Source organism: Melozone crissalis, unplaced genomic scaffold, assembly GCF_028551555.1.
Source record: "Melozone crissalis strain CALT ecotype California unplaced genomic scaffold, PUWL_Pcris_2 ptg000045l_1, whole genome shotgun sequence".
Classification (NCBI taxonomy): Eukaryota; Metazoa; Chordata; class Aves; order Passeriformes; family Passerellidae; genus Melozone; species Melozone crissalis.
The window spans coordinates 5,297,427-5,867,414 of NW_026535823.1; the positions used below are offsets into that span (position 1 = coordinate 5,297,427).

The 569,988-nt window shown below is 47.0% G+C and overlaps 16 protein-coding genes across 22 annotated transcripts in view; 6 read left to right on the top strand and 10 right to left on the bottom strand.

Moving 5' to 3' along the window:
- Positions 1–16,735: 16,735 nt before the first annotated feature.
- On the bottom strand, positions 16,736–17,590 carry IER5 (immediate early response 5). The gene has a single exon (XM_054286205.1). It carries the CDS (start codon positions 17,529–17,531, stop codon positions 16,821–16,823), a length of 711 nt encoding a protein of 236 aa, XP_054142180.1. The 5' UTR covers positions 17,532–17,590; the 3' UTR covers positions 16,736–16,820.
- Positions 17,591–31,431: 13,841 nt separating this feature from the next.
- STX6 (syntaxin 6) lies at positions 31,432–44,680 on the top strand. The gene is made up of 8 exons (XM_054285732.1): positions 31,432–31,506; positions 33,887–34,056; positions 34,554–34,648; positions 36,331–36,393; positions 38,388–38,510; positions 39,708–39,814; positions 41,296–41,390; positions 42,811–44,680. Exons 1-8 carry the CDS (start codon positions 31,472–31,474, stop codon positions 42,885–42,887), a joined length of 765 nt encoding a protein of 254 aa, XP_054141707.1. The 5' UTR covers positions 31,432–31,471; the 3' UTR covers positions 42,888–44,680.
- A 1,168-nt stretch (positions 44,681–45,848) lies between these two features.
- KIAA1614 (KIAA1614 ortholog) lies at positions 45,849–55,393 on the bottom strand. Its single transcript, XM_054286096.1, is given in 13 exon segments — positions 45,849–46,042; positions 46,253–46,437; positions 46,550–46,662; positions 47,096–47,300; positions 48,105–49,541; positions 50,113–50,262; positions 51,372–51,435; positions 51,932–52,537; positions 54,758–54,859; positions 54,862–54,946; positions 54,949–55,101; positions 55,103–55,243; positions 55,325–55,393. Coding segments are annotated over 13 exon segments (3,504 nt in total).
- A 2,507-nt stretch (positions 55,394–57,900) lies between these two features.
- On the bottom strand, positions 57,901–170,004 carry XPR1 (xenotropic and polytropic retrovirus receptor 1). The gene is made up of 15 exons (XM_054285695.1): positions 169,904–170,004; positions 162,980–163,031; positions 100,106–100,207; positions 93,407–93,630; positions 89,184–89,333; positions 88,279–88,362; positions 87,717–87,798; positions 84,652–84,839; positions 84,183–84,362; positions 79,906–80,071; positions 78,069–78,260; positions 64,900–65,066; positions 64,443–64,582; positions 63,070–63,291; positions 57,901–60,922 (listed from the first exon to the last, which is right to left on the bottom strand). Exons 1-15 carry the CDS (start codon positions 169,970–169,972, stop codon positions 60,862–60,864), a joined length of 2,079 nt encoding a protein of 692 aa, XP_054141670.1. The 5' UTR covers positions 169,973–170,004; the 3' UTR covers positions 57,901–60,861.
- A 17,825-nt stretch (positions 170,005–187,829) lies between these two features.
- On the top strand, positions 187,830–270,616 carry ACBD6 (acyl-CoA binding domain containing 6). Its single transcript, XM_054286179.1, has 8 exons — positions 187,830–188,027; positions 194,704–194,768; positions 195,260–195,356; positions 215,207–215,292; positions 224,846–224,951; positions 232,251–232,340; positions 266,241–266,271; positions 270,067–270,616. Exons 1-8 carry the CDS (start codon positions 187,830–187,832, stop codon positions 270,222–270,224), a joined length of 831 nt encoding a protein of 276 aa, XP_054142154.1. The 3' UTR covers positions 270,225–270,616.
- A 3,642-nt stretch (positions 270,617–274,258) lies between these two features.
- Positions 274,259–284,188, bottom strand: LHX4 (LIM homeobox 4). Its single transcript, XM_054286180.1, has 6 exons — positions 284,098–284,188; positions 278,722–278,893; positions 275,735–275,937; positions 275,414–275,568; positions 274,732–274,903; positions 274,259–274,641 (listed from the first exon to the last, which is right to left on the bottom strand). The coding sequence occupies exons 1-6, from the start codon at positions 284,171–284,173 to the stop codon at positions 274,259–274,261; spliced, it is 1,161 nt and encodes a 386-aa protein (XP_054142155.1). The 5' UTR covers positions 284,174–284,188.
- Positions 284,189–289,178: 4,990 nt separating this feature from the next.
- Positions 289,179–299,507, bottom strand: QSOX1 (quiescin sulfhydryl oxidase 1). Its single transcript, XM_054285708.1, has 12 exons — positions 299,240–299,507; positions 296,984–297,084; positions 295,667–295,715; positions 295,386–295,488; positions 294,529–294,619; positions 294,154–294,299; positions 293,599–293,736; positions 293,338–293,467; positions 291,464–291,586; positions 291,210–291,354; positions 290,794–290,973; positions 289,179–290,445 (listed from the first exon to the last, which is right to left on the bottom strand). Exons 1-12 carry the CDS (start codon positions 299,505–299,507, stop codon positions 289,721–289,723), a joined length of 2,199 nt encoding a protein of 732 aa, XP_054141683.1. The 3' UTR covers positions 289,179–289,720.
- Positions 299,508–308,173: 8,666 nt separating this feature from the next.
- On the bottom strand, positions 308,174–376,354 carry CEP350 (centrosomal protein 350). 3 transcript variants are annotated; one of them, XM_054285679.1, is made up of 39 exons: positions 376,268–376,354; positions 365,866–365,951; positions 364,209–364,252; positions 363,183–363,297; positions 362,434–362,566; positions 360,854–361,440; positions 360,245–360,355; positions 357,712–357,825; positions 354,324–354,467; positions 352,896–353,548; positions 352,426–352,547; positions 350,151–351,202; positions 349,379–349,532; positions 348,041–348,195; positions 346,968–347,157; positions 345,389–345,609; positions 345,106–345,269; positions 344,330–344,440; positions 343,957–344,088; positions 342,411–342,535; positions 341,911–342,030; positions 341,299–341,465; positions 340,622–340,818; positions 339,917–340,101; positions 338,897–338,984; positions 338,403–338,549; positions 337,437–337,594; positions 333,799–333,921; positions 330,086–330,285; positions 327,794–328,005; positions 326,446–326,590; positions 323,673–323,833; positions 322,958–323,097; positions 322,048–322,130; positions 319,389–321,424; positions 318,694–319,095; positions 318,459–318,605; positions 317,241–317,363; positions 308,174–310,793 (listed from the first exon to the last, which is right to left on the bottom strand). In XM_054285679.1, the coding sequence occupies exons 2-39, from the start codon at positions 365,936–365,938 to the stop codon at positions 310,629–310,631; spliced, it is 9,399 nt and encodes a 3,132-aa protein (XP_054141654.1). In that variant the 5' UTR covers positions 365,939–365,951; positions 376,268–376,354; the 3' UTR covers positions 308,174–310,628. The 3 variants fall into 3 exon arrangements, with proteins under 3 accessions (XP_054141654.1, XP_054141653.1, XP_054141655.1); XM_054285678.1 differs by having other exon boundaries at positions 352,896–353,551; XM_054285680.1 differs by lacking the exon at positions 333,799–333,921 and having other exon boundaries at positions 352,896–353,551.
- Positions 376,355–381,324: 4,970 nt separating this feature from the next.
- LOC128943226 (torsin-1A-interacting protein 1-like) lies at positions 381,325–391,659 on the bottom strand. The gene is made up of 6 exons (XM_054286097.1): positions 391,269–391,659; positions 390,979–391,047; positions 388,034–388,135; positions 387,144–387,203; positions 384,637–384,696; positions 381,325–383,487 (listed from the first exon to the last, which is right to left on the bottom strand). The coding sequence occupies exons 1-6, from the start codon at positions 391,657–391,659 to the stop codon at positions 382,694–382,696; spliced, it is 1,476 nt and encodes a 491-aa protein (XP_054142072.1). The 3' UTR covers positions 381,325–382,693.
- Positions 391,660–394,659: 3,000 nt separating this feature from the next.
- Positions 394,660–401,419, top strand: LOC128943063 (torsin-1A-interacting protein 2-like). 2 transcript variants are annotated; one of them, XM_054285835.1, is made up of 6 exons: positions 394,660–394,702; positions 395,434–395,634; positions 397,219–397,518; positions 397,649–397,963; positions 398,317–398,481; positions 399,186–401,419. In XM_054285835.1, the coding sequence occupies exons 2-6, from the start codon at positions 395,601–395,603 to the stop codon at positions 399,944–399,946; spliced, it is 1,575 nt and encodes a 524-aa protein (XP_054141810.1). In that variant the 5' UTR covers positions 394,660–394,702; positions 395,434–395,600; the 3' UTR covers positions 399,947–401,419. The 2 variants fall into 2 exon arrangements, with proteins under 2 accessions (XP_054141810.1, XP_054141811.1); XM_054285836.1 differs by having other exon boundaries at positions 398,317–398,415.
- A 5,505-nt stretch (positions 401,420–406,924) lies between these two features.
- Positions 406,925–426,846, top strand: LOC128943189 (ADAMTS-like protein 2). The gene is made up of 19 exons (XM_054286032.1): positions 406,925–407,005; positions 407,207–407,224; positions 413,103–413,245; positions 415,331–415,406; positions 415,915–416,017; positions 416,659–416,804; positions 417,013–417,136; positions 418,388–418,468; positions 418,780–418,955; positions 419,201–419,630; positions 420,298–420,706; positions 421,400–421,506; positions 421,684–421,810; positions 422,135–422,348; positions 422,915–423,070; positions 423,445–423,615; positions 425,208–425,384; positions 426,134–426,278; positions 426,391–426,846. The coding sequence occupies exons 1-19, from the start codon at positions 406,925–406,927 to the stop codon at positions 426,507–426,509; spliced, it is 3,003 nt and encodes a 1,000-aa protein (XP_054142007.1). The 3' UTR covers positions 426,510–426,846.
- Positions 426,847–429,617: 2,771 nt separating this feature from the next.
- FAM163A (family with sequence similarity 163 member A) lies at positions 429,618–430,952 on the bottom strand. Its single transcript, XM_054286261.1, has 2 exons — positions 430,860–430,952; positions 429,618–430,025 (listed from the first exon to the last, which is right to left on the bottom strand). Exons 1-2 carry the CDS (start codon positions 430,950–430,952, stop codon positions 429,618–429,620), a joined length of 501 nt encoding a protein of 166 aa, XP_054142236.1.
- A 23,640-nt stretch (positions 430,953–454,592) lies between these two features.
- Positions 454,593–467,259, bottom strand: TDRD5 (tudor domain containing 5). The gene is made up of 10 exons (XM_054286099.1): positions 467,087–467,259; positions 466,666–466,907; positions 465,282–465,731; positions 464,331–464,458; positions 461,236–461,441; positions 460,382–460,588; positions 459,837–459,903; positions 458,682–458,882; positions 457,664–457,823; positions 454,593–454,650 (listed from the first exon to the last, which is right to left on the bottom strand). The coding sequence occupies exons 1-9, from the start codon at positions 467,257–467,259 to the stop codon at positions 457,668–457,670; spliced, it is 1,830 nt and encodes a 609-aa protein (XP_054142074.1). The 3' UTR covers positions 454,593–454,650; positions 457,664–457,667.
- A 2,646-nt stretch (positions 467,260–469,905) lies between these two features.
- NPHS2 (NPHS2 stomatin family member, podocin) lies at positions 469,906–475,574 on the top strand. Its single transcript, XM_054286107.1, has 8 exons — positions 469,906–470,182; positions 471,732–471,835; positions 472,688–472,760; positions 473,069–473,151; positions 473,424–473,627; positions 473,968–474,023; positions 474,834–474,912; positions 475,296–475,574. Exons 1-8 carry the CDS (start codon positions 469,906–469,908, stop codon positions 475,572–475,574), a joined length of 1,155 nt encoding a protein of 384 aa, XP_054142082.1.
- An 18,742-nt stretch (positions 475,575–494,316) lies between these two features.
- Positions 494,317–517,942, bottom strand: SOAT1 (sterol O-acyltransferase 1). 3 transcript variants are annotated; one of them, XM_054286158.1, is made up of 16 exons: positions 517,904–517,942; positions 515,353–515,486; positions 508,030–508,088; positions 504,854–505,002; positions 504,694–504,753; positions 504,268–504,375; positions 502,296–502,578; positions 501,114–501,192; positions 500,408–500,489; positions 499,701–499,746; positions 498,496–498,625; positions 498,004–498,101; positions 497,430–497,528; positions 496,800–496,935; positions 495,776–495,921; positions 494,317–494,999 (listed from the first exon to the last, which is right to left on the bottom strand). In XM_054286158.1, the coding sequence occupies exons 2-16, from the start codon at positions 515,474–515,476 to the stop codon at positions 494,943–494,945; spliced, it is 1,656 nt and encodes a 551-aa protein (XP_054142133.1). In that variant the 5' UTR covers positions 515,477–515,486; positions 517,904–517,942; the 3' UTR covers positions 494,317–494,942. The 3 variants fall into 3 exon arrangements, with proteins under 3 accessions (XP_054142133.1, XP_054142134.1, XP_054142135.1); XM_054286159.1 differs by having other exon boundaries at positions 515,353–515,482; positions 517,904–517,915; XM_054286160.1 differs by lacking the exons at positions 504,268–504,375; positions 517,904–517,942 and having other exon boundaries at positions 515,353–515,682.
- Positions 517,943–534,026: 16,084 nt separating this feature from the next.
- The window catches only part of ABL2 (ABL proto-oncogene 2, non-receptor tyrosine kinase), a 42,057-nt gene continuing 6,095 nt past the window's right edge, over positions 534,027–569,988 (top strand). Inside the window, exons 1-8 of one of the 2 annotated variants that reach the window (XM_054285718.1) lie at positions 534,027–534,207; positions 563,538–563,708; positions 564,425–564,720; positions 565,918–566,190; positions 566,914–566,998; positions 568,576–568,753; positions 569,319–569,503; positions 569,766–569,918. In XM_054285718.1, coding sequence (XP_054141693.1) covers positions 534,027–534,207; positions 563,538–563,708; positions 564,425–564,720; positions 565,918–566,190; positions 566,914–566,998; positions 568,576–568,753; positions 569,319–569,503; positions 569,766–569,918 — 1,522 coding nt within the window. Of the gene's footprint in view, positions 534,208–559,995; positions 560,102–563,537; positions 563,709–564,424; positions 564,721–565,917; positions 566,191–566,913; positions 566,999–568,575; positions 568,754–569,318; positions 569,504–569,765; positions 569,919–569,988 lie in introns of those variants that run through there. The other variant, XM_054285719.1, reaches the window with a different exon arrangement.

Consider the following 569,988-nt stretch of genomic DNA (forward strand, 5'->3'; position numbering starts at 1 on the left):
ACATCCAGCCCTGCTTCCCCTCTGCATTCCAGCAGAAAACCAGCTTCACCAGCCACTAAAACCTTTACCAGAAAACACCCAAAAAAACCCAAAACAAACAAACAAACAAAAAATCAAAAAAATCTGCAAAATGAACCCAAAAAAATCTGCAAAAATCACCTGCTGCCAAGCAGCCACAGCAAAACTGGGGAGTGCTTTGCTCCTCACACCCTCGAGCACAAAGATGCACCCACTCCCCAGCAGGATGCTGACACAGGCATATTTTATGAAAAATCCTTTTTCTAGGATTTTTTCTCCTGAGAAGCCTCAGAGGAAAAGTAAAACAACGATTATCTGCTGCTGTGGGATGCAACAGGCGCATCTTTGATTGGTCCATGTTAGTTGTTTTCAATTAATGGCCAATCAAAGTCCAGCTGTCTCAGATGCTCTGGTCAGCCACAAGATTTTATTATCATTCCATTCCTATTCTATTCCTTGTGATGGAATCCTTTCTTCTATTCTTTTAGTATAGTTTTAATACATAATTTTCATTTAATATATTATATATCATAAAATAATAAATCAGCCTTCTGAAACATGTCAAGAGTCAAGATTCTCGTCTCTTCCCTCATCCTGGGACCCCTGTGAACACCACCACAGGATGCAGCAGTAATTCTGTGCCCCTCACCCCCAGCAGGGTGGAAATCAGCCCCCAGATTGGAACAAGCCCCTGCTGGCAGCAGCAGAGAAGGTGGGCTGGGAAAACCAAGAGGCTGCTGCCAGGGGAGCAGAAACACTAAATATTTACACAGCCTGCCATCAGCCCTCAGGCAAGGGGGTGGCAACTCTACAATTTGAGAATTTAAAAGTGCAGCCAGCATAACAATTTTTGCATCACTAAAAGTGCAGGAAAATTACTTAAATGTACCCAACAGGGGGAGTTAAAGTCAGACAGGACAAAGGGAACCAAAGTGCTTAAGCAGTGCAAAGAAAAATCCCAGCTCCTGGGGGTTGAGTGGTCAGGAGGTACCAGTGCCTGCAAAAAAAAAGGATTGCACACCCACCAGCAGAACAGAGCCAGGACTGGGGTGGGAAATCAGCACCAGCAGCACCAAAGGGGTTCCAAGGAGGAAATGTCCCCTTCCCTGGGTGCTACAGGAGAGCAACAGGGGAGAGAGACATGTCTTGGTTTGGAAACCAGGTGTCTGCTGTGGAAGGCATTTCCCTTGAAATAGAAAATGTAAATCCCTTCCCTCTGAATTATTATAATTTTGAAATTAAAAAGCTCTCAGGCAAAGATAGGGGAGCAGGAATAACAGTTCTTTATCAGGGGAAATAAAAATACAAATGCAAGAGTACAAAAAAGGAAAACAACCCACTGTCAGAGTCAGACCATGCCCTGCCCCCCTGTGTGTCAGGGAGGTGTCCCAGCCCCATCCCATGGGGGCTCAGCCCTCCTGCAGTGCCAGCTGTGGCTCTGCTGCAGCAGGGATCCTGCACAAGGGGGGAGTTTTCCTCTGCAGCTCCAGGGCTGCTGCAGATGCGGCTGGCCTCCCTCTGGCAGTGCAGGGCAGCAGAAAGCTGCTCCTCTGGCAATGCAGGGGGCAAAGGCTGCTGGGGTGTCCCAAAGCTCAGATTGGATCCAGGCAGGAATGCTTGGCTCCTCCCCTGGGCGGAGCATCTCCCCATGGGATGATGGGATTTGATCAGCCATGCAGGGACACTCAGTGGCTATGGACAGAAGATAATTGATAGTTAATGGACCATGGACAGAAGATAATTGATAATTAATGGCTCATGGACAGAAGAGATCTCCTGGAGGGAGGATTGGCTGTGGGAGAGATAAAGAAAACTGCCCAAAGAACAGCAGAGAACTACCCCACCTCTGACAGATGGCAATAAAGCACACACCCCACCCACATCTTGCAACCCAGGACAAAATGCTGCTCCAGTCTGATCCACACCTCCTACCTTGATGCACCAGGCAGGGCCAAAGGGGAGCCTCAGAGGAGCAGAACAGCCCAACCTCCTCCAAAGAGCCAAAGTAGGAACTAGAGCCCTGGGCTGAGCTTAAATCCAGCCTTTGGTTCAGGGTGTGGGTGGGATGCCCAGGTGAGAGCAGTTGGGACCCAGCTCTGCAGGTGAAGAGAGGTGAGAGCAATGTCCCATCCCCCAGGTGCCACTGTGGCACTCCCAGGTGAGCCAAGACACAGTGCAGCAAATAAAGTGTCACCTTGGGAGAGTGATGGGGGACAGGACAAGGACCCTGCCAGGAGCAGCACAAAGCCACCCACCATCCTGTCCATGCCTACCCTGTTAGTGAGCCTTGCACCTCCAGGAGGAATCCTGGGCCCCTCAGTTTGCGAAGGACCTTGAGATTCCTGAGCACATCCAGAGGGGGCAACGAGGCTGGGAACACAAACCCTGAGAGGAACCCCTGAGGGAGCTGGGGGTGCTCAGCCTGGAGAAAAGGAGACTCAGGGATGCCCTCATCACTCTCACAGCTCCTGAAAGGTGCCTGTGCTCAGCTGGGGCTGGGCTCTTTCTCCAGGCAGCACTGACAGAACCACAGCACACAGCCTCAAGCTGCACCAAGGGAAATACAGGCTGGATGTTAGGATAAAGTTTTTCACAGAAAGAGTGATAAAGTTCTGGAATGGCTGCCCAGGGAGGTGGTGGAGTCCCCATCCCTGGGTGTGTTTAACAAAGCCTGGATGTGGCACTGGGTGCCAGGGTTTAGCTGAGGTGTTGGGGCTGGGTTGGACTCAATGATCTTGAAGGTCTCTCCCAACCTAGTTAATTTATTTTTTTTAAATATTGCCTTCTGTAGGAAGGCAAAGAAGCCATTGCAAAGCAGGGTCTTTCCTATCCCAGTGTCCTCCCCTCTCCCACTCAGCACATCTGCCCCAGCAGGCTGGTGATTCCTGGTATTTGTGCTGTACCTTGGCTTGGCTTCATCTCTGAGCCTCTTTCATGTCAGGCCACCCCACAAGATGCTGACACCCTGCACTGCTGGCCCCAGGGAATTATCCCTGCCAAGGCTCTGGGGCAGATCCAGGCAGCACCAGCTCTGGAACAACCCCACACTGTGCCACCCTGGCATCCCAAGTGCCACAGGCTGAGGGAGTCCTCTGCTGTCCTTACAGGTGCACAAAGAAAGCCAAAGTCACAACCTGTCACAGACATCTTTTATGAAAAATCCTTTCCTTAGGATTTTTCCTCCTGAGAAGCTGAAAGGCCTCAGGAACAAAATGTAAACATTGATTATCTGCTGCTGTGGAATGCAACAGGTGCATCTGTGATTGGTCTCATGTGGTTGTTTCTAATTAATGGCCAATCACAGTGAGCTGGCTCAGACAGAGAGCTGACCCACAAACCTTTGTTATCATTCTTTACTATTCTATTCTTAGCTAGCCTTCTGATGAAACCTTTTCTTCTATTCTTTTAGTATAGTTTTAATGTAATATATATCATAAAATAATAAATCAGGCCTTCTGAAACATGGAGTCAGATCCTCGTCTCTTCCCTCATACAAGAACCCGCGTGAACACCGTCACAACAACCATTTCCCCCACCTTTTTTTTTTTTCTTTTTTTTTTCATTTTTCTTTGAGGGTTCCAGGTGCCCAGCATCCCCTGACACAGCCAAGAGAGCAGGTTCAGCAGCTCCCTGGAAAAACCTGGGAATCCCCACGGGATGGAATGCAGTGACACAGCGCTGACGGGCACTTCAGGGGTGGGGTGGCACCTCTGTCTGTCCCACCTCCTCTGAGGCTGGGGCCACAGGGGACAGAGTGACAGAGAGCAGGCTGCATCTATCCCCCGGGAACAGGCAGCACATTGCAGCAGCCAGATTGTCCCTGGCAAGCTACTCCAGCTTCCACGAGAGGGCTTTGCTGCACAAGGAAAGGAGATGAGAGGAGCTCCTGCTTCCAGCTAGGTCCTGCTTTTTCCCCACCAGCAGGACACAGTCACCAAGGATTACACCCAAAGGTGACATTTGTGTGGTAGTGACAGCATTGACACTTTTTTTGTCACTCTCTTTCCATGGTGAACTGCATCCCAGGGTGGCCACAGCTGAGCCAAACTTTCCCAGGGGACTCTGGCACTAAAGCTGTCCCCAAAGTAGGGACACAGCCCTCACCTGCACAAGAGGCTGGTCAGTGAGTTTGGAGAGGTGTCACTATAGGACACGACATAACATGATGTGTACACACTGCTGTTCTCAATGCAAAAAAGGGAAGTTTAATTTTTGACTCCAACATTTATAGATTTCCAAAAGTGACAGTGGATTGGAGGATGAAAGTGTCACCTCCCCAACGACACTGGGCAAACCAACCGTCTATTAAATTTCTCTTCTTCTACAGAAGAATGCAAAACAATGAGTTATTTACAGAAAGTGTGTGAGAAAGTTCATTATAAGAATGTAAACATCAGAAGGCTTAGAAGAACTTAAAAAACCAGGGTGACAAAGCCTCTCTTTCCATGGTGAGCCGCACACCAGGGTGGCCACAGCTGAGCCAGCTTTCCCAGGGGACTAAACCTGTCCCCAAAGCAGGGACACCCTGCACAAGAGGCTGGCCATGCATTTGGAGAGTCTGTCCCCACAGTCCCTCCCAGCAGAGCTTTGGAGCACATATGCTGATGGATGGGCAGTGCCCTTGTTCCCACGGAGATAAGCACCATTGGCTGCCACCGTGGGAACTGGCAGGGCAGAGGAGGAGGAGGAGGAGCAGGAGAGAGGAGGATGATGAGTCTCCTGCCCCCGGCAGGACCGAAAGAATTCCCACTGATTTCCGTACACAGTCACCGGTGTGGAGCAGGAGCCGTGAGTCACGGTGCAGGGACGTGTGGGGACAAGCCAGAGGCCACCAGGGAAATGACAGCATTGCACCTGGCCTGGCCAGCCCTGGGCGTGTCCTGCCACACACCAACCCTGATCTGAGCAGATGCACCTGGGGCTGGGCAGCGCTGCCTTGGATGAAGAACTCCCAGATCCCCGAACTCAAACAAATCCCCAGAACGGTGAGGCCTGGGCTAGGACAGCCTCTTAATCCCATAGGGGCTGAGTTCCACGAGGGCAAAGCCTGGCTGGTCCCTTGGCAGGCTCTCTCCAGGCTGGCTGGAGGGCTGGGAGCACACAGCATCTCCCTCCCAAGGTCACTCCAGCTTCTCCACTCGTGATCTAACGCGAAGCGACGCGCGGCCGGGCGGGAGCCGCAGGGATGCTCCAGCTGCTCCTGCCAAACAACTGCTCCCCCCAGGGCTGTGCTGGGAAAAGAGCAGAGTGAGGCACCCAGCCAAGCTCCCCCTGCCCCAGAGCTTCTCCACACCCCGAGGAGACACGGCCTGAGTTGGATTTTAGGAGGAGACACGGGCAGCTCCGCACCGGGAGCTCTGCGGTTCCAGAGACCACACAGAACTGGGATTGCCGGGATCCACTGGGAGCTGAGAGGGAAGGAGCTGTGGGAAGGGACAATGAGGCACTGGGGTGACCTGGGAAGGGACTGACCTTGCCAGCATGGCAGGGTTGGATCAGAGCCCGGCTCTGTGCTCGGCTTGCCAGGCAGCACAGCCACCATCCCTTCCCCTGGGACACGACACGACGTGGCTCCTTCCTCCTGCCACTTGGCACCCTCATTGTTTTAGCAGCCTTCCCTCCTGCCTGGGTGTGAGCCCTCCTTGTAGGAGTGATGGGGGTAGCATGGTCAGGATGGATGGAGAGCAGAGATCTCTGCAGCCAGGGCATGGAATTTGTGGGTTATTGCAAAGGGCCTGGGGGCAGGGCCCTGCTGGGAGCTGCCAGCCACAGCTCAGAGCAGGCCCAAGAGAAGTAAAGAGAGTGGGAAGGACAGAGAACGCAAGAGTGTGGTAAAGAGGATGATAAAAGATAGTGAAGTTCCCCTTATAATACCATAAATCTTCTTCTGTGCTGAATATTCTAATTCTCACTCACCAATCTAATACAAGATACAAATCCTATAGCATTTACACACAGCCTGTAAGAATCATTACATTACCATACTGTGTTACATTTTAAACCCTAAAAACTCCTCTTTGGGCCCCTTCTGCCAAGCTGTAGGGTCTGCTCTGACCCTTGGAGCTCTCTGCAAGCAGAGGGTGTTGTTCCATCAAAAGGGGATTACCTTCAGCTGGCCACACCATTGTTTTCCAGTTGTTCAGTAACTGAGGTATCTCAAAGCTTGCTTTCATTTCAATCTCACTTACAGTTTCCATATTCTCAAAATCTTTTGCCAGGCAATCACATTTATAAGGCTTTCCTGTTTCATCTTCCCCACCACCCCCTGAGAGGCGTCTCCTGGTGCTGTCCCAGCCCCGTGGCACTGCTGTGACCCAGCCCTGTGGCTGCTCCCTCCCCAGCTGGCCCCTGACCAGGGACATCACGTCACACCCTCCCGAGCTGCAGCAAACGCTCCTCTGCCGGTTCCAGGAAGGGAATTTCAGTGAGCCCGCTGCAGGGAGCGCTGCCAGGACCAAAGGGAGACAAGGTCGAGCACGAGGCATGTGTCACCCTGGCCACCACCCTGCACGTTGGCCCTTGAACACAAAACAATTCCTCCTGGGAAAGCACAACAAGGACGAGGCTGGGAGAAATTCAAACTGCAAACGTCACAGCAGTGCTGTGCTCTAAGGACAGAGCCACGCTGCAAGAAGGGGTGGGAGAACAACACCACCAATATCCAGGGGGGTTTAATCACAGAATCAAGAATCACAGAATCCCAGAATCACAGAATAATGAGGTTGGAAGAGACCTCCAAGATCACCGAGTCCAACCCATACCCTAACCCCTCAACTAGACTGTAGCACCAAGTGCCATGTCCAGTCTTTTTTTAAACACACCCAGAGATGGTGATTCTACCACCTCCCTGGGAAGAGCATTCCAGTACTTTATTATTCTTTGGGTGAAGAATTTTTTCCTAATATCCAACCTATACCTTCCCTGCCATAGCTTGAGCCTGTGTCCTCTGGTTCTGTCAGCGCTGCCTGGTGGAAGAGACCGACCCCACCTGACTACAAGCTCCCTTCAGGAATTTGTAGAGAGCAATCAGGTCACCTCCTCTCCAGGTTTATAGCCAGCTCCCTCCATCCAGGGTTCACATCCTGTTGACATTTGCTTTGCCAAGCCACAGGGCAGGGACACAGCAGTGAAGGAAGGTGCTGGGTGCTGCCATGGCCCTTGTGGCACGGGGTAAATCCCTGCTTGAAAACACCACACAGGGTTCTGCAGCTCTCCCTGGCCACACCACAGAGGAGAGAATTACAGAATAGTTTGGGATGGAAGGGACTTTAAAAGCTCCAATCCTCCTGCCATGTGCATGACACTTTGCTCTATCTCAGGTTTATCTAAGCCCCATCCAACCTGGCCTTGGGCACCTCCAGGGATGGGGCATCCATTTATCTGGGAAACCTGTTCCAAAGGACAGGAAGACAAGTCCCGGTTCCCTGCCCTGTCCGTCCTTCCGTCCCTCCTGCCTGCCTTCCCACGGGAGCTGTGCCTTCCTCCGGATGTGGCTCCTCCCAGCCTCCCCACCATGTCCAGGCTCTGGGGTCAAACACTCCCAGCAGAACACACACGGCTGCAAACCAGCAGTGGCCAGCTCTGCCCTCCCCTTCTCCTCAGGGTTTTCCATCCACTCAGCCCTGCAATGGGACCAAGCTTGGGCTCCAGGGGTTTCACCCCACAGAGGTGAGGGTGTCCCATCGCCCCTCACAGGTTGCCCATTCCCACAGTAAATGCTGTAAAACTGCCCTGGGCCGGTTTTGGGAAAAAAAACCTGGCTGTTTTTTTGCAAATTCAAAAAAGAATAAGAGAGTGAGGTTCCCATTACGATACCATAAATCTTCTTCTGTGCTGAATATTCTGATTCTCGCTAACCAATCTAAAACAAGATACAAATCCTATAGCATTTACATACAGCCTATAAGAATCACTACATTACCATACTGTATTACCTTTTAAACCATAAAAACTCCTCTTTGGGCCCCTTCTGCCAAGCCCGTAGGGTCTGCTCTGCCCACCACATCAATTCCTCCTGCCTTAAAAAACATCAGTGCCATTGCCATGGAGATAGAGCACTGCACTGCTCCCACAGCCTCCTCTGAGCAGGCAGGGCAGGGACACTCGGTGCCATCAGCACCGTGCCTTGGGGACAAACCTGTCCAGTCCTGGCTGCTGGTTTGGCATTTCCACCAGCACACACTGCTTGGGAGCAGCTGGTATGGAGAACCACGGGTGCTGGCAAAGCCCTGCTCCATGCCCAGGATAGCAGGAATAAATCTGAAAACTGAGTGGGACACACTGAAACAGCCACTGCCTCCCTTTGTTCCCTAATGATGCTCCAGCCAGGCTCCAGCTGGGATTGTGGGATAGTGCTGGGGGAAATCTGCTGCTGCTGTGCCACACTGCCAGCATCCTCTGTGCCACACTGCCAGCATCCTCTGTGCTGTGCCACACTGCCAGCATCCCCTGCTGCTGCTGCTGCTGTGCCACACTGCCAGCATCCTCTGTGCTGCTGTGCCACAGTGCCAGCATCCCCTGCTGCTGTGCCACAGTGCCAGCATCCTCTGTGCCACACTGCCAGCATCCTGTGCTCTTCCAGGAGGGCAGCAGACACCCACAGGACTCACACAGACCAAGCACTGCGGCTCCCACCCCTGCATCCCACTCCAGCCGTGCTCCCTGCATCCTGCCCTCTCTCCCCTTTCCTGCCTCTCCCATCCCACCCTCCAGATTTCCGAGGCAGCCGCGTCCTTCCTGCCCTTCCCAGCAGGGCCTGCGTGTCCCATCCGCCCTGGGACAGCCTCTGCTGCTCCATCCCCTCCCTGCTCCCCATTCCCCGCCGGAGCCGGACCCGCTGCCAGGGTGGAGCTGGGGCTTGCCAAAGCAAACAGCACACGAGGAGGAGGAGGAGGAGGAGGAGGAGGCAAAGGGCAGAGTCCACCAGCGGACCCTGCTCTGTGCTGGGTGTGAAAAACGCCAATCACTTTTTAAAAAAATTTTAAAAGTTTAATAGTAATAAAATGGTTATGAAAATAGTAATATAATTAGAGTAATAATAATTTGGACAATTTGGATTAGGACAATATGAGACAATAAAAACAAAGAGTTACGGACATCCAGGTACCTTTTTCTAGGCAAAATAACCCCAAAAAAGGACCCACGTTAACAGAGGATTAACCCTTAAAAGCAACAGCCTGTTGCATATTCATACACCTCATACATGATGCAGAAATTCCATTCAAACACAGGATTCTGTCTGGGCAGTGTCAGCTTCTTCTTAATCTTAAACAGCATCTTCAGGGCTGATCAAGGCTGATCGAAAAGAAGTTCATTTCTCCTGATAATGGAGCAATAAATTCTCCTTCTGTGAAAGATTTAGGTGTCCTGTACAAAATTCAAAAAGTTTACACCTTGGCTCAGCAGAGCCTGGGATGCTGAGCAGCACCTCGGGCAGGTGAGCACCTGTGGGAAATGACTTTTTATTATCTATTTTCCTTTAAATTATTTATTTATCTTTAATTATCTTTTTACCTTTAAATTATCTATTTACCTTTTTAAAAAATTACCTTAATAAAATTTTACAAAATTCAAAAAAATTAAACCTTGGCTCAGCAGAGCCCAGGATGCTGAGCAGCACCTCAGGGGACTGAGCACCTGTGGGAAATGAATTTGCATTATTTATTTACCTTTAAATTATCTATTTATATATTTTTTAAATTATCTTAATAAAACTTTACAAAATTAAAAAAATTTACACCTTGGCTCAGCAGATCCCCGGATGCTGAGTGGTACCCCAGGGGGCTGAGCATCTGTGGGAAATGAATTTGTATTATCTATTTACCTTTACATTATTTATTTACCTTTAAATGATCTATTTTCCTTTAAATTATCTATTTCTATTTTTTTTAAAAATTGCCTAAATAAAACTTTGCAAAATTCAAAAAAAATTTCCACCTTGGCTCAGCAGAGCCCGGGATGCTGATCAGCACCTCAGGGGGCTGAGCACCTATGGGAAATGAATTTGTATTATCTATTTACCTTTAAATTATTTATTTACTTTTAAATGATCTTTTTAACTTTAAATTATCGATTTACCTTTTTAAAAAATTAATAAAACTTTACAAAATTAAAAAAATTTAATCCCAGAGACTGGGATGCTGATCAGCACCTCGGCAGCCTGAGCACCTGTGGGAAACAAATTTGTTATTATCTATTTACCTTTAAATTATCTATTTATATTTTTTTAGAAAATTACCTTAATTAAATCTTTAAAAATTAAAAAAATTTACAAAATTCATGATTAAATGATTCTTAATCCAACAAGCACCCTTTGTGCCATCCCTGTGTGGGTCTGGGGTGGGGGCTGAGCTCCACGAGGTGCAGGAAGCCAAGGGAAAGCTGATCCCTTGCTGGAGTTGGGGAAATTCTCCTGGAAGCAATTTAAAGCCAGGTCTTTTCCTCCCGCCCTGCTCGCTGCCAGGAAAAGCAGCAGGAAGATATTTCCCTGGGAATTGTTTTTGTTCCTTCCTCTGTGTCTGTGCGCATGCAGCTCTCCTCCCTGCGCCTTGGACATGCCTCAACCTGTCCCGAGGCTCGGATTAATCCCAGGGACGACAGCTGAGGTCAGAGCTGTCAGCAGAGGAGGAGGAGGAGGAGACCTTCCCCCTAGGAAACTGCATTCGTTCCTGTGAAAAATGCCTGTTTTATGATTGGCTTTTCGCAAATATTCAAATGAATATTATATGTGTTGCGTTAGAAAGTTATGCTGTATTAATTCTTTCAAGTAGTGTGTTAAATACAGTTTTAGGTTATAGCAAAATGTTAAAGTAGAAACTGTGCTATGTAAGATTTTTTTTTTAAAAGAAAGGACTCGCACCGAGATAGCAGCCACAGGACACCGAAATCTTTCAGAGAAAGAGAACTTATTGCTCCATTATCAGGAGAAATTAACTTCTTCCTGCCTTGCTCAGCCCTGCAGACGCCATCAGAAGCTGACACTGCCCAGACAGAATCCTGTGTTTGAATGGAATTTATGCATCATGTATGAAGTGTATGAATATGCAACAGGTTACTGTTTTTAAGGGTTAATCCTCTGTTAACGTGGGTCCTTTTTCGGGCTTATTTTGCCCATAAAAAGATACCCAGACTGTCCATAACTCTTTGTTATATTTTCTCATATTGTCCTAATCCAAAATGTCCAAAATTTTAATTACTCTAATTACATTACTATTTTTATAAAAATTTTATTACTATTAAACTTTTACAATTTTAAAAAACAAGTGATTGGCATCCTTCACAATTCCCAAGCAGAGCAGCAAGGATGAAAAAAGCCATCCCTGGGCAGGAGGTGACCCTGCCACAGAGCAGCACACCAGAGCATCCTGCAGGATGGGGACACCTCACTGCTGCAGAGCCTGAAGCCTGGCTGAAGTGTAAGGCTGGCCTGAGCCGAGTAGCTGCAGGCAGCAAACACATCTGCAGCCAGGCAGGGCACAGCATGTCACTTTTGGGGCACGCAGGTGCCCAAAAGCGGGTCAGTGACAATGGATATCTGCTTTTCTGCCATCTGGGAAAGGTCTGGCTGCTTCCTTGGCTGGGGCTGCAGGAGAGGGGAAAAGGATGAGGAGTCCACACCTGGCTTCCCTGGAGAAGAGAGTGCAGAGCCAGCCCAAACCCCTGCAGGCAGCTCTCTGCCCAAGAGGGAAGGGAGGAGGGAGGGAAAGTGGGGAAATTGGGATAGAGGGAGAGGGCATCCACCTCAAAGCCGGTCCTTTGGTGTGCAAAGTGCTCAAGGCGGAGGTGCAGCCCCCAGGGATGCTCCAGTCCCTCTGGGCAGGGATGCTCCAATCTCTCTGGCCAGGGATGCTCCAGCACCGCCTCAGAGCAACTGGGAGAAACTGGGAGAGCTCAGCTCCACAAATGATGCTCCTCAGCCCTGCCCAGGCAGTTTCCCTCCCTCTCCTCCCCTTTTTCCCTTGGCCTCGCGTGAGTGCTTGGGAAATAAGCGATGACTCTTTGCCTGCAGCTCCAAGCCTTCCCTCCCCCTCTCCCCGGGCTCCATCACCAATAAATCACCCCGCTGGGAGAGAGGGCCAGAGGAAACCAGAGGCACAAAACCAGAGGCACAAAACCTCGAACAGAGCCCTTTTTTTATTATTTTTTTTCCCCTGCTCTCCCAAGCAGCTCTGCATTTCATTAGGCGGCCTGGCCAGCCCTGCCCAGCTGGGGAGAAAGAGGGAGGGGAGGGGGCCCCTCAGGGTTTGCATGTCGGGAGCAGAAATCACAACCAGAAGGCCGAGAGGAGGGAGCTGTTTGTGTTTGTCGCTCATCCCGGCCCTGACCCTGCCTCCAGGAACCCGTGCTGGCCTGGAATAACTCTCCTCTGCTGGGTTTCCTCCTTGCCAAGGCAGCTCTGGGCACCTTCCAGCCATCCCCTCACCGTGCCAAGCCCTCTCTCTGAGGCTCCAGCCTCTCAAAGGATCCTCCTCGGAAGCAGCCCTGGAGTTTTCCATGAGCTTTGCCCTGCCAGCAAAGCCCCACCGCCTTCCCCCTCCCTCTGGGCCGGACCACCCTGCCCAGGAAAACACGGAGCCTCTCCTGCTCCCCTGCCAGAGCCCCCCGACCCGCTGAGGGCTTATACCGAGGGTGGGTCCCCCCTCCCACCCTAAATATACATTGGCAGAGCATCACTGGCAAGCACAGTACATTGGAGACAGATGCAAGCCCCGCAGCAGCAGGGAGATGCAGGCATTGCCTCTCCTCAGCCTTTGGAGCTATCAGCCAAGCACAGCGCCACGGTACATCCCCACCCCTCCTTCCCCCCCAAAATACCCTGTCCTGGCGCTCAGCCTTTGGCAAAGCTTCCTGACAGAGCTGCTCTGGTGTCCTCGGGATGCTCAGGCAGGGAGAGACCTCAGGAGGTGCAGCTTCCAGAGATGCTCTGGTACCCCCAGACAGGGAGAGACCCCAGGAGATGCAGCCCCTGGGGATGATCCAGTCCCTCTGGGAAGGGAGAGACCCCAGGAGGTGCAGCCCCCGGGGATGCTCTGGTACCCCCAGGCAGGGAAATTCCTCAGGAGCTGCAGCCCCCAGGGATGCTCCAGGGCAGGGAGAGATCCCAAGAGGTGCAGTCCCTGAGGATGTTCCAGTACCCCCAGGCAGGGAGACACCTCAGGAGGTGCAGCCCCCAGAGATGCTCCGGTACCCTGGGGCTCCCCACAGCTCCCCAAGCAGGGAGAGGCCCCAGCAGGCCCAGCCCCGCCGCTGCCCTGCCTCCCATCCCGCTCCCAGCAGCCTGCCGGATTCCTGAGCGCTGACACAGGATGCTCCAGCAGTGAGTGTGCAGAGCCTTCCTCCTCTTCCCATGGCCCAGGAGAGGAGGGACGGCCGGGTTGCATCAGGCCGGGAAGGAGCGAGAGCAGCTGGAGTGAAACGCGGAGCTCCTGCTGCCCATCGGCTCCCAGCCCCGAGGGTCTCCCCCAGCCCCTGCTGGCACCTGGCCCAGCCAGACACCTTTAAAGCCGGGATGATTCACCCCTCCGACACTCCCTTCTCGGTGAGAGCCGGTTTGAAGCCGATCCCTCTCCCTAGAAGGTGTCCCTGAGGAGAGCCCAGCCCCGGATTGCTCCTGGATGATTACAGCAGGAGAAAAGTGAAAGGCTGCTGCTGCCTGCCCCGCTTCCCGAGCATCACCCAGCTGCCACATCCCTCTGCCAGCATCCATCCCACCCTCCGGCGGTGCTGCAGGATTTTCCCAGCGCTTCTCCTCTCCCACGGGAGCTGACCGAGCTGGGGGAAGGGCAGCAGCCGGGGCCAGCGCTTCCAGCAGCTCGTTACTATTCTAGGAAGGGCAGGATCCTGCCATCTTCCCATTAAGTCATCTCCTCCTCGACCCGGTGAGGCAGTTTCCATAGGAGTCAACCTCTGTCCTAAGTGATGGAAGTTTTTTATTTTTATCTGGCTTATTTATGCACTTCTCTTCCCTCCTTCATCGTTGGCCTGGGCAGTGAGTTTGGGTCATCAGCCTCAGCTGGAGCTCATTCCCTGTCCTGGCTCAGCTGTCCCCTGTCAGCCTCATCTCTGTGGGCACAAGGAAAAGTCCAGGGGTAGAAGCAGCACAACAACTGAGATGAATTTAAAAAAACAGAACCAGCTTAGGTAAAAGTGATTATAGGAATTAAAATAAAATAGAGCAGAAAAAACTGATTCCAAAAGTAACACAGTGCCATTATTAGGGGTCTTTTCAATTCGAGGCTGGTTTGGTCCAGACCCCTCAGCAGAGCTCACCAGCAGCCATCACATCTCTTGTATTTTTTATTTTTTCTGTCCCCCTCAGCCCCAGCAGCCAGAGGCAAACCCCACATGTAAAAGCCAGCCAGGGGATCAAGCGAGGCGTGTGTCAGCACAGCAGATGGAGCTGGGCCGGGTCCTTTGGGGACACAGCTCCGTGGCCCTGAGCTGGGAAGGGAGAGCTCGCTCACCTCAGGCAGCTCCACGGGAGCTGCGTGGGCACCTGTGGGCACCTGTGGGCAGTCCCTGCCCTGCTGGCAGAGGCCAGCAGCAATTAAGGGGTTGCACAACTCTCCTCTGGAAGACAGGGTAGATGTGAGCTCGGCTGGGTGCTCTGCGCCAGGGGGAGGTTGGGTCTTGTCTGTGCAGGGACAGCAGGGCCACACAAACCAGCAGGACCAGGTGATCTTCCAGGGGTTGGATGCCCAGAAAACTTGGAAATGCCAAGATCAGGAGTGTCCATATCCCATTGTTGGGATTTGGAATCTGGGCAAAATCATTCATTTCCATGGAGATGCTGCTGGTGGACAAGGAGCAAGACTGAAACCTTGGGAAGGAAACTGCTGGAGCAGGAGGCTGCTCCCATCCTGAACCCAGCTTCTGACACTCAGAGCAGGAGAGCTCGGGGGGATAGCACTGTGTAGCCATCCTCCTTCTCCTCTCACTGGAGAGATGCTCCTCACCTCCCTTCAGACAGGAGTGAGAGTGTGGGGTTCTCCTGGAGAGCACCTGAGGGAGGGAAGCAGGGACAGCACCCTCCCACCACCTCCCAAAAGGTGAGTGAGTGAAAAGAAATGTCTCATCACACCCCATTTCCTTGTGTCATCTACCAGGCTGAAATTGTGTCACCATGAGGTGCAATTACCTAGAAAATTAAGATGGTAGGACTTTTGCTTTTACCCAAGAATAAGGAGCTATTAAATTGTACACCAAGTAGCAGAGCTGCCTCAAAGCCTCCCCAGACCAGGCAGCTTCTCCTCATCTCTCCCATCCCCCTGCTTGGGGATGACCCAACCCAACACCTCCAGTTTCTCACGGCTCCAAGGTGTTAAAAACCCCACCTTGGACACTTCTCATGCTCCCAAGGTTCAGCCAGATACCCCAGGCTGCATTTCACAGCACACAAACATCTTCCACTTGCCAGAGACGCAATCCCCAGTTGAAAAGTTCATTAATTAGGAGCAGAGAAGCCTCTAGTGAATCTTCCAGCAAGAAGCAAGTAAAAAAAAAAATTCCCCCACAATTCAGTCTAATTACAACGCCTTGGGGCGCTGCACTCACTGTGAAGCCGAGGCCAAACTTTTCTCCCCACCCCTAACAGCAGGAACTTTAACCCAGTTATAGCTTTACTGATAATGAAAGAGAAGGAAAAAAAAAAAACCAACCCTCCTGGTATTTATCGTTTGAACTATTCTACAAGTAACATCAAAGAAGAGGCACAGGAACACTCCTTGCAGAGCAGTGGCCGCGTTCTGCTGGGTGAAATCCCCTCTCACAGCCCCAATCCGGATCTGTGAGCAGGCACTGCTGGAGGCCGGCGCCCGGCCCAGCTGTGCCACGGGCTGGTCAGGCTGCACCCAGCTGCTCCTCCGGGATTTAGCAACCGCTTCCCACCCACAGACAGTGACTCTGCACATTAGGTACTTTCAGAGCAAGACCTCAAATGCCACGGCAGCTCCGGCCCGGGGAAGAGGCTGTAGCCAGAAGAGCAGTGGGAGCACCTGGAAGATCCCGGGAAGGACTCCAGGCCCCCTGACAGAAGTTCCCTTTCTTCCCCAGCTCCCAGAAGAGCCGGACTCCAACCCACCCCGAGCCTCTGCCGAGGCTGGGCGGATCCAGCCACAGACATGCAGAACCACACCCCGGCTGCTGCCTGCCCTCCTCCCCCTCGAGCCACTGGGGCACAAACAGGAACTAGGCTCGTACACTTGAAAATATTTAATACGTGTTGTACACGTAGAAATTACATTTTATACAAAACATGATACATCACTGAAGGAGAACACTGTACAAAATTCCCTACGGGAGCCCCAAGCCTTTATACAACAAAGACCGGGAGTTACCAAAGCCTAACAAACAGGCTCAAGGACTTTCCGTCAGAGCGTCTGTAAACTTCGTTCCTCTCAATAAAACACTTTTAAAAAGCACCATGTAATAGTTCTGACCTAAACCTTTCCAAAATAGACACTTTATTTAATAAACTTAATACTTTCCAAGCTTAAAATATCACCCGCCGGGGGCGCCCCCGGGGTCGGCGGCGGCCGAGGAGCCTCCCCCGGGCGCCGGAGAGGGCGGCGGCTCTGCCGGGAAAGGGAATTCCGGGAGGGCAGCGCCGGGGGCGCTCCCAGGGCGGGTGCCGGCAGCCGGAACCCGCCGGGGAACGGGGAAACGCCGCCGCCGCCCCGCGGTCCCTCTGGTGCGGCGGCTGAGGGTGCCGGGTCTGGCCGGCGCCGGAGCCCCGCGGCGCTCGGTGGGTGTCATGTCCGGGCCCCCCGGCCCGCGGCGGGGAGCCAGTCTCTGCGGCCGGGCCATCAGAAGGCCACGATGGCCGTGCTCCAGGGGTTGAGGGTCCGCAGCACCGGCTCGTCGCAGCAGATCTGTCCCGGCTCGGCCGCCGCCTCGGCGGGCGCCGTGCCCGCCGCCGCCTCGCCGCCGTCCAGAGGCGGTCGCCGCCGGCCCTTGGGCTCCTTGCTGAGCAGTCCCGAGAAGCTGGAGCCGAAGATGCTGATGAGGCTGGCCACGTTGCCCGTCTCCATATCCTCCTGCTCGCCCGGCGGCGAGGGCGGCGGTGGCGGCGGCTCCTCTTCCTCGCGGCGGGGCTTCTTCACCGGGGAGCCCGTCTGGCCGCGCTCGCCGGCGCTCCGCTTGCGGGGGCAGTGCGGCGGCGGGGGGGCGCCGGCGCAGCCCCCGCGGTTCTCGCCGCAGCAACAGCGCCGCGGCCGGGGGCCCTGGCAGTCCCTGCCCGCCTCGTCCTGCGGGGGCGGCGGCGGTGGCGGCGGCTCCTCGGCCGCCCAGGCGGCGGTGTGGGGCGGCGGCGGCTCCTCCTCGGGGTGGCCGGCGGCGGCGGGGGGCGGCTCGGGCGGGCAGCCCGGCTCGCTCAGGTAGACCTGGCGGGCGCTGCGCAGCACCAGCGACACCAGGAGGTTCTTGTGCAGCTTCAGGCCGCCGCGCTGGCCCCGCGCGCTGTAGATCTTGCCCAGCGAGATGCTGACGATGCGGTGCGCCTCCAGCTTGAACTCCATGGGGAAAGCAGGTGGGCGAAGGGAGGGAGTAAAGAATTTTAAAAAGAAAAACAAAAAAAACCAAAAAATTAAAACGCCCGGTCGAGCGGGGATCCGCGGCTCACCCCAGCTCCGCACGCCGCCCCTTCGCGCCGCAGACTGAGCGAGCCCACGCGCCCGCCCGCTTTTTATACCGCCCCCGGCTCGGCCAATCAGGGCGCGCCGCCGGCCGCTCCAACCGCCGGCTGGCCCCCGCGCGCGCGCGCCGGCCAATGGCGGCGCAGGGCCGCGCGTTCGAAAGCTCGCCCCGCGGAGAGCGCTCTTAAAGCGGCAACGGCAGCGCGCCGCGCGGGGTGGGGCCCACCGCGGCACCCCCGGCTCGCTGCACCCCAAGGACGAACCGGGGGAAATTCTGGCCTCGGAAAGCGATGGAAACGGTCCTCGGGGAGAAAAACAACAAGCAGCAAACCGAACAAAACACATCAAACCCAGCGCAGCCTCCGTTTGGTCAGGCTGGGAATGTTTCCCGCAGTTTCAGCCCCTTGTCTGGGATCTTATGGTGCTGGAGAAGGAGCTGGTGGTGGTGATGGCTGGAGGGCGAAGTGAGGATTTCAGGGAAAATCTGCCCTGATGTGGAGCAGAAAGCCGTGCTTGCCCAGCTGCCAGGTGGAATTCTGCTCACAGCATGCCCAGGGCAGAGAGAAGATCCACAACAGGGATGGGAAGGGCTACGGGGAGGACAAACTGGACATCTCCAAGCGTGATGGACACCACGGCAAACCAAAGCACCTTGGCTGGGAACTGGAACGTCACTGGGCTGTAGCTGTGAAAGCTGATGGCAGGATCAGCAGGGTGGCTGGGGGACACAGGGGATGACACTGTCACCCCCAGACACAGCTCCAGGAAAGCCTCTGAGATGATTTCAGAGCTTGGAGTACAAACCCTCCTCCTTCCACCAAGGACTAGCCACCATCTGCAAGCAGAAAAGAAGTGAAAGGGCCTGGAATTAAGGAAGTTCACCGTGCTGTCCCAGAGTATCAGTTTCCACTGCCAGCTGACACATCACAACTCGCTTCCATCCCTTTTTTTTCCCAGGGGATGAACCCACAGGCTCCCCCAAAGGAAAGCCACAGGCTGTCACGATGTTTTGTTGGCAGGACCTCTGTCAACCAAAGGTCACCCTGGCCTGGCTTTCAGGAAGGACAAAATGGTGGCTGGTCACAGAGGTAACTAAAAAAAAGTGAAGATGAGGCATAGTTGACATAGCAAGAGGCTTCTACAACGGAAGAAGAAAAAGGAAAAAAAGCAACAAACCCATGCTCAGGACAAGTGTATGTTTTCCTCCTGGTCAAACACAGATGGAAAACCACAAATGGACACAACAGCATGTCAGCCTGGGTGTTGACATCTCAAAATGCCCAGCCATGCTCCATCTGAATGACCAGACCGGGGCACGCTCAGGCACAGGGCCAGAAGAGCCAGGCCCAGACACAAAGTGCCGGGGGCAGAAGGTGCCAGCTGAGCCCAGGGCACGGAGAGCCTGTCCTGGTCACAGGGAGAGCCTGTCCTGGTCACAGGCAGCAGGGCTGTCCCCTCCACGCCCGGCGTGGGAGGACACAGGGACGCGGGCTCCGGTGGGAACCGCGGCTCTCCCGACCGGCCAAACCTGCTCCCGCACCTGGGGCCAGCAACACCCTGTCCTGAGCCCTGGGGTCAGCCCAACCAGCCGGGGCAGGTCTGGGCGGGCATGCCTGGCGCTGCAGGCACGGCTCTGCACCCACATCTGCCCAGCAGCAGCGTCCCCTTGGTGGCACAGGGCTGGCTGTGCCCCTGCAGGAGCCATCAGCGGCGCTGGGACGGCTGAGTGCCACATCTGGGCACTTGCATCTTCAGCAGAGGGTCAGACAGTCAGATTTATGCACCTCAGCCGGGCATATCCCAGCTCAGGGACAAAAAGCAGCAGTGCAAAGTCACCCCAGGAGCTGGGGAAAGCCAGGGCAGGAGGAAGAGGAGGAGGCAGAGCGTGGGAGCTCTGTGGGGTGAAGATGCCTGGATCCAATCTGACCTGTTCTGCTGCTCACAGCTCACCCCGATGGCATGAGGCACCTCTGCTCCCCAGTGCCTGCCTTTTGGCTGCTCTCCTGCCTGGGAACAGGCGGCCAGGAGCCTCTCCCAGCTCTGGGATCAGCAGGATGGGGATGGGGATGGGGACTGAGTGAGCCTTCCTCCTTCTCCGTGCTCACACACAGCACCAGCAAGGAGGAGCAGAGGTGCAGAACCTCAGGCTGGTACCCTGCAGCACGAGTTTCACCCACCAGCACCGTTCCTGCTGTCAGGCACATCCATTAGCACAACATTCCTGGGCACCAAAGCCCTGCCTCAACACCTGCCTGCTGTCAGGCACATCCATCACTGTGAAAAATGTGTATTTTGTGATTGGCTTTTTGCAAATATTAAAATGAATGTTATATGTGTTGTGTTAGAAAGTGATGCTGTATTAATTTGCTTAGGTAGTGTGTTAAATATAGTTTTAGGTTGTAAAAATTGTTAAAATAGAAACTGTGCTATGTAGGATACTTTATTTAAAGAAAGGACTCGCAGCGAGACAGCAGCCACAGGACACCTGAATCTTTCAGAGAAAGAGAATTTATTGCTCTCTTATCAGAAGAAATGAACTTCTTCCCACCTCAAAGGCACTGTCAGGATTCAGAGGAAGAAGCAGACAGAATCCTGTGCTTGAATGGAATTTATGCATCATGTATGAGGTGTATGAATATGCAACAGGCTGTTGCTTTTAAGGGTTAATCCTCTGTTAACGTGGGTCCTTTTTCGGGCTTATTTTGCCTAGAAAAAGGTACCTGGACTGTCCGTAACTCTTTGTTTTTATTGCCTCATATTGTCCTAATCCAAATTGTCCAAATTATTATTACTCTAATTATATTACTATTTTTATAACCATTTTATTACTATTAAACTTTTAAAATTTTAAAAAACAAGTGCTTGGCGTTTTTCACAATCAGCATGGCATTCCTGGGGCACCAAAGCCCTGCCCTGACACCTGCCTGCTCTGTGTGCCCTTTGCAGACATGGGGTGATGGTTTTCCCTTTTCCACAACAACATTCCATCTCAGAATCACTGCCCAGGACACTCACCAAAGCAAAGGTGCATGCACACTACATTAATATCATTATCTAAAGTGGGTTGTGTTGTGATGGTGTTCACAGGGGTTCTTGGATGAGGGAAGAGACGAGGATCTGACTCCATGGTTCAGAAGGCTTGATTTATTATTTTATTATATGTATTACATTAAAACTATACTAAAAGAATAGAAGAAAAGGTTTCATCAGAAGGCTAGCTAAGAATAGAATGATAACAAAGGTTTGTGGCTCGACTCTGTCTGAGCCAGCTCACTGTGATTGGCCATTAATTACAAACACCCAACATGAGACCAATCACAGATGCACCTGTTGCATCCCACAGCAGCAGATAACCAATGTTTACATTTTGTTCCTGAGGCCTTTCAGCTTCTCAGGAGGAAAAATCCTAAGGAAAGGATTTTCCATAAAAGATGTCTGCGCCACTGTTTCACTGACACACTTCACTCTCACCCCTGGGAATGACCCAAAGACTAAACTGGCTTTATGCTGTGTGTGTCCAAGCGATGTTTTTCATTCGTTTTCCAGCAGGCTCTACCTTGGATGGCAATGATCCCCGGGGGGATGCAGGCAGCGGGGGCTCCAGGATCAGCAGCACAGCCGGTTGAAGGCAGGCAGTATTTTATTTTGGTGCCGCTCCCTCCCAGGCTGATGTCATGCTTTAGTAACTTTGAGGCACAGTCACATGGCGGCAGCTCCTGAGGTCAGCGCCGGGGGTGGCTTTGTCTGCCTGCCCTGTGCCTGCCCCGAGGTGGCTCTGCACGGCACCTCCAGCCCTCCATCGCCACATCTGGGCGCAGCTGGGTGCGCCCCTGCCCTCCCACCCTGGGGATATCGCCGCAGCCCCGCGGGTCAGGGGGGGACACGGCGCACGGAGGGAGGGGAAGGGTGTGACCGCCGCTCCAATCGCCTCATGTGATCCGTGCAGCGCGCTCCGAAGGGCTCTGACGAACAATTAACAATCCTCGGGCTCAGCTGCCGCTTCCCGAAATAGCTCTGGCAGCAGCAGCAGGAGGAGGAGGAGGAAGGGGAGGAAGGCGGCCGGGCTGGCAGACAAAGGTGCGGCCGGCACGGTGGCCAGGGGGCAGCCCCGGTGGGGCCACCTGGGAAGGAAAGCAATGCGACATAAGGATGGAGGAAGCAGCTTGTGGTGCCGCTAATCATCGCACAGGGCTGCGCACACGCCACCGCCTTTTCTTTTCTATTTTTCTTTTTTCTTTTTTTTCTTTTTTTTTTTTCTTTTTTTTTTTTTTTTTTTTTTGGTGTTTTTTGGAGGCGTTTCAGTTCCGAGCGGGGAGGCCGGCGCCGGGATGCTCCTCGCTGGGGGGATCCGTGCGGGCGCGTCCCGGGGATGCTCGGGGAGCCCCGGATCCGGCAGCACCGCGGCTCTGCCGCCCCCCGAGCCTGCCTGAGCCCCGTTCCTGTCCTGGCCCGGCCATCTGGCTCCCAGCACGGAATGAGGATGTGGTTAGCGAGATCCTGTTCCCTTCTGAGCCCCCCGCCTGCTCCTCGCTGTCACCAAATGTGCGGGCCAGGCCCCCAGATGCAGTCAAGAGGTGGAAAACCTTCCAGCAGAGTCTTCTCTTCTCTTCTCTTCTCTTCTCTTCTCTTCTCTTCTCTTCTCTTCTCTTCTCTTCTCTTCTCTTCTCTTCTCTTCTCTTCTCTTCTCTTCTCTTCCCTCTTCTCTTCTCTCTTCTCTTCTCTTCTCTTCCCTCTTCTTTGCCCTGCCCTGCCCTGCCCTGCCCTCTTCCTTTGACCACCTCGTCCTTCTCGTGGTTTGTGGGGAGCCCACAGAGATCATCTATGGACACAAGGATTATGAGCACATTTTTAGGGTTTTGAGGCTGCCTGGGGAATGTTCCTTCTAATTTCACCCATAACAAGGACCCTGGCAGTCCAGCACCTCGCTGCTTCTGCAGCTGAACCATCTCCTTTTGGATCCTTGTAAAATCTCAGCATTCCTGGCATCCCACAGCAGGCAATCCCAGGGGTTCACCCTGCAGAAAGCCATCCTGCCTTTCCCCAGCTTCATTCCCCCATTTCCCCTCCTAGCTGGAGGATTTTTCAAGAGGTGGAAAACCCTCCAGCTAGGATGGATGGTGAAATTTGGGTCTCGTCCAAGCACATGGTGAAGGCATCCATCACTGACTGTCCCATGCATCCCTGCCTCTCTCTTTATTCTGTGAAAAATGCCAATCACCGGTTTTTAAAATTTTAAAAGTTTAATACCAATAAAATGATTATGAAAATAGTAATATAATTAGAGTAATAAAAATTTGGACAATTTGGATTAGGACAATATGAGACAATAGAAACAAAGAGTTACAGACAGTTCAGGTTCCTCTTTCTGGGCCCGCAAAAGGACCCACATTAACAGAGGATTAACCCTTAAAAGCAACAGCCTGTTGCATATTCATACACCTCATACATGATGCAGAAATTCCATTCAAGCACAGGATTCTGTCTGGGCAGTGTCAGCTTCTTCCTCTCAATCCTGACGGTGTCTTCAGGGCTGAGCGAGGCAGGGAAGAAGTTCATTTCTCCTGATAATGGAGCAATAAATTCTCTTTCTCTGAAAGATTTTGGTGTCCTGTGGCTGCTATCTCACTGTGAGTCCTTTCTTTAAAAAAATATCGTACATAGCATAGTTTCTATTTTAACCTTATAACCTAAAACTATATTTAACACACCACTTAAAAAATTAAGACAGCATAACTTTCTAACATAACACATATATTTATTTTAATATTTGCGAAAAGCCAGTCATAAAATACGCATCTTTCACATATTCAGGCCAGGATCCATGAGTTAGAGCCTTCCTGAGAGGAGGGTGGGAACAAATCCATCAAATCCCCTCACCACCAGCGGTGCTGAGGCAAAAGCCTTCACACCAACAGCTGCTGGAGCAAAAACAGAACTTCAGGACAGCCAAAGCCCCTGGGAGATCCAGGCACCTCCCCAGTGATTGCTGACGTAAACCAAACAGCACAGGGAGGAACATTTCCAAATGGGAATCTGTGCACAGCTTGAGTTCATTTCTGGATGGGAATAAACATCTAAATTGCAAGGCACCCATGTGGAGCTCAGGAGGAAGAGGAGGAAAGTTGTTTGAGGTTGGGGTTTTTTCCCCCAGAAAAAATCAATGATTCACGTGGATGCCACCCGGACCTGCCACAATCGGATATTGGTAACTAATCCCCCAGGGTTATTCCCAACTGCTCTGCTTTATCCTTGCTTGGAGATAAGGTCACAAGAGCTGGGAACCATCCCAAAACACAGCCCAGAGAGCCACACACTCATGGCTGATGAATGAGAGCCAAACGCAAGCGAAACAAACACAAACAAGTCAATACAGACGTAAACCCAACGGGGGGAAGCAGCTCCCTGGGCTCCTGAGAGCGCTGAGACACCCGCCCCAAAACCACAGCGAGGTTTGCAGTGAACTGCAGCACAGCCGCGCACTAGAAAGCAAAGGGGTTTTCCAGGGTTAAAACCCCCTTCCCATGGCAGGGTTAAAACCCCCTTCCCTGTCCCACACAGGCAGGACTCTCTCCCGCACTTATTTTTATTTTAATGTTCACCAGTGATTTGGGATTCCCCCTTCTCCCCCTGCACAAATGGTTTAAAATTTCCCTTCCCTCTGAGCCACTGGTTTGGGATTTCCCTGTGCTCCCCTGGAGAGCAGTGACCTGTCCCTCTGCCCATCAGATATCCTGCTGCTCCTCCAGCAGCTTCTCCAAACACAAACAGGGGGGAAAAACAAAAAATCCCACTCCCAGCTATCAGCTTCTTCAGGCAGCTGTTTCCCTTGGAAAAAATGTGACCCCCTCATCTTTCAGTGGGTTATGCTACTGGTTTGGGCTTCCTGGGGAAAAAATGCATTTATTTGTCTGGGGTTTCCTATCAGACAACCCTTCTATTGTAGTCCACCTTCCTGTGTGTTTTTTGTCAGAGCAATGGGTCCTGTGCCACTTTCCAAAGGCTGCCTTGTGTCCAGGGCATAAAGAGAACAGGCCAGCCCTGGGATGAAACACGGGAAAAACTCCATGTTTTCAACTGGAGTGATTTTCTCCCCAGCAAACTGATGTGGAGCAGGCAGCAGCCTCGGTGAGTGGGGCTGAACATCCCCAATTAATCACGGGAGCCACAGCCAGCAATCCTCAGGGTGCTGTGCCTGCCCCAAGGAGGCTCTGCCTAATTATCTTTCCCCCCTCTCCCTGCATCTCAATGTCACCTTCCTCGTAGCCACGGGGCAGATGACAGCCGCATTCCCAGAGTGCAGATGTGTGCCACGATGGGGAGGTGGCACAGGGGTGCTCCCGAGCCATGGAGCTGCCTGCTCTGCTTCCCACTCCCTTCTACATCCCCCAGGGTGACCAGGGACCTTGGGACCTGCCTGAAAATCACACCACAGAGCAGCAGCAAGGGCAGAGCAGATGCTCTGCAAGGGCAGAGCAGATCCTGTCTGTGTCAAATCCCTCCTCCCACCAAGGCAAAACGCAAAATGAAACATCTGTGCCTGGCAGCAGGGGTTGGCTGCCTCAGCTCCTGCTGATCTCTGCCCCTTCCCTCTTCCTTTAACCACCTCGTCCTTCTCGTGGTTTGTGAGGAGCCTGGAGCCCACAGAGATCATCCAAGGATTATGAGCACATTTTTAGGGTTTTGAGGCTGCCTGGGGAATGTTCCTTCTAATTTCACCCATAACAAGGACCCTGGCAGTCCAGCACCTCACTGCTTCTGCAATTGAACCATTTCTTTTTGGATCCTTGTAAGATCTCAGCATCCCTGGCATCCCACAGCAGGCAATCCCAGGGGTTCACCCTGCAGAAAGCCATCCTGCCTTTCCCCAACTTCATGTCCCCATTTCATTCACCACAACACTGAATATTTAACTCCACACCAGTGTTTTGTATCGTCATCCCTGCCTCAATCCTCTTAAAACCACCACTGACAATTTTCAACTATCACTAAAAACGAAAATGAGGAGGAAAACCACCAAAGCATCCGAAAACCTTTATGGTTTTTCCCTTTAGCTGTAAAACCTTTTCAGGGGTGGGGAGGGGAAACTCCCCTCTACTTTTACAAACCCAAATTCCAACCAGTCCAGCTTTTCCCCGAGAAGAAAAGGCAATTCTTCCACACCAAATCCACACTCTTTGCACCAAGCTAGGATGGGATCACACTCCCCTCACCGTGCATGCACACACATGCCACAGAGATTTTCCTGATAAAAGTTCCAGGGAGCCCGGCTCTTCCCTGCAGACAGCTGGGATTCTGATGAGTTGGCACTTTTCACGGTGCAGAAAATGTTTCATCAGATCTTTCCTGACCAGTTCTGCAGCTGTGTGCACCCAGCTCTCCTCTCCCAGCAGGAATTGCTTAGCTGAGCACGCTGAAGAGATCCCAAAAATCTCCTCGCTGCCTCCAAGCCCCAAATCAGAGCTTCCCTCGTGGAACAGCAAAAACCACCATGTTCTAAAAAATACAAACCACAGCGTGGTTGGAGTGGCTTTCAGGAAATAAATCTAAATTATTTACTACATCACGTAAATTAATTTCTAGCATCAAAGATCAGCCTGCCTCTTTTATCCCTTGAAAGTTTACAGCTTCTCTAAATTTGGTAAAAATCCTTATTTTATCCCTTGAAAGTTTACAACTTCCCTAAATTTGGTAAAAATCCTTATTTTCAGCCCTCAACAGCTCTGTGAAGCTTTGCACTTTTTTGCAAATGGACTCAACGACCTTAGGTATTTAACAACCTAAGTAATTCTGTAAAAAAAAAAACCAACATATTTTCAAATTGGTGAATAAAGTGTTCACAAAATTTATTGAAAGATTCTGAAAGTAAAATTCTAGGTAATTACTCCTAGCAATTCTAAGAGGCAACAGGACATTTTCCCTTTTCCATTCCCAGCGCAGCGAAGGTTTTGGGCACAGGTGGAAGTCACAGGAGGATCGTGAGGCTTTGGGGAAGCACAAGGTCTTTGTGGGACAGGGATAGACAAACTGGACCAGCAACTCCTTGGGACTCTGCTTGTTCCTGGAGGGAACCTCCCATGCTAAGCACACCTTTGGCAGGGACGCCCCAAACGCTCCCAGCGTGGGAAAGGCATCCCAAATTCAGCAAGGAAAGGCCGGCAAACACCAACCCCAAAGCTGCCACCTGTTGCACCACCCCTGGTGTGGGGCTGGCCAGAGCAGGAGGTGGAATTCTCAGCCCAAGAGCTGCAGAAACCGGTTCAACGTGTGCCACAGCCCCGGGTGAGCGTGAGGAAAGCTCTGCTGGGGTTGCAAAAGCGCCTCTGCTGTTCCCATGCTGAGCAGGCGCCTCTGCAAACGGGGCTTGGGGCCACTGCCACCCTTGGGAAGTGCAGGCCAGGATGTGCTCTTTGCTTGAAATATGGGGGAGTCACAGAATTCAGAATGATCAGGTTGGAAGAGACCTTCAAGATCATCGAGATCATCACTGAGATAGCAGCCACAGGACACCTGAATCTTTCAGAGAATGAGAAGGCACCCATGTGGAGCTCAGGAGGGAGAGGAGGAAAGTTGTCTGGGGTTGGGTTTTTTCCCCCAGAAAAAATCAGTGATTCACGTGGATGCCACCTGGACCTGCCACAATTGGATATTGGTAACTAATCCCCCAACTGTGAAAAATGTGTATTTTATGATTGGCGTTTTTCACAAATATTAAAGTGAATATTATATGTGTTATGTTAGAAAGTGATGCTGTATTAATTCTCTTAAGTAGAGTGTTAAATATAGTTTTAGGTTATAACATAAAGTTGAAATAGAAACTATGCTATGTAAAATACTTTTTTTAAGAGAGGACTCACACTGAGATAGCAGCCACAGGACACCGAAATCTTTCAGAGAAAGAGAATTTATTGCTCCATTATGGAGTTCTTCCCACCTTGCTCAGCCATGAAGACACTGTCAGGATACAGAGGAAGAAGCTGACACTGCCCAGACAGAATCCTGTGTTTGAATGGAATTTATGCATCATGTATAAGGTGTATGAATATGCAACAGGCTGTTGCTTTTAAGGGTTAATCCTCTGTTAACGTGGGTGCTTTTTCGGGCTTATTTTGCCCAGAAAAAGGTACCTGGACAGTCTGTAACTCTTTGTTTTTATTGTCTCATATTTTCCTAATCAAAATTGTCCATATTATTATTACTCTAATTACATTGTTATTTTTATAACCATTTTATTATCATTAAACTTCTAAAATTAAAAAAAAAAAACAAAAACAAAAACAAGTGACTGGTGTTTTTCACACAACCCAGCCCCAACCCCTCAGCTAAACCCTGGCACCCAGTGCCACATCCAGGCTTTGTTAAACACACCCAGGGATGGGGACTCCACCACCTCCCTGGACAGCCATTCCAGAACTTTATCACCCTTTCTGTAAAAAACTCTGGCCAAGCCTCTGCAAAACCAACCCAATTAAGGTGGGAGTAAGGCAGGGACTTGGCTCTGCTGTGTGTACATGGATGGGGACATCTCCCAGAGCTCTGCAGGCATCATCCCCCTCCTGCCAGCTGCTGCAAGCCCAGGAGCTGTGCTCAGCTCCTAAAGAGCCCAGATTTGAGAGAGGTGGGAATGGGGAATCCTCATCCAGGGATGGACAACATCCAAGGGCTGTTCTCAGCCCTCACAGGGCAGGAGGAAGGAAGCAGGGCCTGTGCTCAGCTCCTAAAGAGCCCAGAGATTTCAGAGAGGTGGGAATGAGAGATCCTCACTCATGGATGAACAACACCCAAACCACACAGGGCTGTTCTCACTGCTCACAGGGCAGGAGCAAGGAAGCCCAGATTTGAGAAAGATGGGAATGAGGGATCCTCAAACACCCAGGGATGGACAACATCCAAACCACACAGGGCTGTTCTCACCCCGCACAAGGCAGGAGCAAGGAATCAGGGCCTGTGCTCAGCTCCTAAAGAACCTAGAGATTTCAGAGAGGTGGGAATGAGGGATCCAGGGATCCTCACTCAGGTATGGACAACATCCAAAGGCTGTTCTCTCCACACAAAAGGCAGGAGGGAGGAAACAGAGCCTGTGCTCAGCTCCTAAAGAGCTCAGAGATTTCAGAAGTGGGAATGAGGGATCCTCAAATACGCAAAGATGGACAACATTCAGGGCTGTTCTAACCCCACACAAGACACAGGAGAAAGGAAGCAGAGCCTGTGCTCAGCTCCTAAAGAGCCCAGAGATTTCAGAGAGGTGGGAATGAGAGATCCTCACTCATGGATGAACAACACCCAAACCACATAGGGCTGTTCTCACTGCTCACAAGGCAGGAGGAAGAAAGCAGGGCCTGTGCCCAGCTCCTAAAGAACCCAGATTTGAGAGAGATGGGAATGAGGGATCCAGGGATCCTCATTCAGTATAGACAACATCCAAGGGCTGTTCTCACTGCTCACGAGGCAGGAAGAAGGAAGCAGAGCATGTGCTCAGCTCCTAAAGAACCCAGAGACTTCAGAGAGGTGGGAATGAGGATCCTCACTCAGGGATGGACAACACCCAAACCACACAGGGCTGCTCTCACCCCTGACAGGGCAGGAGGAAGGAAGTAGGGCCTGTGCTCAGCTCCTAAAGAGCCCAGATTTGAGAGAGGTGGGAATGAGGGATCCAGGGATCCTCACTCAGGGATGGACAACATCCAAGGGCTGTCCTCGCCCCTGACAAGCCATGAGGAAGGAAGCAGAGCCTGTGCTCAGCTCCTAAAGAACCCGGAGATTTCAGAGAGGTGGGAATGAGGATCCTCACTCAGGGATGGACAACATCCCAGTCACAGAGGGCTGTTCTCACTGCTCACAGGGCAGGAGGAAGGAAGCAGTGCTGTGCCTCTGCAGGGCAGGAAGGGCAGCAGGAGCCGAGCAGGCTGCCTGTGCCTCCCTCCTGCTTCCTCCCTCGCTGCCTGGGAACAGCCACTCATGCAGGACACAGCCCCACAGTGCCAAGGGTTTTGTGTTTGGCTCCATGGAACCAGGGGAAGGAGACTGGCTGGTTTATGTGAGGTTTTAAACACTGCAAATCCTGTGAGAGGGAAGGAGTTTTATCTTCTGGGTTTGGAATAAAGGACAAAATTTCTTCTCAACAGAAGAGTGTGACATGAACAACACTGCTGCTAACTGCAGGTGTGTGAGGAGATGGGGCTTGAATGCCTTAGCTCACTTCCTCTCTGCACTGAGCAGGCCGCTTTCAGCTCTCTAAAATAAAAAAATAATCCACAAAACCCAAGGAATGGGACACACACCACCTTCTGCATGGTGCTGCTGGTGGCACAGTGGTGCTAAGGACTGTGGACCACTGTGGGAAGGCAAGAAGCACAAAATTTCTCTTGGGTTTGGCATAAAGCACAAAATTTCTTCCCAAAATGAACAATACTGGTGCTAACTGCAGATGTGTGAGGAGATGGTGCTTGAACACGTTCCTCTCTGCACTGAGAGGCTGCTTTTAGTTCTATAAAATAAAAAAATAATATCTTTAATCCACAAAACCCAAGGGATGGGACACACACCACCTTCTGCACGGTGCTGCTGGTCAGACAGTGGTGCTAAGGACCATGGTGGGAAGGCACAGCCTGGGAAGATGTCACCACCTCTGTCCTTACAGGGCTGCTGAGAGCAGAGTGTTGGGATCAGGGATCCTGCATTCCTATTCTCCCTGAGGAGAGCACATTGGGAGTGCTGTGGGCAGCTCTGGGCTCTAAGGAAAGGGTGCTAAGGAGATGGAGGCAGATTCTGCTCCAGGACATGGGAGGGAAAGGATGGGAAACAATGTACAGCAAGTTCCAGCTGAACAGAAGGAAGAAATTTTTCTCTCTAGGATGGAATAGAGTGCCCAGAGAGATTGTGGAGTGTCCCCCACTGGAGATGTGCCAGCCCCATGTGGGCACAGCCCTGTGCCACATGCTCTGGGGTGAGAGGGGAGGTGGCACCGCCGTGCTCCCTCCTGACCTGAGTGTGTAAAACGTCAATCACTTGTTTTTAAAATTTTAAAAGTTTAATAGTAATAAAATGGTTATGAAAATAGTAATACAATTAGAGTAATAATAATTTGGACAATTTGGATTAGGACAATATGAGACAATAGAAACAAAGAGTTAAAGACAGGCTGGGTACCTCTATTTGGGCTCGAAAAAGGACCCATGTTAACAGAGGATTAACCCTTAAAAGCAACAGCCTGTTGCATATTCATACATCTCATACATGGAGCATAAATGCCATTCAAACACAGGATTCTGTCTGGTCAGTGTCAGCTTCTTCCTCTTAATTCTAATGGTGTCTTCATGACTGAGCGAGGCAGGAAGAAGTTCATTTCTGATATTGGAGCAGTAAATTCTCTTTCTCTGAAAGATTCAGGTGTCCTGTGGCTGCTATCTCGGTGCTAGTCCTTTCTTTAGGGAAAAAAGTATCCTGCATAGCATAGTTTCTATTTTAACATTATCTTATAACCTAAAACTATATTTAACATAGTACTTAAGAGAATTAATACAGCATAACTTTCTACCGCAATACATATAATATTAATTTGAACTAATGCGAAAAGCCAATGATAAAATGCGCATTTTTCACATGAGGGACACCGGGGCTCTGCGGGAAGAGCGGCCGGGACAAGGCCACAGCCCCTCAGCGCCCCCAACCCACACAGCGCCACCACCGCCATGATGGTGACGTCACCCGGCCCCGCCCCTCCCGGCGCGCGGCGGGGGCGTGGCCCGCCGAGGGCGTTTGGGGGCGTGTCTCGATGGAGGGGGCGTGGCCTGGCGGCGGCCGTGGCGTGCGGCGGCGGCAGCGCCATGTCGATGGAGGACCCCTTCTTCGTGGTGAAGGGGTGAGCGCCGCGCTCCGAGCGCTCCGGGCCGCGGGGAGAGGGACGCACAACGGGCCGGGGAGTCATCCGGGCGCGTAGGGGATGGGCAGGGCCGCCGCGCAGCTCGGGAGGCCCGCGGAGCGGGGGGCGAGCGGCGGGCGGGGGTCTGTGTGTGAGGGGGAGAAAATGGCGGCCGGGCCCCCCAGTGCTGCTGAGGGGCTGAGCGCGGGTTGTGCGGGTGCCCGGCCCGGCCAGCGGGGATGCGGGGAGCAGGGCAGGGGCCGGGCCGCGGCCGGGCCTCCCCGGGCTCTGTGAGGGCCCCCCGGCCTTGGGGACAGCGGGCAAAGCGGGGACTGGAAGGAGGGGGGACAATGGGGAAAGGTGGAGAGGAGCAGGGAGCAGCTGTGGGACAAACAATGGCCCTGAGAGGAAGCCTGCGGAGAACGCAGGGAAATACGAGCTAGAGGTGGCCAAAGGAAAATTGTCATTAATGGGGTGGAAGGAGCTCTGTTGGAGAGGGTCCAGTGGAGGCCACAAATATGGTTTGGGGTCTGGAGCATCTCTGGTGGGGGGAGACTGGAGGAGCTGGGCCTGCTTAGTCCGGAGAAGACAGAGGAGATGTCATCAGTCCATATAAATTATCTCTAAGGGTGTCAGGAGGATGGTGCCAGACCCTTTGCAGCAACAGGCCATAAACTAAAACACAAGGAGTTCCACCTCAAGGTGAGGAAGAACTTTACAGTGAGGGTGGCAGAGCACTGGAAAAGGCTTCCTAGGGAGGTCATGGAGTTTGCTGGGGACATTCCAAACCTGTCCTGAGGTATCCCTGTGTCCCCTGCTCCAGGTGGCAGTGCCTTGACAGGGGGTTTTGGGCTGGCTGATCCACAGAGATCCCTTCCAACCCCAGTGATTCTGTGATTCTGTGAAAGCAGCTCCATCACTAAACACTGCCCTGGGGCCACCTTCAGCTTGTGCTGGGGACTGTTCTTCTGCCCTATGTCACAGCAAAACAGCCCTGAGGAGCAGCCCAGGGGCTCCTGTGGGGTGTTTAGGAGAGCCATGCAAGAACAAAAGTGTGGGAAGGGAAACTGATGCAGCCAGGGAAAGTGAATCCCTTTAGCAGGCTGAACTAAGAGGAAAGTGTAGGAGTTGCCATGGGTGGGGAGCAAACGTCTGTCCTGTCAAACTTTCCAGAGATGTTCCTGCAGCGTGTGGGGAAGGGCAGGGAGGGGAAAGGGACGTGCTGCCGCTCCCTCCCACAGTTAATTATTACCTGGCAGGTCGGAGGGGCTGCTGGTGCTGGAGCCACCAAACTGCTCCTTGTTTGCTTTCCTGGTGTCTGTAGCTCCTCCCATCAGAGGACACCCAGCTCTGCTTCACATTCTTGCTGCTGGGGACTTCCACAAGCGTGGAAAAACAACAACAACAAAAAAAAACCACAAACAACCAAATAAAACCAAAACTTGTGCTGGCAAGTAGAGGAGGGAATGAAGTTTTCCAGATGCTCAGTGCAGGCTGCTGGCTGTAGGGCACTCAGAGTGGCAGAGCAGTGGGAGGGACACACACCAGAGTGCTGAGAAACTGCAGCTTAGACAGCACCTGGAGAGCTTCAGGCCCTGGTGGAACTTTGAGAGCTGCAGTCCTGGCAGGACAGAACAGTTCATCTGCTCTGGGCCTCTCCTGCTTTCCTTCACTGGGGTGAAACATCTGTGCAAGCTCATGGTGGCACCACCACAATCTGATCTCCTGTCCCTTCCCATTCCCTGGGGGAGCAGCTCACAGCTCAGAACCAGAGTTTGTAAATGCAGCTGACCACCCTGAGAGTCTGTGACCCAAGTGTACAAACCTGCTTGCCCCAAAGCGAGCTGTCAGCACTGCCTTCCCCTGCTGTGAATGCACTCCTCTCCAAAAGAGCTTAGAGCAGCAGAAAAAAAAATGTTTCCTAAGCCACCATAGCAGGCCTGTGTGTTTTTTTTAAATGCTGAATTAAAATGAACAGTTCTGCACTCAACAGTCTGCCTGGCTGTGGTGTGGGGACAGTTCCTGTAGCTCTGTGTGGATCTGTAAGATACCTTGGGGTATCTTACATGGGTAGTGAAGGGCCTTGAGAGGAAAATTTTTGAGAGAGGAATGCAAAGCGTGGATTGCCAAAGAGCTGCCTCGTTCAGACCCTCTGCCCTGGTGACACTCAGCAGCTTCCCCTGGAGAAATAGGTCCCTTCATGAATAACCTCATGCTGCAGTGAGATCAGGGCAAATCCTTATTTTACAAAATCAACACCAAGTTGTTGGAAGGTGTTTGGGATGGAGCTGTGGCGTCCCTGCTCAGCTGGGCACGGGGCTGTCACTGCTGCAGGGCAGCTGGGGATAATTTGGGCTTCTCTTCACTCTCCTGGCTGCAGGGAGGTGCAGAAAGCTGTGAACACTGCCCAGGGGCTCTTCCAGAGGTGGACAGAGCTCCTGCAGGATCCCTCCATCGCCACAAGAGAGGAAATCGACTGGACCACCAATGAGCTCAGGAACAACCTGCGCAGCATCGAGTGGGACCTGGAAGACCTGGATGAAACCATTAATATCCTTTTTGTGGCCCTTTGGGGGTAGCTGGCAGTTCTCAGGTTGTGCTAAATAGCCAAGTCCCAGTGCTTGTCAGTCTTTGCAAAAATCAGGACTGTTTGGGATTGAATTTTGTGTTCACATCGGCTTTTCTCAAATTGCAAATGAGACGTTAAGTCAAGGATTTTTCCTTTTGCCTTTTTGCAAAGTATATTCTAAGGGGCTTTGTTGTAGAAAGCCTATTGTGCTGTGTGAATCTGGACTTCTGCAGGGTCAGTTCATTCTCTAGGCTGCCTTCCAGAAATACTCCTTTTCCCTTGTGTTCCTCAGAACCAAAAAAACGCGTGGAAAAGAGAAACCTTGTGTGTGTGCTTGAGCTGCACGGCGCATTCCTGCCGTGTCTCCTGTTCCATCTTTGCTACTCACATGTTGAGAGCAGGCAAACCACAGTGGCCCCTTGGCACCCTTTGTGTGTCCCCAGTCCCATTTCTGGGGGCTCCTTGACTCGGTGCCCAGGCATTGTGGAGGCAAACCCACGGAAATTCAACCTCGATGCCACGGAGCTGGGCATCCGCAAAGCCTTCATCTCCAGCACGCGCCAGGTGGTCAGGGTAAGGAGCCTGCCTTGGCCTCAGGGCCTGGGGGGAATTGGGGCTAAAAAAGGAAATCTGGGGTGGGATGGGGAGCAGAGAATGAAGCTGCACCCTGCTGAGTCTGAGGCTTCCTCCTCTTCCCCGTGCGTTCCCTCCTGGTGCTGCCCAGAAGGGTTTGGGGGTGCAGGCGCCCCATGGAATTCCCTCCCTTTGTGCTGCTGAGCCTTGAGGGCTTCACAGTGCTCTGGGAGCCTGTGGTAACAGGAGAAACAGTGAAGACCCAGCTGCAGTGTGCAAACTCTGCAACTTCAGAGTTGAGGGAAATCTCAACAGTCCTGACCATTTGTAGCCCTGGTTTTCAGCAACAGAGACACCACTTTGAACGCTGGCAGGTGTTTAAAGCCTGCTGTTATTGACATGGTGACTTCAACTTCCTACTGCTGCAAAATAGTCCAAACAACCACTGGATTTATTTTTAACTTGAGGAAGACTTGTTTTTTTTAGTTTAGGCTTATGCTTGAGAAGCAAAAAGGGGATTTTAACAACTTGGTGGTAACAAATAGAGAAGAAACATCTTTCCAAAGCCTGGTAACAAGCTGCTTGTTGGGAAATTTTCTGTCTATTAATAGCTACACTGAGTTTCTGCTGTCCCTCATGACTCTGATGTTCCTGCTCCACAGAAGGCACTGGTATGGCTGGCAGCAAGCCTGTTACCTACCTGCAGTGCTGTGGTCTGGATGCAGTTCCTGAGGTTTGCTGCCTGGGAGCTGATGCCACAACCACACTGGCCCCAGGTAGCAGGCATGTGTTTGCTGCCTTGCTCTCCACTCCCTAATGGGCAGGATCAGGCAAGCCTGCTCTCTGGTCCTCTTCTCCTGGCTGAAAAATGCTGGCTAATGGCTTTTGGAGCAGTGTGTCCCACTGGGAAATGAAATTTGTGAGTGGCCCTGTGCAGCTGGCTTCCAGTTTCCATGGGGGGAATTTGTGATGTGCTGCAGCCAGCGAGAATGAACCAAGTGGGGTGTGGTGGTGCTCTCTGGTGATGTGTTGCACATCTCTGACCAGTAACACACATCTGAGTCCTCTACTGGTGGATCAGCCTCTGCCAGGTGATGTTGGCTCCTTGCTAATTTATGCAAACCAGGTTATGTTACATTGTGCTGGGGAGCCTTCTGTGGTTAGGGACCTTCTGCAGGAGCTCCAGCAGAAATTAATTGGTGGGAGAGAACACTGACACAGAGAGGATGGCCACAGGACAGCAAATCTACCTCCTGCTATGGAATGGAAAACCAGATGCAGCTGGGAATAAAGCACAGGAGGTTACAGGCTTCAAGGCCTTGACAAATACTTCCTCACATTCTGTCAACAGGAACATTCATTTATTCACAAATCAACGTGGAGAAAAATGAGTAGTACATGAGGGATATTTTCAAAATAGTGCTGTTGATTCCAGTATTAATATAATAATGAAACTGTCTACAGTATGTTTACAGACTTTTCAAAAGTGTGGGTTTTCAAAGAAAATCTCCCTTCCCTCTTTCCCCCATGTAGAAGCCTTGCTGGGTATAAACAGCCCTGTAGCACCCTGAATTTGCCTGTCACCTCAAACCCAATGCTCAACAGCCCTGTAGCACCCTGAATTTGCCTGTCACCTCAAACCCAATGCTCACATGCTCCTTTTTTTTTTGTTGAATGAACAGGACATGAAGGATCAGATGTCAAACTCTTCCATGCAAGCACTGGCTGAAAGGAAAAACAGGCAGGTGAGAATGAGAATTGGGCAATTTATTTCTGCTACAGTGTCTGTCCTGTCTGGAGTGTCTCTCTTTACAGCCCCTGGGTGTGGGCAGGGGCTCCCAGGCTGGGTGTGAGCTGTGTCCATTTGGCTGCCCTGGGAGTTCTGGTTCTCACAGGCTGCCAGGCTCTCCTAGGCCTCTCTCAGAGCTGTAAGGCAGCACTCACCATCTGGCTCTGTCTTCAGAGCTGCTTGTTTACAACTGTCAGCATTGCACCATCCCATGGAAAGGGAAATCTCCCTCCTCCTCCCTGGGGGGAAGCAGCTCAGAATCCATGTCAATGAATGTAATCCTGCACTCCGCTGGATTTAGGAGCCAAGATGGTGCAATATCCTTTCAGGCAGCTGCTTCTGGTAATAGCCCTGTAAGAAGATGGAAGGGGCTCCAGGAGTCTGGTGTTGTCTGTAATCTAAGGAATAGAAATAGATGCAGCTTGTGCTGCTTGCTGGCTGCTGGAGAGGCTGTAAGGAGATACTGGAGCTGACTCCAGACCCACTCCAGTAAAAGCTGGTGTGTGCTTCGTACAGTTAATTGTCTGTACTGCCTCAGCCTTACCACACGTGGCAAACACAACAAACTGAGAAGCACAGAACTCATTCCTGAGCTTGTCACAGGTTAATTAATGTGCTTGGCAAACACTCCCAGCAGCAAAGTCCCTGACACCCTTGCTTAAACAAGTCTGTAGCTTTCCCTGGGATTTGCTGCTTTCCTTTGCATGAGGTTCCTGGTAGCTGCAGGAGACCATATGGCCCAGCTGATGCAGTGACATCTGGTCAGGAAGGCTGACTTCCCTTTGCTGCCTTCCTCTCCCTTCCGAGCCCCTCACCTTCACTCCAGACTGCAAGGCTTGTGCTGGGCTTTGTGTCTGAGCAATGACCTGACCCTCACAGCCCAGGCTGGCAAACAGGCCTTTTCTGTTGAAGCTGCAGGCAAAGCTAGTGCACTAAATAAAATATTAAATCAAAAGGAGCTGCTCTTGCCACAGACTGGAGGGACCAGGAGCTTGCTCAGCGTCTTGGGGGCAGAAAAAGCCAGATGTCCTGCTGGCTTCCTGCATGGTCAGTCTGTCAGCTTTCCTCACCCCTCCTTGAACCTTGTCAGTCAGATGAACCATAGACACTGTCTGGTTTTCAGCCTGACAGACAGCATTGTCTTGCTGTTCTTCACAAATACTCGGTCATTTCCAGGAGCTGCAGGATGGTCTCATTACAAGTCAGCCTGGAGGGCAGAGTCCCTCACCCTTCCCTGGTGCTGCAGGGTGCAGTTCCTCACATGCAGCTCGTGTTCATTCTCCAGCATCTGAAGCTTGGGTTGTTTCCATTTCAGGGACCAGACATATTTCCCTGAACCCTTTTCAGGGACCAGACATACTTGGCTGGAAAGCCACATCTCTGCAGGCTTTGCAGAGTTTCTCTCTCACAGGTAGCAAGAGTAACTTTGTATGCTGGCAGCTGCAGAGCCTGCTGGGGTGATGGGCAGCCTGGATCATAGAACATAAGCATACAGCACTGCTCTGGTTATAGATTGCATTACTTTACTGTCAGCTCAACTGGTTAAGTCCTTTATCCAGACCCTCTTAAGCCCCTGTCATTAGCAGCAGAGTGCTCAGATGGAGCTGCACATGTGTTAACACAACATACCCAGACACTTCCCAGCTCACGTGTCCTAGCACACAGTGCTGCCTCCTGAGCAGGCCTCCTGCACACACAGGCCACACTCCAGCTCTCCTGCTGCTGGAGAGGCATCTCTGCAATGCCAGGCTGCGGAGGCTCCCAGGCTGACATTTTGGCTCTGTGTTGGTTTAGTTCCTGACAGCACTGGCTGAGCAGCAGCAGAGCAGGAGGAAGGGGATGCTGTGTGTGTGTACAGGAGAGTTGCCTTGTCTGCCTCCCCAGCTCACCCTGTGGACAGGCTGTGAGCAGACACAGGGGCGTTGCTAAGAGCTCTCTGCATCTGTTCAGGCACTCCTGGGAGACAGTGGCAGTCAGAGTTGGAGCTCTGGACCTGACAAATACAGCCGTCTGGACCGGGAGCTGCAGTTAGCCAATTCACACTTCATCGAGGAGCAGCAAGCTCAACAACAGGTAAGGCAGCTGGCACCACACACTAAATAGCTTTGCTTGCCAAGGGGGTGCCAGGGGGCTGCTCTGGCTGCAGGAGCCTGACAGTTCTCCTCTTAGCTTGTGGCATGTGTGTGTGCCCGCATTTCCTGTGCAGGACAGCTCTGGGTGATCTGGGCACAAGGTTTTTAACTCTGGAGCCGTGGGGCTTCTGCTGGGTTTAGGAGGCAGTTGGCACAGTCTGGAAGATTGAGCACACTAGGATTTAATAGTGCAAAGATTGCTGAAATCCTTGGAAGAGTAGAAACACTGCAAAAAGAAAAGAGCCCGTTTGTCTTATGCAACTTCCCCTGGTTAGAAAATGTTTGGTGGTGTTTGTGTGCATCCCCCATCAGATCAGGCTGGGAGCAGGAGCACGTGCCTGCTTCCTTTTCCTGCCTTTGTCCCCGTGAGATTGGTGACAAGGGCTGTGTGAGGCCTTGGGAGAGCCCCTGGTGAGGCACTTCCCAGCTGGCAGGGGAGTGTGCCTGGAGAACTGCAGGGCCTTGACACAGGCAGTGGCTCGGAGGTGGCAAACTCTGCTAAAGCTCCTGAGCCCTGCTGCCACCTTGGCCTGCAGACACGTTTTACCTACTGACTGCAGGGGGATAAACAGCCTCAGAAATAGGTAACTAGGGTAAGGCTAATCCTTGGTGTGACTGTGCCCTGAAAATGACTTAAAACAGCAGCAGACTTATTCCTTTGGCACATTCAGAGCCAGGCTGGTTATTTTTAGCTGTAGAAGCTGCAACAGCTTTCTGCTTGCATTAACCCCGTGTTAGCCGTGGCACATGCCAGGTGGCATTTCCCAGGCACAGCATCAGTGTGCCTCCCTGGCCTGCTCACCTTGCCAAGGTTTTGATGACCAGCCCTTGGAGCTTTCCAAAGTCACTTGAGCTGTGCATGCAGCATGGATGAGCTGAGGCTGGATTTGCAGGGATGTCTGGAGGCTGCAGCCTGCTGTGCCATGGGGATGCCATGCCATGGAGACTTTCCCCTGGTTGTCTCCTCTCCAGCATTTCTTAGGAATGCAGTCCTCATTCCTGGTGGCTTAGGTCTGAGCCCAGGCCTCACAGCTGATGTTGGCTGAGCAGCCAGTGCCTGTCCACTGGATGGGCTGGCTCCAAGGCAGCTGCAGGCAGCAGATCTGTAATTGCCCATTTCTCTCCTCTCTGGCCCCAGCTGATTGTGGAGCAGCAGGATGAGCAGTTGGAGCTGGTCTCTGGCAGCATCGGTGTGCTGAAGAACATGTCCCAGCGCATTGGCGGGGAGCTGGAGGAGCAGGCGGTGTAAGTGTGAGACATGGTGGCAAAAACCTGGCACAGGGCTGGCTGCAGCATGGCTGGATGTCCTCACACACCTGCCTCTGCCTCTGGTACAGCCTGGAATCCACTGGTGCCTCAGGCAGCCTGTGGAAAGCATTTTGTACTGCAATCCCCAAGGATCCAACTGCAACCTCCTTCCTTTAGAGGGCTGCACCTAGGGCAGGCTGAACTGCCACCTTTCCTTTCCTCCTCTCCTTTTCACATGCTCCCCCTCAGGCAGCCAGCAGATAAGGGAGGGGCTGTGCAATGCAGATGCTGTCCACTTCTCCACTCTGCAGGGTTTTGTGCTCCTGCGGCCAGGAGCTCTCAGCTGTGCCCTGAAATACACAGCACAGAGCTGCTCTTCATCACTGAAGTTAAAAATAACCCTCACCCACGCAAACGGTTAAAGGGCAGCTCACCAAGTCATTTTGCATCCATCCATTTACATATAAATTAGATTTCTTTCCCAGTTCTTGTCCTTTGCAAACAAGTTCCCAGTTGTGCAGGCTAAGAGCTATGCTTCCAGAAAGGCATGAAGGGTTCATGGCTAAAACCCCTCCTTGTTTGGCTGGTAGGAGTCTGGAGGGCCATGTCCCTTGTGAAGTGATTTCATCTTGGATGGAGAGGAGGAACTTTGAACCTCCCTCCTGTGTGAAGCTGTGCAGCATGAGAATCCTCTGCTCTCACAGAGGAGATTGGTGTGGTGTGTCTCTTTCTAGATCATCACACAAGCCATCAATGCTTGCAAGATTAGCTCATAACTACCACAGAGAGTTTTTCCCCACTGAATGAAGGTTTAACAAGTGCCCTGGCACTCCAAATGAAGGAGTCTGTCCTTTTAAATGCATTAAGCTTTAAAGTCCCACTGGCTGGAGACAATTGGATTGGTACCTTGACTCTGGATGTGCACTGGCATTGACAAAGCACGGATTCAGGAAGGCTTTCAGATTCATTACAGTCACTGTGTGGAGGAAGTAAAAGGGTAACTTCCATGCAGAGCTTGAAAAGCACCTTAAAAGCAACTGCAGATCTCATTCCCACTTGAGACATGACTGAAACAAGATTTTAGTTTAAACTGCAAGCCCTGAAGAAGAAAAGGGATTTAAAGTCCAAGCCGACACGTAGATGCTAATCACGGATTATAAATGAGACTTTCCTTTTGTAAGGAGGAAGGCCCTCCCCCACTCCTCACCTTGCAGATGTGTAGAGTTCAGCCACAAACACCCAGGGGAGGCTCAGTCTGGCAGGAATCCCGAGTTGCCTCCCACCAAAGCAGAGCTGCTGCTTCAGCAGCTTTTTCCCCTCCCTCGGGTGCTCCCAGGAGAGGAGGCCACATTCATTTTGTCAGCCAGGGTGTGCTGCTCTGCTCACATCAGTGTTTAGATCCATGTGTGAGCGTGGTGCAGAATGCCCAGGGATATGCCACGTGCTGAGCAGTGCCCTGCCTCTCTCTGTGTCCCCAGGATGCTGGATGACTTCTCCCACGAGCTGGACAGCACTCAGTCACGCCTCGATAACGTCATGAAGAAACTGGCCAAAGTGTCCCACATGACCAGTGGTAGGTCCTGGGGAGTGGGATGCAGTCCTGGAAAGGGAGAAACAAGCCTTGGATCTTCAGGCTGGGACACTGTGCTCCCACCCAGCCAGCCAAGGGGAGGGAGCAGCTCTCAGTTCTTGAAAGAAGGGGAAGGGTTCCAAGCCCGGCAGCTGCTCCTGCCCAGACACTGCTCTGCTGCCTGTCCCCTCCCTTTGTTTTATTTACAGATGCCTTTCTATTTATGCTGCTGCTGCTGGGAAAATCCCCCTCTAGCTGCTGGGAGGGGAAGCTCTGCAGCCTCCTGCTCTGCTGCACTTTCCCTGGCTGCCTGTGCAACAAAAGCTGTCAAGGTGCCATTAAACACCAAATGCCTGCAGCAATCCCCTTCCCAAATCCCCACCTGCTGCTGGTGCCTGCAGGCTGCTGTGGGTCACATCTCTCTCAGCTGGTAGAGGAAAGAGCAGAATTCTGTGCAGAACCCACAGAGAAGTCCTTATAAGGCTGTGCCTGGAGCCAGAGCAAACAGGAAGCCCGGCCTGGCTGCCGGGAAGTCCCGGCTGTGGCTGCCTCTGAGCCTGGCACCATGCCCAGGCAGCACCTCCTGCAGCACCCCTCTCCCCTGGCTGCCCAGGACCTTGGGAAAGCAGCAGCCTGGCAGGAGGAAAGGCATTCCTGCTCTGCAGGATTAGGCTGTCCGAGGGATTTATGAGCTAGGGGGAATACAGCCCCAGAGAGACCACTTGGAGTGCTGACGGTGCACTTTGGGTCAGCAGTAGCTCAGCAGCAGCACAAACACGGGTGAACCCTGTGTCTCTGCCCTCTCCTCTGGGAAATCCCATGGATCTCTGCAGTGTTTCTGAGTGTTGGGAAAGAGCTGCAATTTCTGCTGGAATCGCCTATTCCAGGGCGAGCAGGAGGGCTCTTTCTGGGGTAGCTGCTGTGCCTAGGAGCTGAGGGGGTGCCAGCAGCCCTGTCCCCACTGCTGCACCATCATCAGCAGCTCTCAGAGGGGATGAGCCAATGAGGTGTAAAGATGTCCAGGGAAACCTGATTCCTGGCCCTGTCCTAAGGGAAGGTGCCACAATCTCTTCCTGGCAGAGCTCCTCAGGGCAGCTTTCACCGGATCCCTTCTCATTCCTCTGGCAAACAGATTGCTCCATGAATGAACAGCAAACACAGCAGCTCTCTGCTTGTTCCTCCCAATTGCTTTTGAGCCAGCTTTTCAAAGCTGTTTGAACTTGGTTGGGAAGAAGGCTCAGAATTCCCACAGCTGTTCCCAAACCCCAGTGTATCCTGGAGGAGAAAGGCTGTGGTGCAGTAAGGCATTCTCCCACAGGAACTCTTGTTTTGGCTTTTTGTACCTTAAGCTTGACTTTGGTTCCTAGCAGAACCAAATTTTCCCTCTTAAAGCAGGAAGACTGATGCTTCCTTTTCTTTCCAGATCGACGGCAGTGGTGTGCAATTGTTGTCCTCTTCGTCATCTTGCTAGTGGTGCTCATCCTGTTTTTTGTGCTGTGATGACAAAAACTGAACTTCCTGGGACGCCCCCTGCCCGCCCCCTGGCCCCGGCAGCGCAGGGAAATGAAACTCTGCCCATTTCCGTCCGCCCACAGAGATCCCCGGCAGGAACACCCGCAGCAGCTCTCGGCATCCTCCTGCAAGGACTGCGGCGTCTCCCTGGCCCCGGGGAGGGGGTGGAGCGCTGGGGCTGCCTCCGCCCCCGCTGCGGTGCCCCCCGGGCCTGGGCTCCGGCGCTGCATCCCTGGAGCCGCAGGGGGAGCTGCCCCACCCGCTGCAGGTAGGAGCCGCTGGACACAGAGCAGCGAGCCCTGGGGAGGATGGGACGGGGAGCAGTGACTGAGTTCACTGAGCATTACAAACGGCGCTGCCAGTGCCAGCCTCAAGCATCGCTGGGAAGGGTGAACCCCCCGAAGCCACAGCAAGGGAGGGGAGCCCTGGCCCTGCTCCCCGCGCCCCTCCCTGCCTCCTGTGGGCGGGCTCTAGCACCAATTCACTGCCGAGAGCGCGGTGAGTCCTGGCAGAGCTCTCCTGCCCCCTCCCTGGGCAGAGGGCAGAGCTGTGGGGTCTCATGTCCTGCATGGGCACCCCAGAGCCTCAGACCTGGGGGGCTGCACACCGAGTGCTGGCAATCAGCTGTGAGCCACACAGGGAGAGTCTTGAAGCTTTTAAACTTGCCTCCCTCATTATACAGGCTCTCTAAAGCTCATTGACTGATGCTTTCTTTGCCCTTGTATAACTGAGTCACTGCTTCTGTTTAACAGCTGCTTCCCTTTGGCAAGTGATTTGCCAAGTCTAAAATAACTTATTTTTTTTAAGAAAAGAAAAAAAAAACTTTAAAGATTTTTTTGATGACCATTAGAGCCATGTTCTCTCTGACACACATGATCAGAGCAACAGTGCTCAGTGATGTATTTTAAGTGTACATGAACTTGTAAATAGGATGTCTTAATTTTTCCCAACTGCTATTTTTTGGACACCTCCGTTGTAAGCAACCAAAAGGCAGGAGATTCAAAGCTAGATCATGTTTCCATATTCCTCCCCAGTCCTTTTGTTACCTCCCAGTTGTTTGTCACTCCAGTTGTCTCATCAGGGTTGGATTCCCTCCAGGGAATGTGGAGTAGCCAGGTGGGCAGTACCAGAAATGTGAAGGAAGCTCACCTGGGCAGTGTCAGTGTAGAGGAACAGGCAGAGGGACCGTGCTGCAAGCACCAATTGTGGGATGGGGGAAAGCAAAAACGGTTTCTTACTCCAGTCTGCTCCCATATTTTAAGTTGCAAACATGAAAAGACTCAGCACAGCCTGGCTTATGGCTCCCAGATGGGGCTGGGGGAGGAAGTTAATTGGCGCTGACGCAAAGACTTCTGCTGAAATTGCAAATCATCCCCAAAATCATCCACCCCCCGCCTTAGAATCTTGCCACCGGACGGCTTTACCTCCGGAACTGAACACTCCTCCCCCTCGGAGCTCTGCGGGCCCCCCGTCCCTCCGCAGGCGCTGCATGCACCGCCGGCAGCTCGGTGCCTTCCGCAGCCGGGCGGGGCCGCACGGAGCCTCCCGCCCGCTCGTCAGTAACGCACACGCGGTGCCTCGCTCGGCGCCCGCCCGCACTCACGGCTCCAGCGGCTCCTTGTCCTGCTGAGCATCCCTGCAGGGCACAGGCCGTGTCTGCTTTCCCCGCTGGTTGTAGCAGTGTCCGTGGCTCCTTGTCCTGCAGCATCCCTGCAGGGCACAGGCCGTGTCTGCTTTCCCCGCTGGTTGTAGCAGTGTCCGTGGCACCCACTCGGTGGGGACGGAGCTCTCCAGGAGCACGGGTGTGGGCAGGGAGCAGGGCTCGCTGCTGGCTGCTGTTTGCACACCTCTGGTCCCCGTGTTCCTCCCAGCGTGTTTGTGCATCCTTGGGGAATGACTCCCATGGAGGAGCGCTCCTTTGGTAGTCCAGGGGGTGGCCCAGCTGCTGGCATCACCACAAGCCACCCGAGTGTCTGTGGTCCCTTTCCCTGTGTACATTTGCTTTTCTGTCGCTGGTGGTGCCCTTCCCTTGAACACTAAATAAAGGTGCAGCAGCGTCGATCTCCGCTCTTCCTTACCTGACTCTTGTTCCTGGGACAACCTCGGGGTCTGCTGGCACCAGGGAGTGGGAAAAGCTCTCCCCCCAGCATTTGCCAGGCATCACCATCCTGGTTTTTGAGGCATAAGCAGCATCTGCAGTTTCTGGGGTCACCTCAGCCTTGTGGGCAGCTGTGCCCACGTGTGGGGCACCACCGTGCAGAGGGCAGCCATTGCTGCTGGAGACCCTCCAAGAACGTGTTTTGCCTTCCATGGCTGGAAAAAAGAAGCCCTCAAAATCCCCACGGAGCCCTGCAGGTGCCTGAGCCCCCCCACCTGCCTGCCCAGGGCCCCCCAGCACCACAGCACGGTCAGGAGGTGGCTGGTGGAGCAGCAGGGCCATGGAAAAAACCAAGTAGCGAAGATCCCAGGGCCCCAAGCACCACCCCAGCCCCTCCATGCCACAAGCCAAGGGCACTGTTTTGTCATTGCAGAGATGTATTTTCAGGTTTCAGTTTGTAATAATTTAAAAGAACCTCACCAGCCCTCCAGCACAAGGTGGCAGTGCCGGCAGGAAGCCCTCTGTCTCCTGGGGTCACAGAGATGCGGTGTCCCCATGCTGGTCACCCCAGTGCCTGCAGGACAGACCCACCCAGCTCTGCTGGGGCCAGGCTGTCCCCTGTCCCCCACACCTGGGCAGCTCCTGGAGACTCTGGGATGTCCTTGCTCCCACACTCTCTCCCAGGGGGACAAGGAAAGCCACTGCAGTGGAGCGGGGCTGGTCCTGGCACTGCGAGGCAGCTTGGTCCGTGCCATTCTGCAGTATGTAGGGACATCAGCGGGACATCGTCCTCCTCCCATCACTGGGACACGCTCCTCCTCTGGCCAGCCTCCGCAGGGGCGGCGGCGGGGCTAGCGCGGCGCGGGGCGGTGCCGCAGCACTCGCAGGGACAGGCTGTCAGCGCTCAGCAGCAGCTGCCGCAGCCCGGCCAGCCCCAGCCCCGAGACGGCCGCGCCGTTCACCTGCAGGATCTCGTCCCCCACGGCCAGGAGCCCCGCGTAGAGCTTGGCCGTGCCAGCATCCGCCATCTCCTGCACGTAGACACCTGCGGGGGGAACGGGGATGGGTGAGAGCCCAGGGGCAGCACAGAAACAAACCTGTGATAAACAGCCTTTGGTGAGGGCTCGTGTTCCAAGGCAAGCGCTCCGCAGCAATGGAGCAACCCCCTGCGCCGGTGCCCGAGCTCACCCCTGGGTGGGATGGGAGCCACCATGGAGGGATCAGTGTCCCAAAGCTTTGGGATGTCCCACAGTACCTGTGTCGGGCCGGCCGTGCCCGGAGGTGACGGAGAAGCCGAAGGCGCCGTGGGGCGGTCGCTGCAGCTCCAGCTGGCTGGTGCCATCGGGGAACACCTGCACCACGCGCCCCACGGCGCGCAGCTGCCCCGGCGCCCCGATGTCCTCCACGCTCAGCGAGCGCTGCGGCCCCGAGCCCCCCTTCCTGCGGGGACAGGGGACAAGGGAAGTGCTGCAGCCCCTGGTGGCACTGAGCCACCACAGCATGCCAGAACAGCGTCCTGGGCACCGCAGGGATGTGCCAGCCCCCGTCCTACCTGTCAGCCGAGGTCTGGGGCAGGAGGTAGGCACTGGCACGAGGTGTCTTCCCCAGCTGGGGATGCAGGCTCTGGATAGAGGCAGCTTTTTGGGGCTGGCAGAAGGGTGACACCTGGGGAGAAACACCTGGCTGAGATGGGGACAAACATTGTGCAGTACCGCAGTTCTTCACCACACTGTGAAGGGACAGACATCACGTGCCGAGGGAATGGAGGAGGAGGAGTGGAGGAATTAGGACATCCCACCCCCCTGGAGCACTCCCCAGCTCACTGCTGAGGAGGGACGAGCGTATCTGCTCTTCCACTACCACCCCTCTCTCCCTCCTTCCCCCTGCCACTTCCCAATTGGCTCTGGGCTTTTCAAACACAGCAGGTCTGGAGTGGCTCATCCCCCCACACCCCCTCCAGGACCACCTGAGCCACAAATCCACACTCAGGAACTCTTCATCCCAGCCCAGCATCCTTTCCTTTGTGCCACCCCAGTCTCCCCATGGCACCCCCGCATGTCCACGCTCAAGCTTGACATGAGGAAGGCTCCACGCTCACCAACTGCAGGGACTGCAGGGACGGTGACTTCTTGACGCCGGGGCTGCCCTGCGGGGACATGCCGGGGGCCGGCAGCTGCTCCATGCTGTAGCAGCGGAAGCGGCCCAGGCGCTGCTTGGTGCTCTGGCTCAGGCTGCACAGGAGCTTCTTCAGCCCCGAGGCCGAAGCGCCGCTGCCCTTGCGGCTCACTGGCCGGCCCGGCTCCCTGCGGGGACAAGGAGAGGCGTGGCGGTCACACACCGAGCGTCTGCAGGACCTGCAGCCGCCTCCGGGCTGGGGCTGCATCCTGCACCCGCCCTGGCAGCCCCGAGAGCTGCAGCACGCTGAGACTGGGGTGCACGGTGAGATTGGGGCGCACAGGGGCAGCCTCCTCCCCGCAGCAGTGCCCCAGCACACACAAGTCTGTCACTACCCAAAGTGACCCGAGGGGCTCCCTCCCCATTTTCTCCATTATTTCAGGGGTTTTACACACCTCAGAAGTCCCCTGCTCTGCCCCAAGGGATCACATCCTGCCAACGGGCTCAGAGGACCCAGCACCACCTTGGAACTCTCCTGCCAGGCTGAGACATGCAGTGCCAGGCACAGGGCTGGCAGGATCGCACAGGAAAGCCCCAAGGCAGCTGATTTTCCTCACCCAACACCAGGAAAACACCTCTGTCACATCTGCTCCAACATCCCCGGCAGAACCAGATGTGGGGAAACACAGCTCCCCCAAACACAGGGGCACACTGTAACCCCCACACCGTGGTTTCTGCGAGGTTTTTGGAGCCAAGGAGCTCAACCCAGCAGTGCCCAGCAGGGATGCTCAGGGCTGCCCGGTGTGGGAAGCCATGGCTGCCCGGTTTGGGATGCTCAGAGCTGCCCTGTTGGGATGCCAGGGCTGCCCGGTTTGGGATGCCATGGCTGCCAGGTGTGGGAGCCAGGGCTGCCCGGTCTGGGAGCCATGGCTGCCCTGTCTGGATGCCAGGGCTGCCCGGTGTGGGAGCCATGGCTGCCCATGCTCACTCACCCGTGTGCGGCGCTGCCGGCCGGGTGCCGCTGTGGCTGCGCTCCCGACATCCCGGCACCTTCCCCGTCAGGATCAGCAGCCTCGGGGGGCACGGCGGTGACAGGGCTGCCAGCGGGGTGTGACAGCGTCCCTGCAGCCACAGAGAGACAGTCACACGCCAGTTTCACTGGGGACACCCCCAGCACCCCGTGCGTGCATCTCTCACCTCTGCCCGGCCCCGGGGCGTCCTGCCCGTGGGTGTTGTTGCAGTTGTTGGTGGACAAGGCACGGAGGGGGCTCCCCGGGAGCCAGCGGGGGCTGCAGGGACTGCGGCGCTCGGCCGGGCCCGCCGTGCCCCCGGGCTGCGGGGGGGCTGCGCTGCCGGCATCGGGCTCCGGGCCCCGGCCTGCTTGGCTGGGCACCTGGCGGCTGCTGCCGGAGAACAGCGCTTTCCTGCAAGGCACCTGGGCGCAGGCCTTCTTGGTGGGAGGGGGAGCAGGGACGTGGGTGCCTGGGATGGGGGTGCTGCTCCTCAGCTGCGGGGAAGGCTCCAGGGGCTCACTGGGCTGCTGCGGGGGGCGAGCTGTGTTCATTGCTCCCTTGCTGCTGCCCCCCAGATGTCGATGGGCTTCCCCATCTTCCCGGCCGCTGGTTCTTCCCGGTGGCGGGGGGCAAACAGTGCCCGGACCCGAGTCCCCGCCCTCGGGGCCGCCGCTGGCCGCACACGTCCCCCTCCTGGCCCTGGGCTCGGGCTGCGGGGCAGCGCGGGGAGTTCTGTGCCCGCGGGTGCGGGGGTCCCGGTGCCCCCGCAGGTGGGGGCTGCGCGGTCCGGCCTCCTCGCTGTCCGTCCGGCAGCCGTCGGAGGTGTCGGTGCTCTCCAGGGCCGAGTCCACCTCGTCGATGTAGGTGACATCCCCGATGTAGGTCTCCTTGATCTTCTCGGTGTGGATGCGCTGCCGGGAGGGCAGGATCCACAGCGGGGACCCTCCAGGGCCCAGAGGCCGGATTTTCGGCTCTGTCTGGCCAGCGCCCGGCCCTCTGCCATCCCCGGGGACGCTTCTTTGTGCCGCAGGGCTGCTTTTGGCCGGCTCGGGGGCAGCTTGCGCGTCCGTGCCCCGGCCGGCGGCAGCGCCGAGGAAGGAGCCGCAGGCGCTGCACTTGCCCCCGGCCACGAGGTCTCCCCCGCGGGCTTTGGGCTGGCCGGCGCCGTCCCCCGGCTGCCTGCTGCCTGCCGGCTCCGGCGAGGCGAGGGCCGAGCCCAGCGCCCGCCGCTGCCGCAGCTGCAGCCGCTCCAGGTACCGCACCTCGGCGTCCCGCGCCGACTCGTCCTCGAAGCGGACTCGGGACGGGGACGGTCCCCGCGGCCGCCGCGGCCGCCCGCAGCTCGACTCCCCGCTGGATGAGTCGCTCAGGCTCCCGCCGTCCCGCGGGGCCACGCTCGGCCGCCCGCCGGGTTCCCTGCCATGGGGACAGACAGACGGACGCCCTGCAGGCGAGCTGCTCGGCAACCCTGGGAAAGCAGGGCGGGAGGGGGAAAACCCGGTGCGAAAGGAGGAAAGTGCAAAACCCAGCGCAAGGAGGAAAGCCCGCCCGGTGCTCCCCGGGCTGTGCACAGCCCTGCTTCCCTCCCGCCTGAAGCTGAAATCCGGAGGGGCTGCGGCTGCTGGCAGGGCTCGACCTCCATCGGCCCTTCCCTGCCCGAGGTGTGTGGTTAATCATTCCGGGAACACCACATCGCACATGACCTGGCGAGACGCCGCTGTGGTCCAGCCTCCGGCAGCGAGGAGTTCTCCCTCCTACCAGTTTTCCCTCTCGCCCGGGAAAACATTCCCCATCAGCTGGGAAACGCCATCCTCCCACCACTGATACCCCCCACAAGGAACTCCCAAACACCGGGCACATCCCGGGTACGAGGCAGCGGGTCAGACCCCGGCTTCACACACATGCCTGCACACAAGTGCCGGCTCCAAACCCCGCGTGGATGTGCCCCAAATGCGGCTGTGGGCCGGGAGCACCGTGGGGCACTGACCTGGGCTGCGGGACGGCGCCGGGCAGCAGCAGGATGTCGTGGCTGGCGCGCAGCGGGTTCGTGCGGGCCTTCATGCGGGCGCGCTGCAGCAGCTGCTTGGCCTGCTCGTGCCGCGGGCTCAGCTCCAGCTCCTGCCCGGCCACCGAGGCCCTGCAGCCCCGCAGCAGGCAGCGGGATTAGGAAAAAATAACAGGGATTAGACGTGCTTTAACAGTGACGGCGAGGCCGCCCTGCCCGGGGAAAGCGGGGCTTGGCCGCCGTTCATGGCCGGGCGGGCGGCCGCGCCGGGGATGGCCGGGCGGGCACCCCACACCCCCGGTGCCAGGTGAGACCTTGGGGCAGGCTCAGCACCCACCCAGCTCGGGCACAGGCTCGGCCGAGGCAGTGCTTTGTGCCTCGGGCATCCCAGAGGTGGACAGGGAAATGGGGGCAGGCAGCACTTCCCATCCCTGCCTGTAGCCAGGGAGGTTTAGGGCGACCCCCTGACCCGATTGTCTTGCTGCCTTCCCTTCCCTTGCAGGGGTCTTTCCCCGCACCCCTATGAGTGCTGGGTGAGGGGCCTGACAGCTCTCCCTGCTGCACCACTGCCTTCCTGGCTGGCCATGGCCCTAATCCTCCTGATTAAAATAATCAGCTCAGGCAGCCTCCCCGGGAAGCCCGGCCTTAACCTCTTCAGTGCAGCACGGTGGGCACACGCTGCCCCCCCAGCAGCGCCACGGGAGGCCCAGAACTCCCCCAGGCTTTGGCTGCCCTGCCCACGGCAGGTGCTGCATCCCTGGCTCTGCCTTGCACCCCCACCACTGATCCAGCTGCCAGAGCAGAGCACAGGCAGCGACCACAACACTGGGGGGGCTTTCCCCACTCACTGATCTGCCCTTTGCAGCCCCCAGCCTGTCACCTGCCTATGCCACCTCCTTATTTTTAGTCCGTACCTGTAAGGTTTTCCATTAGCCCAACAAGATTACACACTCCTGCTGCCTCGATCCTCTTAAGCACCTGGAGCAAATTTCTGTCCCATCCTCTTGCCCAGCTCCCTTCCTGCCCTGGCGTCCTGGCAGGGATGTCCTGAGCTCAGACACCAGGGGACACTCAGCTCTGTCCCTTGTCCCACCAAAGCATCGCTGGGGCCCAACACTCCCTCACCAGCTGCCCCACAGCCCTTGCCTGGAGCTGCTTCAAAGGGTGCATTTAAATACACAAGACTGGGGAGTGGGAAAGAAGGAAATGCCCATTTTTGTCCCAGGCTGGGACTGACCTACCTGCAGCCCTCAGCGTCCTGCAGCGAAACCCCCGAGTCCCAGTCCCCATCGCTCGCTGGCATCTCTGAAATGCAGGAAGGACAAGGCATCAGCCTGGTTGGATGGCAGCCCCCATCCTCTTGACAGCACCCCCATATATCCCATCCCACCACCCTGCACAGGGCTCTTCCAGATATTTGGCTCTAGGAGATCCCAAAGGAGGGGAATGTGGGGCAACAGCACCTGGCTGTAGGTGTGGGACTGTGGGGATGGGGGCATGGGGCCATCAAAGGAGAACTTTATTCTCTTTTCTGGTGGCAGCTTGCAAAGGGACAGTGATGCCTACAAAACCTGGTGTGTCCCCAAAATTTTCTTGCTCTTGCTTTCAGCAGTGAAATTCCTCACCAGGACACCAGAGGAGACTGGCAGGTATCACCCAGAGCACCTCCTACGTGCCGTGCAGGGGATGGGGCAGCCCTGGGGTGTGGGGCAGCAGGGAGCTGCACCTGCAGAGCGGGAGGCTGGAGGACTCCCGCCATCCCAAAGGTTTTCCCTCCCTGCCACCTTCCCAAACCACGCACCGGGAGCGGCGAGGCCCAGCACCTCGTGCAGCAGCCGCCGGTTCCTCTCCACGCGCTCAGCCAGCGAGAGCCTCTCCCAGCTCTGGGCCGCGGGTACGGGGGCTCGGCCCCGCTCCCTCAGCGGGCTCCGGGCCGCTTCATCCCGGGCGGCTCTCTCATGGAGGGAGGCGCAGTGCCAGGACCTGCTGCTGCCCTTGTCCGGGGGCAGCTCGGCGCCGCCGGGCACGTCTCCCCTGGCTGCCGGCACCCTCCAGAGCCCCGGGGTGCCGCCGCGGGCCGCGGGGCCGCTGCCAGGCTCGGGCTCGGCCCCGTCCAGCAGCCCGTCCGTCAGGTACGTGCGGAGCTGAACCCGCGGCTCCACCTCCGCCTTCCCCCGCCGGGGCCGCGGCTTCTTGGGCGAGGGGCGCTCGGGGGCAGCCGCGGGGGTCCCGGGCCGCCCGCCCCGCTTCTCCTTGAGCGCCTTCACCTTGGCCTCCAGCACGGCGTGCGGGCCGCGGGGCTCGGGGCGCTCCGGCGGGGCCGGGCCGCGGCCGCCCTGGGCGTGCTGCTGCTTGGGGGGCCGCGGCAGGCGCCGCGCCTCAGCGGGAGGGCTCCCCTCCATGGCTCCTGCGGGGATGAAACGCAGGGAATGAGCCCTGACCGCCCACAAAGGGCATCACACCACCTGCCCCGCCGGGTAAATGCAAGCAATGCCACCGGCGTGTGCCTGGAGGGGAAGGGGACAGCGAGGTGACAGAGCACCAGGCCACCCGTCCATACAGAGCACCGACACCCTGCCAGCATCACTGGGGAGCAGGGGGAATGGGGCAGCAATGAGGGATCGGTGGTTCCCCAAAACGGGTGGCCAGGGCTGGGCAGCAGCGCCAGTGCCCACCCACACTGCTCCAGGTGCCCAGGGGGACCCGGCAACAAAGCCCGGAGGGAACTGACACTTCCTGAGCTAAACCAGGGCCCCAACTCTCCGCGGAACACAAATCCCTCCCGGCGACAGCTCGTCGAGGTGCCAGCAGCCAGAGCCAGCCCCTGCTCCGCCCCGGCCCCCGGGGCCACACGTGGCACTGGTCCTGTGCCTGCCCCGCCGGCCCGGTGGCACCGAGCAGCCGCTGCCCTCCTGCACCCCGGGAGCATCCCGTCCCATCCCGTCCCCGTGATGGCCCCGGAGGAGCTTCCCCCGTGGCCGCGGTGCAGGAGCATCCCCGTGGCACCCCCGGGCCCCATGGCCGCGCCACAGCCCCTCACAGCCCCAGGCTGAGAGGGACGGGGCACGGGCGGGATGCGAGGGCTGTCCTTACCCCCGGAGCAGCATCGGGAGAGGGCTGGGAAAGAAGGAGAAAGAAAGCGGAAGAAGGGAAGGAAGCAGGGGAGGGAAAAAAAGAAATTAAAAAAAAAAAAACGGCCAAACCAGCAAATCCCAGCCCCTCCAGCCGAGCCCGAGCTCAGCCGCTTGGCTGGGCTGTGGGGCCGTGCTGGCCCTGCCTCCCGCCCCGGCCTCCTCCTCCTCCTCCTCCTCTCCGCGCACCCGGCCAAAGCCGGCCCGGTCCCCGCAGGGCCACCGCGGCCACGGCCACGCTGGGGACAGGGGCTGACCCCGTCCGCCACCCAGGGAACGCCACAGGAGGGAACCCAGCGGTCCGGGATGGAGGGATCCTGCCCCGGCCCTCCCTCAGGAATGTCCTTTGTGTGGGCTGCGGAGCGAAGCCGGGCCCTGCCGGGGGGGCTGTCCCGCATGTCCCCGCTGCTCCGCCGGCTCTCGGCACCTCCCTGCGAGCATCACACGTTTGCAGCTGTGCTAAATTCCCCTGCTTCCCGCAGGCCAAATCCTGCTTGGACCCACGGCGAGCCAGGGCCGTGGAGGAGAGCAGTGGAAGCCGAGCTGGGTACATCCCTACACATCCCTACCTGCAAACACGGCATGCCACACGTGCCTGCCCACCGCACACCGACACCCCCATCCTGCTCCCCATTCTGAGGCCCTGAACACCAACACCCCCATCCTGAGGCCCTGCACACCCACACCCTCAATCCTGAGGGCCTGCACACCAACACCCCCATCCTGCACCCCTTCTGAGGCCCTGCACACCAACACCCCCATCCTGCACCCATCCTGAGCCCTGCACACCCACACCTCCATCCTGCGGTCCTGCACACCAACACCCCCATCCTGAAGCCCTGCACACCAACACCCCCATCCTGCCCCCATCCTGAGGCCCTGCACACCAAAATCCCCATTCTGAGGCCCGGCACACCAACACCCCCATCCTGCCCCCTTTCCCCAGGCCCTGCACACCCACACCTCCATCCTGCCCCCTCCCCATGTCCCCCCACACAGGACAGGGGTCCCGGGTGGGCAGTGCTCACCTGGAAGTGCCAGGGCTGCTGTTCCTGAGGGCACCGGGGCTCTGAGGGGGCCCAGGGCGTCCCAGCCCCGCTGCGGCTGCCGCTTTAAGCTGTGGCTTTTGATATTCGTGATTGGTTTCATAATCCCGATGAAAAGGAAATCACCAGGATTATGAAATTGTTTTAATCCTCCTGGCTCTGGCCGCACCGGCCCCTGCCAGCACGAGCAGCAAGAAATCACTTTTATCTTCTTAAAATGTCCCCGGCCACCCCGGTGGCCATGGGGCCCTCATCACAGCCAAACCTGAGCCCAAGGGCTTCCTTCCTTCCCCACGGGGCTGACACAGGGGGACTCCATGGGGGACAGAATGAGCATCTTCACTAGGAAGGGCCAGCTGAGAGCTCTGTGTGGAAAAGCCCAGGGCAGAGGAACCACCCTCACCCTGCATTGTGTCCAACCTCCCCTGTGACACCAGGACTCATCCTTACCTGCAGGCCATTCCAGAAAGGGATCCTGGCTCCTCCGCCTGGGCTCTGGAGGTGACACACGCTTGGGAGATGTCCCCATGGAGCTGGGGTGAGGTGCCAAAGGGCAGCAGGAGGGCTCCTGCCACCAGCCAGGCTCCTGCCACCAGCCAGGAATGCCAGCAGGGAGCTGTGGCTGGGATTAAACCTCCCAGGGAAGTGGCTGCTGTGAGCAGCAACAGGCTTAGAGTGATTTCAAGGCTCTGGGCTCTCTTCTGGAGGCAGATTGATTGCAAGAGGCAACGGAGAGATTCAAAGAGCAGAATAAAAGCACAGACCCCAAACAACCCAGGGCTGGGCTGCTCAGCACTGGTCACACACTGTGCTGGCAGGACATCCCCTTGCACTGGGGATCAGCTGGAGAGAGGCAACCAAAGGCTCCCAAAAGGACCACGAGCCTGTGGCCAGCACAGCCCAGTCTGGGCTGGAGGTTCCCTCCAGCACCAGCCCCTGGCATGCAGAGTGTGAGCTGGGCTGTGCTGGGGGAAAGCTGGGCTGCTTCCTGTGAGCCCCTCCAACCCCTCCTCAGACAGCTCCCTCCTCCAAGCACCTCCATCCACCTCCTCCCAGGACATGGATGTCCTCCACCTCCAGCGACATCCCACAGCTCCCAAGAGAGCAGAAGCAGCAGGAGCCAATGTTCCGTGGGTGGATGCAGCACAGGGGTGGCACTTGGGAAGACACACACACAGACCAGGGACAAAAGAGCCATCAGATCATTGGAAAACAAAGAGCTTGTAATAATGAAAAAAGGACAGATTTCGTAACCAATCACTTTTTCCTTTGAAAAAACACAATCACAGTAACTTTGCTGTATACAACCACCTAGAAACTATGAAACAGTATCACATTGTGCAGTATTTTTTTTTTTAAACCTACTTATCAAGAAGGGAATTCCACACTTCAAAAATTATATCCATTTGGGGAGGAAGGAGGAGGAGGAGACAGCTAATAGCGCAGTCACAGATACATCATGAGTCCAAGCAAGCGGCAATTCTTTGTCCTCACCTTTTCCACTGAGCCAAAACAGAAGAGTGGAGAAGGGGATAGCAAAAGAGAAAGGAGCGGGGAAGAAAGAAAGCACCCACAGAGGACTAATCACACTCCATAATTACTTTTGACATCTACAGGGCTTCATAGAAAGATCATTTAGACCAACACAGCGGGGAGGGGGAGAGGAAGGCGGCAGTGGGGCCCGGGGGGAACTTTGGCATTTCCACTCCGGGCCCCTCCCGAGCGTCCATCCTTGGCCACGAGGACCTATGGGACGGAGAGGTCACGGCAAGTTCCACCAGGATGCCCAATTCCTCCTCTGGAGTGAAGAGTTTGCAATTTGGTTTACAGAGTTTGAGGGACTGTCAGGCCGCAGGGCACCGTGCCAGGCAGGGGCGGTGCCCGGGCCAGGGCAGCCTTGGCTCCCACCGGGACCAGGGCTGGGGTGTCAGCATCGGGGAGCTTCCCGTGCTGGCTCCCTTCCCTCTCCTTCCCCAGGCTGTTGCAGCAGGGATTGGAGCCCCCAGGGATGGTGACACACCAGTTTAGCCCACGGTGGCAGCAGGGGATGCTCGCCCCAAGGTGCAGAATTTGGGATGGGGGTCATGAAAAGGAGGCAAGGTCTGATGAGGTGACAGCCACTGAGCCCAGCCGTGGCTGCTGCAGAGGTATCCCAGGGATTTACCACCCTTCCCCCAGGAGCCCCAGCCCCTCTTTTCCAAGGAGACAAAACAATCCGGTTGCCTTCTGGAATAAAAACGTAAATTAAAGAAAAATAATAATGTTTAAGGCAGAAGATCACCTTCCCCCTGCGAGTGCAAGGCAGAAGGGCGGAGGAGAGGACGGAGGACACGGAGCTGGGATGCAGCATGTAAGCAAAGTGTCTTTTATGTCCCAGCTTGCCAAGCCACGTCCCAGCCCCAGGACACTTCCCAGCACATGTCCTGACGCTGGGGACACAGCCCCTGGAGCCCAGTGAGCAGAGCAGGGCAGGGCACATCCCTGCAGGACAAGGCCAAACCCCCTGAGCTGTTCAAAACACAGCAAAGGCTTCACGCTGTCCCCACTGCTCGCTGGAAGTGAAATCCCCAGGGACTGTCATCTCCTGCAGCAGAAGTGCTTTCCCTCCCTGTCTGCCACACTGGCCTGGCAGCTGAGCACCAGCACAGAGGCAGAAGGAGCAGCACAAGGGTTTTTAGGGGAGTAGGAACATCTGGATCCAACTCGGCTGAGATTTCCACCAGAGATCTCTCCCATTCCAAGATGTTCATGCTGAAGGCTGCTGCCAGACCCCTTTCATTGGAATCAAACAGCAAAGACACTGAGAGAATGAGGAGGGCCAGGAGCAGGGTTGGAAAGGTGTAGGATGAACACCAGCTGACTTTGGGAATGCACCTGGATGAGAGAGGTAGGAGCTTACTGGATACACAAAGGCTGCAGCCAGGAGAGCTGCAGATGCATTTCTTTTAAAACGTGGTGGGACAGCATCAGTTCTCATTGGAGAGCCCCCACTCCTGCTTGCTGAGTCCAAAGATCCCAATCCTGCCCTGCTGTCCTGCCAGGAACACACCCATGGCACATGGCATTGCCCTGCCCAAGCACAGGGACCTGGTGTTTCCCAAAGCCACACAGGGAACCACAGCCAGCAAATAAACTCTGGATGCTGCAACACCTCACCCCCTGCAACCCCAAATCCCCAGAGGAGCAGCAGGATGGAAAGTTGGAGGGAATCAGCATGGAGAAGCAAGTTCAAAGGGAATCTCCAAAAGCCATAAATGCCACAGGGTGGCATCTCCTCTCCTTAGACTGCACCATCCATGGGTTTCACCAGACCAAAGCAGCTCCACAGCATCCTCAGAGCTGTACAATCCAACCTCCACTGAATCACGAGGCACAGCCCAGCACCTGAAATCCACAGCTTAAAGACTTCCTCAGCTTCCAGCTCCCACCCAGCTGCATCCCAACAACTAAAGCAGCAGACAAACCCCTCACCCCCAGCTCATTTTAACACTGCTCTGTCCTTCTGGACTGCCACCCTGCTGCTCTCCCTACAGGAGTGTTCTCAGGCACCCCTGAGCAGAGCCCAGCTCAGGAAATGCAGCCACCCTGGGAATGTCCCCATCCCCTGGCTCCTGCTGCTCCCAAGGAGGGACAGGGCTATTTTCTCTCACCATCTGCTGTGCTTCATTAGGTCTCCCTTTATTGGCCAGATGTTCCTGTAGACGTGGAGCCATCCCAGCTTTAATGCTCGCTCTCAGGAGGAATCTGCACGCCTGATTTCTCAGAAATCTCTGGGAGGGAGGGAACAGGCAGATGCAGGGCTGGGAGCTAGGAGCCTTTAAAAGCCACACTTCTGGGAATTCAGGCTGCTCTCCCCCGAGACAGCATCTTCACTGCCAAAAGGGACCATGTTTTATTTTAGGAGATCATGTTTGCTCCTCATAGCATGCCACCTCCCTTTTTTGTTTTTGGTTTTTTTTCTCCTTACTTCTCCTGCCAGCAAAGACAGAAAAAGGGAAGAGAAAGAGCAGAGCAAGGAGCAGGGCAGATGGACAGACTGAATTCTTGCTTCCCATCAGGATTTGGGTAAACTACAGAATAAGAATTTAATCACTTGCAACCCGACCCACCCCGTCACGTTGGGAAGCAGAGGGTGGGACGGTGCAGCTGCAGGATGGACAGATGGACACAGGCCACCCAGCCCTGCCCTGCCCTCCCCAGCCCAGCTGAGGAAGGCAGGGTGCTCCCAGGGGACTGGCACCACTTCCAAATCACAGAACCATGGAATGGTTTGGGTTGGAAGGGACCTTAAGGACCATAGAGTTCCAACCCCCTGCCACAGGCAGGGACACCCTCCACTACACCAAACTGCTCACAATGTCTCTGCATTTTTAATTTCCTTCTGAAAGGAAGATAATTACCAGTAAAGCTCAGATTCTTTGTATAAAAAACACAACACTTTGCTTAAGTAACACCCACTGGTGTTACTTGATTTGAATAAATCCAAATAATTTTGGATTTTCTCCCTCCCAGTGCAGCTGCCCTCCCCTCAGCTCCCCAGGCAGGGATGGCTCCATTCCCCACTGCTGCAAATACCCACACATGGTTTGGACATGGCACCAGTGCTAATTAGGAACTGAAATATTTTAAGGGGCTGAAATATTTTAAGGGACTTTATTCCAGACTCCACTTCCGTGGGAATGCTCTGTTTAAAGTATGAGCTGACCTGAGGGAGGTAAAGGCAGGAATCCAGCACAGCCCCAGCTCATCCAGCTCTACTCCCACCAGAGCAGCCCCACACGGAGGGAGATGAGAGGAGCAGCACCACAACAGGGTTTTAATCTATTTAAAGGGTTTTAATCTATTCCCAACTAAATGAAGAGAAGCAAGTTTCCTTCTTCAGCTCCTCTGGGCAAGAGGCACAGCAGGCAAACTGAGCAAATGCAACATTCTGGTGCTGATTAAGGGAAACAATGACCAAACAGCAATTGAGGAGAGATTCCTGCCATTCCACTGCCCAAACTGGCACCAGCCAGGTGAGGATCCTCCTTCAGGAGTGTCACCCTTCCCTGGCAGACCCAGGGAGAACAAGGGAAGGGAAGGACCACAGCACTCTGAGGGCTCCATGGCTCCCTCCCAGGAGGAGGGGAGACCAACGAGACCATCGAGTTCACATCTCTCTTCCAACATTATTTGCTCAGCTGTCCATTACCCAAATCTGCTCAAGTATCCCACTTCCCAAACTGGGAGAATGAGATGAGCCAAGGGGCAGATGACCAGGACAGTGCCCAACAGAGGCTTTTTGCTAAACCAGGAGCCCCAGAAGAGCTGTTTCCATCTCACCTTCCCCATCAGGACACCACAGTTCTTTCCATGCTCCCTGAAACACACCACCACTCCTAAGCCCCAGCCTGATGAACCCCCTCTGTCCCATGAGAACTGTCACCTCCTTGCCTTGTCCCACCTTGCTGGGCTGCTGGAGAACTCCTGAAAAGCTCTCTGCTCGGACTGAGACGCCCTCATGACACACCTAAGGCTTGGAAAAGTATTTTTGGATCTGGAGAATGAAGTTCCAAAGCCTTTGCTCGCTCAGTGGTTTGTGCTGTTGGTGGGAACCAACTCTCCTTTCCTTAGGATCATCTGCACTACTTTCACACATGGAGAAGTTGGCTTTGAACTGGCATGACAGACATGCCCAGAAGCAGCAGCAGCAACTAAAAAAATATCACAAAGAGAAACTTTGGTTTAAAATAAAATTGAAAAGAAATAAAAGAGAGAGAAGGTACACACAGGTGCAAGTTGTCTCACTGAAGGGGTATTTGCAGGGGGCATCACCCCACAACCCTGGAGATGGAAATCTACATTCCCCACTTTGTTTTACCATTACAACCGTCATTGCACAGGACTCAAAATCACTCTCATATGGTTGTTAAGTTTCATAAATAATGTGAAAACTATATGCAACAGATACATCATATTTCCAAAAAATTATAAGAAAAGTTACATCAAATTAAAAAGTAGCTTCATGAATGAAGATACTGCTCTAAGTGCACTTTCCCTGCAAGTGCAGCCAGTGCCTCAGCGCTGGATATGAAGGAAAAAAAACCCAAACAACTGAAAAATAAAATCAACAACAAAAATATCAGATTTAAAAAGTCCGGTTTCAACCAGTCAAAACCGGGCCAAGCAGAAACTGAGTGTGCTCTTGGCACTGTCCCATGAGGGAGTCCCTATGATGCTTCGTTATCCAGATAAGGTTTGTATGTCCTTGTTGAGACTGTAAACAATCCTTCTTTCCTGAACTGTCCTCTTTATTGGCAAAACAAAGTAAAATATTTTATTTTTGTTTGTTTGTTTGTTTGTTTAAAATAGAACATTAAAATTAACCCAGAAGAAAAGAAACAAAACACAGTGAGCTTGCTGGAGTCCATAGGATCTGGTCTGGAAGAGCTCAGAAAACGTGTTCAGTGTTTTCTCCTGTTTTCAGCTGGATCTGTACCAGAGCTCGGGTTACTTGGGGAAGAGGGGAACAGAACGAGAAAACAAAGGATGTGGAATAAGAGAACGTGGCCATCTCATGTGTTCACTTCATTTGCTAGGTCCTCTATCAATACCTTTGTGTCAGAAGCCTTCGACCTGGAAAAGAAAAAAACACAAAACACTCACTGGGGAGAAGGAATTCCTGGAATGACGTGCAGACAGCAAACCCACAGTCCACTTGGGGGAATAAAAAAAGGGAAAATATGTCTTTCTTATGCAGAGGGGGAACAAACAATCTACTGTTTCACACCCTCCCACTCTCCCTGGGAATTGCAGAGCCTTGTAAAGATCCCCAGCTGTCCCTCAGCATCCCCCTCCTGTGGCACTGCCCACTCTGCCCATGGCCAGTGTCACCTGCCAGGCTGTGACATGTGGGGCACCTGCTCAGCCCTCCCCACAGAACCCCACCAAACCCTTGCAGGATCCACAGGAGCATTCCTGCTCCATCTCCTGCTGGGCTGCAGGAAGGAGCAGGAAGTCCTTTAGGGATATGCCTGGCACATCTCCATCACTGCATGTCTGAGGGATAAATGGGCATGGCTGGAGGGAACTCTAGCAGCCTTTGGCTCACATTCCCTTTGCATAACATTTTTCAGTCTCTAGCAGCCACCTCGAGGCTGTTGGTATTGGTGCCATCCGGCAGGGACAAGAGCCAAGCCCAGCCCTGGGGCCAGAGCACACCCTCCTCCTCCTCCTCCTCCTTCTCCCACCCCTCCCAGGCAGTGCTGCAGGGATTGCACAACACTCCTGACCTGCTGTGCCTCAGCCTCGGCTTGCTCCCTGGCCAAAGGGTAGGGCGGCACAACTGTGCTGCCAGGGCACGAGGGACACGGGACACTGGAACTGCAGGGAAAACACACAGTGGGCAGGTTCAGGGGCTGGGGTGCAGGGTGGGGCAACATTTGGGGTGCAAGGATGATGGCTGGGAAGAAAAAAAATGTAAGGGTTTGCATTTGAGAGAGGAAGGAGTCTGAGATCTTACATATGAACCTTAACCAAAGAATAACTGGAATCATACAGAGACGTGGAATGGTTTGGGCTGGAAAGGACCTTAAAGATCATCTGGTTCCAACCCCCCTGCCAGAGGCAGGGATGTGAGTGACATCCATATTGCTCAGGGCCAAATCCAGCCTGGCCTTGAACACTTCCAGGGATCCAGGGGCATCCACAGCTTCTCTGGGCACCCTGTGCCAGGGCCTCACCACCCTCACAGAGAAGAATTTCTTCTTAATATCTAATCTAACTCTGCCCTCTGTCAGTTTAAAACCATTGGCCCTTCTGTCACCATGAGGTATAAAGAGCCCCTCTCCCTCTTTCTCAGAAATGTCTGCTTGAGGAGAACCTCTCCTCCAGTTTGCATTTATAACCTCTGGCAGCCTATTTCTGCAGGAGGGGACCCTTGTAAAAAGGGTGAGTAAAACGGGAACTCCCTTTCCTGATTTCAGGAGTTTCCCTTTCCTTTCCACTTGGGGTTCTGGTAAACCCCAAATGCCTAAAGGATGGATTAATTCTCTGGCAGAGGGAGGAATGCTCATTCACTTAGTTGGACCTGCCCTACCTTTGATGACTTTGAAAATCTTTGCGTGACTTTGAAAATCTTTGCACGACTTGGAACCCTTTGTGCCATTCTCAGTGCAGGACTCCCAGCCCATAAACAACCAGCAGGCACCAGCAGCAGCTGCAGGGCAGGCTTCTGTAGCAGTTCTATTACTTTCTTTTAAGCTTTTTCTTTCCTTTTTATCAGTTAATCTAAATATAAATTTAGATATCCATTTAAAGAGCAGTGTAGAATATCCAGAATTATGATAAAATATATAATTTTCTAGCAAGTAAAGGTCATAAAGCTAGATGACTCAAGTAAGGTTGATTTAACTGAGTCTAATAAATCTCTATTCAATAAAAGGTGTAGAAATCTAAGAGGAAAAAAAAATAATTGAATGAGAAATGTGTACTACAATATTATCATATCTTACATAAAAATGTAGCAGTAGGAACAACACCAGTTATGGGAAAAATTACCTTACTGGCATGCATAAAGTTGTCTCTAAATAATGCAAAAACATGATTCTGACAGCTTCTGAATCCTAAGGGAAGAGTTTGAGGTAATGGAAAAGGTTTTGCCTTTAACAGGACGGAAGCACAACTGCAATCTCCACTGAGCACTGTGCACACTCAGAGCGCAGGGGGGACAGAACAGATGTGCAAACAGCAGAGGTTGTTATTTGGAGCACGGCTGAACGTACTGTGTGCCGAGGCGCGGCCGGCGCAGGGACACGCTCAGGCTGCGCTTCCACTGCTTGCTCTTGCGGCGGTTGCGCACGCCGTCCTCCTGGTCCATCATCTGGTCCAGGAGCGTCAGGTCGTCGGCGTTGAGTGGCGCCACCGAGATGTCCCTCACGGCACGGAACTCCCCGCAGTTGTTCAGGTGCTCGTTCTCCAGGCGGAAGAAGTTCCACACAAACCGCCTGCGGGGATGGATGGATGGATGGATGGATGGATGGATGGATGGAGAGGAAAAAATGAGAATTACCAACTGAGTTCCACTTTTGCAGGTGTTTCCCGCGTTTGGCAAAGCACTGGAGAAAAATCCAGTGGCTAACAGCAACATCTTTCCTCTGGAGAACAGAACCTGTCAGGCTTATTCCCTATCCTAATTTGGACAGCATGCATTGTTCAAGCATTACAAGGCGAATGCTGTTATAGGAGCTTCTTCCAGCCAGGTCTCATAAGCCTTTGGTGGTCTATAACACACCCAAGATAGCTCAGCTACCCTTGGAGGCATAAAAATCAGCAGGATGGCTTCTGTTGCAGTGTTGGAAACAAAAAGGTTTAATAAAAGGTAAAATAACAAACAGAGAAAAACCAAGCCAGGTGCCAGAGGTTCTTGCTCCTGGTAAAACACCCCACAAAAGCAATTAGTTTCTTTGTTCACTTCTTTTTCTAGTAAATTGCTCAAGTGGGACTTTTTGGCTCCTGTCCAATTGGCCATCCTTAAGTTTGAGGTGAAGTCCCCCAGGCCTCTGAGGTGTCTTTTTCATGTAATCAAGGAGAGAAACTTCTGGGCTTCTTTCCTTTTTGAGAGGACAAAGGATAGTCTTGTCACTCTCTCAACAGGGGGCACATTCCTACAAAAGGCCACCTCCAGCACCTACATGAGAGAGGGTCAGCATCAAGTTCTTCCCAGGAAGCTGTGGGGGTGGATTTCCAGCTACAGGAAAGGTGTTTAAAACTCCTGGAAGCTTGCAGCATCCAAATCAATGACACAGAATACAAAGAGGTTTGAAAATTGGAAACTTGAGACTCAAGAGAAGTTTTAGTTGGAAATTTCAAGAAATTTGGTAAAAACTAACCCCTCAAGATTATGTCATGGCTCAGAAGGAACTGCAAACACAATGTGAAGGATTCAGCTCCACACTGTGGCAGAGCCCCCTACCCTTTTCTTCACTCAGCACCCTGTTTGGATTAAATATTCCTGCTAATCCTGGTCTCCTTGAAACAAAACCCAGTATATTCCACAACCAAGGATCCAGGTGCTTCCCTCCCAATGCTGATGTTACAGAACAAAAAAGTGAAAATAAAACCAAGAGAAATGAGCTGCTCAGCCCAGCAGCCTTACCGGAACACCTCAAGTGGGGCAAACACAGTAGAAATGATGTCTGCAGCGTAGGGAAAGATTTGCATGGAAGTGAGGGAGATCTGGATGGTCCACGCAAAACGCAGGATGACATCTTCTACAATGGCACAATAGTAGTACGCCTGAGGAGCAACAAGAACACAACAGCTCAGCAAACACCTTCTGCATCCAAAAGACCTCATCAGGCCTTTGGGAAGCTACAGAATCTGCTGCTCACACTCAGACAAAATAAGGGCAATGATCTCTCAGAAACAAATTTAATTTGTTGATCATTTCAACGAGAAATGACCTCTTGGAAACAAATCAGCTCTACTGCTGGAAAATCCCAGGCTGTAGCATTGAAATGCTCCAGTGGGTAACTGCAACATGCTCTAAACTCAGCAAGTTTGGTTAAAGTGTTACAAGGCTGTCCTAAGGTAAGAGCAGGCTGCATACGCACTTTCTGTGGGTAGACAATTCCTTCTCGGAGAAAGGTATTTTCACCAGCATTTTTGTCAAAGAGACCCCAGTCCATCTTCAGGTCCCAAATGAGGGTATAGCAAGAGCTGATGAAACAGAAGATAATCCACAGGTAGAAGAACACTTGGGTGTCACTGTGGTTTTTAGCTGGAAAAGAGAAGAACAACACACTTGTGTAGAACTGAGAGCACATTCCTTCTTAAAACAGCTACAAACTGCCTCATTTGAACAGTGGAAATCACCTCTTCTAGCCAAGTTCTGGCAAAATACATCAAATACAATTCTGAGCCAAACCAACACCCTTAGCAGTACCTGCTTTTTATTGTTATTCAAATTCCACTTTCATCTCATTCACCTTTCAGCACCTGGGATTGAAATTTACATTAATATTTGGAACAGGCTCCCAGGGAAGTGGTCACAGTCCCAAGCCTGCCTGAGTTCAGGAAGCATTTGGGGAACACCCCGAGGCACATGGTGGGATTCCTGGGGATGGTCCTATGCAGGGCCAGCAGCTGGGCTCGAGGATCCAACTCAGGATATTCCATGGTTTTTATTTTCCTGGATTCATGGCAGAGCTGCCGTTCTGGCTCTGAACAGCAGGTGGAAGCTGAGGGCCACATTTCACAAAGGACACGGGCTCTTACAAAGGACACAGCACTGACGCAGAGCCCAGCGAGGAGGGTTTGGTAAGAAAATATTTGAGTTTGTATTAACATCAACAACAGTGAATCAGTTGGTAATTCCCCCATTTTCTCTCCACTAGAAGCCTGAAGAGCATGAGCAGTACAGGAATTACCCCCAGCCATTTCAGAGCTTGTGGTGGCGAGGGAAAAGGCTGCAGTACATTAAAATGTACAAATCCTAAAGCAGGCTCTGCATGGAGTTTTAAATACCCATACAGAGCTCCTCTTTGGAAACAGGAGACTGTGGGCCCACCATCTGCTCAGCTGGGGATAATTTCTTCAACCTTGTTTCTCACTCCCCCCTGGAAAGGTTACGTTGCTCTCAATTTGGCTACAATTCCCTACATCAGCTGCCTGGGGAAAACCAAACAGAGCTGGTATTTCTGTTTGCTTTTGGAAAGCTGGCTCCAAAAATTCATGCAAATAAACCCCATTATGATGCTTCAGAAGGCTGAGACATTTTGCACCTGGCTGCTTGCAGGAATCTCTCCTTTCTGTGCAGCCTCAGCAGTTGCTCATTCACCGATTCCCTCTAACAAAGCAAACAACATTTCCAGTACAAAAAAGAGATGTTTTCAGCCCAAGCCCAACATCACACTAAACAACAGCACCTTTTTCTATTTATGTGGCTTTAAAACAACAGAATCCCCGCAGCTGATCAGCCAGGGAGCAACAGGACGATTTTCCCTCTGTATTTCCAGCAATTACGATTAGATGTAAAGCGGCGATCCGATAAAATTAATGGAGGTGAAAATGAGAGTACATTCCTCCCATTACGCCTTTCAGGCTTCCTGGACATGATGTGCAGGATATAGGTCAAACCCACACGCTCCTTCCCCTCTCAAAACACCCCCCTAAGGCAAACCTCTGAACCTTCCCCTCTCAAAACACCCCCCTAAGGCAAACCTCTGAACACCACTCATGCAGCAAAGCCCGTTGTTTTGCACAGGAAAAGGGCACGGCATGGCTGCAGCTCCCAGCTCTGAGCAGCTTTGGGGCAAGGCTGGAAACCTCTCAGCACTCCCCACATGCTCAGCTTGGCCAAGACACGGGTCCAGCATCACATTCCTGTCCCTGCAGAGCGCTGACGTCACCCAGGAGCAGCGCTCACGGATGCCCAGGTACCTCACACGCTGCTGCTGTTGCTGCTGCCTGGAAACAGCCTCTCCCAGACTATTTTTAACGTGCAGCTGCCCACAGAAAGGGACACAGGTGAGGATTTTGGAGCTTAGCAATGAGGGCTGCACTGCCAGGTTCCATTCCTTCCCCCCCCCCCCCCCCCATAGCTCCTCCAAAGCCTCCACAACATTATTTCAGGAAGAAAAGGCAGATGCTGACATTCGGTGACTCATGAGACACTAAGCCTGTTCTTTCCAGCCTTATTTTTAGCTCATTAGATCTCTATGTTTAGTTCCCATTACCAGACCCTAAAGGATCATTCAGAGGCAGTTCATGGGTTGAATGTGCTTTCAAAGCACCTAAAATGCTCCAAAACACCCTGTGATGCTGCAGTGCTTCCTCTCACCTTAGGCTTGGAAGTTACATCATGCTGCTTTGCGTTGGGCTCTTTTCTGGTTTGTTTTTTTTTTCCTCTTAATGACAGAATTCAAATAAACTGAGCCTTATTCCACTCCATGGAGCAGCCATGGAGAAGGCAGTGCAGCCAGGACCATCCTGAGGAGCAGGCAGAAGAGCAGGGAAGCACTGCTGGGCAGCTCTTTTGGAGCTCTGTGGTCATGGAGGGGCCACTCTGCCCCCTGATTCTCATCCCCAAGCACACAAGGGGTGAGGAAAACTCTATCCTAAGCTGGCAGTTACAGAGGAAGGTGATTTCAAAGGTTCTCGCTGCTTAAACCTAAATCCCAGAATGGCTCGGGCTGGGACAGTGGGTCACCTGGTCCAACCTGTCTGCTCAAGCAGGGTCATCCCAGAGCATGTGGCACAGACTCTTGTGAGCAATTACAGAGAGGAGAACTGGGAAGGAAAAGGCCCAAGTGAGAAATCTAATCTCATCAATCTCAAAAGTATGTTCTTGCTTTCAGTTAAGTTATCCTGGGCTCAGTTCTCCTCTCCCTGCCTCTGTCTTTGCAGCAGCCTTTTCAGTGGCACCTGGGGTCACACTGCTTGGCCCCTTGCTCCTGCTCACCAACCAGTTCTGCAATGCATTCAGTTCCTGAAAAAAAAATTCATTAAAAACCCAAATCACTCCCTGGTAAAATGCCCTAATCAGAACTAGCCCATTGTCTTCAATCTTGGCCTCTAAGTCCTTCCTTTAATCACTTATCCTCCTTTTCCTCCTGCCTGCAGTTCTGTTTGATACCTTCCTTCCCTCTGTCCTCATTGGTATTCAGCTGGTGTGCAGAAATATGTTACTGCTCCAGGCAAGCAATTATAGCTGGGTCTCTGCTGGCTGGTCCTAGCAGCCCTCTCCACTGCTGCTCAGGGGGAGAGAAAATCAAGGCATTCATATTCTGCCCAGAGGCTCCATCAGCTCCTGGCCTGCCGCTTTTCCAGGAGCAATACAGAGCTCTGCATATTTATGATGATGTCAGGGTCTATTTAAGCAGGAACTGTTTCATCCTGTGTGTTTTTTCTTTGTTTAATGAGGTGCTAGAAAACACCAAAAACCATGAGAGAGAGAGGCTCTGGATGAGAGAAGCACTCTGGCAGATCTCAGCCTCTCCAGGAAGGAAAAAAGAGGAAGTTTTCGGTACCCCATGGTACCAGTGACATCCCCCAAAGGAGGCATGAAGGACCTTCCTGCTCCATGCTCCACCACAGAACAACCTCCTGAGCTGCTGTTACTCAAAGCAGCACCTGCAGGACCAAACAGCAGCAGCACAAACCCTCTGAAGTTGCAGGTGCAGCTCAGAGCCTGAGGATGGGCTGATTTCAGTGCTCACACTGCCATGCCTGCAGCCTGGAGGTGTGCACTTATGTCAGAGGCTATGTGAGCCCACAGTGCTCCTCCACTTGCCACAAAGCCAGTGGGAAGCAGCGTGCCACAAGAGCTGTTTGCAGCCTTCACCACAGAATTTCCATTAGCATCCTCAGTTTACCCTGTAACATGCAATTCCAGCAGATCCTCTGCACAAATACACCTCAAATTGCTCCAGAAGGTCAGCTAGATAAATAATGGATGGCTTCCACCTTTGAACTGAAGCTGTGAATGGCCACAGTCCCAGAAAACAGCCCAAGGCACTTGCAGCAGCAGAATTTATTGCCTGCAAAAAGTGCTGATAGGCAATATCCTGCATCCCCAGCCCAGCCCCAGGGGCCACAGAATCTCACTGGCATTCTGAGGGAGCACTGCTCTGCAGAAATCACAGCCCCTTGGAAGCACAGGCAAGAGAAAAGGCTGCTTTCCATCAAAGAGAGAGAGCCAGTGCTCTCCTGAATGCTGTTAATATTGACTTTACCTCCAAAGAATTCAGCTGTTTACCCTGCTGAATTATTCTGGGGAATGTAAACACTATACAGTATTCACCACAGCAAAAATCAATGCCATGTATTATTGAAGGGCTGGATAAGAGCACAATGGCCCTTGATAAGCATTCCTGGCTTGTCATCCACCGTGGCTTGTGCTGATGGGGAGGGCTCTGATAACAGCTGGAGGTTATCAGGGAACACAGCCAGGTAAGCCCTGCTACACAGAACACCAACAACACAGCCACAGCAACTCTGCCAACTAAACAGCCCCCAGTCCAGGCCTGCCAAAGCCAGCCTCAATCACAGATTTAGGCAGGAGCAAAGCACAAATGTATTTAGTGTGCAAGGCAGCTCTGAGCAGGCCTAGGGATGCTGTGTGCCCATTAACTCCACCCCAGCACACCACAGAGCAGGGTGACAGCCAGAAGTGACTTATCTACATAAGAACTGCCATCAGAGTGACATCCCCAAGCATTTGTCTAACATCTCAGTGCTCAAAGCACAGCAACACCTCTCCCCTCAGTAATTAGATCTCTTAATGAGTGGGTAGAGCTGCCTTTCTGCCCAGCCAGCACGTCCTGCTGTTTAGCACTGATCAATGGCAGAAGCAGGACATGACAGGGGACTTGATGCAGCTAAAAGGCAAAAATAACCCACAGGAGCACAGGCTGTGGAGAGCTGTGGGCTCTGCCAAACACTGACTCTTCCCAAAGAACCTCCCCTTGGATTGTGCAAACCTCTGCAGTCGCCTCCGGGCACAATTTAAGCAAAGCAGCAGCGAAGAACTGTCAAGAGGCAACATCTCATATCTTCTTTTAGCCAAGAGTCTACATTTGCAGAGCAGGGAAATCCCAAAAATCATGTTTGGATTAAAAACCCTCCGCAGGTCTGCGTTGGTTTGTGTCTAATCTGAAGACATGGCAGCAAACTCCTGGCTTGTACCTCAGCAAGTGACAAGTGTGATTTAGCTGCAAACAGGAGGAAGCACATCAGCCATGGCTGAGACTGGAGCTGGTTCTTTTCTGGTGCCTCCTCTCAAAAGAGCACTTTTGAGAAGTGCTGTTAGAGAAAGTTTAATGTCTACCTTGAGAAGGATGGGGTTTCCAATCAGAGCATTTGCCAGAAGTCTCGCTAATAAGCACATCTGATCAGAAATGAATAGCATGGGGATGGGGGCACAATGTCATCTGCTACATCTATAGTCCTTTGACATCCAACAGCAGATCCTTTCAAAATTTACTTCTTTTAAAAGCAAAAGAGAAAAATTGTTAGATGACTGCATCTCCTACATTTCTGCATTACCACAGACTCCAGACCTGTGTGTATCTGACAGGAAGATTGCTTGTAATGCAGCCACTTGCTCTCCTTAAAACGTTCCATTAAAAAAAGGGTCAGGCTTCCCACCTTAAGTGCCTGTGAAATTAAGAATCAGTAGGTCACCCTTTTAACTTACACCTCATTCATTAGCATTCTCATTTCCCCAGCCACCTTTAACACAAAGGCATATTAAGTACCATTTGTGTTATTCTAAAAGAAAACAAAAGCTACTCAGAGAGCTATAAAAATTTTAGTAACCAGTTGTAAAAAGAAAAAAAAAAGTATTTAAATTATTAAAAAGAAAGTTTCAAATAATTTAAGAAATCCAACAAAGATAACTAAAACTGAGTGTATTCAACATATTTTTAAGACTTTTAAATGAAAGCAAAAAGTTAAAGTAAAAAAATAAAGACTAAGAAAATAAAATTTTAGTACACACGGGCCAACATACTCATATTAAATAAAACCTTAATACCCATAACAAATAATTATGTTATAGCAAGAGGGCAACTAACTAATCTAAAAAAGCTATTTCTACAAACCATCAAAATATAAACTTAGAAAACAAGTGAAGATTCATAAGTTTTTGTATATACCCAACTCTCCAAAGGCACTGTTGGCTAAGAATTCATTAAAACAACTAAAAGTAAAGATCACATTTAAAAATAAATGAATTATTTTAAAAGTAAAAGACCAACAATATGTAAAACATACTAAACTCAATATTTAACAATTAGTAAAATCAAAATTAAAAACAAAATGTGGCTGCTCATGCTGCAGCATTCCAGGGATGCTCCTGGCTCCACCCCAAGCACCATCCCTGGGATACCGGGCTGGGTGTCAGCAATCAGCTGAGCTAACAGGAAAGCAGGAGAAACCAGGGTACCACAGAGCCCTGAGGAGGTCAGAGGGCAGGATGAGAAATGTTTGCCCATGGCAATGCCTCCCAATTCCTCACTAATGACACTGCTGCCTCTCTGATGGAAAGGATCAGAAAGACTGCCTAATGAACACAACTCATTACTGGAGGCCTCCTGGGCACGGGGATGACAGGGTTGCAGACAAAAACTCATCCTAGCTCGCAGCAATGTGACAGACTGTGCATGTTTTGGCTCCAAATAATCATCCTGGTGGAGCTGCCAGTGTGCTGTGCTAAGGGAAGGCATGTGAAAACGGCAAGCATTAAGAAAGAAGCCAGTTAATCCCATTACAAAGTTTGTTTTACTTCAAGAGGTCAATCCAAGCACTCTATAAGGCTCTAGTGACACCTAAATCAAATGCTGACAGCTCTTTCAGCGCTGAGGAAGAGGGGAGAGATGGGAGGTCTTGTACCAACACACAAGTGAGGGAACAAGGCCTCATAAATGCTGCTTGCTTGATTCTTTTGTGATATTTTTTTTTAAAGTTTTGTGCTTACAAATATTCTACATGTTCACTTATTTTGCCGTGCTCCACCCCTCAAAACTGAACTTATCTATTTCAGCTGGGGGACTATGCACTATTTCAGTCCCAGTGCTCACATCCCCTCACTGTCCCCTGCTGTAAGCATGCAGGATCACAGTGCTTTATTGTCCCACCCACCTGCAGCTTCTAACACAGCACTGACAGGGGCTAAGTGACACAACCAACCTCCCAGAGAGCTCAGGTGCAGCCAGGTACCTCCTGCAGCCCCCAGGGCCACAGCTGGATGTCACCCCAGCCTGCTGTGCATCACCAGCAGATGATGGTGACCAGAAACCTCTGCAGTCGCTTCTGGGCACAATTTAAGCAAAGAAACAGCAAAGAACTGTCAAGAGGAAACATCTCATGTCTTCTTTTAGCCAAGAGTTTACATTTGTAGAGAAGTCAGAGCCCTGCTCAGGGCCCTGCAGGGGACAGAGTGTGGCAGAAGCAGCGACCTGTCCCAGCATGAAGTGGTGTCACCACTGGGAACGGCCAAAGCCATCCTGATTAATGAGGAGTGGGCAGCAGGGAGACACCTGGGAATCTTCCACTGCATTTTCCAAAATCTGCACATTTCCCATTCATCTTCCTCTGGTCAGACTTGCTGCTTGAAGCTCTCTATTAATAAGGGATGGTCCAACACCTTCCATTAATCACAGGATGGATTTTGCCTTGACACTCCACATCTCTATTCTATTGCTCTTTTCTCTTAGGGCTGCCTTTAAAAATCATAAATTAGACATTTCTGCAGAGAAATCTCTTTCTGAAGTGATGGGGAGAGCAGAGATAGAAGTGCTGCCCTTCAGAGACAGCCCTATTTAGTTAACTTCAGCATTTTTAATTACTGCCAATTTCCTGGGCTGTTTAATGAGAAAGTGCATGGCAGTTCCATTATCTTAGACCCACCTAGGGCTCTCCAGGGCACCCCAAGCCAAAGGCAACTGGTGCTCAGCAGGCTCATTTGGAGTACCTGGAAAAACTGTGGGAACAGGATGGAAGAAGAGATGCTTACTCAAATTTCCAGGCCATGTGGATTAACTTTGGAATAATTCAGAGGTTAATAAATAACAGGATTCTACTTAGACCACAAGGATATTTCATTGAATAAGGTGTGTGAATCAAACTGACGATGTCCATAAAACATCCTGCCTTTCAGTTAAAGGATAAAATCCCACACAGCCAATAGCAAGGTAAACAAAAAATGGTCACACTGAACCAGTAAATCCCACAAAAAAAGAAAATTATGAAAGAGAGGCACTTAAGCAGCTCAGTTCTTCAAGCACAGAAGCCAAACCTATATTTTGATATTTCCAATGACACCATGTGAGCAAGCTGCATCAAGGTGAGAAAACTGTGAGCAGCAAAACCACAATATCTCATTTTAAAAGGAATAAAGTTGGAACAAAAATCATGACTGAAGCTTCAGAAGTGACCAGCACTCCATGAGTAGCACAACACAACTGTTTCTTAGAAGAGCTGAACACCTAAATATAACAAGCCTTATCCTACACAGCCTGAGTCAGGTCTGAGTGAGGAGTGAAACCAAAGCTGGCTACTCCAGATATGCAGTGTGCCTTCTTTAATGCAAGCACAATTTTTACAAGAAGGGATGCCCATGGATGTCCCTCTCTGGGATCTCCTCGGTGTAAGGAGGACATGGACCTGCTGGAGTGAGTCCACTGCACGCCATGAAGATGCTCAGAGGGATGAAGCACCTCTGCTATGGGGACATGCTGAGAGAGCTGGGAGTGTTCAGCCTGGAGAGGTGACCAGATGGCTCTGGTGTAACCTTAGAGCCCCTTCCAGTGCCTAAAGGGGCTCAAAGGGAGCTGGAGAGGGACTTTGGACAAGGGTCTGGAGTGACAGGACAAAGGGGAACAGCTACAAGCTGACAGAGAGCAGGGTTAGACAAGATATGATGAAGAAATTCTTCCCTGTGAGGGTAGTGAGGCCCTGGAACAGGCTGTCCACAGAAGCTGTGGAACACATCCCTGGAAGTGTTCAAAGGTCAGGCTGGACAGGGCTTGGAGCAACCTGGGATAGTGTAAAGTATGGGTTGGAACTCCCTGATCCTTAAAGTCCCTTCCAAGCCAAACCACTCTATGATTCTACAAATGCTGTGATAATGTAGACTGAAGTGGGAGCCTCTTTAGTGGTGCACTTGTCAAGAAGAGCTCATCTGCTTTTGGCAGAGTGAAAACACAGCAGAAAGCAGTTGCGTGTCAAAACAACGCCGTGCTCGGGCTGAATATTCCGCCGCAGGCTTGGGCCTAATCATCTGCTTCCCCAGCAGCACGTAGGTTTCCCCAGGGATTAAATAAGGCAATGCAATACTCTGTTGGCTGGCTCTGGGGAAAGCTACTCAGCACTGGCAGGGAACTTAATGCCAGCACTGAGCTCCTTAGTGCAAAGCAAGGGTGGGAAAGAAGGGGACAGAGCAGCTCCCCGGCTGCCAGGTAGCTTCGAGTTACAGCCGTGCCTCATTTGTCTGAGCAAACACACCCTGCAGCACTTTATTTACAGAACACGGCCTTTGCTTCCCATTCCTTTGGGAGAGATAAAAATACTGAGAATTCCTCCTCTGGGAACGCAGCAACAGTTGTCCTCGTGTTGTTGTTGTTGTCCCTGAAATGTGGCTGTGCTTGCGAGCCGCGCTGGAGTCTGCGCTCGTCTATGCCACCACTGCTTGCTCCAGAATTATGTTCTGGGGTAGCTCCTCTCCCACTTGCTTCACTAATCCTAGTGATTCCTGAATATCAAGATGACAGCTTGGAGTTACCCCTGTAAAGCTGGTCTGGTCCCAGACCAACAGCATTGCAAGTTTCGGAGCAAAATCCTAACAGAATTCACTTTGCTCTCTCAGCGGTCTGACATCCAAACTGCAATTAGCAGAGAAAATTGCACCCTGCATCTGAATCCAAGGGAAGGAAAGTAAAGAAATGGCTTCTCCCAGGGAAGAAAGAATCAGAATTCTGCACTGCCTGAGCAATATGAATTATTAAACAGGGATATTTTGGGGAAACAGACACTTGTCAAGAGCCCACAGTACCTGGTGCTACAGGGGGGATCCTTCACTAGAGGAGGTTTGGAGTAGGGAATACCACCCAGGACTAGAACAGAAACATCACTTAATAAAGTGGCTTTTGTACATTTGTTTAGTTTGAGTTGTTTTCCAGCAGCAAGCCCAGGAAAACACAGAGTGCTGTCAGTGCACTGTGTATGAATTAGCTGCTCTCCACACCAGCAAACCCTCCCAACCACACACCCATCTTCACAGGGCTGGCAGGCACTGACTAAAACCCACAGAGCAGCTACAAGCTATCCAGAGTTCAAATGAAGGGAGGAAGATGAGACTTCTCAGAGGGCTGTGACGTCCCCAGGCCTCCCAAGTGGAGAACAGGCACTGGTGTCCATTACCTGACCTCCCAAGGAAAGGGCAGGGATTGCCCTCTCCTCCTGGCAGCCAAAAGCTGTCATTCCAGAGGCGTAAGTCATAGGCTTGCAAGCACAGGCATGGAAGACTGTTAAAATAAAACTCTGATACCACAGAAATTACTAGGTTTCTTACTGAAATTTACAGCAGGTCTGAGGAGCAAGGATCTTCACCAATTTGACACCTGTTTTGGGCAGCACTTTCTTCAGAACACACAGCTCCCCCCAGCAGATGTTTAGGAGGGTGTTTGCTATCCTTGGGCAGACACAGAGGTGGTGTGGGTGAGCAGCACATCTATTTTCAACAGCAGCATGATAACAACTTGATGATAAACCATCTGATTCCAAGTTCCAAACAAACTGGTGACCTATGTAAAGCACTTTGATAAAATTGGCTTCTTAACAGGTCCAGCACATTAGAAGGTGGGCTTATGGCAGGATGGGAACAGCCTCCAGGCCTGAGGGGACATGTGCGGGGCTTTAGGCAGCCCTCTGAAAAGCCAGCACAGTGACATTTACAAATCTCTGCTAACGTGTAATTTCCAAAGGCCACGAAGCTTCCAATTTTTGTTTTGTACGACACCAATAATGATGTGCCACTGACAAAACTGGACAGACAAAAGCTGGGAGTCAGGAACGTCTCACAGCAACTGGAACAAGGCTCATAAACACCTCATTACAGCCCACTCCCTGCCAGGCTGGGAAAGGGGACACCAGTTATGTGTGGCAGCAACCAGAACCAGGGTAGCAACACTGGCACGGGTGAAAAGCTTCAAGGGCGGTGGAAAAAGGTCAAACTCTTCAACAGGACATTTTGAAAGAGGCTGGCTCTCCTCTTGGTTCCAACCTGTCCTGGGCTGTAGGATAACTGTGTATTTTATTGCCATCTGTCAGAGCTGGGGCAGTTCTCTGCCGTTCATTGGGAAGTTTTCTTTATCACTACCATAACCAATCCTCCCTTCAGGAAATATCTTCTGTCCATGGCCCATTAATTATCAATTATCTTCTGTCCATGGGCCAGTGAGTGTCCCAGCATGGCTGATCAAATCCCAGCATCCCATGGGGAGATGCTCCGCCCAGGGGAGGAGCCAAGCATTCCTGCCTGGATCCAATCTGAGCTTTGGGACACCCCAGCAGCCTTTGCCCCCTGCATTCCCAGAGGAGCAGCTTTCTGCTGCCCTGCATTGCCAGAGGGAGCCCAGGCCCATCTGCAGCAGCCCTGGAGCTGCAGAGGAAAACTCCCCCCTTGTGCAGGATCCCTGCTGCAGCAGAGCCACAGCTGGCACTGCAGGAGGGCTGAGCCCCCATGGGATGGGGCTGGGACACCTCCCTGACACACAGGGGGCCAGGGCATGGTCTGACTCTGACAGTGACTTATTTTTGTTTGTTTTGTACTATTGCATTTGTATTTTAATTTTCTTGGTAAAGAACTGTTCTTCCTGCTCCCATATCTTTGCCTGAGAGCCCCTTAATTTCAAAATTACAATAATTCAGAGGGAGGGGGTTTGCATTTTCCATTTCAGGGGAGGCTCCTGCCTTCCTTAGCAGACACCTGGCTTTCCAAACCAAGACACAACCCCATCCCAACTGAAGGCTCTGGCAGTGTGTCCCCCCTGAGGGAGGCAGAAGCATTAGTCAGCCTCCCCAGAGCAGCTCTGGCTACAGAAGATGTAAGCAGTGATTCTGCAGCCAGGGAATCTGCCTGTGCCTCATCCCAGGCTCTGGCAGTGGTGACTAACTGGACTGCAGGGCTGCAGAATGTCACTGAGCAAACAAGTTAAAACAGGAACAAGCTTCAGGGACATGGCAGCAGGGAGGAGATGCTATGGGGATGCTCCCAGAGGATGCTCCCACACCAGCTCTGGATACAGAGCCCAACTCCCAGCCTTCAGCCAGCTTGGGCCACTGCCCCTCCCTGCCATCAAAATACACTGACAAACATCATCACTGTGACTCTGGGCCCAGCTGTGACAAAGCAGACATTTCTTGGCCACAGGAAGGTTTCTAACAACCCTGCCACCCCTCCAAAAAACCCAGCATGTTAACTAGAATCATGCCTTCAACACTTCTGCCTGCCTCACCGCAGGAATATTTCAGGCTAAGTAATTGCTCATGACTGTGTGTGGTTGCTAATTTCTGGGTATATAGAAGGGAGATATTCTCAAATGAAAGAATACAGCTTTTAGGGCTTCAGAACAATGAAAGGCAGGGCAGGGCGACTGCCTGAAGTGCAGAAACTAAAAGCTTTTTCCTTCAGAACAAGAGTAGAATCGAGTAATTGTCGTTTCCAGGGAGATGAGGAACTTCAGGGATCAGAGCTCAATCTGCAGTTAAATGGATTGGAAACAACTCCTTACCAGCTGCTGAAAAAACATGGATAGAATCACACAGGAAAATCAGAGAGAGCATTTTTTCCTGGCACTGTGCACATGCCTTCACATTTAGGAACGATGGACGGATTATTTAGATGGTCCAGGTTAAATATTCATGAATGTTAAGAGAGAAGTATTTGCTGTGCTATCCCTCTTCTCATCTATCTCCCTCCCATTCACCTCCCTTTGCAGCAGAACCTGACAGGTATTTCAGCTTTAAAAGGCAAACCTAAAAGTTCCCTCCCCCACTCCCTAAGTGCAATTCTAAGCAGACCAGGGATGTGAAAAACACCTCAAATAAGATCTTAAAACACTCTTTACAAGTTGGGCAGGCCCCTGCCTTTCCCCAGAGATGTTTCACAGGTGCCAAAACACAAGAAGCTCGCGTTTCAATGAGATGCCAGACTGAGCCTCTCTTGTGTAAAAAATGCAAACCTCAGGAGCTACACAGGATTCTCCAAAGCCACCAATACCTTTGTGAGTGCTGTAGAGGGCTGCAAATGTCACCACGAAGAAGGTGGTGGAATATTTTCCAGCATTAACCAGATGAAAGGCCCGTTTGTTATCGCGGTAACGGCGCAGGCACTGGATGAATCGCAACCAAGCAGGGATGCACTGGACAACTGCTCTCACTCCGTAGGAGTAGCTGTTACAAATCTGATTATCTGCAAGAAAAACAGGAGTTGGAGCTGTTAAGGCAAAGAATTAGTAAGTCTAAGAACTGTTTTTGTCTTCCTGTCTGCAGTGTCACTTTATGGCAGCAATTCCCCATCAGCAGCTGGTACAAACTGCAAGAAGCCCGAAGTAGCTCAATATTCCATCTTGGAGGTGTACAGGTGACATCAATAACACATCCAGACAGATCACCATCTAACTCCCTCATCCTGCCAGTATAACCAACATGCTAGATTAGAAATTATCTATTTTTAAACGTGCTCAGAGCTGTTGGCAGGACTGTGAATAATCAAATTAAGGATGGAATTACAAAAGGCCTTTGACACTGGATTTTTGTGCATAAATGGGAAACTCTGCAGGACAGCTCTAAAAGGCTACTTTGCCAAAGCTGTCCTTGACCTGTTTTCCTTGTGCATTCTAATAGGAAAAAACACATTTCAGTATGGGACTGAGTTTGGCGTTTTTCACTTTGTTTTTTAAAAAGCAAAGCCAAGGCATAGTCTGGTTTCAAAAGCTGAGATGAGAAGCAACCACACCACAATGCCATTGTGTCCCCTCCTCCATGTTTGAAAGCCTTCTTTTCATTAAGGCAATGACCAGGAAACCCTCAAACCCTCAGCTTTTCCTGGAACTCCCCAAGAACTCCATATTCTTCTGCTGTCTCAGCACATCCAAACCAAACACCCTGCTGCCTAACATTCATTTGTTTCTTATTCACACTGAGGGAGACACATTATTAGCTGATATTTATCCCAAAACACCGTGCTATCATTCCACTGCTCAGATTGGAAGAGGACAAATTGTTATGCACACAGTTGCTTTATGTATTTTAATTTTATTTTTAATAAGTAAATATTTAGCCGCTCGCAACGCTGTCTCTTAAAATGAAGGGGAAGATCAGACAGATTGGGAGAACAAAGTGAACACTGATGCTTATTGAAGCATACAGCAAATTCTCTCAGCAAGTGTCAAAACCATCAGACAATATGATTTGCCAGCAGTCACTGCCTGAAATGGAAAGTCAGCAGTGAGGAGACAGGTACTGTTTTGCCACTGGGAAGGCCAAAGTCAAAATTCACATTGCAGCTCTGTGTTCCTTCTGGCTAGAAAATAAGGGAAGACAGAGCATGGACAGCCCTGGCAGAGCAGCTTAAACTCAAATCAAGCAAGAGATGGCACCAAGGAGCTTCTCCATCCTCTCCTGCTTCAGAATGGAGCCTGTAAGAACCAGGCTACAGCACAGAAAGCTGTGCTCAACCAGCTCAGGATTCTCATGATGAGCAACAGGAAGAGGCTAAAGGCAAATACATGGTTAAATTACTATGAAATAAAACAACAATGCCAGGAAAATGGATTTCTCTTTCCAATCAGGAGTGCTGTGTCTAAATTCTTTGATGGATACAGACATTGGGCCAAATGACTGGATTAGGAAATGAACACTGATGTCAAATTCCATTTCTCTGGATGGAAGTAACAAAGGGAAGGATCTCTCTAATGCCACATTTATAACAAATGCCAATTATTTTGGTTTTCTGTACTATTAATAACCCTTTCCAAAACAGACAATTAGGAAATTGCCTGGCTCAGTGTTTCTCAGGTCATTTTGACCCCACTCCCAGGGCTCATCAGCATTACCTGTATCTGCCAGAAGTCCAGCATTGTCCTCCCACTGAACCTCAAAGCTGTAGAAGCAGATCATGTATTCCAAATCCATAAGTATCACCACCAGGCTGTTGAGCTGGTCAGCCAGCCAGAAATCTGCGAAGCCTACCTTGTGGAAGGGAGCAGTGAATACTCGAAACTGTCAGGAAAAAACAAAGCAGGAATAATTCATGGCTGTGTCAAAAGCATCCAAATGCAGTGGCAGGACATCACAGAACTGAACAAATATGGAAATAACAGAAATGCTTGAAGATTTATTGCTGACCTTTTGCTCCTGTTGACAAAAAAAGGATAACTGTCTCCCTGCTTTCAGTACAAAGAACATTCCTGCTTTCCTCCTCCTGTATGCATCTATTCCTGTGCACCCCCAGCCTTTTGTTTTTTACTGGCAGAGCAGCCCAGTCTCCTCTCACCAAGCTCTTTCCCAGAAACTCCCAGTCTCCATTTAAGAGCTCTGCACAGCTCCATTTCTCTCACTGCCCCTCACTTTGATCAGCACTTTCTTTCAGGCACTTACATCGTGTCCATTGACATCTTCCACGTTTACCTTCCCCCTCACACTTAATGTCAGTTGGATTCAGACCCTCAGCACAGCCATTAGGCTGGTCATGCCTTGGTTTACTTAACTCATGAGTTGTCCTTTGGTGTTAGAAGTTGTGACAGTGAGGATTGTTACAGGGTCTGCCAAAGCCTCCAGCAGGGAAAGGGTGAAAGAAAAGGCAGAGGAAATCCTATTGCCTGTCAGTTGGACTCCCCCTCAATCCCAGTCCACTTTCCCTCTAAGCCTGAAGAGCAGTTTTGTTCCTTCCAAAGCAGACAGTTTTCTGCTCCATTACCTTTGATTACCCCTCTCCCTACCCAGTTAGTTGTAGTTACTAATGGCCAATTTCTCACAGAGAAGGCACCAGCACCATCCGGTCATTCTGGGATTTATGAACCTTTAAATTAATGAAAGCACAGGCTAACACTGATCTTTTATACTGCTCTCCTTATTAACCTGAAGGGTGCACAGCTGCACAAAGTCAGGAAAGGACTGACACATCCCCATCAGCCTGTAATGCAGATTTAAGGCTCTGCTCCTAAAATTTCAAAGCCAAATAGGAGATTAAGAGTTAGTGGCATAAAGCAGATATGGATCTTGACCCAGAAAGCTCTGTGCTCATGTTGGATGGCACCTATTCCCAGGGGTCAAACAGGGCCAGATTTAGGGAGGCTTGTCTTCAAAGGTGCCCAGCTGCTGAACAGAGGTCAAAAACTACACCAGGCTTCCCTTATAAAAACTCTTTCCTCCCTTTTCCCAACACTCCCTGATACTATCTGTTTCATCACAGGCCATTGTTTTGTCCATGAACAAAGACTAGCTAAGTAAATGAAATGTGAAAATAGCTTTACAGACAGATTCCCCTGGAGGAAAAAAAAAAAAATCCAAGAAATAATACTCTTGTTATTTAATTTAGGGGGAAATTCTTCAGCACTCCAGGTGACAGCATAAAACTTTTAAGAGAAAAGAAGTTTTCCACCTACAGGTTACAGCTGAGGAGGAGTCAACAGATAGATCCATGACATATCTGGCACTGGCACCTGAGTCAACCCTCCTGCAGAGCCTGAGCTGCCACCTGAAGCCTCCCAAAGCCATGTGCCAGGCACTGTGGCTTCTGCTGCTGCCCAGGCACAGCTGGAGCTGCAGCCCCAATTCCAGTGGAGCTACCACAGCCAGCTCCTGCCTTCCCAGCTGAGAAGTGTCTGCAACATCCCCCAGATAAGGATAAAGTCATAAAACGCCAGAGCTGCAGCTCAGTTTCAATAACCAGTAGCAATTCTCTATCAACACTTCCACAGCCTGAGCACAGACTTCCTGGTGCTGATCCCTGCACTTTTAATTGGTGCTGAGATGCCAGATATCTGAGCTGAGCTTTTCACCTCTCACAGACAGGCTCTCCCTGCACTGCTGTGGCCATGGAGCTCCTGCAGAGAGCGTGGGCACAGGGACATTCCCTGGGCTCAGATCCAATTCCTGCCCTGAGCTGCTCTCCCCAGCCCACACCAGGGCACTCAGGGCCTTCTCACTGGCAGCAAAGGCACAAAGAATGCTCACCTAAGCACTCAGGCAAGAATGAAGAGCCCAGCAAGGGAATTAGACTTTACTACAGGCTAAATAACTTCTTTCACTCAAATTCTGATGTTTCACCATCCCTCAGGGATAAGCAAGAGATCCCAGCCTCCACCAGCAGTTGATGTTGGTCACAGGGGGAGGCAGGAAGACTCCTAGATCCATGAGGAAATGCTACAACACACTCAAGCATGCCCCTGATTTGGTTGCAGAAAAATTGGAAGTGCCAGTAATGCTCTGCTACACCTGATACGTCAGATTTTGTTTTGGCTGGAAATGAAACATATGAAGCATGTGAAGAAAAATGCTCACCAAACATAATTTTGTGTGAGCAGAACAGTTCTAAGACTTGCACTGTTTAAACCTCCTTTCACCCAGAGAGCTGCTGGCAGCTGCATGGAGCAATAACATACACCCAGCTGGTCAAGTACACACAATAAAAGCTGCTGTTTATGTGGTCTGACCTCTTCTTTCCCCTTCCTCATAATGCACACAAGTGCCATGTCATCTCCCACCATTAAGGTGATCTTGCATTTTGATGAAGCTTTTTTCCCTTGGAGACCTTGGGGTGCTGCACACTCAAGGTACTCAATGAACCTTATGGATCCCTTCCAACTCAAGATATTCCATGGTTCAGGTTTGGTGGAGAGAGATTGTTTGCAAGGGCATTTGGTGACAGGATAGGGGGGAATGGCTTAAAACTGATAGACTGTAGGTTTAGATTAGATACAAGAAATTCTTCCCTGTGAGGGTGGGGAGGCCCTGGCACAGGTTGCCCTGTGAGGAGAATCTGTGGCTATCCCATCCCTGGAAGTGTCCACAGCCAGGTTGGATGTGGCTCAGAGCAACCTGAGATCATGGAAAATGTCCCTGCCTGTGGCAGAGGGGTTGGAACTCAATGATCTTTAAGGTCTCTTCCAACTCAGGCTATTCTATGATCTTACACCTCTATCTCAGACTGCAGCACAGTCTGGAGATCACTGGGACAGGGCAGGAGCTGCAAACATCCTAACAGCTCTGTGGAGACTGAGAATCTCACCCTGGCAAGATATTAAGGTAAATTAGCAGAGATATTGCTCATGTGGTTAAAGCACATCCAGTGCTTCCCCTCACACCAGGGGACAGCAGGCAGACTAATGAGGCTTGGGACTGAAGGTACCTCTGTGAGGGATGGCTGAGTGCTGGAAGGCACAAAGGAAGAAGCTGCAAGAGCAGCAAGCCAGCAAATCAAATAACAGAGGTGAGCTCAGAGAGGTTAATTCACTGTGTGTATACCTGCACACACGTCCTCAAAGCACGATGCTGTGTCTCATCTTTGCTGTGTTCCAGATAAAGTTAATTGTTTTAATTGGCATTGAAATGATTCTATAAAGAAAACCAGCCAGCCAAACCCTCTTCTGCCCAAAGCTCTCAGAGCAGTGCTAGCAAGAAGAAGGTGTCAGGGGAACCAGCTTGATTAAAGCCAATTTAAAAGGGTGCACAGGGTGGGGAAGAGCATGTGAAACAGCCATTTGGGAAGAAATTCATGAGTCACCCAGCAAGGCTGAAAACTGTTCTTGCAGAGCTCCCACCTATAACTGGAACACTGAAGGAGCAAACATATTGACATTGAATTTACCAGACTTATCTTACAGGAAAATAAAGAGCTCGGTCTCAAACAAAGAGTTTGTTTAAGAGCACAAACAGAAAAAAACCCCACCCCTGGGCACAATTTTATAGACAGTAACTTTTCCAAAGGTTCTCTCTTCATCAGTGAACCCTCCCAACGTTGGCACTACCCCAGCTTGGGCTAAGGAGCATCCATGCAGCCTTGCCTTAGAGCACTGGACCTCTAATCCATCTGTTTCACTAGGTTATGGAATAAACAAGAAAGACATCCAAGGGTTTCCATACATGAAAAGTTTGTAAACAGCTCTCTATAGGAAGGTTAACAAGTCAACTGGTACAGGAAGCAGAATATGCTTCTGCAAAACCATCCTCAAAAATGATCAAGTCTGCTCTATAAATCACAGTGGCATAAGCACCCCCCAGCATCCCTCTTATCCTGAGGGTTAGTGACACTTGTTTACACTTCACAGCTACTGCTCAGCCACAGCATTTAAACAAACAATTACTTCTTTCAACCAGCTTTGACACTTACCAATAGTTTGAGCAGCCAAAAACGGGACTTGTAATATAAGGTTTTGGTAGGGTTGATGAGGAAAAGCAACATGAAGCCATACAAGATGAGTGGGTTCACCTGCATGGGGATGTAGGTGAATTGACGATATATACATGCCAGCAGGCTCAGGCACCACAAAACACCCAGGAAACCAGCAATCTGCAGGGAAAAAACAAACAAATAGATACCTAATGAAAGCACAGCCCCAAACCCAGCAATCTGCAGGAAAAAAAAACCCCAAACAAACACCTAATGAAAACACAGCCCTGAAACCTGCAATGTGTTCTCATTAGAAGAAAAGGGAGAGCAGTGCTCAATCCTGTAATCTAATCAGACTTCAGCAACTTCCTCTTCTAATTGTATTAGGAGTCCTTGCCAGGAAATGGTGCAGGATTTATCCTGCTGATCCTCAGCATGGCTCAGCCACTCTAAAATCCCTCCTGTTCACCTCAAAGAGATGTTGATGGGACAAGTTGCTGCGGGGGTTGAGCTCGAAGATGAGGACGTGGTTGACTCCAGCCTGTCTCCAGCCATAGGTGTTGATACCCAGGAGAAAGAGGAATTCTATCAGGAGAAAGCCACCTCGATAGATTCTCACCAGTGGCCACACATTTGGTCCATCTATAAAAGCCACACCTGGCAAAGACAAAGAAGAAAAAGGATTTTAGGGATAACAGAGGTCGTGTCACAAAGCAAGGCTTTATCCTGGATCTCAGATGTTGGGCTGTATCCTGAGAAAACAGGGTACATGTGTACACAACTGCATGCTCCAGCAAGTGGAGGAATTTTGCCTAGCCTGTCAGAGGATTTAGGAGCATTCTGGGGAAAATTCCCTTTCCAGCTGCTGTAATCGAGTCATTAGCAGCGTCCCTGCCTCACACTGCAGGCACAAGGGACAGCACCAGCATAAATCTGACTAGAGACACTTAAATATTCTGCTTTAATAGAGAAGAAATCCCAACAGACAGATACACAAACACTTCAGCTCCCCACAAAACCAAGAGGAACCATTTACAGCATTTAAAACAATGCTAAACCCTCCTAATCACCGGTCTCACTACAATGGTAATGCAATACATATTCATGGCCAGCATTACAACACCCAGCCCCACCCAAAGAGAAATCCCAGCACAAGGCAGCAGTGCTGGAAAGCCTGTTGCTTCCTTTGTTCGGTTTTCAGGGGTTTGGAAACAAATGTGCTTCGTTTCAAACCATGAACAGCCTTATACAGCAGCAGCTTTCTCCAGCTTAAACCTCTTTGCAAAGGACTGGTCACTAGGCACAGGTTTGATGAGAAAAGCATAAATAAAATAAAGTTATTCAATCCTTAGTTTTAGTTTCATTGAGAGTTTCTCACCCATGTGCTTTCTGAGAGGAGTAAAAGAAAGAACCTGCACTTTACAGAACTGAGGCTGAGAATTTATTCCCACAGATCTGCCTGAATTATAGTCCCAAGTTTTTCAAACTGTTTTCTCAGAGAAAGCAAATCCATAGGGAATTTCATGCATCTACACTTTATACTACATAACTTACAGAGAAAAAGCTGTGCATATAAAATTATTCCAGAACTGCTGCTTTAAATTTAAAACTTTAAACTCTTGGATTCAGGCAAAACAGAGTCAACTTTTGGACAGAAATTATGCACCCCCCAAAAAAAACTGAAAGAAATTACATGTCTTAAATGTGAAATTAAGTCTTAAATGTGGAATTGCAAAGAAAGATTTTCAAATTTTTACCTGAAAACCAAAGGAATTTACAAAATGGGTGAGGTTGAAAAGAAACACAATGGGTCACCTGGTCAAAACTCCAAACAGGGCAGAGTAGCCTCAAAAATATTGACTAAGAAATGAAAATATCCCTGGAGATAAATCTAATGGCAGCCTAATTCTCAAACAAGAGCAGGACCACTGTAAGGGCTTGAGATTTTGCATGAAACCTTTCAGGTTTCTGGTTAATAAAATGAATGCACATTTCTGTGAAATTACATCCTCACTTACACACCAGCTTGGCACTTAGAGAAGCCCATACAGAAACAGTGAAGCCCCAGAATTTGTCCTCTTTAGGGTGCCACCCTCCTGGGATCCACTTGGAGCTTTGCAGCCTTTAACAGACCCCAAGGGGTGATGAACTCATCTCAGTAAAATGCTGCTGCAGTTTTCAAATCAGGCACTGCAGCACTGGCTTACTGGCAGAAGCCATGTTCTGATGCTGTTTCACAAATTCTCCACACAGAACACTAAAATCCTATCTTAGCTGATCAAATCACACAAACAATTTGGCAAAAGCAGCTGAGAGGTTAGCAAACTATGGGCCAATTAAAAACACCCACTCTGCACTTGGAATCCAGGTTTTTGCCCAATATCTACAGTAATGCTCAGCTATCAGATCATGCCTGCTGATACAACACACCTATTACCCACACTGGGTTAGTAACACCTGCTCTGGAGATATAATCATTTTTATATAATCATTTTTATGAATTCCTTCTCACAGCTGCCTCACTTTTTCATTCTTAGCACCGAGAGGGAGAACAAACACAACTGGCTTCAATCATTTTGCATCTCACAAGGAGATCAAATGTATAAGTAACAGAAATTATGAATAAAGAACAGTTTCTACACATTAAACAGTGCCTTCATGCAGATGGGTCAACTTCATTCCTCTACCATGGGAAGACCAAAAAGGAAACACTGCAAACAGCTCCTCAAACAGAGGCATTTTATCCCAAGAGATGGCTGGATCCAATTACAGAAACATCCGATTAAAAATTCTTTTAAGTCATAAAAACACAGACATGGGCTTTCCCTAATGCAAGAGCTGGTAAGTTGATTTGTTAAGCCTTTTCCTTTGTACTGCTTAAGCAAGTTACAACACTCCAGAAATCACACACACAATTAGTAAAGCTGCTTGTGATTAAGCTCTGTGTCTGGATCTGCAGTACTACTCTAATCAGGGGCCAAACTCAGAAGGCATAAAGCAGAATAAAGCCAGGGCCTGAGAGATGCACCCATTAAGTGTAGCTTTTAAACAATCTTGCCAACTACTGCCAATAAGAAAAAGTCAATTAATTCCATTAGCAGACTCCAGGCATTGAAATTCTAGGAATTTCCACATGAGTGCCTGATTTCCATCCTGAGTGGCATCTGGTCACATGGCTCTGTGTCTGGTGCTCTTTTCTTTAGGGAGTCAACACCATGCAAAGCTCAAGACCTACAAGCACCTGTCTCAAAGTTGGCACAGGCTGTGTGCTCCCAGAATGACAACAAAAAACTGCTCTTACACATAGATGTTGCACCCTCAGAATATCCCTCCAAAAATAAGGAGGAAAACAGAAGAAAAGGATTTTTGTGTTCAACACTGACACATACAACATGAGAAAAAGCACAACCTACTGCTGAGCAGGTCACACCAATGTGATATGGCTCTGATTTAACCCAGCACATCCAGGTCCAGATGCTCCCTAAGTGAGGAGAATCAGAATCCACCCAAACCCAGGCATGGCAGGACACCTACCTGAAAGTATGACAGTGACGTTCAGTGCAATGAACAACCCACAGAACAATCCAACCCTGAATGTAGTCCAGGCTGGCACAGGCTGTGAACAAAGCCACAGCAGAATTAAGGTGAGGTAAACAAGTTATCAGCACAGTCAGATTAGTTTGCAGAGCCAACTTAAAATCACAAACACAAGCTCCTGACCCCAGATTGCACTCTTGCTTTTGAAATGAGTTTTTTTTTAAACTGTAAATGCTGTGTAATATTCTTGCCATGTTGAAACAGAGCTTGGGAGTCTCAATGGCCCTTGAAAAATATTCCAGACCACACAAACACTAAGCATATGCTTTTATTAGTACAAATTTCCTTTTAGCATTTATCTCCTCCCTTCATTACCTTGTCTGCATGCATCAGGAGCAGTAACCTATTTCCAAACCTTCCGGAACTAAAGCAGATTATCTGGCCCTGCCCCATGCACGCTCACATCAATTATTTCCACTGTTTCCTTCAGATGTTGAATCTGATTTGGCACTTTGACAAGTTGGAGGAGCAGCTTTGCTCCACAACCCCCCTGTCTCACCTGAGCTGCTCCTAAGGGTGGAACACGCAGACGTTTCATTGCCTTCTGTCTGTCTCCATCTTCCAACTCGTTGGTCACCAGTTCCTGAGGAGACAAAGACACACACCACTGAAGGTCACCTGGATGATGAGCACATGGTCAAACCAAACCTAAAGGTTGGTTTCCATGTTAGAGGTGAGCCCTGGCCCAGTATTCTTTTAATACAAAGATGTGAAAAGCTCAGCATGGTGAACCAAGTTCCTCCATGGCAGAAATTAAAGCTGCACTAAGCTTTGCCAAGGGAGAAGTTCTCAGCTGAAGAGAACATACCCATACTGATGTAAGCAGTGCCAGAAGTCAGTGGTATCACCCTGATTTTTTGAGATTTTCTAAGCCTTTTGATATTTACATTCTTCTAACGAACTTTCTCACACACTTTATGTAAATAACTTATTGTTTTGCAGTCTTTTATGGAGGAGGAGAAATTTGATGGACTGTTGGTTTGTCCAGTCATTGGGGAGGTGGCACTTTCACCCTCCAATCCACTGTCACTTTTGGAAATCTATAAATGTTGGAGTCAGAAATTAAAAAGTCTCTTTTACCCTGAAAGATCAGCATGTCTGTGTTGTGTTATTTCACTTTCTATAGTGACACAGTGGCATTTCAAAATCAATTATTACCCATCTTGGTGGTAAACACAAGCTATAGAGAGGGCAAAACACTATGGGAATTACAGTGTCATAGAACAGTTTGGGTTGGAAGGGACCTAAAGATCTTGTTCCAACCCTCTGCGGTGGGTGCTTTCCACTAGAACAGGTTTGCTCAGAGCTCCATCCAACCCGTGCTTGAACACTTCCAGAAACCAGCAGTGCCCAAACCCCCATCTTTGGGGGGATTTATGGCAGTTCCCAGGCCAGCCTCTTCACCTCTGTTTCGGAGATAAGCTGGTTGATCTTCTTGCAGATGTAGAAGGGAGCCACCTCCACCTCGGCCACCCTCCACTCCGCCCCCCGTGTCGTCTCCAGGTTCTTGTCATGCTTCTTCAGGATCTTGCGGAAGCCGGTGAAGTTCAGGTTCTGCAGGCAAGGGAAAGAACATGCTGGCTCTCAAACCCCTGCCATCTCTTACACCCCAGCCATCTCTTAAACCCCAGCCCATCTCCCAAGAAAGAGAAATGGTTCTCTCCCCAGTGCTAGCGACAAAGGAATCGTTAATAAGAATCAAAATGAGAATCAATCGTTAATAGGAATCAAAATGATTGCATTCCTTGTCAGGAAGTTTCTCAGTTCTTATTTTATTATAAGGAATATATAATACAATATATATAATAAAAAGGGAGCTACCTAAAGCTTTTTATTTCCTAAAAAGCCAGATCACCTCCACCTTCCTCCTTTATGCAAGAAGTGACCTGATGCTACCCTGAAGACAAATAACCCTTAAGGGGTTTTCTCTCCTGAAAAAACTGAGCTACTGATTTCTTTTAACTTGACACTGGTTTCAAATCAAGTCCTCCAGGTAAATTCATTATAGAAGGGAAATCTTTGTATGAAAGTTGTCAGTGCTGCAGATTAAATCCAGACAAGTGCATCCCCACAGCAGCATGTTTTTTCACAGAGTATGTTGCACAATGACTGCAAAACCAGCTTAGGCTTGCAGATGTGGGAGATGTAATTCTCCAGTCTGTAGAGACAAGCACACAATGCTTAAAACAAGAAGCAACTGTTGATTTCCAAGTTACAGATGATCCCTGATTCAACACCCATGCACAGTACCTAGGACAGGCAGAGCTCATCACACAGCAGCAATTTCTGTGGCACGATGTGTTTGCAATCCTGCATTTCATTGTGCAGGAAGTGCTGCCTAAAAAACTCAATATTGCATTCAAACAACAGCAGAAGCACAGAGAGACTGTGGCAAGACTCAGTTCTGAAAAAAGCTTAGAGAGCAGCTTGGAAAGAAAACCAGAGAAAACAGCAAAATCTAATGCCCTGGGGAGAGGCACCAACTACTCAGTGAAATTATTTCCAATGTAATTATGCTTAGAGTGATTTAATGCCAGACCCTCCCATCTAGGTGGGAAATGAGGCTGTGGAGACAGGAGCAGGAAGCCAAAGCAATAATGACCTGCCTCATTGCAGACAAGAGACTTTAATTACTTTCTATTGGAAAAGCCAGCATTCCACCCCAAGGAGAGCAGAAATTTCACATGAAAAACTGCAACAAAAGGATGATTTTGGTCAGGGACCTTTCTGTGGCCTGAAGTAACATCCCTTCATCTGCCATGGGTACAATCCCAAGCCTAAATCTGGTTGGAATATGTTTACAGCAGACACCCTAAAATCTCTCCAGGGGCCTTTCATCCTCTGGCTGCAAAAATTCTGCAACCTCAAAGTGCATGATAAAAGCATTGCTGGTCACAGTGATGCTTCTGACAAGGAACACACAGTGATGGGACTGTGGAACAGAACAAACATCATTTCTGCAGTCTGATATTTTGCTGTTCCTGCTGCTTTTATTTGGCAAGGGGCCTTCTCCAAGCCTGACCTCCATTTCTGCTGCATTTTGTGGAGAAAAAAGCCAAAAAACAACCCCAAACAAACAAACAAAAACAAAATAAAATCAACCAAAAACTCTCCACAAATAACAAACAGTGCAACTTAGGCAATGATATAATGCAACATCAAGTAGAATCAAGCAGAAGACTCAAATATCTTTGCTCATATATATTAGGAAATGCACCAGCAAGGTAATTTAATAAAACTGGTTCAGTCTTTATTATTCACTCAATAAATGCACTATATTATATACAGAATAAGTAACTAAATCTTATATGCTTAATTTGTCAGCATTTGTTTGTCCTAAAACACAGCATTTCAAATAGATAGATTTTTTTTAATGTACATACACACTCTAGAAGAATACATTGTTGGTAAGTATAAATTAATTTTATCAGAGGTTTAATCATTTAAACATGCAAGAGCTGCCCTGGAGACTGCTTGTAGCTGCATTTGACAGTTGGTTTGTGCACCTCAGGAATGAATGCATTTGTTCACCCCTAAGAGACTGAGGAATTTGCTTCAGGTGGATTTTCCTTCCTCTGAAACTCAAATCAAGGCATCAGCATTTCATCAAAGCCAGTCTGATCTTTATAATGCTGCTGTTGATTTCATTTTTTATCTCCTACATGAAGGGCTCAGGTACATTATCCTCCCACCAGGTTATTGTTTTTTCTTCTCTCCAAAACTGCAAGAGCTTGAATATTCCTCATTGCTTTACTCTAAGCTCAAGAGTGATTAACAACAGTAGTACTCTGGGATTTAGTTTTGTGTCTGTTTTTGTGTTTGTATTCCCTGTCCACAACTTCAATACCAATTTGAGGGAATTTTTCTTATTCTCTCTCTGGAGTTGTGTTGTAGAAAGCAGCTCTGCTGCCTCTGCAAAGTGTGAAAAACCAGATGGAGTTTAGATCAATATTTAGTAGACTTACAGTGGGTCTGGGCTCATGGAAGCAAAAGGCAAAAATATCAGTGTGCAACCTGCCTTTTTACACTGAGGAACAGAAAGAAAAGATTTCCCAAGGGAATGATCAATGTTAGCCCCTATTTAAATTCTTCATCAAGCCTCAGAATTGATTTTTTGTAATTAAAAGTATAGCTGTCTTCTGTTAAAAGAGAAAATAAATGTAAGGGAAGAAATCACAGCAGGTGATGCTGCTTCACTCCATTCCTAAGAAGATACAGATACTCCACCTTTCCCAGGAATTTGAACTAGGAACTACCACCAATAGTTACAACACTTTATTAAGAAACTCAGAGTTTCCAGACACATGCTCAAAGATAACATCACTGTAGGAGAGGTACAAATACTAAAAATCTTGGAAGTTTAAGTTCTGTCCATACAGCAGAGTGGTATTCAATTTATTCTGTGAACTTTGTTTAGTAAAATTCTGCAGTAAAGATCTGTCTAAGATCTAAATACAGATGCAGTCATTTTAAGCTCCAACATTCTTATTTAACAAGCTAGAGCCCCTCACAGTAAAACACTTAAAAGCATTTCAGAGCATTTAACTCGAGAAGAGGTAGCCCAGCCAAAAATATATTAACAGTTTCAGATTTTTATTTCAAGATTTTTGGAACGAGATCAGCATCTGCAACCAAGCCAAAAATCCAAGTACAACTAAAGATTGGTTTGTTTTCATACCTCAAGGCAAATGAGCCTGTATCCTGCAGAAATCAAAATATATATCTTTTTAAATATATGTTTTAGCAAGAAATTCTGATACAGCAAGGTCACAGCCACTACCATGGTAACGCCAAGAGAAAACAGAACATTGGGATTTCAAGTTTCAGGACAAATATAAGATAAAAGAGCTTCTTCCCCAACCTGCCCTGCCTAGAACAACACACTACAGAAGGAAGAGATCCTGCCTGGACAAAGGTGCTGGGGTCAGCCAGCCCAGAAAAGGAAGAAGGAAAAGTCCTTCAGCAGGTCAGCTTAGCACTTCTAGCTCAGTTAAAAGCAACCAGGTGTGCACTGCTACCTCCCTTTTCTTTAGAAGTGTTTAGCCCCCCCCCCCCCAAAAGGAAGAAATAAATGAAAAATGGAGTGGGGCAAGTCAAGGTGATGCCTTGCGCAGGCTGAGCTAGAACAGAGGCTGGACAGAGCTAAAGAATAAAGCAGGCATTTATTAGGAGGCCTCAATGGGGCAGCACAAGAGCCCAGCCAGGGCTACACCCAAGATGAACCAAAATGGTCACAAAATGGACAACAGGTCATGGGGTCTCACACTTTTACAAGTTCTGGTCCAATTAACAATTAACTCCATTGCAGTTAGTTAATTGTCCAATGATAGCTTTAGGTTATGAAGTCCCATCCTGCTTGTTTTTCTCTCTTCTGCCCACGTTGTTTATGCTCTAGGGCCTGAGATTTGGATCATTTGTTCTTGGTCCCCAGCTGGAGCAGGAATTGTTTTGTCTCCCTGCTCTGTGCACAGAGCTCACCATCTCCTCATAGGAAGCCCAGACCCACACACTAAAGCAGCACAGAATGTGAAAACCACAAAAGCTCAAACCTGAGGCACCAAAGCACACACAAAGCACGGAGCCGTTTACGCGCAGGGCCCTGCGGACGCGCCGCCCTTGGCGGGTACCTGATAGTTCTGCAGCAGGATGAGGCTGAGGTAGAGCTCGCTGAAGGCCAATTTCAGGTCTCGGATGTTCCTGTGCTGGACCCGCTCCTCGTGGGACAGGTGGAAGACGGGTTTGCGGCGCCGCGGCAGCGTGGAGGCCCCGCTGGCCTCCTTCTGCGCCTCCAGGGTGGATTGCAGCTCGGTGCGGAGCGTGGTGAACCTGCGCTGCGCTTCCGCAAGCTTCTCTGTGGGCAGCCAGAGGGAAACGTCACCTGGGATGGCCCAGCCAGCCCCAAAAACACCCCAAAAATCAAAACCACCCCAAAAATCCAGTGACAGGGCTGTGGGTGAAACGCTCTGTGCTGCGCGGCCTTCCCCCATCGCGCGGTATCTCAAGCACTCTGCGTATTTCTCTTTTCACTGGATGGAATCACAGACTGGTTGGGTTAAAGATCATCCATCTCATTCTAACACCCTGCCATTGGCAGGGACACCTCCCATGTGTGCCTTGTCTAACCTCCAGGGATGGGGCAGCCACAGCTTCTCTGGCCAAACCTGTGCCAGGGTCTCAGCACCCTCAGAGGGAAGAATTTCTTCTTAATATCTAATTCAAACCTGCTCTCTGTCCCTGCTCTGTGTATTTCTCTTGTCACAGCATGGAATCCCAGACTACCTTGAGTTAAAGATCATCTCATTCCAAAGCCCTGCCATTGGCAGGGACACCTCCCATGTGTTCCTTGTCTAAACTGGCCTTGAACACCTCCAGGGATTGGACAGTCACAGCTTCTCTGGGCAAACCTGTGCCAGGGTCTCACCACCTTCACAGGGAAGGATTTCTTCTTAATATTTAATTCAAACTTGCCCTCTGTCATTGTTAAGCCATTCTTCCCTGTCCTGGCACTCCAAGCCCTTGTCACAAGTCCCTTTCCAGCTCTTTTGGACCCTTCAGGCAGAGGAAGGGGCTGTAAGGGACCTCTGGAACCTTCTCTTCTCCAGCTGAACATCCCCAGCTCTCCCAGCCTGTCTGAACAGAGGTGCCCCAGTCCTCTGGACCCACTCTAATGGGTGTTTGTCCTTCTTGGGGCCATGTCCTTCCTTGCTGTGAGCCCCAGACCTGGATGCAGAACTCCAGACCACTCCATGTGGTCTCGCAGGGACAGAGAAAAAGAGGGAGCTTTCCTCATTAACCCTACGTAAAACATACAAGTTCTCAAGAAAAAAAAAAATTAATAGGGTCAAAATGAAAGGGCTGTCCCTTCAGCACAGACTAAAGCAGCATTAGCCAGGAACTGAGACCTCTCAGCTTCCATCCCAGCTTTGATTTCTAGAGGATCTCAGTCCAGCACCACACAAATACCTGTTAGGGATGGAAGAGGTACCTGGGGACTGCAAACCAGCACAAGGACAGTGGGGCAGGCTTCCCCACACTGGTTGGACCCTAAATCAATTCTGCTTCATTTAGGGTCTCATCCAAATACCAAAGCACTGACCACACATCTACTCTGAGCACAACAGAAAAGCTGCTCCTCTTTCCCACATAAATCAAGTGCACCAGGAGCATCAGAGAGAAATCCTGTTAGACAATATTATGAAACATGACAGTGAGTAAGCAAAGCGTTTTTCAGATCTGTGCACCCACTACTGACTTGGTGTTTACTATCTTTTCATGTGACAGTAGGGAAATCAAAGAAGACAAACCCCACACTTCAAATGTGACACTGAATTTTGTTGCTCAGAGAGCAGCACGGCCCCTTTGCCAAGCTCCCAGCGACAGACAAACACAGCTCTGCTTTGATCAGGAGTTACAACACTGCTGCCTGCTCTACATGATCCACTGCAATAATTTATCCCTCTTTTCCTCACTTTAGAAGCATTGCCTTGTTATTTACTGATTAAAGAGGCCAACAGCCTGCACTTAAATGTCATTTTTATGTGTTTTCAGAACGAGTCTCTCTCTCTCTTCCTCACACCTCAAGTATGAAGAAGGTGTTCCTTTCAACATGCTGCTTTATGTACTCTCAGTAAACAGTATTTTTGGCTAAATAACAACCTTTTAAAGCTAAAACCAGCATGGTTAAGACCATTATAATTCTCTTTGTTCTGTACAACTGGTTCCTTCCAGGCTTTTTTTTCCCCTGCTGAGCTTCAGTCACAGCTTTGGCATCTCTGTAGATAAGCAGGGTCACAGAGCAGGGGTGTTGGTGTTGGCCAGGAGGATGCTGACCAGGTTCACAGTGCTGGAGCCACCTCCACCCAGCAGGACACCCAGCACTGCACCAGAAACCACAGAGCCACAAGGTCCCTCTACCACACAGAGCTCTGCCCCAACAGCCTCCTGGATGTCAGCATAATTCTCTTCATTAGTATCTTACATAACTCAATGACAATTCTCAATTGCTCCCCACTCTGATTTACTCTGATTTATTCTTTCTTTTCCTTTGTCTAACTCAATTCTGCTTAATTTTAAGAGCAGAACTACTCTGTAAGTAATTTTACATTTGTGCACAAGGTATTTGCCAGAAGGAGAATGTCTTTCCTAACAGAAAATGGGAATCAACATAGGAAATCAAGTACAGAGGAGCCTGAACCTCTAAACTTCTTGCTTATGAACTTTATTAAAGGAAGAAGATTTAAAAAGCAGGAAAGGGCAACTCCTCTCTGCCAGCTTCCACAGAAACAGAGGCAATGAGAATTGCCACAGTGAGAACTGTCTGCCCACAGCCTACAACCACATAATATTTACCACAACAAGATCAGACTGCCGAAACAATAATCCCTCCCCACTTTGGGAACTCCCTCGGGAAGAAGGAACAGATATCTGTTCAAATCAAAAGCCTTCATATCAATAAAGCTCAGAAGTTCACTCTCTATATTGAAAACATTTATTAAACCATCTGTGATACACTGAAATTTCCTTTAAATCAAATCAGTAGATATGGAAGAGTTTAAATTAATATTTTCAATTGAAAGCACTGTTCCATTGTCCCTATGTCCAGAAAAATCCCAACATCCATCAGCCTAATAACACAATATTTAAAGAAAATACGATGCCTTGAAATATTTATATTTCATATTTATGACTGCAGCTATCCATAAAAAATGCCCCTCCTGAGAAGCAGCCATCCTGTCATCACCTTCTCTCTCCTGCACTGACTCTAGTTATCCCATCCACAAATCATTTCTTCTTATTAAAGTATGATTTTTTTTATCATTGAGACTCAATGCAGAAGCAAAATAAAACAAAACAAAACAAAGTGTGCTGCTGTTCTGAAAAGGTCCTAGGGAATTGTCCAGGGAAAGAGCAAAGCAGAATAGAAATTATTTTCCCACTAATTTAGCACTGTCTGTCACTAATTTAACATTCTGAAAAGTGACTTTAAAAAAAGTCACACAAGAGAGCTAAAAAAAAAGCTCAGAAACTGGAACCACTCTTGTGTTGCAGCATTTTGCATGACCTGATGCCCACAGAGCCCTCAGCTCAAGTGTAATTTCATGGCCAAGACTAACAAGAAATCCAAACCCAATAGTGGCAGACTTCAACAAAAGTGCTTGCCATAAATCAGCAGCTTGGCCCAAAAAATGCTGCTAAAATCCTGACTGAAAGAGCCTAAAGTGTTATCACCTCAACTACGCAGCTCCAAGCTGGTTTTTGACTTCGTTTTCCGAGTTTAAATCAAAGTTCACACATGAGGATGATGGAAAAAAAACTGTAGCACCAAGGAACCAGGAAAATTTCCCCCCAGATTCCAATTTACATGGATCAAAGGCTGTTCCACCAGACAGGAGGGGATCAACAGCCTGAACCTCCTGCCAGCTACACATTTTAGTTTCAGCATTCCTCCCCTTCCCTGCTTGTGCATTTTATGTTCAATATTTTCCTTCCCAATTTAAAGCCAGGGTTTCCTACAAATAACAATTCCTGAATTAACCACAGAAATGTTGCTGGCTACTGTTTAGCCAAGTCTTGATGATGGAGATTTAAAATATAACAAACCTGTCATCTAGAAAATCCCAAACACAAACCAAAACTGGCCACAGATAAAAGTTTAGCACTTGAATAGTGTTTTGGTTTAGGGTACATTTGTGAGAGAACTTTTGAAGGCATTTATCAAAAGTAGATTCAATCAGGTTTTTTCTTAATTGGTTGAGGAAAAATACTTCTTTGGAGAAAAGTGGAAAAAACCTGTTTATTTCATAAGTAAAGTATCTACTAGTCTAAAAAAATAATATTAAACAATGAAACCTCTTGTTCTAAAAGAGATTATGAACTTAGAAAGTCTTTTTTTTGTGGGTTGTAGCTTGGCTTATTTAGTCTTTTGTCAGTCTCTGCTGTAAATGTAGCTCAGGTCAGCTTTGTAACTTTTGTAAATTGTTGTGTAGTGTTTTATATGGTTGTTTTCTACTTTTGTTTTATTTCTATTAGTAAAATAATTCTAATAAATTAAAACTATTAGTAAAAAGAGTGTAGACATTTACTAGGCATTCCTCTGCTGGAACCATCTGAAAATTTTACTCTAATTTTTCTGTCTTTCAGCTGGGGATGGATCTTCTTGAGCACAGTCCAAAAAATTGCAAATTTTTTATCCAATCTGATTTGGTAAATGGCAGTTTTCCTTTCCACTGAGCTGGGATGATGGGCTGGGGAATTAAGGGAATGTTTGGGGGGAGCACACAGGGAAGGGCAAGGAAAGGCTTCTGCAGCAGTGTTCCATGGGGGAATTGGGGTTCAGGACCAGGCCACCCCAAGAGGATGAGGTTATTTGTGCTGCGGGTGATGCCCACTGAGGAGCCTTCAGCCTAGGGAAAGATGATGAGGAAATGAAGCAGGGATCAACAGAAAATTTGATTTTCTTGAAAAATGAACAATATTTACTGTAGTAAAGACAGGAGTGTAATAAGCTGTGTAACAAGCCTATAATAAATAGGATGTGCCAGGTCATAATCCAAGCCAACACATGCCTGGAGTTACAATAGGGTCCAACATGACAAATTTCTGACAGGATCAAGGGTAGGAAGCATTGATGGAACATTTCTTGCTGCAGCTCAATGCTAATAACCCTAATAACAGGGTTTCCATTCTATGAAAGTCACGTTGCTCTTCTGCAAATAAAAGCCTTATTTTAATTTTATCACAGGAGATTGTCAAATTACATATATTTTCTCCTGAAACTTTTTGAAATGACAGCTAGCTGGGGGAAAAAAAACCAACCCTAGCCTATGTTATTAATGCCATTTTAAACAATGCTGGAATGGGTGTGTGCATGTGGGTGCACGTGTGGCAGCAGGTCCTCATTAGGGGAAATTATAATCTGTATTGTGCATCTAAATTGACAGAACTTCCTGCACAGAGTCTAGCTCCCAGTGCACAGGATCTGATATGGCTCAGAAAGGAAATTTCTGAGCATAAAACCCTCAGGTCTGGGATAGAAGCACAAGATCTCCCAGGGAAACAACACAGAGCAGTGCTCTGAGTTAGGTACATATGAACTGCAGGCAGAAAAATGCCTATAAAGTGTAAAACCCAGCTGACCTAATAAAAAATATCAATTTTACCGAAAAAAGCTGCCTCTTGTCCTGACACCCACTGTGCTGCAGGGAGCTGGGAGAGCAGGAACAGCCAGCCCCAAGGAGATTTACTTCCCTAGATGGAAGCTGAGCAGAGGGAAGCTGCAGTGCTCAGCCACTGCATCCATCACGCTTTCAGCTCTCCTCAAGTTCACAACCCAGATCCTGGCTGGCAGTAAAAGAGCCAGCAACAAAGTCAGCACCCAATGGTTATGAAAATATTTTTGCACAATTCAGCTGTGCCTTTGTTATCAGATTCAAATCAGAACTAAAAAAGGCTACCATATTGTGGTGCAAATCCTGTTTATAGCACCAAGTTAATAAATCAACACATTAAGAGGAAGCCAATGCACTGCTGTATCTACATTTAAATGCTTTTCTAGCTGAAACCCCATTTTAAACCTTACCAAAAGAGGCTGAAAATCATCTGAAGTGTAATGGCAGGAGGAACCAGAGCACACCAAGCCTTTTGTAGCAATTTCACAGGGTGAATTTCCAATTAACCCATTCTAAAGTTGTTTTCAAAACACAGGATGGGAAGGCAAATTTTGCAGAGGAAACAACAAAAACCACCTTGGTATATGACACCTAGAAATCCCCAGTCTTACTATCACATCATTTTTACTCAAAATACACAGCCCATGGCAATAGCTACTGGATTTTGTAGGATTTTTTTTCAGAAAGCTGCAGGGGTTTCAGTGAGAGCTCAGTGTTTAAAAACTTGTTGGACCCATCAAGATGATTATACACAGGCAAGCCCACAAGAGCTGTTCCTGCAGAAGCTCAGGAAACACCAGCTAGGAGGCTCAGCACACCTAAAATGTCACCAGGAGATTGTTAAGAAAATAAAAATTGAAAGACTGTGCCCTTTAGTTTGAAGAGCATCTCCATAAAGTTCAGCAGGATACCTTGAAAGTTCAAAGAAATGAAATCACTTGCCATTCATTCTCCCTCCAGGCAGGATTAGCCAGGTTAATAGCAGGGTTGAGCTCCAGATCTGTGATTAAACCAGAGCAGTTTTCCACACAAACTCACCCTCTAATTACCTGATGGTAGACCTGCCTCACCATTGTGGTTATCCTGAAAGTTTGGAACCTTCAGGCCCTTTTTCTGTTGTTGAATTTTCCACAAATACACACAAAATAAGCACCTTACCTGAATAGAAAATGTTGATTTTGGCAAGTTCTTTCTCACAGGTTTGGAAGAATTTCTCTTCAAACGTGGCAAAACATCTTTTCACCGTGTCCTCATCTGTGTCTACAAAACAAAATAGAAAAACAAAGAAGTTGGAACAGAAGGACATAGGGACAATTTTACAAGTGGAAATAGTTCTTCAGAGCAAATCCACCACCTTTGCCATGCAGAGGAAGAAGAACAACCAAGTCCAAAGGGCTGGAGGGAACGCATATTGGCTTGTCAAAGGAATTGCACCAAGACAGAGAGGGACACGCTCATAACAGCACCCTGGCCAAAGTTCCCATCACCTTTTTGATCCTCCAAGTGCTGTTTCAGACCTCACAACTCCATTTTTGTTTAAAGACTGAAGCTGACCCTAAGTATTCACTCCAGCTTGGCAAACATTTGTGTTCAGAAGGAAAAAAACCAAGTTTTTAACTGAAGCCTTCACCTGATCTTCCAGGAGGACTCACTGGCTTCAGCCACCATTCCCATCTTCTCATCAGGCTAATCCTTCAAATACAAACAGCATCACAGCAAACTAAAATCCATACAGAAATCCACACTGAAAACTGTGTGGAAGCTTCCCTCCTGGAAAATAAAAGCTCTTTTCATAAGCAAAGTTGGAAAGAAAAGGCCTAAATTATGATGATTGTCATCAGCTCTCCTTCACCCCACTGCTCTGGAACAGCTTTAGTTCTTCTGCAAGAGCTACATACAATTCCATAATTAAAGTCAAAACTTGAAATTAAAGCAGCTATTCAGTCACCTTGTTGTAATAAAAAAATATAGTGCAGAATCTCAAAGACAGAATGCATTTTCTAGTAATTAAGAAATTAGTTTAATGAGTAAAAAAAAAAATCAAGACAGGCTATAATTATCAATTTCAGTACTGTCAAAAACCAAATGTTCCTAATGCTGAAGCAGAGCAGACTCTTCATACCCTCCCATAGTTACAGCCCCTGAATCTTCATGCACTCTCACAGATTGCAAGGGTTAGTGTTAACACAAACAGGAAAATTAAGATTTTATTATGGTCTCAACAATGTTGAGAAGCAGACCATAGCACCACAGAATTGCTTCAGGTTGGATTAAGATGAGTGAATGCAATCATTGCCAAGCCCACCACTAAACCATGTCTCCAGGTGACACATCCATGTTTTTGGAACACTTCCAGGGATGCTGATTCTAGCAGATTCAGACAGATGTTGAAATAAATGTTATTAAATTGAGAAGACAAATGACTACAGTGAAGTTTCATTCACTATACATATTGGACTGTCATAACCAAGAAATCTCTTTATTTTAGCATCAATTTCTAGGTAAAACCAACCTCAAGAGAATATTTAAATACAAAATTTCAACATTTAGATTTTTCTGGTTTGGCTCTGATATTAAGCACACAAATGTCAGTACCATTTTTAAGGGAGAGAGCAAAGAACACAACACAAAACTGCAGTGCAGGGGCAGCTTTGGAAGAAATCCGTCTTCTTCTGGAGTCTGATGATGCTTTAAAGAGTAAACAGAGAGAAAAGAACCAGTTCTGCCTGGTGTTTACAACTCCACCACCCAAGGGCTGGTAGAGAAGAATTCTCTACCAAGGGCCCCAAAGCCTGTTCCAAACTCCAAGCTTTGGCTCCCAGGGTTATTTTCTTATCCAGTCATTATCCTTGCAGCTCTGTGGCTACTCCTGAGGATGAGGACTCCCTCCCTGGAGCAAACAAACCCTGGGATGACCCAGACAGGGCTGCAGGAGAACCACTGGAGGGTCACTCCAGCCCTGCTCCAGGGCTCTGGACCAAGGATGAGCAATCCCATTCCACAGAGAGCTCCCACATGGATCCCTCCTCATAGGCAGCAAAATAAAAAAATAACTTTTCTTCCTAACAGCAGAACCACAGCAGTTACAACATCCCAGCCTGGGGCCCTCCCTGTAAAGCTGATCTGAACTTGCCTCCGAGACTTCCAAATCTGTGACCTGAGAGCACAGCACAAGCAGGGGAGGGGGTGAAGCAGCAGAAATTACATTTATACAATACTAAAAATGCAGATATTTTATTCACTAGTGCCTGAAACTTTGCAAGTAATAGTAATCAGGAGGTACCAAAGCACAGCTGACTCTTAAGGATGGATCTGAAAGGCAAATTCTCCAGCACAAAGAGTTTACCCAGGTCTAGCAGAAAATTTATCTAGAGGTGCTTTCTGACATGGGGGAACCAGCATTTCCTACACTTAAAAATAACTCATAAAGAAATAAATGCACACAGGCTCACTGCTTTCCTCTTCCAAACCTCTTCTACCACAGCTTGCTTTTATGTTTCAGTACATTCACAAAATAATAGTAAGACCAAGCAAGTTTTTAAACTTCTGTCACTACCAAAGGATTAAAAAACCAAACAAACAAAAAACCCCAAAAAACAAAACCAAAATCTCTTTAAGCATGTAATATACTTTTTGTCCATAAAGTCAAGCACAAATATTTCTGTGCAAACAAAACAGCACCTTCTAAGTGGCCAAAAAGTTCAGTAAAGCAACATAGAGGTAAACTAACATAATCAATGCCAAATAACACTACTAGTATCTTGTTTTGTAAATTATTGACCAGTTCAAGGAATTACAAATAAGTGTGTTGAACAGTTTGACCATAATCTAAAGTTTAGAACAGGAAAATGGGCTTTGAACACAAACCAGCTCCTACTGGAAGCCCTTCCAAAACCCTTGAGATTAGGAATTCAGGTCTCTATCTCAACCTCAAAACACTGCTGACTCAGAGAAAAGCAAGTTCTACATAAACTATTCAAAATCCCTCTCCAAATGCCAAATGCTGCCTTATAAAAGATATTTTGCAGGCCAGGGTAGATGCCAGACTTTAAAATAAATAAATAAATTTTAAAAATCAGGAATCTCTGTGAAGAAAAGGCTTCCCTTTGGTGCTGGTCCCACTGCAGTTCAGTCATTGAGCTGCAATAATAGACAAGTGCCGCCAAGGCTACTGCCTTTATTTATTTATTTATTCATTTATTTATTCCCCCCCAAGGCTAGGACAGGACAAGGCTGTTTTGCCATGAGAAAATCACAGTGCCAGACCCCTGGCCTTGGCTTCAGGAGCTCCATGACAACAGGGGCTGTTTCTAAAAGGCATCCAGCTCCAGCTGCCAAGGAGGGCTGGCCTAACCTTCCTTTTGTTCTTTTTCTATAGCCTTCATACTCCATTCACCCTCAGCTCCAAGCACACTGTCTGATCAATACTGCACCTTCCAGACCTCATCCTCCCATGGATTCCCTGGCCTGAATTAAATAAAAACCCACAGGAAGCCTGCAAATCTCTTGCTTTTACTTGCAAAGCCCAAAGCAGCAGCAATCTAGATCTGCTCCCACTAATTTTGAGATTTGCAGACAGCTCAGATGTTGGCACACCTAAAACAGAACCCGAAGCTGAAAAAATAAAATCAAAATTACATCCCTTAGTTGTCCCAAGCACTCATTTCTCAGTGTTCCTCCCAACTTTTCATTTAATTTCTCATTTTCTGCAGCTGTAGTCTATAAACAAATGATCAGCATCACTCACTCCCTTGCAAGAACACACCAGCAAAAGTTTTCTTTGTTACAGCAGTGCCCTTTAAAATAATCATTTTTAATAAGCCCTTTACTCTTTATCATGCTGAATTTTAAAGAGCATTTAATTAAAAAAGATTAATTAGCTTTGTTGTGAGATCAGCACAGGTGTAGTTCTCTGAATCACCTTCTGTTTGCCACAAAACAGCTCTATCTGAGTAATATTATTTCAACACTAGCTACAGAGGAGGCAATTTGATTTATGAGGAGGCATCTGAAATCTACTCAGTGAAATAAAAATAAAAATCAAGCTCAAAATTAGCATTAAACACATCAAATAATACTGAACAGGTGATCACAAGTTTAACATCAGCACCACTTTGAATACACTAATTTTTATTTAATTTTTCCATATGCTGTACCCAGCACTCAACTAGGACTACAACAACAGATCTGTGTTATGAAAAATTAACATTTTTTGTTAATTACAATTAGTAAACAATTAGTAAAAAATTAGAAAACTATTAAGTTTTCTTGTTTCTATAAAGACAGTAACTGCTTATACTTCTAGGCCCAGTGGCACACTAGGGAAAAAAGAAGAAACAGCCACTTTTATTGCTACTTAAGACACTAAAAAGTGGGTCACTGCAATGAAAACATAGATTGTCTCCAAAATCCCATCAGCTTTGTCTGTCTATTCAACCATCACAATTCTCTCATACCCTTGATAGATCTGCAGCACCAAAATTCTCATTTCCCCAACCTTTTTACACAGCACAGTGAAATTCTGCAGGTAAAAATAATCAGACTGTAAAGTCCCTTAATGCGAGGACAAAGATTATTATCTTTACATTGCTGGTGTTTATTGGGGTGTTTTTCCAAAGGAAAAGTTTTTCCACAAGGCAAATCCCTTTCTCACTTGGGTCAGCTGCAAATTGGATTATTTACTGAAACTTTCATGAACTTTTATGTCCTATCTTGGGACAAATAAAAGTTTGCTTGTGCAGACTTTTACATGCTTTAAGTACAGCTATAGAAATTTCTTCCTAGGACTTATTCTTGCTGTAGGAAAAAGAAGGAAGCCAAATAAATAATGGAACAAAAAAAAAAAATCTGCTTGCAAATAAAGGAATATCTGTGTTCAGGTTATTTCACCCTACACATGTAATGGTGTGCATCTCTTCTGGAATTTATTCCATCCACCAAAAGTGGACCTCAAATTAATGTCAAATCATCAGGGAAGAAGCTTTTTGAGCTAGTTGATATGAAAAATAATGTCAAGAAAATTCAAAGCAGGCTATACCTGCTTTGGTGAGCCAGCACAGCTCTCCACTGAACAAATCCTTTAGCCCAAATTAGATCTGGTTATTAAATTATTGCCTTAACTGCTGCCAGTCAACAACACAAGTTCTCTCAGGTTTTGCTTCACCATTTTGTTGTTTTTTACCAATTAACCCAGAGTGAACAAAACCTATTCCAAAATACCTTTAGAAATTACAATTTTCAGATTGATAAAAATCCTCCTGCCTTAGTTTTTAGACTCTATCACTGAAATCTTACAAGGAAAACCAGCCAGATTCTTACAGCTGGTTTGTTTAGCTGGGAAAAAAGCAACCTCCACAACATGCCTACGAGCTAGACATCCAACCCAGTGTCTACTATAAATTATTTATAGTAGTGACTCTGTAAACACAGATTCCAAAGCAATGACAGCATCCTGGTACGAACTACAGGTGCAGAAAAACCAGGCCACAAAGTAGCCACGTGTGAGGAGACAATTCCAAGGTTCTGCAGTTTCCAGGTGCTCTTCTTTACACAAGAATCCACCTCTCATAACTCCTGCAAGCAAGGAAGGCAGTGCCAATCTGTGCCAGCTATTCCAGGAGAGTCACTAATGCTTCACTTCTGCACCATTCAGAGAGAGAATTATAAAACTGAGCCTATGTGGTAGAGCTCAGATTTGAAGGGCAGCTAGGCAGAAACTTGTGATAGAAATAAAAAAAATAAAAATTAAAGAAATCAGCACAAATGCCCAGCAGTATTTCAAAAGCTACCATAAAAATAGCAAAAATAAAGGATGACAGACCTGGATGCCAGGTGACACCATACAGGGACATCAATACTCACTTTCCCTGGCTAACAACCACCCTGAAATTTCTCTCTTTTCACCAAAGAAAGTGAAGATTCACGTGTGTTTTTGCAGAAGACTCCCAATAAACTAGCCCAGAAACACTGCCACACGCCCCAGGGTGAAGGAAAGACAGTCAACAGGAACTCAGAGTCAAATTTCACCCTGACCTTTACCTCAGGACAAAGAATGGAGAGCAGCAGGCTTGAGTTACTCAGCTGGAACACACAGGAACCTGCCCAGGCCACGTCTGCTGGTGGTGCCAAGCAGGCAGAGATGCAAACAGAGATCCCAGAGCTCTGTGGGATTACCAGGATCACACCGGGACATTCCCAGCTTGCATAACACACCTGCACCTTCCCCCAGCTGCTCACCTGCTGCCTCCAGCTCTGCTTTTCATTACAGCAAGACAGGAGAGCAGCAATTGTGGTTGCACAAAAACCCCAGAGCACAGCTTGCACACCAGAGGTGGAGGAAAACAGAGATGTTCCAGCCTCTTATGGATGAGATCTGAACCCTGAACCACTGGCTGATGCTACATGAGACAACAGCTCAGCACTGCCATCCATTCCTGCTGGTTCTTGAGAATTTTACCCTTTCTGTGCTGACAGGCTCTGATCCCCAAGAGAACACTGCATTGATCTGAGGCCGTGGAGAAGGCTTCCAAAATTGAGTGATAAAACTGAGATTATGGGTACAACACAAGTGTGCAATATCACATGGTGGAAAACTTAGTTTAAAGTTTTAGAATATGCAGCAAGATGCAAGTTTTAGGGCAGAAACTCATCCTTCTTCTTTACCTTCCTCTTCACCTCTTCATGAGTTCAAGTAGCATTGTATAATTAAATTAAAAAGTCCACATTACAAGCCACGAGTAGTTAGTTATTAAGTTAAAAATACTTTAAGTATAATTTCTCAATTAGACAGTTTATCCTTAAAAAAACCTTGTACAAAAAGAAATACGTCTCAATTTTTCGCTTATTAGAATGAAATACTAATTACTAATATAAAATTCACGACTTGTGAGACTGTAATATAGATAATTAATATTAAGAATTAATAAACATCTAAGTCCAAACAAAAAACACCATCTCACACATTTAATCTCAACCTTAACAAAGAAAAAAAACCACAAAAACTCAACATTTAGTGGTGCCCTGTATGAGGAGGGCACCTATGAGAGTTGGGACCTCCCTGAAGAAACAGAGTTATATATGCAGCTAGAAGCTAGAAAAATCCCCAGAGAAGAAAGAAAACAAGAAAAAAAGGAAAAAATCCATTACATTCCCTCTTAATCAGCCTTTAATCTGAGCAATGTTGCACCCAAGGTGATATTTTTTCCTTTTTCATGAGTGACAGGGCCACCAAATGAAAAACTTAGCAGTTAATGCTTTTAAGATCCACTGAATGCACCTCAAGTAAAGAAGTACAGCTGTGTTTTATGAAGCTACAAACCTGTCTGGAAAACACATGGATGGCAGGACACTTCCCTAAATTGCCCAGTTTGTTCCTTAAACCGAGAAGATAAATATAAAAGAAAAGCACGCAGCAGCATGGAAAACCAAGACCAAAATTGTTGATATCAAATCAGGTGCTCAGAGTTCAAATCTAAATTTTTCTATACAGTCACTTTCTCCAGCCTGGACAAACTCAGCAAACCCTCTGCTGATTATCAGGACAAATCTCCCAACCTTTCAGCCAAGCAACAATTAAATTTTACATTTATTAAATATAAATGTAGGCTCCAGGAAAGGCAAGGCAAAATCACCCTAAATTGTGGAATTCTGGAGCAGCCCCCAAAGCAGTGATGGAACACTGGGGACTTGCATGGGGAGAAGACCTCGGGGACTGGAAATGCAGCAGAGCAAGAGGAAATCAAAGTAAAATCAAACAATGCTGAATACAGCAGACATCCATCGCCCTAAAATCCACAAATATTCTTTCTCTGCCCCATCTCCTGAATGAAGGTGGAAGGTGGCATGGAAAGAGATAAAAAAGGAAACTTTCTAATCTTTAATGTGTGTTCTTATTTACCAAGAAAGATTAGTTTGATATTGTATTTTAATCAAGCCAAAAATGTTTCTGTCAGGAAATAAAGCTTCATAATAAAATGACTGTTTATGCTCCTTTTATTGAGCCTCCAGCTTTCATAGTTTTACTTGCAGAATTTTACTGAGCAGCAACAATTTCCTTCTCATTAAAACTGCTCAAAAAACTGTCAGAGCATCTGACATAACCAAAAGAAGAAAATAATTGAAACAAAACTGAGATTACAGTCAGTTAAAGGAACAGTGATACAGTGCATTATTTATGGATATATGCATTGAGTTTTTCCTAGGAAAACCACATGGAGGAGGAGTTATGGGGAATTTTAGCAGCAGTTATGGGTGTCCCTTGTGCCTTCTCTTCCCCACACACACCATGCCCTTTTCCTTGCTCTGGTGCTGCTGCTTATCCACAGTGAACCAGCTCAGGAAGTTAATCTGGTATTTAAAGAACAAGCCAGCATTAAAACTGAGAGGCATTAAAAACCAAACTGATCAATAAAGTCCTTTGCTGTGGTTTAGCCCTCTGCAAGAACTGCTTGCATGCAGGGAGGAGGTGCTGAGGGTGAGATTCCTGCTCTGGCAGCAGAGTTGGACTGATTGAAATGGAATATCACATCACCTGCTTGGACTCCTGAGAGGGGAGATGACTCAAGGCACCACCCCACACACAGCTCAGCTGACAAGGAGATGTTGGAGAAGCCAAAACTCACTGGAGCTGGACTCACATGCCCATACCCTTGACACAAGCACAGGAAATGTCTGGATTATTGAATTAAAACAGATTGAACTTGGGTTTGGGTTGGAAAGGACCTTAAAGGCCATCTCATTCCAGCCCCTTTGCCATGGGGAGGGATATTTTCCATCAGACGCAGAGGGGGGACCTAAGAGCCAGAACCACCTCAAGGCTTACAGGAACATTTTGGTCAGTGCTCAGCAACTTATCTGTGCAAAGACACCACAGAAATCGCCCTTCCACATTTAGCCATCAGTCCATCTACCAAAGTATCCCCCTTTGGTGGGTACCAGAGCTGTAAAAAGCACTTCACCACCTTCCCTGGCTCTGCACAGCTCAAGGAAAAGCTTCACAGTTCAGGGTGTTCCCACTGCTGATGGCTAAAGTGTGAGATTATAAAGATGGAGTGAATATTTCCTCCTTTAAAACACTGGAAACTTTCAGGGAAATGGTGTGGTTGAGAGTATTTTAACTTTTGTAAAACATAAGGAGTAGCAGGGTGTGTTCCCTGATCCTCAGGCTGCCAGGGCAGGATGGGATGTGCAAGGGGAAAGGCAGCTCCAGAAAAGCACACCGGTGTCCCTGGAGAGACCCTGCTCAGCTCCCAGTGTCTGAGGGGAGGCAGGGAAGGGAATTACAGCTAATTGAAAACATTTTGCATAATTGGAGCTGATAAGAGACATACACCCATCACTGCAGGAAACTGTTTGCATCCTTATAACAATTACAGCACATATAAAATTCAGATGCTAAGCAAACAATTAGAAACATTAGCATTGCTGAGAAAAAAAAAAAACTAACAGGTGAATAAATGGACCATCACCATTAAAAAAGCAACAACAATGCTACTTTTAGAGCTCTTTTCAGACACAGGAGAACGTGTTCATTGGAGATATTGAGGGCAGGAGTAGGAGGGAAATGACAAAAGGAAGATTAACAGAACTGTCTTGGGAAAGACTTCAATTAATATTAAGAACAAGCAAAAAGACAAAACAAATGATGCAGAAACAACAACAGGCTCCCTGTATGGAGTACAGTGAGCACATGGCACAAAGACAAACCTACTTCAAACGTGCTCTCAATGGTTTCATTTCCCCCCAGGGAGCCAACACTACTCAAATTCATTTCTCCTTTTTTATTTTACTAGCTAGTAAAGGCAAACAGTTGGCAAGAAGATAATAAGCAAGCAATTATCAGATGAAGAAACATGTATTTTTGAGGTATCTCAGAGCAATGACACAGGGCTTGAGAGTGGCTCTGTGCAAGATTTTACCAGAGGGCCTTACAGTCAGATCATGTTCAGGAACAGAACAGATTGTTAGTTCTCATAAATGTTTACAACAGCATCCTCCTAAACATTTTGCACAATTTAAACCAATATTTTTCTTTTTAAATTATATAATTCTAGCTAAAACACCAGCAAATTAACATTAAGGTAGCTGCTTCTCCACTCAAGGCAGCAATTCTTCTGCTTTAATTCTTACATTATTACAGCAACAGATGTTGGAGGAGCCTCTCCACAACACTACAAAGCCTACCCAAGGTTATATTCCCCCTTGCTCATGCAGTGCACAGCCACCCAGCTGAGCCCTACCCTGCTGTACTCATTAAACCACATGGACTGAAGCCTGCCTGGAGACACTGTGGTAAATTCAAGATAAGCAGAAGCTCTCCAGTGCAGGTCCCCACAAGTTTGGAGTTGTTTTCTCCCTATGCTCAGGTAGCATCCCTTGCCTTCTCCTCTGCTCAACCCTGCACTTAAAGGGTTTGTTTAAATCCAATTCAAGCAAAAGCAGCATTCCTCAGATGCCACTTTGCTATGATTTAAGTACATGGAAGGAATAAGCTCCAGTTGAAACGTCCTTCCTTCAAGGGGAGAAGAAATAGTTTTTCCAAGGGATTGATTTGAAATGCCCACTTCAACTCCTCAACACAGCTACTGTGTTCCAGGGGTAATTTTAGTTTAAGATTAAAATGCAGCAGAGATCAGGACTGCACTTGTTTGTTCGTCTGTTTTCCAAGTTAATCTCTTTCATTTTGCACAGCACAAGTCCCTAGCCAGAAACCACATGGGCTGGGTATCTCCTCTTGGAGCATCCCCGCCAGACTGGAACTGGAATGAATCCTTCTGAAAAGGATTTTTATACCCCAAATGAGAAGAAAGATTGAGAGGCATGTGATTTTTCTCCCCCCAGGCTCAATGCACAGCACTGCTGGCAGTTGCTAAATAAAAAGGCAAAAGGAACCATTCAGTAATTTCTATTACTTCCCAAACAAAACCTGGTGGGAAGCGAATACACAAACTGCAGAAGTAACTGCCAACAGAAAGGTTTTGCATCCAAACACAAACTCAAAGTATGCTGAGGGTAAAAACCTCAATGGCCCAACTTCCTAAGTCAGTTCTTATTTACATTTCAAAGGACGTGTTACAGAGCCACCACATTTAATTCTATTTTATCCCTATTCCTGACAGTGGCAAAAAGCCTAAATTGAAGTCCCAATTGCAGCATCAGCTGTGCAAAAGGACAGAACAACAGGACTTCCAATAAACTCGAACTAAAAAAATCTGTAAAAACATGGGATATCTTTCCAAAGAAACCTGTGTGCTGTACACAGCAACTTTGCCAGGCAGCACTTAACGAGACACTGCCACTTTGAAGCTCTGGTTGACTTTAAATCTTCTTTGTAAAAACTGTAAAATTAAAGATTGATCCTTATTTGAAGTATGGGTAATACAACTAGAATGGGAGGGACAAGCATCCCAAAGTGCAGCTGCAGGAAGCAGGAGGAGCTCAGAGTTTTGTCCACCAAAGCTTGGAGAAGTTCTGTCCACCAAAGCTTTGGCCACGCTCTGGGAAACCTGGAGCCAGCCATGCACGTTCCAGCCAAGCTCCCCAAAGCAGCAAGCCCCAAAATGGATATCCTCAGTGCCCATAGCATGCTTTGAGCTCTGTGGCTGTGTCCTCACAGAAGAATTTTATCACAACAGATGACCGCAGCATCCAGAAGCACTGCTCATGTAGCCGGCATGCTGCTAATCAACAGCCAGAGCAGATGGAATGCAAATCTCCCAGGGAGGGGGGACCAGGAGGCTGTCACCAGCCTGCTCCCACCCTGCAAATGAGCTATTATCAGTTAGGAGCTAAATTCAGATGGGATTTTGGTGAAAGGCAACACTTCAAGGTGTTTACAGGGGAAATCCATCTGCACCGGCTAAAAAAATCCACCAAGGTTGTTCTGGGTGGTTTGTTCGTGCACCAGCACAAGTGGTTGTTGTCCTGGTTTCAAGTCCTGCCAGGATTTTAATTTGAGCTTTAGGCAAATTAATCCATCAAGAACAGTGAGGATGGCCTTAAAGGTAACATTATTTTCCTCACACCAGAATAAATTATTTTTATTTTTGGTAAGTATCTCAGAGGCAGGAATCAGCTCCTTTTCCACAGGGGAGGGGAAAAAGCTTCAAGTAAAAGGCACACAGAGATGAAGTTTTGTTACATCCATACTGGTCTGCACCAGCAAGGCACAAAGAACCAACCACAATATTTTGGGGGTTAAGCATGTAAGGTCTGGGGGTTGGTCCTTCAGCAAATTCAACACAAGAAGAACTGAAGCTGCCCCAGTTCATTCACTCAATTGATTCACTAAATGTTCTGAAACATGAATAAATATGTAAGCGACTACTCTGCTCTAATTAGTGACATTCAGTGACTCTAACCAGAGAGCCCAGACCTCCAGCCCTTGCATTTAGCTCTCAGTGCCTCTCCCCTGGGAACTGAATAGCAATCAGGTATGTAATGCAGGGATGGTTGCTTTAAACCCTTCACATTTAGGGTGGAAAATCAGGGGGTGGGGAACAGGGATGGAAAAATAGAATTAAATCCTCAAATCCAGGCAAGAGGTCTAAACACATTTAAAGAACTGCTTTGAGGGGGAAAAGAATTAGAGAAGAAGAAAAAGCAATAAAGGAAAAATGAAACCGAGTGCAATTGCAGAAAACATGAAGCAGATGATGCATTTCCTATGTGATAGCTTAAACAAGTCCCAAGGCACACCTCCTCAGTCCATCAAACAGCACATTTACATAAAATCATTAATTCATTACAGCCATGAAAGAACACAGGGATGGGTTAGGAGGGACAGGATGGAATGAATGAAGTGGAAATATAAGCCAGAGACACAAACAAAATATCCACAGAGCCTCCTGAAGGACAAAGATCACAACTAAGCTCAAAGAAACGTCTCAAACTGAAAAACCTGCATGTTTACCAACACTAAACCACCCTGGTTCCAATATACAGACAAATGTATATTTATTTATATTCCTGATAGTAATGCTAATGCCTGCCCTCTGAGGCTCTCTGGAGGGAAGCTGCTGATGCTGCCAACAAGAGTTTCTTGCTTCTGGTTTGGTCTCCACTACCCTGGGTTGGAAACAGACTCTGTTCCTGCTAAATAAGGTCCAGCCACCTCTTTTAACCCACTGGAGTCAACTCAGCTTCTCATGAAGCTTCTTGCCCTTCCTCTGCAATAATGGTAATTTTTAACCTAAAAGTAGTCCAAAAGATTAAAGCCCCCCCACCCAGCAAACTTACACAGAACATATGAATTAATTTTCAGGTTTCCTGGCTGTTTTATCACTTGATTCACACACACAGAGCCCAAAGCTGCAATTCTGGAGCTATCAATCTGCCTCCAGAGACAGTGTTAGCACGGCAGTCCCCCCACACAACACAAGTGGTCTTACAGACGGCAGCACTATTTTTAAAGCAGAACATGGATGTATTTGCCTCTCCTTTGCCAAACAAGTACATGAAATGTGCCACATGGCAGGTAGCATGCAGATGACAAAACAGTCAGAATTTAGCAGAAATACAAGATGGGGTTGCCAGAAGGATTCCAACAATTCTTTGTCAAAAAAAAAAAAGTCCCAAACCATACTGATAGGTGCTCCACCAAAAGCTTTGTCACATCTCTGCTCTCCAGGGGTGAGAACTTCCACTATCTTTGTCATCTCAAATCCAGCTGGATGAAGGAAAACTCATTTAACACCAAAGGAGATTCCTGGGACTAGGATGCAAACTTAACCCAGTATCTGCTGCAGTGTGTGCATTAAACTCTGAGACACAGAAATCATCCTGAATTTAGGGACCATTCCAAGAGGAACTGCTGGCACAAAGGAAATAGCCCGCACCAGAGGCCAAGACAGAGTGTTTTCTGTAAGGGACAGACTTGGGCAGAATGAACACACAGTTCATTCTGGGGAAAGAGTTTTCAGCTTTGGAGCTCACCTGATCTTGCAGGCTGTCACACACACACAGGTAACAAGTCTGGAAAAAACCTCTCTGGGATGAAATAAATTCTTTATACAGACAGGGAGTCTAAATAACATTACAAATTTGTAACCAGGACTGATCTGAGTATTTGTTATAATGACCCTGACATCTGAAAGGTCCATTTAGTGTTAAAACACCCACCCTACAAGGTTTGTGTAGCACAAGGGGACACATCAACAGAAGGTACCAAAGGCAGCAAGGAAAACTGAATAAAGGTACAAAATAAAATGCAAACACATTTGAAAGAAATGTAATCATTTCTTTGGAAAAAAGCAGGTTTCCCTTCCTCAGGGGTGTGTGGATACCTGGAGCAGCCCCAGAACACTCAGCTATCAGTTACAGGGGGTTGTTTGGAGGGACAAGGGGACACCCACAAGGCACAGAACACCATGGCACACAGGCAGCCTCCAAACAAAAGTCACTGAACATTAAATCAGTCTTGCTTCTTAGAACAAGCTTGAAAAGACCAAGCTGAGCATGGTTGCTGCTGAGCTAATGGGTATCATTTGTGCTTATTGTAAAAGAGCAAATTTAGGGAATTTATAGGAAGTGACATTTCATGCAAAAGCATTTTTGCAGCTAACAGCAAAGAATTTTATTATTTTGGGTTTGCTTCTGCTGTTTGCAATTAAAGACCCACCAGCACATGGACCTAGCATCCCTTACTAGCATGTTTAATACTACTTAAAAAAATGACCTGTGAATTGTTCTTTGGATACCCACAAACCATTTATCTCCCCTCATTGGCAGCTTCATTAGCACTGAAAGATGAAAAATAAACTCTTTCCCTGCAAATGTAGTATAAATACATGCCACCTCTACAACTAGCAGCAAAGGCTCAACAGCAACAGCCTATGTTTAAAATATTCACAACAAAGTTTCGAGTGGGCAAATCTGACAAGACTTAAACTGTGTTCCATGGAGGTGATGGTGTGCTCAGACACATTCAGGAACGCTGCCAGTACTTAAAATAAGGTTTGCAACATTGTGCAAAAGAGATTTTATAATTTTAAATAATTGCTTCTTATTTTGAGTGGTAAAATGTTTGCCAAAGCAAGTGTTTTTGTGAACCATAGCCTAGTGCCCTAGATTCCTCTGTGAAAAATTGTAATTATTTTATTATAGTAAAATAGTTACATCATTTTCAGAGCCTGAAATGGTAACGCTGTCAAAAGCCATATGCTGATAGATATTCCAGTGCCATTAGCAATGAAACCTGATTTCCTTTAACAAAGTCTCTATGAACCAACTTGTGCCTGGCTGCAGTGCTCATTAATGAGCTGGGCTGAGCTGCCTCCAACGCTGCTGGAACACAAAAAGCTCTGAGCAGCTCTGGGGGGAGTGTTTGCATGGGTTTGTGCTGCTGCCCACAAAGCCATGGGTAACCACAGAGCTCACACAGCTCCCAGCCCTTATTTCAGCAGAGGTCAGGACAGCAGCCAGAGGAGCAGAGCAGGCACTGCAGTGATGCAGGAGCTGGAATAAGGAGCTCACTGCTGGCTTCACCTGACAGGCAGCTGCCAGATGCAGCAGCAGATGGATTCAGATGCACTTGGATCTCTCTGCTAGATGGGAAGCCCTCGCTGCTGCCATCCACGGACACAAAATCTGTGTGAGAACTAAAGCACAGATAAACCATAAATGAGAACCAAGAAATGTGTTCTGAGCATTACAGCCTTACAATGCTGTGTCCTAGTCTGAGAGGAACACCAAACAAAAGACACACAAACACATCCCCAAATATTTATTGTGACAATAAATATTGTCACAATATTATTGACAATAAATAAATAAAACTGCTGTGCAGAGGGATGAGGCAAACCCCATCCACTTCTGTGCTAAGTGGAGGATTGAGAGACCTTGGGACACCTTTCCCCAGCAGTGGGAAGGAGAAGTTGTGGAGGTGGATCTTTTATTTAGAGGAGTTAAAACTAAGCTTCCCAGAGAAATGAGCTTTTAAATAACCAGAAAGAGCCTCACTTTCCAACAGCCAGAAAAAAGGTTCTTGCAAACTCTCCTGTTATTTTTTTTTCTTCCTTTGCATATGCAGCTCATTAATGGGTTCTCCATCTGCACTCACAACTGCTGTTAACATTTGCACAGCCCAAGACAAAGATGTTCTGGGCAAGCCACAGCCTCTTCTGACAACTGTCACAAATGAAACGCCAAATCAGTCTGGTGACATCTTTGACCCATGACAACACTGCAGCTTCTGGGAAGGAAATTCCTGGAAGAAATCGATACAGTGCTATAAAACCCTGTCAGTTCTGCTATTGCTCAACAGAAGGACTGCATCAGCAAGACAAAGGCGACAGAAAATGCAGTCCCAGGATAGGGGGAAGGATGGAAAAGGCTGGGCTGTTATGGCTGCATGTGCAGTGGTGGCTTCATGAATACAACCCCAGTGGCACTAGCAGGGAATGTATGGCAAGGGGAGACTGCAAGGCAAGTTCTGCTCCTGGATCTCCTGAATTCCTACTGCTGGGAAAGTGGAAAAGCCTTCCTTTGGAAAAGAAACACCATGCCGTAATCTATAAACAAATAAACATGTCAAGAGCCACTTTCCTCTCTTATTTTAGCTGCTCGCTGCCCAGCTCCCACACATCCTGCCACTGCTGATGAATAATTCCCTTTAAAAAACCAGGGCACACAGACAGGGATCATGAATGCAGAACACTTTCTAACAAAGAACACTCTGCCATCCACGTGGCATGGGGGTACTTTACTATCATCTCCATCACAAGCACACACTCGGTGCTGCAGCACGTCCCCGTGGGCTGCACGGAGCTCACGCGAAGACGCTCGGCACGCACGGCAGCCACGCAAGGAGCAGCACGCAGCCCAAAGGCCCTGGCAGAGCACTTTCCCCTCTTCCCCCTTTTCATCTTAATCCACACTGGCACATCCTGACTTCTGTTAGTTTGGGGAGACTGCTCATAGTTTTTATGAGACGTTGTTAGGAGGGCTACGGGCAGCCTCCCCTCGCTACCAGCGGCACGAGCGCGCAATCCTCCAATGCTCGCTATTGTCTCTGCTCCCACTTGTTTAAAATTCCTATGGGACACTGACATATCTCAACAGGGCTTTAATAATAGCCTAATAATTGCTCCAGACAATAACTTACATTGTATTGAGTGCTTGCCTGTCGGGGGGTGGGTAGAAGGGTTGCCTTGGTAACAAGGAAAAAATCATATGGCAAATAGAGACATGAAAGGACACAAGCTGATCCGTTTGCTCCCTGCTCAAAAATCCGTGGGAAACGGTGACATTGGCACAAAAGTAAGGCTCTCCTGGTCAGAATGTGTAAATAGCACTAAACCCCAACTCATCTGGAGGTTTAATTAAGGCTTAGGTAAAGAAGATGTTATGAATTATGCAATACAGGCCAGAGGTAGCAGACACTACAATTTCAGTGTGCTGTCAAAGCCAATTCTCAGTTGCAGGAAGATGGAATTTTGTCATCTAAACAGTTTAATTTAAAGTGCTGGAGACAAGGTAATGAGGTCAGTAAACTCAAATGCTCTGAGCTTATGTTTTGTCTTTGCTCTGCTTTGATAGTTCTCTCTGGCAGCTTTCTTTTAAAGACATCAATATTGTAATACACAGCAAGTCATGAGTCAGTTTTTAAAACAGGGCAAGAATTGCCTGAAAATAAACATGCCCAGACTACACGTTCCCAAATTTGTCCTAAAGAGCAGGGAAAAACACCTCCTGCAAGCACAACCCACCTGGCTCACCATCCTTTCCATCCTCCTCTGCAGAAACAGTAGCTGCACACCAGCAAAAAGCACTCAAAGAGGCCTTTTTGGTTATTAGTGGCATAATGGCTTACAGGTTCATGTTCCACATTGGGAACTGACAGCAGCAGTAGCCAGAGCAGCCAGAAGCTCACCCTATCCAAGAGGAGTTAATGGATGTATTAAGAGCAACCTGCCCAGCAAATGGCAGAGGCACAGTTGCAGCGAAGCCGCCGTGGGAAAGGCTCCCCCATGACTTTTTCATTAGTTATCTCAAATTAAATTAATTTTCCAAAGCACAAGAACAATGATAACTAATAAAATCCCAGTCCCGTGATGCCATTTTATGCCCATCTGTTTCTGAGGAGCTAGAGATGGCTGGACATGCTCCCATGCACCATCAATATCTACTGGGGGAAGCTGGGAATTCACATGGCTCTTTCTCATGGAATCATAGACTTTTTTTTTAGGCTGGAAAAGCCCTGCAAAATCATTGAGCCCAGTTATTAACTCAGCAGTGCCAAGGCCACTACTGAACTTTGTCCCCAAGTGCCACATGTATGTAGCTTTTAAATCCCTCCAGGGTTGGTGATTCTTCACTTCTCTGGGCAGTCTCTTCCAATACTTGACAACCCTTCCAGCTGGTTTTTTCCTAATATCCAATTGAGGTAGTTTCCTCTCATCCTGTCACTTAGTAGCTGGGAGAAGAGGCCTTCCCTCATCTGTCTACAACCTTCAGGTGGTTGTAGAGAGCCAAAAGATCTCTCCCCAGCCTCATTTCCTCAAGGCTGTGCCCCTCCAGCTGTTTCTCATCAGTGTTGTGCTCCATTCCCTTCTCTGGACACACTCCAGCCCCTCAAAGTCCTTCTTGTCACAAGGCTCCCAACCTGGTGATCACTGGTGAGAGTCAGGGCTGACAAAAGAAATTCAGGGACATGGTTCCTGTGCCAGTGATGATGGCCAAGATGCGCCATCCCTGTGGATGAGGAGGCTCTGGACACTGAGCAGCAGGGGATGGAGAGCAGGCAGGAGCAGGGAACGCTGTCCTGTGCCAGGTGTCACCCCTGGGGAAAGGCCACCCCAGCCCAGCACTAATGAGGCAGCTCAGGGAGGGACACAATGGCCAAGGAAGCTCGCTGTGCTCGTGGGAGGCTCTCAGAAAGGCAAAGGACAAAGAGCTCCTCTTCAAAGGAAAAGGGCACAAGCTGATAAGATGGATTCCTTCCAGCACGGCGTTTTCTCCCCAGCAGCCAAGTAAAGGGGCTGGGCTTCCTTACTATTGCCTTTGGAAACGGGATCAGAATACAGATATTTAAAAGCATGTTCTGGCACAGGCCCAGTTTCCTTGCCAGCAAGATTTTTAACCTTTAACACCACTCAAAATCCTACTAATTGCAGAATTGTTCTTTCTTCAAAGAGTTGTTCCAACAAAGCTTTGCAAAACCAACGACAGCAGATGAGGCCAGTACTGCTTGTTTATTCTGCAAAACATTTCGTGGCAGAAATTTAAACCTAAGGGGATGAGAAAAGAAGCAACATTCTGTACTAACTCCAGAGACCCCTTCTCACTTTGAATTTCAGATTTCAAGCTGCCTGCAGAAAGCTGGAAGAGAATCTGTTCGCTTCCACCACGAGCTGGAAACAAAGCAACAACAGGAGGAAAAATGGGGATTGGAAAAGGGCTGGAAAGGTGAAAATGCCTTCTGACATCTTGATCATGTTTTGCTGCATATCACAGGATACCAGAACACCTTGAAAATGGAAGTGACATCCTCCTCTGCTATAAGGAGCATTTATCCCATGCGTTCTCAAAGCTGGGAAGAAAGCAGACTGATGATAGTGCAATTTACTTCAGCCATCCAAACTGACAAACCAAACCTACAGCTCTGACTAAAAAGCCTGGTTTATCTCCAGCAAGCACATGCAGAATTTTTCCTGCCAGAAAACATAAGGAAAACTCTACACCAGTCTTGTTATCCATGTTCCTAGATAAGTACTTAAGCCAGTTGCCTCTATCTTTGACACTTGTACTCCTAAATTACAGATGCAAGAGCAAGGGTCCCAGAGGAAACAGGCAGTTAAATGGTTTTCTTTCAAAATAAGCCAAATAATCTTCTCAATACCCTTCAAAATCCTTTTGGTATCCCAAACAAGAAAACTTACAAGGAGTAAAAGATCACTTTGAATAAATCCCTAAAGACAGACAGATATACATACACTGACATAAAACATTTTTTTTTAAATTAAAAAGTCTGAAAACCCTTTAGACTAATCTCAAAGGGAGAAAAGAGAAGAGATGAGAGGCAACAGAGCTGTGAAACAGCACTGTGGATACTGAGCATACACTGACATCACAGTGAGGGGAGAAAAGGTTAAAAACAAAGCAACACAGTCTTTTAATAGGTTCAAGGCTAAGTTGACATTACTAAGCACATTAAACAGTAAAAAACCAAGACATTAGACTACAGGAGTGTAAGGGCAGGATTAACCAATTATGATGCTTTTGCAACAAGAACAAAGCATGCTGCAAGGCAGTCTGAAGCAAAACCAGGACCCCCTAGGAAGCAACAGCAGTTTCTTGAATATTAAGCAATGGAGAAAAATGGACACAGGAACAGAAAAAGCTTGTTTAGGAAGGAATTTATGCTAGAGCAAGTCTTTTCCATGGCAGCACTAAAAATGGAAAAAAATATGAAGAACCAGCATCCAATTGATTCAGTTATGAAATTTAATGAGATTTGCCCTGGGGGGTTGTTTTTGTTTTCTTAAAACAGTATTATTTAAGGTGAGCTGCTCAAAGAAATTAAGATCTAGCTTAAAAATTAGAAAGAAAAAAAAAAAAAAACCAACAAGTGCTCTCAGCTCTTAAACATACCATGAGCAAATATCAGAATTCCCACACCTTGTTTGCAAACAAACTTGTGTTATAAAAAGTCTAGGCAAATATAATTAACTACAGAACTGGCAGGGAGCTCTGGGTTAGTTCTGAGAGTACAACCATTACAAGAACCTGTTAAAACCAACTTTTTGACCTTTCTGCCTCTGTGCCCTAGGTCTTTGCCCCAGTCCAAGTCATTCCAGTCCAGCATCTGCCTGGGTTATTTCAGTCCAACTATTTGCAAGGCTGAGCTCTGAATGGGAGAAGTTTTGCCCTGTTACTTACTTACTAACTAACTAACTAACTAACTAATTAATTAAATAAATAAATAAATAAATAAATAAATAAATAAATACATAAGCAAGCATGCTGCATGTGCCAGAAGAAAATAGAGAAGATATTTTGGGTGTTCAATACCTTTCCTTACTGTGTTTCTCCTTCTGAAAGACACATTATTATACATTCAAAACCATACAAGTCTAAAAGAAAAAGTGTCTTAAAAGTCTTTAAAAATCTGCCTGAACATACAAAGAACACCAGAGCTTTATTTCTAACTGTACAGACTGAATTCAGTGGCAATACTCAATTATTTTGGATACAAACAACCTGTCTGGGAGGTCACTGAGTTCCTGTTGAGTTGGACTCATTCAGAAATGAAACAAGCCAAGGTAACTAATGTCTGCAAGGGAAAGCTGGTTAGATTTGTAATGTGGAACAAGGGAAGTCCCAGCAGTCTTTTACAAATTGGTGCTTTTCCAGTGAATGCTTCCTTTCATCTCAAAAAGCAAGGAAGCAGCTGAAAGGCCCAAAGACCTCTAGATCATCTCTAACAAAAACATCCAATATATCCAAGCTGAGATAACCTAAGAAGACCAAGTTTTATTCAGCATTGGGATGATCAATGACCAAGCCTTACTGCAGCTTTGTAATCAGGGGGTACAGAGAGGATGGAGACTCTCCCTGGAGGTGCACAGCACAAGGAGATGAGGCAATGGACAGTGCAACTTAGGAAGCCCAGCCAGGGAAGATGTTTTCACCAGGATGATGGTGGAGAACTGAGTGAAACTCCGGAGAGGTGGCGGCATCTCCATCCTTGGAGATAACCAAGGCTCTTTTAGATCAGGCCCTCACCTACTTCATCCAGCTTGGCTTGCTTTGAGCATGATCTTGGATCAAAGATCTCCAGAAAGAAGAAAAGGTGTCATTGGAGAGGTCTCAAAGACATTTAAGCAAAAAGGAAAACCATATACTTCTCTTTTTCCCCAATCTCCCCTCCGTGGTAGATTCTCTACATCCTGCAGAACCTGCAGGAGGAAAAGCAGGAAACCACCTTCCAAATGCCCTGCTGCTTATCCAGAAAAGGATCTGGAGTACTGCTGTAGTCATAAACAATATCTTGTTCTTTTCAAAGTTAAATTGCCTTTCCTTGACTTCAAAAGTGCTTTAGGGGAATACTGCAGGGGATGAAAAATCCGTTCAGAAATTGTAGCTCAGAAATCCAAGCTGAAGGTTTAAAATGATAATCAGAATGATGAAGATGTTTATCTACATCATAAAGAAAAAAGCCAGTGTTAGCCAGAGCTGAGAGCAGAGAACTTGCCCCTGAATTCCCACAGCCCAGGGATGTCCAGGGCAGAAAAGCTTTGCCATGACACTGAAATGTGTTGAGATGAGTGTGCATGGAACTGGACACTTCCCCAGCCTCCTTGCAAGGCTGTGCAGAGTCACTATCTAATTGCTTTAATTTGCTGAAACAAACTCCCCCTGTGTATTTTCAAATAATTACCTAGAGAAATTATCATGAAACACATTATTATCCTCAGGCCAGCATTTATAGTACCTCTTAAGACAGTATGTGTGGCACTCCTGGCTAAGTCCATCTCTCAAACCCAGAATTAGAGCCCTGTCTGTGCCCAGGGCTGCAGCACACAATTCAGAGTGAATGCTTGGATAAATGTGAACCCACTGCAGAAGGGAGAGCTCTGATCCAGCTCAGCACATCACACCCATCTCCATCTCAAACCTCCTTCTCCAAGTTATTTTTTCATTAGAAAATGAGTGCGACTAGGAATAATCTGATTTATGAATTGAAGTGCTGGATGAAGTCCCATGGACAGAGGAGAGTATGAGGAGTATCTTATGAGGGGTATCTTACTCTCCCTTTAGCTTGGGGCTCCCAAAGGTGAGTGGTGTCTCCAAAAAAACCTTCAAATCCCATCTACAACTGAGAGCAGCAGGTGACTGCACATTTTGGGAGCAGGCAGAGCCACCTGCCTGGCAGGGTTCCACAGCTGTGCCTTGGAGCTGGGTGTCAGCACTGTTCCAGCACTGTGGGTGGCACAAGCAACAGCCCTGGAGCTGCTGCCAACTCCACACTGCCACTGAGGGCCATGAAAACTCCTTTTTTCCAAGCTACAGAGTCACTGCAGAAAGCCAGGAAAAGCAGGAAATCTAGTCTCTGACCTCGCTTTTACTTTTGGAAAAAGCAACTCTGAGTAGCAACAGGTTTGATTAAAAACCTATAAATCAACTTCACATTTACTGGTCCCAAGTCTGATTAGTCTTCTGCAAGTTCCTTGACATTTCCCATTCCCAAAGCAATCCACATGTTGGGCATTCCAATGGATTTTTTACCCCCTCATGATGAATTGCTATTCTGGGGGCATTTCCACAGAATAGCAGAGAGCAACAAGGCACCAATCCTGAGGGCTGGAGGCTTTTGGGGGCAGAAGGAAGAGCACCCAAATCATCCAGTGCCTACAAAATCACAACCAAAGAGCAGATTGACAATTAAATATAAAACACAAGACAGGCACTTTCATCTCCTGGCCACCATGTGATCTTCATATATACCCCACCACAGGAAAAAAATACTCCACATTTCTGGAGTTAATTTTTACATCTTCAACCTATGAGGTCCTTACTCTTTAGGGAAAACAACTGCAGAAAAAAATAACTGCAGGGAAAAAAATTGTAGGAAAAAAAATGGCAGAAAAAAAATTGCAAGAAAAAATGGCAGAAAAAAAATTGCAAGAAAAAAATGGCAGAAAAAAATGGCAGAAAAAAAAATTGCAGGGAAAAAAAAAGCACCTACACAGAAAGGTGAGGTAGAAGGAAAGAAGCAGAGTTGAGTTGAGGGCCTCCTTCATGGTAAAGACATCTCCACAAATCACTGAAGGAGGAAAAAAAACCATGAGCAGGCAAGTAGAAATGCAAGAACTGCATTTCTTGTGAATTCCTAAAGCAAGAACTATTTATCCCTCGTGGTTAACAAGGCACAACAATGCTACAAAAACGAAATATAAACCCCCCAACATTTTAATGTGTGAGAAGAGCAGCAGTAAAGGTCTGGAGTGCAAGCAGAGGAAACTCTGCCAAAGAATTGATGTGCCAAACGAAGGATGCACCATCAATAGCCTCTAAAAACCACAAAGGAAGATGGGAAGGAGAGGCCTCAGCCAAAGCAGCACATTTTAAAGCTGTCATCTTATTATCACTATGTCATGAGCTGGAACAATATATGTGTTTGAGGCATACTGGAAACTATGGGTTTAATTAAATATATTTATGGAGGATGCTTCTGAGGTTTCCAGAGTACTTTTTATAGTCCTAATGCTGTTGACAAGACAGGAAGTGATATTCATATCACAAAAACACCAAATTCAGTGTGTGAGTTGGAACCACGGGATGACCCTGGTTAGGAGTCAAAATAGGAGAAAGAATCAGAATTCATCTGGAGGGAAGAGGAAGGGCAAAAAGAGAGAAAAAAAAATCCCCACTTAGACACAAGAAGCAAGAGAAGGGCTGGAGTCCTCCAAGGGATGGGAAGGTCCCCACTAGCTCCTCACCTGCCATTGGTTTGGCCTTTGACTCAAACCTGCAGTAATTTCACTAAATATTGCTGCTCTTTGATTTACAGAATCACAGAGTGGTTTGGGTGGGGAGGACCTTAAAGCTCATCTCTTTCCACCCCCTACCATGGGCAGGACACCTTCCACTGCCCCAGGTTGCTCCAAGCCCATCCAGCCTGGCCTTGGACACTTCCAGGGATGGGGCAGCCACAGCTCCTCTGGGCACCCTGTTAATCCCCAAGAATTCTCCCTAATACTGAGAAGAGAGTAAAAGACTGGGAGAGCCTTGAAAATTTAAGTTATACAAGCCACCTCCCTAAACCATCAGCTAAGTGATAAGAGACAAGTTCACCAGTTAAAATCCCCCTCTCACTTCAAAAAGATGCAACCCAGAAAAAGAGCATCAAATGGCTGGGTACAGAGGTTGTTCCAGAATTAATTCTGTACTGAGAGTGAGCAGAAACACCTCACTTGCTTATAGAAGTATAGAATGTAAAAGTATAGAATGTAAAACTGGGTCTGGTTATCAAGGTAGAAATTATTAAACCCTCAATGTCCACAAATTCACATTACAAACAAATATAATAATTGAGCAAACTAACAGAGCAACCTAATGGTGTGAACTGGGAAATATACCAAGATAGTCTAGTGTTTTTCTAAAACAAACAAAAATAGTTTAAGAAGGGTATTGGTACAAGATGTTCCCACATCCTTAAATAAACAGCACGTGGGGACTTCTACCAGCCCCAGAAATGGATTAGAGCTTTAATAACTAATAATCTTTAAGGAAAAATTCAGATTAGCCTAAAAGAGGATGGGCTTACTTGTGATAGTAAGGAGAGGAAACTGAATACATAACAACATTGCTGTTTAAGTGTTTACAATTACATCCTAAAGACTAAAATACTAAAGCTTTGCTTTCTTCAATCCTATTTTCCAAGGCAAGCATCCAGTTCCCAGGGTGAGCTGTGTTTATTTTGATCAGAACTGCCACATGGAGTCAATACTACAAAACCACCACCTCGGCTGAGATTCTCAATTGGCAAGCCACAACTTTGTGATGAGTTTCCACTTCTTCAGAACCAAAGCTAATGCTGAACTTGGGCCAAAAAAAAGAGAGGAAATCAGTCATAAAAGGACACTGAATGCTGCTTCGCTAGGAAAAAGACAAATATTTTCCAAGAAGAGGCAAGCTACATGCTTGTTAGGGCACACATAACAGTCACAGCTTTAAGGTTCAGACAGTAGCTCCCCATCACCTCTTAACCAAATATTTACACATTTTTCTTTTTTTATTGGATTTGTTTCAAAGTAAGGAAGTTACAAGTAAGAAACAGCTCCAACAACCCAGACCCTCTAAAACCCTCAATGTCCACAAACTCACATTGGATCTTGGGTTATTTCTAGGTATACAAAGTCTTTACTTGTGCCATTCATCTTTTAGATGAATTAAATGTCACTTGCTCTGCATCTTTCGTGTAAGAACACACAATTCAGGGGGAAAAACACAAGCAGAATTTTAACATCTGCTGGAAATATCACCAGTTTAATACTGACTTGGAAATTTAAAGCTAAACAAACATCTTGAGGGCACCATGTTACCTAAATACCAGTCTACAGAGAACTCTAAAAGGGAAGAAGAGCAAATGCATCAAAGCAAGACAGCACAAATCATTGGCAGTAGCAAAGAGCTATCTGAGAGCGAGGAAAAAACCATATACATTAACATTTCAAAATGTCCCCTGGGCTTAGCTAATTGCTATGATCAATTCTAGTTTGCTCACAAAAGCCTGGACAGCTAGCCAGAGGGGGCAAGGAGGGAGCTGGGAATGGGAGATGCAACTTTAATGAGCTTTTAAGCAGCAGGACAGCATGGCAATCCCCATGGACACACAGGTGCACGGGGAGCATCCTGACTGAGCACAGCTTCCCCCTGACAAACAGCTGCCAGGGGACGTGAGCACGCATCCATCCATCCCCCTGTGCCAGCCCTGCTGAATTAGAAACACCTCATTTCTATCAGTCTGCACCAGAGCAGGCTCTCCCCAAAGGCAGCTCCATCCCCTGATTGCTGCCAGCCTCTGAACAAGGGGCTGATCACACAAGGCAGCAGCAGCCAGCATGGAAACAATCAGCAGGCTCTTCAGGACAGAGTTGAATATTTAAAGCCAGGCATCCTATCTCACCTGCATTATGCCCAACACATTAAGAGAGAGCTTTTGTATCATCAGAAATCTGCAATCAGAGCAGACAAAGACTGTGGCAGCCCTTGGGTGTTCAGCACCTCATCAGGAGGAACAACTGGATAGGGAGATCTGCTTTGGGGATGGGATGGAGCTGGAGAGCCTGTGGGGATAACAGTGCTCCAACAAGTGATGGGCAATGTCTCATCATCCTCATCATCATCATTCTCTATCATAATATACAATATTATATATAATAGGTAGTATATTTTAATATTATAGCATATATCTTTCTATATATAATATAGAAAATATATATTTATTACTTGATAAATGTATATATATTTATTTGTATAAAAATGAATTATATTTTTATATATTATATATTTTTATATATTTATAGATAAATATATTATATTTATTTTATAAATTATATATGTGTATATTTGATTATATATTTATATATTTATTTATAAATATATATTTATTTATATAAAAACCTATTGCATTTATTTTATATATTATATATATTTACATTTTTACATATTTATTTATATATAAATCTACCCTATTTTAAAAATTATGTATTTGTATATTTGTGTATATATTACTTGATAAATGTATATATATTTATTTGTATAAAAATGTATTATATTTATTTTAAATATATTATATATTTTATATTTTTATATATTTATTTATATATAAACCCATTATATTTATTTTATAAATTGTATATTTGCATATTTGTTTATATATTTATATATTTACTTTTATATATTTATTTATATAAAAAATCTATTACATTTATTTTATATATTTTATATTTTTATATATTAATATATAAATATATTATATTTATTTTATAAATTATATATTTATATATTTGTTTATATATCTTTACGTATCTATTTACATATATTTATATATTACAACATATTATTTTATATTTATATATTTATATAATTGGTATATATTTATTTTATATATTTATATATTACAATATATTATTTTATATTTGTATATGTATATATACACACACACAAGTATAAAATAATATATTGTAATAATATAATAATTCACCTTTATCCAGAAAGAAAGAACTTCCCAACAGCACTTATGAAACAATTCCTAAAATACTGGGATTAATTTGAGGAAATGGCTCACAATGACTTCCAAATTTCCTGTGTCCACAGACAGGAAAGCTTTCAATGTCAAGTGACAGAGTTTTTACAGTGTTTAACACACCTTTTTGAAGATGTCATTTCTTGTTTCTGATTGCAGAAGACACACCAAATGCAAGCCACAGAGCAGCCCAGAGTAAAGCTCACCATGCCTGCAGATAAATCCCATATAGCACTTGGCTGCTTTGCCAAAAGCCAGAGTAAAATTAATGTACCATTCCCAGGCACAGGCACTGACATCTGCCCCACCATATCCCTCTTTCATTTAAAGCAAGCACAGGGGTGTAACAGTCCCACCCTTTTCATGAATAACTTCCAGGAGCTCCAACAGACATCTGCCTACACAATTATTTTTCCTGTTTTATACAAACAGATGCACTTAAACCCCTTTTAGAGATGAGAAAGGAAGCCTGTACATAAATTAAAATGTGCAAAAAGGGACACCTTCAGAGGTCTGCATCGCCAGGACACTCCAGTGACAAGCAGATTTTACAGATCCTACATGCTCTCAACAGGAGCACTAATGAAGCAACCAAAACATCAGAATAAATGCTCAAAGATTGCTACAAGTCATCTCACAACAATTAATAAAGACTTCGTGCAACCTTTATGCTTTGACTTGAGAAAGATGTGATGACAAAAAAACTGTAAATGAAGCTTCCTCTAAATAACCTCTCCACAAATAGCTATTTATGGTCAAGGGCCTTCCAGAGCTTAAATATATTTGTGTCCAATAGAATTTGCTGAATCCCTTTTTGATCTCACAGGCTCCTCCTAACATCCTCTACACCTGCAGCAGAATTAGTTACTCCTTGTGCTCTCCATCTGGCAGCTGCTCCCTCCCTTTGATGTCCCCCAGCTCTTGTTTCAGCAGAAAGAGCAAACCTCTCATGTTTTTAATCACACAGACCTCTCTCAGTTCTCTTATTCAAGGCTGAATAGTGCTAATGAACACAATCTCACCAAAGCCATTCTTCACCCATCCTTTCTGTCCCCCTTTGCACCTCTCCCAGCTTTGTCCAAACCTCTTGAAGTGGGATGTGCAGGTGGGAGAAGAAGAGCAACACCAGAACTACACAAAACTGGTCTGCTAAAAAAATACCACCTTCTTCCAGCACATTTTCACTTTTCCAGCCCCTCAACCAGCTGTGTGTCGCTCAGGTACAAAGTAAAGGATTGTGCATCAAGGCCAGCTCCTGTTCAAGAGTTCAGGTGCATTTACACACACATTCATTTACCATGCTGCATTTACACACTTCACTGCAACCCTGCATGCCCAAGGAGAAACACAAAGACATTCAACACAAAATTGTTGAATGTGCATGTGACACAAATTCAATGCAATTCTCCCTGACGAGGGAAGAATTGATGAATCTGACTCCATGTTCTTAGAAAGCTTCACTTCTATTCTATTCTATTCTATATTCTATTCTATTCTTACATTATGTTATAGAATGCTATACTAAAATTATACTAAAGAATAGAGAAAGGTTACAGACAGAAGGCTTAACAAGAATGATCATGAAAACTCATGACTTTCTCTTCCAGAGTCCTGACATAGCTGGCTGTGATTGATCATTAAGTTAAAACAATTCACATGAAACCAATGAAACAATTCACATTTTGGATAAACAATCTCCAACCACATTCCAAAGCAGCAAAACACAGGAGAATCAATCAGATAATTATTGTTTTCCTTTTTCTCTGAGGCTTCTCAGCTTCCCAGGAGAAGAAACCCTGGCAAAGGGATTTTTCTAGAAAATATGACAGTGACACAAAATGCTGACAGACAAAGAAAAAAATTAGACCAACTGTAAATAAAACCAGGAAGGACTTATTTGGTAGCCATTCTTGTCATGTTATGAGTCTCTAGGGGGTCTCAATCAATCACTTGAGTGTGCTGTCCTCGATAAAACATCAGCCAAAACTGTGAAAATAATATGCAAAAGAGTTGCTATAGTTTCTTGATCTTAATTTCCACAGTTGGGTAACTATTATAGCAACATTTTGTTCCTTCACGGGGATGCGAGAGACAACTTGCATAAAATTCAGCTCAGGAAGATTAATAATCAAAGTGATAAATCAACACTGAGCAAGAAGACAGAATGCTGAACCCACTTTGGGTCCTCCTGTTCAGTCAATCAAAAGAAAATGAAGCACAGAGATTTTGTTAATTATTCACAGACTCCCCATACACACACCTTTAACATTCAGCACAAAGCACCAAGGCATCAATACAGAGCACTTAGGCATGACAAAGCTGTAGCATCCTCCCAAATCTACCATTAAACTTCCAAGTGGAATTCTTGTCTTTTCTGAAACAGTTTAGTCTGGCATATAAAATGAACAACATTCAGAAGTATCAAAGAAAATATCTATTCAAGTAACTGGCACAGCACAGCATTAAGTGACTCCACTGAACACATCTCCACGTCTCAAGTGCAAAAAGCCTGGATCCTTCCATGAAGTGCTGCTGGTGCATTCAGAAAGCAAGGAGAATTCAAGGACAGAGGCAGGCTCAGGGTGGGAGGCAATGCAGAAGTCTACAGTCAGCTACTGTAAAGCTCAAGGAATAGGGAAAAAATTATATATATATAAACACACAATAATATCAAAGACCAAAAAAATGCTGCAACAACTGCTACATTGAATGCATGGTTAGCATAAGGAAAGTATATTCCTTTTCAGGTGTTTACTAGCTATACAGTCAGGTAAATCTCCCAGCCCCTAATAATCTTTGCCTTTTCCTAAAATCTGCTCCTCTGTTACTTCTGTGACTGCTGTTCCAATTCCTCAGTTTCCAGGGAGATGAGAGCAGATCTATAACAAAAGACACATCAAAAAGAAAAATCAACTCCAATTTCAGCCCACACAAACGTCATCCTCACCATCCACCTGTGCCTGGAATCCAGCTGCCATGAAAAGATTCCCTAGCTCCTCTTTCTTAAGGATTGATAACAAGAAGAGTGCAGTGAATTGTTTTCACATTTTGCTTGCAAGAACAAAACTGAATGGAGAAAGCCAAGACACTAAGTCGATTCTTTGCTGCAAAACAGGAAATCCAAACACTTAGCACACTTAACGGTAAAGAGATTTTTGCTCCTATGTCAATTCTTACAAGACTGCTGTCCTTGCAGATCATTTTCCTGCAAGTATTCATGTGGAAATACTCCCTGAAAGGCATTTGTGGCTGAAAAGGACAAGACTACTCACACCTCTACCTAACTCCTTTAATAAAATTATGCCAGTATCATGACCAGTTCTTGGAATTATGAGAATGACAGAACAAAAGTATTGGTGATTGGGGAGATGGGGAAGACTTTGAGATGATCAAAGAATCCAATTTTACTGTGGGCTACATATGCTCATATACCATTTAGGAAGGCTTGTAATGTTTTACTGCAATGATTGGGTTAATTATCACATAAACAAACTTATACATTTTAAACATCTCTTACTTGCAGAAGTCTTGATATAATTTTTTTTCCGGTGAGCCCGTCTCACCGATTGAATCTTCTGGCAATCTTGATTTAATCCTCAAAGTTCTCTTTGCTCTTGCCAAGGCATTTTGTCTATCAAATCTCTTATGCTAGCCAGGTCCAAAATCCATCATCTGTCTTGTGTGTCCCAATACCAAAGAATCCTAGAATGGTTTGGGTTGGAAGGGACCCTAAAGACCATTGGGTTCTAACCTCCTGCCATGGGCAGGGACCCCTCAGACAGGTCCTCAGCACCCTCAAAGGGAAGAATTTGCTCCCAATATCCCATGTAACCCTGGCATGTGTCAGTTTGAATCCATTCCCCCTTGTCCTGGCATTCCAGGCCCTTTTCCAAAGTCCCTCTCCAGCTCTCCTGGAGCCCCTTTGGGCACTGGAAGGGGCTCTGAGCCCTCCCTGGAGCCCCTTCCTCTCCAGCTGAACAGCCCCAGCTCTCCCAGGCTGTCCCCAGAGCAGAGGAGCTCCTGTGCCCCCAGATGTCCTTCCCCTGTCAATGGCACAGGGCTCACATGCCAGTCTGTAACACCACAGACTTCTTTATTTATTTATTTATTCCCCTCATTCCCTCTCTTGGGAAATATCAGCTGTGAAATTTTACAACATCTGAAGTCAGAGTGGAAGTCTCTTCACTTTACAGCATTAACTGCTTTTGATTGCTGGAGCAGTTAGATGCAGTAACTCTCTTCTACAACCAGTAATAAAATAAAAAGGAATCTCTGTGGCCCTGAGCAGTCATCAAACCTGATCTGGCTCCTTACCTCCCAGCTGGGAGAAAGATTCAAAATAAGGCATTCAGCATTCCCAGCTTCCAAACAGAGAAACATTAAAACCACGAAGTGACAGGAAAGCAACAACAATATTAGATCCATTTTGTTTCTTTTAAACACCTCCTTCTCCAGCTATTCTGAACCTTTCAGCCAGCACACCCACAAAACATGGAGGAATGCAACATCATCATCATCATCATTATTATTATTATATCATCACCATTATTATTATTAGTAGCAGTAGTAGTAGTAGTAGTAGTATTAACTAAGGGTCTCAAATTCTCATGCCAGGTATCTTACAGTTTTACTGAAAGAAAGGGACTGTTTTCTGACAAATCCAAGTTATCCTGTTATTTGGGTTTATCCTTGGCTAACCTTCTGCCCTCTGACAGTCTCAGAGTGTTTTGTCCTTTACCAAGGACATGGATCACATCCATCCATACCGACATGAAAACCCTTTCTTCCAAAGAATGCAATGGGTTAAATATTTAAACATATGTAAACCCACTGCTAAGGTCAACTAACAAAGCCTGCATTTTCTAGGAACACAGCCAAACAGAAGGATATGTTCTTTCACTGTTTCCCAATAGTTCTTAGAAAGGGGTTTCATTGTTTCTGAAGGTGACTTCCACAAAATCTCTTCCATTCTGATTGAGCTTTGTTTTTTTGACAAATATTTGGAAAACACAATCACCTTGAAATAGTAATTAATGGTGATGCTTGCTAGCATTGGGCAGAGTGGTTTCTGAAGGTATTTCCTCTGTTTCTTTTCCCAGTGAAAGTCAGTCACTCTGTTGGGAATTCCCCACTCCCAGCCCCTTCCGGTGTTCTGGAGCCAAAAGGATGTGATCCAGAAATAAGCTTTGTTTGCTCTTTTTTTGGGGGAGGCATCATGTAAGTATTGATTTCACATCTGCTTCTACATGAGCTTTGGGTAACAGCTGTATCAACAGTAATGGGACATGCTGGCCATGGACATATTTACAATTATATGTAACACATTTTTCTGAGAACTTCACTTTCCCAGGTCGAGAGGAGAGCTGACAGTTTTAATTAAAGATTCCTTGTGTCAAGTTCAGGCTGCCTGAAAAGAAGTTGTTCCAAAGGCCATCAACCACCAGTAGGATGTTTCAGGAACTCTCCACAACAAACACAGAAACGTTTCCCAGAGCATTCTCCCCTCCATCCAGAAAACCTGTCCAAGGAGAGCGAAGATTCATCTGTGCAGGAGTTGCAGCCACACGTGTAGGATGCCTCCCACAAATGCTGAACTCACCACTTGTTTTACTGCCCACGTGCACGGATGAAACACAGGAGATCTGATGCATCATGAACAAGCAAAGCCTGAAGTTGTGGACATAAGTGTGGATACTCATTTCTGGCTTGAATTACATCAGCCAGAGCAGAGGCAGGAGAAGCTGGAAGCTCTTATCTAAATTAAGTTCTAAAGCAAGTGGGAAAACACACACTTGTTCTCAGGATTAATCAGACAGTATCTGTGTTAGATCCCATCTCCAACATCACTCCATCCTGGGTTTCTGAGGACATTTTTAAATGATGGAAGTCCATCATGATACTCCCAAAGGTGATTTCAAAGGAAAAAAGACTAGGAAATTTTGAGGATCCTCTTCTGTGCCCTGTGGAAGCCCTCAGGAGCTTGGCACTGTGAGCTACATCTGAGCCCCTCCACCTCACACTTTATTAAAATACATTTTTCAAGAAATGCCTGGTGAAGGTCTGCCTCCAAAGGTCAGTCTAACATTGTTCCCAGATATCCCTTTAACTCTTCCTCCCCAGTTGTGAGAGTGAAAAGTCTTTTTATGTCAAGACATTGGTATCTCAGCCTTGACAAAAATCACTTTAAGATCCTCCAAGTCACCTCCTCACTGGCCACCCATCAAACCTGGAAATAAACACCAAGTTTTGGAACACTGCACACTCTGAAGGGTCTCCCCTACACCACCAATGGCTCCATGCAGCCCACAGACACTGAGATGATGTCAGGAACAGCTCTGCTGGCCTCAGGAAATTCCCCATGAATAACACCCAGTGACTCAAGGCTGAGCAGCACTTGCTTCAACAGTCATGGGGAAATGGAACAAGAAGTGAGACATGGCTTTTCCATCCCTGCCCCTCATCTGGCCACAAAGGACACCTGAAGGACAGAAAATCTGCTGCCAGGGCCTCATTACAGACAAATCCCTCATTCCATCTCCATCCCTCCAGTCTCACAGATATAATAAACTCAAACTTAGGGAGTTCCTTTTAGCAACTATATTCTCTTGTTGCTAAAGTAAAGATCTAAAAGCTTTTAGGGAAATCTTTTTCCACAGCCACAAAGAGTCAAGATGTGTTTCAAGGACACAGCTATTCCTAGCTCACCATGGAGGACAAACATTACAAAAATTGTTAAAAACTGCTGTCTTCTCAAGGAGCTGTACCCATGATCACTGTGATGATGTACAACAGAAACAACTGCATTCCCACTACAGCCACAGCCCATCCCACTCCAGCAGTTATCAGAGAATCCAAGAATGGTTTGGGAATGGAAGGGACCTTAAAGATCATCTTGTTCCATGGGCAGGACACCTCCCACTATCCCAGGCTGCTCCAAGCCCTGTCCAACCTGGCCTTGGACACTTCCAGGGATGGGGCAGCCACAGCTTCTCTGGGCACCCTGTGCCAGGGCCTGCCCACCCTCACAGTGCAGAATTTCTTCCTAAGACCCAATGACTAAATATCTTTCTTTCAAAACCTCCTGCCTCTCTTTTCTTCTAGCACAGTACCAAAGACTGGCTCAGGTATTCCTGAATCCCAAGATCACAGGATAGGCACCAACAAGCTAGAACAATAAGACACACCATTATCAGGACATCTCAAATATCAATTTCCAACTGCATTAAAAACACAAGCATTGTTAACTTGTGATCCATTTCTGTGCTGAATGCTGTAATTTACCTTCATTTTGGTTATGGAGGTGAGCCAGGCAGCCACAACAGCATTAGAGAATTACACAACTAGCCAAAGCCAGTCTCACTAATAGCTGTGTCAAAGCTGAGGGCTACAAGACAAACAGCCTGCCTGGAGCTCTTCACATTTAGTGGCTCATAAAAGGCAAGCTTATACCTGCTACACACTCCTGTTATTGTGTGGGGAACTTGGGAATATTATCCCTCCAGTTACTACATGAAAGAGTAACTCAGGGTAATGGTATTCTGGAGAAGCAGTGCCAGCACTTCTGGAGAGCAAAGGCACAAGGATGATACAAAACACCCCAAAACAAGGCTGCAAACGGCATTCACTACTGAATCTACCATGAAAGTACAAATAGAGCAACTAACTCGTTGTACTGTGAGCAAAGAAACCTTAAACAACAGAAATTAAGGCAGCAGCTCCCATTCTCTTCCAATGTATGTTTTACATTTCCACAAATGTTTTTACCCATGCCCACAGTGCTTGCACAACACCTGATGATTAAGGATGCCCTAAAGAAATTCCTGCGTCATAAACACCAAGGGCTCAAGACACAAAGATAAAAACAGAGCAGGCAAACTCAAAGTACAGCACTGCTGGGTTAAAGCAAACACATCTGGGTGATGGTGGTTCATAACCAAATCTCACCAACAGCTTTCACACTTGCTGTATGCAGGTTTTTGTGGCTGAAAAACACATTGTGCTGCCAAGTCTCAAGGCAACACCTTGGTTCCTGGCTCCAGCATTAACACAGGTGCAGTTTCCATTTAGCTTCACAGCTGATAGGGACAACAACTCCCATCCATGGGAGAGCACAAAGCTCCTTGAGATGAGCTTTGTAACATATAAAGCACAGTGATATTTTATTTCTGACAAAATTTACTATAATTAAAGTAAATAGGAGTCAAATATAGAGAACTTTTACTCTGTTCCATCAATTAAGAGAAGCCAAATTACTAGGTGGGAGGCTTAGGTGGACAAACTGGGCAGTTACATTTTGAAGCTGGCACCAGAGACAAGACGACAACATTACAGGGCCAGAGATGCTCAGAAGTTAAAGACCACATCAGTGCAGGGGAACAACTTTGCAATAAATACACCAGCAGTGATCTCTGCTCTCTATTCACTCACTCAGTCTGGAATTCTACCAGCTGCTTCTCAGAAGGATGCACACAGATTTCCTAAAGTAGCTCAGCTCATTGTCAGCAAAAGGGAAATTACCTTCGTTCCACTTTATTTCACAACTATTTAAGAAAACTCCTCTAACATTTATAAGGAGAATATCAAGGCAAGACAGTTACCAACAAAGAGTTCTTGATTGGAATATTGCATTTATTATTATTCATGGTAACCTGGTTCCTAGAGGATCTTAAGAAAATTACAGATGTGTGTGTGTGGCTCTTGGTATGAGTCTAGAAGGGCACCAACTTCTAAAAGGCAACAATTACAAAATACCACATAGAGTTTTGCAGCACCAGCCAGATGTCCTCAGGCAGTAAGAACAAAAACTTCACTAAGTCAGGAGAGGCTGCTCCACATCACCAACTTTGTGACAGTATCAGTTCAGAAACCCCAGCAAAATTAGAAGAAAAAAGCTTTAAGTTTTCTTAATATGCTGCACTGTCACACTAATAATTCTACATTGTGCTGTACTATACAAAAAAAAAAACACAATTTAATTAAAAAATTCTGAGTTTTCATCACGAATGCCCATGATATGAACCTCACTTTGTTGCTTTAGTGCATGTTGCATTCACTGACCTTTCACTGTATGGGTCAGGGCCATCACCTTGAAAATGCACATCTGAGAAAGTGGGAATGTTTTCTCACCATCATCTGAAGCAGATTCACAACTTGCATCAGCTACAGGTCTGGCTTGGGGAGTTATTGCATAAAGGAGTCATAGCAGGATTCACAGGGCTTGAAAAGGGGCAAATGTCTACAAAATGTTTGTAGAATAACCTGCTTAAGCAAAATCTCTACAAGTTATTTGCTCTTTACTCTTCTCCTGAGTGAATTGTTGTTAAATTCTGACTGCTACCACTATTTTATACCTAGATGTGGTTTTTAAAGCAAACCACAACCTGGTACCCAAATCCTATTTCATCCTCCAAGTCACATCAGTTTCCTGGAGAACACTCTGCTGCCTCAGGTTCCTCTGTTTGGTGTTTTTAAAAGCACGTGTTGCCAGAATAAGTGGGGTCAGGCTCCAGTGACCCATCAGGAAAGCACATGAAAGCAGGAGACAAATCTGGGTGAGGCTCACTCATCTGTGTCAGCTCTTTAAAGAAAGAATTCCCCTTGCAAAACACAGCTACTTTTATTCTGTGAGAGCGTTTGCCAGGTGGGGACAAGAAAAATAAAGAATTAAGAAAACCCTGAAGAAGAAATAAATGGGGGAAATGGAAAACTTCAGATGACCCTAATAGGCCTCCCACAAAATGTCTTGATTCTCAATTTCAGAGACCTCCTCTTAACTCCTACAGGAAAATCAACTTTGCAGAATAAACCATGCTCCACTTCATTAAGCTTAAAGTTGTTTATTATGTTGCTCGTGCTAGACCTGATAAAGAAATGCTTGCAAAAATATGTGACAGAATCATCTGCTATGTAAAAAACTTAAATGGGATCTTCCTGAAAAAATCCTCATTGGGCAGATTTTTCCAAATGAGGTCTCTTTTTGACTAATGAGCAGTTGTCACTAAGTTACAACACAGCAGTGACATCTCCTTAGGGAAATGTAGGAATCTACAGGTGGTGGCCATGTAGCAGTGCTTAACCCTTCAGCAAGTCTCAATTTCAACAGCCCATTTCCTCGCTAATGAAGCTGCTGCAGCTATCTGTGCTGCTGGAAATCAATCAGAGCAGCAATTAGCAAGGCAGGTGCAGGGAGCAGGAAGGCAGACACATCTGGAGATAAGGCACTGTGTGGATACTGAACAGATCAGGTGTTTAAATGAGAAGGGTTTAGTGTGGGGATACAGGCAGAGAGCAGAGCTGGGAGCACTGCTCAGCTCATGGCAGAAGTGGATGTGGCAGCTTTAGGAAGCTGCAAGCCCTGGAAGCAGAGAGCAGAACCCTGAGGAACATAACGGGGTACCTGGGTGTACCTGGGTGTGCGTGGAATGCAGAAACTCTGCAAGACTGAACCTGCCTGTGCAAGTCTGTGCAAAACTTCAGTTAAGAAATATTACTTAGTTTGATGCCTCAGGTTTGAGCTTTTATACATTTCAGATTCTGTGCTGCTTTAGTGTGTGGGTCTGGGCTTCCTATGAGGGGATGGTGAGCTCTGTGCATAGAGCAGGGAAACCTGGGGACCAAGGACAAATGATCCAAATCTCAGGCCCAAAAGCACAAAAAACGTGGGCTGAAGAGAGAAAAACAAGCAGGATGGGACTTCATGGGCTAAAGATGCAATCGGACAATTAACTCCAATATGCAAATGGACCAGAACTTATAAAAGTGAGAGACCTCGTGACCTGTTGTCCATTTTTTGTGACCATTTTGGTTCATCTTGGGTGTAGCCCTGGCTGGGCTCTTGTGCTGCCCAAGGTGGATCCATTGAGGCCTTTAATAAATCCCTACTTTATTCTTTAGCTCTGTCCAGCCTCTGTTCTAGCTCAGCCTTCACAAGGCATCAAATGACATAAATGTTATGGTTGTGCTATTTCCAGCTATAGCTGAAAAGGTGTATAAACTCAGCTGTGTGTATCAATAAATGTGTATCAATAAACAGCTTCATACATGTAAATCATGGAGACCCCATCTCTTTGTCAATCTCCATCAGTTTAGGCCCAGAATGTGTGACCATTCCAGCCCAGTTTCTGCACATCTGCCTTCCAGTGGTACCTCTCTCACCCCTTGCCCCAAAGTTTTATCAGCACTTTCCTCAGGTAAGACAATGAAGTAGGTAGACAGGAGAGAATGAAACTCCCTGGAAGCCTGTTCAGACATGTTTCTGCCTTAAAGGCACTTGTAAAGAAAAAACTTGGGTGTGAGCTTGTACTGGTGTCAGACACCAAAATCACCACTTGAGAAAAATGTGGCGGGGGGGGGGGGGGGGGGGGGGGGGGAATCTCAGTTCCAGACCTCAAGAACAAAACAGGCAAATTTTTTCCCAAAACAGGGAATTTTTTTAAAATTTAAGAGTTACGTAGTAATCCATCAACATTCAGAAGCTGGAGAATAATGGGTATGTGGGTCAGATTCAAACATACACATTCCACATTCCACTGTGTGACAGCTGCACATGAAGGCCACCCAAACCCTACTGAGACAGAAACAGCTGAGTCTCAAGTCCATCAACAATTCAGCATCACCAGCCTGGGCAGTTACAGGGTTTTGTTAATGAAACACCCAGAGTGACTCCAGCTCAGGAAAGGCAGCAGAAGGCACCACATCCACAGGCACAGCAAGTGGAAATAATCATTCACGACAAGCCAGCAGAGCTGAAAGCCACGAGCCAGGAAGGTTTCCATGATGGATGGAGGCTATCAGATAGCAGGGGTGGTGACCAAGCCAGGACACTAAAATAACACACCAAGGCTCCAAAACAGATCTCAGCTCCTTACCTCAGCACCTGAGAAGGTGAAGTGCTGAACCTCCAGCGAAACAATCCAAAGATTTTTATGATATCTGAACAAAGGAGTGCCAAGGGAGAAATTCTTTTCTATTTCCTTTCAGATACATGGGGTCTTAGTGCTATTAAATAATCTCACAAATGGCAACAGAGGTGAAACTTAGGGTAGATCTTCATACCACAGCACAGGTTTTCCCCTCTTCCCTTTCTTTCACTCCAGTTAATATCAGCATTTCCTACCTAGAACAGGAATTTTCTCTCCAAGCAGGATAGCTAAGGCAAAGACACTTTAAAAGTATTTGCACAATTATTTCTTTATTCTCTAGAAGTTACTGAAGAATGTGCTTTGCTGATCACCAGAGAAGACACTTCAAGCACCAGAATTATTCAGACACTGTAGGCTACAAAAGACCAATTTTCAAATCATCCTTTCTGACAGAAATATATTTCAAGCTATCTTGCATTACCCACCCAATCCAAATGATCAACCAAGTGGAGAGGTTTTGTTTAAAAAGACTTATGAGGTTTCACTGGCTTGTGCAGTATTGTGTGGATACTAAAAACCCATCACTTCAAATGCTGTAACAGAGGGGATATGTTCTCATTATTTCAGCAGCTCTTAAGTCTCAGATGAGCACAGAGATTAACTGGAGATCATGTCAGCAGCTTTCCTTAACTTGACTGCAGATAGATAAAACAGCTGATTGCTCATTGCTATGGACCTGAAATAAATCACCAGCTATAAATGCAAAATAAATACTGGCTCGATTCCTTCTATTTTTCAATGAATAGCAATCTGTTTTTCTCTCACCATTCTAATTTAAGCTATTTCAGTTTCTCATGTCTCAAAAAAACCCATCAAACAATACATGTTAAAGTTAGAAGGAGCATCCCATTTAATTATGATGTTGTGGCAGTGTGAGCTTCAAAACAGAAAGAGGAGTGACCTCAGGAGATGTTAATCTAAAATAAGATGAAAATTGTTGTGAGAATACATTCCAGCTTCTGAAGATGTCTAATTTCTATGTAGGAATCAAATTTAGATTTTAAAGTTCCTTGTGTTTGAAATTGCACTAAATAATAAGGCCCAAACTCTCATGTGATGACAAGCCTGTGGGTCTGTCTGCACCAGGCCTATTACCAAATATTCCTCTTTGAGCAAGGTTTTTGGTTATTTTAAACTCATCTTTCAGTGAAAGATGACCCAATTGCTAGTAGAAAATTAACAGTTTTACTGTTTTATCACAGAGAATTCTCACATGATCCAAACTTTCAGAAAGTTAAAGATCCCTGGGCTCTGTTGCCAATACAAATCATGTTTTTGAAGCATGAACAAAGTCCCTTTGGTTGTAATTGTGCAGAGTACAGAAAAATCCCACATTTTTCTGGGCTGGGAAAAGTCTATGCATTCCTCAAATAACATTTTTATGGGAGCCAAACAATTTTTTTTAATGCCACACAAAACCTTTCAGGCTGCCATCCACTCCACTTTCCTGACTTGCATGACAAGCAAGGAGTTCAATTTGTCTGCAAATGTAGAGCAGAAGCACCTTGGAGGGTCTTTGCCAATAAACTGCCCACAACTCTCACAGAAACCTCAATGGTCTCATCTCAATCTGAAAGAATCTTAAAAGACCTGATATCCTCTTCTCAATGGTAACATGAGCTCCAAAAAACTCAATTTGGCTGCAAGAGTGGTTGTAAAACAAAAATTTCACTATTTACTGGCCCACCTCACCCATATGAAGCTGGTGGAACCCTGGAGAGATCAGCTTCCCTTCCACCAGCCCCAGTTTATCACCAGCTTGCCTTAAAGCCATGGGAAACCAGTGATTTGAGGAAAGGAAACCATGGAATTAATGATATTTATATTATTAAATATATATCATGAACATGCAGTTCCTTCCTACAACTGTGTAACGTGTAAATAGGAGTAATCTCTTCTGTGTGCACACATTCTAGGGGTGGAGAAATATCAGCACAGGGTGAAACTGAGACAGAATAACCCACAGTTGCAGAGATCCAAAGAACAGCACCCCCAGACTTGCTCACAGGTTGTGCCACAAAACCACAGCCCCACTCTTCAGCTAGATTCAAGTGGCACAGGAATGCCAGCATTTGTGACAGCAAAAAACTCAATTCCTCACCATTCACTCTCTTAAAATGCACAGTTTTAAGCAGTTTTATACTAGTAACAAAGATTAACAGCAGAAATGCAAAAGTAACCAATAATTGAGATAACAGAACTTGTAACCCTCAAACCCATCCCCTCCACATCCCAAAACACCAGGTCTGCACGTGAATCCTCAAGCCTGGATTGCAGAGATAAGAAACTTGGGCAAATGGATGAACATCACAAAATGAACTTGTTTGAAGACAGTAAAGCAAAAAAACCACAGGACTGAGGGAAGCATTTTGCTTTCTTTGAATGCTGCTATCTGAAGGCTGCTGGAACAGATAAGGGATGGCTTGCATTGGACAAATTATATTTAATATCCATTGAAGCTGGAGCTCTGTAAGGAAGTTTCAAAAAGTTTCCTGGAAGTTGAGAGAACAAAAGCATCCCAGGAACATCAGAGGGTTTCAAACAGAGGATTATAAAGCAGCATCAGGCTTGCTGCCATGGCAAGGGCAGACCTGTGTCCTTGTGCATGTCCAAGCATTTACAGTCCTGACAGCACCAGCAGCACTTCCAGGAGGGATTTATTGGGTCTTGAAGTAAATCAGAGTTTGCCATCACCTTAAAGAGAATTCAGCACTACTGCACACCCTAAGTAGCATCTCCTATAAAGTAAAGTCTTCCTGCTGTAAAGGATTTTAAAAAGTTAATTTACAAATCTTTTTGTCTAAGCCTGACATGTTATAACAGTGAGGGTTTGTGTTTGGTGGGGTTTGTTTGTCTGTTGTTTGTCTTGGTTTGTTTTTTTTTAGCTGAATCTTGAGTTCAGGTGTATTTTTTATAAGAGAAGGTCAATGTCTTGCTCTCAATTGACTCAAATGAAAACACACTGAGACTGAGAGTAAATGTTGCCAGAAGTCTTTCTCCCCTGATTAGTTTCCACAATCAACTGAACAGCATCAAGAATACCCTGCAGACTCAACCCTGAAACATCAATTTATAAGATGTAAACAACCACTTTTGATACAATTAGGAACATGAAGATAATCACATACTCCTCTAACCAAAATGCAGGGGATCTTATCCATCATTTTGGAGATCAGCATTGTCTTACATCAATATTTTGGTCACTGCAATCATCTTAACCTTCAGTATTATTCTCCATTAAGTGCAAGCACTGTCTATCCTTTTAAGCCCATTGTATTTGTACTTTTAAGTAGGTTTTCATGTTACTCCTGTAAAAGAGTGGTGGAAAACAGCTTCTGCAAAGTTTGTCTGTAGCTGTCATTGACATTTTGCCTAGGTTTTGAAAGACTGCCTTCAGTTAGCAAGTCCATTTGGGCACTTATTTCCAGTGTATCACTCCAATCACAGTCACATGAAACCTGTGGTTCATCTGAAACATTGACTGTGCTCATTTTCCCCTCATCTTTATTTTCCAAGCCCAGTAAACTGTATGCAAAATAGTTTAAATAAATAGGTTTTAAATGAGTTCTCATATGGATCAACCTGACACGAGGCCAAGGTTATACCAGATGATGATGCACTGATTTTCCCCTTTCCATATCATGTCTTCCTCCCTCCTACTTAATAACTTTAATAGCATTAATGACACACTCTACTTAAGCCAGTCAACAACAGGAGAGCCAGCATTATTACAAGTTTTACCAATAATTCAATATTTTCATAGGTGAGGGAGCCTTTCTTACCCCATTGCCATCCACATCTCAGCACTGAGCTGCTCACAGAGCAAGAGTTTAACAATTAGCACAGGGTCATGGCATGTTAATGGATTTTACTGCAGGCTACCCATACTGGTCTTTAGAATGATTAATGGCTGAAAACTCCATTAATTAATCATCTTAACAAGCCTGATTGTTCCTCTAAAGGAAATGCAAGCAAACCAGTTCTTGCCTAGAGCTGGAGAATGTGTGCTGTCCTCCACATACCTCTCTGTGTGGTTCAAGTATCCCGTGGTTACTGAGCCACCACAACCCATGGCTGGCTCCAGAATCCTATTTTCCCCCATTTTTCCTAGGAACACTCTGCCTTTGTGAGAAATGTCACTGGGGACTTCCCATCCCAGCAGGGAAAGAGGAAAGAAAGCAGCAGAAGGAAAGCCACGAGTGGTGGTGGTGGCTCAGTGTTTGGTTCTCAGCTCTGATTTCCTACTAATTCCAGGGGACTGGTTCTGTTTCTCCCCATGGAGCATTCCAGGCTCCAAATGATCACTTCCAGACACAGTAATTACTTCTAGGTAAATTACTTCTAGGTACACAGAAAATTACTTCTAGGTACAATTTTAGGTTTATTTTCAGTTTACAGCTGTTTCAACAAGATAACTTCTCCCTCCTCATTCTGGCACAAAAGGCAACCTTCCAACAAGCACTTTCAAGAGATGTACCTGGTACTACAATTCATTTCTAACAGACACTAAAACTCCATTTGGGCAAATCTAAACAAACTCTGTGGTGCCAGTGTGCCTTTCTGTCAGCACTCAGTGACAAAGCACAGGTGAAGCCAATACCAGCCAAGTCCAAGGGAATTTACTCTTTACAATTTACAACTTCTCTCAAGAAGCTGGTTTTTCTCTGCTCCTGACATTATGGCTTTTGTTAGATGAACTGCTTCTCTTCTACCTTGAAAAACTTAAATATTTGTTATTCTTGTTTCCAGCTACAGATGTCCTGAATGCAAAGACTCAGGTTGACTGCTCTTTAAAAAACACTTTAACAAATTACCACCTCCTTTTATCATGACTCAAATTACCTCTGTTGGTAAAATTAACTCATTTTAGCTCACCTTTCTGACATTAAATGCTGGAAGAGGCCTACACAGCAGCCTTATCTACAGGTCCACCTCAGATAAGCCACCTGCAACAGAGATGTCAGAAGCTGCCTGCAGTTTGAATTTCAAATGCCACCCATATCAGCCTACATCAATCACAGGAAAATATAGATCTGTTTGCTTGACTGGGAAAAGATTTTTGCCTTTGTAGGTGTAAAAGAAAGTATCTTAAAAACTGTCTCAATTGATTTTAACAACAGAACACCAACAAACCAAATCCTTCATCAACATTTGGGAGAAAATCCTGTGCCAAGTGTTTTAGTCCTACAAAAAGTATCTGACAAATAAAAGTATCCATGTACACTGCCCATCTGTCATCATCTGACCTATCACTATATTTTGTTCCTTTTAGTCTTTCCATAAAGATCTGTCCAGATGGATTTAAGGAGAAGTTTTCATTTCTCAGTCATTCTCTTCTCCCAGGTAACACATGACAGGACAGAGGAAAAAGGCTCAGCCAGAGGAGGTTTACATTGGATATTACAAAAAACTTCTTCACTGAAAGTCTGGCCAGGCTTTGGACCAGGCTGCCCAAGGAAGTGCTGGAATCACCATCACTGGAAATGTTCAAAAAAACATGTGGATGTGGCCCCTGGGGACATGGTTTAGTGGTGAACACGATTCACAGTGGACTCAGGGATCCCAGAGGTCTTTTCCAACCTTAATGATCCTGTGTTTCTGCAATTTAGGCCAGGTGTCAGCTATTTGTCATTAGATCTGCTTGCCCTGAAGCACACAGGCATGCCTTAGAAGTCACATAATTAGAACAGTTAATGAATGATTTTAACATTGCAAGTCCTTAAGGGTCCTGGAAACTCCAGCAGGTTTCATGAATTTCCAACTAGGTGTGAGGAAGTAATGCAAAAAAAAAAAAAAAAAAAAGATTACTAAATTCCTTCCACAGGATAAATTTACTCATTATAAGAAACCACACTTCCAAGTTATTCAAATGAAGTACCAGCATCACCAGGGAACGTTCCAACACACTTCCATACACAAACAGCAAGAACAGAGAGAAGTCACAGATTTATTTTTTTTTTAAACCCTCAGGCTTCCACTGTGATAAAGTTCTTAATGCCACACTGCTGATTAAAGCTAAACACTGATTCCAAATCAAACAAATATCACTTTTCCCCCAACAGGAAATGCTTGAAAGATGTAAAGTGGAACGTTAAACAGGTTAAATATAAAAAATTAAAATGCTAATGCACAGCACAAGGTCTGAAATTCCATCAGATCCATGGCAGAGCAGGAGATGCAAAACCTGCAGGTCTCACACCTCTGGTGAGGGGCATAAGGCAGCAGAGAACAAATTCCCTCCTGCTCTCTCCAATCAGAACATCAGATCCTTGCTCTCTGCCAGGACCAACTGCTAAGGGAAATTGAAATGAAGTTCATTTAAGTAAATTTTGACACCAGAACCAGCCACAGCAGTGGGTCAGGGGAGGAGGTGCAACCTGGCTGTTATGGAAGAGCTCCTGCTCACAGCCAGAACAGGAGTGACTGGCATAAGATGCCCACAAAACTAAATTACTCCAATCACTACACTGAAAGGATCATTTGGAGGGAAAAGACACAAAGGGGAAAGCTCAGGAGAGTGCAGATTGTAGAAAACAGAAAACACCCAGTGGCTTAACTGAACAAATGCCACAGAAGGTGATTTTGAAGCAAAAATAATTTGGGAACAAGCTCCAAGTTGCTCGGGACCCACCACCAAATCTCTTTGTGCTTCTCCATTGTGACAAACATCACAAGGCATTTTCTGCAGCCTTGCTCTACACTGCTCATGGCTTTTAGGAGAATGTCCCTGTGCTCTTTCAGTGGCCTCCATTTACAGGCAATAAGGATGTTGATGTCTAACAAGGCTCACATCAAAGCCTGCCTTGATACTCATACCCACACTCTCAACAACACTTCCATAAAATTCCACAAAAAATGTTACAAGCAACAGCCCATACACCAAACCAGCTAATATAACTTCAGAGGCAAGGCAGGACAGACCTGAGCCCCAGAAATGAGAGTTTTCCATGAGAAATAAGCAAGCTACATTTAAGGTAGTCTGGCAGGCCTGTTTTAACAATAACAAGGAAAAAATGTCCTGTATCAACAGTGTAGTGGGGAAAAGGCTCCGAGCTTACATTATCTTACTCTACTCTGTAAGAAAGTGAGTCACAGCTCCAACAATTTTACAAGATTTAGCCAACACAAGGAGTGAAAACAGCTCAGGACCATCAGCAGTGTTGGTTTTGCCCCTTGCCCAGTGCCATGCCTTCTGCAGGAATTCACTCCTTGCCCAGAAAGCAAACCACACTTTTTTGCTTCCTCCTCTTCCTCCTCCGCTCCCCAAGAGCAGCACATAACCCAGGTTCAAATGCTCACACTGAAATTTTACAGAATACACAAGTGTCTTCAGCTACCAGCTACTAAATTAGGTACCCAAAATACAGAAAATAAATACTGTAATCAATAAAAGTGAGACACAGCCAGACTCAAAATGAGCTTGTCAAAGAATCAGACACCGAGTCCTATTCCAGACGTAAGATTCTTCACTATACAGTAAGAAGAAAGCTGTAATAAAAATAAAATGACAAGGAAAAGCTATTACACAAAAAACCTGCCTTTAAAAATGATCCTGTACCACAAATGCTACTTGTGCTTTCTGAATGTAACCAATTTGACAGGAGCAGTAAGTGGAAACAGATTGTAGTAGACACACTGACGTATTTCTACTCTTCATTTAACAGGGAACTCTGACTTTTTACTGGTTCCTAACCTGAAATAAAACAACAATGAAAGAGAGGAGTCAAGAACCTCACTGTGCACCAAAAAGAGTCCACAGCTGATAGCAGCTGGTTTAGTTCTTTCATTGTCTCTTTCTAGACAGGGACAGTGGCATTTCCACAGATACAATTCCAAAAACACTGGATCTAAGTTTGTGCTGTTCATTTATTTATTTTATTATTTAATTGGCCACTGAAATTTGCACAAACTTCAATTCAACCTACAAAAACTAGGTTTTTGAAAATAATTTTAAATGCTTAAATGCAGAACGTGAAGAAATTTATTTGTTCTAAAAGCTGTTTCTTTTTACATTCAGATGATTATATGGGTTCATATCAAGTACTTACTATTCATAGAGGTGCACTTCGGACAAATAAAAAGCAGTATTAAAGAGAAAACAAAAGGACTGCCTTTGAACAGAATAAATGCAATTTAGGTGAGACTATCTGGTGAATTATAAAAGCAGAAACGTGGTGGGGGGAAAGACAACCTGACTTGTCATCTAGAGCCCAAAAGGCAAATGTAATCCATGACATATTGCTAGTTTCCTGTTCTTCTCCATGTCTGAGATAAATGTGCTGCTTTATAAGACAGATATGAGAGTATCCATGCAGGTTTTAATTCAGGCTGTTAATAGATGTGTGTGAACCAAAAACTCTCTTTGTAAGAAAAATGTTTGGAAAACCCACATCCCCAAAGGATGCTATGCTTACAGCTTGGTGAAGATAAACTTTGCCCTGCCCATGGAACTGTGTGCAGTGCAGCTTTCCACCAGGAGTAACCCAGATGTTTGGGCTTTGAAGAGCAAATATTCCACTAGAAAGAACAGCACCTCTGTTAAAACCAAACCAAACCACCAAATAATTCCCATTATCCTGTTGACAACAAAGCCTGTCAGTTCAGGTAGGTCTGCTTCAGAGCTGCTATTTGTTTATCCCCTCCTCACCAGTGGAATTCCACAGGAGCAGCCTAATCCTGCTGCTTTGATCAGCTGCAGAGCTGCTTGTTTGGAACAGACGGATGCAGTCACTCATCCCGTGCAGCTCCCAGCCTGCAAGTGAGCACCAGGCAGCTCAGAAAAGAGCTGCCTTCCTTAATTACAGACCAGGAATATTTGTAAATAAATAAATCTACAGAATGCTTATTAAATGGGCCATTTCTTGGTAGGATCTGAGCAGATAGTTTTTCTCCCACGCACTGAAGGGAAGCCCAGGAGATGAATTTAAGGGGTGGATTCTGCCTCCTCTTTTCCTCTCCTCAGAAACAGCTCCAGGATTTGCAACCCAACTGGGACCTTTCCTCCCCACCAACAAAAAGTTCCCCCAAGCGTGGTGAGTAAGAGCAGCAGTGGATAAAGCAGAGAGAGCTGGCTCTCAGATGCCACACTCCCTTCTCTGTTTAGATTTCAAATCGCTATTTGAGCCTTTGTTTTCTATTCAAATAACCTCTTGTCACCCTCCAACGGGGGAAACTGAAGGTCTAGATAAATCAACTTTCCAAGGAAGCTCATGGCAATGTTATGCAGAGCAGAAGGAATTAAGGCTGCACAACCCCAGTGCGAGGCAGCTGCGCTCGCTTCCAACACAGCAGAACTGGAGTCAAACTAAAAATCCAGAAATATGACTCAGTATTAAAAAATATCAGTAATGCCAGTCTTGAAAGATTAAAAACTGAATGATGACCCAACACAAATCTGTATCCAGCCCCTCAAAAAGGGAAGTTGTCGATTCTGACCATACACAGCACTCAAGCGACTGAGCATTGCACATGAAGCACTTCCTTATTTTTGCTGATTTCTGTAAATAAACTTCAAATTGAAAAATGAAGAATGACAAAACACCAGTTCCCAAGCAGCCCAAGATGTATTGCCTTAGCCTAGCCTATGGACTGGAAAATGTAAAGATAAGAATGGGAAGAGAAGCCACAGTGGCAGTTTTCTCCATTCTGTTACAGCTAACTATTTTCACCTGACAAAAAATAATTAAAATAATATCAACTCTTTGAGTTATAGTTACAAGGAACTCCTAAAAGACAAAAACCTGCACTGACCTCAGATATTATTCTGAGAGGTTTGGTTTTACTTCCTCTTTTTAAATATCTCCCAACAGCAGAATCACATGAGGACTGCAAGGTCTGATAGACATTTCAAAATAACTTAAGGAAGTTGTGAATTTAGCACTACATCCAAACTTGGTCCCCCTCTTTTTTTTTTAAATTTAGATTATTTCAAGTGGATCTCCTGCAAGAGATATAAAGTGGTGATACAGCAACATTACAGAAACTGAGCACTTCATTCTCTAGACTGTGCTCTCACAAGAAGAGCATTTTCAAACTCCAACATGATCTTGGCTGAAGTAACAGCAAAATATTCAGAGCAAAGAGTGCAAGTAAAAAGTTTCACAGAAATCTCATCTGCAGTGCATGGAATAAACCCCCCTGCAATATTCTCATTTTGCACTTCCAACACAGTTCAGTATAGGTCTTAACAAAAATAAAGTCCTTTGGGTACCAGAAAGTTTAGGCAAACTTGAAGCTAAAAATTGGAAGGTACTATTCACTATTTAAAAAAATAATAATGTAAAAGCCCACGGTAAGAACCATTATCTTGAAGTTCTTGTGCCCCTTCCCCTTGCTGCAGCAGAGAATCACTCATTTATCTGCTACTGCACATGGTGCTTGTCCAGCAAAGGTAACAGAAAAATTGAGAGTTTGGCCAAGAGCCATAATGGCAACTCCCCTAAGCATTGGCATAGCTGGGAGTTATGCTGGGGAAATTCAGAAGGCAGGAAAAGAATAATGACAGAAGCCTTTTAACCACTCCAAAGACAGAAAGAGTGCATGTAAGTGAAAATCTCAAATAGAGGTTGAGCTAATTATGCAGAGAACAGCACACAATTACAGCTGTAATTCCCCTTCCTCACTTGATAAAGCTTCCAAACATCTCAGAAAATAATTATCACACATGAGAACAGCCACCATGAGCCACGTGCTGCTGCTGAATGCAAAACAAGAGAGGAAAATTAAACCAAACCAAAACAAAACGAGAATTGTGGCCAAGGTGGTACGAGGGTGACAGAGCAGAAACACTTCATCCCAAACTCACCCCACTGTGACCCATATACCTCAGTAACCATGAAATCACTCCCAAAACAGATGGAGACGGAAAAACCCTCTGGCACGCCCTTCTGACCACACAAAAAGGCCCCAATAAAATTGCCTCACATGCAGGAGACAGCAGAGTTGCCACAATTAAGGTTTGCAGTTAATTATCTCTGTAGGTTGGGTAAAGAGACCATAAACTTGCCTTGAAGGCCCCGTGTTGCTACTGAAATACCAAAGTGAAGGATTTGGCAACTGAGCCCTCATGTATTATATTACCAGCAGCAGGGGGAAGCTTCTCAGCTGGTGGAGAGTTCCTGCATCAGCAATTCCTGACTGGCAGCTGGGCTGTGCCAGCCTCCTCTCCATGTCCCCAGGGAGGTGAATTCTCTGCCTGGTGACTAATTCATTGCTTGGATTTGTGCTCAGGCAAGCCCAAGCCCACATCAGGCTCCTTCCACTGCTGGATTCCTCCTGAGCTGGAGGAACATCTGCTCCATCTCAGGTGCTACCACTTCTACCCTGTGAGAGCAACACCTGGAACTGAACCTGGAGGAGCTGCCTGAAAGCAGAAGAAACTGAAAGTGAAACTGGTACAGAACAATTCTAGCTGAGCTGCATTTGGATCTCTAACACAGGAGGGGAAGATTTGAAAGCTCTTTTGTCAGGACTTTTGGAGCCTTTAAGGCTTTAGTTAAAAGTCCTATTTAACATCACTGATCTTCCCCTCCAAGAGGACATGGGTGCAGACAACACCAGAGGCAAAATGATCCACCAGACTTGGATGATCTACCTCATAAATTGAGCCTTGCACCATGGTGGAAACATATCAAGATTTATAGCTGTGCCTTGCCTGCTCCAGTGCACACAAAAGATGACTGACAAACCTGTGAAAAATGCCAATCACTTGTTTTTAAAATTTTAAAAGTTTAATAGTAATAAAATGGTTATAAAATAGTAATACAATTAGAGTAATAATAATTTGGACAGTTTGGATTAGGACAATATGAGACAATAGAAATAAAGAGTTACAGACAGCCCGGGCATCTTTTCTGGGCAAAATAAGCCTGAAAAAGGACCCACGTTAGCAGAGGATTAACCCTTAAAAGCAACAGCCTGTTGCATATTCATACACCTCATACATGATGCATAAATTCCATTCAAACACAGGATTCTGTCTGGTCATCATCATCTTCTTCTGAATCCTGACAGTGCCTTCAAGGTGGGAAAAAGTTCATTTCTCCTGATAATGGAGTAATAAATTCTCTTTCTCTAAAAGATTCAAGTGTCCTGTGGCTGCTATCTTGCTGCAAGTCCTTTCTTTAAAAAAAATATCCTACATAGCATGGTTTCTATTTTAACATTTTTTTATAACCCAAAACTATATTTAACACAGTACTTAAGAGAATTAATACAGCATAACTTTCTAACACAACACATATAATATTCATTTGAATGATTGCAAAAAGCCAATCATAAAATACGCATTTTTCACAAAACCCATCAAAGGCGTGTTCTTGGTGCCAAAAGAAGGGGGAGGTGCTGCAATCCAAAATGCAGGGAACCCTCAGAACTTTGGGCCTGTGAGCCAAACCTTAGAATAAAACACAGGATTAAGGATTTGAGACACAGGATTTGATATGAGACCTTGAATCCAGCAAAGGCAGAGAGCAGTGCCCTCAGCCCATGTAAATGTGAGGCAGGCAGCAGGATGGAGCCCTGAGCAGCCCCTGCCATGCTGGCTGCACACACATGATCCCTCCACTCATCACCCTCCTCGCTCCTTCCCTTCCCAAGGCCTCACCACAAAAAGGACATCTGCTGAAGGAAACAGCAATAAAGCTGTGTCAGGCTCCCTGCAGCTGATATATTGCTAAAACTCACACATGCATGGGGGATTTTTGCAGGATCTGAAGTGCTGACCAGAACCACCAGACACTTTTCAGCAGGGTCAGGACAGCAGATGGGGCTGATCAGGTGTGGCCAGCCCTTCAAGCTCAGAATCCTGTCTCTATCCTCTCTGCTTCCAACTGCTCAAAATTTCATGTACAATCTACATTTTACTGCCTTATCCTTTGGAACATGAAGCTTTAATAAACTGATCTTATTGATGTCATAATAATTAAATCCATACCATAAATGACTGTCAAAATCATCACCTCCAGCATCCAAGATGCAATGTCTATGTACACAAATACCACCTGTGAGCATGATTCAATCTAGCTTGATCACAGACAAGTACAAGGTATTTTGATTTCTCCTTTCCTTCATCCTCCCTGGGAAGCTTTCTTGTCTCTGGATGAGAGTGAACTGCAGTCTCCCAAAGGCTTCAGAAGCACATGAAACTTCCCAAAGTTCTTTTCCTGCACTTTTATTCACCAAGGTGCAGGCAGAACCAAGGTTTCTGATGCAGAAGTGTGTTCTCCTGTGGCTGGGCAGGGGAGAAAGTCACTTTTGCCTTGGACTGCTGCAGAGCTCAAGGACCATGAAATAACATGGAATGCCACATCAGGCTCTCAGGTTATTTCTCTCATCACTTCCTGATTGCTACTTCTGATCAACGAAGACAAAGCCACACCAAAACAGTGAAGTAAAAGCCAAATCCCATTAAGCTCTTTATAAAATTCACTTTATAGGTCCATCAGCCAATTCTGCTCATTATTACCCCATTTTACTGCCTCTCTTGTGACTCACTCCTGCAGCTGAGCCCACAAAGGAGCTGGGTTCACCCTCAGCAACCACACCAATGCCCTGGCACACAGCATTCAACCCAAAAAATTCACAACAAACTCATACCACAAATGAGTTTGTGTGAATCAATCAGCTGGAAGAGGAGAGAATGGAAATTAAAAATGGGTGTTTAGAGCAGCAGTGCCCATTTTCCCCCTCTGGCTGACCCATGGCAGGGCTGACAGGCTGGCACTGAACCCTGTGACTCCCAGAGGGTGCAGGGATGGGATCCCAGCAAGGAGCTTCCAGAACAGCAGCCTTGGCCACATGTCAGAACAAGTCTGCAACCGTGGCACAAGGCAGATCCCAAGTTATCAGCTCACCCACACTGATCTCTGCAGCTCCTCTCCACTTTGCCCCACAAAGACATTAGGAGCATTTATAAAAGCATGCAAAAGCAATTACAGTAAAAATAAAACCAAGGTTATAAACACAGTCTGGATGTCAAATTTGCCTCTTTTTCTATTTAGAGCTGGCATTTCAGCGTGCAGCAAATTCTCACTCCCCCTCTAAAACGTGTGCTTGGGGCTATATAGCACATGCAAAATAAATTGCATTTATATTGGTATTTATATTCCCCTCCTCTTGGCCACACTGCCTTGCCTTTCTTGTTTAGTCAAATAGCCTGCCAGCTTCTCATCAAGAAGTAGAAATTGGTTTTCCATCTCCTAGGAGATAAACAAGGTTTCCCCCTTGCAGAGGGGAAGCCAAGCTGCTGAGTGCACAATTTGAGAACAGTCAGTGCCCAGAAAGGCTTTGCACCATCCCAGGGATGTCTGTGCCCTCTGTGATCCCAGTCACCACCCTGGACAGAGAAAAACCACTTTAAAAAGTAAATTTATGTCTTCTCAGGCAGTTTTCTTTGTGATTTTTAGTTAAACATAGACAACTGTGACTCATGGTGCTGCTGCCTTACAACTAAGGAATTTTATGTACTCTTCTCAAACCAGAGGTTAGTAAAATATGCTTTATACCTCTCCATGGTTTTCCCTTCTCAGTTCCTAAAAGAACTGGACTACAGAATCAGGCTTTCACACTTAGACTGTGCTAATTTAGGGAGAAAAGGTCACCACACTCACAAAGGCAGCATAAAACAATCTAAAATATCTTAATTACATGTCCATGTAATAAACAGAAAAATATAGACATTTTTGAAGCAATTTTTTTTCAACAGGGGCTTTGTAAAACCAAGATGCTCTAGTTCTGCAGTTTTAAGCTGTAACTAAAGATTATGTATTTACAAAAAGCACATTTTAAAATTAATTCTTTATCTGCTTGATGTCAAGCTATAAGGCTACAGATACAATGTTAAAAAAACAACACAGGTGAAAACTGCAACTAGCTTTCATTTTCACTTCAGAAATGAGAAGTCACCAGGACTGGGTTGACTTTTCCACGCTGTTGCAAGTTGTAAAATTACCTAATCAAAGAGCCAGACCTTCTCTTGTTGGGAGACCAATTGTGCAATATTCCCTGCGTGCTGTGGCCTTCCTGCAGATGAAGAGAGCACAAAGGACCACTCCAGGAAGAGGGACAGCCTTTGGTCCTGCACCACATCCCACAGAGATGTCACCACTCCATGGCCATTTTTCTGGAGCATCTCACGAGCAGCTATGATGTAGAAGAATGAGCTCTCCTTCCAGGGACACTCTGCTCATTCCCTTGGCCACAGAATGAATTTTTAAAGAGAGAGAAACCAATCAACCTTAATTCATGTTGCATTATTCACTGAGTAGCTACAGCCTCATCCAAAAATCCTAATTGTCTAATAATTCAAGTCACCTATATCAAACACAGTGCCAAAGGAATGTCTAGAAAGCCAGAGGCTGCCTCACACACACACTAAATCTTGCTGTTAAGATGTCTAGAGAAGCCTTTTTTTTGAAACAAAGCAATAAATACTGGGCTCTTGCATAAACATGTGCAGTGCTCTCATGTGTACAGCCACTGTGCTGCCTGGTATCTCACTGCTCTCTCAGGAGTGCTGCCTGCCAATCTTCCAGCAGTGCAAATCCACTTTCCAACCCTTGAGCTCTGACCATTAGCATGAAACCTGGCACATTCCAGCTAAATTACAAGCACTGTTAATTCCTCTAAGGCATCTTACTTAGTGTATGTGGGAAAGCAAATGCAGGAAGGAAAAAGAAAAAATAATTTTAAAAAGGGAAAAGGCCCAGCTGAGCATTTCTGATGTTGCTCTTATCCTACATCATTAAGGAACCATCTCCATCCCTTCTGCAGCAGAAGGTTTCAGACCTGGCAGGGAAAGCTGGCTCTAGGTCAGCCCTGGGCTGCCAGGCCCAGCTCCCACCCTGACCTCCTGCACCTCCCCAGCTCCTGGATTATCCTGGGTTTAACACCTCTGAGCAATCAGTACCAAAGGATGCTGAAATAAAGGGAAAAAGGGCAGAGGACAAAGTTACAGAGCAAAATGGTGAAGGGTCTTAGAGGGGAAACCATCTGAGGAGAGGGTGAGGGTTTGTTCAGCCTACAGAAAAGGAGGCTTAGCACAATTCTTCATCTTCCTCATGAGGGACAGGCACTGATCTCTGCCCTCTGGTGCCCACTGACAGGGAGGGAATGGCCTGAAGCTGTGTCAGGGCAGGGTTAGGTTGGGTATCACCTCATGCAGAGGGTGTCTGGGCACTGAACAGGCTCCCAGGGAACTGGTCACAGCACCAAGCCTGACAGAGCTCTCAGGCACATGGTGTGACTCTGGGGATGGTCCTGGGCAGGGATAGCAAGAGCTGGGAGTTCATACCCCTTCCAACTCAGAACCTGTGGAAACCCAGGGCACCACAGGGAATATTGCTGTGTCTGCTCTGGGGTGCCCTGACCCCCAGGGCAGCACTGACTTTGACCCTCAGTCATGGAGAAAGTTTCCTAGACTTCAAGATAGACTGGAATCCACAAAAGTATGCAATAGATTATAGAGAGCAGTGTAGGTGTATCACTGGGTGAGAAATTTAGGGTCTGGGATTTTTAGTATGTTGTGGATGGAAACAAGATGGAGGGCACAGGGTGTGGTCCTGGGTTTCTTCTTCACGGGTTTGGGAGGCATTTTGTAATTGGGCAGGAAAATCTGTATTGTGGGATCTTTGGGATCAGTTATTGGGTTAAAAGGGAAAATTATCCAGGTGTCAGTTCTTAATTGGATTGTTTGGTCTTCAAAGACCTTGTAATAAGAGATTGTTGGCCATTTTGTGCCTTCTAATGAAAAGCTGCAGAACTGACAGCAGTGAGACTGTTTCACTGATAAGAAATAATAAATACCTGAGTCCCAACATGAACTGCTGTCTCAGGTGCCTTCAATCCAGACCCAGAGAAATCAACAACTGGTACCACCACAAGAACTTTCTATGATTCAATAAACTGCCTCTTCCTAAGCCTTGAGCTCTTAGGTACACCTAGGACTCGAGTTTTTCACTCAGCATGAACGTGTCAGAGCAATCTGAGCTGCTGCTCAGAGCACAGCAAAAGGCTGAAGCCTTGCTCAGCATCAGCACAAGTTTCCAGGCTTGTCCACACAGATGGAGCAGAGAATCAGCCAGGAGCTTTCCATGGGGCAAATGGAAAGGGTGAGGAAGTCCAGCATTTCCACTGATTGCAATCACAAGAAATTGTCATCAACCTGCTAAAGCACCTACCCCCATGAGCTTCTTGGTTCCCTGTGTAGTCCCCCAGCCCCCCAAGAGCCCCAGGGAGGTTCCACTGCCTCCAGGAGACTTTCTGGTTTATAAGGAGACAGGACAGGACCCTGGGCACACCAGCAGGTCCTGAATGTGCTCTCAGACCACAACTTGAGGACCTGCGGTCTGGGGACAGTAATGACATCCAACCTTGTATTGGCTGGTTGTCTCCACAAACAACTTTCAATCACCCAATTAGCCTGGGGACAGACTTTCTAGCAGAGCCTGTTGTGTGAGGATGGGGGCAATGGTTTTAATCTGAAAAAGGGTCAGTTTAGATTACATGTAAGGAAGATGGTTTTTTCATCGTGAGGGGGGGCAGGCCCTGGCACAGGGTGACCAGAGAAGCTGTGGCTGCCCCATCCCTGGCAGTGTCCGAGGCCAGGTTGTACACAGCTTGGAGCAATCTGGGACAGTGGAAGGTGTCCTTCCCATGTCAGGAGGGCTGGACTAGATGACCTTTATGGGTCCCTTCCAACCCAAACCACTCTCTGATTCCATTCTGTGACTCCAGCTCTGTGCCTCACCTGGCCTTTACTCCCCACCCACGTTACACTCCTGACTGGCTGAGCACAACTGAGGCTCCTGGTGCTCATCACCCCAGAGAAAGTCACTGTACCAGCAGCGTGGGCTGCTCTGGAGGCACAGAGAGTGGCAGGGCTGGGTGCAAAGCAGTCTCTGTGCTGACTTGCTGTGAGCACTGAGCCGCTCCTGACAGCAAAATGACTTCGACATGAACACACGGTACTCAACATTTGCACACAGGCATCTGTGCTCCAAATATTTTAGTGAGCATCCAGCTGTTCTCTCTGGACCCTACTCCAACCATATGCACTGTTTACCTTTCAAATTTTATTGCTCCAGAGGAAGAGAAACCAGGCATCATCTCCTTCTCTAAATGCTGGTGTGCTGCCAAGCTCTCCTCCTGTCCACCTTTTGCACACTCTGGGAGCTAACTTTTGCCACAAGCCCAATAACCTATTTTTACAGCTAATACCTGGCATCAAATCTCCAACTGAGAAGAGGATTGTTATGGGATTATATTTTTTTTTGTTAGTTTACATACTAATTATAAATACAGAGGCTGAATTACAGCCTAGACAGAATCAAGGAGCTGCATCTGGGGTGTAGGACACCAACCCCTGTGTCCTCATGGGTGTGTGACAACCTGCTGAAATAAAGACAAAGCATGAATCTCTTTGTGACTGCTTCTGATGTGCAGCACTTCTGCTGAAGACTCTTTTAAAGCCTTAAGCATTTCCCATGTAAACAAAGCCTCAAGCCTCTACAAAGTAAGCTTGTGCAATTGGAAATAAATGTTTATTTGGAAATAAAAAGAAGGCATCTGCATATATACAGACAAATCATAAGCCTTTGATCAACCCTACAAAGCATGTCTGCATGTAACAAAAACTGTCAGGCTCATAACTTCCTCTGGAAAGAAAAAGAATGTGATGTCCTACACCCTACTTATTCACCAAGATTATTTATGCCCCTAAAGAACACTCTTTTGTCTATTCAGTAACAGAAATAAATCCAAGCTAAAGATCTGTAGCTGTCAGTCAACAGAGCAAGTGCTTTACAAATGAAAGCAGAAGCAAGGGTGGGGATAACATGAGACATGCTGCCAGTGCTGGCACTCTCAGAATGTCCCGAACTTGCACCTCTTGCTTTCCTAATCCATCAGGAGCAAAGAGGAGACCACAAATGTTACAGCACCAGCAGAGGATATCTGTCACCACTAAAGCTTTTCCCCTACCAATTCCTGTTGCTTTAGCACCACCTCTTACTTTTGGATTTGAATTCTACCCTAGGGCACGTGTACTCCCCACTCCTACCCTGATACACCATTCCATCCCCACAGAATCAGTGTGATCCTTCTTTGAAAGGTGCCACTGGAATTCAGGATTGGGGTTAAATAGTTCCCATAATGGGAGGACACAACAGGACGCTCCTGTACCATCTGATATTACACCAACGATATTTGTTTACACAAGTATTAAAGAGAGGATAAATTTAAATATCTGAAAGGCAAATATTCGAGGAAATAATATTCAGAGTGGCCCTTGTCCATTGGAGCAGAAAATGGGGATGAATAATTTACAGCTGCACTTTGGTGGCCACGGCAGCACCGTGAGGAGCTCGGGGAGATGCCGACACAGCTGCTCACCAAGTGGAATAATCAGCAGCACTCCCAGCAACAATGGTCCACTAACCTGCTTTACTTAGGTGACAAATGGAACAGGAAGCAGTGGGAGGACAAGGAATCAACAAAAAAAACCACCCCAGCATGCTCCCAGTGAGGTCAGAATTTCATGTTTTTGCCGTACCGCAATTCTGCCTCAGAGGAAAGCAGAGCTGTGCTTGGGTTTAGCCTCTAAATAATCACAGATTCTTGCTAAAGGTGCCTTAGGGTCACAAAAGGATGCCTGGTTTGGCACACTTGCATTCAGGCCTTCCTGCTGTGCTACAAGGAGCTGGGAATGATATCCTGGGAGCAGCATCCACTCATCTCCCTTGTTCTGGTAACAGTGAGCAGAAGGCAACAAACAGCTAAGGAAGCAAACACGCTCCAAAGAACTCTCCAGAAAGCCAAGCAAGGCTCATGGTACAGCTGGGAATCCAGCAGCATTTGATACCTCTCCCAGTGATGTGCAGGGTTTGAATTAACAGACTGAGCACTAATTTAGTACAGATGTTGCTCAGGTGGAGGGATGGTGCAGGTTTCATCAGGGGATTGCCTTGTGAAAAGATGAGGAGCATCTGGAGGAATAACACTGGCATAAAGAAACTGTCATTACAAAGGAGACAGATGGATGAAAAAAAATGTATCTTTGAACAGATTAAAGAAATCTATGTGTACAGCCAGGAACTGCCAGAAAAGACATGCTACAGTCTGGAGTAACTCTCATGAAACACAGGGAGCCACACCACCTTGGAATTGTGTGTGGGGACAGCTACAAACAATCTCCTCCTACCATAAAGCCTTGACAGGTTTTGCTTATCCACCTCTAGAAGGGTTTTTGTTAAAATCACAGTCCATTTATTACCCAAAAATAGGAAAAAGCAGGTAGACATAGGTGTGATTCAATCTAGCACAGGGAGAAGGGTCACCATAATAAATAATCACAGAATAACCTGCAGAACTTAGAGCCAAGACCCTCTTCCCAGCAGCACTTTGTCCACTAAAGCAGCACAAGCAACTATCCCTTGCAAAACTTTAGGAGTCATTCTGAAGTTAGCTTTGTTTACCCATCCACACAGAGAAAATGCCTAAATACAAACCCACAGAAAGCTGTTCATGATGGATGGCTCCCCTATTACCTGCCTTGCCCATTATTTACAACATGCCTTGCATGAGTAGCACTTTTTTTGGTTATTTTAAAGAATTTCCGAAGTGCTTTCAGCATTCTACTAAGGGAACAGGAAGCATTTCTGCCTATACACAAATTTCACTGACTGACATAGTAAGCAGCCTGCAGCAGAAATCTAAGAAATTCATTCACAAATGCCAGATCACACATCCAGCCAAGCAGAATAAGAACCAGGAACAGCCTCAGCTTTGCTGTACAAAACTCCCTTGTCTTCACAATCCAGTATATTATCCAAAGATTAGCTTACAATTCATGCAAGGTAAATCAAAGCCAGCTCTGGAGCTCTGCAGCGTGTCTGTGATCAACAAGATCAATTAGCAAATGGATTTTAGTTAGACCAGTCTAAAATGAGATTACATCAGGCTCATACTGGGAGGCTGGGTTTCAGTAGCACAGCCCTGTAGTGTCTGTGCTGAGCTCAAAACAACACACAAGTATCCATTGCAAAATCCATATTCAACTGGAAACATGCAGGCCAACAGCCAGCCCCTGACAATAGCTGCTCCATTCCCTCCCAAAATACAAGAACTTGCTCCAAATCCTGTGACAGGGACCAGAGCAGTGTTCTGAGCATGGTTTGTGTGCAGTCAAGTACTAAACCTGGCCTAAAGTTTCTATGAACAAAGGCAGAAGGGCTTAAAAAAGAGGGGGATGCAAGCAACAGGGATGGAAAAATGGTGTTGATTTATTTCCAGCATGAAAGGCGAAGGAATTAGTGGAACTGCTCTGCACTTAAGGGCAGGTCAGACAGACAGATTTAAATAGGAGTGGCTCAAAACTGTTTGGGTTATATTCTCTATAGTACAGAGGAAAACACCCAACCCCTCCAAAAATGAACAGAACACTGTTCTACTGATGGAAACTCTCTTAAGTCATTGCTTTCCTTTTGTTGAGGTTTTTACAGCATCAGAGGAGGCAGAAGCACAGGTCAAAACTCTAACAGTATTTAAGAGAGCATAAATATATCATTTTATTCTTCCCCTCCTCTTGCTTTGCCAAACAAACATCACAGCACATTACAGAACACCACTGTAGCACAAGCACTGAAAACAGAGAAATCAAAATGCTGAATTATAACACTTTACAATTCAAGACCACCTTGAAATCCCAGATAACCCTGGCCAAGCCCAGGAAGTCACATTCCAACATCAGTCTACAAAGTTCCATCAGCACAGACACCATGTGCTCACACTGTCAATAATAAACCAATGGACAGACGAGAGGAAGAAAAAAAGTCTTATAATTGTTCCAGTCCCCCATAAAAATATTGCTGGATTTTCAATAACATTAGTAACTTGTCTTTAAAAGTTATTACAGTCAGTTAGGCCTACACAGAAAACTTCAGTTCCTCATAGTCTTATGCTCTTGAGGAGAGAGGTTTGTGGGTAGATTTTATGAAATTTTGCTACATTAAAAAAATAAAGCAAGACTTTCCTCTTTGCCACTGTATGTTGAGTTTTCCAAAGATAACCCACAGATTTTGGATTCTAGGACCATAACCTTTAGAAACATCATTCTAGGACCTGTATTTAGAGAAAAGTGGGATTCTTTTAACAAAACCAGCACGATGAGTTGAGTGAGCTACTAAGTGTCAGGTTAAATTTAAAATTTACACCTGCCTGAGCATTGCTTCCACAAAGTCTTCAGCTTGGAATGCACCTCTGAAGAGTTTAAGGGCAGACTGCCCCATCCTACACACACTCTCTTCAGCTATTAATTATTGCAGCTCTGGCTTTAAAATTCTAATAAAAAACCAAGTGGAGTTGAGTTGAATTTTTAAAAAAAATCACATTATATTAACTACATCATACCTCATTTCCCAGTTCTAATCAACAAAAGGAAAGTAATTAATGGCCTAACATTTAGGAGTGACCAGCATTGCTGATGTTAGACAACTGACTACACCAGGAGCAGCACTTGTTCTCCTGCTCTACAAATATACAAGAAAAATATACAAGAAATAAACAAGAAACCCAGAGAGCCATGTTCAGAAATTAGTAAAATTAACTCTGCAATAAAAGTGAAAATAATAAAGTTAAGGAGGTTATAATAATAAATAATAAAGGTAAGGAGGTTATAAAGCAGCCAGAAATCGACATGATGGGCAAGAAAGTAAGGAGTGAAGCAACACAGAGGCTTGAGTACTTTAAAGATGACAAAAGGAAGATACAGAAAGTAAAAAGCTCTATTAAGAAATTTTGCAGAGATCATCACTTAATTAAACAAACAATTTAAAATTCAGTGAGCTTAAAACCAAACACCTTACTAGAATAATCTAGAGCAGTCAGAAGGCAATAAACACATGCAAAGAAGAAGATATACTCATGTGCACATGGGAGAGGCAGCAGAGCGTTCAGGGAGGACACAGAACAAAAGGATGAGACTCCTGCAGCTCAAATCACCAGTACCAAACCAGGAGCCAGTGTCTCTCCAGCACAGCTATCTCCCAGAGTGGCAGGCTCTCACAGCAAAACAAAGCTCTATTCTCAGGCAATGAAGAAAACACTTCCACCACTGAATGACCTTATAAGCAAGAGGAATCCAGCTGTTGCTGTCTCAAACTATACAAAGACATTTATTGTCCCAACAAAAGAGGACAAAGAGTTCTAACAATCAAATATAGCATGCAGGCTGTGGAAGGCCAGGCATTTGCCCATCAGGATATTAAGTTTACCAATTTAGGAGGACTAAGGACAGAAAAGTAGCAGGACTACGTGTCCAGCACGCAGTGCCAAGAAAAACACAACTGTGGGTTACAATTTGCTTACCTTCTATAGAAGGGGCCTGGTCCACAGCTGCATATAGCATCTCTTTCAAAGCCTGCAAGGGAGGGGCAGAGAACAAGGAACACAGTTAGTATGAAAAGAGGAAAAAAAAATTACACTGTTTTGATATGCCTGTTTGAAAACAAAAGCAATTAAAGCCCTTTTATCCTGCAGACTGGCACAGAAAGCTGTGGTACGTGATGTCAAGGCTATCACACACATTTCTGTTCACAAGTGAAACAGGTTCATGTTTACTGACTGCTTTATCTCCAGCCTGTTATCTTAATCATCTATAAAATTTATTCCAACTGTACATTTCAACATCTTCCTTCAGAAAAATGCTTCCCAGTTGGTAGGATGTAAAGGCTTTACATTAAAAAAAATGAGGAAATAACAACAAAACCTGAAGTGTTGCGTGACACAGAGGAGTTTGTCAAGGCAAATGGAGGAGAAGCAGCCTCAGGGATTTCTCATCACTGTTACAGAGGATCACAAAAATACACATACATGCTGAAAGCTGAAGGCAACATGATGAAGGAGATTACGGAAGCAAGGGTGATGGCCTGCTCTAGAGGTGGGAACTGAAGGGCAACATTAGCACCAGCCAGAATTAATTAAGCAATCAGGTTTCAGGTGCTGGAGGCACCACGAGCTGCCTTGCAGTTGTTGAGGTGCTGGTATTACCCCAGGCACAGGTTAAAGGTTTGCTCACTCACATCCACATGAACTGAATTCTGATCAAGGACTGAAGGAGTGAGGGGAGTTCAGGGGAGGGTCACAGTGAGGATCAGAGGGTGAGAGCCCCTCTGCCATGGAGACAGGCTGGGAGAGCTGGGGGTGTTCAGCTGGAGAAGGCTCCAGGCAGACTTTAGAGCCCCTTCCAGTGCCTAAAGGGGCTTCAAGAGAACTGGGGAAGGACTTGGGACAATGGCCAGGAATGACAGGACAAGAGGGAATGGATTCAAACTCACAGAGAGCAGGTTGGAGTAAAATAATAGGGAAAAAATCTTTACTGTGTGGTAGGTGAGGGCCTGGCACAGGTTGTCCAAAGAAGCTGTGGCTGCCCCATCCCTGGAAGTATCCAAGGCCAGGTTGGACAGACTTGGAGCAGCCTGGGATAGTATAAAGTGTCCCTGCCCATGGCAGGGAATGGGAATGAGATGATCTTAAATGTCCCTCCCAGCCCAAAACATTCTAGGTCTTTATGAATAACCTGAGCCATCATTTTGGAACTGAAAGCCACAGGGAAGGACCCATTCCTGCTGCACAGTGATTTGCTTATACACACCTCACATCTTAATGCCCATACTGAACGTGAGTACCCTCCTCCACCACCACAAAAACCTGACCTTGTTCCCTCATTCTTGAGCCCACAGAAATCTAACACAAAAAAAGGAATTCAGGTCTTCTTAGTTCCTATCTATTCTGCCTGATTCTCAATGTATCCCATACTTCCATAATCCTGAAAGACAGCAGAAACAGAGGTGTGTGTCACAGTGGCCCAGGAGAAAACCTCCCAGGTTAAGTAACAAATCCCCCAAAAACCCCTGGAGGTAAAAACCATCAGCTCAGCAGCTGGGAGCGGAGTGCTGTTGTAACACACTGGGTAAACACAAGGTCTAAAGGACAAGTGTGTTTATCACAAGATACCCAAGGTGGCTGCCTGCACCAGCAGCTCTGGCATCTCTCAGAGGTCTGGCTCCTGAGTCAGAGGTCTCAGCAAAGGTCACTTGCATAATTGTTTTCCCAACTGAGCCACTGCTGGGTGATCCTCATGCCAGCAGCACAGCTCTGCTCCTGGTGCTTTTCTAAAATTCCTCAGGAGCACTGGCCACTTCAGTCCTCTCCCCCCATGACTCACTGCTCAGCAGCACATGATCTCTGCACACCAAGCAGTCAAAAAGTCTTCCTCCTTCTCCATCCCAGTCGTCATCCTCACCTACCTGTAACTTTTTCCATGAACCACAACCAACATGTGACACGGGATAAACAAACCAGAAGAGACAGCACATTGAAAGTCACTGTGGCAACAACTCATCTCTTAACCCACCCAGGGGTAAGCCCAGTGTAATTCCTATCTCTGGTTTTATCAGTCATTTTTCAAAAACAACAAATGCAAAAGGACAACATTGACAGTCCTGCACTAAACAATCCTGAAGGCTGAAGGTGTCAGTCGTCCCACAGACCCCTCCCCATGCACACTGACATAGTACAATCTGGCAGCTGCAGGGCAGCAGATTTTGTTACTGCTTTCCTGACCTATATAAGTAAACCAATAACCTCAAAGTGAAAGACTCAGTGCTCCTTCACACCTAAACTATTTAGCCCTCTAGATTACAGAATTTTAGAACTGATTGTTTACTAAAGTGATCCATCACTGTCAATGTGAAACACTTAAGAATTACTCTTTCTGCCCTCAAACTAATCAAAATGGGTTATTTCCCTGTTTTAGACTGTGCCAGTGCTACACCTTGCACCATCAGTCAACTTGTGGAAATACATATGAGAGAACAAAAAAAAAAAGGCAAAAAGAAAACGAAAATGCAACTCTCAGACCTTAGCAGTGAACAAAATTAAGGACAAAAACCTTAAAACACTCAAAAAAAAAAACCAAACCATTCTTTTAAAGGAGTCTTTCAAACCACTTAAGCTCCTCTAAGCTCCTCTGCTAACAGCCCGAAGGACAAATAGTGAAATAGCACAACAGATTTGTGTCAGGAGGTGGCAAGCCTGGGTGTGAACTGCCTATCATGGAGCTGGGTTTGACAGCAGAATTGGCCACCTCCCAAAAGCTGAAAGCCTGTTTCTGCAGGAGACACTGAAGGCAAGCAGGCAACCTCAGCTCTCCTCTGCCCCCACCCACTTCCTGCTGCAGGTGGTGTCTGCGAGAAACGATGCCTAAAACTCAGCAACCTGTTCCTCTCCTGCAACAGCAGAAGGACTTAAAACCTGGGGGTTTTAAGGACTTTAAAACCTTTAAAAAAGGGAAGGGAGGTCACCTGCTCACACCTTTACCCACCTCTCCCATGAACTTTGCACCTGTAATAACTGTTCTGCTCCTCCTCCCTCCCCAGTTGTGGAGATGTCAAAGGTATGATGTACTTTTTCTATAAAAATACCATCAGGCTCCTGCAGAGAAACAAATTCAGGCCAGATTAAGTGCAACCAAACAGCCATCTGGCAACTGTGCAAGCGACTTGTACAGTTCCATCAGCTGGATGTGCAGATCCACATTTACATTTAGAAGCCTGAGCAATGCTCTCCTGCTGAAAGCAATCCAGAGAGGGACATGAAAACAAAGGAATCCAGGAGGGTTTGTGGATAAACAGAGGACTCACAACCCCAATATTTCCCTGCATCAAAAATGAGCATTATACGCAGCAGAGCACACTCTCAACCAAAAAAGAAAAAAAGCATCAGCTGAAATTCATGCAAGTTACCTGAATTTGTTCAGTACTGTATGGAAATGAGAATTCCACAATTCTGACACAAAAAGTTGGGATTGTGTTTGTTTTCCATTTTTCCAGTTTTCTTATTTTTCCAAAGGAACTGAAGGGTAAATGAGTGGCCCAAAACTTTTAATGCAAAATGAACACTGAATAGTGCATATCACAGCTGTAGTTTAACAGCTAGGAAAATGTTTTTTACATTTTAGATTTCTTCTTTACAGAAGAAAATGCACTGCCAGAGCCCCTCAAACAAGGTGAGCAAATCCTCTCACTGCTGCTGCCAGGGTGAGGCACATCCACATCATTTCATGCAATCTTTAGAATGGAAATTTGGAATGGAAAGCCAAATCAGGTCCACCATGGTTTAAAGCTCCACGTTACTGTTGGCTCAGTCATGGTAAATGTCTTTGGGAAAAGCTGAATGAAACAGAAGAGCATTCACTGCCATTTTCCTTCTTTTCTGTAAGCTCCTTCTCAAGAAACTCAAATCTACAGTAATGGTCACTGCAGAGCTTTTGCTGAAAGAAAATATAAATCTAAGTCACACCTATCAAAATATATCTTAGTTTTGCCTGTTTAAAGAAAATGAATGGTTTTTTTCTCTCCCTAAAGCTCTCACCCTACCAGCCCTAAGTCCAGGCAACTTCCATACTTCTACAAGCACACTTAGAATACCTAAACTGATTATTTTGGAGGGAAAGAGCATGTGGATGGTAAGAAGTTTTGAGGACTATAAATTGTTCAAGACCACCTGAAAGTGAAACTACATTTTTAGGTATTGAAAACACACCAATCCCATTCCCCTTTCTGAGGTTATCACCAACAGATTACACGTGGTCTGACAAGGCAAAGCTTGCTCCAAATCCCTTCAAAGGATCTCACAGGTTACCTGGGTCCTGCCACACTCCAGCAATCTCCTGCTCTCCAGTGAAAATAACTACAAATAGCAGAGGAGGAAATTAAGATGAGGGGATGTAAGCTTTATGATCCACAACGACTTGGAGAAAGCAATTTCTGCATCATCTTTCATGCCTCTCATGGGGAACAGCTTCAAATTGAAAGAGAGCAGGGGTAGATCAGATATTGGGCAAAAAATCTTCCCTGAGGGTGGGGAGGCCCCGGCAAAGGTTGCCCAGAGGAGCTGTGGCTGCCCCATCCCTGGGAGTGTCCAAGGCCAGGCTGGATGGGGCTTGGAGCCACCTGGGATTAGTGGAAGGTGTCCCTGCCCATGGTAGGGGATGGGACAAGATGATCTTTAACCCTTCCAACCCAAACCATTCCAGAATTCTGTGATCTTGAACCTGACATCCTAAAAACAGGAAAAGTCTTTCCAGAGTTAAAAACCTACCCAAAAAACCTCTCACTCTGAGAGGGTGTTTCCTGCATTAATTAAAAAGGCATAAACTGTGAGGTGAAGGAACAATATAACACTATTAAAACATACAAATAATGCTTTAAAAGTTACTGTGACACCTTCTATAGGCAGCACTGCACACAAGTAACACAGGCAAAGTTTAACCTCACACCTACTGATCAACAATGGGAATTTTTTTCTGGACAAAGGAGGGCTGGGTGCTTTTTGCCTCAGGTATAATCAACAAGTAAATGGAGGCAGTGCTGGGCTTTTATGCACTGCACCCACACGACCACCAGTCACTGAATAATAAATGCCAGGCTATTCCATCACTGTAATATGCATGAGCAGGAGGCTGACTCACATCCAGCCAGCTGCAACAAGGCAAACAAAGAGTTTGAAAGTTGTTACTGAAAGGGAAGGTGAGGTTTGTGTTCTCCCTCACTCCACATTAAGCTGTCTGTCCAAGGGGGAGATTACTGGTGATTAGAAAGAGTAACAACTTGAGGGGAAGTTGTTTTGACTGGAATATACATTTTAAACCGGGCTGGAGGAAGGGAGAATGACATAATGATAGTGCCCTAGTTAAAACAGCTGAAAATTAACCTCCCATAATGAAAACAGTGGCCGAGGAGCAGCAGAGCTCTTCACACATTAATCAGGGTGTCGTAGTTCACTGGGTCTCCTTCCCCTCTCTCCACAGCTGTTTGCTCAGCATGCAGCCAGATCTTTCACCCTTTTATTTCCCACCTCCAAAGCTGCTCTTAGGAAGATATCCAAGTTTTCTTTTTTCAGGAGCAGAACACAACTCTCACAGGGATAACCCATTAGAGACACGATGCAGAACTAAGCTGGCCCTTTATTTTATCAAGACAATGGTTTTCCTCCTCCTCAAAGACTGATGGCATTATTTGGCCATCTAGCTCTCCACATCATTCAAGGAGATCACAATATTGTTGTAAAGCCAAACCCAAGTGCAGTTTTTATTCAAACATCAGTTCCTCTGCAGGCAGGTGAAGGGAAACAAAGGAAGAGTGAAAAGGGCAGATATAAACTTCTCAAGCTCGACATTATAACAAAGCAAGCTAAGATAAATGTGGTTTTCCTTGCAAATGCAGACAGATTAATATGGATAGCATAAATAAATTGCTGTTATAGTCCTAGGGAGAAAATACAGGTCCCTCAAACAATAACAAATGTTGCGTGGTTTTAACTGAGTCAATCAGTCAAGAAGTTTTGCTGATCACGGCTGTCCTATAATCAGCTTTCCGTTGTCTAGATTTAATTATTACTTGTGGAAAAGACATCGCTGGCACCTGCCACTTTTACTGCTGACACTGACATAGGAAATGGTTCTACTACAAATTACCACCCCCCAGCTCTGTCCAGTTCCAAGCAAGCCCGGAATCGGTGTGATAAATCTGAAACGAAGCAATCAGCGTGACCTTTAGCAGGCTGGCGCGATAAAGCCCAAAAAAAGCCGTGTTCTGCAGATAATTCACGATTAGTGCCGCAGAACTTGCTGCAAACAGTGCTCATAAACGCCCCGACTGGAGTGCGAAGCCGCGAGCTGCAGAGCCTTACTTAAAAATTGTCATAAAACCGGAGCTGATGGGGGTTTGGAGCCCTGGTTTGGGGTGCTCAGGGAGGTTGACGGGGGTTTGGAGCCTGTTTTGGGGGGCTCGGGGGAGCTGATGAGGGTTTGGAGCCCTGTTCCGGGGGTTCTGAGCCCTGGTTTGGGGGTCTCGGGAATCCCAGCGCGGTGCAGGTGGCCCCGGCAGGGCAGGGAAGGCACCGGGAGCTGCCCAGCACAGCGGGATCGCCCTTGTGAGGCCGGGAGCTCTCAAAGTCACCGCTCCTCCGGGAACCGGCGCTGGTGCTGAGCCCCCGCCGGGGCTGGCGGTACCGAGCGTGTGCCGCGACCTCTGTCCGCCGGCAAGAGGTTACGGGCGGTAATTAATGCACTAATTAGCGAGCCGGACAGCCAGGGCTGCCCCTCAGCCGCAGCCTCCCCGCCGCGGCGGACGCGCACCCGCTGCCTCTCCATCAGCAGCACCGCCCCGCGGCACGGCGGGCACCGTGAGGCGCGGGGGCCGGTGCCCGCAGCGCTGCCCGGGGCCGTACCTCATACTGGATGTACTGCTTCCGCCACTCGGGGGTGATGTGCGCCGCGAGGTGCTCGGCGAACTTCATCCTGCCGCCGCTGCCGCCGCCGCCTCCGGCGGGCCGGGGCCGCGCTCGCTCCGCGCCCGCAGAGCCGCCTCGGCGGCGCCTGGCTGCGAACGGGCGTCGGTAGTGGGGGGCGGGGGGGGTCCGCCGCCACCGCACATGGGCCCCCGCCCGCCCGCCCCGCCACTCCTCAGCCCGCCTCGGGCCTCCTCAGCGCCGCCCCGCCGCTGCCGCCGCCTCCTCGGCCGCCGCCGCCGCCATGTTCGCCACCGCCTCCCGCCGTCACCGCCCGCAGCCAACCGGCACCGGCACCGCGCGGCCCCGGCACCGCCGCCCGCCCACCGCCGCGGGGCGGGGCCTGCGCCCGGCACCGCCCCGGGACCGCCCGCCCGCCCTCGGCACCGCCGCACCGCCGGCCCGGGGCGGGGGCAGCGCCCGGCACCGCCCCGGGACCGCCCCGCGGGGAGGCGCCGTTCCCGCGCCCGCCGCCGGGGGGCGCCGCGGCTCGCGCGGGTCTGGGGTCGGGTCTGGGGCGCGGGAGCGGCACCCGCGACCCCCGGGATGGGCGGGAGAGCCCCGGGAATGCGGGACTGGATGGGGATGGGGATGGGGAAGGGGAACGGGGATGGGAATGGGAACATGGGGACGGGGACGAGAATGGGAACAAGGGGATGGGAACGGGAATGGGAATGGGAACAGGAACGGGAATGGGAACATGGGAATGGAGGTGGGAATGGGGCTGAGATGGGAAAGGGAATGGGAACGTGGGGATGGGAATGGGAACAGGAATGGGCATGGGAACAGGAACGAGAATGGGAACGGGAATGGGAGTGGGAATGGGCATGAGAAGGGAATGGGAATGGGAACAGGAAAATAATGGGAATGGGAACGGGAATGGAGGTGGGAATGGGGGTGAGATGGGAATGGGAATGGGAACGGGAATGGGAATGGGGACGGGGACAGGAATGGGAATGGGTTGGGAATGGGGATGGGGATGAGATGGGAATGGGAATGGGGATAAGATGGGATGGGAATGGGGATGGGAATGGGAATGGGAATGGCAGTGAGACAGGAATGGGATGGAGATGGGAATGGGATGGGATTTGATGGGATGGGAATGGGATTGGGAAAGGAGTAGGATGGGATGAGATTGGTACATCATAAAGCGATGTGATGGAAAGGGAATGAGGCGGAGATGAGGTGAAATGGGAAGGGGAGAAGTGTAGCAGGGAGAGTGGTGCGCATGGGGGGAAAGTGGCAGGATGGGGAGGGATCAAGGAGACGAAATACGGAGAACAGGGGTGAAAATTGGGGAAAGAGTAGGAGAAAGTGCCAGAAAGAGTAAGAGTAGGGATTGAGGGAGGAGGGAAGCTGGGCTGACAGGCCACAAAAGACCAGGAGAAAAGGGGAAAAAAGATAAGAGGGGGAAAGAAAGGGGCAGGAGGGGAACAGGAAAATTTTCCAAAAGCCGCATGATCTCCACCTCCTTTGCCCTTGTGCTGCCCATCAATGCCGGGCTGGGACAGGGGCAGCAGGGACTCCAGGGCAGCTCTTGGAGCAAACCCACCTGCACAGGGCCGTGTCTGCCCCATACAGACACCCCTGGAGCTGGAGATTTGGAACCCACTGGATCATGGCCCGAGGGACCAAACTGGAGCCGCTCCCAACGGGGCTGCAACCCTTGGTTATCCCAAGGATTCTCAGTGACCCTCACCCTGCCCCTCCTCAGTGGATCAATTTTGGTTTCCTTGAAGCCTCCCAACCTTTGGTGTGACAGTTTTTTAGCTTTTTCCCCATGACCACAAGGTCCCTCCCTGGCAGCCGGAGCATCCCTCCATCCCTCCCCTGCCGCCGGCCGAGCTCGTTCGCTGCGGAGATTTACGGGGCTCCTGTCGCAGGATCCCCGGGAATCCGTGATTTGCGAGGGCTGAGATTCGCCTGCCGCTCGCCGATAGCATCTCTTAATTACGTTTGCAGCCAAGCCTTTAACGAGCAGAGAGCTTTGGTGCCCTTGCTGCGACGCCTCACAGCAAGCCTGCCCTGCGCTGGCCCCGGCGCCGTGCCGCAGCTTGACTTTACATCTCGCGGGTCACCGGCTTTTCAGTGCCTCACCTTGGCATTGTTATCGGCTTTTCAGTGCCTCACCTTGGCATTGTTATCGCCGTGCCCGATAACATCGCCCCGTGGCTGAGCTGCTCCAGCCCAGAGGAGCTGCGGTGCTCCAGCCCCGAGCCTTTGGATGCTGGCGGGCTCCCGGAGATAACTTGCAGCAGGGGGGCAGAAAAGGGGATTAAGAGATAAATATTCTCTTTGTTATTTGCGGGAGGCATTGCCCGGAATACGTGCTGGGGTGTATAATAAGTTAATGTCTTGTGATACGACAGCTGGCAAATTTTGTAATGGAAAATAGCCAGTGATCTCCCCCCCCGCCCTCCACCCACTTCTCTTTATTTATTTTATATCAATAAATGCTATTTTTTTTTGTCATTAAACGAAGACAGATGGTAAGAGGGGAGGCAGAGAAGAGGCTGGGTTCTTTGCTCACCATTGCCCCGTAGAAACAGCTCCATTCAAATATCTGATTGGCAAATCCCTGCCTCCCGTTATCAGACACCCCTTGGGACCACACTGAGCATCCTCGTGTTTCACTGCTCTGCTGGGACCTGGCGCTTTCCAACTCCTCTAAAGGTTTCAAAACTCTCAGCTCAGCATATCCAGGCTTGGGGGAGGAGTGCAGGAAGGGAGAGAGGGCAAGAAGAAGCCTTAAATTAAAGAGAAAAGGCCTCCACTATTCATTCCCTCTACTGCCTTCTGCCTACAGCTGGGTGGAGGGCAGGCAGGGGGAATCCAGGCAGCACTGAGAAGGGATGCTGGTCCCAAAAAATTCTATTATTGGGTCTGGATCTCTGTCCCCACAGCTCAAATTTGGATCCCAGTCTCTGTACCTTAGGTCTGTATCTACTCCCCATACTGCCCTTGCACAAGGCTGCCATGTTTTCCTCATCTCTTTCTCTCCTTTTTTTTCCAGGAAAGAGTTTGCATTGTGATTTCCCCCGTGCTGTTGTAGTTAGGGAAAAAAAATCATAGAAGCAGTGTTATTTGCATTTTGAAAGCAAGCAAGGAGAAGCCAGAGTGGGCTTTCCGCCAGTGCAGTCTGGCACTTGCTTTGTTGGGAGCATATAGAATAATTTATAAATAGCATGGTGGGATTTTTTTTTAAATATATAATTATACTTTTAAAGCTTCTGCATCACTGGGGAAAAGGAGTCTTCAGAAAAGGCTTTAGAAAAGAGAGTCTTGCCGAGGGAAAATTTGCTTTACTGGCATTGATAAAATCACAAAGAGGAGGGTTTTCCATCACAGGAGACAATGCAGGAAACTCATGGACCTCCTCCCACCTTCTCCTCAGGCAAAAGAATTTTAAGAAAGCCTGGATATTCAGGGGATCAGTTTGGCATGGGAGGAAATGCTTTAGGAGCACGACCTTCCCTGGCCCCATGAGCAGAGCAGGATTTGCTGAGCCTGGACTGTGGGATCAGGGGGACTGGTGTGATTTACAAAATTCCCTTGTTGTTTAGTATCAGTGGGATCTGAGAAGATAAAGTCAACTCTCCACTAAAAACAGGAGAAATTATGCCAAATCCCAGGGGTTTGGGAGCAGCAGCACATCCCAGCCTTGGTGGGGAGGCATCAGGAGGGGCAAAGGCTGCTGTTTGCATCCTTCACTACCCTGTCCTGCCCTACCCATGTGCTGATTCCCACTCCAGAGGGACGACCCAGAGGCTTCACTGCCACTGCCTGGCAAGGAAGACAGGGAACAAATAAACACAGAATTAAAAGCAGGTTGGGAGCAAGCTTGATGTGGAACAACAAGGGAATTGAGTAAATCACACCGAGAGAGGCTGCCCTGACTTCCAGGATCAATAGAGCAGCAGCCCTGGGCTGGACACCCCCAGCCCCGAGCCCTCCCACCATCAGCTCCATCGACGGCGGTCTTGAGGAACGGGGTCGATCTATCCGATTTCCCAGTGCAAAAATGCACAAATCCCCCGGCAGCCTGAGCTGCAGCCATTGATTTTTCTCACATTTCCTCTCCCTGCTGGCAGAGCATGAGGGTGTGATGATGAGCACCAGGAGATGGGGGGGTCCCAGACCCCGGGGAAGAGGCAGTGCACAAGGTCAGACTGGGAGCAGCCCAATCCATTGGGACAGGTCAGGGTGTTCATACAGACAGGTGAGCTGCCTGCAGGGAGTTCTTTAAAGCCAGGAGGAACATAATAATGCAGTGAATTGATCTGATTCCAGTAGCAGGGATGATGGTACCCATCCATCCTCTTCCACACACTGCCCTGGCAGCTCCTGCTGATTTTCCAAGGTGGGTAAGGATGATGCTTTCATCCCTGTTTCAGGATGAGACCTGCCAGGAGGGGCTGTGCCTTCCCCCACCTTGGATGCAGCAGGGTCAGTTTGCCCACTGGCTGAATTTGATCCATTAAGCCTTCTGTAGCTCTGTATTCACCTTTTCTGTCTTTCTCTGCTGCTTTCTCTTCTCTTCTCTTCTCTTCTCTTCTCTTCTCTTCTCTTCTCTTCTCTTTTCTCTTCTCTTCTCTTCTCTTCTCTTTTCTCTTTCCTCTCCTCTCCTCTCCTCTCCTCTCCTCTCCTCTCCTCTCCTCTCCTCTCCTCTCCTCTCCTTTGTTTTTCACTTCTACTGTGTTTCTAAATTCATGTCATTCTCTGCCAGGGTGGGAAAAGCATAATATAAAAACCACTATATATGGCTTTTTACCATAAATCTGATGCTGTGAAAAATAACAACTCTTTGTGTTCAGATAGTGACCCCTTTGCAGGCATATGTGCAAATGAAACATTTCCCACCCTGTTATAACTTACTGCTCTAGCTTGAGTCCATCACAGAGGGGGGATATGGACTCGAAATTCCCAACAGAGATGGGGCAGCTCAGGCAGATGTGGGTCTGAGGGCAGTAGCCATGCCCTGCTGAGCTTGTATATCATCCACCCTGCTCTCCTCAAGGCAGGATTTGTCCCATGCGTGGCTCTTCCAGCATCCACACACCTGATGTTAAAATCCCAACAACATCACCCTGACTGGGAGCCCATCAGTGGGTTTGGCTGCTGCTGAAGCACTCAGGGATGCAGATACAGGGGCTGTTGGGAAGGGTGAAAGTTTGACAGGAAAGTCTCACAGATATGGATGCTTAGCAGAAAGATTTTCAAATGTAGAGTTTGATGAAGGAATAGAGATGGAAGCAAGTTTTGATATAGGAGAAAAGAATTGCTGAACCAGTCTTACTAGATAACTAAGAAGGCAAAGAGTGTGTTAGTTAGAAGGAGTTTTTATGACTTAGAGCAAAGATAAATTCACTTCAAACAAGAAGATGTTTCTATCAAGCAGAAAGATAGCACAGGCAAACAAGTCACCAAAGTTGCAAGTACAAAAAAAGTCTCAGACTTTTCCACTGCAAGAAAACTGAAAAACAACTTCTAGCTTAAACTGTAACGTACTAACTTTTAGTGATTGGAGAACAGTAACATGAATATGGTAATTATAGCAGTTACGATAGGCTATAGATAATAGTAAAAGTATAGATTGGTTCTACTGTATGAAGATGCTCAGCAAAGAAAAGTATATAATGCATTGTAACCAAAAGAAAAGTCTATAATGCAATGTAACCTAAACTAAGGGTCTGCAGGCCTGCCTGCAGCTGGAGCTGACAGCTGTGGGCACAGCTCTGTCACCCACCACCCTGGCCTGCTGTAACATCTTAAATAGAATGAACTACATTTTAAAGAGCCACCTGGAGTCCTGCATCTCCCATTTAAGCTCTTAAGGGGGAAAGCAGCAGTTCCCTTTCCCAGGAGTGTGCCCTGTGCTGGGAGCAGAGCTGCCCCTGCCCTGGGTCACCTTTCCTGGGCTCACTCACACAGGCGGCAGCTCCTGGAGGCTCACACGTGTCCCCTCCTCTCTGCTGAGGTCACAGCAGCATCCTGCCTGGAATCCAGGCCAGGGAATGTGGAATCACCGCTCCTCCCCGTGCATCAGTGCCCCTGCCTGGGGTTTCCAGCAGGGCAGCGTGCCCCGGGAGCCGTGCCAGGGCTCATCCCTCTGTGCTGCCTCAATCCCGGAGCAGATGGGGGGCTTCACACCCTTCCCTGGTGCATAAGTGATTGCTCCTGGATGCTTTCCAAGCCGCATATATGTGCGTGCCTGCTTTAATTTATGCACGCTTGCTTTGTGGGAGAAGACAGCAGCTGACCAGCGGTTAAGAAAACTGAACGCGCTGAAAAGGTCTAAAATTAGAGAAGGAATAAGAGCTGCTTCCTGCAAACCCCAGGGCTGCCTGGGCTGCTTCCAGGGGAGCCTGGGAAGTGCTTCCAACCTCCCTGATGCAGCCCTGGGACTGCTGCACTACTGAAGCTGAAAGGAGCCCGTCCCTGCTGCACCTCACCATGTCCGTAGATTGCCCCACCGTGCTCTGGGACAGCACAGACATGTTACTCTGATTTTTTAAGATTTTCTAAGCCTCCTGATGTTTACATTCTTGTAGCAAACTTTTTTTTTACACACTTTCTGTAAATAACTCATTGTTTTGCATTCTTTTATAGAAGTAAAGAAATTTGGTTTGTCCAGTGTCATTGGAGAGGTGGCATTTTCACCCTCCAATCCACTAGAAAACTTATAGAAAAATATAAATGTTGGAGTCAGAAAATAAACTTCCCTTTTCTTCACCTTGAGAGCAGCAGTGTGTGAGCAGTGTAGTTTCACTGTGTTGTCCTACGGTGACACAGACCCTTCTCGCTTTGGGAAGTTTTCCAGGGGACAGGGGCTGGTGAAGTGCCAGGTGGCCTTGGGACCGTTCCTGTCCTGTTTACACCAACCTCACCTGCCTTGTTAAACACGGCCCTGCCTCTCCATCCTGACTGCTGGCCCTTTCCCAGGGAGAGTGAGGGGCGTGAAGGAAACCCACCAAACAGCAGGAAAGGAGGTGACCTGGTGTAGGATTGACGGGGGTAGCACGGTCAGGATGGATGGAGACCAGAGATCTCTGCAGCCAGGTCGTGGAACTTGTGGTTTATTGCAAAGGGCCTGGGTGCAGGGCCCTGCTGGGAGCTGCCAAACACAGCTCAGAGCAGGCCCGAGAGAAGAGAGGGGGAGAGAGGATGAGAGGGTAAGAGGGCAAAAGCATAAGAGAGTAAAAGGCAAGAGCTAAGAGACAAGAGGTAAGAGAGCGAAGTTCCCGTTACAATACCATAAATCATCTTCTGTGTTGAATATTCCAATTCTCACTAACCAATCTAGTACAAGACACAAATCCTATAGCATTTACACACAGCCTGTAAGAATCATTACATTACCATACTGTGTTACATTTTAAAACCTAAAAACTCCTCTTTGGGCCCCTTCTGCCAAGCTGGCAGGGTCTGCTCTGACCCTTGGGTCTGTCTGCAAGCAGAGGGTGTTGTTTCATCAAAAGGGAATTACCTTCAGCCAGCCACACCATTGTTTTCCAGTTGTTCAGTAACTGAGGTATCTCAAAGCTTGCTTTCATTTCAATCTCACTTATAGTTTCTATATTCTCCAAATCTTTTGCCAGGCAATCATATTTATAAGGCTTTCCTGTTTCATCTTCCCCAACAACCTGGGACAAGAAACAGCATCCATGGAGCTGCTGCTGCGTCACACAGCCAATGCCACTGTCACACCAGAGTCACAGCAGGCTGGAAACAGGAAATATTGGCACTTGGTGCATTGATGCTGCAGGCACTAAGCTGCCAAAAACACAATTAAGAAGCTGAGGGAACCTCTCTTTCCTGTGCTACCCCTGTGACACAGAGAAGGACATGCCATGTATGAGAGCCCATGCCCATGTGTGACACCATGAGCTGGTACATGCTGGAGGATTGTCACTGCAATTCTCTGCACTAAACTTGTGTCCCTTATCCAGCCTGTCAGTAATGGCAACAAAAAGCTGAGTGCCAGAGAACTTGAGGTGTGTGGTAACAGCTGTGGCAGAGACCTCTAAAGCTGGCTGGACTACCTAGGAGATTTTGGAAATAGCTTTGTGGGTTTTTTAACAACCTCTGGACTTTATCAAAGTGCATGAAAGGCCACAGGCTTCCTGTTTGCAAGGGCTGTGGTCAGAGGTTATAGCCAGGTGGGAGTAAATATCTTCTCCCCTGTGACAGGACTGGAGGAAACAGCCTCAGGTTGCTCCAGAGGAGGTTTAGATTGGATATTGGGAAACAATTCTTCACTGAAATGAAGAAAGAAACAGGCAAACCAGGGCAGTGGTAGAATCACGGTCCCTAGAATTGTTCCAAAAAAGTGTGGATGTGATGCTTAGGAACATGTTTAATGGTGAACAAGGCAGTCCTGGGTTAGTGGTTGGACCCAGTGGTCTTAGAGGTTTTTCCATCCTGAATGATCCTGTGGTTTTAGGGAAAGCACAGCTGCTCCTGCCAAACCTGGCCTGACCTGCCCAGCTCGAGCCCTGAGCCTGTGAGCATCCTTGGGGTCTCAGCTCCTGCTGGTGTCCCCAGTGGGCTTCAGGTGCTCCAGACATTGTGCCCCAGCCTGCTGGGACATCTCCTGGGACAGCATTAGGCTGGCTGTTCCTCCCTGGAGTGTCACAGACATCTTTTATGGAAAATCCTTTCCTTAGGATTTTTCCTCCTGAGAAGCTGGGAGGCCTCAGGAACAAAATGTAAACATTGATTATCTGCTGCTGTGGAATGCAACAGGTGCATCTGTGATTGTTGTCATGTGGTTGTTTCTAATTAATTGCCAATCACAGTGAATTGGCTTGGACACAGAGCCCGAGCCACAAACCTTTGTTATCATTCTTTGCTATTCTATGCATAGCTAGCCTTCTGATGAAACCTTTTCTTCTATTCTTTTAGTATAGTTTTAATGTAATATATATCATAAAATAATAAATCAAGCCTTCAGAAACATGGAGTCAGATCCTCATCTCTTCCCTCATCCTAAAACCCCTGTGAACACGGTCACAGTGGAGGGTCTCATTTGGCCTGGAGAAGGAATCCCAAGTCTCAGGGTCATTCCCTCATGCACCAGGGCTGAGTGTGAACCATACACAGGAACAATCCACCTCCAGGTCCTGCAGCCTCAGAACAGTTGTCAGATCAGCAAGAATCATTTGAAGCAAGTGAGGATGTGTCCCAGACATCCTTGTGCCACCAGGGCACAGAGTGAGGGCAGCACATCATCTGGGCTCCCATCCCAGCTCTGGATGAGTCCTTGCTGGGAGCTCTGTGCTCTGCTGGGATCTCTGATCTCTGATGGCTTTGTCCCCACCATGGGAATAGCCCTGGAACCAACCACACCCATTTGGAACCCCCTGGCATTTCTCAGGGCCTCCAGGCAATGCCAGCAGATTTGGCAAGGGTCACCCTCACAGCCTGAGAGCCCCATGCCCTGCAGATCCTCTCTGCCTCCAGACATCATCACCATTTTTACAAGCATGGCAGGAATTAGCCTAAAACCCTTTCCTGGCTAACAGGGACCACTGAATGGTGACATGGAGGGGACACTGGGTGTCCCCTTCCTCTGAGCCACCAGGGCATGCTGACCTGCAGCCCGAGCCGTGCTGTGGGAAATAGTAAAGGTAAGAAGATTTTGAGGAAGTTGAGAAAAGTAGACTTTAGAAATAGAAAGAATAGAAAACTCAGAACTAGTGTATCGTGTATTGTTAGTAGAAAGCAGACAAGCAAGCATTGTGTGAAGCAGGTGTATGTGTGCCTTTAGTAACTGGCTGAAACAATTGTCTGGAAGCTTTAGCAATGTGCACTAGAAAGTTTTTAAAGTGCTCTGTAACAAAGAAATCTTTAGCTGCTGCTGGTTGTACTTTGCCATATTTCTATTGTCTCAGCCATGTAATGAGGCTGATGCTGCAAATAAAAGTTAAAGAACATACCCCAGCAGTCCTGTCCATGAAAACTCCCCAACACACTATGCCTGCTCTATTTTACAGCCAAAACGAGCCATAAATCCCCCTGCACAGAGCTGGAAGGTGCAATTGCTTTTCTGTGGTGCAGGTTTTATCTTGTGCGACTCGTGGCATCACGGGAGGGAAATCTGTAAGTAAAATTCAGGCTGGAGCCATTTATAACAGCAGCACTGTGATTGTTCCTCCTGACAGCTGCAATTACAGGCACTCCCTTCCATCTCTGCACGCTGGGGGAGAGCAGAGCCAGCACCAGGAGCAGCTTTTCCAGAGCTGTATCCCTGCCAGCATGGACCTTGTCACACACAGGCAGGGATCGCTCAGGAAGGGCTCCAGGGAAAAATGTAGAATGGGGGTAACCCCCAGCAAGGAGGGATGCAGGGTGCAAGGAGAGATCATCAGGTGGTGGTCACTTCCATGGAGAAGACAGGGGATTTGTGGCATTCACATTCCCTGGATATGATCCCTTCGCCCAGGGTTTTTCTCCTGGGAAGCTGAGAGGCCTCAGAGAAAAAGAAAACAATTTTTATTTCATTTGCTTCTCCTGTGTTGTGCTCATGTGGAGTGTTTTTAAAGATTGTTTTACCCAAGGTAATTGCTTAATTAAACTCCAGTGTGAGCTGTTTTAACTCATTGGCCAATCAGGGCCAAGCTGTGTCAGGACTTTGGAAAGAGTCATGAGTTTTCATTATTATCTTTTTAGTGTTCAGTAAGTATCTTTTCTCTATTCTTTAGTATAATATAGTATAGTATTCTTTAACATAATATAGTATAATAAAGAACTAAATTAACCTTCAAACAAGATAAAGTCAAGTACATCATTCTCTCCCCATGTTGGGGATGCCTGCATATAGGGATTATCCAGGGGTCTGCAGGGATGAGCAGCAGGTCCAAGCCCTCAGTGGGGAGAAACCTTCCTGGTGGCCCCAGATAGGCCCAAGGTGGGGTGCAGGTGAGGACACGATTCTTTCTGATCTCCTGCCTGGGGGTGTGTGGTGTGCTCCAGGCAGGTCAGCACTGCAGCCACAATGGGCAGAGAGCTGCCCGGGAATTGGGAGCTGGGCACCAGAGGGATGCAGAGAACCCTGCCTGGGGAGATGGAGAGGGAAATGAGGGACATCCATGGTCTTGCAGTGACAAATTACTCATCAATGTGAGCCAAGGGGGAGCTGGCAAGAAGCAGGGAATGTGGAAGTGGCAGCCTCAGCTGGGCTTTCCTGCTGAACACCTCAGCTCTGTCTTCTCCACACAATTTCTGGGCAACTGAAACCTCCAAATTGAGCTAAATTTCATCATTATCCTGCTGAAAAACCCCACACATAAGAAGTGACTTTTTCTTTTGCTCTTTTCAGTGAATAACACCATGGGGTTTGTTCCACAGCTAAGGGCTTTGCTGTGGTTGCTGTGTGGTGATCCCACCACATCCCTGAGCAGCCTATTCCACCATTTGGCAACCCTTTTCCTGAAGAAAGTTTTCCTAATATCTAACCTGAACATCTCCTAGTGCAGCTTGAGGCCATTTCCTCTCGTCCTGTCTCTTGCAACCTGGGAGTAGAGATTAATCTCTGCCTAGCCACAGCCTCCTCTTAGGGAGTTATAGAGAGCAGTAAGGTCTCCTCTGACCCTCCAGGTCAATCAGCCAGATTTTCCTGCTGGAAAAGGGGAAAAAAAAATACAAGATAGCATAGAAAAAGCAGGAGGCTGAATAAAATGAAACAAAAAGAAACTTTTTTGTGTTTGCTTCACACCAAACAAAACACTCTAGCTCAACCAAACCAAAATTCCTCCTTTTCATTTCCATTTAGAAAACAGAATACACACGACATTTCACCTAGCTGCACCAAACCAAAAGGACTCAGTGCTGAGATATCTCTCTCCACAGAAATATTCATTATTTGCACAGCTCCAGCTGCAACCTTTGAACCTCTGGCCAGTTCCTGTGTTGCAACCACACTGGTGCTGATGTCAGCCCAGCAGGGCTTGGGGCATGCTTGGGGACCAGTGCTCAGCACCTGCCAGAGGAGTTTTTCCATCAGAGGTTTAATGATATGCCAGGAGAAGGCAGATTTATGCACCTCTGAGGGGGGTTATGCATTGCTCCTGATTTGTATTCAGCACGGCGCAGGAATTTATGGAAGGAGGGGATCGATGTTTTATTGATATCTAAAAAAACCTATATGATGGATGTGATAATTGCACATTTTTTCTCCCAGACTCCCTTTATTACACACAAACAAATGGCCCTGCTGCTTTAACAAATGCAGGGAAAATGTGCAAGCCAGAATCCTTGGAGGTGATGCATGAGAGGGGAGCCTGGCTAATGCCAGGGCAGAGACCTCAGTTCTTTGTTTAACCTCTTCCCTAGCCAGCATTGAATTTTGCTTTCCTGTGACTCCATTTCCATTTCATGGAAATCAGGGCCATGCTGTGGGGTCCTGGCTGCTACAGCAGGTGCTGGTTCCCAGAAATACTGATTAAGTTGTGCATTTGCTGTGTCTTGAGAGGGGACACACAGGGGAAGAAGGAGCAGGGTTTTTATCTCTGATAAAGCAGTGAGAGTGCAGAGGAGAGGGGCAGCGCTCAGTGGTTGTCCTCCCTCCTCCCTCTCCCCCTGCAGGGGTGAAGGTGAGCCAGGAGCTGTGATTTGTGTAGCAACAGATGTAAAAAATCAATATTCCTACAGGAAATCCCAGGCACACGGTGCCCTGTGAGCCTGAGCCCCACGGCAGCGCTCCAGCCAGGGAAGGAGGGTGACTCTGCTCAAAGCAGGGCTCTGCTTTCTGCACAAGGCGTGTGGGATTTGGGGAGCCACCCAAACAGGGAAAGGGCCTTCTAGGTGCAGGACAAAGGGCAGATACACGAGGTGGTCACAGCACGGAATAGAAGGTGGGGAAAAGCACGGAGCCCCAAGCATCGCACCCGAGCGCTGCCTGCCCCAAACTGGCACAGCTTGGTTTTTCACAGTGAGGAATTTGTCATCTTGGGGGCCAGGGAAAAAGTTCTCAGCCATTAACCTCGTGTTCTGCCAAGAAATGGCTTTGGCAGGCAGCTGCCACCCACGCGGCTCCGGGCTCCATGCACAGGCAGGGCGTGGGGTTGCTGGCTTTGACAGGGCTTGGTGGTGCCCTGCAGGGATGTTTGCAAAGGCTCAGGCAGGAGTGAGCCCCTCCTGGTCCCTCCCATGCCCTGGCAGGAGGATGGTGGGAGGCACAATGGGGAGGAGGGTTCTCCCCATGGGACATTGGTGCCAAATCACCCAAAAAGTGGTGAGGGAAAAAGAAAAGGAGAGAGGCAGGATGAGAACATGTGCAATGGGTAGCCTGGAGGAGCCCAGGGGACAGGAGGGGACATTTATTAACCACAGGAGCAGCTCTGCCAGGTTGACATGATGTCTCAGGTTTGAGCTTTTATGTTTTTCACATTTTGTGCTGCTTTAGTGTGTGGGTCTGGGCTTCCTATGAGGGGATGGTGAGCTCTGTGCACAGAGCAGGGAGACAAAACAATTCCTGCTCCAGCTGGGGACCAAGGACAAATGATCCAAATCTCAGGCCAAAAAGAATAAATAAAGTGGACTGAAGAGAGACAAACAAGAAGGATGGGACTGCATGGGCTGGAGCTGTAGCTGCACAATTAACTCCAATATGCAAATGGAGCAGAACTTATAAAAGTGAGACACCTCGTGACCAGTGGTTCATTTTTTGTGACCATTTTGGTTCATCTTGGGTGCAGCCCTGGCTGGGCTCTTGTGCTGCCCAAGGTGGATCCATTGAGGCCTTTTAATAAATCTCTATTATTATTCTTTAGCTCTGTCCAGCCTCTGTTCCAGCTCAGCCTTGACAAGGTATCAGACATGTGCTGGGGGCTCTGCCACTGGCTCCCTGTGCCACTCACCCTGGGGAGCCACACACATCCCCAGCCTGCTCCTCCTCCAAATTCAGGTGTCTCCCACAGTGAAAGGCATCTCTACAAACCAACCAGCTCCTAATTGCCTCATTCTCCTTTTGTTGTGGGAAAAGAAAAAAAAGTAGTCATAGCTCAGCTCGCAGGGATCCTTTCAGATGCTGCTTTCAGGCTTGGTGTGTGTGGTGGCCTCTGCCCTCTGCACAGGGACAATGGCAGGTCCCCAGGCTGACCAGCAGGATGGATATGATAATTATGCAGGGATATTTTTTCCCTGCTTGGCACTGCTGGTCACAGCCTGTTATTGTGTCTTTGCTATCCCAGTGTTGGACCTGGGGCAGACACACACACAGAGCCCCTGCAAGAATTTTTTTGCTGCTTGGTGTTTGTAATGCTTCTGGTTGTGTGTGCTCTGCAGGCAGGGCTGAGGGAGTGGCTGAATTTGAGCTGCCCCATATTGGGGTGACTGGGGGCTCTCCCAGCCCTCACCACCTCATGTTTGCATCCATCAGAAGGGCTGGGCTCCATCCTGCTGTGTCCCAGGCTGCTGGGAGCCAGCAGTGACATCCACATCATCCAGCAGAGCAGGAGTAGCACTCTGAGCCCAGCATCCCCAAAATCAGCATTTCCACACCAGGCTCTCCACGGGCACCTTGCACCAAACCGGCTCCCACGCCTGCCGGAGAGAGGAGGTGGGAGGAAACATCAGACTCTCTTAAAAAAAAATAAAAAACCAAATAAAAAGGCAATGAAAAAGTGAAAGAGAGCTGGTAGGAGCTGTCAGTGCTCTAGAGGAGGAACCCGGCGGGGCAGGGAGGCCTCTCTCACCATGGAGATGCTGCGCAGAGGATGTGGAGGCTGTGCGCTCCGCTTTAGCTCCTGAGAGCGCTTTTCACTCTTCCCCAGCTGCTCCAGGCGGGTTCCGAGCTGCCAGCCCGGCCCGGCTGCCCCGCAGCCACCTCGGGATGCCCCGGAGCCACCTCGGATGCCCCGGAGCACCGGCGGGGCCGGGCTGGAACCGCTGGATGGAGCCGAACGGGGAGCGGTGGGACCACGAAAAATAAAAATAAAATTTAAAAAAAATTTCAAAATTAAAAATAAATTTAAATTTATAACATAATATAATAATAGTCAATAATAATTTTATTGTTTATTATATTTTAACTTTTAAAATATTTTATATCTTATAATAATTTCATAATAATAAAAATTAATTATTTTTAGGATAAATGAATAGTTTTATTATATATATTTATACTATATATATTATATTTATATTCCATATAATATATCTAATATAATATATCTATTATTCTATATTATATACTAAATATATAATTATGATATTATATATGATACATATATAATCTATAATATGTAATCTATAGTCTGTAATATATAATATATAATCTATAATATATTATATATATTATATTTAATCTATAATCTATAATCTATAATCTATTATATATTATATATTATACATTATATATTGTAATATATTATATAAAGTAATATATATATAATATACAATATATAATACATACTAGATATATTAGACATGTGTGTATATATATCAAATTAATATATGTAACATAACATGACATAACATAATATAATATTTATTTTATGTATATAGTGAGGTTGTTAAGACAGCAAGAGCATAAGACCCAGGCTATTCCTGCCGCTCATGGAATGTCTTTTTTTCCTGCAGCTCCTGCATTTTCCTCTGTTAAATGGATGGAAAAGTGGGTGCAGGCATTGCTCACAGGCTGCTGAATGGAAAAGGTTGGCTTTTTTTCCTCTGAGCCTCTTCACAGCCTCACTGGGTGCCAGAGGCTTTTCTTAGAAGTGGAAGAAGCCCCAGCACAGCCAAGGCAGCAAGCTGGAGCATCGCAGTGACAGGCCCGGAGGGAATGGCACGGAGCTGTGTCAGAGGAGGGTTCGGATGGATTTTAGAGAAAGGTTTTTCACCCTGAGGGTAGCTGGGCACTGAACAGGCTCCCCAGGGCAGTGGCCACAGCATCAAGGCTGACAGAGCTCAAGGAACATCTGAACAACACTCTCAGGCACGCTGTGTGACCCCCGGGGCTGTGCAGGGCCAGGAGGGGCACTCCACCATCCTTGTGTGCCCCTTCAATTCAGGATTTTCTCTATCCTCTGTGTGAGTCGGATCTGGCTGGAGACACCACATGGAGCTACCACGGCATGTGCGGGAGCACCTTCACCCTCACCCCCACCCAGCGCCTCGGGGTGACACAGGGACCCCAAAACCGAGACCCCCGCAGCACGGAGCGGGCCAGGGGCACTCGGGGCTCTCGGGGCACTCGGGGCGACACAGGCACCCCAAACCCGACACCCCCTGCCCGCAGCCCCGCAGCACGGAGCGGGCCAAGGGGCACTCGGGGCACTCGGGGCACTCGGGGCTCCATTCGCCGCGGCCGGGGGTGGAGGAAGGAGGGCGACAGGACTCGACAGCTGTGCCCGGCAGAGCGAAACTTTCCGCCCGAAGCAGATCCCGGGATAAACATAAATATATATAAAATATAAAATAATATAAAATATAAAATATAAAATATAAAATATAAAATATAAACAGCCTTTGGGATAGCTCTTGGCAAGGACCCCCGGGCAGAGCAGGGCAGCGTCACCCCTGGGAACCCGGCGCCGCATCCCGGGGGGATTCGGGCCTCGCATCCCGGGGGAACCCGGCTCACAACGGACATCGCGCACCGGCTTCATCCGGGCTGATCCCGGACATCGTGTCCCGGAGGATCCCGGCCGGTACCGGGCGCTGTGTTCGGGGATAATCTCGGCCGGTACCGGGCGCTGTGTCCCGGGGTATCCCGGCTCATACCGGGCGCTGTGTCCCGGGGTATCCCGACTCATACCAGGCGCTGTGTCCCGGGATATCCCGGTTCATACCGGGCACTGTGTCCCGGGTGGATCCCGGCTCATACCAGGCGCTGTGTCCCGGGATATCCCGGCTCATACCGGGCACTGTGTCCCGGGTGGATCCCGGCCGGTACCGGGCCCAGTGTCCCGCGCACTCGCCCCGCGCTCCCCGGGACCATCCCGGAGCGGCCCGCGAGCGCCCTCCAGTGGTCCCGGCAGGAAGAGGAGGAGGAGGAGGAAGATGCTGGCGAGGAGGAGCCGCCGCCGGCAGCCCCGGGACGCGGGTGGCAGCGGGGCGCAAAGGGGGTTTTGGGGGGCGGAAAGGATTTCCCTGAAAAGCTGTTCATCCTGGAAGTGTCCAAGGCCAGGCTGGATGGAGCTCGGGGCGCCCTGGGGCAGCGGGAGGTGTTCCCGGCCATGGCGGGGAGTGGGGCTGGATGGGCTTTGAGAGCCTCCCCCTTAACCTGGGGGAGGTCACACCCTGAATCCTGTGTCCAGTTCTGGGCCCCTCAGCTCAGAAAGGACATTGAGAGGCTGGAGCAAGTCCAGAGAAGGGAACAGAGCTGGGGAAGAGGCTGGAGCAGAATTCTGGTGAGAAGCGACTGAGCAAGCTGAGGATGCTCAGGGGACATCTCAACCCCGTGACAGGAGGGTGGAATGAGCTCAGTGTCAGCCTCTTCCCCCTGGTAACAAGCGGCAGGATGAGCGAAACGGCCTCAAGTTGCAGCAGGGGAGGTTTAGATTTGATAATAGGAAAGTTTTTATGTGGAAAGAGTGGTGAGTCTTTGGGACAGGCTGCCCAGGGCAAGCACCATCCCTGTAAGCCCTCAAAGAACGGTTGGATGTAGCACCTGGCGACACGATTGAGTGGTGAACATGTTGGCGCTGCTGGGGGAACGTTGGGACTCGACGATCTCGGAGGTTTTACCCCGCCTAAACCATTCTGTCACTCCCCGTCATGTCGCCGCTCGCCGACACGCGGATCCGCGGCCGCCCGGAACCTTCGTGCTCGGCGCACGTTTCCCGCGGGCGGCGCGGGCGCGCGTACCGAGGCGCGGCGGGGGAGCGCGTTGCGGGGCGGACCGGGGCGGGCGCGGGCCGCCATGGCGTCGCCCCCGCTGTCGGCGGCGGGCGGGAGCGGCGGCGAGCTCAGCTCGGGCTCCGAGGCGGCGGCCACGGGCGCGGCGCTGCCGGACCGGGACCTGCCCGCGCTCTTCGAGCAGGCGGCCGAACGGCTCCCCTCGCTGCTGCCCGCCGCCAGCAAGGAGCAGCTGCTCTATCTGTACGCCCGCTACAAGCAGGTGAGGCGGGACCGGCTGAGCGGGCCGGGCCGGGCGGCGATAGCGGAGCGGTGCCGCGAGGGGCCGGGCCGGGGCTCTCCGGGGCCGTGGGCACAGGGGCTGCGGCCCAAAATGTGGCAGCGGTGCCGAGGAGGAAAGTTGCGTGCCGGGGTGATGGAGGAGCGGGGGTGTTTCCCTGCGGGACAGCGGCGGCCGGGGTGGATGGAGCCCGGTGGGACAGAGCCCCCGGAATTTGGGAAATTCGGAGTCAGAGTGGTTGGGGAGTGCCCCAGCGGGACAGGAGCTGGCGGTGGTGGTGGTGGACAGCACCGAGAAGGCCGAGGGCTGTATCAGCCATGGTGTGAGCGGTGGTAAATAACACAGGGATGAGAAATTTTCAGTTCCAGCGGGACCAGAGCAGTGAGAGACTCCCTGTGTTGAGCATGAGTGAGGCTCCATCTCAAATTCTGGATTCGGTTTTGGACTCCTCCGTTCAGGTGGTGGAGCATGTCCAGGGAAGGGAACAGAGCTGGGGAAGGGGCTGGAGCACCACTCTGGTGAGGAGCAGCTGGGAAGGGGCTCAGTCTGTGGTAAAGGAGGCCCAGGGGGAACTTTGTTGCTTTCTACAACCCCTGAGAGGAGGTTGTGGCCAGGTGGAGGTTCTGCTCCTGAGCAACATGTGACAGGACAAAAGGAGATGGCCTTGAGCTGGACCAGGTGCAGTTCAGGAAAATTTCCTCACTGGAAGGGTGGTTGGGTATTGGAAGGGGCTGCCCAGGGGACGTGATGGAGGATGGAGTTGCTGCTCTTGGAGGAGTCCAAGAAATCACTGGATGTGGCCCTTGGCACCGTGGTCTGGTTGTCAGGCTGGTGGTCAGCCTAAGGTTGGACTCTGTGATCTCTTTTCCAAATATTCTGTGAATCCATCACCCTGGTGCTTATTCCTCACCTCTCGCCTTCATTTAGTGCAGGTGGCTTTGATGCTACATCCTTTGAACAGCAAGAACCAGACTCAAGTTCTGCCAGCAGAGGTCCAGGTTGGATATTAGGAAAAACTTCTTGCCTGAAAGAATGGGCAAAGAAAGGCCTGCCCAGGGAAATGGTGGAGTGACGATCCCTGGAAATGTTCAAAATCCAAGCAGAAGCAGCACTTTGCCGTGTGGTTTAGTGGGAATGGTGGTGTTTGGCCAAAGGTTGGACTGAATGATTGTGGAGGTCTTTTCCCCAGTTAATGATCCTGTGGTTTGGCTTTGGCAGAGGCCAGGGTGGTTGAAATTGGTGAGCTGCTTGGTTCTGGGGGTAACCTTGCACACAACCCCCATTTCCCTTCAGGCTGTGTGAGCTGAGCAAGCCATGGGGTGCATCCTGTTGGAATACACAATGTAGCTTCTTCCTGCTCCTGTGGCACAAATTACATAAAACCAACCAAACAAAGCACCAGTTGCAAAGGAGTGCAACAATCACTTAACTCTGAGAAACAGAAAACTCTAAGCGTTGTTACACCCAGAATATGAAAGAACAAAACTATAAATACATGCTGGATGGACCTCTGAGCAGCCTGTTGTGGTGGAAGGTGTCCCTGTCCATGCCAGGGGGTTGGAACTGGGTGATCCTCCAACCCAAACCACTCTGTGATTCTGTGGCTCAGGTGTGTGGCAAGAGGTGCAGCCTCAGCCTGAGAACTGAATCCCACTCATGGGGATGCACAGACAGAACTGGGTGTGCACATCTTCCATGTATGTTCCTCCCACATGGATTACCTGTGCCCTACTACTGCCATGTGCAAGTGCTCTCAATTTTTTAGTGCAATATTTAATTATCCCCTAAGCTGGCAGCTCCCAGGCTGTGGTTTGTGAACCAGTAATTATGTTAAAAGCAGCCTGGTCACGTGAGGTTTTGTTTTCAGGCTGTGCTTAGTGCTTAAACGGGACTGCAGGTTTCTCTTTCCCTTCTGAGAAAAAGGAGGGTTGGAAAAAAAAATACAAGGAGAATTTTGCCATGCCCAGGAGGGGAGGAAAAAGGGGTCTTTTCTATAATTTTTTGTCTGTATTCTCAGGATGCTTGTTGCAAATAAAATCTTTAATTTTTGCTCTGTTTCAAATGCTTTGTGACTGTTCTGGGTGGAAATGGGAAGGGATTGCTTGCTTGTCAGCTCACGATTGTCCCCAGACTACAGAGAGTTTCCTGGTGTTAGCTCTGTAAGACCAATAAGGAATTTAATATTAAAAATTGCAAAATCGGAAGCTGTTTCACAAGAGTTTTGATACAAGTCAGGAAAAGCTGACAATTAACACTTGGTCAGCACAGAGTTCCAGTTGCTTTCCACTGAGAAGAACAGGGCACTCCTGTGTCCTCCTCCTGTGCCCCTGGCCAGCCAGGATGTGCCAGGAGGTTCCTTTGTGCTCCTTGCTTTCAGGCTGTGCTTGGCCCCTGCATTTCTGTGCCTCCCCAGTTGAGAAAGGTGCCCTCCCTGTTACAGAGTGCTGGCACTGGAGATGGGAGAGGTTTGCTAGCACAGCCACTGCAGGGTGATGCCCTGCTAACTTTAAGTTTTGCAGCATTTTGTGCTTTAAATCAAAATGAGGGAGTTTAATGCAAGTTTTCTGTGTTTAATTACAGCAGCCATATCGGGATGCATAACGAGCTGCTAATATATTACCCCCGTGGATGGTGGAATTGCTGGCACACAAAAGGTGCTGACTCAGATCTTTCCACTGTCCTTGATTTGGCATCCTTGTCTTTTCCCAGTTTAGTGTTTTGTGTCACTGAAGGCTTTGATTTAAGATACAGCATCGTCATAAAAGAGGTGACAGTAACAGCTGAGCTCTCTGTTAAAATACTGTATGTAATTTATTTCAAACTGTTTGGGTATATAGGCGTTTTCCTGCAATTTTATTACCTTTTATTGGAGGCCATTTCAGGACTTTATTACTTTTCTCTCTGATTTTGTTTATGTGTCAGAGACCTGAAAATAAGGGAATTGCTTAGTTGTCATCTCCAGTAAGGTTTTTAGAAGATGTTGCTGAGTTTATGACTCTGCCCCACAACAAGAGGAAGAGACTAGTCCATAAGGATCTGGACTGGGACTGATTTTGCTCCCCTCCCACTACTTTCTGTGTGGCTTTGGGCAAATCACTGCTCTGGGCCTTGTGTCTGTAGTGGTGAAGTGAAGGGAGCGCTTGCCCATCATGGGGAGGATGTAAAAATCTGAGATTCAGAAGGTGCAGCAATAGATATCAGTGTAGCAGTGCTGATTTAGACTGGGGAGGGGATCCACAACTCACTGGAAGTTACTGGGCTGGGAAAACTGCCCTGCCAGGAGGAGGATGTGTCCATGGAAATGTTGATTTCCAGGTTGGAAATCCACTGCTGATGGCAAAATGGGGCCTGTACAGTCTCCCAGTGTGGGCTCAAGGATATAACGCCAATTTTGCATGATGTCTTTCAAGTATTGTGGGATGTTGTAGGGGGACACAGTGTGGATAAATGAAGGTAATGTAGAATGTCATCTTATCCCCCAACGAGTTGCAGCTGGAACCAATTACTAAAGATTAGAAGCAGGCCTGATCTTAACAGGCCACACCTGTAGCCAATAAGAACAGTGGCATAAGAGAATGGATTGGTGGGATCTGGAGTCAGATGGCTGCTGCAAGGACTAGGAACAGTCAGTGCTGAGAGGAGCTGCCTGTGAGAAACATTGAGGAGGTACAAAACTCTGGTGATGTGGAATCCTTGCACTAAAATGATAATAGAACTCTTGATATATAAGACAACATATTATGATAATAGAACTGTTGTAATATATAAGACAACAGGATGTGATGCTACAAGCCTGCCCTGAGCACAGGAATTTCTGCCTGCAGTTCCCTGTTTCATGGAACCATGCTGTGGCACTGACTTGGTTGCTACCAGTGTCACTCTCTGTCTCTCTGGGACATGCTGGCCCTCGGTCCTTGTGACCCCTCTGTCTGTGGTTGGTGTTTGCTTGTCCTTCCTTACACCCCATTTGCAGTCAGGGCTTTCCCATGGGTTGGGACAGAGCTGTGGACAGGAACAGGCAGGAATTGCTGTGTTGAAAAAGCAATTTAGCTTATTTGGTTTGTGTACAGTCCTGCTGTCCATGGAGGTTCTGTTCCTGCTATTGCTCTGTAGAGAGGCTGCAGATACAATTCGCCTTACAAGATTTACAATCAGGTAGGAATATTTGGCTGGAACAACCTGCTGTATAAATATATTGGCAGAAAAATTAGCAAAGAGCCATTTAACCACCACCAGGGAGGGAGGACCAGTTGTGGAGTAAGGTGTGAGGAGAATGTCAAGGTTTCTCACAGTGTGGAGCAGCAGCTGAAGGTGTATGGGGATGGTGAGCAGCATTAACACATCTCTGAGCATCTCTCCCTCTTCTGAATGTCATTGACCTTCAGCTCTCAGGTCTCATCCAAGGTTTCCAAATTTATTTTGGCCACAGATGGAGCTGGCTGCAGACACTGCCTGTTTGGGGCTGCCTGGGTCACGTTTGTGCCACTCAGGAGAATTGTGCCTGCAGGCAGCTCTGCATGCAGAAGCAATGCCAGGAAGTTTTTAATGCATTCTGCCTGTCATGTTCTTTTAATGCAGCTGATGAACTGTAAGTGAGGAGAGCTGAGCATCAAGTGACCAGTCAGCACCCTGGAGACCTTCAATAATTATTTTCTGGACACAGAATGAGAGAGTCTTAATTTAAAATACTAATACAGGCTCTTGGCTTTGTGCTGGCCATGGAGTAAAACAGCTTTTGAGGTCCTCTAGGGAAGTAGCAGGAGGACAGAGTCCTGCACAAAATTTTGCTTTTTTTGTCAGTATTGGCATGTTTAACTCCCCTTCCTCAGCTATCAGGCTCAGATCCTCTTTTATGTTAAATTCCCCATTGGTTTCTCCTGCATTGTGAGTCTTGCAGCAAAAAGAGAGTAGCCAAAATCTTGTGTTTTATTCTTTCCAACAAAACCCCTGCAAGCCTTTTTAATGTACCTTAAAATAGCAAGCAGGGCACAAGTGCACTTTTTTTCCCCTCTTGATGGATGGGATTTAGCTACTGTTCCTTGATTTGTATTACTATCAATGTTAGTAACAGTCTTCCCCAATGCTAGAACAGCCTTTGAGTGCCAAATCTCCAGAGAGGAAACTGCTGTTGTGTTTTGATGATGGCAGTGGAAAATTAATATTAAAACAGATTTATTTTTTTTTATCTATCTTGGCCAATTTCTGCAGGTTGGCTGTTGAACTAAAGAATTGCCAAGCAGGCATTTTCCATACAGATAATGAATTTACATTTTATTCCCTAGTTTGTTTTGCTTTTTGAAACAAGTGGTCCAATCCACCTCAGAGCATAGAAAAAAACATTTAGACAACATGAAATGTGACTGATTTATAGAACTTAACTGTTGCTAGCCTATTCTCCTATTTCTCCCTGAAATGCAAGATGTTGTTTTAAAGGCCAGCTAAGATGTCCTAATTTGGATGAATTGCTCACTGGGAGACAGTCAGATGTACAGAAAATTAATTTCAGTTACAGTCACTCATATCCTCTAACACTTTAAATGAAAACATAGTGTAACTAATAAATATCTCTCAGCACAGGCATGCACTCTTTAAAGCCTGATTAATGCTTCCATCCTCAGCATAAAATCCCCACCCTGTTAAGGTGAAGAATTGTTCCTTGATTTAAGCACTTCACCTGCCTGAACACTTGAGCATATTTCATAGAACATTTGCTGGATGCAGTTTGGTTTTGCTTGGCTAACAAAAGGTTTCTCCAGCAGCCTTTGCCCACCTCCAGGGTGTACCTGTGTGCCCTCCCTGGGGTCCCCATCTGTGCTGTGCCCTGTCTTAGGGGGACTTGCTGTGGGAGCTGCTTCCCAGGAGCTCTGTTCTGGTTCTGCTCTGATTTCTACCTTTTCACCCATGTGTTAAAAAAATTTTACACATGGAAAACTGCCTGAGTCCCACTGGCACCAAGTTCATTTTACACTGGCCATGACACTTTTTCCATATATTTGTCCCTGGGTTCTGGCTCATTCCCTTTTTTCTTTGTGTTTTTTCATTTCACCTCCACACAAACGCATTTTAATTTCTGCCTTGCTTCCGACAGATTGGCTCATCTCTGGCACTCAGGCCTTGACTTGTCTCTCATGCAGTGCTTCCTGCAGCCAGGTGCCTGGGAGCAAATTCAGGAGCTGCCTGGCATTCCTTTGCTCCAAGTTTGTCCCCTTGCCTTCCAGAGGACCTTGAAAATAATTAAGCAAAATCTGTTTACTCCAGCTTTGTGCGGAAGCGGGTGAATTTCAGCAGTAATGAATAATCATCTCTGTGGAAACCCTAATCAACAGAATTTTTTCTTTATCCTGGTGGAGGATGAGGCATTTGGCTGGGTAATAAACATAACATTAGTGAGAAATCACTCACTGGTTATCCCTGTGGGTAATGCATGCAAAAGAAATGAGCTGCACGACAAAATTGCTTCCCATGCATCATGCAAAGAAAACCCAGGGATGCAGAGGTGCTAAAGCAGGGGTGAGAGGGGGGTGATGAAGTTTTTTCCCAAAAAAATTTCTTTATATGGCCTTATGACATGGTTGCCCTGAAACCATCAGAACACTGAATTTTCCTTGTGCAAGTCACCTTTATTTTGTTCTGACAGAAGGAAATTTCTTTTCTTTAGGTGAAACTTGGAGCCTGTAACACCCCCAAGCCAGGCTTCTTTGACTTTGAGGGAAAGCAGAAATGGTAAGAGGAAATCCTTGTCATTCCTAGCAATTCTGGCTCTACTTTTTGTTCCATCTTGTCTCATCTGTAGACAGATTATGGACCTAGGGGAGTTGGCCCTGAAATGGCTTTAAAATTCTTTGTTTAACAGGGAAATGTTTGTTGCTATGCCTGATGCAGATGTGAAATACCACAATCCTTTATTTACAGTCTTCATCCAGAGCTGGCATGCAATACAACAAAAATGTGAGAACAGCTGCAGCTCTGTGAACACAAACTGTGTTCCAGCCTGGATCAGGATCCCCTGAAAGATCCTTTCACAACAGAGCTGCACTGACAGTGGCCATTCATGGCCTCAGAGCAAAGTTGACCATTTCAAGCTGAATGAAAGATGGCTTTGCATGCCCTGAAAGGATTTTGATCAATCTGTTTGCTGTGTTCCACTGATGTCACTATAAAAGCACCTTGTGCTGTCTCTGAGGGGCTCACTGATGTTTTGCTGTTGCTCCTAGGGAGGCTTGGAAAGCCCTGGGAGATACCAGCCCTCACCAAGCTATGCAGGAGTACATTGCTGCCGTGAAAAAGCTCGACCCCAGCTGGAATCCACAGGTAGGAAACGTGGAATTATCACTCACAAAACCAACCGGCATTTGTCTTTGTGAAGCTGCCAATGGTTCAGCTTCTCACAGGCTTTAATTGCTGCATGGCAAACTTCATTTTGAGCAGATTAAAGTCTAAATTCGTTTCTAAAACTCTCCTTTTGTTGTGACTGAAGCGTGAAGAACCATCTCTCTCATTCATAATGATCTTCATTACAGCCAGCTCATGCACAGGCTTGGTTTGGCTGTAGTGATCTAATTTATTTTGCTGTTATTGGTTCATGCTGTATTTAGCATGTAAAGATACTTTTTATCCTTTTCTCATCCTTCTCTTTTCAACTATTCTTTAAATGTTGATCAATAGAAAGCAATCTCCATGAAAGTGACATGAACTGAATGATCAATTCTAAAAATGTTTCCTTTTTGTTTCCATGCAGCAAATTACCAAATCTGATTATGATTAGGTACTCCAACATAACAAGTCTGTATCTGTGTGTTATAGGGAGACTGTACTGTCATTTTAATTAATTTGTCTTTCATCTACCAGGTTTATTACTTGATTGAATCCTTAAGGATATCTCCTGTTTATAGACTGACTTTTATACAATTTTTAAAGAGGATTGCTCTTTAGAAAAAGTATAGCCTTTGGAAATAGAGTGGAGATATTTCACTAATAGTAAAATTCTGAAGGCATGGTAATTTCTTCTCATGGTAGGAAATTTGTTCTTCTATACTCCTGTGCTTTGGAAGCAAAATCTTATGTGGGTACAATCCTGTGAACCAAGAATTTGGTTTTGAGCTCTCTTCTGATGCTGTTCTTGAGATTTAAGATTTTTTTTTTTCCTTCACCAGTTGATGTTCCATGCCATTCATAGTGTTTTTGGAGCAAAGAAAGGCTGTCATTTAGAAAAAATCCTTTTTAATGCCCTTGGAGAAAATAGTTTTATGTGCTGCGCAGTTAGCCAAAGTTGGCTCTTGCTGGGTAAATTCTTGTCCAGGCTAAAATTCTCATAGAGAAATAAAGTAATTTGTAAAAATCTATGTATAATCCTGAACGAAGTGTCAAGTGAAGCACATTCATATTAATTTAAAAATGGAAAAAAAATCAAACAAAATACTCAGTGCTTTCCCGAACAAATTGTTCAGGCTGATGACAGGTTTAGCTTTTTGGATATTTCCTTCACTTCCTTGCCTTAGAGAAATATTGTTAGAGCTGTGAGCTTCAGGTTACAAAACTGTCAGCCAGGAAAGAGGAGCAATATGTTTTTACAAAACAAATATTTTAAAGAAACCATACAGCAAACACAGAAAGGTTGGCAGCACTGTTCCTCCCCTCTTCCCCTAAAGTACAAAGGTTGCCTTAGCAGAAAATATAATTTAAAAGTCAGCATTGAAGTAAAGTTGGCTTTGCTTTCTTCACAAGAATCCACCTGTCCTTCTTATCACATCATCCTTTTAATTCCACTTTTATAGGGCCAAAATGCTCTCAGGAGTCCTCTCTGATGCATCTGGTGCTGCTCTGCCATTTTTCCTTCTCCCCACCAAATCCACGTTGTGGAGCCACGAGAGGGAGCTCTGTTCTTTAAAATGATGGAGATGTATGTGTCAGGGGATGGAGATAAAATAGCTACTTTAGTCTTCAAATTTCAAATTGGATTTATAGAAAAGAACTGTGGGTACATTACAAGGTGCTTCATCACTGTCACTGTGTCTCCTTTGCATGCTTATCTGCTGGGTTCCTTCAGATTTTTCTTATGTACCACAGATTCTGAATGAAATACTCCAAATGCTTGGTTTAAAAGCAATGTAAAGTGCACATTACAAATGTGAAAACTTTGGCTTTCATATCATTATGAATCAAATAGTAATTACAGTACAAAAGTGTTCAATTTCTTGTTGTGCATCCTTGTGAATTTTGCTATTTAAAAGCTTTTTTAATGTTCCAAACTTACTTTTTATTCAACCTTTCATCTCCCCCATTAATGTTGTTCTTTTGTGTTATTTTAAATCCTCCTCAGTCTCCTGTTTCATATATTTGCAAAAGGGCTTTATTATCTTGATCCTCCAGTAAGATTTTAAGCTTAAAACCACTTATTTTTTTCATAGGTTCATTTTTTCCTCAGCAGATTTGCTGCTGTTCTGCATCCTTCAGGCTGTCAGTGTTTCTGTTAACAAATAGAATGGAACTAAATTTCTTGTGCAGTTCAAATAGATCCACTTCTTCATTCCTTTTTCTTGTTTCTCCATTGATTCATTCTTTCATATTGAAGTTTCTTCAATTAGTACACTTCCAGCATCAGATTTACCTGCTTTAAATTAGTATCTTTGTTTTGGATGGAAAAAAAACCCAAAACTTGAAGTAAAAGGGGTCTGATTCTGGAGGATTGCCCTGAATTTGTGTCCAGAAGCAATGAGAATTCTAACAGCAGCACAAACCTCATCTGCTGCTTCCTATTCCTGCACTGACTTTGGAGTACCCACATTTCATTAGGAGACAGCTGAACATGCAGAGGCAGCAGCATAGCTGTTCTCTGCTCTCTGAAGTTTGTGTGCCATTTTTTTACTGTATCTGCTTAGCTACTTCCAATGTGCTTAAGTTTCTTTTTCACCCTTGCTGCCTGCAGGTTGTCTCATAGTTCTGCCTAGTCTTCTCTTTCAGAGCTTTGTCTAAAACCTGGGAAAAAATGATTATATTGTACTTATTTTCAGCAATTTTATTTCCTGGAAAATCTTTAAAATTGACTAGTAACCCCGAGAATGTTTGAGGTGAGGCCCATTGTCTTTACATCCATGAAGCCACGGGAATCTCATGGCTGTGTTGGTCTAGAACAATCACAATTGCTTTTCAGGATGTTCTGCAATTCAGCCCTTCTGAAAGGCTGAATAAGACCTTCAGCCAGGTCTTACTCTGTGTTGTGGGTTGTTTTGCTCCTTTTCCCAAGAACAGCTGTTAGTAGGAGGTCAGGAATATTCTTTTCCATGCTGTCTCCATTCTCCTCTTGGTGCAGTCTTCCTTCGTCATCTTCTACCTTTGAGCACATGTTTTGTTTCTCGTGAGTCATTCCTTTCAGTCTGAAGTTCCAGGCAGTGGAAAGGTAATTGCTTGGACCAGCTCAGCTCTATTTGCATATTTCAGAGACATCACCTGTCCTTCAAGTCTATTCACTCTTCCTCCAGAACAGAGAATAATTTATGGAGCCATTCTTTTGCATTCTCCAGCCTGAAACAGAAACATTTCATGCCGTCAACACCTCCCACTGCTTCGGGTCCTTTACAAAGGAAGATGTGTCCTGGCTGCTTCTCTTCTCCTATGTTCACCTGTCCTCCTCCTGCTTTACTGGCAGCAAATGACAATTGCTTTTGGTGGCTTTGGCTGGTGTGAGATGTGAGGGGGTGGTGACACTCACCTGCCCTCCCTGCCAGCCACTGTGTGCGTGTCCCTCTGGCTCTGCGTTCCCACTGTGATAGATGAGTAATGCCATGATTGACTCTCACAGTGAATGGACAAATATCATGTCTATAGGTTAAGAAAAGTTTTATAGATTTATAGCTCTGTTGTACCCCCTTGTGTGGTTATCAAGGGACAGCTGGGGTTGGGACATCTGGGAGGACTAGCTTGTCACTATGGAACATCTGACCTCCAATGAGGATTTAAGGAACAGATCTCCACCACTGGACAGCAAAGAAGGGGTTGGTGGACAGAACTTTGGGAAGGGTTAAAAAGGGAAAACCTCCATTGTGAGGGGGCTGAGCACATGACAGGGAAAATCTTTTGCTCCCAGCGCCGTAACCTTTTTTCTTTATTCAATCTTCTGTTGTATTTTTGATAAGGTTTAACAAACCTTCCTAAACTATGAAAAGTGAGTAGCTATTTCTCACACCACTGCCATGGTGCTGTTCTGCAGCCTCAGCAGTGGGCTCAGGGATTTGGGGAGTGTCACCTTCATGCAGTCACTTTGTTCTCATGTACATGGCTGCATAATCGGGCACTTCAGCACTTGCAGATTTGAGTCCTAGTGGCTGTTTGCAGTCCCCCCCCACATTCCCAAATTCTCATCTCTCTTGTGGATATCACAAATTTCCTTTGGGCTTCAAGTTTTTCAAGCCCAAAGAAGCAGAAGCAGGCCAGCACTTCCTTTCTTAGCAGCACTGAGCAGCCCCTTCCACCGACACCCTGTTGCCGTGGGTGGAGATGTGACACCACACTGCAGGGGTGGCCAGGAGCTGTTATTGATCCATCCTTGTAACGAGATGGTTATATGGCACAGCTCAAACAATAAAAATAAATAATAAAAAAAGCATCCAGATTTGCTCAGCACATTTTGCCTTCCATTTGCTGATTGCAGTTTTGGCATCGCTCGGTTCGGAATATTTCCTTTTCCTATTTCGTATATTACATATTTACCAGTTCAAATCTGAACAGCTTGTCACTACTAACTTCAGTGGCATCCTTTCCCAAACACTCACATGCCTCTCTTCCTATTTGCTTTGAGTGCTGAAACTCACAAGAGGACTTAAAGATTTTCTATTTATATATCAAAGTTTGAAAAGTTGGCATTTTAACTTATTTGACTCAGCTTCACCAATAATGCAGTGAGTAAAATTTCTGCTGTGTAATGAGGAAAGTTGAAGATCAGGAATCTGAAGAGCAGAGAGTTCTCTCTAGAGGAGAGATAGCTTCACCTCAAAGGAAACAGGCATTCACCAAACACCTTTTTAGGCTCTTAAAGGTGTGAAGTCCCACTTCTGATGTTTACAGGGGAGAAAGTTGCCTGTGCTTTTTTAAAGTATTATTCTGTGCCTTGTTTGAGCAAGGGAGGATTTAATTCTCTGTAGTCTGGCCCAAATGGGAGTAAAATCTCTCCTTTGCTGGGTTGGTGTGGGAGCACCAGATCATGCCAGGAGAGAACCCTTGCGGGACAAAAAGGCTCATGGAACAGAAAACAAACTTCAGAGTGAATAAAATAGGAAATGCACAATTGCTGCAGGCTCAGAGCAGTCCAGCAAGCTGGAAATCCTTTGGGAATAAAACAAATGGATTTGTCCATTGGATGTTTTTGCAGGAGGTACTGCAGGGGGCAATATTTGATAAGGTGGTGATAAGGTACCCTGTGCCCAGGGCTGGGCTCCATCCCTTCTCGTGAAATAACCTTTCTCTGTCACATTTATATGCAATAAGCAAGTTGAAACTAAAATGTGGGAAAGAGAATTTGCAGTTCAGGGATACAGTGAAAAGCAGGAGAAACAATTCCCTGATTTGTAGAAGAGCTGAGTTCTGTGTGTGCTTTTGGCAGGTTGCACCAGGTGTTAACTGAATTATTTTAATAATTGATTTAAATTGATGAGCCTCTTGTATTTAAGTAAGCCCTCCAAGGCAGCTTGGATTCTCTGTAGTGTAAGATCTCCAAGAGAATTGAAAAATTTCTATAATGACTCAAATACAAACTCTGTTTCCAATTACATAAAAAAAAAAAAAATTGGTAAAATTCAAAACTTGAATTTTTCTTAAATTTGGATTCATTGCTCAAGTCTGCTCTGTTGATATCTGAAACAAGAAGCTTTGATCTTTTGCAGTTTGCAAGTTTATGTCTGGTCAAGTTCTAAGAATTACATTAGTGACTGGTAAATGCAGTTTCAGACTGAAATCTTTGGATTTCTTGGTTAGTTCTGCAGGCCAGGGGAATTTCTTCTGGAAATTAGGAAATGCATTAGAAAAACTGTTGTCTGTAAACAAAGTGAGTGCACCCATCATGTTTTCCTGTTTTGTCTATCAGTCAAACAGATGTCTCCCTTGATAATCTGGCCCAGCAGCCCCTGTTTGTGCTTGGGAAAGAGCAGCAGAGTGCTGTGGGCAGGATTACCAGGGGGATGGGAAGGGACCTGTTTGGGTCTCTCCCTGCCTGTCACCAGCAGCAGTGAGCCCAGACACCTGCTTTGTTTGGGGAAATATCTCAATTTATGGCTTGCTGTGCTGCCAGGTCAAAAACTTTGAAAAATAGCGACTTTATTTCTTTTGTAGTATAAAAGCAATTTAATTGCAGTGTGTAAAGTGGGCACTAATCAAATTATGGCTGTGCTCCCTAAAGCTTGCTGTCCTGTACTAATGCAGCACGCTGGGAAGGGGAGCTGTGCAACAGTGCTGCAGGGGCTTTGCTCTGCACATTTCTTTGTATGGATCCTGCTGTGGCACTTGATCCTTAGGGAATTTCATAGCTGACTTTTTGTTTGGAACATTTACCCAAATGTTGTTAATAGCAACAACAATAATTTCTAACAAAATATGGAAAACAAAGATCACTGTTTGCTCCACATTTTTTTTTTGAAAGCTCTTATTTCAGTGGTGACCACATTGGAAGAAACATATCACTGAAACAATTTGTAAACTCTAATCAAGCTCTTCCCCTCTGAAAACAAAACAAAGCCAAACCATCAAGCCTGTATTTTTTTTTATTATTATTATTCTCTTAGCAGAAAACAAAGTGCTAGAAATTAAGATTAAAACCAGAAAATTGATCTAACCCAGGCTTCAGGGTGAGACTACAGTGTCCTCTGATTTTAGACAATCTGCTGAGTTGTTTTTTTGTGAGCTACGCTGAGGTATGTAATAGTTTTTGGGGATTTTATATCCTGAGAAGGTTTAGATGTTAACACACAGAAGGATTCTTCTGCCATGCTGTCTTTTGCCAGCTGTGTGAGGGACAGTCTCTAGCATGCAGGTGGGGTTGGTGGAGATAGCAGTTATTTACTGTGCATGGCTCACAAAACCTTGCAGTCTGTGTACACTTCACTCCTACTTGTGAAACTAGAGGTGAGGTGACCCACCTTATTCTATCCAAGTTGGGAAAAAGGCAGTTTATTATCTGCGAAATTAGATTTTAAGTGCTTTGCTTTTGGAGCGTGCTTTCAGAACCAATTTTTCTTATTAGCAAGGGGATGCTTTGTAGTTCCTGTTGTGTCAGAAACTAAAATCCCACACTACAAACATGAACTAAATTCCCCCATTCTTCCACAATAAAGCCGGGTAGTGTTGTTTTGCTGCATCTCCCGATAAGGAGTGTGTGCTGATGCTTTAAGTCCCTGGCACAGATCCTACCCACAAAAGCTGTCCTTAGGTAATTTGCTGCTTTTCTGTCCCTGTCTTTGCAAGTAACTCACCAGCCAGGCATTGAGGTGCTGTGCTGTGGGGCTGGGATTTTGTTTGTGGACAAGCTTGATCAATGACAGTGTTTTTTTATCTCCTGCAACCTTTTATTGTAGAGCACAAAACAAAATGCCAGACCCACACTGTTGTTTGGAATTGTGGCAAGCTCTGGCAAGCTGTGCAGAAGGGAAGAAGTTAAAATGAACAAGCATCTCATAGTAGAAATATAAACAGCTGGAATATGTGTCAGCCTCCTACCCCCTGGGAGTGTGTTGGATTGTTCCCTTTGATTTTACATCTCTGCAGAAATTTATGGTCTCAGCTCCTTTTATTTATGACATTCTGATCCTCGACCAAGCGATTGATTGAAATACAACAGTGCCAAGCTGCAAGTCTGTATTTCAGACAGGCTGAAGTTTAGGAAGCAAACCAGCAATGCAGTCATGGATTGAAGGCTGCACTGAAATCCTGTACAGGGCTTGCCCACATTTCTATGCCCCTAAGCTTCTTCAAAGGAGAAAATTGTCATGGCAAGGGTTGTGCCTCTTTTCTCTCCCTCCTTTTAAGCTGCCTGTTCTTGCTGAAAATATACTGTATTTTAATATGCCATCTTACCAGCCCTCCAAGGGCTAACTTTGGCTTGTAGAGATGCTAGTCCTCATTTTTGCAGCTCAGATCCAGCAGTGTTGATGCACTCTGGTGTTAGTGTGCTGTGAGTAGCATAACATATTCCCTTGCAGCTACTTGGATGTAGCAGTAGTGGGTTTTGAGAATTCCAACCAAGAAATTGGGGAGGGCTCACCATTAGTGATTTTGGTTAAATAATAATATGAAAATATTTTTCTTTTGAATATATCACTGAATTAATTTTCACTATCTTGCACTGATTACAGAAATATTACAGAATATACTGTTTGAGATGTATTGAGAAAAAAAGAGTAATTAAAGGTGTAGCTGTGTCTTGCTGAGTGTGCTGCTGCAGCAGAGTGTGGCATTCTAACATCATGATTCCTGGCTTGCAGGTGGATGTAGACACTGCATGCTAGCCAGACACACCAGAGGCAACTGAAAAAAAAGAGCAAGTAAATATATAAAAAAATATTTTATATATAAATATTTTTATATATTCATACATATTTTATATATAAATTTATGTAATTATAAATTTATTTTTATATATAATTATAAATCTGTATATATATATATAATCTCAAGCTACTGGCATACAGTGATGACAAGATGTAACAGAGTGAGACAAAACACTTTGCTGTGTAACTTTGTGTGCAGCAGGGAATTTGTTGTTTTTTATTATCCCTGTAATCATTGTCCAGAAGTAACAGGTTCTGCTGTCTGCCTGCAGTCCCACAGCACCTGAATCACTTCTTCTGTGATCCCATGGCTGTAGGATTGGAAGCACAGGATGCAGCTGAGCTCTGGGATCTCTAAAACTTCACTTGAGCAATTGCTCTTCTAGCTGAGAAAGCATCTCAGTGTCACCAGATCAGGTGTCAGTTGCTGCAGATCCTCTGCTGAAGGCTGTTGCTTCTGTGGCTGAAAATTTGACAGAAAATGGTTAAATACTGATATTTCCAGTGATCTTGGCTTAAACTGAGGTGGCAAGGTTGAATTTGTTAAAATTTCAGACCAGAATCTGAAACAACTGAAATTCAACCAGAGGTGCCCTCTGTCATTTTTGCCTTGAGGTGGCAGTTTCTGGCAAGGCAAGGAAGGTGTGTGAATGCCAAGTGCAATTTTCATTTGTTGCAGATTTTAGCAGCAATGCTGCTGCTCCTCAGCCACAAAAACATGAATGACAAAAGCATTGAAAAGCTCATTTTTGTGAAATAGCTGTGTGAGGCTGGAAACAGGAAAGAGCAGTGACATGAGAAGTGACTCCACCAGCCATCCAAACTTCCCTGTGAGGTTCATTTCTGTACTGAAAACTCTAAAACAAATTGGTACAAGATGCTTTTGGTAGTGCTGACATGACCAAACTGGGGGCTGGGAAAGCTGCAGGGCGGGCTTGGGGCAGGGGAGAGGTGTTGAACCAAGCAGGAAGGTGCCATGGGCAGTTCAGGAGCTTGGGGCAGAGAGCAGAGCCTCTGGGGGAACAGGAGGTTTGGAGGGGGAGGAAAAATAAATAGGAAATTGCAAGGTGAGGTGAGGAGGACCAGGAGGGCAAGATCTGTTTTTTTCTACCCAGTTTTAGTTGGGGTTGGAACAAGGTGACCTTTGAGGTGCTTTCCTGTGATCGTGTTCACAGGGGTCCCAGGACGAGGGAAGAGACAAGGATCTGACTCCATGTTTCAGAAGGCCTGATTGATTATTTTATGATATATATTACATTAAAACTATACTAAAAGAATAGAAGAAAAGGATTTCATCAGAAGGCTAGCTAAGAATAGAAAAAGAAAGAATGATAACAAAGGTTTGTGGCTCAGCTCTGTCTGAGCCAGCTGACTGTGATTGGCCATTAATTACAAACAACCACATGAGACCAATCACAGATGCACCTGTTGCATTCCACAGCAGCAGATAATCAATGTTTACATTTTGCTCCTGAGGCCTCCCGGCTTCTCAGGAGGAAGAATCCTAAGGAAAGGATTTTCCATAAAAGATGTCTGTGACACTCTCGTATCTGAACCATTATGTGGTTCTGTGATGATTCCTGCTGCCCAGGTGGCTTCCTGAGCAGGAGAGAGCCTTCCTGGATCTCAGTGTTTCCCTGGAGTGCCCAGAAACATGCAAAGTGCTTTTTTTGGGATAGCCAAGTGAGGTGGTGAGTGAGAGTGGGAGGAGCAGGGACTGACTGCTCTGCTTGTGGCACTTGGTGGACATTCCAGAGGGGGGCTTGGACTTGCTCTGCTGCTCTCTTGCTTGCTCTGCTCCTGAAATTTCTGCCAGCAGCCCACCAGGCTGGGCAGGCAGCTTGACTGCTTTAAATTGGGAAGGAGTCAACCTCTAATTACAAAAAATTTGATTTTTCCAAGTTATTGAAGCTGTTGCAAGACTCTCAGCTTGCTGTGTCAGAGGCTCTTAAAAATTTCAGGAACTTGAGTAGAAATTGCAAAGTTTATCTTACTGTGGAATATGTAATATATTGATGTTTAGGTGTGGAGCTGTAGACATTTACTTGAAAGTATTCAAACACAGGAAGGGTCTGTATACCCTGCTGCTTCACATGGCAGGCAAAGGCTGGTTTAAGATACAGAGTGTGTTAATTAAAAATAACATATGCTTTTGGGTAGGAGAAACCAGCTGTAATTGCTTTGTGTACATCATAAGCTATAGCATAAGTAAGCTGTTTCTTTAGTGAAAATACTGCTTTTTGAATTAGGAAAAGGTTAAGTGGCTATGTTTAGCTTGCTCTTTACAGGAAATATCAAGGAAGTATTGAGTGTAATTACTGGAGATTAAGATTTTGTTTGGATGTTAACTAACAGGTTGGTTAATGTCATGTAAACACTATTTGTCTCTTAGATTGGAAAAAGTTTTCCTTTACAAGGGCACCTATTGTCTCCTACTTGGATATCTGGACACTGTTGTACCAAATTACTCACTCCTATTTTAAGGAAAGGTGGCATTCCTCAAAGGTCTCTGGAGCATCCTGTAGGTGCTTTTTGCTGAACTAACCCACACAAAGCAGGGAAAGGCTCAGGCTCAGTGCTCAGCACTAAGGGCTGCTGCTTCCAGATCCTGCATCCCTCTGGCTGAGCCTGCCAAGGATTGCACTGTACATTTGGAAACCTCCTTGTTCCTGCTTGGGACCACTGAAGAACTCTTCATTCTGCCATTCCTGTGCCTGCAGACCTCATAAATCCACCCTCTGCCTTCACAGCTGAGGTGTGCTGTGGGAAATAGATGTCCATGGCACTGCTGGGCAGCCTCAGAGCTGCTCCTTTCACCACTGGGGATGTTAGCTCTGCAGTGATGCCTGGCCCAGTGTCACTCCAGAAAGCACAGGATGGCTGCTGATGTCCTTTATTTATCAAAATTTAGGCTTACATTCAGTTTTCAGGCTTCAGAGCACCTGCTTCATCCCAAGCCATAGAGTTGTTCAGCTCGGCTCAGAATATATTTCCTGCTCCTACAAATGTCTGTGTAAATCTCTGTAAATATCTTGTATTACATTGACAAAAACCCCCAGAAATTACAGTACAGGCTGTGTTTGTGTCTGTAGCTTGGTCCCCTCTGGATTTTCATGCAGGTGATGGGTCAGAAGGGATTGATTGCTCCAGGACTGACCTGGTTTCCTTCATGCTGGAAGGGTCCAACCAGCACCACTCACTTCACCGTTTGGGCTGCAGGCACTGGGAATATGCAAGTTTTGGCAGAGTCCGTGAAAAGAATGTGAAGAAAGGAGCTTGCTGGTGCTCTTGTGCTTGCCACCTCCATGTCTGCATTTCCTTTTAAAAAAAGTGCTCCACAAACCAAAAACTGTGGCAAGCCACCGCTTCAGGGCTTTTTTTTTGAGCATAGTATTTCCTTCCACGCATATGCTAAAATGTGTACAGTGAGTCATGAAATCACAGCTCCTAGCAAGCATTAGACTTGCTCAAAATTATATTACACATTTTACATTTATTTCCCTTCCCCTGACTGTCTTTACTACTAATTTCCAACTGTGATTATGGTGCAGTTATTAATTAAGTCGTTAGAGTTAAATGAGTAATCTGCAAAGCTTTGCTTTAGATCACAGCACTATTTAACTATGACATTACTTATAGTATGTTGGTTTTTATTTTTTGACTGTAATCTGGAAAATATTTTCCCTGTCTTAAATAGTGTTTTTTAAAGGGAAATTCTGTGAGGAGACTTAAAAGAACCGGAAAACTTTACGTAGACATTATTGGAATATTAACTAAACTGTCCCTTTAATATTAAAAAAAAAAAAAATTAAAATAAAAAAAAAACACCTCAACCCCACCGTGCTGGCATTTTTCACGGGCAGTTTGCTCAGATTGTTCAGATCCTCAGTGGGCTCTTGAAAAGGCTCCAGGTGCTGAGTCATGTGCACGCTGGGGCCGAGCTGCTGCTGGGAGCCAAGGAGGATTGTTGAGAGAGGAGTATTAAAATATTCTGTTTATGGCAGTCATTAATAGGGCTGGTGTGGAGGGTACGGCAGCCTTTTGTGAAAGGTGGCTCTGCAGAGGCTGTCCTCAGCCAGGAGGGATTTGTACCTTATTTGGGTGTTGTGGGAATCCATAAAACCAGAGGGTTTGGGAAAGCTGCAAAAGGCAGGCCTCAGAGACAGCAGGGCTGGGATTGGAGCTAAGCATGAGATTATCAGCAGAAGAAATATATAGGAAGTAGAAAAGTAAGGACAAATAGAGCAATGGTCTGTGTATTAAGACTTGATAGAATAACTCCCTAAGCTGCAGAAAAGTATATCTAGGGAGATATTAGGAAGTTATAAGCTTAATAATGGAGCTCGTGTTTTAAGGCTTACAAGCAGGTATTGTATTCAAAATAAGCAAGCATTGTTTAACCAAAGGTACCTGTGCTTATAGTGATTGGATAGAACTACTGTCAATGTGCTTTTGCTTTGTGTGATTGGTCAAAAAACTTATAAAGTGAGTTGTAACATTGAGTTCTTAACGTGCTGCCTGGGATGTGAGCTGGTGGCATCTTCCCATTGTCATAACCACGGAATGAGACTGATGCTGGAAAATCAAACAGCTCAAGGCACGTTCCCAGCAGTCCTGTCCCGTTTGTGATTAGTGTATAGACCCCGGCCACCGATAGGTGTTACTGCCTTACAGGGCTCAGCAAAGAGAGTGAGAAATGCTGAGCTCGTATCTTAGTCAGGAAGGAAGGATTTGATGAATTTAAACCACGTCAAACAATGCCTAATTTTATAAGCGGTTAAAGCTGTATTTCCTGTGGCAGCATCACCTCCAAAGGGTTAACATTTCCAAAGGGTTAACATTTCCCTTCGCTCCCGCCGCAGGTAGCGTGAAGTTCAGCCGAGCTGTGGAGGCAGGAGGATACAGGTGGAAAATGCCTTTGGAAGGGAGCATTGTTTGTCCTCATTTCACGGCTCATTAGCCGCATTGTGCCGGGGTCAGGAGCTCCCGCGGCGTGCGGGGACAAGGGACATCTCCGACCCATCCCGGGGCTCTCATCTTCGGACCACCTGCGCTTGGGGGGCAGAGCACCCTCCTCCCTTTGCTTCTCCTGGCACTGGCCTCAACTAGCAAAGGAAGAGACGGCAGCAATTATGGCACACGCAATTAACGAGCTTCTAATCTCCAGCCTTGTGTGTAATTGCTGCTGTCAAATACAATTAGTCTCTGCCCAAGTTCCCTTCCCAGGGGGATGGCCGGGCCGTGGCACACACGGAGAGGAGGGGGGGGGCTGTCTGAAACTTTAGGAGAGTTTGCGTTTTCTTGTTGTCTCCCCAATAATCCTCGCTCTTCAAATAGAGAAATGTTAATCCAGAGCATTAGGGGAACGTGGTGGCCAGCAGAGCAGGTCTGCTCTTGGGTCTGAAGTGTCTCCTGTAAATTTTCTCACCTGAGACTATAGCAGCTTAATTACAATTCAATCAGCACATGTCAGGGATTTACTGGTACCTTCCTGTGAGCCTGACAGGGCTCCAGCACATCACCTGTCCTGCTATAACAACAGGCTGGAGTTCCTGCACCTCCCAGGTACAGTTGGGGAGCTGGGACATGGGCCAGGGTTTCTCCTTCCCTTGCCAAGCAGATCTCTCTGAGCATCCGGTGTCGGGATCTCTCGCTGCTCAGAGTGACCCTGAGAAAAGTTAGAAAGTCTCTTTTCCCAGCCCAGTGCTTGAAGAAGGGGTCAGGGCTCTTCATTTCTCGGTTTCAAGGTTGTTTATTGTGTCCCATCTATAAAAAATTTTCTCCTGCCCTGTCGAGGTCAGCTCAGCAAGGCAGTCCAGGCACTCTGCCTGCCCTTGGGGCAGTGTTATGTCTTTATACTAAAAACTACCTGTACAATATTTACAATTACTTCCCAATACCTATCACCTATGTTAGACAGTGAGCTTCTACTCCAAACCAATCTAAAAGTGCCAACATCACAGCAGAAGATGGAGGCCAAGAAGAAGGAGAAAGACTGGACACACTCAGATCCCTCCATCTTGCCTCTTGAACTTCCATACCAAAAACCCTAAAATCTACTTTTCCACCCCATGATAACTTCACTAATATTCTACTTAAACTGTTGTGGCCTGCTGATCTTCATACAAGGTTGGTAACTTGCTCCATGGGTCATGATCAAAACCACAGGCATCTTGGGCTCTGTGCCAGGGTCTGTGAAACCCCTGGCAGGGGTCTTGGCTGCTCAGGACAGCCAGAGGGATGTCCTGGGTCCTGACAATCCAGCAACTGCAGCTCCTCCAGGCTTGGTGGCTCAGGACCCTTGGTTGCATTTCAGAGCCCTGCAGCACTTTGAAAGGCCCTGACAGATCTTGGTGGCTGCTGAAGGCTCTCACATTGCTGCCAAGAGAGTGTTTCACCAGTCTGCTGCTGTGTGTGCACCTTGAGACAGGTACAGAGCAGGGTGATGTGTCCCTGTGCCCAGGGCTGGGTTCTGTGCTGCCCATGCAGGAAGGGCAGGGAATGTGCCAGGCTGACACCTGCACTGGAGGAGCAGGAGAGCTGGAGAAAGGTGAATTGTGCAGCACAAACGCAGATTGGAATCTGCACCATGCATTTGCTGCTGCAGAAATGCTTGAGAAGCTTTGAGTAGAGTCATTTTTTAGGAGTATTCCTTGTCTGCATCCCACAAAGCTGGATACAGCTGCTGCTCTGGCTCCAGCTGCATCAGGCTCAGAGGAAGAGGAAAATAATACAATAAGTTGTGAAACTTCTTCCAAGCAGTGTGGTGGCTCAGGTGTGAGATCCTGATGCATCACTCTTGTTTAAGTTGTCTCACTTTTCTGTTTCCAAGGTGCTGAAAAACCTCAGTACTGGCCATTTTAAGGCATTGGCCAGGATAACTTTGAAGATAAGTATTTTGATGAGATGAACCTTTTTTTTGCTGATGGTTTTCTCTTCTTATTAAATATGTTTTTATGAGAAGCTATTTAAAGATTTTGGGTGTGGAGAAAAACCAGAGGGAGATGTGAGGGAATTGGGGGGTGATAGATGTGCAGTGCAGCAGAGCCACGTGCCTTGCCAAATAACTATTGCTGTGTTTGCTGGGTGTCTGAGCATGCAGAACCAGCCAGTCAGAGTTCCCATGTTGCTCTGGATAAAATTGGGGTCCCTACATTTAACCCATGCCTGGGACCTAGCTCTTCTGTTAACAGGAAATTATAGTCTTTCATTTTTTTAAAGGCTTTACTGAAACTCGTGCGTTTCCTGCTGTTTTGTAGTGTTTCTGTAGGACTTCTCTGTACCTTCCTTCTGTCAGAATTAGGAGTCCCTTGCCCTGCATGTGAATAGCTGTGTTCCATCCCAGCTAATCACTTAGAGTGAGTCCATTTGCATATCTATAGCTACTTCTGCCTCTCGAACTTGAAGTGGGTCATTGGGAGGACCCATGAATTTGCCATCTTGTTAAATCTGTTGTAGCTTGTTTTGTGTAGATAGGAACAAAGCTTGGGTGTGGAAATGAAAAACAATCCACCCCTGTCCTGTCTTCAGGGATAGGGCAAGAGAGTGATCCACCAAACCAACCCCCATCAGGAAACTCCTGCTCCTCCTCTTAAATTATAATTTTCATCCCACTCCCCAAAAATGCCAAAGGAAAAACTGATCTTATTGCCATCATGGGGGAGTTTTGTGACAAAACCCTCACAAAGAAAATGTTTGTCTCTAATTGTTTTGCATTTCCATAACGCTTAGTATGATAAAATCATCTTCTCTTTCTCCTTTATTTTTCAATCATGATTAGGCTTTAATGTTGTTAAAGCTTATAAGTGAGTTTGAGCCACTGTCTTGTTGAAGAGAAGATGGAGCTGAAATTTTCAGTGAGGCATTGGACAGGGTTTTTAATGTGTCTGTCATTATATGTTAACCTCTGAACTGGGACACGACGTCTGTTTTATGGCTGACAACAATTTAAAAGTATACATCTTGACATGGTGGATAAAGGAAGAAGGGGGGGTGGGGAAGAAAAAAAGAATTAATGATGTTAGCAAATATTAGTCCCTGTATTTCCATTCTGTTCTGAAAGTGGTTGTCAGGCTTTGAGGCTGCCTGGAGCAGCATTGTCAGTGACAGCCAGCCAGGATGCCATTGTCCCTTGGATCAGCTGGGCTGTTACTGACAGACCCAGGGCACTGAGGCAGGGATGAGGCTGCTCCACTGTCTGTTCCTGGAGGAGGGTGCCTTTTCTCCTGGCATTCCTGGTGACATTTGAGAAGGACAGTTCTGGGCTTGGTGGAGTTCCCTGTGCCAGTCCCTGAGCCCATCAGGAGTCAGGGGGGTAGAAGATGTCTCCTCAGGAGTTCTGTTTGCTGCATGCCCAGCCCGGGTTTGCCTGTGATTGATGCTGGTTTTGGCCAGCCAGACCCACCCACCAAACTTAACTATCACAGGAGCAGTGACTTTGACATCAGCCTTAATTGTACACCAGCCACAAAGAATCAGTGGGCAAGGGCAAAACATGAGAAATTTCACTGTTTAAGGCATGTCTTACACTTCTCTATTTCTCTATCATCTTTTCCCCTGTTTCTTGTATGCCGCTGCCTGTGCTTGGCACACAAGCGCAATCCTCCAAGGTGTCTTCATGTTCTGTCACAAATTCCTCTTTATTCCTACAGTTTTTAACTGGCATTTTAAGAGCAATGTCCTGTCCTTACTCAGTCCATAGCAATTTTGCCTTTCCTACAGCACCTCTCCTGCACAGTCCAAAAGTGGCTGCTCCTGCTGTCATCTCCCTTGGGTTCAGGTTCCAAATTATGGAAGCCCTGGATCATGCTATTCCTGAACTATTATTAGTTCCATATGCATCCACAGTGCTTCTGGAGAGCGCTGCCAGCAGCAGAAGAAATGGAGCTGGCTTAATTGAGAGCCACATAGTTAATTATTAGTGCCTTTTTAACAGAGGAGACAGGAAATTTGCAGTGTCAGTTCTTAATTTCATTGTGGTTTGCAGGGTAATGTGACTTTAAATTCATGAGTCATTACCTGCATATAAGCAGCCCTAAAAGCTCTCTTTTGCTGTAAAAATTTCAAAAGATTTAAGAAGGAAAAGGGCATTACTGATCCCTTCAGCCAGGATGAACAACAAATAAAAACACCAGTGCTGTCAGTAGCTGTGACGTGATTTGGAGGGAGCTGCTGCTTCTTGCTCCACTTTTTGTGTCCCTGAGTTTGGAACATCATGCTCAGATATTGTGTGGAAGTTCTGGCAGGCTGGGCAACACGGATTTTGGAAGTGGGCAATGAGCTCGTGGACAGGCAGGTTGTCAAAGGCAGCTGGAAAGAAACCAGTTTGAGTTTGTGTCTGCATTGAGAGAAACCAGTTTGAATTTGTGTCTTCACTGAGAGAAACCAGTTTGTGTCTGTGCTGCAGCAGAGTTAACTTTTTTGGGAAGCCTGGACACATTCCCCTTTGAAAGCCCCGTGAGGATGAAAGGTGGAGCCTTGTCTCTGTCTTCATGGCTAAATACTGAGAAAACAGAATTTTTTCCTGGACCTTCTTCATAAACTTGTTCTGCATATCAAGGATTGTGATGGAATAAGCTTGTTTCAACATTCATAAAATGAATATTGAATTACCTATTTCTGCGTGAAAGAGATGAGATAAAACTACTTGGACAAAGTAACTTGTATATAGATTAAAAACTAGAGAAGTTTTTGCCTGAGTGTTTTTGGGAGAGCCTTTATCACTAAGTTTCCTGATGACCTTATGTGTACTCAATCAACGTGATTAATCTTTGGTAGAAATGCATTCGTTGTGCAAAGAAGGTGAACTTAATCCTAGAAATCTTTTTTTTTTTTTAACAATTTCTGCCTCTAGAAAGATTAAATGTATTTTTTTAAATGTTTTTTCTGACTTGGAAAAAAAAGCAGCAACCAAGAACTAGAGTAGCCAGAGATAAATAGATTAAAATTTTTTTGCAGTTTCTGACACTGATTGAATGCCCATCATCCCTCAGTATCAAACAGTATAGACTAATAGCAAGTATAGTTTCATTGTATAGGAATAACTCTTCTGTGCACTTTCAGGTGATCTGAAATTAATTTTATTTTATTAGTGGAATCCAAGTAATTGATGGACAGTAAGTTTCCCTGCTAAATAATTTTTTAAGAGGGGCACTGCACTGTTAAGACTCTGAAGCCCTTTGCCTTGAGGAAGGAGAACTTCATGTCACTTTCTACTCTAAATTAGAGAGAGCCTACTTGCCATGGAATAGTTTTCAAAGCCAATTTCCTTTCCAGGTATTCTTATAAAGAAGTTTGTAATATCTGCAAACCTAATGTTATGGTTTTGGGCTGGTACAGAACTGAAAGGTGGAACTGGTTGACTCAAGCTGGGCAGAATGTAAAAGTGAATGTATTATAGGGAGCTAGTACATTGATTTAAAACAAAAGCAACCTGAGGAGCAGGAAGAAAGGCAAAAGTATATATTTTTTTTTTTTAATCAACATCTTTCTAAGTAGAATTCTGATGGTACATCAATGCTTTTGGGTGTAATGAGGGGATGAGATGGGATGGAGCACCTCTCCTATGAGGAAAGGCTGAGAGAACTGGGATTGTTCCGCCTGGACAAGAAAAAGCTTTGGGGTTTGTGGCCTTCCAGTACCTGAAGGGAATCTACAAGAAAGATGCAGAAAGACTATTTACAATGGCTGCAGTGACAGGGCAAGGGGGAATGACTTCAAATTGAAAGAGAGTAGGTTTAGATTAGACATCAGAAAAAAATTCTCCCCTGTGAGGGTGGGGAAACCCTGGCACAGGGTGCCCAGGGAAGCTGTGGCTGCCCCTGGATCCCTGGCAGTGTTCCAGGCCAGGCTGGACAGGGCTTGGAGCAACCTGGTCCAGCAGAAGGTGTCCCTGCTCATGACAGGAGAGTGAAAGTAGATGATTTTTAAGGTGGCTTCCAACCCAAATCATTCCAGGTTTCTGTGATTCTGTGTATTGCAGCTACACAGAAGCTGCAAGAGGCTGGGACTTTGCTCCTGATCTTTTTCACCCTAGGTGTGACACTCTGCCATCACAGAAAGCCTCAGACCTGTCCACTGGCAGCAGCAAGTTGCAATGAATGGGCTGATTTTTGCAAGGAATTGCTGCTGGAAATTCCAAACCAGTTTTGTCTTCTTATCTGAAAACCAAAATACTTAATGCCATGGAAGAGTTGGGGTTTGTGGTTCCCTGCACCCCCTAATTGGGTCAGGCTTTCAGACAGCAGGCACTTCCCCCTGCTGAAAGTCTGGCATCAATGTGAAGCCAGGCAATTGAAGATCCCAGGCTGCAGGATGGTTTTGTGAAAAGGTAGGCCTGGGGCTCCATATCGATCAATCATTATTCTAATTGTTCATTTCTATTATGGTGGGAATCATTCAGAATCCTAGAGTTCCTGGGAGTAAATCATTTGGAAATGCTGCCCATTATAAAATTTAATTTTAAATCTATATTAAATAGATTTATAAAGGCAAGCTTTGCAATCTAGTAACAGAATATTATGCTGCCTCACAGAGGCTCAGCTTTTGGGTCCTGAGGGGCCAGGGCTGGGAATGAGAGTTGGGAATATGATGGGAGCCAGAATGCTGGACCAATCTTTCTTTTTCTTTCAGACACCAGAGAAGAGGGGAAAGGAAAGCAAAACTGTATTTGGAGGCCCAGTCATCAGCTCATTATATCAAGAAGAAGAAATAATCAGGTGATTATCTGTGCTGGAATTTGCATAAAAACTGTGTTTTTCTAATGTCATTTTTTTAAGCTTTTTTTTTTTTTTAATATTGCACAAGTGTGGTGGCAACTACAACAGGATAATAAATGACAGGAAAGAACTTTTCAGGTCCATAATCATTTAAATCAATATCTGCCTGTATCATTGCCAGGTAGTAACCTTTCCTTAGCACAAGATGTGGGGGAAGGGCAAGGCTTCCCATTTTTCAGTTATATGGCTTTTAAAAAAAGGCAATATTGGATATTTTTAATAGAAAGCTATTCAGGCACTACCTTTTCCAAATAGTTATTTCTTTACCAATACATTCATTAGGGACTGTTCAGTGAAGGTTTTAGTGTTGGACAATGTTTGCCTTCAGGGACAGTTTGTGCCTTATATCAAATTACTTTTTTTCTAGGCTCTGCAGCTTGAAAAGCCAGTTCTGCATTTACTGAACTAGTGGCTGCTACTTTAAACTGTCAAGGTGCAAGTAATAAGTGATATTAGCTACTGAATAAGGACACCTGGATGGTTTTTGTTTAGTTTATTTTTTTGCTGTTCCAGACTACTAATCATGGGTATAATATTAAAATCCAATACCTAAATGATTTTGTGGAGGAAATTTTAGAATACTGTATCATAGTTTTAGTTAAAATGAGCAGTCAGAGAAGACTAAATTTTTGCCAGTGTTTCCCATCATGTAGTGACCCATTTACATGTGTATGATCCCATTTTTTAATGAATGTCTTGCATCTTTTTGCATCCAGGAAATGTGAGCACTGATTTCTCAACATGCAGTCTCCAGCTGAGAACTTACCTAACGAGTTAAAACTCTAGCACAGCATTTCTTTGACTTGTTGTCACAAACCAAGGAACAGAAATGTTGATCAGGTGGCTCCAAACCCTTTGCAAAGAGCTCAGGTAGGAATGGAGGCAGGCAGGGTGGCAGATGTGTGCTTGGCAGCAATGCAGGCATTTCCCTGGGGATTGCAATCCACTTTGGAGTGGAGTGGAAGGGAGGACTTGGCCAGGAACAGCTTCCTGCCCTTGCATGGAGAGCCAGCACATCTTTCACTTGCTCTGGCCCTTGAGCAGAGGTGGGCAGGTGTGACCTTTGTTTAACACACTGAGGAATGGCACTTCTGCTGACCACCAGCTCCTTTTCTGTCCCTGATCCATCAGTGCAGGTCTCAGCCAATATCCTTGTTCTCACAGTTTGACTTTGTGCTTTAAATCCTGTTCAAGCTCTCCTCTTTAGAGTAGATCAAATCCCTACAGAGCTGTGAGAGTCTTGGTTATCCCAAGTGCTGCCTATGCCCTTTCTTGGGTTTGAAATACAGAATAATGTACAGAAAAACAGAGTTTGCTGTGGTTGACTTGACCAGTCTAAATCTTTTCATGTGTTTGGTTTTATTTCCAAAAGTACAGCTGTAAATACATTTTTCCAAACATAGCATGGGGAACATAGGGGCTGTTTGTTTAGCACAGCACAGCTGTCCTTACAAATGAGGCTGTAGGCAGCTGCAGTCTCCCACACAGCTGGAATAGGGTGATTCTGCTGAAATTTGTTGAATGAAGTGTCCTGACTGTGCTGGCAGAGTGCAAACATCAGCTCAGTTTGACTGCCAGGCATCAGTGTCTTCCTTGCAAGACAGGAATGAGCAAGTGTCACCATCATCTATCCCCAGAGCTGGACAGCTTCACATTTCCTGGTTCTTTTGTCTACTGTTCATTCTCTTCCTGAAACAGGGAATAAACATGCAAGTATAGACACATCTCTAGTGTGATAATTCCACTCATAAAAGCGTTGCCTAAAACAGCAAAATTGCCCTGGTACCAAACCTGCAAGCAGATAAAGCAAAGAGGGAGTGGCTCTAAACATTAGGTTTGGTGTCCAGGTTTGTCTAGAGCAGGTTTTGGTTCCATTGCTGTAGAGAAGGGTGACTTTTGTGAGGCTGTGAGTGATTACTTAGAAAAACATAAGCTTAGCATTCAGTAATACTACATAAAACAGAATGTTATCATAAAAAAATAAGGCATTTTCTGTAGAGGAAGAACATGAAAAATTTTAAGGGGAAAGAAAACTGATCAGCTTGAGCCAAGATAAGCTTTAACACATTGATAGCTCTGGGTAAGTCCTGTGCTGTCAGTTCAGTGTGTATGTGTGTGCTCCCTCAAAACCTGATATCTGAGAAAAGAAACTTTGGTGCAGACTCTTTTGTTGACTCAGTTATCCTTGGTGAGTCCAACAAGCTTGCAAAAATTTGAATAGAAATCAAACCACTGTAGTTTGTTTCCTGGTGCTGTTGATAAGTATTTTCTTGTTACAGGATCACTAAAGAAGCCCAGAATAACTAAGAAAAACCCTTTATTTTGTGTACTAAAAGCTAAAACTCGAGTCCTCATCAGCCCTGAGTCCTGACAGACTGCTGGAAGCAATTTTTTAGCAGGTATTACTCTGCCAAACACAGCCCACCATGTGCCCTTTAGGATTCTGCTGATCCAAAGGCAGGAAAGGGCTGCTGATTTATCTGGACCTCAGCTTGCACCAGGAGAGAGACAAGAATGCAGGTGCAGACTTTTGACGGGTCACCTAAGCAGGTTCAGTTGTTTTTTTCTTTACCAGAACCTTCTGAACAGTTTATCAAAGCCCTCCAAGCTGTTGCTGTTAGTTTGAAGGAGAGAATAGAATAGAATAGAATAGAAATAGAATGTTTGAAATAGAATAAACCCCTCATTTGCCATCAGCAGTAGTTAGCAACAAAGCAGCAGTGCCATTGATTTCAAACTGAGTGTCTAAAATGATTCCTAAATAATTCTTACATTCCTTTTGTGGAATGAAATGCTTGGGGTTCAGGATGCAGATCTAAATGATGGGCAAAGTGAAGTTACCATACCCTGCCCTAAAGTGGATCAGCAGTAGGAGGAACTCTGGTGGTGCCAGGGCCACTTTTTTCCTTTATCACTAATTATCTCAAATGTTTCTAATTGAGAACAAGATAGAAAAATGGTCAGTCTGGCTCACAGTGCATTGCACTGATTCCAAATAAATTCAAGAGCATCCACAGAAACAGGTTATACCGATCTAATTAAATCAATTTAGAAGGAGATTCGGGTAAATCAGTGCAATTTGTGTGTTCATAGATCAGCCCTCAAATCAGGAGAAGGTCTCTTGAGCTAATGAGGCGTAGCAGTTATTTACTTTGGGGTACTGGGCACTGGTCATCAATTAGGAGTCATTAATAAACCCTGGCAATAAAGAGCTCAAGTACCCCCAGTGAGTAATGGGGAGCAGTTGCAGGATGTATTAGCATAGTGCTCTGCCTTTGGGTTTCTCTGCAAATCACTTATCTCCCCTCAGGCATTGCATAAAACTCCTGCATGCTGCTGACTGATGATGGGACTTGGAGGTTCCCTTGGAAGGAAAAATTTAGACATTATCAGTGATTTCAGGCTGGGTATGGTGGTGGTTTGGGTTTTTTTTACTGCTACATAAAGCTTTATGTCCCTTTTCTGGTCTTATTACCAGAACAAAGCAGTAGTAGTGGAGTTCTTTCATGATCAAAGCACTATAATTGGAGTTTCACAAACCTGGGAAATGACCAGTGATCTGAGGCTGACTGATGTGTTACCGGTATAAATCTCATCCAAGACACAATCTGAGAGCTGTGCCAAAAATACCACAGCCTTGGAAATCCAGCTTTATTTTTCAGGGTTTTTTTTTAAGCCGGGGCAAGGAGTAGGCAGTTTATAAGTATTTTCAGGAAACAAATACATTGATTTGGCAGGTGGAGAATGAGAAATAACATTGCCAAATGTCCGTGGAGGAGCCCTCCTGCACTCTGCCACGAGCTGCTCCCCCAGGGCCTTGGCATGCCAGGATGGGAATGACACCTGCCAGTCAGCACCGAGACCTCCCTGAGCTGTGTTTTACTCCTTCCATCCCGAGGGATGCTGAAAAACCCCTTTTCTGGTCCAAACTACCACCCTTCCCCAGACATTTGGGAGCAACCCCAGTCATGAGTGGGGCAAACATTTAGGGTGTGGGTGTGGAGCAGGCACCCCTGGTGTGCAGGAGCTGCCTGCTGCCGTGCAATCCATCAGAATTGTATTAATCCCACTAACGCAGCCGCCATCTGGTCCCGCTGCCGGGCCGGCTCGTGCGAGCCCCCGTGATGGATGGCCCTGGGAATTGATTAGTTGTTGTGTGAGACAAATGAACTGTTTTGGCAGAAAATACCAGAGGTCGCTGCATGTGGTCAGGCACAAAGGCTGCTGAATTTTAAAGAGCTGCTTCCAGCATCCATTGCAAGGATGCTGCTTCAGAGCAGCGATGGTTTTTGGGATGAGCCCAGTGGTCCAGAGCACGGTTGGGGTTTTGTTATCTCCCTCCAGCCCTACTTTTGGGAACACCAGCACTGGTGTTGAGTGTGAAGCTGCAGAGATGTGGCATCTGTGTTGGGAATCACAGGCTGGTGTGGTGCATGCCACAGATGTGTTACTCACATAGCTGCTGGGCTGTGCAATCCCTGTGGAAGGGCTTTCCTCATTCTGTGGAGCCCACGGTGTGCTCAAGCAAAACACCTGTGGGTCCTGGCAGCTGGAGTTTTTCAGGTCAATGTTGCTTACAAAGGGGTGTTCTCATGGTGATGTTCAGCGGACCAATCTTTCGACTTTAAGATGATTGCCAAGTTTATTGCTACACCTCTTTTTACTGCCCCCAGAGCAGTGACCTTTGGGGCTTTGCTTTGTTGTGCAAAGGGCTCAGGCCTGACTTCCCTTTGGAGAGCACATCCTTCTGTGGTGGCTCCCACTCTGGGTTTTCCCAGCTGCCTCCTGTGCCGTGTGGTGGCTGGGGAATTGGATGACACATGTCCCAGTGGCTCTCCCAGGGATGGCACACGAGTGTGCTGGCAAGTGGGCAACACTTCCCTCGGGACAGCCTGCCGGCTCAAAATAAACTTGAGTTATGGATTTATTCAACTTGTAAAACCTCAGCTGGCATAAATAATTGAGAAAGCAAAGGTTTGTGTGTGGAGCATACCTCAGGGACCTGCTCCTGCCTCCCTCCCTCCCACCACCCTTTCTTATGAAAATGATCCCAGTTGCACTGATAGATAATAACAACACCAAGCAATTAAAAGCTATGGGTGGCTGGAGAGAGGAGAAAAGGTTCAGTTAATGAGCTTTTCCTCTTCCTGTGCCCAGGAGAGCCTCCGAAGTGACGAGGCGATTAAAGCGAAGAGATAATTATAGATTATGTGAAAATGGCTCCCTTGGGGGGCCCGGGGCCCTGCCATAAACGGCGAGTGTTGTGAGCTCCTCTCGCTCCCCACACACGTCCTGTTCTGCTCCACTGCCGTGCCAAGCACACGGGCCAAGCCACCTGTTAGAGGCACCCAGGGCCACTCCACTGCAAATCCACTGGGATGTGCCTTGGAGCAGCCCCAGGAAAACGGGAGAGGATGCCCAGAGTAGAGCCTGGTCCCAGTCCTCTGCCCTGAGCCTTGTGCTGGAGGTAACGCACAGAGGGGAGGAAGGGGACAGGGCAAACCTGGAGGGTGTTCTCTGCACAAGGGTAAAATAATGGGAATTTCAAATCTCTTCTTTGCCCTTTTTGGTGACAGCCTTGGTGCTGTTCAGAAAGCAAGGAGTTTTACAGCGCTCCAGATAAGAAGGAAATAATCAACTGGCAGCAGATCTTTTCCATGAGTTGTTTTAAACCTGTTGGTTCAACATGTGTATTTTGGACAGCCTATGGAGAAAGCTTGCAAAGACTTCTAAGCCTGGGGAGAGATGACTTGGTTTAAGTTGTTCCAAATCCTTTTATTCAAGGATGGAAAAAGCTGCTCATGTGTTATTTGCAGGCAACAGGTATGCTTCAACTCGTCTTTAAATCAGAATTGCTGGCTCTTACTGGGAAGGGGGGAGAGCACAAGGAAATAGCCTTGGGGGCCATCAGCAAGGGAGAAGAGAAACCCTCTGGTTGTCCTCAGGAAATAGATATAAAAACTCTACCTGCCTCTATTGACAGTCAGGTGCTTGCTGACTTGAAGACTCCTTTTTATCTCAGCAATTTGACATGGAAAGAAAATTGTGTCCAAATCTTCCTTTTAGCTACAGGTTTTGCATTATTGTTGTGCATGTCTCCATTAGGTCAAGTTTCATGGTGTTTCTCATCTGAAGTTGTCCTGTATTTTTTTATGTAAATTGAGATTTTTCTGAAGGTACTGATGGAAATGCTATGGGTTCTCTCCCCCATAACATGATCTAAGCATGCCTTTGCACTGTCACTCCTGTATTTCTCACATGTTTCTGTCTGGGTTTTGCCTGTTTCTACCACTTTCTGGGCCTTGCTGCTGACTCTTACCAGTTTTATGAAGAGTGAATTCCTGCTAGGAACAGGTCTGATAAAATCATCACATCCTTTTTCTTTTCCTGTACCCACTACAATGGAGGTATTACTATATACACATTCACACACAAAATAAAGGAAGGGAAAAAACAGAGTTGCCAAGTTTTCAAGCTCTGTTTCTTATTTGTACTGTGTGGTTTCAGCAAATAACAGTAACTCATCATTATTCCATTCACACCATTCAAGAAGAATGGCTTCCATAGTACTGGTCCCTCCAAAAACCTGGGTTTAACTCCTCTGAGCTCTTTCCTCAGTTTCCCTTCCTGGTTTTAGCTGGATCAGGTTGTTTTAAATGTCTGGAGTGCAGCTTCATATGATTACATATGACTACTTTATATGTAGTTAAAATGTTCTCATTGTGAATGGAAAGGGCTTGTTTCTTTGTTAATATTTATAGAAAAGTTGGATATAATATATGCATATATATATGCATATATATATTATATAATATATAATTTTTAAGGAGGGCATCAGGATCAAAGGACTGGTTTAAAGATTGAGAAATAAATGCAGAGCAGAAGAACGAAATTTCCCGAAACCTTATCTTCAGGTGGGGAAATTGGTATTCTGGATTAATTCCATTGTGGACACTTCTGAAAGAAAAGTGGTTTTTTGGAATGGGTATATATAGAGCATTTGCAGAGTTGGTTATTCCAGAAAACTAAATCATATCCAAATAGCTGTGTCAGGTCATTTTCCCCTTACAGACAGTAATATCCTCGGGAAAAGACATTAAAAGTCCTGTCTGGAGGCTGTGGTGGGAAAATGGGCTGGTTGTGGTAGGTCAGGGTTGCTGTGCCCTCTCTGCTGGCACAGACCCCATGGATGCTCCCTGTGGAGCACAGTCAGGTGCTTTGTGGCTGCCACATCCCTGCTGGTACCTCTGGTGCTGCCCTGTGAGCTCTGTCAGGGCTCTGCAGCATGTGGAATGACCAGGTGGCATCACTGCCAGGGAGGGAAGGGCACAGCTCAAGGGTGTGACATGGAAAATCACCCAGGAGTAACTGGGGATGGTTTTGAGCCTCTCTAGTGAGAGGGGATTGGGGTTTGCTTTGGTGTTCTGAAGAAAGAGTCATCTGTAATAAATGAGGGAGGTGTGGCTGTGCAGTGGGGAACCAAGTTCCTGTACAGGGCTGTTTGAAAGGCAGCTTCTCCCCAAAGGCTGCTGTGGGCAGCCAGGGCTGTGTTGGAGGGGTTGGACTAACAAGGCAGGACTGGAGGGACTTCCCAGCATATCACAGCAGCCCTTGTTAGCAGGGGCAGGCATGGCTTGTGACCTCCATCATGACTCTGTCAAGCTCCATCTCGAGCAGTGTAAGCTTTTGCCTTTTCTAATCCCACTGTGGGATTCTTTTTTCCTGGAATTCAAGATAATTGCATTTAAAGAATTCAGTGATCTGTTTCCCAGGAGTTTATGTGTAACGGGCAAGACCTCCAAGGAATGAGTTCATGACAAACTGGTTTGGAAATTGGGAGCCTCCTGTAATGTCCTTAGGCCTAAACACAGAGTGTGGAATCCTGTGTGGCTCCCAGCTCTTCACTAGAAAGGTGCAGCTCAGGTGTCTCTGCAGGGACTGCCTGTGTACAAAGGGTAGGGGTGATGTGCTGGAGAACAGTGCTGCTGAGGCAGCAAGGTGAGAGGGAGGGAGGGCAGAGGAAGTGAATTCTTTGGAGAAAGCAGTGATCTGCCACTGGAGCAAGTATCAGTGCTTTTTCCCATCTTTTTCTGGCACCCTGGCAGGACATAGATGCTTGAGGTGTGAAGAATCAGACTGTAACTCAGCAAGCAAGATGCATAGCAATAAAAGACAAAGTCAAAACTGGATCATGGTGCTCTGCTCTGCATGGACATGGCCTTGCTGGCATTTCATTTTTGGAAGACTACAGGTGGAAGAGTGTCACTTTTTGTTTGTAACCCATTGCTCAGAAATGCCAGTGTTATCTAGATTTTACTTTTCCTTCCCAGAATTCTTCAGCCTGCGAGTTCCTGAGCAATGCAGATGAACAGAAATGCTGTTGCCTTTTAGCACCAGGGGATCAGTTCTCAAATTTCCCTGTTGAATTTCTCCTGCCCACAGCAGACTGAGCTCCTTACTGGGTCTGACCAGCTCCAGCAAGCTCCCTTTTCTCTGAGTAACTGAGACTGTCAGCCTGAGTTCTGCTGAGCATCCAGAAGGTCTTTAGTTAAGGTGATTGAAAACTGGGGATGTCATGTGAGGCTACAACTCTGTGTTTAACTCTTGTGAAGCTGCCAAGTCCCATAGCAATGCTGATGGGCTCATTTGAACCATGGTTTTCATCTGGAAACTAGAAAGAGAGAGGATTATGTGGTCTTTTTGGCTTACTTCTGGAAAACCAATGGCCTCTTGTCTTTATTCCCTGCTAGCAGCACAGTGGTATCACTGAACTTATGCCTAAAGATATTATTCTTGTAAGAATCTGTGAAAGGTCTTAACTTCATTAGAGGTGTTTGGCAGGTAAGGATGGAAGTTCTACTGTGTCTGAAGGCAGAACATTGCTTTTAGCTGTAGGAGGAGCTGTAGGTGTGACTCAAGCACCTGTGACACCATCATTTGATCTTTCTGCCTGCATGCAGTTCCAAGCGAGCCTTGATGGTTTTGTATCCAGGATCCAAGATGTGTTTAGCCAGGGACAGATTGTTCTGCAGGTCTCCTGTTTGTCCTGCTGTTCTCTCCAAGCCATGTTGGTGGCCTCTGTCCAGGGTGGATGACATTGGATGGGGCTTTGTTGTGACCCAGAGTGGCTCTTACAAGAAGAGCAGCTTTAGCCTTTTCTGTCTGTGGGATTGCAGTGATTTATACCAGAACATGGAATTTTCTGGCTAACTTCATACATGCCTTGTGCCATTTCACAGGAATAAACAGATATTTGTCTGGACATAATACTGTTAAAAAACAACCTTTGTTTTTCTAGGAAGCAGGATCTTCTGTTTCTTAACTTGGGGGAGGTGGGGAAAAGCACATTATTCTGCATGTGCAACGCTAGATGCCTGTTTGGATCCAGTGACAGCACTGAAATGTCTGTAACAAAGTTAGAGCATATAGTGTGCATATGGCCTTTGTGTTGTGCAGTAACATGGTGCTTCTTTTGCTTTTGTTTCTTGAATAGGGAAGAGGACAAGAACATTTTTGATTACTGCAGAGAAAACAACATTGACTATGTAACCAAAGCCATTCAATCAAAAAAAGTGGATGTGAATGTCACAGATGAGGAGGTATGGAGAAAAGATAAGGACCATCAATCTTTTATCTGTTTTGTGTATTAATTCACTGCTACTCCTTTTTAAAATTCAATGGATGGAATTGTTGTAACAAGGTGCTGCAGCAGTTGGACAAACACTTGGTTGTTGAGACAGGGTAATCTGTTTGGAAACAGCTTTCCACTGGATTTCTGGTGGTGTGGATGTCTAACTGTGGGGCTGTAGCATGTCAGATCACAAACTTAGTTTCTCTATTATTTTCAGCAATACCGGCAGCCACTTGCAGAGTGAGATCTTCTGAATACCTCCCTTTCCCCACTTTGTACACTAAATGTGGTCAAACAGAAGTAGGAAGTGAGGGAAACAGCTTTTTTGGCCCATGAAGTCTGTTCAGGTTGAAGGAGGATTTCTGACATGCCACAAGCTTTTCATCATTTCAGACAGAGGGGAAATGAGTTGTGGCATTCACATTCTCTGAGCAGAGAGACATAATTCTCTCTCTCAGAGCTTTTTCCTAGAAAAACACCGAAAGAAGAAGAGAAAAACAATTCTTATCTCTGCTTGCTACTCCTGTTATCTTGCACATGTGAAATGTGTTAAAAAAATTGTCTATCTAAAATAATTTGTCAGTTAAATTCTGCTAAACGTTGTTTTCTTTCCTTAACCAATTAAAAAAAGCTGTGTCCTGACTGTTGGGAGACAGTCATGAGTTTTCTTTAATATTCTTTAGTATTCTGTGTAGTATGGATATAATATAGTATATATATAACATAATATAGTATATAATGTAATATAATGTTATATAATATAGTATATAATTAATATCATATAATATATAATCTATATATTATATTACATATAATATTTATATACTATAATAATATAAAGTATATTATAGAATAGAATATAATATATTTTAATTAATATAGCAATTGTTCAGCATTCTGAATCCATAGAGTTAAATACCAATCATTTCCTTCATCAAGAAAATCCTAATTTTACTATAATGAATGACAGAGGCTTTCCAGCTTCCCAAAACCAGTGACATTGTCTTTCTCTGCTCATCAAGCTCAAACCACCATTCCCCCACAGGGAGATAATACAGGCATTGCCAGAAACCCCAAGAAAAAAGTCTAAAACTGTGAATTGGCTTAATCCTTTTTTTGGTAAGAACAAACAAACTGGGGGCAGTTTCCTGTTGATCCTTCAGGAGTTGTGGCCATACCAGGTTTGTCACCTTGGTTTCCCTGCTTGCACACTGCCACCTAGCCCTGTCCCTGGTCCAGGCTGAGCCCAGCTCCTTCCAGCACGTTGTGTTTTGGTGAACAGATGAAGTGCTTAGACATTCATAGACTGAGACGCCACAAATTCAGTTGGGTTCTCCTGTAGCTCTAAGCAGATTTCTGCCCTCTGAGCCATGACAGCCCCGGCTGGGGCTCTGAATGCTGATGGCAGGGCCTTTTATTATTAATCAGGAATTCATGTGAATTAATTTTCAGTGGAGAGGAGGGAGGGTGTTCACAATCAGGATTGGAATTTCACATCATAAATTCAATGAACTGAAGCTGTCATGTGCCACACGGTCGCTGCAGCAGCGCTGTTCCTGAGCTCCATCCTCCTCCTGCTGATCACAGGTTGCAGGAGGAGATGTCCAGGGCAGTCCCACAGAAAATGCAGCTGGAGTCTGTTCATTAATGAAAGCTCATTTTTAGGATCACATGTTTGCAATAAGTGCATGTTAGCATTGCTTTGTTCCCACTGGCAAAATGCTCTTTTGTAATTAGCAGCATTCAGAAGCTTGTATTTTCCTTTCTGTTCAAATATGCTTGTTTTCAACCAAAGAAATACTGTTTAAAAAAAAAATCAAAATATTTTGTGGAAGCTGAAGTATCCAACTATGTAAAAAACTACAAGCTGACATCCTCTTTGGGAGTTATCCATGAGTCCCTGATGTAAAAGAAGTCCTATTTCTAACTGATGGATATTAGCAGGTGGCTGTTGCAGAGTATGGGATTGATTCAGCACAGGCAGGAGCCAAAAACATCTGCTTACCTGTGAAGGACTTGTGAGAGGATTCCCACTGGGACAAAATTCCCCCATAGATTAAATTCTCACAGCTTCAACAATTTTGGTTTACCCCAACCAATGCTCAAAACCCCAAAAAAATAGCATACCACACCAATACAAATACCAATAGCATACCAATACTATGCATACCAATACTAAGGAAGAATCTGAAAGGAATAGTTGTTTCATTATATGTTGTGGAACTGAAAGCATTGCCAGTGTTGTTTGTTATGCAAACATGTTCTTCTCAGTCTGGGAAGAAACTTCTTTTCTAATATCATGCAAGTTGACTGAAGTTTTAGAACCCATTTTAGACTAGAGATAGCCCAGACTGAGCCTTTTTTGAAGTGTAAGCAGGCACAATCTTGTCATTTTTATTAACTATTTTAGTGTTACTATGTAAATGCATCCTGCCAAATCCAAAAGCTGCCTCACCTGGCTTCTGGACATAATTCACACTATCAATCCCTTGATTTAAATACCTGTAAATTGAAAATATCAACAGGGTACATTCAAAGAGTTGGATTCTTATGAAACAAAATCTACTGAAGCATCAAATAGGCTCGTGCTGAGCTGCAAAGACACTCAGCTCAGCCTTTCCTTGGACAATAAAGACTTGGCTGGGCTTGTAGGGTGTTTAGATTTTATTTTTATGTGACATGGTAGTATTCCATCTAATTGTATCCCTCCCATTTTGTGCAAACCTGGAAGAAGTCAGTGAAAGGAGAAAGAATAAAAATGTAAAGTGTGGATGAGCCAACTTAGTCAAAGCAAAAGGATTTCAGAAAAGGCAGCAGAAGTTCTTGGGGTTTAGATAGATGCACTAGAAAACTTCCAAAGCATAAGTGGCCTTCTCCCCAGAAGAAGTAAAGCTGCTCATGTGCAGCATTCAGGCCAGCATACTGCTAACAGTTTAGACATGATAAACTTCAATTTAGAATTAAACAAAGAACCTAATGACAGTAATCATGTACAAGCTTCCATTTACTGCATCTAAATTGCCCAGAGTTCAACAGAATCGCTTGCATTCACTTATAAGAAGTAGCACAGACTAAAACAACCTGTTTTCCTTTTGTATGTCAGCAGGACTAATGGAATAAGAAATGGACTGTGGCTGTGAAGTCACCCCAGGCACATCCTGGGAGTGTGCCTCACTTGCTGCCTTTTTGAAAATAGTATTTCTCCACCTTCTAACAAACCAGAAGTTGCTCAAAGGCAGAGATGAGTTGCTTTTGTAATTTGTGCCAAGGGCTGTGGAGGTTGTACCTAGATAATTTTTTTTTAATTGTTGGATAAATCCCAGTAAACAAACATGTTACCTGTGTGCAATGTCCAAGCCCTTGCCAAAACCTTAATGAAAGGCATCTGACAGGATGATCACTTGGTCCCTGATCCTTGTGCTTTTGAGACAGCAAATGCTAAACTGGTGCCAGCTTGCCAAGGAAAAGACAGGAGGCAAAATGTATTTGAGGAAGGGTCACATCCTTCTGGATTTATAGGCTTTCTCCCATTAGAAAAGCTTCACCAAACATTTGAGAGCTCTGAAAGTGATTGACTTTCAAGTCAAGTTTACCTGTGTAATTGCAACAACAACCCTTCCATTCACTGTTCCTGCTGTCACAGGGGGATGCAGCCATTCTGTAGATTTCTGTCTCTTCTTAATTACTGCTCACAGAACACTTGCCACAAGTTAGAGTGGCTCATTGCTACCCAGCCATTATAGCTGCAAGCATCGTGCCTGGAAGTGCAGTTTGATACTGTAGCACATCCATTCGGTTTGGCTTTGTTCTCCCCTTTCCCTGCTCAGGCTAATTGATGTGAAAATCATTCCCATCCATTTGTCTGCCCACTCAGTGTATGGGAGACAAATCCCTGTCCTGTGCTTTGTTTGTGAACACCCTGTGACTTGGAGCTGAGCAAAATTGATGTGCTGTTGGCTTGAGAAACTGCTGCAGGAGCTGGCCAAGCTGGCAGCGGTTAGCCAAGCAAAGCACAGAAGATTTAAAAGGCAGGGTTAGTGCACTGGGGCTATTTTTATGCCTTTTTTTTTTTTTTTTAATACTTCAAAGGTGGGGGGAAAATGCATCTACTCTCAAGTTCTGCATCAACTGTTGTGTTTGAATTGCAGGGAGGGAGTACCTTGTTTGACTGCATCTAGCCAAACCTCAGTGCTGCAGTGCTTTCCTACGTGAAATTATTCATGTTGCTTTGAGTCTCTCACTGCTTAATGAAATAGTCATGTGGGAATTGTTTTGGGAAAGCTCAATCTGTGGCCCTTAAGATTTCTGCCACATTATTTAAACACACAAACACAGGCTGTATGCTGATATCAAGCAGCAGCTGGGCAGACTAAAGAGTTTTTCAATATGCAGAGGTGAAATTCCTGCTAAACAAAGATTGGCACTGTATTTTCAATTTAAACTTGGCTTATCACTAAGGTTTATTTTAAGAAAGACATCGGAAAAAAGTGGATTTTGTAGCTGTATAGCTGCCTAAGTATGTTAGCTGGAGCTGTTGACTGTTATTCTGATGTTCTACAAATAATTGTGAATATTATCTAGTTTCTAAATAAACGTGAATACTATCTAATAGAGCCATTAAGGTTGAAAAAGACCTCTATGATCATCAATCCAACCATTTTAAATACTAAATTTGTAGTAATGCTTTTTGTTATGCAATAAGTGGGTTGAGATTCTTCTGGATGTATTTTTCCTTCTACATCTCCTGGTGGGCTCTTGCACAGGTCTCCAAAGCCCCTTGCACCCTGTGTCCAGGGCATAGCATGCTGCAGACATTTCTTGGGTGGAACGTGTCAGCTGTTTAATAGCGCACAATTACAATGCAGAGCCATTTAAGGCACTAATTAGAAAATATTGTATCCATTTAGAGTTGTGGGGAAAATATATAGGTAAGCAGAGTGTAATTACCCAAAGTGGAATTGGCCCAAGACTTGAAATCCATACTCCTGCAAATAGCACAAGGAGATTTTTAATGACTATGGATGATCAGGCTTCAGGGTTTTGTCTTGTTCAAAAAGCACCAAGTGTAGCAGAACCAGAATTTCAGTGTCATGGGCAGGACCAGTTGCACAGTGCTCTGGTAGCCCTGAGCTGTCACTACTAACTTGGTTTTCCTTTACTGGTCTCATCCAATTTCAGTACCAATAAAAAAAGATTCTCCTCGTCCAGAGACAAATGCAAACCAACATATTTTAGCCCCTAATCTGTAGCATGGACTTTGATATAAAGGATAAAAGTGCCTTTATTTTATCATGTAATTGTACAATGGATACATTTGAATAATTGCAATAATATTCCTCTACACATATATCAAGACACTGAAATGATCTGTTGAAGTATTTCTTGCTATTGTACATATTTCAGATGTGCCTCTTCCTTTTGAGATAAACATCTGTGGCTTGAAGAAAGTTGATATATTTCCAATGCAATCCTAAGTCTTAAGTAATTACCAGTCTAGAGATGAGTTAAGGATGCTAAATGTGAATTAAAGATCTCTCCATATTTACCAGTTGTTTTAAGTTGTACTCTTTCCCCCTTGTAGACTTTGATAGGGGTGTTGAGTGCAAGAAAACAAATCATTAAATGCCTGTGGATGTCATCAGTGCTTCCACAGAAAATCACTATCAGAAAATTCATTCTAATGCAAGGTTAATCAGTGTAACATTAAAATTACGTGTTACAAAAATTAATTAGTGGCTGGGTCAAAAAGTGTGAATTTCCTGACTTAAAATCATGCTCTACCTCTGCTGCCCTGCCCAGGAATATCCAGCAGAAGCAGTGTGAGCTTTGGTCACAGGTGTCCTCTGCCCCTCCTGCTTTCTGGCACCATGGCCAGGAAATTTGGCTCAGAGTTCCCATTAGCAGATAAATGAGTTGCTCACCTTGTTCCCCACTGCTTTGTCAAGAGATTTATAGCCAGGCATGGGCTAATTTAACTGATTTCTTTTGTGAGGGTCTGTGAGTGTTTTCTTTGGCATATTGAAAAACACAGGTCAGTCTGATGGTGTCACAGCTTGAGGGAGGTGATTCCTGGTGATCTGCAGGGTGATTTCCAAGAAATCCCCTACAAGTGTGCTGTCCTAAACCAGGAGAGACTGATAGAACATTAAGGCTAATTTGCAAAGTGTACATAGGAGGTTTTCTTTGTTTGCCATCTCAAACTACTTTGGGTTCACAGAATTCACAGAATCACTGGGTTGGAAGAGACCTCAAAGATCATGGTGTCCAACCCAGCCCCAACCCCTCAGCTAACCCCTGGCACCCAGTGCCACATCCAGGCTTTGTTAAACACACCCAGGGATGGGGACTCCACCACCTCCCTGGGCAGCCATTCCAGAACTTTATCACCCTTTCTGTGAAAAACTTTATCCTAATATCCAGCCTGTATTTCCCTTGGTGCAGCTTGAGGCTGTGTGCTGTGGTTCTGTCAGAGCTGCCTGGAGAAAGAGACCAACCTGAGCACAGGCACCTTTCAGGGAGTTGAAGAGAGTGATAAGATCACCTCTGAATCTCCTTTTCTCCAGGCTAAACAACCCCAGCTTACCTTTCTCTGAGATCCTAAGCTATTCCCCATGCCCTTGGGCATGCAGGAAGGCTTGAACTTCATTACATCCATCCCATGGTGGCAGACACCTGTAGGAAGGGCATGGGAAGCAAACTCTGAAGTTTTGGGAGGTGCTGGAGGTATGGATGCCGCAGCCTGCCCAAAAGAGAACAGTCAGGGGTGCCTGCCCAGACACCCAGTTTTAATCTTCTCTTCCAGCAGAGGCAGAACCCATGAATTGAGTGCTTCAGACCTGCCAGAGGAATGAGCTTTTGGGGACTTGGCATCCAGGTGACTTAGGCAGCACTGAATATCCTACCCTTGCTGTGTAAGTCACTGCTCCCAGAGAAGTCAGAGGTGCCAAAATCCTAAATCTGTACAGGAAAACAAATAATGTGCTGGCTCCTGTGTTTCATACTTTGCTGCTTTACCCCTCTAAATTTCTAGCTGGCTTGTGGGCATGGTGCAAAATTAATGAAAAATTGAACTATGTGTCACTTTTGACATTTCTAGCATTATTGTGGAAGTCCAAATCACCAGTAAGTGGCATACTAGTATTATTTTGTATTTTTTATTAAGTCTGTTAATTTTAGAATTAGTGCTTATTACTTAATAGCAAGACTGATTTTCCATGGGGTTTTTTTTTTTTGCTTGGCTTTGTTAATTGTGTCCTGGCTGTTTCAGGGCCGGGCTCTGCTCCACTGGGCGTGTGACAGAGGACACAAGGAGCTGGTTTCAGTTCTGTTACAGAATGCTGCTGATGTGAACATCCAGGTAAGAGGGAGCACAGGTATATGGGATTGATGTGTTACACAGCCTCCTGACCAAATGCTTCCATGAATTCTAAGTTCTTCCCAAACTCCACAGCAAGTTCTCTCAGGGTATTTATCACAGAAGAGCTGCTCCATTCTGGTGAGACCCCACCTGCAGTGCTGTATCCAGCTCTGGGGCCCCAGCACAGGAAGGACATGGACCTGTTGGAGCAAGTCCAGAGGAGATCACAAAGTTGATTAGAGGGGTGGAGCACCTCTCCTGTGAGGCTGAGGGAATTGGGGTTGTTCAGAGAAGGCTTCAGGGTGACCTAATTTCAGCCTTCCAGTACCTACAAGAAAGGCAGAGACTGTTCACAAGATCATGTAGTGACAGGGCAGGGTAGAACAACTGAAACTGAAAGAGAGTAGGTTTAGATTAGATATTAGGAAAAAATATTCTTTCCTGTGAGGGTGGAGAGGCCCTGGCACAGGGTGCCCAGAGAAGCTGTGGCTGCCCCTGGATCCCTGGAAGTGTCTGACACCAGTTTAGACAGAGCTTGGAGGAGCCTGATCTAGTGGAAGGTGTTGCTGTCCATAGCAGGGGTTTGGAACTAGATAATGTCCTTTTCAACCCAAACCATTCTATGATTCTCTTATAAGAACATTAAAAAAAAGTAATTTGGGAAAAATAACAGAATTTTGAGCCACTGAGGTTTGCAGCCCACATGTCTGAGCTTAGCTAGCACCAGTTTTAGGATGTCTGAACAGACCAGGTTTTGACCTAAACTGGTTCAGCAGCCACTTTGCAAATGGTTTCTTCCAGCCAACCAGTCTGCCAGTGCTCCTGAGTCAACACTCCCAGTTCTGTCAGCTTGTTGTAATTAAGGGCTGGCCTTTAATGTAAATGTGATTGTATTAAGAAATAATTGTCCAACATACTCCTGTCAGATTATGATTGACTGCTCTTTACCATCATGGCACTTTTTAGCTCTGCTCTCCTTCCCAGTTTGGACATAGATACACCTTTGCTGATGAATCTTTGCACTCTTACTGGTGAGATCTGAACAGCCTTCAATAAATGCTTGGGTAGTTTGTCAGAGGTGGATGTGAAGCAGAGCTGCAGTCTGAGGGCTTGTGGGCAGAGCTGTTGTGTTCACAAGCTACAGATAGCTGTGTTGGTATTTACACACACTTCAAATTGTTGTAAAAAAGTCTGACTTGCCCTTTCCTGGGCAGAATTTCTGGTGGGATGGGTGTGAGGAAGCACAGCTCTCTTGTGGCTGGTGAGATCTGTATGTTTGTCCTTAGATCTCCAGGGTTTCACCTGTAATGGATTTGATAGGAGTTTTTCCTGACACATAAGAGGGGTGGAGTGAATCCAGTGCAAATGGGGGGCTTTGCACATCCTGTCCATCTCCTGTCAGCTGTGTTGGATCCAGACAGGAGCACCTTTGTGTTGAAATTGGGAAGGAGTGGAACCAGGCTCCTGCCCATTCCCTTCTCCCTGGCAGCCTGGGAGATGGTTCTGGGTTCTCTCTGAAACATCTCTTCTCTTTGACACTTGTCTCATTCCATTGAAGGTAAAGTTTGACTCTTAGAAGAAAAAGCAAAAGAGAGAATCATCATATTTTTTCTCCCCCAAGTATTAATTTTCTGTTAAATTCTTCTCTTTTCTTTTTGATGCATTGCACATTTTCTAACCAGATTATTTTTGGCCAGTAACAAAAGGTTAATAATAGTCATAAAAAGAAAAATCAATCTTTGATATGTTTTTCCCCACCAAGGTAATAAAGGAGAATTTTTTATAAAGGTCTCTATTTGCACGTAGGTGTGTTCCCAGAGAAAGCAGACACATTTTTATTCTCAGCCACATATAAATTGCTGTAACATTTCAAGACTTTGTGACTTAATGTTTATTTTTTTTCTTTTTTTTTTTTAATTTTGACCTTTACCCTGGAAGAATTCACATCCAAACCAAAAGCAGGAGAAATTTTTAAGAGCAAGCAGAAGAAAAAGGGAGAGGGAGAAACTCTAGTTTCCTAATAGGCCATAAATACCAGAACCTGCTATAACACATTACCAAAGGCACCATCAGTTCATGTGTAGGCTGTACAGAGCAGTGTGAGGGGATATCTGGTGGATGGGTGATGCTGTTTTTCCAGATGTGCTCCCAGCAGAGGTTTCCTTCACACCTCTGTCCAAGCAGCCTCCACAATCCCACCTGCCTCTCCAGGTCTTCAGGAATTCTTCTGTCTAGTTCAGATTGCAGCAGCACCTGCATTCAGGCAGCATGAGAGATAAAGAATAAATGAGGGATTATGAGGGTTATGAGCAGGTAGTGAAGGAGAGGAATGCTACAGACCAATTTTTTTTTAATTGCCTGTGTTTTAATACGCTTCTAAAAAGTTAGTCAAACAGCATGACAGATTTATGCTCTCTTCCATTACCTTTTTAATAAATGTTCTTCCATCTTGGCTCTTTTGCAGTGTGCTAAAGGATTTTAGCTGCCCTAAGCAGGCAGTGACAGTGCTGCTCTGCTGGGTGACCTGGAGCAAGTCTTACCTGCTCACTGTGCCTTAATACATTTTTGCTGCCTTATTTTAGTTACCGTTATACTGCCTGTTGTCAAAGTACTGCAATGTCTGGATCAAAAGGGTCTGCAAGTGTCAGCTTATTGCTCTTTGCTGATAAACAGCTTTAGAAGCAGGAAGAGAAGTCTCCTGGCTCTGCTCCTTCTTGCAGCATGCTCAAACCCACTTTAATTCTGGGAATAACCGCGTGCCCCTGGACTGCAGTGATCCAGGGTCTGTGCTTTTTGTTTCAGCACTGGTGCTGCACCTTCCAAGGGTGGTCACTGAAAAGCTGCAGCCACTGAATTCTCTGCTCGCTCATAATTAGCTCTAATAGCACATTTGAAAAAAGGTGCTAAAGCAATTGCCATGGGCAAGGGAATACAAAAAGGCAGCAGGCTGCTCTGCTTTGTTGAGAAGGGGCATTTGTGTAATTGAATTACCTAAATCTCCAGTGCCAGGGGCCATGTCAAAGTGGGCGGTGGGATGGTGTTTGGAGCTCTGCTGGAAATACCCAGAGCTTGGGGCTCAGAACAGCCTCCTTCACTGGAGCTGTTTGCCTACACCAGCAACAAAACAGTTGGGAACATCATGTTCAGGTAAAAGATTCTGAGCATAACACAGTGGTAACATAAGAGTTATGAAGGGGCTCAGCAACACAATTATAATATCCATTTCTAACTTTAAAACATATGACACAAATTTTCCATGTAGAGTATAAACAACAAAGGAAAACCTCTTTCCTCTATGGGGAGAGCACCTTGTGGATGTGAGGTGCTGCTCAAGCAGCTTTAGAGGAGCTCCTTTAGTGTATTTGGGGGACATAACCCATAGACTTTCCTCCTGGACTTCCTGTGGCTGCATTTTGTTTCATTTGTGGGTACTCTGTACTCCAAAATAATAATTCATGTGTTTGTGGCATGCCCTTGGGGGAGTGTATGGGGAACTGTCTGGGAGTGGTGCTCAGCAGCTCAGCTTAATCTGGTAAAGCTTTTCAAGCCTATCTGGCCATGGGAGCAAGTCTTAAAATAAATATTGTGAGTTGTGAAGGGAACTGTGTCACTGGACACACAGGATAATTAAGGGCTGTGTTCATATCTATGAGGTAGAGCAGCTGAGTTTCAACCATTTCTAAATATTTTATGATTTTTAAACTGCATCATTGTGCAATTATCAATGTTACAGTAAAAACATTCTGTGCTGAAATTTTTCTGTAATTCTGATGAAAAGGATGAAAAATCTGTAAATGATCTTCACTTTTTATTTCCTGACTTTTCACTTTCCTGGTAAAGTACAGATCAGTGCACTAAGACTTTAAACCACTGGTGAGCAAGTTCTCAGTAGTCACTCATGGACCCTTCAGGTATTTGAGAAGGAAACTTGAGAGCAAAGCTGAAAATCATCAGGTTAAGAAAGCTGTTGCTAGTATATGTGGGGTTTATTTTATTCATTTATGTAAAGTAGTGATTTCAGTGAAAAGCCTCTGGTGTCTGTCTCTGCTGTCTGCAGAGAGCATTGTTTGATCTTTGGTACCAGTGTTGGATTTGTATCTTCTACCAATTCATGCAGTCATATTTATGCACTGAGGTGGTGCTTGTCAGCATATTTTGAGTTACATTGGGGGTTTTTCTCTTTTTTTTTTTTTTTTTTTTTAAAGTCACTTAGAGTAACATGGTTGCCTCCCCAGGCTGTCTTTTCTCCCAGTTCCCAACTTCCCTCCTCTATTTGCATCCTAACACTCATAATCAGAGTGTTCCTGGAGACATGGAACATGGAGCAACCATCCCTTGTAATACCTTCACTGACTGGGGATTAAAAAAAGGAAAAAACCTTTTCTAATGAAGACAATACAAACATAATAAATGGCAGGGAGGGTTCATCTCCCTCATGACTCAATCCTTTTCAAACAACATTATTATTGACTGACCTATTGGTTGCCAAAAAGGAAAATCAATTGTACTAGAAGTAGTTGCTGGGCCACAGATCACAGTACTAACCCAGCAGAGACAGGTTGATTTTTATCAACTATCTAAAGACTAATTTCCACCATTAGCTAAAAATTAAGTAAAAATTATGGATATGTCGAAGATTGCTAAGATTGGTGGTCTGCTGGTTTTGTGTGTTTGTGTGGATTTTCTCTTTTTCTGCCTGACTTCTAAAGGCTTCTGTCTGTACAGGGTAAAAAGAAGCAAGGAATAGCCAGGCCTGCTTGCCTGCCTGCTTTTTTTTTCTTTTCATCCTTCTTCATTTGGGTTTCACAGCAAGGGTCTTGTGTTGGTAGATATTTAAAATTAAGCTGGTCTCAGCAAATATGCATCCCTTCCCTGCCTCCTGCACCAAACATTATTCATGCCCTCATGATCCTGTGCCTGTAGGGAGATGGAGAAATTGATGTGGATGTTTTGGCTGTTGTGACCAAGGACCACAGGCTCCATCTACACATCTTTCCCCCTCCCCAGTGAGATGAGGGATACAAAAACATTTTTGGGTAGGGTGCCAGCTGCCAAAGTCCTCTGCTGTTCTGACCATTCTCTAAACCTGGCTGAGATTAAATAGGAACATGACAGCCTCGTGCCCTTGCAGTTAATGTCCCCAGGATCAATTTCTCCCTAAATATACTAAAAGCCTGGCTCATAAAGCCAGGAGGGGTCCTGTCCTGGACCTGATGCTGCAGCAGAGGCTTTGGCATAGGCATGCTCACAGCATGCAGAGGATGTCACAGGTACTGCTGTGGGAGGGAGCTACAGTAGGGACACTAAACAGAGATGAAAAGCAAAGCAGTGAGAGCAGATTTATTACCCACAGTAGTGTCCTCCTTCCCTTAACCACCCCCATCCCTGTCTCAGCATTTCTGTGGTCAGGTTTGTTAAGCAGATCTCTGAAGACTCTGCAGCCATGCACCCCTTCAGCTCTGACACTGCTGCCAGTGGGTGTGGAAGCCATTAGCCAAAAGAAAGGAGAGATCTGCTCAGTGACAGAGGGTAGCATTCTACATTAAAGCATTGACATGGTGCCAGTCACACAGTTATTACAGGTGGCACAGCTCCATGTCTCTCCTGAGAGTCTCTCTGTGGAATGTAGATTGGCAGCAGGTTGAATGTTAAATGGTCACCACTCAGCAGATGCTGTTTTTACCTACTGGGAGAAAAGTCCCTTTCAGCAGAAACATTTGCAAAATATTTGCACTCTGAATATATGCTGGGAAAGGCAGAGATTTATCCCTGGTTTGCTCCTTAGCTTCTGAAGCCACCTCAGGCCTCATCAACACTAACCATCAGTTGTACACATGATGAGATGTTTCCTTCTGCTTGTCCAGACTGGGCCTTTTTTAGCATTGTTTCTTCCTATCTTCCAGCTTGACATATCCAGTCTTTGTTTCTTCTGCTGCCTGTAGACAGATGAATCATTGCTTCATGGCTGGTGCAGCAGAGCAGTTGGCACCCTTGCAGGCAGCCCAAGTGCAGCACTGCCTGCAAAGCAGCTCAGCAGCCAGGAACTGCTGCAGGCTCCTGTGTCCTGCAAAAGCAGTGTTTGAAAAGTGAAATCCAAGAGCTGGCCCTGAAAAAACTCACAGTGGTCTCTGCTGCTTTGCCCTGAAAGTCTCCTTTTGGGGTAATCAAAAGGCAGGACTGAGGACAGTGGCACATTTAGTGGGCCCTGTACTGAGGGCTGTGCTGTGCAGAGGGAGCCATTTCCATGGCCAGTGCTGGGCCAGGAATGCAGAAAGGCACACAGTTTTAGCTCAGGGAGCCTTGTGCTTGATTCCATGCCTGACAGCACAGCTCATTAGTGGTACACCCCCTGTCAAGGCTCACAGTAGACAGAAGCCAGCAGCAGCAGTGAGCTCTGAGGTCAGGGCAGGTGGCACCCTGGAGGAGAAACAGGTATCTTGTTGTCTTCATGTGTCCCTGCAGAGGCAGGAAAGAGCCTTACCTTGAATGCCTCCCTTGGAGGACATGGGATGGCCCCATGGCCCTTGGTCCCAGGGTCATCTTTGAAATCAGCATGTGTTAAAACACCTGTAATTCCTGAGGTCATTGTTGGAAATGCTTTAGCCCCTCATTAAGGTGTTTGGGGAACTGCACAAACAGGATGCCACTGGCAGCCAAGCTGGTTCTTCAGGTGAAGCATCACCCTAAGGAATGGTCTCTAATCACCCTAGGAGTGGTCTCTAATCACCCCAGGAATGGTCTCTAATCACCCCAGGAATGATCTCCAGCCTTGCTTCATTTCCTATGGCTTTGCTGTCACTCCTCCCTGCCAGAGGAAACACCAAGCCATCAGCTACCCTTTGCTCAGGAGAGATGGTTCCTAGAACATCTTCTTTTACCATCAGCCTTTTGGAAAAGCTTTCCCTGTTTTGAAGAAGTTCTGCCACTCACCTTCTCCCTGAGGACTTCTCAGTTTGAAAAAAGTCTCAAGGCTTTACTTCCAAATGGAATTTTATATTCATCTGTTGTTGGCAGTTGTTTCTTCTGGTTTGCTCTAAAAATCAAAACCAGCAAACCCATATAGAAAAAAGAAAAAACCTACAACAAAAAAACCCCAATTCTATGTAAATCATTGGGGCATCTCAAATTTGCAGTCTTCAGCACAAATTACTTTTAAGTTTTGCTAAATGAAATTGTCCTAATGCTTTAGATATTGGGGCAGTGACTCTTCAGGCTTATTTTGGTTAGATTTTAAGTAAGATTTTTCATTTTTATAGCTCCATGGATTATAGGTGGCAGAACATCACTGAAAATGGCAAAGCTAATTTAGTAGGTTCCTGTTTCTCAACTTGTACATGTTACTTTTGCATCCATGTCAGTGTTTGCATCCAGTGTCAGTGGAGGAGACTTTCTAGCTCAGAGTTGTCTCTGGTGGCAGGGAAGAGTCAATGCTTAGGAGACAGAGTAGGGTAAGCATACAGTGATAATTTCATATATTTTCCCAGAATCCAGGGCTTGGAGGCTTCCTGAACCACTGTTACTATTTTTGCACTTTTGGATTTTTCTTTGATAAATTTCTTTCATCCCTCTTTGAATTCCCAAACTTTATGCTAGTGGGAGTCCTGTAGTTTAACTGTGCATTTGCTTTGCACTTGCCATGATCATTTCATGTGAGAGCCTATTTTTCTTGTGTAATGAGAAACAGTAATTGTTCCCTCAGTTACCGTCTCTGTCCTGTTTTTGACTTTCTTGGCCTCCTTGATTCCCCTTGGTCACTTCTTTATCAGACTGAGGAGTTTTATGTGTTTAATCCTACCCCATTTGGAAGCTGCTCAGTAACTTTGCCACTTGTCATTCTTTGGGTCATTTCTAGTTCTTCTTTATTCCTCTCAGATAAAGGGAACAGCACTTCTCCCAGTGCCCAGGCTGTAAGTACAATATGAGATATAATGAAGCAATATAGTCATGTTTTCTTATTTCTTTTTTTTTCCCCCAATGCCTCCTTGTTGTTTGTTTTTTAACTACTGTTGAATACTGAGCTGGTGTTATAGAGCTGTCTGTAATAACTCATGATCTGTCTCCACAGTGGTTGTATTAGCTACTTCAAAGCCCATTGCTCTGGATTTAGGCTGAAGATTGTTTTTCCACATGTGCATTACTTGGTGTTTTTTAGAGTTGAATTTCATCTGCAAGCTTTTCACCCTGTGACCTTTAGATCCTTTTGTAGCATTTTACATGCAGCTTTTGTTTAAAGGACTTGAATAATTCACTGCCAGCCTGCTTCCCCTGTTCCCTTCTGTGGGCTGAACAACCCAGGCCCTTGCACAGATCCCTCAGAGGCTCCAGCTCTCACCAACAATTGTGCAAGCTGGTTGTTTACTCCTGTTCAGTCTCTAATTTTGTAATCACTTCTCAAGCAAAGACCTTCCCTCTTGCTCTCTGATAGCATCATTTAATAGTCTTTGGTGAGAGGGTGTGTCCAGAGGCTTTTGGAAATCCATGTGAACAGGCATCCCCACTCGTGTGGGACAGCAGAAATCTTGGGACAGCAAAGGCTGCTGCCATCCTTTCTCTGCCTGTCACAGAAAATCTACTCAGTTGCTCCCCTTTGTAACAAAACAAGTAAATCCTATCTTGGAGTAATCTTCCAGTTTATCTAACACACCAATGGATTGTCCCACCTTAGACATTCCACGTTGCAATGAGTTTTCCTTCTTTTAACATTGCTCAACTTGGCTGGAATAGAAGTTTGTTACAAAGCAAAGGCCTGAACTTCCACAAAGGTGTGTTGAGGCTGTGTGTGGTGCTCATTCTCAGGCTAGGAGGTGCCTGTCTGCAGGCTGGGTACCAGCATTGGAAAAACTGTTGAACTTCCATCATCTAAATCCGTTTCTGCTGTTCCAGCCAATTAAACATTAAAATGAGCGTGACAAATAAGTGTTTGTTTATGGGTCAGTAACTCTGGAGTGTGGCTGTGACATGGCTGCCCCAGACAATCCATTTCAGGGCAGGCCTGGGCAGCCTGACATCCTTGGGTGTGTAATTGCTTTTATAGGGAAAGGGAAGCAATAAGGATAATGCAGCTATCAGGCCCCGACTCACTAGTTCAGAAACTTCCCCTTGCCAATCAAATTCCTTTGGTATTCAACCAGTTTTAGGCTTGTTCCAAAGGCATTATTGTGCTGTCAGAGAATATCCTGATGGATATATGCATTCTCTCCAGTGCTGGATGTTACTTTCTTGGTTTTGTCCACCAGCCAGCCCTCAGTGCACACTTTATGGCAACAGACAGGCCTGTCTTGTTCCTCTCCCTTGCTTCCCCCTCCTCTATTATATATATAATTTTTTTCAGCACTATTAGATTATTAAATGCTTAATGACTATTCCATTCCTGCTAACTATACTTTTGATGAGCTGCAGTAATAAAACTTTGTAACAGTAAAGCGTGTGTCTGGTTCCTTTATAGGAAGGGCACATTTGGGGAGCTGAAGTAATGGGGGATAAAACTCAATTAATGAATAGAAATAAAAAGAAGTAAATGAAGTAATCAAACTCTGAGAAATTAGTATTGGCAGGTCTTGAATGATGCTCTTGGATGAACAATCTTTCAAAATCCTTCCTTGTATGCCGCTGCTGTCTCTTTATTTATTATTAAAATAACATGATCCATGAGGCGCTCGGGGTGACTCCCAGCCTAGCTAATTCTAATTAATCCAGTCAGGGAGAGCAGCAGGGTAAGTGGAGCAGTCTATCGGATTGAAATTCATAACTTAATTGAGGTCAAAGTCCTGGGTTGGGAGAACAAAAGTCTTTCACTGGGACCAGGCAGATCAATAGCAATAAATATCTGGCTTGGATGCAAGTAGCTTATAGTGACGGATTATCTGACACTGGCCAGAGGTCTTGGTCTTGTTCAGGGCAAAGTCCTATGGCATGTTCAGTGGAGGGTGACTTTTGCCCGTGTTCCCTCCAAAACCCCAAACAACTCTTGAAGGACTCGTGGGACCCTCAGGAGAAGGATGTCCATGCAGAAGTCCACATGGGTCAAGCTGAAATTTGATTTCTCAAGGTACAGGTGTCTCATCAGTAGCACAAGGGCAAGTGTCACATTAGTGCTGATGGAGGCTGGAAGAAGTTGCTCAGGCTTACAGGAACTTGGAGCTAAATCACAGTTTGTCCAGAAAAAGACCTTTAGGATCAGGGGAAGCTGAACCGTGGATGGATGGGCTTTATGCCAAGTCTGTATTTATAGCACCTTTACATAGGAGGACAGAGGAAGGTTGGAAGAGGGAAGTGTAAATAATCATTAAGTTGGGTTTGTAGTGTGAGAGAAAACAGCAGAGGCAGATGTGATGTTGCCTGTTCTTCCGAAAAGAAGAACAGATGCTGTTGTCACTGTCATATTTTCTGGAAAAATCTCTTTGCCCAGGATTCTTCTCCTGGGAAGCTGAGAAGCCTCAGAGAAAAATGAAAGCAATAATTATCTGATGTGCTTCTCCTGTGCCCTGCTGCTTTGGAATGTGTTTGGACATTGTTTACCAGCTGGTGGTTGTTTCATTGGTTTCATGTGAATTATTTTGACTTATTGGCCAATTATGGCCAAGCTGTGTCGAGGTTGGAAAGAGTCACGAGTTTTCTTTGGTATCTTTCTAGCCTTTTGTCTGTATAATTTCTGTATTCTTTAGTATAGTTTAGTATAGTTTTAGTATAGCATTCTTTAATATAATATAGATCATAAAATAACAAATTAGCCTTCTAAGAACATGGAGTCAGATTCATCGCTTCCTCACCTTCATTGGGGGCGCCCTGAATACAAGATGCTGTGACCTCCAAAATGTTCTGTTCCAAGGGGTTTGGATGTGCTAAGGATGGCTGCTTTCCCAAGCCCTTGCCCTCTCCTAAACCAGAGAGGAAGCCTGAGGTCCTGCCTGGGATCTGTGGCCTTGCACTGTGCACACAGCTTTCCCTTGCAGTGGGCACTGAAATACTCATCAATACCAGCAACTGCAGAAGCTTCTCTGAACTTTGAAAGAAGCAGGTCCTTCGGCTGGAGTTCAGAATTAAAATGCAATCTTCACCTAGGCCGTTATTAATGCAACATTTATGCAGATTGGAGTGTTCTGCTCGTATCCTCTTTGCAGAGGACAAATCCTGCTGTGGTCAGCACTTGATGCATCCCAGATGGATGTTGTTCTGCCAGTGCACTTCAACACAGCTTGGAAGAGAGATGGAAACCGCAGCTTGGACCCAGCCAGGGACTTGGTTTGACACACCTGCTCCTCCCATTAACACTGCATGAGGCTAAAGCATCTCTTCTCATCCAGAAATGTTCAGAAGATCTCTTTGGCTCCACAGGTCAGGTTTCCAGGTGTAGGGCAAAAGCCTTGGCTGGTCAGGTGTCAGGTTTTAATGTGATGAGCAACTGTTGCTTTTCCTGGGTGTGTAAATGTGTAGGGAACACACAATATGGGTGAAAGAAGGTAATGCAAAATGTAATCTTATCCCCCAGTGAGTTGCAGCTGGACCCTATTACTAAAGATGAGGAGCAGGCCTGATGATAACAGGCAACACCTGTAGCAAATAAGAACTAGTGGTATAAAAGAGTGGACTGATGGGAGCTAGAGTCAGATGGCTGCTGCAAGGACTAAGAACAGTCAGTGCTTAGAGGAGCTGCCTGTGAGAAACGTCAAGGAGGTATGAAACTCTGGTGCTACAGAATCCTTGCACCATAATGATAATAGAACTGTTGTAATATGTAAGACAACATAAATGAGACTTCTGTACCCTCACACCCTTTTGAAACTGTCTCTGGGAAACACCTCTTGTTTTCCACTGCAGGACAGCAGGACATTTGCTTTGTGTGGACAGAATGCAGTGAACAAGGCAGCTGTTTAGTACATTAAAATATATATATATATATAAATATATACAATGCACACATACACTTGCTTTTTCTATATACTGCTGTTATTATCTACTACTTACTATTCTGCTATATATTGCTTTCCTCATTCATGTCCCATCCATGGCACAACCTCCTCCTTCCAAGCTGGTGGTTTAACTTGTTAGGACCCTAATTACTGAGAATTTTAGACAAAAATCAAAAAATTCACTCTCCAGATTCTTGGATTATTTGTGTGTTCCTGCTTCATTCCTGCCCAGCCTATACGAGAGCAAAAGGTTCCTGAAGCTGTTAAACACTGCAAGCAAAACTGCACTGGCAACTGTCATCAAGGGGAGAAGGGGTTGAGTGATTTATTTTGCTCTATATAAAAACTAACAGAAAAATCCAAGTACTGAACAATTCATGACTTAACAGCAAAATCTCGTGAGCAATGCATCTTGAATATACAGAACTTTGAAATTGCACTTTAGTTTGAGTCATGGCTCTTCTAAGGTTTAGAAGGAAAATAATTTAGAATATGAACATTAACATTTTTCCCCTTTTAGAGCCACACCTGTGATGCAGGTGAGAGAATTTGGGGGTTTTTTTGTTGTTGTTTGAGAGAAATGACAAGATCTGTCCATTCAGAGCTGGGTTTCCACAGTTCTATATGTTATTAAAAAACATAGCAGTAGATGCCCAGATCTATGGGATATCTGTGGATTCAGTGAAGAAATTCTGTTTATGGCTCTTTTCAGAGTCAAGTTTAGGTTTCTAATTCTCCAGTTTTGCTACAGAATCCCAGCATGACCTTGAACAAGTCACTTGATTTCTCTCTGTTGTGGTTTCCCATTTGGGAAATGGTGGGGCAAATAATCGTTTTTTATCTCATGGATATAACAAGATTATAAAAATATGGTACTTTTAAGAACCTTAGAAAACTGATGAAATGAAATTAAACAGATCCTGCAGTCCGGATAAAATGAGATGAAACAAGCATGAAACTATTAGTGAAAGAAATGTTTCTTTATCTTCTGCAAATAAAAATGCAAAGTGATTAAGTGGGTCTTTTCTAGCTATTAGCAATAGCAGCTCTAGCCAGCTGACTTCTGCCACCCTTGTAAATTAATTTGTGGGGTACAGCCCTGAATTTAGTATCCTCACAATAAATACCCTTAAAAATTTTGTCACCTTCTGTGATGCACAACATTACTGCCATGATACTACTGCAATTAACTTGCCCTGCAGATAAAAAGTGGCTGCTTTAAATGAGATACTCTAACACAATGCTTTGCAAATTTATTTTAATTGATTTTTTCCCCCCTCCCTGTGATATTTCCTGCCTTTACTGTATATCAGCAGTATTTTTGTGAGGCAGGGGAAAGGAATGGGAATGAAGTTAAAGGTTTTTCTTGTCCGGGACTGGGTTGGAGGTCTGGTGGAGCAAACCCCCCATGTCCCTGCTGCTGGCAGCAAGGCTGAGCATGGTTAGGGATGCGCTTTGTGTGGGTGTGAGGCGCTGGAAGAGGAGGAAAGCCCCAGCTCAGGGCATTTTCCTCCCCTGGCTTGGTTGACTGGATGAAAAAGTCTCTCAGCACAGCTCTCAAATCCAGGTAGGGATTAATGAGCAAAACAGGATGGGAGGAGTTTGGGCTGGTTGACTTTATCTAACACAGAAGGAAGACAAGCAGAGTGTTACAGAAAGCAATAGGCTGGAACACGCTACAAAGATACTTTGAGATGTGTGTTGGGACTCTGCCAGAGGCCAGGTTACCTGTGTTCAGGAAATCTCAATTTAATCTTCTTTTCTTTTAGTTTTGTTTGTTTGTTTTTTTAAACTCAAGTTTTAATCACTTTGGATTGTGCAGGTGAAATCTGAATCAGAAGCCAGATCTGCCAAAGCTGCCTGGTTCCCTTGTCTGTGATGCCCTATTCCTGCTGCTATTGTGGGGATGTTTTGAGGCAGTGCTCACAGATTACGTGGTAATTTGGCTTCTGAAGTGGTATGAAATTGAGCATTACACTTTGAATTCCAGTGGTCAGACTCAGAAGAGATTTGTAAAGTTACAGCTCAGCAACTGCAAATGATCCATTTTTCACAGCTTAATGACCAAGGGCTTGTTTTTGGAGTGATGGGAAGTGATCACACACACCCTTACCTCCAGCACTAATTGTAGAGTAAAAGAGGTTAAATTAAACCTTGGGGGCACTTTTGATCCCGATCTTTAACAGCAGCAGGAAAACTCAGAGCTGTGGTGACTTTAAATCATTCATTTTACCTCTCAGAAGGAAAAGTTAAGCATGGATGTGGTCAGTTTGCTCTGGAAAGAAACAACTTGCTAAGCCCAGTCAGCTGGGGTAAACCACAATGTAAAGGTTATAAATGTGTATTGAGACAAAAATGGAAAATTATATAAACTAATAATTTAGACATGGATTTTAAATCATCCCTTTTTTGCCTGTCAGTTCAAGTGTTCCTCTTGTTCCCATTTAAATTTTAAGGCATTAAGCAAGAGCAAAGACCGTCCCTATCCCAAAGAGATCATCTTGGCATCAGATACAGTGCCACAGGTAGTGCAAATGGGAAGGCTGAGTGAATGGAAGTAAGAGAACAAAACAGAGATCAGCAGAAAAATGGAATTCTTGGCTCATGGCTTGCCCAGGCAATGCCAGACAGCAGTGACACAGAGGGTCATGGCAGAAGGAGTCTTAAAGGAGGATTTAAAGGATGGGAAGGTGTCATTACTGAGGACTTCTGGCAAAGGATAAACACGTGAATTCTGTGCTTAAATCAATGGGACTTTTACTGGCATGTGTCCTAGGGCTGAGTGTGTCCCTTGCTGGGATCAGTTAAAAAAAAAAAAAACCCTGCAAATGCTGCATTTTACCAAGTCCATTGGGAGAAAGAATCAGTGATGGAGAAGAAATGGGAGACTTTTCATAGAGAAAAAGAGAAAATTGCTTCATTTGCATAGGAATGTATCACAGCTGTACCCCTTGCAGAAAATATTTCCTTCTGGGATAGGGTGGTTTAAAAACACAGTCACCCAGCTGCAAAATTGGTTCTGACTCAAGCAGACAATGGCCCTCATTTCTGGATGGATGATGCTTTCAATCTTGTGCCCAGCTACTGAAAACACCTGGTAGAGTTCTGGTCTCCAGGACATCATCTTCCAGTTAAACATAGGAGTTTGGCTGTTTCTAAACAAAGAATTTCTGAGCACCATTCCCAAACTGGGGGAATTGTCCATCTAGATTTGCCAACCACAACCCATCTTGTTTGATGTGGCTGCTTGATGGCTTCAATGGTGGCATCTCCTGCATGATCAGAGAGCATAAAAACATCTTTGCTGTCATCATTTGGTCTTTGAGACACTTGGTTTGTAGGTGGTGCTGCATTCCAATGGCTCAGGTATGTGTCCTGGGAATCTGGAGTTGTAGCAAGTCACGGTGATCAAAAAAATCAGAAATACAATTTTGGGGGTGCCTGGTGGGCTTTTAGCAAAAATCCAGACAGATCTGTGGTTCTTTGATCATTGTTGGCTTTCAGGAGCTGCTGCTGTGGAGAAGCAACAAGGCATCAAAAAGGAGGGTTTCACCCTGTTTTGTTGGCTTAAGAAATTCTCTTGGAAATGTGAGTTCTAGTTATTGTTACTACCACTAATTTATATCCTACTCTAACTCTAATCTAATCTAATATCTAAATTTTGGTGTCCTGGCCAGCTGTGGTATTTCCTGTTCCAGCAAGAGCCTTTTTGCTTCATCTCTTTTCAAGACACTCAACCAGTTTTCACCTCCATTTCTCTCCCATGTTCTTCATAGCTACAGGTCTATAAAATGTTAGGTGTTATCTCTTCAATACCATTTAGGAAAAAAAGAGGAATGCAGGAAATATCTGATCTTTAGCGCTGAGGGTTCTTTTCTGCTGAAAAAAAAAAATAAAATTCCTAAGCATTAGATTCAGGAGGTTTCAAAGAGACATCAGTTAAACCTGCCTGCTCAGTTAGAGCCAACAAGTGGATCTTTCAGATGTCTGAGTGTTCCCTGGGGGTTCACATTATTAATATCTGCCTTATGACAAGGTGGCTGTGCTGATGCCAGGCTTTTTTTCCCAGCCAGCATGATTAATTTTTCCTTCCTTTCTTAATATCTCCGAGCCAGATGCTTCTAAATGTCCTCACAGGGTGGATTGCTGTTCTTAGCTACTCCTCCTTCCCCCCTACCCCTTTCCAACTAATTCATATAATGGCTCTGGAGGTGCATTTTGTAGCATCACAAAAAGCAAAACTTTGAAAGCCTCCTGAGGTGATGGACTTGACACGTGCAGCTCTGGCCTCCCGACGTTCCTGGTGGGCTTGAAAGCTTTGTGCCAGGTAGTCTGTCAAGAACATTTCCCAATTCAGAGGGTGCTTATTTGCCTAGCACTTTACAAATTATATCCATGCAGAAGTGCTGAAGTGCAAGTATTCCTGGTGGGGAGGTTGACAGCAGGGTGTTGCACTGACGTTTTGGAGACAGGGAATTTTGGCCGAGGCAGAGGAGGAGGAATGTTTGCATTATTTATGGAAAGTGCAGTGGATCTTCAAGCACTGATTTATTTTAAGGGCTTCAAAACATTGTGGTGCTCAAAAAGGTCTTTATTCTGCAGATGGAAATGAATTCTCCGTCACAGGTCTGGTTCCACAGTGCAGCTGCATGGGTCTGAGTGGTACAGCTGAGAGGGAAGAGCTTAGCAAGCCGTACAGCTTGTTCCTAAGGTGTTCCTGCTTAGCAAACTGACATCCATCAGTTTTCTCCATATAATAGATTTGTAGGTCTTCTGTATTTATCCTCAGTGGTTTTCAGTCATTAGTGCATTCACCTGTGTGTCAGGGGATTTTTCCTGGAGGAAGCAAAACCCATGAAGAGAATAGTTAGTGGTTAATAAATGAAGATTTAGTTGTTTCTTTTTTGTAAGTGTTAATACAGTCTGTGCTAGGTAGATCAGTGGATTAAATGATGGAAGTCTTAATTTAAGAAATCTAGAAAATAGCATCTCTTAATTTCTTATATGACAAGCTAAAATGTCAAATCTATTATGTTCCACTGTTTGGGAGTGTTTTTGCAATTTAACAGTGAGAAACGGTATAATATAAAGCAATTAATTTGCCAGTGCAAATAGAGCTGTAATTAGGGGAATTACATTTTAGTCTGAAGTTCAGATTTTTTGTGAGAAAATGAGGATACTAAGAACATCCTGAGAGTAAGGATGCTCTTAAGAGCATGTCTGTTCCACAACAGACAGCTGGCCATTTAGCCATGTGGAAGGCAGCCTCAGACAGCCCTTTGGCCCACAGCAGTGTGGGAATTAAGTTAAAATTAACCTGAGTTTGGAAAACAACTAGCACCACTTTATTTGTCCATTTAATTGAATTATATGACGCTGTGTAAGTATGCTGACCCACAGACGTAAATTGCTCCACCCCACCCATTTCCCTCCTTAATTCTCTCATGCTAATGGAGCTGATGGGATGTTGACTGCAGAGAGAGAGAGAGAGGGAAAGAGGCTGGAAATAAAAGAGGCTGGAAATAAAAAGGGACTGTTCCAGCCTGGTGCAAACCTTCCCCTTCAGTAAAATGCTCTGTGTCACAGCTGCACTCACTGCACTGTGATCTTTGTTGCCATTAAGCTGATTATATCCACAGAAGGATTCATCCAACTAATCCCACAATGCTGCAACCAGTTGCTTTACATTTAAACACAATCTTTATTTTTTTTTTTTCTAAGAAATAAAAAGTCAGTCAGGCTTCACCAGATTCTCAAAATGGTTCAGGCTCTTACAGGGACACACTTTTTTTTCCTGTTTAGTTTAATAGAGGAAAATAGGACAAATTAATGGGCCCCATGCATTAGTGGATATGCTTAGTTTGGGAGCCTGAGGTGTAATTTGGGGTGAAGGTGCAGTGTGTGACTGTGCCTTTGGCACTGCATCATTTTGTGTTTGCCTGGGTGGCCATACTTCTGAATCCAACAGTGACTCTAATGAGGGAGATCCTGACAGGTTAAGATTGACTTAATTGATTTAATAATCAATTTATATCTAGTTCTTGCTTATTTTTCTAAGGAAAGGTTGATTTCATTGGTTAGTAGTCATTAAAATGTGTTCATTTGCAGCCAAATATAACCTTTATAGTAAATTTAATTCTTCATTTGCTAATCAGGTACACAATGTCTGCCCGTGTTTGCTTAATTATGTAGTTTAACCCAGTCTATTAACATTCTTAATTTTTACATTTGAATTGGGATAGAAAACAGCAAATAAGACATTTCTTCTCAGTTTAGACTATTAGGTTTTATGTTTTGTCTTGTGCCCAAGTACATCTGATTAGAATTAGGATTTAATTTTAAAAAAACCTTTACAAGGAAATTTTAAAATGCTTCTTAAAATAAATTTAAATCACATCCTAAGTATGGTGTGTTTGGTTTTGAAAGGAAAAACTAAATAGAATTTTCTTTCTATTTATGAATTACATGCTACTTAAAGGAGACTATGTCTGGCATGTATAGGTAATCAACTTTCCTCAGGTTTTATTAACAAAAATCATGGATTTCAGGAGGAAAAGCAAGGAGCAACAAGGAGAAAGGCCTTGATTCTGTCATTAAGCATTCAGAGTTGGATAAAGTTATATCCACTTTTTTCATGCTGTCTGTTGTCTGCCCTGGGAGTTTGGGCTGGACTTTGGCTGAGCAGCTTCCCGTGTTCCAGGCCAGCTGGGAGTGGACAGAACATCCCGTGCCTTCAGCAGCATAAATCACAGAGCATTTGCCTTGAGCCTTACCATGATTTTCCTGCAGGATTCTCCTAATTCCTTGTCTTCTAAAAGCCATTCCTTCAGATTTAGTCTGTATTTATCACTCAGATGCTTTAATGTTTTACAGTTCTCCCATACTGCAGGAAAGGCTGTTGTATACAAAAGCATGTAGTCATTCTTTCCAACTCCTCAGCATTTTAAAGCCATCTCCTGCTGTCTCATACTTAATTTTTTATCCATTAGGAGTCCAAAGCTAGTCTAATACCTCAAAAGGATGCTTAGGGTGACTTACCTGGTCAGTAATTTGAGTTGCTTTAGAAAGCAGTTGTCAGATGTGTGCTGCTTGAAAACACACATCCTTTTTCACTGAATGTATGGATTTTATGGAATTGTATTCTGTTGGGTCATCACTTGGGGTGTCCTAACTTTGAATCTATTAGGGAAGTATTTTTTATTCTAGAGAGCCAAAAAAGCATTGGATTTCACCCTTCCTAGGCACTGATTTTCACCAATGTTCTTTGCTGTCATGGAAGATTCTAAAAAAAGGATTGTTTCATGATTCCAAGTACAAACTTTAAGGGCCCATCAAAAACTGGTGAAATAAATCATATTAATTCTTTTGGGATTTTTGTCTTTAACACTGAATTGTTTCATTGACCAAGAGTGGTGAAGCTGCCTGCAAGCAGAGGAGGAAGAAGCCTGAAGATAACTGTGCAAAAGCAGGTGCCAGCCCAGCCATGATGTCTGGGAGTGTCTGAGTTCTCAGCTTTTGGTTTTCAACTTCAATATTTCCTTCCTATATCACAAAGTGAGAGTGTCCTTCAATGTAGACTTAGGTGAAGTCAAATCTTAGAAGAGGGAAAACTTAGTGTGGGAAAGGACAGTGAGTCCTGACAGTCACAGCACAGTGCTGGCAGCTCAGCATCCCAAAACTAATCCTGCCTGTGGGTGCTTTTCCTCGTTTGACCTTGAGCAAGTCAGACAGTGAGGGTTTTTTGTGTGTCTCAGTCTCTGTAACCAACATGGGAATACTATGTGTGTATATCCCTGGGTCTTGCCTAGATTAATAAATCAATATTTGTAAAGTAAGGCTTGATAAATGCTAACTGTATTACCACGTGTACTTGAACCTTGTGCAGAACTTTGGGAGTGTGCCTGCATTTCTGCTCTGTGAGTGGATGGGGCCCAGGCCAGGGTGGTCAGCAGCCACAGAGACAGGTTTGGGTCATTTTCCTCCTCCCATGGGACTGCCTGTAGCACATAGCTGCAAGGAGGTCTTGAATACAACTTTTCCACTTAACATGCTCCCCCATCACCCACTGTCAGCAATGAGATTAAATTCTGTGCGACTGCAGAGGACGTTGCATGATTAAAATCCTCTTTTAGAAATTAATATGTACCATCTCTCCCCAGTACTGTGCCTCCTCTCAGAGAAGGGTATTGTCTCCTGAGCACTCAAGGTGTGAAAAGCCACCCAGGGAAGCTGTCTATCTTTGAATTTTATGCTGTTGCACAGTTGCTCCAATGGGAGCTACAACTGCATAAAAATCACAGGGACTTGGGGACTTCTCCCTCCACAGGGTCAGGAGATGTGGGGGAAGTTTTGCAGAACAATTAATAGAATAGCAAAAGGAGGGTGGGAACTAGAAGTCCTGGTTACAGGACTTAAAGTTCTGTAGAAAATGTTTCCTGAGGGAGGGTAGTCAAAGCCAATAATCACCCATTTTCCTCAGGAAACCTTGGGTGTCCTGGGAAGAAAATAAAACAGAACTTTGTTTCCAGGTATTGTCCAGCTTTTCCCAGCCTTACTGCCTGTATCAGCCCAGAGAAATACAGTGATCAGGGCATTTCTAGATCCAAGTTTAGTATTCATTAGCCATCAGGTATTGATGCAGCCCACAGAAGGGCTTTACTTGCATAAACTCACGGTAGATGGAATGAGATGTTCAGGGCTGCTGCATTCAGTACAACCTGAAGCTCTTGAGCCATCATTTCCAGTCTGCTTCAGGTCCTGGCAGGCTTTGTGGCATGGCCAGGATGTGCTTAGGGTGAGTTCTCCTGGACTGACTGATGCTGGCTTTCTGATGGAGCTTTTCTAGAATCAGCTGAAATTGCCCTCCAGGAGTTTGAGGCACAGGGACAAGTGCCCCAGCTGGAAGGAATGTGACATTTTACAGGCAGGGAAACCGAGGCACAGGGTTTGTCCCATTCTCTACATCAGTGCTCCTTTTTCCCATGCTGGGCATTCTCTATCTCCCCAGGGAGGAAAGGCTGGAGACTCTGAACACAGATACTTTTACCACAGGGACTGGATTATGTGGCAGGCTGGATTTGTGCTTGCTGCTTCATGTTCTGAGTGTGTGTTTCTGCTAAAGCCTTTCCCTGGCTGCTGGCTGGATTCTGGTTTCCAAGAGCTCAGCCCTGTTTTTCCTTCTGGAGGAATTTATAAGAACCCTAACTCAGAGCAGCCCTGTGGTTTCCAAAATTTAATCTGGTTTTCCAAAGCTTTTAGCAGAAGGGTTGATTTGGGTCAAAATGAATGCAAACACTTGTGTAGACCATTTAATGTTTAGGTTATGGACCTGTTAAGGCAGCAGGATAATCCCTTTAGATTACCCGTGTAATTCCTAGTGAATATTTATTTTAAAGTGACTTCAGTGCCCTTAGTCATTAGCAAAGCTTGGTAATGCCTCTCACAGCTGCCAGGCTCAATGCAACAGCATTTATCAATGGGATGACTTCTCCTTTTGTTCCCTCCTTTTTGGTTTGTTTGTTTTTGAACATTTCACCAACTCTTACCGGCTCAATCCCATGGCTCACCTCTAATCACAGGGAACCCTCCGAGCTGCCTTCGCAGCGCTGATTTCCTCTGGAGCAGGGCTGAGGAGGGAGTTTAATGCAGCCGAGGGTGCGGGTGCCGGGCTGGCTGCGTGGGAGAGGACGGGACGGGCGGGTTCAAGGACGCGCTCCCGCTTTAGTGTGCGCAGACATGCTCCCGCCGCCTCCCTGATTGGCAAGGTTAGCTCCCGGAGCCTGCAGCTTTTCCAACTGATTTGATTAGACCCACTACTTTATCCCATTCCCTCCCCCACTGCTTGGCCCACCACCTCCTGATCCTTTTAACACAGCCCCTGCTCCAATAACCAGCCAGTCTGGGGGTTTTTTCTTTCTTTTTTCCCCTACCCTCCTTTTTACGATTTTCGTGCTGGATTTTGACATTTTGTAAAATAGATTATGAAGCCCTGCAGAGAAGATCAGTAGGCAGTGGCTTGGTCTCAGGGCTGGGTTTGAGAGGCTGGGATGTGCCTCCTCTTGCTTGATTTCTTGGGCTCTGCACCTTTCCCAGCTCTCAGTGCACCTGTGTGAATTCCAGAACAAGAGACTGGAGGCTCACATACCCCAGCTTGGGTGCTCATTGCCTTCCAATTCCTCTTTTCCCTGCAAAACCAGGCTTGGGGAGAATTACACACTCAAAATGATTTGGCATCCCAGGTCCTCTTTCACTGTGGTATGACCTGTTCACTGTCTGCAAAAAGAAACATGGACAGCATGGATAGAAAACTCCCATATCCCAGAGGAGCAAAATAATGATGTATTTCAGTAGCAAATGTTCCTAGCAGGGGTTACTTTGGGGGGTCAGATCACGCATAGCTCCCAGGCTGGCTGAAAAGTGGGATGAGAAATTGTTTTGGCATTAATGCCCTCAGCCCTTGGGACAGCAAGGTTGGAGTGGGCACCAGCCCAGCCTTCAAAGGTGTCATGGTCCTGTTGCCATCTTTAGCCAGTGTGCTTTAGTGTGTTGTGCACTGCCAGTTTACAATCCTGGGCTCTGCTTGTGATATTGCCCTGTTTATCTTAAATATGCCAGGGGAATGTGGAGCCTTATGCACAAAAGCACCTTTTGACAATTCTCTCTGGCTCTCCTATAAATAAGTGAATGAAGCCTAAAAATGACAGGCTTTTCCAAAACCTGAGAGTCCCAACTCACAGAGCAAAATCACTGGAGAGTGAGCAGTTCTGCTGAATTTTTGGTAGTCCCAGACTGGTCTAGGGAAAGCTGCATCTCATCTTGTTTTCCCTTGCCTGTTCGTTCAGCAGAGCTGATCTGAAGTGGTGTGGGCTGTTTGAGCAGCTCAGTGCTGACAGGGACCAAATCCAGTGACCAGGACCGACCCTATGGAGTCACCCTGGTGAAACAGCACAGAATGCAGACAATCCCCTGCACACAAGGTATTAAATCTTGACATACTGCATTACTTAAGAGGTCTCAGGGAAAATTAAAACCCTTTTGACTGGGTTTTGCAATGCAGGGAAAATTTTAGTGACATTTAAAAGGTTTCTCTTGTGTTCCTCTAATGGGATAAATAAAAAAAGGCTTGTTTTAGGCCAGCAAATGGGGGGACAATCCAATTTCCCTGATTCCATCAAGACACTCTTAAAGCATTAGCTTGTGCAGTTTTAAAAAAACCCACAACAGACTGACCCCTCTGCCTGATGGCTTTGAAAAGTGTCCTGATGTGGAGGTATTTATCCTACACCACATGCTTCATCGAGGCACTCCAGCAGTGCTTGGAAATATACTCTTGTTTTATTAAACTGTTTAGGAGGACAGCATGCACAGCAGGAAACACAAACACCAGTTTATTATTTACTGCAGCCTTCCACACTGGGGCTGTGCTCAGACTAATGCTTGATGATGTGCTCTTTACATTTGGTGGAAGGGAAAAAGGGTGGCATTAACCAGGAAGGCTGAAACCTAAGCCTGCCCTTAACTTTATGTTTTTTAAGTGTGATTTGGGCTCAACACAAATAAAGATTCCCCTGTGGAATGTTTGTTTCCATCAGTCAGAAAGATTAATGTATCAACACTTACTCCTGAGGGGGCTCTGGGGATTGATAATGGGAGATATGGAGCCTTTCACCTCTGGGTCACTGGTTCAGCACTGCCCCATGTCACTGCCACCACCAGCACCTGCCATCTGCTCCAGTGGGCTGGGCCCAGTTCTAGGCCCAGCTGGGCTCCCTGGGCTGCTTTAGTAGGAAATGGGATGGAGCTGCTCAGCCCAGCCCCAGATGTGAGAGCAGCCCCTGAGCACAGAGCCAGCCCCACCGGGGAACTTGACCTTCTGCCACGCTTGTACAAGCCATGAATGGAGAACCTGTTATCCCTGCCCTGTGCAGAATAACTCATTGGAAGAGCAGGACACCCCTGAACATAAATCTGCCTGTTATAAAGTTGGCTGAGGTTTTCCCTGGTTGCCTCCAGCTCCTGCTGAATTTCATTAGGAACATCTCTATTATACAGCACAAGGAGAGAGCAAGTGTTGCCTCTAGACTTTGAAAGAGCCCTTTAAAGTGAAGATCAATTTTGCATCTCACTAAATACCTAATGACAGACCAAACTGCAAGTACTTAGTTCAGCTGTATTTTAATAGCACCGTGCTCCATCGAGAAATCCCAGTTACTGATAGAGTTTGATGTCCTGAGGCAGTTTTCTCCAGACATTTTTCCTTTTTTTTTCTTTAGTAGTAGCACTTCATTAATAGCTGTTTGGAAACCTGACTGTCTGGGAATAAGCAGTACCAATAAACCTTTTCCCTCACTATTTATTCCTCCTTTCTTCCGTCAGGAAACAGCCGCAGTGATCACAGACTGAGTTTTCATGTAGTTGTACTTGGTGGTGCATGAGCAAATGAAAGAGCAGCTTCATGCCTTATAAAATAACTAATGGTAAATCAGCTACTAATACAATTCACAGAGGCTGCTAAAAGGCTGCTGGAGGTCACAAAAACAGCAACCTTGTGAGGTGATGAGATGGGAGCTTCTTAAGTCAACGCATGCAGTTGGCTTCTCCCTGGCAGTGCTCCACTGTGGGGCAGGATCCAGGCTCTGATGCCTTCCCCCTCTGGCAGATGCTGTGAGTGTGTGAATGTCCTCTCTAATTCCAGATTAGCCACAAAGAGGAGTCATCATCCTTAAGGAGCAGGCATGCTTGGAAAGGAAAGGCTGTCTGGAGGCTGCAGGGCATAGCACTATCCTCAGGTGCTTTGAGATGTCTGAGCAAGGTTCCTGGCACTAAAGGAGGAGAGGAAAAAAATGTGCTTTTCATGCTGAGGGCTGTGTGCCACTGGAACTGAGCTTCCCTGCTAGCCCAGGACTTCTCAAGCTTGGCTTAATAAAATCCAGATCTCATCTAATGAGTTCAGAGGATGCTTCAGAATGTCTCAACGTGGAAAGTGCTGATTTTGCACACCAAGCCAAGAAAGGTTTATGGCACTAAAAGAGTCTCCAAAGTCTTTATCCTCCCTGACTTGAAGGAGAAAAAGCTCCCTGGGCTGATAGCAGCACCTCTGCTCCTCCTGCAGCACATTGTGACTTGGCTTTTATTGCAACTGTGCCTGTCCTCATGTCACAAGCTTTCTGCCATGGCATTCCTGGACAATTCACCTGGGCCTGCCTTTGCCCGAACAAGGGAATCAAACCCATGGGCACTGCTTTAACCCACACAGGGGTGGTTTTTCTGCTTTCTTCTGGATTTTTTTCTCTCTCATGGTCACTCAGCTGTTGGCTTTAAATGACAGTTTCTACAAAGAATACATCTGGAAAGGCAGAGTGGCAGCTCTGAGCCATTATAGTTGACAATTAAAAGTGCGACATCTCCTCCACCATGCAGGGCTTTAGGTTCAAGCCTGCAGAGGAAAAGGAGTTACTTCCAAAGCCCTGAATCCCTTTAAATAAATATCAGCCAGCATTTGCCTTGCAGTCAGCACGGGCTGAGGTGAACCAAGCAGTGGCAGCAATGCTCTCCCTAATCAAGCACCCTTCTCTCTCTTTAACCGGGTGGAACAAGTGGCATGTTGACTTACTGGTTGGTGCTGGATCCAGCCCTGCTCCTGCAGCCCCTGGGGCACCCATCTGTGGGGCAGCAGCACTGATGGGCCACCTCTGCCTCCTAATCTCCCTGCTCCCATCCACACGTGCTGTCCTGATACCCGACAGCCGGTCCCGTGCGGGCATCGTGCCAGCAGTGACTTTACAGGCTTTGTGGCAGAGATTATTTAAAGGAGATTAACCCTTCTAAACCCCTTAGATTTTAATTATTTCTGTATGTATTTATAAAACCTGCAGTCTGCTAGTTCCAGGCCACAACTGCCCCAGTCCCCATCCTTAACCTGGATTTGTGAATGTACAATACACCCCTATTGCAGGACAGGAGCTGGGCTGGACAGGGCTCATCAATTTATTTATCTATTTATTTATTTATTGCCATCCTGGAACAATTCACATCTGGGGTGAAAATTAAACATTATGGTTTCAAATTGTAAAAAGAGCTAACAATTTGAACCACTTTAAAATACTAATAGGGCATTAATTGAATTGTTTGAGTCAATGAGGTGTCTCTGGCTAATTATTTTGGTTAGGGCAGCTCTGTCATTAATGCCTCCCCACTGCCCATGTTGTGAGCACTCTGTGACACACTGTCTCTCTGAAGACAGGACTATCTGTAAGCTTGATGTGCTGGAAGCCAGGAGAGGGAAGGACTGTTTCTTTCATTCAATCTCCTAGCAAGTTTATTATATGCATAATAATGTTATAAGACACTGTGGTCTAGAAAACTGTCACGACTAGAAGCTACTGGTTATGGAAGGGGGGGGGGGGGGAAAAGGGTGTGCACTTCCATCCTTTCATGCTTTCTCTTCTATTAGCTGGGCTAATTAGTTTGGTAAAGTTAAGGAGTGATGGAGGGAGTGTTTCCACTCTGCACGTGAGCTGTAAAACCTAAATAACACTGGAAATACCTTATTTCTGCTTCATAGCCCAGCCTGGCTTATCTTGGATGTTACACACCTTGCAGTCTTTTCTCTAGGAAAGCTGTGCCAGGGCCTCCCCACCCTCACAGTAACACCCTCACATACCTGCCTGTTTTGTAAATGCAAGCATAAAAGGTGAGTGTTGGAAGCAAAAAAACCCCACAGCATTATGGACCCCAGTGATCTGAGAAAAAAAATAGGGTCACTTTGAATGAATTCCTTAAAATCAGATGATATTTATTTATTCTTGTCTCCTCAACAAGGAAATAAATGCAGACAGTGCCAAGGACTCAGTAAATAAATTTTGCTCTTGGAGAATCTCTTTAATATGCACACAGTCCTGCTTCTGTGGTAGTGAACATTTGACCAGTAGCAATTAATTTCTTATCACAGTCTTTCTATGAGGTAAGAAAACATTAGTGTCTCCATTAGGAGGTGGAGAACAGGAGCTCTCCAAGAGCAAATGATGTGCCCAGCTTGATTCCCCTGCCCCACAGCTTGGCAGGAGCTGTTGGAGGGAGAGGGCATTGCAGGGATGCCTCTCCTGCAGCACGGCTGGATGTTCCTTCCCAGGCAGATCCATCCTGCTGATCAAATGATAGACTCAGAAAACGTTCAATATCTGTGTGTTTCAGGAGGAATATCACTGAGCTGATGAATTTTCAGCAGCTTACTGTGAAGCATGCAGCATTCCCTGTGTTGGCAGGTGGAAAAGAGAGGAGAAAAAATAATAAAGGTCCGTGGTATGAATCTCTTGTGTGTGGAAAGAGTGAAAAAGAAGGTTTCTTACTGAAAATACCATGGCATGTCAATGATTAGGCAGAGTGTCCCAAAGGTTAATAAATATTTTCTCATTTAAATAGGTAAGATCTCCAGCTGAAAATGCTGGACCCTGCATCCAGCCCTGGGGAAGGGGGGAGCAGGGAAGCAAAGGGTTAAATTTCGGGGCTGTAGAAGCAGATTGTGTTTTCCTTCTATGATGTGGGCTGACAAGACATCAGTATTCTATTCATCTGTTGGGAATTAGGCTGTTAATCCAATCAATGACTCTTGAGCTAGCTGCAGCCTGCCTCCCCACTGGGGAACAATCGGATCAGACGGGAGATTGTTTAAGAGCACAGAGCGCTCCCGGTGTCAGGTGGAATTTCCAAGCGTTCCCTAGTGAATTGGGGATGGGAAAGCTGTCTCAGCCCATTTATCCTGCCCCTTAAATAAGCAGGTATCTGCCTCAGCCATGCTAAAGTGATAAAGCAGTACAGGAGCACTAACTTTTATGCAGGGAGGGTGCAGGGAAGTACCCTGAGAAGAGGATATTAGCATCCTGCCCTTTGGAATATCATCCTGTCCATAGCTTGGGATGGCATCTGCATGGTTTGCCAGGGGCTGGCTCAGCCACAGCACTGTGACACTTGTTTCAGGTTTAGGCATTGACTTCTCCAAACACATTTTTGATCCCTGCAGCTTCCTGGCGGTTTTTCTATTGCACCAACACACTTGTTTGATGAGCAGCAAGATGCCTGGTGCTGAAAGTAACAGGCAGTAGCAAATATTATTTGGATAAGCTATAAATACGTCCAAATACACAGCTGGGCACAGAGTGCTGGCTGCAAAATGGGTTGAAAATGCTCAACAGCAAAACATCCCTGAGAGTTTCAGTGTTGCTGCATGAGCTGCTGCATGGGTTCAGAAATCAGTTTGTTCTGCAATTAATGACAGCCATGTCTGCAGTGGGGTATTGAGAGCCTGTATCTGTGCCAGCAGCACTACATGCTGATCATAGTAGATGTGATAAATCCCACTGAAATTGCACTTGGAAATTTAGGTACAGCACCAGTTAGAAACTAGGGCGATGAGGGATTAGCATAACCCTGGCACACTGAACTCCTCAGGCTGGGGGCCTTTGGGAGCATTAGCAGCTGCAGGCTTCAGGAGGGAGCCAGTGGTGGTTCCTGGGCATCCTCTTCTCTCTGAGCTTTCTTAGATCTGCTTTTAACAACAGCTTTACAAGCAAAGGCTTCTCCAAATTAGTACTCCTAAATGAAGCACGAGTATGAGCTCCAGCAGTGAATACGAGCAGGGAGGTCCCCAGACAGAAAAATCCCCAGCTCAGAGGCTTGGCTTTAAAGGGCCTCAACATCCCTCTTCCCTTGATCATAATTTTGAATCAAACAAAAGCTAATGCAATTTTCTTTGCCTTTCAGTAGCAGATTGTGCTGTAAGGGTTCATGCCATTAGAAATGTAATAATTGCTTCTCTATGCAGATCTAATTTATCTGTGAGGCACTTAGAAGATAGGCCAAATGATGGCCCGGCAGTAGGCTCTGGAGAAGGGCCCAAGAGGTGATGATAAAAAACCAGTCTAGCACCTTCCATCCTGAGGGATATCTGCCTGGCACAGAGCAGGAAATGGTCAGAGTGGGAGGAATGAGCAGAGGAGAGGGCTGAGAGCTCCTGGAGAGGGACAGCTCAGTGAGAAAGGGATCCCTCCCAAACCTGTGTGCACACGCGGGGGAGGTGGGAGAGTTAATTGAGGAACCAAACTTAAGAGGATGCCCTGCACTTGTCAGCCTGGGTTATTTGCAATCCTAAAAAACAGCTGGTCATGACCAGTGCAGGCTTTTTGGTTTTGCTTCTAGCAAATCCAAACTCTGTATCCTTTGTCCCATTGTGTTGGTCCTTGGGGAGTGCCTGAGCTGCCTTGGAGTTGGGACCAAGGATGCACATGGGGATGTCTCCTGCTGAATCATCTGGTGGAGTTCAGAGTGGTTATATTTCCCTGGTTTTAGTATCAGTGGGGATTAGCATGTAAATTCTGGTGTGTTGAGCCTTACCCTCAGTCTTCTTGGAGAGAAAATTTCAGAGAGAGAATAAGATGATGATGAGGTTAAAGTAAATTGTTGGGAAGTTGAAGTCTCAAGTAGAAACAAATGAGAAATAAAACCCTTTTTAAAAGTGGAGGGAAGTATTTTCTTGCTATTTTTCATCTCCCTGGCTTGAGTGAGTGTGTGAGGCTGCAGAGATTTATATTATAGCTCCTAAGCATCAGTGCTTGTTCAGAGTCTGTATTATTCTGGCCCTTTTTATTCACTCACCTTCTAAAGATGTAGTGTAAATATTTATCTTCCCTCTGGCCCATCGTGCTGCCCAGGACCCGGTGCTGTTAAACACTCTTATCACCTCATCGTTCTTATCTCCTGCGATCCCTGCCAGCATTCCGAGTCTGTCAATGGGAACGAGCCCTGCACCTTAAAAGGTGCCACAAATGAGCAGAAAAGAGATATGGGGGAAAAAATACCTTAAAATAAAGGGCACACGTGCTACCCCTCGAAAGGGCAGGGTTAGTGTAGAGGTTTCCTGCTGTGCCTGGGGAGGTGACTGCAGGTGTTGGGGTGAGGTCTCCGTGTGGAGGTGTGGGGTCCCCTACAGACCCTTGTGCTGGTGTGGAGGGTCCAGCCCCACTTCATCACCAGTGTGGGGTCAGGCTGGACCAAAGCTCACCCGGGTAACCAGCATGGATTTGTTTTTCCTCTTTCTCCACTGGTGCTGAACAAAACAGGTGAGATGGTGGAAGAGGTGGTGTCTCCCTCCAAGCCACCCTGCCACTGCACGCAGCCTGGAGGGCGAATGAAGCAGCTCTGAGCTCTCAGTGTTTATACAGCACTGCTTTTAAAACTGTCCCATGAAACCACAGGCAGACACTGGCCAGTCAAAGTCTGCTTGAAATGGCAAATTGTGTCTTACAGAGTGCACAGCATCTCAGCAGGTTTAGCCAAGCCATTTCCTTGTCTCTGCCCTTCAGTCCAGACCTTGTGTTAGGTTAAGCAGGGAACAGAAATTCCCAAGGAATGAACGTGGGATGGCAGCACCAGTGTAATCCCATCAGCTGTAAGACAGAATTCATGTGCAGCAGCCACAGTGCCACTTAGCAGATAAGACAGTTGGTCCATCTGCGCTCGGTCCATCTTCTCCCATTTCTCTTGCTTAAATTTCTCAGGAGCAGAACAAAATCCTGTTATCCAATAAGTTATCCACTGGTAGTTGGATTTTCATTGAGTGACATCTGTCACAGACCATGCATGTAAGAAAGCCAGTGATTTTGTAGCATCTTTGTTTTGATGGGTTTGGTAGACGTGGGCATTTGGATTTTCATCTCCCAGAAAGGTTGTGCAGCTCAGCTGTCACCCTGACGTGGCCAGATGTGCCAGGAGGCTGTAGAAGCCACCAGGGATGGCACATTAGGAGGCAAGAGGAAATTTTGGAATCAGATCTGCTGTTGGTCAGTCTGGGACTGAGCACTCCTACATTTGAATGTGTCATGGTCTTTTCTTCCTGGTCACTTTCTGTCTGCCTGTGTGGGTTCTGCCATTTCCAAGAGCTCCTCCTTTTTACAGATGAAGAATTGCTAAAAGGGCTCTGGGGCAAGGGCCTAGCAGTGCCTTGCAAGCCTTTACAGAAGGTGTATTGCTGCTTTGAGCCTGGCTGTTCCCCTCTTTTGTGTTGAAGTTCACCAAATCAGAGCAGGTTTCCTCCTTTTTAACCTGTTACAGTGACATTTTCCCAGCTGATACAGAGGCATGAAAGGGCACTTCTCAGAGGCATCCTGGTTCAGTGTTGGCCCAGAGTTGCCTGTCTCCTGTTCCCCACTTACCTTTACTCAGCACCTTCTCTTTGGTCCATCTGCTGAGAGGATCCATCTGATCCCTGCTGGCATCTCCTGGCTGCAGAGGATGCGCTCCAGATCCCCTGTTCCTGGCTGATGCCAATGGGGTGAGGACAGAGGCTTGTACCTGCCCATTCCCTGTTTGGGAACATCCATCCTAACACAGACACAAGGGAGAAGGACCTTAAGATGCTCAAGAGGCCTCTGCTTTCTGTTGCACATCAGGAAATACCCCTTGCATCCAGGCCAGCTACAATTCATCTTCACTCATCTTCTGCACGTGGTGTTTGATTGCAAAACAGACACGTCCAGTGCCTGGCAGGCAATGTTTGTTTCACGTAATATTTGTTTCACATAATTCCCACAAAGGGAGCTGTAATCCTGACTTTCACAGCCCATCTTTGATTAGTCTCCAGGTGTGACCACTTTGCTCTGAAGGCTCAGCATGGCCATACCTGGAGCAGCTGGGTACATCAGGCTGCAATTAGCCACGGTGCTCCAAAAAGCCAAATCAAAGAGGGATTGAGATCAGCAGCTTCCCGAGGGCTTTCAAGGCCTTTAGTGAGTGACCACACTAGAGCTTTTTCCATTTACCTGGATTAAAATTTGTCACAGAGGAAATAGAAGCAAACAGCACGGCATCTGAGAAGTGTAACAAATAGCATTTGGCCACTGGGCTGGCTCAGAGCAGGGGGAAAATCCGCAGCGTAAATAAAGTGCAAACCATGTTTGCATAACATTGGATTAATAGTTCTTTATAAAAACCACACTGGGATTAAAGGGATGCATTTCCTATGCTGAGACCTGTGCCTTCTCCTTAGCCCAGCAGATGCCAGGAAGTACATCTGAGAGAAATAAAAAACCTTGCTATCCCCAGCCAGCTGCTGAACCAGCAGTGCTTTCTGCAGGCCTTTGGAAGAGGAACAAATGTCTCTAGGATTCCTGGAGCAGCCCTGGGTGTTTTAATAGGGAGTTCTGCAGCAAAGCACTCCCATGGGAAGGGGTTTCTGCTGCATGGCTCCAGTCCCATTCACCTGTGGGTTTTGTTGGCTGCAGTCTTGGAGGTGGTGATGCAGAGGGGAGCTGGATTCCCATCCTCCAGCCCACACATTTGACATCCTGCCTTTCCAATAACTCATTCAGACTGCTCCCACCTCTCCTTCCCCAGCCCTGCTGAGTATTCTGCTGAAGCCAGTGCTGGCCCTGTCACTCCTCCAAGCAGCCATGTGCTTAAGGAGAGCTCAGGGGCACTGGCTCACACTGGTTACCTTAGTGTGGAGTAATCCATGGGTGCTGGCTGCGATTCCCTCAGTTCTTTGGTTTGTGGTACCATCTAATGACACCATTTGCATTGTGCTCCCCACAGTTTGAAATAGGCTCCTGGAATGAGGCATCTTCAAACACTGCTCTGAGTGACATGAATGGGACCTAGTGGCACATGGAAGGAAAAATCACACCCTCCCATTTCATATCTTTTCCAAGCCCCTTTGCTTGGAGAAGATATGAAATGGGTATTTAGGCAGCAAATGCCTGTTACATCTGGCTTTTTATCCCTGTTGCTGCCATGATTGTCATGTTAGTGCCATGTCTCAGAGCAAAGCATGGCACCTCCCACCCCAAAACACAGGTCATTCCTAATTCCTCAACCCAACAGGCTTAATATCAAGCAGAATAATACAGTGGGAAACCAGAAAACTTCCAGCTATGAGTGGAATTTCTACCTCTTTTCTTGTTCTTTTCTCTTTCGCTTGCTCCAGAATCTACAGCAAACTGTAGAATTTGCACCTTAATCCCAAAGATGATGGTAATTAAAAACTTTAATCTCCATAGACAGATGCAAATAAATTAAGGAGGCCAAGAACTGAATTAGAGGCTAATCCTGGTTGGGGTAGTGAAAGCAAAGGGGCCATAATTCTTTCCTTCTGTTATTTCACCTGTTCTGGTGGCAGGGTGAGGCTGTGGCAGGGTGAGGTGCCTGGGTTTGCAGTGCTGGATGTGAAACATCAACTGTGGTAGAGCCCTGGGGAGGGGACACAGGAGTCTGGGAAGGGAACACACTGCCCAAAGCATTGCAGCTGAGGCAGTGGCTTAAGTGTTAGCTGGACCAGGGAGCTGTGTGCCAGCACCTACAAATCACACACTTTGCTTTGCCCTTGCACTGCAGGTGTTTCACAAGGATCAGTTTGACAGCTTGCTGTCATGCCTGAGCACTCTGCTCTTTTCTGACTTGATAGAACTTAACCTGGGTATCGGGATGGACCTAAATTCTGAAAGCAGGGACTAAGATTTATTCAGGTGGAAGGAACTGAGGTTTTTCCCCTGTGTGCTCCCATGTGCTGAAGAGCTCAGTGCACTGAGCTGTGAGAGCATCCCAGTGCTTTACCTCTCTCTCAGGTAGTTGGCCAAATCTGGGTTTGCACTGAAACATCTTGCACTAAAGCACCAGGAGTAGTGAGAATCCCAGAGTGAGGCCATAGGACTGAAATCCTTCATTTTTATGGGCTGGAAGTGATAACAGTATGAACTGAATTATACTCACGTCATGACGTGATCCACGCACTCTTATGGGTGGATAGATATTGATTATCCATCAATAGGGAGTGATGGTGGATGATGATTCAAATCCCAGCTGTCAGGTAGCTGGGTGTCCTGGCTGTTTGTCTGGTCAATTAAAACATTGCTGGGATTCAGCCTATTTATTTAAAACTGGGATGTGTTTGTATTACCACAATGTTACCTACACCTCTAAAATCGAGTCTCTTTCTCTTTTTCAGGATGGGGAAGGCCAGACTGCACTCCATTATGGTAAGCTGCCTCTGAGCTTGGCTCTTCCTTCTTAGCAGTGTGGATTTGTAGCTGGAGTAAATGCTCTATACACAGAAAACAAATTCCAGGAGAAAAATGAGCAAAGAAGCTGAATTTGATTAACCAGTGGCTACCCCCACTAGCAAATCCCAGGATGGTAGGGGTAGGAGAAAATTGCTGCCCTCCCTTCATTCTCCTCTGCAAATGTCACCTTAAAGCCTTCCTTTTCCCTCAATTAATGATGCAGATTTTCCCTGTACATCTCTGTGTCTTCAGGATGTTGGTGTGCCACCTGCAGAGCCAGGAGTGGCTCTGGATAGGGGATGCCAAATTCCTCAGCCATCAGGGAGGGTCTGTGCTAGCTTTAACAGGTTACAGAGGGCAGGGGAAGGGGACAAACAAGGTGGCCTCCACCTTCATGTGTCCTGGTGACAAACCTGTTTGATCACAGCTGAGAGAGCAGCAGCTTCTCTACTACCAAAATCAGCAGAGGCAAGTCACAGTTGGTGTCCCTCCTACAATTACAGGCTAATTAGATCCGTGATTTAATTGAAAGATTGTTCTATCTCCAAATGAGAAAAGCAGAGACTGAAGTGATGTGTGCGGTGCTGATGTGCGGGGAATAGGAAAAAAGTATCAATTTAATCTCGATCCTAATCTCTTTCCCAAAATTAAGACATAGCCAGTTATTGTCTTGTACTCTCTCTTGATGCCTGTCACGGTAATTAAGAGCATACTTGTCATTCTGAAGTGTTTGTGTCTTTCTCTCTCTTCTTGATCTCTCCACAAGGACATTAGCAGAATAGCAAAATTGCTTTGCAGACATCAGTCCAAGGCACAGCATTTGGATCTGGAGCTGAGCTCCCAGATTCCAGGGCCCCTGAACCAAGACTGTAGTTACAATAATGTGTGATTTCTCCCTGTGGGATCTTTCCTGTAGGATACTCCATTTTTCAAATTCCTGTCGCTGTGACTGGAATGGTGAATCTGTTGCTTAGCACAGCATTGTCCACAGATGGACAGCACTTAAAATGCCACATTGCCTCTTTCTCTACCTAAGCCATTCCACAGTTTGGGCATTCTCTCTCCTGAGAAGATGCTTTTCCAACTCCTGAGAGATTCACAGTAGATTGTGCAAAAGCATAGCACATGTGTAAGTTATCCAAAAGCACTTGTTTCTGGCAAGCCCAGTATGTGAAAGGAAAAGGTGGAGGCACCACCTGAGTTTAAATTCCATGCAGATGAATCCCTCTGGCTGGGGACTGAGGCAGATTATTCAACACAAGCAAACATAAGTGATATAATGAACATTATTTCAGAAATGGTTTCTCTGATCTACCCTTCCAGCTCAGGTGTTTCAATAACTACAGTTGCCCAGGATTTTCTTCCCAAATGTTTGTGAAGTGTTGAAATTTTTTCTTCCCCTTGAGTATTACATGATATATTATGTACATCATCTTTGAGAAGCCTCTCTGGGTTGTTGACACACAGGCCTGGTGTTCCCATGGGTCCCCTGGACATCCTCATTCCCTTTCTTGCTGATCTGGCCATAAATCACCCCAAGCTTGGAAACAGCTTCTTAAATGGGTGACTGGATGGATTCAAGTGGCTGTTGGCCTGAAACTGGAACTCACTGTCACCTCCCAGTCCCATTTTGGTCAGCACTTCACAACTGCGTCATTAATTGTGGTGGGGAAGCAGGAGAGCTCCTATGGACGGACACCAGCTCTGAGCAGAGCGCTGCCTTCACAAGGCACTGCTGGAGGCTGTTCACCAAGTCCAGGGAAGGGTTAAATCCCATCAGCAAGGCAGCCCCTGCTTTTAGGGTGTCTGCATCCCTTTTTATGAGCCGGCAGCAGCGTGGCCTGACAGCTGTCCTTGTGGTGACAGCTCTCCTGATTGCAGCCGGTGTCAAAGCGCATCCTGCTGGGGGTGATAAATCCCGGCTCCTTCCGATGGCCGCTGACCCCGCCTTTAATCGGGGGTTAAGCGGAGGCCACCGGGGGAGCCACGGCTGCAGCCCGAGCCCATGGCTGTGTGCTCGGTGTTGGGCAGCCCCTTCTGCCCGGCTCCTCTGCATCCATCCATCCATCCATCCATCCATCCATCCATCCATCCATCCCCAGACACACTGAAATCATCGCTGCCGCCTCTCCCAGAGGAAATCAAGGCTTCTCCAGCAGCGGTGGCCACGTGGCTGCGGAGTGGGCAGGCTCCGTATCCTCCTGGGCACCCCGGCTTCCCTGCAAAGCACCATCTGTTCGGCTCTGGCTGCGCCGGGCAGGGCAGTGGGAGGGGACGCTGGAGGGGAAATAAATAATAAAAAAAAAAAAAAAATTCATCATCCGAACCCTGAGGATTAATGGAGTCGGGAGGCGAACTGCGCCGAATGGAAATTCATCTTCACCCGTGCCACTGTCAGGGCTGCCGCTCTGGCCCTTGACAAATCGAGGGTCCCAGGGTGTGATAAATCCAGCAGCTGTGCTCATCCCCAGGGATGTCCCCAGCCTGCTCAAGGACATGGCAGCAGACGAGGAAGCCACCTTTCCCTGTGGGGACCAGCTCCCCGTGCCCAGAAGCTGCCACCAGACCTTCCTTGGCACCTCTGGAAGTCTGTTTGCTGCAGAGGGATGTGCCCCCCTTCAGCTCAGCCTCACCCACACCCCCACCTGCTTCCTCACCGTTTCCCCTTTTTTATCCTTTCAATATAAACTCCAATCACACATTGAATTTATTTTAATGAGACATTACTGCTTGTCCTCTTGGATCAGTAGAAGACTGCAGAGTAATGCAAAAGACACTCTAATTACTAAAGGAGTCAGTCGGTTGCTCTATAAAAACACCCAAAATATGATTAAAACCAATTGCTACCAATGCAAGAGGAAGGTGCCAGCTTCATGGCCTTGTAAGGCAGGTTTTGGCTTTACCAGGGTCTGAGTTGCACAGGCTGAAAGGAAAATCCACGGTCTGGGACTTCTGCTGATGTCAGCCAAGTCCAGCTCTCCAGTGTTAAGAGTTCTCCTGATTTTCCTGGTTCTTTTTCTTTTAGCATCCTTAGGTAAGACATCCTAGGACAGAGAAGAGCTCAGGTTGAACTTGACTCTATCTTAGAGAAAATGAGGGATGAAAAAAGTTACCAGTAGAGGTGTGGGGAATAAAATGTGTGCTTGAATTAACAGCTGTCCCAGGCCGTGGGCACAGTCACCTGGAGCTGGTGCTCCAGGAAGTGCTGGGCTCAGCTATGAACCATCTGAATTTTGTGCAGAGAAAAGGGATGGACAAAAGCCAGGAGTGAGGCAGTGCCTGGGATGTGCTGCCTGCTCCCCGGGAGGTGCAGGAGGCAGGTGAGGGTACAGATCCATTCTAGATGGTGAATGCTTTGTAAATTCTGGGTGCAGAAGCAGGCAGGGAATGCTTTCCCAGGTGGCACTTTGGGGTCCCTGCAGTGCTGCAGCAGCACTCTGGGCCCTTCCCAGGCTCAGTGTCCAGTCCTGGGTGGGAGTGAGCCTTAGCCAAGCTGTCCCAGGTGATGCCCTGCAGACCCCTCAGCTCTCAGCACCTCTGACTGGACTGCAGGCTCTGGGTGCTGCTTGCACCACTCAGGACTGCTGCTTTTGCATTGCTCTCTCTCTGTCCTTTCTCCTTTTTTTGCACTGTTGGATCCACAGCGATACTTTGTGTTCTGAGCTCAGCCCTGCCATGTGCTCTGCTGAGCCGGCGTTTCCTGCCTCCAGCTACAGCCAGCGCTCCAGGAGCGCCCAATCCCCGCACTAACCCTTCCCTTTCCCTCCCCAGCTGCCACCTGCGAGTTCCTGGACATCGTGGAGCTGCTGCTGCAGGCGGGGGCCGACCCGGGGCTGCGGGACCAGGAGGGCTGCCTGCCCGAGGAGGTGACGGACTCCAAAGCCATCACCCGGGCTCTGCAGCAGCAGCACGGCCCCGGCCAGCCCTGAGCCCCGAGGCACAGCGATGCTCTGCAAGAAACGCCCCTTGTCCCCTCCCTGCTGCCCTCCCCAGACACCTCGGGGGCTCCTGTTAAAGCACAGGGTCTGGCTGGGCTCTGCAAGCGCGTGCCCTGAGCAGGGTGGCATCAGAGCTTGGCAGGCTCTGACCTTCAGCAGTATTTGAGGGGGGAGGGAGAGGGGAGGGGGCCTGGAGGAGGCCCCAAGTGTTATTTTAATGTATCAAACACGAGTACTGTATGGGCTGTCTCACCAGAGCAGCTGGGCTGACCTGTCGGCTCCTCCCTGGGGATGCAGGGCCAGGTGAGATGCATTCTCCCGTTCAAGCTGAATTTTGGGTTGTTTGTTTTGGTTTTTTTTTCCCTGGGTCCAAATAAATCATATAAATAAAAGCACAGTGTTGGGATCAAGCCTCAATGTGTTTGTTTGGTTTTGGGGTTTTTTGTTTGCAGAGGGTGACTTGGAAGCCGTAAAAATGGGAGGCAGCTCAGTGCAGCCATAACACTTGGGAAGTTCTGCTGGAGCTCCTGTCCTGGGGAGGGAGAGCTGCAAAGACAGCAGGGTCATACAGGTGTCTGTCTGTCCCTCTGGTTCTCACACAACACATGTTGCTAATCAGCCTCTCCAAGCTGATAGCACTTTTATCCCTTTGATGAATCAAATGGCTTTAAACACCACCTCAGCAGCTCCTGTTGTGTGTCCATCCCTGGAACGGCTCCCCCAGGGCTGAGATCTGGTAAGAGCTGAGCACAGATAAACCTGCACCCACCCTGTCACCCCTCTGGGACACTTCATGATCTTCTCAGCTGGTCAAGTACTCTGAAAAGAGGAAGAATGTGGCTTGTGACCATGGCTGAGTGGGTGTGGGATGATCATGGGGTTTGGTGCTGCCTCATCAGCATCCCAGCTGGGCCCACGGAGCCACCAGGGGTGGGTTTGTGCTGTGGGAGGAGGCTGCTGCTCTGGGTGGGTGTGTGACTGAGGAGCCCATGGCTTCCCTGTGGGATATTGCCATGAGTTTGCTTTTCCCAGACAACATTCACAGCCCAGGGGGACCAGAGGAAATCTCCATGGCTGTGACAGAGAGCTGCTTGCCCATGGGGTTCTGCAGCACATCCAGCCTCAGGAACATAACTGGGAACATTTCCCTTGGCTAAGGAGTGGCTGGGCACACGTGGCTTTGGCCCCTCACAGTGTCTGTGGCTCCTGCCAACGTTTGCTGACAATGACAAAATCGCTGTGCTGGCTCCACCACACCCCACACAGCACAGGCTCCATGCTGGGCACAAAATGGCTTGGGCAGGTTATTTCCCAATAACTTCATATTAAGCAAGACCCCTCCATGGCTCCTGCTCCCCTTGGGCAGCTGCAGGCTGGCTCATCACAGCCTGGTGCTTTTCCACCCAGATGCAGATGAAGCAAGGATGCCAACCCCAATTCTGGGTCACGCTGACTTTGGTGGCACCAAGGCTGGGGACAAGCAAGGCCACCTCTCTGCAGGGCAGTAATGCACAGCCACTGCCTGGCTTGATGGACATGCTGGGCAATAAAAAATCTCTGTTAAAGCCGGGATGAAAAGCAGCAGCCACGGTGCTGGTGCTTTCAGAGAGGCACATTTGGGGCCGAGCGCTCAGCCCTGGAGATGTTTATAGCACTTTAGGTCTGTTTGTGAGGTTGGAGCCTTTCCAAAAAAAAAAGAAAGCAGGGGTGGGGGTGGGGGGCAGGAGAGAAAGACATATATTATTGTTTATAATCTGCTTTATTCAGCCAAACCTTTCCCCCAGCAGCCTTGCGGATTGCTGTTAAATCCCTCGGTGCCTTTAACTACCCATACAGAAAGTGGTTAATGTGCATTCGCCCTAAGCTTGGCATCTACTCCAGGAAATCACTTTAATTGAGAAGCATTAAATGTTAAAATGATTAAAATACAGAAAGCCAACACGCAGGTGCCCATGGAGGGGCTTGGAGCCCTCTGCCCCTCCTGCCTGGCACGGCCCTTCCCCTCACCTGTGCCCGCTGAATGCTGTGGTGGCACAGCCAGGCACTGTCACTGCTGCCAGGGGACAGGGGAGCTGTGCCACCTTGGCTGCCATGTGAGATTCCCACCCAGCAAGAACCAGGACACGATGACCAGTGCCACTTGTTCCATCCCCCGGGGATGTCAGTGCCACCACCCAGACACGAGCTGGCAATGCTGACCCCAAAGAGCCAACAGCGACAGAGCAGGCGATGCCAGTGGTGAGCACTGCCCTCCCACTGGGGAAGAAAATCCCAAAGACAGAAAATCCCAAAGACAGCAGCTGCTAAAAAGCATCCCGAGTTTATTTGCCATCGCTTTCCCTCACGGCGAGGGGTGACTGTACACATCTCATGCCAACACACTGAGGCAGGGTACAAAAGCAACGCCCTGGGCCCGAGTCCGGGGGCAATTTGGGGGGATCACTTCTCCCCCAAGACATGGAAATAAATAAGGTTTTATTCTTTAAAATTTTTTATTATTATTCTTTTCGTTGGGTTTTATTTTTTTTTTCCTTTTTTTTCCCCCAGGAAAGAAGGCTCTTACTTTCTGGAACTGTACAAAATTTACACAGCGAGGGGAGGAGGCGTTTGGCCTTGTTGAAGGGGGAAGGGAGCAGCAGGCACAGCTCTGCCCCGTCCCCCTCCCCACCAGGGCCGGAGCTTGGCACGAAGCAGCACCCAAGGCTGGGGAGGGGGAGGCACGTGGATGCAGCTGGGGCAGCTCCTGCAGCACCAAGGCACCCAGCTGGGGGGGCAGGGAAGGACAAGGACAGACCAGTGATGTGCTTTCTCGTGTGGCTTTTCTTTTTTTTTTTTTCGTTTTTTTTTTTTTTAGTATTTTTTCCCTCTGCTTCTGCAGCCTCCACAGCTCTGGAAGGAGCCTGGACTAACTGGATCCACCCCCAGCCCTCCCTGAAGGGCAGCCTGGGATCATCAGCATCACCCCAGAGACAGGGAGGGCGCAGGGACCCCATGGCCAGGGCATCCCTGTGGGGCTGGGGCAGAGCTGGGCAGAGAGTGTGGGGCTGGATCTTATCCGTGGGGCTGAATGTCTGAGGGTAGGGGCTGTGGCTGTGCTGGGGGACATGGGCATGTGAGCAAGGGCTGGTGCAGAGTGAGCCTGGCCAGGAGCAGACCCCGTGGGGCTGGTGGGATGTGCCAGAGCCGCCGGGATCCTCCCTGGCTGCCTGCACTCCCCCTTCAGTGCCCACGGCACCAGAGGAGGAGGGTGACCCACACCAGGAGCATCTCACAGCCCAATTGCCTCCCCTTCCCACCACCACGCAGGGCTTCTGCAGCTGACGAAATTCCCGTTCCCCCATATATGGGAGGAATTTTTTTGCAATGCCCTCAGAGCAAAGGTTGCCCAGCTCTCTCACCCACCCCTGCAGTGGCTGCTGTGCCGGTGCCACCCCAGGCAATCCCGGCTGGCCCTGCCTTGGCACAGCCTGGCCAGCGGGCATCCCGGGATGGAGGCGATTTGTTTTTATTCCTTCCCCTCGCGTGACCACGGTACAAAGCAGCGACGCTCCTGCGTGCCCGGGGACAAATCACGGCCGCTGGGCCAGGAGCAGGCAGGACGGCCCCTGGGCAGCGGGGCTACGGCCCCGGCAAAATAAACCCTTCTACAATACAGACTTCTCTGTCCGCGGAGGCTCCGGGCAGCGCCGAGCTGCGTTCCAACACCATATGGAAAAATAACTCTGGAGAACAGCAGCGGTGCTCGGCAGGGCTGCGGGGCTCCGCGGGGCCGGGATGGGCTCTGCCACCCCCGAGTGTTCCTCTCTCCCTCCCGCCGGCCCCGCCGCGGCCGGGTCCTCTCTTGTGCTTACACCCAAAGGCATCCGTGCATCCCCCGCCCCGGCCGCGCTGTCCCCCCTCCCTGCAGCCCTGCAGGGCCGATTCCCACGGGATGTCCCGGGCAGGAAGCTCAGCCGCCGGCGGTGCCCTCGGTGCTGCTTGCGGGCCGGGGGAGCGCGGGGGGCCGGGGCGGGGGCGAGCAGCGCTTAGAAGGGAGGGTGATCCATGTCGTCCAGCCAGGAGGCCGGGCTGGTGGGAAAGTCTGGGTACCCCACGCTGCTGCCCGTGGAGATGTCGGAGGTGGGGCCCCCCCCGGCCATGGCCCGCAGCGTGTGACTCACCCCCAGCCCGCCGTCCAGGGCGTAGTCCAGCCCGTTGAGCAAGGGCCCGTGCGCCGGCAGCGACGAGATGGACGACGGCGACTGCGGGAGGCCGTAGGGGCTCCCGTCCCGCAAGTCCTGGTACGTCTGTCCCGTGCCCTCCATGGAGAAGCCGCCGTTCAGCAACTGTCCGCCCGCCACGTCCCCCACGGAGCCGTAAACCCTGCCGCTGCTGTTGCTGTGGCCGAGCTCGGAGAGGATCTGCTCGTCTGCCGGGGACAGGAGGGAGAGCGGAGGCGGGCGGTGAGCGCCGGGGCCGGGCCCGCGTCCCCCCGGGCCCGCTCGGGCGCCGCGCTCACCGCGGAAGCTCAGCTCGCTGTCGCTGACGCCGCAGTCCTCGGCCGAGCTCTCCTTGTCCAGCTTCGCTCCCCCGCGGCTCCGCTTCACGTTCTTGTAGAACTGCCCCCAGCGATGCCGCCCCGCGTCCTTCTTGAGCCGCTTCTCCTTGGCCCGCCGGTTCTGGAACCACACCTGCGGCGGGCAATGGGCACACCGGTGGCACCGCGGCACCCGCGCCACCCTGGCGGTCCTGCATGGCAGCGCCCCTGCGATCCAGCGCCTCTGCGACCCAGCACCCGTGAAACCCAGTGCTCCATCATCCTGGCACCCCTACATCCATGCCAGCACCCCTATATCCATGCCAGCATCCCTAAATCCATGCCAGCACCCCTACATCCATCCCAGCACCCCTACATCCATGCCAGCACCCCTAAATCCCTGCATCCCAGCATCCTGGCGTACCAACATCCTGGTATGCCAGCTCCCACATCCCCACGCAACCCAGCATCTCTGAACCCTGCAAACCTGCATGCCAACCCCCCAGCTCCCACATCCCCATGCAATCCAGCATCCTAAACCCCTGCAGCCCATCTTCCAGGCGCCCCAATGCCCCTGTGACGCCCCTGCACCCCCTAAACCCAGCCCCCAGAGGCTGCATCGCCCCTCTCTCGGGGCAGGGTGAGAGGGGCACCGCGGCCTCACCTGCACGACCCTCATGTCCAGCCCCGTCTCGGAGGAGAGCTGCTCCCGCACATGGCGGGCGGGCTTGGGGGAGTTTTTGTAGGCGTTCTTCAGCGTCTCCAGCTGCTTGGCCGTGATCGTGGTCCGGGGCCGCTTCGCGCCCGCCTCGGAGTCATCTGCAAGCCAAGGAGCCGGTACCAGCCCCGAGCAGCAGCAGATCCCGGGGAAAACCTCCCCAAAAGCGGCTGCCCCGAGCCCGCAGCGCCCCTTGCCGCGGGTCACCCGGCGGGCACGGAGCCCCCGAGCGCGCCGTGCCCCTGGCAGCCCTTTCGGGGTGCCTACCGTTCTGCTTGGCCGTCTCGTAGTCCTCCTTGCAGACCAGCCGGCCGTCCTCCATCAGGTAGAACTCGTCGCCCGTGGCCAGCTGGCGGCTGCAGATGATGCAGGCGAAGCAGTGCAGGTGGTACACGAAGTCCTGCGCCTTGCGCACCACCTGGGTCGGGGGGATGCCCTGCTGGCACGCCGTGCATTTGGTCCCGAAACGCCTGCGGGGGGAACAGGGAGACCCTGAGCCCCCCGGCCAGGTGGGGTTTGGGGATGGGCAGCGGAGACAGGGCAGAGTTGAAATCAGCGATGAACCTTATTATGCGTGACACTTCACACGGCGGGGGTTTATCTTCCTCAGAGCGAGAGAGCGGCCTAATGGAGCCCAGCAAGGTTTGATTTTAATGATTCTTTTAACTAATGCTTATAGGCTGCCTGATTTTTTTTCCCCTGCAAGGACAGTACATATTTCATCCACATTAATACCAAATAAATTAATTACGCCGCCCCGCTGGCATGATGAATCCCAGATTAATGCGGAATGATGGGGCTCTTACACCATAACGATGGCCTGGCAGGGGCGTGGGGTGGGGCAGAGCTGCCAGCACGGCTGCAGGGAGTGTGCAAGGTGCGGGTGAGAGTGGGAAATGAAGCGTGGAAGGAGCACGGTGCAAGGAGGGTGTGAGCAGCGTGAAAGAAATGTGCGAGGATGGCACAGGACACGCAGGGAGTGGGGAAGGCTCATGCAGTGAATGTGAGTGTGCACGAATGGTGCAGGAAGTGTGCAAGAGGGGAATTCAGTGAATGAAGGGTGACTCGTGCCTTGAGGAGGAAGTAAAAAGTCAGCGGATGTTCCACGGGTGCTTTCGGTAACAAGCGTTGTGGGACTGAGCTGGGGCAGATCCCCACCTCCCACTGGCTCCACAGGGCTCTCTGAGGTCTCCCCAAGCAGCCCTGAGCACCCCAGAGCAGCACAGAGCATCCAGGTGACAAAGCTGTCAGAGTAAATCTGCCTGTCTGCTTTGAAGGAGCGGGAACAGGAGCGCCCCGAGCGCCCCAATCCCTTTGGCCCAGCCCGAGGCTGCGGGGACAGGCAGTGACATTTGGGAGTGCAGCCACTCCAGGCACCTCTGGCTGTCCCCCGAGGCCTGAGCAGCCCCAAAAATCACCCTCGAGCCCCATGGCTGCTCATCCCCGCTGGAAATCCAGGGCACAGCCACCACAGCTGGGACTCTGAGGCTGTCCCTGAGCCACGCAGGTGTCACCAGGGATGGGTGACAGGTATGGGCATGGGTGGTGCCAGCAGGATTTTGGGGTGCTGGAAGCAGAAGGTGAGAAGGGAAAACCTGGTTTGTCTCATTTTCTGGGCTTGTATCCTAAAGGGAGAATCCCTGGACATCTGCTGGGGACACCTCAGCTCTCCCGGAGTCAGAGGGGAGGGAAGGTGGGAGAGGAAGGGGGAGAGAGGGAGAGGGGTGGAGATGGACAAGAGAGAGGGAGGGAGGGATGAGGGAAGGATGGAATGGAGGATAAAGGGAGGGGGAGTGGGAATGGAGGGGAGGAGGGTGGGAATGGAGGGAAGCAGGAAATCAGAAGTGAGTGAGGAAAAGGATGGACAGAGGATGCTTTTCTGCTCCCAAGGCTGAGCTGGTGCCCATTCTGCAGCCCACATCCCCTGCCCATTCACCTGTAAAAGCCATTTTAACAACTGCCCCCACACCCCGGGGTGCTCCCACATCATCTGGGGACAGAGCCAAGGACCCAGAGCTGCAATCTGGGGAGAAGGAGAAAAAAAAGACAAAAAAAAAAAAAAAAAAAAACCAAAAAAAACCCGATCTGATCCTTTCCAAAGCAGCTCCTGCATTGCCAAGCACCTCCGAAGCTGGGCTGAAATCCTCCCGTGCCCTGCAGGTTCCCAGCCCGAGATCAATGCGCGGTTAAGGAAAGGTGAGGTGCGAGCGCCGCGCTGCTATTGATTGGCACCAAATAATCCAGGCAGGACCTCATCTGAGAAAGTCGCTGATCTTTCAACTCCAATTAACATTGATTACCCGCACCTTTTGGGCGACTATTGAAACGACTCGGAGATTAATAGGCTGGGAAATATCAGAAGTGAAGTGTTATTACCCGGGCTGGAGTGGCCGCTCTGACCGTCTCCGGGAAGGAGAAATCCGAGCTGCATCTTTGCTCCTGATGCCTGGGAGAGCCTGGGGATGGCAAGGCAGGCAAGTCCAGTCTAGGGACGGACCGGAATGGCTTTATGATGGTGCTATGAGGTGGCGGGGACAGCCCGTGTGGCTGGGCCGGAGCGGGAGGTGATGGCACAAGGGGTGGCTTTAGTGCCCGAGGGCCTGAAAGGCACCAGGATACAACCCCCAGCAAAAATCCTTCTCTATCCCTTGGGAAAAATCCCAAAATTCACCGGCAGCCAGGGACCGGAGCATCCTAAAGGCAAAGTCCGTTTTTAACGGGGAACGGGCTGTCCTGTGTACTAGAGCAGGGAAATGCCAGGGCTGGGGCATCGCACGGCTCAGAGGCAGCTGCCAAGGCAATCAAAGGAGGGTTTCACGCTAATGGGAGCAAAAAAATGATTAAAAAAAAAAAATAAGAGGTAAAAGGTGAAAGGGAGAGAATCAGCATCATCAGATCCCGAGGAGGCGAGGGAGGCACTCGGGAGGAAGGGAAGAGGCAGCGCTGTCGCTGTCGGAGCCTTGCGCGGGTTTCTCCTGCCCTCTAGCTCCGAGCGGGGCCATGGATCGCCCCCAGGATGTCACCCCCGAAGGGCTGAACACCGGCACGGGGCAGGGACAGGAGCAGCAGCGAGACCCGGGGCTTTGCCATGGGCACATCCCAACAACAGCATCCACCCGGCAGCGGCCGCAAAGCACCGACATCCCCTCATTGCCACAACACCACCAACAAGCCGCATGAAGATTTTTGGAGAAATTATGCTAAAATTTGGGCTCCGCGGGCAGGGAGGCGCTGCCTCGGGGGGTGCTACTCACTTGAAGAAATCCTCCTTGCAGTAGACGCTGCCGGCCCGGGAGAAGCAGCGCTCGGCCAGCTGCATGTGGCAGTCGGCGCACTTGAGGCAGGAGCTGTGCCAGTGGCGGTCCAGCACCTTGAGGATGAACTTGTCCAGGATGTGCTGGTTGCAGCCGGCGCACTGCGGGATCTCTGCCCGGAGGGGATGGAGAGAACAGCAGCGTCAGCCACCCCAAATCCCTGCCCGGCCGCAGCCCGGGGGGTTTTGGGGATGCCACCCCTCAAACCCCCGCACATCCCCTCTGGAAAGCTTTGGCAAAATCCGCCGGGACAGCCGATCCCGGCTGGATCGGACACACACACACACACGGGGTTTTTCCTTCCTCACCCCGCTTTTCAGGCCGTGTTTTCCTCTCTGCCTGCCTCTCCCCCCCTCTGGAATGGCACAACCACCAAGCAGGGACGGCGCTTATGGACCCCACTGACTCACACACAGAGAACCAGATGGATTTTGGGGGGGGGGAAATAAAAAAGAAAAAGGTTTTAAAAGAAAAAAAAAATATTAAAACAACCAACCAACCAACCAAAAAAACACCAAGCAGAAAAATTTTTAAAGAATAACATTTTTTTTAAAGGAAGAAAGATTTTAAAAAGGAAAAAATATATTAAAAAACTAAAAAAAAAAAAAAAAGAAAAAATATACAGAAAAATGAAAATTACAAAATGGGGAATTATTATTTAAAAAAGGAAAAAGGTATAGAATGAAAAAGGATTTTAAAAAAGGAAAAAAATATAAGAAATATATAAAAAGTGATGAAGATAGAAAAGGGAAAAGATTTTTTTAAAGGGACAAAAAAAAGAGATACAGAATAGGTAAAAAGTGAGGAAGATCAAAAAAGGAAAATATTTTTAAAGGAAAAGTATTTAAGAAGGAAAAAAAACCACAAGAAGGAAAAATGTTTTTAAAAAAGGAAAAGGAAGGAAAGGTTCAAAAAGGAAACAGGAAAAAGGAGAAAATTAAGCAGAAACAAAAAAAAAAAAGAAAAGCAAAAAGGAGAAACAAAAAAAAAACGTGAGGGAAGAGAGGAAAGGAATGGTACAAGGGAGGAAAAGAAAAAAAGGAAAAGGGGGGCAGGGAGAGAAAGGGGAATGGGAGAGAAAAAGAGGAAAAAGGGAAAGAAAGAGGAAGGAAAGGAAGAAAAAGAAGGGAAAAAGAAAAGAAGGGCGGGGGGAAGAGGAAGGAACGGGCAAAGGAGGAAATAAAGAGCGGGGGAAGGAGGAAAAGAGCACAGGAAAATCTCTCATTGTTCCAGCCTCGAAGAACATTATCACAAAACCCTTTGGGGTCCTGCCACGTTCCTCGTGTGAGAGCAGCCGATCCCACCCCTGCCCAGCTGGACAGGGACAATCCCTGAGCCCTCAGACCACGGCCGCTGCTTCTGCCCCATTGACCGCGCCATAAATTAAAAATAAATGTTTCTACCGCTTTAGAGGTCCCTCTTTCCCTTCTTGCCTTGGGAACCCCGGGGTGCTTCGCTGCCCTCCCTCCAGCACGGATTTCCAGGCTGGGTGTGCGGGACCCGCTTGGGAGCAGCGCGAACGCCGCTGGCACCGGCGCCAGGAAATCCTGAAATCCTTCTGGGTCGTTCCATAAACGCGTGTGCATCGCCGGGAGACACGTTTTGTGCCTAAATGATTATTTCTGTAAACGCGGGTGTGTTTGCATGCACCAGACCTACACTCTCAAAAGCCAACAAAGAGATTTTCCCTTCCTAAAAGCAGCGACGCAGCTCCGTTTCAACAAGCAAACAACCGCAGCCGCAAACAGGATATCTCCCTTCAAATCTCCAAAGAAAACTGATTTTTTTTAAGAGGAAACCGATTTTCCTTCCAATCTTGCTGTAGATGCACGGCACCCCCACGCACAGGTGCCTGTGTGTGCAATGATGCCTGTGTGCACACACGGGCTGATAATAATAAAATAATAATAATAATAATAATAATAATAATAATAATAATAATAATATAAACAATAACAAAAGGGGGAACTGCCAGGGGAACCAGGAGATGTCCCTCTAGTTGGCAGAGAGAAAATATCTCAAATTCAAGCCCTGCACCCTGCTTTGTGCTATGCCACAGAGGCAGCTGCCTTCCTGCCTCGCGTTTATCGCGCTCGTTTTGCCTGAATTATTTTACAGAACACGAATAAAGTTAATGGGTACAATCGGTACGTCGGGAACGAGGCGCTCCCAGGCTGGTTTTGCCCACCAGCATTCCCAGTTTGTGCGCACAGGGGGGGTTGGATGCTCCTCCTGGGGGGACACAACCGCGGGGTCCCCCCTCTCCATCGGGCACCATTGGGGCCACGCAGCGGCCTCGGTGCCAACCTCGCCCCAGGGCAGGGGGGAATTTGGGGGTCCCCTCTGCCCCCAAAGGGAGGGCACAGCACATGTGCATCCCGGGCGGGATTTGGCCGCATCCCACGAAAACCCGTGGGCAGATCCGCAATCCCCCCCCGCCTCCTCCCCGCGCTCCCTCCCACGCACGGACACCCGAGACACGGCCTGGCCCCCAACGCTGCCGTGATTTATCAGCGGCGGGTCCATCCCCCCATTCCCCCCTCCCCGACGGGAAAAATTAGAGAAATATCGATTGGAACGAAACAAACCGGGCCGGGGGCCGCAGTAATGCCCCAGAGCGCAAAGGGGAGCGGGGGGAGATGCACCGGGCACCGAGGGGCACGAACAGCCAGGTCCTGCTCCGGACTAACAAATCCCGGCTCTGGGGATGGGTTCTGCTCCGGACTAACAAATTCCGGTATTTGGGGATGAGTCCTGCTCCGCTCAGGGGCAGGGATGGAGCCCATGGGTGTCCGGGAATGCGGGGAAAAGCGGAGCCCAAAGGGGCCCGGGCCGCCGGTACCGGAGGCTGCACGGAGCCCAAGGGAAGCGCCAGTCCGGGATTCCTTCAAAACTCTTTCTGCGGAGAGGAAATCTCGTTCCTTCACATGTAAAAACGCTTCCAATTCATTTCTGTGCTGCGGGCAAACGACTTTCTGTGCGCGATCAATCACTGCCCCGCTCCAGCCCCTTGGCCCGAGCCTGCCGCCAGCCGGGCACTGTTCCCGCAGCCTTTGGCACAAGTTTGGGCTCCGGTGAGATTTGCAAAACAATATTCATAAATAATATTCGGAATTTTATTTTTAACGATCCCGTCTGCAAGGCGAAGCGAGGCCTCTCGAGGGGGGGGAGAGGCAGCTCGGCTCCCCAAAATCCTGCAGAAGGAGATGCTGTAGGACACGGCCGCTGCTAAAATAAACTGGTGGCTAAAGGGAGAGGAAAAACTGTGATTTAATAGCGATTAAAAATTGAAATGTCACGGATTTTCCTCTCACGCGCGGTGAAATACCGAGGTGCTGCTGGGGGCTGCTTGGGAAGGGGTTCCCTGCCCAGGGAGACTTCCCTGTGGCTCGGAGGGGGCCGTGCTCTGTGTCACTGAGGCAGGATCAGGCCCCAAATCTGTCACGACATGAAAGCAGGTGGCTGCGAGCTGGCAGCGGCCGCAGGGCTCAGCCTGGGGCAGCGGGAAAACCACAGGAGGACGATCTCCAGCAGCCCAGCCTCATCTATTTTCTTTCTGCCATATTTTTTTTTGCGCATAAATAAGTACAATATTTTTTATTATTATTATTATTGTTAATAATAATAGCATTTCTAGAGATACAAATAGCAATATTCGTAATAATAATAATAGTTATAAAATAAAAATATAATAATAATAATAATAATAATAATAATAATAATAATATTAATATCTCGTTGGATTCTTTCCTGCTAATTCTTGCTATCCATCAGTCATGGGAATGACAATGTCATGGGCAAGGGAGTTTGGTGGCCCCGGGGAAGGGCCAGATCAGGGAACCATTCTGGGGCAATGCAGCTCCACGGTGGTTTGGGCACCCCATTTTTTCTCTTAAATCAAGGGGTTTCGAGGCCACAGAAGTGACCCAGCGACCGGAACCGGCCTGGCTCGGGATACGGTGGTGGGACAGACCCTGCGTGTCCCAGTCCCTGTCCCTGCCCCGGCTCTGCGCCCCTGACCGCGATTTTCCTCCCTCTCTGCTGCGGTGGAATTGGCTGAACGGGCCCTCCTGTCCAACCCTCCCGCAGCTCGGACCGGACCGGACCAGACCGGGGGATAACGGCGGCAGCTCCCGCGGCGAGAGGCAGCACCGGAAAACGCACGGGAAACGAATTCCAGCCTCCCGGGGGGCCGGGGCCCGGAGCGGGGCCCGGAGCGGGGCCAGCACCCCCGAGCCCCCCGAGCCCCCGGCCGGGCTGTCCCGCCCCCCTCCACCGCCCCAGGCCCCTCCCCGCAACTTTCTCGGTGCCGCCGTGGGAGGGGGCCGAGCATCGCCCTGGTGGCCCCGGTGGGGTCCCCCCATTCCGGGAGCGCGGCGACGCCCCGCTCTCGGCAACGGGGAGAAATAACCATAATAATAATGATAATAAAAATCACAATAACAACAGCAGCAGCAATTCCCGCGCAGGAGCCCCCCCGGCCGCCCGCAGCCCAGGGCGCACCGGGGCACGGCCGAACCCCACGGGGATCCACGGAGGCATCCACAGTGCCCGCGGGATGCGGGGCTCGGCCCTGTGAGAACCACAGCGCTGACAGACACCCCCGTGGGTCACCCACAGCTCGGCTCCGGCATCCCCTCGGGGCGCACCGACCCCACGGGCTCCATCCGCCCTGCGCGCACCCCACGGACGCGCCACCTGTGGCTGCAGCACCCACAGGGACACGCAGGGGGTTTTTGGATGGACGCGGGTGCGGCGGCATCGCTCAGCCGGGCTCGGCATCCCGGTACCATCTCGGTACCATCCCGGTGCCATCCCGGTGCCGTCCCGGTGCCATCCCGGTGCCATCCCGGTACCATCCCGGTGCCGTCCCGGTGCCATCCCGGTACCGCGCACGCACGGCCCTGGGCCCCTTCCCACCGCCGCCTGTCGCGATAAACGATATCAGCGGGCTGTCGTGCGCTGCGCGGGGCGGGCGGGGGCCGCACATACACTCACACTCACACTCATACTCATATTCACACTCACACTCGAATTCACGCTCACACCGCACAGCCGGAGCCGCGCCGTGCCCCCCGTCGGGGCCGGGCCCGCACCGCCCGCTGCCCGCCCGCCCCGGGGCTCCACTCTCCCGCCCGCACCCTCCGCATTTTCGCGGCGGTGAACGGCGCTGCGCGCTGGGGAAAACGAAGGGAAAGTGCAGAACGGGAGCGAACGGGAGCGGAGGCACCTGTCTGCCCGCAGGGCGCTGCCCCCCGGCCCGGGGCCGCCTTTGCGGCAGGGAGCGAAGGAGGGAGAAGAGAAAAGCGTCCTTACGTTGCACCGGCACACCGAGGATCTCGGGAAGCCCCTTGACAGCCCCTTCGGCGGCGAGCGCAGAGCTTTGCATCATTTTATTGGCCCGGGGGGCGGCGGAGGGGAGAGAAGAGGGGCGGGAGAGCCGCGGGCCGGGCCGGCGGAGCCCGGCGGCGGGAGGTGCCGTGTCCCGGTGCCGTGTCCCGGTGCCGTGTCCCGGTGCCGGTGCCCGCCGGTGCCGCCCGCCTCCCATTCATTCCCCTGCGGGGAGCGCGCCTGACGTCACCGCCCGCAGGGGGGCGGGGGCAGGACGGGCCCCCCACAGCCAATCAGCGCCCGCTCCGCGCCGCCGGGGGCGGGGCCTGGAGTTGGGAGGCGGGGCTTATGCGTTGGGGCGGGGCCTGCGGGGAAGGGGCGGGGCCGGGCCGGCGGTGCCTTTGGGGACAGAGAGGGACAGAGAGGGACAGAGAGGGACGGGCCCAAGGCCGCGGGCGGGCTCCGCTCCCGGGGCTCCAGGACCCGCTCCCGCTCCATGGAAGGCGCTGGGGAGTCCCCGTTCCCGGCACAGTCCCAGCCCTGTCCCTCTGCCGCTGGGAATGGAGGCTCAGCCAAGGGGCCCTTCCCTGGCCCCGGCGGACAGCGGCGCATCCCGCGGCACCATGAGCTCCTGCCCAGCGGCTGCCACCCCGCCACGGCCAGCCCTGCTTCCACAGGGCGCTGTGACACATCCCTGGGGCCATGCTAATGGTGCCTCCCCAGGGACACCTCGGCATGGACAGAGCCGGCCCAGCCTGGCAGCCCGATGGCCGGGGTGGCACAAGCGTGCCAAAGGGCTCGGGGTGGCTGCGGCCACCGTGAGGATCCCCGTGGGGCTCTGCTGAGGGAGAGCCCTGAGACAACGCAGCCCCAGCACTGATGTGGCGGTACCTGAGGGCTGAGCAAGGAAAGTCACCGAAATGGGGCTGAAGTTACGGTGGGTGCCCCCAGCATCGCCCTTTCGTGCTCACCGTGCCACCAGCTCGGGGACAATGGTGCCAAATGTGCTGGGCCATGCCGCTCTGCTCACAGAACAAGGCGAGGCTCCCGAGGCGGCACAGGCAGCTTCTGGCAGGTGAGAGAGGATGCTCACCCAGCCCAGAGCACGGCTCAGGTGCGCCCATGCCAAGCCTTCCTTTCCACACTGTTAGCAAGAGGATTTTCCCACCTGAAAAAACCTGAAGCCCTGCCGCGTCAGGAAATGTGCGGATGGGACAAGACTGGGAAAAAAATGTTTAAAAATAAAAGTAATAAAACCTAAGAAATGTATTAAGCCTGATGGTTTCTTAGGAAAAAAAAATTGATTTTTTTTTCTATGAGCTGCTGGGGTTTGACCCCCTCAAAGCTCCATTTTTACCAACAAACCCCCTTCCCCCTCATATGGCAGCTCTGTGCACTCATACAGGAGAGAGCTCAACCCTGCAGTTCACCGAGCGCCAAATTCTGCTTCCCACCCCAGGGAGGAGGATCCCAGCCCCTCCCATCCCATCCCCTCCCGTCCCATCCCTAAATCACGCTGCGGCTCCTAAGTGCATTAGGCACCGCCAGCCCCCGGCCACCTGCGCTCCGCAGCCCCCTGGGGCAGGGCCACCGTGTCCCCAAGTCCCCAGCCCGGCTCCCGACACGCAGAAAGGCAGGTTCCTCAGACAGATTGACGGGAGAAGTTCAGCCGGACGCGCGGACAGACGGACAGACGGACAGTGCCCCACCGCCGCCCCGTCCTGCTGCTTTGCATTTCCAGCCTATTTCCCTAATTATCGCACCGCTGCCGGGAGTCACCGCGCTCTCCCAGCTCTCTTGGCACGCTCTGATTTATCTCTCAGCCGGGATAAGAGCTCCCTCCACCCCCTTCTCCTCGGGGAATTCAATTTTCATTCATTTTTCTGCTTTGCCAGATTGCTCCAGCCCCCTCTGCCCTGCTCTGGATCACTCCTGGCAGCGCTGAGCGGGCAAAGGGAGCCGCACAGCACCGAGCCCTCACCCTGGGGAAGCATCCTGCTGATGGGGGGCTGCCGCCCCCAAAAAACCACCCCAGCAGCATCTTCCCAGTGCTGGCTCACATATCTCCCAGCAGAGCCTTCATCCCTTCCTCTGCCGGCAGCACGGCTTTGTTGCCCTCCATCCTTCCTGCTGTCCATCTGTTCCTTATGTTGGTGGGGACCTTTTGGTCTCTTTAGGGATTTTTTAGGTCACTTTGGGCTTTTTGGTCTCTTTTGAGTTTGTTTTTTCCCATCTCACATGGTTGAGATGAGCATGAGGTGCTTGCCCAGCAAACCCTCTCTGTGCCACCCAAAATGCTGCAGGGTCCTGGTGGTGCCCAGAGAGGGGGGTTACATGTGGTGGGTGTGAAATGTTCCCCCTCCAGGCTTTCTCCTCCTCCCAAAACTAAGGCTCGATGGTGACCAGCCTGTAGAAGGGTGATTTTCATCAGGTTGCATTTCTGGGGCACTTCTGGGGGGCACAGATGCCCTGCTCCTTCCTTGGCATTGCCTGGAGCCCTGTGGCCCTGCAGCCAGGGGAAGAACCGAGCAGCGTGAGGCGATGATGCAAAACCCACAGAGGAGCAGGGATGCTGCTCCCACCCCTTCCCTGCTGAGATTCATGGTTAATAAAATGCAGGTAAATCCCAGAGCCTGTGACAAGGCACAGAGCCAGCCTCCCCTTGTGTGCCCCAGCCCTGGGCACAATGGAATTAGGGCTGGCTTGGACACTGTGGCACCGATGGGACATCTGTGCGTTGTCCCCTGGTGCAAAAAGGGGGTTTCTGGGCAGAATTGGGGAAATGTAAAGGAATATAAGGAAATATAAGGAAAACTGGAAACTCTAAGGTCCTGACTCATGCCTGGGGGTGTGAGTGCAGCTCTGTCTCAATCAGCAAACCCCAAACGGGTTTGGAGGTGCCAGGGCGCTGAGCTTTGTGCCACCCATGCAGCGAGTTTGCCAGTGTCAGCCCAGCTCCCAGAGTCCCCTCGTGCGACAAAACCAGCTCCTCCTGAACAAGGTGGGGACATCCCTGCAAGTCCAACGCCGCCACAGCCACCTCTTGGCATGACGCCATCTCCCGAGCCCCACCGCCCCCGTGTCTGAATTATCCCAATAATTCCCCCCTCGCATTTACATCCCTATAGCAGGACAAGCACACCGAGAGCCGGGTACTCACCAGCAGCCAGGGAAAGCCTCTCCCCTCGCAGGCAGGGGCGTTGCTAATTGTAATTGAAAATTAATCGGCGCTCAGCGAAGCCCCGGTGGTTTTATGGCTGCAGCGCGGGGATGCCGGCGGAGAAAGGCTCGTCCCCGTGCCGAGGAGGGAGAGGGAAGACGGGCAGGGCTGGAGGGAGCGAGCGCTGAAGGGGTGGGAAGGTGCCTGGCTGTGCGGGGGGCTGGCCACCGGCCTGGCGGAAAATTAAATTGCACTTGAGGGTAAATTGTATTAGGGAATAGCGGCCGCCCCTGAGGCCATTTGGGTAATTAGCCCCAGGGAGCCGAGGCAGAGCCGGGAAGGGGTGACCCCATCAGGGAGGGCACCTCGGGGGCTCGGGCTGGGTCCCCAGGACAGCCTGTGCCACCTGCGAGTGTGGCCACAGCAGCTGCCGGCGTGCAGGGTGAGGGGGGACCTGTCCCCAAGTCATCCCGAGAGGGGGACACAGACTGGGGACACAGAGTGGGGACGCTCCGAGCCTGCAGCAGCCCCGCTGTGCCCCGCACTGGGGCTCCCCGGTGTTGGAGGGGGACAGCCCGATGTCACAGCCGGGAGAGCCGGGCCCGGGAGGATCGGGACTGCACCAAACAGGATTACGGAAAGTCCATTTACCGGACTCTCTTTTCCCTGCGCGCACAGCAGCTTGAGGCTGCGAGCCTGCCGGGGATGCTAATCTGGGCATCCCGCTAACCCCTTCCGGCAGCGCCCACCTCCCCGGCCCTAATCCCCCCTCCCCGCACCTGCTGCACCCCCTGCCCGCCCCACAGCGGCATTTGGGGCTGAGGTGACCGCGGGCAGCCCCACACCGCAATCCCACAGAGGGGAGCAGCTGGCGGGGGGGGAGTTATTGATGCTGGGGGCGAACCCCCCAGGGAAATCAAGGAGAAGGAGGCAGCAGGGCTGCAGCGCTCAGACCCTGCCCATCCATCACCGGCGGTGGGCAGGGCCGGTCCCGGCTCGGGGGAGCCCCAGCCCCGCTGAGCACCGCCAAGGCCGAGCGGGACTGAGCTGGCAGGACGCGGGTGCCAGCCCCGCAACGCCTGGAGGCGGGACCAGCACAAACACTAAAGGAAAGACGGAAGGACACAATTTATTTGACTGGCAGGTGAGGGAGGAAGGGCTGGAGGAGCCAGAGATCGCAGCGGCAGAGCTGAGCGCCCTCCTCCCCACGCCGCCAGCCTCCCACCTGGGCAAAGTGAAGATATCAAGAAAAAGGCTCCAAATCGGATTGACACCCCCTCTCCCCCTTAATAAAGTTTATTATCGGCCGGGCTCTAATCCTTTTAAATCCCCCACGCGGGGGGATGGGCCAGGATTAGGGGAGGGCAGCGTAATCCCAATGAATTTGTTACAGGGGGATTTAGACAGCGCTGGGAGAGCAGATGGCCCCGGCCCCGGCTCTGGAAAACAACCATTTTCCTTAATGATTCCTAACAAGGATAAAAGGGCAGAGAGAATCGGGGACAGGCGCAGGGGGCCCACGCCCACGGAAGTCCCGGTCCCCAGGGATGCTGCCGTGTGTCTCCGTGCTCGGAGCACGGGCATGGCCAGCACGGAGCTGCAGCTCCACAACTCGTGCCAACTTTATTCCAGCAGCTTCCTCTGCCTCCCCCTGCCTGAGGAGAAACCAGGAGCCATCCCAGCCCTGGGGTGTACAGGGGGCAGCTGCCCCGAGGGGCATCATCCCCAAGCAAAAGGAAGGAGAAAGCATACAATGGTAATTAAAAATATTGAAAGGATTTTTAAACCAGGTGCTCTTCCCGGGGTAGGGAGGAGGCAGGAGCAGCAGGGACACCAGGAATGGGGTGGGGTAGTCCAGCACACCCACGTGGCAGGGACCAGCCGACACAGCAGGGCAGGGCAGGCATCGGCAAAAATAATTTATTCCACTAAGACAAGCAGAGAACGAACAACAGCGTGGGGAGGGGGCGAGCAAAGATGGGGAGGCCCCGGGCCACATCTCAAAGAGAGGGGACACAAAATGCATCTGAACCCATGACTGCTGCCCCCACCCAGCAGTGTCCCCTTTTTGGGGGGCTAAACCTGCACCCTCCAGGCCCCACTAGTGGTTGGACCCCGATGGGCTGCTCTCCAGCACAGGACTGGGCTCCCAGTGTGAAACCAGCCCAGTGCCAGGGAGCGCCTGAGGGCAGCTGGGTGCCAGAACACAAACCACCGTTCATGTCCCAGCTCCCACACGCCCAAAAACATGGCACAATGACTGGGAAGGGGATGCTCGGACACCTCCTTCCTCCCAAAAAGAGCTTTCCACCCCTTACCCCGGGTGAGGCCTTAGCAGGACAGCTCCTGATGGGGACGTGCCAGAGCCCTGCCCGCTGTGGCACAAATCGCTGTCCCAGGGCTGTCCTGCCTCAGCAGCTCACCCACCCTAGGAAGCCCCCAGCCCTCTCAGGCCATGGGGAAGCCAGGGCGGCCTTTCCGGGCGCGGGTGCGCAGGCGGAAGAAGGTGTACATGCCCAGCAGGCACATGGAGGAGAGGAAGTACAGGGCCACGCACAGGCTGATGTCCAGGCGGGAGAAGCCCAATCCCAGCACCCGCAGCCAGGGGCTCCTCCGCAGGCCCTCCGCAGCCTCCTCCTCCTCCTCGCGGTCCCGGAGCAGGACGCCGGGGGCGCGGCGGCGCTCCCTGCCCGCGGGCAGGGCCATGGTGTCCCGCTTGCTGATGCGGCGGCGCCGGGCCGCGGCCGCTCGCAGCGCCTGGCTCTTGAAGTGCTGCTCGCTGAAGGAATCCAGGTCCACGATGTCCTCGCTCCCGTCGCGCAGCCTGGGGTTCAGCCGCACGATGCTGGGGCGCCGCGGCTCGGGGGAGCCCGGGTGCCCCGGCGCTCTCGGCTCTCCCTCGGTCTCCTTTTCCTCCTCCTCTCCTCTGCCCCTCTCCTCCCGCGAGCCCTCCGTGCCCAGCCTGGCGCCGGTCCCCTCCCTGGCCGCGGGGATGGGGTCGGGCTCGGCGTAGTCCATGTAGATGTTGGTCGGGGAGAAGTGTGCCTTGAGGAAGGTGACCACGGCCGGCTCCTCCCAGGCATGGACACCCCGCTCCTCCTTGTGGCACTGGGGACACAGGTCCGGCGGAGGCCACTGCAGCTTGGGGAACTTGGGGTCCTCCGTGTCACCTCCTGCAGGGGCCGGGGGTTAGACGGGACATGTGATGCTCCCTCCCCCGGTATCAACACCCCGGAGGATCCAGCAGCTGGGGATGGGGACATTTGGAGGAGCCTCCTTGGGAGGAGAGGTCCTCCAAGGGCAAACAGCAGCTTTGGGAAGCTCCCTGTAAGGAGCACATAAGACCAACTCTATCTCTGGGGCCATGTGATGCTGCATGACCAGCTGCTGTCCCCTGGGATGGGGGACAATAACAACGGGATGTCCCCGCTGCTAGACCCCACAGCCATTTGCCAGACCCATCCAGGAGGAGGGAAGGGATGTTCCTCCAGCTCAGCTCCCCTGGTGGCAGCCCCCCTTACCCGCCAGGCGAGCGTTGACCTCGTTGTGGTGTGACCAGAGCCAGAGGATGGCCTCCTCCCTGCTGGCCACCTTGTCCATGGACTGGGCTGCCATGGCCTCAAAGTGCTCAGCGCACTCCTGGCAGCCGAAGAAGTGCCGGACGTAGCAGCGCATGGTGCTCAGCACCTCCAGGGGTAACTCTGGGGGAGCAGAGCACAGGGGTGAGCCTGAACCCCTCTGTGCCACCAGCACAGTCCCACAGCTAAGGTAGCAACCCCACAGCCCAATTCTCTGTCTTGTCCCCCCATGGAAACTGCCCCTGGATGAGATGAAGCATGTGAAACAAGCCTTTGTCCACAGGCAGCATCCCTGCCCGTGCCAGAGCTCAGCTGGACACTCCCTCCCTGAGCCCCTGATCCCCCAGGGACTGCAGTACCTTTGTCAGGGCCGTTCTGGGCAGCCTGCACAGTCAGCAGGTGGAAGATGGTCCAGAGCCCACAGGGGTAGCCACGGAAGTGGCGCTCACTGCCCTGGCAGCCCACCCAGGTCACGTTGGTGGGGAGCACCGAGGGGTGGGAGGCCTGGAGGACAGATGGACACGGTGTGATGGGGCTGGCAGGCAGTGCCAGCTGGGGGGAAAGGGGCAGGGGTGAGGAGAGCAGGGGCTGGGGGTTCCCATGGGCATCTTACATCTCTGTTATTCTTCATGGCCTCCTTCAGAACTGTGCGGGGCAGCTCGGGCTCTGTCCAGTTCCTCAGCCAGGCATCCAGAGTCTGCAGGTAGGTCTGCACGCAGGGGCGCCCTGGGAAGTACTGCAGAGGGGGGACAGGGCTGAGAAAACACAGATTTCATCCTGGGAGCAACAGGGCAGCACCAGCATCCTCTCTGCTGGACAGCAGCGTGGTCCTGGCAAGGTTTTGGTGCCTGTCTCTGAGGGGTTGGGGGCTGCAGCTTGTCCCCCCACCCCCATAGGGATGGCAAGGCCCCTGTGTGGATGTTCAGGCTCCAAGCCCCAAGTGAGGGAGGCAAAAAGCCACTCTGTCCATAAGTCTGGCAAAGCCGATTAGCAGCTGCACTGTAAAACCACTCCTGGGAGAGGAGCAGCCTGGCAGCCTGTGCCACCAACAGACAGACAGACTGACTGACCTGTGGGGAGGAGGGGACACCAGCACACAACAGAAGCGATGGAGAAGTGAAAAGAAGGAGTTTGCTGAGTCTGAGCTGTTCTTCCTCCCAGGCTCATGGGGAATCACATGAAAATACCCAAATTTGCAGGGGAGTTATCTGTGACCTGGCAGTTGTGCTGCAAACACAGTGCCCCCTGACTCCTTGCACACAAGGCTTTGCTGTGTGATTCCCTGCCTCAGGAACCATTTTTCCCCCATTAGGACTTTTCCCCCATTCCTCTCCTTTAATACCTCTTGGGAGTGCAAGGGTTAAGGCTGGGACCTGCTGGCTGAGCTCCCCCAGGCTGAGCCCAGGGCTGCAATCCTGGGGATGCTGCTCCGTCCTGTGGATGAGCAGGGCAATGGCAGTGCTGGCTCAGCGTCCCCAGGGAAGCACCAGCACCCTCCAGCCACTGCTGCAGCTCATCGAGGGGAAGCTTGGCAGGAAGAATTAAAAATGGATCAAATAAAACCATTGCTGCTCCCCACCACTCTTGTACCCATGGGCAGGGAGCTGGTGTCACGGGGATTTATTTCCCTATTTCTGTAGTTCACATTGAAGGGAGAAAGAGTGAGGGCAAGCAGAGGAGCCACATGAAGCTCTGAGGGCTTAAGGCACGTGTCTGGAGCTCTTTCCTGGGGGAGAGCAGGGAGTGTCTTGCACATCAGTGAGGGCCATGCAAGGTCCAAACTGAGCGTGAGACCCTGGGTGACAAAGGAGGGAGCAAAGAAGGAGGGCATGGCCCCAGTCTGCCAAGCAGCCTGGGCTGTGACAGGGATTGGGATGGAGACAGGGCTCCTGCAGGCTCAGTGGAGGAACCAGCCAAATGCAGCAGGACTCCTTCACAGCAGGAAATTAAACTGCCCTGCTTGTGCTGGCTCAAAGCTCTCAGTCACTTCAGCTGTGCCAGGCCCGACATAGAAGAAAAAAGGAGACCTTAAATTAGACTTGTCTGAAGCCTGACTCAGAGTGGGAGTTCCTTTCCTGGACTATTATCAAAGGAGCCTGCAGAGACTGGCTCCTGGAGCTGAGCATCCAGATCAGAGCAACAAACCCCTGTGACCATCTCTGACAGCCCAGCAGGTGACAGCCTCTCTTCTGAAAAGACCTCCTGCCTCAACACCTCCTACAGGTGATGGTCCCACTGCCAAAGCTGGCAACACCCACCTTGTTTGAAACACTCTTAGCTCCCTCTGGGACTCTGGGCTGAGTTTGGAGATCCACAAGGATGAGGAGTGTCAGGGGACACACTGAGCACCAGGACACAGGGCCCACACCAGACTGCCACGCTCCACTACCTGTGCGTGCTGGGGCACGGTGGCCTGCACTGTTTGCACTTCATAGACAGACAAATGGAGGCAGAGGCAGTTCCCCCCCAACACCCAGAGCTCCTCACCTTCACCAGCGTGGCCACGTAGCACTTGAAGGCAGCCAGCTGTGCTCCCGACAGCGAGGAGGGCCGGGCAGCCTCCACCCGCAGCGAGTAGTGCAGCGCCGACTCCAGGTCGGCCATGTACAGCTTGGAGCTGGGGAGGGCAGCACAACACGAGGCTCCATCAGCCACAGGGCTAATCCTCACAAACCCCAGGGCTTTTCCCAGTGCCAGCCCCTCGCCCGCCCGGCCCGGATTGCCCAGCAGGGGGAGGCAGGCTCTGACCGGTCGGCTCGCAGGGGATGTGACACGCGGTCGCTGTCGTTGAGGCTGCTGGCCGTGGCGTTCAGCTTGTAGGAGCCGCGGGTGATGCCCGTGAGCGTGCGCAGGTAGTAGGTGTAGAAGGAGCGCGCCTCGATGTGCCTGCCAGGAGGGAGAAGCACTAAGTCCCTCGTCCCTCCCTAACCTGACCCCAAGGAGATGAAGGCTTAGCCAAGTGGGTAGTTCAGGCCTGGGGAGGGAGCATGGGGTGCTCCATACTCTCCATCTGCCCCAGCAGTGGGCAGACTTACATCCTAGAGCAGAGCTGAGCCCCAGGCAGCCATATCATGCCACCTCCAGGCAGAGGTGGGAAGGGAATGGCTCAGTCACAAGGATTTTCCCGTGTTCCAGCTCCAGCCGGGGCTGGCAGTGCGGTTCAGTGCCCACCAGCAACCTCCCACCAGCCAGTCCCGTTCCTAATGCACCTTCCCACAAGTGCAAAGGAGCACAGAGAGATGGGGCACAAGGCTGGCCCCCCAGCAGCACCCCCAGAGCCACCCCGCCGTGCCCCACACTCACACAGGCAGGCGGGAGAAGGAGCCATTGCGGAGGAGCAGGTATCCAGAGGGGAAGGAGGTGACACCAAACTTCTGCACGAGCTCCTCCTCGCTGCTCAGCACCCTCCTCACCGCAATGTTCTCGTACTGCAGCATGTCCAGGGCCACCTGCAAGCCCCAGGGTTAGATGAGGGGGGCAGAGGGAATCCCCAGCCCCACCAGGGAGGCAGCAGAGCTGTCCAGTGCCCTGCGTAACATTTGGCACTGGTTAAGCTGTGTGCAAGCTGGGCAGGGAGGCTTCCTGGAGAGAGCTGCCCTGCCACAGGCACCCAGGAGTTATCAGGCAGCAGGCACACAGGCTCCAAGAGAAGTGGGGGATAAATGGAGCTGTACCCACCTCTCTGCCCACGAAGGAGTTGCTCTTCTCAAAGATGAGTGCCAGGTACTGGTCCTTGTTCCTCTGGAAGAAGGTGCGAACCTCCTCGGCACTGCAAGAGACAGGAGGACGGCAGCAGGTGCCCCAGCATCAGCAGGATGCTCTGCCCTCCCCCTCACAAGGAGCTCCAGCCTTGCTCACTGGGATTTGGCAGGGAATGCTGCTGCAGGATCAGCCCCACTGAGCAGGCAACTCCTCCTGCTGAAGTTTCCAGCCTAGTTTTCTGCTCTGGTTCACAGGCTTTGAGAAAACCCACTGGGCTTGGCCAAGGAGGTAGAAAACAAAGCACAGGCAGGGCAGGGCAGGAGGGAGCTGTAGGCTCACCCAGGGAAAAAAATCAGCAATGAACTTGAACCAGGGCTGGTTTGTTTTTTCTATGACACAGAGGAACCAGAGTACCTGAGGCAGGTGCCTGGCTCAACCACTGCTCTGGGAAATCCAAAGGCTCCTTCTCAGGACAATGCAGCAACTGCTTGCATCCAGCAAGGCCAACTCAGATACCAACAAAATTGTACAGAATCAAGAAAACCCTTTTTCAGGACAGGAAAGAGCTTCTAACACAGCCTCACGCAGCATGGTATGACACTGCCTTGTCCCAAAGAATCTGGGGCCCAGGAATTGCTTGCTCTAAGTCTGATAAGCAGGTTCATTAGGAGATGTAACAACATGGCCCATGGACACAGCTCAACACTGGCCAGGTCATCTCCCTGGGATCTGGGTGATGCAGTAGCTGCTCCTTGCTCATTCTGGGCTCAGGATTTCCCCAGAAACCTGCTCCCCATGGGACAGAGGCCACCCTGGCCCCCTGCTGCCCCTACCTTGCTGGCTCCAGCGGAGGACAGGCGGGTGGCCAGGCATCCTGGCTCTGCTCAAGGTTGGTGATGATGGCATGGCGCAGGTCCTCCACAGTGGCACTGGGATCTGCAGGGGGACAGGACACCAAGGGGTCAGCCCTGGGGAAGCCAATCCCAGGGGTTGAGCCCAGGGAAGCTGCCTGGAGCTGCCCCCCAGAGCTCCCTGATATTGCAGTGTATGGGAGGTGTGGGCAGCAGGGCCATTCACACCCAGGGTAGAAAACCCCATGGCTCTGAATACTCACTGGTAATCCTTATCCCATCCTCTGGCTTCTTGCTAAAAGCTCTGAAGAACTGAAAGGGAAAAAAAATCACAAGGGGAAACTGGAGTGAGTGTTTGGAGTGGGACAGGAGGCAGTGCAACCCAGCAGGATGAGGCTCCCAGCTCTGCCTCAGTTTCCCTACAGCATGCTATCTGACATCAGCCAGCACAGAGGGAGCTCCCAGCCATGTCCCCATCTTTTGGGGCATCCCCCAGACGGGAGGAATGGAGCCATGTCCAGCCAAGGGCTGAGCACTGGCAGGCAGTGGAGCAGGTGTCTCCAGGGATCCCAGGGAGGCAGCTGGAACTTTCCCAGTCCTGCAAACCAGTCTCCCTGCTCCAGAGCTCTGATAAGGTAGGAAAAAGAGAGTTTTTTCCACTCCTGGCCTCCCACAGTGGCTCCAGTAGCCAGGGCAGAGCCAGAGCAGCAACGCCAGGTTGCATCAGCCAGGTGTTTGCTTTGCAGGCTGGGCTGGGAGTTGGGACTGTTTGCAAAAGGTGCTTGGCAGGGACACAGGATGTGAAGCAAGTGACAGCTTGGCACGGCCACATCAGCACAATGTCCCTGCCCCAGGAGATGTTTCCATCAGTGTCCCAGGGCAGGGGGCACTCAGTGAGACCCCAGGGCAGGGCTGGGACCAAGCCAACCTGCCTGAAAAATCCCAGGTCTGACCCCACCTGGAGCTGAGCCTGTAAACTGGGACTGAAGGCATGTCTGATAACACCCTCATCCCTGCCCATTCCATCTCAAGGCAATCCTGGTTTAAATGCTGGTTGTGGCACCTGGAGTGGCTCTGGCTTCATTGCTTGTGTTGGAGAAGGCTCCATTTGCAGCGGGAAGCTCTGCAGAAGTTGTGTTGACACAGCTAAAGGGCTGGGCACAGGCCCAGGAGGAGGGGTGGCTCCTTGCCAGCCTGCACAGGAGGCTCCCAGGAGTTCCAACCTCCCACAGCATCCCTGTGCCCGCAACCTCTCTCTGCCCTCGAGCAGCCTTTCTTAAGTGTTTCCAACTCAGGATTCAGAGTCTCCCTCACCCTAGCAGAGATCCAGCCCCTGTATTTCACCACAAAACACCGTTTTGGCTTTCCCCCCTCCTTGTTGCTCCATCGCTCAGCAGTTGCGCCAGCTGCAGCCAGGACACAGCGCTGTTTTGGGGAAGGGTGAAACAGCTTCAGCCTGCAAAGCCCCAAGGGGAGCATTTTGGTGCAATACCCCTGTCAAGCTGATTAAGCAAGACAGGGACAGGCCAGAAGGCAAAGCACAGTGAAGCCCAGCCAGTACCCAGCACACACAGCCTCACCTTCATGGTGGGGAAGCCGGTTATCCCAAAATCGGAGCACACTTGCTGGTTGTCCTCGTCGGCGCAGTCGATGGCTGCCAGGATCACTGCAGGCCTCCATTCTGTGGGGACAGAGGATGAGATCAGCACAGCTCAGCATCCCCATGGCCCCAGAAACCACCCTCCTCCCCATGAGCACTAACAGAGACAGGAGAGATCTCCAGGGGCAGAGATCCTCCTGTCCAAGAACCACTGCTTGCCCCTCGCAAGGGGATCTCCACCAGCAGAGATCCTCCTGTCCCAAAAGCACTGCTTGCCCCTCACAGGACAGTGCCTGATGGTTTCCAAGCCCAAACACCAGGGCTGTGCTCTGTGCTGGTGTGTGGTGCCCTACTTTCCAGGCAGCAGGAACACAGGGAAAGCCGTGTGAGGCGGGAGCCGGCTTTGCACGCCCTGCTCTGCCAGTGCTGGAGCACAGGCAGCTCTACCCAACACTGCCTGCCCGGCTGGTTCTGCCTGTCCAGCCTCTGCCCCAGCTCCCGGGAAGAGGACACCAGGAGAAGGAGAGGGATGGCCAGCCACAGCTCGGGGAGAGCAAGGAACACAGGCTCCAGTTTGTCTCACCCCAGACCAAGGGCACAGCTGATAACCAAGAGGGAATAACACAAAACCAGCAGCCAGGCCAGGGCCCTGCAGCAGAGCCTGCCCAGGTTCTCTGCATCCACTCCCTATTTGTGACTCCCCAGTGAAGAACAGCAGGGCCCTGGGGTAAAACACATGAACAAAAAGGGGCATGGAGGTATTTTAAGCAGCAGCCTCTGAAAACCAGCAGGAAAATGGAGAATAAAGCTCTGAAATGGTTTATTTTTAGTGTAAAGGACACCTTGCCTGTCCTGAGAGTGGGACAGGGAGGGACACGGCGCTGGCACACAGATGGAGCCCATGCTGCCCTAGGCCAGGAGCATGCCGGAGGCAGGGAAACACTGTCCCGTGTCGCAGCTGACGGGACAGGTGAGCTGCTTCCCACTGCCCTGGCACTCGTGGCACAGGAGAGCCGGTGACGAGCCCTGCTGCAGGGAGCCAGGCACGTTCCCATACTCATCTGCACGTGGTGTCCACAGGCCACCCCAGCATCCTCCCCGTCCAGCCCACTCCTACGAACATCCACCCGTGGGAATGGCAGCGAGGCTGCTGAGCAGCGCGGGGGTGGCTTCCCCGCCCCGCCTCCATGGGCACACCATCCTCGCTCGGCCTCCGGAGCACGGAGCCCTGGGGGAGCCCTCTTTTGGAGAGGGGCCAGGAGAGCCGGCATTGCCCCGCGGGGCCCGGGCACGCACCCCATTCCTCACATCCTGCCCGCTGGGGAGCTCTGACGGCATGCCCAGGGAGGGACGGCATCCCCTCGGAGGGACGGGATGCCCGGCCGGCCGCCTGACTCATGCGGCAGCCAGCGCGCTGTATCAATTAGTGCAATAACAGGGAGAGCCCCGGGATGCCGGGGGAGGCAGGATGAGTCCCGGCAGGACGGGGGGCCCAGCAGCGGGGTGTGCGGGTCCCCAGGCGCGGCTGGCACCGGCCACGCCGGGCATCAAGGTCAAAGCCGGGAACAAACCAGCTGGGATCAGCGCCCAGCAACCTGCCGTCCCTATCTCTGCTGGCACCGGAAAGTCTGGGGGGCAGCGCGACCCCCCACAGCCCAATCCCGAGCTTTTCCCTGCCAAATGGGGTGCAGGGATGCTGCTAAGCCAGGCCTGGGTATGGAGCGGGGGAAACCTGGACACCGGGAGGGAGCAGGGCCTTCCCACCCGGCTGACGTTCCAGGGAGGCTGGAGCTGGGCCGCGGGGGGCTCTCGGGGGGCTGACAGAGGGTAGGGTAGAGCGGATTGAGGGACGGCGCTGGGAAGGACACGGGATGTAGGGATGCTCACGGGAACGAGGATGCAGAGCCCGGGATGCAGGGAGGATTTAAGGGCGCGGGCAGAGAGGAGGAGGACGACGGGCAAGGACGCAGGAGGGATTGCAGGATGCTCCCGGTCTTGGGGGAAGCGGGACCCCTGCGCAGGGACACAGGGAGGACGATTTAGGGGTGCTGAGATGAACAGAGCTGCAGGGGAATCTGACAGTGCAGGGGCAGAGACAGCGGGTGCTGACGGAAGAGGACAGAGACAGGGATAAGGGGTGGGGGTAACAAGGTCAAGGGCGCGGGGGGATCGCGGAGCCGATGGGGAGGGCAGGCGGGGATGAGGGGAAGGGGGGCCAGCGCGGCCGGGGACTCACCGCGGATGTCGTGGGCCAGGGCTCGCCATGTGGGCGCGAAGTGGATGCAGTGCCCGCACCAGGAGGCGAAGAACTCGACAGCCCAAGCGCTGCTGGAGCCCAGCAGCCGCCCCTCCGCCTCCGGCCCCAGCAGATCAAGGGGGTCAGAGGCCGAGTAGAGGCGGCCGGGCCGCACCGCGGGCACCCGGAGCAGCAGGAAAAGCAGCAGGAGCGGCGGGAGAGCCGCCGGCCCCCCGCGGCCCCCGGCCCGCGCCCGCCGCCGCCACATCGCCCGCCAGGCCGGCCGGCACCGCCCGGAGCCGCCTTTAGCGCCCGGAGCCGCCCGTAGCACCGCCCCCGGGGCGGGGCCGGCACCGGGGCCGCGGCCGGGGCGGGGCCGGCGCGGGGAAGCCCCACAGCGGCCGCGGGCACGAACGCGCGCCCACAGCCCCGGCACCGGCCTGCGTAGGCCCGCAGCCCCCTGGCAGCATGGGGAGGAGCACAGCACTGCCCCCCCCACCCTTTGCTGCGGTGTTAGCCTTCCGTGAGGGGACACACGGCATGAAATGATACAATTCTGATAAAGTGAGGACTGCCCAGGGACGTGGTGCAGTCATGGTTCCTGGAGGTGTTTAAGGAAAGAGTGGACGTGGCTCTGAGTGACACGGTCTGGTTGGCAGGGTGGTGTTGGGCCCAGCCAACGTAAATGAATCTGTGATGGTGCAATGGTGAAGGCAGCTGATTCAGCCCCAAAATGCATTTTGTCACCAACACGAGCACCCCGAGGGCAGCGCCCTGGTCAGACACCCTGACATCAGCCAGCGTCACTGGGCACCACCTGGGCACCCTGTGGAATGGGCACCCTGCAGACATCCCTGCCCTGTCCCCAAACCTACCAGCAATACTCAGCAAGGATATCCTGTGACACCCACAAAATCCAGCTCTACATCTCAAAAAAGCAGCCTTCTACCTCCAGTGGCCCCTTCAATGGAATGTCTTCAAACTGAGAGTTAGATTAGATATTAGGGAGAAAAAACCAAACTTTCCTGTGAGGGTGGTGAGGCCCTGGCACAGGTTGCCCAGAGGATGCCCCATTCCTGGAAGGGCCAGGCTGGATGGAACTTGGAGCAACCTGTGGCAGTGGAAGGGTCGGCAGGATGACAGAACTAGATGTTCTTTAAGATCCTTTCCAGCCCAGGCCATTCCAGGATTCCATGATTCCATCCTCCCGGCCGGGCCAGGCCGTGCCCTCGCTCACGCACACACACACACACGTCACCGGCTCCCAGCCCCAGACGGAAGGTGCCCGTTGCTCAGTGCCCCGGGGCAGAGCCAGGCACTGCCAGGGTGGACACAGCCCCAAAATCCAGCCCTCCGCTGCCTCCCCAGCCCCTGAGGCCAGGGAACCTCCGGGAATTGGGGTGCCCATGGCTGCTGAGGGCATGTTGCTGGCTCTGTCCCCAGGAAGGCCATTATCCATGCTGGGCCCCACCTAGGCATTTCAGGCAGACTTGCCATGCTAGAAAAACAAGCCTGCCAGAGCCCGGGCTCGCCGAGGCAGTGGAGGGCAGGGGCTCCACACGGGGCACAGCTCCAGGAAACCACAGGGCTCCCTGACACAGGCTGGCCTAGGGGATGGAGCATGGTAGACACAACGCAGGGGATTGCTCCCACCCATCTTCTGTGGGTCCAGGCTGATGGGAATGGGGCTGAAGATGTCTTGCTCCAGCCCTGCCAGCTGTAATTAAGTCCTTAAGGGATTATCTCGCCTCACTGTCTAACCAGGAGGCAGAAAGACACAGCCCAGCCTGTGCAGGGCTGCTCTCAAAGGTGGTACCTCACTACTGACAGAAAGAGACTTTGCCAGGACTTGTCCTCATCCAGCTGGTGATTAAAATGCAAAAATCCCCATGTTCAGGGAGATCACCACCGTTATCTTCCCCCTAGGTTAAAGCCTTATTTTAAAGGCTCATCAGCTTGATTAGGTTATCAAGGCAAAGGAGAGGTGCTCAGCGCCAGCATAATTGCCAGCATCCTCTCCATCCAGCTCACCCCTTCCTCCCAGGCAGCCCAAATTCCTTGAATCCTTTTTTTAGATGCAAAAGCAAGGTGAAGGGGCAAGAGCCCACAGCCCAGCCCGGGGCTCCGGCTCCTTTGGAGGTGAGCCATGCCATTGCTCATCCCCTGGGCCCTGGGGTGGGGATGCTCCTGCTTCCTGCTGCCCTGGGAACAGCTGGGCTGCTACCCACGACCCTGCTGCCCAGCTGGCACGTCCCATCCCCAAGGCTCCCCAGGTAATAGCCTCCTTCAGCAGCAGGGTGTGGAGTTTTCCAGGCACAGACTTGCCCAAAAATCCTTTTTTTCCTTTGAATGCTGCTGCAAAGCAAGAGATGAGGCTTTTCTTGCACCTCAGACTGGGAAGAGACATGTTTTCATTGCAGAACACCCTGACACAGGGCATGGCCTGTGAAGCCAAAGATGAAGCAGAGGCTTTGAAACGACTCTTTTTTAAAGTTGGATTTGAAAGCAACTAAGATGAAATAATAGCAGTCAAGAAGCAGTAGAAGTCTGGGGAGGTTTTAGAAATGCTCCCAGTGCCCTCTGCCTTTTTGTCCTCTCTGGCTGCCAATGGAACCTGCAGGTAGCCAAACCAGGGCACAGGTGCTGGGTGATGCTGGATGCTCACCTGCTGAGCCCCAGCCAGCCCTAAAAGGTCAGCTTTAGGCTCCCACTGCACATTTAGGAACCTGCTTGGTTTTCACAGCAAAGCCTTCAGTGCCTACCTGAGCATCCTTAACTTTGGGGAGAGTTGTGCTTCACTCCATAGCAAGGCCATGGGATGGCCACAGAGATTCCTGTGCTGCACCATCTCTGTGCAGCAGCTGAGCAGTGGCTTTAGTTCATTAAGCTCTGAAATCTCCTTTCCCAGACTAACACCCAGCAGGAATCTCCTTGAAGTCAGTGAGGCGTGGGCAACATCAACAGGCTGAGAACCTCAAAAGGCGGCCACAATCTCACCAAAATAATTTAAGCCCTGCAGAACTTGTTTCGTGCACCTAAAATGGATCATTTTCAGACACAAAGCTACTCAGACCACCTCTGTGCTGGGTTAGAGAGGAGACAAGGAAAGAGTGGTTGGATTTTATATGTTCAGCCCTTGATGTAAGACTGCATTTCAGAAAATGGAGAAAGGGTTTTATTGTCTATTTTTTAAAGTATGAATCTGTCTATAAAATGTTCTGAATGGCCAGGTGAGCAGACCCAGGTCCTCCTCATTCCCCTTTAGTTGTGAAGGTTCAGGGCCGCAGGTTGATCCTGAAATGGACTTTCTTCCTTGAAAATTAGAGAACACGTTCCTACCTAATTGTGTGATTCCAGGAACTGACTCCAAGGAAAACACGTAACCAATGCAAGACTCATGATACAATCACGGTAACCCCGTCACTGGCATTTCGGAGCCTGCTCTGAGAGCTTTGTATCCAACACCCTGCAAGCACCTTGCAAGCACCAGCTGCAGAGGAAGCTCAGCAGCTTTCCTTTCTCCAGACTTCACAGGATGATGAACTCAAGGAAGTCCTCTTTGATCTGCAGCACAGCACTGCTTAAATCGTGGTCCTTCTGTGAATAAAAGGAAAAAGCCTCACTTTCCTCATAGAGCGACGGAAATTTGTGTCAACTGCCACCTCCCTGACATTCCAATCCAGGTGGCACTTTTTCCTTGGTGGTGGCACAAGTCACACCTCAGCTGAGACATGGCTTCAGACAAGACCTTTGGCAGCACCTGTGCCACAAACCTGCCAGCTTTGCTGAGACACCCGGAGGGGATGTGAATCCCAACTGCTTCCCACACTCTGCGTTGGCTCTGACACCTGTGAAGACCAGGATGGCCCCTCAAAGCCCCACTGGCAGCTGGGAATCGCTGACTCCACGAGCCAGGCTTGGTCGGAAATCATTGATTTCTACCTTTCAAGCCCAAGCAGCCTGTAATAACAAGAGACACAAAAGCAAATCTGGGGTGCATTCTCAGGATGTGATGAATGTGTTCACGTAGTTTGCATCTGCAGACAGAACACAGCAGTACCAGTCTCCTGCTATTCACCCTCTGCTGATTCATCCCTGCTCCAAGGAACAGCAGCCACGCCGACCTTGCTCTTTTCAGAAGGACCCAGGGAGACCAGGAGGAACTGGCACTGCCATTGGTATGTCTGGGTAGGAAACGTTTTACCTGCAAATTTCACATCTGCTAACAGTCATAAATGATTACCATGACCTAGGCTGCACAGAGCACATGCTTTCCAGTCCAGCTCATGTTCCCAGCTTTAAGGAGCAGATTGGAGGAGGCCACACCGCCCAGATTTGCCACATCATTATTTGGCAGGTGGTTTAATTGCAGTGCATGAAACTGAGAATGCCACAGGGATGACAACGGAGCACTCCTCTCTTGCTCTGACAGTAGTCCTGCAACGTAAGCAAGGTCTCACCTTCCAAGGACTGCTGTGCCCAATCACAGTTCCCTGAGCAGTGCTGGCTCCATCAGTCCTTGGAGCAATGCAGCAGACACAGGCTCTGGACCAGGCTCCTTGCTGAGCTCCCCAAGCCAAGCCATGTGAGCAGTGGGATCCCCTGCAGCCTCCTTTATTTTGCTGGAATAAAATCAAATTGTAGCTGTGACACCCCCTCCAGAAGTGGTGTTACTTCCACCTCCAGCAAATTCTCAGACAAAATCTGAGTTAGAGTCAGTCTAGACTTCATGCAAGAGGAAGCCACTGGAAACCCACATCAAGGAGGGAACTCAGCCCAAGGGACACAGCAGGTCTTGTACAGGTGGAGCAAAGGGCTGGAAAACTGGGGCCAAGAGAAACATTCAGAGCAGGAACTAACCACCTGCTCCAGGCCATCAGCACTCTTGGCAGGCAAAGAAGGTATCTGTACTCCTCTATGCCCCTGAACCTGCCCAACCATCACCCTCCTGAACAGAGCTACTCCTCCTCCTTTTCCCCAAATTTCTGCAGGACTTTATTCATGAGGAGGCAGGAGGGTGCAGAGCTGGGGCTAGGGGTTTTGTTTGCTCCAGTTTCCAGGTCTCACAGAGTGCCTTTCCCTCCCCCACAGGACCGGCATCCCGGAGTGCCCTACACTTTCAAACTCCATTACATCTCATCTGCATTCCTGCCAGGCAATGGCCCGTGCTCCGGGCTGGGTGCCAGCAGCTGGGCAGCCCCCCACCTCTCCTTCCTGCACTCTGAAGAGCTGCTGGTGTTCAGCAGCTCCCCACCAACTCCTTTTCTTCTCAGGGCTGTGTTAATGAGAGCCTGGACATTGCAGAAGCCCTTGTGCTAGGCAGGGCACAGCACGTCTGGAGCAGAGTCAACATTTCAAGCGCTCCAGTGCTCTGCCAGGCATTTTGGCACGTGGGATGGCTGCAGCTGGCACCACATCCCCAGGGAGGCACCTGGGAGTGGGCTGCACCTGGAAAGGGAGGCACCAAACAGTCCTACTCAATCACAGTGCCATCAGGAAGGCGGCTGCTGGCCATTGCCCAACCCAGGAGTTTCACCAGGTGCACAGGTGAAGCAGCTGTCAAAGGTAACCGTGCTCCAAGGCTCCTGGGAAGAGTTGCACCAACACCACGGGTAGAAAGTCAGTGACAAAGTGAAGCAAGGTAGACTTGCAAATGAGGAAATGAGAGCCTTCATCATGCTGATTGCTGGGCATCCTGGGCAAGGACAGCAGGAGCAATGCAGCAGTTTGCTGCGTCACCCGCCGGAGCACCTTGGCAGCACTCCCACAGCTCGAGCCGCTCTTAAAGGAAGCCTCTTATTCAGCCAGAGATGCACACATCAGTTTGGTTTTTTTCAGCATGAAATGCACTCTGAGCCCCCTCCAGGGATGGATGCAAACAGAAAATTGTCCAAAAATACAGGACTCGTGGAGTAAAACTGCTGTGGGGTGAGGAAAGGCACGGCACGAATGCTCTCCTGCTGCTCACTAATGAGGACACAGAGGCTGCAGCACCACTCGGCCTCAGCCCTTTGGACATCCCAGGATCCAGCACCGCATTTGGCTGGTTCAACCACTGAGCTCAGAGGGCTGTGACGTCCTCCTGTCTCTCTGAGGGCTGTGATGGTGTCTGAGGGTTGTGACGGTGTCTGAGGGCTGTGATGTGCTGCTGTCTGTCTGAGGGCTATGACAGTGTTTGAGGGCTGTGACATCCTCTTGTCTGAGGGCTGTGACGTCCTCCTGTCTGAGGGCTGCTGTCTGTCTGAGGGCTGTGATGATGTCTGAGGGCTGTGACTGTGTTTGAGGGCTCTGATGTCCTCCTGTCTGAGAGCTATGATGGTGTCTGAGGGCTGTGACGTCCTCCTGTCTGTCTGAGGGCTGTGATGGTGTCTGAGAGCTGTGATGTTCTCCTGTCTTGAGGGCTGTGATGATGACTGAGGGCTGTGATGTCCTCCTGTCTGTCTGAGGGCTGTGATGGTGTCCCCAGCACATTCCACTGAGGACCAGCCCTGTGGCTCACTGGCACTGCGAGACTGTAGCAAAGCTGTTTCCATAATAGAAGCCTGAATGCAGCAAGTCCTCCTCCAGGATGAGGTACCTCTGCTAAAGAAAAGCAAAGAACAAATAACTGCAATGGTTTAGCTCTTACAGGTCTCCTCCATTTAATGCAAACAGCCCTCCCAGGCAGGTGAGGAGTTGATGGTCACAATGTCCTCCAAGCTGGAAAGATCAATGCTGGGTTTAGTACAGGGTCTGCAGTAAATGGAAACAAAACCTTTTCTGCAGGGCTGTACATTAATAAAAGGCACCAAAACACAGCAGAGGTGGCCACAGGCACTGAGGAGGCTCAATAAACACCTGTGCTCCCTGGCTCACACCTTCATGCTGCCACTCCATCACCACGTGCCCACACCTGTGGTTTGGCACTGCAAGTGCTTGGCTGTTCTCTTACAGAGCTCCAGGACTTTTCAGGTGTTAAAGTGATTTGTTTTTTTCTTGTCCTGGAAAGAAAACAGCAAAGATTTAGAGAAGTTCCACCAACACATAAAGTTTCTAGGGAGCAATATTTGCTCCTTGGTGAGGAAGGGATTGGTGCTGCTAGCAGCAGCTCTACAGAGATGTATCAATTTAGGAATACAAAAAAGACTGAGGTTCTGAAGGATTTAATTCCAAAACTGTTTTTAACATAAAAATATTTTAAACCATGAGTTTCTAAAACATATTTTAAATAAATATGTGCAAGGAGTAGTTTTTCTCCCACTGTGAACTCCTGCAACGATTGCTCAATGCTATTTTCTGGTGTTATCAACAGTCAGCTTTAACAATAAAGAAATTCTAAAAAGTTATGATTATAATTAGGGCAACTCTAATGGGATTTTGTAGACTGTGATTGGCATCCCAAGCACAGCATCAGACAGAAAGTGGAACGTACAAGGGACAAATCTCCAGGACAACGTCAGAATTAGCAACTGCTTGGGTAATTGGAAAGCTCAATTTTATAAAATCCAGGAAACAAGATTAATTTATAAATCAGTTTATTTACAGAATTTGTTCTCTTAAAGTACATTTCAGTTACCAAAGATATTTACACTGGTGTACACAGGGACCATCCTGGTTATTTTACAGTTCTTAATTACAAAAAAACCTCCCCATCCCCCTCCACATCCTTGGATCTGTCTACTGTGCAAAGCTGCTGTGGATGTGAACATGAGCTGAAACTGGCCCAAACCCCAAGTTACCAGGTTATTTACACATACACAGTAAATGGGTTTCTTTCAGCATCTCCACAACACAGTACATGGGGAGACTGAGCCTCCCAAAAGGCGGCTTTGCAAATGTGTATCAAAAGGCTCTGCAAAATCAAGGAATAAAACCCCCTAGTAAATGCAGGTTAATTACAGTATTCCTTTTTCATCTGTATATAATTTTGCATTTAACACTTAAATTACAAATAAGTTCAATAGTTTGCTTTTCTCCATTTTAGTTGGTTTGTAAACGCTTCAGATGCACTAAATACCTTGTAAGATTCAACTGTTTGTCTGCTGAAAAGTACTCTGTTTTCCTAATATTCTTAAGGTAGCAAAGAGATATGAAAGTTGGAACTGCACACAGTTCCTCGCAGAATAGTCACTTAAAAGGTCTCTGTCACTGTGCTACTTCTGCAGGTACACACTTATTCAAGTATTGCAGAAAGCTAAGGCCACTTTTTCAAGAAAGGAAAAGGAACAAGATGGGATTTTTCAATCCCTCATTCCACCTTGTGAGCAACAAGCCTTCTCTGAAATGCAGAAGCACTGATGCTCCAGGGCTCGGCTCACAGAGCATCCTGCTGTTACAGAGGTACCCACACTCCGTGTTCCCACAAGCCTGGGCTTTCCCACCTGGCTCTGAGACCCTTCCAAAGATGGAGCAGCATGTCCCCAGTGACGACTGCTGCCCCAAGCAGCTCAGGAGTCTCAGCAAAGTGTCCCAGCCTTGAATCTTCTTGTGTGGTTACACCGAGATAACCAGGACGCAGAAATATCATCTTGTTCTTACAAAGGGAAGGTTGGGGAGAAAAGCAGAGAATTCAGCCTGTTTGTGGGACCCCAGGCTTCCCCATATCTCCTCACTAGCAGCCTGACCCAGCCTGACCCTTGCTTCATTGCAGTAATCATCAGTCCACAAGTACTCAACCCACTTGAGGTTTTGAACATACACTCAAAGCAACTCAACACACGTGAGGTATTGAGAAGGGAATTCACGTACGTTCAAGTCATTCTGGGGTTGCTCCTAGCAAGGATTGCTACCAAAATAAATCAGTGATGTCTGCAAAGGAACAAAGCCATTACTTAGACACAGCTTGCTTCTGTCCAACACCTGTTAAAAACAGTTAGTGCTTCTGTGGAGGGTATTACAGCCAAAAGACAACAGGCACATGATCTCCAATGGGACCCATGCCCTGTCAGGCCTGACTGCACAACCTCCCCCCTCCTGCTGGACACACCAGAAACACCCCACGAGCCCCTCAGAAGAGCAAAAAGCCCTGGGGACGCAGGACAACCTTCTCAACACTGGTCACAGAATCTACAGAACAGAACCTGACCTGATGCTCCAGGTACAACTGACTCTGCAGGTTTGTGTCCTCTTTCCATAATTGCTACCTATAAAAATAGCAATCCTTGCTATTGAAAGAGATACACCCAGGAAAGGGAATCTGAGGTGGTGACCCAATCAGTGACACCATGCTGGTTAAATCTAGCAGCTTTAGTTTGCTTCTGTCTTAAGCATCCAAGGGTTTCCTGGTTCAGTATCATGACATTTTACATGAACAAATGAATCACTTGAGAAAAAAAGCTGAGCAATGCTCCACCAAGACTATTTGACTTCCAGCCAGCCAAAAGGCCCACTACTGAGGGACAGACATGCAAATTCCCACTGGAGGTGTCCCTACCCACCATTACCTCCTCCTTGTTCTTCCACTCACAGAACTCCCATGGATATGGCTCACCACTAACTCATAATGAGGTGCTGGCAACACTACATCTGAGAATCTGTATGGACCTCTGGCAGATCCAACATTTCCCAGTGCTGTCCCTGAAGAATTACCAGCTGTGTGTCATTGTGCAAAATGCAAATATTCCAATGATAGCTTTCAAAAAATCCCAAACAATAAACAACCCAACCAAAAAAAAAAAAAAAAAGGTGGAAAAGAGAAACCAAACTGGGGCATAGCAGAGGTATGCACAGCAGGAAGCCCAAGAACCAAGCAGATGAATGAAACAGTTGAGATGCCTGTTGTGGGCTGCAGCATCTTTGGGGCACCTCTGAGGGCTTCAAAGTGTCCGTCTGCACTCCAGGGCCTGGAGAATCTGACCTCCCTCTGGGCCTTGTCCCAGGTTAGCAAACAGGGACATCCACTATTAAGGCATCAACGTTTGACCCTAGATTGTCCGTGTTCCTCCAAGAAAAACACAACAACAGGAAGAACAGGTCAGGAACCAGCACTCAGCAGAATGACACTGCAGATGAATCCAGCCAAATCAACCAAAATCAACCACATAGTATGGGACAGAAGTTCTGGGAAAGGAAGGGAATACAAAGAGCTGGGAATTTTCACACAATTTTTCAGCTCAGCCCCCTCAACTCTCCATTGTCTCTGAACCAGGTGTTTTGGTTTTCAAGCTCCACTCCTAGACCTGTCCTCGCATCCCACCCTTGGTCACTGAGGTTTGGTTGCTCCTACCTTCACCCCCTGTATCTGCCTCATGAAGCTGGAGGTTTTGTGTGAAGAATATGGGGCTCTGGAAGTTTCCAAACCAGATCCTCTCTCAAGTTTGTCTGTCTCAAAACACAAGACAGTGCAGCCAACTGCACAGGACACTCTCCTGTAATCAACTTAATAAATTATCTGAAAATAAATAAAAAACCCACAAGCACAAAACATGCAGACAGTCAAGCACCAGACACTGCTTTCTTTGGTGAATACACTCTGTTCTCTAAGTTGTTCAAGTAACAGCTTCTCCAATTTCATTAGGTGACAGTAAGGGAGAAAGCTGAGGGATTGAAGGCCAAATTTTTGTGAGGAAATATTTTCCACTCCTGCATGTCTCGTGCCTGAGAAAATCCTGAGTATCCATTATCTGGGAGCAGCTGGTGCTCCAGGAAGAGAAGTGCTACACAGTAGGAGGAAAGTTGTCCACGGGCTCATCTTTCACACTTGACATCAGGCAGGCTTTATCTTGCTCTGCCTCAGAGCAAAGCAGCAAGAATTCTTTACTTGTAGGCAGGAAGAAACATCATCTAATTTCCCTGGACTGGGCTGGCACCATGCTTGGTACCACATCACAGAAGAAAGATGAAAACCAGCTTCACAGAGAAGTGAATTAAATAGGCTCTGAAGCAGAAGGAACTGATGCACATTGTTAGGACTGCAGGAGAAGATGTGTTAAGATTATAACACTGTTCAGTATGGTAAATCTCTGTTTATGACCAAAACCTGACCAAACTGTTGCTTCTCCAAATTACTCATTTCTAAAGACAAGTTGAGTACTGATGGCTGACCACCATTCCAGAAAAACAGCCAATACCCCAACTTAACCCAACCCTTTCAGGGAACAAGCCAAACATGTCAAAGCCCGGGGTCAGGGCCTTGGGCAGCTGCTGACAGTTATGTGACATAACTGCATTGGCACATGAACAGTCTTGAGCACTCCTCAAAGCAGCCTCAAGTGAGGGATCAGCTTGTTCCAAGCAATAAATCTGGTGCAAGGTCTTGGCAGCCAGTTCGGGTTCTTTTCATCCCATCTGAACTGCCTGGGAACCCCACGCGTGGAAGTCCAGCTGCAGCACGTGCAGGGAGGAGAGCAGGTCAGGAGTCAGGGAGGCCTGTGACTCCATGGTTGGCAGCTCTGAGCTCACTTCAGCACTGTCAGACAAGCAGCAGCCTCCTCTGTTTCTCGTTTATCTGGTTCAGTACATCAACAGTGTCTCTGATTAAGGCCTCGAAGATCCCATCTGCCAACTGCATCTTGACACACAGCTCATCCTCATCATAGTTCACCCACTGCGCCTCTTCCTCGTGCAGTTCCTGCACCTTGGAGGGGAGAAAGGCAATAGAAACATTAGAATTCTGTTGCTTTAAAATAATATTGCCTGCAAAGTTCCAGAAAGAATCCCAAGCAGAGTCTGTCTGTCAACAACATATCTGTCTTTGTGAGAGATTACAGGAAACGCTTGGAATAGCAAAATGAACACAGATCTGTTTGAACCAGGCTATTTCACTCTATGAATGTTTTCTACTTTTCACTCTAGCATCCATTTTAAAGGCTTTCATATTCCTGCACAAGTTTTTCACTTGAAAGGACTCAGCTAATGGGAAAGTCTTGGCCAACAGCAGAGGCTCCATTAATGAATTAATCCCTAATTATGTTTTTGCCAGAAGCTGATTCCTTGTAGCTTAAACTCTGTGAAGTAACGGAAAGGCCTTGAACGGGGCAAGGGGGAAAAGAAGAGATTTCACTGCAGTTCAGTTTATAAAGTAATAAGAAAACTTTAAGGAAACAACTAACTTCCAATGCTTCTGCATAGGAAGAATCCTTACATGTGTTATAAGACAGCATTACAACTCATTTGCGCAGACACTCCATGCTTCATTGCATTTGACAGCATTACTACAAATGGAATTTTGCACCAGTACATTCAAAGAGTACTTACTTCCTTCTATTACTAAATTGTTGACTAAAGAAAATCCCCTTTTACTCCTCACTGACAAATAGGTGGTTTAGTATCAGAATGAAATATATAATTTCAATCAGCAAATCAAGTCTTATTGAGAGTCTCTCCAAACTGAACATCTTCAATTAAACTTATTAAAAATTTGTCTTACTGACCATTTCAGTATTACAGACAAACTCAAACACACTCAAAAAAAAAAAAAAAAAAAAAAGGACTGAATGCAAACATCACTTGTATTTAAAACGACAACAAAAACTTGTTAAAAGATCTGTCTCTGCTCAGCTTCAGCAGAAACCTCCTCTGCCCATAAATCTTACACTCTGAACTCAAAATACATTTATAGTGTACAAGTGGGGCAGACACCTACATGTTGCCAAACTAAGGTTAAACACACTGAAAAACCCACTAACCCATGATCAGTATGTAACAGTGTTGTTTTCTGAGACAGAACATGAACTATAGCCCCAAGACACTCTCTTCCTTTTGCCTGAAGCTAAACCTCCCACAAACTGCTCTGTTTTGAAGCTGACAGCTGCTGTGGCACAATGCTGATTCAACAACCCCAGCAGAGTGTGAAGCCCAAGAAAAGCCTGCTATGGGAACCCCAGGGGACTGGCACTGCTGCAGGGTTTGCAGCCGTTCATGAGGTCCTGCTTAGACACAGGGCTCCAGGCTGACAGCTCCTTTCTCCCTCTCTTAAGAGGGCTTGGGGAGAGGGGCAGGGATCTCATCCTGCAAACAGCTCTGGAAGAGTCACACTGCCTGCTCACAAATCTGTGCTACCACAGCAAGTGTAGCACAGTGTGCCTCTTTCCCACACAGCTGCCAAGGAAGAGGCATTAATGGCTTCATTAGGCTTGTTACTAATAAGGAAGAAGCAACACTATTTGCAATCAAACTTGGAAGGAGTGCTGTTGGTGAAATATAATTTAAATGGTGGATAATTTGGTGTGGGTTTGTGTGGGGGTGAATGTCTGAAAGAGACTCCTGAACTCACAGAGAAAAGTGCTGCCTGTAACCTATGTATGTGCTGGTTGAAAATTCTGATAAACAGCAGCATGTCCCAAGTCCTGCTATCAATAAAGAGGCAAAAGACAGAAGCAGCAATTTGCAGACTGATCATGTGTTCTGTGTCTGCTTCATAGATTATTTAGATAAGGAAGAGACAGGGGTCATGAAAAGAAGAGGTGATACTGAAAAAGGATTCCCTAAAAGCAGAAGTGATTTGGGAAAAAACAACAGGGGGTTCAAAGGGAGGGGGTGAAAATGGCTGCTGCAGGAAAGATCCTGGAAATGGGGGAAGAGCCTGAAGATGAAGGAGGTGGGTGGAGACAAATGCCAGGGGATGCCCAGGGACCTTGACTGATGACATCCAAGGCTGGTAACCTGGAGCAGCTGCATGACAGTGACTGATGGGATTTTCTGCCCAGGCCTCCCAGGCCAGCAGCCACTCCACTGCTGAAAAGTGAAGTCAAGACTTAGTTAAGGTAACGCTGAGAGTGGGGAAAGCTGGTGAGAAAAATAATCAAGCAGGTTAAAAGCTCTGATCTCACTGGCCTTGAACAAACCCCAATGTCCAGATCCACACTAAGATGCTGTTTATTCTGTCTCCCTGACAACTGTGTGATGAGACAATTTCTTTACTGTGCTCAAGCAGTGAAAAGGGATACAGGGAATAAAGAAGTAAAAGTAAACGAGAGAGGAGAAGGTACTTGATCCAGGCAGAGAAAGGCTGGATGTTGTACAGCACCAGAAGGAAAAACAGTATCAATGACTAATTTTCTCTTGCCTGTATCATTCCCCCCCCTCTCAGAGGCAGAGTGCACCATTTCCTCTGGCATTAGCAGGACTTCCTCGAGCATACTTTTGGAAAACTGTGAGAATGTGCAATCTGCAGCTGCAGGCAAGTCCTGTTTATAGTGCATTCAGAACACGTGTGGCAACTGCTGTGCTGCTTTGCAGCCCTGGCTGCAACATCTGAGCCAAGGCAGCTGTGACTCCTTTGTCTGGGAAAGGTTTGATCCATTTGTTGTGTCGCCACAAACTGCTCCTAAGTAATTGAGACAGTTTCTTTAATAATTGACAACTATCATGACTTGCACGGAAATGGACTTTGCCTTTTCTTCAGTACTTTGCACTTTTTTATGGCAAAAGTAAAACTTCACATGTTTGATACCAGGAAGCAAGATCTCTATACAGAAAGAAACTGGTTTTGGGTGAAGTCAGGAAAACTACAGTTTTAATTAATTCCATCCACATGAAAACATAAAGAGCGATGAAATGCAGAAGGCTGTGGGGTATTTTTTTCTCTGTGTCCTTTTTTTTGTATTGTATGCACACTTTTTATTTAAAATAAAACATTTAAAGAAGGGAGCATGCACACAAAAGAAAAACTAGGAGATAACATGGTCACAGGATCCTGCTGGCAATGTCACAGCACCTAAAAAACCCCACATGAAGTAATAGAATCAGAAGGAAATTTAGAGAGTGACTTAGCATGTTTTGATTTCTCAAGATTCCTGTTCAAAAGCAAGAATGTCTCTAAAATAAACTACATTTAAGGAGTAAGTAGACTATTAGGGAGACTGAAAAGAATAAGCACCCAGATATAAAGCAACATCCTGGCTGAAGGCCAGCAGGAGGAAGGCAGGCAGGTGCATTCTCACAGCCCTTTGCTCTCAGAGTGCCTGGAAACCTTCAGACACAGCAGACAAACAGCCTTTCACTCTCTTCTTACTGTGCACTCCCCTTGGGTTTAGATCTGGGGTGCTGCAGCAGTGGCACCTCCAGCTTTCCAATTAAACCAGCTTGGTAGGAACAGTCCTGCTTTGTTGCAGAGCTTCTGCACAGAGAGAAACATTTTGGCTGTTAAATCAACAGGTCAGAAGATCAAGCACTTTGCAGCACTCTGCAGGCAGGCTCCTCAGGTGTGAAAACCAAACACATAGGTTTGGCAGTATCATGTGAGCTCTGCTTTCTCAAGCTCCACATAAAAGAGAAAAGGGCTGGCAGGGAAAGCAATGGTAGAGTTTGTTCTAGCCCCATGCAAACAGATCAGCACAGGCAGTTTTGGCTGAAGACCCAAGTGGAAAAAAGAGGAGTGGAAACAACCTATTGTCAGCACCTGAACTTAAATAAGGAGATATGAGGGCTCTTGCTGTAGTTTAAAAACAGGTTTTGAAAGATTCTGGCAGCCCTGATGTACCAAAATGTACATTTGACATTCCCCAAAAGCACAGACAACACACATGTGATAAAGGAACAACATGGAGGGACAAAAAGGGCAGAAAGCAAATACTTAGACATTCCTCTAACTTGATTTTAAACAAAGTAGCTTTTCATAAATGTGCACTCCTGTGCTTGTTTATTGAAAACCAAGATTTGCTGTAAATGTTAGTAACTGGAGCAAACATCCAGCATATCAGAGGGATCCCTGAAGAATCCCGATATAAATTCTTTTCTGAGGACAGAGATGCCTGATTGAAGACAAAAAGAATGCTGCAAAAAGGAGAAGAGGAAGATGTTCTTTTGTCACTGGCACTAAAACATGACTCACCACGTTGGTGTCAATGCTGGGAAAGCACAGACCAAAGTGAAAATGCAACTAAAAGTGCAGCCATTGGAGGAAGCTGCAAAGCTCAAGTCAGAGCAAGGAGGAAAAAGGATGAATCCATCCTGTTCTCCCTTTTGTTCCCAGGAGTGTGATGGCAAACCTAGAGGTCCCAGTGTCACAGAGATCACCAGTGCAGCTTCTCCTGCTGTGCCCCTTCCCACAGGGATGAACCTTCCACTGGGAATTAAGTTTAATATGAAAAACCCAGAACAGAGTATCCAGGCATAATCAGGGAGAGAATAAGTTCAGACAAACAGCCTGGCATTTGTTTCTGTGTCTGCTGAAGAAATAAAAGTCATGCCCAGCTCCTGGGTCGGTCAGACAGAACTGGACAATCAGGTGTGGTCAGTCTTCTCAGTATCACTAAAATACACAGTTGTCTCAACAGAAAACTGTGGAGGGATGTTGTCGTTTTAAGGTTAATTTGACTTAAAATGGAAACAAAGAAACTGGGAAGAAAAACTGTGCTCTAAGTTTAAATGCAAGTAACAGAAGCATAGGAATATTAATCTCTGTTTTAAAGAGATCATGTTTTATTTTAACAGTCATTGTCTTTACAAGCATCAAAAGAATGTGGGGAATCAATGAGCTCATGTGTGTATTCACATGACATCCCCTACACACTGCAATGGTGTATACTGGCTACACTTTCATAAAAACTGAACTAAGTATTTTGAATTGTGATTTTCCAAGATGACTCTTTTAGACAGCACCTAAACCTACAAAAACAATCTCACTTTCTCTTTCAGGAATTTTCTCTCTTGTACTACTTGAATACAATTTCAACAAAATGTGAAGAATCCTAAACCTGGCCTCTCAGTTTAGGGCTACCTCATGAGCTGCTGGGAATAGGCAGCAGGTCTTGCACCTCTATATCCTCTTCTGGCCTTGGATCTGTGTTACCACAGAACTCATGACCTTAAGCTGAGGTTGACTAGGAGATAGAGAAAGCTGTCCAATACTTCATATTTCACAGAGATTTTAATAAAATAGAGTTCAGTTTCTCTTGCCTTATCTCCTTAGGTTTTCAGTTAAAAGTTCCTCTGATAGTGGCTCACATCATAGTACAAATTTGTAAGAAATGCCCCTGGGACTGCCTTATTCCTAAAGCATGGCATGCTGCAACCTTCACAGAGTTATTCCCAGTGTTCAGCTGAAGTTTTATTACCATATTCTTGTGAGAACAAAATAAAATTAAACACGTTATTTATTAGGCCAAACTTGTCAAAGCTCCATTAATCTTTGATGCCTGGCTCTGCATGTAAATCACAGACTGGATTGTCTGAACTTCAAACATCACCTGAAGCACTCTGGATGCCTTCAACTAGAAGGAATCTTTCTTTCTAGCTATGGTGCAAAAACATTAGGAAGTTGGTACACATGCACAATAGCTGTAATAGTTCCCTTGGAGATCTAAGCAGAACTTTTTTGTGCATGCTTTAACAACCTCTATATCCCAGAATTAAGAGTATCAGGATGTATTGGGATCTATAAATATATATTCTATTTACATACAATTAAACCCCTGTGTTGGAAACCCTCCAGTGATGGGCAATTAAAGACCACACGACCCACAACTCCCAATTACTCATATGTGCTCGTTGTGTGGAATCAATTCCAGGTGTAATTAAGTGAAGCAGTGTTAATGACGACTCATATTCCCAAGCAGAACCTTCACTATCATTACAGCCAATAAAGATATTAACCAGGCAATACAAGACAACAAATAACTTTCAAAAACTGTACACAGCCAGACATGCTCCATCTCAGGCAGTTTTAACACTGAACTGTCTCTGCCCCAGTGGCAGTTGCATTCACTAGTTTATTACATTCTCTCTATTACTGTCTCAAATTAAATAATATTACTTCAAAATAAAAACATTTTATATTAAAGCAAGAGGAAAAACATATTCCCACCTCAAAGAAAAAGTTTATTCTCAGTCAAATATTTCATTGTTTCCTTCAGGAAATTCATGCTTTAAACTTTTTGGGAGTGAGTGAATTTATACTGCAGTCAGACGAGTAGGCAGAATTAACTCAAGTCACCTTCCCTCACTGGCACTGGACTTCTGACAGCTCATGTGCACTTTGTATTTTTTAAACAGCATGACTGAATACTGAAAATACATTCATGTGCCACACTTCAGTCTGGTGGACAGTACCTGACAAGATTGTTTGTGTTCATCCACTTACCAGTATGTGATCCACCCGGTCTCGTTTCTTCCGCCCAAATTTCATCATCTTCTGCCAGTCTGTTTTGTGGTTAGGCTCTTTCCTCAGGCTGAACAGCTTCAGTACTTCAGCTGCAATGAAGTTCTACAGAACAGTAAAGGTGAGATTTATCACACTTGAGCTAAGAAATTAAAGGTATGCACAAAGCAGCTCCATAAAAAAGTCACATTATAGAATTCACATCAGCTTGGCAGGACAATTATTAAACCCAGAAGTGGGGGGGAAAACGAGACACCCATTGCTGCTTCAATCTTGAGAACAGACACTTTCAACACTACACAAACACAGGATTCTGACAATTTATTTTATGGGAAAATATTAAAGAAAAAAGAGTGGGAATTTGGTGTCCTTGTCTTGTGTCCCTGCTGTTCCCAGGCACATGCTTTTGCAAGTCTTCTCAACTAACAGAGTGATTTAGATACTATTTCTTTCTTTTCTTTGCTTTCCTAGACAGTTAACACGCTGTATCTTCAGTAGGTTAATCAAAATTTACTCAACTGCCTCAATTTCAGAAGAAACAGTGCAGGTGGAAGTTTTTATGTGTGTCCTGATGAGCCATATGGAAGGTTCTTTGTGGAGGGCTTTAAGGGAGACAGGTTTTTTCCCCAATGTCCAGCCCTGCAAGTTTAACCTAGGTCCAGCCAGGTTCTCATTTGTCTCCCAGGCTCGGTGATTTTGTCCTTCCTTGAGCACTACCACCGATACATAGAGGCCTCCTCTGGCTTGCCAAATACAACAATGCCCTCACCAGTCAAAGTCTGGGTTCCTCTGAGCAACTCCTGCTGTCCTTAGAGAGGTTGGTATAGGTGTGTGTGTCTGAGTGAAAAATCTAGCTCATCCCATTTGGCCCAACCCTACCGTTGGATCCATTCCAATTTAGCCACACAGAAATCTGCTACAGCAGCAGGCTGTCAGGATACCAATTTTCTAAGATCAAGGTCGTTCTGCAGAGAGGACTGAGGTTTAAAAACAACCAGCAGCAGTCATAAGGACAGGGAGGCCAATCTGTTGAGTAAAAAACATTTTGACATTCTGACGAATTTTCTTTCAAGTCGGTAATTTTCTTTTCTCAACTCATCTCTTGCTGGATACATCTCTTATGATCTTCTAACACTCAGGTAAGTGCCAGTTTGGTGGTTTTCATCTTACTTTCCCTGCTCAACAAAGATTTCATCCTACCTTGATTTCATCCAGATCATTTGGATCTTTGACTCGGCGAAAATAAGCAGATGCGATCCTACATGGTTTCATCCAAATGGGCTGATTCAGATTAGGATCCTCAGCAAAGATTTCCCCAAAGATCTCTCTTGTTAAATCAAATACCACCTGAACAAAGGAAAAAGTAAAGGTTATGGCTTTTTTTTGTCCATGGTAAAATTTTGGAGGGCAAGACCAAAACACCTGAAGACCGTACCTTTCTATAAACCTGCTTGTTTATGGTGTCTGTGTCCTGCTCTTGGAGGGTACCACTAAGATCTGTTTTAAGGCTGCAGCTTTGAAGATCATGACCCAGCTCTTTCAGTTTCCAGAGCTCCTCAGCTGCTGCATGCACCATCCCTTCCACCTCCACTGCAGTGTGAGGGACCGCCAGGGCCTCCTCGCTCGGCTTGGTCGGCACTTTCTGCGGCTCTGCCTGGGGCAGCACTGCTGGTTCCTCAGCTTGCTTCTGCTGCAGCTTACCAGAACTCAGGCCATAGTCCTCATCAAACCAGTCCTGATCATCTCCCAGCACACTCAGGAACTCCCTGTTGAGCTCCAGCTCTGCCAGTCTCTTGGCAAGCTCCTCCTGGCCACTGGCACCAAACACGGGACTCTCCTGCGAATCAAGAGCCACAGAGTAAATGTCAAAGTGGTGTCACACCCTTGTGTCCCTCAGCTTGCATTTTTAAATGCTTTACTGATGTAGTTGGCAAGAAATGGCTACCAAAACAAGCCATGCACTGGGATACACAAAAACATATGAGACACCTACAGAACATACAGGCAATCTCCACATCATCCAGCAGAACCTGGGAGAACAACTGGTGCCACACCACATTCCTGATTCAATCATCCCCAGCCAAAGGCACAATCAACTCTTAACACCAGTGCAAGATGTCTGCTACTCACCGGTCTGGGGCACATGTCTGGAGAGGAAAGCTCTTCTCTGTCATCTTCCAAATCAGAACTTAGGAAGAAGTTATTCAGTCCATCTGGAATCTGCTTTTCCACCTGCTGGGGTGGAGTAGTGGCTTCCTCCTTCACATCACAGAGCTCCTGGTTGCTCAGCTGGATTTTCTCATTTTTGATCTTTTTTATTTGCTGTAACTGATGGACTGTGTCTTTCACAAAATCTCTTAGCAGACTGTCTGTCAGCAAACTGACCTTTTCCAGTTGGTCTTTTGACTTTTCTTCCTCTCTAAGAGGCAGGCTGAGCTGTGCTTCTAACTGGTTCTTTTCTTTTGTCAGCAAATCCAGCAGTGGGGTGGCAGGCTTCTCCACAACACCAGGAGAGAGATCATCTAACTTTTCAGCACATTCCTCTCCCAGTGTCTTCTGCCTCTCCAGTTTTTCAGAAAGGAAATCTGATACATCATCCACCTGAGCAGTGGAAATCTCATCCACAACACTAGGAGTGAGAGGAGTGTGGCCATTTTCCTCTCTTACAGCATCCTTCAGGTAATTCACCACTGACTGTTCTTGGGCAAATGAACCAGTAGCTAGAGAAATCTCTTTTATGCTGTTTGCTTTAGATGACAACTCCTCTTCAACCCTTTCCTCAGCTGAGGCTTCTGAAACAGCTGTGTCCACAGGAGCTTTATCCTGGGAATAGTTCTCTGTTGCATTTCTGCTCTGGCTTTCAGCTTCTTTGCCAGGTTTAGAACTTTCTCTATCTTTCTGCTCAGCTTTGTGTTGCTTCTCCACTCTATCATCAAAGAATGAATCTTCATCATCCTTATTTGTGTCTAAGTGGCTATCAATACTTTCTGTAATGTGAGAGATTTTCTGAGGAGGAGCAAAAATACCATGCTTTTCTCTGCAATCAAAATATTTAATATCATCATAAGTTCCATTGTTGTTCCCTTCAGGTTTATCCAATTCCACACCAGCCCAAAACCCTTTGGCAAATTTAGTGAGCCCTTTGAACCGCAGCGTTCCAGGCTGGACTTTACTCACAAGTACTCTGTCTCCAATGTTGAAATTGGACAAGCTATCTGCTTCTTCTGTGATTGAAGCTGAGGCCCACAGAGGTGAACAAGCAGGAGCCTGTTCTTGCTCCACATCTCTACGTTCAGCATTTTTCAGAAGCTCTGTTGGGGACTTCAGTTCCAGCAGCCTCTCTGAGTGTGTGCTGCCAGAGACAGACCTGTCACTGAGGCACTCGCTGATCTCGCCATCGCTGCCCAGGCTGGTGGATCTGCTCTGGCTGGCCTGGGTGTGCTGGGACTGCTCCCTCAGGGACTTCCCATCAGCAGAGAGCAGGGATCCCTCAAAGTCATCTCTGTAGCGGTCCCCAGGCAGTGTTTGTTCAGCTGAAGCTTGTTTTCTGGAAGAGGATCCTTCAAAGTCATCAGGGTATGATGGCTCTTTTTGACTCAAGAGCTGCTCAGAAAGCAGATCACCTTTTTCCTCTGCAGATTTGCTGAGTTTGTGAGAAGCCTCCTCTATGCTTGGGCCACTTACAGCATCTTTATTGGACTGTCTCTGTTCTAAGATTTCTTCTGTATCATGAAGACCTTCCACAGTTACATCTAACAGCTCCTTCTGAGAGAGTTTGTTTTCAGAGCAGTGATCCAGTGAACTCTCCCGTCCTTCATCTAACGTCAGCAAGACGTCAGAACTGTCCACAGGCTTAACATCAGAACCTCCATTCTCATATTCCTCTGACTTTATGTATTCCAGATCTTCTGTAATCTCAGATTCATGGCTAATGGTAGGACCAACACTGCATGCATTTACCACTTTGTTCACTGACTCAAGACTCCTGCTAATGTCTTTCATATCTTTGAGACGATCTGAGGAATCACCAGATCCTGCTCTGGAACTCTTTGGTAACACTGCAGCCAAGGAAGCTGTTTCAGAAGGTTCTCCTGCATGAATAGCTGTCACAGCCACCTTCTTGGTGTGCACAGACACAGATCTCTCAGTCCTTGATGACACAGCATCTTGAAGGAAAATAAAAAGTGAATTTCAGCAGATTGTATAACCCACATTGTTTTATTACAAACTGCAATCACAGGGAACTAAATGAATATCAAGTTTTATATGTTAAAAGAAGATACACACTGGTGCCTTGGAAACATATACTTCTGGCTGTTCTATGAACATGAGCAATTTCCATTCAGTTCCAGTTATAAAGCTTGCTTTCTACTTCTGTTCCTTTAACCAGCATCCCAAGGTAAGGACTCAGTTATTTGTTTGCAAGCCACAAATATAATGAAGATTAGAACAGGAGATAATGAGATAATCATCAAATGCAAAATAGTGAAAAGTGTCTGAACTCAAGGGGTAAGGGAACAAGAAACAAAGCAAAAAGGTTGTCACTTAATTATGGTTTCATATACACCTCAGAAAGAGTAAACTAAATACTGAATACACAATGTATTCTGCAAAAGCAGAATCCTGCTGCATAAAACTGCAAAAAATACAGCTCCATCACTATTGTTTTATGAAGTCTCCATCCTCTCTTAAAACCTCTTTGTGAATCAAGAAGGAAAAGGTTAAAGAATTTTAGAACAGTCAGTCTTCAAGATCTTAATCTGTAGTATGGATTCTTCCAGTTACTCACCTGCATGTTCTGAAACAGATTCCAAAGATGCTCTGGATCTCTCTGACTCAGTCAGTGATTTCCAGTTTTTAGCTGTCTCAGGCCTAAATTGGAAAAATCAAATTGCATGAATTACAGTTACACCAGAGGGTGATGTTCGGTTGGTTTTCTTAATAGATAAAAACAGAAATACAGGCATGTATAATTGTAACATCACATCAAAGTGGCATTATAATTATAACATAAGTAGTTTGCTTTGTCAACATACTATGACCTTAGAAAATGGGAATGGGGACAGAGGGGAGGCTGGAGAGTCCTGGAAACAATTTTTTTTTTTTAAAAAGACTAATCAAACTTTATCTCTTCCCAGAAAAAGAAAAAAAGGAGAGAAAAAAGTTGGATTGTTTCTATTATTTTTTTCATTTGAATGCACCAAAACTGCACCATCTGCTGGAGAAAATGAACACTTAAAATACAGTAGGAAGTGCAAAAGATCAGTTGAATTCTCTGCCCTTTAAAACCTAAGATCTAAACCAGATTTAAGTTGCAAAGATGAACAGTTTGCCTCACACACTGCAGTGGACATAATGAGTGGCCAAAATGGAAAAAAATAAAGCATTCAGGCAAATAATCCACACACAGTACCTGCCAGAATTCTTGCACAACAGAAAATTATTATTCTAAAAAAAATTGAAAATAGAGCCTGAAAGGCTGGGCAGGAGAACAGTGAGGTACATGAGATTACAGACATGGTAAATCTTATCTGTTTTGGGTCTGGTGATAGCAACAAATAGGTCGATTGGATACTGCCAATGTTCAGTGCTTTAAGGCACAGCAGCTAGCAGCTTTCCTTGCATCTATGGTTTTGGCTAAAACAGCAATCAGTTCCAAAATAATCTCAAAAAAAAATAAAAGGAGAAATCTCAGGTACCTATGGAGTGGTGGAGCCTTGATCTTAGGTTTTTCAGCAGCAGCTGAGGATGGAGTTTTGATCTGAGGTTTGGCTGTTGGTGACGCCTCCAGATCTTGGCTCAGCTCTGCTTCAGTCTTCTTGATAAACTCATCATAGGACTGCACATGGAAAACCATTCCAGCTGTTAATACACTAAACCACAACTACAATTCAAAACCAAAACCTAGTAAATGAATAAAGAATACACTCAGTTTCTCTATAAACCAATCTATTTAACTTTCCCAAAATCTACAGCTGCAATCCTAGAAATTTCAATATTTTACTTCCACAACCAAATTCCATGAGCACTAATCTTTAATCCCAGCTAGGACAGTAATGTGCATCAGCACACATAACCCCCAGAATGCTGCTAGCAATCCATTACAGATATACATTTTAAAAGGGAATGGCATTTTTGCCTCAAGGCTCTGGCTCATGATTGGAAATGGTTAAATAGCCAGGTTGGATGGGGCTTTGAGCAGCCTGGTCTAGTGGAAGGTGTCCCTGCTCATGGCAGGGGGACTGGAATGAAAGGATTTTCAAGGTCCTTTCCAACCCAAACTGTTCTGTGATTCTGTGTAATAGTCACATTTCTATCACAACAAGATGTCTTTCACAGCTGTTGATACAATATTTTGCCATCAAGATTTATCTAAGTCTAACAATCTGTTACTTAGCCCTTCTTTCTTCTGACCTCTAGTTGTTTGATCAAACTGGCTTCCTGGGCCTTCAGTCTCTCCTTTTGTCTCTTTTTCTGCTCCTTTTTCAGCTGGTAAACCACAGATTTCCTTTTCCGTAGCTCATCCTTCAGGGCCCTGATGCGTCCTTCGATGTCACTTTGATCAGAGGTGGTTTCTGAAAAAGTTGTTTTTAGTCTTTACAAACTTGCACCTCACAAAATTCTGAGCAAAGCAATAAACAGTCATTCAGTAATTACAAAACATAGTCAAAGAAAAATGTCAAAGAATGTAATGTCAACATATTATTTAACATCTTAAGGTGGGATTTCAGGTTCTAAACACTACTATGTGTGAAAGATATAAAAAGGTGTTGCATGTTGCTTAGTTTAAAACACATAGTTAGGCTGTGATACAATAACTTGTTCAGGTTTATTCACACCAACCACACATTTATGCTCTTCAACATTAGCTGCTTGTCATGTTGGGTATTGCAGAAATTCATTTTTATATTTAAAAATACAACTTGGAGCTGCACACCAAAAGTTTGAAAATACCAAATATCTGAAACACAGGCTTACAATTATAATACAGAGTTTGAAGTTGCAGAGTACACTTCATTGATGAGAATGTCACTTGGGACATTGTACTTCAAACCAAGTATAAGTTTCTGGGCCATTCAGATTTTCTAATCACCTAGACTAAATACATCCATGAATACAGAGCTGACTGGCCAACAGCTGGAAGGGAAGTCAACTTGAACAATGCAGAGATTGTCACTGTCCCCAGATACTCAGATCCAGTCTCTGCATGGTAACCCAGTTATTGAACCCAGTTCAATAACTCTGCTCTAACAGCTTTCCTTATTTCCTCTTAGTCTCTCAGACTCAGACTACCTCAGTCTCTCATTAGTTGTTTTTTAACACCCACCTGACCATGTCCACTTGTTTCTTGCTTTAAATGTATACCAACATAGTGCAAAACAAGATCCTTGTCCCAGATTGCTGCTACCACAATTAACTATCAAAAACTCTTCAAAGTGTTACCTGACATACCCTTACTGGAGCTCCTCCCTGAGCTCATGTGCCCCTTCCTCTTTTATAGCTGCAGCTCCCAAGAGGAGGATTTTGGCTGGTTTGTTTTTCTAATGCTCAGTACCACCTGTCCTGTTTTCTGGATGCTTATAAATGCTGATTACTTTACTTGGTAGTTTAGAAAGTCAGTTAGCAATATGCTTTGGTCATCTAGCAGGAACAGCTGACATTTCCCTAATACAACTCCTTTCTGAACATAAAATGAAGGATTCCATTCTTAATAATAGCCAGTAAATGCAATCAAACTACTGTATTCTTTTTGCATTAACAACAATTTAAAGAATTTGAAAAAACCCAAACAAAAAGAATGGAATCTCACTTGCTAATCAGGAGCATTTTGTGATGCCATTGTAATTAACAGCTCCTCCCTAACAGTAAGTGACCACTATGTAATTACAGCATTTCTTGATCAACTCATAAGGGAAAGATCTGCACATGCTTTCATCTTTGACAGCCTTGTCTACGCGTGCATCAGACTGACAGGGCAGTGACTTCATTGTTAGTCAGCAGGCCAGAACATTTGTCTCTTTACAATGGAATGATTTATTGTGAAACCAGCACCATCCTGATCAGCTTCCCACCTCTTACACCTTTCTTTAGAATTTGAAGTCAAAGACTGTCAATATTTTGTTTTATACAAGCTTATTTTTGTGATCACTGTTGACTGCTCTACATTTCATAATGGCTTCCTTATATGACTGCTGAGTCAGAGCTTTAAAATAACTTTTATCAAGGTGCTGAAAGCTTCACTGTGTTGGAAACTGCTCTCCAAAGAGAATCCCAACACAGATTACTCAGTGCAAATACGTAGGTGTTTCCCACAGTAAGTTACCAACCATCACAAACAACAGACAGTACACACAAGAGAACTTGCTAATTCTTTTTCCACTGAAGACTTACTATTAAAAATCCCAAGAAGGAAAATGCTATTTATTTGCTAATAATTATTTTGTGGTGCTCTATCAGTTGCACTGTGGAAAACATGATGTTCTAGAGACTAAAAGTGTGGAAAGAGTCAAAACTGTCTGTTATTTTTCTCCCAGGTGATCAGAGTGGATGATGGTGACCCACTGGAGGGAGCTCAGGATCCCCTGCACTCCACATGACTGAGACAGCAGGGAAAGGGCTGCTCCGAACCACTTCACTTCCAGTATTCCTCCCCTCAGCATTTACTGGCAGGCAGCTTGGGTACTGGATAAAGGGTATAATGAGTCCATGCAGGAGATTTTAGAGCTCTAAATGCCTCCTTAGGCCCTATTTTACTGCACACAGACCAAACCCTCCTCCACAAATAAACCCCTATGTCCTGAAGCATCCATTGATTCTGCACATGGCAGACCAAAAGTCTCTCCCATATTGCCATGTAACAGAGCTGTTCTGCTTCTGGAGCTGGGTGTAGAAGGAAGAATTTTTAAATCCTAGGACCACCTTAACTATTGACTCTTATCTTTTTCACATGTGTTTGCAGAACCTGTACTGCTTTCTACAAGAGGATATAAAGTATAAACCTTCTTACATTAAGATCTTCTTCAGCTGGAGAGATCAAATTACATAATGGGAAAATACACCCACCAACCCCAAGCTTTGGCAATTTCCAGGAATTTGTCTGCCTCTCCACACCTATGTCTGCATTTCAAGTTTGTTAAAAGCAAAACTTTGAAAAAGCAATATAAACCCAAGTGACTATTACACTTACCTGACTGTGTCATAGATAAAGATTCATCAGACCAGTTGTGAGATGTCTGGTGGGACTTCACAGGTAAATGTAGCTGTCCTCCAGTTCTGTGGCTGCCTTTGCTGGAGTCTTGCTTTGATACAGATATGCTGCTTTTGGGAGGAGACTGAGAGAAGAACAGGATAAATAAGTAATTGCAGTTTGAAAGTAAAAGATCACTGTCATCAGGAGCCACTTAAAAGGAAAGAACAGGACAAGTGGACATCTCAAACAGTGGTACCAATACAACAATCTTAAGAAAAATTTAATCCTTGCTAGGGAATAAAACAAAAATACCAAGAGCAGCAACAGCTGACTGCTTACTTGGAGCCCTGATTTCAATAAACCTGCTTAGACTACTCTGCTACCACCTAAGTGAACTGACATGGCTCTGACTCACATGTGTTCAATACATTTGTGTCATCTGCAGCAATAGAAACTCCCAGTAAATAAACTAATAAAATTAACCACTTCATGGAGAGGGTGCAAGACAACATTCTGAATCAGTGAAACAACAGAGCACTATTCTTTCTGAGGCCAGGCAAAAACTCAAGGAGCAAATTTCTTCTAAAATGCTGCTTAATGCTTCAACATTATCCTACAAACCTTTAACACACCTTGGACATAACCTCTGGCACACATTAGACATTTTATTATTATATCCTCAGCAATTTTTGCCAAGAAAGTATTTGTAATAAGTCTAGATAAGCAGTTCTTTTACCCCACAGACACTGAATTTTCTGTCTTATTGAACATAGGGCAAAGTTATCAGGATGAAACTCATTAAAATTATCATCCAACTAGAAATAACAATTGGAATAGAACAATAAGGCAGAATTAAGCAGCAAGCAGACACAATCTGAAACCCAAAGGACTGTGCATGAGGTTACAGGTCTGCTTCTTCATCCTACAGCTACACTTTGGGATACATTACTTGCAAATAAGGCAAAGTGGAAAAACAGAGCATAGCTTCCATGGCCTCAAAGAATTTATACAATGGCAACAAGCTAGCCCACAGCTAATTCACACTCTAAACTGGGTCAGTATTCCACCACTTAGCACTGCATACCTACGTGGCATACGCAAAATGTTTTGCAAGAGCATGCACACTTTTAAAAATATCTAAACTCTGTGTGGAAACAATATTTCCTCAAGACTTCAAAGCACATGTCTGATCACAATGATTACTCACAGTAATGTGAAATGGTATCATAAACACAGAAAACAGATTTAGTGAATAGTGTAATCTCTACTTTGACAACTGGGATGGCTGTACTTGCCACTTCTCTGATAGTGTGTAAGAGTACATAAAACAGAACAGCTCACTCACCAGTTTGCCAGGTGATGTAGAGGACTTGAAATCTTCAGAATAAACAATTTCTTCATTAATTGTACTCTGATCTGGGCTTTCTGACTGTCCATGGCCCATAGGCTCTGAAGGGACAGACTCAGCAGCCAGACTGCCAAGATCTTCTGGGATAGAGCTTTCACTATTCAGATGAGAGCAAGAAGGCACTGGAGACTCTTCCTCACTAGCTGTTTCTGAGATTCAATGAGAGAAAAAACAAAGCACATCAGAACCATCTTATGCAGAAGCTGAAGGCATATAAGGCTGAAGGCATAAAGGTTGAAGGAAAACTTTCTATTCTGTCTGCAGATAAAGTAGTAGCTACTAGCAGTACATGTCAAACAAGCAGCATTTCACTTACCTACAACTTGTGATGAAATATTTAGCAAGAACAAGCCTTGTTTACCAGAGAAGCATGATTTAAAGCATGATTTGTGTTCAAGAAACAACTGGATGTGGCACTTAGTGCCCTGGTCTAGTTGACAAGGTGGTATCAGTAAGAGGTTGGACATTATGATCTCATGAGGCCTTTTCCAATCCAAATGATTCTGTGCATCTGTGAGACCTGCCCAACAATCTTAGTGATTGCTGAATATCTAAAATAAAGAGGTTTTCAGGACATTCTAACATTTTCCAGACAACACACCCTGAAAAGATTATTAGGGAAACCTGTCCTTCCAGTTGACCATACAGAAGCAAGAGTCACTATTAGTCTGAAGTCACGGAGGAGCATATAATCTGCAGGCCAGATCTCGAATTTAGAATTGATTGCTTCCTTTACAGTAGTTGCAGAAAACATTTTAATGTTATGATTTCATCATGAGTCTCTCAAATGGCAACAAACAAAATAATAATTTGGGTTTTCAATATTCCTGTTTACTAAATTCTGCAGGAGTCATGGCATTACTGAGGCAGCCACGGAGAACTCTTCAGTGTTTGAGTAAAGGCTGGGGAGAAGGACTTTTCCTTCTGAAGCAGGGCTGTGCTCCAGTGTTTACTGGTAGATACAAACAGCTCTCACTTATTGATAAGAATTCAGCATTTGTGCTGAATTTTTGTTCATTGGAACATACTGACCCATACACATATACACATATCATTTTTAAAATGTCTTACAGTGCCTAAAATCCACATCAAATGTAATAGGGCATTACTCTGAATTCCCTTTGCACACTCAAAGGATGTGCTGCCTACTTTCAGTAAAGTGGGGAAAAAAAGGGAAATAGATATGTTTTCAGAACAATCCCTGAAATCACTTTCTCTCACTGCAATTCTGTTTCCTGTGCTTCAGCATGATCCACTTAGAACTGTAAAGTTGTATCTTCCAACATCTGGGAGTTTAATTTTTCCTCACAATAGCATCATTTATACCAGTTACATCCTAGCATCCTTTACCACAGCTACACATTTCAAATAGGTGGCATTAACAGTGGAGGGGAGAAAAAAATTCTTTTAATTTTTTGAAAACTCAGACAATGGTAAAGCAACCAGGAGCCATCCTCACCAACAGTACTAAAGCTAACAAGCAGAGATACTTTGCTCACCACTGGGGAAAATGGTTTTAACAGGGTAAGTTCAGAAGACTACCAGCAAAAGATCATGTGTGGGAAATTCAGGACTCCTGGACAACTAACGAATATGATTAAGTAGAAGCTGTTTATTGTTTACATTATGCACTTATTTATACATTCTAACTCTACTGCACAGGCTGATCACGTATTTCTGATTGGTGCCTTTGCTTGTTCATGTGTTTTGCACGCACTTCTCAAAATATGTGACTGGTTACAGTCCAGGTGCTTTACTGCCCCCTGTTATCGAGTTCTCGTGGTTTTGAAATTTGGTTTCTCAGCTTCTTCTTTCTTATTTTAGCACAGTTTATGTCTTAGTAACCTTGATGAATTCCAGAGGGCCTTGAGAAAATCCTGGTAAGAACAGTAACAAGTGAAATGGCTGGTGCACCTTGTAGTCCAAGTTGTTCAGACACATTGCTACAATCATGGCATACTGCAATATTTCTGCTTTGAAAGACAGAAATACAGTTTAAAAATTGCATATGGAAGTGACTGATGGGCTTATGCTGCACTGTTCACTTGGGAGGATACACAGCAAAGGAGAAATACACTTTTAACTATGGTGTGAAACAGGCAACAGAGTGCAGAAATTGAGATTCCAAGTGTCCAGATAACAACCAAAATATCAGAAAAGGAAACAACTGCAAACCTAAGCAATCCTTCACTCTTATCATATGTGTCACTTCCCCCCAGCCCCCATTACCTTTGGGCTCAGCCCTCTGATCCCCCAGCTCTTTCTTGGCCATCTTGGTTTTGAGCAGCTCCTTGTCCCAGGCAGCCAGAGCCTGCTTCTCCATCCTGCGGATTTCGGCCTCCTCAGCATCCAGGCGCCGCTTCCACTCCAGCAGCTCCTCCGCGTGCTGCCGGCGCTGCATCAGCTTCTGCTCCCTCTTGGTCAGGAACCTGCCAGGCAGAGCACAGGACAATGCTACACCAGCCAGCAAATCTGAGCTCCCAACACCAAGATACTCCACTGCCACCATTCCCACAACTGCAGTTGTTCAGTCCATTTTTTAGGATCATATCCACAATAACAGATCTCCCAGACTTCTGATGTGCTGCTGCAAAAACCCCACAAGTAGACAAGGGTCCTTTTCTCTGCAGGAAGTAATCTCTACATCATACTGTAAAGAGGCTGTTTATATTTTAAAAAATCTTCAAAATCATTAAAATCATATGCACTAAACTAAACAGAAAAAAGTTCCCAATTTCAGGACATGAAATGTACCTGTGGTATTAAACTGGAACCTTCTAGAAAGCTGTGACCATTTGAAAAATGAACTTTTCTTTTCTGCCAATCCCAGTGACAGAAAAATTGTAACCTCAGTTGCCCCATGGTTTTTTCCAAATATGTTATTATAAGAGAAGATGATTCTATATGAAGAGTCCTCCTGCAGCTTTAATCCTTCTTCCTTTAAGCATCACCTCTATGGACTGGTGCACTTGGAAGGTTAATTGTGAGCTGACAGCATCAAGAAAATAACCATGCCAGGCTGTTTCTTCCCAGCTACTAACATATCTAGCTGGTAGATTAAGAAAAAAATAAAAATTAAAGCTCATGCTGAAAATTCATAGATATTTTCTTTCTGACAAAGAGCTCTTAAGTGATCCATGAAACCTTAGAATTGACAAAACTCTCACAGGATTTGGTAGGTATGAATAGGTTTGTGTGCACACCTTTGTTTTCTTTGCCAGCTCCTGCCTCATTTCTGAGCACTGAAGTAACCATAGCACTTCACCTTACAGACAGTAAATTGGAAGCAAGTTCAGCATCAATTGCACACACTTCCTCTGGCATGCCAAGTCTAGAGAAAAGTGTCTATCAATCTATTAATCTCCTCCACTGAAAGTTTCAAGATGCTACAGAATCACTCTGTAGAAAGTCTATAGTTTGCCATTGGTATAGAAGTTGTGGTGCTATAGAAGGCAGACTTCAAAGACTTGTGATACTTTGTTTTTTGCAAATGTCCTTATAATTTTCAAGCCATCCCAAGCACTTAGCATCAAAGTTTTTAAGCTGCAAATCAGATAATAATCTCATTTGTGCTTTTTAATCTCTCATGTTTCATAAAACCCTTTTATTTACAGAGTCTGGAATGGCCAAGTGACTAATGTGCAGGTCTTGCCTGCTAAGGGACATTTCTCATTTGCTCACTCAGTGTTTGTTCTGTTCCCTGGAAAAGTGAGCTGGCAGTTGATCAGAAAGGTTGAGATTCAGATAAGTCCTTCTCTAAGACAGATTCAGACAAAGGGAGCAAGTTATGACATGAAGAGAAAAGTTTCAGAAGCCAGTCAGAGACACTCACAATCTTCTTTCTGATGATCAAAACAAGAGGAGGTGAAAAACAGAAGCACCTCAGAATCTCTGGAACATCTGCCACCTTCAAGCTGACAGATTCCATGGTTTTGTGCATAATTTTATCCTTTCTATAGACAAACATCAAACATCATCTACACTTATGCCAAACTGACAGGCTGGTGTCATTAACAGAGCAAACTACCAACAGCAGTTGCATTACAAACATGACAGGACAGTCATGATAATGTTGTGTCTTTCACCAGCACTATCAGATCTATCCACTCTTACTCTCACACACACATCAGTTCCAATTAGTCCAGCACATCATGAATGTGGAACTTGTTTTAGATGTCATTATTACAATGACCTCAATGCAAAAAGCAACTTTTTCTTCTTTCTTCACCTACTGTTTGATTTCATCAGGAACTTTTGCAGTTCACTGGGTCCTGAGAGAGGCACGTCAAGTTGAAATAAAATGCAGAGAAAGGCTGAAATGAATGGATTCAAAAGAGCAGGACTCCTTAAAAGCAGATGTCAAATGAATTAACCCAAAAGACCACAAACAGGAGGAGAATTAATGAAATTGCCATGAAAATAATTACCACAGAAGAACTACTTAATAAGAAAGATAAGTCAACAGAAGTGATGGGAGAGAAAGAAGATTCCAACAAAAAACCCACAAGAAGAGGAGGATCAAAGCAGCATGGCCAAAGATGCAGACCCTTTCATAACCCTGGGTTTTAAAGGCTAGAGCCACAAAATAGCAGATGCATTGCCTTAATATTTACTGCAGTCTAGAGGGTTCCAGTTGCAACACCAAGCGTACACATTTATCCTCAAAAGCAGAAAAAAAAATTGCAAAAGCACATCTGGCATCTATGCAGCTGGAAATGTGGGGGAGCAATGAGGAAGCAGCAGCACTCAGATTACAGCAGCATGACTTCAAAGTCTGTTTCTCTGATGCTAACATCACACATTTTAAACATGCATTTCAAATATTGGTGTTAACCTGCTGCTCTAAACTGTACTTGCACATTTTAAGGGATATTGACTATAAGCCCAAACTATGAGATTTCAGCAGCTATTCTGAAGGACCAACCAGACAGTGGGAGCAGAGTGAACTGTCTGTTTGCCACTCAGAACATAGCAGGAATAAGAGATTAGAATCCTGGAATGGTTTGGGTTGGAAGGGACATTAAAGATCATCTAGTTTCACTCTTCTACCATAGGCAGGGACTCCTTTTGCTAGACCAGGTTGCTCAAAGTTCCTGCTGACCTGAACACTCCCAGGGATGGGACAGGTTGTTGTGCCAGTGCTTCACCACCCTCACAGCAAAGAACTTCTTCCTTGTATTAAATCTAGATCTACCTTCTCTCAGCCTAAAAGCATTACCCCTTGCCCTATCACTACAGGCCCTGGTGAGTCTCTCTTCATTTTTCTTATAACCTCACTGTATATGCTGAAAAGGCACAGTAAGGTCTCCCTGGAGCCTTCTCTTCTCCAGACTGAACAGCCCAACTTTCTCAGCCTTTCTGCACAGGAAAGGTGTTCCTTCTCTTTCTTTTTTTTGTGGATTCCTCTGGACCTGCTCCTATAGGTTCATGTCCTTCTCACACTGGGGACGCCAGAGCTGCACACTGCACTGCAGGTGGGGTCTCATCAGATGGAGTACCACCTCCCTTCAGCTGCTGTTTTTCCATGCAGCCCAAAATAGAGTTGTTTTCCTGGGCTGCAAGTGCACACTGCAGAGTCAAACCCCATTTTTGGTCCATCACATCTCCAGGTCCTTCTCTGAAGAACTGCTCTCAATCCATTCCCTCCCCAGGCTGAACTGATAGTGGGGATTGTCCTGACCCAGCTGCAGGGCCTTGCACCTTGTGGACCTCCATGAGGGTCACACTGGCTCACTCCTCAAGCTTGTCCAGGTCCCTCTGGATGGCACTCCTTCCCTCCAGCAAATCCCTGCACTGCCCAGCCTGGTGCTGAGGGTGGAGTGATCCCCCTGCCTATGTCAGTGATAAAGATCTGCAAACTGTGAGGCAAATGTCTGGACTTTCTAGGACTGAACAGAGCATGCTCTATCAAAGAGTCTATCACTGGAGAAATATACAGTTACCTGACCAATTGGTTGTAGATATACAGCTGGAATTTGGGGTGGAGGTTGGGAAAACAGACACTGAGAGAGGCCCAGTGGTGAGACGTAAAGACAGAGAAGAAGTAGTGAACAGGAGAGCAGTGTCTACAAAATAAGGAGGAAGAGTTTAAAACTAAGATAGCAATTAAGGCAGAAAGAATGAGAAAAGGATAGCATCTGGCAAAGAACTTGAAAATTAATTGCATTTAACATTGTATAGTTAATACCCAGCATCTGCAGTACAAAAACTATACACTGTTATGCAGAAGGTTAGAGAACATACACTTGCAACACTTGGTTTTCTGTTAATTAAAGACAAGCTACTTCCACACTGCTGTATTTTTCTTTAAATTTTGGAGAGTTTTATTACTTTGATGCACAGGTACCAGTTAACTTATCTCAGTCTGACCTTTCTCATGCTATTCTCTCAAAAGAGTGTGTTATTGGTATTAAAGGGCATGCTGGTTTTGCAATATCAACAATTTCCTGGTCTGAAACTTTAAACACATTTTCTTCACCTGGCGAAACCTCAGTAAAATTATTTCTACAGTGAGGTAAGCACCAGTGAAAGAGCAAAGAAAAAAGAGATTAAATAGTTTACTTTTAAAACATAGACAGTTCCAGATACACTTGCCATTCACATTATAGCTGCTAATTGGGATTTTTTGCAACAAACTTGATCTCAGAATACTCATATATTTCATTTGAAGTATTAACTGCAGAAAGATAATATCTATTGTTTAAAAAAAACCTACATAATTGACAGCTCTGCTTAAAATGGTATTTCATAAAACTATTACCATTTTAAGCTAATTCCTAATGAATTATCAAATTTATAGAAAAATACCATGCTCCATTTAGCTCTATCAACTACAATGCAAGCTAAGAAGCACACTAAGGAAAAGCAAATGAAAATAAGCATTTAATTTGTTATTGCAAAAAATTATCATTAATGCTGCATATGCAAGGAAAGCCAGGGGAAAGTGGTTAATTCTCTTTGACAGAGCATGCTCCTGTTCACATGCAGGCTACACAGACTCATCAGGTAAAGTGAAAACAAAACTATCCATTCATTCCCCTTTTAGCACAAGACAAATATTAAAGCTGCCTCCTAAGTAAGGAAGCCAAAGGATTTCCACCTTGCTGTGGAGAACAGCAAATCCAGCATAGCAGGCTTTCCCAGTTCCTTCCTCAAGTTCCTTTTATTTATCATCCAGCTTCTTCCCTTGAGCCGCATTTCCCACCCTGATTCCCCTCAAATGGCAGCTTGCTACCATTAAACCCCAAGCCAAACATCTTAATGCAATTTTTATGTGCTTTACAAATCAAGACATTAAAAAAGATGCCAAGTCAGCAGTTTTTCAATCAATAAGCACTGCTATCACTACCAAAACACCTGCCAAAGGTGTGCAAAAACCGTACAAGAGGGAAATCAAGTTTTAGAGAATCCTTTATGCTTACACAAAATACTTCCTCCTTTGAACATATAAAACAATCCAAGTCTTAAAACCATAAAACCAAAAACACATGACCATATAGATCACACACAATTTCCACTTGTTCTGCCTAAAAGTTATTGTTCCATCTCAAATCTTGGCATCCAGCTTTTGAAAAGTATTCTCCAGGTGAGAAATATTTCCAATCACATAAAATAATAATCAAATAATGACTAAAATATCTTTAAAGGTAGAACATACTTGATATCTGCTGTTATGCCTTGTAATATCTAAGTCTTTATGCAATTATAACTGTGCCTTAGAAATGAATGTCTTCTGAAAAAATAAGATTTCAAGAACAGTATTGGCAAAGCTACTAGCTGATAAAAAAAAGGCAAAAGGAAGTCCTGAATATACAAGTACATTTGTCATCTCTTTAGTATTCATATTGTATCTCAAGATTCCTATGCTGCAGATTGTTTTTTATCACCACTTGAAATTTGTTGAACTTGTTTGTGGGGAAAAAATAGGATAAAGACCCTCTTTTAACAAAAAAAATAAGATCAGAAGAAAAACATTTCTTGCCTGAAACCCTAGAAGTCAGCATGGCCTGCAACACACATGCTTTTCAAGTCTCTATCTTAAGTCATTTACCAGTCTCAAAATATACTTTGAGAATTTGCCACTATGATGATGGGGTGGTTTTCATACAATTTGGAATGCCATGAGTTTAGTTTTAGAAATATGACACCTCAGAAACTTTTAATTATCATTGATTTTGGCTGTTCAGCTTATCAGATGCCACCAGAGGAGTCAGAATAAAACAGCAATCAACTCAGGCTAGACCCAAAGGCCATGAAACTACAACAGGTTTTGAGTTTTCCCTGCTCACACCAAAGCCTCCCTTAGTGCTGTTGGGTTTTATTTTCATCATACTCAAATACATGCATGGGTGGGAAATGTGCTTCTCAAATGATTGCAAGCAAACAGGCTGCTAAGTATGACAAGGACAGCTGGCCTTTACATGGCACTGCTTGCTTTGGGATGTTTTATCCAGCTGTGTTTGGAATCTCAGAGAAAACACATTCCAAAGAGCACCCACAGGGACTGAAGTGCAGTGACTGTCTTGGTTCTAAGCTCAAAACAATTGTTTAAGCAAAGACTGTTTCTTGTGACAACTGGCAGAAGCCAGACTTTCAATGAATCAGTCTCAAATAAAAACTTAGGACTTCAAACTAATGAGCACAGGCAGGTAAAGTGTTTGGGATGTTTCATGCACACAAAATAATTCCTACACCAAAAGGATGCAGAAACAATTATCTAAAACAACTTCATAGGTAAAATCAGGAGATTCATTTTAGGTTTTCAGACACAGGAACTGCACACAGATTTTGTTATTCCTCTGGAGCCTAACAAACATTTTCAACATTCTTCCAACCTGTAAACCAAATATATTCTCAGTCACATACATATCATCTCCACTAATAAAGAAAATATTTAAAGAGTTCATCCTAGCTGATTTTAATGCAATCAGAATTAAAATTCAGCAGCTGGATAATTAGATAGAAATCTCATACCTGACAACCTCAGTGTCTTTCTGTGAGCCAGATCTGAAACTCAGTTACTAGTTTTTGCATAAGATAATTGCTGTTATAAATTACAATTCAACTCAAAAATTTGCACTGTAATTCCAGAGTCTCACTCCCTATATTTTTTCACTCTTTAAGGTTAAAGGGAAGATACAAAATACAGGCACCATTTTGACCATTTGACTTCAGGTCTCTCATTTCAAGAGAAACTCTGACAGGATGTGCTGTGAAGCCACAATGTGTCCTTATTTCTTGTACCTACAAACATTGACATCTCTTAACCTGATGTGCTTTTACCAACTCTATCAAGTACAAAGAATATTAAACCAAATCTTCTTCAATAAAACTTTGACCACATGGTCTGCCATAATGTTGGAATCATGCAAGAACTGTAGCCTTTAAATTATTATGTTCAAAGATTAATATAGTTTTATTCATGCTTCCAATCAGCTGTTTTTCAGGCAATTCAGACCAAGGTGTGATATTAACACCACCAATATTTCTGGTGGCTGTTTTTAGTGCAGATTTGGGCCAAACCAACTTGTTCCATTAAAATAGCACTATTTTTTAAAAGAAAAAAAAAAGATATAGTTACTTTTCATCCATTCTGCTGCGCATTTTTTTAAGTTTCTGCATAATGCTGCTGGTCTCACTGCTGGAGATGGAGATTGGGGAAGGGCTGCGTGTTTCTGCATCAGTTGGAAGTGGGCTGGAACCATTGCTCTGCTTGATGTCATCCTCACTGGGAAGCTCCTGCAATTAAAGGGTTAAAACAAAAAACCCCATTAAAAGTCTATTCCAAAATCCTTTATAAATTGTGTTAATTTTTGTTAATTTAGCTTGTAATCTCTAGATTACATGAAATACTGCTTCTGTCCACTTGCAGATTTAACTTCATAACCTCATTTTTGACACACAGCTTCTAGCATATCCTTTCTCTCCATAATTTAAGTTTTCCCCTAACTCTATCCAGAACGACAACAACAAAAAAACAAAAAACCAAAACAAACCAAACCAAAAAAAAAAAAAAAAAAAAAAAACCACAAAAAAACCAAAAAAACACCAAAGCAAAAAAACCCACCAAAACAAAAAGCCCCCCAAAGCAACAAACCAGAATTCAGCTACTCAAACAGGAAATCAACCTTTTCTACAGTACTACTATGAAACTTGTGTCTTCTCAAAATTTTGTGAGGAGGCAAGTAGAGGCAAGAAACTTAACATAATTACATTAGCACACAGCAGGAAATTTTGGAGTTAGTGCTTATATACAAAAATCAAAGCCTCAGAGACCTAAACATCAAAAATCTCACATTCCCAAAGTCATTAGTTCAGCTTGAGAAAGAACAAACACATCTACTGTGCATTTAAAACATTTTATAACTTCTCCAAAGCCATTTCCTTAAATGATGTTCTAAAGAAATTAAGCATAAATTGCTGAGATAAAGGGGTGAGATCACTTCAGGCAGACAAAACTTCCAAGTGATAGGTCCAAACTAGTATCCCTCCATTCCTATAAACATGGTGAAGAGGGAAGACTCCAGTTTCTGTGCTCAACACTCACCAGCTTGTTTTCTCCTGCAGACTTCAGTTTCTCCTGCAGCTTCATCGTAGTCTGGCGGATTCGCTCGATTTCCGCCTGCTGTTTAAGGATGAGCTGCCTCTCCTTGCGAGCAGCCTTGTTTGCCTCCTGGAGACGTTTAATTTCTGCCTGTTAGGTGTAAAAATTCAGCATGAGAACACTGGCAGACCTCTCTCAAGAACACACTCAAAGCCGCCCCAGTGCCCTTGCAATGGGTTTCTCATGACTGCAGTTACATGAGGAAGGAACCAGGCTGAACTTCAGTAGCAAAGGAGATCAATTAATCAGAGTCTCAATTATGAGATTAAAGATAGAGAAGGACCCTTGAGAGCAACATGCTGAATATGGTTGAAATGCAAATTAAAACTAACAGGTAAGAAATACTGCTGGTTCTCCATTTCTATGTTTACAGTGTCTGAAACCTTTAAAGAGTACACATGGCTTTCAACAGGACTTTGCTAGAGGGCATCCCTTACCTTTTCCTGCTGTAATCTCAGCAGCAGCCCACGCTGCCTCTTTCGAATAGGAGGCATCTTATCATCCTCTCCCTTGTCTCTCAAATGCCTGCAAACAGATTGAAAGAAAGAAGTATAAATAAAGTAATAAGATTGCTTTATAACAATAAATAATTGCTTTATAATAATAAATAATAATAAAGCAATATTTTAAAAGTGCACAACAAGCCTTTTACTCTTTAAAAGTGAAAAAAAAAAGTTCACTTTTCCTGTTCTGCAGAAGAGTATATACCTTAATCCTTGGCATGCTCTATGGTGGAATATTTTGCATCGTTTGGTCAGACAGGCACAGTAAAAAGGCCAGTGCAGGTAATAGGAGATCACAAAAGCTCTGCAGAGGTAGCACACTCACCATTTGAGAAACACAGAAGGAAGGGTATTTGGCTCACTACCTAATACTCCTTTGTCAAATCCACAATAACAAGAAATTGTAAGAAAATGTCTGCTGAACAATGTTACTGTCATGCAGAGAAAATTACTGATTAAATCTGGCCACTGCTGTTTACTAGTATCAGTGGGTACTTCAAGTGGACTTCAGGACAAAGCATATCTTAGATTGGAAACAAAGCACTAAGTACAACATGTATCCAGATTCACAAAATGTGCCTGAGTCAACTAAAATGACTTCAGATACACATCAAGCAAAGAAAGGCCAAACTGTTTGACAGCTTTATATCTTCCTGAATTAAGATGTGTAGAGGAATATTTGGCAACTACCTCCTCCAACTGACAACAAACATCTGCTCTTCTACTGTTTCAGTGAAATTCTTAATCAAACCCCATTCAATGTAAATATCAAAGCCCATTTATAAACTGGGTCCTATTCTTCCCAAGTCCCAGTAACAACTGCACAGAATACTGATGTCAGAAGATTAGTTCAACCATTAATACTTAATAAGGAGCAGTAAGGTGGAAACAAAGCCTTGGAAAGTAGAAAGGAAATGGTCAGTCAGCAGTTTTGTATATTCAGAGCTGCCTTACTTTTTCTGGTGTTCCAGCCATGCCAGTTCAGCCTTGGTCTTCTCTTTGAGAGCCTTCTCCCGGAGCCGGAGCAGTGAGGACTGATGAGCTGCTCTCATTTCCTCCTCTTTCATGTACTGTCTTACCATCTCCATGGTAAACTTAGAGAAACTGTCTTGCCCCCCTGAGAATGGCATGCTTAGCTCCTAGAAGGAAAGATAAAGTTGGCACAAAACCACAGAAATGCCACAGCTTTTTTACAATTACAAAGTGCATGTCTGTGTGTGCATATACACAGATAAATAAAAATAGATGTAGGAAGGGAAGCTGGTTTTAATCTGAGCTTTGTGCAGACCAGCTATTTTTGCCCTATGTGACAGTTTTGGGAGGTCCCCACTCTGGCCAAAGAGATGAAGCATCCTCCTGTATTTCCTAGCTCTGTGTTAGCATAGTTGGAGGACTTAATCCACTTTTAAAGCCTACTTCAAAAAGTCACTCCTCCTAAGCCACAAGGTAGAGGCCTAGAATGGATTGTTTCATAAATCATCACACTTGTACAACAGTGACATACAGCATCATTCACACATCTCTGTTTTGAGATGCTCAGAGAACCACAGGGAGGAAAAGAACCCTCAACCCTGCAAACACAGCTAAGAACAGCTCACTTGAAGCTTATCAGCTTAACCATGTCAGCTCAGTTAATTTAATTTAACTTAAAACATCTACCTTGATAGATGACAGAGCTGTTTTGTCTGGGGACACTTCCTCATCAGAATCATCACGAGTGCCTCGCTTCTTCTCCAGATTATTTCTGCGATGACTCTCAGAGGGCAGCAAAGACCGAAAAGATTTTTCTTCAATCTCATCCTCTGTCATGGACTCATCAAATTTCAGGGAATACTCTGTTGCAACAGAAGCAGAATCTGAGGGAGAAATCAGGGAAGCTGTTTTCCACTCAGTTTTGCACCACAAATGCAATTTTAGTCTGTCTCATCTAACTGATGTTAGGGGAGTCAGAAAGACAGGGAGATAACTGATGTAGAAAAACGGGTGTTTAGGAAAGAGTGATTATGAGTTAGAAAACATCTATTATCCAGGTTTGAGAGACCTAACAGATTTGTGTGCACAAGTATAAACACATCTGGAATTGCTGAAACATTTGGTGCTGTGCCTGCGGGTTCAGCACAGGAACATGTGGCTAAGCCAACACAGCAGAATCTCAGAGGTTCCCATCTCACTGTGCCGTTCTGTTACCTCTTCAGAGACTACAATTCACCTGGGGCTCAGCTTTCTTCACACATTTTCCCTCATTTCTTTCAGAAATTCATTCTGAAACAGCACCACCCTCCCTCCCTCCTCCCTCACCACCTTCAGAGCCATCGCACACCAGCAGCAGAGCCAACCTTTTTCATCTGGCAGGGACAAAACACTGTCACTGGGCAAGGAATCATCTGCAGCAGTGTGAGCCTGCTCTTCAATACTGCTGGCTGTCTTCTCACGACGGGAAAGCTTCTTCTCATTCTCCTTAGAAGATGGAACTGAAGGGCTCTCCTGGCGGCTGCTGGTACTACTGTGTTATCCAGAGATCATGTTTTTAAAAATAATTTGCCCATTTCAAAATACTTATGTTACATTACTGCTGTACACACCATGATTAACATCACAACAATAAACAACATGCAGAAGGTTTGGTTTTGGTTTTAAAATGCAGTTTGGCTATTTTAAAATTCCAAGTTTCATCAAACTAGTGATTGTTGGTTTTATTCTAGCTTAAAATCAATGTGGTCTGAAGGTATGCACATCCTTTACCTGGCAGTGAGTAGTGATGATAAACAAATGTAAACAAATCTTCTTCCCGATTTCAGAAGAATGGGTAAGTTAGAAATTCTGTTTTAGAAGTTAGGAGAACTACAGAGGACAACATTTTTCCAGTTCAAGATCAGAGAAGGGCTGTGAGAAACTTCAGGGCACCTAACTATATCAGGTAAGTAAACAGGACACAAAAAGCTGCTTACCTCTGATCATGAACCTTTGATCTTGAGGACTCAGAGTAACTATCAAACATTGGTGAGTACGTCTGTTTTGAGTCACCAGTCTCCTCTTTACCTTGTGATATGGCAGTAGATTCACATTTCCTGGAAATGAGAAGCATTTGGGGTCAATCTGCATTGTCTTAAAGATAGGAGTAATACAGTTTTCATGAGCTTTTATCAGTTTACTAGAAGTAGTAACAGCTAAAATTTCTGAAAAATATTTCCTAAAGCTTAAACTAGCTTAAAACATCCCACAAAACATTTAGATCATCTTTTTCTACTCTTTTTTTATGTAGAGTTTCACAGAACCAGTTGATGTCACCTTTGGTGTGTGTACGCTATTAAGGGCATAAAGATGGAATCCAAGCTCATCTTAAATGCTCACTCATTATGACATCTTAACATTTTCTGCAAAAATAGGTGAAGCAAAACCTAACAAATGCCACTTCCCCACTCCCAAGATGTGGAACATGAAGCCAAACCTGTTTGTATCAGCTCGGGCCCTCAGCTGCTTCATGAACTCTGAGTGGTGCTGCCGCTGGTGGTCAAACAAGGCGGGGCCGGGAGCAGCCGCGGCACTGACAGTGTCCCGTGCTGACTCTGTCACCTGAGCACAGCAAAAACATGGCAATACAGCCAGCTTATCAGCATCAAAATGCTTCTGGAAGAGAGAATGATCATTCTGGCAGGCAATTTAGTGATTTATAACAACTGTGTAAGCTGTGAGGTTACAATGGTTTTTAACAACACATGTCACTTCTGGTGGTAAAGGTGCACACTGCTCTGTGAATGCATATTCCTCCACACTCCATTCCTTTACACATAATAAATTACAGTGTACATTCAAAAATATTCTCAGCACACTGGTTAAAGATGCTTCCACTGCTGCACTCCAGTTAAAACAAATGGCTGTTCAACTGAGTACCTGGAGTCATTTGTGAACAGAGATGGAAAAGCTACTCTGCTGACCCACCCCATCAGCCTCTCCAGCACCTCTTGACTACAAACTCCAGTCAAAACTTGATGAGGTTAAAACCCTACACCAAATAAAAGCTGTCTTCTCTGCTTCTTCTCCGTTGTTTCTTAACTGGTTTCTACCCACTTTAGCTCTGAAAACTACAAATGTTTCCTTGTCTTTATCCAAGACTTCAGTACCTACTCTCAATGACCAATACACTGCATCTATTTGAGGTGTCTGAGCTTTTCTGCTCTTTTAACCCATTCTTGTCTAGTCAAATATTATTGAAACTTCACATATTTGGCAGAGCCCAGAATAAGTACATCAGTACTATTCTACAATCCCATTACTCATCATAAAACCAGCCTTGGTGAGCACCAACATGTGCACGAGCTGTGAAGAAACAGCTCTGTTCACACTCATCAGCCTTTTGCACTCCATCCCATAATACTGACCCACAGTCCCAGTGATTTCTAAACTGTGATGGACTAAGAGCATTTCTTGGTTACTGTGTTCCTTAACAAGAAGTATAAAAACTGATAACTGATATAAAAACCTGAAAACGAATAAATATTCTGTATAGCACAAGATGAACAAAGAGATTCAAAACGAGGAAACTTCAAACTCTGTACCAAGTCAAGAGCTTTGCTGAATATTCTCCCTTCTCCTTTTTTTTTAAAATTTTATTTGTTGCTGTTCTACCTTCAGCAGTAAGCAAAACTGCAATTCTCTGCTTTTCTAATTTAATTTGCACACAAAACAGATATAGGATCAATTCTTGATGGAGAGCAACTCTTACAAACTGAAGATGCTGTGTTCACTGTCATCAATCTGTCCTGAAGAACAAATTTCTTAACAGTTCATTAACTGGAAGATCATAAGAATATGGAACAGGGATTTAAAGCTGCTGATTGACTTCCAAGTAACGATGCCAGAGCAGCTCCTTTGAAGTCCTATCACTTGTCATGCTATGAAAGTGAAGAAGTTGTTCCAAGAATGACACCAAACAGAAAATAACTTAAAAGGCAAAAAAGTAATAAAACAGCTTTTTTCTCTCCCTGGGGCCTCACCTCATGGAGCTGGTGAGCTGCTTCTGTAGAGAGCAGTGCAGGTTCTGCCTGTTTGGCTGCAGCCTTGCACGGGGGCTCCTGCCCAGCCTCCTGCCGTGACTGCACCAGCTGCTGCAGGGACTCTGCATGGACCTAGGCAGAACACACAGACAGGTCAGCTCTTCAAAATGGTCTGGCCATAGGAACTACAGATTTATTTCTCAAAATCTGGCAGAAAAAAGTTTGAAGCAGACCACTGAGTTTCTTTTAACGTATTAAACCCTTCTGGCACTTTCACAGGTTCACAGATTCTGACTATGAATATCTATAGGCATGGATTTACTTACAACATTTTGCCTCTTACACACTCCATATTTTTAAAGGGCAGTCTTACCTGGGCTGCCTTCTGCCTTGCCTCTTCCATTTGTCTCTGACTTTCTAGAGCTTCTTGTTCAGCCTTGATTTTCCAAAGAGCCAAGTCCCGTTCATGGCGCTGCTGTTGTGCCTACAGATAAGGAAAACAAGTTTTAACCATACAAGTTAAACACAAAGATGTGACTTGCTTCAGCCACTGGTTGCAACTAACTTTTTAAAGATCTGAATCTACTCTGCTGGGGGTCTCTTCTGCTGGAAACAGAATTTTTAACCCACTGACTCTCTTCCTTTCTGAGGCAATGCATATTCCCCATACTCTTCCACCACAGTGCAAAAAGGAATTTAGGAGATCAATTAATTCAACAAATTAGAATAAACAATCTTCTCAACTTAAGAAAACTTCAGCCAAAAATATTGTTTTTGTGGACTAAACAAGTCATCCAGCCCAAACAACTACACTGCATGGCACTGGAACTCAACATCAAACCCAGTAAACAACCATGCTTTTATCTGAGGGATATAACCAAAATAAGAAACACAACTAAAACAGTGATTCCAGCAAAGAGTATATTAATGACATGTATTCCAGAGTAGCTACTTCCTTGGTGTCAACTTAAGATAATAGATGTTCATCCTAAAAAATGGCCACTAGCAGAGATGCCCCATCATGCCCATTACGATTTCTCTGCACTGCTAACAAAAGCTTAACTCACCCTAACTTGATAAATTTTTTTGCAAACAAACAATAAAAGAAAATAAGAGAAAGGTTAAGACAAAGAAGTATTTTCCCATTACCTTGAGAATCTGAGCCAAGGAAACACTCTCCTGCTGGGCGAGGGAGATGCCCCGCACGCGCTCCAGGTCCGAGAGCTGCCGCACGGACTCCTCGATAGCGCTCAGGTAGTTCAGCTCTGCCGACAGCCGGTGCTGCAGCCCCGCGGGGGAGAAGCGCATGCACCCTGCAGGGCAACAAACACTGCTCACCCTCACACACCCCAGGCTCCCACACCAAACACTCAAGGAGAAATGTTCCAGCTGCTCTGGCACCATCATGGTGCAGTATTTTACAAACACTCACCGCTCGCTGAGGCTGCTCCTGCTGCAGACCTGCTGGTTCCCAGGCCCCCATCAGGGAAGGCCACGTTCGGCTTCAGCCCTGGGGCTGAACCTCCAGAAAAGCCAGCAGGTGACTTGACTCTTTCTGCTGTATTGCCTGCAGAATCCAACTGCAACATTTTCTGGGAGCCAGAAGATGGGGAAGAAGTTGGTGTCTTCTGGGGTCTTCCTTTGTCCGAGAAACTGATAGTGAAACAAAAACCAAACGGAGTCAATAATTCTCCTAATGCAGCCATTTGATAAAATAAAGGAATAACCTTGTTCTTTCATTCCTACACACAAACAGACCCATGCAAAGGGCACAGTCTGTTCAGTTTGCACAGGTCCAGTCTATTTTCAGAAAATGGCCTCATGAGATGGGTTTTGTCCCTAAATCCCAGTTCAGAGTTAAGTTTCTAGAGCACCCTATTTTTCCCCAATTATTAAGCCTAGTTAGCACATACAAAAACATTAAATTTTTTTAGAAATTAACATAGCATCTTCATGTTCTACATGACCAGACAAGCAGTTTCAGAGCTTCATGTCAGGAATCTGGCATGAGAAAGTCAGGATGCAATCATCTGCACCTGCAGTTTAAGAAGTGAACAGTTTACTATCAACAACTGTTTGTTGCGGATAGTAAACTGCTGCAGAACAGTTTACATGGATGCAACTGATTGTGACAAGCCACTGCCCTGAGTCTTAATCTCTCTCCTAAAATGCAATGGAGACCAAAACTTAACTTGAACAATTCTTAAGATACTATGGTAAAACTTTTTGAGAAAAGACATTTCTTTTTTAAACAAAGAAAATGATACAGATTCTTCTTAAATTTACTATTTCAATTTTATTAGCCTGAAGAGGGTTAACAGTGGCTGTTTAAATCCTTTGGGAAGACATTCTCCTTTACTTGGCTCATCTCAGGAGGTCAAAGGACCTTTCAAACCCAATCCTGGATGCCAGCAACAGTCACCATAGAAGCCAATACCTCAGAACTGCTCTAAACCAACACAGAATGAGAGATCACTGATATTGTCTGATGCTTTTTAGAAAAAAAGTGTAGTGAAAACCAAGTGTTTCATAACCATCTTCATTGGACAATTAGCAGAAAAACTGCATTTTCAGCTAGACAAAAAGAGGTTGCAACAGAAAACATGTCTCTTTTTTTTTAACACACTCTTCTTCAAGGATGGGTTAATCTCTGAAAAGGATCGACTCACAGAGCTGGATAGGCTTTGCAAGCATTAGCTGAACACAAGTACAGTCTGTGTATCTACTGAAAAAAAAAAAGGTAACTGCACAGGTTGAATAAACCTTGACACATTCCTGACTGACCTTTTCTAGAAGAGGGAAACAAAAAGTCTATTTCAATGCTTAAGGTACTGAACATGACAGGACACCAGGTTTCATATTTAAAATACAGGGAAGAAATGTTTTCTGCATGCACATCCTACTAACATTTGGCCATTTCTGTTACTTCTCTTTTGCATATCCAGAGACACAGTCAGTAACATTACCAAGCATCACTATATTTGCATGAAGTCTCATAACAATTCTGTTACCTCATCAGGGAGTGTCCAGACAAGTTTTCCAGTGTGCTGTCTGTATCTGGGTTCTGCTCATGCTCTTTATTAGAAATTCTGGTACTCAGTAAGGATTTCTTAGCTTGTTGGGATCCTCTCTCTAATTCAGACAGTATTTTATCTTCTTCCACAGAAAAGTGGTGAGAACTTCCATTGAAAGCATCCAACCCTAAGAAACAACAATAGTGTTAAAAGTTTGTTTGTACATGTGAATACATTACCATCACAAACCCCAAAACAATGAATTTAGAAGATTTTCCCCAACCAAAGAAGCCTTTGAGATAGAAGTCTATATATCCAACAAGCAAGAAATGTAGAATTGGCAATGAATTCTCTTCTGTATGTTGTGTTCACTGCCAAAACTGTCACTCAGCTTTCATTCCAGTATAGTATCAGTTTAAATAAGGAAAATACACATTTGATCCTTTACTACTAATAACCAGAATATAGCCTAGCTTTTGAGGGGAAAGGTAAAGAATTTTGAAAAAATAGGAAGAGAGATAGTTTAGAATGCCTAATCCTATTTTTGTCATGATTCTATTGGCTTAAAACCTAGCTTTTTTTATCCATTGCTTATATACTACAGGTGCACCAAGCCTCAAGTTTCTTCATGCTTTTGTAATGTACAGATTACCACAGAAACCAATGTATTTATTAATTTGTGCAGTGGCGAAAATTAAGGCATTTAAGGAAATTTGTTGTCACCTTCACAAACATGGCCATAACTTAGAAGCCTATCTGCATTTTCTCAGCACAAAATCTAAGGATAGCTCCCATACAATATTAAAATTAACTTATTTATTAGAAGGCTGGTTTAGGAAAGGAAACTTTTCAATGCTGTTAACAATCTCTTGCTTATTCAACTCTAAATTACTGTATTTTAGGGTTAGAGAATAACCAGAGTAAAAAAGAATCTAAGAAGGAATCACTGGAGGAATGAATAAATCATTCTATCAGTATTAGATTAGTTTCCAGAGATGCAGTACTGCAATTTTGCTAACAAGAAAAGCCTTAATAAAAAAGTATCCTCCACAGCCAAGTGTTGCACTTACTTTCCTTTTTCCCCCTCTTTCTGGAGGAAGCAGAGGAGCGGGACGACGCTGCAGACCGGGGTCCAGATGAGTGCTGAGAGCCAAGGGGAGGCTCAAGGGGAGACTTCCTGCTGGGAATTTCCTCCTGAATGCTTGAATTACTGCTGCCACCAACACTAGAAAGGAGCACATTGTTGGTGATTAAGGATTTCCAGCTTCCATGTTACACTGTGCACTAGGAAACGACCACACTTTGCATTAGAGACAGGTGACTAAACTGCACCACTCAGCCCATCTGGAAAAGCATTGGTTTTGAGATTAAAAGCTGTAACAGCTAAGGCATTGGGAAGTTTGGTATGATATTGAACATACTGAAACATGCTTCCAATAATATGGAACACTAAAAGATGGATAACAAGTGCCCTCTCCAATTTTAACTCTTAAGAGCTATTTGACTCCATACTTGAACGACATAAGAATGACTCAAAATGTGACTGCATGTCAGATAATCTCTGGGCATATAGATATCAGCTGCCAGAAATAAGAGCAATTTTCAATAAAGGATTACAAAAGGCTTGCAAAAATGAGATGCCAATGCATCATACACTAAATAATACCAGGAGAAGAAAGAAGTGTTAATCAGAAAGAATCATTCTCCATGTGCAAAGTGATGTTTAACTTCTTTTCTTCTGAAGTATCACTGGCACAAACACACTTGTGGCCTCCTCCAAGGTGCCCAAAAGATATAAATATAGCTCATTACAAAAAGGAGGGTCTTGGAAAATTCAGGAAGCCATGTAGTAGACATGGAGAGTCTAGGATCTACAGTCTTCAAATTTTAATCTGAACAAAAGCTTTTCAAAATTCCTACAGACAGTTTATGTATCCATTTCTAAGTAAGCACTGGCAAATGCTTACTGAAAGCAATTACAGATTTTTCACAAAGTTTTGAAGAACTGAAGGCATTTTCAGACTTAAAATAGCTTTTCTATTTTTTCTGAATTACAAGACTACCCAACTGAACACTACTGCAGCCACACAAGTCAGAGAACTAATTTGCACCAGACTACAAAGGATAAGAACCTTGTCTAAAGCTACCTGTCTAGGCTAAAGAGCAGCAAAAAATAGACAGGGAGCAGGAATACTGGACTCTGGAACAGGAATACTGGACTCCATCTGACCTATGTTGGCTGCTCTATTAACTGCAAGGTCCTAAGAAAGAACTTTAATACTTCCACTAGTATAGTATAGTACAGCACAGCAGAAAAGATACCCAGCACATTATGAACCAAATCTTGTGTTAACTATTTTCTCTTGAATTCTGCATTTTTATTTTTCTAGGAAGTCTAACACAGTTACCTGAGGTCACGGGAAATCTTTTTGTCTGTTAAAGTGCTGCTTCCCTGCGAGGAGGCAAAATCATCCTCGTAAGAAGCCACGCTCTCGGGAGGGCTCATGGCAGGCAGCAGAGGGCGCAGGAGGGCAGAGCCCCCGTTCAGCCTTTCTTCAAACACTGAGGTGTGCAGAGAGGGGGCAGAGGACAAAGATTATAACAAATACAAACATACATCAATTAGGTAATAGGAATTTAAATGCTCTCAACTGTGAGTTACAATGACTTCCTTTCTCATCAGGAGAACAGCAGAACAGTTGTTTTAACACAATGGCACCTTTAACACAACATAACAAGCACAATCTTCCCCTTTTTGTAAATTATCAAATTCTGTACTTCATTAACCTACTCCAACCAAAACATTCTTGAAGAGCACTGTGCTTTAGAGTAGGGCCATCTGCAGAAAATTTCATGCAATCATCTTTAAAGAAAATAATATGAAGGTAAAAAAGAACTGAGAAAAACCACAAGACAAAAATCAACTTCTCAGGAAACACTCCTCCTCAGAATGAGGAGTTCCAGGGTAGAGACAAAATACTCAAAAAGAGGAAAAAAATTGTACAAAAAATGAAAATAAAACAGCATGCTGCATGAGACAGATGTAAATCATGTCTTACACAGATTCATATCATATTTGAGACCTCTGAAAGCACATTCCTTAACTGTAAAGTATCAAGTGCATGGAGCAGTAGGACTGGGAAAATTCACAAGAGCTTTGAGAAATGCTTCCATTTTTACCTTTTCCATGAAGTTGGTAATTCTTTGCAAAGATGTTGATGACACTGTGGGGACTTCCCTTTGCCAGTTCCTCCCAGGGCCCCTTGCTGTGTGTGTCACTTGTCTGAGTGAAAAGTGGGGAGTATCTCTCAGCTGCCTTCTGAAACTCCTTGATGGGCTCAAAAGCATTTCTCTCCCGAATGCAAAAATCCTTCTCTTTTAATGTCTCCAGTATCTTCAGTGGCAGCATCTTTTGCTGGCCTCCTTCCTCTTCTGAGAGGTTTTCATCACTCAGGAGAGGCCCTTCACTGATGGAGTCAATGCTGGACTCGTGAGGAGTAACAGCTTTGCTCAGGGGATATGCCTGGCTCTCACGCCCTGGGGAGTCCATCTGCCTCTTGGATAAATGTCCCAGGATCCCTTCATGCCTGTTAGCAGCAGGAGACCTCAATCCAAGGCTGATTACATCACTGAGAGGTCTGATGGTCTCAGGCAGCTTTTTAAACTCACTAAGGTTGCCTACCCCAGGAAGGCTGTCATCAAAGGCTGTATGAGACACACAGGCACCCAACATCCTTTGAATTCTGGCTGAAAAAGTATTTTCATTTTCCTCCCTCACAGGAGGACTCACAGCCTTTGCCCACCGCCCCTCATCCTGGTTTTCTTGCATAAATTCTGAGTTCCACGTGGTACCATAGTTGATGCCAGCACCAGCCAACTTTTTGGCTTCAGTTTCAATCCTGCTAGAAAGGGAAGCAGCTGTAGCTTTCAAAGCTTCAAGGCGATCTAATTTGCTCTTATACTGGCTGGCAGAAGGTTTTACCAAGAGGTTTTCCTGTGCAGCAGATGAATTCATGTACAACTGAGGCACCAGGGACCCCACAGGGGCAGAATGGCTCCTCCTGCCTGCCAACATTGCATCACACTCCTTTGACAGAAGGTCCATCTGCTCCAGACTCCAGTGCTGGGAACAAGGGCCTCCACTTGAGCCCAAGAGAGCTTGTGGGTGGGGGAGCTGCACTCTTGGGCTCAACCTGTCTGGCTGTACCCATGGAGGCTCCATCAGATCGCTCCTGAAATGAAAAGTCAACATTTAGTTGACGATTTACATGAGTATTGATGTCTTAGATTAAAGCATTGTTGCCAGAGATTTAATTTCAGGACAAAAAAAATACTTTTTGGTGGAATCAGAGGGGTGGGGAATGGGATAGTAAACACAATGTTATTTAGTAAAAAAACCAACAAACCAAACAACACAGCACCTCCCAAATCTAAAATGCCATTGATGGTGTACTCCTTTTTCAGGGTTTTAACAAGCTGAGGTTTTTCACTGTCAGCAGTCTTTTCCAAAAACTTCCTGGCTCCAAAAGGGAGAATTTTTTTTTTCCTTATCACCTGTCCACAACACCTCATAAGTCCCCCACAAAAACTTCTTCTCTGATGACTATGAGGGTCTCTGAATACCTTATGCAGTCCTGTGAGTCTCATCTCTCCTCTATTATGAGTAATTACATTTTTTCTTTATGATGTACACTAACAGTATTCACCATATTGTTGATTTTATTCTACACATGGTAGTACATGGCATTCCTTGAAATTTTCCAGAAAGGAAACAGGGCTCATTGCACTTATTAAGTCAGAGTACCCATACTGAAGCAAGTACACATTTAAGAAGCAGACATGATGTAGTTAAAAATGAAGACATTTGCACAACAGGGATATTAAGGATATCCAAGAAACTTCGGGATTTTTAGTTCCTTACATCTAAGTGGTTGGTAAGGCACCTTGACTTGCACTAAGAAAATTTTGATAATACACTGAACAATTCCAAATTGGGAAAGCTGCATGAAAAGAAGTAGGGAAAGGCTAGTTTCAAGAAGAGATGTTTGGTACTTCATAGACAGTAACTAATGGCTGAATCCGAGACAATATGTCAAACAGCAACACTGAGCAAATCAAGTAAGAAAAATCAACAAATACATTCACATGATCTTGCACAATGGCAGAGGAACTAAGAGTGTCCCAATATGAAATACACATCCCACTGATGTCAACAAAACATTATCAGCAACCCACTATTCACTTTATCTATTTACACACTGGCAAATCAGCCATAGCCAAAATTTTCATATGGTTTCCTGCATCAGCTTCCTCTTCACTGCCAGGAAAATGCTGTAATTGACATAGAGACAATTACTCTCACTGGAACAGGAACTCAAGAGCCAAGGCTATTTTCCCCTCCCAGAGATGAAAGCAGGAGCACTTTGCTCTCTCCCCCAAGGCCCCATGTGCTCACCTCAGAAGTGGCAGCTGTGGTTCTGAAAGGGACATGTCACTGCTGGAAGATGCACTCGGAGGACGCTCCTGAGCCTTGTTTTCTTTGTCAGATTCCCCAGATGGCTGATAACCAGGTCTGGGCTAGAGATGAAGACAACCAGAGAAATGCATTTTCAAAAGTGTGTAAGAGTTTAGGAGCTCTTGCTTCATTACAATTGAGAGGGCTAATATCCAGAATTCAGCTTCTCTTTAAAATAGAAAGATGATTTTCAGTCAACTTCCTAGTAGGCCTTGCTGGGCCAAAAAGCAGCCACTAGGAAAGAGGCTATACATTGAAATCACTCTGTTTAAGCAAAGCTACACATTTTGATTTGTTCTTTTTTCTTAACTGATAACCACCAGAACAGCACAAGTCCCAACCTCCCTAAACATCCGAGCTCCTATTCCTGCAAACAACTGCAAGACCCTAAGTGAGTGAATCAGCTGTACCTGTGTTTCCTGCACTGTAGGCTGCTGAGGTGGCTCTTCTAAAAGTGTTCGTTCCAGCAGGAGTTTGGAATAGGTTTCCTGTAACCGTTTGGCTGCTGAAGGCTCAGGAGGAGGCACATTCTTCACTTTAGTGACAGCCTCCTTCTGCTTTCTGTAGAGCTCTTGGAGCCTTTTGTTCTTCTGTTCTGTTGCCTCCTTTTGTGCTTTCTTCTCTTCATTCTGCTTCTTCTTCCTCTCCTCCTGCTGCCTGATGATGTACTGCCGAACCTCATCGCTGTCGTAGTGGCGTTTCTTAGAGATCACCTGAGGCTCTTCACTGGCTGCTACCTTGTCTGGTTTCCTTTTGGTTGGACTGTGGCTCCTCAGAGTTTGAGTGGGCAAAACAGATTTTTGATTCTGCTTTTCCACATCTGTCTCTTGCTTTGTACTCATGGAATCCAACTGCAGGTCATCAAGAATCCCACGTATCTCCACGGGCAGGAAGTCCTTGTTTACAGAGGCATGATCTTCTTGGTTATCACCTGGAAGAGCAGCTTCCAGTTTTCTCAGATTGGTCTCAGACCGCACTTTACTTCTTGACCTTTCAGAACTTCTTGAAGAGCTTTTACGGGTAACATCCAATCTAGAATCAGAACCTGTCCTTCCAATGCAGCCTGCTAAAGAATGAGATGTCAAATATGTCAGGCAGCAATCAAATCTGGGAAATAGCTGCAAAAAGAAGAATGAGGGAGGAGTGCAGATCTCGCTGTAAACAGGTCTTTGCTTCATCTGGTGCCACAGTCTGAATGTGGCAGACTGAGCCCACACCCTTTCTACTCTCACCAGCCTCACCACCTCACAGGCACAAGCACAGCAGTTCCCAGCGTGCCTTATTTGTCCTGTCTGAGATTCTGGATAAACTCTGAAAAAGGCTGGTGGAGGAATCAATGAATATTTATGATGTACATGGATGACATTATACTGCATCTGGAAGAACCACATCACCTGTAAAACTGGGATACTCAATAACAGCTTATGGATTATGCATAGCACACTTTCAAAATTCATCTGGCCATCTACCCATTCCTTTCCCTACTGGTTTCAAGAACCAAAGACAGACTGCAGGTGGTCCATGTTTTTAGTTGCAGCTTATATCTCATCTTTTACAGATACCCCAAACACCCTTGCAGCACATATCACCCCTCAAGCCCCATAGGGACCATAACACCAAAAAAGTCCATAATGCACACAGGAACAGAGCTTATGCATGGTTGTGAGCAAAATTTTCCCCCCATCTCCCTCAAATTCCAGGTTAAAAATAGGAGCAATTTTGATAAGAAACTCCTGTCTCAGAACATTCTATCTCAGAAGTCTGCTCTAGTCTGCAGACATGCAGTGTTATATAATAAAGTAAAATGAAGTAAGTCCAGTGATAAAAGAACAACTTACCAGACTTGGCAGCTCTCTCTCGGCCTGTTCTGTCACTGGATACAGCTCTTCTGTCCTGTTCTATTCTGGGAGCTGGACCCAGGATCTTTTTTACCAGCTTTTGTCCCTCCCGCCAGGAGGATGCACTTATCACATAGTTTCCACCTTCAAAATAAAGAATAAATAAAAGCCAAGCTCTAGAGGATTTACCATGGTATCAGAAAGAAGCATCATTGCAGCCATTCATCATTTCTGTACCATTTAATTCTGCATTAGTGGTACAGCTGCAGTTACACAAACAGCCAGAACACTGATGTCCCAGAGTAACACCCAAAACACACTGCAGCACATTAAAGCCCTACAAAAACTGATTTAAAAAAGAAGAATGGGTTATGCAGGTCTAAAATATACAAACAAGCCTTATAGGGACAGGGGTAATCTTTCTAGAGCTGTTCACCACCACTCAAATATGGAAAATAAGAAATAAAAATATAAAACCAACTAAATTGTTGTAATGAGAGGAACAAAAATAGAGGTGAGTTATAAAAAACCCTTAAGCTTCCTATCAAAATAATATTAGCTAAAACTCTAGGAAAAAAAAACCTCAAAACTACTTTAAAGGCTTTTACAGGTAATTAATTGGTGAGATATATGTCTTGTAAGGAGGTTAAAAAATATCAAGCACCAGATGTTTTACACCAATGCTAACTCACTGTCCCTTAGCTGGGACTTCTGTTCCAGCACTGAAAACAGTTAAGAATAAACCCTATTAGTTGATACTTAATTCAAGGACAAAATACCTTGCAGGTGACAGTAACCCAATCAAAATGTTCTAGGATTATTTTACCATCTTCCATATAATTAAATAATAACAACTGGTTATGGTGGCATCTTTACCTAATATTGGGTAGATTAAATGATAGGTGAGTTGAATAAACCTTTCAACACACTAACTTCCAATACTAACATTTTTGTTAATAATGACCTTAAAAATGCTTTGGAGAAAAACACAGTATAAAAAAAGAAAATTTAATTACGTAATTCACATAATTAATGATCTGTAAATTAATCAGACCTTTCAGGGGTATTAATTGCCAGAAAAGCACCTAACTTGAATATACAATTTGCAGTTGATTTTTAACAATTCCATTTCAGGCTCTACCTCCAAGTGCTCTGCCTAAAGAAACCCAGGACTGCAGCATGAGATCACCACAGCCAAACAAAAAAGGCACTGTACTGGGCCCAAGAGCACTTTGAGACAGGATACCAACAATGTCAAGTGAAATCCAGCACAGCACAATAATTGTTTTGGCAATCCCAGTCCTCAGTTTCCAACCCCTTTTCTTGTTGTTATTTTAACCTAGAAGTCTGCAGCCCACTGCTCAACCCTTTGCTAGCAGAACTCCTTGCCTGCATTGTAAATTATCCAAGTATTTTATAAAAAAGAGCTGTCACTTGAAACATGCCACTACAAGCCTCTCTGAAACAGAGGCATCAGCCAAAGGGGTTCTCCTGCAGAATTCAGTGTTCTCGCTTAGTTCTGTGTGTGTTTAAAGGGCCAGTGTCCAGTGTCACCTTCCATCTCCAGTCAGCTGTTTCACTCAAACACGCCAAGGGGGCAGAACATGAGCCATGGCTATTCATAGCCTTGGCCATGTAAGCAGTTTCCTACTGCAGTGACTGGAGGAGGATGGACCAGCATGGACATGACACTTAGAGCTGGTTCTTGTCTTCCAGGGATTTCAGGCCATCATTTTCCATGGATTTAATCCATTATAACAGGGGGTGGCTTTGTACATAATAAAGGGGCTGGAGCTTACAGCTGTTGGCTCTCTTGAAGGTAGAGAGGATTTCCCCACAAGGGAAAGCAGAGGGGTGGGCACTGATCTCCCCTCCATGGAAACCAGTGACAGGACCTGAGGGAATGGCCTGAAGTTGTGTCAGGAGAAGGTTAGGTTGGATATTAGGAAAGGATTCTTCATTCAGAAGGTGTTTGGGCACTGAACAGGCTCCCCAGGGAACTGGTCACAGTTCCAACACTGATGGAGCTCAAGAAGGGTTTGGACAACGCTCTCAGGCACAGGGTGAGATTGCTGGGGTTGTCCTGTGCTCCTCCCTCACTTGGAACGGTCATAAATATCTAAGACAGCTGAGTGTGATTCCTTAGGTAGGGATTGATAAGCATAGGAGGGAGTAAATCCATGCTTATCACTTGAGTATTAGTATTCCTTACCACAAAATATTCACAAGCAGGATTTACAGCATGCAGAAACACATATTCACTCTCTAAAAAAATCCTTTGTAATAATTTTTAAAGCTGCTTTTTATTTCTACAAAATGTTTACAGATTATGGGTCACTGTACATAAGGAAAAATAGAGTACTTTAAGAGGGACTCAAAAGGTGCCTAGACTTGCATATATTTAAAGAAAAGAAACTGCTCTGTGTGTGATTGCAGCCATAGCTACTCACTTTGTATGAAAACTAAAACCAAATATGAAGCATATCTGGAAGTCTTCCTAATTCTTTTGCTGCCAATATCAAAGATTCACACAGCTGGAAAACTAAAAAGCACTGTCAGAATTCCACATGTATTTAATTTTATTTTCTTCTATAAGGCACTGCTCTACAGAAACCTGCTTGCATCATCTTCTCTAAATAATTAAATTTAAATTGTATTTATTAATCAGTGGACTTGTCAGACAACAGTGGGGAAAAAAGTTATCAGTTGGGAAAAGAAATAAACATTTATTTAAAAATACCAAGATTTGGAAGACTACTGAGGGAATGTGTGTTTACACTATTTCACCAACTGAAAAAGCCAGGAGTGGGTTAAGCCAGAACTGAAGGTGCAGAATAGCAATAACTTGAAACAGGGAAGAACAATAACCAGAGAAAAACCAGGAGCATCCTGTTCTCTGCTTCCTGACTGAGAAATCATTCCAGAGAATACCTTTGACAGCAGCCCCTCCTCACCTGACAGGAAAGCAACTCAGCAAGTCCCACTGGCACTGACTTTAGCCATGAGCCATGGGTCAGGCTTTAACCAGCTTCATCACAGCCCAAACACAGACATGATCCAGAGCAGAGCCACTGCTTCTTTTTGTCTACATAACCCTGACAGATACCTGAGGATACCTCTCCCCATAAGAACTCACACTCTGCAGCAGTTTCCTCAAGCTGCACACAACAAGTGGAAAGGCAAAAAATTAAAATAAACCACAAAAAAAGTGCCAACAACAAAACCACACACAACCCCCAATGCAGCACAGTGCACAAACTCACTACAACAGCACTGCTGCACATCTAAGAAGGCTTTTAAAGGAATGCACTTCTGTTTTTCTTTCTTGAGACAAAACTCATCTCTGAAGGACATGTAACAACCCTCCCTCCACAGCAGAAATAGTCACCTTGTTTGGACTCTGGACTTGACAATCGTGTCAGTTTTTGCACTTTCCGCACTGGTCTTGTAGATTTCTTCTCTTTGTTTCTCTCACTAGATTTTTCTTTCACTGTTGCATCCTCTAAAAACAAACAAAAGCTGTTAAGTGATATCCCACAGGGGAGAACATAGAATAACAAGCTTGCTTCAGCATCTGAAAAACCAGAACTCAGAGAAACACAAAAGAATTCACTGACTTTCCAAGATTATACACCCAGATCAATGACTTCCAGTCCAGCACTTTAAAATCCTCACAGAATTTTGAATCAAGGTCTGTTTACTGCGCTCTGGAAGGCAGTGAAGCCACAGCAAGGCCATAGAGATATTTACAAAGTTAGTTTTCAATTCCAAAAGAAATGTTGTCAGTTTACATTAAACATTTGTTGGTTCTCTTCTGCTACAGATACCACATTTTACTGCTCTAATATTCCACAGGGACATGTAGTTCCTGAACTCCAGGGCTGCTGCTTCCACATTAATGCATGACAGCACATTCAGCACGTCAGGAACTCTGTGGCCACTGTTCCCACTCTTTTTTTGGTTCCTCCTCATTAAAAATGGGATCAGATAACCTAAAACAACCAAGATGTTGCTCAACCCCTTCTATGGACAGATCTGAAGCTTTATTTAGATGCCAATGTAAACATTTACAGCCCCTAATTTCATGTGAATCCACTCTCTGATGGATGTCCATAGGAAGCATCAGAGGCAGAACAGGAGGCCATATTTCAAAGATGTAAGAATGGAATTTTCAGAGTCTTTCTCACTCTTAACACCCTTTCCTCACAAATTTTCTAGCTGCCTTTAAGGCTGACAACAAGAGCAGGTAAGGCAATCAATGCACTGAGTACCACAAGGCTCAGTGATTGCATTTGCAGAAAGTTAACTTCCTCCTCACCTCTTTTAGCAACAAACAGCCCTTTCCTGACTCCAGGAAAGCACAGGCTGCTTCCCACCCTGCTCCTACTACAGCAATTTTGTTCTACTATGGTAAATCCTGAACAACTTTAAGACAAAATTACTGGAAACTTGGGGTCCATACACTATCCTTTAGCCTAACTGCTATACAAAGATGAAGACATCCTGTATGGTCTATGCTTATACATAAAAATCTTTTTGTTGGAAAGAAGAGTAGATATTAGAGATATAAGGGATTATTTCAGCACTAGAGAGCAAAGAACAGTTCTGATACAACTGACTGTACACACCCAAAACACCACATGGTGTAAATTTAATACAGAAGTAACACATGGGTAGATAATCTGACAACCTAAAAATACATTTACAGTACATATTATGTGTAGCACCAGCATTTGTTTACTAGCAATCAGATATTCAGTATAATCTTTTCAGCTCAGAAAGAAGACACGTTCCACAACAGCTGTTCTACACATGGCATCAGGACAGAAGTGTGGATCAACACACACACAGCTCCTTCCTTTTGTAGGCACTGGACACATGATCCAAATGCCTTTTAATTGGATCTCTTCAACAAAGCTTTTTAAAAAAAACTTGAATTTCTATAAACAGCTTGTTATGCTTGCCAAAATTAAAATAAAAATGCTAGTGTAGATTAAAAGTCTGTGGAAATCTGGCATTAATTTCACAGACTGATGTGAAAAGTGCAAAAATATTTGCAAAATAATTTTACTGGAAAGGAGCATCTCTTCTTTCTGAACTATTTTTTATGAGTGATTCCATAAAAAGTCCTTGGAAACTTACTGAGTTGTACAAGGAAAAAAAGAGAACTGGTTTACTACTACACAGATACCTACAGATTTAAATCTCAATGCATTTTCCTTCAGTCTTAAATGTTTTGAGCAAAGAGAAGTTATTCTTAATAAGTAAGCTCTTACTGCAAAACCAGAAGTTCTCTGGGGTTTTTATTTTCCATTTCCACCCATTTTATTCACCTGATCTCTTCGCCCTCTCCCAGCTCAATCAGTCAGAGGCAATTCAAGCTTATAGCACTTCACTGTAACCAGCCTGGCAAATTAAAAAAGCACACTTGGGCATCCTACTCCAGCTCAGCAAAGAAAAGAGCTGCCAATGGTACTGCAGTTTTTCAGAGTGGAAGATGAATAAAGATTGTGTCTTGGAGCAGTACATTTGAAAACAGAAACCTAAAGTGGGTTTTGTCCTTTTAACCAGGAAATTGTACTCATTCATGCAAACATGTATAAAAAAGCCACAAAATTAAACAAAAGTTATTCTAATGGAGAGTTTTCTTTTTTCCTGTTTCAAAGAAATGCCATTACTTGGCATTCTTTTTGGTACTGTTCTTTTATTAGAAGTATTTGAATGAGAGAACTGGGAGAAGGACTAATTTTGTTGTTGTTTTAGTGTTCAGTAAATTACTCCTCCCGTGGAGAGAATTACAATATATTCAACACCCATTCCTTCATTTTTTTGTTCCCATGTCTTTCTAGACTTGTACAAAATCTATTTCTCTGCCTCTTAGAGAAAGTTTTGTGGCTTAATCAATTCTGCTTGTGGCTCACCTTTTAACTGGAGTGCAATATCTCTGTAAAGCTCCCGACCAATACGAAACTCGTCTGCATGCCAGATCTTTCCATCTGGAGTGCGAATCCTTGTTTCAGCAGGATTGAAACCTGAAAGCAAAAGATTCGAGAGTTGAAAATAACTCCATAAAATGTAAATACAGCTTTGTTAGAGTGGAAGGGATGGGAAACTGCCAAGTAAAAAAGTAACTGTGTGAGTATCTAATGCTAAATTAGAAGAAAGCAATATACCAGTCTGCCACTTGCTCGCAGTTGAAAAACAGCAGAATGGGTGAGGAAAAGATTATTAAAAATGTGAAAGGCTTTTTCAATAAGCTCTGAGAAAATAAAAAAATATTGCAATCAACCCAAACACCAATACAGCAAGATTCTTTTCATAGTAATTCTAATAAGAGACAGGAAAAATTTCAAAGGAATTCACACTTCTGTAATTTAACAAGAATTTATTTTTACTTGTGATCTGTGATCAAATCATGCACCTCCAGATTGCCCAAAGAGAGGGTCCATGATTTGAAACGCTGCTCAGTGGATTGAACTCGGCTCCCTCACCCTGTACACCCAGCAGGGAGGGGATCTGCACCTCCATACCTCTGTAAGATGGAGCAGCAGGCACAGCTGTCACCTTCCTGACCTTGGGAGTCACCGTGCTCTCCACGTTAGTGACCATGACAGGCTGCTCAGCATAGCCCAAGTGCTGCCCTCTGCCACTGAGCTCCTCAGAATGCTCCCACTGCTTTCGGATCCTCTCCTTCAGCTTCTCCAGCTTGGCATCGTGCTGCCGCTGCTTCAGGATTTCCAGCCTGTGAGCGCTGCAAATACTCGTGGCAGAAGGGGAAGACACTTTCAGTTCACTGTCCTGGGATGTGACACTCTGAGAAGCTCTAGTGCTACTCTCATCTCCCCTGGAGCCACTGGTCTTTTCTTCTTCCAGTCTTGACAGTGCTGCCAGCCTAGGAAATGGCTCATTACTCTGCAGGGCGTTGATTGTGGGTCGGTCATTGAGGTACCTCACGATGGTCTCGTCTGCAGCACAAGGGAAGGGGCTGTCAAAGGCTCTGCTGTGCCAATCCTGCTGGTCCTGCTCGTGTGCCACACAGGCTGGGAGCTCACTCTTCCCTTCTGCTTCACTCAGCTCCAAACAAGACAGCAGCTGCTTGGCCTCAAGCTGGCTAGAACTGTGGTAAGACAGAGAATTATAAAAATCCCTGATGTAACAGAAGGGGGAAAAATTCACCGTCAGAAACACAAATGTAGGACCCTCAAACTCAGCAATCAGCACATTCATCAACTAAATGAATGATTTCCTCTACCCTGGCTCGACTTAAAGGCAAGTTCTTTTAAAGTCTGACCTCCTGATATTTAATGGTGTGAGTCTGATCAAACAGAGAGAGACTTCTGTTCAAAATTTCATTTGTTGCACTCTCTGTCTGAAAAGAACTATATATAATGTTACAGACTAGGAAATCAACAAGCAGTAATGTCACCCTTCAATTCAAAAGAGAAAAGCCTTAAATATAAGCCTTAAGCATAATTAGTACATGAGCTATTCAATTAACAAAATTTACCCAAATCAGGGGTCAATTAACCCCTGTCACATGCAACAAGGAGGACCACCTCACAGCTGACTCAAGTAATGGAAAAAAAGACCAAAACTTAGATGTCAGGATAATAATCATGTCCTATGGCCCCTTCTGTGTTCTGTACCACTCTTGTTCCATGAGAAGCTGTTCTTATAGGAGTTTCTCACATTCACAAAAATGTGACTTTAGTACTACTACTACTACTCTTGCTCCACACTGTCTTGGTAACACATTTGGGAACATATGCTGAAGAACTAATGAAACAAAGCTGGAAAAGCAAAAGGAAACAGTCTTTTTGGTTCTTATTACTGACACTAAATACCTATCAAACCCAACAGGTCACTAATGCCACAGCCATAACACTTGATGATCCAGTCCCATTTCAAAACAGTTGACTTTAAACTCATATTCACTAAATAAAAAATAAATTTGTAGTATTTACTAAAAAGTCCAACAACACGTGCTGTCACGTGGGTAGGCGATGGGAGGAAGCAAACCAATTTTTGAGGAGGTGTCAAAAACACCACTGCTAGCTTAAATCTAATCTGAGCATGTTTTTCTTCAATAGTCAGCTGTCCCAGCACTGACCTGTAGGAAGCCAAGGGCTCACGGAATTCCACACGACCGCATTTCTTCACATTGCTCTCCAGAGTGGTTGCTCGAAGAGGGCTGCGTGAGGATTTCTCCTTGCTTGATTTATTTTGGCTGGAGGACCTGGAACCTGAAGCAGAAAACAAAGACTGCTCTATGTATCCACCTCTCCAGAAAGAGAAAGCTCCTGGGGCTGAATCATTGACATAGTCATTCTTGGGTTTGAGCAGCTCTCTCTTCCAACAAGCTGATTTCAACAACCAGGAGCAAGGCAGTAAGTGCTTGAAACAATGACCATACTTAAATAGAGGTAATAATGCTTAAAGATCAATTATGAGTAATTACATCTGTGAAGTTGGCTGTGTTGCCACTAGAGGTCGATCTGTCTGTTCTTCAGTAGCACACTACCAGAATGCTCTTAGGATATAAAATGAGGGCTTATTTCCTATAAGCAAACACTCTCCTTCAGTCAGATAACAGAAGCATCAGATTTAGCAAATTTCCTGTCAGAGTGGGATAAGCACTGCATGGGGCAAGTCCTGTCATCCCCCTCTAACCAAGAGATTGGGATAGAACACCCTCCATCCTAAACTCAGGGAAGGAACCATCAGTTTCTTCTGGGCAATTAGAGTTTCAGGAATAAAGACCACAGGCAGGAGAGAAGCTGGGGGCAGGGAGAAGCCAAGCTTTCCCAGAATGCAGTGGCTTTATGCTGCCTTACACATTCTCTCCTCAATAATACATACCCTTCCTGCTGCTCTTCCTGCTGGCACTAGCAGAGGGCTTCTTGGCATCCATGACTGAATCAAACACAGCCGTGCTGCTGGGAGCTATTTCCAATTTGTTCTCTATATGACGTAGCTAGAATTGGAAGATAATGCAAATTAGAACATTGTTTTTTATTTTTAAGCTATATTTTTATATCCCCCCAAACATGACAAGTTTTTCCTTTTTCACAACGAGTCAAATTGCAGGCAAGAGCAACTTCACAAGGCTGACATTGCAAAACTGTACGGTCTTATGGCCAGAAACTACTATTAAGTTTTGTTTAATAAGATTATCTAAATTAGGTTTTGTTGCATAGTTTTGTTCCCTTAAATGGCCTGTTTTGAAAAAATTAATAACATGCCATTCAGAGACTTAATGCTTGGGCTGAATAAAATATTAATTCCATTTGGAAAAAATTCTATACTCCCTTATAAATGGAGCATGATAAAAATTCCACATGTAAAACCCCAAACTGATGCTCTGCTACTGAGAAAAAAGAGGGACATGGCTATGGGAAAGAGCTGAATTCCCTGCAAACCCCAACTGCTTGTCCTCACTGAAGCCAGGTTTTAGACACTACTACATCATCTTATGCACCTAAGTTAATTCCCACAGAAATACAGCAACTGCAATGCTCAGAATGGAAAATTATTAAATACACTGGTGTTGCCCCAGTTTCTGACTGGTTTGAGTAAGCAGAGGAGAGGTATTTTCCCAAGTTTTCAGAAAAATGTGACATCTCCACTTAGTTAAATAAAAAGGTATTAAGCTTGCTGTGGCAAAAGCTTCTCCTTGTGTGCAGAAAACTTTCCAAGATAAAGCAATGTTCAACATTTACATACTCCAATGGCTTTGTGCTATTCACAGCTTGTTGAAGAGACAATCACTGAGTAAAATATTTTGGTAAAAGCTTTTGTAGCCACTAACTGATTTGAAAATGAGTTAAAAAAGCCAAACCAGACAATCCCAAAGGAACAAAAAAGAAAGTAAAAAAAAGTACTTACAGCAGCCTTAGTCTGAGAAATAGAAGCCCATGCTGCAGTTAGATCTTCCAGGGCAGAAACAAAGAAATTAATTTCTAATTAGCACATGAAAAACAGTGAAAAAAAATGTTGCTTCAAAACAATTTTCATTCTCTTGCTAATCAAGTTATTTTCACAACACAGTTCCCACCTGTAAATCTCCTCCATGAAAGACTGTTATCAGTCAAGGCTCATCTTAGCAAAGCTATAAAGCATTTAATGTGACATATTATGAGTTTACTAAGTTAGGTTGAATGCATGATGACCAAATCAAATCCACCACATTTAATAGAGGATGTTTAGAAGATAAAATGAAGCTGGTTATCTGCCCCAACATAAATACTTCATATTTTTCTATTATACTACAGTTTAACTACCTTTTTTTTTTCCCCTTTCCATTTTCTTCTTCAGTAAACTAAGCATGAATACATGGTCACTGAAAGACTCTACTCAAAACCCAAGCTCTGAAGGGCAGAATTATGAACAGAAATCTTTCTGAACTGTACATCCTACAAACAAAACAGAAATAATGTTTGTGAACAAGCAGGGGGTACTAACCCAAGCCTTGTAATCTAAACAGACAGCACCTACTCCATAAGCAATTGAGCTCAGGAGGATGTAGTAGTGTTTTCCTCCATAAATATTTACTTCCTCACTTCCCCTCTTTTGTTTCCTAATGGTTCTTGCAATCTAATGGTTTATAAAACACAACATCCTCATGTCAGAACCATGGAGAGTAGTAATAACAGCTGAAAGAAATAATCTCTTCCTCATAGTAAAAAACCTGCCAATTTCATTTCAGGCAAAACACAACAACACAAAGGACAAGGGTTAGGGAAGCAGCATAGAAACAACTTGGCTTTGACTTCTAGGGATGGTGCTTCTTGTCCACAGAACACCACAGCTTCAAAAAGTAGGCAATTTTAACAGAAACTGGACATACCACAGGAAATAATCAGCAATAATGTTCTCTTACAGATAAAATAATAATCTTTCTCTGCCTTCAAAACAACTTCTGGAGTCCAGTTTTGCCACACTGGAGATCCTATGATTGACCTCGAACCACAGCCTTAGCACGCGACTCAGTTGCTCTACAGACAAGACCTTTCTTCCTTTCTGGGAAGATTTGTCAGGGAAGTATTGTCATGTTAAAATTTTTCTGCTCCCTCCCTTCCTAAATTAGAGTAATCATAACAGTAAAAAGCTAAACAATTTCTCCAACTAAGGCAGACAAAAGTGCTGTAAAAGTCATCCTAGCAGAGATGCACTGCTGCTTTTCAAGTGTCTTCACCACTCTGGAACTGAGCAACTGTCAGAGGCCCTTCCTCATTTCCTTCAAGAGCCAAGAGTTCCCAATTTCTGCTCCTGCACTGCTCCTCCTCTCCAGCACTTAAAAAAAATCTGTCTCTGTGCCATCTTGGCAACCATATCCCAGGCTGGCAAGTGCTAATGCAGATCAGCAAATACTCCAGAGATCAGAGTACAAAACTGCAATCTGCAAAAAGGAAGCCACAGAACACATGCTCTTACTCCCAGAGTGAGGCAGGAGAATGCTTTCTGGAACAATTCCCCAAAGTTTTAAACAACTCATGACAAAATATCTCCCAAAACAAGGCAGCAGAACAGAGAAAGCCCTCACCTCTGGTAGAATCCTTGCTTTGGTTATGCCTTGGATTTTGTAGAGGCACCTCATTAGACTTGCTGCTCCACATTGTGTCAATTTACCTAAAAAAAAAAAAATAGTCCTGTAAGAATCACAGAGATATAAAGTAAAAACAAATCTGTCTTGGTCTAAAGAGAACATAACCTTGATCATTATGATGAATGTCTACCTCATGTGATGACTTCAAACCTTCATCATGAACAAGGTCAGATAATCAGCACGAAGTCACAGATGTGGTCACAGCTTCCTGCAGAAACCACCTAATTCCATGGATAAAGAAGGGCTTCATTTTGTTCTCTGTCATCAAGAAACATTAACTTGATAAAAGGAGGCCCAGAGGTCGATGCAATTTAGATCAGAGTAACAAGTGTTGCAGCAAGCCTGAAGAATTCCACACTGGAACAGTGCACACAGAGGCCTAACAGAGACAGCACCACATGGCTTGAACCTACAAATGCCTGGGGAAAACACCCAGCTCCACCAGTGACAGAATGAATGTGTCACCAGCCTCTGGAAAAGGAAAAGGGACAGCAGAACTGCATGGCAGGACACCACAGCCAGGAAAAAAGACAAGGCTGGTGCCACCATTGCTTTCCTGTGAACTTTGAATTTAAGACTCACAGTGAATCTAATATCAGTGTGAACTCCCAGCCACTATCACCAAAGCAGTTTTTATAAAGGAAAAAAGGAAAAAAAAACAAACAACAAAAAAGAACCCAGCACATGCTTACTGAGCTGTCTTCATAACACACTGACAGCACTTCTGTTATGGAAAGAAACAATCAGGTGACCACAGAATTCCACAGGAAGTTCTACACCTCTGAAGGAGTCATAAAAGCACATTTTCCTCTCCTTTCACAAACTCCCAGATGTAATTTTCCTTATTTTTTTATAACTGAAAATTTCTTTTTGCCCTTAATTCTCTACACTGTGTGCCACATCAAAAAGTAATCAAATATAAAGATCAATCTGCTGGTAAAAGCAGACCAAAATTAACACTATCTACTACTTCCTGAAACAGATTTTTGTCCATATATTTTTTGATAAGGAATTTTATCATATATGGTTTTAAGGATACTCACAGTGACCAGCAGTAAAGTTTGGTCTCACATTTAGTCATATATCCTGTATTTATAGCAGTAAGTTATCTCAAAAAATTCCTCTTATGCCCCAGGAAAAACTATCAATAATAAGAACACAGGTCTTCAAAAGAACTTTAGTTGTGACTTTCTTTGATGAGTTCAAGTAAGTGTTTGAAAGAGTAAGGAAAGAATGTTTGAAAGAGTAAGGAAAAGGCATGTAAGCTTACATATGTAGGTACAGAAACACAAGTCCACAATAATTCAGAAATTCTAGAAAGGAAGGTGGGTGTGTTAGTTTTTAAGTATCCAATAGTTATGGGCATTAAGCCAAGTGTAGTCAGAAAATTCTGCTTCTAGGACAGGTGCTGAAGAGCTCATTCATGCAGAACAGCACTTTGTGCCTCACATCATTCCTGCTGTAAATCACAGCACTGCCCTGCCCTGGAAATCATCCAGCTGATCCTCTCCATCATTGGAGAAAAGAGCTGTTGGGCTAGAAATATAGAAAATAAGTATTAATAAAAATGAAGGAATTTTCCATAGAGAACCGCTGAAAATACTGTATCATAGCAGTATCAGTTTCTTGGCCAAACACTCATGTAACAAAACCTACTCCATATGTAAATTTAATTGGATAACTTCTGGACAAGCAAACATCTATTAAAGGATTAAGCATCCATCTTCATGTAATTGCTTGGGATTTATTCTTATCATTAGAATTATTAGTACAGATAAGAAAACTTAATCAGGGACTATAACTGTTCTTTTTATTTTACATGCACAAATATATACAGTTTATTTTAGGAAGCCATGCAAATGTAGAATTGCAACACATTCTGTGTATCTATATGAAAAGTACCAGATTAAACAATCTGAAATTGCTTGTTAATAGCAATTTCCTAACACTCTAAGCTGCCAGTGCTTTGCCTGAGCTGAACAGAACCCATTCAGACAGTGAAACACTTTAGAGAACACCTCATATAGTGCACTCCACACACACAGTGTGAGAGACACTGAGTTACTCCCACAGTGTGTGCTGAGGATCACCAGTGGTCAATAATTCCATCTCAAACCTTCAGAAGTCTCCAACGCCCCTCAGGAAAAGGCCATTCAAGCTTTTGCCCAAGAAGAAATCAGAAAGCATCTTTTTGTACTCATCCTAGGGCACAGCTGCAGTACCAGCTCCAAGGGTAAAGTTTGAGCCTCTCTGGCTTCAGAGCAGCCCCTGAGATTCACTGAGCAGCTCTGCTTAACCCAGGCTGCTGCTGATTCAAACAAAAGGCATGTCAGAACCCAGCACTCTGGAGCTGTCTACAGTTTCAGGAAGGCAACACTGCAGTAATTTTCACTCCTGATGCAATCATAACTCTGAGGGTTTGGGGTTTAGGTGTCCCTCTCCCAAGCCTTTGGAAGGTTGGGAGAAAGTTATGAGCTTTTCAAAACCTACATACAAATAAATTATGTTGATTCCCATAAACTCTGAATTCCTTCTAAAATAACTTCTCTCTATTGCTACAGCTGACATGAATAAGCAGCACTCTATTTAAAAAAGGTACAATTCAATACTTGCAATATTCAGTACTCTGCATAACATTCAACCAGACAGAGAAGATTCTTTAATGTTACCAAGAGTACAAAAAGGGATGGGGAATAATAAACAAATAAATCCAGTCAGTTACCATGTCTGTTTATAGGACTTGCATGCAGGGTAATAGACCAGTCAAACACTAAAATACATTGAAATGAATATTGATCAGAGAATAATACTAAGCAAAAAATTATATATTTTCCATCAATACAGAAGTTGTCTTGAAGTCCCATGAATAACTTTTAGATAAAATACATAAAAACTAAAATCATTCTGAAATGATTGCTTCAAGGAGATCTTGTTCTGCTAAACTAAATCACCATCTCTATTTAATACTGACCTTAAACAAAGAGACTGAGCTCAAAAGATGAAACACCAAAGAACTTCTGAGAAGACAGCACTGATGGCACAAGGTTATCTGCAGGCTGCATAAGGCTTTGAGAATGTTAAGATTGTTGGAAAAAAGGTGGAAGACTGCAGAACCAATAAAACTAATCTGATGGTTATGGGATTGCTCCCTGGGAGACACAGACATCCCACACAGGTCCATTCAGGGCTGCCTTGCCAAGCCCCTCCCTGGGTGAGTATTAAGATACAAACACCATTGTGTTTGATGTTTCAACCCCACATCAAGTGCCCATCTCATTCTTCATTCACATGTCCAAAAATAAATAAAAGTACACAGGAGAAGGCACAGCAGAACTGCTACAGATGAGGCCCTAAGAGGAAACACAACAGGAAACAATATACTCCAAACTCCTGGAAGAAACTGCATGGGGGGATGGATACAGGACCTGACAACCACTCTCTTCTACAAACACTGCTCCTACAAGAAGACACTGAAGAGAACTGACAGATCAGAAAATGCATGAGAAAGCACCAGAAAGGAGGAAATGAAAACAAAGAGAAAACCACTGCCACCATGTAAGAAAGGAACATGAGAAACCCACACAATTAATACTAAACACTCCAAGGATGGCACTGAAAGGTACAACAGACAGCAAATCAAGGGGTCAACATAGCTAAGAGCACAACATTTAAAAACCAGTGGGAGATATGAAAGCAGAATATGCTTAGGAAAGATATATCAAAATGTGAAGAGATTAAAAACAAGACTGGGAAAAAGAGAAAGAAAACTGTGAGAGAAGCAAGATATAAAATGGAAGAGAATGAGAAAGCTAGGAAGGTGAGAGAAATGCAATGAACTTTTAAAGAACTGCCACAGAGAGCAGCAAAAAGGAAGAAAAGCAGCTTGTGTATTGGTCCAGTTGTGAAGTTTTTCAAAGATCCTTGGTAAGGTTTTTTTTTCCTTAGTAGCACAGACTTGGTAAGAAAAGGAAGGAGGAAACTCAGAAGTCATGGCACTGAATAAAGGGAACAGGAGAGGAAACAGGAGAGGAAACTGAATTGTGCAGATTCAGAGAAGGAAGACAATGTGAGCAAGAGATCACCCACTGCTGTTTTCACTAACATTTCGTGATTATGGGGGGAAAAAAACCAAGTATGCACAGAGACCAGTGTTCCTCAAGACTTTGTTTCTTATAAAAACACAAGGGATACTAAATGAAAGGGATACTACAAAAGAAAATATGAAAGTTTGCTATGAGTATGCAATGAAACAAGTTATTAACATTGACTTCTATGGGATATTCCCTAATGTTTTATCCACATAGTGACAGATTTTGCTACAAACTGGGTACACATTGCACAAGGACAACATTTTATGCAGTTTAAGCAAAAATAATGCACCAATGCTAATAAAAGAAGCAATTTTTTCTTTCTTTATGCCTGGGTGTCTCTTTGCCTTATTCAGGCAGCAAGTCAATGGGCTTATGTGGTAAAGCAAAGTGAACTGGGAGCCTAGTACAGGCTGAAAGGATTCTGCCTGCTGTTTTTGCTCTGTTAGTTTTACCTATGTAATACTGTAAACAACACCCTCCATGCAAGAATGAGAAGGGGTGAAAACAATGGTGAACAGTGGGATCAGTCTCAGTCCTGGCTGCTGCTCCCCAGGAGCAAATGTGTGAAGCTGCTCTTGCCTTTGGCTCGAGGAGAACAGTGGGACTGGGCAAAACAAGAACCATTCATTCTCTCATTCCCAGTGGAGCTCAAGGGCACCCTGGCCAGTGTGTCCCAGTGCCCCCACACCTCACACAGTGCACACTTGTCTGTGCAGGAAATGGACACAGACACAAATCATTATTTTTTCCTGTTTGCAAAAGCATTTTAAGTTTCCATGAATAAATATAAAGGTGACTTTTGAATCTTAAAGAACCATCTGGAGCTCCTGTGTGTGCAGCTAAAGCTCTGCACTGCTGGCAGAACAGACAAAGGTGGACAGGCACAGGCAGACCCAGCTGAGCAAATTGTTTTGCTGAGCCAGTCCACTGAAAGTGATGGAAATTATATTTAAAGATGCCAGGAACACTTTCAGTGTCTTCTCAAATACCACAAAATACAATTTATTATGATAGGCTTGAGTCTGGAATAAAAATAACGTTAACCTACTCGTTTTTCCAGAACCCAAGCCCTTACCATATTGCATTATCTCACTTAAATGAGAGTTAAAAATATCCATAACACATTGTTCTAAGACTTGTTTTGGTGATGTATATGAGCTTTAAAAATGTTTTTTTGTACAAGAGTGACATATTCTTTCTTTGGTCAGAGCATATTTTGAGCAAACTTTGCCTTTCAACACTATCAGATGCAGGCAATGTGCTGACCTTCCTCAGGACTGAGGACAAATTCCAGCACAACAAACAAACCCATGACATGTTTGTCCAAAAAGCTCCACATCTCCAGAATCTACAGCTGACACTGCAGAATGAGGCAGGTCCTCCCTCCACCTTCTCCCAATGCTCATTTATACAATAAGCTTTCAAATGCAATGCCCAAGGAGCTGCTCTGAGCGATCTAATTTTAGATAATATTCAATATTTTGTCTTGTAATACAAGCAGTATATATACCAGAAGAACTCACATTCCAAATATCATTACTTTGGAAAATAATTAAAACAAAACAAAAGCTTCATAAGTAAAATAAATGAAATAAAATTTGATCAGTCTTAAGCTAGATAACAAGAAAACTTTAAGGATACTAAGGCAGTACAAAAAAAAGAGCAATCAAGATACAGCACACACTTGCAGAGAGAAGAGCACTTAAAAATTGCAAAGCATGTGTCACTACCTCTAGCTTTTAACCAGGAAGATAAATGATATAAACACACATCCATCAAATGTCAAAAAAACCCTGTAGAAAACACAAATATGCTTCCTGAGTTCTATGATTAAATCACTGGCACTAGTCAGCTACTAAATTTGCATTCAAACTATAGTGAAGATTTCTCTATAAATGAAACATTTCTGGATCTGATTCTTTCCAACTGTATGAGAATGGACATTTACCACATTCTTTTGCTATGAAAAGACATGGCAACTTGCAAAAGTGATGAAGAAGTGATAAAAAAATAAAGCTGGCCCTAAAAAGGGGCTGGTGGTTCTTGTGAAATGGAATGTCTTCCTCTGCTGCACCACGTGCCAGGAGGTACTCTGAGGAAATCCATTGAAATGAATGTTGTGACAGCTAGTGTAACTTGAGTCATTGTTCATGAAGAAATCAGAGCACAAAGGCACAGAGAATGCATCCATTTATTAAGGAGGTGCACACAAGGCTTTGCCTATCCATTCACAAGTTCTGTATTTTCTTTGACTTCAAAGATGTTAGCATTTATGACAGAGAAGAAAATACCTCAATTCCTAGAACCAGTAAAGTACTCCTGCATTTTCCTTCCTCAGCATCAAAACCAGACTTTGTTCACTCGTTCCACCTCCAGTGACCAGAAACTGCACATTAGAAGATTTCAATTCTTGCAGCCCATAATAAATGCATTCAGCAGAATATGCTCAAATTCTTCAAGCTCTGTCTCATCTCACAAGGAACACTCCACTGTGAAGGAGCCTTCTTAGAACCTACAGGCAATGCCCTCAGCCAGGTACAAGAACCAGAGCTGACAATTTTGAGAAGGACAGAAGCTTTCAATGTCTCAACAGAACCATGAGCACAGAAGCAACTTCACCTGCAGCTGTGTCAACTGCAGCATGATTGCTATTTCCTTTCAAAACAGACTAAAGTGCATGAAAATTTCATGGAAAATGTTCCAAATGCCACTTTCTCACCTTTGATGCCTCTGCTCAGAACTGCACTCAGAAGGAACATCTAAGAAGTGCCTCAATAACAAAACAAGGAGTCAGAACAGCCCAAACACAAAAACCTCCCAACAAGCTGAACAGTGACCACCAGTTCTGCTTCTGACCTGGCATTACAAAGGCAGATACCAGGACTCTGCTAAAAGAGTTTTTTCTTGATCTAGCTAAATGTAGCAATAAGATATTTTCTCATATTTAAATAACATCATCCCTTTCAAAGTTTTTCTGTTTCAGTTTGAGAACTCCACCTGGTGCATTGCCATGGATGTGACTTAGTGAGAAATTCTGCCATCACTGAGAAGTGCTCTTAGGAAGCTAAACCAGCCAGAATTTCTGTTAGCATTCAGTAAGTTTCAATTGACCTGGTATAATTGATTAGTTCATTTATTTGCTCCATTCTTTCTCTAGCATATTGACAAAGGTTTCACACTTAGGCATACAAGTAATTTTATTCTCAATGGAGCAGTCCATTAAAGCCTGTTATATCATTAGCACAATGATACACATCTATCTTCCAAGCACTTACATCTATGGATAAATTTTACACTTCTGGTGTAATCCAGCCACAAGCTTAATATATTGACTGCACTGGGAAAGTTTTCTTTCTGCACTCAACCACCAAAGTCCTTCTGTTTTCATTACTGTATCACCACACCTGATCTTCTATTAACACTCATATTGATTTGAATAGCATGAATTAGTTTCAGTACACCAACAGCAGAGTTAAACATTTCTGCTGAACTGATAAAAAGGTGGCTCTCTGATGTCAGTTTTCAAGGTGGAGTTGAGCAGATTTAGCAGCTCCACAGTGATGAAGGAATCCAAATGTTCCTTGCTACCTTCTCTAGCAATCATGTCACTCTGTCATAGATGCAATGCTCACCTGACTGCATCACAAGCCAGCTCAACTCGCTAAACTGGCAGTAAAAGAATAATTTTTCTTTTATAGTGACTTTTCTTTCAGTTTATCAGGTTGCTGCCAGGACAAAGTGGGAGGAAAGAAGCAGCAGCAGCACATGACACCATTCATGTTATGTTGTGCAGCTTCACCCACCTCCCAGAGATGGGAACACAGAATGGATCCAGTGCTGTGTGCACTGACACTCCTGATTTCAAACCTAACTGGAATCACATTAATGGCACTGCAGCCTCATCTCAGCACTCTAAACTCAATGGGACTAAACCCATTAATGACTTTATCCACAAGTCTGCTTGATACAAGAAAACCTTTTCAGCAGAGAGCAGCTGTATGTCTGGTAGAGGGGTGAAAGGAGACACCAAGTTCATCACATCCAAGTGAACAAAACCTTCAGTACAGATGTAGCAACTCCAAGATTAGATCCTTATCCATTTAAAGGATGCTTATGCTGTGGTGACAGAAATTGCCAACAAAGTTATTCCAAGACAGAAAAGACATGATCCACATTGGGACTGGTTTATCAGGACAGTGTTCAAACCTGAGCCATGCACCAAAGCTTGGTAAAACAAACCCATGCAAACGAGATGCTCATAATTTTAAAATCACTTTCTCTCAGTCACCACCACACCCAGCCTGGGCAGCCTGCAAGATGATCCATGCCAATCAGCAACCCAGAATCCTACAATGATTTGGGTTGGAAGGGAATTTAGAGATCATTTAGTTCCAACTCCTGCCCATGGACACGTTCTGCTATCCCAGGTTGCTCCGAGCCCCATCCAATCCAGTCTGGAACACTTCCAGAGAAGGGGCAGCCACAGCTCTGTGAGCTCTGTGCCCCCTCACCACCCTCACCGGGAAGAATTTCTTCCCAGTGCCTAACTAAACCCAGCCTCAGTTTGAAGCCATTCCCTCTTGTCCTACCTCCATAGTTCCCAACAAAGAGTCCCTCTCTGGTTTCATTGTAGGTCCCTTGAGACACTGAGCATGCTGTGAGGTCTCCATGCAATCTTCTCAGCCTGTCTTCACAGGAGAGGTGCTCCAGTTCTCTTACCAACTTTGTGGCCTCCCCTGGACCTGCTCCAGCAGCTCCATGTCCTTCCTATGCTGGGGACACCTGAACTGCACACAGCACCCCAGGTGAGGTTTCATGAGAGTGAACCAGAGGGGCACAATCACCTCTCTCCAGATGCTGCCCACACTGCTTTGGATGCAGGTGATTTCCACAGTACCTGGCCCCTTGCAGAAATGTTCCATTACTCCATAAATTAACCGGCTCTGCTCAGCGGGAGCAGGATACCTTCTGTTTAAATAGCGTCACTCACAGAAACCCAAGCCTTCGACAGTTTACAGTGTTCACGTGGCCACACCCTCAGTTGTATCTAATTATCTCAAGCATTACCTAATGAAACTGTTGCAGCAACCAGAACCATAGCGAAGAGACAGCAAAACTTAGCCCGTCGGTGCAGACAGCCCGACAGAACACTGAGAACTTGCAGGCGAAGCAGTGAATCACTTACAGCTCCACACGTCTGTCCCACAAACACTTTTGGTCACTGTACTTTGAGTTTTCAAATCAGGAGAACAGTTGAAGCAGCTTAAGATGACAAACCCCCCTCTCCCTCCAGAACCGATCAGTCAAGTGTTATATTTTCAATTTCAAGACAGTGGATTGCTCATCTACACAATGAATTTGACAGATAAACCTCTACCTGCAAACTTACACAACGTGCCAGGAGATGCTCAGCTGCTGAGCTACAACTTACACCCAGAGACACAAACAATCAGAGAATCAGAAAATCGTCAAGGATGGAAGACACCTTCAAGATCACCTCTGAGGATGGTAACTCCACCACCTCCCTGGGCAACCTATTCCAGTGCCTGACCGCCCTAACGATTCCACAAAACCTACGCTGACAGCAGGCAATACACCACCCAAAACTGCATCCACAGGGGAAAAAACCCAAAACCAACAAACCAAGCCAGTCATACCCGTCTGGAAGCCTTTCTGCCTCCGAGAAGCACAGAGAATGGCAGCGATGGAGTCCGAGAGCGCTCGGGGCAGATGCTGCCGGGGATGTCAGCAGGACTTTGAGCGGGCAGACCGAGCGATGCCGCAATGCCGGGGCAGGACGCCCTGGCACGGCACACGCATTTGGCAAAGCGCACATTTAAACTTTAAAAGCGCCCTCCCGGTGCTCGGGGCGGCTCCGAGGGCAGCGGGGCCACCCCGGGCTGCGGGTCTGTCTGTCCGCGGAAACACCCGGGATCGGTGGTTTCCCCCACAACGCGAAAAGACAACAGAGAAACGGAGCACTCCAACCCTCTCCGTTCACCCGCCACCCCCCGGTACGCCAAGCAGCGGAAAACAAATTAAAACTAGAAAAAGAAAGAGACTTAACGGGTGAAGCGGATGCCGCGGAGACGCCGGAGCCGGGCGGAGCGGCCGAGCCAAGTGACAGCCGGCAGCTCCTCGGGCCGGGCCCGCCCCGGCCCCACCTCGCCCGACGCCCCGGCGGGGCGGCACCGCCGGCCGAGCGCGGCCTGGGGCGGCGGCGCGGGCCGCTCCCGCCGCCTCCTCACCTGGTGGACGCCCGCTGCGCCGGCGGCAGGTCGCGGCACATCCCGCGGAGGGCGGGCGGAGGGAGGGCGGCCCGAGCCCGGTGCGCGGCCCGTCAGCGGCGGCTCAGCGCCGCCATTACCGGCCCGCAACTGACACGGAGCGGCGGCGGCGGCGGCGCATCGGGAACTCTCGCGAGAACCGGCCCGCCGGCCGCCGACCTTCCCAGCATGGCGCCGGCCCGCCGGGCCCCCTCAGCGCCCGCCGCCATGTTGGGTGCGGCGCGGCCGCCCTGCCCTGCTCTGCCCTCCGTCGTTCCCCGGGATTTCCCTCGGAGCTGAGCTTGTCTTGTTCCCCTCACAGTTCTACAGGCCTGACCTGCCGGGGCAGTCCCCTCGCGTTCCTTATGCAGAGCCCTGGGTGTTGGTGCAAGGCCAGCACTTGGCAGTGCTAATTAAACCCGGCGCTGATGTTGGCATTCCTGAAGCGGCTCCAGCCGAAACTAGGGCACCGCTTTTTTAGTCATTTGTGTTCACAGCCTTCATCTTTAGAAAAATATTTTTTTTTTTTTGTAAATGAAAGAGTCTCCAATTACACTCTCCCAAATTTAAATTTAAATAAACATTTGCAGAACTTCAGAGACATGACTGAGTTCCACGGGCTTCATTTCACTTTTATCACTCATTATAAACATGAATTAAGAATTTGTTAGTGTACTGACTTCTAATGCATAGATTCCACCCTGAAGATGCATTAAAACCACCCACGCTTCAAAAATAGGTTTAAGATATTATCCAGCTCTAGCAAATTATTTCCACTGAAGAAAGAAAGTTATTAGAATAGGAAAAAAGAATTTCTTCCTCCAGTTATTTTGGGACTGCTCCTTCAGGGCCTGTCTACAACTTCCCCAGTCTGGTTTTCAGTCATTTGTGTGATGGTTTGGTGCCAAATTTCTTGGGGGAGCACGGGGGTGGAGAGTTATCAACCCCAAACACTAAAGGATCATAGGATCATGGTAACTACCATGATAACTACTTTTTTTTTCTTTCTTTTTTTTTTTTCTTTCTTTTTTGGTTTTTTTTTTGGTTGGTTTGTTTGGTTTTTTTTTTTACTTCACTAGAAAGGATTAATCTATTTAATAGCCTCTCCTCTAGTAAATGGCCATCATTTTGCATGTAAGTTATTCCAGTATGGGAACATCATAGGAAAACACCCCAAGTACTGAGAGATTACAGCTATGGAGTTTAGGCAATGCAGAATTTAATCACATTACAATTACAGGATTCTCATTTAGCCTTAATTTGGGTCTTTTGCATATACAAACTAATTACAGAGTATGTTTTCCTGCATAAGCATACCTCCTTTGAAAGAAGAGGTAAACTCGAGATGTCAGTGGTTAAAACTTTGGAAATTATTTATATTTCCAGCACTGTGCAAATTGGACTGGAAATGGTCAAAGTGCTCCTTGGGCACTTTTAAAATTTATTTTTATTTTATAATTATTTTGATTTTGCCAGCTGAGGGGAAAAAAATGTCTGAACATGGAAAGACAAGCACAGGTCCAGTGGGAAAAAGTGGCAAGTAGTGCCAAATTCCCTCCTGAGTTCTCAAAGAGCAAACTCGTTGCTCCCAAAAGCAGGAGACTGAAAGTAATAATAATAATAATAATAATAATGGCAATTTCAGTCAATGAAAACAATATTACTGCAATGCATGGGAGCCCTGATTGCAGACTAGGGCAAATGAAATTATTATATTCCCCATCATCACATAGCATTTGCTTAAATTTACTGCTTAATATTGCTGGACTGGCAGCCTATTTAAATTATTCAGCACTTTCGTAATGTACTGCCTCTTTAATTATGCTTTTAAACAGAGTTTCTCTTTTCTGCTTGGAAGCAGTTAGTCTAGTTTCATGCTCCTCCTTTCTCATCTCCAGGCAAACTAGGCATCACATTAGGATTTTCTCAAACATGGAAATCATTTGGTTTAAATGGAATTAAAAGGCAGTGTTTGTATTCTGGTTTTGCTCCTGTTTGTTCTCTGTATCTGCCAGTGGGACCCAACTGGTTTGAGAGTGAATCTTTGTCACTTTCAAAGATTCCTTTGCAGTGAAGTGAAAAGCTCTGATGGGCAAATACCCGACACGGGGAGAGAAAGAAAAAGACATTCTCGTGGAAAACACAGTCACCCTGTGAAATTCAGAAATAAAAAAAAGCGTTTACCTGCACACAGCCCCAGGCGGGAGGACAGGGATGGAACCCTCCGCAGCAGGACGAGCTCCCTACAGGGCAGAGCACGGCGGGGAACAGCAGCCCTGGTGCTGGAGGGACACACTCAGCGAGGGAAAAGCAAAGAGCCACATTCTCATCTTTCACTCACCCGCTCATTGCAGCTTTAAGAAAGAGGTTTGGAAAGTTTTCCACTCCACACTGTTCTTGCACACCCCTTCTAAAATTAGAAAGGGGCAGCTGGCTCCTGCAGCCCGGAGCCCCCAGACTCCCTCCCCCCTTTCCCTGACTGACGTGTCTCCCAAGAGCCATACAGGAATTTGGGGAAGGGTGCTTCCACCTGTTGGACGTGGAATGAGATTTTCCAGGCACACAATTATAAATCCAGCTGTCAGGAGCTGACAATAAAACAGGACACAGGACAGCTGTGAGGACTACAGGACAACCCCCCTCCCTGCTCTGTACTCCTACAACTTTGCAGTCCAGCTGACAGCAGAAACAATGCATGAAAAATTGTTCTCTTATGAATTAAAGGCACCATTTCAGATTTCTTTCCAGTTTTCCAACTGTACCACAGAGTCCTAACACAGAATCTGGCAAGTTGTTCATGTTTCATTACACCCCTCCAAAATCAGATTCTTTTTTCTAAATACAGCATGCTGGCCATTGCACTGCAGGTGGTGCATATAGCTGTGTCCTGTACAGCAAATAATTTTATACCTACCTTAACATGGAGTTCTCACCTTACCCTTTGCATTCAGTTTGATCTGGACTTTTTGTTCAAAACAAATATAATTTTCAAAAACAAGCATATGAAAGCCACAACTTATTTTTTAATTTAATTTGCAGAAAGAGTACGATTTTGTTGATGTGGGGAAAAAAGAGGGGGGGAAAAAAATTAATTACTTTTTCCAAACCTGCTTAGCATGCTGCACACTCAGCACAGCATGACTCAGAGCAGGGTGTGAGAGACAAGGTAACAGCAGCTGGGCAGTGCTTTGTTCTGGGTCCCTTCCACAACAGCCCCTGCTGAAGGCAGTAAGGTGTTTCCATCCTTCAGGTGCCCACAGGTGACAGCAGGAGAGGGGCCACACTCCCCCTTCCACCTGCAAGGGGCTCTCACCAACTGCAGCTCCAGCTGCTCACAGCCCAAGGAGCACTTTGACCATTTCCAGTCCAATTTGCAGAGTGCTGGGAATCTTGTCTGCAGCTTGGTGTGTAGCTGGTTCAGCCCTCCCCCAAAAGATCATGTTCTACTCACAAGTTTTTTTGCTAAAGGCTACAGAAGCAGGAAAATCCCCTTCTTGGTCTCAAGGCCAGATCTGGTGTTTTTGCTCTGTAAAACCGCATTTTTTCTGTCACAAACTAATTTCCTGATCTGCTGACAGTCAGGGTCACTTCAACTTCACAAGTGAGATTTCTCTAGAAGGAGCCAAACTATTTTGCAGTTTGGAAAACATCAAATGGCTCCGTTTGCCCCAGGCAATGAAATAATTATACAAGGAGGATAGTAATCAGCTGCCTGGGAGGAACACAGACAGACATTACTCTTCACCTCTGGCTGAGTAGGAGTTGCTTGATGAGATCTGCATTAATTACCTGTGGATATTTAATGAGAGCCTTTTAAGGACAAAGCCACAATCAGCTACAGAAGGCCCTGCTGCTTGAAGAGAAGGGAGAGTCTTCTAATCCTGAGCCTTTTCCCCTCCTATGGAAGGACCATATAATCTTGGTTTTCATTTTTTTCAGACTAAGCAGCCCAACATATTTAGAACAGCTTTGTAGGCTTTCCCCACAGTTCACAACAAGAACAACACAAAGATTTTCCTTTGGCTAGAACAACATGAAGTCTTCAGTTTCCAGACACCTTCCTATTTTCTCTTGAACCAGGAATACAGCTCTTTAATACCTACAAGGAAGAGGAGCTTTAGAAACAGAAAATTACCTGTAATAAATATGTTTTAATTGTATATGTGTGCAATCTTCAACTTTGTCTTCTTTTTTGTGGTGGCCAGTTCTGATTTTTTTTTTTAAAGTTACTTTTCAGTAAGACTGTCCCTCCAATCAGTTCACAGTGCCCTGGTTTGTTCACCAAAAGTACAGAACATGCAGCTGGGAGTGGAACAAGGATGAAGTCATCCCTTTTGTCAGCTACTGACTCTTGTATGGGGCTAATGAAACAAGTGAACCATATCTTATCATTCATTCCAGCTGAAATCAGAGCTGGGGAATCAGTACAAGAACACCAAGTAAAGACAATTCACAGCCATTTCCTGACATGTTCCCAGTCAAACAAAAGCCCTGATATTATGAAATACATGCATCTGCATCCCAGTATCTACCACTCCACTCACGTTTCTTAAAAGTTCTGAATTTTGCAAAAGGTTGTATTTTAGGCATCTGTAGTTGGTCAAAGGTGAATGAGCAATTTAAACATGGTGGAAAAAAAGTCTGATCACTTAAAATTCAGTGGGCAAGTCTTAAAACAGCTTTATAAAACAAACAAGTATGTTTATTTTGAATCATTACTAAAATAGTTTACATAATATACAAACAAATATGCTATGAGGACAAATTTGAAAATAAGTCACAGTTGGTTTTTTAATAAAAAGTATTTGTCCAGTGAAATGTTCAAAATGTAAATGCCATCATTTCCTTCCTGAGCTATTAAACATCCAGAACAACAGCACTTCCATGTCTGCTTACTGCTTTTATTTCTACCCATTAAAATAGGAAGCATTATCCATTGCTGGCTCCCAATAGTTAGAACAAATCCAGCTCTGCTTTAAGTGACCACAGCTCTGTGTCTCCCAAACTCTGCTCTTTTATTTGCTTCAGGTGATTTTGATAACCTCCAACCTTGCCTAGCAGAAAGAAGCCAGAAGCTCCAGCTCCTCAACAGGTTTTCCTGTTGAAAATCGTTTTGTTTTTATTTTTTTTTGCAACAGGACAGTTCAAAGGGCTTGTGAATGAAGGATGGGCGAAATCTCTCAGCTGCTGCAAGAAAACATCCTATTAATTTGAGAGCATCTTCACACATTCCTTCATACTCAATAAAACCAAATGGACATGGACCAATGGCTCAGAGCATGAAGCAACAGCAATGAAATGGAAGTGCTGCTATTCTCTTTATTTTTTTACCCAAAGTATTTAACAATAGAAACAGGTACTTGTTGTGAGGAACTCCTGACATGAGAGACTAAAAAACATTTTAAAAGCATGCTCTGCAAATCTGGTCTTTGCTAGAAATTTATACAGCAAGCAGGCAGCAATACACAGATACAAGAAGTTAGTTTTTTAGGATATCAAGTACCACAAATAAATAGATTCTCTCAATGCAAAAATAATGATCTTAGTAAAAGGAGAAATAAACTATGTCTTCCTAAAGTTTTGTTCGGAAAGGAGACAGTATGTACATGGGGATGACATTTTATCATTTCCATCCAAATTTTATGACTTGCAAAACTTTGAAAAAGAGTAGAGAACTCCTGCAAGCAGCCAGGCAAAGAGGTACTGAGGAATTATTTAACTGACATTACTACTGAATTTAAGCAACCTTTGCACCTCATATTTTCTCTTTCCCCAGAACTGTTTGGGGCAGGCTCATTTAAGGAAGCAATGCTTGCTGAAAGGTCCTCTACAGGTCACAGATCTTTGAAGCAATTTCGCTATTTCTGCAAGTGGCCAGAGATAGCTGACACCTATGTTGTGATCCAATGGATCAGGAAGAAGCTTGTGCTTAGACTCACATCACTTATTCATCATTTTCAGTTTATTTCTTATGTTAGAAGTGAAGTAAGCAATTGTGGGAGATGAAGGTGATGGCTTTACATTGTTACCTTGTCAAATGTGACACCAGCTTTATGCACCTCCAGAGGAGGATCCTCACAGCAAAGCCAACAGCGCTTCAACACCGGTTCAGAGGTTCAACTGTGACTCTGAACTGAGGCACAGCAATGTTCAGCTCCAGGATACCAAGGCTGAATGCATCACTGAATACAATTTACCAACAAGTTCCTTGCTTACACTCTGTAGTTTACTTAGAGAAGTCCCAGTTGCTTTGGCAGAAAGAACTCTGCCAGCTGGTAGAAAGGCTCCGCACAGAAAGGACTGGTCTGTGGTTGCCTGAGCTCAGCAGCCACACTCAGTTCTTCCCTGCTCTGCCTTGCAACACACATTTTGTGTCTTCCTCCTTTCCCAAGTGCTCTCCAGCAACTTTTATGTGCACCCCTCTAGAGGGAGGCCCTTTTCAGGCCAAACAGGCAACACAAGGTGAGATATCCGGCTCCACAGTCCACTCAGCTTATCTGTGTCCATGCCATTGTAAGAGCTGGGAACATCTGAGCTGGTGAACTTTGCCCAGAGGAAATCCCGGACTTTCTCCTCCACCTCTTGGAAGGTGAGGCTCTTTCTCAGCGACTGCTCATCCAGGAGAACTGTCAGCACAAGGGCCACATCCTTAAACGCTGCGTTTTCATGGTCACAGTACTTGTAAAAGATCAGGGTGGAGCCTGCAGGCAGCGACTCAAATCGATGCACCACTGCCACCTTCTTGCCCTCACTGAAGCCAGAGCTGAGCTCTGTGTCCACCTCCAGCTTGACAATGTCACTGTCCAGCACAGCCTTGTCCACGCCGTCGATGCTGATCGCGGTGGCGTTCTGGGACGAGGCAAAAGCATTGGCAATCTCGTTGCTCAGGCACCTCAGGGCCTTCTCAGCTTCCTGGCCAGCTGTGAGCAGCAGGATAGCAGGCTCCAGGTGCTCATGGGAAGAGTTGAGACGTTTCTCCAGGGACACACGGGCTTTTCTCCACAGTCTGGGGTCCTGGCTTTGGTAAGTGTTTTTTAGTTTCTCCATCCGGGCCCGAAACTCTTGCAGAATTTCAGCATCTCTCCTTGAGGAGGTTCCACCTCGAATCCCACTCCACAGGATGTAAAGCAGTGGGACACAAATTAACAGAACCAGTAACAAAGTCCACATCTTGTGAAATCCATTCTGTGATTCGCTGTCATCTATAGAGAGAGGGAGCAAACAAGAAGAAAACAATGTTTTAAAAGGCATCAGAAGTCAACAAGTGAAAGGAAAATAAGAGGAAACAGTAAAATCACTCCATTCCCAATACAGACACAGTAGTTGAAGAGCATAGAAAAGATCTAGTTAAGAAAGGAAAGGAAAGTGAAAGGAAAATAAGAGGAAACAATAAAGTGATCCCATTCTCAATACTGGTACAGTAGTTGAAGAGCACAGAAAAGATAATCTAGTTAAAAAAACCAAACCACAAAACAGAGAACACAGTTTTGAACTCAAGCCACTTTGTGAAGTGACAACATTAAAAAAAAAGAACATTTTTACATATTCCCACATTGACTGAGACTAAATTAGACCTTCTTCTGAAAAAGGAGCTCTTAAAGTTCATCAATATTCCATTTACTTTAATAAAATCCAAACTAAGAGCTTAAAATGGTTCTGAAAAATGTCAAAGCTTCTTCTATATTTATGGCCTGCAGAAAAGATCCTACAGAAAACCTGGTTGCACCAGAATGGTTCCTGTGTTATTTTTCTTTCCTATTCCCTTAGGATAAAAATAGTTCCTGCAGCAATTTTTGCATCTCAAACACTGGTGGTCAACACTTTCAGAGAACGTTGTGGCCTTTGGATCAGTGAGCTTCACAAAGTACACACAGCAAACCATGTCCATCAAATATCAGATATTTTGATTTGATTTCATATTTGAGCAGTTAAATTAACACTTGTGTCATGCACTGCAAGCAAAAGGATTCTGTTCTCAGTAAAATGAGTGACAAAATACACCAATCTTCCTGGAAACAGGAAGAACTGCATTCCTCTTGTTCCCCTTTTACACCCCAACTTTTATCAGGACAACAACAAAACAATAGTTAAATAACACCAACACTAGCCCTGCCTCAGTCTTAATCTTGTAAACATTACACATAAAAGACCTGAAATTCAGGTGAAAATCTTATTCATTATACAACACCCTTCCTTCCTTCATGGTGATGCCACATCTCAGCAAGTAAATCATCTGTTCTAGCAAGGACCCTCAGCTTAACACCAACTCCAGGAACTGAAATACTTGGAAAGGCATAAAAATGGTTAAATGCTACACAAGCATGAAACAGAAGTGAAAGCAGAAGTCTTACTTCTGGCCAAAGGCTGTGACTGCTTCTCTGTACTGGACTGATACCGAGATTTACTTCTGCCTGTTAAGAGATTAAGAAAGGAACATGAGAAGAACACTAAGACAACAATTATGACCAATCTTCCAGCAGGGAGCTGAAATCACCAAACTGCATTATTTTCAACGAAAACTTTTACATGCAAAGTTCCACAAAGCTTACAGGAAGGGTAACAAGGCACCCTGCTGAACAAACCCAGTTCTGCTAAGCTGGAGCAAAGAGGTGAGGCTGTCACCTCATCCCAGCTGGGGCAGGGTTAAGCTCAGGGGTTTCAGTTCCTTTCCACATCATTCTCCCCCTTGTGCTCAACAGAATCATCCTGAACAAGGAAAATGACATCTTCACCACTGTCACCAGCCTCAGAAGTCTCACTCAAGTGTCAGAGCAAATCTCAATCTCTGCTCTTTGCCAAATGCCAGCTCCCAAGCCATCCTCACAACCTTGCCTAGAAAGCACAAGTCCCCAGCCTGCCACAAATCACCCCCAAAGATTTCCAGCTCTTGAAGAATTATGCAAATAAAACTCCATTTCAAGTACAAGGTGATAAAATGCAAGAGATTTAACAAGCTGTTATTTTCTGCACAAGGATCCCATGTCCCAATTAAGTTTCCTGATTTTGCTCAAGAATTTGAAAGGCATAAAAATGGAAACTTAATTAATGGACACACTAGATAAACAACATAATGGAAGACCTAAATAGAAAAAAAACAAAGCAAAATGGAAAATGCACAGTCTTCTTTTCTCTCTCCATGTAGCTTGGGTTGGAGGCCTGCTTCATCAGCAGTCAGTTTCTTGGGATGAATTATGCCTTTAAAGCAAAGTGCAAGCTTTCAGCTTCAAAATATACTTTTGGTCTATTTAAATGGGCTCAGACAGCAAAGTACAAGAGGCATTATCCACAGAGTGTTATGAACAACTTTCCCAAGAGACCAGGATGAATATATACTGTGCAATTTTTGGTCAGCACGTTTTCTACATTTAGCCAGGTAATTAAAAAGACAGGAGAATTTATGGCTCCTTGTTGAACAGCAACTGGTTCAAAGCTGAAGGCTCTTTAATATATAACCAAATCAGGACTGTCAATGGCACTATTGAGAATAAATTGAACAAACATACCCTGCAGTTGTTATTTAAAGACACTGAAATAAACTCCATAACCTTGTTTCTGTATGAATGTAACTGCAGAAGGTGCTAAAAGCAGTTCTGCTTTAAGCTGGGGCTTAACTGGCTTAATGAACTGCCCTATTCTGTAATTTCAACCCCCTACCCCAAAAGGGCACAGCCATGGAGCTTGTCCTGGCTAAGCTTATCTCAATCTTCTAAGAGTTAACAGCTCAAAATCACCTCAATTCTGTAATAAAGCACAGTGCAGCTCTGTTTGCACAGAGCAGGTTTCATATTTAGGTGACAGCTGTAACTCATGCATTAAAGGAAAAAATAATTCAATTAACAGATCTTAATCTGCCTAAGAATTGTGCATTATTTACAGCACAATTTGCACAAAGACCCAGTAAATTTTGACTTGCTTAATTCAAAAAGTCTAACTTCTGCAGACACCTTAAAGATTTCAGAGTTTTCAGTGATCTTCCAAAGTTCTTCACCCTACACACAACTAACCACTCCTGCAGCACCTGGAGGGGCACAGAAAAGTAAAACTACTAGACAAATAGAACTCTCTGCATCAATTCATTTTTCAAAGGCATTTTACAGATGTGCAGCTACCACAGGATGAACTTCTCTTCCTGATGGCACCATGGTTTTCAAAAAAAAAAACAAACCAACCAACAACTAAAACAACAAAACCAAAAAGAAACAAGTACCCTGCAGGTTCTTCAGACTGAAATCTGATTTACAAAACTTAATTTATCTGTATCTATACCTGCTGAGGATAGAAACAAAGACCAAGATTTTACTTAGAATTCAGAATATTTTCTTTCAAGCACTCATCCAACAGGAAGGGAGCAAAAAAACTTCCCCAAAAGGGAGTCATTAGATGAGCAGACTGGATTTTGCCAGCAAAGAAAAATGCTGCTCCTTTTCATGAGTATAGGACAATTAATTCAATCACAGCACAGCAAGCCACCACTTCTCAGGGAAAGGATAAAAAGGATAAAAGGGAAGGTTTGTGTACAAACTAACATTCACTGCCCCCCAAAAGGTGAAGGTTTTGTTCCCCTCCCCAATGCCTCTACTCCATGCACTTACTATCCCATGAGTCAACTCCAAAAAGAAAAATGAAAGAGAAAGTGGAGCATTTTCTGTGGTCAGCAAGCTGAATAACCTCACAGAGAGGCTCTGACAGGAATATGCTGCCTTCTCCAGTTTCTGTTTGAATCTGCCTCCTGAGTGCATGCCCATCTTCCCAGACAGTGTCCCAGGGCACAAGAAAAACCAGAAGCAGAGGAAAGGAAAACAACTCTGTCCTTTTCATCTAATGACAGGGAAAGACTAGGTTCTCTTGTTTTACTTACTCTGTGGTGCAGAAGTCGAGTAGCACTCCTGATTTTTCTGAAGGAAGTCAGCCTTTATTTCTGAAAGCAAAGCACAAATGGAAGAACTCAGTCCCCACATCAGAGATCAGAACAGGACAGCCACACATGCTTCTGGCTCTTTCTATGAATTCCTCAAAGCTAATCAGGAGGAGGAGGATATGCTGTGATGTCAAACCAGCACAGCCTCCTGGACCTCTCTGAGCTGCAGAAAGTTACTTTTATCTATTACAAAGGGCTTAATTTGGCCCTTCACCCCAAGGCTTTTGCCAACATGACAAATCATTCTTCTTATGGCTGCTTTTTTTAAAAAGACACAACTTCCTTATGTGGCTAAAAATAATCTCATTTTTTTCTCACTTTATCTCCCCATTGCTTCTGCAATACACATGGAGAAAAATCTCTGAGCAATGAGCAAAGTCCTCCCTCACCTTGAAATTACTTGGTGTAGTCACTCCGCCTGCTGAAGTCAAAGATAATTCAGCTCTTTAGAAAATGAAGAGTTTTAGTTTTTCTTGCCTGAGGCAATTAAAGATCCACTCTCATGGGTTTTTTGAAGCAGGGAAAAAACTTCTTTCTGTTTTACTTTTCAAAAACCACACAGTTGGATATTTATCAAAGTTGAAATCTGCCTTTTCTTGAACTTTAGGGTTTTTCACCCAAGCAGATTATCATCATATGATAACCAGTTTTACCTTGGCTCAGGTAGGAGAACACACTGAAACTTTTTTTTTTAAATAAACCCTTTTTCATCCATTCAGATTTCAACTCAAAAATTCCCTTTTTTCTAAAAGAACTGAATGATTGTCATTTTAATACATTTAAGCAATCATTTGTTACACCATGGAAGAAATGCTGATAAAAGCTGTTACCTTTTAATGGTGCAGAAATGGTTGGTTTCTCAGTTCTGTTACTATCATGAGCCTTTCTATTTTCCTTTACTGTATTCTCTTCAAAGTAAACGGTAGTCCCACCTGCCAGGAGCAAAAAAAGAATAAAAAGAGGATTGGCAACATCATAAATCTGAAGGACCAAGTTGTAGTTTTGGAACATCCATGACCTAAATCAGTGATTTTCCAAGTTGTGAACTCCCAAAAATTACTCTCTTAAAATGCAACAAACAGCAACTAAAACTTGAAATGCTTATGGTAAATTTGAGTTCACTAGAAATACAGCTGTCTACACCACCCCATGCTTCTTAAAAATAAAATTAGGATTTCTTGGCTTAAAAACATGAATATTAGGAGCCAAGAAATTTCTTACACTAAGGGAATTCAGTGTAAACACCATGGAAGTATAGAGAGTTTTCCCTACAGCTTTGGGAGCTCAACTTACAAACAATAATTGTGCTGTCTTTCTTATGCAGCATTGGGCAGAGGGGAAAAGAGGCAGAAGCAAATACAGAAAATAAGTTCCCTTTCAATGGAGTCCAAGCCATCCTTTAGTTAGTTCTCATTCTCTCCTAATCCATAACAGCAACCTAATTTCACCCCTCAGGTAGGTGAGAAGAATATAAATCAACATTTTTCAGCTCTTTGCCAAATCACAGAGCCTTTCAGCTGTGAAACCCAGCCTAGTTAATGTCACTAACTAGAAAGAATAAACCCTGTAGGATATCAGAGGTCACAGAGCAAAGGTCAGGGCTGGGAAACCAAATGCAGGAAAGGATAAAATGCAAACCCAGAACCAAGGGGCTGACCAGAAAAAGCTCAGGTATGGAATAAAAAGCTGTAGAACAGTTGGGGAACATATATTGTGGCAGAGCTAACAAGCATCAGCAAACAGCAAAAGGAAGAATACAATGTGTAATTTTTTTCTGACATTCACTCTGGGCCCTGTTACTCTTTAACCAGCTGGGGTTCAGTGTGTTTCTGTAGCTCTTGTACCACACGCCAAGGGCAATGCACAGCTTGCCACCTAGTGTTCGGTAATTTTATTTCAACTAAGAAAACAGCCTTTTTCTAACGTGCTCTGGCAGTTTCACACACCAGTGCATGTCAAACATACTAAGGAGAAAAACAAAACGACCAGACCCATCCAAACCACAAAAAATGGGAAAAAGCTGTAAGTTTTAAACTATGGCAAGTCACAGGTGCAACAGTTAAGTATTTGCACATGTTTAATGGGGCCCAATGTTTTAAACCCACCTTAAACCCACTGTTAAAAAGCTCTGATTTCCCACAGAGCTCCTCACTAAATTATTTTCAGGAATGCCAAACTACATATCCATAATATTTCACTGTGTACACAGGTTTTACAAGGAAAATCTCCCTAGTAATTGTGACCAGAAGACCATAAATATCTATCAATACAAAGAGGGCTACTCAGGCAGTTCCTACTTTTAATTCCTCTCCCCTTCTTGGCATCAATCACTATTCTTTGTGTTACAGGGACTTAGAAGTTGTAGAAAAGAAAGTTCAATGTAAGCCAATTTCCATGGAGATTGCTAGCACGTATCTTCAGCTCACTGATCTAGAAGCTGCCCTGATTCTAGGCAGGGGTTTTAGGCTTTTAAAACTCTGCAAGCTCTTCCTAAAGCTCTTAAAGCTTTCCAGCTCCCCAGGCAAGTTGCCTAACCTGTATTTAAAACCTCTCAGCAGAGGCCAGGAACCAGTTTCTCAAGGTGTGGTTTTGCTTCCATTCTGTTCTCAGGGAAGCAGGACAATTCTGCTTCCCCAACAACCCAGCCTGCTCATTGCCCTGCCTCACAGACCATCCCCTAAACTCTGCAGGAAAAGCAAAATACTGCACATCTACAAATGGGGGAAAAACTAACCCTCTGCTGCTATATAAACAATTAGAGTCTGTTATCATACTTTTACACCTGTTGTGCCTATAATCCACCACAGCTGCTAAGAGCTGGGGAGGGTGGGAGGGAGAGGAGCCTCATTTTTAGAGCCATCTAATTAAAAAGCCAACCCTCAGCTGCACCTCCTGAAACAGCACAGCCACGTTTAAAACACTGAGCCTGTTATACCCTGTTAGCCACCATGTGGGAGCACGAGCTTTTGTCACAGACAAACCTCTGTACTTGCCTAAAGAAATACTCACAACCTTCCTCAAAACAAGATTTTTTTTCCCCCCATGCCTCCAGGGAATTCTGCTTCTGGAGCAGAATACAGGCAGGCAATTCCTGGCGACAAAAACACAGATGGGAATGGAGAACAGTCTCAGGCTAGCCCAATGCATCCCTGAGCACTGTCACACTCCACAACAGAGAAAAGAGGAAGGAAATACAATTTATTCACAGCTTCCTGGTGGAATGACGGGCTAAAGCCACATGACTATGTCACACTGAGTGAGCATGTTTCTATAGCTTGGAGAAAGACACGAGTTTCATCAACTAAAGCAACAAGTGGCTGCCACACAGTGATAACACAGCAGCTTGTCCAGCCCAGTATCCAGGAGCAAGTCCCAGAGCATCCTTGTGTTTCAAAAGAAGAAAAACCCCAGTTTTGCATTTCCTCATAAACAATGCTGCTCCCTGTAAGGAGCACAGCCACTGAGGGATCGATTCTGCAGCTCAGCACACCTTATTTAAATCCTGCCTTTCAAAACCAAGCAGTGTTAGTAAAATTTAAATGCTGTGGGGTCAAGTACTGTTCCAAGTGATGTACTAATAAAACAGCCACCTGAGCGTGCCCTCATGAAAAGGATCGCTCCTCCTCCCATCCCTGGTCTGTGGGGTAAGAGTCACAGCGGGATTTCCTCACCTATGTGCCACAATAACACCTGCCGAGGAGTTAAACCCAATAATCCCCATTTCCCTGAGCGAGGGCCATCCCAGCCCCTCGGGAGCCCTGGGATCGGAGCCTACCTGGCGATCTGTACGCTTTTATAGGGGGCCGCGTCAGGGAGTCTGGGGTCCCGAAGTGATGCTCGTCCCCTGAAACGAGACACGGGTGAGGGGCACGGCCGGACACTCAGCTCAATCCCACTGGCCTGAGAGCCTTCCAGAAGCACCGGGCTCACCGGGAGCCCGCGGTCCCGTCCCAACACCCCCGGAGGGGAACCACACGGCGCCCGCCCGCCCCGCTTCGCGCCGCCCTACCGCGCCCTCAACCACATGATCCACCGCGAGCCGCTGCGCCCGCCCGCGCCGCTCACCCTGCAGGGCCGCGCTGTCCACCTCGTCCCCGAGCTCCTCCGGCCGCGCCGCCGTCGCCGCCGCTGCCAGCCGGGGGCTCTTCCGCCGCCGCTTCAGCCCGGGGCCGTCCGGCGGAGCCAACCTGGGGCCGTCCGCCGGAGCCCCCTCCTCGTCGCCGCTGCCCACCATGCCGCCCGCGCCGCGCCGCTTGCCCCGGCCTCGTCCTCTGCCCCGTCCTCTTCCCCGTCCGCCCGCCGCCGCCTGCTCGGGCCTAGAGCTGCCGCCTTCCCGCGGCGGCGGGGGCGGCTCCGCGGGCCTCACTTCCCGCGGGGCGGGACCCGCGTCCGCCGCTTCCGCCCGCGCGCGGAGCGGCCGCCGCGGCGTCACGTGGTAGCGCGGCCGGTCCGCCATGGCCCCGGCACCGCCCCGGGGCCCGCACCGGAGACCGGACCGGGATCGGGCCGGGCCCGGCGGGAGCGGCCCCTGCAACGCCCGCCCGGCGGCCCCGCGGCTGCTGCCCCCCAGTGAAAAAAATGCGGGACGGGCGCGGCCCCTGAGGGCAGCCCGGGCCCGGCGCCTCCGCTCCCCGCCGTGGTATTTTCTATGTGCAAACCGATCGCAGCAGGGCTGGGTTTGCATTTCTCGGAGGCTGAAAAGTCTGTAAAATAAGCACAAATAGCTGAGTAGCAGAGAGGGGAAACTTTGAGGTGCTTCGAGGGACGTGAAATCCTCTGGCACTGATAACGCTGCACTACTCTGTTCCTTAGTGTGGGAGTCGTTTTGGTGAATCAGATCTGGAATATCTCACTAAATAGGCATTTCATTTTTCTTGCCTGTTTGTTCCGATTAATTACTGCTAAACAGGACTTTTAAAATGCGTTTGATTGCATTCTCGATAAAGCATTTTTACCCAGGCATGTGGTAGAGTTCCTATGGCTGGAAGTTTCTAAGATGCAGTATGATAGGACTACAAGGTCTCCTCTAGACTCCCTCCCTAGCAGCTCAAGACCAGCTTGGAAATAAGTTGCTAAGCAAATAGAGACCCTTTTACAAATTCACAGAATCGCAGAATTGTTCTGCTTGGAAGGGACCTCTGGAGATCACCCAGTCCAACCCCCCAGGCAAGGCAGGGTCACCTGGAGCAGGTGACAGGAACACATCCAGGTGGGTTTGGAATGTCTCCAGAGAGAGAAACCCCATGCCCTCCCTGGACAGCCTTTCCCAGTGAAGAAATTCTTCCTCTCGTTGAGGTGGAACTTCTTGTGTTTTAGTTTATGGCCACTGCTCCTTGTCCTGTCCCTGAGGAGAGTCTGGCACTTTGTGCAATCCAGCAGGAAGGCTGAGTGAGGGAAGTTCATTCAGCCTCCACTCCTGTGCCTGTCTTCTCTGTACAAATACTTCAAAACAAAAAATACCCTAAATTCTTGACTAACACACCATAAATGTTGCAGTTTCACCCAAAAGCAAGTGAATATTTGTGAGATAAGTTATACATATTTCCTACTGTACCAGCATTAAATATTGTCATTCTTTTCAGTCCTAAAAGCAGAACACACATATTGAGCATTGTTTTCTAAAGCAAAAGTGAAAGAAGGTGTAACAAATACCATATCAGGAAAAGAAAATCAACACAACAATGGCAAGATCCTTTTTCCTTTTTTGTAACTGTTTTGTGATGACTTCATGCCCTAGGCCACCCAGCTAATTTTCCTGCCAAATGACTTTTTGGGAACCAGGTTCTCAACCTGGAGAGGCTGAAATGACCCCCTGATTTTGTCACACACTTGACACCAGTTTTGTGACACTTGTGCTTCCATGGAAAGGGCAGCCCCTCAGCCCCAAACACTGTGTTGAAGGGACTGGATGGCTTCAGGGACAGAGGGATAGAAAATGCCTGGATTTCCATGAAGCCACCTGCAGCTCCTCCCTGCTGTTCCTTACTGAGGGAGATCAAGTCATGGTGTGAGACTGATGGCAGCCAGCAGCAGGGCCCTCAAGGTGACCTTGGCCCCTGTGAATCAGCCACGCTGACTTTTTCCTTCCTGCTTTTCCATTCTGGTTTTACAGCCTCTGCTGCACCTGGTGAGAGGTTGGTCGTGACAAGGGAATGTGCTGAGTCTGCCACGGCCACTGTCCCCTCCCAGGCTCTGTGGGTGACAGAGGAAGCCACTGTCAGAAATGAGATATAGTGGCCAGCACACCTCCCCTTCTCATCACCTTGCTGACATGAGCAGTGTCAGTGTTGATGCCTGTGCACGTGCGGACACCTCAGGTAACATGGCACACACATTTTAGTGACCCCTCTGACACTGTCTCTGTGCTACCTGGGCCAGCAAGTGTTCCTCCATACAGCATAAAGTATTTTTTCTTCCCATTTGAACCCAGCCTCTTACCTGTTTTACAAGTGCCTCCAGTACTAGTGTGTGGGGGGAAAATTTAATCAAATTGAAGTTTTTTTAACAAATCAAACACATTAATCCCACCCTCCTTCAGCCCTCTGCTCCCCAGATTGAGGAGTCCCAGCCACTCAGTGCCCCCTCCTTTCCAGCACTGCCTCATTTGCCTTTCCCTGTGTTTTGTCTCAGCCATTTGCTGCTGAGCTCCTCTGAGGATGCTGTGAAAAGGCAGCAAGCTGAGTTCCAGGGGCATTGCTGTCTCTGTTCTCAGCTCCTTGTGCCTTTTCCCTGGAGTGCTCCATGCTGCTGCTTTCCATGAAACACGTCCTGGGCAGGAATAGGGAAAGGGTTGGAACGTTCCCATGCCTATACATGCCCCCGTGCAGGCACCACGAGTTAGAACAGGATTTTTTTGGGAAAAGCATTGCCTAAATGAGGCCAAGGGCTGACTCACACACTCTCAGACCTTTCCCTGCTTTGCAGCCTCTCCCCACTTGTGTGGACGCTGGGTGGGCTCCGCATGCCTTTCCCCCAGGCTGATGCTGAAGGCCCTCCATGTCACATCCTCCCCAGCCTCCCTGCACTGGAAACGTGACATTTCCAGTCTGGGCTTTGCTACCTATGTGTTTGGGTTACCTTTCTTGTAGTACTTTTCCTAAATCAACTCTCAAACTAGTTCCCTCCTTTCGCTATCCTTTCCTTGCTTCAAATCAGCAACACTGTAACTGAATGCAGGAACCCGTCAGTCATGCAGAGCTGAAAAAAAAGCGCACAGCCACTGAGTCGCGGAAACACGGCTAAAAAAAGGAAGTCAATGTTTCCTGAAGGCTCCCGAGAATGACTGCGGGAAGGAAAACTACAGCTCCCAGCAGGCAGCCGGGAGCCAGGGAAGGGCAGGGTTCACCGTCACGTTTCCAGCGGAGCATTCAGGGTGTGCGCTGGTGCCCTGCCACCAAAGGGCCTCTGGGACGGAGGGCAAGGGGAAAGGCCAGCGCTGGCCTCTTCCTGCCGCCGCTTTGCTGCTGATCGCCGCCCTGACCGGCTCCGAACCTGCCTGGGTAAGCGGCCCCACTTTGTTCTGCTGATTTCCTTCTCCTGCCGGAGCGTCAGCATCGGGAACAGGGAGGGGAGGGACGGGCGGCGGGGCAGCGGCTGCACCCCCCCAGCCCCGAACCGTGTGTGGGGACACTGCTGGGGCCGAGGGGTCCCCCGGTGCCGAAAAGCTGCTGCTTTCGGAGCCTGGGCTGGAGATTCCTGTGCGGAAAACCGCACGGACCGCTCTCCAGAGAGGAAAGTTTCTTGGGAGTTTTCCAAGAAAGCCTGGGTGACACCTGCGAGCCCGGCTCCGTCTGTGCCCTGTCCCAAAGGGCTTTAGCCGGGGGAATCATGGCTGGGGGCGTGCGGGGCTCGCTCAGGCTGCGGCTCCGGGTCCGCGGGGGGGTTCTGCCGCATCGCCTCCAGATCCCACACGCTGGAAGCAGGCAGGGGGAACGACAGCAGGAGCAGGGCATCGCTCCGTGCCGGCCTGGCTGCGAGCTACCAGCCCCAAAAGCTCCCGGGGCAGCTGCCGAGCCCCACACTCCGGCCTGGCGTCCGTGGGATGAGCCAGCAGTGCCTCACCCCCCTGGCGTGTCCCGCGATAAATGCGGTGTGCATTAACCCCTGCTCTGACGGGAAGCAAAATAGCTGACAGCCCGCGGGCTGAAGGTTCGTATCCTCCCATTTTCACCTTGGGAATCACGGAGGAGGAGCCTCCCCCACCGTGATTCACGGTGTTTCTGCTTATCAGGTTTGTGGGCGTGTAGCTGGAGTTGGCCGGAGCAGGACGGGATGGTGGCTGTGAGGAGGGCAGGACTCGGTCAGCCTCCGGAACAGCAGGGACACACAGCTCCCTATGAACGTCCGAGAAAGTGAAACCAAACCGAGCAGAAGGCAGAACTCCGGGGGAAAAGGAAAATGGAAGAGAATCCGAGAGTGGATCTGCTTGGAGGTAAGTGAATCCTTTGCTTGCTCCATCTAGGAAAATCCCTTTGCTGCCAGTGACATGAGAAACCTGTGCAGAAGAAAAACAAACCAGTAAAAGAATCCCGTCTTTTCCAGGCCAAGGAAAGCAAGTTGCTGTCATTTTTTAAAGGGTGAAAGATGAACAAGTTACTTTCAGTTTTGGATTCTGATCTGTGACAGGTTTAGACTCTGTGTCCCAAGATGGCAGCACAAGGAATGCTGAAGAGCGAGATCCAGACTGGAAAAGCTTTCTTCCCCCCATCCTGGTGCTTCCCATCTGCAAATCCTTACATAATAAGCCAGTTTTCCACCACCTCTGGCTGGAAAAACTGTGGAAGAGGCAGGGCAGGGAGTAGTTTGTGCCCAGCTTGAACAGCAGGATATCTCCAAGTTCCTCATGTTTCTGTTTCTACCGTGTACTTACATTCTGTGGGAGCCTTGTTATGACTAGTACCTATGAGTGTGTCAGTGATAAAGCGATGCCATCCCCAGCTCAGGTCTGTCCTAGATAGTCAGAAGTGTCACTGTAATAATCAGCAACAAAGAATGTAAAAATAATGTTCTGACAAGTGACAAGTGCAGCTTTTTCTCTGTTTTCAAATTAGGAGGGAGTTCCTCACCCTTTTAATAATTATAGCCTAATCATTTATGTAGTGCTTGATCATTCATAAGCAATTTGTCACAAATAGTGCCTGAAATTTGAGCTGCACTTTGGTTCTGTGAGAGTCAGAATATGTCACAGATGCTGTTCAGTTGCAGGGTCTCTCTATTGAATTATGCTCCAGTGTTTGTTTCCAATTAAATGTTGCCATAGCTCTTTGGGAGAGCAGATCCAGCACAGAAACACAGAGCATGAGAATTATCATTTACATTCAGACAGATGCTTGAAGTGCATTGGCATAACTGTACTCAACCACAGCCTTAGGAATTCTCCAAATCCATCACTATCTGTGAAAATCCACTGTCTGTGGAAGATGTGGTAACATATCCTACCATTGGAGGAAGGAATTGCCTGCCCATCCCACCTAGGACATAAGCTGGGATTGAGTTAGCTTTAACATGGCAGCTGCAAGGTCTGTGGTTTGGATTTGTGGGCTTAGAGAAAGAAATGTTGAAAACAGAGCAGTGTTTTGGCTTTTGCTGAATACAGCATCAAGGCTTTCTGCCCCTGCCCAGCAAATACCCTGGGGTGTGCAGAAGATTGGGCAGGGACCCAAGGTGGGAAAAGGGTCATTGAACACAATATAGCATCATGCTCAGCAACAAAAAAATGGGACAAAGACAGAAAGGGAGAAAGGGGGTGGCTTCCGAGGTGGCCATTGCTGGGAGACTGGCCTGGCATCAGTCTGCTTGCAGGAGGTGGTGAGTGATGCCTTTGCATCCTGATTCCCTCCTTCCCTTCACTCAACCCAAGAGTTTTCTCACCTCTGGTCACTCTGTTCTCTCCCATCTCACTGGGGGTAAACGTTTCTGCAGAGCCAGAACTGGGAGTTGTGTGGGTGGTGGTAAAGCACTGGGCATTCTTCACTCCTGCGTGGCTCACTGGGCTTGTGAACTCTGATCCCAACAGCTGGACCAGCCCAGGCTGAGGTGGGGAGCACAGCAGAGCATCCTGAGCACCAAAAGCCCACCCAGGGAACACCTGGGCACCAAGGGACAGGCAGGTGGCCTGAGACATCCTGCAAACCAGAGGAGGAGTCTACAGTGTGTGAATCAGCTGCTGGTGGGGGAGAGACAACACTCCTGGCTTCAGCTGGTCCCACACTAGAGGAGAAACCTGCCCAGCAAATTGAAGTGTTGCCAGAAGAGTCTGACAAAACAAGAGAAGGTGTCTCAGAAAGACCCCTGGAAAAACAGGACTTGGATGGAGGTGAGTCTCTCTCCACCCTTGGGCCTGATAACCTGGGCCTTGCCTTAGAGGAGGCAGAGCAGGAGAAAGAGTTGTTGGTTCTTGGGCTCAAAGAGACGAAGTGCAGGTCTGTGAATTTTATTCCCCACAGCTGGGCTGGGCCATGAGAGTGTGGAAAGCAAAGGAGACAGCCCTGTCTACCAGGAACCACGGGAGCACCAGGAGACAATTGGGCAACATGAAAGTCTCTGCAAAGCAGAGGAAGATTCCTCATCAACAAGCAAGGCATGGAGCTCTGGCAGTGAAGTGACACATTTGGATGTGACTGGGGTGGAAGATGTCCTCAGGGGCCACTTGGCAGAGAAGAGCAGCAGTGCCACTGTCCCAGACTGGGAGCCAGAGGCACCCAGAGGGCAAGAAACACAGGAGAGCGGGTCCCAAGGCACGTTAAGGAAAAGACCAAAAGGTGAGCTGGGGGCTGCACACTGCTGCTCTTCCACTTCCTGCATTTCCCACAGGCACTAGAGCAATGGGGTGAGATCTCTCATAGCCATTGTCACTTCCCTGGAGTTGAAAGGGATAAGAAATTAATTGGCTTCTCTCTTTCTTTGGTTCCTGTTGTGCTGTGAAAGGCATGAAGCCACACTGCACTCTGCATTGTCTTTCTCCTTGCCCAGCCCCAGAGGAGAGAGCCAAGACTCAGGGCAGTATTAACCCAAAGCAGTGTTTCCTCAGCTGGGAGCTCCTGCTTTGCTTACTACAGCTCCATTTACTTGTTTCCTCAGCACTGAGTGACACATTTCTTTTCTCCTGTTGCAGGGGACACAGCCCCAAAACCAGAGACTCTGTCTTCCCTGCAGAACATCACCACCCAAAACAGAGAGCAGGAGAAGGCCAAAAAGTCCCTCCTGTGGAAAGGTGAGGAAAAGAAGCTTCCCTTGCATGTTACTCATCGACCAGAAGGCACTGATCCTCCAGGAGCAAGTAATAAAGCACATTTAATTACTCTTCTCTCTCGAGACCTTTCACAGCCTCTTCTGAGGGTTTGAAAGAAAAAACATCCCCTTAAATACAGGCTCAGTTCAAGCCTATAGTGGCAGCTTCCCCTGCAGCTCTTCAGCCTCAAAAGCTGGCATATTGTGGTCATCATGCTGTGAGTGCCCTGGGATGTCCTGGGAGCTCTGGGGGGCTGCTGTGCTGAGGGTCCCCCTCCCCTGCTCTGTCCTGGGGCTCTAAGCAGGAGCAATGATGCTGATCTGCATCAACACTTTTCTCCTGTTAGAAGGAGACTCTGCTTTGCCTGGAGAGGGACACAAGCCATTGTGTCTGTTTTCTGAGCAGAAGCAGGGTGGCCTTTGTTCACTCATAGCATGGAGGAGGGCACTGAAAGCAGCACTACAGCCACAAACCTAAAAAAAACAGAGAAAGGAGAAAAGAGGAAAGCTTGTGGGCAGCTGCAATTTCCTCAGGAAGGTTTGCACAATCCTTGCCCTCATCCCCTCACCTGGCATATTGGAGTGGGACCTGCAGCCTTTTCACCTTTCCTGACCAACTTGCTCCACTTTCCTAGTGCAGGGGGAAGCTCTGAGAGGGGAGAAACAGCCATTGTAGCCACTTTCCAGCATGTCACTGCGGGTCACTTGGGACTGACTGCTGTTCCCCGTGTTGTGTCTCTCCCTGCTGCACAGGGCTTTTCATCCTGGGCCTCACAGTGCTGGGCTTCTGCATATTCTGCTTCGGCAGCCCCACCTCCAGCTCCCAGCAGCCCCGCAGGAACCCCACGCTGGAGGCATTCCAGTCCCAGTTCGACCTGCTGCAGCTCAGCTTCCCGGGCCAGAGCCCCGAGCTGTGGCTGCGCGGGCGCAAGTTCCTGCGCAAGCACCTGAACGCGTCGCAGCCCTCGCAGCCGGCCATCGTCATCCTCACGGCCCCGCGCCGCGCCGAGCGCACCCTGCGCTGCCTCAGCGCCCGCCTGGCCGACTGCTACGCGGCCGCCGTGCACGGCAGCACGGTGCACGTCGAGGGCAGCGACAAGGCCGCGCTCCACAGCGACCAGGCCAAGCTGCAGGTGGACTCGGAGCTGAGCGAGGCGTTCCAGGCGGGCGGCCGGGCCGCCGTGGTTCACCGCTTCGAGCTGCTGCCCGCCGGCGCCACCCTCATCTTCTACAAGTACTGCGACCACGAGACCGCCGCCTTCAAGGACGTGGCCCTGCTGCTGACGGTGCTGCTGGAGGAGGACGTGCTGGAGAGCCACATCAGCCTCCGGCAGGTGGAGGAGAGGGTCCGTGACTTCCTCTGGGCCAAGTTCACCGGCGCCAGGAGCCCCGGCTCCTACGACCGCATGGACTCGGACAAGCTGAGCGGGCTGTGGAGCCGCATCTCCCACCTGGTCCTGCCCATTCACCCCGTGCCGACCATCGAGGAGCGGGGCTGCTCTGCCAAAGCCTAGGGACAAAAATGGCCAGAGCCCCGAGGAGGATTGGGAACATGCTCCTGGCTGGCTCTGGTACGGGCAGAGGCACCACTGGTGTTTCGTCTCTTCAGTTTGTTTCTTGTAGGTTCCTGGGAAGAGTTTGACAGGAACAAGTTGATCCAGGATATTTGGGCAGCTGAGTCCTGGAGGTGATACACACACTTCCTTTTGGGAGATGGGAACAGGGGGTGTTTTAGAGTTCCACAGGAGAACACTAACGTGTGGGGATGCAGGAGGGAAAACAGGACCTGGCAAGAACATCAATGTATGGGGATGCAGGAGGGAAAACAGGACCTGACAGGAACATCAATGTATGGGGATGCAGGAGGGAAAACAGGACCTGGCAGGAACATCAATGTATGGGGATGCAGGAGGGAAAACAGGACCTGGCAGGCAGTGTTTCTGTCAAGAAATAGACAAATAATGTTCACAATTAGTGTGACAGAAAGATGCTGGGATTCAGCAGCTCTTTCATCTCTCCCTGCCCCTCAGCTTGCTAAAGTTGTGTACATCAGTCTCACAATATATTTTATCCAGGGAGCTGCTGGAACACAGAAAGGTCAAATTCCTCAAGGCCCAACATTTTGAAGGCATGCTTGAAAAAGAAATGCAGTTTGCCTGTCAGGGGTGTGACCAGTCAGCCCCAGTAGTGTCCCAGTGGCACAGCCTGACTGACACCAGGCAAAGCCCAGATCCTCAAACAAACCTGCAATTCAGACATCCCCTAAACATCAATTACCAGAAATTCCAGTTGTCAGCACTCGAACACTACCCTAATGGCAGGGATCCCAGGAGGGGATCCCCTATGACAGGGAATAAGCTCTAGAACCAGAGAGCAGTGAAACACTTGCTGCCACTGTGATAGTGTGAAACCTCAAGGGATTGCACAGGTGAAAAAATGAATAATACAATGTAATGTAATGCTTCCTCTCTCTAAAACAAGTCCCCTCAATCCCTTTGCCACACAAAGGCTGTGACTCTCTCCTCAGGCTGATGCTTTGGTCCCACACAACAGATTGTTCTTACCTGGATCTCTGGTCTGTGTGCAGGGCTGGCAGCCTGTCCCAGCCTCTCCCCAGGTGACTTCTATTGATGAATGTGGATGTTAACATTGGTATTTCCAACCATGTAGGGTAGCACACCAGCTCCTTGCCCTCCAAGGGTACATTTGCCTCCCTGCCAGGCAGATGGAGCTCTGGCATCTCCCAAAGCAAGCAGAGCTGGGTTAGCTGGTAAAGACCAAATCTCTGCCATTAACACTAAAATTCTTGACAGATTTTCTGTGCCTCCTCTTCTGCATCCTAGGAAGAGAAATCCAAGTCCTGGAAGCACTGTGGTTTCCCCACACTGTGTTTTTGCAGTGCTGTGGGGCAGGGCAGCCAACTCAGGAACACCTGGAGGGGCAGGTGCAGGTCACAGCATTTATAATAACCCAAGGGCAGCCCCAGGGGCCAGCCCCATGTGCCTGTGCAGAAGGAGCAGCTGCAGCAGATGTGGCCTTGCAGAGCCAGGCTCTGTGTGCAAAAAGAACAAATCCACAGCACCACAGTGGTTTTTAGCAGCTGCACATCAGGGTGCTCCTCACAGCAGCTGGACCCTGGTGTGGGATGGGTCTCCTGCCAACAGTGCCTTGCTGATCTGCCCCACCAAGGGCTCAAGGAGGTGCAGCCCTGCACCCCAAAAACCACAGCCTGTCTCTTCTTTCCCCCAGCCATGTGCCTTGACCTGTCCCAGGACCTTAGTGGCCCTTAACTTGGAGGAGGGGACAAAATGAAGGAAGAGGGAGGGTTATTTGTTCATGTTCTGGCCAAAGAACAGACTTTTTGGTTGGTTTGGGACATGAAGACAAGATACCACAGGGGTTTTAACTGTGATAAACATTGGGCTAAATGTGAGAACCACCTGCTGGAGCCCATGGTTTGATAGAAGATACAGGTTGCTTCCTCCTCTCCCTCTTTTCTATTGCTGTACACTACTTGGGTGAGAGAAATCACTGTGTCCTGCTCTGCAGGGTGTTGATGTAAGGACCAGCAGAGCATTAATCATGCTATGCCAGTATTTTGGTGGAAATCTGTATTTTAATGTTCTCTCTGTCCATTTTGCATACTGTGTTTGCAATGCAGAGCCCAGGTATGCAAAGGCTGAAAGTGTCACCCACCTGAGTTCTTCCAATACAGAGATATTTTTATGGCCTTCTAAAGACAAATATCTGCTTGCTTCTGGAACAGGATTTCTATTTAAAAATAAATGGTGAGATTGTGAAAGAAGCCAGCAAAGTGAGAGTGAAGTCTGACTGTATTCCATTCTTTTTTCTCAGCTATTTTCATTAAGCTAAAGAGATCATCAAAGTTTTCTTTAGGTCAGGGCTGTAGCTGTGCAAACAAAGTGAATATTTGCTTTTCCTGGAAAAACTCTAAACAACGTTTTTCTCAGTTGTTTGGGGCAAATATTTGCAGCTTTTTCAACCGAGGCAAAATTAAAAACAAACCCCCAAAGAGCTGCTGGATTCAACCCAGGCTGAAGTACACTGGGGTTTGCATAATATGTAATGATAATAAATGAAGCTGAAATCCACTGACAACTGAAATGTTTCAGAAATACGAAAAGCAAATATTTCTCATTTCAACAGATTGGTTCCACTTCATATTCCACCACTTCAGCACACTCAAACTTTTACTTTTGTGATGAATTATTTTGCCCAGCTCTAGCCTAAACAGAGAGAGGTGTGGAAAAGAAAGGATTTACCCTGTTAGTTTGGATTTTCTTCAGTCTCCTGACAACAACATCCATAACAATGGCACCTGCCTTCACATGGATGTCCATGTGATTGATTCCCAGAAGTAAACATCACCCATCTCCTGTTTGATGCCAGAAGAGAAGACTTGGTCTTACACCACAGATTTACATGAAAATCCAGTGTCCCCAGGTACAGCAACACTGTTTTTTGATGCAAAAATGGGGCTGCCTATTTAAGACTGAAGTATTTTAAAATATTTTTAAAGTTTTTTAAGAACAAACTCAGAGGCAGAAAGGTGCTCTGGCGGGGTTTTTTTGCGTCCCAATCTCTGCAGGAAAGGATGTTCAACAATCTTAAAAATCACCTTGAAAATTACACAGGAGCACAACTGAGAGGCAAAACCAGTCTTGGAAGGCCAGCCTGGTCTGCTCCACCAAAAAATCAGTGCTGATTATCCCTGTGAACATGCTGCTGTCCTGGAGCTGATGCAGCTTTGTCACCCTCAGCGTTTAAAGCCAAGTGGCCCAAGTGGTGCCCGGGTGTGGCACATCACCCTGTGCTGTCTGCAGCATCCCTGCCCCTGGCACAGGGACATTCCTGCCACATCCCTCCTCACCTTTCTGCACCAGCACGGGCTGGAGTGGAAGGAGGCAGGGCACAAAGAAGAGGAGGAGTGAACCCAGTTCAGCCACATCTCTCCTGTGAGCTCATCTGCAGCTCAACCCTCCCCAGGGCTGCTCCCTCGGGGGCCACTTTCTGGCCCACAAAACCTCCATTGTAATTGAGATTTGCAGATATTTGGAGCTGGAAGCTGTTTTTATTTCCCACCTCAGCCTCTGCAGGGGAAGCAGCTGGACAATGAACCACACAAAGGAGCTTGGCCTCAGCCTGTGGGACGTGGGTCCATGAAAAGGCTCAAAGAACGCAGCTTAAAAGTGTGTTCCCCACAGAGGGAGGGGGCTAAGCCATGGCAGGCATCCCCCTGGCCTCTCCCTGCTGTAGCTGGACTGTGCAGTGGTGCTGAGGCTGAGGAGAGGCTCTGCACGTCCCTCCTGAGGGCACTCAAGAGCTGAGGATCCTCTGGGAGCCAGTGCAGAGGCACCAGGACAGCAGAGCACAAGGGATGGAAACAGCTCACACAGCTCACAGTCCTCTGAGATCTGCTCCATCCCCTGGGAAACAAAACCCAGGACATGGCAACATCCACAGGGGAACAGACCTGGCCAGACCATGACAGCTTGAGCTGAAGGAAGCCCCTGATCTCTGTGTTAGCAGGGCTGAATCCTTAGGGCTGCCCAGAGCAGTAGAAACAAGGATCAGCCACAGTCCTGGGCACAGCTTGTGTCTGCAGAGTGCCTGGATCACACAGGTTCCTCCTCACAGGGAGAAAAGTCCAATTGCTCCTGCTCTGGGGCAAGCAGCAGGCTCCCTGCAGCAGGCTGGGCAGCAGCAGGAGCACACACAGGGAAATAAAGAGGTGCCTGAAGACCTCTCCACACCAGACCAGTCCCACATGCATCTTTCTTAACTTGCAGCCTCTATAATCATGATCCCAAGACCTTCCCCATGAGAAGGCAGCTGCTTACCTGTGACAGGTGAGTTGGGAGAGAATGCATCAGGACCTGAGGCAACAGCAGCCACAAGCACAGCTCCTCCATTCCAGAGGCCTGTGGTTCCCCTCCTGATTGTGTTTGGGAGATTTTTTGGGAAACTGTTGGCTGATGGAACCAAATCCAATGAAACAAGAGGTTGAAATAATCCCAGGAGACTTCCAGAGGGCAGGGGATGAGTGTGAATCAGTCCCAAACAAGATTGGCATCCTATAATGGAAAACACTGGCTATGGAGAGACAGCTGGGATGAAACCATGGGTGATACCACAGGGGAGATCCTCAAACTCCTGAATCTTTAAACACTGCCTGGTGGCAGTTCAGACCCGCTCTCTGTTAGCAGGACATGTGAAACTGGAAAGCAACAAGGGGAAAGCCCCTTGTGATGGCAGAGCTGAATGCAAGGCCACAAAGGGCTGCTGCACAGGCCAGGCTCAGCCTGCTCACACACAACTTATCCCACAGCAGAACCAGCTGGCCCATGTGCAAAGTGGCAGCTTTACTTCATGGTCTGAATAAAGGCAGCAGGAAAAAAAAAAAAATTGAGAGAATTGGATTGGAAATTAGTAGGAGGGTGAGAGTAAGTTGTGGTGGCTTTGTTAACAAGATTTAAGATGAATTTAATTAGTTGAGTTACCAAACCTTCCCAGACACAGGTTAATGTTGAGAGTGACTCAAGACTACTTCATCTCCCATATCCTTGTTCCCACATAGGCTGAGAGTACTCAAAACCTCCTCTGCACCTCGGGGAAACAACCACACTGCCTGAACCCAGGATGTGAAATGGCAAGAGCAGCATTTCAAACACCGTCCTTCTGCCTTCCACACTGCACTTGTATAACCCTTGTGAGCACAGGAGGCTCGGGAGTGATGACAGGGGATGAAAGCAGGACTAGCAAGGAGGGTCAGGAGAGAGGGGTACGGAGGGGCCCTGGAGGGGAGAGCATTGGAGGCCACCTGGATTTGCCCTGTGTCAGGCTCCTGCAGAGCCTCACAGGCAGATCCTCCTCCTTAAATCATCCGTGCTGCCTCCTCCTGCCTGCCAGGGCTCCTCTCGGACACTGCTTTGCACAGGGGCTGGAGAAGATCAAACGCTGAAACTGAGCTAAAACTGCTGAAACTCGCTCAGCTGGAGCCAGCCAGCCCCTTTTCGTGCTTAGGCACAGCCTCTCCCCCACTTCCGCGCCCCTCCACAATTTTTCTTATCTGCGGGGCAGGAGCTGGCTCCGGAGGAACATGACACGGGGCTGCAGCAGGGCAGGACCGCCAGGAGCGCACTGAAGCTTTTCTCCCCTCCCTGCTTTTGGAGGCACAACCTGTTCTTTGTCAGTGCTCCTCACCCTCATTTTTCCCCGGCTGGGTCAGAAGCAGATCGCCCCCTCCTCCCCTCGTCCCTCCGTGCCGGCAGGCAGCTTTGATCAGGAGTGCCCCTGCTGACATCCCTGTCCTTCCCTCTCCTCCCTCCCTCCACCTGGAGGCTGAAACCCTCGCTGAGGGAGCGCTGAGGGCCCGATCGCCTCCCCGCACTAATTACAGCACATCTGGCAGGCAGCAGCCGGGCCGGGGACACCTGATGCCATTTCTGCACAGCCACGGATCACGGCAGGCAGCTCCGGGAGGGCCGAGCTGTGCCACACGGCCACCGCCAGCATCCTGCCTAAAGCTGCCCTCTGACACCAGCACGGCAACCCAGAAAGGAGAGGGCAAGAGACCGGAGAGCCTGTTCCAGTGCCTAAAGGGGCTCCAAAATAGCTGAAGAGGGAGGTTTTGTTCAGGGCACGGTGTGACAGGGCAAGGGGGAATGGGGTGAAACGGTCAGAGGGCAGGGTGAGACGGGATATTGGGAAGAAATTCTTCCCTGTGGGGGTCAGGAGGCCATAGCACAGGCTGCCCAGGGAAGCTGTGGCTGCTCCATCCCTGGAAGTGCCAAGGCCAGGTTGGATGGGGCTTGGAGCAACCTGGGATAATGGAAGGTGTGGAAGGGGGAGGAATAAGATGGTCTTTAAAGTCCCTTCCAACCCAAACCATGCTAGGGATTCAAGCACCACCCAGCAAGAGCAGCTCCCCGTGTCCTGGGGATGCTGTGCTCTGTCCCGGCAAAGGGATGCCCTGGCAGGCAGCGCTTGCCTCCAGAGGGCAGGAAGGAGGAATCGGGCAGCAAAGGAGTTTTGTGCGGGAGGAAACGAGCGCAGCGCTCCGCCCGAGAGCGAGGGGCAGCGCGGGAGGCTCCGCAGGGAGCTCTGGATGCCGGGGCGGCCGCGGGGGCTCGGGAAGGATCGCACGGAGCGCGGAGAGAACTCCGAGCAGGGAGCGGCAGGGCGGTGCGAGGGGCAGGCGGGGCGCGGCGGGGCCCGAGGAGCGCCCGGCCCCCATCCCATCCCCATCCCATCCCCACCCCATCCCCATCCCCATCCCCATCCCAAGTCCATCCCTCCCCCGCCGAGCGGCCGCGCCGCGGGTCGCCGCCCGCCACCCGGCAGGTTGTAAAGTCATTAACTCCCCCAGCCATGCCGGGCCGCGCTCCGCGGGCCCCGCCGCGCCCGCAGCCGCCGCTGGTGGGGCCGCCGAGCCGCCTCCTCCTCCGCGGCAGCGGCAGCAGCAGCGCGGCATGGCCGCCGCTCCCCGCCGCCTCCTCCTCCTCCTCCTCCTGCTGCTCCTGCTCCGCGCCGCCGCCCCCCTGGGCGATAAGGTAAGCGCCGAGCCTCCCTCCTGCCTTCCTTCCTTCCCTCCCGTCCTCCCTCCCCTCGGGGAGCGCGGCGGGGCAGGCACGGACGGAGCGGGGTCCCACCCGCGGCCCCTCGCCCGTCCTTCCCCGCGGGTTTCAGGTTCCCGGGATCCCCGCGCTTCCCTCCCTTGCACAGGCAAGGGGGTTCCGTCGCCTGTCCCCCAGGGTGACCCCGAGGAGCAGGCTTTGCCCGCTGGCCGTGCCCGGCACTAACAAAAGGCTGATGGGGGTGTGAGGATGCACCAAGAGGGTGCCAGCATCACCAGAGGGACCACGGGGGCGCGGCGCCGTTCCCTGCCTGGGGGCTCGCCCGGAGCTGCCCACCACGTCCATCCCTCCACGCTCGTCCCTAGCAGAAGGTTGGCTCAAGTTTAAGGCTGGAAACAAACAGATTTCCCCCTTCCCTGTCCCCCCTGCCACCCCCAGCACGGCTTCAGGCAGCTGCTTTAACCATGGGGAGCCTGTCCAGGCATCAGCGCCCCGCGCTGCCCTCATCTCTTCTCTGCTCCACAAAGGACTCCTGAACCCGGCCCTCCTCCGGGGGCACTTGTTTCACCGAGACCCCTGTGCCTGTCCCGTCTCCTTCCCGAGCCCCAGCCGGGGTGAAGGCCCCCGTTCCCGTGAAATCCGCGTTCCCGGCACAAATGCCGGCTTCGCGGGGCGCCGGCACTGCCCCTGCCTGCACGGGTCACTGCCTGCATTGTGCCTCGGCGCTCCCGCTGCCTCGAGGGGAGCCCGGCCGCATTTCTTCGCTGCCTAAGGAATTCTGCTCTGCTAAAGGAAGAGGGTTTTGGGTTGTGTTTCCCACCCCCAGACTCACGGCTGGGATAAAGCAATCCCACATGAGCCGTTTTAGGCACAGAGAAGACCAGACACTGCAGATTTACTGGGGATAAGTCAGGTTTGAGGAGCAGCAGTGTCTCCTGTTCTGGGGTTTGTCTTCATTTTGACGCTCAAGCGTCTCACTCCCACTTTGTTTTTACCTCCCTGCACATCTGCTGCCTGTTCTGTTTACCCTGAGCTGCAGGGCTAAGTCAGAAGCTTCAGGCTGAGCAAGCCAGGTCAGGCTAAACAGATGTGAAATCCTTCATTCGGGATGGATTCCTCCCATCAACACGTGTGCCCTCCTGCCCCAGCAGCTGTGTTTGCACAAGGGCATCCCCAGGTGGGAGGAGGGCTCCCCGGGATAAACACACACCAGCTCTGCCCTGAAGATTCCCTTGCTCCCCACGGAGCACTCTGATTACAGATGATGGGCTGTGAATTGTCCCGGTGGCTGGTACTGATTGTTGTGGGTCTCTACTACAAGGCAGCACACAAAATGCTCACTGGGGAACTAACCTGTGGTTCCTCCTGCCCTCCCGTTGTCCATATAAAACATTTTACAAAGAGTGTCAGAAAACATCAATCCACAGTTTGGGCAAGCAGCTTCCGAACTAACTTCCTTCCCAACTGCATTCAATGCCTCTGCAAAACCTGGTGATAGACGTGTCTCATGTTCACTCCCTCCTCTCCCTGCCCAGTTTTCCATCCTTTCTAGCAGCTTGCCCCAGGATAAGGACGTTGTCCTGCTTGCAGGGAGTGACCTGACTTGGACCCAGTGTTCTGCAATGACGTGCAGCACTTGCCTGTGAACTTTCTGTCATGGCAGGATTATGAACACAACTTGGTAGTTTCTCCACTGGCTTCTCTTCACTGGTTTTCTAATTTGCTTTTCATCTGTGCTTCATTACATGTCCAGATTTTTGTTACTTATCTGCTGCAATTCCACATCCTTAACAAGCTTCCATTTTCCCACAGATTACTGTTCTTCCTGATCCCTTAAAAATTATTCTGCATTGCTTGTTTTACCTCAGATACCTGCTCCAATGAAAAACTCCTCAGATACCTTGTTTCAGCTTTTCTAGGGAAAATTTGGGTTTGTGTCTGCTTCCAGTATTGCATCTCTCACACAGACTATTTAGTCTACACAAATAGTGTAAAACAATGACAGGCTGAGAAATAGCTTTTTACAAACCCCAACATAATTGCAACTGCTATTGTTTTTTCTCAGGGCTCTGGTGGAGTGTATCACCACAGCTTTAGCCAGAGAATGAGATGGGGAACCCAAACCAGGGGCGTTGAACACGGTCATTCATTCCCAGATAATAATCTGCCATTCATTCCAGGCATTCAGACATCTGAAGCTACTTAGTATTTCACTAAGTGGTGTGGTTTGCTGTAGAGAGAAGCCCTTCAGTAAAGGGATTGTGGAAATTTTTGGTAGAGGACATAGAGTTAACAGCCCCAGAAAAGGTCTGGGAAGAATTTATTTCATTTTCAGCTGCTGTTTTGAGTTGTCCTACACGCTCAGACAGGGCTGAGCAGAACATTTTACGACAGCTTCTGTGCCCTTCAGCGGTGGCCCAGCCCTCAAGGCTGCAGAGAGAGCTTTTCCCCAGCTCCTCTGTTAAGGAGGCATGTTTGTGGTCTCTCTTTCCAGACAGCTTTTTTTCCAGGCCCTAATGAATCTCAAGATTAGGCACAACAATAAGCAACACGGGGGACTGGTAATTGCAGCCATTCCCAGGTCTCTGGGAAAGTCAGAGCAGCTCTGGGCTCATCCAGGGCATGACAGAGAGGCAGTGGAGAATTTATTTTATCCCTTTAAACTTCAGAAAGGCCGCCTGGAAATCCGATAGGATGTCAGGCCAGGCCCACCCTTGTGTGCAGGGCTGGAGCATTTGTTGCTTGTGGCAGCCTTTGTTTGGCAGGGGGGAGAGGGGAAGCAGCTGCTGGGCCTTGGCTTGGGCAGAAAGAGCTTTCAGTAGCTCGGAGAGTGGTGTTCCTGTGACACTGGCAAGAATGGAGAGAGGCATTTTATCCTGGAAAATTCCCTGCAGGTTGGGGTTCCCAGGGCAGCCCTGCCATGGCCCCCAGCACAGGTGTGCAGCACAGGAATGCCTTGGTCAGCCCCAGAGAGGAAAAGCTGCAGCTCTGCACCCACCAGGTGCCAAACCACAGGAACCTCGGGGGAGTTCTGGTGGGCAGCACCTGGCTGAGCTGGAATATGGTCTGTCTGTTCTAGGGATGGAAATTCCCATCACCTAAGGAATCCTATCTCCTTTAGGCAGAGCCCTGTGCATGTCCTGTGCTCTGGTGTTTCTAGCCTGCTCCTTTTCCACTATTCTGCAGCACAGTGCAAATCAGAGCAGCTCCAGCATCTCCCATAACCAGGACAGTGCAAAAGAGTTCAAAATTCAGCCCCTTTTATTTCTCCCTCTGTGAGGAGTAGGTGGGCAGGGGAATTCATTTGTCCAGAATTCACTCTTGGGATGAGTGAATTCTGTACAAATGAGAGGCTTGGGAAACTGAAACTAGGAGTTAATCTAATCTGGAGTCTGTCCCACAGCCCTTAATTTATTATCTAGACTTTTGGAGAATGCATGTATCTTCAATTAAAAACAAGAACCATTTGTGTGCTGTGGTCAATGCAGACTTATTTCTGACAATACAATAAACTCAGCACAGATTGGAACCAGCTGCCCCAGCTCCAAGTACCTGAAATTCCCACTCCTAGTCCAGGCCTAGGACTCTGATGCAGTCAAGCCATAAGGGACATGGCCAAGGGGACAGCTCAGCATTGTCCTTGCTTACACAAGAAAATAAATGCTCCCAGGGAAGCTCTGGCAAGGGAGCTTGGTCATTGAAAACCTGAGAGCCAAATCAATCTACTTAAAAAGTGATTGATTCCTCCAGCACGGAGAGGAAGCAGGAGCAGGGATTATGGATATGGGAGAACACTTTCTATTAAAAGAACAAATCTCCCTGACCAGCATCTTCCAATAAATCTTCATCCTGTCACTGAGGTGCAGTGCAGAGATGTGTCCTATCCTATTTCTCACAGAAAGCAGCTCACAAAGGCAGGGAAGCTGATCTCCCCCAAACCTCAGCTGTGGCCCCACATCCCTGATCTCCTTGCAAAGCACCCCAAGAGCAGGAACCCTGGAAAGGAGCCTGCAGCTTCTCACCATTCCACACACACAAACCCTGCCTTGTATCTGGGGTAGATCAGCAGAGCAGATTATTTAATTTCATCTGTTCTGCTTCTGCCCCTTCTCTCTCACCTGTTGGGATCACAAGATCCTCAGGGCAGGACTGCCTTGTAGGTTACAGCTACTCATGGTTTTATCTTCAGGCAGCCCATGTGCCTTATTGAAGGGGCAAGACACCAGCTTTGGTTTTTCCTCCAGCTATGGGAGAATGAATTTTGTGCTGAGCTCTCCACTCAGCCACCAGATAAATCACTGGAATTCTCCTTCCCGACAGCTGTGAAGAGCTCTTCCACCCCAGCCTTGAAATATGTGTCACAAAGCAGCATAGGAGTGGTCAGGGAAAGGTTTTAGCTGAAAATCCCTTACAATGAGAGACTTTTGGTTGATTTCCTTTGTAAGTGTGGAAGCTGCATGGTCAGAATTTCCATTTACAGTCTGATAATACACAGCGAGACAAAAATTCTCATAGGAAATTGGTTAAGATGATAGGTTTGGGAGAACAGAAAAAGGTATTTTTGAAAACATGTCTGTTTCTCTTAATTTCACTTTCCTAATGAGCAGCTCAGCTGCTGGCCACAGCATTTGGTCCCTGTCAGCTCCAGCCAGAACACTGAAGTACAACAAAGAGTTTTGTCATCTTGTTTTTGAAATCAGCCATTGCAATAACTGGAGAGCAAAGCATCAGGTAACAGGGTGCTTTTCTGCAGCAGTTGGCCATCAGAAAGAGGCACTGTGCACATTTCAACCATTTAAGTTACAACTCAAAACCATTTGCATAAAGCAGCTGCATCTCCTCTGCCCAGAGGCTGCTCTGCTGGCAGGCTCTGAGCAAACACAAGTTCTCAGGCAGGAATTACACCACAAAAAGAAGAGCACTTTGGCTTTATCACACCCTGAAAGAGCATAAAAGCCAAGAGACAGCCCAAGCAGTGAGCAGAGCACATTTGGAGATGAGCAAACCCTGCAGAGTTTTCTCTCCCATCCATCAGTTCTGCTTTGCAGAGGGTTCTTTACAGCAGGACCAACTAAACCCAGCATGTTTTGCTATCAGTAGCACTGATACAACTTCCCTGAGCCCTTGCTTTAAGAAAGCACACTTCACACACACAGAGTATTAATTTTTGTCCATTAATGTTTAAACACTTGGCATCTCAGCTGGATAAATCCCTTCCAGTCACTGTCCTGTGTTAAACTCAGGGCTGCACTCAACACTACTCACAGCTGTGTTTCACCAAACAGCAGATTAGTTCTTGCACAGGCAAGTTTGCCAAAGTCCCTGGGAGCTTTTAGACCATCAGACACTAAACAGGAAAATACTGCCAGGAAAAAAACCCAACTAAACCACGGAATTGCTTACCTGCTGGGAAGTGTGGAGGCACAGCCAACAGCAGCCCACTGCAAGGACCCTGCTGGGGCCAGAGCAGCTCAGGTCTGCCAAATTTAAAGGCTGAGACCCAGCAAGGTGCGCTGGGAGAGGGAGCATTCCTCCTCTGAACATAGTGGGGTTTGTGGGGAGAGGTTCTGCTTCTGAAGCTCTCTTGAAAATTATTAGAGAATAGGAGCCTGGATCTGAGCTGCTTTAGTCAAAAAGGGAAGGGTTTTCATGGAAATGCAGCTCTGAGGACTGACACTTGTGTTCTCCCAGCTTCCCTGCATGGCCAAGAGCTGCAGCTCTTCCTCTTCTCTCCTGAGCCAGGAGTGAGCTGTGCTGGGAATGATGCTGTGGGGCCAGGCTGCAGCTGCTGTTTCTGCCACACATGCCCAGCCCTACAGCCCTTCCCCATCTTTTTTAGGGGTGGAAATTCTCAACACCTAAGGAATCATATCCCAAGGGATCCTGCTTCCTATGCAGGACTCAGTCCTGGAGGGAAGTTTTAATTTTGACATCCTGGTGTGGCCCCACAGGGCTCAGACCCTGAGTCTGTCCCACTGCTGGGTCTTTAGGGGGCACCCAGGTGACAGCACAGCTGCCTTTGGTGGTGAGGGGCTGCCAGATGCTCCAGCTAACAATGCTCTGTTTCTGTCAGGACAGCAGTGAGGCAGCAGATGGAGCTGGCAGCTGGGATGAAGAGGTCACCAAGTGGTGGGGAGAGTGGAGCTCCTGGTCCACCTGCTCGCGCTCCTGCGGAGGGGGAGTCGCGTCCCGGGAGAGGCACTGCCTCACACAGAGGTGAGCTGGGGCCATGGCCAGGGCTGTGGGGTGCCCCAGAGCTGTGCTGTGGGGCTGAACCCCCTGGGCCTGCAGGGCCAGCCGTTCCCTCCTCTGTGGCCCCTGGGAAAGGACGGCAGCTGCTGTGTGTGGGCAGTGGGGACAGGAGGAGCACGCTGCAGTGGGCTGGTTACGGGCTGCCCATGGCACCCGCTCAGCTTGGCTTATCTGATGGGGAGCAAGGGGCTGCTCCTCTCCTGGAGTCCTGAAGATGACAGGGTTATGGGCTGGCTCTGTTCCTCTTCTCCTTTCCCTCACAAACCTTCACTGCCATGGCTGCTGTGGCCAGTTCTGTGCTCAGGATGTGGGCACTAACTGCCAGACACCTTATGGGGACTTGATTTACTGCTGGCAGCAGCCAGCTCAGCCACATCTCAGCAATTTCCCCTCCTTATTCCCTGCAGAGCTGGCAAGTTTTTTCCCCTCTGTCATTTATCTGGCTGTCACCTGGCAGCATCTGCATTTGTCCCCTGCAGCTGTAACAGTGCTGGGATCAGTGGGAGTGGGGAGAGCAGGGGAACTGCAGCTGCCTGAACCTCTGCTCTCCTCTCTGGGCTACCTTGCCGCCATTCCCCCTCCTCCTGCTGGTCCTCTGGCAGCTCTGTGCCCTGCTGCCCAGGCTGTTAATGAGAGCAGGCACCCTGCAGCACAGCCAGCTTTCCCTTCTGCGTGAATGCACTCCTGAGCAGAGCAACTCAGACCAGGGCCCCCGGCCTGCCCTGCTCCCTGCAGCAGAAAACTCCTTTTTGGTGAGCTGGCTGGCAGCACGGTGAAGGTGCAGATGTGCTGTGGGACCTTCCGTCTGGATGTCTCTGCTGCTGCTGGTCCTCTCCAGCACCCTGGGAAAGCAGTGGGGGACAGCACAGGGAGGCAGCCTGGGGCTGTCCTGCACCCCTACAGCCAGAGCAGCCCTTCTGCCCTTTGCCTGCCTCCAGAAGAGAGATTTTTCTCTCCATGTGATGCCAGCTCTATCCTTGACTTCACAGCTGGGGAGGGAAGGGCTTGCTGTGGTGTTTTAGTCCAGGGATCAAATTTAATTAAAAAAAAAAAAAAAAAGAGAAATCCCAGCCCAAAGGTTTTTGCAGCTTTAAGGTGAATGGCTTAAGTGTGAGCCAGGTATGGCCACGAAATAATTTCTGCCTGAATCTGCAGGAAGCCTCTGCTTCTGAAAGGCATAGCACTTTTGAGGTCATCCTGCAAATTCAGGCTCTGCCTGTGTCATGTAAAGCATTGCTCTGGAGGGACAGCTGCTGTACCTCCAGCCAGGCCAGCCTGAATCTGCTTGTGGTGTTCTTGTAGCCTCAGTTCCCAGTGCTGTTTACACATTGTCTGCTGCAGATCTTTACGCACTGCCTAAATTATTTTGCAGATCATGACAGCATTGCCTTACCTGTGCTCTCAGCCACTCTCCATATATCTGCACAGCTTTCAAGAATTATTTCTGTCTTCGCATCAGTATCTCCTTTTTGTCTTTGCATCTCCAGTATCTCCTGGAGAGCTCACAATGGCCAGAGTGAAAAATTCCAGTGCTGAGAAATTCCTATGGCTTTGGCTCATCACCTGTACCAAGCCTTCTCTGATAATCTGTTGGGGTGGCCAGTCCCCCTGACTATTGCACAGTGGATTAGTGGATTCTGTGCACAGACTCTCTGCCTATTGCACACTGGCTTCTGGAATCACCTCCCCCAGTCACTGCAAGTCCTGGGCACATCCATAGGAGGGATGGACCATCAGGTTCTCTTGTCTTTTGGTCACATCAGCCCTTCTGGAGCTCAGAGCTGAAGGACACAGGGGTGCCAATACTGCAGTTGCTGCCTGTCTGCTCAACCTACCCCAGAACAAGCCCAGCCCAAAGTCACAGCCCCCCTTAAAGCACTGAAGATGTGTTTCAGAGGAGATGTTGGCCAGTCTAGATCCAGAAAGCTCTGCTCTGATGAAACACCTGCCTTGTTTCTCCCACTTAAGTCAGGCCTGACTCCTGTGTCATCCTCAGTGCCTGGGTATTCACAGACCTCCAGCTCATGTCAGGAAACTTCTGCTTTTCAGGCTCCAGATGCCCCAGGGAACAAACAGCACCATGTGTGTTGGTCAAGCCAAGCACTACCAACTGTGCCAGCAGCAGGTGGGAACCACTTCCAGTCCTGCCTGGTCCTTACTGGGGGTGTGGGACTCGGGGGGTCCTACTTGGGGCTGCAAAATCACCAGCACTGGGGGTGGGATTGGTCCCTCAGGATGGAGAGAAGGGATATGGTCCTCTTCTGGGGTGGTGTGCCTTTGAGGACGTGGGAGATGGGCTCTGTTCTTTGGGACTGGGAGATGGGACAAAAGGATGTAAAAGCATATTTGTTGTGGGGTGAGGGGAGGGATGAAGTTTTTCCAGTGTGCTTTTCTTGTTGCTGCTTTTCCCATTGCTGGAAGGAATCTTTGCAGGGCTGTTAAATGCAGCTGTTTGAGAGGCCCTTGGCAATGAGGGTCTGGCCTTTCTGCCTCTCTTAGGGGACCTCCAAGCCCATCCCCAATTCCTTCCAGGGTGGACAGGGCATTTTCATCCTGCAAGGATGGAGCAGCTGTGACAAGAATGGCTGTGAGATAGATAGGGAGCTTTCTGATTGCATTTATTCCCTCCATAGCCCTGCCCAGCCAACACAGCAAGCTTCAAGCAGCAGCAGTGCTCCAGCTTCAATGCCAAAGCCTTTGGGAAGCACTATTACCACTGGATGCCCCTCTATCCAGGTGGGTTTTCACAACTTCACACCAGGGGTGAGGGTCAGAAAACACTCACAGGATCTTCTTGGGCACAGAAAAGTAAAGTCTAGGGGACAAGGGATGGATGCTCCTGGCTGCTCTGGGTTGCTCTGAACAGGTTGCTCATCCATTTCCCACACAGTGACTTCACATGGGTGACCAGGTGTCCCTTGAGGCCCAGACTGAGTTCACCTGAGATATTACCCTGTTTCTGGACTCCCCTGTTTTTCCATTAGCTGCCAAGGGGACATGGAACATCTGCAGCTGCTCAGGTGAACGGGGCAGAGCTGGCCACCAGCCCACACAGTCAGTGCCCCTCTAACAGCCCTTCTTTTGCTCCTGTGCATTTATGTGTGGCCCGGGATCTGCTGGTGCACATTCCCACGTTGGGCACAGTGATGGCACTACAAGGGCATGGCAGGAAGAGGGTTTGCCAGCAGGAAATATTTCTGCTTGGCACAGTCCCCAGTGCAGCCTCACACCATGACCCCTTCGCTGCTGTAAAATCCATGGCCTTGGGGTGTCCTTGCAAGTGGCAGGAACATCTAGAGTGACATCAAACCATCAGCAGGGACAAGGGGAAGGTCCCCCTTGAGCTGCCTGGTGACCCTGTGCCTCTGTCCCTGCAGATGACTACACCAGCATCTCCAACAAGCCCTGTGACCTGCAGTGCACCACCCGCAGCGGAGAGAGGCAGCTGATGGCCCGAGCACAGGATGGAACCTCCTGCAAGGACAGGACCTACCAAGGGGTCTGCATCAATGGGAAGTGTGAGGTGAGGCCCTGGCAGGAAGCAGTAGAGAAATTGGGATTTCACTTGCATGGCTGGGCCTCCTGGTCAGCACAAAGCCGAGGGGAATGAAACAGAGGCCTCACATTGGATTCATTCATTACTACCCCCCCAGAAGAGCACACAGGGGAAGACCCTGCCCCTGTGGAGATAAGCTGGCCCAGGAAACCCTCTCTTGTTTTGTGCTTTGCAGCCAGTTGGGTGCGATGGGAGCCTGTACTCGCCCCGGACCATGGACAGATGCAGGGTGTGTGGAGGGGACGGCAGCACTTGCCACCGTGTCTCGGGCACCTTCCGAAAGGCAATCTCACAGATAGGTACTCCCTGCTACCAGTCTGGAGACTTCACCTGCTCCTTCTCACCACCAGCTGGCATGGAGGGGGACTGGCTTGAACGTGGGTAGGAGCTTTCCCAGCTGCTTGGTGGAAAGAGTTGAGGAGTGCCACCAGCCCTGCTTAAACGCCTGTGTTTTGTCCTTCTCACTTAATCATCAGAGGAGAGTGGTTTGATGTGCTCTATATTAGGCTGGTAAGGTTTCCCTTCACCTGTTTAGAATAGGAAGCAGCTGGGGATCTATTTGTTCCTATTGATTTTGGCATCTCGCCCACCTCAGATAATGTGAAGAGATCAATGAATCTTCTTTCATTTGTGCTATGTGTTCATGTGAAACCTAAGCTATGATGAGGGTCACAGCATTTTTTCAACCTGCATTTAATCTCCTGCTTTCCCCAGCCCTGTGGCTGGCACAGCTGAGGGACAGACCCCTCTGAAATAGGGCTGAGGTTCCCTGCAGCCTGGTGGCCCTGTCCTCCAACCACAGCAGGAATGGACTGTGGTATGCTCATTAGTAATTAACAAACTGTGGTTTGAGGATGTTTTGGAACAACATTTCACACTGATGTTGTTTCACTAGTTTGCCTCACTCCCTGCAAACAGCAGCCTAGAAAAGCACTCAGGCCCCTTTCCAGGGCAGGGGTAATGGTCTTACCCCTTGTAGCAGTAGGGGAACAGTTTTGGGCTCCCATTCCAGCCCTCATAATATCTTACAGAACAGACAGGACCTGCGTTTCCAGCGGGAAAGACAAACTGCCAAACCATGCAACTTTAAAAGGCTCTTATTTCCTCTCCCTTTAAAGGTCAATTTTTATGTTACTCCTGAGACAAATTCCATGGAGTCAGGAGCTGAGGGGACCTATGCTCTTTTTCCACCCTCTGCTCAGCATCAGCCCTGATCACTACTAAGCTTTTTTTCTGTGCTCTTGCCAGAAAGAGTGTGAAAGCATCCACACCCCCAAAGCCAGACTGTTTCCTTGTGCAGTTCCTTTCCAACTCCAAACCCAGCAGTGCTCAGACTGACATCCATAATGGTGATCTGTTAATGGGATTGCAGAGGACATCTGGGAAGAGAGCTCACAGACTGGTGCAATGTGCATTTAGGTCCTTGGCACCCTGCTCCTGAAGGGCAGTGCTGCCTCCCTATAACCACACTTGTCCCATGAACTGCTTTTCCCACCCAGACCTTTTTATTCTGCCCTGGGGGTCTCCTCACGCTCTGTTCTGTTCCTCAGGTTATGTGTTCATCACCAACATCCCTGCTGGTGCCACAGACATCCTCATCATCGAGCGCAGGAAAACAGAAAACATCCTGGGTGAGCAGAGGAGCTGATGGGTGTGGAGACCCCAGTTCAGCTGCCTGGGAGCTGGGAGGAGGCTGTCTGCACTCCCACCTATGCTGTGAGAGAGCATTTCCTCCAGGGTAGCTACATGGGTGCTTCATCTCTCCAAAAACCAAGGCCACCACATCTCCAGTGCCAGGAGAGACATTTGGAACCCAAGCTGGCTATGGGCAGGGCCTGGGGTTCTGTTTCTGCTGGGCTTTCCTCATTCGTGGGCTCTTTGCTCTCCTCAGTGCCAGAGCTCTGCAGAATGTCCCATTTGTCTGTTTTCTCTCTCTTTGAAGCACTTGCTGATGAATCTGGACATTTCTTCTTCAACGGCAACTCTGCCATTGACAACCCTCAGAACTTCAGGGTGGCCGGCACCGTCTTCAAGTACCGGCGGCCCTCGAGCCTGAACTCGGATGGGCTGGAGTACATCATAGCTCATGGGCCCACCAACCAGTCTCTGAATGCCATGGTATGTGAGGAACCAGCCTTAGGGTTTCCTGCCTCCCTCAGATAACAGGAATATAACCTGGTTCCCAAGCCAAACCTGGGTGTAGGTGGGTTGAGGAAGCCAGGCAGGTGGGTGGGGGCTTTCCTTTTGGATTTATGAGGATGCTGTCTTCTCTTAACAACCATCACCAAACAGATGTGGCTAGAAAAGGCTTTTGGGAAATTCATACCCTTAAAATAAAAGCAGTTTTGTTTTCTTTCCTCCAGTACTATAACTTCAATGGGAAAATGCCTCACATAACTTACGACTACACTGTGCCACGGACACCGCCCCTCCGAACTGCAGCCCCTGCTCTTGCCAGGCCTCTCTACCGCCACCTACCAGGGACCAGCCAGAGCCATCCCATTCCAGCCAACTCCAGAGCTGCCCAGACAGACTTCAATGCCACGTGGCTCTCCCTGTCACCAGAAGACACCAGTGAACAGCTTCCTCTAAGGGAAGGGCAAGAAGATTTAGACTTTGGTCCCCCACACTTCTTCCAGACCAACTCCACCAGTCAGACCCAGGACTGGGGCTGGGAACAAAGTGAAGAGAAGGAGAAGTACGACTTTCAGATCAGACAGGTCTACCATGCAAACACAGCAGGAGAGGAAGAGGAGGAGGAAGCAGCAGCAGTTGGTGGAGAAACAGAGTTGGGTTGGTTGCTTTGTTTTTCCTTCCCCCATTGTATTAAGTGGAAGCAGACATTCTGCAGTGGTCTTCTTGAAATCTGAGGTGGCTTTAGCATCAGGGTGAACAGGAGGGAAGGATGGTAAACAGTGGGATGGAGACTGTCAGGGAGCAGCAAAGGCCAGTAGCTCTGTGAGGGAAGGGGAGACTGAGAGAGGAAGGCCACAGGGAGGAGGTGTTAGGTCATAGGTTGGACTTGATGATCTCAAAGGTCTTTTCCAATCTGGTTCATTCTGTGGTTCTGTGATCCTGTAATATGGATTAGGCAGAGCACTCACTTGGGGCCTGAGCTTGGCAGGTAGGGCAGTGACAGCAACGGGGCCTGGCCACAGTCCAGCGATCATCAGGGCACAGCAAGGGGACAAGTCATATCTGAGGTTGATCTGGGAGAGCCATACAACAATTCAGGAATAAGAACACATGCAGCACTGTGCAGCCCAAGACTGAAGGCCCAGACTGGAGCTTAAATGGGGCTCCAGAGTAGTGGGTGGACAGAGTAAAGGCTTCGCTGAGGTAATTAAAGCCTGCTGATGCTCCCTGGTAGAAATCTTGTGATTTTTAGGCTGAACGCTGAATGTTTTTTACCTGAAGTACAAGCCATCCCATATAGTTAAAGCTTGTATCTTCATTCCAGCTCTCAGGTTCAACCAAATCTCCATCAGCACAGCTGTGCCCTACAGCATGAGGAGGCCCGAGCTGTCGGAGAAGAGCCGTGGGACGTCCTCCAGGCTCCGTCTCTTCAGGCGCCTCTGTCACCGAGACCCCCACAACGCCGCCTTCTGCAGGGAGCTGCAGCCCCTGGCAGCCAGGCTGGCCCCCAGGAACTCCACAGCCAGGCTCTGGCCCCACTGGCCACAGGGCCTCCACAGAGCCCTGGCTCGCAAGAACTCGCTGGAGGAGCTGAAGGTGGAGGTGTTTGCTGGGAGCCAGGGGGAAGCAGCCAACTCCAGCACGATGGCATCTGCGCAGAGCCCTCTGCTCGGGGCCAGCCCCACCGCCAACAGCAGCCAGGCAGAGCCCCTGCGAGGCCCTGGCACTGAAAGGTGGCACCCCATTTCCTGGGCATGGTTGGCTGGGGAGGGAGGGCAAGCCAGTCCCCTGCTGTCCTTGATGTCCCCACTCACCAGTGTCTATCCATGGAAGCTGCTGTAGGTGCTTCCTCCAGACTGATTGTTACAGCTGGCCTGACACAGAGCTCCTGAAATGGTGTTGAAGGGCCTGGTGTGGTTGTAAATAAGGCCAAGAATCCACAGCATGCCATATATCCATCATGTCCCTTCCTGTCCCATTTCTCTGGGCCCATAAGCTTCTGTAAACATCTGTCAGGAGACTGAGGACCAACTTCTAAATATTTCTGGCAAGCCATATATGAAATCTCCCCACCACATTATATGATATGAGAGGGACCTTGCTTGAGCTTCTCTTTCCAACTCAAATCATGCCTCAAGGTGAGGTACAAGCTGAGGCTGAGGGCACCCCCATGGCTGGCAAGCCATGATATACACAAGACTCACTATGAGTGATGCTTCCTCCCTGCTAGTTGAATTCAGGAGGTGGATCAAGGCTTTGCACTCTCGGTTCATCAGTGATTTGCCATGCCCAAGGTGGGGGAAATGGAAAGCAGAAACACTGGCTTTCTTTCCATCTTCAAAGACAGCAAGGAGGAATTTCCCTATATTTCATGTTTGGTAGCAATTTTTTTCATTGTTAGCTCACACCACCTCCTTTTTCCACAGCAATGAGTTTGATGTGAGCCCCGTGGGCCACGATGACATCAGCTTGGCTGACATGTATCGGTGGAAAGTCTCAGCTTATGCCCCCTGCAGCTCCACCTGCACTTCAGGTAGGTTTGGCTTCATCAAGTGAGGTGCTTTTGGGCTGCTGAGGGGGAGAATCCTGGTGTTTCTTTATATGACAAGGGAGAGTTTCAGATGCAGTGAGTACTCCAGCTGTTCAGTGCTGCTGGGAGGAGGCTCTTGGCTCTGATGGAGCACAGCTGAGGGTGTTGCTGGCCCAGCAGGTATCAGCACCTCCTATGCCATGTGTGTGCGCTACGATGGAGTGGAAGTGGATGAATCCTACTGTGACGCCCTGACCCGACCAGAACCCACTCACGAATTTTGCACAGGGAGAGAATGCCAGCCTAGGTGAGTGGGAGTGACATCAGCTGTCCACAGGGAGACACCTTTCTAAGGATCACTTTCTGCTCAAGGCATACAGCCATTTTTGGGCTGAAAGGTATGCTTAAACTAACAAGACCTCATATTCCCTTGTAAGCAAAAAGAGGGGAAGAATTTGGGACCCAAATTGCCTGCTAAAGGCCAGCACCACATTTACTCAGACGTGATGAGCAGAGCCACAGCAGCAGCTGCTGGATGAGGGAGCCCTGGGTGTGTGGCCTGTGTTTCTGCCACCCCATGCCCCTGGTCCCCCTTACCTGGTGTTCCTTTGTGCTTCCTCTGCTCGTGGAGGTGGGAGACCAGCCGGTGGAGCGAGTGCTCGCGGACCTGCGGCGAGGGCTCCCAGTACCGCACCGTGCGCTGCTGGAAGATGCTGGCACCAGGCTTCGACAGCTCCGTGTACGATGATCTCTGTGAGGCAGCGGGGCTGGCCAGGCCCATGGAGAGGAAAGCCTGCAAGAACAAGGCCTGTGGGCCCCAGTGGGAGCTCTCCGAGTGGTCCGAGGTAGGCTTTGCTCCCAGAGCTGAGCAGACAGGGCTGGGGGCGGCCTAGAGGAAGGTGGCTGGCAGGGGTTGGGTGCTGAGGAAGCCCCTGGCCAACTGCACCCTGGGGAAACAAGGAGTGCCTTTATCTGTAGCTGAACTTTGCAGACAAAGTCCATTGCAAAACATTTTTCCTAAGGTCAACTTCTAAAGCAGGACAGTGACCAAGTGAAAGCCCTGCCAGCAAGAAGCTTCCTCTTCTGGAGGACCCAAACTGAGGGACAATTGGGAAACAGTGCCATAGAGATACAAAAAACTTAAAGCCCATTGCAGTCCCTTTGACTGACTGCTCTGGTTGTGGCCCAGTGACTTTAAACAGCAGTTTAGGCATCAACCCACTGATGTGTTGAAGGTCTAGGTCCCAAAATAAATAAGCATCAAAGATAAAGGCAGACACACCTTTTTCTGTCCCTGGGGCACTTCCCCTCCCTCCTAGAGCAGCAGGAGGAAAACAGGAGGCGGCACAGGCACGTCCCCACCTTGCTCTGTGCTCCGAGCGTCGGGGTTGACTCGCTGTGTCCCTTGCAGTGCTCGGCGCGATGCGGCGCGGCGGGGACCATGAAACGCGAGGTGCGCTGCTCCGTGGAAGCTCCGCTGTGCGATGAGTCCCGCAGGCCCAGCAGCGAGAGGGAGTGCACGGGCCCGCCCTGCGACCGCCGCTGGACCGCCTCCGACTGGGGCCCGGTGAGCGCGGCCGGGCCGCGGCCTGGCACCCGGCTCTGGGCTGCGGGCTGGGAGCGCCTGGGCAGACCTGCTGCACATCTCTGTCGGCTCTCCTCGGGCAGGGCCAAGCTACAGAAACTAAACCTCTGGTTTTGGCTCTCCTTGTCGTATATTTTGGTTCAATGTGAGCAGGGCTCTAGTCAATAATCTGGGAAGCTCACGGCACCTGGAGAATGGAAGAGCCTTACTAAATGAACATCTAAAGCCCCCAGGGATCCAGTGCAACAGTCCCAGTGTCCGGGCTGGACTCTGGACTCAGCTCTACTGGCACCCCCAACCCTGCCCTGTCCAATTCCCTGCTTTCTGATGTGTCTAAATGCCTTTTGCTCTCCAAGTGCTCAGGTTCGTGTGGCGAGGGGCGCATGAGCCGCTTCATCGCGTGTCGCAACCTGGAGGGCAAGGTGATCTCCAGCTCGCAGTGTGACCCGGCCACCAAGCCCCTGGCTGTCCACCCGTGTGGAGACAAGAACTGCCCTGCACACTGGCTGGAGCAGGAGTGGGAGCAGGTAAACCCAAGCTCTGTGTCCTCAGAGCTCCTTTCCACCCAATATCCCACAGGATGTGTTGGGAGCTTGGTTCCCTTGGCAGAGCACGGCTGTACCTCCAGGCATGGATCTGTATCCTTGTCCCAGCTCCTTTGAGAAAGGGGGAAGGAGCAGTGAACATCCCAGCTTGTCCCTGCTGTACCCCGTAAAAACCCCAAAGTTCGTGGCATTTGCTGCCTTCCCAAGGAGCTCCACGGGAGGGCAGCAATACCTTGAGGAAACTGTTCTCCCACCTGGCTCCTCAGCAGAGCCGTGTTCACTCACCTCCACAGAGGACACGAGTTTCCCACCAGTAAAGAGAAATTCTGAACAAAGCCAGCTTCGTCTCTGATAAGTAACAGAGGTAAACCCAAACCACAGCCCAGATCCCTGTGCTGGAAGTCACATCCAGACCATAGCAGTGTACTTGCTTCAGGGATTACAATCCAGTGAATGTGGTCCAGGTGCTCTGTTCCCCTCAACACTCAGGCTCTGCACATCTTTTTACTCTCTGTTGCTCAAGGCCAAAAGACTTCATGCTTTGCCATACATGCTGATCCAAATCCCAGAGTATCCAAAGAAACACATTGAGTCAGTTGTGAGGCTTGGGCTTTTTCTTCGAGCAAAATAGGGATCCACATAGCACTAAGGAAGAAGGTTTCTAGGAAATAAGGGAAGCAGCCAAGCTCTCTCCTCCCTCCAATCATGGCTAAGCCTCTCTTCTCACTTTGCTCCCTTTATAGCTGCTGACTGCATTCAGCTGAGCCTCCTCCAGCACCAGTAACAAGCACAGGCTGGTTAAACCTGGCAGTTCTGTAGCCCTCCCATACTCTGGCCCTCCATGTGGGTCACACACAGTCCTGGAGCACCATTTTCAGCTGTGACCTGGCTGTGAAACTCATCAAGAGCTCTGAAAGACCAGCTGAGCTCCCCACCTTTGCTATGCCAGCTTCTTTGCTGTGTTCTCTCCACTGATGAGCTCTGAGTTTTCAGGATGACTAAGGGCAGCTGCAAGCCAGTTGTGCTGGCCCTGCTGTGGTGAAAAAAGACTCAAAGCAGTGAAATCTCAAACTGGCAACTGCCTGCATGGGCATCAGGGAGCAGATCCTGCCTCCTGCTGCTTTTCCTGGTGGTGTCCTGAGGGAGAGAGCCCTCCCAGCTCAGCCTGCACAGCTCTGGGTTCAGCAGTGCTTGTCTGTGCACATCACCTGCACTGCACCACTTGGGTCCCCTTGGGCCCACAGAAAGCTTGGCAGGACTCCAGGATGTAGGTTGCTACATGCATTTGCTATCTGGATTTTCAGAGCAGAGCTACACATAAAATAAGACAGGAACAGCCTCTTGCAGTCTTAGCTCTGCTCCAGGCGCCCTGTGGTAGCTGCTCTCGAGGCCAGCCAAGGTGAGCTCAGCTGAACACTAATTACCAGCATCTGTCCCTGCTCCTGTGGCCTGGGCAGCACTTCCCTTTGTTAGACTGGTGTTAGCACAGGCATTAAGCCTCCCTTCTGAGCAGAATGCCCTCTTGCCTGAAGCTGAAGCACCATTTGTCACCAGGCTGCTCTGTTCCCTCGCAGTGTGACGCCAGCTGTGGGCGAGGGGTGAAGACCCGGCTGGTGCTGTGCGTGGGCCTGGAGAACGGGCTGTACAGGGAGTACCCTGAGAAACGCTGTGAGACCTCTCCAAAGCCTGAGGAACAAGCTGTCTGCTTCAGGAGGCCATGTTCAACGTGGTTCACCACCTCCTGGTCCCAGGTAGGGCTGGGGCTGGTGGGGAAGAGGAGGCCTTGGAGCCCTGGTTGGTGGAGCAGATCTGTGCTGAGGCTCTCTGGCAGCCTGCTCTGCCAAGGATCTTAGTCTGGGTGGGACCCCAAGTTCTGCTCTGCCAAGGATCTGCTTAGTCTGGATGGAACTCCAAGTTCTGCTCTGCCAAGGATCTGCCAAGTCTGGATGGGACCCCAAGTTATGCTCCTCTGCAGCAGGATGATACTGTCACATGCAGGCTGGAGAAAATCTTGGAGCATGGGGGTTATTGCCTCAAGAAGAGCGTGCACCACACTCCAAGCATACAGGATAATGTGTCTCCTCCACTTCCAGAAGTCTATGTTTTGTCTTTCCCTCTTTCCCTTAGTAACTGGTGAACATTTAGGGTACGGGAAGACTGGGGAGCTGTGTCTGGCTTATAGCAGCCATTTTCTCAATTTTCTGTCACAGCATCAATGCTCCAAACAAAAATGGAGCTGCATTCAATTCTGAGCTGCAGCAAAGAGATAAAAAGCAAACTCTCCCTTGTTCTGCCCCAACCCCAACTCAGGGATGCTTTCCTCCAGCAAAAAGAAAAATGAAGAGTAAGTTTGAGATCAGTGTGGCATTTGACCCAAACTTCCTCAAGAATAGCATCCAAAGCAGGGACTGGGAGACCTCAGTAGAGCAAAGAACTTGGGAGCTGCAGAAAACCAGAAAATGGCTCTCATGCTCTCTCTGCTGTTTCTTGACCCCGGCAGTGCAGCAAGACGTGCGGTGCTGGCGTGCGCCTGCGGGAGGTGAAGTGCTACCAGGGGGAGGCGCTGGCTCAGGGCTGTGACCCCGCGGCCAAGCCAGAGGCCAGGCAGACGTGCCAACTCCAGCCGTGCCCCACGGAGGCACCAGGTACGTCTGGGAGGGCAGGGAGGTGGAGGAGCCCTTGGCTTTGTCCCTGATGTCCGTGCTGGGGAAGCACATCTCCTTTGTAACCCCTTCTGTGTGTGCTTCTGCTCCCCAGAAGATGCCTGCGAAGACAAAGCGACGGCCAACTGCGTGCTGGTGCTGAAGGTGAAGCTGTGCTCCCACTGGTACTACAGGAAGGCCTGCTGCTGGTCCTGTCGCCTCAAGTCATCCTGAGCACTGCCAGGCCCTGCTTTCCTTCCAAGTTCAGGGGCAGCAGCCCCCTCAAGCCAGACTTTCCACTTGAAGCCACCCCACTTGGCCTGGCTGTGGAGCCAGTCCCTGTAGAGCAGCCTGCTCCACGAGGAAGGATTTTTATGACTTAGTCATCACTGTTCCCTCTCCACTGAGAGGGTTTTACACAAGACAAACCATCAGTGCCTAGAAAGCTACTGAGGAGTGAGTTGGGAGAGCCTGTCCCTGCTGTCACCGTGCCTGAGGGCACCAAGGCCAGCCTGCAGCAGGGCAGGGATGGCAGCATCCCTCTGCTCTGCCCTGCAGGCTTCCTACTACAAGGGCAACTACCAAAACACACCAAAAAATAGTCACAATAAAGAGATAAACTATAAAACTGTGGATTTGAGATGCATGTGCCTAGGCCAGAGCCAAGGGAGGAGCAGGGGACACAAGAGGAGCAGGAGCAGGAAGGGTGGGGAGGAAAAACCCTTGCACCAGTAGAGCTTCCAGGCAGCACTGGATAAAGCCCTTTTGGTGTTGCCTGCCAAAAGAACAGAAACCACTCCTGGTTTGTATTTCAAAGTCCTCATTTATTTCTGACATTGAATTTGGACCCATAGCTGAGCAACAAAGACAGAGAATAGACAGGAGGAATCTGAAGTGGAAAAAAACCTGGGATCCCTGCCCCTACCCCATCCTGTTCTTCCACCAGCTCCCAACCCTCTAATTCTCAGCTGCATCCCCCATGTTTTCAGCCCTTCCAGACTCACCCATTTCCCTGTAGCCATGCCAGACCCAGGGTGTGTGTTGGCTGCAAGGCCAACCCTCATCTTGGCCATCTGGCTGCTCTGGAACTGCCTCCCCAGCCTTGGCACCTCATTAGCCCGCGACAGGTCACGCTTAATTTGCTTGTGACGAAGATGACAGTGGAGTGGCCTTCCTTCTACCACGAGGGTGACCCACAGCAGTGTGTTACTCCCACCCTCTGGAGGTCATGGCACTGCCATGGTGGTGGAAAGCCTTTCTGTGCCAAGAGGTAGAGTTGGATGCCCGGAGCCGCCATGTCTGTGTGCTGGCTCTGTGCCTGCCAAGGGGACGGCATCACAGGGCTTCTGGCAGGGACCATGCTGGGACACATTAATTTCTCCTGGCTCCCAGCACGATGAGACCTAGCTGAGCAGATGCTCTAGTGGCAAAGAATGGGATTTATCAAGTTAGCCAAGATTTTCTTCCAGTTACAGAGCATGTTTTCAGGGAGGAGCACTGGCTAGATGGGAGGCAGGAGGAGCTGTAGACTATTGACCAGTGGGATCCAGAGAGCTTTGCTGCTGGTAACTTTCATCTTCCCTCCTGCCTGCCCTTAATGTCAGAGGACATTAAAACCTGCTATCACTATTTGGAGAATGGAAAGAGACTCTGAAAGCAATGCAGCTAGACAGAGTCTCCAGATAATGGAAATGCAATGTCTTTTTGGGCTGGAGGTGGGGGAGATGGTGCATAACATTTGCTCAGAAGTGTGTGTAAAACGCAGGCTGGGGCAACGTGTTTGGTTACAAGGACCATCACCATGTTTTGTGATGTTTTGGCTCCGTTCTTCAGAGAACTGCCAAGGCATGGGCAGGTCCAATGTGTACAGCAGCCTGGTAGTGTGGATATTTGAGGCTGGTGCACTGTGTGCCTCTGTGTTGAGACCTACTTTTTCTGTGTGTGAGTGGGGAGGTCAAGTCTAAATCCTTCTGTGAGCAGTGGGATGATTTCTAAATCGCAGTGGTGAAAATAAAATCCCACCACTCACGTTTCTGAGCAGTCCTACCCTATATTGTGAAGGCATGGCAAGGGTTTCCTGCCATTGCCTCCAACAGCATCCTCAGGGATCATTGCTGTCCCCATCCCTCCTCCCTGCCGTGAATGGGAAGTGCTCAGCAGAGCAGTCCTGCACTGGTTGCTATGGAAGTGCCTGGGAATGATGGAGATGTCCCTTTAGTAATTTTTCACCTAATTTGATTTATGGAGGAAGAAGAAACTTTCCCACATTCATTTTTGCAGAAAGGCAGAGTCACTGGCTGTCATTGCCAGCTGCAGTGCCCGTGAACCCACGTTCACAACATGTTCAAGACACATTCGGGTCTTGCACCCTCTTCTTTCAGAAGCAAAAGCAGGGGGACCCCAACCACCTGAACATCATTCTCCAGTGGGAGTGCCCTGCAAAGAAGACATGAGCCAGTGGGCTCTGCTGTTGCTGTCAAAAGCAAAATCCATCCTAAAGCCAACCTTCCTCTGGCTGTCGGAGCTGTTAGGGTGGGGCTTTGAAAGCCGAAGGTGACCAAAACTGGTTATTTAGGAATTCAATTCTTCCCATAAGTAAAATCTTGCCATATTCATGGGTCCAAGTTAAAATTGTTCCTAAGAAAGCTTGTGAAGAGTAGAAGAGGTGGGGGCTTAGGCCGCAGAAGGACTGGCCTGTGCCTGTTGGCGTGGGTGAGCTCTTTTGCGAGGAACTTTGCCTCCCCCGGCAGTGACCTAAATTCATGTCCTGAACTTCTTCAGCACGTGCAAAGACCGAAGCAGGTGGGAGACGGTGCCCTATCTTACACTTGAACAGAAAAGCAAACTGCTAGCAGCAGCTGACGCAGCACAAGGGGAGCAGAACGACCTGGATCTTTCCTTCTTCACTTCCCCATGGCGGAGGAGCGCTGCCATGCCCTGCTGGGCACTGGGATTCACAGGGATGGCAGCTGGCCCTGGATGATCAGCCCATTGCTCCGTGTGCCATCACCTCGGCTGGCTGCGTGGGGACACCGAAGGCCTCACTGGGCTCAGGGAGCCGGGGGTAATTAAATTAGGTTGTACTGTACATAGCCCTCGTTAGACAAGTCCCTTTGGGAGAGAGAGTAAATAATAATGACACTTATGATGGGTTCGGAGGTGGCCGGTCCAGCGCTGCCCTTTGAGATCTCAGTCGCCTTCTGGCCTGGCCGTGCTGGGCGCCTCAGCAGGGCCGCGCTGGCCTCGGGCTGGGCTGCGGGCTCCTCTCCTCAAAACCAAGTGAAAAGCCCCTTCCCTGGAGCGGTGCCAGCCGGGGACACCCTGTGCTAGTGGCAATGGTGACTACACCTCCGTGCTGATGGCCCGCGGGTTCGGGAAGCTGTCGCGGAGGAGGCCGTGGCGGCTCACCGTGTAGCTTTGCAGGGAGGCCATGTTGAGGGGCGGCCCCATCTCCTTGTAGCACGCGGGGGCGTAGGCGACCCTCTCGCCCCCGTTGCGCACCATGTCGGCAGTCCGGATGTAAAAGGGGGAGCCGTAGGGCGAGCACGTCGGGCAGTAGGTGTGAGCCCCGTGCTGGTTGAGCTCGCCGGGCGGCGGCGCGGGGCTGCCCTGCCCGTCCACCATGCGGGAGCTGCAGGCGTTGCACACGACGAGGTGCGAGTGCCCGGGCAGGTCGGGCTCTTCCTCCTCCTCCTCCTCCTCTTCCTCCTCCTCTTCCTCATCGGAGTCATTTTTCTTGCAGCAGTAGTACTGCAGGAGAGGGAAGGGGTTGTGTGAGGGGAAGGGGAGCGGCCGGTGGGGCGGCCCTGCCGCATCCCCGCTGCCCTCATCCCCCTCTGCCTGAGGAACCCTCCGGGGCCTCTCGCTGACCTGCTCCATCATTCCTGCGTCCTGGGAAGCGGCAGAAGCCAGACAAAACCTGGATCTGAGCGTGCTGCACGAGGCATCTGCTGGGGAACTCACCCTTATCCCCCTGTGAGGTTTGCAAAGGGAAGGTATTTCATCCTGCCGGCTGCAAACTGCTCCAAGTAAGCGCCGTGCTTTTCATCACACGGGCATTGCTGCATGGCACAGACTTCACATTAACTTTTAAAGAGCAGGAGGTTGTAGCTAGCCGTTGTTGAAAGCCTCCTCGGTTAATTTACAAGGGGGGGAAAAAAATTATATAAAAATCTCCATCAGGTATTGCAAACCCAGCCGAGCCTGCACCTCAGTTAGCAAGTGCTGCAGAGCCTCAAAAGCCTCAGGGCAGTACCCCCCACACCTAGGGGAGGGAAGGACATCACTGCAGCACCTGGGGATAGGAGGTTTCAACTCTGCCATCACAGGCAAAAAAACCCCAGAACATCCAGACCCTTCCTGCAGCAGCACCTTGGCCTGGGGAGCACAGAATCCTAAAATATCCCGAGCTGGAAGGATCAAGTCCAACTCCTGGCCCTGCACAGGACAGGCCAAAAATCACACCATGTGCCTCAGAGCATTGTCCAAGCACTTCTTAAGCCCTGGGAGGCTTGGGGCTGTGCCCAGTGCCCTGGGGAGCCTGTTCCAGTGCAAGGTGGGGGTGGCAAGGCAGAGGACACTCACCTGTAGCCTACAGTAGCAGAGCACAGCGATGATGCACAGTAGGATCACCGTCGCTAGGATTCCCCCGGTGATAACAACAGTTCCTGCTGTCATCCGACCGATTCTCCATCAAACTCTGCAAGGCAGGGACACAAAACTCACCTTCCCTCGTTTTGTCATCACATCATGGACGTGATGCCCGCAAGCCATCACAAAATATTGCATCCTCATTCCCCTCTCCCCAACTGGAAAAGCATCATCCAATATTATCCTTCTCTTAGTGAGAGGACACCTGAGATGCAGCATCACATCCCCTCACTGTTATTGCTGCTCTGGCTTGGGGTCTTTGTCAAACACCCACTGGCAAAACCTCACCCTTACTGAGCCAAAAGGAGTGATTTCCACCCTCCTAGCAAAAAATCCAATTTCTGCTTCAAAATGCAGGGACAGACCTGGACTTTTCACCAGGCCAAGCCAAAGGGGAGCCTCTGAACTCCACAACAGTCTGAGCCCAAAAATGGCACCCTGGCTGCCTGTCAGGCACTTAGCAAGCAGCCCCCACCCCATTCCCATGCCATGGCACCCAGGGGATACTCACGTTCAGTGACGGAGGCGTTGGACCTGCAAGAAGTGGAGGGAGAAGTTAGACATGGCCTGACAGCTCCCCTTGCACCTGCCTGCCTTTCCCCATTTCCCAAGAATTTGCCTTGATCTGGGATGTGCAGGAGGCCCTGCTTCACCCCCGTGTCATTTCCTCTAATTTGAAGCAGGGAAAGGAGGCATTTCCCAAGCTCTACAGGAACAGGGCACAGGCCTGGCTTAGTCAGCACTTGGCCTTTTCCACTTTAAAATTTATTACAAGGGAGGTGGATGCATCATCGTGCTGATGTTTTAGGTGCCGCTGGGAAACGAAATCTCTCCTCCATCCCCTCCTGGAGCCCCAGCATCCCCCTCCACCCCAGCCCAGGGACACTTACCCAGAAAAGGACAGGCAGGATGTCACAGTCACACTGGCCCCGGGCCGGATGGTGGGGTCAGGCAGCACCACATGGCCACAGGGAGACTCAACAGCCCTAGGAGGGAGAACAAGGAGAAAAACTCCACTGTCAGCTCATCCTCCTTCCCAAAGGGGCTGCCCAGTGTCTCCCTCCCCACCAATACCACCTCTGTCACCACAGTGGCGCTAAATAAATTGAGGTTTTTTTAAGGAGGCTGTCAGGAAAGGTGGGTGCTGCAAAGTGGGTAAAGCAAACTGCCAGGAAAGGATGATGCCATGCCCCAAATCTGCCATTTCACCAAAACTGGGGACTTGTAGCAAGAAGTGTGTGAAAAACACCAATCACTTGTTTTTAAAATTTTAAAAGCTTAATAGTAATAAAATTGTTATATAAATAGTAATATAATTGGAGTAATAAAAATTTGGACAATTAGGATTAGGACAATACAAGACAATAAAAACAAAGAGTTCCAGACAGTCTGGGTACCTTTTTCTGGGCAAAATAAGCCTGAAAAAGGACCCACGTTAACAGAGGATTAACCCTTAAAAGCAACAGCCTGTTGCATATTCATACACTTCTTACATGATGCATAAATTCCATTCAAACACAGGATTCTGTCTGGGCAGTGTCAGCTTCGTCCTCTGAATCCTGACTGCATCTTCAGGGCTGAGTGGGGTGGGAAGAACTCAATAAGAGAGCAATAAATTCTTTTTCTCTGAAAGATTTAAGTGTCCTGTGGCTGCTATCTCAGTGTGAGTCCTCTCTTAAAAAAAGTATCTTACATGGCATAGTTTCTATTTCAACATTATGTTATAACCTAAAACTATATTTAACACACTACTTGAGAGAATTAATACAGCATCACTTTCTAACACAACACATATAATATTCATTTGAATATTTGCACAAAGCCAATCATAAAACACACATTTTTCACAAGTGGGTGCAGCCATGGCCCCATCACCCCCGCCAACAGCAGCACAGCCACATTTCATTACTGGCCCCCGTGTCCCTCTGTGCCTCATGCAGAGCAGGGATAATTGATAGGGCCCAAGTGCCAGCCCTTTGCAGCTGAGGAGATCTAATTACCCGCTCACCACGCGGCCCTAATTGACAGAGAGAGGTGGCAGCTTCCAGGAGACACCTTCCCAACTCTGCCCCGGCCCCTCTCCGCTGCATGTCCCAGCAGGCACAGTGTGGAACCCTCCTCCCCAAAAATCACCCACCCTCCTCACTCTGCTGTGGAGGTTTGCACATCCTGCCTGCCACAAATTGATTTTCAGCTCGTGGGAAGTTCCTGTAGGAAGCCAAAAGGGGGGCATGCATTGGATTTCCTCCCTGAGCCGCTCTCACACACGAAACAAAGGGAAAAAAAAAAAGCCCAAAGAAATCAATATGTCCATAACCCAGCTAACATCACCATCCATCAGGAGACCCAGCACAGAGCTAATAATAGAGACCAACACACTCAGCTCCTGCTCCCTGTTACCAAACTGTACCCTGAACCACTGCCAGGAGTGTGAGGGGACACACACAGGGAGCCTTTGGTGCAGTTGTCACCTCCCCAGATGCCCTCTTTAACAGGGAAAAGGTGACAGTGGGTGGCTGAAAATGGCAAATGCTGACCTTTGATGACCCCGAGACGGACACGCCGCAAGCTGGGCGGTGATGGATGATGCCGGCAGCTGTTCACATCCAGAAAACTTCATTTCATGGGAGCTGTGATTTGATTTAGAGCTCAGAGAGCAGCATCCAATTAGCCCGAAGATTGGAGTGAGCAGGCAGGGCTGGAGAATGACCCTGGGTAAGGAGGGACCAGCCTTGGGGTAATTTTGGTCACCTCTGAGGCACTCAGGTCTCAGAGGGTGGCTGGGCTTCCTCATGCCCCATCTCTGGTGTTCCCATTTCTGGGAATACTGCGGTCAGCATTTCACCAGCCCTGCTCAGGAACTGAGCTCTTCCTTATTAAAAAAGTGAATGTTAAACAAAGGCAAAAATGAAAATGAAGTACAAGAGAAGCACTGCCTTTCCTCTTCTCTTTGGAAGGTTTTTTTTTAAGAGGAGGAAGTCCCTGCCCTTCTCCCCTTCCCCAAACCCAGCCCACCAGCAGCCCAGAATTCATTTCCTACCACGTTTGTGCCTACAAAATAGCTTTCTCTAGCCCACAGCTCTCTCCTGCATGGATAAAGAAGGGAATGGAAAACCTCCCAGGGAAGGAGCAAGAGCCACAGCCTCAGGAGTAAGTGGAGTTTTAGTAATTCCCAAATTTTTGTAATTCCCAAAAATTTGGGAATTGCAAATTATGTCCAGAAAGGGGCAGGACAACCACAGCAGCCTTTTCACACCTCTGCCACCAGGAACCAGCCCATACCCCTTTTCCATCCACCCTTCCCAAATACATCCCAACCTGCTGGGAAAGGAGCTGGCTCAGCTCCACACAGCCCCACCACTCCATCCCAACAAAAGGATCCTGTAAATCCTAGGCTGCACTGTGAGCTGAGCTGTCCTGGAGCGGGATAGGACACAGAGGCATCCCAGGGGGACGCACAAATCCAATTCCCCGAGGCACAGTCCCATTTCTCACTCTGGCTTAAAAAGGGAGCCGAGAGATGTTTAAATATTTCAATATCCCGGCTCGAGCAGATGCCTTGGCACTCGCTGCTCAGCCGCTCCCGGGTGCCTCGGGACGGGCACGGGGACCCTGTGGCACACAAATCATCTGAATAAACCAGGATTCGTAGGAGCAGGGCTGCGTTGCCGCACTCCCCGCCTTTCGGGCAGGGATCGGAGCGGTGTCACTGTCCCCGGCTCGGGGCGGGCAGAGGGCGGGTCCGTGGTTCTGGGCAGAGCTGGCTGTACAGATACATTTGCTTTAATTGATGTCGTCTCACGGCTCAAAGTTAGCGCCTGAAAAGTGACTCTGGCAACGAGAGGCATCTCAGGCTTCTGTATTTATTCTCCTTCAATGCCATCCATAGCAGGTTTACACGGTTTGCAAGCCCATGGCGAGGTTTTCGCCAGCCAGCAGCACTCCCAGCCCAGCTGTGACACTGCCATCCTCACTCACCCCGGGTGTCCCCACAGCCTCTGCCCATCCCTGCCACCCAGCAGGGATCAAGCACTCCCACCAGAGCTCAGGAGCAGGTTCAGGATGGGGCAGGGCTTGGTTATACACAAACAGCATCATGCCAAACCTTGCCACAAGTCCTGCCCCAACCCAAGCTCTGCTCTCCTGGTTTTGCTCTGCAGCTCACGGGATAATTCAATGAAATGTCTGCCTGGTAAATTAGCCCGGCCGCTGCCTCACCAGAGTCATCTCCCAGGGCCTAATTGGAAAAAACCAGCATCAGGGGCTGCCTTTTCAAAACAGATTATGGCAGCAGGCAACAGGGCAGCTCCCAGGCAGCTGCGACCTGCCCCACACAGACCCAGCCCAGCGAGATTCAGGGGGATCAACCCTGTGCTGCAAACCCCAGCCTTGGGGCAGGATGGGTGCTCAGGCAAGGCTGAGGTCCCCCCCAAACTCCCTGCATGTCAGGTGCTCTGTACTGCAAAGCATGAGGGGACAAACCTATCCTTGGGGGGCAGAACCAAGGAGACCCCATCATACAAACGAGCTGAGCCAAAGGAAATCTTACCCAGAGCACTGGCAATGTGGTGGGATGCAGCTGGCATCCCCCAGGAGCCTCCCTTGGTCCCAGCTCTCACCCCCAGGCTCCCTGCCCTGGTGCCAAACCCCTGGGTCACCGTGGAGCCGAATCAGCTGATCCTGCTGCTGGTTCTGCTGCAGTTACACTGGAGTCTGGGCCAGTCTGCAGACAGAAATCACAGCAGCAGTTGGGAAAACTTTTATTTCTGCCTTTTAGTTCTCTGCAGAGAACTCCAAATAAGGTTTTTGCCAGCAGAAAGGGTGTTTTGTGTGACCCATTTCCTACCTGAGGCTTTTTCCTGCTCTGATGCCTTTGGTGCTTGAGCCACGTGGGGTTTCCCCAGCAGTTTTGCTGCAGCCAACACCCTGCTACCACAAGGGCAGCCAGGTTGCAGAGGTGACACTGTCCCCCAGCTGAGGCTCCAGTGACTCACAGTCAGTCATCAAAACCAAAAATTCTGTGCCCTGCTGCAAGTCTGCCCTTGCTTTCCCTCCACCACTTGGACCAGCTCCCCAAGGCTCCTCACTGCCTCTTCCCAGCTCAGGGATGGGAAAGACAAAATGCCAAGGATGTGAAACCAGCTCTTTTCTTGCAAAAGCTTTGTGGAAAAGACAAGATATTAATCTCAATTTTAAAAAATCAAACACCTTCAATGGTGGAAGCTGCCAGCCAGACCCCAGCTCCCAGGTGGGCAGAAGGGCTGCACTCCTGCTGTAACACTGTGCTCCTGACCCTCTTAGCCCAGGAGATCCCTTCTTCTGGCCATCAAACTTGACCAAAACCCACCTTCTTGACCACCCAGTTTCACTGCCTCCCACACCACGCCTCACCCTGCCCTGTGGGAGCCCAGGAGAACTTCCATACCAACAGCAATTTGTTCTTACAGCCACAAAGGACCAAGCATCCCCCTCTGATCTCTGATCATGTGTGTGAAGCCCTGGCACAGGGCTGGCACCAGCCGTGGTCCCATCCTGGGACCAACTGGCACATCCGCATTTTTCTCCCTGGGACACCCCCCAGCACTCCTCAGACTCCTGGAGGAAGGGCAGCTTTGCAGGCTGGGACGTCTCAGGCACGGATTATCCTGGTATCTCGTTACTTGGGCATCTCATCTGCCCTTTATCTCCTTAAGCGACTATTCAGATCCCGTCTCGCCTGCCTGAGTGGATTAACTGCAGCGTGGATACAATGGAGGGGCACAGAAGGGACTGTCACCCCAGCCTGTCCCCAAAAACACACACAGACACCAACCCCGTGGGCTACACCTGCATCAAGGCAAGTCTCTATATAATTACAGCCCCATTTGCAGCTCCTCCTCATTGCAGGGCGGCTTAAAACCCAGGGCTGGAGAATGGCAGCTCCCTCCTCACCCCCACACGTCTCCTGCGCGCTGTGTTTGCTCAGCCCGGAGCCAGCCAGGGTGGATGCAGTCCCGGGAAGGGTGGTGAGATCCCCGGACACAGGGAAGGTGTCAGGCTGGGCAGCCCAGAGCGGGATGCGGGATGGGAACATCCACAGGGCTCATCTCCCGGGGCAGCTCCTGGCAAAAGCCCCGTGTGGCCGAGGCCAGGAACGCGTGCTCCCAAAATAACCAGGGACAAAACCGGTGGCATGAAGCCAGGGCACACAGAGAAAGGCTTTTGAGATTATCCTGCACGTCAGATCCCCACGGGCAGCACCTGGCCAGCATCCCTGCTGCAGGCACCGTCCCTCCCAGCACCCGCACGTCCCCGTGGGTGAGGAGCAGCTGCAGCAGCCGGCAGGGGAGCCAGCCAGGATGCTGGGTGTGGCCCAGGTGAGACTGACCCTGAAAAAGCTGCAGAATTTTCCTACACACGTGTGCTAAAGGCTTGGGACCTTGCCTATGGCCTGGGCTGGAGCCTGCTGCACTATGGATCCCTGGAGGACACAGATTTGGAGAGCAAGGACTTGGATCTTACTTGCACTCTGTGCTGCCCCTGTCATAATGAGTGCTTACAACATCCAGCAAAAGACATGGATCCTTGTGAGACTGAAAAGGAGCAGGAAGGGTTATTTGCTTCCACCCTGATTCCAGCACCTTGCACTGCTGTGGGTATCCCATGACTGATTTAACCTTGTGGAAGGCACCAACACAGCACAGGTATTCCCCAGCATCAGCCAGCACTCTTCCCAGCAGTGTGATGGAGACAGCCTCCCACCAAGGATGCTCCCTGCTCATTCCCAGCCCTGGGCAGGTCTCTCCAGCACTCTCATTGCTTCAAGATGAAACCTTCAACCTCACACACCAGTGGGATCTTCCCATCAGGGCAAGGACATGAAGACCTCGGCCAAATCCCTCCATTCCCTGGGGGCTGCAAACACACTCTGTGGATCTTCTCCCTGGTTTGATTGTCTTGCTCCTCCCCCACAGGAAGGTGCATGCTCTGCTCTCCGGTGGGGGTGATTCCACCAGGACTCAGGGACACCAAATACATCTTCATCCCAGGCACAGTGGAAGAGGAGCATCGATCCCAGAAGCATTGTTCAGAGAAACCCCACAAAGCATTCCCAACAGGATCCAGCCAAGCAGAGCAGTGAGTTTCCCTCCAAATATATTTTTTTCATTAAGCCAGTTTCTCAGCAGCTTTCTCTGAAACAACCTCTAGGATCCTTGTCCAAGGCTCTACTTCATTGTCACCTTTCTTGCCCTAGACATCAATGCCATCTCACCCTTCCCACCATTCCCATGACAACTCTTTCCCCAGTTTCCCAGTTCCCACACGGATGTGTCCTTGCTGCCCTATCCCAGTTCCTCCCAGCCTGCCACATGAAACACAACTTGTGCAAAACCTTTCCATGGAGCAGCAGCAAGCTCTGCTCCCGAAAGCAAAGCCCAGGGGAGAAGCTCTGGATGAGGCTGGAGCCTCTGTAATCCCATCAGCTCCAGCCCCCTGGCACGGCACACGGGGGCGGATCCCTTGTGCCACAGCGTCACCCAATTTACGTGTTTTGCTAAAATAAAACACAAAATAAATTCTCTGTCTCGCCCCCTGGGCTTAACCCCTGCCCTCCCACAGCCTGGGGACTGGTAACTGAAACAGTGACAGGTGTTTGAAGGGTGCTGCTCCCCTGGGACACACAGGGGATGTCCCTCTGTGTCCTGCCAGCATCTGCCCTCCTGCCTGTGAGTGTGCCAGCTAGACAGCCCTGTGGAGGGATTCAATTAGCATAGACATCATTAGGGGTAATTGCACTGTTTACCAGTTAAGAGGAATGACAGGAGATGAGCCTTGTGTTTGCCCATAAGGTGAGGGGCCACCACCACCCCTCTTGGCTCAGGAGGTCTGTAAATCCCACTTATATTACAGTTAGGAAAACTATATGGATGCCTTTGGGTGAATCACTGCACTTTCACAATTTGCTGCTTGCCTCACAATCATCTCCATCCAGCCATGGGGCCAGCTGAGATCTCTCCCAGCTGCCTACCAGATCCAGGTAAGGGTTAAACAGGACATGGCCATCCACATCTCTTACAAACCAGGTACATCTCTGCCCACCTCCAGCTGGCCAGGTGCCCTTTGGCACCAGGGAACAGACAACCCCCCAGATCACAGCCCCTCCAACAAAAAACCCAACCCTAGGGCTGGTTATGGTCTAATCCTGCTCTCACAGGAGCTGCTAATCTGCATGGTGCTTGGGAAAGGTCTTTTTTTCCGAGGGAAAGGGAGAAGGAGGCTGCCAGCCCAGGGGAGGAAGGCACAGGGAAGGGCAGCCTCTTCCTCTGCATGATGCAAGACCTGCTGCTCCGACTGTCAGCATCCCCCCAGCATGTTTGCTTGGAGTAGAAACAGAGATTTATTTTAATGACTCATTAAAGCCTAATTGCATTCAGGCAGCAATACAGAGAGAGGAGCCTCCCACGTGCACCAGTACTACAGGCAGGGGGGCTCTTGGAGCCTCCCCGAAAGCACAAGGCAGACAGGCTGTCTCTTTTTGGGGCCAGACATCAGGGCCAGCTGCTGGCTCTGGAAGTGAGGCTTTGTGATCAGGATCCAAAAAACAACCCAGAAAACTCTCTGATCTTCTCTTCATTTGCCTCTGTCTACCCAATGTGGCAGCTGCTACCAGCTGCTCTTGCCTGAGCTCCGGGGAGGAGACGTGACTTGCCCAGAGCTTGGATGCCCAGAGCTTGGATGCACAGAGCTTGGATGCCCATCTCCAGGGCCTCTGGGTGACCATTTTCTAGCCTTGGGGATGCAAATGTTTGTAACCTCTCCCTGGGCTTCCAAGGAAGCAGAGCAGGAGCAGGGTGGGGTTTGCACAGGAGCCACTGCAGGTCACCCCAGCAGAGCTGGACATGGCACAGGGATGAGCTGCTCCTCCCATCCTGAGGGCACCACAAAGTGGCTGTGCTGAAAACCAGCCAGCCTGGAGAGGAGCCAGCCCAAACCCCACCACTGGCAATCCAGGGAATCTGATACCAGCCCCAAGGAGCCCATGTACCTCATCCTTCCCAGTTGGATTGCAGACCCAGGGACAGCCATGCCACCCATGGGAACAGGAGCTTGCAGCCACTCTGACCTCCAGAGATCCCCATCCTCAGGACACATGCTGGGAAGCCCCTCCTGCCCTTCTCACCAGAGTGAATCCACTGACAGCAGCCTGAGGGTCTCTCCTCCTGGGAAGTTGCCCCATGCAGGGATGGGAAAGCCATGGATTCCCTTTCCCGCTCTGCAGTTCAGACACCCCAGTGCCCACAATGATGCTGACAGTGTGCTGTGGGAGGACAGCCCATCTGGAAACAGACCTGTGGGAGGGACAGGGTCACCCAGGCACAGCTCTGCTTCCCAAGCCACCAGGAATCCATCTCTCAGAGACACCCCATCCACCGGGATCTTGGAGCACAGCCCCATGGCTGCACACACCAGGGAAAGCTCTGGGGTCAAACACAGGGCACAGCACCCGACCCAAACCCCACTGTTTGTGGTAAATCCAAGAGGAGTCATTCCAGGATCAGTTCCAGGACTGACTTTTCCATAAAGCTACGGGAAAAGCTCACCTGCAGTTGCTACTCACACTCCTTTTACCCTCTGCACCCAGGCAGAGCAAGGAGCCACAATTCAACCAGGCACAGGCCAGCCCTGCAGAGAACTCTTTGCTGGATTTCAGACCTTTTTATTTTTTTCCCTTGTTAATTTATCACCCAGCAGGGCTACAGACCCATCCATCACTCAGGATGCTCCACCTCAGCAGCCCCATCAGGCAGGAGTGGGGCAGGCCGGGGTGGTCACGCACACACAGCCACACACACCCAGCCAGGGGGAAAACCCAACGTGGAGCCTCTAAATGTCTCCTGCAAATGAGGTGTGAAACTCGTTTTCAAGAAAACAAGGGTAACAGAGCCACGATAAATATTTCATCCTGGTGGGAAAGCAGCGACAGGGAAGGTTAGGAGGGCAGAGATGCCAGGAGGGATAGGGGGCAGCAGGGATGGAGGATGGAGGGGGAGAGGTTGGAGGCAGCTGGGGCAGGGAACAAAGGGAACACCACAGCCTGACCTTATTTCTGTTTGCCACTTGCCCTGGGGGCTGTCAGATTTGAGGCATGACCACAAAGTAGCTCCCAGAAATAGAAGCTATCTCCTATTGTGCCCATGGCTAAGCTAGGTGATCCTGCACCAGCTGGGAGCAGCTCAATGCTCCATCCTGACTCTTCCCAGCAGACACACACAGCTCCCAGCTCTCTCATGGTGTCAGTCCATGCACCCAAAATGCCCCATGCAAAATGGCTGGAGGATGCTCTGCATTTCTCCACAGAGGAGGGTTTGCCAAGTGGAAAATCCTTCACAGCTGATTTCCACCCTGCAAAGGGTCTTTTGGGCTGGAACAGTGCAGGGCTGGGCTGTCCCTCCTAAGCAGGTCTCTGGAGCTGGCTGCCCTCAGGCCTGTGGCCAGGCTGGAATCCAGCACTTTGGAAAGAGACGGACAAGGATTTCACATCCCAGCAGAGATGGTGCTGGAATAGGATCAGACTCACTGATCTGATATTCACCATCACATCCAGAATGGCAGCCTATTGATGCTCTCCCCTCTTGGACTTTCAACAGGTGAAAAAGTCCTTGCTAGGAAAAGCCTTTTCTCCTAACCCCTGGCAAAGCCTGGGTTAGAACCCTTTCGATCCTGCAGGAACAAAGCTGAATGCCAACCAGCAGCCCCAATACACACAGCCCCCTTCAAACAGCATCACAGGGAATTCTGAGGCTTAGGGAAGCAAGGGGCAAAGCTGGGGAAGGGGGAAAAACCAGCCCCAGAAACACAAGCCTCCGTCAGGGTGGAATATTCCACCACCCCTTAGAAAATCTCTCTGCTGGAGAGGCAATCAATAGTACACAAATGAAATACAGCTGAAAACACTAAATGTTTCCACATGCCCTTTTGGAGGGAATAAAATCCTCCAGGATAACCTTAAGAGAAAACAAAAGCCAGGCAAATAGCTCAGAACAGGTCTCCTTTAATTACTGCAGCCCAGTGAGAGATAAAACAGAGATCCTTCGGAATAAACAAAAGGATTTGATTTCCTCCACTTCAGCAAAGGCAGCCACCATTTCTCTGGAGAGGTTTGGTGGTGAGCTTGGGGATTTGATGGGCTGACATGTCCTTGATGAATGGCAAAGCCTTGGGCCCCAGGAGAGGGAGCAGGAGGCCAAACCCCTGGCTTGGGACTTCCAAAACTTCCAGTGGCTGCAAAGAAGTAGGTTTAGAGATGGGAAAACTCTGTCCTACCCACCCGAGCTGCCATCAGAGTTCACGGGCACTGAACAAACCCAGCACAGCGCTAAGTTGGACCACACAACCCTGACAAAACGAGTCAGGATCTCGCAGGGCACCACAGCCCCGGAGCTTTGCCCAGACGAAGCCGTGGCGCCGGGAGCCGGAGCAGCCCCGGGATGCAGGGAGCAGGATGATGCTGGCAGCATCCCACGCGAGCATCCCAGCCCGTTGTGCCCGGCGCCCCGCACCCCTCGGGCTTCCCCCTTCCCATCGCAGCCCCCGTCCCTGGCAGAGCCTTTCCCTGGCCCCGACGCCCCTGGAGAGCCGCGGGGTGTCCGAGCCCTACCTGGGCAGCAGCGGCGGCGGCGGGTCCGGAGCGCGGCGGCGGCGGCGGCTGGGGCGGGGACGGGCCGGGACGGCGGGGGAGGGCCGGAGGAAGAGGAGGAGGGCAAGAGCAGTAACAGCGGGAATAATAAATAATAGGAGGAAGAATAATCACCGGAGCGGAGGAGCGGGAGCGCCCAGGCGGGTCCGGCCGCGGGGGAGGAGTTTGTCGGGGCCGGAGCTGCCGCCCCCAGCGCCGCCCCCGGCCCCACGGCACGGGAAAGAGGGGGGACACCCACTCAGCACACGGCAAAGCCCGGTCCTCTCCCGGGGGAGCACACGCTGGCAGCACCCTCGAACTCTGGGGCACCTTCAGGCTACCCCCAAAGCCAAGCCCTGCAGCACCCGGGTCGCTGTCAAACCTGTAACATCCCCATGCCCACGTTCTGCAGCACCCCAGGCACCCCAAAGCCACTCTTGCAGTGCCCTGAGCACCCCCACCCCTAACAGTGTCTCCTGATGTCACCCCTGCCTCCGCCCTATGCTGGGTGTCCAGAGGCTCTGGCTTGATCCCTTCACCTTGTCCCAGCTACTATTCTGTCTCTGCAAACAGCCAGGAGAAAAACCCATCACACACCAGAGAGATGAGCCAGGCCCAGGGGTGGGGATGCCAAGCCTGTCCACCATTTTCCAGACAGAACAACCTCCCCTCCCTGTGAGTCCCTGTAAAACACATCTCTCTCAGCAGACAGACTCCCCATTGTGAGGCCAGAGGCACTGCTGCCTTTGCTGCAAGCTCAGCCCATTGCTGGTGCCCCAAGCCCATCCTGGCACTGGGAAGCCACACACACATAAACAGTATTGTCCCCAGTAAGAGTTTCCAGCAGCTGGGAAGCTTTGAAGCTCCAAAGCAAGAGTTTAAGCTGGAGAAGGTACAGCTTGCAGTTGGCATTGCCTTTGGAAGCAGAGAGCTGCTCACTGCTGCGAGCTACGATAAAGATAATTGAATCTCATGCCTTGCACCACAAGCTGACCGCTGCGAGTGTGAGGATTGTCGTGCCAGGAGAACATGTGTTTGCCTGTTTCTCTCTCATTCTGGTCTCAACAAGGCACAAAAGCCATGGCAAGGCAGTGCAGCTTGGTGGGATCAGTGCAGAACCTCTGCTACAGCGAGGCAGTCAAACTCTCCTGTGCTTCATTTCCTAAGGACAAGACACCACTGATACTGTTCCTGCCTGCAGAGCAAGCTATAAAGCCGGGCAGAAAACACCACTCACCTTCTCCTCTGTCACCTTGCCGTCCATCAGGGCATCCTGCTGGGCATGGATTGCTCCCTCTGTTCTTGCAGCCCAGCCCTTGCAGCTGCTGGTGCTGATGCCAGGAGCCCGAGCCACTGATTGCTGCCCGGGATCCAGCAGCAGAGCTGAGGCAGGAGGAAATGAACGCTCGTTTGGATGCAGAGGGCTCTGTGCCTCCAGCAAAAGGGCAGGATGAATTATGAAATGCAAAGGCCAGATAAGTGGATCCTGCCACAGCACTCACCCTCTGTGCCTGCTGGCTGTGGGGTGCAGGGCTGCGTGGCACACACAAACACCTGCACTCAGCCCAGCCAGGGACAGCCTCCCTGCTCCCCTGGTGGTGGGGGAATCCACATCATGCACTCCAGCCCATCAGAGGGCTGGCAAACACAGGAGCACGGTGAGTGTTCCTGCGCAGGGTAGCAGAGATGCATTTTCCCGTTAGCTGGAGGGGTGGGAATTAGAGACATCCAGGCGAGCACGGAGGAGGAGGAGGCCAGGAAAAGTGACAAAGTCATTTCCTGGGCTGCTCTGGGCAGGATGCAAGGAGGTGATGACAGCCCAGGCTGCAGGGAGAGCCACTTCTCCCCTCAGCAAGCGCTGCCAGGGCCACGGGAGGCATTATTACAGCTAATTCAGGAACCGACATCTCGCCATTTCCATGGCTGGACATGGAAAAGAGTTTCTTTGGGCTTAAGGACCCACTTGGCTTACACAGAGCTGAGACTGCCCAGATCCAGATGATGCTCCCCCATCAGCCCTGCGGCTCTGGCCCAAAGCTGGCAGGCACTGCAGGAGATCACAGCAAAGCCAGTGGGAAGCAGCATCGCTCCAGCGAGCAGGTTATCAGCTCGCCTGATTCCTATGCTGGTCTCATTTTTTTCCCCCTCAAGCTGTCTTTCCTATTGTTGTTACATTATTTTTTAAAGCAATGCATGGGTGACCAAACAGAACAGAGAAGGTGGGATTCCCACTTTGTGGTGGCTGGGAAAAGCTCAGAAACAGGAGCGCCAGATGCTCCGCAACGGGGAAGAAAATTAAAGCTGAAGTTTTTGTTTTCAGTCGATGTGGTTTTAAATAAAACACATGGTTTGGGAGGCTCAGCTGGCATGTTCAGAGTGTTTGAGGTTAGCACTACTGGCAAATCAAGCAGCAGTTTGATACAAAATACTTGTCAAGTTTTAATTTCAGTTTGTTTTGGGGCAATAGCAACACAGAGAACCTGCAGAGCATCTTGCCTTGTTGGCATCTGGGGATCAGCTGCTGCCAGGCCCCAGGTACACAGGTACCCTGGCAAGAGAGGGATCATGAGCCTGCCAGACCCTCACCCTCTGCTACCCTCAGATGTTGCAGTACCCACATGCACAATTGACTTTAAACCTTGTAAGTGCTGCTGCTAATCCTGATTCAGCACGGGAAGTTCTTGTGGGTTTTATAAAATTCCATCTTTCCTGTGCTGGAAAGGATTTCACTGACTAGTTTTAAAACAAAACCATAAAATACTTTTGGTTCCTTCTGGGTTTTTCTGTTGTAAAAAAATCTAAGCCCCCAGACTTCTCTTTCCATACCCTTATTCATGAGGATGAACATTCAGGTAAACAACTCAGTGAATCCTTAATTTAGGTGCTTCTTCCACAGCATCTGCACATGCAAACCCACGAGATGCCCAGGTGTGTGCACAGAGCCCCAGCCCTGCTGCAGAGCCCTGCTCCTGGTGCCCTTGCCTTGGTACACCTCACCCCCTGCACTCCAGCACATCAATCATGTCCTTCCTGTTCAGGCCAGCATTTCCAGCAGCCCAAAACGCTGATGCTGGAGGATGCTCAGGAGCTGAACCTGCAGCTGCTGGCAGGAGAATTTATTTCGTTCTGTGCTAGATCTTGCTTTTATTTTCATTTTAGCAGAAGCCAAGGCTGCTGTATCAATCAGAAAAAGCCTGACAGTGCCAAATTCTGTCCTCACCTGCATCTAGCCTGCTCCTCACAGGTTTCAAGCCCTCTGGTTGCCTTGTGCATTCAACATCAGGGCTTCTGGGCTGAAAATGGGGGATTGACACATGGAAAGGTCCTCAGGAATCAGCCAGAGAGTGTTTCTGTGTCTCTGGTTGGGGGTGAGTTGTATGCAATAAGTTACAGTGTCTCAGCACAATCCTGTGACACCCTCACCCCTCACTGGACCTTCATTCCTCTCATCCCCACCCAGGAGCACTTGGCCACAGGCACCCAAGCCTGCCTGCACACTGGGGAGAGCTAATAATGCCCAGCTTCCCCCTGCACAGCACATTTCCCATGCCAGATGTGCATTCATTAGCCATCCTGCACCTTGGTGGGTTCACTTTGGCCTGCACAAACACTGAAAAATGAGCTCAGCCACACAAGGAACACTCAGCACCTCCCTTATCTGAGGGATGTGCCCATCCTGCAGCCCAGGGATCACACACAGCCAGGCACCAGTGTCACAGGGAGGTCTCTGTGTGGCTGCACTCCCCCCAGTCTGATGTGTTTGGGGGATGCAGAGATCCCCCAATGCCAGTGGGTGGGGGAGAGATGTGCTGTGGCTGCTGAATGGGCAGATGGTTGTTTTCCCCCAGGAGCTGGTGAAGGGAGGCTGCATTGCCCAGAAGAGAATCTTTTTCCATCACTGTAGCAGACATCTTTTTTGAAAAATCCTTTCCTTAGGATTTTACCTCCTGAGAAGCTGAGGGGCTTCAGGGACAAAATGTAAACATTGATTATCTGCTGCTGTGGAATGCAACAGGTGGATCTGTGATTGGCCCTTGTTGGATGTTTGTAATTAATGGCCAATCACAGTCAGCTGGCTCAGACAGAGAGTTGAGCCACAAACCTTTGTTATCATTCCTTCCTATTCTATTCATAGCTAGCCTTCTGATGAAATCTTTCTTCTATTCTTTTAGTATAGTTTTAATGTAATATATATAATAAAATAATAAATCAAACCTTCTAACACATGGAGTCAAATCCCCATCTCTTCCCTCATCCAAGAGCCCCTGTGAACACGGTCACACATCAGTGCAGCTATCTAGGAACTGCAGCCTGGTGTCAGGACCAGGGCTGCCCACACTGCTCAGGGACACTCAGGGCACACAGGGCTGCCCATCCCTCTGAGCTGCAGGAGAGACAGAACGAGCCTTGGCTAATATGGTTAGCCAAGAGTTATGTTTTCTCCTTCCCAAAGATAAATATCATTAAAGCTCAGGCTCAGTGTTTTACATCCAGAGCTGCAGTGATGTTCCCCCGGGGTAGGGGTTTACAGCTTGGGGCTGTGATTAGGCAGCAGGATGGTATTAACCCCTCGCACTCCCAGAGCATCAGCCTGGGAGCAAGAGCTGCTTCCCCTCTTCAGCTGGCTCAGTCTCCCCATCCCAGGGGCATGGGAAGAAGTTCAAAAATCCAGGAGGATCAAGGGACAGTATTTAAAGCTGTGGAGGGTAAAATCTGGGTCCTTCACTTGTGTGCTCCTAGGAGCTAAGGATGCACCTTACCTTACCTTGAGATGGTTCAGATGTGGGGGAAATATCCCATATTGCATTGTGGACTGTTCAGTCTAAAACTGGGATGTTTGCCCTGAGCTGAGTAAATACCTCTATCCAGGTTCATCCTCTCCAGGAGACACAGAGTGAGCCACACAAAGGGAAGAGCCTCCCTCACATGGGGTCTGGGCAAGTTGGGACAAAAAAGGGGGAAGGGACAGCAGCACCAGCTCCATCCACTGGGACAGCTATGACAATGGTGGTGCCCATAGAAAACCTGGATGAATTAAAAAACCTGTTGATTTTCACCCTCCTTGCCCAGCACATGTGAGGAGGCAGGGTTTTTCCCAGCCCACACAGGGATCCCATGGGTGTCACAGACATATTTTCATGAAAATCCTTTCATTAGGATTTTTTCCTGCTGAGAAGCTGAGAGGCTTCAGGAACAAATTGTAAACAATGATGATCTGCTGCTGTGGAATGCAACAGGTGCATCTGTGATTGGCCCATGTTGGATGTTTCTAATTAATGGACAATTACAGCCCAGCTAGCTCGGCTCTCTGTCTGAGCCACAAACCTTTGTTATTCATTCCATTCTATTCTATTCTTAGCTAGCCTTCTGAAAACCTTTTCTTCTAATCTTTTAGTATGGTTTTAATGTAATATATATAATAAATTAATAAATCAAGCCTTCTGAAACATGGAGTAAAATCCTCATCTCTTCCCTCATCCAAAGACCCCTGTGACCACTGTCACACATGAGGAAAGTGCTGATGCCCTTTCCATCACTGGCGGATACAGCTCTGGCATGAGACACAGCTTTCCTTTTGCCCACCCACAAACATGAAGCCTAAATATTTGATGGATCTGAACCACTTTTCCTGGCTCCAGGAGGGAAATGCCCACCTAGGGGGCAACCTGGGGCTCTCCAGCAAGGAGGTTTTACCCTACTCCAGTGCCCCCTGGGTAGGGGAGATGGGCTGCAGGGAGGTGAGGCTCTCATGAGAGCCAGGGTTTTCCTTGGTGCATCGATTGCTGAAGGGTCTCTGTGCCTGCCAAGCCACAGCCCTGCTTGTCTTGGCAGAGGCCCATCACTCACTGTGGGCACAGACACAGCACTGGCTGGTAGGGAAAACATGCCCAGTGGGATTTGTGGTTCGTGTGGCTCCAAGCTGGGCCAGCAGCAGGCACAGGGAAAAGCCCATCCCAGCCCCAAAAGGGGGAGTTTGGGTGGTGCTGTGGAGTAGAAAAGACAGAGCAGAAAATTAACTCCTTGCAGCCAAGCATGACCTTACCACACATACAGCAAGCACCTCTCCAGGCTCATAGGAACACAGGCTCTCTGGTTGGAACATCCTCCCAGGGACCATCCACGTGACAGGGCAGCACAGGGCAAAGCCACAGGGAAGAAGTCAGGCTCATACTGGCAAGCTTCAGGAGCCACCAGCAAGGAGCAAGGGGTGCAGTGGTGCTATCCCAACCCCAAGCAGCACCCCTAAGCCCCAGCATAGGGCAGGGCTGAGACCTCCTCTGGAAGGATTCCTCCACTCTTTCTTTAGGCACTAGAGCCCTCTCCAATCTTCCTGGCTGCACAGGAGCCTTTCAAAGTCACACCCTGGCCATAATCAAGACAGCAGTGCCCGCCCAAACCCTGGCACTGGCTGCTCCTGGCCGTGGGCTGCCAAGCCTGGCTCTGCTCTCCTTTGGCACAGGTGAGAGGGAGATCAGGGAAGATGGAGCCACCACCCCAGTGACCACCCAGACATTCCCCAGGAGCCTGTACGGCTCTGGCTCTGCATTCCCACCTTCCCTGCCCTTCCTCATGTTCGGTGGCCAGGACAGAGATGAGGGACAGCACCTTCTCCTCGCCCTGCAGAGCAGTGCAGCCCAGTTTGTGAGGCTGGGAAGGACTCTCAGCCCCAGCTCCCGGCCCAGCAGCTCCCCCTCCGCATGCAGCAGCAGGGCAGGGATGCCCGGCCCCGCACGCAGCCTGGCCCCGGCCACACGTGTGCGGCAGCAGCAGCGGGGGGAGGTCGGCCCCGGGTCAGCCGAATGCAGCTGGAGCAGAGCGTGGGCTGAGGCTGCAGCACCGAGAGCTTCAGAGCACCTTCAGTGCCCGGGGAGCGGCTCTCACTACCATCCCAGCTCCTCTCCATCCTGCTCCCAAAGCGGCCAGGCCACCCCAACGAGCTGGTCTCACACTTCTTGCAGTCCCTTCCTGTGTCTGGAAGTGCTGGGGAGAGCAGTGGGGGCAGTCATGGCCCCTAAAGCATCCCTGGCTCCCCAGCCCCTAAATCATTCCTGGCTCCCCGGCCCCTGCTCGCTCCAGCATAGCCTGGACTTGTCCTCATTTCAGGCTGGGCAAACACAGCCCAGCCCCAGAGGTAGGGAGATGATGCCAAACCTCCTAATGGAGCTTGACAGCAGTGGGATTAAAAGCACAAGTGAGATCACAACCCCTCTGCAATCAGCTGCTGCCCTGGAAGAGCTGAATCAGAAAAGAAACCTCCTGGCAGCAGGAGGGGATGAGGATCTGCCCACGCAGTGTGAGGGCAGTGGGGGCCGGGGGGAACCTCGTCCATCCCAAGCCCTCTTCACTTGCCCTGCCAACTCACTGTCAGTAGGAAGGAGCCAATCTTCCCCTCCTGCAGCATCACCAGGAAAGGGTTTCACCAGCAGCAGCCCCAATTCCAAGTGGTCCTAAACTTTGGAGGCAGAACAGCCCACGCCATCTGCCCCCCTTCTTCTTGCTGCCTGTGAGGTCAAAGCATTCCACAGCATCCACAAGGAGCTCCCTCCTTTCTCCCTCTCCTTTGAATGCTGTGCTTGGAGTGGTGCCACTGCACTGGAAACACCTGAGCAGCCAGGTCCAAGATGGAGAGAAGATGGGAGACCTCACCTGGATGCAAGGGGTGCTCAGGAGGACACCTACAGCCCTGTTTCTGTGGGACAGGGGGTGCACAGATCCCTGCAGCAAACACCAAACCCCAGAGCACAGCCCTGGTCCAACCAAAAGGCAGCACTGACCCATTTCCCACCGAGGGATGCTCCAGCAGAACTGCTGCCCCGTGTTTCCTTCCTGCCCCAGGAATATCTTGGCATTTCCCCCAAAGCCACCCAAAGGGGCCTTTGCAGAGATGCAGTGGTGGCCAGCTTGCATGAGCCATCCCAGGGATGTCCTCCAAAAGGCCAGCAAGGCACAAGCACTGTCCCCATCTCTGCTCATCCAAAACCCAGCAGCCAGAAGCTGCTCTCCTGCCTGGCAGTCATTTTATCCCAGCAAAATGCAAGGCAAAACCAGGGCTTTTTACTGCAAGAAAAAGGGAGCCACTCCAGGGACTGGTGGGAAGAGCTGATGGGTCTTGGCACAGCGCTCAGGCTGAAAAGCTCCAGCTCCAAACCTTATTTTGCAGTGACCTGTACCAAGATTTGGCTTTTCCCTTTTTCTTGCCAAATGGAAAGAAAAAGAAAGCCTTCCAGGTCAGAGGAAAGAAAAGCATTTACTCGTGGGTCAAGTGAAACAATCTGATGCAGGGTTGAATGCATTTTTATCCTTCCCAAACAAGGAAAAGATTCAATTTCCATCTAAAAAAAAAAAATCTAAAAATAAAACCACAAATGTTTTTAGGGTCAGAAGCACTCAATTTTGGCTTTCAAGCCCAGATGATTTTCTCGACTGAACCCCACGTTGCAAAGCATGGCTTGACTCAGAAGTGCAGAGGGGTGGGGTGAGGCATCGGTTTGGAAAATGCCACCCTCGCTGAGATGGCACAGCCACACCAGGGCCAGCCTGGGACCACCCGTGTGCCCGGAGGGGAACCCGAGCTCCGCTCCTGCCCGACTGCAGCGCCGGGAGGGAGGGACGGAGGGAGGGAAGGAGGGAAGGAAGGAGGGATGGAGGGATGCAGGGAGGGACGGAGGTGTTTGGCCGCCTCTGCCGCTCATTGCTCACCCAAAGCGAGCTGTCACTTCCCATCCTCCTCGCCAGGCAAACCCTTCCTGACATCCCGTTTAAAACTCAAAGTACCCGATTACCACTGCGGCCAGGCAGCCGGGAGAAACTCTTCCATAAACACCTCCCCAAAAACAAAATCCCTGCCTGGAGCACCGCTGCTCACCCTCCCCAGACCCACCAGGGGTACCTGGGTCACTCTTGAGGTGGCCCAGGTGTGGCTGTGCTGTCACATGCGTGGCCCCAGGCACAGGAATACCACGTTTCCAGCCCCTCTTCCCACCAGCGCCACCGGCCCCACAGCTCCCTCCACCTGCCAGGGCTGACCCCGAGCCTCCCGTCCCCGAGTCCATTAGCAAATCCCCGGAGCACACATCGTGCTGGCTTAACCCCAGCTTTTAGGGAGAGCTGCAGAGCTGCGTTGCCTTTCAATTTTTAATTTCCTCTAAACATTTTGGTCCTCCCCCCAGGGACTCGGAGTTGATCACCTCTGCTGGCAGCACAGCTGTGGGGAAGGGGGAAAGCAGGGGCAAAGGAGGGGAAAGAAGCTCCATCCCAAGCTACTTTGGAGGGGCAGGACCCCTTTACATGCACACCATGGGATGAGGGACATCCACACCAGGCTCCCCCGTGCCCCATGGAGATGCCACTCCACAAGGAGGAGGAAGGAAGAGCACCCTCATTCTTCCATCAGACACCTCTGTGGGTGTGGGTTCCCCAAAAATTGTCCAGAAGGTTTATCCTAGTTCCTGGCACAGCCACCCCTCCTTCCCCACCACCTGGCACTGGCACACAGCAGTGCCCAAGAGCAAGGATATGAATGCAGCATCACTTTCCAGTCCCTGAGGTATCTTTGTTCTTTTTTCCACTGCCTTAGGCAACAAATGTACAAACAGGGACCTGCTGGGCATGAGGAATGTGAGCTGAACTGCTCTGGGAAGGGAGATGCCAGCGCACAGCTGGGAAAAGCAGCTCAGAGCACCCAGAGCACGGGAGCAGCTCCAGGTGGGTTTTCTGTCCCTCAGGTGCTGGGGGGGGGGGGGGGGGTCCAGGCTCAGGGTTAAGGTTCAGATCTTCACCTTTTATCTTGATTGAAAGTGCATGGAAAACTAACCAAGCCCTAGCAGACAACATGTGAGTGGCAAAGCCTCAAAGAAAAAAGAAATCCTGATCAGCATGAGGAAAGGTACATGGAATAGCAGCAAAGCCCTATAGCCCACCTTCAGCAGGTACTCAGGGTGAAAAAAGTGTGATGTGCCCAGAGTATGCTCCTTCCGTACTCAAACTGGGTTTGGGAGTTCCCAGAGCACAGGGATACTGTTTGACACTTGCTGGCTCTCCCTCCCACAAATTTGCTGCCACCTTTCTGCACACAGGTAAGCTCCCAGTACCCACACAGCACCTTCCAGCCCCCATGGCATCTCCCCATTCTCAATTTCCTGGGACAGCACTTTGGGGACCCACCCCCAAAGCTCCCAATTGTGTGCCCAGGCAGCCTGGGGGCAGGGAGTGGGACAGAGGCAGGGAGTGGGATAAAGGCAGGGAGTGGGACAGAGGCAGCTCCTGAGGGGCACAGGGACCTGCCCACTGAGCAGGATGTTCTTCAGCTCCTCACCTCCCTCACCCTCCCAGGCCCCCGGAGGAGTTTGAGGCTGCAGGGAGCTGAGCTCTGAGCACTGGCCTCGGCTGCCACCTAGCAGTGACCCAGCAGCAGCAGGGACACACTGACTGCTCTGCTGAGATCAGGCTCCTGCTGCAGCCCAGGGAGGTGGCAGGTTGGGGTTTGGGACAATCCTGCACCATCTGGAATTTTAGGAGATGACAGCCCACTCAGGGCCACGGGCCCCTGGTCACAAACCCCAGCCCTTTTCCATGGGACACAAAACTCACCACACCCCAGTTTGCTGATGTCAGTTTGCAGGAGGCACTTGGCACTGAGTGAAAAGAGGATCTGGGAATCTTCTCAGGACACCCCACCATGGCCCCAGGTGTCAGATCCCTGAAACCAAAAGGGGGCTCTGCAGCACAGGGTGAGCTCTGAGCAAGCCCAGTGATGAATGACAAAAACGTGCAGTGAGTGCCCCAACCCAAATGTGGCAGCAGAGAAGTGAGGAAAACTCTGAAGCTCCCCACAGGGTTGGACAGCCCTTGCTCCTCAGCATTCTCCTTCCATCTCCTTCATTAGCTTTCCCAGCAGCTGCTTTCTGACCAGCCACAGATTTTTGGTTTTTAGCTGTTTCACATCCCAAACCACCCTTAAATGCTGGAGGGAAAAAAAAAAAAGTGGAATAATAATACAATGGTTTGGGTTGGAAGAGAGCTTTAAAGATCAACTAGTCCAATCCACAAATGTCTTATGCTGGGCTTTTACTCATTCCAGTATTGCTGCTAGTATAACTCAGCTTTTCTTGGTGGTTTGCAGAGGAAGATATCCCTGGCATGGTTCAGGTGGCCCCTGAAGCCCTGAAGATGTGAGGAACACTCCAGGTAGCAGAAAAGCAGCTGGATGCCAGCATTCCTAACCAGGGCACTTCTGTTTGCCCAGCTTTTCTCTGCATTAACACCCTTTAGGATCATTTGCCACAGGCAAGGGGCTACACAAACATGGTCAAGCTTCAGGCTCTCTCTCACTGCATTCCTCACAGATTTTATTCAATTTCTTTAAGATGAGATTCCTGACACTTTGTACACATGACATCCAACAAATCACAGCATCTTCTTCTTGGGGAAGGAGGTTTCTTCAGCTCTCCTCACAGCAAGGAGTGTGCAGAGCAGCCACTGTATTAAAAACCAAAATCACATCCCCACACAATGTCAAAACAGCTCATGCACTGAAGGAAGGAGGGATGGGCAGCCAATTTCCCTCTCTTAAACTTAAAGGATACATAACACAATGTGACACTTGGATGTTCTCCTGAACCATTATATTAAAGAGCAGTAACTCTGTACACGACTGGTACAACAAAAACTTTTACCTGAAAGCAAAACTAACATTTATCACACATGCTGGGCACACCTGAGATATCTCAATCCAGGTTTTTTCAAGGGATTAAACGTTTCTGAACAAAAAAAAAAAAAACCAAAAAACAAAACAAACCCTGACAGCAGGGTCATACAGAGAGCCTGTGGTGCTCCAGACAGCCTTCCTTGGCAGCAGCTCCAGCTTGTCCCCTCCTATCACACCTTCCTTCTCAGGCTGGGCAGCCACTGAAGCAGGGAACTGGCCAATCATGCAGCTGCCAACACTGCAGAGAGCAGGGCAGGAGGGACACACAGTTCCTGAGGTGGCCCCTGGTCACAGAGCCCAGAGCATGGCAGAGGCCAACCATGAGGCTCCTGGGAAGGTGTTGGTCTTCATGTTTGCTTCATCTGCATAAAGGAACACAGAAAAGAAAGATCAAAGCTACACAAGCAAATCCAAGAGCTCCAGTGTAGACTGAAGTCCCTTCTGCCTGGACCTCACAAGGTCATGGGAAGAAGATTTGCTACTGCACACCTGTTTGATGAGTCTGACATGGTACAAATGTGAGGACCCCTCTCCTCCTGCTGCTGCACCTCCACTTCCCCAGAGGTGGGAAATCAGATGTGAATTCAGCAGGCTTTGTCTAGGGAACTCTAGAGAGAAAGTTCCAAGGCATAAACAGCAACTGCCTTTGGCAAGGCACTTAATTCACCTGAGCAACTCTTGTATGGGTGGTGTAAATTCTTCCATCATTTGGAAGATGGAAGACAAGCACCCACACAGGGAACTCACAGGGTTTACAAAATGCTATGGTTGAGACTGGAGATTCAGTATGAAATGAACACTGGAGTAGAGAAACAAATACTTCTGCATGCAAGCAGCAGAAAGCCCAGAAAAGAGAACAAAACCCAATAATAAGAGAACTAACCCTCAATTCATTTTGTTCCCATTAAACAACCAGAAATCCATTTTGCTGCACAAAGGTCAACCTGATACATTGCATCCAGCTGTTTATTATTGTGGCATCTCCAGCCCACAGAAACACCAACATTTCCATCTGCTCCAGCAGCACCAGCCTCAGGATACCCAAGAGGGGCTGCAAAACTCACAGCACAGTAACAGACTGCTCAACTTTCTGCCAGCCCATTTTGACTGATGAATCTGTTCATAGTGTCAAGGGGGCACAGCATGAATGGTCCAACAGTGGGATGGACAGTTCATAAAGTTGGGCCCTGCTGGAAAAACTTTTTATCTGATCTGGGTCATTTTGTCTCATTTCTGCTGGTTGCCTGGAGTAAATAAAGGAGGTGTAAAGGTTTTTCACTGACTTGACTAAGACAGCAGACACTGAGGACTCTCCAAGAGAATGAGGTGTCTGCAAATGTATGTAAAAAAAAAAATTGAGAGGGTGCAATTAGTGCACACTCAGCTCATTAGCTGCCCTGATCTTAACTATCCCTCAAAATTTACAAAGAAGTGGAAGGTCAGCAAATGGATAATTAAAAAACCAGAACAACAAGACTACACAACAATAATCCCCCAGTCCCCCTGGCCAAAGGGCAGCTTTTCTTCCACAGCAAGCTGGAAGGAGCCACAGATTATTCCAAGACACAAGGCATTCTATCTCAGCAAAGAATTAACAGCTGTCTCATCTCTCAGCAGCCCCACGCACAACCAGTGATGGCAATGACAGAGGGAGTTCCTGCAAGGAGGCAGGAGCTGAGTCAGAGGAAGCCCCTCTGCATTTTTGCTTAAGAATTCAAATTAAATTTACATTTCAGGGCTGCTCACTCATGTCTCAGCCACAGATGGGAGCTGATGTTTGTATTTTTCAGCTCAGTATGGAGGAGAAAACTAGTGAAATGAGAGACAAGCAGCAATTCAAGCACAGCTGCTCAAAACCTGGGTACTTGCTGTCTAGGCTGCTTCAGCTGTCAGGGCACAAGGGGACTGTGAGGCACTCCTGCAGCAGCAAGGATGGCTGGGCAGCAGGAATTCAGTGCTGACAGCATGCCAAGACAGGCATCACTAGAGCCCAATTAGCCAACTACTCAGCTGGATACCAGCAGCCCACTGAAAACCTCTGCTTAGCATGCAGGAAAAAATATCAGTGTTGGGACAAGGCTACAAGATGATTTTTATCTCTTCTTGCCACCCACACCATTCCCACTGAGGGACAGGATGCATTTACATTCCTCTAGTCTCCAAATCACCACCTGTGTCTGACATTTATGGATCTTGCTTTAGGCAGCTAGGCAAGGAACTCTCCAGATTCCTGCATCTGAAACACAAACTCAAGATTTGCAGTCTTCCCCACATTACCTTCTTCCAAACACACACAATAACTGGATGCTTTGTGTCTTTCAGCTCATTTGATAAACTGACAGAGTAAGGACATGAATATCCAAGACACACAGTTTACACAGAGTTTCTCTAGCACAAAAACCTAAAAAAAACTAGAAAAAAAAAATAGAGAAAATGGGTACTTTACAAGTTACTAGCATTAGACTTGCTTTTACTGTTCTTTCAGAGCAGTGTCAGAAACAGCCCCAGAGCAGCCCCACTGCTGAACACTTCAACATTGGCTTGACATTGGCTTGACAGGTGTTTTGCTCCCTGTAGTAAAATGTGTCATGAAAATACTACAGTTTAAATAACAGAAAAGGGGAGAGATCACCTGTAGACAAGTGCTCCTGGTGTTTCTAATGGTACTACCCTAGACTGCACTCAAGACCTGGGGTTTACTCCCTGCTCAAGCTCTGTTCAGCAGCTGATCAAACTGATAAATAGCCAAGGGCTTCCCTTTGAGCTTGCTCTGAAACCCCAGGTGTAAAGCACACACTTATGCTTTACATTCACCTTTAGAGTTATTTTGTTGACAAACCTGTGGTTCTACAGAACCTTATCCCCAGCAACAACCAGGACTGCAAATCCCTTCCTTTCAGGTCAGCTTAGGATGAGCAGACCCTTTACTGCAAATATTCACCACTGGCACTTGTGGACTTTCCCTGCATTTACAGACTACTACCCTGAATTATTACACATCCTTTGCCAAACCCCAGAGATATGAGAGGAAAACACCCCCTGCCTCCCAGGATGCAAAACCACAGAAGTGCCAAGCCAAACTCATCACAAGAACCTGGCACTGCTCTGAGTTCTCAAACTGAAAAATTATGGTGCACATAGGGGAGGTTAGAGAGAGCACACAGACTCCTGAAGTCAGCAAAGGGATCAGAGGACAGGCAGCTAGAAAGGCCAAAGGTATTTATGGTCCACATAGACAACAGTTCTCATATTATCTTTCTGCTTGCTTTATATAAAAGCAGAAAATCACAGAAAACTTCCATGGGACTAAAACAAGACCCATCTGCAGAGCCCTGGAGCTGATTTCATGGAATGACAGCTGTGCCAAGCTCTCACCTGGTCACAGCTCAGCCCCATTCAGCTTCAAGGTTTCTGTTTCACTGTCTGCATCTCGAGATTGCTGCTGCAAGCGAAGGTCTGGCTCCACCACCTCAGCATTCCCCTGCTTTCCACTGGGCTGAACATACAAGGCTGAAGGATTCAGTTCCTCAAACTCCTAGAACAAACAAAAACCACACCAGAACAGTAAAAAACTCTACATTGTAATTACCATAGAGAATAAAAGGATGCAGCAAATCTCTAACAGGTCAGAAATGGGTGAAAGTGCACAACACCCAAAAGTTAGCTCCAGATTCTTGCAGAAATGGCTTTATTAAGAAAATCAACTCCTCTTTTGCCCGCAGCAAAATTTCTCAGCAATGCCCTTCTCCCCCAAAATTTGGCCTACACATGCAAAAATACCATCACAGGATCTAATCCTGCCAGAACATGCATTCTGCATCTGCTGAATAAAACAGATTCACTCCAGGCTGTAATATTCAGCTTTCTGCTGAAATAGAAAATCATGGCAGTTCCTTTCCAAGGGTTTGCACAATCCACACAGTTCTTACTGGAAGTGAGCTGAGACATGCAAACAATGCCACAGGTAAGCCTAAAGCACAAATGATCTGGCTTACAACAGCTGTGACAACAGGCAATTACCATGGTTATGCCATCCAGCACTGTAAATTTCACTGGCAAAATATGACAGTTTGTAAACCAAAACCATTTCCAGATCAGCTTTTAATCCATTGCTAGAAGACGGGCTGAAAACAGTTTGTTCTACTAAACAGAACATCTCTGCTGTACCATCGGACCCCACCCTAACCAAAAAGCAAGCTCTCCACATAGAGTTGGACACTCTGGGATGCAGTCACACAATGGAAAGCTACAGGAAAGCAGGGAATACCAGTTTTGCTCTTCACAAAACCACTTGCTTCAAGGCAAGAATCTTCTCATTAAGAATCTTCCCAGGCAGCCAAGCAGGGATCCCTCCCTTCCCCTTCCTTTCAGCAGCACTCTCCTCCCTCCTCACCTGGGAAGGGATGTTCTCCCCACAGACATCAGCATATCCCATATCCCTGAGGACAGAGTGGAAGTAGACATCCTCCTTGGTGGATGTGTCACACAGGAAGAGGTACAGAACACCATCCACGTATTCATCCACCACGCCCACGAGCTCCTTGAAGCGACAGAGGTGTTTGAACAGGAGAATTGCTGCACTGGACCATGTACCCTGAAGAGGAAACAGTGTAAAGTTACCATAAACAGACCAAAATCCACCACTTGAGACTTCTCCTTGTGGTGGGCACTTGTCAAAAGCCAGCTGAGCTAGGCCAGGCTAGTGACAAATACAGCAAAGTCAGGCAGACAATCTTCCCAGCATGAAACTAAACCAAACTATCCAAAGCCTGCAATTCTCATTACCCTGGGAATGCCCTTTCACCCTAAATACCTACTTCCAAACACAGCTCCATGGATGGCATTCACCAGTGATTTTATCCCAATTGCCTAAAATACAGTTGTTTGTTGGGTTTTCTTTTCTAATTCCTGGAATCACAACATTAAAATCACAACATTTACAAACATTCAAAGTATTAAAAGTCAGTACAGTGCCGCTAAGCCTCACCACAAGGAAAACTGTGATTAACCCTCAAAACCCCGGGGAAATACCTTTTTAAAAGCAACATCCTTAAAAACACACACAGGCAGCAACTCTGCTCACATGCTTTTCTTCAGAGATTGTACTTCTCAGGCTTCCTGACCAAGAAGTTTCCCATCACAGAGAAACTTTCTTATGACCTCTGTAACTCTGGCTGTGCATCTAACCAACTCACTTAAAGCTCTCTTACAGAATAAGTTTTTAAAACAGAGGGTTGGAGCTACCAAGGCTTCAGAAGGACCTTGGGGAACTACTGGCAGGGAGAGGAAAATGTTTGCTGTGCTGCTTCACCGTAGCCATCTGTTTCTGCAGGAATATAAGCAGGAATGCTCTGATGGCAAGGAAAGCACTGAAAGGGTGATTGCTTGTAGAGCAGACACCCAGCACACTCTGCTGAATGTCACAGCACTAATTCTGCTGCAAATATCAACAGGACCTGACTTCATCCAAATGAAGGAGAAAAAGACAACCTCTAGTTGATAACTCCTCCACAGATGTCAAGAAACAAAACTGCACATGGACACCTACCTCCACAGGTTTTACCCATGCCAAGGAACAAGGGATGGCCTGAGCAGGGAGCTTCAAGTAGTGCCACCTAAAATACAAAGCAAAACCATTACAGCAAAAGCAGGGATCAATCAGCAGAAGAGCAGAACTTCCTCCCCTTCTGGGTTTTACTACCAGTTTAGGAATGCCAAAGCAACTTCAGAATACACTCCATACCCAGAGAATGGGCACAGCAAAAGCAGCAATAACAACTGGTCCCTTATTCATTCCCTGGCCCAAGCACATTCCCATCAAAACCCCTTGTGGAGAAAAAGTTACAAACAGAGAACCATTAATTTTGACCTAAATAATGCCAACAGCCAGGCATGAAGAGAGGCAAATGAGGGGGAAGACACAAATATGGAAAATATTCAAAAACCATCTCAGCATGGTCCTGGGCAGCCTGTTCTAGACAGCCCCTCTGCAGCAGGGAGCTTGGACAAGACGACCTCCAGAAACCTAATCCAACCTAATCCAATCCAATCCAGCTGTTCTGTGATTCTGCTGCCCATGGGTAATTCACTTACTTGAGGAATCTCAGCCAAGACTTCTGGACAATCTGGAGGTGTCCATAGTCTGCATAGAACACCTCCACCTCCTGGTCATTGATCACACGGTGGATGATGACACGGTACCACCACTTGGAGACCATGACACAGCACAGCTGCCCAGGCCTCACTGCAGACTCAGGCATGATGTATTTATCAGAAGCAACTTTGTGTGAGTAAACATGTCTGTAAAAGATCACAGTGGGAAACCAGCCTTAGGAGGACGCAGGAGATGCACAAGGACCAAAAGAATTCTGACTTTAAAAAGTCCCCATGACATGAATTTTCAAAATTTCTTTTAATAGACCCTTTATATCTCTGTTCTGCCACACTTAAACTGAAATGGGAATTAAATTGCAACCCCAAACTTTTAACATTTGAACAATACTCTTGGGGTCCAACAAAAAGTTAGTTAATGGGGATTAATCAGAGGCTAAGCACAGACATCCTAATCATTACTTTTTTCCCATTACCTTGACACATCAGCATTTCTCATGAACCAGGTTCTGCAGTACTGGCCCAGGTGCAGTGTTGGAGGTGGAAGTGAAAGCCTTAACTGAGCACATTAGCAACAGCTGCACAGACAAGGCAGGAACCCTCCAAGCTCCTTTCCAGAACCCTTCCAGGCTTACAAAGCTCAGAACTGCCAGGACACAGACAAACCACAGCAACTGCTGGTGACCACACTTATTGCTTGCTAGTTAAAAGGATGCACATTTTGAGCAGTGTTTCAGGACAGCATCTCTGTAGCAAGTCAGGAAGCCAGCAGAGACCATCACCAATGCTGGCTGCCCTGCTCCCTCAGCACAAACACTGCCACAGCATGCTCCCACCTCATCTCAAACATCAGATCCTGCAGTTTATAGGATGCTTCTGTGCTGCAGACGTGGATGTAGAACTGGCTGGGGGAGACGACGAACTCCACAATGACTCCCACCAAGCACCTGCTCTTCAGAGGAGGCAAACTGCACAGGCTTCTGTCCTGAACAGCATCTGGAGGGATTTCTGGGGTCGCTGGAAACTGCTCAAGACCTTGATGCTACAAGGGGATAAGGGGGAGGTGGCACTCAGATGTCTCATCATGCACTGAACACACAGAATTGGCCTTTTCATTAATTTAAAAAATAGTTCTGCTTTCCTGAGGACTTGTGAATTACTGAGTATCAGAAGATCACAACAAACTGGGCAAACTTGGATGGAAACTTTCCCTGTGATAGAAACAATCATTTTCACACTCTCTTTCTTTCTTCCCTCCAGTGTTAAGAGGGGTGCAACAAAAATACCTTGCTCATACTCCTGCACGGAATAAAGAAGAGGAATTGAAGTCAGGTCACATATTTAGACAAAAGCATTTTTTTGCCTGAAAAGCAAAATAAAATCAAACCCCAAACCCAACCCACCTCTTTGCTGGATTTTATTGAAAAGGTATTATTTCTATATTCCATGACCATGAAAAAGTACATGATTGAACCAGCAAAACTATCTGAAAATTATTCTGAAGTGACAGAAGACATGAATACATCCCACTTTCACACTAGAGCTACTTCCCAAAGACAAAATCAGTCAAAATTGACAATTTCTGTTCTTTTCTCACTGTAGGCAAATTTGTACAAGTGAGCTCTTCAAACAGCTTTCAATTTTTCATTATTCTAACTGCTGAAAACATTATTTCACTTGAAGTAGTATGGATGGGAGCCTTAGTCCAACATCAGCTACTTTCACTGCCTCAAGAGCTTTCCTTTGTGCCAGCAGACAGCCCTTCTCCAATGACTAAAGTCAAAACCACTTCAATTTTACTTATTGTGAGCACAGTACAAATTATCACTGCATCAAACATCAGGCAAGGTGTGGGCAATTCATATTCCAGCACACTCCCTGTTGCTTGTTTCTGAATTCAGCTGCAAACAATGGGGTTTTGCAATAGTGGCTCTCTTAATCACTTTGTAAAGGTGCAGATCACAGAATCATAGAATATTCTGAGTTAGAAGGCACCCACAAGGATCAAAGTCCAGCTCCTAGAGCTGCAATGCACCACCCCAAGAATCCTACCACGTGCCTGAGAGGATTTTCCACATGTTTCTTGAATTCTGGCTTGGTGCTGTGACCACTTCCCTGGTGTCTCCTTCTGCAGACTGAGTAAAGCCCTCAACTTTTTTGGAGCTAGAAATTTTGACTAAAACCTTTGAGTTAAACAGTGAGTTAACATTTTTGAGTCTAGGGGCAACTGAGGGAATTCTGGCCTGAGCAGCAGCATCACCTCTAAAAACCCCTTACAAATTTCACAAATTTCTCCTTACAAATTTCACAGATTTCCTCTGTGCAGTCCCTGTGAATGGTGGCATTTCTAAGGGACAATTTTGCTCTGATAAAGCTCTTCAGGTCAGGCTGTTAAGGACACACATGAGCTTTATATGCTAGCTCACATATTGTTAGTGACAACAGACATTTCTTTGAAAGACTTAGGGGATGTGCACTTGAAAAGAAGCTCACAAAATGCAACAAAGCTATAAAGAGATAAACAAGTGTACACAGTGTAAAATCAGGCTTTGTAAGAACTGTGACTTGCAAGAGGGGCTGACTCCTTGCTCCAAGCTGGACTGGCAGCTGCCAAGAGGGGTGTGGGTGACACTTCCCCTTCTGTCATGGCAGCAAGAAAAAGCTCCTGAGAGCAGCAGCTCTGTCTCCTTTATCCTTCTTGGAGCTGAGCAGATGGACTCAGCCCTTGTGCCCCATCTGACCCTGAAAACACTTCCAGAATACCTGGCAGCAGGGCAGGGATCAGGTTGCATCTCTCCCCTCTACCTTGCAGCATCCTGATGAACAAATGTCCACTGCACACCCAAGCAAACACATTCTAAACTGTTTTCCTCCTCTTGAGAGCTTTTTAAAAACAAAACAGCACACCTGGTGCTTCATGACAAACAGGAGTTGTACAAACATCTTGCAAATCTTGTCTTGACAGGATCTTTAAATGGTCTGCAATACCTAGGAACAAATATCTGGGCTACCTAGACCATATCCCCTCTTTCACTGCCTTCACACAATCAGACTGGGGTTTGACCCAGGGAAATTCCCTGTGGATCATCACACCTAACTAAAATCTCTTTAAAGGATCAGAACAGGCTGCCAAAAATCTCTCAAGTGCTCCACAAAGTCCAACTCCTAGCTCCAGGCTGCCAAGCTCATTAGAACACAAAACACCAAAGTCAGGAAGAACCCTTGGGATTATTTCCCTACCTCTAAGCTCCAGCTGTACAGCTGGGTATAGCCACAAGACAAGCTTGGCAGAGGAAACAACTCTAAGCAGGAGGATTTTCCTGAGAAAAAGAAGCCCTAAAGATGCTCAAAACAAAAAAAATAAAGGAGGGACAAACAAACTGCCAAAAAGATTTGGCAGTTCAAAGCCTCTGCACTGCTATTCTCCAGCCCCTTCTAAAACCACACTGCTAAACAAAACAAAATAATGATCATTTCCTACCAAATAGCAGACTTGAGACTGAGGAATCAAAGTCACTGAGGAACATTCCCCAGCTCTGTCAAACCGGCTGGCACTGAAGCCCTGTCAACTGCAGCAGGGGAAATCTCACACAACTGGTCTCACAACAAAGTTATCAAAGTCCAGTTACAAGTAACTACATCAAAAGGTATCACCACTCTTGTAAGCCAGCAAGATAACACTTAACTGGCCTGGATGATCTGATAGACCTCAAGATCAGCAGAACACCAGAAAAAGACTGACTCTGGATGGCACATAAAGCCATCCACCAGGTCACTATGAGTCTGCTTGCCTCCAGAGACATCTAAAACAAATGTCTGGAAGCAGCCGTGCCTCAACAATGCAAACTCAACAGAAACAAAGAGAGTAAAAAGAGAATCACCCCTGGAAACTGACATGAAAAATCTACAGATCATTTGTCCAGCCACTTACCTGTTTGAGGTGATCACCCAAATCTACTGCTGGTGTTTGCACTGGCTCTGAATCCATCAGAGCTGCTGCCTGGTAGCAGCTCTTTGTCTCACAGGTGGGCTCCAAAGAAGGCACCTCAGCTGCAGATGCTGCTGCAAAGACAATAATTTGGTGTTATTCTTTGTTGGACTGATACAGTGTTGCAGATTAAGCAGAAAGGGAAAACATAAAAAAATGGAAGTCTGAAAGCATTAGTGTTGTTTTCCTCACTACTTGTAGCATTCACAACCACCACACTAATGGGGATTCACTGGGTCAGCAAGTTAAAACAGAACAAGAATCCTTCAGAATCCTCTTGTAAGCAAGCTGAAGGTTAAAATCCATTGCTAGAGTAATGTTAAAATATATTTTCCCTTCAAAAGCTGTGAATTTGGGAGGAACTGTATGTGATTATCCACCCTCTCCCATAGGCTTTATGGGAATGATGAGGGCATCTGCAGTCCTGTCTCTTTCAGGCCAGTGCTAAACCTTCAGTCTCAAAAAGTGTATGGCAAAAGCTTTACCAGCCTGCAGAGCAGACATTGAGAAGATCCTTTTTCACCTACCACCTGGAATGACTAGAAATTCCTACACACACATTCAGCAAGTCCATACTCTGAATGGGTTAATCAGCCCTCCTTTCACCCCACACCACAAAACAGTGCCAAAAACCTTCCTGGAAATTCTCTGCTACCAAGACAACTGCCTTGTGACAGCTGCTTCTGCAGCACTCAACAGCCCTTCTGTGCCAAAGCCCAGGGGAATCAGGACTTCTGCAGCAACTGCAAATGCAGCAACAGAAACTTGAAAGGCAGTTGCTTGGCCACAGAGCTTGGAAGAGCTGGGGGCTTTCATTTAAACACATCACCTCACCTTGTAGCATCTCCTCTTCCTGAGCCTCACCTTGAGGCCCCTTTTCCTCCTCAGCTTCACTCTGAGGCATCTCCTCTTCCTCAGCCTCACTTTGAGGCACCACTTGCTGCTCTATCTTGCTTGCCAAGTACTTCCTCAGGACCAGCAAGGAACCTGCCTTTGTTTGCTCAACAGCAATGGAATCAGACATGCTCCTCAGGACTTCAGACACGGACAGAAATCCGTACTGCCTGTACTGGAACGCCCGGCCAAAGCGTCGGAGGAAAGCCTTGTCAAAGTCTGCCAGCAGGAGTGGTGAGGAGCTCAGCAGGTCCTGCAGCTCAGCCTTCACCATTGCTGGCAGGACAGGAGTCCCAGCACTCAGGGTATGGAAACTCTGTGGATTTTTAGAGTACTTAGTGGGAAAAGTAGAATTTGCCTTTGTGGCGGTTTTCTTTGATGTCTTGCGTGTCTTTACTTTCTGGTTGGCAACCAGCCTGGCAATCCCTTTGGTGGAGTCATCTGCAATGGCTGCGACAGAAAGAAATAAACAGACAACCAGAACAATGAACTGTTAAAAGCTCTACACTGGAAAAGCTCCTCTCCATCCTTTCTTTCCTCCTCTCCACATCCCTTCCAGAAGCACCTGACTCCTTCAAAAGCAATCACACTAAACCATGGCTGATTTCCAGCAGCCTTGCCCTTTGCAGACTGGACTGAACTATTTTTAAAAGCCAGCAACCAGTTTGCACCCTCATCCCTAGAAATTCAGACCAGGCAGGAAGGCAGGTCAAATTCTTGGATGCAGGATCACAAACAAAAACCAAGCTGCTGAGAGTTTTGCTGGGAAAGCAGAATCACAGTAAACTCTCTCTACAGAGCACCCCCTGCCCAAAGGTCTCCCTGGAGAACAGCCCAGGTCTTTTCCAAGCTTCTAAACAACTTTTTCTTGTGTTACTGTAGCACTCAAAAAGCCCCCAACCATTTCACCCTTCCCAATCATCTCTTGGCAACTGCCACTTGTTGTCACAACTTTTCTCCAAAGAAAAAGAAAATGAAAAAGGTTCTTTGATACAAGCTAAGCTTCCTATGGGGTCAGGTACAGAGACCTTCACAGCTTCTCTCAAAAGGCCCCATCCCTGGTTTTGGCTCCTGCTGTAGTTTGCATTTACAGGAAAAACTGATACTTATCAGTGTACACATAAGGAAATGTTATGTCAGTTTCTAAACCAAGTGCAGAGTGAAAAAATGTACAAAAATAACTAGAAGCATGGGTGACTTCTTTAGGAGGGAAGAGCACCAAAGTGTTAAAAGACAGATCAAAATGCAAGAAGAAATAGCAAAGACAAAAAATTAACCAGAGTCGTATGAGAAACAGATGAACAGATATGCACATGTGAACCTCGCTTCATTCCAGTATGAGGCTCCAAACAACTCCCCCACCCATTTGGAAACAAATGCTCACCTTTGAGGATTAAAGCACCATTCTTAGAAGAACAGATCTGGACAACTTCAGGCATTTGTGTCACCAGCTCCAGGGTGGACTGGAAGCCCAGGTCGCGCAGAGGGAGAGGTTTGCAGACCATGGCCATGTACTGCTCCTCCAGCTGCTCCGGCGTCAAGCCCGCCTTGGCAGCGATCAGCATGGCCCTCACCTCCTTCTTCAGCACCTCCATCAGCTGCGCCTGCTGCTTCGACGCCTCCGTACTAAAGGGGAACACAAGCACGAGATGACAACTTGTACCACAGCTGTTTGTAACCACGTGCAATTTTACCTTTTCCCACTTAGCCCCTGAAAGCTGGCAGCAGGTTCACGAACAACTCCTGAACTCACTTGCCAGCACCCCTGGAGTTTAATGCACCCTTAAACCTCTACGAGCACAGACACCTGCACGTCCACACTGCTGCCCGAGGACACCCCACCCACCGCCAGTGCTCCTCGCAGGAAGCCCAGTGACCCCCAGCGCGGAGATTCGCCCCTCAGGGTCTCTGTCCCCACAGACATCCCCGCTCCCCTCAGCCCATGCAGCCACCCCCGTGCCCACACGCACGGCGCCATCGCTGCAGCCTCCCCGTGCGCCTGCGCGGCGCCTTTCCCGCCTTTGGGGCGCGAGGGCGGGGCGGGGCCGCTCCTCGCCCCCTCACGCCGGCCGGGGCCGCCATTGCTGCGCCGCTGAGGGGGAGCGGTCGGCACCGCCCTCGGCGCTGAGGTGGGATGGGCTTTCCGCTGCCTCGGAAAGCCTATCCCACCTCGGCCGGTGGAAGTTGCTCCTGTCTTCTTCAAAAAGAAAAAAAAAAAAAACTAACGAAAAAAAAAACCCAAAAAAACCCCCAAACAAACAAACGATTGGAGAAGATCTCTGAGATGATCGTGTTCGACCCAACACCACGACGTCAGCCAGACCAGAGCACCGAGTGTTATGTCCTGTCTTTCCTTAAACACCTTCAGGTGATGTCCCCACATCCCTGGGCAGCCTGTTGCAATGTCTAACCACTCCTTGCCGTGAAGAAATTTCTCCCTAGTTCAACTCAAACCTCTCCAGGTGCAGCTGGAGACTGTGTCCCCTTGTCCTATCTCTGATGGCCTGACCTGGCTACACCCTGCTGTGATTGTGGTTGTAGAGGGTGGTAAGGTCTCCCCTGAGCCTCCTTTTCTGCAGACTGAGCTCCCCACAGCTCCCTCAGCTACTCCTCATCAGACTTGTGCTCCAGACCCTTCCCCACCTCCATTGTCCTTCTCTGGACTTGCTCCAGAACCTCCATGTCCTACTGTTATTAAGAAGAGTCTTGTATTTTTTAAGAGGAGTCTTGTCTTGTAAGGAATCTTCTTTTTTGGTTTTTTTTTTTTTTTTGTCTCATCTAAGAGGAAAATCCACAGTGGAGACACAAAAACATGTTAGGAAAGAGCCACACACTGAACAGGACTAGTTCCTTCAACATAACAATATTTTAAACCAGATGTAGTTATTAAGAGGAGTCTTGTATTTTTTTTCAGTCCTTCTGAGAGGAAAATCCACAGAGGAGACATTGACTTTCCAGAGGTTACAGACTGTAGTTAAAGAGGGGTTCAATGGCTGTTTCCTAAGGGCTCACAGAAATCTGAGAAACCCCCTCAACTGCACAGCTGATTTCCACACAGGAGTACTTTTCAGACTAAAACAGGAGCTGAACCTGTGAATTTTGGGACACTCATCATCATGTGCTCTCAAAAAAATCTCATTTCAAAAGATAGCAACAAAGCATCTGCCAGGCATGGTGGAGTCAGGACCCACTGGTTGAATAAAACATCAGACAAAACCATCATGTTGCAGGTTTGGAGGTTCAACATGCCAGGGTGATTTTGACAAGACACCAACTGGAATCCAGAACCAGACCTGAGCTGCTTTTTGTTGTTGCTGCTTAAAACACCACCTGCCTTTTCTGCAGCTAGAGACCACCTCTGCCAGCCCCATGTTAGCCAGGTGATAAACACAAAGTGGAAAAGGGTTTCTGAAGCACTTCCAAAGAATATATACTGTATGAAATTATTAATTACACCCCATTTACACCCAACTTTTCTCTGCCTTTAGCCCTTTCCATCCATCACTTCCCTGCTGACCTGCTGACACAGCACCCAGCCCAGCAGAGAAAGCAGGCAGCTGCTGCTCCTGCCCTCCCTGCCTGCAATATCCTGACTCCAGGTGGAGCACAAGTCTCCAATAAAACAGGAATCTGTGGAAAAACAAGATCAGCACCTCCTCAGCTGTCTTCCAGCTCCCCCCAGCCACTCCTCCACAGCAGGGACTGGAATCCCTGAGCTCAGCCCTGGCCTGCTTTATGTCCCAGGTGTGTCTTTCTGTCTAGAGTCTAATTTCTAGCCAGGTGCTGATTTCTCCAATAGTTGGTGACTTTTTAGTGTTTCTTCCACATATTTCTGCAGATGTCAACACAGGCTGAGCAGCATGAAAAGAGAAAGCTCCTGTGTTTGCTCTGCCATGTTTCTGCTGTGGAAAGCTAGGGAGACATTTAGGCACAAACAGTTTTGGCAATTTACAATCCAACAGCTCTGACTCTGTGATGGCTCCCATATTAATATGAGGAAAGCTGGGAATCACCCATTCAGGAAAGGTGGGACCAGTTACTTTCCCTCCTTGCTGAAATGTGACCCTAGAGAGAGGGAGATTGCTGCCAATGTCCCCTCACAGTGCCAGCCAAAGGGCTTCTGGAGAGCAGAGCAGTGTGGGATGGTACTCACCCAAACATTCACCACAACATCTTCTCCAGCCACTCCTGAGTAAGCCACTGGCCTCACCAGCAAAGGCTTTCCACCCTGGTGTCTATTCTGGGCCACTCTCACCTTTTCATATCTTTGGGGCCACGTGCCTGACAGTTACTTTTAGGTTGTTTTCAACAGCTTTGCAGAAACTATCTACTAAAAATCACTGGAATACTTCTGATTGCATTTTATTTCCAAAAGCACAGATGCAAACAGAGTATCCTCCTGGGGTCCTCCCTGTCCAGGTCTAACTTTCCTTGCCATCAGTGCATGATGAGAGCAGAGCAGCTGGAAGCAGCTTGCTCACTTCACTGTCCATTATGCCTGACAAGCCTGTGATGAGCGTGCAATGAGGCTCCAAGTGTGGCACCTCCCCTTCTCTCCTCCCCTGCCTGCAGCAATAAATTTGAGTGGGCCTCCATCCCCATCCCTGCCGAGGAGCACACAGGGATGGGGATGGAGAAGAGGTCCCGGAGCTCGTCCAGGGAGCCCCACAGAAGGCGCAGAGAGTCCCCGGCTGCGCAGGGCAAACGGGAGAAGAGGGAGAGCAGCAGAGAGGCTGGCAAAGGGAAGGGGGATGTGAAGCAGGAGAAGGCCAAGGAGACCAAGAGCACTGCTGGGAGCGATGGTAGGGTGCACACCTCCACCGTGGTGGACGTGGATGATGTGGTGTCTGAGGAAGAAATGGAGGCAATGGCGTTGCTGGATAGCGAGCAGCAAGAGGAAGGTATGGCTTTAAGAAGGGAAGGGTTAGAAAACTGTGGGATCTTTGGTGCTGAGTGGGTCACAGTGTGACCCTGCTCTGGTGGGTATCATCACACCCACCTTACACAGGTGTGGTTATCCTCAGGACAGGACATGGGAGACTCCAGCTAGCCTCCCAGCCAGCTTCTGCAGCCTTATTAGCACCATCCAGCAAAGTAGTGAACCTGGATACAAGCAGTGACATTCCCAGCATCCTTCATGCTTCTGCTTGCTACTCCCCAGTTCTGTTCATGCTCTGGTCTCTTCCTTTTCTTGCTTGGCCTCCTTTGGGTGGATGGCATTGGCCTTACTGCCAGCTCATAGCCCAAAGGACCTGGCTGCAGGGAAGAACTGCCCTTGAGGTGCACACTTCCCCTCACCTGCTGGATAACCTTTAAGAGCAGCTCCTGTCCACGTGTTTGTTAGGCACATTCCCAGCCTGCTACAATAGAAGGGAGCATTGTGATCCTTTTGGCAATACAACTGGGCCTGCTTGGACCCAGCATCACCACAGGCATGGCAGATGTCCATTACAAGAGGCAGCACCTCTTGTGCCCTTCCCTGCTAGCACCTCTGCTGCCCCAGAGTGACACAAAGGTTCAGACTTGCTCCTGACTCCCTGGGAACAAGATTTTCACAGCTTCATCTTTCTGCCTCCATTACAGGGATTACAGCTATTGGGCAGTGCTTAGGAGCCCTAGTGACTACACAGGTTCTTGGGATCTGAGGCTCCCTCAGGACCTGGTGGTTCTATAAAATATTTGAAAGGCAGAGGAGCAGGGATGGAAGGGTTGGAAGGGATTAAAAACGGGAAGGGTGCTAACTTCACAGCTGGAAATCCTGATCCACTCTCTGGCTCCATCTGTTTTCATGCCATACCTGTCAGTTTTTCCCTCAGACAGGAGCACAACAAAGGGCAGCCAGAGCAAGATGACCCACACTCACTTTGGGGAGATGTAGAAAGTAGTAATAATCTGGGCTGACCATGCCAGTCACCCTCCAGCATCTTGGGGTGACTTCTTAGAACACAGGAAGATTTTACTGGCACTAGAGGCGTTTGGGAGCTGGGATGCAGCTAAAATCCTATTCCAAAACAACCTGAAATACTCTGATAGAGAAGAGCACCTCAGGCTGTGCATGTTTAAAGCTCTCTCTTATTTACAATCTTTGTCTTTAGCTCATATTTCCAGATAAACTTTAGGGATGCCAGCTCAGCAGAGCTGCCCATTCCAAACCCTTCAACCTTGCTTTGTAACCCCAATGCTTCAAGATAAAGTCTGCAACCATGGAGAAGCATGGCTCAATTTTTGTCAGTAAAGCAGAGACAAAGTCTGTCCATCCATCCTTGCTACTCCTGGCAATCTGGAGCAGAGAGTGTTCCTTAACTCACCTCCAGAGAGAGCCAAGTGGTTCATTCACAATGAGTCCAGGCAGAGGACAGCAGTGAAGCTGATGTGTGCAGGCACTTGTCAGGCTTTCAGTATTTTGGGAGCAGTTCCATTCTAACACACTGTTGTTGGGTTTCTCCCTAGGTGTAAAGTCTCCTGGTCTGGGTGTCTGTGAGTGGCTTTTGACCATCTTCTCTTTCCTGTTCATCATACTGACCTTCCCCATTTCTGTCTGGTTCTGCATGAAGGTGAGAATTGCCATGGGGCCTCTCAGGATTTGGTGTCTGATCTGGATGTCACACACTGATTTAGCCTGTGTTGGACATGAGCATAAAGGGTTTTTTGGTATGAGGCCCCTATTTATACATCTTCAACTCATTAATTTTGATTTGTCCTTTATCACATGTTGCTACAGCACAGGGGTCCAACCATTGCCTATCAAATATTCCTGCTGAAATACCAGCAGAAAGGAAAACTTGCCATTTTTTAAAAACAAATTGCAAGTGTATTTAATTTCAGACACATCTCTCAGCCTACCTAGCCCAGACATGGCTCTATTACAGCAGCAGGGTAAATAGGCTTTAAATTAAAAATTTTAAGAGAGATTGATCTCTCAGTTAACAGCAGATTTTTTCTCTTCCTCTCATTTTTATTCAGAATGGCTACAAGAAGGCACTTGATTCCCACTTCTCAGGAAAGTTCACATTTGTCTTGTTATCAACGAGAATGTCAGTATTACTGCTCAGCTCTTAGGATGAGCACTTTTGCCTTGGAGGGAAACAAACAATGTGGAACATTTTAACTTGGGTTATTTAAGTTTGGCCAGGCTATAGGGAAGCAAAATGCTGGATCCTCTTGGGAAACTCTGGATGGGTCTAACATGGGCTGCTCTCCCCAAATCTGTCACAGGGCTGCTCATATTCAAGGCTGGCCAGCAGTTCTGGGCAAAGGGTAAAGTGACTCAGTGACAGGTGATGCCTCAGGCACTGCAATCCTCCCTTTGCAAGGCTTTTCCAGAATAAACTTCCTCCTGTGCTGGTGAGGCCGCTTTCCCCAGTCCCACTTCTTCCTCTCCAGCGTGGGTTTGTGTCCCTCTGCAGGTGGTGCGGGAGTATGAGAGAGCCATTGTTTTCCGCCTGGGGCACCTCCTTCCCGGCAGAGCCAAAGGACCCGGTGAGGTGTTTACTGAGCTCCCCCCAGCCCCTCTGCTCCTCTTCTGCCTGCCTTACCAGAGCTCACATGCTGGTGCCCTCCAAGCAGACATGGCCAGGCAGGAAATTTGATAGATTTTGTTCCCTGCCTTTTAAGGGCCAGTAGTTTCTGATGCCTTTTCCATCACAGAAACAGCCTGAAAGTTTGAGCCTATGCATTGTTGTTCTTTTGTAGTTCTGCATGCTGAACCCTCTCCTGTTCTCCGAAACAGGAGAGGTAATTTTTGTAGTTCTGATGATGAACCCTCTGTCTTTCTCTTCCTCCCACAGGTCTTTTCTTTTTCCTTCCCTGTTTGGACACCTATCACAAGATAGACCTCCGCCTCAAAACTCTAGAGATCCCCTTCCATCAGGTATGGCTAACACACCCTCTCTATACTAATTTTGGTATCTTTTAAATGTTAAATCTTATCAAACCTTATCCAATCTTCATCCTTGCCAAGAAAAGTTTGAAAAGACATCTCAAAGTAACCTCTAGTTTGCCCAAGATCAGTCAATAGCAGAGGTGGAAGCTACAAAGACACAACCATTCAGCCAGTCTTCATCATTCTCTCAGTTGTGTACTTTTCTGTGCTACCTTAGAGTTGCCAGAACCAGCTCCATCTCCCCTAATGTCTTTACTTAGGTGGTGACCAAAGACATGGTTACTTTGGAGATAGATGCTGTCTGCTACTACCGGTTGGAAAACGCCTCTCTGCTCCTCACCACGCTGACCAGCATCTCCAGTGCCATCCAGCTGCTGGTGCAGACCACCACCAAGCGCCTCCTGGCACACCAAGCCTTCTCCGAGCTTCTGCTGGAGAGGAAGAACATCAGCCAGGAGATAAAGGTGCTTCTGTGGGGAGGGAGAGGCAAAGCAAAGAGTGAATTGAGGCTCCAAAAGAAGCTCAGGTGGCCAGTCCCTCAGAGTCAGACAATGGTTTGAAGAAGGCTTCCACACTTGGAATCAGTGTGGGCTCCAGTTAAATCACCCTAAGACCCTGGGGTTCACACAAATGGGAAGTGAGGGCAGTAATTTTATTTCTGAGGGCCTTGCCCAGGAGCACACTGAACCTGATAAATCTGCCTTACAGTCCTGCAATTAAAACCCTGCCCTGTCTTGCTCCCTGTAAGGGGCCTAGGCCAGAGCTGCTGTTCTCCCCATGCTCTAAAAATATTTTTCCTCATAGGTGGCTTTGGATGCGGTCACAGGCTGCTGGGGGATCAAAGTGGAGAGAATAGAAATGTAGGTAGGAAATGCTGGTGGAAGGGAATTGTCTCTCCCTTTGCAAGCACCTGTCCTGTGCTGCTTGAGGTTGCCTGCTGCTCTTCCTGCTCTGCCTCTGGCTCTCTCCCTGCAGGTATTCTGCACAAGGTAGAGCCTCACCTCTCACCTTCCTATTTTCTCTGCCCTCTTCAGCAACTGCCTCATGTAAAATTTCCACATCTGTTCTTTCTCCTGCCCTGACAGCCAGAGCAGGATCCTTAGCTGGGATCTCATCAGCCTTTCACTGCTGCTGCAGGCAGAGTTTTCACCCAATTCTGGTAGCCCAAAAGGCACAGCAAGGCACTGAACTCTCCTTGTCCCACTCTAGATCTAAGGCCCTGGGGTCTCAGCACTGGTAGGGGTGGGCTCATCACTCAAGTCTGTGCAGAAAGGGGGGGACTCACTGATCACACAGAGAGGGACATGGAAGAGAGAGCCAAGCAGTGAATGGATAAATCTGTGAACAGAACATTCATGTGCCTGTCTTGAGAGCTGTCCCCTAGTGGAGTCTGTGCTGCCTCACAAAGAGTGAGCTTAAACTATGAGCCTCAGAGACACAAGGAGGTCTCCCTGCTGGCTGCTGGTCACTAGAAAACCAGGCTGAAAGAGAAGTCTGGGAGTGGAGATAGAAGGCTAAAGTGAGACACACAAAGAGGGGCACCCAGGGGCAAAGAATATGAATGAGCTGCTCTGCAGAGACCAAGTGAGCCCATCCCAAGGCTCAGACTGACCATGCAGTGCTGCCAGGAGAGCCAGGAGCCCAGCTAATGCCTGTCTTTACTGCCACAGCAACAACGTGCAGCTGCCTGCTGAGCTCCGGCAGTCCCTGGCCGTGGAAGCAGAGGCCCAGAGACAGGCCAAAGTGCGGGTATGCCACCATCTGAACACTTCTCATCTCCTTCCAAAGCATTCCTCCTCCCTTTCCCACCTCTGGTTTGAGGTCCCTGTGTGTGCCACACAGGCACACAGCTCTGGGTTGAGATGTTTCCTTTAATTCCTGAGCAAGAGCTGAGTCTAACAAGGGGAGCTCAGTTATGAGCTCTGATGGGCCTGGTAAAAACATGCCAGACGCGAGCTTCCAGACTTCTGGCAATGCAAGAGGTTAGGACATGCTGTGACCTTCAAGGAGCAGGAATGTTATAATCACACTGACTCCAAAAATTTCATCATGGCAGCCTTTCTCTGTACCAAGCAGTCTGTGCCCCCTCACTCCCAGCCTCACAGAACCTTCCTTCTTCCCCTGCTTGGCAGGTGATTGCTGCAGAGGGGGAGAAGGCTGCTTCTGAGTCCCTGCGGATGGCAGCAGAGATCCTGTCCAGTGCTCCAGCTGCTGCTCAGCTCCGTTATCTCCATGCACTGCACTCCCTCACCACAGAGAAACCTGCTGCTTTCATCTTGCCCTTGCCTCTGGATGCCATGAACCTGGTCTCTCCTGCTACCCACAGCTCTCCAGCTGTGAGCAGCCTCCTTACGGACACCACAAAGCTCCCAGAAAATCCAAAAGACAAGAAGGACTCACCCATGCTCTGAGAGAAATGGTTCCCACCGTGCTCCTGCTCAGAAAGGAGCAAGAAGGCTGGCCCACCATCAGGTTCTGACCTGGAGGCAGGAGGGAAAGCAGCACAGTCCTGCAATATAAAGTGGATTGTACACAGAAAAAGCCTCTACTTGTTTTGGAAAAGAAAAAATGTGGTGTGCAAGGAGCAGGCCTGGCAAGTGTGTGAGCAGGGGGTTGAGGGAAGTGGGATGTCATCCCTTCCCCTCCACAGAGCCAGGTGCACCTTGACATGTTACAGCCTGGCTCCCAGGGTGTGATCCATCTTGCCCCAACATCTTGGAAGGAAGGACAGACCTTCCCCTATGTCTTTACATGCCTCCTATCCACAAACCAAACATCCAGGCAGGTGTGAATGGGAGCACAACAACCCGTGGGGGAACAGCACTCAGGCAGGATGCTGGGTGCTGCCATCCTGGTGGTCCTGCAAGGAGGGAAGGGTCCTTGTGGTGCCCTGGATATGGGATTTCAGTAACCACCCACATACATCCCCACAACCAAGGCGTTTAGCCCTCGTTCTGAAGTAGGAGGAAAAGGAAGCAGGTGAGAGGGCAGCCTTTCAAGCTTGGTGCTTCCCTGCCGGGCACATCTGCTGTGCGGGGGAAAGGCTGTGCTGCTGCTCGCTTCCACAGGGTGGTGAGGCAGGACAACGTCTGAGCTCGTGGGCACTTAAAAACATCAGGGTGAGGTGATCTGCTTAACCAACGCCCCCCGGGCTGACAAGGGGAATCCGGCACCACAGGCTGAGAGCCTCGGAAGCGGTAACACCTTTCTCTGCCTGCAGCTGCCTTGGTAATTTTCACACACGGAGAACACGCAAAGTTAGTTCTCAAAAATCCTAGAAGCCACAAAACTCCCATGTATCTTTCCTGCCTACACCTGTTTTAAATGGCCAGGAACATGCAGGAACCTACAGTCCTTTCCCTTGGCAAAAATCTGGAGCACTGTCAAAGGAAATATCCCTGCAGTCAGATTTTCTGATCCTGGGGCCCTTTATGTGGACGTCAGCTCTGCTCCTGCCCTTTTACTTGACCTGCAGCATCTCCCCTTGCTTCAAAGCAGATCTCCCTGCACAGCCAATCCCAGAACCACTGTTCTGCTGTTGGTGTCCTGTATAGGTCAAGAGAGAGGACACTTTGTTGTCTTTCTTTTAATTGCCCCACATTGTTGGTCATGATGCCCGTGCCTAGCAGGGGATACTTAGGCAGTGATACTCAATCACTCTTGAATTTTCATTTATTCACAGCTCTTTGCCTGCTGGTAACTCTAACTGCTCCCATGACTGCTCCACAGTCTACAAATATTTGCCAGCATTTTTAAGCAAGGACACCTGGCCAACCAGCCCTCTTACAAGTGGCTGGGAAACGGGAAAAATCCACCTCTGAACTCGGCAGTGACCACACAAGCGCCTGACCTGCAGGTGTAACCTCCCACTTACATAGTTTGCCACACCAGGGAAGGGGGCAGCAGGATCACTGTGGCTCCTGCTGGTGTGGCTGTGGTACATCTCAGTGATGTATCTGCTTATGGAAGATTAGCTCTGGGAAGTTGAACAGCTCTGCCATCTTCCACTGGGGAACATGAGCTATGCAGTTACTCCTCTAAAGCTGGTTCTGGTTATTTCTCATGCTGCTGGAATAGGCCTTTCTTTCAAGGGCAAAAGAGCATAATACTGAGTGAGCTGCAGCTGATCCTTTCTCTGGACACTTCTTTGGCTGCATTTCTAACTCCATGTAAAATGATCCATCCCCACCAAGATTATTGGCACAGGAAGGACCAACAGCTTCACAGATAAAGTCTCAAAGGAACAACACTTAGCCCAAGAACTGATGTCAGGAGACACACAGCACTACGTCAGGGCACACCCATCACCCTGTTTGCACTTGTATCTGCAGAATGCAAGATACCGAAGCCAGGCATGGGTTTTTCAAACATGTCACTTTCTTACAGAAAGGCAAATTATAGCTAAGAGCATCCTCAGTTCCAAAAAGCATGCCTTGTTCCAGCAGGATCTTCTCTCTTTTACATGTACAGAGCCAGCAGAAACTTGCCATTTTACCACCAGGAGATACTGTGCTCAAAAGCCTTGCAGAAGGAAAACCTAGTTTAAAAATGTACTTAAGGATTAGTGATAGAAGTTTCCAAGAGAGAATTTACTCTGAGGGAGTTGGCAGGTGCTGTCTGAGCCGATGTGATTCCTGACAGTTTCACTGCCTGCTCTTCCAAGCTGAGAATGGGTCAAATTGCAGTCATCCTAATCCTTGTACATTTTCCTCCTAATCAATCAGACAGCTGGTAGCTGAATCATCTGAAGCTCAGAGGATGAAGAGGGTACCCACTAACAAATATATAACCAGGCCATGCTGGCACTGAGGTAAAAAACCCTCTGGATGTGAGAGGGAAGAGGTGCAAACAACTTGCTTGCATGATCCAACAGGAATGAGACAGAATGAAATAAAGCAGCAAGAAGAGATTGATGAGTGCAAACAGGAGGGTCACAGGCAAGAGAGGTGTGTTGAGTAGAAATTTGAGGTAGCAGTTGTTTTACAAGGATGGCAAACTACAGAACTGTAGGAGGAGGCAGAGAACAGGCAAGACACTTGTGGAAGTAGCAGAGGCAGGAAGAAGAACAGCATAAATGCTGAAATGGCAGAGACATATCAGGGTAGTAAGTAAGGAGTAACAGCAGCAGATCAGGGTGAAATGCTACTGGGAATGGGCACTGACACTACTCAGTCATTGCTGGTCTTCAGTGTTTGCTTTTTCTGAATCCCTTGGGCTGCTCAGAGGTAGAAGCTTTGGGGCTTGAGCAGGCCGTGACATCTGAGATATTTCTTGGAAATTTTTCAGGAAGGAAAAACAGCAAGCCAAAGCCATTAAAAATACCACAGAGTTAACATATGCCCAAGGTATCACATCCTTAACAAACAAGTTAGCCCCTCCTCCTATTTTGAATCAAAGGGACAAGATATACTAAAGGACTAAGGGAAGAAATTTTAATTACCACTCTTTCTCCTTCTCCACATTTGAATCTTGTGGATCTAGTTAAGAAAAAATACAAGGAAATGCTTTCATGCCTAATAAACTTGTGACCTAAGGAACTCACTGCCACACCATGTGGGCAAGACCAGTGGGTAAGCAGTGTTCAAATACCTCCTAGAGAAAGCAAGAGTGTCGTGCTATAAACACAAAAGATCTGTGGTCTCTGGAACATAATTTCTTTCTAATCCCAAATCAGTGATCCTAAACTGATCTTGACTGTCACAGGGAGCACTCACTCACAAGGAACATGATGCCAATTACAGTGATCTCCTAGACCCTATGTTACATGTCAAAATCAAAATTAGTTTCTCTCCAAACCAGACCATGCTCAGCAATTTTTTCTGCCCTGATCTAGAATCATGTTAAAAGCCTCTTTGCTTGACCACTGACAGAGTTGAGACAAAACCCCAGGATGTGTCCAGCTGAGGAGGGTTCTGCATTAGGGTTAGATGAGTGAGGTGTCCTCAAAGATTGCTTCAGTCTCCAAATCTGGAAAAAGGTTCAGAATATTGATTATCCTGACTTTGCCTTTCCTTGTTTGTTGCTTTTTGGATGCCTTTCTTGTTTTTCTCCAGCTTGCTCTCTAGCTCTTTATTCCCTGCAGAGCTTCTTCCTGCTTCTCTTCAAGACCTTCAAATCTTTCCTCTGCATTCTGAGCACAGATCTCTGTTTCTTTGAAACACAGAGGCAAAGTCAATGCAAAAATATGAAATCTAAGGAGCTGCTGTCAGGAGACCCAAGAGAAAGATTTGGAGAGCTGAAGAGTCCAGTGGGATTGGCTGACTCTGTAAAACATGCTTGTGGTTTCAGAGAAGGGCATTGTTAAAAGAGCTACAAAGGATTTTATGGCACATCTATGTAAACCTTGCAAATTTAATTAATTATAAAACTCAGTGTTTGCTAGCAGAGGGTGAGATGCTGATCTTCACCGTGAGAGGATAAAAACACAGCAGAGTCAGTTCTATTATGGGGCTAATGAGATGGGGTTTTCCTGGTTAATGCAATCTCAGACAAAATAAACACCTGCCTGAAATGAAACCCTGCCCTGCTCAGGCCTCCAGCACAGGACCAGAACTCAGAGCAGCTGCACTTGCACACATTCCAGGGCTGCCAGGACTTCAAAGTCTTCCTGAGAAAAGGAAGTGGAGGACTTGTTGACCGTCACCTCCCTCTGGTTGGAAAGGGAAAAACCTTTTTTTAAGTGAACGTGAAACCAACAATGACACATTTCATCAGCTGCATGTGCCCGGTTTGATGCTCAGTTCACAGTCCCAACCCAGGCAAGAGTTCTGTGTCAGCAAAACATGGAAAACCAGAGGCCAGGTCAGGCACTGAATGCATCTTGGCATTAAAAACAAACTAAGATCCTTTTCTGATGCATATATGAAAATCTCACTGGCTCATAGTCTTGGAATCCTAGTGCAATCACTGGGTTATAGAGGTTGGACATGGCTGTAGCTCAACCAGGAGCAAAAGAAACTCCTAACACTCACCAAAATGTTTGGAGAACAGAAAGAAGCAGCTCCTTACAGGGTCCAACAGGCATAAGTCAACTTTCAACTATGATTTTTCAGTAAAAGTAACTGTTAAGAAGGTCCTGCTCTAAGCCTTGGAAGGTAATTGTGATTTTCAGAGATTTATTTCTGTAAAACAAATCAAATCCATAAAGAAATATTCCTGTATCTTCCACTGGTATGGAGAACTGCTGCCCTTGGTCAGATAATTCATACCAGCACCTGGCTGCTGCTGAGAGAGAAAAGGAAAAAAAAAAAGTAGGAGATACCACTGGCCTAGTGGCATTCAGGGCAGTTGTAGGGCCACATGTCACATCATACACTGTGAGTAATAAATAAAAATGTCCTGCTTTGAAGTAGCACATTGCATCTACTGCATAATAGCAGCTTCCTCTTTTACTTGTATCTTTCTTTCTCTGTTACAGATTTACTATTGGTGTTGGGATCTTCACCTTCAAGCTCTTCTTGAGTTGAAGAAATTATAGTCCTTAAAGTCCCTGAGGTTCAGCTTTAGTTGCAATTCCTGCACTATCAGAGTCAGGTTAGTGATGTGCTCCATTTGTCCATGCAAATAACCTAGGCAAAGCCAGCTGGTGTCTGAGTTTCTCTTGTACCTATCTAGACTTAAACTCCAGCCACCTAGGGAGTCCTGGAGTTTAGGGTATAGATATTCCTAGGGTATAGATATTCCTAAACACAAATGAATAGGCTAATTACTTAACATTACGTCAGCAGCAGGAAAAAGAGAGGCAGCATGAGAACTGCAGCACTGGCTGTACACTGGAGTCATGAACAGCCTTGGGACTGAGTTCAGAACCAATGGGAACAAACTGTCCTAGACAATAAATCTAAATCCATTTCCTTGTCATCTGAATGTAACCTGCTTTTTCATGAAAGCAGACTAATGCCAGGCCAGCCATATAATGCTGCCCATTGTCACAGGCAGTCTCAAATGTCCTTCCACATAAGGAATTAAATCAGAAGCTCAACCTGATCTCCTAGGTGAGGCAACCACCAGGATTGCAGCAAAAGTCCACCTCAGTGAGTGGAGCAAAAACCATCATGCACCATAGGCAGCTGATCTAGCAGGGTGGCAAAACTGAGACACTCACAGGACAAGCAGTCTGCTGTCACATCACAGCACATCCACCAGTCGCAGGGTCAGTTTTCTGTGCAGCTCAGTCACCTCCACAAAGAATCAGAGCAAACCTAAACCACTAATGAACTACTGGTCTTGCCAAGTAATCTGAAGTCAGTGTATTTCACATAAATCAGTGTCCTACCTCATTCAATTTGCAAACAGATCCAATGACAGAAATGTTTCGTTTTACCATTTTTGCCTTTATATTCATTACAAGCATATCTTTTCCTACTATGGATCTACCCTTCTCCCAGCTCTTGTTTAGGATCATATGCTGCTTATCAGCCATGTTCTCATGTCCAGAATTCAGCAACAAACCACAAATCACACAACACACTTCAACCCTAGAGAAGCACTCCCTAGGAATCTACAGCCCTAGGAGAAGGAAGTTAAACCACAGAGAGCCAGCAGGCCCAGCTGCTCTCTGAACAGGAAACAGCAGTGTTATTCCAGAGGAAATGCTTACTAAGGGTGAAACAATAAATTTGTGCTTGTGCACTGTACAGGAGACCTTGCAGCTACTTTTAGAGGAGCTCTCCTCTGCTCTTTTGGCTGGCAGACAAAAACCACAACTCAAACAGGAAAGAAAGTGTCGAAAGAGAAACAAGTGCTCTTCACAACTGTGCTCTGGCCAGAGGGAGGCAAAAGGAAAGACTGGATAGTAGATAGAAAGCTCTTATCCCTAGCAACTGGAGTCTTGTGCTTCCTTTTTCAGGAAGAACATCATTAATTCAGAAATGAAACCCATTGCGGAATCATCTGACAAAAAAAAATCCCTAGGTACCACCAAAGGAAGCCCCAAATCCAGAAGCAAAGTGACCTCCAGACCTGAAGGATCCCCTGTCTCAAAGACATCTTTTGCTTCCCAGCTCAAAACTCCCCAGTATATTTAAGCACACCATATGCTGGAAACCTGACACAGGCTTTTTTGTTAATGCTCTAGTTGTGGGCAAACCTGACATTCACAAGGAATCTTGCACATACACATTATGAATGTGTTCTGCAAATTATTTATTTCTTGATGATATTTACCAAAGACAATGGAGCACCATGGAGAAGAATATGCCCCCACATATCTGACTCTGTATGAATCACTCATTTTGGTGGGCTTTTTTACAAATGTCAAGATTTCCAAAGGAGGTGGCAGATCTGGGGGAGATGGGGGTGTTCCAGGAAGGATATTGAAATCTCCAACTGTTTCCACAGGTGTTGCCAAACCAAAGCAAATGAAAGGCAGTCACCAATCACTTTGCTGATCACGTTTATCCCACTGCACCAGGGGCCTCACAAAAGGACATTTTTCAGGTGCAGTTTTCTGTACAAGGCCAGCCCACATCCAATTAACACCTGTGTCTTATAGGAAGTGTGGTTTATCACCACTCTCAGCTTCCTGCAATGGGCTGGAGCCTGTACAGCTCCTCACTGCATCCACCTGGGCCAGTCAGGCAGGAATCTTGTGATAAAATGCTGGGAGCTTGGCTTTGTGCATGCCAGGACCTTACTTCAACTTTCGCACCTTGAATACTTCTTCCCAGTGCTGTTAAAAACCCTAGCTGTGCCTGCAGGGGAAGAAAATACAACCTTTAATTATAATTCCTCCAGCCAACAAAAATAAAACTGGATTCTGTGAGGGATGCCAAGAGGGATGAACAGCCTATGTGGAAACAGGCTACACTCAGGATTAAGAATGAGCTGTTTAATAAACACTGGATACAAAGCAAGCTGGAAGAAAATAGGCTTGATGTAAAGCCCTGACTTCTTTTCTTGGCAGATTTGGCTACCTCATTGCACAAAGGCTTAATGTAATTCTTTTTAAAAGAGCCTTGCAGTCACAATCACATTCTTCAATGATGCAGGTGATGCAGATGTGCAAAATGCCTGGATGAGGCAGTAAATTACTTATTCATTCAAATATCTAGCCATGCTGATGGATATTCCTGTTTCTTGGGGAATATGCTTGAGATGTAACAATAGCCAATGTTTAACTTTAGGTAAAGTCCTGGGGAGGTCTTGGTCTCCATGACATCTTGTAGCAAAGTTGGCACATTAAGCACATGGTAGTAAGAACAATTTTATATTTCAATGATATTGATGCATGGCTTGGTTTCCCCTCTGCACAACTGTGGGGTAGGGCTGGTTAAATTCTCTGGTTTGGGAGAAGGGCAATGAAGGAGAGTTGGGACGTCCAGGATGTCCAGACTGGTAACAAATTGAGTAATTTACCCTCTGTAGGATGGAACTTTTTAGAATACATGTGCTTTTTAGCACAATGGGAGCTCCACCACCAAGCATTAGTTTTGAATTATCAGGAGGCCAAAGAGAAGCAGTAGGAGTGATTTTTGTTTAAGTTTTTCTGCTGTGCAGCAGGAAAGATAAGGCAGGTGCCATGAGAGCATGGGATGAGGGAGGACAATCACTTGGGCACACTTCCATGGGGTTTGGCCATATTAGCCCTTACAAGTATTTAGCTATCCTTACTAAATAGCAGCTAGCTTTGGGAAGGCTGTTTGTGTCATTACATTGATTTTAGCACTTAATTAAAGCCCAACACAAGAGAGACCTAAATGAAGTTCACTGGAGAGGTCACTCTAGTCCCAAGTGCAAATTTCAGAGTAAAACCACACCTTGTTCTCACAATGAAGGTAGTCTGTGAAGGCTTTAAGAAGAGATCAAGGAAGACTGAACAAAAGCTAAGACCTCAAGCCAAACCTTTTAAATTTCCCATAAGTACTTTCTTACATGTCCTTTCTAAAACAATCTCATCTGTCATTGCTCTCTCTCCCTTTCCCATCCTTGTCATCAAAACATTTGTATTTCTGTCACATGCTGCTTGAGATCAGGTAATTGGATCATAGAAGATAATAAATACTTCAGGTAACTGAGTGCTCTTGTCTTACAGGACAAAATTACCATGTTCTAAGTATTGTCTCTTACCTATTCTTTATAGTCTCTCTCATTTTCACTGTTTCTTACCAAAGAGCCATGTAAAGAGAAAGGATACCTTGTGTTTTCTGCTGAAAGGCCATTCATTACATTACAATGCAAAAATGCACCCAGGCCATTCAAAACTTGTTTCCTTGTATGGATCAAGAGAATACCTTTCCTGTGGCCCAGCTCCCAAAGTCTTTGTGAAAATGAGCTAAGATTTCTTTTTCTGGGCTCCACTAGCTGAAGCAATTTTGTATCAGATATCCATGCTGTGCCTGTGCTCAGACCATGGCTAACTATGACAATCTGCTGTTAACCTTTTTCTATGCTGGTGTCTGGTCAATTCTGGCCTCATTCCTTCATCTTGCCCTCCCTTTCTTAGGACAACAACTTATTTCTTTCCTTTAGCTGTCTCATCTCCTTTTGTGGGCTGAAATATGGCATGTAGCATAAGCTAATGTAGGGAAAAGGACAGGATAACTCTGAGTGAAAGAATAAGATGACAATATGAGAAGCAGCTCAGCAAACCTGAGTAACACACGTGCAATTTAGTTTTAGTCTGAATAAAGGAAATAAGATTATCAAAATAAACCAGCAGAGATGAAACAGTTTGGATATCAGGAACAAGTCAAGGTCTTGCACAGGCAAAGGTTGAGAAGGTTAGTTGCAAATTACTCAACAATTGTTTGTTATCTTACACAGTAGATGATAAATTTGATAAAGATAAGTAGATGATAAAGATGATAAACAAAGAAAACATTTATTGACATACTTTATTATCAGGATAATTCAGTATCTAAATGAAGATAACTTTGCATTACTGATAAGGTGAAAAAATATTACCCTCAGAGAGTGCTGTCAGGTTAATGATCTTCAAAGTGATGTTTTACTCTACATTTTAAATATCCATCCTTTCCTTTTTTTTTTTCTTTTCCATAAATCATCCACATATTCACAAACCACACACTCTCCCACTGAACATATGACTTTCCTGTGTCATATCTGCACTGATGTTCTTTGCACTGGATCATATTTAAAATTACAGGAATTCTTTTCACCTGTGACTGCAAATCAAGTTTCTTGGAGTTTATCACTGGAATGCTCTTGATTCTCAGCACATATCTGGGGGTCGTACTATGGCTTTGGAAAAGGCCAGTACACATTATTAAACTGGTCCTTTACTACCTGCTACTTCCCTGACATCCCCAAGTAAAGACTGAGCTGCAAAATTGGTCATGCCTTACCATTCCCCCCACTTTTCCTTCTCCTGGATTCCCAGTAATTTACATGCCCTTTGGTTTGTTTCTTCCAGGGCAGGCTGCCATGGAGACAATGCCTCCCTACTGCTCTAGGTCTGCTTTTAGCATCTGAAAGAAGAGCTCAAGCCTGCCGTGCCCCCAAAAGCTGGAGCAGCCTTTGGCTGTGACAGAAAGGTGATGGAAATCAGGTAAGAGAAGTATGAGGAATCCATGAGCATAAAGATGCTACCGTGAGTAGGTAGCACAACAAATTGAAAATCTGCTGGTGACAGTTCTGAGCATTTCTACAGATTAATTTATCAGTCACCAGAGCTTTTGATCAGATAGTGCTCAAATGGGACTGAGTTTAATGCACTGCCTGAACTATGGCATTGGTCAATCATAATTTCTTATGTGGAGACTCTTGAGCTTCTGCACAAAAGGTTTGAGCTGAAATGGTTTTGTTCACACTGGTGACGAATTTACATGCCCCCTGGGGCTCAGCTAACACAGGTCAAACACTGCTTGATAATATGTTCAACCCCCAAATTCTTGCATTTATCAACTCCTTGATGTCTTGTAGGATTTCATCCAGTGCCTTTTCATCATCAGAGAGTAGCTAAAGCAGAGGGAAAGAAGGGATGAGAGCTGAGGAAAAACTCTGTTAGTGGTCAAGGACTCTTCCAAGGATGGGGCAACCACAGCTTCTCTGGGCAACCTGTGCCAGTGCCTCACCAGCCTCACAGGGAAGAACTTCTTTCTAATATCTAATCTGAACCTACTGTCTTTCAGTTTGAAGCCATTCCCCCTTGTCCTGTCACTTCACACTCTTGGAAAAACATGAAAGATGTGCACACACTCCTGGTTCCCTCCCAGAGAGGACACAGGTTTGGCAGCTGGGAGAGGGAAGCTCATATAGTGTTTTTCACTCTGCTTTTACCTTTCTCACTACATGATTCAGAACCTGACAGAAACAATCTACATCTGAAAGCAGATGGAAACAGCCAACCCTGAACTGTGCCAGGGAAGCTGATGAGTTTTAGGATCAGGGTAACACTGGGACACATGTATGAGGCTGTTCCTTCTCCCAGCTAGTGACAGACACAGAGAAAGAGGTGAATGACAGCACTATGGTAGTAAGTGTGGTTCTGCAGCAGCCCAGCACTCCCTTACTGCAACCAAACCACACACCAGTCTGCACTCAGCTCGAGCCTTACAGCCAAGGCTCCCTCCCTTGGGTCAAGAAAGATGGATGAGATCATGTTTTTTAGGCAGATTAAGCTTGCACTGCCTGTGCTTGGCCCAAGAGCATTTTTCAGTCTGCTGCCAATGTCCTATTGCCTACAAACCTCCCTTCCTAGCACTGTTAAACATTGCTTATGTACAAAGAAGTGTAAAGCTGTTTCCTGCTAAGTCAATTAAAGCCAGGAGAGCTTCTTTTCTTAATCATGGATCACAGAGCATCCCTGCCAGCCTGGCGTCCTGTGGAAGGATGGTTCCAAGAAGTTGTCATTTAGCAACTCTTCTGTTTATTAATCCCAAAATGTCTTTCCCTCAGACCTCTTGACCCACAGTCTGACAGGACAGCTGGTCTGTCCATCCAGCCACATCAGGCAGCACAGCCACCTACCAGAAGAGACCAAGGGAGAGACCTTGCTGTGTGTTCCCAGCTCTGTCATTCCACTGCCCTGGGCTCTTTATCCCTTCTTTGCCTACCTTCCAGCAGCCATCAAACTGACAGGGTGGTCTGTCATGTACCTGAATTTGCTCCAGTGATTAGGATAATGCCAAAGCTGATCTTGCACTTGCAGGCAGCTCTGCACACAAGGCACACGTGGCTGTCACTGTTGAGCAAGAAACATGTCAGGGACTGGGAGAGGTCAGGGTGACCATCTAAACAAGCTCTGTGTTGTTATTTCTTGAGGCTAAAGAAACCAGCGTGGACAAAACCTCAGCAAGGGATTGACACAGCACAGGGCATTTCTGAGCATGTTTGCAGGGAGTGGAAGGGAGCACTTCAAATCTGAGTCAAATGGTGTGGTCAGCAAAGTGATGCAATATAGGGTAAACTTATCTTAGGAGGTCAGCAAACTTTTTGTCCAGGGAACAAACACATGCCCTAGAGAAGACTATTCTACACAGAAAGAAGACAGGAGATGGAAACACTCACCCCAAAACCCCCTGAGGCTCTGGTGGTTTGTGGGGACTGTAAGTACCCTGGGCTGTGGAGAGAAGCACTAGTACAGGTCAGGCTTTGGGAACCTCCTCTGGAACAAAATTACTCTCCAGAGAGAAAGAAAACCCTGGTGTGGTTAAGCACCCTGGAGGTATCCCTCAGCTTGGGGACCTCTGGAGAGTAACACATCAGAACCACTTCAGCAGCATTTACTCTGCTGGTGACAAGAGAGAGCAAAATTGATAATAAAATGTATGGCTGAGAAAATCTGAGGCAAAATTCCTGGTCCCTTACCCCAAAGCAGCATCTAAACCACAGGCAGCTAATCCCATGTTTAGTAGTTGTTAGATCTTTGGTGAGGCCTAGGACAAGTTACCTGCTACCTGTAGGAGGTAAAGCTCCAGGTGCATGGACACCAAGGGCTATTCTAAATCCACATCAGTCTGTAAAGCCATTTTCCTTCTGGTGGACTGCTAGCAGTCAGCTTCCTGCAGAGTTGGAGTGCCCTAAAACACCAGCAATTGCATAAATAAAGGCAAAATGTAATGCAGGGAAAGATCCCAATACTTAAGGGAAGCAGGAAGGATGGAGTCATGCAGAACCCCACAGCCTCCAGCCCAGAACTACCTGACAAGTCCTCACCTTCTGACTCCTCTCATCTTCCTTCCATTGCCTTTTGGTCCAGGAACAGGCACTCCACTTGTAGGCATTGTGAATAGATTTTTTTTTTTTTTAATGCTTAGCCAAGAAAATGTGCAGTCATGAATCCAGCCCTGCTGCTCACACCTTGAGCCCCGCCCCACAAACATGGAGCTCCGCCCATTACTGCCTGGAGCCCAGCCCCTCACACATGGTGCCCCGCTTCTCACCGCCGGGAGCCCTGCCCCTCACACATGGAGATCTGCCCCGCACCAACTGCTGCCTTGCCCCTCAAACATGGAGCTCTGCCCATCACACATGGAGCCCTGCCCATCACTGCCTGGATCCCTGCCCCTCACACATGGAGCCCTGTCCCTGACCGCGTGGAGCCCTGCCCGTCACACATGGAGCCCTGCCCCTCACTGCCTCGAACCCTGCCCATCACACATGCAGCCCTGATCCTCACGCATGGAGCCCCGCCCCTCACTGCTTGGAGCCCAGCCCCTCACACATGGCGCCCTGCCAGTGATCGCCTGGATCCCTGCCACTCACACATGGAGCCCCGCCCCTCACAGCCTCGAGCCCTGCCCATCACACATAGAGCCCTGCCCCTCACACATGGAGCCCCGCCCATCACTGCCTGGAGCCATGCCCCTCACACATGGAGCCCCGCCCCTCAAATATGGGGCCCTGACCCTCATACATTGAGCGCCGCCCATCACTGCCGGGACCACTGCTCCTCACACATGGAGCCCTGCCCCTCAAGGCCTGGAGCCCTGCCCCTCACACATGGAGCCCCGCCCATTACTGCCTGGAACCCTTCCCCTGACACCTGGAGCCCTGCCCATCACCGACTGGGGTGCAGCCCATAACACATGGAGCCCCGCCCCTCACTAATAGGGCCCCGCCCCTCACTTCTTGGAGCCTTGACCCTCACACATGGAGACCCACCCCTGACTCATGGAGCCCTTCCCCTCATAGCCTTGAGCCCCGCCCCACAAACATGGAGCTCCGCCCCTTACACATGGAGCCCTACCTCTCAATGCCTGGAGCCCAGCCCCTCAGACAGGAAGCCCTGCCCCTGACCACCTGGAGCCCGGCCCCTCAAACATGGAGCCCCGCCCATCACTGCCCGGAGCCCTGCCCCTCAATTCCTGGGGCCCTGCCCCTCAAACATGGAGCCCTGCCCCTCCTACATGCAGCCCTGCCCTTACACCAGGAACCCTGCTGCGCACACATGGAGGCCTGCCCATTACTGCCTGGAGCCCAGACCCTAACTCATGGAGCCCTGCCCGTCACTGCCTGGAGCCCTGCCACTTATACATGGAGCTCCGCCCTCACTGCCTCAAGCCCTGTCCATCACACATGGAGTCCTGACCCTCACACATGGAGCCACGCCCCCCAAACATGGAGCCCTGCCCCTCACAAATGGAGCCCAGCCCCTCATACATGGAGCCCTGCCCCTTACTACCAAGAGCCCCACCCCTAACCCATAGAGCCCCGCCCATCACTGCCTAGAGCCCCGCCCCTCACTGACTGGATCCCCACCCCTGACAGCCTGGAACCCCGCCCCTCACGCATGGAACCACTTCCCTCTCTCATGGGGCCCTGCCCCTCACAATTGGAGCCCCGCCCCTCAACCATGGAGCCCTGCCCCTCAATGCCTGGAGCCCTGCCTATCCCACATAGAGCCCCGCCCATCATTGGCTGGAGCTCTGCCCCACAAACATCGAGCCCCTTCCCTCACCCATGGAGCCCAGCCCCTTACTGCCGGGAGCCCAACCCCTAACCCATGGAGCCCCGCCCCTCAAGCATGGAGTCCTGCCCCTCAATGCCTGGAGCCCTGCCCATCCCCTCAATGCCTGGAGCCCCTTCCCTCACTCATGGGGCCCTGCCCCTCACAATTGGAGCCCCTTCCCTCACCCATGGAGCCCTGCCCCTTACTGCTGGGAGCCCCACCCCTAACCCATGGAGCCCCGCCCATCACTGCCTAGAGCCCCGCCCCTCACTGACTGGATCCCCACCCCTGACAGCCTGGAACCCCGCCCCTCAGGCATGGAACCCATTCCCTCCCTCATGGGGCCGTGCCCCTCATAATTGGAGCACCACCCCTCAACCATGGAGCCCTGCCCCTCAATGCCTGGAGCCCTGCCCATCCCACATGGAGCCCCGCCCATCACTGGCTGGAGGCCAGCCCCAAACACATGGAGCCCCTTCCCTCACCCATGGAGCCCCGCCCATCACTGCCTAGAGCCCTGCCCCTCACTGACTGGATCCCCACCCCTGACAGCCAGGAACCCCGCCCCTCATGCATGGAACCCCTTCCCTCACTCATGGGGCCCTGTCCCTCACAATTGGAGCCCCGCCACTCAACCATGGAGCCCTGCCCATCCCACATGGAGCCCCGCCCATCACTGGCTGGAGCCGTGCTCCGCACACATGGAGCCACTTCCCTCACGCATTGGGCCCTGCCCCTTAGTGCCGGGAGCCCCACCCCTAACCCATGGAGCCCCGCCCATCACTGCCTACAGCCCCTCCCCTCACTGACTGGATCCACACCCCTGACAGCCTGGAACCCCTCCCCTCAGACATGGAGCCCCGCCCCTCAACCATGGAGCCCTGCCTCTCAATGCCTGGAGCCCTGCCCATCCCACATGGAGCCCCGCCCATCACTGGCTGGATGCCCACCCCTGACAGCCTGGAACCCCGCCCCTCACGCATGGAACCCCTTCCCTCACTCATGGGGCCCTGCCCCTCACAATTTTAGCCCCGCCCCTCAACCATGGAGCCCTGCCCCTCAATGCCTGGAGCCCTGCCCTTCAGAATTGGAGCCCTGCCCCTCACCCATGGAGCCCCGCCCATCACTGCCTGGAGCCCTGCCCCTCACACATGGAGCCCCGCCCCTCACACCTGGGGCCCTGCCCATCACGCATGGAGCCCCGCTTCTCACACATGGAGACTTTTCCCTCACATATGGAGCCCTGTTCTTGGAAAGAAAGACACTTACACTCAGGACACAGCTGTGGGCACAGGTAGCTTCAGGCTTCCCTTCCTTCATCTTGTCTCCTGGGAAAGGTGGCTGCTGTGGGAAACCCCACATATCTTACTCTGCTCCCAGTCCCATCCTCTGTGCCCTCTTGTAACTCCCCCCAAAACAGGCACCTCAGAGAAAAAAACAGGCCAAACCCCTTTCTTTTCCTCCCCTAACAGCAAAATATTTTTTAACTGCTGTAATACAGTAGATTATAAACAGCTCTTGTACATGACACAACATGTACAGGTTACATCATGGAACAGCTCCAGGGTTAATGCTGGGGTGTCCCCTGTCACAGGCAGGGACGGGCCACCATGGCTGGGGTGTTCCCAGTCACAGGCAGGGACGGGCCACCACGGCTGGGGTGTCCCCTGCCACAGCCAGGGATGGGCCACCAAGGCTGGGGGCACCTGGAGAAGGGACAAGGCGAGGCTGGCTGGGAGGTGTGTGGGGAGCTGGTTCTGATGCTGCAGAGCACATGAAGTCCTGGAAGCTGCTGTCCCTCTGGCAGCTCTGGGTTCAGCTCTGCACTCAGAAGCAGGAGCTCAACCAGTTGTGCTTGCCTTCAGCAGGTAGGCCAGGTGCAATCCACACAATATCTCATTGAACAAACCCAGCAGGAAGGCCCCCAGCTCCCACCACAGCACACACTGTACTCTGTGCTCTCCTGTGACAGCATTTCACAGCTCAGACCCAGGACTGCTTCACTCCCACAACTGGCAGCCACACACCCCAACAGAAAGAACAAACTAGGCATGAGGACTGCACAGAGCTTTGGTCTTCCCAGAAACAAGCAGTTTTCTGCATGAAAACCCCAGGACGCATTTTGATGGAGTAACATTGATTTTCATCAGGTTATTGAGCAAGAAGCTGCAGCTGTACTGGCTGCCATTCCAAAGCTGGAGGCTTCCCACCTCACAGCTCAGGGAGTTACCATGGAAGCAAGCTGCACAGTTCTTGTGTTGGAAAGAACCACAGAAAACAGTATATGTTATATTACATTGTATTAAGATCTTGTAAAGGGCAGGTTGGGAACCTTCACATCCTCACCACTGACCAGAACATTGCACTGTTCTGGTCAAGTGCTCTGGCACTTGCAGTCTAAGAAACTCAAACGTGGTGTAATTGACTTTTAATTAAATAAGCAATGTGCAAAAGACTTAGTATTTCCCCTCCAGCACTCTTGAGAAAAATGAAAATAAGCCCACATTCAAAAGCAATTAAAAAACCCCACAAAATTCAAAGTAATCCAAATTGTTAATGCCCTGACAGCATGGTTGCCAGATGCCTTGATCTACAAGGCTGAAAACCTCAACTTGTCAAAAACTAAGACTAGTTCCAACAGCTGAGCATCCCTTTCTGGTTGCCTTTAGCTTGCCAGATGCTCAAGCCCTTAGGCTTTCAACAGTGATGATGCTGACACAGTAAATGCTGATATTCCTTCTGGGCACACAACAGTGCCAGGTGTGAGGGAAACACCAAAACAGGACACAAAGTGCCATCCTTTGGTCTCTTTTTGAAAACACTGAAACTGTATCAAGACCTGCCATGGGTTTCAAGATAGCAAAACAAGTCCCTAATCCATCCCACCCTCTTTGAGTGCAGTAACCTCTGTAAGTGTTCTGAGCACCAGACAAAAAAGAATTGGACTGAATCTCATCCTGTACTTTGTCACCCTATACAGGTGACAAAGCTGTTTGGCCAAAAGGTGTTTTTTTTGTATTTTTGACTGTTTTCTCAGTAAGGAAGCTTAGTTGTTCCAGAACTTCTATTCTCTCCTCCCACAAAAGGTATGAGTAATCTGAAATCTCTCACCAATCTGAATGATGATAAAGTAATCCATTTAATTCTCAGGATTTTATATATGAATACTGTAAAATTTGAGCATATAGTTCCGCTGAAATTACTTCAACGGTTTCATCAAACAATTTTTAGCAGGAAGTGTTGTCAGAGGGGAACCTCACACAGAAACACTATTTGGCAAATTTGACCTGGTACAATGTCCTTTCTCAAGAGCATCATTCCTTCTTACATAAGACTTGGAGGAGTTGAAGTATGCCTTAGCTTTCATGAAATTACTTCTGACTGAGCTTAGTGAAAGCAGAAGCCCAAAGGAGAGTGTGAAGTGGCTTGGGAGACAATTCCACCAATGGTTCCAATACTGCTGCTATGAAATACCCAGGGCTGTAGGTAGTAAGGATATGCGGTTCTCCATTGGCAGCTGCTGATAACATTTGAATAATTCTAACATATTTGTCACCGAAGTTCTGGTGTCTCTATCAGGTGGCCCTTTTCACCACAGTTAAGGTGTGTCCATCAGGTGACTGTCTCCAATAAAGGGAGCTACAGTTCCAGTAAAACTGGAGTGATGTGTACCCAGACACTCTGCAAGCTCCCTGTTCTGCTTAGCACCTGACAGAACAAGGGAGCTGAAGGAACTCTGACAGATTCATTGCTATGGAAACACTAAACTCACACAGGGCCCCTGTCTTTATTGGTGTGGGTGGGAGGATGTCCCACCTCCTCACCAAGAGGGCAGTACCCAGGAGGCTGATTTCCACCTGCAGCCCCCTCTGGTGTCAGGGCAGACACAGGCAGTGACAAAGCAGCTCTGGGCCAATCCCCAGCAGCACTAAAACTTCTCCAATACACATGGACAAGGTGTGCTGGCACACTGAACTGCACATGGCCATTTGAAACAAGATCATGCTCTGTACCTGTAAAGTTGAACCCATTCTCTTACAGTTTGGTCATATTATTTCAAGTTTTTCTTAGTAAAGAAACCCTTAAGAACCTGTGTACCTTAAAGCACCTGCCAAATCAAAGCAAAAGCTCTTTTACAAGTTAATCATGTTAAAAGAACTGATTACCTAGAATAGGAGAAAGGAAGAACAAGAAGAAAAAGTACTCCTCAAGTCACAAGGGCCATCGGAGAACAGAAATGCTGTAAGGCAGTTGGGAACTAAATGAATACAGAGAAACAAATTTTTGGTGTAAAAACACACCATGCTCTGCTTCTGAACCTGCCTCAGCACGGTGACAATCCCTCTTCCTCTGCCCATTTGTATCTGTTGGCATACACAGGATGCAGCTTGAAGCCAGCCAGGAAAATTTTGGCCATCTTCAGAGCAAGGAGGTAAACACCCTGTGGCTCTGCCACTTGTCCATGTCACAGTGGCAGGCAGGAGCATGAAGAACAGTAGTTTTGTAGACATCCCATTACCAAAAAGGAGAAAAAAAAATTGCAAATGATGGCTAAGAAAGATGGACGGATACCAACAATGAGCTACCAGCAAATCTGACTAGCTTGCCTCTTGTCCAGAAAAGCAGCAACTTGGGGGGGATCCCTGGATGAGTAGGATTCCAGTAGACTCCACCTTCAGCTCAATGTTTTACTGGCATGGAAATGGCTCAAAGTGGGACAGCATGTTATAGATGCTGCCTTTGAAGTCTGTTGCAATCCAGGTCAACTGGTTTGCTCCAGCAATGTTTAAAAAAATTACAGTTTCTCCCCAATAATGAAGAGGCCCAACTTCCCTTAGAAAAAGTCTGTAGTAAGTTAGATCATTGGTCCAAGTACTTGGAGGACACCTCTGTTTTTCTGTGATGTCATGGCCAGAGCACCCCATTTTCACATCTTCACATGACAGGACCATGAGCGTGGCTTTAAATAGTCCAGGAATGTGGGCTGCAAAACATGGAGAGGCAGTAATTAGTCACAAGCCAACAGCACCAGCTGTGGTACAAGCTGCTGAAATCAAGCTTCTCTAACAGGAAAGATCAAACCACATGTCTGCACCCTAAAACCCTGTTCTTGCCTTCACTAAGAGGTGACTGAAAGTGTAAGTGCAGCCATAAGTTCTGTTACATCAGGTAAACACTGTGCCTAGTAGCCTGCTGTATCAAGAAGGCAAGTAATTAATGATGGCAAACTCTTAACTGAGGAGAATCAAACTTAAAATAGAGGATACCTTTGGTTAAAACTGAAATCACCTGGGACAGCAAGAAGTTCTGTCTAGAACAGAATCTGGTACCAAGAAAATGAGTTAGAGGAAACACCACCTAAAACCCCAAACTATCTACAGGTAACCACTTGTCACCACCACCCACTCTAGCCTGGGAGAGGCACAACAGGCACAGTTTTTGTGGGCCTTCTACAAAATTTCTCCTCACTTCACTGGCCAAGTGCTGCAGTTCCATTGCCACAGCCTAAATGAGGTCTGGCCTATCCTCTGAAATGGGGTAGCACCACCCTCAGTTCCAAGCAGTGAAATCCTACCAAGCACAAAAGGACCATTACTGAACACACTTCTAAAAGGCAGCTCTAGGCTAAATAACTCCTAAAGAATGGATGTAACACACTGCCAGAAAGGTTCATGCCCTTTAACTTCCACTCTTCCTGCACAGCAAGACAGGACAGTCACTCCCAGAGCTGGTTATCCAGGGGAATAACCAGGCACTCACGTTTTCCACAGGGCAGTACTGGCGGGCGTACCACTCCTGGCTGTAGAGGCAGATGATGACTCCTTGGCCCAGGAACAGGGAGGTCCACATGATGACATTCCAGAAGGGCCCTTTCCGACTGTCATTCAGGGTGAAGTTGAAGACCACTGAAAAGGGGAGGAATGAGAAGAATTTCAGAAACAAACTCAAGGTTCAAGAATCAAAGATGACCTGATTTTACTGGGATCTTCCCCTCCTTTCACTTCATCTCTGGATCAACAAGGCTACTGCATGAAAATCTGATTATGCTTGGCAATAGAGCAAATACTCTGAGCTGATTCTCACATTTACAAGCTGTGTGCCTCTGGGGAATCAACATTATTTCTCTTACACTGGTCACCAAGGCATGGCAGAGGTGGCCTAGAGTTTATTAGAGCACTCTAAAACACAAAAGGAAATCCAAGAGCTCTGATTTCTAAATGGGCTCTTCTGTTAGATTTCTGACCCATATATATAGTAACAGAGGTGTTTTAAAAACTTTTGTTCTATTTTCAGTCTCATGAGAAGGGTGAGACAATACAGATATTATAATTCATGCCATCATAATTCCATTTCCCACACTCTTCCTCACTGCAGTAGTGAACTAACTAATAGTTTCCTTATACTGTGAACAGAGGAAGACTGACAAGCTGCTGACACACAGTGATTCAACTACAGCTTGGCAAAGAGGAAGCAGTGCTGTTAAACTCTGTGCAGTGTCACAGGAACAGCAGTGTATAACACAGATCCCTCTTCCTCATCACCAAGACCTTGATCATCTAAGCCCCAAGATTCCAAATCCTCTGTGTGTACATAGGTGTGGATCTCCTGAGCTGCAAAAATCCATTCACAAAGCTTGGACTCACAATTGCAACCCTTGGGCAACAATACTGTGTGTTAGTGCTGAGGGAACAGCCGGCATCATTATCAACAGCACAAAGCATGCTTCTCTAAAAAAAGCCACAAACCCCACAGCCACTCCCACACTCTCCTCCTTGGAGCTTACCTCCAAAGCATGAGAACAGGCAGAAGAGAACTGGATAGAAGAAGCCAAAGCAGATGCTGAGGACATACTCGTGCACAGCAGCTGACACAGTGAAGACAGACAGCATGGCTGCTGCTCTGAACTTCTTCCCAAAAAACTGGGAGAGACAAGAATGCCAAGTATTAGGAGCTACTCTGCTGCGGTTTTTGTTTTGGTTGTTGCAATACAGTGAATTTTCTTCCCTGAGCTAAGAAGGTTCTCCTCCAGCCAAGAGGCATGTGTGAAATGCCAAGTGCCTTACAGGGCACCTTGGGCTTTAGGTGTTTCTCTTCAGGTACATTTCTGCATTAGTACTTGTGCTGAGCCCACTCATTAAATACCTCCCACAGCTCATGGAAACAGTGCAACATGGGTTCTGACTGCTCAGGCAGTCTCTGCATTCCTACATCTCAGCCCCACGTTTTGCACACATTAAGGACTTGGAAATGAGTAATGGACCCCTCTAAAAGCACAGTTGCTCCCCATAACAGCTGACATGAAACATTTTTATGCCTCTAAACATTTTTATGCTTCTACATCTTGACAAATGTACCGTTTTGCCCGGTAGTTGAATGTTTAATTAACAAAAGAACACATCAGCTTGTTACTCACCCAAAGGAAGTCCCTGTAGGCATAGTAATAGAGCCAGTCATGTACCACCACATTCCAGGTTCTGTAGTAGTTTGCATAGGATGTGGAATTCCACCAGTCCTGAAAGCACAATGGAAAGACTATACATATAATTAACCATAAAACATTCTAGAAGGCTTTTCTAGGATATCAAATTGAAATATATTCAGCAAAATAATACCAAGCTAACATAACAATTTGACCAAGCTTTCCATCACACTTCCAACATTCTACTTAGAGTATCAAGGTCTGGTTTTACCCCAAACTGCTGTGGCTGATGTGATAAAAGAACAAAAAGAAGGCTAATGGAGCTATTGGGTAGGTCTGTTGGCTGCTTCTGTTTGTGCACAGGGTATTTCACCTTAAAGCAACTCAGACTGCCAACAGAAACCAAATCTGTTCTACAGCACAGCTACAAACTTAAGCCTTAACAGCATAAACCAAGTAAAATCCCATGGTTGCTGTGTTTGGTAAAATAATCTTCAGTTTCCTCCTTTTTTGTTCATTATGGCAATGACTTTCAGAAACTTAATAAACTGCAGCTCCTGCTTCTCACCTTGTAGAACATCCTGTCTGCAAAGCGCAGCATCTCGGCAAACGCGTTCAGCCAACAGTGAAGGAACGCAAAGAACACCAGGAAGAGAATCAGGACACCTGGAAACAAGGACAGCCACACCAGTTTGGCAGTGTTTGCTCTCAGCCACAAGCAAGAGCACCTAACACAGTCAAAAACTGTTCTTATAGACACTGACACAGATGAGCTCTACTCTTTTGTACAGGTAGCACAACAATATTTCAGTTTCTCACCATACTAGGCCCTGCTCTCCCCAGAGGGCAACAGCAAGGCTGCCCCAGAGCTTGCAGCTCGATTTGAAGAGTTAAATTCAAAGCTTTTATTTTGTATTGCTGATTTTGAAGTTTTACCCCTTAATGCTGCAGTCTATTCGCAAAATCTCCTTTGTTGATCTCTGCCTGTCATGAATGTATCTCAAATGAAGCACTTCTCCCTTCCACAAAGATGAAAGTCACTCGTGGATCTGGGCCTTACCTGGCAGGATGGAGTTGAAGATACAGAGGACCAGCCCTCGAAGGTTGAAGGTTTCCTGACTACTGTTGCGAAACAGAGGAATGCAGAGTCTCACAAAGATGTAGTAGGCATAGAAAAGTGAGCCAAGCACCTGGAACAAAAATACCCCAAAACTTGACTTCATAACAGGAACACACAATTAACACATCACCACTTGCCAGCTCTAGGAGAGAATGGCAGCTGCCAACACAAGCCAAAATAATTTATTTTACATTGCTGCCAATAAAGCTCCCCAAGGATCCAGGCAGAAAGAAAGCCACAGCAATCCCTGGAGCATGCTGAGCAGCCAGCAGCAAAATCAACTTCTCTTTTCTACTACAGCAGCTGTCAGTTTTTCCCAGTCCTATCAACTCACACATTTTGACACAAAAAAACCATGCCACTGCCAAAGTGGGGAAAATACCCTTGATCTGCATCCAAGGTAAGGGCACAAATAATTGAAAAATACTTACTGTAGTTAAATCTAATATTAAAGTTTATTTTTATTTTATTCCAAAGTTGACATTTACGAGCCAAAGCACCTCAGGCTTTCTCTGACTCACGAACTGATGTTGTGGATGTTGAGGTCAAAATGCCAATGTTGAAATACTTGGATGTAAGGCAGGTGCTGTCCTCCTCTTTGTCCAACAGCAAGCAGCCAAAGGCCTGTTCATGCTGCCTTTTTTTTCTTAATTGTTTTGCTTTTTAAACCATAAATGCATTGTGTTACAGCAAAAGTTTCAGTCACACAAATCCATTACTTGGAAACACATCCACAAGAAGTTACTGGAGCTCATGGCCACAAATGTGAAGAATCAGTCAGTCTTGAACTCAAATAAGCACTGGGGATTTGGACCCCAGGCCTCATTATTTACAAATTGCTTTGAATAACTGCAGAGAAGAAGCTGTGCCCCTGCACTACAACCAGAGTGAAGAAAGAGGGCATGGGTATTGATCTACACACACAGTTTTTTTTAACTGTAAGCTTGTTTAAGCAAATATTTCAATTTTTTCTTTTTTTGGCACAACCATTAGTGCAGCAAGATGACAGTTTGTTAGTCAATGAAAAGTATTCTTTATTGGTAAGGCCATGCCAAGTGGAGTGATTTAATGCCAAAGAGAGCTGTTGGGCAACACATCTTAGATGATCTCCAAGAGTGTATTCTGCAGAAAGCTGCACCACTCACCTGTGCAAATTTGGTAGCTACATAGCCCCATCTTATTGTGGGATTCCTAGAAGGAAGAACAGGATATCACAGTTAAATAGCACATCAAAGCAGCAAACCCCTCCCTTCAATTACTTGAAGGATTTTACAATTTTACTGACATATTCTCTAAAAAAAAATAAAAAATGGCTTCTGAATTCCAGAATTTTTAATCTCCTGACGTCCAAGGGATGTCTGCCCAAATTGCTGGTTCCTCACTTTCAACTACAGCAGAACTCCAGGAATTCCATAAATGGGAAGGTATCTGGAGGGCAGCACTGTACAGTTCTGTAGGAGGTGGGTATCTGCAGACAGTTGTGTGAAGGACTGCTGACTTCACACAGCCAAAGTGTCACCCAGCAATGCACAGAAGAGTCTGGGAGTTCCCACTCATAAAGGCTTCAGCCTCAAACTCGGAGACAGGGCTGCTTATTAGCACCACATAAACACACAGGTTCCTGCTGCAGGAACTGTCTATCACTACATGATCTGTAGCAAGTTCTTAATTAGTTCAACTTCAAGTGAGGTTCCCAAGGAAATAAAAGCAGAACTCCATGAGCAAGTTCTGCCCTTGCCAGCTTAACCACATCTTTGTGAAAGCTCCAACTCATAAATTGATCACACCCAGGGGTGCTTAATGTTGGCTTTAGTTTTCAGACTGCTTAATGTTCTGTTGTTGCTCACATTACCTGGGATAGTTGTCTCTGTAGATGAGGGTGGGAGCAAAGAGGAAGTACAGGTACTGAGAAATTCTGGGAATATGTACTGTGCCTGGGAAGAGGGGGAAATAAAAAACAAAAGCAATCTTTTTACTGACAGTTCAGCCTCCCCCAAAAAACAGAACCCTTCTCACCTCAGAAACCTCAGTCTGGAACTAAAAGTATGGGATTTGCAGAGAATAAAACAAACTGGACCTTTCAGATGGTGTGCATGAAGGACAGTTAGCAAGTGAGGGTAATCAAACTATCTGCTAACACCTTGGTATCACATTTCCTGTCCTATCAACACATGGGTTCAGTCCAGTCAGCTCTAGTATGCCTTGCTTAAAAGACCTTTTCTTCTATGATTGCTGTTATTTCAACTACAGCACTGAGCTGGAGGTCGGCAGGCAACATCTAGACAACTTTTACTCCTAAAAGCAGAAATAGGGAATCCTGGAGAACAAAGATTTAAGATCCAGAGAGGACTTAGACCTGAACTACAGTCTAGCTTGTTGTCTAATACAACTGAAAACAAATGAAAAGGTTCAGGCTGAAATTATGATGCAGAACCTTCAACCTCTCCATCCAAAGTCACCAATTCAAATCCCACCTCTCCAGCTCATGAGAGCAGCTCACAGCAATGGAAGGAAAGCTAGAGCTGGCTATATAAAATGGAGCAGGGTAAGTTACTCACCAGACTTGTCCTTCACTGAGGACAGGACTCGGGGTACGTTCTCCCGGATGAAGGAATGAGCCTTCATAACAAGACGAACCTGGAAGGCCAAGAGAAGAGCAGCTCAATGCTCTCATTTTCACAACCTTCCAGTGAAGACTGGATCCAGCATTTTACAGCAACACCTTCAGCATCTTGGTTTCTTTCCCATTTAGCCCTTTTACAAGCAAAGGGCTGCTTCCTCCACCCACAAGCCTGTTTAACTGACATGAATTCCAAACTCTGCAAGGGGAAACATGCAGCAGCAACTATGGCTCAGGAGACACATCTCATCTACACTTGCAGGACCACCACATACACAAGGACTGTGAATAACACCAGCAAGTCACTAATCAGCTAACATTAACTTAAAATGGAAGGGAAACCCCTCTCCATTTCAGCAGGCCAGGATGTTTCAGAGTCTAGGTGTGTCCTTGAAGTTACGTGTGTTGAACAGCAATTATCACTACCTGGGTATAAGGTGGTGCCCCACATAAACAGTCCACAGCTATCAAGCAGGTTTTTCTTTTAATTTTGTTTTAATACTGAAGAACCAAAAGTAGGGCCAGTCTAAAGTTAATTCTTAAAACTCATCCCTGACCATCCTTGTTTTAACCTGATGGACTGACCAGACCTCCACTCTTGCACTTTTCTGTTCCTCTCCACAAAAAAAATTCCACTTCCAAACAAGTCCTGATTACACAGCCAAGACACTTGCTTCTTGAGAACAGAAATGCCAACAGGAATCACCTCCTGACCACATACTTGCCTTTTTGGGTTTTGTTTTTTAAAGAGGAACATGATAGCTTCCTTGTGGACTATGGCACAACATGTTCTTAAAATTGGTTTTAAGCACTTAGGCATCCACAAGACAACCAGAAACAAATGGAATTTCAGTAAAACCCACAGTAAAATCTTAAATATTGGGTAAAAACCCACAAGTGGTTTCCAGGTCAAAATGAAGTTTATTCTCTACTCTTTCTTATTAGACTTGCTGCATGTAACTGTCCTCAAGTCTCAGAGATGCTGCATCCACAGCCTTGGCTTAATTTAATGAATAAAAACAACATTTGAGTTCTTTAGGAAAAAGGACCCTTTCCACTTTGAAAATAAAATGCAATTCAATGTATCCTAGGGTCCAGAGGATGCAGGGTAGGGATTTACCTGTTCCAGGATTACAATGAAGCGGGAAGCTGGAGGCAGGGCATAGGCTACAGCAACATAGGTTGGTCCAAACCCAAGCCCAGCTATTTGGAAGAGTGTGAACAGCATCCCATAGAAGAAAGAGTGGATTGCACGATGGGAGGAACTGGAATAGCCTTGGGCCCACCACACAAAAAGGTTGTATGGAACAACTACTGTGGCACTGAACATGCACAGCCAAGTACAGAAGACAACTGGGAACTTTCCAAAAACGAAGACCAGGAGATCAAATCCAAGGACCAGCCTAGAAGGCACAAGGAAAGAGACAATTTTTGAGCGTCCATTCTTTGATTAGAAATACTTCTACTCCACTAAGTGGCCACGAACCACAAAGCTTCCAGATCATAACTGGTTGACAGTCTGGATAGAAGTGACCATGGCAATTTCATCTCAGGGCTGTCTGTGGCAGCTTCAAGTGACCACACTCAAGTATCCCAGAAACTAAGAGGAGGACTGATGCCATCAGTGCTGGCAGGCACAGCTTACCTTCAAATCCCACAGGGTTTAAGCACATCTCTAAGATCAGCATGTGCTTTAAGAGCAGGCTCAAGCTCATCCCTCCCAAGAACAAGCACATGACTGAACAATCCACTGCTGGACGAAGGTCCACGAGAGCTTCTGGGGAACACCCCCAGGACATCATCACTACTGCACTGGAACTCAGCTCTTCCCAGGGGTTTAAGCCTAAAGAGGCTTTTCCCCTGTCTCTATAGTCATGGGGTATTTTAACATCCAGCACTCAAAGCTAGTCTAATCCTTTTCTGTGGGCATTCCACACACATTCAGTTTAGAAGTTCTCCAAAAGGATCAGGGTCATTAGAAGGTCAGTCCAAATAAGAGCAACTGGTGCGCACCAGGTGCTTTAGTCCATTAATCAAGCTTAAAACATAAGGACATAAACAAAAGGTTGATCAACTTCACTGCCTCTCACACTTCCTCAGAGCTTACTCCTACAATATGCTCTTCTAAACTAAGACCAGAAGACACAGAACAGAATACACCAACAAAAGTTATTCCTTCTCAGGTGGAGGCTCAATTGCAAACTGGATCCAAATTATCAGATCTAGCTAAAACCATAGATATTTTTAAAGTAATCAGGGCATGCAGCCCTACATGATTTTAAGGTAAATACTACTGCATGGACATATTGGGGGAGAATGGGTAAGTTTAGATCAGCTAAGCAACATTTAATAGCACACATGCCTGTTCTTATACCCAGACTAAAGGGACAATGATTATAAACAAGATACAGTTCTGGTTTTGTACACTGAAGAGCAGATAATCAGCAAGATAAACATGTAATCCTACTTGTGTACATGAGATACAGCTTGCCAAAATATTATTTAAGCAACAACTGAGGAAAGCAGTCTTTCACAATCTTATTCACAACTGGCTACCTGCAAAGCACTATCTTAGCAGAGGCTCTGCCAACATCCTTGAGATTTTTCCCCAGGAAAAACAAAGTTCTATTTTTATTTGAGTACAAGTACAATGTTCCAGAACTGTCATTTTTAAACAGAGGAAGGACTGCTGAAGTATTTAAAGTTTTTCTAAGCAGAGTCCTTCTTCAAGCAACACAAGCAGCTGAAAGCTGCTGTCTCATTAAAGATACTCAACCAAAGCATTCCACATTCCCTTTTGCCAGCCTCGTGATGAACTAAGCACGTTAGGGTGAGCTGTGTGGCCACAACTCTCCTGCAACACATCAGTTAGCAGTGTTTTCCTAATATCCAGATTTCCAATTTGGAATGGTCATACCCTCTCAACAGGAACTCCAGCACATATTTTAAGTATGCCAACTTAAAACCCACACTTGCAGCAACACCCCAAGAAGGATTCCCCCTTTCTGCACCATTTTGCAGTTTCATGTGCATCTGGCACTCTGGAAGAGCTATTCCCAGCCCTCATCCCTGTCTTTCCAAGGCATTCTTACCTTCCTTCATCAATGAAGTCTACTAGAAGTGTACTGAGGATGAAGACGATGAGAAGGGCGATGAACATGTGGTAGATTGTCGTGATGTGACTCACTTCAAACAGCTCACTAAGGGAGACACCAGAGTTAAAGTACAGCTGGGGTGCCACAGACACACACACTTGCTCAGCTTATCCTCAGACAAAGGATAATTAGCCATGATCCCAGTGGTACTGAGATGGCTGTAATTAAGGTTTATATTGGCAAGATGTAGTACAGATATTTTAGGAAGAGAGAAGTTTGAACAGATTAATCCCCATGGATTTAAACATAAAACTGTGGGGGGGTGGCAGGGAAAGTACCTCAAAGCAAAGGCTCATTAGCTTGCTATCAAGGGTATTTTCAGTAAATTTGATCAAATTACTTTGATGAAGTTAAGTTACTCACTCCAAGAGGGACCTCCTGGCAGTAAAGATTTTCCCGTGTTCTGGAGGGGCCCTTGAATTCCTGCAAGCAAAGAATATTTGTTTAACATTTGAGCCAAAAAAGGAAATAAAGCTTCTATGAAACACAACCTTGTTATAGCAACAGCTTAAAAGGAACTTACTTAGCTTTGTGCAGTTCCTTCTCTGCACAGGAAGCTGGGAAAAGGGAGGCTGCAGATGAGGAATCCAGGAGTGCTGATTTTGCCACCAAGCTGTTCACAAACTCTGTGAAGTGACTGTCCACCTCTTTCATGAAAGCTGGCTTCAGTTGCTGACAGAGTAAAAAACACAGCAGCAAACTGTTAACTTGCTGGATACATTTTCATAAAATATTTATATTCCTTTTTATCCTGGAGCAGGACAGAGCAAGGCATCAAAAAAACATTTCTGTATCATGAACCAGCAGTTGGAGCCTACTTGGATAACCTGGGGCTGATCCTGGCCAGTTCACAGACCTCAGGCCAGAGGACTTTGAATAACATTTATCTTCTCCATCAGATTCAACACAGAATTGCTCTGGCCTTTTAGAAGACTTATCAGAGTCCTGAGAATTTAGTTCCTTAATGTTTAACCCTCAAAATGGGGAGCCAAGTGATGAAGCAGAGCTGAGAGCCAACCCCTGAGCTCCTGAATACTCCGCCAGCCAGCCATCACCTTCAGCACAGGCAAAAGGCAAGTCTCAAGAAATTATTTAAAATCTGATTGCACATTATGTTTTGTTTTCTTAATGCAAGTGTTTACTAGCCATGTTTGTCTGACCATCCTTTGCCTGGGATTTTTCCAGTTTGCCTCCAGATTCAAGGTGGAAGCCTTCCTACACGACATCCCAGATCAGAATTCCCAACTGCTATCTACTTTCTCATCTTGAAGGTTGAAAAGAAAAACAAAAACATCCTGTTTTCAAGGAACTTTCTGGAGGAGAGGGGGTTGTGTGGAGACCTCACAGCACCTGCCAAAGTCTGAAGGGGACCTACAGGGAAGTCAGAGAGGGACTCTTCATGAGGAACTGCAGTGACAGGACAAGGGATGATGGCTTCAAACTGGTAGAGGGTAAGTTTAAATCAGATATTAGGAAAAAATTCTTCCCTGTGAGGGTGGGGAGGCCCTGGCACAGGGTGCCCAGAGAAGCTGTGGCTGCCACCGATTCCCTGGAAGTGTCCATGCTAAACAAAGCACTATTCATTCCCATCAAAAAATACGTATTTTTTGAGTAGTGTCTCCCCATTTTTAGCCTAATCTCTCCTCAAGTGAGGCTTTAGCAATGATATTTCCTAAAAGTACCTCTTCCCTTTGGCTGGCACTCTGCTGAGATTGCCTCCTCATAACACAGCCCTCCAGGGCTGATACCAGCACGTGCATGTTTGGATTGGGAGAGCAGGACATGAGTTCTTAAAGGATTAAATCAAATACAAACCAGAGTATAGACCCTACAGTAATTGTAACTAACTGTAATTACAAACTAAAAACCCTTGAAAGAATGCTATGCCATTAAAAGCAGAAGTTGGGCAATAATAAAAAAAATTATAGCAAATCAGAAAGTTGAGGGAAGTAACCTTTTACTTATAAAGTTGCAACTGTTCCCCAGAACTTTACTCATTCTAACAGATTTAGTAATTTTTGTCACCGACACCTGACAGCCCTGACCTAGTGACAGAACACACCATTCTCAGCTCCTTTTAGAATAAATAAAGGACTGGAGTTTTAGACAGCAGATGCTTGAACACCTCCTATGCATGAGTAACTCCCAGCTCAGCTCCTACAAATCCCATTTGACCAAGCTTTTCACAAGTCAAGCATCTGCCCAGAATTTAGATACCCATCACAGAAAAGGCAAACTGCAATCCAAGCCTCTGTTCAGTGGTTCCCACAACAAAAGGGCCCAGCACTCCAAGAATTCTCAGTTATATGGCAGCAGGGTGTGTTTTTTTCTCCTCAGCCTCAAGACACCTGAAATAAATCTGCAAGCTGCATAACTCAAAGCTTAAAATCTGAACTTTGTGTTTTGGGAGAAAATTCAGCAATTAAAGCACCACTGATTTTCTAGGATTCTCTTTGTGGGTAAGAAAACTTTCTATGAATCGTGTCTCAAAGCTGGTAACCAGAAAATAAACAAAAGGAACGAGAGACACTCCTGGAGAAAGAAATCCAAGGTCAAGTTGTCCCCTTGCAAGAAGCTAGTGCTCCCTGGAACTTCCAAAGCTACTTGTGCTTTACAGTGAAAGCCTTTTCCTGCAAACACCCACTGCCAACAGTGATTAGCAACGACTGTTCTGTCTGCAGAGAAGTTACCAGGCTTGATCTCCTGTTCTCAGGAAGGATAAACAGGATAAGACAACATCCAAAATAAAATTCTGAGCTGACTGCCCCTCTGAGGCAGTCAGCTCAGAATTTTATTTAAAGGGCTGAATTTAAGGAGTTTCAGCAAAAAAAAAACCAGCACATCTTTTGCAGAAGGCTATTTAAATACACCTTAGTTATACCTGTTATAAATCCCACGCCACCTATAAAGGTAGGGAGAAAGAGGAAAAGAAAAGTGAAACAGGAAAATATCTCAAAGGTGCAAGGTATTTTTCTCTAAGTATCCACTCCCTACTATTCATGTCAAGCTGGCACAATTAGATTACTTCAGATTTAGCACAGAATTTTCTGCAATAAAATTATGCAAGAGTGCAGGGCAATTTGCCCTGAAGAACATGGGTGCCACAAAACAATGGTTAACAAGGAGGGTGCAGTTCATCCTTAGCCAATTTCATTTAATTTGGGCATAAATCACCTTAAAATAACCTAAGACAAAGCCCACACAGATGCAGATGTTGCCAGAAACACCCAGTGCTATTTTCTATGAGGATATTGTTCACTGACAAAAAGAATGAGACCAAAGCTCAGGAAGGTCATCTCCACAGCCAGGGCAGCAGAAGCTGTGGGGTGCAGGCTCCATGCTGCCCTTTATTCAATGGATAGCAGGGCACAGAGCATTTTAAAGGCTCAATATGCAAGCAGGCTGGCTAATCATCACACTGCCAAAAGTTAGTGGTAAGGCAATTTCCATTTTATTTACAGGTTTCAAAGTTCATTCTTATCTTTGGACTTCAACCTATTAGGGTCAAGTAAGACAGAACCCCATTACATAAGATCATCCCTCTTGTGCTAAGTGGGACAGAGAAATAGGGCTGGGGAAAAGTCACTGCACTCAATCTAGGACTGAATAGGGCTATTTGTGTTCCAGGGCTAGTGACTCTCCAAAAGACTTCCAGGGTCAATTGTCCTGCTCCCCACCACAAGCAAGTATTGTGTTTACCTCAGCTTCTGCTATGAGCTGCATTTTCCTTGTTATCACGTGGTCCACATCAACCCAGCCTAAGGAAGGAAAGCAAATATTCAGTATTTTTTTGTTGCATGTCTGAAAACACAAAAAGCACAGCATACAGTAGTTCAGACACCAATTTTTCAACAGCATTTCTGACTTCTAATAGGGTCTCACTAAACTCAAATCAAAGCTGCAGGAAGTTCATAAACTGCAACCACATATTTTAGAACAACAGCACTGTAAGGCAGTCAACAGCTGAAAACATGCTGGATTTTATTTTTCATCAACAACTCTGCAAATATTCCCAAGGTCCCTAAACATATTCAGCCTTGAAGCAGCAATCAGAATGACCCTTAGAAGGTCATTTCCAAGCGTGCTGATTTTTTATCAGGGCTTTATCTTAAGCAGACATAAGCTTAGTTTGTCTGGAGGCCTCTGCATTGCCAACAGACAAGGCAGTCAGCCACAGCTATTAGTAAAATACCATGATCAGCTCTAAGACAGGCTAAATGGCAAGTTGGACAGTTGTTCTGTGCTCAAACCTGGCTATTCCCACTCATTTTATCCCCCAGGAGAAGTGCTAGATATCAGTGACTGTACTCCTTAATATGTTTGACTGTTAAGTAAACAGTCAGGTTTAACACACCATCAATACAATCTGACTTTTGTCATTACTAACACCACGGGCCAACAGGTAAAGCCTCAAATGCCACCTTTCTTTCACATTAAAAGCTACACATCTGAGATGTCTGTGTGACATCAAGAGGAACAACACCCACAGGTCAGACATTTCAGACTAGATGTGTTTTAGGACAAGCACCAGCTGGTGTTTCACTTCTCCAATAACAACAACACAGAAGATAAAATTACTTAAAACAGAGAGTCTTGCACATGAAGGAAAATCAAGATTGAAGCAGCAGCATCCATCCCCCTAAAATACCAGTCAGAGTGAAAAGATAGCAGCAAACCTGGCCTTGTTCTTATCCTTTGGCATTTATAGCTGCAGCACCACCTTACACACCAACACACAGCCAGCATTACAACTTGCATGGTTGGTTTCTAAGACAACATCACCACTTTTAGAAAAAGCAGGTACTGAAGTGATTCCCTAATAAGATTCCAGAGCAGCAAGAGCTATCAGATTTGCTGTAGAGGGGCCAAAGTTGTGCTGCTGTGAGACAAGAAAACAGACTGAGAGCACTAGCACAGTGCATAACGTGGCCTCTACACACAAAGCAGTTTCATTTTCAGAGCAGGAAATGCTTCTGTGCTGCTCTGGAGCCTGTCAGCTTATTTGAGCAACTGGCTTTAAGTGTTTTAGGTAGGCCTGCTTGAGAGGTGACTCCATTCCAGTACTGGAAGAGAGTACAACAACACAAGAAACTTTATCTTCAGCGCAGCTATGATCAGATATTAGCATTAATTCCCCTTCCCAACAATCAACCAGGAATTTTGACTTTTATCTGTCTGCAGGAATTTTGTTTTTTCCTATCTGCTACACAAGCTGTAGATTTAAGGACAGACCAGCAACAACTGCCTATCACTTAGCAGACTTCTGATGTAACAACAAAGAAGGAAACTGCTTAACACCATTGATTTTGGCTGCATCCAAGATCCATTTTTACAAAAATAGAACTCCTGGTTGCTAAGCATCTCACCTCCAAGACAAAAATAAAAAACAACCAAACACCTCAGCATTTAAGCTCATTGTGCTGTTACATTTGCAGAACAACAGCAGTTTGGAAAACAATTTGAGAAGAATGTAGGATACCAGTGACCCACTCACCTCATACACTTTGCTGGTCTCAAATAGATTCTCTCCCAACATGCTAAAAAAAAAAATAGTTTCACAAGCAGCAGAACTGTAACCCCTTCAGATGTTCTCAGGGGCTCTACTCCCTCACTGTGCCACTCCACAATTGTATTCCTAGCCCACTCCTTCTAGTACTAGTATGAGAAGAACCACTTTGTGCTGACCTACTAGAAAGCAGAACAGGGCTGCTGGGCTCAAAGAACAATTAACCTTTCCCTTCAAAAAACTAAGAATTTGTGTCCCTTACCCAGCTGCCAATCTTCAACATGATATCAAGTTTGCTTGAAGCCACCCAACAACAGCCAAAGAGAACAGGACACATGGGAGTTAAGAAATTGCATTTTCTCCTTTTAAAGATAAGCTAAGAATAAAATAACCAGTTCTTTGACTATATATTTCCTGTCAGATCTTGCCTTTGAAGCCTCACTCATTAAAAACTCACATCAAAAACTACCCAGGCATGGATCACTTTGGAAATAAAACACCCTTGCAGACTACAAGGCCTTAAAACTGTGTATAGCTTTACATATACCAAATGTCCAGCTTAAATGGTTGTACAAGAAATGAGAACAATCTCTGACCTGCTGATGCTCTAATTGCTAAATTGGAATTTAAAGTGTCCTCCTGTCACTGTAGTTGGCCTCATATCAGTGTGCATGCAGAGAAAAGATTAGAAATAGGTTTTAAAATCAAGATCTCCATGGCTTCAGTCAGAGCAACTCATATGACAAAGTAAACTCACCTGTGAGATTGTCTTTCTCAACACAGCCTCTTCTGTAGCAGAAAACTCACCCCAAACCAACCCATTCTGCTGTATTGCATCACCCCATAAACCCAGCAGTGTCACAAGGCAGATACCAGAGAAAAAGCACATCATCTTTAATCACTCAACTTCCCTTGCACAAGACACCACTTATGTTCTGTCAGGTCACTGGAGAAGAGATTCATCACATGATTTTGAGTCCAAAAGGAAATGTGCACTGCTGAGAAGTCCAAATCTTCACTTTCCTTTGACCCTGCAAATGAAGCCTGGATCCCTCTGTATCACTTTGGATTGCAACAGCATTATAGAAAAATGGACTCAAGGCTGCAGTATACAAGGAAGCACATCTTTGTATTTAAAAGACATTGAGATATGCCTTAAGAAGACAAAAAATATATTTAAAGTCATGAGAAAGTTGTCTGGAAGACAGGTATGAAATACCTGGCCAATTTCAGAGGAGGCTTAAGCAGGGCTTGCTTTGGAAGAGCTTTCTTCACAGGGAGAAATTTTTTTATTTAATGGCCTTTGGTTCCCTTCCCATCAGCAAGGACATTAACAACATCTTTAGAGGCCCACTGGTCTTGAGCTTGATCCTTATAGAATGTGACTCCTCTGTACAGACCGAATTCCAAGCAGGTTCCAAAGTCAGAAGAAAAAAAATCACAGAACAATTTAATTGTAAGCTTTGTTTCTCTTTGAAAACCAAGCCAATAAAAAAAATCACCTGAAGATTGAGAAAGCTTCCTAATTGTTGAGAACTTGAGCAACTAAAATTTCACAAGATTGACAAAGTACCTCTTCTAAAGGATCTTCTTGTCCCTTTTTCAACCCACTCTTGCACATCTTACAGATAAGTGACATTTGAAATGGGTAGAGCAGAGAATCACTCACATGATGTTGGGGCTGCAGCTTGGGATCCAAAATAAACCAGCTTTGTCATTTCTTGATAAGACAACTTCCCATTCAAGAAGTTAAAGCAACACAGGCAGAAGGACTTCATTATTGTCAGTCACCTGGATTTAAAGGCTCCCTCTCCAAAAACACTGAAGATGTTATCAGAAGCAAAGCAATATTAAAGCCAATCTAGTGCAGGGCTACTGTAAAGAGGGGAGGAGTTCCATATTGCTACAATACAACACACATTAATAATTTGAGCTAATGAGCCTTAATTCTTACTTATGGTAATTTATTTGGCCACTCAGCAATTAGAGGCAAGTTATGAGTAGACTCAGATGATCTGTTTAAAGAATTCACAGGCCATAGGTTACTGCACTGCTGGGCAAGCATTTAGCTTAAAAATTCAGTTCTGCAGGGACATGGAACCCAAACAGCCTCTTCACTAGCAGGAAGGAAAACCAGCATTCTCTGTATCATGCTACCATGTCCCAGGCTCTTCACAAGAAACTGCTAGCCTTTACCCAAACCACAGGTTCCAAAACATGACAGCCCCTAGAATGATCAGAATCCACCTAGATAAAACAGCTTTTTGATCTATCTCTCAGAAACATCCCAGATACTCAACTCAAGCAGCTGAATCCACAAGAAGCAGCCTGTTGAAACACTGAACACTCATTGCTGTGAATCATACAGCAAAGGCTAAATCTCTTTCCAAATTGCTCCCCCTTGGAGAGCTCTGTCCTCCTCCATCTCTCTGCAGGCACACAATTTGTGCATCACCATGAACTTTTGCACCAGGGATGATCGACAGTAACCTCACTGAAGATAACAGCCTTTTTCTAAGATCAGCATTACCAGCCAGGCTTACTCACAGCAAACAGATATGCCACACAGCTTGTTTGCAGATCGGCCTCCAGAGACACTTCCAGCCCTTGCCTGATCTCTGGGCAAACAAGAACAGACTCCAAACCCATCTTTTTACTGCTCTGAACACATTATCTAAGCATTTTAGAGGCACTCATGCACACTTATGATCCATGTCCTCTCTAGCCTTTTAAGATCTGTCCATTCCAGGTGACTGGTACAGTCTGATACCAATATCCCATTAGGCAGAGCAGTTTTCTATTTCTTTATGTATCTCCTGCTGAAAACATATAAGACTAATCTTATTAAGGAAGCCTGGCTTTTGACAGGGGATTATTGCCACCTAGATCATCTGCTGACTCTAAGCCAAGACCAAATTAGTTGTTTAATTACAACTCTGGAGCTAATTCAAGGAAGAGAAATTATGTAGAAGACTGAAGTTCAGCTACACTATCAAAGTGAAATTGCAGGCTGAATAATTACAAGATAGAAACAAATCAAGGCACAGAAGAATTCTTCTGGCAATCTCCAAGCTATGAGTGTTTCCACATTTCTATAAAATTGGGTATACCTGAGTAAAAACTATTTGAATCTTAGAACCCAAACAATGTGACAGTCTTCAAAAGCACTGCAGAACCAAGAAAAAAAAAATAACCTCAACTGTACAAAAAGAAGAGTCAGACCTACTGTAGCTCTAAAGCCAATACATGTATTAAAATTATCCCTCTAAGCAATTTCAGAGCAGCCAAAGGATTTGAGTTTTAATAAAGAAAGGATTAAGGGCCCAAAAGTTTCTGTAGACTTCTGGAAACAAGTCAGCTGGCCCTTGACACCTCCACTCTTACTGTAGAAAGCAGATTGTGTTTGCTATAACCAGAGAGGATCAAGGGTGGGTAATCACGTTAAAGGTTTAGTTTTTCTATGGCAATAACTGCCACAAACACACTACATATTCACTTCTGTACATTCTTGGCCTGGCTAGAACCCCTTGACTGCAACAAAATGGATTTTGTCTAAAATTCCTCACAACACCCAGCATGAAGTTGTTACAATACAAAAAAGCTGTTGCCAGACAGCAGACCATTAGCCTCACAGTGCCTTTGTGCCCATCAGCACTAATGCCTTAGAAACAGCTATTCAGGAGAGAATGGCCAGGACAAAAGAAAGAGAAAAAACATCTATGCCTGCTTCTCCTGAGAAATTCTCCCACCTCAGTCATGAAAGTCCTACCTAGTTACACAGGCACCATGGAGTACCTGAAGTGGCCACTGTCTGCAACTCAACAACACTTCAGCTTCATAAACCTTCAACCTTTGGGTCACAGAGCTGCTGATTCAACTCCCCTGTACAGAGGAATTCCTGACCAGAGGGATCCATCTTTCTGCCATGCCTCAAGGCATCAGATTCATTCCTCCTACCTCCCTGTGTTACTCCTGTTGTCACCAACCCTGAGCTAAGAAACACTTTGTGACACCTCTGCTCAACTGGCAGCAACCTTGGCAGGCGAGATGCACTCAAGTCTTGACTAACCAGGATTCCTCCCTGCTGTGCTTCACTGCAGTTTGTGTGGGAATTAAACCACACTGCACTGTTCCAAGCCAACCCACCAGGCACATGGACACTTTCAAGAGATCAACCCCAAGATGCTGGTTTGCTCCACACTCACAGTATCTCACCTGCAGTGAGGTTTTGTCACATCTCAGAGGTGTTAAAATGAACGGCCTGTAAAGACAGACACACCCCCCCATCAAGTCCTAATTATCACTGCTCTATTTATTACTTACCCTTCATTTATTACAATTAAGGAGTTTCCACACATGAAAAGGTTAAAGTAGTAGAACTCTACTCCCAAGCCCAGCATCACTGGATTCCAGTAGCCACCAACTCCCTGCAATTTCCTAATACAGTCCCATTTGATCCAATTAAAATTATGTGCCACCAAAATCTCAAAATCCCAGTTCTCCAAGCAGTTTGTGGGATGGCTTTCTCTCCAATGCATTTTATTTTTGATAAGAAATCTCACTTGCCCTAAACTTAAACATGCTCCAACTTCCATTTCAGTTGAAAGAAGTTCTATTGAAATTGTGATGAGATCCAGAAGCATATCAGTGAGAATTATCTCCTTGAGTCACTGGCACCAGGATTTTGGATCTTGTACTCACATGGCACACTGTGATAACCTACTTTAGCTTTTTGCTTAATCTATCTCACAAAGAGAAAGGAAACAAGCTGCAGTTTCATCTCTAACCTCCTTATCATGGGCTGGAATGTGGTACAGCATAAACCAGGAATTACAGAGGGTCACACTCATAGTGCCACACAACTGTCCCTGCAACCCAAGGGACAGGGCATGGCAGCTTTGACCCTTCCACAAAGCCAACTTTGGGCCACATAACTTCTAAGGTGACCACAAAACAAATGAACACACACAGCTGTGCATTGTTCAGTTTTCTGGTAGCCAAGATTTAGTCTGAATCAAAGGGAGCTCTCCTGACACAAAGGGAATCCTGGTGTGCACCCTACCTCCACCTGTCAGGTGGACACAGCACCTTAGCCTGATGTGTTAAAGACCATTTTCTTCCATCTTGAGAAGCCACATACTTAAAGGTGGTAAAGGAAGTGAGATGAAGTCCCAAAACAGCATTTACCAGGATTACTCAAAAGTGTTGCCAGGAGGCATTTGCACCATTTACAGCACTAATGAATCTCTTCCTCCTGTGACAGTTAATCACTGTTTTAGATCCCTGCAAGCACTGCAGTGCACAGCTCCTGAGGGAAAGCTTTGCAGGACAGCACCCCAAACAACCCACACCTGCTGAAGGGGTGCAGCTGGGACCCAGGGAGCTCCACCTTCAGCCCTCCCACAGACAGAAAAACAGAAATGAAGGAGCAAAGAGGCACAGCCATGAGTAAAAAGGGCACCTTAAAGGAAATCACATGCCAGAGATGCAACCAGTGCTGAGCCACTGAGTCTCACCATTGCTTGAGTTTTGAAAGGACCTCTCACTCTCAGGTCTCCTCTGTGTTTCTTCATTCTCAGGGGTCTTGGAGGCTGCAGTGGAGCCAGCCTGGCGCTTCCTTACACAATCATCACCTGCCATGGTTACCTAGCTAGATCAGAAAAAGAGAGAAATAATGAATGACAAAAATCTCATTTATTGTTCAATAATATATTTACATAAAGTTGGACTTTCTTCCTTTCATTGTGAATTCAGAGTGAGGATAGAGGAAATTCAGCACATGCTTGAATTAGTCACTTACTGTTGATGACACTTCCTTTCCCTTACCACAAGCAGTACAGGAACAAAGTAACCAAGTGAGTTCCCCTACCAAACTTGTTCCTAGGACCATCTCAAAAGATCTCCTCACACCACCCTCTTTTCCCTACAGGTTTTATAACTACTTAAAATAACTTAAGCTTTTGCAAAATCTTTAAAACGACAAAAAGCCCTTGCAATTCTTTCTGACAGCCAGGTGGACACCAAGACTAGTCTTCCATGAGCTGTGGCAGGTTTACGTTGTGGAATCACCAGCAATATTTGACCTGAGCCAAGCCCCTTTCTTGTCAAGTTCTCAGCTGCTGCTGGAGCAGCTTCCTCAATGGATCCTTCTGTTCTGCTTGACCAGACAATGGTTGTGTTGCAAACCAAGGAGAAACAGGAAGAGAATCAGGTTTGAACTACACCAGTTCGAATGACAAAGGTCACTGCTGGGGACAGAGCTGCCAGCAGGGAGCACCTGAAGCACCACATGCAGGATGAAAACAGAATTTTCAGCTAATGAGAAATGGACAAAAAGACTCTAAATTGGTCACAAAGTGCTATCCCAGAACACTCTCCATAAAATTCATCTCAAGAACCTCTTGGCAATGTAGCTACAACTAGGGACAATTTGCAGATTTTTTCCAGAAAACCTCACAGGCATGTATGTAACCACATTTTCAAGCTTGATATATTTTTTCATCTTGGCACAAAGTGTGCAGCAGATGTGTTTAGCTGCTAGCGAACAGCATACGTGCACCAGCACATATGAGCTGTTACAGACAGGCCAGGAAAACTCAGGAACTGGTGAAAAAACAAATTAAGGATGGATTACCTCAGAATAAGGAGGCTGGCACGTCTGCAAAAGGGAAATAAAACTATGACCAGAGCTTTACAGAACTCAACTTCCTGTGTTTGTCCCTCCAATAGGAAGAGTCTCCTGTTCTCCTTTCAGGCTACACAGCATAAAGGGGAGAAACATCAGCCACTACCAAACAACAAATCAATAATTGGGTGAGTTTTCCAGCTCAAACAAAGGACCAGAAGTTTAATTTTTGTCTCAGGACACTTTTCAGCTCCTTCTTCAAGAGCTTAGGAAGGTATTTCTTCCTCACGGGCGCAGAGTAGTTCCAGTATCTAACTGAAAGCTTAACAGAAAGGAGTTAAAAATAACCAATCTCGGGATGGGGGGAAGGAAAAGTCATGTGCGGCATGAACTTTAAAACAATTAAAGAGTTAATAATTCAGATAGGCTAAGTATCACAGCACAGCCTTTTCCACACCGCAACTCGAAATCTGCTAGGGGAAATTAGGAAAACAAACATTTTCCTAGTCTAGTTCCCATATGAACAGAGGTGCAGCATTACAGTACCTAAGCAATTATCAGCACATCAGGACATCAGCTCTTCCCGCCTATCTCTACTAGAACCGAAACATTAAAGACACAATGCCAGGATAACTCCAAGATGTTCACCGCCCCCCTCACAAGAGGAAATCGCTCCTCACAACAGTAAACACTCCTTTCACCCCGCTCTGAGGCCATCCACAACTGCAGATGAAGTTCGTAGAGCTACAAACCCATTAACAGATTTCCGAGCAGAAATTCCCTGATTTCACTGGCATCTGATTTACGGTGCGCGCAAAGGGCTCAGAGACCTTGAGCTTCTCCGCCTTCCCTTTGGACAAACTGATAATTAATCAGAAGATGCCTTGGGAGAAAAGCAACACTTTACAGTTCATCTTTGCATTTCAAAAGGCTCGGTGAGGAACAGCTAAGAATCACGGAATGGTTTAGGCTGGAAGGGACCTTCAAGATCACCTAATTCTAAACCCCTGCATCCAATACCAATCACACTAGACAACAACCTTATCCCAAAGAGTTTCATCTCTAAAGTTTCCCTTCGAAAACTCTTGGCCCTCGGGCATAGCCGCATCCCGCAGACCCGAACCCTCGGTCCCTGCAGAGCGAACAGGACAGCGACCAAAAAAAGTTAAGGTCACTCCACAAACCAAAGTTAAGGTCACCCCACAGCTCATCCGCAAGGCGCACGACAGCCGGCAGGAAAAGGGTTTGAGGACACCGCTGGGAGCTGCCCAAAGCGCTGCCGAGGCTCCGAGCCAGCCCCTGCCCCGCTACCTCCCCGCACCTCCGCCGAGCCCCAGCCCTAAACGGTTGCGGGAGCTGCTTTCCCCGGGGGCGGGGCGGCGCGAACACGTTCCCGTGGCCGGTGCCGCGGTCGGAGCGGCCGCCAGTCCGCGGAGCGTCACCTCAGGGGCGGCCGAGCCGCTGCCGCCGCCTCCTCCTCCGCCGCTCCGCTCGTCCCCGCGCCCGCCGCCGCCGCCTCTTCCCGGGGCTCGCGCACGTCACGGCGCAGGGGGCGGGGCGAGCGGTGGCACCGCCCATTGGCCGAGGAGGCGGCTCCGCGAGGGCGGGGCGGGAGGCGCGCGCCGGGTGGGGGGATTGGGGGGGCGGCACGTGAGGCGCACATGGGGCGCCCCCCCCCCCCCCCCCCCCTTCCCCTCAGCTCCCGCCTCCCCCTCCTCCCCCAACCCCCCCCAACCCCCTCAGGTATCGCCGCCTGCTCCGGCGCTCCTGAGGCGGGAAGAGGGTGAGGGAACACCAAGGTTGGTAAATGCTCGCGATACAAAGGGGCCGCGAGTAATCAAAGTTGTATCACTAACCTACACACTTGGCGTGGAAATTGGTTCGCTGGTACCTGACCGGCTATAGGAACAGGGGGCTCTGGATAAAGTAGTTGGGAGTGGGTTTTAGATAGAGGGGTAGGGGAAAAGGAAAGAGAGAGAGAAGGAGATTAATTAAAGAGAGAGAGAGAAAAAGAAAAAGAGATCACTAGTTCTGGTTGTGGCCTCAGTCCAGCTGAGGGAATGTCAGTCCTGGCTCCAGGGTGTCGATCCCAGCTGTGACCACCCAGCCCAAGGTCCAGGTAGCAAAGGCCTGTCCTCGCCCTGAGGGGCCCCCCTCCACTCCCCACACCCCAAGCACAAGGAAACTTATTTAAAGGAACCAGGAGGACCCTGAAGTCAAGGCTGGGAGGTCCCAGTGGCGTTATCTGTCCTTGTCCTTCAGCGGGAACACACAGGTTGTTCAACAAGTGCTTCCCTCACGCTCAGCACCCAGGCTCAGCACAAATGTGTGTCCTACCCCCTGAGGTTCTTCCAAATAGTAGCCAGGGTAGGTATTTTTACAGGGGAGTAAAAATGGAGTGCCCCCCAATTTGAGTCATCCCCCAAGAAATGGTGTTTTGTGTCAAGGGGGTGTCCTCCCTCACAAACGTTGCCCTGAGGAGTGGAAGCTCAGCTCTACAGCTGGGGGGGAGCTGAGAGCGGGTTTGAGTGGAGACCTCTCCCTTTTAGTCCCAGCTGTGCTCCACAGGGACAAAAACTGGGACAAAGGCTGCTCCAGAGGGCCGAAAATGGGACAAAGGCTGAGGTTTGTACCTTGCTTTCTCTCTCTCCCCAGACAGACACAGGCTCGTGATGGAGGGTGAGTCACGGAACACGTCACCAGCTAACAAACTCTAGTAACCTCCTGTGAGCTGCATTTCACACTGCAAATGGGAAAGTTTTCCCAAAGTGAGGGGAACTTATCCACTAATCTCTTACTGGCAAGTACACTCTCTCCTCTTCCTCCTCACGACATCAGGGCTGTGCTATGCACAATATGCCCCCAGGTGCACCTTGAAAGGTCACCTCAAAACAAGGTACAAAGTTACAATGGGGTAATAAAACATTTCTGTCACTTTTGACTTGTGTCAGACCTGTTACTAAAATTTATTTTGATTAACACACACCTCAGACACACATTTAAATTGTAGCTGCTGAAACTTTCAGAATTTGTTTTAAATATCTGTGGGGACTCTTGAGCAGAGCCACTGAGTGAAAAAGTCTGAAACTGATTTATTTTGCAATGTGTGTTCACACTATTATCCCATCACTCAGCTTTCATGCTGCTTAATAAGAAAACTTGTAAAAATGAAAAGAAAAAATGAAAAGCCTTATCACTGCTGAAATGCAATGGGTGAGAGCAGCAGGAATTTTCACATAAACCCATCCTTGTTCTTAAGAAGTCAACTTTAACACAGTGCTGCTTAGAGATACTTTCAGGTCAGACTGTATGTGATCTGTGGTGCCCTCACTCCAAATGTGCTGTGCCAGCTATTTACAATGAACTTGTGGGGCCAGCATTGGCTGGGCAAGCAAGTGTAAACAAAATAAAAATCAAAACCCAACAGAATACTCAATGTACAAAAATATCCTAAGGTTCAACAACTTCTTGTTGAAACTGTTTCATCCAATTAGTAAAAGCCTGACTCTGGGTGGTAGAAAAATGGGGTTACTTTAATAGAAAGAAAAGTGCAGCTACCCTTCAGAAAAAATTTGCTTTGGTTATTTTGCCCCAAAGAGGCTGTACAGAGGCGCCACCAGATTTTATTGGCAGCTCTTGACAAATCTGTCAGGCCTGTGACAAGCACTGAGCTCCCTCCCTGCTCTCTGGGATTTTCCCTGGAAGAGCTTTTTCACAGCCTTCCTTCCCTTCTCTTAAGAGGCTGTTTGCCTGCAGCTCCCCGAAAAACATAGTGGCTGCTCTCCTTACCTTCCTTCCCACTATTTACAAGCAGCTGGGAGCAGACTCTGCCTCCTCTGCTTCCTGCCACTCACGCCCATCATCTGCTATTGTCTTTGCCACTCTAAATTGCTGCATTGTTTCATCAGCGGCATCATTTACCCCGCTTGTCACCACGGTGCTTGTAATCCTGATTTTCTGGAGTGTTGTACATTAATCCTCATTGCATTGCTCAATGATTGCCCAAGCACAGCTGTTCTGAGCACTCCTGCCTGAATCACCGCGTGGTCGTTCCCATTGTTGACACGGGAACCTTGGCTCTGATATCCCAATTTCCTCCCTCAGCTCCACTGGCTTTCACCTTCCCAGCTCCAGGCAGCAGCTTGACTTTAGCAGCACTGCTTGTTTCCTTATTTTCCTTTCCTTTTTCCTTTTCCTTTCCACAATGCTCTCAGGCACAAGGTGTGATTTTTGGGGATCTCCTGTGCAGGGCCAGGAGTTGGACTCGCTGATGCTTGAGGGTCCCTTCTAACTCGGGATATTCTATTTCCTTCTTTCCTTCTCTTTATTTCTGTCCTGGGTCCTCCTGTCATTTTCTGGCACTATTGGAAAATAGATGTGATTAATACTGCCTGCTTTTAATTCTGAGTCACTCTAATTTATTTTCTATTTTAAGAATTTTGGTATCAGTCAGCCTAGGGAGTGAGCAGCTGTGGCTCTTTCTGCTGCCCACATTTATTGACCAGGATGATTAATTCCTTTAAAACTTCTATCTTAGCTTTAAAATCAGTCACTTGAGATCCTCAATGGCTTTCACATATGCCAGCAGATCCTACAATTAACCCTTGCAAAGTGTGGTTTAGAATTTCCCCACGTGCAGAGGCAATGGGAACATCCTGATAGATAAATGAAGGAGCTCCCTCAAGTGGTAAAAAATATTGTTACCTGTTCCACTTAAATGTTTTCCTTTTAAAAACATTAAGGAAAGGACAGCAATGTCAGATTTAGAATGCAAAGCCAGTTATAAATGCAGCATTGAATGAGCTTCCATTTTTACATAACCAGAAATAATGGTGTGCATGTAAGACTGAGGCCAGAACTCAGTCAGGCAAGTGCTACAATTAAAAAGGAAATAATTCAAGAACCTGTGGAGGACTTCAGCCTGATCTGATAATGCATGACTGAATTTTGGCAGGAAAGCCAAAAAGTAGCTCCAGCAAATATCATATTTTTGAGGATGCCTGAAGTGTTTATAAATCATAAAGTTTGCTTTTTAAAAACTCCAGCTCAACTTTCACAGTTTCTGCTATCATCATGTCAAGATTTTGTGCATAAATAGCCTTGCTCCTGTGTGAGGCATAGAGTTTTCAAAATATTTGGTGTGAGAGATTCAGATCAGCAAACTTTGGAGAAAAGGCAGAAGCAGCAGCAGCTACACTCACTTTCCAAGCCACAAAGGTGCTGGTTTTGCTGGCAGATGAAAGAAAGAAATGTCCCCATCTCTCTCAGCAGAGGGCAGTGGTAACCTTACTCAGAATCACATTGCTTGTTGCTGCTGAACTGAAATCATCCTTGGGGGAAAAAAAAAAAGAAAAGAAAAAGAAAGTGAAGCCCTACTGCAAACCATTGTGGCTTCCTCTCCCAGCCAGAAATTCAAGTGATGAACTTGCCATGACCAAGCAGGAGGTGCAACAGCCAATTGAATTGCTGTGATTCCATTGCTGAAAGGGAAACCTGCATTGTTTTTTGAGGAGTAATTAATCTGGCCTTTCCCTACCATTTTAGGAAATAGAATGAATCTTGCCAGCTGGGATGGTGTAATAGCTGGGGTTATATTTGTTTAAGTTGAGGAGGTTATTTCTTCAGTATGTTTAAAAAGGAGGTGATCCTTCTAGTCTGGCTAAACATCAAACTATGGGAGGTATTGAACCTGTATAAATACTGTCTCACCCCACTAAGCTGAACTGTGCTCTCTGAAGCTGTTCCTTACCCTCTCTGCCACACCAGCTTTCTCTTTCTGCTGGGCTTGGAAACAACTTCACCTGGGTCCCAACCACATTGTATAATATCATTGTTCTCCTTGTGTCACCAGCTCAACCCAGCCTGAGATTTATTCTGCAGCATACTCTGCTGCTTATTAAAAATGCATGCAAATATTGAACTGCCTCAATGAGAGGGTCTCTGAAGTTGTTTCAGCAGGAATACATGGAATTAAATGTGCAGTCAACCCTGGAAGGGTGACTTCAGAGAGATGCATTCCAGAACAAACAGATCTAGTTACCAGTATTGACTCTCCTGCATATAATGACTTTCTAAATATTTTTGTGGAAACAGGGCACTGAACTTGGCCAGCATCTCCTTCCCACTCCTACAGCAGCAACTGTACATGCTCCTTGTGACTCCACAGACTGCCAGCTGTGTTGCACACCTGGAACCCTTCCTTGTGAAGGTCAGACATTTTATACCTAATTTAATGATGGCTTACTGCTCTTGTGGTAATCTCTGCCTCTCCATTTTTCATAAGCATGTGCATCCTTTCTCCTTTTCCTAAATAAATACAAACCAGTTTGCTATTGTTCTCCCCACAGCTGCTGAGATGGAGAAAACAGTGTATGCCAGTATTTTGTATCAATTCCTTGTCTGCCATTTATTTGCTACAAATGTGCTGACTGCTGATGGACTTGGAAGAGAATCCTTATGGAATGAGAGATCCAGGATGATTCCCAAGACAGCTGTTTGCAGGTAATCATGCAGTTCTACCTGTTCTGTACTTTGCAAAGTGCTGGTTCTGGGGACAAATAACTTTTTGTTTGCAGTAATCAAGTGGGAAAGATGTGAGACAAAAACCACTGAGGTGCTATGGTGAGACTGGATCAGCCTTCTTGGGTATGAGATCCATGGGGTCATCAAGGAGAGACCTTGCAGAGAAATGTCAAGCAGGGAATGTCACATGGGGAACACCATGGAGAAGTCCAAGAGCATTGAAATGACAGCTAGAATCAGAATGCCAGAAGTGATTGATGAAAAAAGTATAAGGACAGGGGGAAAAAAATAATCCCCATCAGAACCAGTATATATTTCTCAGAGGAGAACAAATATCTCCATTAAGCCACAAAAAATTGACACTCTACTGTAAACTACGAAAGAAAACAGGTTTTTACTCTCAGTATCAGACATTTCCTCTTTTCCACCTTGTTTTAATCTCTGCAAAAATAGATGACATGTACCAAAAGTCATCCCAAGCAGGACACATTTCTAAATCTGCCCAGCCAGCTCTTTGGTTGTCTCCATGGCAATGAGAGCAGCACATCCTGCTGCTCTCCCTTCTGTGAGTGCCTTTCCCAAGTTTGACACGGACTGACAACACTGTGCCTTTGTAGCTCCCCTGCCAGAAACCTCCTTTTTCTCTGCTCAAGCCCTGTCCCATCTGTTCCTTCCTGCTTCTCCTCAATTTTAGAAACACCTGGCTAGAGGGGAATCCATCCATTGCTTCTCTGCTGGAATGATTCAGGCCAAGGAGGGACTGGAGAGGGCAGTGCTTTCCTGCTTGGGAAGAAGTTTTGGAGGATGGTAAGGGAGAACACTGCAGGGGCCAGGAGCATAAACAAAGCAGAAGGAAGGAAAACCCAGAATAGTCTCCCAAAAGAATCTCACTGAAACTTGGCACCATGGGCCATAGCAACAAATAGAGCAGTAAAGAATGTACAGGCTTGGTACAAGGCAGTGCTTATTGAAGGAGATGACAAGCGTGAAGGAACACTTCCAAACCTCTGAATTCAGATAGATCTGTGTCACAGCTGAGTCTCTGGCAACTCTCAGCAGCATTTTGCTGCAAGTGGAGAAAATAGGAGTTACAAAGCTGAAAGAGGCATTTTTGCTATCAGCTGAAGACTGGCAGATATGGGAGGTTCTACAGAACTACACCAGGAGGTGAAGCAATCTGCAGGGTTTGCTGCAGTTGATCTGCCTTGGGCTGAGTTGATGTGGTTACAAAAACATCTTTGTGCTCAGCACTATTCCGTTGTTGGCCTAGTGCCTTGAGGCTTACAAGCTTTGGAAATATGGATGAGGAGATGAAAACTTGAGCTTGTTTAAAGGATTTAAATCTGAAGATGGCAGGCCCAGGAGAGGGATTCTGAGTTCAGGCCTGTAGGTCATGCAAGAGAGGTCTTGTCTTCACCAGAAAGTTAATGTGAAATATAGTAAAAGTGTTCCTGTTAGTTCAATCCTTGCCCACACAAAAAATCCCTCATTGCAAAAAGTGGCTGGAGAGACATAAATTGACAAAGCAACCAGAGAACAAGGTAAACCTTGAGTGAATTCACTTCATCCTTTACCACTGCTGTTTCTCTACAGCAGGGACTCACACTAAGAACCACTATCAAAACATCCAGCAGTTCTCACTCCCCAGAGTTTTTCCACTTGTGCTTTCCTTAGGGGCTGCTGACTCTGCTTTCTATTTGTGAGGTGCAAAAGGCTTCCAGTGTCCTCAGTACAAGTCCCCATCTTCAGCACAGAAATCTTGGGTTTATTATTCTGCAACTGTGTCTAGCAAGACCTCAGCTTCCTGTTGCCTGCTGATCAGACACGAAGTTATGGAAGAATCTCTGGCATGATGCTACTGTAGTCTATGATTTTCAGAGCAAGGATCCAGGCTGAAAGCTTTCTGGTGACATTCCAAGTAAGCTGTCATGAGAAGAGAATCCAACACCCAAGACCTCAGTGCTTAGGGAAAATCAGAGGGTTTCATCTACTCCAAAGAAAAGATTAGAACTATAAATGCTAACTCAGTAACTCCCCAGGAATGAGCATGTGCCATGCTGAGACTGAATGCATCATTAGCAATTCCCTGGGGCCGGATGTCTATTTCAGACTGCACACTATAACAGCTCCAGGGAACATACAACCAGGGGATGCTGATAATTTCACAGTTTCTGCTTCCCTGTGAGGCAGAAAATAGAAGTGCTCTGAAGCTCTTTCCCAGGAACACAGAAGTAACGTTTTCCAAAGCCATCAAAAGCAGAGGAAGATAGGTGTGTTATCTGCAATCTGGGAGAGAGGGAAACAGAATAATCTGCTGCTCTGGCTGCTGAAGGAGGCTCTTGGCTGATCAGCAAGCTGTGTGGATGGAAGCTATGGAATATATAGAAAAAAAAACTGTAGAAAAGATTTTGGGGAGGCGTGTAACATTGGCTCAGGTAGATGGATAACTCAGAAGCACATAAGGTCCACAGTGGGTTCACACCACACCAGTGCCTCCCCTCACAGCCCAGATTAAATGCTTCTAGTACATTCATGCCAGGATGACAGTGGAGGCACAACCACCACCAAAGAAGGCTTCAAGCATCTGCAGCTCTTTATTGTTCTACAGTACAACTTTTTACACTCTTTATCTTACATGCATCACACCTCTGTGCCCTCTGCACACCATGTCTCATTACCTTTAATGCTGGTCACCTGCCTGTCACAGCTGTAGTCCATTAGGGATGAGGCTCGGCCACAGCCCCACTCCCAGTTACCACAAACTGTGTACCTACAGCACATGCACACTTTATCACAGGCAACCCATGGGAAAAACTTCCAGGACAGATGACTCAAGGTAATTTGGTAGTGTGACTGCATCCTCAGAAAGAGCAGACAAAAAGGGAAAGGCAGACAGCCAGGCGGTCTCTAGCACGCTGAGGTCAAATTCCCCTTTCTGTCACTCTCGGCTATGGGAAAGCTGAGGACGACTGAGAGGTACCAGCCACACTCCAGTGTCTGCTGGCAGAGATGGGCAAGGCCCCAGGCAGACTGAAACACAGCTCCTGTGAGCACAACCATGCAATCTCTGCCATCAGAAAGATGATGCCCTGGTTTTAGGGATGCTCCTGAATGTCTCAACTTCTCTGCATAGTTTGGATTGCACAGTAAATGCCTCGGCTGCATGGGATGTGCTGTTGGCTCTGGGGAGACATTATTTCAGGTTGGCTGCAGCTGGGAGTATGTAGCATGACTTCAGGCCTCATTAGATGCACACTTGACAAGTTTTCTGCACTAACATAAAGGGAAGAAAGGTTTCCTTAACCAAACAAGGCTTGTACAGCTTCCCTATGTGTATGAGGAAGGGCGTGTCTGTTTTTCTGCCCCAGCTTTTTTCTCCCAGTAACTTTTGAACTTCTTGGCCAGTTTTATGCAAATTGGATGGAGAGATGAAGATTTAAGAAATATTCAGTTCCAATGGCTTTTGTAAAAAATACAGCCTAGTTAGAGGACAGACTTTTAATTAATGTCCCGAATGGAGGAAACTTTTTTTGGAACAGGAATTTCAGTTGGCAGCAATCGCTAGTCCAGTCTCCTGCTGAAAGCACAGCCAGCTTCAAAGTCAGATGAGGCTGCTCAGGACCTCATTTTGCAAACCTCTGAGGTGTCAGGAATCTACTCTGGACCTCAGCTTCACAAAACAAATATACTGAGAGCAACACCTTTGGCTCTGCCAGTCAGAGAATTAGTTTCCCCCTCTTTTAAAGGAGGTATAGAAGTGGCAGCCCATGGTAAAGCCTGTGACAATCCCCACACCAGGCAGTCCATAAGGCTCTGCTTATGTTAAATATATTTAAGCAGCAGCTACTTACTTTATTTTGGCATTGTGTGGTAGTTAATGATTCCAAGTACAAAGGTCAGGCTCAGAGACACAAGGCTTTGTGTATCCCATTGTTTGATTTACCAGAAGCTACAAGGGAAGGAGTGCTGCTCTGTATGAGTGGGAACTACAAGCTACACATCCAGCCTGACAAGCTAATGAGAACAAGTCATTCATTAACAGGAGACTTGCTGCTAGGCAAACACACACAGCTGGTATGGGAGAAGAATTTGGATGTGAAATGAGACAGTGTAGTTGGTTTTTTTATAAGACATTTCCTATTTCAGCAAGTTTACAGTCTAAATAAAGACCACACAGAACACATTAAGCGCCTGATCAGAGGAAAATTTGGGCTTATGTCTTTTCTAAAAGGTTTGGTAATGAGCAGAGAGGCAGAATTTGCAAGGAAAATGGAAATATTTGCATGTTTAACAGAAGGAGCAAGTTTTAGATTTAAGTGAGATTTGATTATAAACATAAATCCTGCTCTCTTGAGTACCAGTCTATTCTGTACACACACACACAAATGCATTCACAGAAGCATCTTACAAAACTCTGTTGCCTTCTCCTGCTTCAGTGCCTACTATTTTTATTTTTTTTTGAGTTTCACACTAGTAAGCATTTTTACAGGATTAACATTAAAATTGGAAACTGCAAAGCATGGCTATGTAATAACTGTTTGAGGAAGGAACACAGTGTCATTTATTTGAAAGATAAAGTAAGCATTTACAATTCTTGCACAATCAAATGAAAAAGCTTGTCAAGGAAGAATCTCTCCAGACTTTGTGGAATGAAACAATAACAACATTTTAGAGCATACTCTGACTTTCAAAGTGATTTAACTGTTTAGGAACATTGCACAGAGCATGACACCATCCATGGCAAGAGCACAAGTGGTGCAGAGTAAGGCTGGATCCCTGCCATCCTAAATGTGTAACACAGAACAGCAATCCTGCAAAAAGCTGTATCCTCAGGCTTCCTTATGAGATCAAAGGTTATATTCACAAGTGTCTACCTCTGAAAACAATACTAGGAGTGCAGTCACTGTGGGATTCCTTATTGTAACAAAGGCATCTTCTGAAAATGTGGTTTTCAGCACAACTTAGAAAAGGGAAGTGAAGGTGCTGGGGAAGATGGAGGGAAAGGAGATGTTAGGGGAGAAACAAGAAGAAAAGAACATGGAGAGGAAGCACTGCTGACTCCAGAGTCTAATGATCTTTTCCAGCTAAATGGCTCTGATTCTAACTCCATCTTATTTTAGCTTCACATCTTGTTTTTAATGTATCTTTATTTTGTTTTGTACTGCCACAGAGGTTATGCTAATGGAAAGCCAGCACAGCAGTCATCAGAGGAATCTATGCTGGGACAAGGCTGCTCTCCAAGGCACTGGTGGAGGAACTGCAGTACAGCAGTGCTCTGAAGCATTTGCTATCACTTAACTAAATGTCAGCTCTCTGGATACAAATCTCTCACTGAGAGGAAACAGAAAACACATGAAGAAAAGCTTCCATCTGCAAATCAAGAGAACCCCCTCGCTGTCCAATGAGCTGCTAAGATTTTAAATTAGGAATCATAAAAAAATAGGCTCCTAAACATAAATTAAGGCAGTGCTAGAACTCTGGTGGCAAAACATTCCTATTGACCCACCTGCAGCTGAATGCCTAAAAGCCTGAATCATCATCAGCACAGTCGAGGGACCTCACATTACCTCAGCAAATGTACTTTATCAGTGATCATTGTGCAAGCTTAGTACTAATTTGCAATTCCCAGCAGATGCAGAGACTTGTCATCATTTTTGTTTGGTAGAGGCAACATGTTCCACAGAGAAAGGCAAACAAACAACATTCTTAATGTTCTTATTAGCATACTCTTCTACAGCCTTTGGTGCCTGGAACAGATGCTTGGGAAGGGTGGTGCAGCTGTAGAACTTAGAAAAATATATTGGACAGGAAAGAAATTCCTGAAGAAGTCCTATAATCTCCTTAATTCCATCTCTCCCCACCTCTGGCTCCACTCTGCTGGAGGCTGTGAGAGGTTTTGTGTTGTACCCTGATGGGTACAGCTCCTGCAGAACCTCAGCAGGGGTAATGTGCTGCTGCTGACAGCTGACAGATACATGCACAAGCTCCACAGTTCTGATCCGTGAGGGTGCTTAGTTACCCAGCATACCTAACCCCAAAACACAGGGCCAAATAAAAGAAGAATGGGGATGCCTGAGATGCTGTGGTGAGCTGGCTGTCTCTACACACTCATCTTTTCCACTACAACACTGTGTGCCCAGTCCCTTTCCCCCTATGCATGGAGCCCTTCCTTTGCTGGCTCTCCTGGCTGGCATCAATGTTTAGACTTGTGGCAGTGTCAGAAGAATGGTCTGAATGAAGACAATGCTGAAGCAGCAGAAAAGACAGAACAAAAGGCTGCTTCCACAGAGGAGGAGGATGATTTGGGTGGTGGGATACACATTTGTAGGAGTGTGTATGTGTAGGTTTTTTTATCTAGGGTGGAAGAGAGTTACTGACAGAGGAAATTTCATCTGCCAAGGGCTGCACGTGAACCCTTCTGTACTGTTGGGCAAAAACTTCCCCAGAAAGCTTTTATCTTCATAGACTCTCACTGAACAGGCATGAGAGTACCCCAAGCTGTCCTGCATGCACAGTACATAAATGCTAGTTTAAATCATAGTAGTGATTCAAAATAACTTTTAAGACAACACTGAAACACTATCTGTTGTGCCAGGACAGATCTGGGCAGACATTTTAAGAGCTGTCAGTCAGAGATGAAAGGCTGAGTGGTTGAACAGGTTACACCAAGAAACAATACCCTCCTTTGATACAACTCAGCACTTCCAAGCTTTCAACATTTATTGAAGAGTAATTAACCTTGTGTCCCAGAGCCTTTATCAGATTCTTAAATCTCTCTTTTTGGTTTTAAAGCCTTTCTCCAGAACCCCATGGTGGCTGAACCCCAGAGGCCAAGTGGCTGCCTGGAGTCAGTTGGGTGCAGCCTGGAGGGGTAGAGGGACACAGAGCAGCACTGCCCTGGGCCGTGTGGTGGGCAGTACCCATTGCCTTGCAGACAGCCCAGAGGAGCTGTTCTGAGCTCCACAGCTTGTTCTGGCACTGAATAAAGGCACAAAAATCCTGATGTACACAAATATCCCTCAATCAGGCTTCTGCTGTTCTACTCACTTGGCAAATACCTTAACTAATACATCTGCATCTTAAATACCCATCAAATATTTCACACACATCTGTTTCTCTGTACAGCTTTGGTATACAGAAGGTATATGATCAGGAAGAAGAGCAAAGATTACTGCTGGAATTAATTTTTAAGCTGCCACCAGCATCCTTCATAGCTAATTTTTCCTAAGTTCCAAATAGAAGCTGCCCAGTTAACACTCAGGCTCAGGAGTCTCCAATTTGTCCACAGGCTCCTTCTGGCACAGAACCCACACTTCAGGCAGAGGACAGTTAGACTGTCATGCACAGTATGACGTAAGACTGCTCAGCCAGCAAATTTTTTGAGTGTGTGATTTTTGGAGCAGACTGTGGATGAGGAGAAAATGCACTGTCAGTGCTTATAAGAAGCTTTAAGAAATGGTTATACCATTAATATTTAAAGTCAGTTCAGAAGTGTTTCTAGAAATATCACATTTCTTCTCAGGCACATGACTGTAACCTCAGTGCTGCCTTGGTCCTTTTTACCCCTTACTTGAACAGCTCATGAATGGCAGATTGACTGGAAACCCAAAATCACCAGGACAGTAACTGTTACTGATGTCTCATTAACACATGGTGCCAGACCTCTTCACAAGAAATTACCCTTGAAAAACAACCTGTTCCTGATGCTTCATGAGGCTGATAAAAATAGATAGCATTGGTGCAGGTTTTATCTATTGGCTTTGCATGGTTAATAACCATGACACTCTGTGAAGTAAATACTTATTTTAGCCTCCATTTTAGCAACAAGGAATGGTGTGGCTCAGTGTCATCAGTAATTCAGCAGCATGGAGTCATTTTCAGCTTGGGGAGTTTCTTGTTTATATCCCCATTGCTCTTCTAGCAGGGACCAGAAGAGCTGTCACCAACCAGGGCATCCCCTGTTTATATGACAAAGTCGATGAGGGGACTAGTGGACCAAGCGGGGTATTGTTATTATCTTGTTGTTATCACATTTCTAGAGTCCCATACCTTCTGGGTGGTTTTCTCACAAGCAGCTCTTCACAGCAATGTTGTCCCTGCTTCTCCATCAGGACTCCTCCAAAGCTCTCCCTGACTGGCCAACCCACTCCCTTTTATCCCAGTTATCTTCATTAGCCACAGCTGCCACCCATTTAAGGACATCACAGCTGCAGCCCATTTAGAACAACTAGGACTGGGGCAAGGCCACTTATACAATACATATATTTTACTAGGACTGCTGCTACAGTGGGGCACAGTCTGAGGGTCTAGCTTGTTTAGCACACATCAAAAATTGGCTGGAGCTCTGGGTTTGCTTTTTCTACAGGGTACAGTGTGATCTTTAAAAACTATTATACAGCAGCAAAACCTCCATGCTGCTACCATCTTCTCCTTGCAACGGGCCTTCTTAAAAAGGCTCTGTCTGACCCCAACCCCAGAAAAGATGGTTTTGTGTGTCAGACAAGTTTCCTGCAGTTGGGCATTGATGTAACCCACAGCAAGGTGTTCTATGTGCAGAAGGTACTGGGAGAGAAAATGAGGGATTTCATGAGATCTGGGGAATAAGAACACTGCTTAAATCCAATTCTCCTTGGTGCACTTGCATATAACAGTCTCTTGGCACTTGTATCTTCTTTTAAAATACTAATAACCTTCCTCTGGATAGTTCTTCATGATCAGCAAGTAAAAAGCATTAGGAAAGAAAAACAGTATTTCTGTTGATTTTTAAAGAGTGGCTCTATGCTACGTGGCAACTGCAAATGGCACGAGGGATTTCTGTGTTTGTTGTCTCTACAGTCTCCAGAGAACATATATTTTGTTTACAAGGCAAACCATTTATAAATGCCAAATCCTGCAAATTCTAGCTGGAATGAGACCAGGAAATAGCTCCACTGCAGAGTTTACCATGGGCTGGTTCTGCCCGAGACTGCCCACTCTGTAGGAACACCCTCTGCTCATACCCACATAACCATGTCCGTACAAGGTCCTGGACTTGGCACCATGTACCCCGTGCTGCACCCTGCATGTTCCCAGCACTATTTTAAGAACTGTTTAGTTGTGTGTTATTAGCAGGTCTGTTTGGAAGTCCTGATCTCCCAAATGTTCTTAGTCCATTAATTTAGCAATTTCCCTGGAAGGTAGAACATGAGTTTAGATTCCTGTCACTGAAAGCTGGCTTTCACAAAGCTCTGAGAGAAATGTCTCCTCACCTTCCCACCACAGGACAGTGACAAAGGTTGGAAGCTGGTTGGCTCTGAGTGTTACCAAGCCAATTTGTCACTGTCACATCAGTTCTCAGTGGTAAAGGCATCTGAGGGGAGCGGCACTGTGGCTCATCCAGGATGAAACAACATTACCAAGACATTGCTGAAATAGTTGCTAGCATGGAGAGAAAAAAAAATTCCAACTGCCCAGCTCCTCTAAACTGTGATGAGCACCATTATCTTTCAGGACAAAACCTCCTGCCTTCTGCTTTGATTGGAGCACCTTATGCTAATATTACAAAAGGCGAAAAAAGTTGGTTTACTAATTAGTTACAGAATTGTATGTTCACTCAACAACAAGATACTGCTGCCAACCACTCCTGATGTTATTCACACAGCAGTACTTTCCTCCTTGGCCAAGACAAGTCTAGATGGGAGCCCAAGGAATCAACCCGAAGCCTGGCCACCCACGGAGATCAGAGAATCAATTAGGTGGGAGAAGACCCCTGAGCTCATCGAGTTCAACCTCTGACCTGACACCACCATGTCAACCAGTGAGTGGTGAGTGCCACATCCAGTCTTTCCATAAACACCTTCCAACAGTGACTCCACCACCTCCTTGGGCGGTTCATTCCAATGTCTAATCACCCTTTCTGTGAAGAAATGAATCCTAATGTCCAACCTGGCCTTCCCCTGGCACAGCTTCAAGGCTGTGTCTTCTTGCCCTGTTGCTGGGGAGAAGAGACCAATCCTCACCTGGCTACAACAATCTCCTTGTGCACAGCTTAGGACAAGCCCATCGTGGCTCCCTTCCACTGCTGGGCACACAGCCCTGGCTTTATGCTCATGCCTGCTCAGCTTTGTAGGCAAACCAGCCCGGCTGTAGCCTAAAGGGACAGTGTTGCTCGGGCTGGGGCAGCCTTGAGGCCACGGCCATTGCTTGACAAAGTTCAAGAAGTATTTTGGATGACAGTCTCAGGTTTGGTTCTTGGGGCTGTCCTGTGCAGGGCCAAGAGATGGACTTAAGAGGTTCTTTCCGTCTGAGGAGATTCTGTGATTCTCCTGGGCTGCCCTCATGGCCAAGATGGGAGGCCTCTCCTGGGGTGTGACCTGGCGAGTCACCCGGGTGGCTGTTGCCCCTCAGCCCGTGTCCATGTGCATTCTTTCGCGTGCTGGTCCCCTCTAATGTGCCTTCCTGTGGCAGTGCCAAGAGATGGTGCCAGACTCTTTAGTGGTGCCCAGAGACACGAGAAGGAGCAGTGGCCATAAACTAAAGCACAAGAAATTCCACCTCAGCACGATAAGAACTCCTTTACGTTGAGGGTGGCAGAGCACTAGAACAGGCTACCCAGGGAGGGCGTGGACTCTCCCTCTCTGGAGAAATTCAAAACCCGCCTGAACGTACGTGTTCCTGTCACCTGCTCCAGGTGACCCTGCCTTGGGCCTGGCTGATCCACAGAGCTCCCTTCCAACCCAAACAATCCTGGGATTCTGCCGCGGGAGGGCGGTCTGGGCTGGGGGGGCAGCCGCCCTCCCTCTATCCCAGCTTCCCTTCTTCCCTCCCTCCTTTCCTCCCTCGCTCCCTCCCCTCCCTGGGCGGACCGGAGGCGGCTGCGGGAGCCGCTCCGTCCCCGCTCCGCCGGCGCTCTGTGGTTTAAGATGGCGGCGGGGGCTGCGGGGGCGAGCCCGTGAGCCCCAGCCCGGAGCTCCGCGGGAGCCGCCGGGACCGGCCTCGGGAGAAGCGGGACGCGCCTGCCGGGCCGGCAGCGGCGGGAGCGGCGGGATGTGAGCGCGGCCCGCCATGGGGCAGCAGGTGGGCCGCGTCGGGGAGCCGGGCGCGGGGCTCCAGCACCAGCCGCCGCCGCAGCAGCAGCAGCAGCCGCGGGGTCTGCGGGGGAGCAGCGCGGCCAGGCCGGCGGGCCGCCGGCGGGAGGCGGCCGGGCGCTCCGCAGAGGGAGGATTCAATGTCTTCACCCAGCACGGTGAGCGGCCGGGGCGAGGGGGAAAGGGGCGCGATCGGCCTTCCTCCCCTCCCTCTTTTGTTGTGGTGGGTTTACTGGGGGAGGGGAGAGGCAGGCGGGGGGAGCGGGGCAGCCACGTCCCGGGGGATGCTCGCCCCGGCCGCCACGTCCCGGGGGATGCTCGGCTTCGGAGGAGCTTCCCCCCGCCACCCGCTGGAGTTGGGGATCGGGACTGCCCACCAGCCCCAGCGGGAGCGAGGTGGCGCCGCCGGGAATCGGGACCTGCGGGGTTCGTTCGCTGTCACCGCAGCGATTCCGAGCTCTGGTTTTGTTTACAAAGGTAAAGGTAGCATGTGCCTTGTCCGACTGGTTGCCGAGGCGTTTGTGACTTGCCGTTGTACATCTGTGGGACTGTCTAGGTCCTGACAGAGCGAGCAATTTCGTTTTGACTGGGGTATTACAGCTGCCATCTGATTCTAGGTTGAAGTTTCTACCTGTCCACTTCTATTGCTGCTATAAACCGAGACCGGAGATGTTTCACGTACACGTTTCTGTAACCTCTCTTAGAAGGACCCACACACCTTCAAATCTCCTTTGTAACCATGTTTATTATTATTATTTTTTAAATATATATATATATATACTTATTTATGCATTATGTTAAGATGTTGCCAAGTTTTGGAAGGAAAGATCAACTGAAACCTGTCTGCCTTGACAAGCATGTTGAGAGTAGATGCATCTCAATGCGGATGCATCTCAAATTTTAAAGACCTGAATCAGCTCTGGAGAGCTTGGCTGGCTTGGCTTTAAGCGGAGAGAGAGTTGGCAGTGTTTATAAAGCAAGGCTGCTTCTGACAATACACGTTTTCTTTTGCTCAATAGAGTGAGCTCAAGCAAAAAGATTAAGGAACGTGCAACCAGCAGTCTAAAAGTAAATATCATCTTCTGTGACTGCTGACATGTAAGTATCTATCAAAACAAGAGCACTCCACTAAATCTGGTTCTTAAAAATCTCAGTGTTATCACAGCTTTTGAGTTCAGGGAGCTGTATCAGCTTTAAAACCAAAACAGCACATGCTTGCCAAGTGCCTGACCCACAGTTAAACTAAGAGTTATTTTATTGCAACTTCACGTTTTACTCTTTGTATCTTTGTACGTTAAAAGGCACTTTGGCTAAAACATTGCTATCGCAGACTGCACACTCACAGTGTTGAGGACATCTCAGAAGTCATGCACATACCCCACTTCTTTCAGTGGGGTGTGTCTGAGTTTTTGGTAGCAGGGCAAGAATGCTGTAGAGGCTGCGGTGTACACTCCGGCTGATGTCAAACTGTCTTCTCATGCTTTGGCCAGGATGACTCTTTGGTTCCTGCTCCTACAAGGCAAGGACAGAAAGGACATTTGGGGAAGTGCATTACAGCATGTGGGGATGTGTAGTGACTTCCCAATAACACAGTTGACACTGACTCAAGCGCTTCTTTTTGTTGTTGCTGCATGCTTTGGTAGTAATTTAGTTCAGCATCCTGAATGATTCCTTCTAGCTCCTCCCCAAACCCTACTAAATTTTAAAGATAGACAGTAGGGAGAATTATTTACATGTAGTGGCAGGGAAATGGAGAGGAAAAGCTTTCTGAAGCATGCATGCGCACCAAGAAGACAAATTATGTGCCCTGCCAGCCCTTCTGCTCTGTCTTCCATAGAATGAGAAACAAGAATGAGCCTGGAAGGCCAACACACTGAATAAAACTGTTCAGTGCCACATTAAAAGAACATTGCTCTGGGATAAGAGCGATGGTATCTATCAGAATAATCTCACTACTATTTATATTGCTTAGGTTATCTGCTTCAGTGCTAAGGTAATGGATGTAGCTTTACTTAGGGTCTTTACTTAGGATTCTTTTTGTTATTTTCCTTGTAGACTGTAAAGGAAGGTGTGTCTTAAAAACAAGAAACAGCTTTTTATTCTGTTAGATTATGTAGAAGGGGTGGGACTTTTTGGCAACCCAGGTTTTGAGAGTTTCGGAGCAGGTTTCAAACTTCTCTTCCATCTTGGTGAATGCCTCAGCTGTGTTAAAATGTTTCCTGATTCCATTCACATTTTACTAGGAATGAGTTAACAAGTCAGTATTAATAATCTGTAGCAAATGCTGATAAAGTTGGGTACCTTTTTAAATATTTGTCTTGGGCAAAAACTAAAATGCATATAATGTTCCTAAATCTGGAGTTCACTTCCTTTGTCAGAGAAACTGTTTCCTGTGATCCTGACTCTCCTTGTCTAAGGGAATTTTTTATCATCTTGTATTCTTATTTTTCATTTAATGACCTTGCTCTCCTGTTTTACTTAGCCAGCAGCAAGCCAGGTTTTCTTTAAGTGAGTCATATGCTTCTGCTGCGGAGATGCTCTGGTTGCTGGTGGTGTTACTTGATCCAGATGCCTCTTTTCTGGTAATTTCCTTCTGAACTCCACCTTCCATCCTGTTTCTGGGACATGTATTCACAGTGTATGGAAAGTGATGGCAAAAGCGCAGGATTGTGGGTTAGCACTCTTGGACCAGTGGCTAAAGCAGCCAGTCACAGGATGAGGCTGGATTTTCTCCCTTCCTTGATGCAGTCATGGATGTGAAGAAGACAACCTGTTTATAAATCCCTACCTTGTGTTGGCAGCTTTCCTACCACATTGTGCCAGCAGCAAACCTTGCTGAGTGCTCCTGCCAAGGTTCATTTTGAGGAGTTGCTTCTTCTGGATTGTTTATGAAAAGGGTGGAAATAACCAATGTTTTCAGCCTCAGACCTGTTTTGCTACAGGATTTTGAAGAGCAGTTTGACTCAAATAGATGAAGTGTAAAACCCTCTTTGCTAAGCTACTGGAAATCTGAGACAAGCATTTTCACCCAGCTGACTTGAACCATAGATGTCCTTGAAAATCAAGAGATTGAGTAGAGCCAGTCTGTCCCATGATTATTTGCTGGGTTATGGTTTGTGTGGCAGAAGCTCTACAGGAGAGGCACTTGGAACAAAGAATTTGAGGATGTTTTCTGGAAAGAGCAAGGGATCTGCAATGTGGCACCCCACTATTCCATCGTGAGAACAGACACCTGGGCTGCTGGGGCTTTCAGCTCACTGTGGTATTGAGTTCTGTGTGTGACATTGAGCAGAAAAGTCCTAAGCAAGCTGATACCCTCATGTGATTCCATTAGTTATGGAGTTCTCCAGGATGCAAGAAGATAATAATGGAATTTGCAATCTTCTGCAGTTAGCCCTTTAAAACACCCGTTTGTGAGCATTGCTGGCATGTTGTCAGTGACTCACAGAAGCAGGCTGTGGATTGTAAGCATGCTGGTTGCTGTTGGTGTAGTAGAAAGGGTGAGTGTGAACACGAGGATTGTTCAAACACTGGTGTTTCCACGTGCACTCCACTGGAATTCATGAGTGCCACAAGTCCAGAGGGAAGAGCTGCAGTGAGCAGTACTTAGAACCAAATTCTTACAGATCAGTGCAACCAGCAAAGACAAGAAGTGCTTGCACTACAGAGTGAGCTTTCCCTTCTGGAGAAGGCACAGGAGAGTGAAGAGGGAAGTCAGTTATCTCCTTATCCTTTCAGAAATTTGTTTGAGGAAAGGGAAACAAGCAACAACAACCAACAACTTCCAAGCTGCACGGACTCTACTGAGCTGCTTTGACCTTTGAACAGTGACACTTGTAATTTTCTTTCAGAAGAGCGCTGATAATGTTCTACTCTACCAAGATACTCTTTGGAATGGTGTTAGCATGCTTTTCATCTCCAAAAAGACTTGCTGAGTGTTGTAGAGCACATACTGCAGGAAAATCAGATTATTTAAATCCTGGCTGGGAAGCCTTTGCAATACCTGTTTGCAATACTGCTACAGTTGCCTTGGTGATATATTTTGGGGTAGTGGAAGGCTCTGCCACACTTGAGCTTTTGATCCAGCAGGCACAGGACATTTGTTCCCTGTTTTGTTTTCTAGAGGAGGAGTTTAGCAACCTTTTATTATGTGCATCAAGGTCAGACTAGATAAGCCTATACTTTTAAAAATAAAATTATCATTAAAGCTCCCCTAAGGCAGTCAGAGTGCTATGACACATGATAAAAACATTCTAAAATAGGAAGAAGCATAAATAACACTGTCCCTTTGAAATTCTGAAACTGAAAAGCTGGATGCAGGAAAATGGAAAGAAGGAGAGAAAATAGGGTCAGTTTAACAACTGCACTTTGTGGGCTGCCTAAAATGTTCTTTATTCTTCATCCCAGTGAAATGCAGCAAGCTCAGGCCAGAGCTACTTGCCCACAGACTTTCCTGTCAGTAAATGCCCTGTGCAGATGGAATATAATCACTGTATTCAGTGCCTGGCTTTTTGTACTGTAAATCAGAAATCTTGTGGGACCACAATATATAAATAACTCTTAACTAATTATTTGGGGAATAAAGGATAGTTCAGCTGAGTGTCTAGGGGAACATCCCTTGTAGAACATGAATTTGTAGGCGTGTTCTCTATTGCATCCTTCTCCATGATGTCTAAATTATTCCTGCAGATCCATTGCATTAAATATTGATTTTTATACCTTGTGTTAAGCTGGGATTTTTGTATAATGAATTTTGCAAAAGAGAGGAGGCTACCAACTGGAAGGGACGATATAATACTGACTACTGATCTAATTTTTTTCACATAGGCAGGGAACAGAGTCTGAAGAAGGTAAGACTGAAATGAAGTTACCTCAAAATTTTTTTACTCAGAATCAACTTAAAAATCAAATTTCAAAGCCCAGACATATCTCTAACTTCTCAGTTCTCCCCAAGTAGCAGATGGTGTGGTACAAGTTGTTCTAGCAATATTTCACAAACTTGCTATTGCTTGCAAGTGCAATGTTTTGCAAAAAAAAAATTGGTGGGATTTTTTTTTGGAATTAAGGACATGGCCAAGTGAACAAATCGGTGGGAAATGAACAGGGACACTACAAGCAAATTACTGCAAGTGTCTTAAACCATCCTATTTTAATCTAGTGGCATCACCAGCTCACAGAATTAGAGTGGAGAGAGTTGGACTATCTCCTGGAGATGCTCTAGCAGGCTTGGCTTCAGGAATATTTCATGGCTGGTACTTATTGCAGATTCTGGAACAGTAAGAAAACCATGTTTTCTCTGGTGTTCAGGAGGAGTGACCTGCTCTGTGACCCACTTCAGCATATATCATGTTTGTTTGTTCCTAAAGCAGGCCAGTCCTTGCCCAAGTCAAGCTGTACTTTGTAGATCTTTGTTTTACAGCTAAAGCCAGAGATCCTTAGCATGATTTATTCTAGCTCATTTCTCTTAGTTGTCACAACTTGATGTTTCCAGGATACTTACTATCCATAAACTGCCTTCTAAGTACTGCTGACAGCTGGCTGATTTATAGCCATAAGTAACTATCAAAATCCAGCTAATACAAACCAAGAACTTTGTACTCACTCCAGTAGGGATGAGTGGGGAAGTTGTTAAAAGTAACAGAGCTGGGTTTTGTGTGGTGGCTTGCAGAGCTCATTTTCACCTGGTTGTGTTTCAGAAAGCCAGGGATGGATGGATCAGCACAGACCAAAGCCTCAGGTGCATCCTGTGTCCAGCCTGATCTCCCAGATCCCCAGGCCATTAGCAGTGCTTCAGCAGCCTGTAATTACAGGTGACACAAGGCTTGCAGTGCCAATGGCCCAGGACTGGCTCTGCAGGTGAATCTGCAATGTAGGCATAGAGTTTCCTCCTCAGCAGCCTTCAGCACAGTATTGACTGGTACAGAAATATTTCTCTTGGTTGTTTGGGCCCCTGGCAGCCTCTTTCCCTCCCCACAGCAGGAAAGGAAACTTGTGCTGAGGTGCAGCAGCATTGACTTGCTGGCTCTGAGGTCACGGTTTTCTCACCTTACTGCGTCATCCTTCACATTTCTCTGGCTTTGTGGTTATGAAATACTTTATTTTAAAGTATTTCTTGGTATTACCCATAGAGATTGTTCTCTCTGGAATAAGTGACATTTACAAAACCATTGAGGCTTCCTGTTGGTAGCTGCAAACCACAACAACAAAGCTTCATTCTATTACCCATATGTGCTTAGGAAGTTGCCTGTGCTTTGTGGGCTCTCTGTAGAGACATGAGCATCTCTCACAATGATTACTTGTCTGTAGCTGGGCGTAAATTAACTTTTTAATAGGTGGCTTTCAGTACCAGTTAATTCAGCAGAACAATTTATAAAAAAAAAACAGCCCTGAAATAACTTTGCCTTTTTTGAAGGGGAGACAGAGACGTACAGAAATACTTCACTAAAAATTAAATTAGTTTTATTTCAATCTTCTGGTGCTCTTTAGAGGTCTGTTAAACATACTTCTTTTTCAAGAATTTCCCTTCCTCTTTTACCATTAACCTTAGAATCTTAATCTTACTAAGAGACTTCAATTAAAAATAACTACATGTATTAATAAACATGGAGCTTCACTTACATTAATTTGAAAGTTTTCTGTGACAATAGTGATGCAAGAATTGGGACTACAGTTATGTAAGAAAAGAAGCTCTTAAGTGAAGGAACACTCATTTTTCTATAGGACAGCATGCCTCATCCTTTCATTTATAATGCTGCTGAGTTGGATCTTGGCCTCTTTCCTGGTTTATTTGATGTTTTCTTGGCTTTATTATTTATTATAAGTGAAAAGGAAGTAGCTGCTTCTTGTTATAAGCTATATATGGCAAAGGCATAGGAACCATCTCCTGCTGCTTTTGGGTCAAGTTAGCAATTGAATTATAGTATAAGAGGATGAGAACATTCTGAATTTGTGACCCTGTGCACCTCCATGTCCATTTCTCCTTTGTTTCTCTAGTGATAATCCCAACAACAAGGCATCAAGCATGTCTTGGCTATTCCTGTTTGTTGTCATCTCAGCTGAGATCAGCACCATGGCTAATTTTGAAACAGGTTTCAGGCTTGCTTCTGGTTGAAAGAAATTGCGTGAATATTGGCTAAATTATATAAATATTATACATTTTGGAGCATGTAGCATAGACTAGGAAGTGTTCCTGTTTTTCAGATTGTGTTTTCAGTTAGACTAATTTCTTTTCAAGAAGTTAACAGCAGAGAGTGGTGCTCCTCAGCAAACCACCAAAACCTACAGGAACTGCAAAGTGAAGAGACATTTCCCCATCACAAATCTGGCCTGGGCTAGGAGCTTGTTTAAATATTATCATATCCAAGTAGATTGGCATTACCTCCTACATTAACCCTAAATATCAGAGATCTAAAAGGTGTTTACAGAGCACAGATCTGTTTTCTAGACAAAACCCCAAAATATTTGTACATTTGAATTTCGTATCCCCTGGATTGTGAAGATAACCCTTCAAATCCAAGCTGGAGTGTAAATTAATATAATGAGGCCTTCCTTAGGCTGCAAGGGCAGCTCAGTTTCTCAAGATGATTTCCAAGCCTTTTCTGCTCAGGGTTGCTTTTGCTAACCAGCAGTGTCACAGAGTTAACAAGACTGTTCAGTTTTGCTGCTGCTATTCAAAAGCCCGTGGGAGGCTGCACGACTGATGAGAATATCAATTTTGGGCTGCTGCTTAGGAAAGCCAAGAGCAGAAGCAGAGCTAAGGTACAGCTGTAATGGTATTTGTGAAAATTGCTTAATAATAGAAGGAAATTGGAAAGATTATTTAGATTAGCCTTAAAGGGTTTTTTAAAAAAAGAAATTTTAAAGTGTTATTTCCCACCCAGCAATCTGTCAAAACTGGCCAATTAATGAAAGTGTACTGCTGTTTAGCAGTAAAAAAAGCCTTTTTATGCCAATCTTTTAAAAATTGATACAAATTGGGTCATCTAGGAAGAAGGAAATGCACTCTAAGAAATCTGAACAACCTTGAAGGTGTTTTGAATAGTGACCTAGCTTCCTTCTTCCATTAGGTCACTGGGTGCAGCAGAGCTCAAGGTCATACAGGCCTGACTGGTTTGCATAAACATGGACTTAATGCTTGTGTTTAATGCAATTTTTTTCTTAAAAGACAAGTTTGTATTATAAGGCTTTTTCTATGTTCACCATTCCCTTCAGTACAAGAAAAAGAAACAGCATCCATTGTCTGAGAGCTGATCTGTGGTTCATTTTCTCTTGTAAATTTGGTTTTTTCATCTATAAACTGACAAAAAATTTCAGTCTAGTAAGTGGCAGCTCTCAGGATCAGCTCCTAAATATGAAAGTTAAAATAGGGAGTTTTTACAACTTGAACTGTGAATTGCTGAGTATCCTTTGTGTGCTCTTTGGAATATTGTTGTTTTTAATAAGCAGAGTGTTGGTAAAGTTGCTCTCCCAGTGGCACCTTGATCGAGGCATAAAGGCTGGGGTGGAGGTGGCACCTTGAACAGGTGCTCTGAAAGTGCTTTTTTTGATTATTTTATGAGATATCACTCAATTCTGGTTTGTTTTCAAACCTGCTTTCCACTGACCTGAATGGCATCAAGTAAGCCTGATGAGCTTTATCATTTGTAGCAGTAAAATAGAAATTAAAACTAAAATAGTGAGAGCCACCTCTCTGCAGGATTCCTGTGCTCTCCTCTCCTTCCTGGGAAGATGAGCAGGGATTGGGGAGGTTTGGGCATCTCTTTCTGAGGCAGGGAGAGGTCTGAGCTTGGGGAGGGATGAGCAGAGCTTGTGTGATCAATAGTACTGTGAAACCTGTGCTCTGGCCTGATTACTCACTGGAGCACAGCAAAATACTTCTGCACTAGTCATCAATTGTATGCTCATTATTCAGGGTTGTGTTTGTTGGGTTTACATCATTTTATGTTGGAATACATAGAGAAAGCAGAGGGACTTTATGATATTAATAAACTTTTATCTACAGAGGATCCTTAGAATAAATAGGAAAATGGTAAGGTTTTGTAGTGTTAGTGTTTCAAGTTGTATTTAGCCTTTTCTTTTTAAATTCAGGATCTTAACCCTGTGGATATAAGGTTTGAAGCATAGATGTGGGTAAGGAGCTGATTTTTTAGAAGAAACTATAATTTAATTTTTTTTTTTTACTAATTAATAAATTTGAGTCCAATATTATAACTACAGAAGAACAACAAGCCAATTTTTAATATTTTTTTCTTCCAGAGGTGCATTAGATGCCTTAGGATTGATTTGCACACTCAGTGGGTGCCCAAATGCTGATTGGAGTGGCTTGGCCTGCCATAGCTATCCTAAGAGATAGAAATCCAGCAGGTTGAACCCTTGTTACATCCTCTTTGTTAGAAAATGTTTTCACTTTTAGGTCATCATAAATAAATCTATTTGAGATTTTAGGGGTAAAAAGTACTTAAAGAAGGCACTGTCCTCTAAATCAGACTCATTGTTTATATGGTAATTCTTGCACTTAGTTAGAAATACAGATGTGCTTTAAAAAGTTGAATTAGACCACAGGGCTTATGTCTGTCAAAGCTGAGGTTGGCTGTAGTTTTGTGCAGAAATTCAAATTCTTATTTTGAATATGCCTGTATATTCAAATATATGCCTGTAATATTCCATCTACTGTGTTGTCAAAGGGTTGAGCTAAATTTGGCTCAGACCCTTGGCACGTGCCTTTCTTTCCATGCACACCCAGGCACCCTGACAGCAGGAGCACAGGGACATTCTCTGTGTGCCATGGCAGCATTTCTGCTCAATAAAACTCCTTGGTTCTCATTTCCTGCTCGGTGGCAAGGCTGGAACTGCTCCTAGGTGCAGCCTGGCTCTGGAATAAAGCTCAGCTGGGCTCCCAGCGCCTGCTCTGCCCCAGGTGGGGACTCGGTGTAAACTCTGAAATTTTCAGCTAACAAGGTAAAAGGATTGAGCTCAGCTGCTCGTTCCAAACGCTGTTTCAGCCTGCCACGAGAGGGTGCTCCAATGCCTTCACTTATCCTTTGCTAAAAGGTTTTTTCCACTAAGAAAAGTGGGGTGTGTTATTTGACATTACTGTGTTACAGTGCAGCGCTTTAAGTGTTGGGTTATGAAAGCAGGCAGGACCCACACAGCAAAAGGCAGATGTGGCTGTATTAAGATGTAACAATACATGTTTATTTTGTTTTTGCCATTAAGAGCTGGGTTTTGTTTCTGTTGGGCTTTATCCTAAGTTAACTTCATCTGCCAGCAAGGGAAGTTTCCCAACTTGTTTATGTGCAAGCATGCAGACAGCTTTTGTGCATGGAAGGACATTAAATGTGATACTTTTGCTAGGTAATCTGAGCACTCAAATTAAGAATCACTTCTCTTTGCTTCTGTGCACTTCTCATCTGTAAAATTACAATTATGCTTGCTTGGTTTATGGAGCTGTTTAGACTTAATTTTGGCACAAACAAACCCAGGAAAGCTGTCTGCAGGCTAAATTAAATGTTCAGTCATACACTCTTGTCTCATCCTGTAGGCTTTAGAGAAATGTGTTTGTTGTGGCTCTAGCCTGTATTTCAAAACATTTGTGGTGTGGTAATAGGTCCAAGGGAAGGGTAATGTTTGTATTAATTGTTGGACTTGAAAAGGAATCCCAAAGCACTGCACTTTGCTCAGTGTTATCTCTCAAATATCCATAAAGAGACTGAAGCTCCAGTGAATTAAAACAGAGGGAGAACTGTGGAGTAATGGCTTTGGCTGCCCAGCAATAGGGAAATGCAAAGGGAATTGCAATAAAGCATTCGTGCACTTGGGCTGGTGCCTGGGAAACAGGATCTCTGCAAGGACATCCCAAACCTGGTGTTAAGGGCAGGTAAACCTGGTGTTAAGGGCAGGTAATTACCAAAAACTAAAATCACCTGACACAGCAGTGGGGTTAGCCATTGACTGCTGAGTTGTTGCACTAAATTGGGATGCAGTTGTGTTTTTCTAAAAGTCATGTATTAGTACAAGCCAGTGAAAGGCCATGCTGAAGGAAACTCATGAATCAGTCCTAAACCAGACTCCTACAAAGGAGATATGAAAACCTGTTTAAAGTACAACCAAGAGAGACTTCCTGTCTTGAATATTGTCATGCAAAAGCAAAGGCATGACTTCTGGCATGCTGTAGATGCCCTTTTATTCTCCCACAGACTCTCCTAACTTGCTACAAAGTTGAGATCTTAGGTGCATTTCAGGCTTGGCATCTGGTTTATTACATCCTCCCATCTATTCTTCCTCTCACAGAAAAATACTCTTCATCACAGTTACCCCCTGAGCTGCAGGGAGGTCGGTTTGTAATGTTTGAAACCTAATAAAGGCTATTAGGCAAACATCACCTCTGTTCACAGTTAGTAGAGAAGTGGGCTTTAGTACATAGAATTTACTATTTTCATACACCAAAGTGAAGGCTGCAACTCTAAGGATTGCTCCTGTGCTTTCAGAAATTAGATAGTGGCCCTGTGTTGGGAACAAGTGTCATTCCATGGACAATACTGTGTAAAATGAGGGTGCTTGAGGTTTAAGGGGAAACAGAATTGAATGTCCAAGAATTTATGCTGGTGACTAAATAGGAAAAAAATTCCCTTTCCTCAGAGCATTTAGCATTCTTACTCAGCTGGTGTCTTATTTGGAGCCATATATATTCTGAAAATGAGACAGGTGATGCACAATGTCTTTCTGTCTGTGTGCTCCTAATTTGTTCCAAATTTCTTTGGCTTTGCTGACAAAAGATGTCAGCTCTAGAACCTGGAATACAGGTGTGCAGGAACTGGAGAAAATAGCTTCTCCCTATGAAGGTACCATCTCTCTCTCTCTCTCTCTCTATATATATATATACATACACATATATATAAGATGCTAGCATGAGTAAAAATATCTGCAGTTAGGAAAACTATTTTCCACAACAGTTAACTATTTAATTTTTTTTTCTGCACTGGCAGAGTAGTCAGTTTATAAAAGGAAGACTCTTTTGTCACACAGATAAGTGAGGCATGAGCACACAAGATGGTTTATGCAGCACATCTCTAGCAGGACTATGGATGCAACACCCTTTCCACAGGCCTTTTCTCCAAGTTTGACTACAGAGGCTTTCTGTTATGCTTTGCCCCATGGCAGATTTTTTAACCTTTTTTGATGCTTGAACTCAAAGCTGTTTATTTTAATTCTACTTCATTAGTGTAAGAGTAGGAGTTTTTGTTTAGGCAACATCAATAGTTGGGACAGTAGCTGTTTTCAGAGTCATTTATGACTTTGATTGAAAGTGTTATTTATTAGTGTGAAGGTTTTGTAATGAAAGCTCTGAGTATTGCACTTTAGGTAAGATCACTGATCAACAGCAACTTGAGTCCTGCTCTGCCATAGCTTCCAGATATTTAGGAAATTACTTTTGCTTTGCTTTAGACCTCCTTCATAGCACAAATTTATCCTACTCTGTAGGGCTGTCAAAAGAATAAAACACCAAAACTGCAAGACACGCGATATATCAAGTGCTACAAAAATATCCTGTGTAGTATCAAGCCACAATATTAGCATGCCCTGACTGAGAATGTTGTGTGGGCTGTGAATTTAATGTGTCTGAGAATAGGCATTTACTGCTGGGTAGAGCCTGGTTAGCAGCAGTGAGAGGAGTCACCCACAAAGCAGGTACAGCCCCAGCAGAAGTCTGGGATTTAATACATCCTCCTGCTCTTCCATCCTTTCATTGCTCATAAAACATTTCAGCAAAAGTTGTGGATCTTACTGTTTAGTTACCTGAGCAGGGGAGATGGTTACCTGCTAGAGGGTTTAGAAATAAATCTTACTAGAATTCATATCCTCAGTGGAAAAGCATCATTGCCTCTTGTGACAAATCTAGAAAGCAATGGTCCAGATTTAGCAAACCTCACAGTTTGGGATGAAATACTCATGCTGCTGTTTCCTGACTGCCTCTTGACTAAAAGAAAATCAGTGGGTGGCAGGTGAGCCCTCTCAGCTTTGTATAGTAGCCCTCATGCAACTTTAAATCTGAAAAAAATGTGCCTGCACACCTCATTGTGAGGAGGAATGCCTGCTCCTTGCTTCCAGAGACAGCTGCACAGCCAGCACGTGTCTGCACCATGATCCCACCCCAAAGCTCCAGACAAAAGCAGGAGAGGAATCCCAACAGCTGCAGAAGGTTCAGTTTATGAGTCTTAATTAGGGTTAGGAGGTGGTGGAGGTGTTTCTTTTCATAATTGTCTAGTGATGGTTGGAAGGGCTCCAAATCCCAGTTCATGTTGTCTGGGTAATGCTGTGTCTTCATAGGGCAGGAGTTCTGAGCCTGTGTTAGTGCCACATCCCTCTAAAAATGCAGAATGCTTTTATGGATCACAGGGTTCTTCTGTGCCCTACCAGGGTGCTCTTAGTTCTCCTTCCTCTTTTCCCCTGCCCAAGTCACACATGTTTTTGCACAGCCTCATTTTTCCACTTGTGTTTTTTCTTTGAGAGGAGGGTACCACCCTTGCAGCTCTTATGACATTGGCAAAACTCCCACAAAAACTGGTTTGAGTCCTCCACACCCAGACCTGGTTATTTTTCCTCATCAGTTTAAAGGAAAAACCTGTATTTTATGTATTTGTCTTAGATTACAGCAGCCACCTTCATGCACTAAAAACAAAGCCAAGACTGTCAGTTTCCCTGTTATTCTATTTTACCTGTCATCATGTAGGATGCCCTACCTTTGCTTTAGAAACAGAATCATTAAACTCCATACATTTTGAGTAACTTAGTTTCAACCCTGCTTCTATAGCATGTATCTTTTGTATGAAGTCTGTTATAAATAATCTGCCTGTAATATTCACAATACATAATTTCTAAAAGATTGACTAGGAATTTTCAAAATAAGAGGAGTAGTTTGGGGGCTTTTTGTTTGTTTGGGGTTTTTTTCCCTGTGATAGGGAGGAGTTATAAGTTGATCTAGGAAGTACCTGATGTCAAAGTAAAGTTTTACAGGATATTGCCTACTTGTATCCTGGACATCTGAATAGCAATGTGATAAGGCTGAATGGATGGGAACTTGTCAAAAAAGACCAATATTTGTGCCCAAAGAATCTAGTTCTGCCAATGAATCTGTTAGTCTGGTTTTGTAGTAATTAGGAATGAAGTTCAGATTCTGGTTCTGCCAATGAATCTGTTGGTCTGGTTTTGTAGTAATTAGGAATGAAGTTCTCACCCTGGTAATCTTTCACTGCATTTTCATGAGACCCAATTCAGATGTGGAAGTTTTACTGAGTTTGACATTGCTGGGAAGAGGAGAACCATCCCAGATTAGTCAGTCCTTCTGAGGGCTGATTCCACTCACTGGATTTGCTCACAACTATTTGATGTTTGCCATTACTCAGTCTCTGGCGTCAGAGCACAAGGTGTGACCATGTACGTTTAAGTCACTGATCTTTTTAGAGGAAAAAAAAATCAAAATCTTGCTTTATGCAGGTCCCTGCTGGATGTTCTCCAGGCTCTCATTTTTTGTCTATCAGTCATTGATTTGGGTGCTGTTCAGAGGCTTTCCCTTTTTGGGGCACTATTCATGATGAAAGCATGACCTTAAGGGGTGTTGGTGCCACAGCCTCTGCTGATGCATCGTGCTGGAACTTCAGCATCCTTGCTGGAGGAACTTAGTGTGCTGGGTGCCTCCAATTTTCAGTTCTTGGGTCAGTTTATCAGGGACTGATCATACAGGCTTTTAGAAAATTTAACATTGTTATGCATGTGTGGCTTATTTAGACTTAGAGACTTAGCTCCCAAAGCAACAATAAGTCCATATTTCCTTGCCTCACTCTTTTTGACAGTTTTGGCACTTGCTCAGCTCTATAACCTATCCAGGTTACTTCCAAGCAGCAGCAGCTCTGTTATATTGACTTTTAAGTGCTTAAAGTAGCTTGAAAATAGTGAGAAGACAGTTTCTGGCAGTGATGTAGATGAACAGGAAGCATGTCATTAATTCTAAAGACCCTTCAAATAACTTCCAAATATTAATTAGCTCCTGATTCTTCTAAGCAAACTCCTTCTAAGCTAAAAACCCATTTTAAACCTGAAGCACATCAGCTTTTAGCCAGGAGTTAATGGGATCTGCCTCTGGATGCTCCATGGCTTGCCAAGGAGCAGCTCCTGGGCTGAGGCATGACTTGGAGTTTGCCTCAAGGATACTTTTTCCAAAGAAATTTGCAAATTAAGTACCAGTCACAGCAGCTTGGAATTCCAAAAGAGAACTGCCCTGAAGGACAAGTTTAGTGGGATCTCCAGGAGCTGGCAGTGAGTGAGTGGCTTGTAGTAAATAAGGGGTGTCCATAAGGGTGGGGTAGAGAAGCCCTTGGCTGGAAACAGGATCTGCATGGGATGGTGAATGTTCTGCTTTCTAACTACTGTACTGAGGAGAGCTGTGGTCATTTAAATATCTTCAAAATACAGCATTGCCATAGGTAACTGCTGTAAGTAGTAGAAATGAAACTGAAAGATCTCCCAAGCTGCCAAAAGCTTTGGAGTGGCTTTAATTTCCAGTACCTGGACAAAAGACAGAAGACAGGATCCCTTTGCTGTAAGAGGCTGAGTCAGAGTGAGTACAAGTTCCCCATGAGTTTTGGTAGCTTGAGTAGCTGATTTGGAACAGTTTGTACTTTGAGAGGCTCAAGAGAGAATGTTTTGAGAGGAGCTGCCTGTTGTCTGGGGATGTCCAACTTCAAGACAGCACCTGGTGTGCTGGTAGAGCCCAGCAGTGAGCCCTGATCCCCCTTTGTGTGGCTGGGTCCTGCAGGGATACAATACAGCCCTGTGTAATCCAAGCAGTCAGCTGTCTGACAGCCAATACAGGCCAGCAACAACTGGGAATGTTTTTCTGTGGAGTGGGAGGAAGGAATGAGGTGGAACTCTGTCGAATTAGAAAAAAGAAAATATCTCAATTGAGCAAGAGGATGGGACCTTTCTTGGCCTTTCAGACCAGAAGATGTGGGGATGCTGCAAGTTGGCACAGCCAGACTTTGCTCTCAATTTCAGTTTTAAATGAACATTTCATAAAACAACACTCCCAAATGAAGCAGCTCCCTGGAGGCAGCTGTATGGCACAACTGGCAAAAGTCTTGCCATGGATGTAGCAATGTCCTTCTGGCAGAGCCTTTTATTGGAAAAGCATCTTGCTATGCCCAGTAAAGTCACCCAAACTGCTGTTGTGGATGGATGCAGTTTAGGAACTAACCAGTGCTTTCCAGAGCAAGAGGAAACCAACTGCTGAGTGAGCCACAATGTTACACCTCCCACTGGGAATTTCCAGCCCTTTCCCTCTTCCTTCCTCCCTCAGAATATATATAGTAAATACACTAAATTAAGCCCTGGGGGAGGTGGCTCCCAAAGGCAGGAGCTGTAGCAGAGGCTGAGTGGCCCCAGTTAAAAGTGGCTGACAATACCATGGCCAATCCTGGGAGCATCCCAGTCATACCACCGGCCTGGCAGCAGGGGAGATGTCTCAGACAGCTATGCTGGTATTGAGTGGGAGGAAAGCTCCTTAAATAACCACCAGTGGCTCCTGTTCCCTCAGTGTGTCAACACTAAGTTGTTGTTTTATTCTCTGAACAGGAAAAATTAGTCAAGTCATTGTGTGGCAAGCAAGTGATAGAAATGATGGTTTTTTTTGCTTTTTCTAGCTGCTGGATCTGTTTTAGCACACAGCAGATACTTTCCTTGTCATTTTGCATTTCTATACAAAAACCTCCAAGCAGCAGATGAAAACCAGAACAGAAGAGGAATAGATTTGGGTAAAATCAGGAGAGTAGCTTTCTATTGAACTTCATCACTGACTGCTCCAAAAGAACTTAACTAGGTTTTGGGTTTGGAATACCTGCATTTTGAGGGGGTAAGGCAGCATTGGTGCCTTCCCCATCATTGTTAATCTTTGTATGTGGTTAAATTACAGTTCACAATCCATTCTTGAAAAGCCTTACTCTTAATATACCTTACACTGTCTGCTTGTTCTTATTCCAGGTGAATGGCAAGTGTTGTTGTGGTGCCAAATCAATAAAACAGGATCTCATTTAATTAATATTGTCTCACAGCCTATTACAATCCTAGATAATTCCAAACAACTGTTTTCCTCTTTCAAATTTCCCCAGCAACAGGAGGGGATGTTGGCAGTGGTATGGAAAAACAAACCATTAGTATTCAGGTTAGCATTGTAAATTGGCAACAGATCTCAGCTCTTCAGGGGATTTGTCTTTTGACAAATTGTTAGATAAATCTGAAATTGTAACTTGCTCCCTTGTGATGTTTGTTTGTCTGTAGCCCAGATTCTGTCCTTGCTAGCCAAATTGAAGGTTAATCTAAGCATTTTCCATGCGATTTCTGCTTTTTGAAATGGCAGTCATGAACCTAGGAAAGAGATGTGGCGTTATGTGTCTGGGGAATTAAGTCACTCCCTTCCACACTGTTGTACTTTGTTTGCTTTTCTTTAGTGCTCTGAAAACAAATTAGTAGAAAAAGCATCATCTGCAGGGTGGTTTTGCTCTCTTGGCATCCAGGGACAGCCAAGTTTTCCTCCTCCTGGGTTATTTCTCCCTAGAGCAAATGATGCTTTCTTTAACTAGATGACTTCTAGTGTCCTTTGCAAGGTAATTTTTCTCTTTTTTTTAAAGTGCTCCTCACCTTAGGAGAGCAATATCTGCTGACTTAACCAGACCATACACTACCAACCACTGCTTGGAGTATATTACTTGTTGGAAGACCTCAATTTTTTTTAGTGAATAGGGTCTAGAAACTAAAAAGCTCTCAAACAGGAATAAAGTCTTTTACTCAGCTTTCTAACTTTCCTTAAATTCAACTCTTTGTTGGGGTTCTTAAATTAAAAGCAGACAAATGATATGAAGAAGAAAACAAATGGCAAGTGCTAAACTTGCAGGAGGTTGAAGAAGCAGAACAGGATTCAGTGTGATCATGTAGAAGGTGGAACCCTGAGGAAAATGGTTCTGCCTTTGCATGTGAGGTATTAAGTTCTGAGCTGCCCCTGTAACAACAGGAATCAATTTCTGAGCTGTAATAAGACATATCATGACAACATTTAGAATCATAGGCTCTCTTCAGCCTGGAGGAGAGGTGGCTGAGGTAGAATGAGAGAAGGGCTTATAAAAATCATGAATAGCAGAGAAAGCACCTGCAGGTACTGATCATTTGGGATTTGCCTTGTAGAGACTGAGGATCAGCAAATGAAATTAGGAGATGTCCTGAGCAGTCAGAGCCTGTTCTTTGTTCTACAAGGTGCTGTGAGCTCTTGCTACTGTGGCAGCAGGATTTTGTTTATGTGTGAGGTTAGTTTGCAATACTTCAGACAGCAACTGGACAAAATAAGGCCTGTCAGGAAGTTTAACTGCAACAACACAAGCTCTGGCTCCGAAACACCTCGAGTGCAACATGTTGGAGGCTTGGAAAGTATTCTGGAATAATATGATTACCCTCTTGCCAGGCAGGATGCTGGGCTGTAAGTGACCCAGGACAGTGGTTGTTGTGTGCCTGAAGAATCCCAGTTGTTAGCTGGCTGACTTGCTTTTGGCATATTTAAGTGTTCTGTTAAAAATGAGGGGCAGGACTTGTTTTTCCTATCAAAACTTCCTTTAAATGTTTGATAGTTTTGATGTTAACAGTCAAAAAGTGCTGTACTCCCTAAAAGATAATCCACAACTTGTAAAACATCTTTAGTGGCAGGCAGATAAAATGTGTTTGTAACTTAACTGCATAAAAATTCCATCGAGTTTAGTACATTGGCTAGTCTTACCTCTCTTGAAGTAATGTAAAAAAAAAAATGTTTCTTCTGTCTTAAAATATCTGATCTACTGAATAATATCCATTACAAACATACTAAATCATATAAACATTTTCAACCCAGCTCGACTTATGCACAATTTTGTCTATTCACCTGCTGTTATCTTTCTTTGTAATAAAACTGATTTCATTTCTATGTCAGCAAGACAAACCTTTTGTAGTTTTAAGTACTTTTAGGAGTACTGAACCTGCTCAGTCTTACATTGGCTTCTCTTCCTTCAAAGCTGTATTAATTCTTCCATAACCCAGGAAGGATTTTCCAAAGACATTATTTCAGGGAGTACATTCATGACTTCATACTGAATTCAGATACATGGGGGTCAGACACTGCAGTTAGATTTGGAAAAGCAAACGCGGTGACACAGCCTGAAACTGCAAAGCTGTGGCAGCGCTGGGCTTGGAATTCTCCTTCTGGAGAGGCTGGGTTTGGAATTCTCCCTCTGGAGAGGCTGGGGCTCGTGTTACCCTGCTCCCTGAGCAGCTGCTGGGCTGGTGCTGGTGAATGGAGCCCCTTGTCTGCTCACTGGAGCCAATGACAAGTGTCTGGCTTTCACCGAGGGGAAGCGGTTCCGCAGCCGGAGCTAAGTTTAGTGCCATGGATTTGTTCCTCTGACTTCACATTCCCGCTGCCCCCCCTGCAAGGAAATCAGGCCAGAGGGCTGAGGAGGAGCAGGACAACTAAACCTCCCTCAGCCAGGGCTCAGCTGGATGTCAGGGGCTTTCCAGCTTAGGAGTTTTCCCTGGTTCTGAAGTTCACAACACGGCATGCAATTTTTGGGCAAGTATTCACGCTAAAGCTCAGCTTTTCTTGGAGGAAAGGAAGCACTTGTTTGTTTTCTAAGACAAATGTATTTCAAAGGAGGCAAGATCACAAGGGTATTTTAGTCAAATGAAGTAAATATTCTAAAAAGGATCCCCCTTCTTTGTTCAACAGAAGAAAATGGCTGTGGACGATGGTTTGAACAGCATATTGGTTGCTGACAAATGAGGTTGAGAGTTTTGTGATTTATTTTTAGCTGGAGAATTTTTTTTTAAAACAGAAGTACTGTGTAGCCTTGGCAGTTGCTGCATATTCGGTGTGGGTGGATGGAACTGAGAGATCACATCTGTGCTAAACAAGCATTTTGGGATTCCATTAAAAAATTAAACTCATGTACTGGAAACTGAAGCTGTACCAGCTCACCTGGGGAGCTCTGCCCTCTGAATATCCTCCACAAGGTAAGCACTGCTGCCTGCCCAAGGCACTTGCAAAAATACTTGGCCTCAAGATATGACATCAACTCAGATTTGGGCTATTAGAGACATTTTCTTTCTCTCCTGACATTACAGGTCAATGAGTTAATCTCTATCCTTTCCTTCCAAGTTTTCCTTTTAACGAAAAAGGCTAAAAATAAATTTCAAAAAGGCAGCTGAGAAACAGTTTAATGTGGCTGTTGATCCAAGTGCTGAGTCTAAGGAGAGTACCTAATACTGTAAGGTATCTAATAAGATGTAATTATGTCACTGGGAAAGCAGCTTGGACACTTATATCATGTTAGCTCAAAGGTCTGATCAGTTAGTGCTTTACAGCTGCAAAATAAACCTCTCTCCAGCTAGACTTTGTGAGTGTGGGTATTTCTGGTTTATTCAGGGATCAGCTGAGCTGTGATTTCTCAAGTAGCCTTTTTGCAGAAGAGCTCTTACTGCAAGTGTTTGTGTTGCACTGTGTGTAAATAAGTACCCATGTGATTTGCTTAGAAGTAGATAATATCTGGCTTTGATGTGGCCAGTAGTAGCAACTCCCCAGGAATTCTGTTGCAGTGAAGTGTAATCCCCATTAAGCAACTTCTCTCCCAAGGTACTGATTTAAAATAGTGCTAAATGACTTGCTGTAAGCTGTCGTGTATTTGGCCATCCCACCTTTCCTGGAGCAGGACTGGGTGACCTAATCCTCCTCACCCTTCACACTGGAGAGGTTTACTGGAACTTGCCAGGACAGAGGAAGAATGTCAGACACACTTTTGATCTACAGTTTCCCAGTTAGCTTTGAAACCTGTGTCCCTTCATAGCACTGCTTTCCCTAACTCTGACATTGTGGCAGTAGTTGCTGTCTGCTGTGGGCAGCATTCAGAGGAAGAGACTGGAGCTTCAGTACTCAATGGAAGGAGGTATGTGGTACAGAGCATTTATACTTGCTGCTCTCTGCTTGTTTCTAGACTCTTGCAGTTGCAAAGCTGACTGCCTCTATAGGAGCTGAGCAAATCCTTGGGAATTAAGGGAACAAACACTTGGATACAGTATTCACAGTTTTGCACAAGGGTTACATTTGTAGTTTTTTGTTCTAAGAACCTCTTTGTATTTAATTTTAATTACATTAAAATCTCTCTTCAGGAAAGGAAAAGGTGTTTTCCTTATCTGCTGTGCTGTTGGGTTTCGGTTCCTCATCCAGAGACCCATTTAAAGAAGTCAGACTTGAACTGTGTCTGGTCTGGTGCTTCTGACCATTCCCAATACCTGTGATACAGCTGTTCTACCTTCTGACAGCTGCTAGGTACAGCTCACATGGGAGCCTCACCCTAAAGTGCTTTGTAAATGCTTCCAAACCCCTGCATCATTTTGCTGGCTGCACTTACCAGAATTGCTTTCCTGACAGAGTTCTGTGAAGATCTTAGAGGTGATGAGAGCGAGACTATTTGGATAATAGTATTGTACTGAACATGATCTATACTTCATCTACTTCAAAATTCTCTCTTAAAACAGCAGAGCTACCAAATGCTGCTGTGGATGGTTCAGTCACAGCCTATACTTTGAACTATGAAGAAATTGATGCATCTTGGTTTCAAGGAATGAAGATTTTCAAATGAAGGCTTGGGAGTTTAAGCTTGATTTATTTCCTACTGGATTCTGCACCAAAAAGCTACTTCACCAGAAATTAGCTGGGGAAGAAATAGGGAAGCACTGCATTATGTTGATAATGGGAGAAATATGGCATGGACATCTAAGCGAAGAAATGGGCTGAGGGACACCTCTGATTGCATTAATAACCAGAGAAACAGAAGACATGCAGTTTTTCTAAAATCTTAACACAGCTAACCCCTTGTAATGTTCAGGTAGACAGACAATGTTTTGAATTCTTCATACATTGGTCGAACTAAATCAATTGAGATCAATATCTCTCTCTCCTTTTACCAATTAGATTCAGTAACACCAAATCCCAAAACCTTGTCTTCCCTTGGATTTCTGTATTAAGCTAGCCAAGAAGCCCCTCTCCTAGGCAAAGACCAACCACTTTAACCCCTGTTTCATATCAGCACTTCATCATGTTGCAAAATTAATCTGTTTGCAAGGGATGAATCATGTAGAGATCTCTTTCTCCATGTGTTTCTCACCTGAAAACAAAGATCCCTTTTATCTATGTCAGATATATTTTGATAATTGAGGCATGACAGTGCTGCCAGCTTGAACTATTTCTTTTTATATGATGTGAGCTGTTCATGATGCAATTTTGTCACTGACTCTGAAATCTCCTCCCTTTCTGTCTCTCCCAGCCTGGTACCATAAATAGAAACCTACTCCTTGCCCATCCCGAGTTCTTGGCTTGGAGCTGTATTTCTTGGCTTTCCTCAGTGGGTTGTTTACAATACTTCAACCTTGCCCCACTCTGTGGGAGGCCCCAGGACTAACTATGGGTCTGTGCTTGGCTCTAGCAAACCACATTATTAAGAGTCTGGTTGCTTGCAGCAGAGGAACACCTAGGAATGGCATTTAGGTAGTGCCTGCATTTGACCAAGGCCATATGTGAGCTGTCTGACCCCTTCTAACCAGTGTTTTGCCTGGCCACAGGGATGTCAGCAGAAAATCTAGGTGGTCCATTTAGGTGAAGGCTGCAGTCTGTTCCAGGGTAAAGGAAGTTCATAGGTCTGCTTCAATACTACCACATTATTAGACAGCAGAAACTTGGCCTGTTCAGCACTGGTTGCTTTTCAGTGTGTAACTTGTCTTGAGTATTTTTGGTTAGCAGGAAGCACTGAGACTTGGCTTCAGAAACAAAGCTGCTGTAGAACTTGATACTGTTCCAATCATGTCAGCAAAATAGGAAACCCACTTGCTGCTGTGTTATCAGTTTTGTTTCCTTGTATTCATTAAGGCAGAAATCCTCCCACTAAGAAGCCAGTTAAAGATCTGAAGGTCCAGTGGTGTAATGTTTTGTATGTGATGTATGTTTTGAAGGTGCAGTGGAAAATACCAATTATACCAGCACTTATTAAGTACTTGATGGTCTACTTTCCATGAGTTGATGACCAATGCCTGTTGTTTGGTGGTCTTAAAAGTAAGAAAATAAAATGTGTCTGTCTGTAAAACTGCATCCTACATAATTTATTGGTGTTTAGTTTAAGGACTCAAGAGTGAAAATAAAATATGTGGCATGTTCAGGGATCTTGGTGGCTTTGTGTTTGAGTTGTCCCTATGTGAAAAAATACACACAAGTCTACACCCTGTGGTTTTGTTGTATAATATATCAGATTAAGGCTGTATGCAATAACCAGTATTTGCCCCATAAACCTCCTTGTCTCTTTCCTTCCATTGACAAACCAGTCACTTTGGCCTATGGCAAACAACACCAAATCAATTTCAGGGCTGTATTTTCGTTAACACATTATTTTCTTTGATTAAGAGATGTTGAAATTCAGAGTATAGCAAGTTTTCTAGAAGCTCCCTGAACTATACATTACCAAGTAGCATAGTCAGCAAGATTTCCTTTTATTCAACTTTTCCCCACTGCTGGAAGAACTAGAAAAATGCTTCTAAATGGATGACTTAAGTTGTACAGGAAGGGTAACCACTCTCAGGAAACAGCTTTGAAGGGCACCACAGGGAATAGGGTAAAGAGCTGGGAAGAACTGCTGTGCCTGAAAGGTGGATTCTTCCACTGAGGAAGTAGAGTGTGCCAGAATTAAGATTTTATGTCATGCACTTACTGTGAAGAGCACAGGAACAGGATGCAGATGTGGTGGATGCAGGTGTCAAAGTGACGGCCTGTTGTGTAAAATATCTATCTAGGAAAATCAGTTTTAAGAGAGAGAATGGCTATCTAGAAGGCAGAAAGATGCTTGGTTTTATTCTGGCTGGGTGCATTTGACAGGACCTTATGAACTGCTGTGTACTCTGTGTCCCTTCTGCTGGTGAGCACCTTCAGGAGGGTGCCTGGAAAGAGTGTAGGCTCAGAATTACTCTGCTGCAGGAGACTTACAGGCAAAATGTTTCTCACCAATAATGCCACTGCTGGCAACTACATGGTTCCCATCAGGAGCTCTTAGCACACCAGCCACCCATTAGGCTGTGGCTACAGACTCTTCTGACAGAGGCTAAAATTGATGGGGTAAGTAGGGATATGTGCAAAATACATTATTAATCCAATTTAACTTCCTGCTAATCCTGCTTTGTTTGAAATACCAATTACTCATCCCTTGTACTTTAACTAAGAAGTAAATGAGTTATTTTAGCTAAGGTTAGTAAGTGTCACAGCTGAGACTAATCTAGCCACAAATCCATACATAGCTTGCCCTTTCCTGGTACTGTTTTAGGTAAGGGTGATTGTCACAAAGCTCATCCATGTCTTTCTGAAGTTGTGCTGGCTTTCTCTACAAATTCTGATTATTCTTTGTGTATCAACAGATATGCTAAGCTTAGTACAAATGCCAGTGTAATTCAGAATACTTGGAGCAAATGCAAACTGAGAAAACAATAAACTTCAAGAAGCAAAACAAAGATGAAAAGAGAGAAAGCCTAGGAGCTCTCAAGTAAAGGAGTCTCAACCTCTGACCATGGGTAGCATGCTGCAGGTTTTACTGAGCTTGGTTTTGGAAGAGGAACAAAAGAGGTCAGCCCCTTATCAGAACTTTAGGAACAGCAGTATTCAGGTGTCCTAAGCTAATTCTTTGCCTAGTTAGTTTTCCACTATGTCCTAGTTAGTTTTCCAAATGTCAGTTGTTGGTTGCAGGGGAAATCACTCTTATCAGAAGCAATATGGGAAAGGCAACTCCTCATCATCACAGCATCTCCACAGTTCTATATACACTTTTACAACATTCACAACCTTACAAAACACAGATATTCGGAATAAGCCTGCTTGCTTACCTTTAGTCTGGTTTGAATCGCCATCACACAGTGCAGCTGCCCCATCACAGAAGGCGAAGTTCACAGATCATGGAAGTGCAGCTTTCTTGGCTCACTGGACTGCAGCAGCTCCTCTCCCCCTACAAAAGCCTAAACCAGACTTCCCTTTCCCTGCTCCCTTTTATAGCCCTCTGCAGGCCCACCACCCTCCCAGGTGTGAGACTGCCCTGGTGAGTGCTGGTTTGTTAACCCTTCCATGACCAGGAAGGAGCCTGTCCTGCCATAAGGCAGCTCTACTAGAAAACCAGGGCTTTTAAAGAATTCATCAACCAATCTGGGGGGTTTGAGAGGTAATTTGATGGGGCCCTTGTGGAAACTGCCCCAAGTGTTATTGAATCAGCAAATGTGCAGCTCAGATGGGGTGCACTGTGCTGGCCTTGCTTTCTGTGTCTTTCTGAGTTCTTGACATGTCCAAGAGCATTCATGTGCTCAGTGTTTGTACCTCTCCAAGATGTGGATTTTCACCAACATCCTTTGCTGTTGATTCCTGTAAGTAGAGCTCCAGCAGTGGTATGTGGAGTGGAAAAGTGAATCAATCTGGGCGGTCCCCTTAATGGGTGATCTGTTGATCTTGTAATTTGTGCAAAGGAATTTCTCCAAGGAAACTGTTTGCTTTCTTCCCAAACACTTTGTTACCTAACTCATAGTGGAACAAAACTCTGTCTCTCCAGCTCATCTCAAAGTTGTTTCAACTTGCAGTCCAGTCCCCACATCCTCTGTGTGTTGAGCAGTCCTGGAAAGCTCCACCCTCCCATCCAGTTAATAACCAGTTAGCCCAGGCTCTGATTTTCCCAGTCTCTGCTCTGCCTGCCTGGAAACACTTCCTTTCCCCTTGGCCCCTGGCCTTGCTGGCAGTGACTGCTGTGTGTGGAGCCCTTGTGCTCAGCCTCGTGGTGCCAGGCAGCCTCTTTGCTCTCTGAGCAGCACAGAAAATGAGTGTGGGGACAGTCCTGTTCCAGTCCAGCAGCTATGGCAAGGAGGGCAGACTGCTCTGCTGCCTCAGCGAGGGCACCTCTGAACCCAGTGTGAGCTTCACAGGTAGGATGCTCGGGGTGGGATCCTGTCCTGTCCCTTTCCTGTGTTTTTCCAAGTGCTTCAAGGAGGATGAGGTCCTTTCAAGTTTGTCTTTGTCTTGTAGTACTAAGCCAGCCACAGGCAGGTGTGAGATTGCCAGCTTTTTTTGGGATTTTAGGATTAGTGAAATGCTTCTTTTCTATGAGCAGTTATATAGCATTTCAGAAATAGAGACCACTTCAGCACCTAATGTGACTCTGAAATTTAAAATTTAGCATATTCTGCCTCCTGCTCTGAGACCAAAGAGATTGGTAATGATAGTGTTTGAGACCAAAGAGATTGGTACTTGGGGTGTTTGCAGCAAAGGTGGGGGACAAAGCACCCCTGACATGGTGGCTGGATAGGAAAGCTTTCATATCCGGAGAGAAGCAAATTGTATTATGGGAATAAAGGAAAGGAAGGAGATGGATGAAGCATGACCTCCTTGTGTGACTGTGTATTACTTGTTCACTAGGTGATGATGTAAGTTTTCCATTGCATAGGAAATGAAGGTGATAATATAAGATTTATGGTCAGCCTTGAAAAGGAGCTGATATAAAATGGAATTTCCCAGCTCATTTCCTGACTTTTGGTGCGGACTGAGCTCACAAACTGTTCAGCTGGAGGGGCACCATTGGTGGCATGCTTTGGTTATCTCTGTGGTGATCATATTTCTATCTGTGATGGATGGTGTAGATACCACACTGTATGGAACAGCGTGGGCTGGTATGGAATTATAACCTGCAAGAAATACTTTTGTATCCTGGTAAAAACCCCTGTAGGTGTTGGGTAACCTTTCCAGTTATTTAAGCATACAGGTCACTCTAACAAGTAAAGGAAGTTAGTGAGACGTGAACTCTTAAAAGCATTTGATTTTTAGGTAATGAGATTTTTAGGTAAGCACTGTAGCTAAGTGATTGAAGCTTCTCATCAAACATTACCTTCTGCTGGCTTTTTTGTTCATCAAATGGGTGTTAAGAACTTGTGCCAGCCTCCCAGGCATTCCCAAGAAAGGGCTAAGAGTCCCACATCTGCTTTGATTCCCCACTGCCAGTCCAGCACAGCCCCACACGTTTCCATGTGGGCAGAGCTCTGGTGCTGAGCAGGTGACATTTCTGCTGGCTTCACCTTGCAGTGGGCTCAGCTGGGCACAGGGCTTGCTGCAGCACCTCTGGAGCTGGGCTGGCCCTGGGGTGCTCCAGGCTATCCATGGCTGCATGGATGAACACTTAACTTTGGGCTTGGCTGCTCAATGTGTGAGCTTTTCTGGCTGGAGAAGGAAACTTAAAGGATGCTTTGACTTAGAATAAATGCTATATTTTTGTTTAAAGCTTTTCACTGGTTGGCAGATATGTAATTTAAAGTAAGAAGGTAATTAACATCGTTATTTTGGAGCTGAAAGGTTGGGTATTTTTTGGAAAATGCCTACTTTTGTGTTTGCTCTCTAGCAGAGATGTATAAGTCAGGGTTCTCATACAGCACATTTGACTTTGCTTCAAGCATTGAAACACTCATAACACAAGTCACTGTAGGAGCATAAAGAATGTATTATTTAATTAAATAGTATTTTTACTCCATAAAGAGAGCTGGATTTAGGAACTGCTGTTCTTTCATGGAGCTGAATATACACACATCCAGTCCCAAGAAAATACAGTGGGATGTTGGCAGCCATGCTGTAATGTAGGTGGCTGAGCATTGGGATTTCTTATTTTCCTTGATAGCTTCCAGCCTGATGGGTTAACATCTTGTAAAGCTAATTGCAGTTGAAAGTTAGGAATAAGAAGTGTGTGTGAATATTGCATCTGCAGGCAGTGCAATCAAGGAACTGACATTTTGGTGCCTTAGTCTGTAGGTTCTTCTTTTTGTGCTAGGAGAACCTTGACAGGAGGCTACTTTTAGGTTATTAAGGAATTGCAAGATGAGCAGGTTATGCAAGAAATAGAACTCTGAATAATTACCAGAAATGCAGTCAAAAGCTATTTGGCAAAGTTGAAAATGGAAACAGAGCAAACCTCAACCGCTTACTTTCTCATATACCTACAGTACAGTTAAAAAATTACATTATAGGCTGGAACCCCCCCATAGTCCTCATTTTCCAGGCTTGAGCTCTGGCCTGTGACACAGATTAGGCACATTACTGTGCCTGATACATGGCACAGGCTTCTTCCTGTTTTGTGTCTCACTGACTTCCCAGTTTTCCTATCCTGTGCTGCATTTGAGCTCTTTGTTTCTTTTTGAAGTGCCTTACAGAGCAGCTTTTGCTCATGAGTGTAAATCTCAGGGGCCTGTGGAGAAGGGGACAGGTGTAGCCATACACACATTCTCTGGCAGTGTCTGCTTAAAAACTTCCCAAGCCTGAATTCTCAGCCATCAGAAATGGGCCAAACCAATGACTGTAAAGCAAAGAAAGCCTCTGATTTTTTTAGAGAGAACTTTTTATGTTTAGTGCATTTAGTAAAATCTCTTTGCAGTATGCATTTCTCTAAGTAAGTTCAACTAGAGAATTCAGAAATAGATATTGGGACAGGGACTTAGATCTTTGCTGTCAGAGAAAAAGTATATAACTTTAATAAGTATTTAACTTTACACCTCCGTATGTTGTTGTTCCCTTGAGCAGCCCTTGTGTATGAAACCACACCATCACTTTCTTTTCTTAATATTGACATTTACTCTAGTACATGTTCCTGGAAAACCTCTCCATGAGTTGGAAAGCCAGTGATGGTCTTGACATAGCATTAGCATGAAGTGTTCACAGTTTTGCTTCTTACTACAGTTCTTCCTAAACCCCTGTGGATTTGGATTAGTTTTAATCATCACAAGAACTGTAGGGACTTTTTTCTTTTGTTGCTAAAACATGTCTGATTCCTCCCCCCACTCCCTTGTAGTGACAAGTTTGCATCAGTTGTCCATTGAAACAGTGAAACAGAAATGCTGCTGCTAAATACCCAGCATCACCTGTACTGCCTTCTGTCCCTGCTCCTGTCAGTTTTCCACTTCTGTTTGCACAGTCTTGAAATGTATTACAAATCACTGTCATTCCTGTTAATACTGAACCAGTTACTATCCCAGCTTACACATCTCATTTGTGCCATAATTCACTCTTACTTGTATTTGTAATGCTGGTTTCAGATCCAGGCTGTGTCCACCACAGAAACAATAACATTTTGTGATTGAAAGGTTTTCTTCACTACTTCATGTAATTTTAAAAAGTGCTTTTAGTTGTGCACCTACAGGTGTAGATATATAACAAATATTAAATAGAAATTTTATATACATAGCTTGTTATTTGGCTTATAGCAGTTAAACCACCTTCTCCAGGAGTTGGACTGGATGATCCTTGTGGCCACCTTCCAGCTCAGGAAGGGAAATGATTAGAGCTGTACACAAAGTGATTCCCTACCCTGTCCTTTCCTTTCCCCAGAGGCCCTGCACCGCCCCTACGGCTGCGACGTCGAGCCCCAGGCACTGAACGAAGCCATCAGGTGGAGCTCCAAGGAGAACCTGCTTGGAGCCACTGAGAGCGACCCCAATCTCTTTGTTGCACTTTACGATTTTGTAGCAAGTGGTGACAACACACTCAGCATCACCAAAGGTAACAGTGGGAGTGCAGAGCACCTGTGGGCTTGAAAACTTAGCTACAGAGATCAGGAAATGGAATCCCTGCCTGGACAGGAATGGGAGTACTGCACTTAGAGAATGGGAATAGTGCACTTAGAGAAGGTGGTTCCCTACAGCAGTGGTGGGAAGCAGACAGCCCGTCCCTCATGGTGCCAGAGGGACACCTGCTGGGCAGTTCTGCTGGGACAGGCAGAATCCAGTCCTCTCCTGTGCCAGCTCCCCACATCACTGGCCCTGTGAGGTACCTGCTGTAGGAAGGGCAGAGGGAAATGGGTACATCATAGATGGTAACAGAACTCGGCAATTTCAGCTGGGGGCAGAATCAAGAATTGAGCTTGCGCAGACACTTTCTGATTCTGGTGAGTACATATGTCAGAACTGTTAAATCATATGGCATTTAAAGCTTCAAGAAAACAAACCTCAGCCCTCCAAGAAAATAAAGTCTTCCTATTCTAATAAGCTGGATACGAGAAGCTTTCTGAGTTCATCTACTGCACTAAATCAGTGAACAGTATCCTAGGTATTCTGTCTGAGCCTTTGCTTCATAAATGCCTTTATGTAGCAGTTTATTTAGAAGATGATTTCTTTTGTTAAGCTACAAACCCAGGCTCAACTTGTGCTGAGTTTCTCCCTCAAGAAGACCCAGGAGCTTGCACTGTGCTTATTTCGGTTTTTCCTTTCTGGTCTCAGGTGAGAAGTTGCGAGTCCTGGGTTACAACCAGAATGGTGAATGGAGTGAGGTACGTTCAAAGAACGGGCAGGGCTGGGTTCCAAGCAACTACATCACACCAGTGAACAGCCTGGAGAAGCACTCGTGGTACCACGGGCCCGTGTCCCGCAGCGCCGCCGAGTACCTGCTCAGCAGCCTCATCAATGGCAGCTTCCTGGTGCGGGAGAGCGAGAGCAGCCCGGGCCAGCTGTCCATCTCGCTCAGGTACGAGGGACGTGTGTACCACTACAGGATCAACACCACCTCAGATGGCAAGGTGAGCACCTCTGGCAGTGCTGTGGGGAGAGGAGATGGAGATAGCATCTTGCAGAATCTCAAGTTGGAGATCCAGGATTAATATAAAAGAACACGTGTGCCAAGGGTTTGGTCGTGACTCCCCAAAAAGCACTTTGGAAGAAGTGCAGACAGTTCTTGTCGGGGCTGAAAGTAGCTGGGTAGCAAGGCAGCTGTGGTTGGAGGTGGGGATAGCCTCCCACTGATCCCTTTAGAAGCAGCAAAGCTTTGGTAAATGTCCTGATTTAGGGCAAATTTGGGAGAAAACCTCCAAAGGGTGCCCCTCCAGAAAGCAAACCCACATGGCCCCTCCCTGCAACCGGTTTGGGAAGGATTCCTCAGAGAGAAGGGGAAAGAAAGAACCTGTTTATTTAACAGGCAAAGCACCCCCCAGCACACAAAATGAACAATACCAGGTGACAAAACTCTTTCACTGCTCTGAAAAAGATGGTCGCTCTGTTATCAGTCCCTCTGGGCAGCTGCTGCAGCCACAAGGTGCAAACTCTCGGTGTTCCCAGGTCCCAGTCTGGAGCAGGTTTGAGTAGGTCCAAAAAAAGGAAAGGAGAAACAGTCCAGGAAAAATCTGGACTGTTTAGCTAAACTGTTTAGCTAACTAATGAGCAGGAAGAAAAAGCAAGAGCAAAGCAGGAGCAAGAGCAAAGCAAAAAGCCAAGCAAAAAGCAAAAGCAGCATCATGTACTGCCCTGTCTGTGTGTCCTGCCAGCCATGGGGGAGTGGCTGATAGCAAAACCAAAACAAAACTTTCACTCTTCAGAGCCAGTCTTGAAGGCACAGCATAAACAGAACACATGAATGGGGATACAAGCATCATAACATCACCCTAGGACAGTAAGTCAGGATTTTTAACCAAGATGAAGTAGTGGCATGTTGTGTTGAGAGACCTAAGAATTCCAGCTTCTAGTCCTGTAAAGCATGAGGCAGGAGACATTTTGTCACAAGAACTGACACAGCTCTTAAGTGATGGCTTACATGTAGTTGCCTTCTGCAGGTAAAAATCCCATAGATTAATAGTTATTTGCCCAACAGGAAGAGAACAAATATTTTAAAGTCCTGGTTTTCTGATTAAGAAAAAAATTAGAATGTTTGTACCTGTTTTCCAACGTTACTGAAAACTTGCAGCTGCCTTCATTTAAGCAGGTTCCTGTTTCTTGCTTTGCAGGTCTATGTGACAGCAGAAAGCCGTTTCAGCACGCTGGCAGAGCTGGTGCACCATCACTCCACGGTGGCAGATGGCCTGGTGACAACCCTGCATTACCCAGCCCCCAAGTGCAATAAGCCCACGGTGTACGGGGTGTCCCCCATCCATGACAAGTGGGAGATGGAGCGCACCGACATCACCATGAAGCACAAGCTCGGGGGAGGGCAGTATGGAGAGGTCTACGTGGGGGTCTGGAAGAAATACAATCTCACAGTGGCTGTGAAAACGTTAAAGGTGAGTTCTCACATTCTGGGCACTGTTCATTTGGTCACTGTTTATGACATGAGTAAGGAAATTGGAATGTTCTCAACTACACCTCATGATATGAACATCAGAGGATGGAGTGTGCTGCTCGGCATAAAATCCCTGCTTGGGAGTAGCTTTGCAGATCAAAGTGACCCCATCAAATTTACACCAGTGCACATGGCTTAGAAACAAATTGGAATTTTGGCCCAGCAGGGGCTGCATGTCCAAGTCAGACCAATAGAAATGGTTACAAACCCAACTTCCCTTCCTCCAGAGGACCTGTGGAGGCTTTAAGAAATCAAGGATGTAGAAAATACCTTCTATAAGCTGTCCTCCACTCCTGAAGAAATTCAGCCTCTCCATTTCTCTTCCTTTTCAAAACCTTGTTTGTTTCAACATTAACAACTGCAATTCTAAGTGACCTGAATAAGTTAATTCTTATAGTATACAGGGGAACAAAGTCAGTGATCCTGAGAGTCTTCCTCTCACCAACCACAACACCAAATGGGCAAGCCTGGCCCTGCCAGGGTACTGCAGATCATCTGCAGGACAGCCAGGCAGCTGTTCAGGGCTGGTACAGTTTGCTTTGGTAAAAGCCAAAACAGGAGAATGGAGACAAAGATGCCATCATTTATATTCAACCAGGATGTGTTAACCAGACCTTGGTCTTGAGAATAAATGTTCCCTTCTTTTGCCTCTCTGTCTGTCTAGGAAGATACCATGGAGGTGGAAGAGTTCTTGAAGGAAGCTGCTGTGATGAAGGAGATCAAGCACCCAAATCTAGTACAGTTGTTAGGTGAGTGAAATGCCTTGCTCTTTGTGTTCTTACTTAGTCTTCATTTTGGCAGAAACTTGCCTGGTTTAAATGCAGTGGCAGCTTTTCTGTATTTATGTAACTTTATGAATCAGGTCAGGTTATGGGGTGGTATTTTTGACAGCTTTATGTAATACTGGAGCTAAGAGACACTAATTTTAAATAAAACATCAAATACAGTCACTTACATTAGTAGACAACTTTGCTGTTGAGGCACGACTGTTACATAAAAGTTTGTAATATCAGCCTCTTGCTGCTTTGTGTCCTTGGCCTTCACAGGCTCCAGGGTTCAGATTCCTTCTCTGCTCTGTTAAATCAGATTTACAGAATAATTTTCTGTGGTTTATTTTTCTGAGAGAACAGGAGAGAATTGTAAGAAAATTCAAAGTGAAAGGAAAAATTCTGTTGGAAGCACAACAAATACCATTCTCCATACTTCTCAAATCAGAGACTTTTACAGAAAAGGCTGCATTGAAAAGAACAAATTAGTCCATAATTAGGCAGAAGACACCAGATTGCTGTTGCTGTGAGGAACTCTGTATCACCAAATAAGTACATGAGATCTAACAACCCAGGACTGGAAAAAATCCACAGGCTTTACATGGTGACTGTGCCCTGTTGTCTCACTGGCAGATGCATGATATGATGATCATTATTAAATAGTTTGCATAGCTGTCAAATCCACATGCACAAAGATTCTTAGGGAGACACCCTAAACCTTTACTAGTGTTTAATTGCCTCTGGATTTCTGGCACTTTCAGAAGCAGAGCTGTCAAGCCAAGCCTAGGATGAAAGGAGAAATGTGAAGAATGTGAAGGCTTTTACTAATGGCAACTGTTCTGTACCCACTTTAAAAACAGGGCACAGATGAAATTGTGTGCCAGTCCTGTCTGGTTCCAGGAGCAGCAGCTCAGAGATTTGTCACCAAATGAGAGGTGCATTTTTACTCTTTCTGGTGCACAGTGCTTTACTCCTGAATGTGTAAAGAGCTGCAGGGGGATCCCAGAGCTGTGACAAGAGTATCCTGTTGCCCTCCTCCTCCGCCTTTACATGCTTTTTACAGTGACTGTAGCAAGGAGTCATCCCAGGAATGTGTGAGAATGCTGCTCTAGGAGCAGGTCCCACCGTGCTGATTCCCTACCCAGCACATGGGAGTGCCTCACATTACTCTGTAGTGACATTTCAGCCTGGAAATCCTGCCAGCTGACAGGTACCTGCTTCCAGTTGGCCACTCTTCAGCTTTGTGGAGGCAGAGAAGGGAAGAAAAGCTAACTGTGTGTTCATAATTCCTCTTTTTTCATTCTGTAACCTTTCAAAGAGCAGAACTACTGCTTCATGAATATTAGATAGCAATAGTGGTGCTTTCATAGACATGTTTCCCTCTAGCCATAAAGTGGATGGAGAGAAAAACAGACAGAAGCCCTGAGTCTGGGCTGCACTGACCTGGGTGCATGGAAGTCTTCACTTTCCCAGAGGATCACTCAGTGGTACAAAATGCAGTGTTGAATCAGGAGCAGTGGTGAGGAAGGGAAGCTCTATTCACCTGCTGCTCCCTGCAGGTGTGTGCACCCTGGAGCCCCCGTTTTACATCGTGACAGAGTACATGCCCTACGGGAACCTGCTGGACTACCTGCGCGAGTGCAACCGCGAGGAGGTCAGCGCTGTCGTGCTGCTCTACATGGCCACCCAGATCTCCTCTGCCATGGAGTACCTGGAGAAGAAGAACTTCATCCACAGGTGGGGGAGGTCGTGTTGAGCTGGTGCAGTTTCAGAGTGCGGTGATAAACAGGCCACCAGAATGATGGGCTGGGAATTCCAGCTCTTGGGGAGGTTTCTGCCACAGCTGGGATTCACACTGGCTCATCCAGGGGCTCTGGTGGCTTCAGTACTGTCTTGCAGCAGATTTTCCCCACGACTTTCATAGCAATCTTGTGCCCAACTGCCTGGCAACACCTGTGTGCAGACAGTGCCCACCCAAAGTCCTGTTGAAATGTAGATAAAGCCGTGCCATAAACCTGTTACCAGTGTGTGATGAGCTGCTGATCCCATCCTATCCTTGACACCATAACAGCCACCATTACTGAAAATTTAATGGAATTTAAAAAGTTAATCCTAATCCAGATTTACCTCATTGCTCCTAAGAATAAATCCACTCAGTTTCTGACACTGTTCAGGGCAAAGCTCACCTTGCCTTTACCTGCTGTATACAGAGAGCACTTCCTGATCCAGGGGAGCAGGGCCCCAGAAGTGCATTCTGAAGCCCTGCTCCTGCTGCAGTGGTGTCCTTTGTTCCTTTGTACAGGGACCTGGCAGCACGGAACTGCTTGGTTGGAGAAAACCACGTGGTGAAGGTGGCTGACTTTGGCCTAAGCCGACTGATGACTGGTGATACCTACACAGCCCATGCTGGGGCCAAGTTCCCAATCAAATGGACAGCTCCTGAGAGCCTGGCTTACAACACCTTTTCAATCAAATCAGATGTGTGGGGTAAGAAAACTCACCTTCAGTGCCCTTTTCTTGTTCGTTTTATTTTTTTCTGCCAGCCCAGGCAAAACTTGCTTTCTGGCCTGGGCAGAAACCCTTGTGAAGACAGTCACATGCCAGGCCAGAACTTCATGAATCAATACCATCTTTAGCATGTGATATCTCCACGTAGACTGGCCTGAAATACCTGCAAGGAAGGCCACAGAGTAATGAACAACAATAGGGCAGACTTATGACCAGGAATTTTGCTTTCCTCCTTTTGCAGCCTTTGGGGTGCTGTTATGGGAAATTGCTACCTATGGGATGTCACCATACCCAGGCATTGACCTCTCTCAGGTGTATGATCTGCTGGAAAAGGGCTATCGGATGGAGCAGCCAGAGGGGTGCCCTCCCAAGGTGTATGAGCTGATGAGGGCATGTGAGTATCTTCTTCCAGTTGTGGGGGCAAAGCCTGGGAAGGTGGGAGGAATCTGGAATTAACAGCAATA

Bases quoted from the DNA above. Each gene is read 5' to 3' on its own strand.
- IER5 (XM_054286205.1), bottom strand. From the start codon at position 17,531: ATGGAGTTCAAGCTGGAGGCGCACCGCATCGTCAGCATCTCGCTGGGC.
- STX6 (XM_054285732.1), top strand. From the start codon at position 31,472: ATGTCGATGGAGGACCCCTTCTTCGTGGTGAAGGG. The intron at 34,057-34,553 runs ATATCCTTTTTG...CTCGGTGCCCAG, and splicing joins AGACCTGGATGAAACCATTA to GCATTGTGGAGGCAAACCCA. The intron at 39,815-41,295 runs GTAAGTGTGAGA...CTGTGTCCCCAG, and splicing joins GAGCTGGAGGAGCAGGCGGT to GATGCTGGATGACTTCTCCC.
- XPR1 (XM_054285695.1), bottom strand. From the start codon at position 169,972: ATGAAGTTCGCCGAGCACCTCGCGGCGCACATCACCCCCGAGTGGCGG. The intron at 93,631-100,105 runs GTAAGGTGCTTA...GGCTGCCCACAG, and splicing joins AATCAACATTTTCTATTCAG to AGAAGCTTGCGGAAGCGCAG. The intron at 88,363-89,183 runs GTGAAGAGGCTG...TTGTCTCCTCAG, and splicing joins AGCTTATCTCCGAAACAGAG to GAACTGGTGACCAACGAGTT.
- ACBD6 (XM_054286179.1), top strand. From the start codon at position 187,830: ATGGCGTCGCCCCCGCTGTCGGCGGCGGGCGGGAGCGGCGGCGAGCTC. The intron at 194,769-195,259 runs GTAAGAGGAAAT...TGTTGCTCCTAG, and splicing joins TTTGAGGGAAAGCAGAAATG to GGAGGCTTGGAAAGCCCTGG. The intron at 232,341-266,240 runs GTAAGAGGGAGC...TCTCTTTTTCAG, and splicing joins CTGCTGATGTGAACATCCAG to GATGGGGAAGGCCAGACTGC.
- LHX4 (XM_054286180.1), bottom strand. From the start codon at position 284,173: ATGATGCAAAGCTCTGCGCTCGCCGCCGAAGGGGCTGTCAAGGGGCTT. The intron at 275,938-278,721 runs GTGAGTAGCACC...TTCCCCCCGCAG, and splicing joins TGCAAGGAGGATTTCTTCAA to GCGTTTCGGGACCAAATGCA. The intron at 275,569-275,734 runs GTAGGCACCCCG...CTTGGCTTGCAG, and splicing joins CGAGACGGCCAAGCAGAACG to ATGACTCCGAGGCGGGCGCG.
- QSOX1 (XM_054285708.1), bottom strand. From the start codon at position 299,507: ATGTGGCGGCGGCGGGCGCGGGCCGGGGGCCGCGGGGGGCCGGCGGCT. The intron at 293,468-293,598 runs GTCAGAGCCTGC...TGCCCTCCCCAG, and splicing joins CATCCCCTGCGAGCCGACCG to CTCCAAGCTGTACATGGCCG. The intron at 291,587-293,337 runs GTGAGGAGCTCT...CCCCCTCTGCAG, and splicing joins ACGTGGCCACGCTGGTGAAG to TACTTCCCAGGGCGCCCCTG.
- CEP350 (XM_054285678.1), bottom strand. From the start codon at position 365,938: ATGTGGAGCAGCAAGTCTAATGAGGTGCCTCTACAAAATCCAAGGCAT. The intron at 345,610-346,967 runs GTAACAGAATTG...TTTCACTATCAG, and splicing joins TCTGGACACTCCCTGATGAG to TTTCTCGGACAAAGGAAGAC. The intron at 344,441-345,105 runs GTAATGGGAAAA...CCTTATCTGTAG, and splicing joins CCTTGGCTCAGATTCTCAAG to GCACAACAGCAGCGCCATGA.
- LOC128943226 (XM_054286097.1), bottom strand. From the start codon at position 391,659: ATGGCGGACCGGCCGCGCTACCACGTGACGCCGCGGCGGCCGCTCCGC. The intron at 388,136-390,978 runs GTAGGCTCCGAT...TGCTCCTGGCAG, and splicing joins AAAAGCGTACAGATCGCCAG to GTGGGACTACCGTTTACTTT. The intron at 383,488-384,636 runs GTAAGACTTCTG...CTCTCTCTATAG, and splicing joins GTCACAGCCTTTGGCCAGAA to ATGACAGCGAATCACAGAAT.
- LOC128943063 (XM_054285835.1), top strand. From the start codon at position 395,601: ATGGAAGAGAATCCGAGAGTGGATCTGCTTGGAG. The intron at 395,635-397,218 runs GTAAGTGAATCC...TGATCCCAACAG, and splicing joins GAGAGTGGATCTGCTTGGAG to CTGGACCAGCCCAGGCTGAG. The intron at 397,519-397,648 runs GTGAGTCTCTCT...TATTCCCCACAG, and splicing joins AAAACAGGACTTGGATGGAG to CTGGGCTGGGCCATGAGAGT.
- LOC128943189 (XM_054286032.1), top strand. From the start codon at position 406,925: ATGGCCGCCGCTCCCCGCCGCCTCCTCCTCCTCCTCCTCCTGCTGCTC. The intron at 415,407-415,914 runs GTGGGAACCACT...TTCCCTCCATAG, and splicing joins ACCAACTGTGCCAGCAGCAG to CCCTGCCCAGCCAACACAGC. The intron at 418,469-418,779 runs GTGAGCAGAGGA...CTCTCTTTGAAG, and splicing joins GAAAACAGAAAACATCCTGG to CACTTGCTGATGAATCTGGA.
- FAM163A (XM_054286261.1), bottom strand. From the start codon at position 430,952: ATGACAGCAGGAACTGTTGTTATCACCGGGGGAATCCTAGCGACGGTG. The intron at 430,026-430,859 runs GTGAGTGTCCTC...CCTCTCCTGCAG, and splicing joins TCTGCTACTGTAGGCTACAG to TACTACTGCTGCAAGAAAAA.
- TDRD5 (XM_054286099.1), bottom strand. From the start codon at position 467,259: ATGGCGCCGTGCGTGTGGGCACGGGGGTGGCTGCATGGGCTGAGGGGA. The intron at 466,908-467,086 runs GTCTGTGCTCGT...GTTCCCCTTTAG, and splicing joins AGCAGTGTGGACGTGCAGGT to TACGGAGGCGTCGAAGCAGC. The intron at 457,824-458,681 runs GTGAGGAGGGAG...TGTTTGTTCTAG, and splicing joins GGGAGAACATCCCTTCCCAG to GAGTTTGAGGAACTGAATCC.
- NPHS2 (XM_054286107.1), top strand. From the start codon at position 469,906: ATGGGGATGGAGAAGAGGTCCCGGAGCTCGTCCAGGGAGCCCCACAGA. The intron at 472,761-473,068 runs GTGAGGTGTTTA...TTCCTCCCACAG, and splicing joins CGGCAGAGCCAAAGGACCCG to GTCTTTTCTTTTTCCTTCCC. The intron at 474,913-475,295 runs GTATGCCACCAT...CCTGCTTGGCAG, and splicing joins AGAGACAGGCCAAAGTGCGG to GTGATTGCTGCAGAGGGGGA.
- SOAT1 (XM_054286158.1), bottom strand. From the start codon at position 515,476: ATGGCAGGTGATGATTGTGTAAGGAAGCGCCAGGCTGGCTCCACTGCA. The intron at 504,376-504,693 runs GTGAGTAACTTA...TGTCTCCCTTAG, and splicing joins GCCAGGAGGTCCCTCTTGGA to TGAGCTGTTTGAAGTGAGTC. The intron at 498,102-498,495 runs GTAAGGCCCAGA...CCTTGTTTCCAG, and splicing joins CTTCAACTCCATCCTGCCAG to GTGTCCTGATTCTCTTCCTG.